Source organism: Lates calcarifer, linkage group LG17 (assembly GCF_001640805.2).
Source record: "Lates calcarifer isolate ASB-BC8 linkage group LG17, TLL_Latcal_v3, whole genome shotgun sequence".
Taxonomy (NCBI): Eukaryota; Metazoa; Chordata; class Actinopteri; family Centropomidae; genus Lates; species Lates calcarifer.
Genome location: NC_066849.1, coordinates 16938935 through 17515650, shown reverse-complemented (window position 1 = coordinate 17515650; position 576716 = coordinate 16938935). Strand labels below are relative to the sequence as shown.

General features: G+C 40.8%; 11 protein-coding genes and 1 long non-coding RNA gene across 18 annotated transcripts; 7 read left to right on the top strand and 5 right to left on the bottom strand.

Annotated features, from left to right (window-relative positions):
* The first annotated feature begins 90766 nt into the window (after positions 1-90766).
* Positions 90767-264467, top strand: ptprsa (protein tyrosine phosphatase receptor type Sa). The gene is given in 34 exon segments (XM_051077337.1): positions 90767-91428; positions 134246-134472; positions 148196-148341; positions 151053-151194; positions 170985-171173; positions 187271-187381; positions 197909-198178; positions 198356-198937; positions 199696-199832; positions 199973-200117; positions 207779-208102; positions 209929-210122; positions 212827-212944; positions 219631-220224; positions 221260-221354; positions 221531-221719; positions 221721-221782; positions 222056-222143; positions 223142-223354; positions 223633-223796; positions 225755-225870; positions 231173-231220; positions 235292-235389; positions 238350-238473; positions 241297-241472; positions 243600-243719; positions 245714-245868; positions 246845-247130; positions 251104-251282; positions 251605-251731; positions 251874-251999; positions 256345-256499; positions 259527-259662; positions 259934-264467. Coding segments are annotated over 33 exon segments (5775 nt in total). The 5' UTR covers positions 90767-91428; positions 134246-134375; the 3' UTR covers positions 260003-264467.
* Positions 264468-276723: 12256 nt separating this feature from the next.
* tbxa2r (thromboxane A2 receptor) lies at positions 276724-287883 on the top strand. The gene is given in 4 exon segments (XM_018673048.2): positions 276724-276930; positions 281160-281966; positions 281968-282045; positions 284858-287883. Coding segments are annotated over 3 exon segments (1119 nt in total). The 5' UTR covers positions 276724-276930; positions 281160-281249; the 3' UTR covers positions 285182-287883.
* Positions 287884-289313: 1430 nt separating this feature from the next.
* gipc3 (GIPC PDZ domain containing family, member 3) lies at positions 289314-302712 on the bottom strand. The gene is made up of 6 exons (XM_018673049.2): positions 301650-302712; positions 297527-297712; positions 297021-297201; positions 292564-292673; positions 291724-291805; positions 289314-289632 (listed from the first exon to the last, which is right to left on the bottom strand). Exons 1-6 carry the CDS (start codon positions 301941-301943, stop codon positions 289481-289483), a joined length of 1005 nt encoding a protein of 334 aa, XP_018528565.1. The 5' UTR covers positions 301944-302712; the 3' UTR covers positions 289314-289480.
* A 4330-nt stretch (positions 302713-307042) lies between these two features.
* si:zfos-943e10.1 (GRAM domain-containing protein 2B) lies at positions 307043-324471 on the top strand. Its single transcript, XM_018673052.2, is given in 14 exon segments — positions 307043-307245; positions 316779-316958; positions 318099-318162; positions 318407-318479; positions 318571-318674; positions 318771-318818; positions 318820-318870; positions 319061-319132; positions 319583-319651; positions 319839-319935; positions 320266-320358; positions 320721-320820; positions 321338-321445; positions 322151-324471. Coding segments are annotated over 14 exon segments (1170 nt in total). The 5' UTR covers positions 307043-307153; the 3' UTR covers positions 322170-324471.
* On the bottom strand, positions 322449-328198 carry lim2.2 (lens intrinsic membrane protein 2.2). Its single transcript, XM_018673053.2, has 4 exons — positions 326646-328198; positions 326137-326277; positions 325710-325844; positions 322449-325350 (listed from the first exon to the last, which is right to left on the bottom strand). The coding sequence occupies exons 1-4, from the start codon at positions 326821-326823 to the stop codon at positions 325280-325282; spliced, it is 525 nt and encodes a 174-aa protein (XP_018528569.1). The 5' UTR covers positions 326824-328198; the 3' UTR covers positions 322449-325279.
* Positions 324930-331202, top strand: LOC108881209 (uncharacterized). The gene is made up of 5 exons (XR_001960591.2): positions 324930-324953; positions 325218-325327; positions 326144-326291; positions 330369-330610; positions 331065-331202. It is a non-coding gene; the product is annotated as an uncharacterized LOC108881209 (long non-coding RNA).
* Positions 330176-342236, bottom strand: LOC108881203 (WD repeat-containing protein 47). Of its 2 annotated transcripts, none has more exons than XM_018673047.2 (16): positions 341614-342236; positions 339015-339205; positions 338598-338681; positions 337931-338015; positions 336891-337199; positions 336175-336614; positions 334857-334953; positions 333717-333889; positions 333367-333624; positions 333050-333125; positions 332613-332770; positions 332148-332317; positions 331887-332057; positions 331439-331570; positions 331030-331248; positions 330176-330507 (listed from the first exon to the last, which is right to left on the bottom strand). In XM_018673047.2, the coding sequence occupies exons 2-16, from the start codon at positions 339170-339172 to the stop codon at positions 330365-330367; spliced, it is 2673 nt and encodes an 890-aa protein (XP_018528563.1). In that variant the 5' UTR covers positions 339173-339205; positions 341614-342236; the 3' UTR covers positions 330176-330364. The 2 variants fall into 2 exon arrangements, with proteins under 2 accessions (XP_018528563.1, XP_018528562.1); XM_018673046.2 differs by lacking the exon at positions 341614-342236 and adding an exon at positions 340522-340734.
* A 619-nt stretch (positions 342237-342855) lies between these two features.
* On the bottom strand, positions 342856-393640 carry camsap2a (calmodulin regulated spectrin-associated protein family, member 2a). Of its 6 annotated transcripts, none has more exons than XM_018673041.2 (18): positions 393003-393640; positions 387609-387868; positions 371928-372089; positions 369272-369355; positions 363218-363250; positions 361854-361995; positions 360787-360926; positions 353739-353835; positions 353422-353518; positions 353138-353169; positions 352935-353004; positions 350576-352727; positions 349251-349387; positions 348925-349148; positions 348366-348462; positions 346483-346598; positions 345939-346057; positions 342856-345427 (listed from the first exon to the last, which is right to left on the bottom strand). In XM_018673041.2, exons 1-18 carry the CDS (start codon positions 393139-393141, stop codon positions 345122-345124), a joined length of 4407 nt encoding a protein of 1468 aa, XP_018528557.1. In that variant the 5' UTR covers positions 393142-393640; the 3' UTR covers positions 342856-345121. The 6 variants fall into 6 exon arrangements, with proteins under 6 accessions (XP_018528557.1, XP_018528558.1, XP_050933109.1 ...); XM_018673042.2 differs by having other exon boundaries at positions 348366-348438; XM_051077152.1 differs by having other exon boundaries at positions 393386-393640.
* A 715-nt stretch (positions 393641-394355) lies between these two features.
* ddx59 (DEAD (Asp-Glu-Ala-Asp) box polypeptide 59) lies at positions 394356-400230 on the top strand. The gene is made up of 8 exons (XM_018673055.2): positions 394356-394462; positions 394804-395657; positions 396155-396337; positions 396467-396556; positions 396872-397123; positions 398479-398631; positions 399569-399697; positions 399865-400230. The coding sequence occupies exons 2-8, from the start codon at positions 394821-394823 to the stop codon at positions 400123-400125; spliced, it is 1905 nt and encodes a 634-aa protein (XP_018528571.1). The 5' UTR covers positions 394356-394462; positions 394804-394820; the 3' UTR covers positions 400126-400230.
* Positions 400231-401010: 780 nt separating this feature from the next.
* kif14 (kinesin family member 14) lies at positions 401011-420027 on the top strand. Its single transcript, XM_018673056.2, is given in 32 exon segments — positions 401011-401342; positions 401344-401406; positions 401408-402333; positions 402638-402892; positions 403044-403131; positions 403304-403402; positions 403696-403748; positions 403841-403871; positions 404163-404270; positions 404431-404547; positions 405062-405180; positions 405559-405731; positions 407008-407155; positions 407500-407563; positions 407847-408031; positions 408348-408450; positions 408615-408772; positions 408919-409066; positions 409353-409499; positions 409981-410113; positions 410838-410931; positions 411032-411173; positions 412170-412276; positions 413485-413585; positions 413722-413952; positions 414260-414447; positions 414962-415114; positions 415900-416022; positions 416206-416250; positions 416252-416281; positions 418124-418274; positions 418609-420027. Coding segments are annotated over 32 exon segments (4911 nt in total). The 5' UTR covers positions 401011-401288; the 3' UTR covers positions 418983-420027.
* A 550-nt stretch (positions 420028-420577) lies between these two features.
* LOC108881212 (adhesion G-protein coupled receptor D2) lies at positions 420578-505377 on the top strand. The gene is given in 26 exon segments (XM_018673058.2): positions 420578-421025; positions 421131-421167; positions 421626-421650; positions 423113-423243; positions 423245-423338; positions 423664-424305; positions 426016-426213; positions 426452-426525; positions 426655-426945; positions 427296-427407; positions 427912-428058; positions 428694-428796; positions 429368-429479; positions 429993-430048; positions 430346-430472; positions 431082-431185; positions 432896-432998; positions 434819-434972; positions 435373-435506; positions 435875-435990; positions 437915-438035; positions 462428-462469; positions 466804-466857; positions 469761-469896; positions 487732-487814; positions 504592-505377. Coding segments are annotated over 25 exon segments (3333 nt in total). The 5' UTR covers positions 420578-421025; position 421131; the 3' UTR covers positions 504730-505377.
* A 1483-nt stretch (positions 505378-506860) lies between these two features.
* On the bottom strand, positions 506861-574289 carry nr5a2 (nuclear receptor subfamily 5, group A, member 2). The gene is made up of 7 exons (XM_018673059.2): positions 573465-574289; positions 570141-570259; positions 566046-566187; positions 557533-558242; positions 534611-534730; positions 530099-530246; positions 506861-508889 (listed from the first exon to the last, which is right to left on the bottom strand). Exons 1-7 carry the CDS (start codon positions 573544-573546, stop codon positions 508642-508644), a joined length of 1569 nt encoding a protein of 522 aa, XP_018528575.1. The 5' UTR covers positions 573547-574289; the 3' UTR covers positions 506861-508641.
* Positions 574290-576716: the final 2427 nt, after the last annotated feature.

Here is a 576716-nt window from a genome sequence, read left to right as displayed (position 1 = left end):
TAGACTGAATAACATCCACATCAGTGAAACTGTAGCAAAATGCAACACATAAAGTCCATATGTGTGTGCATGTATACATGGTCATCTGTGTTAGCCTTCGTAAGTGTGTTCCCTCATGTAACGAGCATACAGCACTCCAGGTTGGGGGGGCAGGGTGGGGTTGGGGGCGGTCGGCTGGGTACAAGGCACCCAGTGGGAGAAGCTGGCGCAGATGGAGCCCCGGATCCACTGAGCAGCACTCGATGTCAGCTGCACTGTTCAAGAGAGCCCCTGGGATCCACAGGGGCCTTTGGCAGACACGAGCACTCTCTGTTTTAGTCAGCAATTAGTTTAATGGAGCAAAATCTAAAATCACTTCAGACCAACACAGCCATGAAAAGAAATGACAGGGGGAACGGCTTTCAGTCATTATTCAGGTCTTAGTCTAATTCAGGTTAAGCTATTTACATGGACAGAAAGACAAGTTGGCCCTTTTGGATCTCTAAGGAGTCTCTAAAGAGATTTTTGGCACCAGCATTCAGGTTGTGGCTGCTCTGTGCAGACACATTTGAATTAGGAGAATATAAACGTTTCTTTTTACATGAGCAAAATCATCCATTTTAGCTGAAATACATAACCTGAAGATCTTGTATTAATCAAAAATAACATGATGTCATCATTTGTCAAATTTCTTCATCTTTTAAAATACTTGTTTGAATTTTGTGCTGCCAGTCATTTTGTAAGGGATGGTATTGGAATTTTAGAATATAGCTCAGCTTCCTACTGTGCCAATTCCATCATGCCACATAGATTCCCATTCAAGTGACATAGTCCTCACTTGTCTTAATAGGAGTTTTTGTCTGTTTGTCTTCTGCTTTTCTGTCTGTCTCTCTCTGTGCATCTAGTGCAGCTCTATACCCCTTATCTTTCATGGAACACAATCGCTTGAATGACCATGAAAACATGGGAGCGAGCAATGCAGCCAATTAGATCTCTTTCACTTCCCTCTATAGAGGAAAGCTGCAGACAAGTGTGTGTCCATATGTGAGAGCATGTGTGTCTACTGAGCATGTGTGATAAGTTCCACATATATACAGAATGAGAATCAAGTTGAATGTATGTATGGAGCACTTTCGTGCATTACACAGAACAAATACCCACGTGAATAACAGAGAGATAAAGTCACAGACAGGAAAGAAGAGGCATATTGTAAATAATGTATGATGAGTTTATGTTAGGGATATATATTTCCTTTTTTCCATTACATGCATGATATGTGTAATGGATAGCAGATCTTCAAAGTTCAGTAGGGAGTATTGCAGTAAACTGTAGAGAGGTCACTATAAACTGTGAGCATACACTGCTGTCTGAGAACCAGCCAAATCAGATGCATATCAAGGAACAGTGCTTGTTGGTAAATTTTAACCAGCGAGAGAATTTCTACTGCAGTCCCAGTTTGTCATCTTCGCCTTCAGCATCTGTGCCGCAACAAACGTTGCACAATTTCATTTCCGTTAATTGACTATTTTGAAGTGGAGCGACGAGAGTTTTCCATCATCATATTGTCAGGAAGCAGCTGCCAGCTGCATAGCAAGCCCATAATGCAATCAGCTACTTTGTGGAGGCCTTTGGATTCTCATTGTGTTAGACGTTGCTTAGACTGGTAATGTCCCTCTATTGGTCAAAACATGCAGAATTTCTCTCAGATGGCACAGTGTGTCCATAATTCATCATGCACTTAATCGACAGTTTCATTTCATTATTGCATTGTTTTTATGGGTTAGATGTAAATCCTTGCTTTGAAAGGGCATTATCATGAAAAATTGCATACTGGTTTCCATGCCTACTGAATACATCTGTGTCAATAATTCATATCACTCCTTAATACCAGATAACAAACATGCAGATTTTTGGACAAAAGCAGGTAATAGCTGATCACTTGTGTATTTAAAATAAATGAAATAAACATGACAAATAAACATCTTTAGGCTAAAAATACAACAAAATTAGTAAACTAAATGGATTCTGTGCTATCCTTGTTACTTTAGGGCTACCTCCCCATTAAAGCAGAAACTAATTAATTTTTTTATTTAGTTCACTGGTCCTGAAGGCATGCAGGGACAGGTTTTACTGCAAGTACCACCCCCTCACCTATCCTCCCTTCCAGCATATCACGATAAGCAGATTTCTTTCCTTTTTTTCCTCCTATATCTTTTAAGGCCAATTTCAAATCAAACCCACAGTTTCCCATAGCCTTTATGGCATTGTAAAGCACTTAGGCTGAAAGTGTAGATGTCATGTTTTGACAACCTGTTTTCATTTCACCATGATTAACACCGGAGTTCCAGCAGAGATATTTTACAAATTTAGCTAATTGAATAGAATCCTGAGATAAAACTAAATATTAAGTAACATGACTGGACCTCTAAAATTGTGTTGTAATATTTACTAGAGGGATACTGGATAGCTGGCTTGTTGCACAGAGAATAAAATTTCTAAAGGCAAGTTCCATTTGAATTAGGAGCAACTGTTTCTCAGATACCATTTTATATATTTTGGTGATGAGCTGAAACAATGTAATTTCAGTTAAACACATAATTTGTGTTTAACTTTAAATATACAGGTTTTAGATGCATGTCTGTATTTATTTGATCTTAAATCACCAACACATGGCAATACACAGCCAGGATAAGTGGTTCAATTCCTTGTGTTGTTTAAATGGCAAAGCACGAAAATGGGGCTTTGCTAAAAGTCCCCACCAGTGGCATTCATCACATTTATGTTCTCAATCATGCTGAACCCTCATCACTCTAATGTAAATAACAAACAGGCATTTTAATCATCAGTCTTGTCAAATGCTAAACCGCTTTTGCAGTATCTTTCCATTCTTTGCCTCCATTTGTTTATTTGTGCCATCTCTGTATTTTAATGAGTAATATCCTGAAAGGAATTATGGCTAGACACAACACAGTTGAGTCTTCAGCGAAAGATAATTACCACTCTGAAGACTGTCACGGTTTGACTGTCTGAGAGGACTCTAATTGTTTTTGACATTTTTTTTTAAATTGCAGCACATTAACACATCTTTAGTTGTCACGCTTAGAGTAGTTGGCTCAGAATGAAGCAGGAGGCAGATTGCAGATGACTTGTACTGTAGGACGAAATATGGATAATTAGTAGAGGCAGAAATGCAAGAATTAATGGCAGCTGGAATGTACTGCTCTGATGGCAACATGGAATCACACAGTGAGTCTGCTATGTTGTCAGTAAAATGTGGTGATGCTGGAGAACTTTGCATCACAGTTCCCTCAATGTCCATGCGTAGAAAGATGACGCTATTGTAGCAACCACAGCAAGAAATCAAATCCAAGAAGGCTACATGGGTGAGAAGGCTTTACTTTTAAGCAGTCTTGATACAAATTTTCAACCATTTGTCATATCATATGGTAAAATAGTTAAGACTGGGCCAAAATATATCTAGGTCTTTGTTGGAGAAACATAAACCGAAGCCCAATCCCCTCCACACATTCACTCTACATCCTCGAGTAGATCTACCACATAACAAACAAATTCTATTAGAGCTACAATCCAATCCACAAGAAAAACTGTGAAGCATATCACTTGAAACTAATGTCTTTATATAATAAAGGGTGACTAAGACAGTGGTGCATAATGGCCTGAGTGTGCTGCAGTGAATTGTTTTAGTACAAAATAGAGGAGGTTTGACTAAGAAGCAGCCTGACATTAAATACTTTCTTGGAAAGTTATATGATGAGAAATATGTAGGTTAACCATGTCCGCATGTTTTCACTTTCACCTTCAACCTCTCCACTTTAAAGATCACTTTCGAACATAAAAATGCATCAGATATCTGATGCAGTATCTTGACAAGTAAGACATTTCTCCTAAGACACACAAACAGATTCAAATACTACAAAGGACTAAAATTTGTTGATTGGTGGTTGTCTCTATGTTGCATATACATGTGATACAGTATATAACCTCTACCTCTTACATCCATAAATTTGGCTATGGCTACTACAAATCATTATAGTGTAGCCTACCATCCTCAGATAATAGCTTTGCACAAATTAAGAGATTATGTCTAAACCTGTTCAAAAACAGCGAACATCAGTGTTGCTTTCTGTTTTACAAATTGGCTGCATTCCCCATCTGCTTGTTTGGCACCTGTGGATGGAGAGGATGCCAGTTAACCTCAGCTTCATAGATGACAGCTCAGCAAGAGGGATGACAAGGAGCAAGAAACCAATAATACACATACAGCCCTGCGATGAACAGATTCATATTGTACCTTAAAGTTATTGTAATTCTCTCCCTGAAACCAGCTTCAGCTCCTCTTTTAGTCTGAACCTGTCAGCCCAGACTGTCTAGTTTTTGAGTTTAATCCAGATGCCCCCATGTTTCACTTATTCATCCCCTATACTGCCCTTATTTACCAGACTCTTTTCATCTTCTACATTTCCTCTCTGTCTCTCGCCTCCTCTCATATCACCATTAACCTGCCTTTCATCTGTTTTCAGGCACATGTTGCCTTCATCTCTAGAAGTCTTGTTGCAGAGGGTCATTTACTGCAACTTCCTTGGCTGCAGTTTGGTCAAGTAGTGAGAGAAATTTTCTACTGACTACTTCTACTGACTAAAAGGTCCAATCTCTGTAACACCTTATGTTTCCCAGCAACAGCTACAGCCATATGCTTTCCAATTGAGGTGCACTTTAACAAGAGACTGGAACCTACAGTTATTGTAGGGTAACTGTGTTTTAAGTTTGATGGACTTGCATTTGAACTCTCAGTAGTCTGCACCTTGTTGTGTGTGCATTCTTAAAGTTAGCAAATGAGCTAAGCACCATGAAACACCCAATTTGAGAAAGATCCTATTTTCTTATCTCTGTCCTTCTTATCAGCTCTGACCTAAATTTTGTCAGCTGCCTACAGCTGCATATCTGCTGTATGAAGAATAGACCAAAAATAATAATACATAAAAAATAATAATATATTAATTATATGTCAAGCAAGACATAACCTTGTTTTAAAAGGAATGGCGCGAGGCAAATTGCTGAGAGAACAAATGACTACAAATGGTCAGACTTGGGGGGGTTTGTATGTTAATTTTTGCCCTCAGGTGATCCTTCTGTGACAAAGTAAAAAAAAATTCTTAATCCTAATAAATCATTATTGAGCTTCCTTTGTTTTTTTTGTTTTTTTTTAAATTGAGCAGAAAATGTCCAGTAAAGCATTTATAATGAATGGTATTATGTACACGTCTGCTTTTATCATTTTCCGTGATGCAGACATAACCGAGGGAGGATCAGCACTGATTTAAACACCTGCTCCCTAAAGGGAAATGAAAACATAATGTGAAGCAATGTTTTTGAGCAGTATGCAACTACCAGTTATCCGTTATACAAGCAGTATTCATTCCCAGCAAGGAAATTGATCAAATCAATCAAATGCTGGTAAACATAATTCAGAGGTAATTACAAAATTACTAGCTTGTGTGATAGTTTTCAGACAGGATGATGAATAACATACATGGCATACCTTTAAATGGTGTTTACTCGACAAGGCTACAGTAAACACAATTTACATCCTTTTTTCTCACCAAGCAGGATTTGCTGGGGTAGTTTATAATTGAGTCTAGCGGTGCATGAACTTTCTACAGCTGCAATCTGTCTAAGCACAGCTATTTCTCCCTCTGCAGGCCCCAGCTTTCTTTTGTCGACTCTGCCTCCCATCGCAACAGTCCCCAAATGTGAGAGATCTTGATGAAAGCAGAATGTAATTATTAGTCTGGTAGTTCTAGGACGGTGGCAGAATCTTTACATGGTTCAGCAAACAACACGCTCTCTGTTCAAATGAAGAACATTCGCCTCCTTTCAAGGGCAATTATTTCAACCCTCAGTCAACCTGCTTCCCTTTACCTCCTGAATGTCAGCAGAATAGAAATGGACTGATGTAGAAGTTATCCAATCAATCTCAATATATACTGGGAGCTATTATAGCTTTACCCTACCCTGCATCAACATTGCATTTAGTTGCATTAGTGCATATTTTTAAGCTGAATAGCTACATGGGATATCAGTTCTATGTCATCCCTGTTGCTGTCATCTCTCGCCTCCTTAATATGTCTATAAAACTGCCAAATATAGAGAAAAAGTTCAAAGAATTCTCTTCAGGGATTGGGGCAACAAACCAGCAATACTAAAGGAAAAAATAAAGTACATTGGATTTTCTGTGGTTATATTCAGCTTCCAACCCCCTCTTCAGAATTAGATCAACAGTATGTGGCATTTTTTAACCACCCAGCATCACCACTTGGTTGCATGATGGATGCATGTTTGCCTTGTATGTAAAGGTGTGTGCATGCTGGATGATGATGATCCATCATGCACAGAAGCATATGCACTGGTGGCTTGGTGATAGGGCTTAACTGTCAGGAGGTGAGAGTAAACATGGCAACTGGACAGCAAAGATGGGGAGAGGAGGCCCCTTCTGTAATCCACAGCACTAAAGGGGTTAGGTGAATTTAGCAAGCTGGGTAAGGAAGCAAGGGGGAGGTGATAGAGGGTATTTGAATTTCAGTTAACAGAGCTCATTGAAGTGTCAGGCTGTTTTTTTGTTTTTTGGATGGCATTGTCACAATGATATGCTGACAAGAGTTTGAAAAAATTTCACTTTAAGGTGCACATTTCAGCTCAGGATTTTTATCAGCCCTCTGAGAATTCAGCGGATGATGACAGACACATGTAAGCACAAAACAATGACAGTGACAACAAAGGAGAAAGAAATTCTTTAGGATTAAGTGTAAGGTTTGCATTAGTTCAGTTCAACACTTTTCCTGCTTTCAGCTTTCCTGTGATTACATGCTTTATTGCTTGCAGTCTGCTTTGCATTATTTTATTATTATCGTTTGTTGTTATCTCTGTTAGATGAACCAACTCTAACCTAATTTGAGACCAAATCCTGTTGGACAATAAAACCCATAATCATAATAGGTGATGATACCCAGATATGCAGATGACACCCAGGTTTACTCAGGTCAGTCACCAATCAACTGTGGTTGTTACATTCACTGGTGAATGTAATAGTTGATTGTGAAAAGTACATTAATGTGCTCCATTACTCCACAGGCTCTGTGGGCCTCAGCTCTAGGTCCTCCTTCCTTGTGCCACTGGTTGGTCTCACATCTCCAGATGTGTAGCCAACCAGTCTACCTGGGGGGTATATAAGGACTGAGGACGTGTACTTCTCCAGTCCTGCCTGTTTACAACCAGAGTTTTTGTGTGAAGAGTCAGTTTTGTCAGGATTTCTGTGATACTTTTGTGTCAGGTTAATGTCTGAAGTAGTGTTGTTTGGATTTTTCAATTTCATTTACTTCTCCTACTCAAGTTACTGCTCATATCATTAAACTCTTATCTTGGAGACCTTACCAGGACATGCGTAGAGCTGTCATTTATGTTTCTCTCTTTTTCCTATGTTTCTGTGTGTTGATAAGGAGTTAAAAGAATAGACCTTTATTGTCACTGTTCCAAAACAATGAAACACCATCCAAAACAGTATTTCAGTATATTTCAGTATTGTGGATTTGTTTCTAGTAACAACGAGGAAGAGAGACTCAAAGTTATTGCTCAAAGGCTATATTCAAATGTTGGCTTAAGCTGTCATATTGATACAAGAACTAAATCATTCTTGTGTTATTTAAATCAAACGGTAAGAATCAAAGGATTTCTGTCCATTCAAGATCTTTAGGAACTCACACATGCTTTTACCTTCAGTGGGAATAGCAATTACAATGGTCTCTTATCTTCTCAAGCAGACCTTCTAGAAAGCTCATGAGTCTGTGCTAGGCATGGGCCGGTTACCAGTTTCATGGTATACCATGGTTTGAAAAAGCCAAGGTTTCAAAACCATTAATATTTTCCGTCATACCGCTTCCACCATATAAACTGCTGCCCCAGACCCATTAAATGACTTGTCAAGGACAGAAAGTACAGGCACACCTCAGGTTGTGTGCAGTGCAGATTAACACAACCCCTCCACCTCCAGTTTGTGCAAGCAGTCAGCTGTGTTCAGACTACCTGTATTCATGATTTCAGAGGATGGTGCCCCATAAAAAAAATTATAAATTTAAAAACGGCCACAATTTAGAGCAGCTGACTTGCAAGATGTCACTGCAAAGAGTGGCTGCAAAAGGAGGCAATACTTCAAACCTGATTTCACATCTACAGGGGCACCGCCCCACACACCAAATTCAAGGTAACACTGTCATGAAATCAACATATGTAACCGTGATGAGAGTTAGCGTGTCTAGCTATGGCAAATAACAATTAACTACCATAATTTCCGGACTATTAAACTCACCGGACTATAAGCCGCACCCACTAAATTTAAACAGAAAAATAAAAGTACATATACAGGCCGCACTTGTCTATAAGCCGCAGGTGTCTAAAAGTTTTTGTAGCATGAAACCCGTTAGCCCGTAAAAATCTATAAATTAGCCGCATCATTGTTTAAGCTGCAAGTTTCAAAGAATGTGAAAAAAGTAGCATCTTATAATCTGGAAATTACGGTAGCTAACATCAGCTAGTTTCCCCACTAACATTACTTCACAAAGTTCAAAATCACAACATTTTTTTAAAAACAGCCTGCTGGTTTTCTGGTGTTTTGTGACTGTGTTGCACTGAGAGGGAGAGAAGCAAGAGTGTGACTGTCATGCTTGTGACCCAGGTAGACCTGTTCAATGTCAATACATAAAGTTGTTTTTCTTACCCGGCATTTCAAAATAACTAATTTTAGAGCTGTAAGAGTAATACCGTGATACCGTGAAACCGTGACATTTTTTCTTAAGGTTATCATACCATCAGAATCTCATACCAGCAGGGTACACAATGCATTCACGCTATAAAAAAATCTATCCTAGATCAAACTGAGAAATAAGTCTCTTTTTTACACATATTTGGCTGATTGTATCTTAATTCTTAAACTACCCAATCATACTTTGCATTTAGACCATGCTGAGTTACAATAAATAATTCATGCTCTGCTAATCCATGTCTGGTCTGCTGCCCAGTGTGAGGTCCAACAATGCTAAAAGGTTCTGCAATAAATGGGCTATATCTGTCCATGTCTTACCTGGAAGCCTTACTTTGATTTAGTAAAGAGAGCAGCTGGATTAAAGATGAGATTAGAAAGAACTGAATAAAGACTTATCACCTGTCCCAATTGTTCTTGACAACTCTTCCCTTCCCCAGAAGGTTACATCCAGCTTGACATGTTGGTGAATTACAGAGGATCTATGAGAGCAGAGTCAAAGGCAAGTGGGTGGTAGGTTTCTTCCCCTGTCTTTTCACCTGGGTGCCATCCAGTTTAGATTTGTTACCTCTTGGACAAAAGAAGGAAGAAAAGAGTATTGATCAATCCATCAATTTTCAACTTGCTTTTCCTGATTGTAGTCATAGTGGCAGCAGGACAAGCAAGGAAGCCAACACTCTCGCTCCTGAAGTAGTTTGCTCGAGCTCCTGCTAGGGAGGAGCTCTCCCTGGCCATCTGAAATAGGTAATCTCTGTAGTGTATCTGAAGCCTGCCCTGGACTCTGCTCTCAGTTGCACCCCTCCAAAAGAGGGTGTTTCAGGAAGCTTTCGTACTGGGTGTTTGACAGCTATAAGTAACGTAAAATAACTGGGGAAGCTGCTCTGTCCTTGATCTTGCAATTGATCACTTTCAGGATATAGAACCGTCGTCTCAAACTGTCAAACTTCACCCCAGCCATGTCACTCTCACCCACTACCTGCTCCAGTGCCCATCAAAGGCCAAGTTCTGCTGAAAACAGAGGATAACATCATCAGCAAACAGGAGATACTGCCATGAAGTATCAACACCTGACACTCAAGGGTCATGAAACATATGATGTTTATGTTACCATTAAATATGTTACCACTGAACAAAAAAAGTACATATTGTAACACAACTTACTATCTTTAAGCTACAAAATAAAGATTTCTTATTTAAATATAATATGCATCTGTTTTGGAAAATTACATGGTGGTTTATTGCCGTATGAACTAACATGTATACATTTGGATCTACTTCAAGTGGGTGGAAAAACAAAAAAATACCAAACCTATTTTAAGAGTGTGAAGTATAGCATATCTTGGTTCAGCTCACGAAAAAAAAAAAGGATCTTCAGTGTTGGTGGCGGTAATTCAAATAAATTGTGACTAACTGATACAGTTACTGTATTTGTTTGTGCCTCAGTGGCTGACCGCTCTCCCAGAGTTTTGTAGCACCCAAGCTGAGCATGGAGTAGCTGAGAAAGAGGCAACCCGCCACAGCATATTTATCTGACACGTTTCACCTTTCCTGATAGGATGTTCCCTCATTGCGTGGTACCCAAATTCTGAAAGTGGCAATGCTGTGTTTCTCATGTCCCTGAGTGTAATACATTTATTTGGGGTGAAGCTCTCCAGGTGGCATATTCTTGTCTGAAATTTATTCCATTCTTCCTTGTTTACAATGATGGCATAAAACAAAGTAAAAGAGGCTGCAACACTAAACTATAATATTCCAGGTCACATATGTACACAGTGGCTGTGTGAATGATTAAAAGAGAAAATGGGAGGTTTGGTTTTAAAAATGGGACATGGTCCTCCTTGCTCAACTGCGACTCAGTGATCATTTAAAAAAGAAAATCTGGGCCATTTGGCAAAATAAAACCATGACAGATTAAAGATTTGTTTCTTTTAATACAAAACCCCCATTTTAGTTTTAAGTTTCAATAATTATGCCCTAGTGCAGAGAAAGAAATAATAATCCACCACTACATTTTATTACACATTATGAAACTTTAAATGAATCACAGGGGCTACATCTCCTTTTAAATTTGTTGTGCAAGTAGCTCACAGCAAAACACTGAAAGCAATTGTATTCAAAGGACATATTAGTCCCCAAGGCCTGTTTGGCTGGAACACCTCAGTAACATAATAACACTAATGGATTATTTGTTAGCATCACAGGTGAGATGTAGGATGACAGGAAAATGAGTATAATGTTGAGCTTAAAATATTACACTTTCATTGATGAGACAGCTATGATGAGCTAACAGTGCCTATTGTTTCAAAAGCTTGAAAACTAATGTATCATCTAAACAGAGGCACACCTGAGACCACTGGTTCAATACCCCACACCTGCAGTGGACATGTCTTTCTGCATCAATGTATTGTGGTGACAGTAGTAACAGATGTAAACCAGATGTGGGAACATCAGGCTGGCACAGCAGGGACAGTGCTGTTGTTCGAGGATGGCAGTTTCATTTAATGTTTTTTTTTTTTTTTTATGTAACAGAACTACATGATCACTGACCAGTATTTGTAGGCACACTGAAAAATGATAATAAAGCTCTGCAGAGATTATTAACGTTTACTTCTGTTTAGATCTAAGGTCTCTTCAGCCTTATGTTTCTCATATTTATACCATAGTTAAATATTTTCTAGTCAAGTGGAGATTGGCACACTCTGCTACTGTAAATAATCCACCCCAAAAATTCTAAGAACCTATACAAATCTCCCTCATCTGATCCATTGCTAGAAATAGCTCAACTCCAAAGGCTGGGATGCCGGCAGAACTTGCTTGTTTTGTTCAATGACATTCCCCAAACAAAAGCTGAAAAAGAAGCCTGTCTTCTTTAAGGGGGCAAACAAAAAATGAGGATATCTTCCAAGAGGTGCCAGAGGGATCTGTCTCTCTTTCCTTTCCATCTCCCTGCCGTGACCGGGAGTGGGTTTTCTGTGGAAAACAACGGTGCTGTCAGCAGCTAGTGCAGTGAGCGCTAGAGGCCAAACGGAGGAGGAAGCAGCACTTAATGTAAGGGAATGGATTAGAGAGGCTGATTATGCCTTGGAGGTGAGAGCAGAACAAAGTGAAAGAAGGGAAAAGCTTGAGCGAGCAAGAGTGAATTTGTCTGAATGTGAGTGTGCATGCATTTCTTGTAAGCCTGTGTGCTGTTTGTGTGTCATGAGTGTATACATATGTTTTTTGTAGGTTTGTGTGTGTGTGTGTGTGTGTGTGTGTCTAGGCATATGAATGTTTAAGTACATTGGTGGGTTTCGTACCTGTTCATACATAATGAATATGTTTGTAAACCAGTTGTGTGTCAGTTCTTGTGTATGTATGTATATATAATGCCAAATATGGATAAGTAAACATGTATGTGTGTTGCTTACAGGCCTTTGTGTGTACATGATGTAACTGTGTGGGTGTGTCTGTGTTGGTCAACAAAAAGAGAGACTGAGCTGGTGGTAAACAAGCTTAAATTCTCTCCTTCCAGCCCAACCTCTTCTCTGTCTTGCTCTGAAAGCTGAAAAGGCAGACACGTTTCTCTAGAGAGGCTCTGTATACAGACTTGCCCCAGATCTTGGTATGGAACAGAGCTAATAACTTGTCACTGACACAACCAAACAGCAACATGTAAAGCACACAGTGCACTTTGCTTTGGCATCGCACACTGAAAAAGGTGAACTTTGGCACAAAATCTGAGGTCAGTGTCAGCAAATGGAATATTTAGATTGTGACGTGATCAGTATCCATGATTGTTTTTGTTTTGTTTTTTCAGTCTGCATGTATCATTTTACATTGCTACATGTGGAAATTGCTTTCAGAAAATATTGTCTACACTGCAAAACATGTTACAGTGTAAACCTTTTGATCATTGCTCATTCAGTTAGTTTGTGCTGTGTTATGCTGTTACTGTCTTTGCCTTTACTGAAGAAGACAAATGTGTAAGAAGTGACTTTCACTCCTCTCACCATCTGAAAGCTTTAGCTCTGTTTGTGGTGGCTGAACTGGAAGAATTGTGTCAGAAATCAGAAACAGCATAACTCCCTGCCAAATCTGACCTGGTGACACACAATGAAGTGTCATATAGAGGCCGGGAGAAGTTCGCAAGAGTGATGTTCTTGTTTTTCTACAGTTTCTACAGTCAGTAAATCATCATCGTATTGATTCAAAAATCAATATGATAAAGATGTATTGATGTAAATCCGTTTTAAGTTGCATTTTAGTTTAGTTAGAACTAAATCTGAGTTTAAAGGTGATGGACTAGTACAATACAGTCTGTAACTTCGGAGTTAGAAATAGATTTAATTAGCAGTGCTATTGTAGCCTAAACACACGTACAGACATAAAGACGAATGTACGTTGCTACACGGACTACTTATGTGTGCAGATTTTCACAAAACACTTAAAGACTGTGAGTGGTTTAAAACAATTTATATTTGGTAATGTTAGCTACGTTCCCAGCATGTACACTTAGCTCTTGTACATGCTGATTACACCATGAAGGCTGCATGCTATGGGCACAACATCATCCCAGTTCTGTTAAGGGATGTATCTAGAGCTCTTTAAAGCAATCCATCATCTGTCCTTACAGCAAATAATAGTTGCACAGAATGAATTACCAGCAAATGCCTGGTTGCCACTGACATGCCTAAATGGTGCCTAAGGGGGCAATGTCATCAGTGTGTGTACTCTAAATTTGCACAACACATTTGTAACCCAAACGCTACAGTTTAAGAAGTCTCATTACATGTTTCATCAGAAAATGAGCCCTCAAAGGTAAGGAAGAGAGTCCTGCCTTGGAAGTAATGATTTGGAAATAGCTTTGCTTTGTGATTTAAAGAATAATCTCCAAGCCAGCCAAGATCTAAATTGTTGAAAAAAACTGAACACAGTGGCTAATATTTTGCTGCAACATGGAGGTGGAAGACTTGCACGTGGCTTGGGGCTGCTCTGCTCCTTCTCTCTGCCCTGTAAATCAGGTGATTCAATCCATGTGGCAAATTATGTCCTCTGTACTGTAAGAGATGTTTTGCTCTTGGTATACTGAATCTACAACCCATTATCGAGTGTAAAAAAAAACATTTTCTTCTTAATGAAACATTTACAAACTCACTTTTCTGAATATTTTGAAACCTGCATTGTTGACATCCATTTACATTAACATTCATTCAGTTGGCAGATGCCTTTATCAACTTACAAGTAAGTACAATAGTACTAAATCTTGTTCAGTAAAGTGCTGGTCATTGAACATGACACCACTTCGTAGAAATCCATAGATGTTGTGGCAATTTGTACTGGCGAACTTTTCCCATAAAGGTTACTCTGGCATCTGACGCATTAAGACATAACTAGTTACATTTTTACATTCCCCGTGACTCAAGTAAGAATACAGTGCAGTCACATTAGTAGCAGAAACCTTTTCACATGACAGTGCTGTGGTTTTAAAGTTATGCTTTTATGTCAAGTCATGCAGGTTTAAATTACAGTCTGGGAAAAAAGATGAAAACAAATATGTTGATCTGAAAGACCAAAGCATGCATTGCTGATAGTGGCATAATGTCTTAACACAAGGTATTAAGATATTCATCTGGATTTTATATCTTTGGTAACCATAGAGACCAGTCACCACCTCCAGCATGCCTATATTGCTTTATGGAAACTAATATTGTTTGCACAAGATACTGTAATGAGTTTCATTTACACTGACATGATGCTGCCTCTCTTTTTCTGCATTTTCATCAAAATACTCACCACCTCTGACTGGAATGCAAATGATTTCAGTACCAAGCCAGTGGTATTTGAATTGTTTCATCACAAAATGCAGGGAGGGAAAAAAAAAGGTTATTTGTAAATCCTCAGTGTCGTTCAAAATACATAATTTTCAACCATGTCAATGTTTTATAGCAGAAGGTAAACTATAACTGCTAGCTTCATGGTTTCTCCAGAATAAAGCTTACACAGTGTAATGGGAAAATACAAGTATTTAAACAAATATTCCTCTGAAGGTTAGACTTTATAATATTAGTTCTATGAGTGCAGGTCAGTCTGCCTGGGAGACTCTGTAGGCATTCCCACTCACTTCTGCAGAGCAGCACAATGAAATTTGTACAAACTGGTCTGGTCTAAGGGCAGCACCATGGCTCTCTGGCTAGCTTTGTCGCCTTCAGTCACTGAGTGTGAGCTCAAAACCACAGTTAGAAAGGGGCACTAGGGAAACATTATGTTACAAAAAAGGAAACACAGCCAGCCCTGATTGAATGTAATCGTCTCATTTCTTGTGCTGCTGTTTCAGCTGCCAAAAGACAAAAGGGATTGGTGGGTCCATCCTGATTGCCTTAAACAGTACAAATGTCACTGCACCACTGCTTCAGTGAAAAGCCTTTGTGTGTGAAACCTGTTTGAAATAGGACTAGTTTCGTCTGTATTAGCAACACACGAAGGTCTCTTTTTCAACCAAACAATGGACACCTTATTTTTGAACCATTCACTGCCATTTAAAGCTAGAAACCACAGAGAGAATGACTCATGAGAATTTGACATCTATGCACACCCCTGTTGTTGCAATGGGGCGTAGAGAATAGGGATAGGAGAACATAGCACAATGCAGATTCCATATAAAAATCTAAATTAATATCTAGGTATAGTAGCAGGTATTGAGCGGGGTTGTGGGAGCAGCAGGAGACCTGTCGTCACAAAGGTTCAGACTCTCCAGCTCCAGAGGCAAAAAAAAGCCTACTCTTAAAGGTACAGAGGGTGTTTGCCTACATATACTGGCAGTCACTGTTAGGTTCACAGCTGTTGTGTTTAGCCCCTGTACAGAGATAAACCAACCTAAAAAGCAGAAAGGCTACAAATGCTTTCATCTCACTGTGTCATGACTCACACTTGTCACTTGAACCACGCACTTCTTCCACTTCATCCCTTTTTCACCTCTCACTCTCCCTCTTCCATGTGTCTTCCTCTACCACCCTGCATAAACACTTTGCATAACTTACAGTCTCAAGTTTAGTAACAAACCACTGCTCCTTCATTCCTTTTTCATATGATATTCGTTCTTTACTTGTAAGATGGATGAGAGAGAGTGTGTACGTGTGCGTACGTGTGCGTGCGTGTGTTTGCGCACGTATGTGTGGGTGGTGGTAGTGGGGTGCTTAAGGGGTGCCTGAGGCAAGACAGAATGTAAGCACAGCATGAGTAATGAAATAATGACTGAAATATAAAAGGACGAGGCAGGCCATGCTCTCTCTATCCGGGGGCCGACAGGTGTTTGCCGGAGCGCTGGTGCAGAATCCATTAGAAGGCTGTCAGAGGACGGCTGCCGAGAAGTGAGGTTGCTGTAATTACAAGCCGCTCACGCCGGCACAATGCTTCACCCCCCACTCGCATGCCACAAGAAAGAAATGCAAAAGGGTGGCCGTGTGGTCTGTCAGCTGTCTTTCTGTCTTGTCCCTTTATTCTTCCTTCCAACAAAAGCAAAGTGTATTTATTGAACAGTGATGTGAGGAATTGTGCATGGATTTAACAGCGGCTCATGGTCACCATTCACTTCTTAGAACAGGGGTTCAGAAGGCCAAAAGGATTGATAGTCACTATAGTGGTGTTTATGTACCAATGAAATGGAGGTCATAAACACAATAATGACATATTGGAAGCATGTCACATTTCCAAAGTGCTGAAATTCTCCCAGTCAGAGTAATGATTGGATAGGTCAATTGATAGGTAGAATAATGGGTGGGATGCATTGTGATTTATATTAACATCGACTAAATTCTGTCCATGGTTGTTCATCTTGTACATAAAATAATTGGATTTTCATTCAGGACTAGTTAAACAATAAACTCTCCAAATGTCTGTTTCTTGCAGTCTCCATTTACACATTTTTATTTCCCTGTTCGTTTTCAGCTGTTTTGACTCAGGTAATTTATCACAATAGATTATTAACTGTTACCGTGCATGTGATAGTGCAAGTTGTTTTTTTCCACTAGCTATTCTTTTTCTCTCCAGTGTACTGAGATATCTCATTGGTGATATCTTGAAAAATAATTTGTAATGCTCTACAATTTGACACTGGAATCAACCTTAATTAAACATTTACAAGTAGGCACACCAAAACAGCAGAGGAAGTGTCTGCTACAGGAGTAAACCATCAACAGTTGTGAATCGTCAGTCTGTTTCAGACTGACAGGGTTAAAAATATCCACAGATTTTGATGTAAAGATGTTTTCCTCTCTTGGATGGAGTTTTTTTGGGGCATATCATTAATTCTTACTTCAACTTCCTTGATCTTAGTCCACAAATTCCCCGAGCCATAATCAAACATATATGTCATCTACACATCCTGTCAATGTTCAAGGCAAAGCTTTTGGAGCCTTTAGGAAGATTACAGTCATTTTCAGATGAAGCCTTTTAAAACCAGGACATCTAACTACTTGTAACAAAAGACAACAACAAACAACCTATGGAACCAAAGGAACCACACTCAGTATCTAAACTAGGATCTCAGTGGTCTTTATTGTGCATTCCTTTTTGCATTTCCTCCACATCTGAAGAGCCGTAAAGATTAGGCAAACTGGCCTGAGGATGAGTTAAGGGACAACAGCATTTGAAATGCATATGATTTCACACATGATGAAATGACAGAGTCATAATGCTGCTTGTAGTATGGCATATGTCAGTTGATGTAAAATAAAAAAAGAAGCAGATTTAGAGAAAAACAGTAAAAACCTAAGAGCAACTCTGTCCAAAATAGACAAGTCTCTGATTGTGTGGTTATTTATCGGCACCACATAACTGCTCACATTTACCAGTTGCTATCCATGCATAAATGCATGTCAAAAAAGTCAAAGTCAAGGCATCTACGCATCCTGTGTAGACATAGACAGAGGACTGAAGCTGCTGCTGCCGCTTCTTTGCTGACGTGCTGTTCACACTGTGCTTCCTATGCAGACAAGGTGTTTAAAAGGTTCTTGGTCTACTCAAAAAAAAAAGTTTCTGTAGAGAAAATGGCCTTTAAGAGTGACCATGTTGTTGATGTATCAGGATTAGAGCAGCATGGGTCAAGCAACAGTTAAAATCAAAACAGCCCACAGTTTCCCAGTGGAATCATAAACTCCAGTTGGAAGTTTAAATGGGTGTTTATGTGTGTGTAATTGTTTATTTTTCTTGCCCAAGGACATCTCAGGTGGCAAGTAAATGATGAGAGAAAATAGAGCAGCTAATTAGCATTGCATGCATAAATCAACTATTTCTGATGTTCCTAACTACCCCTCCATCTCACCCCCTTCCACCCTCTTTGTGCAAGTCCATCAAATTAGCAGCATCATTAGCAAAGGCTCTTTCCAACATATTTTGCTTTTTCCTACTGTCCATTTTTGCCACCATTTTTTGATTTGAAAGCACTTGTTGGATACACAATAGTCCACCAAAATGAAATTTATATTAGTGCTCAACTGCTTCAGTTTACCAGCTACTTCAGTTAGATAAACTAAGATATGCAGGGCCATCTCATTGAGAGGGCAACAGAGAGGTCCCTGTTTTCTGACACAGACAGAAGAGAAGAAGTCATGAATTTATATGAGTTTCAATGGCAACAAAGAACCAGAGAGCTTTTGCCGTGGCTGGGTTTACCATGCCAAGACCCGACACAGTAATTTTATGGGTTCATCCAAAGCTAGTGAGGTGTAAAATAGACTGTGGTGATAGCCCAAACACACTCAATGGCAGCCCTTGTGTCTCCACTAGGCTCTGAAATCATATTCAGGGATAACAATGAGTTGTGGAGCTGCGCAGAAAGTAATAGCAACCTGAGACACAAGGTGTGCCAAAAACGGTTTGCTTTGCATAACAATTTGTGGTGTCCTCAAAGGACAGTTTCAAAGCAATATAATACACAAACCAGTTAAGTCACCATAGTTGTGTACAATTTACAAGACTGCAATGAGTATATATTAATCAACGAATGTTTTCTATAATATAAATGTGGTGTTTCATAAAGATCTCCAATGTTACATCTTTGTGATTAATTTGTAACATAAAAGGAATAGCAGTCACTTCAGCAACTGACTGAACCATGAGGCCTGCAACCACTGTGTAGGTGTCCTCTCAGAAGGCATCCCTTTCACCATGACAAACCCCTAAAATAGATTTAAAACATTTTGCCAGCATTTCACCTGCTTGCATCATAAACACCACAACTGTCAACCACTCACACTTGGAACCAAGGTAAGTTTGAAAATCATTGACCGTGGACTTGAAAATCATTAACCTTTAAGTCAGAGAGTATCTGCAACAGCCAGTGTGTATCAAAAGCCTTTTTGGCCTGTTTAAATATCTTGTCATCAGAAAGCTAAATCCTTAGAAACTCTAGTAGTCCAACATAAAGGTTGATCCTGGACATGCAAGTATATATATCAGGACTTTGCAGTTTGTTCTGTGTGATGCTCGGCTAATTCTCCTCTTTTCAATGGTTACGGTGAAACTTTCCAAAGTTGTAAAATCTTGCCTTGCAAAAGTATAAATTGCTTTGCAGTGACTTGGGACCACAAGCCGTCAAGACTGGACTTCCTGCGTCGTATTTCATCCCTTCAGCGAACTAGACCCAAACAGGTTCAGTAGCTGCTTGGCATCGTTCACCTTAGCCTCCCCCTATATCTGATCCACTGCGCTGAAATACAGTGCTATGATAATGCTGCTTAGCTTGGAGCTCAGGATGAAAGGATTCATCGCAGGCATCCAATATCTGAGGAAGAGCCAGAGCAAATCCACCGACATGTCAGATATGTCTCAAAGAGTCTCAGAGAAAAGAGTCAAGTTGTTCACTTTTGAGGATTTTCTGCTTGCCTTTGTGTTCTCTGTGAGATCCCTCAGTGGCACCATCCTAAAAGATTGATGTGTATATGATAAGCACTCCCTGTATGTGGACTGAGAAAAGATCCTTCCTGACCTCTAAGTCTTAGTATCATTGATTACAAGAGTTAAGATTTAGTTATGACATGGCATTCCTTTGATTGTTCCAATATTAACCACAGCTGCTGCACATTTCTGTGTTTCACTATAATTTAAGTTAAGGAAGAAACTTGAGTCCTATGTCTTGAGGCTCATAATGTTTGTGATCTAGGAGCTTCAATACAATCCATCCGTCCCACTGTATGATAGAAGGATGTCTAAAATTCAAATGTAGCAATATGGTACTCACAATTCTTTTACTTTCTGTGATTATTCACTCTCATTGTCTCCCTCTCTGTCTTTTTTCACTTTCCTCTTTGACCTCCGTCTCCTCCTTTCTCCTCCTCTCTCACCTTTCTTTGCCCGCTGCTGAAATTTTAATCTGTTTTCTGTGATCAGACTTCTAAACTTGTACCGGTTTTTTAAAGCATATAGCAGTGGGTCTTCTCACTGCTCCGTCATCCTTTTCTAACCCAGGTGATGTCTCCCACAGCCCTTAAACACCTGACTTCACCAGAAAACAAAGTGAAGCAGCCCATTCTTCCTCTCCCCTGTGTTTTCTTGTTGTGGGAAACAAACTCTATCTTCTGTAGGAGGCACCCAGAGAACAAGGACCTCTGGAGAGATGGCTATGTAATAGTATTTTCATAGCTAAAGTAGAGACAATATGGCTGAGTAACAATTAGTTCTGTGTCTTATTTTATTGTTTGTTTGTTTTGTTAAAAGCATATCATATAGATTCACATGCTAATCTGTTTTTTCTGTATTGAGTCGCTTCAGTGTCCTTGTTTCATCAGCATAGAATTATGAGATTCACTTTTTCTATTTTAAGATGAGATGCTTTCATAAACACCCTGACTGTCCTTGCATAACCTGCATAAAACTTTTTATTTTTAATGTGGAATTTCTATCTTGTTTGCAAAATAATTATGACATGAATAAATCATTCAACAACATATGCACATCAGAAACATTCAAGCCCAACAGAGCCCAACAGAGCCCATTCAAATTATTCTAATTTCATTACTGTAACACCCCATAATGAGAACGTATAATAACAAATCTCCTCAACCACAGAGGGCAAAAGTATGGTGAAGGTGATTGAATATCATAGATAAGGATTCCCCAGTCTATGAATATATATAACAATAAGTATGGCTGCTCACAAACATAACCCTTGTACTTCCATCCTCACCCAGTGAGGAGAGAGGGAGTGAAGAAACTTTATCTACACAAGAAAACAAGAGAGAGAAGCTCTGATGTGTGTGTGTGTGTGTGTCTGGGTGTGTTTTATCCCAGTTTTGTTTGTAATGCTATTAAATTGGGGTAATTTTAACTCTCTTTGCTATCTGTGTGTCTTTTATGCCATTTATATTCTCATAAGCTAATAAAAAAGAAAAAAAGCACTTTCATCCCTCATGGGCATCCTTTGTATTGATTATATTTTGCAGTGCAGCAGTGGATCTGTCCTTTGTCCATTTGGATGGTTCTTCTGTATATTCATGTGTGCTCGCAGGCTCCACGTGATTAAGTATTATCTTTAACTTTTGGGTCATCTTGTGTTTACTTCACTCCAGAGAGTGTATTTAAAGAAACTTGGCATGGCATAAAGAGTGGAGGAGTCACGCCTCTGCAACCTGTAGAATATTAAAAGCAGTTCTGAAATATCAATACCATACAGAAATGGTGATGAAACATAATAGTTTGTAGAGGCAGCTTGTCACTTGTGGTGAATACTGATGAATTACCTTAATATTATCTTCCTTGCTGCCCTGTGCACACTGATGTCAGACCCAGTTAAGATGCGGGCACATGGCCATTTAGCTGTGACATCAAACATATCTCACAACTAAAGAAAACACATATTGCTGTGTGCTGTGCTGTATTGCTCTTTTATTTTGTAATTTTCCCAGCAATCTTAAAGTAAGAGATCTTGTGCTCTCTACTGATTTGAAATGGTGGCGTGGATTTGAAAGCACCATATCAATTACTATGGTTACACTGTGCCCTTTGCTGCTTTTTATCTTGTTTAATTTTAATATTGAGCACTGACCAAAATGTCTCCTCCCTGTTGTTATTGTACTGATTTATTTATCTTTAAACCCCTTCCTAGGGATTTTTGGCCATAGTCAGTCCGTAAACATGGACTGTTAATATAGCAAATCAGTTCATCTGGCAGAAAAGATCATTATTTCATAGTTCCCTGTAGCAGCTGATGTGTTCATAGCAGCTCTGTGTTCTGTCAGAGTCCTTGGAGCCCATATGCCTTCCCATTGTGTGTTTCTCTAGATTAGACAGTCATTCACAATTCAGATTTGTGTCTCCAGTGAATCAGACCTCTTGTTTTATTGCTGGAACTACATAAAGTATTTTTTCACTTTTTCAATCTGAAGCACATTGATTTGTTGTCATTATTTTTGGCACTATTTGAGCTGGGCTGAGTTTCAATTGTGTGGCAACGATTTCAGCTCAGTAAACTCTTAAGGGCACACACTGCAACTGTTTTTAAAAGGTGTGAGGTGTGGGTTACATCACATCACCACCAATGTAAAGTAATAGGGATTTAGCATTACGATGGGCTATGAAAAGGAATGAGGCTCAAGTTACTAATAATATATCTAATATATTATTAGTATCTTAAGCTTTAAATCCAAGTGTGACGATCAAGCCAAATATTCACCATACCAAATCCCAAGACAACTGCTAACAACTGCTGTCCACATGCCTCTCAGCTACATGTCCAAGACTGCCCCCCACCTGCTACACTGGAACAGCTCAGTGACCAACAGTGGAGGATGGTGATTGGATTGGGCAGCTGGCACTTGTAAATGTTTGGATCTGTAATGAATATGCAGTGTGACAGGGCTTGATACTATACTCAGAAATAACTATATCAGCTGCAGACGTACTCTCATATATACACTGTAAAAACACACTCAGTGCTGTTTTTCAATGTAGCATACATAGATGATTCCTCCAGATGGAGTCATCTAGAATGATGTGCAAATATATTCCCATTCATAAAGTATTAATTAATTTAATGTTTAAATATGAACATTTTAAGTTGATTTAAATCATTGGATTGCTAATGATTAAGCTCCCTCTAGCTGCTTTGGGAGTACAACCATCCCACCCGTGGAGGCTTCCTCTTACATGTTTCTTTCAGTGTTGGCTAACAAACAAACAAATGGAGAGATGCCTGTGGAGCTAATTCAGACAGACACCTGGAGCCATGCTGCTGCACTTACATGACATTCTCCTTTTGCTTGTTCATATCCAATGTGTCTGTTTAACTCTTCTGCTCCTCTGTGCTGCCGCTGCTATAATGCTCACTACAGGCACGACTGCATCATCACTACTGCTGCTCACGTAGAGCATTTTATTTAATCAGCCAAACCTGCAGCCACAGCATGTGCCCCCTTGGCTCTGATTATGCACTGGTTTTCCTTTAGAGTAGTGTGGGAACACTGTGATTTCATCTTAGAATTTATTCAGTATTTCTGGTTTGAAGTGTGGTTAATGTTTGTGCTTTGGTTAATGCATTTTCCCAATGACTAAGCTCTGTCTCAAGTATAATTTGGCCACCACTCACTTCCTTCTCTGACCATCATGCACGCACACACACACAGTCAATCAAACTCATTATATTTTTACCCTTAGCTGTTAACACCATTCCATGCACACACTCTGCATTACACATACACACACACACCCCACAAATCCACACCGAACCAGCCACCGATTGTACATTGTCATTAGGATTCGGTGACAGACTCTGCTGCCACTTTCAATTGGCACTAACATGGCAGTTGTGTAATGAGGCAGGTCTGCCAGGTCAACAATGGGACATGGGGGTCACATCAGTCATCTGATGTTATGTCAGAGGTGTGGCATCTGGGTTCAACTTGCCTCACCAGAGTAAGAGTCAGACTGGGTGGGATTGAAAGGTTTCCAACCAGGTTATGTGTGTGACAAATACTCATACGGAAAGCAGTAAATGTGTAGAGGTGATTGGATATTTTTATATTGACCAAACCAAGACCCCCCTTATCACACCAGACCGGTGGTTTAGGCAAAGAGAGAGACTCCAGTTAAAAAGGGAGCAGTTACGAAACAAACAAACTTCATGTAACTTATGGATCATACCACTTGCAGTGCAGATACTTAGTTAGCTGTTCATAAAATGTTGACAGCTTTACCACCATTTGCAGTGGAGACCAGGGTGTTACCTATGCTTCGTAGTTTTGATATTTAGAGCATGTTTCTTCATTCAAGTAAAAAAGTGCATTACAGAGATAAAAATAAATAATAAACCAGAATGAATAAAACAAAAGAACACATTTGAAGATCACAACGTAAGACGAGGTATCAAACCACAAACTCTAAAAAGTTGTTTTTGCAGAACACTGTTATCAAGAAGGATTTAAATGAAAATGCAATGTAGGTAAGGTTATTCAAATAAAACAACAATTGAATGAAAACACCACAAGTTAAGAGGAAAACACAAGAGGATGACAGAGGAAATGATATAAAATCTAAAAGGATATTCAAATGTGAGATATCATGAGCAGATTAACAGATAACAGAGCAAATATGACACAGGAATAGTAATAAAAGATATGGACCAAAAGTTAAAGAATGCTTTTATGAATGTTTGCCTTAGAAAGAAAAAAAAATAGATGACAAAGAATGAGCTCATCGAACAGCCTCAGGTAGGGATCACCAATACAATCTAGCTGAGACCTTCGGATACCCCGAAGACTCTACACTGATTTAAAGATCAGTAACCAATGGGGCCATGTGATGATGTTGAAATTTACAAATGGAAACTTAAAATCAAAACTGAATAGAAAAGTAAACACACAGGTAAAGGACCCCAATACACATTAGATTACATATCACAATTTTACAGTTATCTGCACAGAAATGTTTGCACATCAGGCATCACATGCAGGTCTGGGGCTGGTCCTGCCAGTCTTAGCCAACAACTACCAAGCTTTTCCGGCCAAAACATGTCCCAAAAGAATATTGTAATGTCAAATATCTCTCTCTCTCTCTCTCTCTCTCTCTCTCTCTCTCTCTCTCTCTCTCTCTCTCTCGCTCCTTCTGTTTCTTCCTCTCTCTCTGTTGTACACATCCATCTCCACACACTGTCTCATCACAACTAAGTAACTGGTGAACCAGCTGCAAACATTAAAACATAAACATTAGTAATGTAGCTCTCACCAAGCATTAGCCACCCGACCTATCAAATGCACAAAACCAATGTCTTCACTGTGGCGCACATTATGGTCAGCTAACAGTGCTAAGTCTTGTATGGGAAATTAGGGGGTACAGAACAATTTGGTTCATACATAATGTTAAACAGGGACATTGCAAATCTTTTGCAGCAACATTTGCTGTCATCAATCACTTTGAAGGTCCAATTTCTAGCATGCATTCGTGCTTTGATGCCGTTCATCTAAACTTGTGTTGGGGTGTCTGGCCTGCAGTGTATATGGCTCTGTGTTATTGGTTACAATAAAGGTGTTTATCACAATAAAGCTGTTCTTAAATCACAAGTGTGTTTTCATCTTCATGTGTGTGTGCCATCAGTAACCAGCCACTGTCGCCTAGCAACGACATCAATTTGCTGTTGTGTGACGTCTTGAGGTCATTTGCATTATTTATGTGGCCTTCATTTCTTTTGCATTGAAATAATGCCCTAAATATTCTAATATATGTGGTCTTTCAGGAAGTCATAAAAACAATGGTGATTTTTAGCAAGTCTTTGATGTAACTTCAAATGCTCAATGAACATACGATTTACAGAAAAAACTGAAAACCTCATGGTATTACACCTGTAGCTTTAAGGATGTCAGGCCTCAGGGTTTTTGAAGGGAAATGTAAAAAGTAAAATACCATCCATCGTTGCAGATCATTTGGTGACTTACCCGCGTAGTTGTCAAACATTTCTAACAATAACTCTGAGTTGAACTACAGATATTCTCACTTCACATGCAACAGTGTGTGTGTGAGAAGAAGTGCAATAAAAGAAAAACGTGGTTACATGGCAACTGCAGTGCATGTTGAGAACATGCCCATATGGTGAGAAATATATATGTGTGTGTTTTGTTATGAATTTGAATACATTTTAATGTGAAAAGTCATTTAATGTTCAGGCAGTATGTGTGGGATACACATGTGGGTTACAGTGTCTTTCTGAGGATATTAGTGATCTGTTTGTTGAACTTGTTCGCATGTGTTTTTTGCATGTAGACATGTATGTATGCGTGCTGTGTGCTTGTCAAAGCTGTAGCTAACTGCGACTGTCCCAGAGCATTTGTTGTATCGGCTAGAGATGATTAATGATTGGTGACATAAACACAAACATTGGGAAGCAAAGACAGAGTGAGACAGATGAAGACAGATAGAGGCAGAGGGAGTAACTCAAGTTAAATACCCCCATATCAACACTGCAGACGCTGTGGATAATAGGCCTCTAAAGGCACTTCTTTTTCACCACAACCACCTCCCTAAAGGGTTGCAAGAGTACAATTTGTATAAAAGGGAAAGACAGGGAGAAATGTTGGTGAAGAGAAAGAGGAGAACTGTAGGTAATGCTCCACATTCCAAAACTTAGAATACATTTTTATTTGACTATAGGCATCTTTCACTCTTTCTTTTCCCCTTGTCTTCCCAGTTCAAAGATTGTATAGCTTCTACTTGTCACTTGGGTTCATGAACTCTAGGAACTTGCACTTAGAGCTGAGCTCCATCGAGTTTTTGATTGATATCTTGTCAAGTGTGGATCCAAAGAACTGGGTTACATGTAATTCTGCTTCATCCTCTGACCAGCACACAATCCTCTAAACTAGAAAAGAATCTTAAGTCTACTTCTCCATTATTTAGTCACAGTTCTTGTTTTCTTGGAACATGTGAAGTGCTGGAAATGTAGACGACCGGTGTGCATACTGCATGAGACAGACAGATAGGGGCTGACAGCAATGTGAAGGTTAAGAGTTCAGGCATCAGTAAGAGCAATGGCGGTAGGAGTGGCAAAGCTGCCGTCCTCCAGCTGATCATCCACAGAAGGATATCCTACCATGAAAAGATGAGTAACCCGTCAGACAGCAGTGTCCTCATCACGGGTTAAATCACCTCATTTGTGGTCTTGTTTTAACACATCTCCTGATAAGAGCCTGTTGTATTGTGTTTGGACAAATTATAAGCCTTCCCTTAGGATCAGAATGTCTCTTTTCTACAGTAACACAGTAAAACAGGTCACATTCATACGATTGTATACTTTTCGCAGGATCCTTAAAGCTGTCAGACCTGTTCAGAACTGCAGTGCCGATATCCATTCATTTCTGTATCTATTTTAGTAATGTCATTCTCAAACACGTACACTCTCCTGAATGTACACCGTATATAATTTCCATCCCTTTATCCCTTGTTCTGTTTACACACAGAGCTCTGTATCTTTTTTCATAAGAGAAAGCTATTTCCATCTTCAGATGTTATCAGCATCCATGGCTTCTTTATCTTGTGCTATCACAGTTTAAGTGCACAAAGGCGTCAGTTCCCATTCTTTTAAAACGTCCGCACATTTCTTTGTCAGTAGTCATCGTAACCTCAGTCACAACCTCTCAGCTAACAACAAAGCAAGCAGCCGCTGGCAAGGCATTGGTAAGTGACCTGTCTTGGCCTGTTTGGAGAAGTAGAGCAGAAATGGCTGCTGAAAAATGTACACTACAGTAGCTGTTTTATTTTCAGCCTACTGTATGCTGTGAATTATACAGTGTAACATGAAAAAATGGCGCAAGTTAAATATTTATTCATGAGTATCTAGCACCTGCATACCTTTAATGTTGAGCAGTGAGCTCAGGTTTATCTCTGGGTTATCAAGTGAGCACCTCCCATCACAGATGTTTCACTGATTCAGACCCCTAACACCTCCAGCAGGCTCTACTGTGACCTCTGGTGTCCCAAAGTGAATTATTATGTGCTGTAATGTATTCCATCTGACAACTGCTGCTGTATCTGTACTCTCGCAATTTTTCCATTAACTTTTAATTACCATACCTGCTAAAGGGGATCCATTTAATTTTCGATTTCTCAGGATTTCATCTGTTATTAAACCGTTGAATAATGGCACACTCTCCTTCATCATTACTTGTCAGACCCAGGAATACAGTATGTACTTAGAATTGTTAGCGAAGGTTGAAGGGGAGGGGGTTCTTCACAGAAAAAATAAAGATCTATATGTATGGTAACAAAAAAAAAGCATTTTATTAACAAGTATTCTGCTTAATACTCTGAAATATAGGCTACTTCATCATATCTACTATGTTGCAACTAACAAATGTGGCATACAAATGCTTCTGTACAATGCTCAAAGTTCAAATTGAGTTAATATAACATAATTTTAGACAGCAATGACAACATTAAATTGATCAGTGTTTAGCAGGTATAATATTTACCATGTTCACCACTTTTAGTTAATCTTAGCATGTATTTAACAGAAAGTACAGCTGAAGCTAATGGGAGTGTCATTCATTTTTGCAGGCATTTGGTATTAAACCAGTGCACTGGACAAATTAAACTTTTGATCTGGTAATAGCTTCAGAGGAAAGGTCAGGGATCACCAAAGCTGATGCAATTTGTCTTGAGGTAGACATAAATGCATGTATCAAATTTCAGGGGAATCCATCCAGTAGTTGTGGTGGTGTGAGAGGAAAACTCAAGGTATCACAAAAGTTATTAGGATTCATCACCTCAGAAACATGAATGTCTGTGCATTTTTTTCTATTCCATCCAATACATGTTGACATATTCAAGTCTGGACCAAAGCGGCGGACAGACCCAGCTGACCAACCATCTGACTGTTACACTACTGCCATCCCAAGATCGAACTATGACCAGAGTTTTTTCAGTCTCTTTTATCGCATTATGTTTTTAGATGGCAAGCTAAGACTGACATAGGTGTTTTAACATTAAAAAAGAAACAAAGTGATGGAAATGGTGCTGAACTAAACACAGTGTGCTACATGCAAGCACAAAACTGAAACCTGGCTTTATCTGTTGACTTTATTTCCTCTCCTAATGGTACCCTTATCCCCGCAAGGTGATGTTCTCTAGTTGTGACAAGGTAGTGTTATCGTTGGAGGTGATGCAGCTCACCAAGGTTAAGTCAGATCTTATCACAGCGATAGTGCGAGAGAGGGATGCTGTTTCGCAGGCAGTTGCAGTGGAGCAAACGGGGTAGACAAAGGTTGAGTGATAATGTACTGATGAGCTGCTGCTGTCCGACTCTCTGACTCACTACCTGCTTTTTTTTTTCCTTCCTTTCTTTGGTGGTCCTGTATAAATATAAAAAGCTTCTGTGCATAATGTTATACTAGGTCAGGGTGGCTCCTGCATTGTTCAGCGAAGCATGGCACTACAATTGCCAGGGTTAAAGGTTTCATTCTCTTTGTTTGCAACAGAGACACTGTGAGGCAATTTTAATAAAAGCACCCACCAAATGTAATTTGTTAATTTTCTAAAATATGTTTTAGAAAGATTTTTTCATCAAACGCTGGTGTTGGCACATTCTGTGGCACTGAACTCAACAAAAAAGCCACTGACATTTTTAATGGTCTTGAGCTTCAATAAAATTAGCCTGTTGGTAAAGTGCACTGATGAATGGCATATACCTGCTGTTTAAACATCACATCAGCTGTGTGAGCATGTGAAGCACAATACAAAATTAATTGGTGATCATTTAGTTTTGGAGTCTAAGTACTCTTACCCTCAGTTCAGAAGCCCACCCAGGGGTTAACTTCTATTAGATGCTCTGTATACAACATGGTGTATCTGATTGTTCGTGTAATAATACCAAAAACAGCCATGTTGTGTGCATTTTTACCAGTTTTTGGAGGATATAAATGCAGACTAAAAGTGCCAATATGGTTCCAATAATATCATATCATTTATGTGAATATAATCTCAAGCTTTTACAAAGTACAGGCCCGCGTTTGATGTTTTTTCCCTCTTTATTTCAATCCCAATCCCATCCAGTCCCACAGGAGCCTGACCATTACCACCCTCTCCTGTAGATGTGCAGTCCTTCTGCAAATCCGTCTGCCTCATGCTGTCACCTTATGGATTTTGCTTGAGGCAGTAGTAACCAACAGTTGGTTACTAATGGATATAAATAGAAACATTAGATAAATGATAATGGATGGAGAAAGTGAGAGAAGCACAACAAACTCCCCCCAGGCCCATTCCTCCTCATTGCAACTATCCCCTCCAAACGGGTATGTCTCTGTGTTCTGGTGTGTGTACATCCACTGTATGTGTGCACTCACAAATCTATTTCTGTGCATGTGTGACTGTGAAAGAGAGATTGGTACAAACACGAAGACAAAAATATAACCAGTAGATCATGACAGCATTTTTTAAAAAATCATGCCCACCTGGTAGACAGAACCAAATACAACAACCAGCCGCTGTGGGCACAGATTGCTCATTCACACTATTTTCCGCTTGTTAGTACATTACAAATCCAAACAAGCCCACCTAGGACTATTTTAACCGGGCTATACTCTAAATATCCTCTTAACCGCTATGATGACAAGCCAGCCACATGAAGATCCTGTATCTACATAGATATCATCTTCTGCTCATCTTCCTTCTTTTACTCTTTTTTTTCTGAAGAATGTTCACACCTTCGCCCACCTGAATGTCCTGTCAGGCTGTTGCTATAGATAATCACGCAGAATACAGCGAGGGGGAGAAGGCAACGACTGAGAGAAAAGTGAGAAGACGAAGCAAACGAGGAGGAGATGCAGCAGAAAAGAGACATAGTCGGGAAGCAGAGAGAGGGAGAGCTTAGAGGGAGTGAAACAGTGAAGACGCCGAATGCGGAACAATAATCCAGCTGGCAGTGAGTTTATCAAGAGTGAGAGAATGTGTGAGGAGTGAAAAGAGGGAATGATGACAGGGGAAGAGCAGGAGAATGAGCTCTCTACCTGTCAGCGCATCAAAGCCTTGTCGTGTCATGTACTCACCCGCTCACACACCCACTCATCCCCTCAATGCCTCAACCTAATGAGCCAAGTGCCTCTCAATGGCTCCTGTATACACCAGCACCCTCACACAGCCATTATAAGTCTGTGTTATAGACAATTTATCACCCTGTACAGCAGTGCTTCTATTTCCATTCGCTGTTGTCACGACCTGCACCCTTCATACTGTCATGTTACCTACTCACTGACTTCTCCATAGGCAAAGGTAAAATCTTTACCTATGCCACAGTATGCGGTGGGTGGTTTCTATCCATTGCTCCTTACAGTAACATGAGTGAATACACCTGGGTGGATTGGTAGCTTTGAAGGGAGCTGATGTTCCAAACTTGCAGAGACCAATTCACAAAGAGGCATCTCTGAGGCAATTTTTTTGAACAGACGTGTCGCTCCACACCATCCTCAAGTGGCATGTGTATGTCATGCACTGAATGACGACTGTTTTTGTACACTCTGAGATAGATCCTCTCTCTCTCTCTCTCTCTCTCTCTCTCTCATGCACCTTGTGATGCAAACACTGCAACGCTGCTTTCTAAGTCAGGCACAAAAGTTATTTAACTCCAAAAGTGAATTATCTTTGTATTTGAAGGTCACTAATAAATATCCTCATCTCAAAGTCACAAGTCAGCCGTACTAACTTTCAAGTACTGGAAGATCTTATTGTTAATAGCATTAAAATTACAGTCTTTGAGTCTTTTAGAATCTCAGGAATGCTGAGAGTATTCATGGTCAGTGTCTGCTAGTGAGTTTAAGGAAACTTTGCCTTCAAAAAAGAAAGCTCTGAAGGTTTCCTCACCATAATTACATCAAGTCTCATCACTTTATGGAGATGTTTATTTTACTGTCGTTTTACTGTGGTTACTGTGATTTTACTGTGAACCATTTTTATGGCAAAAGAAATGCAAGAATTTGAGCTTTTTGCAAGTCCTTGCAAACATTGGGGGAACTGGCTGGATCACAATTTCCTTAGGGGACTGAGTAGTAGTAAATTTCACTCACTTATTTGGAGGCTTCTAAATAATGATAATTAAAGTTTGAATCCTTAAAGAAAAGCTGGAGTCAGTGTGCGTTTGAAGGAATGGCTGCTTGTGTAGCACCTACATGTTGCTGTGGTGTTGCTTGTGGTGTGAATTCAGAGTCAGAGCCATTTTCTTCCTGTTAAATGTCACAGCAAATCAAAAAGCCCCTATCCCCAGTAGCATTCATGCCACGCTCTACCCATTGAACTACATAGGCCTAAGAGCTTTTAACTGTTGAGCCTATTGGTGCTGTGTGGATGGGGCTTACTTTGATTGCCATGGTAACAAACAAAAGAATCTCTTTTAAAAAGCCATATCTGCATTACTGTTTTTATCTCTCTAACAGGAACATAATAGCCATTACCCCACTGTACAGCCAACCCCCAACACACACACACAATTGTGCTCTCCCTATTCTTCTCTTACAGTAAAAACATTTTATTTAAACATCTAATCTTATAATACACTCCAAAGTTTGATTCAAACATAGAGTCCAGTTTTTATTGCCTGCTTGCTGCACTGCAGAGAATTCTTTTAATATCTTTCAAATATTGTGGGGGAAAAAAATGTGCCAATTGCAAAGAAGGGAAACTTAAACAAGAAATGTAAAAACACTTGTTTGGCATTTTTGATGCAAGAAAAAAATGGGGCATTATAGGATTTATTTTTACATGTCCTATTATACTTAATATATCTTATCAAATATATTTTTTAATTTGTTAACAACAAGTACGAGCAAGGTCTTTTTGCCCTTGTGTCAGCTGACCTCAACGAGAATACTAGTACAGGTGCTATTTGAACCCAGTGTCTCCTTCTTCTCCAGGCCCTGTAAGTCCCAGCGTTATTCTAGCATTTTATTTTCAGACAAATGAAGTGGAAAACAGTAATTATATTAAAAACATTATACATGAATATAAATCCAATATGGTAAATAATTGAAAGGCTGTGAATCAAAATGGTGTTTTTCTTATCTAGCCATATTTTCCCCACCCAGCTCACTCTCGATGCTGCAATCTCCTCTCTCTACAAAACACCCTTATTTACATCGTCTGTGTTGCATCAAAGCATCAAGCAATTTTGATGCATTGCAGGATCGCAGTAATGATGGATGTCTCTTGAAAATTGTTTAAACAATATGCCCAGTCTTATTATGTGAACTGTCAATCATTGGCTCATGATTATTCTGTAACACTCAAGTTTCCTTTAAAAAATCAGCAGCGTTATCTTTGACCGTGTGGTGCAAAGTTCTCCAAAGTTCTAATGATCTTAACAGCTGCCAGCCAATATATCTTTCACTGTCTGTAACACAGATGCTCTCAGTTTCTTAAGAATTCTGGGTGTTGACATTAATGCAAACCATGAAATGGTCTTAAATTTTAATGCAGGGGAGAAAAGACATGGAAAAATACATGATACTATTTGTTTGATCCCAGATTCAAGTATCATATAGACAGCTGAGGAATGTCAAATTTATCTGCATAAATGTGATTCATTCATTCATTCAAACCACTAGTGAATGTTGTTTTTTATTTTTTTAGATGATTCATTCCTTAGTTAATGTGAGTGGCTTATTAAGTTCCAGCTGCACAGCTGGAGAATGCATAAGCCATTTTGGGGGCGATTATACAAAGCACCTCACAGTAAGACGAGTGCCACTTTAGCATAGTGACCTGTGGGGAACTGAGTCACTGGCTCTGGCATTGTAAGCAACATGCTCTTATCACTAAGCTCCACAGGGGACCAGGCCACCAGTAAATACCTGTATTATGGTCACACTTTGTCCAAATTAACTTTAGAATATTATGTAACTCTTAAGAGTTCAGGAAGTGATTTTCTTTTGCAGGTTCTGCAGATATTTTTCGGTAAAAAATAAAAATAAAAAAATAAAAAAATAAAAAAAAGCAGCAGAGGTTAGCATGCTAACCAGCCACCCCCAGCCCATCCTGTCTTGTAACACCACTTTAGTAGCCATAACAACAGCAAAAGGACAAACAAAAGATAAAAGACACACTGATCATTAGTGAACAGGTCATTTATTTGTCATTTGGCAATTTTTATTACTAATGTTATTGAGCCTGTTATTTTATTTAACCACATCTTTCATTTTTTTATTTTTAAGAAAATGACATTTTATGAGCAGCAGAGGCTTTAAAAGTCACATAAAGATTCAAAAGATTTCCGCTTGTTCTGGCAAAACTGAATAATTATTCTAATTGACTGCAAAATGAAACTCTCTACCAGGCTATTTTTGTAATAGTTTTGTCTGGATATTTCTGATGGATCTATGTTACATCACAAAAAATACATACAAAATACAATACAATATAAATGTACTGTAAAGGTTCTACAGATGTACAGTATAATTGCCTGTGTAGTAGCAGACAGATAGTCCTGTGGTAGATACAGTAAAAGTGGACTAGAATTACATCCTGACTCTCCTCTGGCACAGTAAATACAACTGTAGTGCATTATCTTTATCCCTAATCTAAGTCAAAGCTTGTTCAGCGTATCATCTGGACTGAGTAACACTCCTGAAATTGCCAATCAATGAATGGCCCTGTCTGACTTTTCCTCAGGCCAATGGCCCTTGATTGCCCATGTTCAGCGCAAGGTGACAGACCACTACTCCTCCTCTAATTAAACCACTCATCCAGCTGCTCTGATTGGCATGTGTTTCCCACACATAGGCGGACATATTAAGGAGGGGAAGAAGGAATTAGGGGGAAGTGGGGTCAACTAAGCAGGTCTGGGAGGGAGAGGAAGGGAAAAAAGGTGATTGATGGAATGGAAGTAGGTGATGGGAAAAAGAAACTGGATGAGCAGAGAGATGCTGTGAGAAAATCAAAGACAAGGTGCGGTCTCTCTTGGTTTTTATAGGAGAGTGGGTGGACCATTTGCCTTATCTTTATTTACACAGAGGGAAAGCTTAAAAGGAGAAAGACTCGAGCAAACACCAGAGGAAAAGTATGGGGCATGAGATGCAGCTATAGGCGTCATTTTATCAGGAAATTGGCAGATGCATCGGCCCCAATAATTTCATACTTGTTCCCCACAATACACTCCATCAAATGTCTACAACAGTCTTGTCTTTACAATTTTCCTGTTTAGGTAACTTTAAATCTGTTAAATTTCACTCACAGCAGAGTGGGGTTCACCACATGGTGTGCAACTGAAGAGTAGAAGCCCTTTATTAGGCTTTAAGCTTAACATGTTAATTTACAAAAGACACAATATAAATGAAGAATTCTGAGAAAGATTTATAGGAGAAACCAGTGGATTTCGGTCAACTAATGCTGTAACCCCGAAGAAAACCTACTAAAGCTGAGATCCACTTGCTTCTATTGTAGTGTTTTTTTCTGATTCATCCACCTTGAAGGCATGACACAGAAGCAATGTTTATGCTACAGTGAAGTTACCTTTTTAAATGTCGCCACTGAAGGAAGAAACCCTCCAAAATCTGCATTGCACAATATCTTTCTTTTTTTCATTCCTTCTTTCTTGCTTGCTTTCTTCACACAGATAACATAGATATAGATGAATGACAGCATAAAATATGACAACAAAGCCAAAGAAATGAGATTCAGTTGATCATAAATATTCCACCACATACCATATCCAAAAGCCTGCAGCACTGTGACAACAAACTGATTTATAAATATGTATAAAATTCTGAACTTATTGCTTACCCTGTTCGGTTTTGACTCATGATGCCTGATGCCCCCTCACTGACCTGAGCACACATTATCAAAGGTATGTCCAATTATCTGAAGTAAAGGCAAAGACAGGCAAAGGACAATCAAATTATCAGTCCAGGGGACTTAAATGCTTTAGTTCGGCTTAAAGGTCACACATTGTCCCGTATACCTCTGTGGGTAGAGAATGACTTCAACACCTCCAAGGTTAGGAGTCTGATCCCCACTGGGGCCACAAATGATGAAATTGCTGGCTATTGCAAGGTGCTTTCCAGTTCTTAATATATGCATCCTTGCTTCTTTGTCCCACCAGCCCATGACACAGAAATCGATTGAGGCCTGCGGTCTTTAAAGGACCATACGCATATTTTTTTCATATTTTAACCCCATTCTCTATAAATCCAGCTGACTAGTCATTAATGTCAAATGTTCAGCTCATGTCAGGTCTATATGACAGTCACTGTGCTTTCAACAGGCAGTCACATTGAACATTTTATTTTGTTTCTCTCTCTTTTAAATTTTTTGAAAGAACATAAACAAGAGGCTGTGTGGAAGGTAAAAAGAGTCCATTAAATTAAGTGGCCACTGTACAGTGTGCTTCACAGTGAGAGGCTAAACATGCAAAAAAAAAAAAAAAAAAAAAAAGATCCTTGAAGACCCAGGATACCCAAGGGCATTCAAGCAGAGCTCAGTGCTCTTGTTGAAATGGATGACTTTTTGCTTTTCATAAGAAGAAAAAGAACACACACACACACACACACACACATATATGTGTGTACATGTGATTAATATTGTCAGTCTATATTGAATGTGTTCAGATTTTATTTCATGTGTCTGTGAATGTCTTTGTGAGTTAGCCCTTTGAGGTATTGGCAGGTCAGTGACCTGTCCTGTGTCTTAGTTTTTCCCCATATCCCCCCATGCCATAATGTAAATACAGATAAGAGGGAATATGACGTACACAATGAGCTGCATGGATGGAAAGTAAAGTAGATGACAGCATGTCAGAACCTGTGTTTTCCAGTGTCCACCACCGACAGCCACTTAACACAAACCTCACTCCAGGAACAAGTCCGTGCATTAAGGGAAGCACGAATGGCCAGGCTCCAGCAGTGGGCTGCATTTCAGCTTGTCCCTGAGAGAGCATCTGTGCACCAATATATAGTGTAGAGGAAAGGCAGCCCTGCCACTTTAAATATTTGATCAAGTAAAACCCGTAGCTGAAGTTGATTGATTAAATGCCCTAGCAGTCTTTTTCTTTCAGTTTCTTTTTTTTTCAGCAGGCAGCCAGCAGCAAAGTCAGGATGCAGAAAATACCTCATAGCTTGCTCACCCATTGTGAGGAATTTAAATGTATGTGAAGATACTATGTATACTATACTATAAAATACACTGTTATTCACCATTATTCACTGATCTAAAACTACACTCTAATTAAATATTCATCTTCAATGGTTAAGTTACATTATCATAATATTTATTTCTTGTTTTATATCATCCTTGGGAAATTTAAAATATCACAACAGGCTGATATCTTCTTTTCAATTCTTTTGCCAGCTTTGCCAATATTTCCCTGAAGTATTGAGAACAAGAAATCATCATGACAAAGCTTTAAATAGTTTGTGAAGTTTAACAAATTCAATTTATCCATATAATCCCATTAAAAGAAACAGCATTCCCATATTACTGCCACTCAAAACGAAACCCAATGCTTTGTTAAAAATACTTTTTTGTTTACAGTGCAGTATATGATCGGCACAATGAACCTCACCTATAATTCTGATAAGAAGATATCATGCTTTATCTTTAAGATGCGCCGGCTGCACCGGGGAAGGGGAGGCTGCCTCGACTCTGTGCGCAGCGCGCATTGGTCCGTTTCATGCTGCTTTACCTCTCCTCTTATCGCGGGTAAAGCGTTGCCGGCGATACTACTGGACGACACCTTCAGTGAGGCGTGGGCGAGCGGCATGACTTCATCACGTCGAGTAGAGCACTGCAAAAAATAAGTATCCTTTAAAAGCAGGCTTGTGTTCCAGCGTAAAACCTCACTTTAAACAATCGGAGAAATGTTTCCACCGCTCAGCAAACAAATGACAGATTGTTACAGGGTTTATTTCATAAAAAACTGTTGCATCCCGTTGAGTTAAAGTTAAACCTCCCAAAATCAAGATTTAAATACCTAGTGCAAGACTAAATGTATGTTTCTGCTAATTTTTAGGGCGAATATTAAATATAACGTGCCACAAAGGCAGAGAAGTGGACGATGATAGGAAGGGGTGCGTGTGTTGGGGTGGGGGGGAAGATGGAGAGAGCCGTGAGTTGAGGGCTGGCTGGAGAGGGAGGGCCGGACGCATGACATCATTCCCTCAGCTTTCCCCCTGCGCGGACAGAGCTCTGGTTTCTCCAAGTGCGCACGGTGGCTGCTGCTGCTGCTGCTGAGGGAGCGACTCCTCCTGCCGTATACCCAGACGCGTCCTGAGCAACCTGCGCTCCTGGGGTGGATTTTAAAAATAAATTAATTAAAAAAAACACTCTTTAACCCGGCAGAGAAGCCCGCGAACCGCTCCTCACTGGACCTGCCGCACGGACGCACGCATTTAAACGCAAACCCGGGGATTATTTGCTTGTTTTAATCATGAAGATGTGAGGGTTTATAACCTGTGAGGGAAGAAGAAAGGAACTCCGAGGCTGAGAAAAAAGGTAGGCATACTTCCCTGTCTTCCTTTTTCCTGACTCTACCCAGCTACTTTTGTCTGCCAGGGTTTTCTCTCTCTCTTCCTCTCTCTCTTTTAAGAGCTGGGAATTTCAATCACGGGTTTCTAATTGTTTAAACAAAGATTGGGCATGTGGGCATTTTGGTTTCGGGGCGCACGAGCCGTGCGTTCTCCTGCCGTTTTAACAGCCGTACGGAGACGCAGGCAAGTGGCTAAAGAGGAGCACCGTTTCAGAATACTGCAAAGAAGCTTGTTCCGAGCCACCACCGAGCTTTGCGATGGAGAGAGAGAGAGAGAGAGAGGAGAGAGAGAAAGAGAGATGCTCGATAGTCCCGAGCTCAGCGGGAGACCCGACTTTGCCACCGCAAAGCTGCTGCCGCTGCTGCTCCTGCTGCTGGTGCTGGTGGTGGTGGTGCTGGTGGCAGAGCATATGTGCCGCTTGTGTATACGAAGGAGGGAGAGCCATCATTCCGAAAGACGGTCGTAGCCTGTAACAGGCACGGCTTCCCTTTCAGTTCCCCCCACTGAGAGTTAATCACAGTCTTAATCTCTCAAATGAAACAAACCTGGGTGGTTCTGAGGCAGAGAGAGGAGCGAAGATTGTTAAGGATGTCTGTTGCACTTGTCTGCGCTGTATAGCTTTGGATAACGCATATTTCTGAATCATCTTTTTTTCGGGCGGAGGTGTGTGTGTGTGTGTGTGTGTGTGTATGTGTGAGAGAGAGCGAGAGAGAGCGTGTTGTGTGTGTGTGTGTGTGTGTGTGTGTGTGGTGGGGTGCTCCATCTAGCAAGTGGGGGTGTTTCATTAACCAAGTCAACCATGAGATGCTTTGCATTAGAATCCACTGATATGAACATGAACGTAGATCATGACATACTCAGTTTCCTCTCGCAAGCATCGATCGGAAGTGCCATTTTCTACGTTTCATCTCGCTCTCTCTCTCTCTCTCTTTCTCTCTCACTCTTCTCCTCTCGTGCTTGTGAATGCGAACCGCTGTTTGATGTGATGTTAAAGCCTGAGGTGAACATGTTGGACTTTTGAGAGTACTGTACTGTTAGTGGTCTATTCACCCCCCCCCCCCCCCCCCCGCCCGGGGGGGTGGGGGGGGGGTTGCGCATCACGTTGTCAGTGGCGTGTAAAAAAAAAACAGGGGGGCTTATTTCAAGGTGCGCCACCCGAGCTTTCCATAGCCCCACCGAGGTGGAGTAAGCACGGCAATGACACTGACTTTTTTTTTTTTTTTTTTTTGGTTAAGTGCTGGCGATGCCCTTGTTGAATGCTGGAAACTCCGACGAGAAATAAATTCTCTCCAATGTTTGGAGACCCTGCTGTCTTGGATATTGGCGATGTCTTTGATGTTGCTTTATGTCTGATGAGAAACATGAATGCGTGAACGTCTCATTTCTAAACTTTAAAATTGGAAAAACTGGATATCTTTTTTTTTTTAAATCACTGCTTTTGCTGTCTTTTTTTTTCTTCGTTTACTCCATTTCTGTGGGTTCTTCGAAATTACGCACAGATCCGCTGCCACACAACGAGGCTCCATCAGACTAAAAATGATATAACATAATGATAAAAGATTTAAAAGACGTGGGAGAGCCATTAAAACCCAGTGCAAACACTTCCTCCTTTTGTGCACCTACATCATTCGGATCCATTATCTCGAAGCATCAGAGGAGATTTCGGATATCTGATTTAGGACATGACAGCACGTTTTTATTTGAAGATTCGCGTGGAAACATTTGCCGCTGAACGATCAAGTCTATTATTTTACCTAAGTTGTGTATTTTCCCTATCTCGTTCCGTCTCCTGTTTTCGATCGCGGCGAGCGCATCGCGCGTCTGCAAAGCTCATAAAAGCCAGAGGAGAGAACAATATCTCGCCAGCGCCCGGGTTGTTAAAAGAAAATGGCTTTATTCATTTTTCTCTGTACCCGTGGTAACTTAGTTATAGCTTTTTTATGGTGCCTGGAAATGGCTTACAGGCTTGCAGTGCAATGTAATGTAATCAAATTTATGATGTTGCCGTGTATTACAATTCCCTGATATGCTCCGTCACATGAGAAATTTGGAGTGACCCCACCTCCTTGTAACCCCCCCCCCAACACACACACACACACACACACACACACACACAAACAGCAGGATGCCCAGGAGCATCAGAGCAAGGCAGGTAACATGCAACGATAGATCTTTATGAGAGGGAGCACGCACCTCAGCTTCTCTTTGGAAATAATCCACAGTCCTCTCTATATAATATTCAGACTTATGTTACCGCAGATTTATTCTGGCAACTAATCATATGCTTCTTGAGTTGTTCCTTTTCCATATTTCATACACTTTTTTTCAATAACAGTAGAAAGTTTGGCCTCCTGCAAGGAAGACATTAAAATATGTGGAGCTGAACCACAGTGATGAAACAAATGATGTAATGCATGAGTCGGTGTGTACAGCCTGGGATTTGAATTCATTTTCTCCGCTTGTCTTTGTGATGTTACATCTTTTTTATGCACGGCAGCACCCGTGGGTTTTTTTTTTTTTTTAGGCTATTCTGTTTGTACAATGTTAATATCTCAGTTAACTGTGATCATCACTTCAGCAGGGATGTGTCTGTGTGTCTCAGTCCTCCTGCTGATATTAAGACGTGGTGCCACCCAATGATCACTACGACAGGAAGGAGTCACTCATTCTCTGATGTCTTAACAGACAGGCCTGTGGAAGGACAGCCATTACCGGAGTCCTTCCCTCAGACTTAATGGGCTGGACACGTTTTATGAAGCGTCGCCTCACCCTAGCGTTTGTTCATGGAGCAATCAAATACCCATGTTGGACATGAATAGAGGCCACACACACTAAAAATAGTGGTGCCCTGTTGGATCTCCCAAGATCCGGATGGAGCCAGCGAGGACACTTTATTAGTTAGAATAAAGGATTTATTAAAGACCAACCGTTTTATAGTATTTTATGAACAATTATCAGGCTCAAGTTGCCATTTTGATGAAAAGGCTCTTCAAAGGAACTCTCAGGGATTTTGATCCCATAGAGATACCTTGAGCATCTTGGTTGCCTAGGAAGCTGAAGTGAGATCCAGGGTTTGGGTCCAGCCACGTATTATATTTCTTACCTTTCATATCACACTACATGTTCATAAGCTCTCAAAGAAACTTCAAGAGATTTAAACTACAAAACTGTCTTTATGAAGCCTTTTTAATTTTCTGAGTGCACAGCATCATAGGTCACCTTTTAAAGGTGGGCCTTGGTTAATGGAGACAAGCCAGGTTAGTTTAACTTGACATCACTCTACCAGCCCTCTCTGTATGTATGAGATGGGTGATTGGATGGCATGTTGAAGCAAGCCATTGTTTTGTCCTGCAGAAATGCACTTCAATCATGTTTACCTGTCACCAGCTAGGCAGTGAAAATACTTTTCAGGCCACTGCTGTTTAAAATGGATGGTATACATTGCAAATACGCATAGTGACTGACATGCACCTGCTTATACACACACACACACACACACACACACACACGTGAACATATACTTTTATTACATTTACAAGATGAGCTATAAGTCACGCTCTGCAGTCTCATTACAAGAAACCAAGCCTAAGTGTGTGGCCATGTCATTAATACAGTCAAAATGGAAATAGGTTTGGATGGCTGGCAGGGCTGTTTAAGGGAACCAAAACACATAAAGTGAGAGGAGACAGAAAAGAAAGAGAGAAAGGGAGAGAGAAGAAAATATTTAATCATAAGCACACTTTGTGGAGAGCTTCGCCCATGTGCACTGCGGCAGTCTAATTACCAGGAGAGCGCTTGGTAGTTGTCACCTGCAGATAAACAGCAGACTGTTTTTTTCTCGTGCCTTTTTTTCCCCCCTGCCTGTGGCACAATTTGAAATTCTAAGTAGCGGAATGTCAATTTCAGAGTATCCCATCTCATCCCATCCTCACCTCCGCCCCTTGAGCCACATGCAAACGCACAAAAGTGATTTGTTTTCAATACACGTGAACGGTCAGGGTAAATAAAACCAGTGAGAGATTGACATCTCTAACCAAAACTCCAGTAGCTGGCACTGCAGAGGTAATTTAGAGTGAGTTAATCATTAAAGTAAAGCAAAGGAAGGGGTTGTATAATGTGACAGAGCAGGTTTTTTTGTACTCAGCCTTCTGTCCAATGGTGCCATATTGTACAGTAAATCTTGTCAGGAAGCATATGGTCCTCAAATCCGGATGCAAATGAGCACTGGAATATTCTAACAGCAAAGAAAGAAATTGTCCTCGCGTCTTTTGAAGACTGGTTTGTCATTTCAAATGGCTCAGATATAAGCTCTTTAGAAGAAGTCTTGACTGCCAGAATGAGGGCAAAAAATGCACTATTCACAAGTTTTCCACGAACACTCTGACCTGGTTTGCGCCCACCGTGGAGCTTGACACTTTAATGTCTTTGATGTGTACACATTTTCCTGCTACATGCCAAGATGATGGGAGATCCTGCAGACATGGAAGACGACTCCTCCATTCCCTGAGAGGAAGTCCACTTGCTTGTGAGGGATGGAGGGGGGTAAAAGCCTCAAGGCCCCTCTCCCTGTCACATATGTTAAACTTCATTTTGAAACACCATACCATAAATGAATGTCTATTCATGACTGGCAGTTACTGTCACAATCATAGCAATGTGAATGGGACTAAGTGGCCTACAAGGAAGTATCTTGCACACCTACATTTCCTTCTTGTAAGGTTTAACTGTTTTGTTTTCACGGTAATCACAAAAGTGCAGATATTGGAGGGGAAGATGTCACAGTTCATTCCCACAGGTGAGGAGAACACATCATAATCACTGAGGGAGTCTTAGCTCAGGTTAAAGCAGCATGTTAGGTGTTCAAAGCCTCTTTACTCAAGGATAATTGCAGTGGTAATGTGTGTGTGTGTGTGTGTGTGTGTGTGCTTACAGGACCTAAGAATATGCCAACAAGTAATGTGTTCAGGTGTTGGCTAGGCTAGACAAAAAAATATACAGTCAGAGGAGACATGACAATCACGTGACCCAGTGTAAATGCCACGATTGATTTACCATAATTATATATATAAAACTATAAATATTTATCATTGCATTAATTCAGATAAGTACGGGATACTGACGGGAAAAAATACATGTATTTCTACTCAAACGTGTAGCAAAAGAGCTGGATTTGCGGTGGGGGGCCTGTGCCCCAGTAGAGTTTTATGCCAAGTAACGCCCCTGTCTACTTACTTCGATTTTGGAGACGCTATTCTTTTTTATTTTTGCTAATCTTTGGGTCCCATAATGCTTTGGGAGATAGAGTAGCGTTCTTAGTGACAGCCATGGTGGCAACTTCGTGTTCTTAATTGCCCATATTTGCTTACATTTCGACAAACTGGTACTATGAAAACTATACCGAATTAACAATTAATGGTTCTCGTTCCGATGGTACTGATGGCTGTACTGACAACTATCACGGGATTACTTAAATACTGAAGAAAACTTAAAACGCGATGATTCTTGAGGCAAATTCAGTCACAAGTTACAAGGAGCGTCTTTTTTCTGCGATTTCTAAGTGGATTTATGGACGACTATTCGCAATGGACATCACAGTTAATGCAAGCCACGGAAAGTGTAAGTCGAAAAATATTGTAATATATCTGTGTGTTCAGATTTTACTTCCAGAAGGTGTGTGAATCTTGAATTTCGGCGCAAATTACGGCAGTCGGGAGATAAGGAAAGTTTTCAAATCGCTAGCTTCATTGTCTTTCACCTCACGCTGTCTCTTTGTCTAAATTGCCTAAAATAAAAAATATGACTTTAAAATGTAATGTGACCGAAGATATTTTTCAGTGTGTGTAGGCCTTGAGCTGTTACATCCAAAGACTGCAGAAAGCCCGAGATGTGAATGAATAATTGCTTTGATATCTTCTGCAGCTGGGCCCATTAAAAAATCGCTTGCATTCTTTTGCATGCTTGTTACTACTGTATTTCTGTGCCAAAAATATTCAAGAAAAGTCACTTTCTCTGAATGATGTGGTGACTAGGTTGTCAAGCGACACTGTACTTTGTTTTTACTATGTGCCTGCTCCAGTATTTCAAAATGTAGACTGGGGACAAACAGTAGGGACAATACAGGTAATGGATGATGATGATGATTTTCAGGATAGACTAATATAGATAATATTTTCTATTTCTTTACCAGTGGAACCAAACAGATCCAAATGACTAACAAACTGTTTATGGTTGCCAGCTTGGCAGGATGTTTTCCGGAAAGCAGACAATTAGGAAACCTCTCACTGGATGAGACAGATGTAAATCTCCTCGGGGAGGGAGGCTCGCAGAGGGTTATTTGCCACTGCAGCCGCCATCCGCCCCCAAGGGTCGTAACTCTTGAAGGTCATGGTAGCATTTCACCTCCCCCCTTTTCTTGCCTGTGACAACTCCGGTGGGTATTGCCGGATGTTTCCCGCCATGCTGGTGAGCGGAGGCTGATGATGATGGTGGGGGTCTGTGAGGATGATGCATCTCGACACCGGCAGGGATAACAAAACACTGTCTGGACTGTTTACTACTGGCTCTACATCATAGTCAAAGACATCCTAAAGAATAAATGATTCATACGCTGTCCTGGATAGTCATTTATGTTTAATTCAGGGCTGTACTGTAAGGCATCGCCCGTGGTCTTCTTGTTGTTGTGGTGTGGCAGGGTCGTCGCCTGGACTGGGTGGATGGTTGAAGGTGCAGGCGAAGAGGAGGAAGAGGAGGAGGAGGAGGAGGAGGAGGAGGTGGTGAGAATGTCACGCTGGAGCAGGGCAGAATTAAGACAGAGAGAGGAGAGCATTGGCAGTGGCCTTGTACGTTTCATCTGCAGGCCCTAATAAAACCCTCACAGGCCAGCATTGATCTCTCCCAGAATAATCCATTTAGACTGAGCGTGCCTGGCCATGTGGGGCCTCTTCAATTATTTATGGCAGAATGCTGTGCAAGCTTCCGTTGGGATGCAACAATGTGCCCTGGGAAACCTGTGAACTGCGGATTGCAGGCGAGCTAGGGAGACACAGAGGGTGGAAGAGGAGAAACAGCAGATGGATGGAGGATGGCAGTCTGGAGGGCTGCTTGGAGAGAGATTTCGAGGAGGGGCAGAGGGAGGGAACGGAGAGGTGGAGGAAGAGGGAGATGGAGGGCAGGTGAAAAGGATGCAGGGAGAGGTAGTTCAGAGGGAAACAAGAAGAGGAGATAAGGGAAGAACAGAGAGTGAGGCTGGAAGGTGAGGTGATGAGAAAGTTTGGGAAGCACAGAGTGTATGAAAGAATGGGAATAGAAGGAGGGATGACAAACAAGTTTAGTAAGAGAGCTGGAGCAGAGCAAACCAGAGAGAGGAATTTCTAAAAGCATGAAGAGACTTAAAAAGATGGGGAGGGAGTGATGGGAGAGATGACAGAAGAAAGGGCTGATAGGGAAAGAAGAGGGGAGGGCGAGGAAGGAAAGTTGGCAAGGAGAAATGAAATGTAGGGGCCTCGAATGGAGAAATAAGGATGAGAGAAGGATGGGGAAAGGGTGAGAAGGAAAGGAATGAATGGATGAAGGAGAAGTGGGAAAATATAGAAAGAAACATGGAGGAAATGACAAATGGAGGAAGGCAGAGAGATACTGAAAGACCTCTAAAGAAAGGGGGGTAGGAGTAGAGGCAAAAGTAGGCGATGGAGGCTGGGAGAAAAGATGAGCTAGATGGGGTAAGGGAGCATGAGAGGAAAAGAAGCTAGAATTATAGATGAGAGAGGGAGGAAGAGATGACTGGAAATGAGGCAGGAATAGATGGACAGGAAGAGGGTCGAGGATGGGACCTTTTTAAAGCAGGCATGAACAACTATTGATCACAGCAGACTTATGGTTGCTATTGTGCTAAGTGGAGACATGTCGGCTTGACTGCCTGAACAGTCGATCATTATTTCTGCTGCACTCACCTTTTAACGCCATGTTTTACCAAAAAAAAAGTTCAGCGTTAAACTGGAAAATCTTCTAGTATGGTCACATAGTCTCATATAATTCAGTCTCACTTTATGTGGAGTTTATAAACTGAACAGTAATGAATGTTGCGTAAGTCAGTATGAATATGTCATCATTTTTTGCAGGATACTGAAACAGTGTGCTCAGAGGTACATATCATAAACTCCCCACTGTTTGCTTGGTCTATATTCTTCTATTTGCGGCTCACACACACACACACTGCTCTCATAAATCCAGACAGATTTGTCTTACCTGATTCCCCCGGTGTTTCACCATCAAGCTCTCCTCCTATTGCTGTAATTCCCAGCACCCTATTAGGCTTTCCGCCCATTGCCTGCTGCTGAATCCGGATGTCTGATCCGGGTGGAAGACAACTGGAATTGAAATTTCCGTCTGTACAGTTGAGTGATTATGTCTGGCAAATTTTGAGAGGGTATACTCTTGATTCACAAGGGCTCTAACCCTTGTGACCTCTCTAGCTTTTGCTGAGATATAACAGGCCTTTATAGTTAAATTTCATCAACTTGGATGTGCTTTTCAGCCTGATGTAGCAATAACCATTGCACAAGTTCCTCTTAATTCATTTAGTGTATTTTAAATTAGAACTGTATTTTAGAAGTCCCTTTGCATTTATCTTTTATATTAATTTTGAAGATATTTAATTTTTGATCATATTTAGAGTCACCTTCGTATATTACAACACAAATTCTCTGGCAGTTAGACACAAATCTCTCACAGCTAACAAAAGAAGATGACCCTGGAAGTCCTCAGAGGGATGGAGCTGTTAGTCTAGTAGTTCAGCAAGAATGCATTAAGAAAAAAAGGACTTTGTAATGGCTATTACATAGCCTGTGTCAAACAGACTAATCAGATGGGCTAAACGGTGTAGTGGCGAAACTATTAGCCAACGATAGCATACCAGCAGGTCTCTGTTTAATTAGTAGAACCCCATTTCCCACCACCTCTGAAGCAGCCACCAAGGATTTATTGTTTGTCCACAGACATTGATTATTGGATTCTAGTAATTGTTTTGCCTTCGCTTGATTAACAAACCTGTGTTTTCTCCAGAGGCTAGCTCAATAGCAGTCTTTGATGGCAGGACCCCAGCCAAACTTCTTACGCCAACAGGGTTTCTCCCCTTCCTTCCTCATTTTCTAATTTTTGTGTCAAGGTGGGAGTATTGTTTCACACTAACAAGACAGCTAACTAAGATGAGAGTGTTTGGTGAATGGTTCCATACACAGATCTTTGTGTGGGTGGCCCCTCTGGCTTATGCATCCAGGTGCTATGTGTTTCTGTGATTCCTGTCTGGCAGTGTAGGGGATCACTGATGATGGATGTGTGCATGTGGCATTACTGGCATGTCAGGAATTTGAGAAGTCTGCCTCTTTCTTTTTTTTTTTTTTTTTTGCTTTTTGTTCTCTCTTTTTTGAGTGAGGTCCAAGAGTTATGGGGTGAGAAGGAGTGGGTGTCCCAGCTGTGGAGGAATGATACATAATGAGGAGCGTAGCGGTGATGGAGAGCTTTTGGAGCAGCTTCAGGTCAGGATTTGGAGCTCAGGGGTGTGGAGGAAGTGAGTGGGTTGGGTTGGGGGTGGGAGGTAAGCATACTTTTGGTATTACTCAGATATTTCTCCTTTCATAAGCCCTGACACAAGCCAGATCTTTACCTTTAACAGATGTAGGGCAGGGGACCAAGCAACCCCCTCCCCAATCCCATGAAACCCTGACTGAACTCTGACTCTTATTCCCAAGAGATGGTGTTTGGAAAATCCAGTTTGCTCTCTTTGATTGTCATACATTTCAATGTCTGACACTCACAGTTCCTGGAAGTTCCTTTTTTCTTTTACATGTTCTTCAGTAAGGAGTGAATGCCTTAAATGAAATCTCAATTAAGAAATGATGTAGGATAAATCCAGGAAGGTAGGTTTTTATGCTGGCTGCCACTGTGACAACAAACTTAAGGCCCCACTCTGCATGCGGTGTTGCTGATTTTTACCTTTTTGCTGTCTGTTGGTTTTGCGCTGCTAGCTCAAACCTAGCTGGTGAGGCAAGAACAGCATGCTGAGGGAGAGGAGGAACAAGGTCTACTTAAAGGTAATTTATTTCTGCTGTCGCTTTGTTGGGTGAAGAGGAAGTGACAAATGCGAGCTGGTTGTTTATGAGGCCTGGCTAAGTGCTGGCAGGGCTGCTTTCCTCTAAGGTAGTTGGCTCTCTGTTTAATTCATGTCCTTGGGAGGTGTATTGCTTTGTGGCATAGTGTGTGGCAGGCTAGCTAATGAGAGGTGAACCTATCTGCTTCTTATTCTCCGTCCACCTCCCTCATGCTTTCCTCCTGCTTTCTCCTAGTTTTTGCCCCTGTCCCTCTCACTTTTCTCTCCTCAGTCTCTCTCTTGACCTCTTTCACCTCCCGCTCTGTCCTTTTCTTTTTCCATCCATCCTTTTCTTTTTTACTGCTGTGAGCCCCAGAGTCAAAGAAGCAAAAAATGCACACAGGCTCTCCATCCAGTCGGCCCCTAGCTTTACATGCTTGTCTGGAATGGAAACAGAGAGAACCCTCCCTCGCATCACTTCCTGGCAAATAAATCAGTCAGACCTTTGACAAACCCCAAATAGGACTGCCGATTTTTCAAAGCTGTCCCGTTCATCACTTTGATTTATCTTCCCAGAGATGGAAGGTATGTTTTCTTCCCATGTCACCCCCCCACTCGCCCCACCCCATATGTTTGCGGTCAGTGAGTTAGCGGAGGAGGCTGGGTGACTGTATGCAGTCTTCGGTGTTTGAAAAGAAAAGGAGCTCAGTGCAGCAGCAGTGGCCAGGCTGGGAGTTCTAAAGCACTCAGAAAGATGGACAGCAGAAAGACAGGGTGAGCTGAAATGTCGACCTCTGCGCCACCTGAGCTCGGCTACATCCTCAGCCTTCTCCTCCTCCTGCTGTATACCTTTGTAAAGTGCTGTTTTAATTGACACTAAGAAAAAAAGCTCTCTGGTTATCTGGCTGCCTGCTCCTGTTTCATGTCAATTGAGTTAATTTTTTTCCCTCCTGTTCCTTGTCCATCATTTCCTCCTCTCTGTGCCTTCGCCTCCTGCGCTCTCGCTTCTTCTCTCAATGTGTCTGTTTCTCTCTGCCTCTCTCCTCCTTTTAGCTCAACACCACACCATTCCCCACTGATTGCCTGTGTTGTTTCTCCCTTTCCCTTTCCTCCTTGTCTAGTTATTTACATCTCCCTGTTGTTTCCCCTCTACTAGTCTCCCCCGCGTTTCTCTCTCCTCGACTTCAAAAAGTTTTATCTGTTTGCTTTGTGAATTATGAAATGAAAATCTCTCAACTAAATATAGATTCAATTTGAGAAACAAAACAATGAAGGTTCATCAAAAATCAATTATTGCACAAATTAATAAAATGTAGAAATATTTGTACATTCTGAATAATTTACCCTTTCTACTACTACTATGATGAAAGTTTTTAGATCATTAGCCGAACATAAAAGAAACATGATAACAGTGATATTCAGGCATTAAAGCAACGTTATGTAAGTATTTGCCTTAAAATAACATTTCCAGAATTATTTTGGCACACTGACTTGTAATAGAGAATGTTGCCTCTCTCATTCGCCTGTTATACACTATGTACTATGTACAGGTATGATCTCCCGCTGACTGAGTGACAGTCAGCAGCTCAAACTGCTGGAATCAGGCCCAGAAAGTTCAAGAGTATTTACCAAACTGTAGATAAATTCAAAAGTCTTGGAAGTCATTAAAAATCAGTGTTTATCTCTGATATTCAGCAAGGAAAATATCAAGACACAGGGTTTTGTGTATTTGTTACAGCAACTGCACTTCTAGCTCCAGAGGCCTGGGATCGTAAGTAATTCGGCTGTTCGGCTGTGTTTCAGTTCTGTTAATGAGGTGTAAACAATTGGAGGTCTGCTCAAGTGCTCCGATTGTATTGGTCCACTTGGACTTGAAACCCAAAATAATTAATTACTAACTGAAGACTGCAGAGGCCGCTGTTCCTCAGCAAGTTACAGTTTGCTACATTTACGTACATCTCGCTACACATGATGTAGTCTTATGTAGTACTAATAAAATATGGTGCAAGTAACATCAACAGTGTATCATAATAACAGATAACAGATTAATAACAGATATTTCTTAGGGCCTTAACATGTGCTGACATCATCTTTATTATCATAATCATAATTTGCACAATGGTTTTCACATAATTGATATTTAATAATCATTTACAAAAGATGAATAATGATATGTAATTGCTTAGAAATGACTTTCAACAACATTAATTATAGCTCAACAAAATACATGAAATTATTTACCAGTCTATATACATAATGTTTAACAATTAATTATGTAATTACTAATAAATGACTTGCAACTGATCACACACAGGAATATCAGCTCTATCTGGCTTTGTAGAACTGTCTAACCCCGGCACTCTTGAAGTTGACCAACTCCTCCTCCATTACTGAGCTATCTGTACATCCATCTGACATCACAGAGATGTACTTGGCAGCTTCCTCTTCTCATCCTCTGCTCTGCAGTGCATGAAGAGTTTTGTTTGACTGACATTTCTCCGCATCCTTCCTATGCTCGGGCCCTTCAGCCCTGAAAATGAAAGTGATACATTTTCACATAGATCTGTTAGGATAACCGTCTGAAACATACCTCCCCACCTCAATACTGTGTGTTTTCATCCATTTCGGTGTGGTCATGAGCAGGTGAATCTCATCCATGACTGCAGGCATACTAGGAGGCAGGAGTGACAGGAGACAGACAGATGGCAAATATGCTTGAGAGAAAAATGGTTTTCAATGAAAATGAAGACTGCCAGGTTTGTAGATCACTTTGAGGAAGAGTGACACAGCTGTGAGTGTTTTACAGTGTATTTTTTGAGCATCCTGATTGGCACAAACCAGATGTAATTGAGTTAAATTTTTGCACAAGTAATGTCAGCCGCCCAAACTGAATGGATAGATACCATTATGTGGTTTTCGTTATCATACCAGCACATGGTATCTGCTGTTGATGGCGTTAATACAAAAGCACAAATAGTTTTGGCTAAAAAAATTGAATCTATATGAGTTATCTTTGTCATTATATTTCAAAAATGTTACCAAAAAAGATCACATCATATAAAATGCACTAAGAATTGAGCTGGCAAAACTAAAACATGAATAGTACCTGTTTCACATGCTTATTCCACTGCTGCTCAGGCTGTAGGTATACTTGCTGTATGTCACCTTCCAAAAATAGCTCTTAAGTGCAAAGCATGTCATGGGACCCTATATACTTCTCCTGGGTCAAACGCCAGACCCGCTTAACATTGATAGTCACCTGTCATGTATTTTTTATAGCTCTGAGAGCCTCTCCCCTTTTTTTTCCTCCTTCATTCCCTTTTTCCACCCCTACCTCTAACCAGCCTGTCCTGTCACTCTGCAGCTTTAACCTCTGACGCAGTTTTTTTTTTTTTGCTCGGCGCACTTTGTTTTCATCTGTTGTTCTTAAAAGCGATTATGACCATCAGACAGGCCCATTAAATATTTAGCAGGGCTCGGGCCGCTGCTTTCACTGGCTTCACAGGAGCACAAACACCACAGATGTTCAAAGGGTCTTTCTCTGCAGCGGGTACATGCAGAGACATTTTCGAGGGGCAGTTGCTCAATTAAATAAAAGCCATGAGAGCATGTGTGTTTGAAGGACAGCCTTTGTGCATGTGTGTTTCTTTGTCCCACAGATACCGACATACAGATTCCTTTTTGTTTGTGTGTGTGTGCGCAAGGGCGTGTAGTATTTTTCTGTGCTGTATTCACTGCTATAATCATTCCTCTGTCTGCTGAGTGCGTGTGTGTATTTGTCAGAAGCTGCCCCTCGGATTACTTTGCCGTTCAATATTAGAACATTTATATGCAAGCCCATCCTCTATTTTCACTGCAGGAAGAATTGGAATGATCAGTTGCTTGAGAGGACAATAAATAAGCTCCTCTGCTATTGATTTATCTAAAGACATTGTGGGACAATAGCTTCACAAATGATCTCCTCTTTGACTGCTACATTTAAGAATCAAGTTCAAATCTAAGCAATTGTACTCTTGTGTGATACTGTATGGTTACACAGGAGAGGTTACATTTTACGCCATTATTCCCATTCTCCAATTAACATTTCAACTTAGAGTTTTGGGGAATCTTAAATCATTTTCAGTGTTTAAACGTTAAACTCATCAAGATGTTTGTTGTGATCAAGGACTCCCTGAAATAGAACATGTACAGGTTGAGAGGCTGTAACATTTATTGTTATTTCATCATGTCCTTGCAGCATGACAGATCTTTGTTGTCTCAGCTGCTATTATTCAGAAGGATTTGAACTGAGCGAGCGACCAGGGGTTCAGTGTCTTGCTCAAGGATGTTTTGGCTGTTCTAAAAATGAAATGTGATTTGCCAGTTATGAGACTCCCAACCGCAAGCCCACTCTGCCAGTTTATGCTCTTACTTAACTTTTACCGCAAGAGATGCAAGAAATGTCTATCCCTGCCAGAGATTGTGTTTCATATTACGTCTTAAAACATGGCCTTGCCTTCTTAAATTAGAACTTCACTTTTGCTCAGGAATTTTGAAATAAACTTAAACAAGACACACTCACTCAGTAGAGACTGGTTTGTATGTCGTCTTTGTGGTTTTCTTTCTATAGTCCAAAGAAAGACAGGTTAATTGACTGGGAAACTCTTACAGGTGTACCCAGTGTCTACCTCAGTGTTTGCTGGGATAGGCCCCAACCCCCTGACATCTAAACAGCGTCAGCAGTTTAGATAATGGATGGGTGGACAGTTTTTTTAGTTTTACTGGAAATTTTCTCACCATGTTGGCACATTTTCTCTCTTGCAGTAATGGGTATAAAATTTGCAACTGATCCATGATGAAGCTGAACTCGGAATACCCTCTTAGTGGTTGTTGTGGTGGAGACAGACGGTCTATTAGTCTACCTCTCTCATTTGGACTGCTCATTTCCTGCTGATGTCACTTCCTGCTCACGGATTATATTTCCCACTAGCAAACTGAACAAATCCACAGCAATTAAAAAAAAGTAAACGACAAAAAAGTTAGTGCAGCTTTAAGGCTCAACAGAACATTATGTCACTGATAAAAGCAGATCACTGTTGCAGCTAAAAGTCATATTTCAAAGACAGTGACGATCATATTAATACTTATGCACAAGTGAGGTATGTTAATTGATGAAAGTCCTTGGCTTTAATGGCTATCTAGTAGTGGGTACTGAGAAGAAAGTGACAAGCCATGATATGTGCTTGAATGGGCCAGCCAGCTAACCCTCTCTTGCGTCCTCTCTCTCTGAGTCTTTGCCTAATGGCTGATAATGAAGAGAGCATCTTTGCAGAGGTGACATGTGCACGTCCTCTACTGGACACACACACACACACACACAGAGCCTGAGCTGACTGCCCTTCAGAATACCAGGCCTGACATTAATCTTTAAATGACTGTTGCTTCTTCCACAAGACTTTCAATCCATTAGTGGCCACGTCTTGAGATGGAGAGAGATTTGCCAGAGAGGAGAAGGCAGGGAAGATGCAAGCAGGATTTGTGTTTGTTTGTGTGTGTGTGTGTGTTGGTGGCGGGTGGGGTGGGACAGTTGTGAGAGTGCGACAGAGAGGATGATGTCATATAATGATAATGGAGGATGAGGACAGAGAGAGAATGTAAGAGAGTCGGAGACAGGTTGAGGCAACGCTGAGGTATCAGAGAGAGAGATATGGGTGATACTGGGTGAGTGAGAGAGTGAAAGTGAGACACAGAGAGGACACAGGCCAGTTTATAATCCTGTCCATGTCAGCTACTGTACTCCTCTATGGACACAAATTACAAATCATGCTTGTTTTCCCTTGTCAGTCTCAAAGTCAGGGAGTAAGTTAAGATTGGGAAAAAATACATTAACTCAACACCCCTTTGGATTTTTACAAAGTCCTCTAATGACCTGACCTGTGTTGCCATGGTAACTGTTACCTGTAGGGGCATGCTAGTGCGAGGCATACTGAACCTTTGTTGTCATGGAAACAATCATAAACAGTGGTCGTATGGTCATAGTTTGGTTAGGTTTTGGCACAAACACTACTGGATTTGGTTAGGTTTAGGAAAAGATTGTGATTTGGGTCAAAATAAGTACTTTGTTGTCATGGTAACCATAATAAACACACAATTAAGGTTGTGGAACAGTCATGGATAAAAGAAAGATCGACTATTGGTTCCACATGGGAAATGAACAGCGGCCTCCTGTGCAAATATTCCTGTGTTTTCTCGACCTACTGTTTGACTTTTTTAGTTACTCTCTTGATCCATCAGTTTTTCTTTTTTATATGGACATATTTTACACTATATACTTTCTCCTGTATGTCTCATACAGGGGAGTGGATGGACAGTGGGAGGGGTTGGGTTGTTTCTGGCAGTGTGAATTTCTTGGTATGGTGAATGGCTGATTGATTGCTCAAGAAAATCAATAAATGCTGAATTACAAAAAAACAAAAAGAGAGAAAAAGGAAGAAAAAAATTAGTCGATGGACCTTGAGTTAGGATTATTTTGTCTAAACTCTGTTCTCAAGGTCAAGCAGGAACTTTCATGCTCAAACACTTAAGATGTATTCCCATATCTCCTCTCTCTCAGTTTCTACTAATACAAATACAAATCTACTACTTAATCCCTCTCCTCCAGCTCTACTCTCCCCCTCTTTCCTTCACTCCTACTCTCCTTTCCTTCTTCCCATCTCTCCTTTCTTGCTCATTTCTTTATTCCATGTGTCCTTCTCCACACACTCAATCCATATATACCTCTGTTGCTGCTTTGTCCACATTTCCGTTTCTGTTCCCCCTGACTTCAATTCATCTATCCTTCCTAATTTCTCTGTTCTATTCATCCCCCCTTTATTCACTTCTTTCTCTTCACCTTTCCAGTCTACCTACTTTTTTCTCACCCTTTTCTCTCCTCTTCCTTTTGTTCTCCTGCTCCCAATCTTCTGTTTTCTCCATTTCTCCCCTCTCCTCCTCCTCTTTCTTCTCTCCCTCTTGCCTTCCCTACTTTCACTCCTCCATTTCCCTCCTGCTTCCTCCCTTACTTTCAACTTACTCTCCCCCTCCCTTCTTTCCATTCTCGCTCTTCAACCCTCTTCTTTTCCCCTCATCCTCCCATCCCCTCGTCTCCCTCCCTCTGCTCCTCTAGCGGTGAGCTATAGTGACTCTGACATCATTACCCTTGTTGTGACAGGTTTCATTTGTACCCTGTGGACCTATACATCAGCCTGACTGATAGTCCGGGGCCTGGGGCCAGAGGCGCCCCGCCCAGACTGGGACAGAGTAACAGACAGAACGGTCCTAAAAACCACTCCAGCTTGGGTACCACTGGATATTTTTCCATTACTCCTTCTGATATGTCAAACTCAATGCCGGTTCAAAACACACCCCAAACTTCACCTTGCTTGAAGTAACAATCTGCGACAATTTCTTTGAAATAAATATCCACTGTGGCTGAACAAAGGAAAGAAGGGAGAAAAATTCAGGGAAAAAGGTGTCAGAGTAGAACTCCCACTGGTTGACTGACAGGTGATCTCTGCTAAGAGCTTTACAGAAAAATTAATGAGTGGTTAGCACCGAGGATGGAAACAAAAAGGAAGTCATTAAATGTGGCACTTAGTCTTAAAGTCTTATTTTCCTTAATGCAGGAGAAAATGTCTTTCGTGATGGGTTTTCTAATGTGATAATTTACTTGTTTTCATTGAAATAATCACAAAAGAAGGCTGTTTTAACAGCTTCTTTTAATCATGTGAGTGAGTCTTGAAATGCCATCATATTGATTTTTATTGTTTCTGATGCAGTTTCAAGGTTGTTTCAACTGTTTTTCTGAACCAACCCAGAGAGAATATTTCATCCACAACTGCACCCCCCTTTTCAGTTTTATAACTCAGTCAGTCAGTACAACACACCTGCTTAGCTTTCTCATGCAAATCTCCCAGATTATGCATGTGCACTGTTGCCCATATGATTACAATTCTAAATACAGTTTTATGGCTTTTTATTTACTTCCAAATAATGTATGTATTCTTTTTTTTTTACAACAATTTAAGTAATTCAATTAGGAAATATCTGGTTCATTTTGAACGTTTGTAGATAATAGTTGTAATGTTATTGTCAAATTATGTACATAAAATACATAACATAGTATCAGCTCTAAATGGGCTATTTTAGAGCTTGTAAAGTAATTTTACTAGTCTTCAGTTTAGATCTACTGTCCCAAGAAGAAATTTCTTTTGCACAAGGTAGCATTGCAGTAGTTACAACACAGTGAGACAGTAAAATATCTTTTGTGCACACAAGATCTATACACTAAAAAATGTTTATCACTAATTTGTCTTCCCTGTTTAACCCCATCAAATCAACATAAGTAGAGCCTACTGTGTACTGCATCTTAAACAATTGATATGTGGTGTAGCACAGCTTTCAAAGCAACTGTAGTCAGCTTGAGTCTAAGTATAAAGAAGTATGTATATTCACTCGATTTTTTTATATTGACGATACAATATATTTTAATATATATAATAATTTTAAATACATGATGTTAGGTCAACATATTGTCAAAACCATGTTTCACTGTCTATTCATATATACTGTATATTCACTGATATGTGAGAGATTGTCTAGAAAAAGGTCCTCACACATATTAGCAGTCATTTGAAAATTATGTGATCACTCAGGTCAAACTTTAAATGGTGATTTACTTGAAAATGAGCACTCACTTTAAATCATTTTTATATCATGTGTGTTCCTACATGTGACTCATCAGTAACACTAGTTACTAGTGCTACCAAAGGATGTGAGGTCTTCCAGTCAACACTATTCATCTCTGCAGCATTGTAAATCCAGCCAATACATCAACAATACCTTCAGACTGCTCACAGCCCCATTGATCTGTGGTCATATTAATGTGCGGCTTATGAGCTCGCCGTCATCCTTTGTGGCCAGACAAAAATGAATCCACTTGAGTGTGGAGCTTTTAATGGCCAAACTACCCTGTTCTTTCACAATGGAACAGCTCCCCATTGTATTCATTCAGTTGTACAGACTAGAAAAGCTTGGAAAAGGACCGTTAGGGAAAAATAAGAGGAGAGAGCTCTTCATTTTACAGGCGCCTAGGCCCTCGTCAAATGTAAAATGGAAGTATTTAAGGAGTGGAATTGTGGGAAAGGTTTGAACATAAAACTAAGTGGTATACAGATGCCAAAATCCTGCATCACAGTATTTTTGTCATGATATAACAGGATTGGATTTTTCGGATTTCCTTTTTCTTTTTTAATTTCGCTGCCTCATAAATTACCTTGGGATGTGATTTGTTTTTGTCTGTAGGGAACATAATTATCACAGTGCAGTTTCTCAATACTAGATCCTATTTCCAAAATACTAACTCTTCAATTACAGGTTACAGTTATGTTTCAAATAAGCATGAAGCTGTTAATATGTATGATTTTGGTTAGTTACAGTGATGGAAGCTATGCTGTTTTGAGTTAGAGTTTTTTTGGATGGCTGTGTATGCTCATTGTGCTGTGTTTCTTGCAGTTGGCTCAGCAGGGGCATTTATAAATAAAGGCTAGCTGTCTCACTCTTCAGTCAATACCCCTACATTCACCCCAATGGTTAACCATGAAAGAAGTTGAACTCGGGCGTTTTTCATCTGCCCTCGTTTGGAATACAGCCTTGTGGTGATGCTGTTTGTGTCCACGCACGTGTCTCATGTGCAGACACCTGCGTAGGCTGGTGTATGTGTAAATCCATTGCATTTTTGTGTGTGACTGCATTCACATCTGAGCCTCTGCTTATGTGTATGTGTGTGCACGGAAGAAAGAGACTGACCACACAGAAGGCACATTAATCATCCTGTTTTTTTCCCCCCCCTCCTTCTGCCTCATGTAGTGTGAATTGAGGCCTGATGGATGGCTCGTCTCTCTGCCTGGATTCCAACAGAAAGGCTGTAGCCTATCGACAGGCCAGAGACCCCTTAGGGAATCCCGTGCTTACCCCACAGCCCATACATCTCTGGACACTTGGAGTAGCTACTTGTGTATTTATTCCACAATGCACTGTCCCTTTCTTAAAGTTGCAGTTGGAAACTGTGCACTTGCTGTCCCTGCCAGTCTAATACTGTTTAGACCAGGTTTCTGAGAAAGCCTGAATTCTTTTTAAATTGCTCATAAAAATGTTGCTGCTGTGTTGGATTTTTTTCGGTTTTGGTTTTTGGGTAGTTGCAGTGAAACTGCCATCAACTGACACGACAAATGGTTAGCCATTTTAGCCGTTTTTAACGATGTGATGTAACTGATGATCAAAGTTACAGGATGTGATGTTATATCCTGATTTATATTCCTGCTTGCCCAGTTTTTTTGTGTTGTATTGCTTATTAAGAAAAGCAGAAAGAAAATGTACAAACTAAAGGTCCTTTTTCTGAAGACCAGATATTTGCTGTCTCTAACAGTGCAATCACTCTGCCCACAATCCCCTCCTGAATAACTAACCCAGATACGCCATCATGTCAAATTTACCCTGTCTTTTGTGGTAACCTCAAAATTTGTCTCTTTAAGCAACATATCATGTCCTTCACCTTTTCACTTTCCTCTAAATTACATTTTTCCCCCACTTTTTACGCAGAACATTCTCCTTGTTTGAGTGAATTGCATATGAACAGATGACTCCCAGGCAGGTTTATTACATATATGTATGTACAGTGTCACTGTGACAGTAGCAGTGTTGTAGGAATTTAAGGTACCTACAGGCAGGCAGTGTAAATCAATCTGATGAGAAGCATCAGCTAGTTGCCCTAAATGTAAATGTCTATTCTCTCTAAAAACAAACAGATAATCCATTGAACATGATGCTGATTGTCCTCTGTTTCTGCATGCTCTACTAAACAATCAATTTAAATGGTCAGACACCTTATTCTAGATTTATATGGCAAGCAAATATATCTCTTTTCTGCTGTTGATTGCCAGCGACTGCTTAAACATTTCTGCAGCAATTTTGAGAAATACATCAGCGCACATGTGTGATTGGCAGCAAACTTATGTTTTCAGTTTCTTAGATTGTGCATTAATTTTCTCTCTGCTCCCAGGCTCTTTCCTCTGCATCTCTCTTCCAGATAAGTGAAACAGTAAGTGAGGAGAGAATTAAAGAGAGGATAGAAGGCAGTTGGGTTGGGTTTCCTGGCTGCATGGCCGATGCTCCTGTTTGACCTTCCCTTGGATTATTTGCAGCACCTGTTGCCCCTTGTTGTCTGATGATTAATAATGCAGAGACAGCATTAGCTCCCCTCTTTTCTGAAGTGAGAGAGGGAGATGGGGACAAGTAGGTAAGACAGAGAAGACTGTGAGAGGGGATAGGAACATTGTTTTTGTGTTGTGGATGTTTTGAGAGTCACCGTGAGAAAACACAAACAGACAAACCTGGGGGTGGTGGGGAGGGATGCAGAGACAAAAGATGCAGCTAGGAATTTAAGAAAAAAAAGATGGAGGTAGAAAGGGACAGGAAAAAAGCAAAAGAATATACAGATGGACGTGACTGTAGCTTACCTCTACTGTTTTTATTCCCTCCATGGCTGTCTCCTCCCTCCTCTTGTGTCTCAGCAACTCAGCGTTGTCATTCACCTAACCTTGGTGGCAGAGTGGAAGGTTTCTTGGCGCCTGCCAGTTGTTCTTGGCACGGCAACGCAAGGGAATAAACCTCGGCGCTTTCATGATGAGGCGCTTAGCAGATGTCTGATGAACAGCTCGACGAAACTTCGATCTCCCAAGGACACGGTACCTTTGGGATCTGTGACGAGATGCGCATGCTTATGTGTGAGTTTGAAGAATCAGACTTTGAAATATCAGGATCAGTGTTTACAGGTATCAGACTCGGTAGCCCTGTGCAGAGAAAGGAAAAAAACTAACTTACAGTAAATAGTGATACAATGCAATCTGTTTAACTTGTTTCAGTGATAGCAGGACATGTAACACCCCAGTATTCCTATACAGGAGGACACTAAAAACACACAAAAACCAACATTTTATGTCAGGGTGTACACATTGATGTAGCTCACTCTAACACAAAAAAGATAGAATGCTCTCAAACACAGGAGTAAGTCCAATATGTACAATATAACTGTGTCCTGCCCTCGCAGTATAGGTAAATGGACGGTGACAGACGCTTTGTCAGTACAGACTGACACAATTGATGCTGACTGTCTGGGTCAACGTGTCCTGAGAACAAAGGAACGGCCATCTAGATTTCCAGGCACAGATGAAGAATTTTACCCCTGGGATGTTTGAGCCTTGAACATAATCGAGCCTGTCTACCGCCAAGGTGGATGGACTGCGACACAAAGAGCTGAAACAAGGTTAGAATGCAGATAACATACCAAATGTGAACTGTATGAAAGGAGTAGAAGTTACTTCACATAACAATAATAGCAGGTTAGCTGCTGCATCTCCTGACAATAGGTTAAAACAAAAGAGGTTGCCTTTTCACCTATAGTTTAAATACAGCATTATTGTATTATAATGTAAGAGCTCTTCAAAATAAAAGCATCCAAATGGATATTTTCCCTTGGACTGTCTATATAACATGAGGATCCAATCTGTAAAAGTCATAAATTATAGTGTTGCAAACCACTGATACTTTAAAAATCAATTCAGGCTATTTCAGTTGTTTGCAATTAACCATTCATAAAAACTACACTGTTGAGTTGAGCCTACACTATTGATTTCAGCAGTTTCCAAATCAGAAACAGCTATGTTTCTGAGGGGAACAGATCAGTCTCAGGATGCCAAGATTATCATTATCAATAATCTGATGCTGTTAACCTCCTTGATGTAAACTCATATAGAGAAAGTAATTAATTTTTTCTCAGAATGTTATAATGTATGTAAGAATTTCCTTTTTGTCCTGAAAGAAATTCTGAAAATGCATCACAATCTATACTGTAACAGCAAGATTAAATGACATTGTGATTCAGTAGCCTCAGCTCTGGATAATCCCCGAAGTGAAAGTCTTTCAAGTGGCTCACTGTGCATTTTAGTAGTATTTGGCAGGCTTCGTGCCCGGGTTAAATACCTTGTTTCTCCCTTGACCTTTTTTGCCTGTTTCCCTGGCATCGGTGGAGCCAGCGTATTAATTTGATTGAAATGTGGTGGCTCGTACGAGGGGGTTAGAATCAGGGGTTAACAGCTATTGTGATTAAGCCTCATTCTCACCCAGCGTGCTACTCCACAGAATTCACACCCAGCGTATCCTATCAGGTATGAGGTGGCAAAGTATGCAAAATGCTTAAACAGCCTACTTGTGCACGCATTTCCACTGTGACGCAGAATGCAAATTGGTCAGGCTCTCGAACCCGAATGAGAAGGGAGGGGGGTTGGGGTGGGGGCATCAATGCACTCTCAGGCATCAACACACATACGCAAGCAGTCATACACACGCATGCACACACCTCGCTCGCTCTCAAGGTCAGACAATATTGGCAAATGGTAAGATAAAAGCAGAGCATCACTTGCAGCCACAGAGCAGTCTGAGATAACATCACATTCAGTGCTACATGAAACACAAATGTGGCTATGTATATAAGCTATGTATTTATCTATATTGGTGCTTTTTTTTATGAGAGGCTGTCTTCTTTTCATGATATTGAGACAAATTGCAGCGTGGCCATGAAAGCTACTCTGCTGATTAACTCTTCGCGGATGGCTTTTTATCTGTTGGCATTTGATGTACGACATCTTTGTAAGGGCTACGGTCGAATGCAATCACGGGCCCTTTCATTGCAGGGGCCCCCTCAGATTGCCTGCTAGTTCTCGAGGGAGGCCATCCTTCAGAAAATATTGACTGTTGGACAGTGAGTGCCTGTGTGTGTATTAGGAGGGCCGCTTTAGAAAGAAATTGCAAATGCCTTTGTGTGTGTCTACGCGTGTGTTGTGCCTGTCTGTCTACATGTACTAATGGAGAAACAGGAGGATGCAAGCCACCCAGAGTGCAAAGGTCACTTGCCTTGTAAAAGGGAGAAAGGAAATTCCATTTTCCACAATACATTGCTCCCAAATGCACACAGTCCTCCATCTCTGTGTTTTTTCTTTGCTGTTTATGCACAGGAGTTTCTGAGCTTTTACGGAGTTACATCTCACCTGCTACATTGACAGTCTTTCAGCAAGGCTCTCCATTACCAGCCCATCAAATATCAACTTCATTTTCTTTTTCTCGGAAAGGCTGAATTGTAACCACATTCTCAGCAAGGTCTAATCTTTGTACTCATCTACTACTTTCAATAACAAAAACTGCGTTGAAATGCCTGAGTTTTTCTTTTAGTTGAGTTTGCAAGGAGAAGTGGCAGGGCTGCTTTTAGAGAGGGCAGCTTCATCCATGAAATGACCCTCTCTTGTCCCATATCTTGGCTCTTACAGTGAAAGGCTTTTCTGTAGTGTAGCACTTCTTTTTCATATATGACCACTGAAGAGACAAAGACATTTGACAGTCCTCCCACTTTTTAGTTTCATTTATTCTTCGTAAAACCAGGAATTTAAGTTCCATACCGTTGCACACTTCACAGGTACAGCAGCTCAACTGTGTTAAAACATCCCCATGTGTCTGCTGGTGGCAAGTGTGTTACAGGTACAACAGTAGATATGCTGTTTGTATTGTCAGTCAGGCCAGTCAGGGAGTTTTAAGAGGCCCATTAGTTAATCTGTAAAACTGACAATATTGTGATGGAACTATGGGAAATGCCATCTCTTTCTCAAAGACATTTCCAACCTGGCCTTTAATGCAAGTCAGGTAGTTTAAAGCTTATGCTCAGTGACCTAAGAGCCAGTCCTGCACCCTGAAGAATACATGGTGGGATTTAGATTTGGTCTCCCTTTGGGCCTGTGACCCTGTGACTACCTTTATAGGTCACACTTGACTTGCATTATCCCACACTGATACTAAAGTGACTATTAAGTGACAGTAATGTGAGACGTGTCAAGGGTTAATCTATTGTTGGGGTTAAGGTTAGAGAAGGGTCAGGATGGGGTTTTTGTGATCTGGCTAATGACAGGGTTTGAACAACAATCCAGCAACATTGTTTGGACATCAGTGCTTTTTTTTACCTCTTGCTTGCTAGTGCCAGAAGTAAAATGAATTACTACCTATTTGCATTTTAGTGACTGCAATTGGAGACTGTCCTCACAAGATAACATTCGTCGTTTGTTCTAATGCACAATATGATCTTTCAACTTGACAAGGACCTCCAGAGGAGGAATCAATTATGGCAGTTGTCTGAAGTAAAAGCACAGTCAACTTTGCATTTTTTTTTTAACCATGATGAAAATCGGAAAATCAGAAAACCGTCAAAAACGTTTGTAATGATACTGACAAAGACTGTCATCTTGTTGATTGCAGCATCAGATCAGAAAAGGCTCAAATGTTCCAACTAGAGATTGTTGTTTAGAGGACTTTACAGTGGAAATGCAACTTTAAATGATCAGTCAATATGGTCAAGAGCCTCTTGTGTTGCAAGCAAGTCTTGTATTTGGGGAACGGGTGCCCTAACCGTTTGATTATTTTAAAATACAAAGTCACTAAAACTCCAAAATGTGTGCCCACTGAAGGTAATCGCCAAATTTGTAAATGTAAAATGTTCATCAGTGATTCAGGGGATAGTTAGGAGGCTACACAACTTCTAATGTTCCTCCATCAACAGCATGTCCTCTCTTTGTGTCCTTGAGCAAAACAGTGTATCCCATGCTCACTCATTGTAAATTTATCAGGAGAGGAACATCAGCAAATTGCCAAACAGTGAAATTCAGAGTAGCAGTAAGGATACACATGGTGCTCACGTCTGGGGCTCAACCATGGCTAAGAGGCAAATACAGTTGAAGTGGAGTGGAAAGACGGCTGCAGTTTCTCAGATGAAGCCTCAGACAGCTGGTGTAAGTTTATCTTACAAAGACACAGTCACTAGCTAACACACGTTAATTCCCGCCTGTGCTATGAGCTTTCTGCTTGAATGAGAGTAATTATCGCTTCAGTCTTGATGTGGAGGCACCAATGCTCTTGATGTCTTTGTTTAAGCCGAAGTGAGAGCCCTGCCTCAATCGCCCACACTCACGTAATTCAAGTTGCACTGCAAAACACAGTTGTCTGCCTGGATGTGTGTATAATCTCGACATTAATGCAGGGCCATCTCAGGGCATTTTGTTGCTCCAGGCGAGCTGTCTGCTGGCACCCCTGAAGGGTCTGATTATTTCATTAGAATATTTTATGACAGAGTAATTTTTAAATATAAATAAAAAATATTTCAAAATTAACTTTATTAATTTTCTGTTCTGCTTCCATCTCCATACTAGTATCCTTATATGCATACTAGTCCCAATTATGCATTATGATGGTTTTAACCACATTCACGACTATGAGGCTGTCTCTTACGGTTGTCCTGATCACGTTTTATGTTACAAGATTTATTTGAATTCTTATTCCATTTTTCCTTAATTATACAACTTTCAGTGCACACTTTAGACCGACACAGAGAGCATGGTGGCTATTATGCTGTTTGCAATCGAACATGAACTCGTGATTCTTACATAGTGGTATAGTGTTTGCATGTGTTGGTCTAGTCTAAACATTGTTAGAAAAAACCTAAATATTATCAAGCAGTTTTATGGATGTTTTTATGATAATATCATCAGGATATGTGACTCACATTGAATATTTGTCCTATGTATGTCTGTTGCAGGAATTGGGCACTAAAGATTTTAAAGTACCTTAACCGCCTCCCCCATTCCACTCTCCATGTCCCCCTGTGGCGGCGCACCTCACAGTGAAATCCTCTGGCCGATATCCAGTACATCTGAGTGTACAGACCGCACTAACTCCTTTGCAATGACATCATGCCGCTAGACAAGAATTTAATTACTGTCTAGCCTTCAAGAAGTATAATTAACCGGTATGAGATAACCATGTCTTTTCAATTACATGCTTGTTTTTATTTGATTATGGAACAAACAGAAGACAAACAAATGTTTTGCCCCAAAAAGATTTTTAGAAATCGGCAAATTGTTGAAACCACACTTAACCTCAAATTCCAAACCAGATATCAGGTCCATCCATCTGGCGTCTCTGGGGGAAGGTTAGAGGGAGGCTGGACAGGAGATCAAGGTCACACCTCAGGATGCTGCATTTGAGCTTGGGCTAAAAACATGTCTTTGCCCTGTGCAGAGTGGGATAGTATGTCATGTCGCAACTCTGCCCGGCTCAAACGACGGGAGCATGTCAGGGGGAGGGAAAAAAAAAATATCAAGGTCTTGCCCTTTTTAACCATGTTCCTCTGCTCTGGGGTAACAGCCCCTGGGGTAGATAATAATGGAGTAATCCTCTTATCTGTTGCTGCTTCCCTCACCCTCACAGATCATTTTTCTTCTGCTCTAGTGTATCATTCCATACTGAGCTGGCACTGTGTGGAATGTTTTCCCATTTGAGTTTTGTGCACAGTTTGGCTCAGTTCAGATTACACTGGTGAAATGCTATGAAAAAGGGGAATATTTTCAATGAAAAATTTAGGATAGATTGTTTAATACCAACACTGTTTCTTCCTACCAAAGTTAATGAATAATTAAACTGTCATCATATGATACCATTACTGTCCATTTAATGTGAAACCTTCAGAATAAACTAGTAAATGTCAAAAACAGAAAAGCTAAGGGCTGTTTTCCTGGCTCAAGGAAAAAATGATGATATTTTTGGTGCATACGTTGTTGATAACATGCAGCATGTTTTATTAAAAGCATAAAAGAAACTCACTGGCACACACTAGCTGTACTCAGTAGCTTACAATACACTGCGAAGCTACACACATTGGCACACATATTGGTGCCTCCATCCAGGCGTGTTGGACATGGTGTGTGAAAGGTGCCCTGCTGTGTGGTTGGTGACAATGACTATTTCTGTACTCGCTCTCAGACAGAGACAAGCAGGATGTGAAGGAGATGAACTCTCATCACACTGTGCTAAATAGCACCGAGGGGCACAAACCACACCTAACATTAGCATGCTCCTTTCTAAAGCTGTCATGCCTCTGGGCCACCAGTCTGCAGCTACTGAAAGGTCATATGAGACCTATGAATACAAGTCTTAATAGATGATTGTGGTTGCATACGATTTTAGCTTTGTCCCTTTTACATATGAAAATGGACAAGATTCTTTTATCCAGGGAAGGTCAGTTTAACACAAATTGTCCTTTTTTCCTCTTTTTTCTTTTTTTTAGCAACACCTGTTCTACATCCCCCCCCCCACTGGTTCCAAACCTCAGTGAAAAAGCTGTTTGAAAATTGTGCACGTGTACCTAAGGAAGGCACAAATGGCTAATCTGTAAACGTTTTATACCAAAGTATCAAATGTTTGCATGTCCAGCTTTTAATAAAGCACAAAATGACTGCTGTTTAGGTTTATTTTTTCAAGTTTGATTTTTCACCTAATATGAACACCGAAACAGTAAAACAGCTGTGCTGCTTACTGTTTCATATTTTAAGTTATTCCTTGTACTGTGCAGCATTGCACTGTGCGGAAGTGTTGTGAAATGTGTTTGTCTTCTATCTGTATATCATAAAAAACAAAGCTCTATCAGTAATAGATGTAGCTATTAATTTCATCTGCTACTACTACTTATCACTCTCTTGTTCAACCAAAAGGTGTTGAATGAATCTCCCAGCTGACTGTGAAATTAATTGTTTGTACACTCTGCATATATTTATTTCCTCTCTGTACAAATGTCTTTATATTACGCTGAAGTGATGATGGGTTGTAAACTACCCTGGTGTGATGGTAGCTTTCTACTGAATGGTGATACCAGCTCTGCATTCTCCTCTGTATGTTTCTAAGTATATCTGTGTCTGTGAAGAGTCGCTAAAGAGGCCTCTCGCAGCTCACTTCACTGTGAACCTCTTAATAGGTGCTAACAAATTCTGCTCAGATCAACACAAGTGGGGAAATGGGGACTTGCCATCCCACACTTGGATTATGAACTAGATTGGTATTGGCACTGGAGCACTGTCTCACAATTAGTTTATTTATTTATTAATTTTTTTTATCCCAAAGGCAACATTGTCCATTAAACCCTGAAATACTTTTTTGGGAAATTTGCTTGACTAGCTATGTCAAAAATAAATCATAAAACTGTGAAGGGTAAATCATATTTTGTTGCGTTTTTGCGGTTGTATTACGGTTAAAAAAGTCACGTTGTTACTGGAAGGTCCCCATGTCAAAGACCTGTAAGCTGGAAAAATACTTGAAGGTACAGTGAGTAAGTGAACAGCACTGTGTCCTTTGCCAGTCCCACTTGCTTAAATAGACCCGGTTGTCCTGTTCTTTTCGTATATTATGTTACTTAACAATGTCAGAATTCCAGAAGTTAAGTTAGTCATTGAGTCAACCCTGGAATTTATTTGATCATGTGACCATTCATATTTCTCGCCTCAAAGGTTTCTGTTGTAAAGGTGTGTCCAGTTTAGTCACTGCATTTCAGTTTCTCAGCAATGAAATTGATATATACAACTATGACAGGCATTATGTTTAATCCCTGTAGATTTGACCCTGGAGATTTTGTCTCTGTGCTCCTTGCCTGAATAAAGTTTTCTTTTCACTTTCATATACCCACAATGCCTTTCTGTTCTCCCCAGCACTTCCTGGTTGTACTCAGCCAGGGTGTGATATCATATCACATAATAGAATCTAATAGAGGTGGGCGACAGGGAGACATAGGGAGATGTATTGGTTGTTGGAGGAAGAAGAGTAGGGCCCATTTGTCAGGCCGTTATCAGTAGCATCCCTGGAATTTGTCAGAGTCAATAACAAGACTGGCTGTGCATTGACAGACAAGCCTCTAACATACAGTGAAACTGTAATTTTTCACCAGACATCAATGTCCGCGCATCAGCTCTCTATACATTATGGTTTGTTTTGGTAGGGACAGAAGAGACGCAGAGGGGACACCAGCAGCAGGGGTGGAATATCAACTAAGTGTGGCCTGGATGCGTAAATAGCAGGAGAGCAGTTCAGTTTAGACACAACAACCCCTTCTTTTTTAGAGTGTTTGAAGAGCTAATATTGAATTTGCAGATAATGTGGTGAAGATGAAACACTTGCTGATCAGACGGCTATTAGCTGCATCCTGCCGCTACTTGCTCTAAGTGGTTTTTCACTGTCCTCTCCTTCTCACGTATGCTCTTTTAAGTGTGTTCATATTGAATGTTGGGAGATACAAATCTTTAAATAGAACAGTTGGTGTAGGAAGGGCGCATGTGGAGGATGGGTGCACAGAAAAACAAACTGATCTTTGATGTCTGTGTTTTACTTAACCTTCCAAAAGAAGCCTTGATGAGATTCTAGGATCGATAAATCTCAAGGGAATACAAAAGATCAAAAACGGGGCCCTTCGTTCTCTTCACTTCCACTTTTTTCCTCCTATTCCCGGTCCCCTTGATGGCTCTCCCATTTGTGTTTGTCTCCTGCACCCAGAGGAGTGTGTGCCTCTGCTCACCGGCTCCAGTTGCATTTCCAACACTGCCCGGCAGCTGCTTCCATAACATAATGATTACTGTTTGAGAAAAGTGCCTCCTGGGGATGGGGAAGCAAAGCTGCGGTTGAAAAATGATGTTCCCACACAATTATGTGAGGACACTGTAGGATCCCTCTCCTCCTCCCTCCTCTTCTCTGCAACTTATGGTCAACGGGCACAAGAGAGGAGAAAAATGCTCACTGTTGGCTGCAGATGCGAGGTTGTGTTTGGAGTCAGCAAGGTGTGCCAAGTATCACAGCTGTATCCTGCAATCGATGACCTGGCTACCAGAGAGCTGGGATCAATGATGCCCTCCCTGTTCACGCTGCAGGCTTGTTTTTTTTTTTTTTTCTTTCTTTTTTTTTTTCTTGTGGGCATGTGCTCCTATTTTTTTCTTTGTTGAGCCTAGGTGGTGAGATTAGTTGCAGCATAATTTAAGGCAGACAGATGGGAGTCAGATAAGTAGTTTTATTTATTTATTTACTCAATGCAGATTGACCACAAATACCTTTTTCCGTCTGCCAAATTTTCAAGGGCTGCTCATGAGCATGTGGTCGCGGGGCTTAAAAAATATAAAGCGCTCGGCCTTCGCTGAGATTTGATCCTTTATTACAGGGTCAGGCAAACATGGCACAGCAGGAGCTAATTTCCGCCAGTTTCGAGGGCAGTCGGCTCATCGGGTGTTTAAATCCCTGCAATGGAAGGAGGATTGCACTTAAATAGTGGCTGATACTCTGATGTCTGTTGTGTTGAAGAGGCAGAGATCACAGCTGAGTGGTGTCCTTTAAGAGTTAGCAAGCAAGTAAGCCACTGTGGGCAGGTATCCACTGGGCTGAACCTGGTCCTCAGACAGATGTGAAGCTGCTAAATGGGTATAAATTCCTGCTGTTAGGTTGTGTTTAACATTGATGCTATGTCAAATTGTCATTACGTTGACACTAGTGCTATTAGGTTGGAATGCTTTATTTGTGATTGAACTGTGTTGAACATATGCACTGAGGATGAAGATGTGAAGGCAAAATTAGGAAACAACCGAAAATATCTCAACAAATTCTTCAGGCAAGTAAACAGGGCTATTGCTGACTTCAGGATTTTTTTTGTGCCATCGCATTGCATTTCAAGATGAACTTTTTTATTCCACTCTACACTCAGTCATGCCCTTGCATTGCATGACATCCCACCAGTACAGCTCAAATATCAAACTTATAAGCTTATTTGCAAGAGGGAACCCAGTTCCAAAAAGGCAGTCCGGGCAAACTGGGAGCTCTTGATTCCCCCTCTGCCTCTGAGGTCTTTTGGCAAGCAGAGAGCTCTAGAGGGAGAGGTTGTGGGAACGCCATCTCCCTGCTCTCTATCCTAATTCTGCTGCTCGGCACAGTCGGATAAAGAGGCCACCGGCACAGCCTCTAGTGTTTCAAGTCTGATTAATCTTCTGATTAGGTTAATCCAGCAGTGCTTCAATGGAGGGAAGCCATCCCCCTCTGGAAAGTCTCCTGTTCCAAAAGAGAACTATATAGTCCTTTTTCTACCCCCCCCAACCACCTTTTTCCCTCCTTCAGGCTTTCTTTGGATTTTACTATGATTATCTTTACTCTGAGGTTAAAGGTGTTGCTCTTTATCACACACCTCACCTTATGTGAATGTGTTTAAAGTAGACTTTACATCAGGATTGTGTTCCCTCTGTGGATCTTGGCTGACTTGCCCCTTGATAGAATTTCAGTTTAATTTATGTTAGTAAAGTCTGCCCAAGACAAATACCTACAAAAACCTGTGTTCAATTGAGGCTCTGCTTATTGTTTAAAAGAGACAAAAGCTAATGAAAGTCAGGTGGTGGGAGAATGCTTTGCTACACGCCACTGGAAGATACAATGGGAGCCATTTCCTGATTTATCACCAGAGTTGGAGCAATGAATAGAAGATGTTAATGAAGGTCAAATGACAAACACGCATGCTCTGGGTTCATAGCGAGGTTCAGTCTATTAAATGGTCCACCCCCACCACCACCACACACACTCGCTTACAAACTCACAAACTCATTTATTTAGGCCTCTGCTGCTTAATGATCGGAGGACATTTACTTCACACAGTGTGTCCTGTTCTACTGTTGTAAGAGTTCCCACCTAATTATCCTTTTTGGTCTGTGCCCATCTCTAAAACACTAAATGAATAGGATGTGCTTTGCTGATGTGCAAGGCTCCCAGGCAATCCTCTGGTGTATTTAACAGTCTATTTATTTTTAATAGTCAAGCATCAGAGATTGGTGGTAATCCTGTTTCCCTTGGCATGCTGCCTTTGTCTTTGGAAGGACAAATTAATTTGTTTGGTTTATTAATTGATTTAAGTGATTCATATCGATGTGATTATTTGGATTTATTTCCACTCATTTCTTTACGGCATTTCACTGTCAAACATGACCATTGCTGCTGTGGATTTGATGCTTGGATACTTCATTACTGGTTATTTGAAATGTTGATTAGGAGTTTTCATTTGATATTGTTCTGTTTATGGTCAGTTATTTTGAATATGGGTTGAATCTTCTAGTAAGCCGTGTAATTTAATAGTCTACATGTTATACTTACATTTACCCATAATTTCTGTTTTATAGGCTCTTAGAGAATATTGTGGAAGTCACATTATATCAAGTCCAACACCTTTGAACACACAAAAGTCTGTACACCTGTTTATTGTGATTCATAAGAACAATCTTAGATGATCTTGGTAGAAGTCAGTTTGAGCACCTGGAGTCTATATGACTACTACTTCATGTGACTAAATTGACTGTTTGAACTTTACGAGTACACGTGTGACTTTGAAGAGTAGGAGGGCAGGCTGGTTGAAAATAAAACTGGCACATACTTCAGTCACCCTCAAAGTAGACTCTTTGAAGTTACACATTTTACATCTTTTGGCTCGGTGTGTCACACGGAATGATTCACACGGAGCGAGTAAGTCAGGGTTCGGTGTCTCGACACTTTGACACGACACGTAGCTGTGGGTGGAAACAGCGTTGTGCTGTGCGAGATCAAGCCCTCGACCTTTTAGTTACACGATATCCACCCCCCCTTAACATCAAGGCCACCCTGCTTCCTCTCCTCCCGGATGCAGGGCCCTGGAGCAACAAGCATCACTACTAAGTACTGCTGTGACACAACTCTGGTTGGATGTCGCCCCTTGCAACCACACACTGCTTCAAGTTACACTGGGCACCAACCTAAATGGGCTTAAATTTTTAATTTGCGCTGGAGAACAGAGATCACATCTTGGGAGGATAGCATATCTGTAATTTATTTAAGAACCCCACAGAGGAAGAGTTATTTTGGAGGCAGAGGGTTGGAAAGGAAGTATCCGTGTGGCATTTTTTTGTTCAGCCCAAGGGGCTTGTAGGTAGACTCCACTCGGCGGTGACCTTCTCAGCGATGTGGAGGAGCGCTGAGGATGAACATTCTATTTATGTTGCAATCCTCGGGTAAAAACTGTTGAGTGCAGAAACTATTCCTACTCCATCCTGCGGAACAATGGAAGCGTTTAAATAATTGATTTGAAGTTTTGCTAAAACTCTCAGTCCTTTTACATTTTACCAGAGTAAAGTGATTCGCCAGCTCTGTCACCCCACAGCTTTGTCTCATTTTGAACTGCCGTTCTGTTTGAAGATGCACTTCTCTGAAGAGCGCGGCAAGGAGTGCTCGACTTCCCTTTGTCAAGCGTGCGTCACCTTTCGCTGGCGTGAAAATAAAAGCTTTGTCGCTCTTAATTAAACCGGGCCTGATTACTGTCGACAGGTGTGGCATGTGTTCTGTTTACTCGAGCAGCGGCGACAAACACGCATGCAACAATCTGCAGTAATTTATTCAAATCACCATCAAAGCTGCCACTTATCCAGAGTGGTGGGGTGAGTGTGTATGTGTTTAAAAGTGGGGTAAATGGGGTGGGGATGGGAGTGGAGGTGGGTGGGGGGGTGGGAGGTGGGGTGCCGTGGAGGCTGTTGGTGGTGGCACACTATCATGCAGTTCATCCTTAATGAGTGTGGATTAGCGGGGATGATCCGGGCTTTGCAAAACCTCTGGTCTAGGGCTGGTGGAGGTTGTGTGTGTGTGTGTGTGTGTGTGTGTGTGTGTGTATGCGTGTGCATGCATGTATGTGTAGTGACGGGAGGTGACATTATGACACAAAGTCAGTTTGGGAATCTTTCCCAGAATTCTCCACAACAGTAGAGCTGTTGATGAGCTGTCTGTAATAGTGCATTGCATGACTCATTGTGTGTGCGCGTGTGTGTTTCTGTAAGAACACCCATCCATTCCTCTCCCTGCCAATCACCAGTCGGTCAGCCGCCACCTCCCTTGCAGATGAGCATAAGAGCTGATTAATATTTCTCTGCAGTGATTTATTCATTCGTTTAATTATTCGCGAGCTGTTGCCTGGAAGGGAATAACAAAACATGCCTGCTGCTCTTTTTTAAAAAAAAAGAAAAAAGAAATCACAACATTGTATAAAGAAAGAATATCTTGACATGGGAAATGGGAATTAGTAATGTAATGATTATTTCATGATTGCAATAGTGTTTTTGGATGGTTTGTTGATAATACTACCCCCTTAAGGCATGAATTTTTGAGTGTGCTACCGCTCAAGGCACAAATTATGCCACAGCTGAGAGAGAGAGAGAGAGAGCGAGCGAGCGAGAGAGAGAGTTCAGGGAAGCTTGTGACTTGTGACCATAACATCACCACTTTGAATTTGCATGATGAAATTCTGTCTGTGTGGAGGAGCATGTGAATGAGTAAAAACTCTACTCTCCCTTGGCAACAACTGATGAGCTTCCCTTGAACTTGTGTGCATGTGAACCCGGTGAAGCTGCTCAAAGACCAGCAGGTAGAGGGGGAATGTGTGCTGAGGATTTACTTGGAAGAAATAGGTGTGACCATGTGGATGTGCAGTGAAAAAGCATGCCTTCTCAGCAAATCTCATCCACGGATAAGTGAAAAAGATTTTTTGAAAACAGCGTTCCTGTTTGCTGGGACAGAAAGGTGTGCTTTTGTCCCTCAGGAATTTGCTGTTTCACACAGGTGCTGAAGCTTTTTTGGCTTCTCTAAATGGAATGACTGATGCCCTAGTTTTGGCCAGGAGGTCAAGTTAACAAGCTGACTTTCCAAACAACCTCCGTCATCTCAGTTTGATGACAGCCATCGCTTTCCAGCCAATGGCTAATCCGGAGATTTGCAGCAACCACATAAAGACGTTACAGTGATAACGTTTGCTGTCAGAATGAAATATGGCCCATTGTCACAAAACAGCAAAGACATTCTTCAACTCAACCCCGAACCTCTTGGGGTTGTCACAAACACATACACACATGCCGCACACACACATGGTGCACACACACTGCAGTGCGCGAGATGGAAATCAGATAGTCAGACAACAGTTTGAGTAGCAGCCATAAACATGTGGCCTGGGAGATGATTTATAATAATTAATCCGTTGTGTCCAGTCCCAACAGCCTCTCACTCTAACCTCCCACCAATCCACCACAAACACACACACACACACACACACACACTCTCACATAATACACAATTGTAACCTCCCCACCCCCCCAGCCAGTCAGGCTTGGGAACACAGCTGTGACCACCTCGGCGCCTTTCCAACCCAATGTCACCAATGTCCCTATCGAAGGACATTGAAGGGGATTTAGTCAGTCTGTCTGTCTGTCTCTCTCTCTCCCTCCCTGTTAAACCCCTGCACCTTCACAATAGAACATGTGCTCTACTTTATCATGCCCATCATATCATGAACCATTAACATGAGGGCCTACAATAACATTATTTATGGAGGCGTTAATATTAATATCGACCTGTGTGCTGTCAGGCGAGCTGATTTACTGAGCGCTGGAATGCCGGGACGTGTAGAGGTGGCAGGTGGACTAATTGAATATCAGTCACCACACACAGCATGCCGATAGACACACACTCACCGCTCAACAAAATCACACACACACACACACACACACACACACACTTCAGATCCACACCTGCAAAAAAAAGTATGTGCATGACCTCGCGGCTCAACTAAGCACTAAGAAATACAGTGTGTGCGTCGGACAAGTCACCTCGTAGACTTTTTTAACCATTGTCACATGGTAGTAATTATGATGATGGGGATTTGCTGAGACCATGTTAGTATAACTGATGCCGTTGCACTTATCTCCACAAAACAGGCCTGGCTAATGAAACTTAAGTCAGAGTGGCTCATTTCTGTAGTGTTTCGTTTGAGAACTGTGTTGTTTTTTTTCATAGGAAGTGAAGATTTTTGTATCTACTGTGAACATGACCAAACACTTACTGTAATCTTTAATTTTGAGTTTGTCTTTTTAAAGTGTGGTGAAAATCCTTTTCTAAAAATTTGCTCTGTTGAAGCTATTTTGGAAGAGCGCTAAACTTAACCATAACAGCTGGTTTCAATTCCATTTATATCTGGGGAGGGATATAATAGCAGTGCAAAACAAAGGAAGGGTACAAGCAAGACATGTGGACATTTGGTCATTTGCAGTATTTCGTGGGTCAGAATGCTGCCTGGAGTAGATTGGAATACATTTGAATGACTAAAGGAGGATATTATCCAATGAATGTCTAATTATTTCTTTCTCAGAGCCCAAAGGGGCATTGACTGGTGCCTCTGTGCCTTGTTAAATGGCTTTGAATTGAAACAGTAATTTCCATGAGGTCGATTCTCCTTTTTTACATTAGCATTTTTTGGCATTTAGCCGATGCTCTTAACCAGAGTAGCTTGCAGTGAATGGTCAGGTAAAGACTTGTTCAAGGACAGTGTATCAAGTGGGCACACAAAGCTGTTGACAGCTATTGAAAGAGTCTTATTATTTATATACATACACATATATTTGTGTTAATTATCAGAACATTTAGTGGTGCTTAGGCAGCCTTTTTTTTCATAAGACATAGTAAAAGTGCATCTAAAAGATAATATGTTATCACAATAAAGGCAGCAAAACCCAGTATGTTGTATATGTAACAAGGCTGAGGACAGAATGCATCTCTCCTTGTGCTGTTAAGGTCAATCTTACATTTCTTATAAAGAGAGAGGAATGCTTAGTGGTATGACAGGAGAAGTATCTGCCTTCTATTTACTGTGATACGAATGACACTGAAATTAATTTTATGTAGTTGTAGTGTTTAATTAAAGCAAAGAAGTGTGCTTCGCTGAATAACTTTTAGGTACATAAGTGATGAAAGACTTGGCAAATTATTTAGAACAAGTGGATTAATTGCCGCACACTTTTGTGGCACGGGCAGACCGCGTTACGTCTGTAGGCGTTTGTTGAGCAACTGAGCAAAATGCACTGTGACTGCATGACACTGGCATACTAATGTGAACATTCAAAGGTAAATGGTGTCATGGGGATAGTGAGAAGTTTATAATATTATCACCTATACCTGATGGTTTGACTAATATGTGACTAAATGATATGGATGTTGCATGTTCATATAGGTTTCACAGAAATTCAGTCCAGGATCCAGGGCATAAAAGTCGTTTCTCATCAAGCAAGGACTTATACTGCCTACTTATATTTTAAGAAGTACCTTAACCTGGTTTAATTTTGTGTTATCGCTCATTTGTGAGAGCAAGAGAAGTTTTGGAGTCAAACTACAGTCAAACAGATTCTCTACTATTCTGTGCTCTCTGATCTTATTTCTCGTCTTGTCATTTTCTTCTTTCTTCTCCTCCCCTGTTACCTCCCTCCTCTCTTTTCCTCTCTGCTCATCTTTATTTCCTCTCCTTTCTCCTCCTGTCTCTCTCTTTCCCTCGGCTTGTGTTCACCTGTCGTTTCCTCGCTGCTTTTTACTCTCACTCAACTTGTCTCTCTCTGACTCCTCCTCTTCTCCTCCTCTCTCCTCTGGACTTATCTGCTCCTCCCCTGTCGCTGTCTGCTCTCCTCACTTTGAACTCGTCCTCCCACTTCTCCTCGTTTTTTGTCTCCCACAACACATCCCATCTTACCGATTAATTCAACTTAACATTTCTCCCTTCCTTTCTGCTCACACCTTCCCTGTGCCTTCATTTCCACCCATTTCCCCCCTTTCTTTTTCTCTGTGGTAAAGATCTGGGTTTTAATTGCTTTGGGGCTTATCAGTCCCAATACCTGGAGAACAATGGAGAGTGAGGAGGTGGGTCGGTGAGGGTAAGGTAAGGACAGGACAGGAAAACATCAGGTGCTACCATGGCAACATTTTTCATTCAAAGAGAAAAAAAAATCCCTTTACTTTTGTCACATCGAGGTAGAAAGTGCATTGACATTTTGCCATCGGAGTTTGAAATGTGCAGTTTTTTACTTTCAGGTAGCAGACCTGTTGATATTTGCACAGAATAGGTCAGCCTTGTGTTTTTTTGTGCTTTTATTTTTTTCACATATATACTCAGTGCACCTCAGTTCCCTGTACTTAGTACCCAGTGTGGTCACGTTGTTAGAGAGAAAATACATGGACCCATTTCTGAGCATGCATGTTTTCATTTCCCAATTTGCCATGCACCATGATGCTCAGCCATCTGTCTCAGCACGGTGACTAAACTCAATGCCAATATGTTGCAGGGTCATGAGAAAACAAACCGGAGCTGCTTTCCACATGAGTGGACGAAGCGTAACTTAACCCACCTTTCACAGTAGTGAAAGCACTGATGGGGTTTGAGTAGCTTTCACCTGCACTGCTGTTGCGAAAACTCTGCGAGTGAGATTTCCGCTACCTTGGATGTTGATTTAGGATAAGTTTTAGCTTCCGTGCTGTCCAGCTAACCCTTCATTCCGGCTGATTAATGGCGGCTCGCCCAGCCAAGGGAGTGTCTCATGCGACGGAGGAAGCGGTAGTGCAACAGCGTGTGTGCAGTGAATAAATGCTGTACATTAAACAAATTCCCCCGCGCTCGTCTTGGCAGCCAGGCGTGTGGGAGGAGGGAGTATTGCAGAATCTGCCTTGCTTTTTTCCCTCTCTCTCTCTCTCTCTCTCTCTCTCTCTCTCTCTCTCTCTCTCTTTTACTGACACACGCGTGTGCATGCTGTGTGTGTGTGTGTGTAGACAGCCACACATACATTTACTTCAAGACAAATTTTTTTCACAAACTCACCGAACCCAGATGCAAACTGTTTTACACACTCTCCTGTACACTTAAATGCTCCCACAAACACACACACAGTTTCATTGAGCACCACAGGAGCCGCATATGCCCCCATATGCACTCTGTAACATGCTCATAAATTCACTGTTATACACACACACACACACACACACACACACACACATTCATTCCGTCCTTCCTTCTATCCTGCAGTCGATGTACTAGGGGATCCTTCTGCAACCAGCCTGTTAGTTGACACTGATTGGCCAGCAAGGGCCTGGCTGACCCCTGTGGCCTGTCAGAATAAAGGATCATGTTGACCGTCGGCTGGTGAGGTAATAATGCCCATAGAGGATGCAGGGAGACTGTCTACAAGCAGCACCTAGTCCATGAGCTGCAGACTGAGGAGGGGTAGGAGGAGAGAAGTCAATAACATCAGGCTGAGTAAAGAAGACAGAAAGTTACCACAGTGGCACCAACTTTTGAAATGACTTTTTCAGGAAGAAATTATTTAAATAAATAAACAATAAGTTCCATTTCAGCGTCACACCCAGACGATGTATATGACCATGATTTTAATTGCTTAAAGTAACAAAGCACTTCACAGTAGCAGCAGTTAGCATAATTCAAGAATCCACGAAACAGATGAAAACATATAGTGAGCCTTGTGGATAATGGTATCATCATCATGGGCTTTGCATCTGCATTGGGTATGAATTATGTGTTCTCATTACTTGCACTATCTGCATAGCAATTGGATCTTGGTATGCAGAACTTGCATAAATAGTGTATTTTAAACTCCCTTTTCTCGACATAAACTTCAAAATCTAAACTCAGTTGTTTTCATAACACTGTTACAACAAGTCACGCGGTGCATTCCGAGAAACTCTTCTAGGAGCCACAGTGTCCATGCTAATCAATCATGCCTCTGTCGTACATTCCAGCAATGATATTCATATCGTTATCTTGAAGGAGGCTCTAGACGCAGGGTAATGATGAGCTTCTCTGACCTTTCACTTGAGATAACCTTCCCCAGCTGCTCAGTTGAAGCTCCTTAGGGTGGACTCATGGCCGCCCACAGCTGCAGACCTGACCGAGAGTATCGACTGAATATCGAGTGAGGTTGTGGTGCGGTAGACATGGCCTCCAGATGTATAGAAACACTCACAGGCACATGTGCAGGAGCACACAAAAATGCATGTATACAGCATGCACACTTAATTATGTGGTAAACATCTATATTTGTGTGTTATTTGTGAAAGTGCATTTATCTGTGTTGTTTGTGCATCCCTCCATATACACAAAATCCTATAGTTATGGATCCGTACATACAGCACACAGGTGAATATGAATATCTACTCATGCACTGACCACGCTTGTGCACATACACACAAACACACACACACACACACACACACAGAGAGAGATTCAGACCAGGCTCATTAAAGATATGAAGGAGAAAATGATCAAAAAAAATCCAGGAGGGATTTCATGCAGATTCGCACTCCAGCGCTCTCAGGCAATCAGCAGCAAGCCTCCTCTTTGCCTGAGAACTGTCGTCCTGTGGTCACAAAGGGCAAGGAGGAAAGAGAGACAGAGAGAGAGATAGGGAGAGAGAGAGAAACTCATCTCAGCATTTGTCGAATTCCCCCACCTACCACTTGAGGAGGCAGTTCATTTAGTAGTCCCTTTCATTAATGTTTCTCTTTCATTTTCTGTCTTTTTCTCTTTTTTTCCCCCCTCTCCCCTTTTTCTATCCGCTTTAAAGGTACGAGTGAACGGGTAACAAGACGAAGAAGGAGAAGAAGAAGCCGCTGGAGCAGCTGAAGATATGAAGCTAAAGAGGTTTTGAAAACAACCCAGCGGTAAGTGGGCACCTAAATTTTTTGCACAGTGCACCACCATTTTAGGAGAGTAATTTTGTTCTCTAGAAGGAGCCTCACGCCCTGCATAATGACTGATTTTATTTTGCGGGGCACAAATTTATGCCTTCTTAATCCTCAGGTCTGTCTGATTTTCAGTCCATCTGTGTTCCTCCTACATTAGACTCTTTTCCTTTCCTCACTCCACCTTTCCATTTTTCTATTTCTGCCTTCGGTTCCAGAGGTGGGATAGTCACCGTATGAATAAGACTTTTTCCACCCATGTCCTTCTCATGATTCACATCACTGTAGATTTCACTGTATAGTTGTCTGAAGCAACTCTGGGCCTCCTATATTTTTACTTGTATACTCGCAATTTTCATTCAGATCTGCTACAGAGTCTTGAAATACATATGTTAATTTGTCATTCACAAAGTGGGGCTGTGACAGAGCATCTTACTCCCCCCAGTTGAGAGGCTGATAACTCCTATTTGTCTAATTAATACATTTTTGCTGTCACTAATGGATGCTCACACGGTGCACAGGAAGGTGATTAATCAAAACTGTAGAGAAAAATCCAAAGCTTCAGCCAGAAAAAGCTGGACATACTCAACAATGGATTCCTGTGCATAGTTACCACAATGCATTGAATTCATATTGCATTTGTGTCCACTAGTGTAAATATTTTTGGAAAAAGATGTCCACAGTCTAAGTAAGCATAAGTATATAAGTTAATTGCTGTAGATTTCTGCAGATCCAGTGTCCTTATCTCCCCTTATTAATGATCACCATAACATGACATATGGTAAACTGTCATCTTTCCCCCATGGATTTCCATGGGCCCTGGTGCCAAGCCCATCCATCCATATTGACAGCTGAGCTGAGGCTGAGAGAGAGAGTCTATCATCTACCTGTCACAGCAGGCTGGTGGTGAGGGGCTGGTTTAGAGGTGTAATTCACTCAGTTGTCTGACTTTTTCCAAGTTCATTCATATTCACCGCTCCACTCTGGCGAATACCACTAAGTGCAGAATTCATTTTAAAAGGTTTCTGCATGTACTCTCTTCAAAATTGATTAACTAATTATTTTTGCACTGTATGCAGCGTTTGACATCCTCTTGAGACTAGAAACCTGGTAAAATAATATCCTAGGCCTCCCTTAATTGAAATCAACTCCTGCTTTTAATTCTAATTGTACGATTTATTTATTTAACTTTGTTTTACCAGAATAGTCTCCTGAGATTAAAATCACTCTTTCAGGAAAGTCGTGGATGATGCAACAGTGCATTTGGCAAACCAATTTATATCCAATCTCTAAAATGAGATGCACTGGTGAAACACACAAAAACTTTCACAAAACAAAGCAGCAAATTTTCAACATTTCTTACAAATTGGCAATTAATTAACAATAAATATCAGACTTATGTATGTATTCATCGTTCTTGAAATCCAAATCCCACCATTTCCAATGGACTTACATGACTTATCTAGTGCATATCAACCCTCCTTATGTCTTTGTAGGCACATATTTTTCATCTAGATATTACAGCATGAGGTTAAAATGAAATCTCGTGGCTGAGTTGTAAAATGTCCTCATCGGCACAGCTCCAGTCCAGTGGATAGTTTAATTCTGAGCTGAAATATCTACTGTAGTTGACTCCGATGCCATTACATACACTGCACACCCCATCCTCATTTCCATATCATCACTTGATTATTAGTGCTGCTGGCAGAGCGGCAGACATGCGGAGACTGCGGATGAGTGTGAGCAAATGGGTGTCAGAGCAGATGCAGGACCAGACACCCCCCTCCCGCGCAGAGGGCTGCCTGCTTCTCGTCACCTCGCCGCCGGGGGCCACAAGCCTCATATTAACAGTTGTATTTTGGCATATTGAGCCGCAGCGATAGTGGGGCCTCGGTGACCTGCTTCGTTTGACTGCAGAAATGGTGGACCCCCCACCACGGTCTCAACAAGCTGACAGAGGGGAGGCCCATCTCATTAGATCCACTGATGGCTTTTATCACCTAACTGTGTCATTTACTTGTAAGGAAAGGAATTTTGGAGGACCTTTAAAACTTTGATTTTAAAAGCTGTTCTCTATGAAGGTATTAAATTTCTATATTAACAATTTATTCATCTTTACCAAAATTTCCTTCAACATATAAAGCACCACCATTTTAGTGGATGGTCTCCTGCAATTTAAAGAATACTAACCAGCTTGTCGTGGCTTGTCTTGTAGAGGCAGCACCTATCTCAGGTCACAATGCCAATGTCTGTTTAGAGCATATCTAAATCAACCATGATCTTGTATTTAAGCTGAATCCAGTTCACTTGTCATGTGCATTAAAAAGGATAGAAATGCCTTCCAATGTAATAAAATGCTTATGCACTGACTTCACACCTGCACCGTATGCCAGCCAACATTGTAAAAGAATTCAAATAAAAAGATGTAAAAGGGGTGCACATTAAAAAAGCATAAAAAGTATATTGTTTGTAATAACAAGCAGAAATAAACATTGTACATCAAAAAAGTGACATCACATAAAGAAATAAAGACATTGCACATTAAAATGTCAGTTATGCCAGTAATGGCATTGCACCAACGCTGCACATTAAAAATAACACTGATGCCTTACATGCTCGCATGCCTAAGTTGATGATTCTGATCGTCTGCAGATAAAATGTGTGAGCCTGTATATGGCAGTAATGTGTCTGACATTTTAATAATGTAAATGGATGATGGCCTGTATGTGTGTTGTCACTGATAAAAATACCATACGCCTTAATGCAGCAAGAGAATGTCTTTGAAAAAGTGTGACAGGATGCCTGACTATTATTCTAGAGACCAGGACTTTTGCCGAGCTGCTTCAGGTCTTTTACAGACCACCATTAAGCCTCCAGTGAGGATACCTTCAGTGGTACGCTGATAAAAGGTCATCTGTGTTAGACTGCACTCTGCCAGCAGGTGTAATTTGCAAGTTGTCTTTTGCCTAAAAATAAGATATCCACCTCAAGAGGGGAAAAGCATCTATCTGGACAAAATGTCACTGACTATAATGTTTAATGTTGTTTATCCCAATTAATGATTAGACTGTTTGGTTCTAAGGAGGGGCAGTTCAAGTCAGTTTGTCAATTTGTCACTTGTTTGGTGCAAAACACTTAAGTGTGATTGAGTTTAAGTGGAAATACGGCCCCCAGGGGCCACTAGTGGGGCTTATATATGCTTTCATGGTTTTAAAATTGCACAATCAACCTTAGGCATTTGCCCTGATTGGGTGTAGAATTTTCAAAAAGGAACTCTTTATTCACTGTTGTCTGTTGTTGCTCTGCAGCGTTGTGTTGAACTTTTATCTTTTGATATTTCCATGTTTACCTGTTGGTGCGTTGCTGATTCAGGTGCCTGCCTCTGCAGGAGAGGAGGGGTGAGTTTCTCTGGGCGTACCTGACTTAGCCAAATCCCTACGGCCTTCGCACCTGAATGAACAGGCTGCTGCAACTGTTGGCTGAACTTTAAAGACAGTTTCTGAGGAAAAGAGAGCAGTAGCTCTTAAGTGGCTCCTAGGATGTTAGCAGCACAATTAAACAAAGCTCTGCTAATCTTTACAGCTGGCGTCAAGAGGCACTGTGTTCTCGCAGAGCAGTGTTATCCGTAGTGTGGCACTGGGAGTCTGACAGGCTGGATAATGTGCCCTGCAAGCTGCCACCACCCTGATCACAGCGGTGCCTCCACTGCACACTTACTGTACTTGCAAAAACTCTAATATACATCATAAAGAGAGAAGACAAAAACACAGCAATGAATTAGCATTATTCAATTATATACGCTCCAGTTATTTGTAGCGGCATTTAAAGAAATGTAAATTGACCTCAAGTTTGGAGGTAATGAATTTGATTATGCCAGCGCATGTAATTTCATGGTATTTTGGGAATGAAAGATGTTTAGTTTATTACACTTCTCACAGTGATGGTGGAAAGCTGTGCAGTGTGATGCATTTTAAAGGTCCCCTTTTTTGTTTTGTGTTGTGTACCATAATGACAAGACTTTGTTCGTTTCTTTGTAACTTGGAACTCATCCAAGCTTAATTTCTTTCAGCACTTGTTCAGTGCAGCTCAGCCATCAATTCTGACAACCTGTTACACTGAACTCATCTTTACACAGGATTTCATACCACCTAGGGAGGATTTGGCTGACCATACAGACACTCAGCACTTAAGTTCCCTCAGTAGTTTGCAAAACTGTCCCGCCAACCTTTAGGGAAGCTGATGGGTGAAAATATCCAACCTGCTGATGTGTCCTAATATAAAAGACTTGGATATATATTTTTAGGGTGGGATGGAGAGATGCTATCTTAGGTCTATTAATGCAGTCATTGCTGTGTTGCCCCAGGCCGTAGGGACTAATCCAGAGGAGTGAGAGTGAATGGGACTGTGGCTCGGGCTTGCCAGACCTACTTAGGTTCTGGTTGAGAGCACAGTGCTGTGTGGGCGAATCTATTCTGTCCTGGGCAGGGCACAGCATAAACATTGCCCAGGGAACGCAGGCAGGCGGGCAGGCAGGCAAGCAGGCAAGCAGGCAGCCAGTCAAGCGGACAAGAGCAAAACTATAAGGATGGTTGCCTCTAATTTCCTTTTTACTGACTCCCCTCAACTGTCCAGGGCCTGAGAGCAAGAGAGGAGAAAGAGAGAACAGAGTGTGTATGTGTGTGTGTGGGGAAAATTACCTGTAGACACTATCTTTTTTCTGGGGCTTCACCAAAGTATGTGCCGTTATCCACCCTCCTCTCTCTCCCTGTCTCTCTCTCTCTCGCTCTCACACAGCTGCACACACATACTCCCATCACACTCTTTCACAGTGAATCTGCCTGATCCGTGTAGTTTGACGGCCGTGAGACGATGACTCTCTGGCTCTCTTACTGTCTTTAAGTGATCTGTGTTTGCTCCATGGCACTCTGGTGCGCTGACCTCCTGACCCTGCCTGTAAACAGAGCACCGCAGCTCTCCTGGTCCACTACCTTGCTGCCAACCCTCCCCCATCCTCCGCTACCAAATAAGGAAGAGAAGAGCCACTGAGAGCCAGCAAGTCGGTCAGCCAACCCACTGAGGAGGCCATTAGTGAGCCAGCAAGCCAGCAGAGAGGTTGGTAGAAAACCACCTCTGGCATCACTCATCACTCCTGGCCTCTATGGCTTCACCCGCCTCTCCACGGCTTAGAAAAGGCACATGCACGCGTGTTCACGCTGCACGCACAAACACTCGCTGGAAGGCACAAGTAAATCTGCACACGGCATCACACGCACGGTGACCCGAAAGCATTGAAGGCACCCAAATGCACACACGTACAGTACACTGTATACAATGGCACACTTTGAGAGGCACGTGCTTGAACATAAACACAGTGAAAGACACATGTGCACTCATAGCACATTAAATGTCACCCAAAGGCTCATGCACGCACAAAAGGCATATTCATGGGATGCTACACGTACACACAACATGTACACAGTAATGATATGACTGCATAAAAACATCCCACCACAGAACATGGACCATGCACTCTGTTGTTTGAGTAAGGCCTCTAAACTATCAAAGACGTGTTTGTAATGTAGCTGATAATGTGACTGATTTTATTTTTATGGTGCTGTACCATTACATGTACTTATACATCAGAAACAGTGCTTATTACCACACTGAAACAAGCCAGTGTAGAATACTTTGAGTATAATAAGGCAATATGATTATATGACTTTTAGATTGCTACTACTAGAAATTAGATTTTTGCATCAGTGATGCCAATAAGTTTTATATACGCTTGGTCATTTTTATGCCAAAAATTATATGAGCTCAGTTTACACTAGTAGACAGCTCAGAGTGGAGAGGCCTCTCAATACTGCATGTGACATGAAAGACTAGTAATTTTTTTTAAATGACATTTGCTACTTTATGTATTAACTTTCACATTCAAGTATACATTGATCTACATGAAAAATAAAAATGGAATTAATTAATAAAAGCAAATGTGTTTGTAGTCACGGAGAAACAGTAACTTCGAGTATTTACATGACTATGATATGCAGTGTGTAATAAAAGGTGAATACTCGTCTAACCAAACACATGATACACATCACTGAAGAGCGTATGAAACCTTCTCTAGTTTACAACACAATTAAACTGACCGTTTTACTCAGTCCAGTAATGCCAACTTGGAAATTGGAATGTACAGTGCGAGCAGCAGCGGGCACCATATAAAACAACATTTGTCAGTTTAACTGGATGCACGAGACATGCAGTTAAACACAGTAATACAAAGCGCTCCCTCCCAGTCCACGTCTTTGTCTCCCTCTTTTCTTTCCCTCGCTCTGCAATTCTTTGGTTTATTTGGCTGCACTCTTTCACCTGCCTCCAAATGTCAGCTAAGTTCAACAGAGCTGGAGGGAAAACACTCTGAGAGAGAAAGCCATCATTGAGAGTGAGCTGGTTAAAAGAAACGCACAAGTGTTGAGGGATGGAGAGAGGCAGTGAGTATGTTTGGTTGCAGAGCAGCTCTCCAAGACGGTTATACTGACTCAAATGCATTATAGTAACAAATGATTGTATAATTTAGGCATTTATCTGATGTCTTCTCCACAAAGACTATTGTTAGACTAGTAAAGTGAGACTGTTATCACATAGTCATGGCAGGACGCCATTAAACGACCAATTAGATACACAAAAATGGGATTTTGCTCATGTGTCTGTGAGCTTCAAAAGCATACAAAGTGGTCAGACTCACTCAGATGCTGTACTGCTTTTGTTATAACAACTACTTTTAAGTAGTAGGAAAATGGAAGAAATACAATGAGACAAGAAATACAATGAGACAAGAAACATTTTGGTTAATGTCAGCATTGAGCGGTAAAGAAACCTGTCTAGATATTGTTTCAGTTGGACTGGGAACACCTGTACACCTGCTTATTCATGCAATTATCAAATCAGCCAATCATGTGGCAGCAGTGCAATGCTTGAAGTCATGCAGATACAGGTCAGGAGCTTCAGTTAATGTTAACACCAAGCATCAGAATGAAGGAAAAAATGTGAGTGACATTGACATATGCCAGACAGGCATTGGTTTTCCTGAATTCACACACGACCGTCTTTAGAGTTTACTGAGAATGGTGTGAAAAACTTCCACCATAGACTGACTGTTGATAAGAGTGGTCAGAGGAGAATCACTGGACTGGTTGGAGCTGACAGAAAGGCTACGGTAACTCAGATAACCGCTCTTTACAACTGTGGTGAGCAGAAGGAACAACTCAGAATGCACAACATGCTGAGCCTGAAGGCGGCTGGGCTACAACAGCAGAAGTCCACGCCAAGTTCCACCCCTGTCAGCCGACAACAGAAGTCTGAGGCACAGGCTTATGAAAACAGGACAGTTGAAGCCTGGAAAAATATAGCCTGGTCTGATGAATCTGGATTTTTTCTGGATTTCAACATGAATAGCATGAATCCATGGACCCAACCTGCCTGCAAACCCTGAGAGCAAAGGGATGCCCTACCCAGTATTCATGTGGTGTTCCTAATAAAATGTTCAGGGAGTGTGCATGTGTGTTTCTCTGAGAAATTCAGCACGTGCAAGATAGTATCTGAAGAACTCAAAAGTTCCTAAAAATGCAGAGAGAGAGTTGACAGATTTATTCGCTATCAGCAGCATGTAATTCATTGCGTTCACTTCTCTGCCCCTCCCTGTACACCCACCAAACTCCCATCTCCATTCTCAGACTCCTGTCTATTGCAGTGCTCACTTGTGTATCAAGGTAATGAATTCATAATCTCTCTCAAGCTCTATGTAGATCTCTATCTTGGTGGGAGATAAGAAGGAGCACCGTTGCACTCTAATAGCTGTCAGTCTGCCTCTGTTCCTGCTTGCTTTGTGTGTGTGTGTGTGTACAGTATGTGTGGGTGTGTGTAAACCACCCATCACCACAAACCCCAGCACCCTGTCCTCCATTTTGGCTTCGGGGGGGGTGAACCCAGAGCACAGTCACTTATCAGCTAACCATTGAAGTTACATGTCCACCAAAGGCAGCAAATGTCTCTCAGACAGGGGAGCATTGAGAACTTGGTCCACTTTCTCTCCTTCTTCCGGGGTCTTGTTTGCACTAAAACACCACATAGCACTTTCCAACCTAGCTGACAAACACTCAATCACAGGGAGAGTAAATATCCGAGAGGGTGAGGCCAACTCACAGTAACTAAACTTGCGACGGGTGGCAGTGGCTCTCAGGGGCCGCCGACTGCCACGTGTGTGTTTTTAATTGTGTTTTCGGTGGGGTGATGAAATGTCCTCCATTTGAGCGCGAGCTGGCAGTAAGTGGGCTGTCGCCTCCAGGGACAGAGTGAGCGATGGCCCGCTGCTATCGGAGGCGATTGTGCCTCAACCCCTGGGGGTGACATAGATGAACGAAGGGGAGCAGGAAAGACAATAAGGAAAGATGTGACTTTTTTTTTTTTTTTTTTACCGTCATTCATGGATTTAAAAATAGGGCACGGGGTTGGCCTGGAAGAACTGTGAGCATTCATGTAAATCTGGCCAAACTTTGGTAGAGCTGACAAGTTTTGTAAGAGTCAGCTCTTGCTGACTTTTGAGCTAAATTCTTCTAGAAATGTAAAAGCAGTGATATACTGAGGACAAAACTCACTCAAATAAATAAGTATCTTCAAGTGTAATGATATAGTGTAATTGATTCTTTCTTTCTTTTTTGTAATAAAAAGAAGATCACACAATGATACCGGTAAAATTACATTCTGATAAAAATGTAATCTGCATATTTTTTACATGCAATCTATGAATGCTATCCATTGGATAACAGTGATAAGCAGACATTGTGATGAGGCTCACCCTCGCTTGGAAGCGTAAGCTGATAGAAGGAGCCCAGTAGTTTCACCAAGGTTCACTGGTCGGTTGGAGCATCTTCACACAGTACATGCTGTTACACAATTCGGTAACAAGACGCAAACGATTAAAGTCTTTCCCCAAAGCACTTTCCATATCTTCCGCTCTCTGAATTTACATGGCGTTTATGAACACTCGCAAGGAAAACAAAAAGTGGAGAGGGGAGAGCAGAGGGAAGAGAGCTCCTAGTGTGGAGGAGTCTCATTATTCCGTTATGGATTGCACATGTCAGGCGGTAAGTGCTCTTTTTATCCTTCCAAAGCACTATCCTCGGCCACCGAGCGCATTTCCCTACCCGAGTGAAATTTACCATGTTAAGGCTCATGCCACCAGGGGACTGGCGGTGAGAGCTCTGGGTTGCCGCTAAGATTTACCGGCCTGATTAAATAAGGGGCTGTAGTGTGAATAAGAGGCCAAGGGAGAAATCTGTGTAACATAAATGCATGTTTTTACTCACCAGTGAAATTGATTAGGCCCCCCCCCCCCTTCCACACACACACACACACACACACACACACACACAAACACCCCTTACACCTCTTTATGGTGTGTTTCATGTCATGCTGGGTTTTAAACAAAGAGCAGAGAGAGGGCAGTGGAGGATTGCTTGTGGCTCAGGGTGGCTTTCTGCCAACACACAGCAAAGATGGGTCCTTTTTTTTTTTTTTTTTTAAATAAAAGAGCCTGTTCCCATCTGTTATTGCCTGCGTACCTTGAAAAGTTCACACAAAATATATTGCTAGTCTTTCTTCAATTTGGCAGGAGAGGCCTTTCATTTGATGCACTGTGCCTTACAAATCCCAAAGACTGTCTAATTCAGTCTCATTTCCTTCAATTTTCCATCACACAGCCTGGTCCTTAATGCTTCAGGAAGGTGCTTTGGCATAGCCAGCTACCGGCATTTTTCAGCTCAGCAGTTGTGGCTGAGCAAAAGGACAAGTTTATTTTTTCTGCTCAGAGGCCGCAGTGGCTTGTAAATACCAGAATCAGTCAGTTACTTCCACTACCTTCTGAGCCTGAATGGATTTTGGATTAGAATCTCAAAACAAAAGTAAAGAAAACTTAACTGGCCTCAGGCATGGGTGTTGTAATGTGTCTGCATGCTGTTGGCTGTTGATAACTGACTCTGGGTCAGTTGATTGATGTGTCAACAGTCAGTGTCCCTGCCGGACAGAGTGGACACCAGCTGTCTCCATTCAGATTCAAATCCTACCAGCCAATCAGAATTGCTGTTTCAACACAAAGCCAATGTTATTGGGTGAAATCATGTTAGAATCCCTCCTCACTTACAGCAAAGTGAATGAAAGTAGGATAAAGAGGTTGTTGAAAATATCTGTTTTTTTTCTTGTTTGTAGCATGAGTAATCACTAAAGAAAGACTTCCCTTTATTATGGTTTTTATTATAGCTGATTGTTTGTTTTGCCGTTAATTTTTTGGAGCACATTGTAACTGAGAAAAGTTGTATTCAAAAGGTTATATTTATTATCATTTAAATTAAAACAATGTATGCTAATTTGGCTGGTTTTTAAATTTAAATTTGAACAAGGACAAACAGGACATCTTCATGGAAGAGTGGCCACTGGAAAGAAATAAATATTCATGAAATAATTAAAACTAAGTAACTTTTCCAAATTGTGGTGGCGATGATGTCACACACAACAATTCCTGTTTGTCCTAGTATTTTATTTTAGCTGATATGTAACGTGATGTGTTGATGGATAACATATTTCATACGTATCTTTCAATGCTCTAGTCATTCTCGTATGCTTATGTTATCAAATCTATGCAAGTGCATGAAAATATGTTTTTTTAAGATAACGTATAGTAACAGAGGATCAGAGAAGTAAATTAAATGCAAAAAGTAACATTATTACCTCAGCAAAAGTACATATTTACTTGGGAGTTTATTTATAGCCGTGAAACGTTTTGCCGCTTAAAACAGCTGCCTCCTCTTCACTCTGCCACGGGAGCATAGGTTTCTAAAATAAAAGATCAGCCACAGGAACCCATTGTGTTATGATTTTCGGCTAAACGTGCTTGAACGCATCAACCGGTATGGGATTTACGATTCAGCAGAAGCCGAGAGACGAAGTTTATGAGGCGGCATTGAACGCAGCACGGAGCTCCGTATTTTTTCCCTGCTATAGAGAGGAGGGAGAAGGAGGAGGGGGGTATTTGACTCCTGTCTCCCCACCCCCCAGTCCGTACGAGGTGGATTTTAGGAAGAAAGGAATCCAAACCTGGGACGCGGAGATAACGAGCGACACCAATAAAGAGATAGACATTTGGAGATCCGCGCGCGGCGGTGTCGCGCACGGATTATTAGAGGGTATTTTATTTTTCTTTCATTGGGGAGATTCTGGCTCGGAGCGTCTGATCTGGGGGGGAAGAAGGAATACAAACGCACGGGGGGAATAATAGGAGTATTTTATACTCGCTCCCTCCGTTAACAAGTGACTGCTCCGCCGCTCGAGAAAGTGGAATATAGCTGGTTTTTCTACGTCGGGGATGCGAAGCAACTGCTTTTTCTGAAGGAATACGGCTGCTCACCCACAGAGAATACGGATTTTAAAAAAGCTGTCCCCCCACCGGCCGTAAACCAACTGGGGGGTAGTCTCAGAAGTTCTTTTCTCACGCCGTTGAAGTAAGTGCTTGCAACTTTTCTTCTTTTTAACTCGCGAAACGCTTGTAGAGAGCAGGGCAAAAATATTTTAAGCCAAACCAAACTTCTAAGAGTGGGGGAAAGATCCATTTTTCATCTCCGCCGTAACGCAGGACCGTTATATCTACCTGGGTTTCGTGAAAGTAAACCTCAGTATGCTTGGGGGAAGAAAAAAAAAAGAAAAGAAAAGGTAGCCTGCTGCTGTTCTCTCTTGTGCTGAAGGAAACTTTATTTGTCCCATCTTTATTCGTGTTTTTGCCAACTTACATTTCTTTGTATTTGCTATGCGGAAACAAGATTGCAGTTGATGATTTTGACCATGAGTCTGCGCCTTAATGCAGAGATTTCCAAATTTTTTGGCATATCCAGGACCCCCTCAGACAGACAGACAGACCGACCGACCAAACACTGGACCTCCATTCTGCTGAGATTTTGTCCCCAAAATGCTCACGTTGTTTTTGCATTTGAAAAACATGGAAGCAAACAGTTCTCAGTCACGTTAGTGTGCACGCTCTGCTGATGTGATGGATAAAAGTTCATCAGTAATGCTAACGCAAAGCAACAGCCTGAAAATACCTATTAAGCATTTAAGTAGCAATGAAAAGGGAGAGGAAATCACTATTTTATTACCTTTTATTGTGTCTGGAAGATTTTTACATCATGTGCTGCACCATAGATAGTACTATTGTAGTAGTTTTGAATGTACTGTGTGTATGTAGTATGTACTAGTCAACCTTGCATTTAGATTAATGTCATTGGTTGAAGTTTTTTTGTTATCCATATATATAACAAAGAGTTCCTGTGAGTTATTTTCTGATGTTTGTGCAATATCCTTTTAATTTTTGTAGCGATACATCTTTTTATTTAAAGCAAATTTTCTGCCTCTAGAAGTAAATTTCGCCTGATTGAGTTGGAAAGTTTAGATACTGCTCCAGGCTATGCTCCTGCTTTTCTCCTTTCTTTTTTCTTGTTTTTCTTCTTTCTTTCTTTCTTTCTTTTTTTCTTTTTTATTTTTTTGGTTGAGGCAAGCTACAGTAAGTCAAGTGAGTCCAATTGGAATTGCAATGGATCTTAATTTTTATCAGAACATTTAAGGCTAAACCTTCCCCAGGCAACATACACCCACCCCCTCACCACCCTCCCAACCTCAACAGCAACTGCGAGCCAAAAAAAGATTAGTAATGCATTTCATTTTCTGGGGGTTGCTGAACGGACAAGTTTAAACACTGTTGTTGTTTTTCGCCCGACATTGATAAAAAAAATAGTTCAGAGGTCAGGGTTGGCCACAGAAAGGCAGCTTGAATCAAGCTGGAAGATGTTTATTGCGCTGAGGCTTGGGGTTGAAGGACAAGGAATTCAGTTATACCTACTAGTTAGTGGTATTTACTGCATATTTTGTGCCCGTTTCACATCTTGGTGAGCTTTTCCCAACTTGGAGAACAAATATGTATTCTGTTCTGTTCTGCTATTATTGAAGAACCAACACAGATTCTACCAAATGCTGAACATTTCCATTTGTTATTGAAATTCAAATTTTACCTATTTTCGAACTCCAGCTCATCAGTCTTGTATTCCAATATTCAATCAGCCTGCTAGCTTGTATAAATAAACCCATTTGTCTTATGATGAGAGTCACATGTTGATTGTCAGTAGCAAGAAGGAGCCTTGTCCTTCAGAGTAATTGGACAACACATATACCAAGCGGCTGTGTGTCTAGTGTGTTCTGGATTCTTAATGTGGCTTTAATTGAACAATTTATCACCCCTGATCACTGTCAAATAAATGGGCAAGAAAAACAAAAGGCAATGAAAATGCCAGGGATAAGCTGCCAGGCACAGTCGGCTAAGCGTGACCAGCGTGTCTGTCACAGTGGCGTCAGCAAAGGTGCTGTTTTATTTAATTTTATTTATTTATTTTTTTTGTCTGTAGTAATCGCAGATCGATGCATTTGTGAGTGGCAAGCTTGTAAGCAGTGGTAATGAATAGTGGAGGAAGGAGGGGGCAGAGAGAACATTACATCCTTGAAAACTTCTCTTATTGGAGAAAACTTTTGATTTCTCCCCGGAGCTCCTTTCCCTACACTTGGAAGAAAAGCTAATTGAATTGTGCCCCGGATATGATGCTTTTTTTTCCCCCAAGTACAGAGGTCTTGGAGAAGCGTCCTCCTTGGGGTTTTGAAATTCATTTCCTTTGCAATTATTACTTTCTGAGCTGTTTTCTTTTATTTCCCCTACCTCAACAGTAGGGTGTATTCTCTCCATTTTTGATGGGATCAAAGGGGAGAAGAGAGGGCGATTCTAGATAGCTACAGGCCTGACAGACTGACTGTAAGCTATTCTCAGTCATGTATTTTACTATTTGAAAGAGAGTTCAGAAGTTGGCTTTCTGACTATTTTATGTGTTTTTGTGCTTTGGGGTCCTCCACAGTAAGTGCATTTTTGACATTGTGACATAGAACCAACTTAGGCTACTGAGTGATAATGGATTTTATAGAGGCAAAGCTAGCAGAGCTCTTGATACTTTAAGAGCTTTTTACTACTAGAGACTTTCCAGATGTTACGCTGAAACTGACACCCAGTGAAACATTTTCAAGTGTCAAAATCAGATCTCTGCCATTTGCAAAAGTCACAGACACACTCTTTCTAGATTAAAATATATAAGTATATTGGACGATAGCAATAAATGATTAATGACTTAAGTTTTTTCAATTACTGTGCGTCTTTTTCTACTTGAATTCATGCTTGTTTTTAAAATGTTTAACTAATAATGAGAGCAAAACATTAATCAGCAAACAGTGCATTTTTTCTGTATGTAAATGTGTAGCCCTTTGTTCCAGGCTTTTAGGCCTACAATTTCACAGACGCCCACTTTTTTTAACCACCCTGTGCCCTGTTCATTTTATTCAAATCCAAATTAGGAGCATTTTGGTGGCATCAAGTGCTTTGCAATTAGTCACATCGCACTTGACGCAATAACACAGTTAATAACAGCTGCTCTGAAGTGACTGTCGTCGTGGGGAGAAAGAGAAATGTGCGCTGTGCAGAGGCGCTGTTGCACTCACAGCTAATTGTGTTTATTCATTTTAATTTGCTCCGAGTGCTAAATCAGTGCTCTTCCAGTGACACGAGGTGCAATTAGACTGACTATGAAAACAGGAAGCAGTGTGTCTTGTAAAGTGTCCCCTCCTCTCCTCTTTGATTTGTGGATTAGCCATCCCTTGTCATTCACATTTCTTTACTGCCACATAACCCTGCTAGGAAAACACTATTAACAGAACATGTTTCAACCTTGCAGAATAAAAATCAGTGTGCACACAGGTGTGAAAGTTCATTCAGCTTACACATGTATAAAAGCAATAAAGCCTACAGTAAGGAGTGAACCCTCACTCTATCTCTAGATATGGCAGTTATCCATTGCCTGCAACAGCAAGACTACCGATGCTTTATGATGATGCTGTGTAAAATAGTCTACTGTACTGTACAGAATTTGGCCTGGTGTCAGCTAGAATACTGGAGCTCATTTGTTTTTATTAAAACAATGAGACCTGTTTGTGGCCTTGGTTGTCCATGATCTTTGATGGCTTTATTTGCATTTAGTTTATACATTAGGGAGGTGATATGCACTACTGTTACACGGTGAAATAATAGTAATGATATACCAGGTATATGATGCATGACAGACATTGTTTTGTGGTGAACTGTTGTTGGGTTCCTGCATTCCTAAGAGCATATTTTTGGCAACAGTAGGAACAAGACTGACCTTTTAGAATTGAATTGTGGCTTACATGAGTAGAAGTGTTTCTCCCATCATGAAAAGTAATTATTGCAGCCCTTGAGCTCAAAACATCCTTTTGTGTCTGAGGGTCTGTAAACGCATACAGTGTAGCTTTTACCAAACCAGACTGAAGAGAAACAACATAACTCATCTTTGTGTGTTTGCTTTGTTTTCTTCCATGTTAGCGCAACTCCACAGGAGATATTTCCTTGCTCCACCTTGTCTGCATTTTGATGCAGAAGATTGCACATGCAGCACATTCTATGTAATTTTGAATGTGGAAACAGGGTCAGCTGTAGACCTCTGTCTGTGCAAGTCTCTACAAGCTGGAGAGACCATCTCAGCCTTCCTGTGCAAAAATGTTATTGTTTATCTTCATCAATCTGGATGATTTTGGCAAAATCAAGTAAATAATAGCTGAGGAGAGAAGGTGGAGTTTTTTTTAGTAGTGTGGTTCAATGGTAAATGCATGTTACTAACCATCACATGCTTTAAAGGATCTGTTAAAGTCACTGAGGCCTCACATTTTGTACTACCAGTACAGTGCTGTAAGGTACCCTGGCTAACTAAAAAACATTAGCACTCTTTGTCAAGAGAGAAATAGCCATCAGTCAAAGAATAAAACCTGAACACTGCAGTCATGACAATTTATAATGTCTCCAAGGTTAAACTTCCGGAGGCTGGTGTGTCATATCCACTCTATAGTACTACATTTTCACTCTTGCCATAAGAGGAGAAACGTGAGACCAGTGGCTGGCAGAGGAATTATTGACTGCTCAGTCAGACACCCCTGCTGGTTGCCTTGGTCTAAAATTGGTAGCGCTGTCCTCGGCGGACCTCGTTGGAGATGAGAAACGGCAATGACCCTCCTGGCAGCACCCAAAAGTCATATTTGCACTCCAATGCCCCTGCTGAACTCCAGTGGTCAACGCTCCAGAACAAGCCAGAGTTGGTGGGTTTTTGGGCAAAGATGACGCAGGTTGAGAGGCAAGGGACAGATAAGACGAGCCTGTGATAAGGTGTGTGAACTCAGCAGGATTGATCCGTTGCTGGCTGAGTTAAAGCCCACCTTGCATCTTGGCTGACTGTCAGGCTCCTCAGTTGTTTGCTCGTTTTTGGTTTTTCTTCATCCCTCTATCCCCCTCACTCAGTTTATCTTTCTCCTACACTACACTTTCTCTATTTTCCATCCCTCTTTCCACATTTTCTCTGTCTACCTCATTTTAAGCTCTTCAGATTCACATTTAGATACAAACATTTCTTGATTAAGCTTCCTCCTTTTTTCCTGAAATTGACTGAACTTCATTTTTTATACCCGGCTGATCGGTGTTTGTCTATAGTGCATTTACACCTGAATTTTATATGTTTTCTGCTTTTCTGACCTTGTATCACCCGGATGTGCCAAATAGAAAAAGAGTCTTAATCACAGAATTTGCAGTCATCAGGTTTTTGTGTGCAGAAGTGAAGGTAGCCTCCTCATCCACATAAACACACTAATCCCTGCCAGACTATCTGCTAAAGCCTTGGGGAATATATCGACACACTGTCACCTCCCCAGCCTCCTGCCCGTTTCCCTTGGTACCTCCAGGTTTTACAAAAATGATTCGCTCCAGCTCCTCCTGATTAAGTGACAGTAATCTGCTTTTGACGATGTGCAGGAGTAGACCTTCTGTTGATGCCTGCTACTCCCTTCTTCACTCCAGCCTGCCTCCCTCAAGATATAACGCACTTGAACAAACATAGGACAAGAGTTTGATAAAGCCTGAGAAGAAAACTTACCAAACACCAGAGTGTTCACACAAACACCCATTTGCTGTCTGTTCCCTCTGGCCCTGATCCCATCCTCTTTATGGTTATAGAGTTAATGTGAACTAGTGTTTCATGGTGAGAGGTAATTAACACCCGGTCTAGGACAGGCATCAGATGGGTGTGTCTGAACCTGTCTCGCTGTCTGTATGTCCCCTGATGCTTGCTTGTTGGGGGCTGTTCCTGTGTTAAGTGTGATTACCAGCTGGCCTCCCCCAGATTGATGCACAGCGGTTCCCCTTGGGGCGTCTGCCTCCTCCCACTCTTTGCAAACTAGGTCCGGCAGGAAGGGCTGCCCTGTGCCCTGGCAGTTTGACCCCTGTGAGGTTGTAGACACGTGGTGGTGGTCGTGGTGGTGGTGGTGGTGGGGAATAAAGACCCCCGTTCTCACGCCTGAAGGGTTTGAACAAGTTGCAGTTAGCTCATTTAAGCGCTGCTCATGCGGGCCGTTAGATGGCCCACACCAGCCTGTTGAGCCATCTGTATGGAATGGGTATTTGTGGAGCAAGATACGGTAGTGTGGAATAGTTTCCAAAAACATGTCTGCTTGTGCATACACCATCATTTGAGGCCTGTTAGAGCTTTGTGAGGCAACAAACTTTTGAAGACCCTCAGCAATGTACGAAACGATTTCATTCTCACTCACTGTACTCAGTTCAGTATTTATGAAAACACCTATAATTAGTCATGTGATTGGCTCTTACTTAATTTCACAGTCTGACTTGAATGGTGGGGATCCAGCTGCTGAAGAACACTGCTCTCTGTATACCATAGCCTGTAAAGATTGAATTATTTCTGGTGGTGTTGCCTCTTTCCACTGTAGCTCACACCCTCCTCCAATGCCAGACACAATACAGCAAATGTGTTTCTTAGGACACCGTTTGCTTGCAGCGGTGTATTCGAGAGCAGTTTGGCAGCTTTTCCCAAAGTGCTAAATTTCAACTTTATTTACTGTATTTATTTATTTAGTCACTGTATGAAAAGTTAATGCAACTTTGGCTTTGGAGTCTCACTCCAGCATTTGTCCTGTGAAGAAAAGCTGCACCAAAGATTGAAAGGGTTCAGTGTGCACACAAATTGAAGCAGCTATTGCCAGTAGATACAGTCAAGTACAACAACATTGGAATATTTTCATGCATTAGCAGAGCAGCGTCTGACCTTCATAAGTCCTGGCTATGAGAAGGGTCGCAGACGCCAGTCCAATAACCTGCTCTGATTACTTCTCACCAAACATGGGCTTTTCCCAGGTTGTTGCTTCAGTGTGAAATGGTTATAAGAGAGACGAGTGGTTTTGTGTGTGTTTGTGTGCGCTAAAAGCTGTTAATCCGATGGTGCTTATTGTGCGCACACAGAGAGCCCAGGGCAAGATGGCTTGGCCCATTCACACCGGCCCCCCACCACACACACATGCACACACTCGTCCGCTTCCCCCAAATCCACCACCCTGTCCCCTTTTGTTCCTGCCCTCTCCACACATGCACACCCTCACCCAAACTTTAGGGACATCTGGTATAAGGAGGGAGGGGTGGCTACAGGAGGGGTAAGCTTTGGGGGAAGAGAAAGGAGGAGAAGGAGGACAAGAGTGTGGGGAGGTACACTCAGCTGCCCTGAGGGGTGGGAGGTGAGAGATGGGGATCGCAAAGAAACATGCGTGTGCAGGATAGTGGGGGTTGTTGTCATAGAGTAGAGAAAGGGAAGTGGGGTAGCTAAAGAGGAGTAGGCAGATAATTGATGGATGGAAGTAATTGTGTGTAATGCAAGCAAGGAAACATGGGCCTCTGGGTAGGAGAGATATAGAGAGGGAGAAAGAGAGGGAGCCAGTGAATAGGAGTGGAGAAAGGAGGGGGACAAAGACAGGAAAGGGAATAATGAAGAGAGGGAGTGTGTGAGAAATAGGAGGCTAGAGAAAAAGAGAGAGACAAGGAAGGGTACAGAGAGGAGAGGAGACTTGGCGAGAGAAGCAGGGGAGGAGGAGCAGGAGGAGAGGGAGGGGGCCCGCTGCTCTGTTGCATCACTCAGCGCTAGCCGGGGTTAAGAAGGAGTAACTACCTGCCTGTCAGGCTGATTGTTCATCCCTATGCATCAGGGGATACGCGTCCCGGTTTATGAGAGATGGCGCGGATTCACTACGTGGGCCACTTAACCACAGAAAATGGCTGCCTGTGCATCTCTGGGAAGATAAGCAGCACTGCCAGGTTGGGCTCTTCGAGTTAGTACCAGTTGCTTCGTATGCAGATGACATCATCATCTCCCTTTCTAAAAGATGCTCATCGTCACAACGTTGTTATTCTCATTTTACCCTTTCTGTTTTCAATCTGGCTCACCGAAATCATTTATTTTGTATTAATAATTCCCTCAGTCACAACAAAACCCCTCCATCGAAAAGCCTAATCAGAAGGCCTCGTCAGTAATTACAACTCCGGCAGCCTGAGCGCCTTTTCAAACAGCACGCTGTCTCATCTTTCAGTGAAATGGAAACAAAGCCTATGTACTCCAGTCTGGATACACAAATTACAGAGTACCAGTGGCGCGTAAAAGAGAAAGAAGACAGAGAGAAGGCACCAGAGGCAAAATGCATTGAGTTTCCTCTCACTTTCTCACTGTGCATCACAAGCTTGTCTCCCGGACGGGGAAGAAAGGTTTGTCAAGCGCATCACGGTGGAGAGAGTAAAACCTTCCCCAGCCCCTGGGAAGATAGAAGGTGACATTTGTATGTAAATGGAGACAGGCACTCTCCACTGTATTCCTGCTGACAGGGAACAGAGTGGGCAACCTGGTGTTTTCTTTTTTTTCTTTTTTTTTGAGAGAATTCGAAGATATAGTTGTTTCTCTGACATTTGGTTTTTAGCATGACGATGAATGTAAAAAGGCTGCTTTACAAGATTTGGTTGTGTGTGAAATGCGCCTTTGCATTTTTCCCTCACCTACAGTACATTCATGCACACACACAACAAATTATTATATTGATTCCAAAGCACCTTGACCGTGCTTGAAGATCCCTGTTTTTTTTGTTGTTTTTTTTTTTTGTTTTGTTTTGTTCCTCGATCTAGGGTGTATTGTTCTGAAGTATTGACCACCAAATCAAAGTGGTTCTCACAATGCTACTATAAACTAACTGGATTTGATTTGTGTTGCAGTCTGTTCTGTTTGGTTGCTTGAGGTTTTGCAGATTCTGAGATCGAGATAATTTAAGGCAGAAGATGAATAAAAAATAATCCAAGCAATTCCAGTAAGGCTCTAGCACCTGCAGTGGCTGGACCCCTAATTAACTCTTGAGTCTCGGTGTCAGAGGAGATAATCCTGATTAAAAAGTGATGGAGGCTGGTGGAAGAATGACAACATAGCAATCAGAGATACGGGCCACGGTTGCGGAGATTAGCACTACCAGAGGATTGGGGGAAGGAGGAGTGGGGCGGCTACCCTCTTGCTGCTGTCACCCTTTTGTTTATGGATCAAATCCATGGCAGAATAATGGTTTGGGAGATTTTATTTTTTTCCATCTGGTTTTTGTACTAGGGGAAGATTGCCTTGGCCACTAAACCGCTTTATGTTTTTTTGTGTTTTTGTCAGTGGGTTGTAGTGGTTTGTTACAGCCGAGAGCAGAGTAGGTGATTATGAACCATGGGATTACTAATTTTCAATATTTAGGTAGACAGCTTTCAAGATGTATGATTTAAAAAGTGCTTGACTTATTGCTAGGTTTGATTTAGCTGAGAGAGGATTTAAGCCGGGTGGTCGCTAGACAATGGAACAGCTGATGTGGCATCTCAGATGAGTTTTCATCAATCAACAGGATCATTATGGAGACTCATCTCCCCCCTGCCGTCAGAGGGTCAGCGTTGCACAGTTAATATCTGCATTCCATGTTCCTGGACTCAGCTGGGATGTCCCACGTAAGCAGCAAGCATGTTTGACATCCTTATTGCTTTCTGATAACATGACCGGTAATGAGCTGATTTGCTGCTGTGGCCAAAACTAAGACAGAGATCCAATTAAACAACACCTAGTGGGTATCTTGCCTTTGAGGCATCATCTTGTAATCTTACACTCACAGTTATCCCTGCAATAGCAAACTTTGTTCAAAAGTAGCCACAGATCTTGTGGGAATATCCTAGGTGCCGACCCACTGCCTTCACATTTGTGGAGTGTTGTTTAAATCCCTCCAGTATGAAGTGTAAAATGTAAGCAGTCACCTGTTAGTTTATCTGGTGAAAGAGGGAATTGGGAAAGCAGAGTAGGAGTAAAGTAGATGGATTTTTTAAAGGGAAATAAATAAGGCTGTTATCAGACTGTCTATTTGCCGTTGATCTGGGGAGATAGTGTTGACACAGAGGGAAGCAGGGAGCAAGCGCTGCTCTGATTAAGCTTGCAGCCTGATGCCACCAAGTGGGAGCGAGAAGAGAAATGCACTTCAGAGATAGGGAGACATCATATATAACTAGATGAAGACAGCAGGACTAGTGTCAGGAAGCAGGTGGAGACTTCTTACTTGACACAGTTGTAAAATGCACTTGCTAAGTCAATAGTAACTCATCATCCTAAGACATGGTTTCTCAGATAAACAGGGCATCTGGTGGTAAGAGTTGCAAAAACATATTTGAATGTTTGATTATGGCAATGCCCAGTGAGTGTTATTGACCAAAAGGCACCATCAGCAGTATTTCCACGCTCATTAGAAATTATTCTATGTGGAAGTGTCAGCTACCAAGCTAAAATGTGAGGACAGGGCAAAAGACTTAAAGCCTGGGAAGGATGCTCACTGCTGTGATTCAGTCTTTAAGCCAGATAACCCGCCCCACCCCCAAGGCAGCCCCCATGACATTTGTCATTGTAGAGCCCCCAGTCTGTAGTCTCAACAGGGTGGAGATAGGACTACACAAACGGGGACAGAAGGGAAGACAAAAGCAGGTCTGGCATGGAAATGGGGGTTGCTGTTCACAGCCCCACCACACTTGCCCTTGGGTTAGTGTAGTGGAAAACGAGGGAGAGACAGAGACAATGAAATGAGAGAGGACAGCAAGAGTTGGAAGTAAGAGAGAAAGAGAGAGAGGGTGTGGTGGGGGAGCTGGCAGGAGGGAAATGGAGACCGCAGCTTTAGAAACAGGAGGTAGATGGGGAGCAGAGGGTCCTCTATTTTCATGGAGATAAAGGAGCACTAATGAATTTGAACCAGTGCCCTCTAGGGATATACCATAAGGGCAAAAATAGGAAAGAGCAGATTGGGGTTTAGTGGGTTTTTAAACTACAGCCAAACTGTCTTTTAGACACACAGGGGTGCTCCCAATTCTGCAATCACTAAGATGGCCGTCGCACCGCTCGCCAACTGCTGCGGGTAAGGCCTGTGCCAGGGCTCGGAGAGGACTTGATGCCAGAGGAGATGTGCCTAACTGGCCGGGCTAGAACCACTTTTCCAGCCAACGAGATTATTTATCTGCCCATCTAACCCAGTTTTAGTTACCTCGTTTGCACAGCATTGGGTGTGCTGAAATGCTGATTTCAGTGTTAACACAGTATTGTGGTAAAGTGTAGTCTGGACCTGTGTGTAAGATTGTACCAACATTGTGGGTGAAGGGATTTGTTTCCTTCTGCAGCGTACTGGGTCGAATGTGGCATATAGACTCCCTGGGTCACATTCTAAAAATCAATGCATTCATTTTAGTATTAACTGCTTTGCAGTTTGCAAAATGACAGAAATTTTTTGTTTCATATGTATGCAGTTCTCATAAACAACTGCATGAAATTATGAGTTTTGCTTCATACAGTGATTGGTTAACCACAAAGCTAACATTTAGCAGTGTTTTCAGACCACTAAGACCTCTGAGTTTGCCTGGAGCTTGCACCCATACCTTATCTATCATTTTTACAACGTGTTGTTTTACCACACGGAGAGACCAAACACAGCCTGTGGCATCTACCCCCATGCGGAGGTAATGGTCTGGCCCCTAGGCTGTGAGCCTAGCCAGTTAGTAATGAAGTGGGCCCCTCCATTGTAAATCACAGAGGGGTCTTGTTTGCCTGACGCCTTTGGGAGAATTGCATGGGAATGGCATGTGTCATGAAGGGCAGCCTGGCTTCAGTGCAGGCAGGCACTCAGAGAAAGAGAGAAAGAAGGCAGCTTTGTACATGATGGATGGTGGCCTTTGCCTCGGTTTGTGTCATATGGGATCTGAATATTAAAAGGGAACTGAAGAGATGAGACATGAGCTGGGGTGTCATATTTATGTTCAGTCAAAGGCAGTTTGTTATGTTTTATTCCTCTGGGGGTATTGGCATTTTCATCTCAAGTGGGGCCTGGGTGAAAAATTCTGTGACCTCTCAGAGCTTGTTCCCAAGATAGGCTTTTGAACTTAGTAAAGCTGGTTGGGAAGACCACACATGTTTCTGACAGAGCTGACATGTTTGATGCAGTTACATTTTCAGTTTTAAAGTATAGGCAGTTGGCCGTTATGCTTATCCAGAGTGACTTACATCAGTTTTTTTCTAACACAAGCAAGAAATGCAAGAATCAATCTGACAATGTAACATACATTTGCTTGGCCCTTGAATTATTATATATTATAATAGTGTAGAAAGAGAGTAAGTGTTGAGGAGAGAGGCAGGAAGGTGATCTTTTTCTGTATGCAGTAAGCAATGACTAACCTATTTGGATGAAATTTCAAGTCTAACAATTTTGCTAAATTGCCTCTTGCACACTGACAGCCAACCTTAAGCCTCTCAGGCAGAGTGGAGTTGAACATAGTATGTTTATAAAAAGAAGCCAGGAGGAACCTTGAGGAACCTGGGCTGTTCTTTGAAGTCAGCTATTTTCCTTCACTTCAAGTGCGTCACTCACTTCAAAGCAGGAATTTCACACAAAATGTACTGATTTTTCTCCCCTCCTCTCCTTTGTGTAGAATTTACAGCACATAAAACGGGTCTGGGGAGACTTTGTCAGAAGGTATCTGTAACCTAAGATGACTCCGTCTGTGTGTATATGTGTGCAAGTGTGTGTGTGTGTGTGTGTGTGTGTGTTTTTTTATGCCTCTGACAGCTCGCAGGGGCCTGCATAGCTGTGTGTGTGATCTTGCGCATATCCACATAAAGAGGCCTGCAGATGATGCTCGGTGGTGGTCCGAGGCTTTGCTTTTGTTAACGAGATGGAATCCAGAGAGCGTCAGCCACGTGTGGAGTCATAGTTAGATAGGTTTGACCCCTGCGGTTTGTGGTTAAAGAGGGGGATTTGAACGTGGTTGGTGAGTAAGACTCTTCACTAGTTGAAGTCGGTGGCCTTGCCAAAAAAAGGAGAAAAAGTTATCAAAGCCACCGTATCTGCTTCAAATTCACATTCCAAGTCTGCAAAAACCAAATGTGCAGCAATTACAGCACAACTTCCCATGTGCTAATGACTTTGATGTCAATGAGATTAAAGGCATGCATGGAGAAAAATGGCTGGCATACCACGGGAAATGAGCTTTTGCTTGTGTGCGCTGAGTTCTCTCGTGTTTGTACAGAGGGGTTTTTAGTGGTTATTAGCCTGTTCAAGCACCTTTAATTTTTTCTGCCATGATTGTAATTGGAACCTCTACTTGATGCTTTCCATTTTAATAGCTGACGCCAGCGCTGGCACACAAGCTTGTAAACAGATGAGGGTGTCCTCTCTACTAACCACAGCAGCACTGCATGTCTGTGTGTGTGCACGCGTGTGCTTGTCGGCATGTTCACACATATTACGCATACTCAACTGTCTGCATGTGTCTGTATTAGTTTGTGATCATCACGTAATATGTAACAGCAACCGTCTGTGCATGTGAAATTGTGTGTACAATTCACAGCTGCAGCCATGCTGTGCGTTTGTGCACTGTGTGTGTGTGTGAGTGTGTGTGTTTGGCTGGGCAGTGAGGTGCTTTCTCTTGCCAAACATTAGTGGTGAACAATGGAGAATTGTGTCCCCATTCATGTGTTGGGGTCAGAGAGTGGAGAACCAGTTTGGGGGGCAAGCTATCCATCAGCTTCCCGCACAGTCTCACATGTGATTCCCCCACCGCCCATCACCTTCCCCCATTTTCACCTACCAACACCCTCCCGCCTACACGCACAAGTCTTATTCCGAAGGTGACTTTGGCCCCTAGTCCTCTTGGCTTCAATTTATCTGCTGGCCAAACAACACTGTAATTGACTCTCGAATAACAAACAGGAGGGCACATTGCCCTTCAACAACCACGCAAGATGCAACACAATTTGGAATCTTCTTGTGTTCATTTTGGACGCTGCAGATTGGATGTGATGTGCTTAAGATGTTTTCAAGAGTTCAGATCCTCGCACACAAGCATCTAATGGGTTCCAGTAACACCCCCCCACCCACCCCCAAAACAAAGCCAATTTGCACTTTGGCTTTGAATAGCAGCCAGATATTTTTACCCAGAGTCCATGATCTCACTTGATCTCAGTCGGTGCAGGTTGTTAGCTGAGGCGATTGCATGCACTTGACCTGTTGGCGCGGGCGGCGTGGGCATACAACACTGGGCGCTGAGACAGGAGGGAGGGATGAAAGGAAGGGAGGGAGAAGAATGCAGAGGTGTGTGTGTGTGTGTGTGTGGTGTGTGCTCTTTCTTCACTAGAAATGAAGGAGAGGGAGTGATGGAGGCAGAGAGTGGGAGGAAGAGGCTGAGGAGGAGGAGGGGTAGATGCAAGGATTCCTTTGAGACCAAGACTGCCAGCTCTGTCAAGGAGAAGACTGGAGAGGGAGGAAGAAAGTGCATGAAAACAACAGAGGTGGAAGCGTGTGAGTGAGAAGACAGAGAAAGAGAGCAGAACAGAAAGTACGGGAGAGAAAATGAGAAATTGACAAGGAGGCATTATTACAGTGCTGGTGAGCAATTAGCCAAAAAAAGACAACTACTGCAACTTTGATGGGCCTAATATTTTGACCTCATCGTTTGATGTGGGCCTCGTGAGATTTTAATGATGCTCCACTTTGCCGGTGGGCAGTTGTGTACCACTTTCAGATTAGCATGTCAGCGTATTGCAAGGTAGGGAGCATTGGAAGGACACGGCCGGATACCCCACAAGAGAAGCTGCCCCCTCCACCCCCACCCCTCTCAACATTCCCCCTTTTTCCTTCTCCTTGTTATCCCGTCCCTTCCCCTCCTTCACCATTGAGGGGTGAAACAATGCGAGTGAAAAGCTTTACAGCTGTAATCTTCCTTTATGGCTTATTCACTGACAAAAGTCTTTTCCCCCTCATTTCAGGCCTAATGTGTCACATCCACCCGCCCTTATCCCGGTATCCTCTTAGTGCTTACTGCGCCTCAATGCTGCCTTTGGATGACCTCTGCAGCGGGTGAAAATGGGCTAAAGGCCACAGATGGAAATAGTATCAGCTGATAAAGGTGACAGGTGATCTGCAGTGCTATATGCAGCTGAGGCAAGATTTGATTTCTTCCTGCCTGCACCTGATTCAGAGGTTACCTTTGGACTATTACAGGCTTGTTTGATTCCGTTTGAACTATTCTCTCAAGTAAACAGGGCAACATGGTTCAGTATCATTTGCCTTGTTAGGACATGATTTTTTAAAATCATTTTCTGGGGTGATGTCATGCCGGGTGTTGTAGCGTTGTTGACACCAGGTGAATTATCTTCGCCTCTGCTTTCATCTTTTAGCAGCGCTCGACTCATCACCTGGCACTCGGCGAGAAATCAGATGACACCTCTTGATGTTAACTTTGGTTTCCGCCACTTCTGCCAGCAAATGTCAGCCGAGCTTTCATTTGACATGAAGTGCCGCCATCGTTTTCCTTCTCCCGCTTCCTTACCCTCTCCTCTCTCAAATTGGCCTGTAGTGGTTACTGGCAAGTTAGGCACATGGGTTACGGAGTTTGCAGATCCAACCCCGCTCATTTCACTCCCAACACTGACGAGCCATAAAAGCACGCTGGCAGTGACTGTCACCTGACGCTGTCATCTTGTCCTTCACATGTCAGCTCAGATTTCACAGCAGGCCGCAGTTTTGACAACTTTATGCTGTCGAACAAGTCGCTCCCTCAGAGAAGACCGTTGATTGGATTAGCTGGCATTGACACTGGCGTTGATGTCTTTAGGAAGAAGATGGAATCCCTTTGAAGACGCCCAGCGCAAACAGCTGTTGACAATTTTTGGGGGTTTGCGTATGGCAGGAATGTTGTTGTGCTATGGCGGCATATTCTGAAACTAACCTTGCTATATTCACACCCTCGCGCCTTTCAACTTGCCGCATCCCAAAACGCTGGCGGTGCTCCGCAGCATTGTAGCATGGCATCCAAGAAGAATTACTTCTCTCCCTCTTTTCCACTATAGCCCCTTCATGTGGCCATGTTGTTGTTTGGTTTTGGTACCCCAGCTGTCGCGCTGAGGCTCAAGCCGCTGTCACATGGTCTTCAGATGTAGGTCCTGAAGCACACAGAGTTTTGGGCAGTAAGCCAGTGTGAGTCAGGTCTGGATAATAGCAGTGACCAGACTGAAGATTTAGGAAGGATTTTTTTTTGTTGTTGTTCTATTCAGACTTGTGGGTGTCTAAACTTGGGGACATTCAAATCCCACACAATGTAAAGCACTCAGTACATATAATTGCCTCACAGCAGCATATACTTTGACAGCTATTGCTACACTCAGTCCCAATGGGCTGCGGTATTGTTTCTGATATTGTGAAAGGCTTCTGTCTCCATTTCTTTTATTTAGCTAGGAAGATTTTCAGAGGATATGGACTGTTTTTTAAGCACTGTCTGACACATTTATCCAGTTCCACACATTGCCTCCTGGGAGCTGCCTGTTAGATACACAGATACTTTTTTCCCCAAAGAAAAAGTTTTTTTCTTTTTTTTCCCCTAGCCTTCACAAGGGGACACCAAAGAACAGTTACATCAGAATATGGTAAACAAAAAAGAAGAGTATGTTCGGACGTGAACAGTTCACATACTGGAGCACTGAGCTTTTTACTGGAGCAGCTTGGGGTTGATTCTCTTGCTCAAAGGCATGTGGGCTACAGTGGTGGTTGGGCAGTGGGTCATGTTTACTGGCTCCTTGCCACGGAATCAACAAGAAAATTCTCCATCCTAGGTTTACTCCACTTCATCTCAAACCAGAACAGTCTGTTTAATTACACACTTACACATTAACATTTGAAAAAAAATAGCATTTGTACACCACTAATGAAATAGGCTAAAACTCTGCAAGCACCAGCACAGTGAGATGAAAGAATATGGAATGGCCATGTGAAGCAAGACAGGCACTGCCAGTGAGAAATAAAGTTATATTTTTGGAACAATAACAGCTCAAAGCGTCAGAGAGAGAAAAACAGCTTTAATGTAAAGGCCTTTGTTGTCCTTAATGTCATCTTGTGTTCTTATAAAAATGCCAAAAAATGTGATGTGGGGTTGAGAATTCTGGATAAATTTGTTTAGAGTTTTTATACCCTGGAGTCATAATGTTTTAATTTGGCTCTGCCCCCCCCCCCATCGGTTGTGAAATTTCCGTGGCCTGCTGCCGCGTAAACAAAACACATTTAGCATAATTGCACCTTTGGTGTAGGCCTCTCTTCAAGGCAAGGTATTGATTTTCTCTCTCCCTCATGTCTCTCTCCCGTTCTGCTCTTTGTTTTTCTTCTCCTCAGCTTTATTTTCCCTTTTGCATTCCTCGGCCGGAGTGCTCGCTTGCTCGCTCCCTCTCGCTCAGTCTCCCCTGCCCTCCCCCATCACTCGCTCTCTCTTTCATGGATGGCGCTCAAGTGGAAAAATAGTAACAAGAATGCAATTCGATTACAGTAGCCAAAATAATGCTCACCTTAATGACACCAAAAGCCCCCGGCTGCCAACCAGCCGATTTGTCAGTTCCATGTTGAAGTTGGGAGTTGCTAAATCCAGTGCTGTTCTCTGTCCAGGAAGCAAAGAGAAGATCATGTTTTAAAAAAAACCACACACACTTGTTGCTGTGATTTACCTTGCTGATTTGTTAAAGGGTGCAGCGGCAGCTCTGCAGCATGTGGGAGGAATCCCTGCAGACGGCTTCCTCTCTGAAATTGGAGACGAGTGCAGTGGAGCTGTTTGGAGTCGTACTGTTCATGACACACACACACACACACACACACACACACACAGATGCATGTAGTTTATACACACTTACAAATGTTTATAATCTAAAAACCAGACTATAACATTTTAAAATGGATGCACTGGCTGAAATTCTTAAATGTATCCTCTACTACACAACCTGTTGTGTTCCCTCTTCACCAGCAGGTCAAAGACTCGCTGTGCTACTCACTGGCTGCCATCTCACCATCTTATCATTCCTAAATGATCCAATAATTCCCTCCTCTTAAATTAATAAGCAGTGGTAGAGTCCAGAACATGTCCGACGGTTTCACACTGATCAAAGAGCAGAGGCTCAGTGGCCATTACTGTCCATGTCTCATCTCAAGTCCTTCTTCCAGCTTTCACTGTTTTTGTCTCTCTCTTTCCTTTGTGAGAAATATATTAGAATGCATTTTCCAAGTCAGTTCATTTTTTTCCTTGCACCTTTCTATCGTCCAACTGTGGTTAAAACATCCTCCAAACTTTTTTCTGAATTGAAGCAGAGTGTCAAATAACACGAGGGGAGGATTTTTTTTTAGCAATGGGAGGATGCCAGCTTATTGAGGAAGTTAATGAAAAAGTCAGGGAATTTTACATCGGGGCTGCAATGGAAACTCTGGGCATTGCAATAACTTTTGGCAAACAGATAATTCACCAAATCTTCAACTCTAACCGAGAACCAGTATTGCAGATGGTCTTGACCGACAGCCCCTGCCCTTTTCTTCTGATTTTCAGGGTTTGAAATAGACTTATTCCAATCCATTTTCAGGGCTGCGGGGAAAAGTTACCTGTACGTCCTTCTCACTGATTTCCATAGTGCGGCTATCATTCCCGTACCTCTTGGATGTAAAGTGGATGTTGAGTGGTGCCAGTTGAGGTCGAATATTGGTTGTAGTCTTTTTGTGTAAATTGTCGGCTTCTCATGAATTTTTTATACACAGAAAGAAAGTGTGAGAGAGAGACTGGGGCAGAGAGAGGGGATGTTGGTGGATGTGAAATGGCTGTGTACAGTGCCTGAGCTTGTTCTGATCTTTCATGGTGTCTCTGTGTCAATTTTCATCTTTCTCTCTCTGTTCCACTGTGAATTTTAGGTTGAATTCAATATGTCTTATTGCGCAAACATGCCAGAAAAGATTTCCAAATATGTCAAAAGATATGGAATAGTAGCTTTTTTCTCTCTACATCTCTTTCTTTGAGTCTTCTCTCAGCTGCCTTATTGGCATTAGAGAAAAAAAAGTATTGACCTATTGTCAGAAGTCAAATATCTATACACCTGTGACATCAATATGAAGGTTATGTTTTCAATAATTTAGTCAATTTAGCCTCCCAGAATTTTTTGAGACATTTTTGAATACACAGATCCATCCAAAATAACACCAAAATAACGTCCTGGCTGGATTAACCTCCAAACAATGTAACAGAGAGACTGTCCCCCCACCCCCAACTTCCCTCCCCAGACACACTTACACATACACACACATGCATATGGACAATTATCTCCAGCCTATTACAACAAATTACATCCCTCCTGTCTGTGTCTAATACCCCTTTTATACATGGTGCAGGTCTGCCGAATGTGCGTTCACCCCGCATTTGACCTGTTCATATCTGACTGTCGGTGACGGGTTAATTTCTGGCCACACTGCTAACAGAGCCTCAACTTTGAAAGCGCACTGTATAACCACATTAAGTATGAACCAGAAGTTTTCGTTCAAACGGGTGACGTGCACTGACCCATTCATAATGACCACCAATATTTTGATGGACTGATGAAAGCGCACTCTCTGACAGGTGTACACAGACACATACGCAAACACAAAAGCTCATGTCATGACACGGGATATTATCCCAGATTTGGTGCAGATGATCCCCCGCTGCTCAGCCAGTGCCAGGAAATGTGTTTTGTGCGCTGTTTCTTGATGTAGAATTGTTGTATACGTTTCTGTAAACAGCCTCCAGATGATTGACCACGAGTCAGTCGAGTACAAGTAGGTACATGTGCAAGCTGTCTGTTATTCCCTCTCCATTTGAATGGACACACTCTTCACACCTCTGAATGTCAGCACACATGTAATTTGATGTCACCAAGTATATTAACATACATAAGACATGCTTACAAGGACACGCATGGATACACACTGTACATGGTCTAATGAGTACATGTATGTACTCAAAGTATCCCCTCGCCTACTGTACCTTTCTATAAATACACTAATTTGCACACATGACATGTGTGTATGTAGTGTGTATATAGTGTATGTAGTGTGTGTGTGTGTGTGTGTGTGTGTGTGTGTGTGTGTGTCAAAGAGAGAGAGAGGCAGTCAGGAAACCATTGAGGGCCCCTCAAGTGGAATGCAGAATGATGGGGGATGGGTGAACGAGGTTTGGTCTGACAGAGAGGGAGAGTGAGAGAGACTCAGAGTGGGGTGTGGTTCTCCAAATTTTAGGACACACACACACACACACACACACACACACACACACTTCTACAGCCTACTATATTTTTACAGTATGAATAGGCTCTCACAGATGTTCACTGTTTATATGGCCCTCATCAGCTCCGATTCAACCCTCGCTCCGAGCACCTGGGCCAAATACGCGCACACACACACACACACACATATATACTATCAGGCTGGAACTTGCTATTTTTAGTCACCGCCTTGGGCAATGAGGAAGTGAAGAGTGCAGCAACAGGCAGAATTTTTCTTGAGGAAAAAAAAAAAAACTAATTTGCAGTTTTCTCTGTTCATCTAACACCTTCCCCTCCTTCCTTCATCCTCCCTCACTAAATATAATATTCACCCCGTAAGCTGATAGGGGAAGGGGTTCCAAAATGAGGCCCAGGCCCTTCCTCACCTGCCTTGGATAATACAGAGAAAAATTTCAAATCAGCATTCTCTGACACCACACTCTCTTGGAAAATGTCCGACGGTGGCTTTTTACCACCACTGTCTTATTCACTGTTCACTGTTAGTGGTTTTATCTTCAGTTGAAACCGGTTGGCAGTGACAGTAAGAGCACAGGATTCAATCTGTATATTTTTTTGAAGGCTGATTCCATGCATCCATGCATCCTCAAACAAAGGCACTGGAATCAGTTCCTTTGTTTGAGGATGCAGCCAGTGTTTTGGTGCCCAGATAAAATGGCTGATGTTTTTCATGCAGTAAAAAAAAACAAAAAAACATCATGTGATGCTTAAACTCTAGACTAGAACTGACATTAGAAGTAGATGCCTGGTCACATCAGCTCAACATATAAGCAAATGACAGTATCTGTTTCCTGATAGAGGTGGTCACTAGTTGATAGTGGTGTGGTGTAGAATCATCTTCAGGTGTATGAAAGAGTGTTAAATGTGCTCCTTCTCAGCAGACATCACTCTCAACAGCAACCAAAACCATTCAAATGTATGTCTCAAAATCAAGGTCTGTGAAAAGTGTAGAATACTGAATTGGATAAGGTGAAGGTAACTTGTCTTACAAGAGGCCTTACAAGAATCTTACTGCACAGACGGACCAAGCAAAAGATAGAATGTGAAGTATTAGATGTCTTTTAGTGGACGTGCTGATGTTGTACATTTATTTAGCTGGATGTCCAGAGCTCAGCAGCACTAAACTAATAAAGAAATGTGTGTTTTCTGTGTTCTGAATTTCAATGAGGTTCAGATGTGTAGTGATCGGAGGGGTGTGTGTATGTGTGTTGGTGGGGACAGGGTTAGGTAAAATTGATTTTCAGCTGAACGAAAGCAGATGCATGTGAGCCAGTGAGCAGACACACACACACACACATACATAAACATCAGCAAGAATATGCACAATTGCACAAACTCACTCAGACTCACACACACTCCTGTATTCAGGAGGAAGGTTAATTGAAGGTTATAACTGGGGAGCCGAAGACGAGAGGCTTTCAGCGGTAACGCGTGTGTGTCTGTGTGTGTGTGTGTGTTTCGCCCCTTTTGCTTGCCCTGACCTCCCCACTCCCCATTTCTTCTCTTTTTCTCTCTCTCTCTGTCCTCATCCAAAGCCCAGTCAAAATGTGCAGCCATGCAGATACCTACAATCTCATTAATTCAACCCATCGGCTATACTGCAGTGCTAGCTTTCTCTCTCATTCTCTCTCTCTCTCTCTCCTTTTCCCATATGCAAATGCTTCCTCTAAAAGGTTAATATAATCTGCCGCTGCTGAGGTTAACTATCTGTGGATACACTCTTAAGAAATGATGTGTCAACACATGTCTGTCATGAATCTATTAATCTATTTACACTTACACTACACAAAAAGTGTTCCACATAATGTGCTTCCTTGGTATTTAAAACAAATATAATGACATTATTTAAAACTGTGGTATTCACTAATAAAAGGCTAAAAGGTTATAAATAGAGTGCTTTGAAAAAAAAAAAGCGATAAATAGGGAACCAAATAAATTTAGTAAACTAAATGATAGTGTTGTGGATTTTTTTTTTTAAAAAGGGAAAATAGACCAATAGACCAATTATATAGTTAACTCCATTCTGTAAAAAGAACCCAAACACTTCCATCCTCCAACTAAATGAAACTTCTTTTGTATATCCATTTTGATGGTCTAACTGATAGCAAATTGGCCCCCAGATAGATGACGAGTTCAAACCTAGGAAACCAAGGAACACTATTGTTGAACTTCTTCCTTGCCAAAGAGGTTTTAAGCAACATGTTGGATCTTTATAAGCTCCAGTAGGGCTGCTCTGTAGCTGACCTTGACCTGACCTCCCTGTGGAGCAGAAAAGGAATACTTTCCTCTAAGCATCAAAACAAGATAACCATCTCGTCATTAAATCTCCTGTATGCACTGACTTCCTGGGGCGGAAATCTTTCCAGGGAGATGACAGCGCACATAGGTGTCATGGAACAACATGGCCATCAGCATGTCAATGTGGAGATACTGGATACACCCTGTAAGCACTGGCGAGTTGTTTGCAATGATTATTAAATGATCAGTATGTGTCAGAGACCTGTGTCATTGAGGATAAAGCCCTTTTTTCAGTGTCGAGGATTGGATTTACATGATAGGCGGCTTTGATGACTGTGTGTGTGTCTGCCAATGTGTGCGCATAACGGCAATCTGTATTCATGCGCATTTGGCGCTGTGTGCATCCATATATGTGTGTGCACATGCGAGTGACACAGCGCACAGTAGCTCTTTGTATCAGTGTGTGTTAGTCTTTGTGTGCATCCATGCGCCTGTGCATGTGTGCGCCCTTCTATCGTCACCCTCTTAGAGCCTCTCTCCCACACACACTCATTAAAATGTCATCCTTAGCAGGGCCATCTATTCTATCTGTGGAATGCAGTAGGCTGGGAGGGAGTGAGGCGGCAGCCATATTGAGTTTCTGGAAAAACGGAGGGGCTGCAAGGGTTCAAGGCATAATGTACCTTTTTGTCAGTGTGTGTGTGTGGTGTGTGTGTGTGTGTGGTGTGTGTGTGTGTGTGTGTGTGTGTGTGTGTTTGTAGTGCCATTTATTGGCTGGGAATTCTTGAGAAAGCCTGTGTCATGTGTTTCAGTAAATTTAAATTCCAAGAAAGAACTTAAGCAATATAACGAAGTGTTTAAAAATTAAAATTTACAGCAATTTACAACATATCCAGGGCTGCAAGTAATGATTGTTTTCATTATTGATTAATCTGTAGATTGTTTTATCAATAAATCAGTGAAAAATGCCTGTTCTAATTTCCCACAGTTCAAGGTGATGTATTGATATTGGTTTTTTTTTTTAGTCAACCTGTCAGGGTAAAACCCATATATATTCAGTTTGTAATTGTATATTCAAATCCTCACATCTGGGAGATTATCACAGCAGATGACAGGTACAAGCATACAAAATTGTCACCCTATATCGCAAAGTAAATTAGAGAATGTAAAAGCAGTTACTGTGGGGAACATAATTAAATCAGCCATGTGGCCTGTTCTTGTGTGATACATCCTTCTAGTGTTGCAGTGGTGCTATCAACAGGTGTAATCTGCATATGTACAGCATAGGGTTTGTACATATGTATGCCCCTATCCCGACATCAGCAGTTTTCCTGCTTTCTTAAGGGAAACAGGAACTAAATCTGGACGTGGAGGGAACTGAAAAAGGCGTAAAGAGAACTAAGCAAAACATACCTAACACAAACACAACATCTCACTTAAAAAAGAACATGATGTACAGTTGAAGTCAGAAATACAATGACACAATATGGCATTAAAATGTTTTGTGATATCACATTGTGAATTAAGAAAGGAGAATTTTAAGGATACCACAGAATATACTCTAGGAGATAAAAAGTGCAAACTAGAAAGAGGCTGCCACAAATCCATTATTGAATACCACTAAAATGCAATTGAAGAACGATTATAGGAATACTGTTGTGAAAGCATAGGAGATAAGAACTACCTAAAAGTAGATAGGACGGCGGCAAACTCTACTCAATGCAGCAGATCATTAGTACAAGGTAAGGATAGGAACTTTGCCTCTGAGGTGATGTCAGCTTCCCACTTTCTCTGCTTCCCTCTCCCTCAAAGTGTTTTTAGAACACCCCACCCGCCCCACCCCCTCCATTTCCATGGTAAACAGACAGATGAATAATTTAATCACGATCGATTCGTTTGTTTCGGGCTCAAATGTCAGGGTGTCATTTGATCGCTCCCCACCCTCCCACCTCCCCTGCCCTCCCCCCGCCTCCTCATTACTCCGTAGGGCCAAACAACAGGCTTTCCCTCCCTTTAATGATGATGGTGATGATGAGGAGGAGGATGCCTCCCCGTTTACTGAAAAAACGTGTTTATCGGAGGAACTGCTGTTTGATTTTAACACTGATCTGTCTCTTTCACGATTGTTTGCCGTCTGTGTGTGTCTTTGTTCCTCTGGTGTGTATTTTACCTTAACTAAATTTTGAGTGCGTGCAGGTGTGTGTTTTTGCCCTGATGCGACTCTTCGTGTGTGTCTATTCTAAACCCTACACACTGATAGCATTACCGTGTGAAGGCCAATCACCATGTTGTTATTTTCCTCTCTTCCTCTGCTCACGGAGGAGCGAAAGCCTGGCAGACGGGGGGGGGGGGGGGGGTGGACGCAAAGAAGTAAAACAAACAAGGAAAAAAAAGCAGACAGATGAGTGATGTTAAGATGAGAGGGAGGCTAGAGAGGGATGAGGACAGAAAAGCAGCAGGGGAAGTTTTGGAAGAACTAAAGAAAACAAGTTGATCATCTAAGGAATTAAGGGAGGGCATGCAGAGCAGAGAGAGGACACTGAATGACAACATTTACAAAAAATATGAAAAAAAAAACAGTGTAAACATGACATAGAAGAGCCTGAGGTGTACTTGCTGCATTACTGCGTCAAACAAAACAACATGTTTGTGGAGAAAATCAAGCACATTTACCACCAGTGCCTGATTAAACTTTGAATAAAATATGATTTATTTAGAATATCACATGATTGGTTGCTTTCCCAGTAGCTTTGTGGGAGAGAATCTCTGCTGTTTACATCCAGAGCTGCAGCAAGTATTCACACACTGTTTGGTTTGATTTTGATCTAATTAATATTTGTTGAACGCCACATTAAAGCACAAGAACACTACAGCTTTGGGCAGAGGTATGGGAACCTTACCACTCTTTTTCCACTAGATACTAGCCGTGTTGAGTATATTTATGCCATCTGTAGAACTGAGAGATCTAATCAATAAATTTATGCCCTGTGATTTTGTCATGTCAGTGTGGACGGTGCTGTTGCGTAACAGTTCTTTCTTGTTTTATTTGAGGCTGTTAAATTTAGGTAAGTGGCTCTCACCTGTCTGTTAAGCCAAAATGAGAAGGGTTTGATAATTACAAAAACAAATTGGCAACAAAATACATTATTTCCTGTCCACTAGAAGATTTTTCACCAGAACAGAGCTTTCAGGGATTAACAGCAAATGTCATGTCACTTCATGAAGTGGATACTGAGTTAGTAGTTAGTTCGATTCAAGAATTCCTGTCACTTTGTGTGACTAGCAAAACACAGGTTAATTCATTTGCAAATATGGCTGATTGTTATTTTGAGGCTAAATGCTATGCTAAATGACTAAGGACTGGCAGCAGTGCAGAAATCTCCAAACATGGAGCCAAAGAAGTGAGAGTGGAGGGGGAGAGAAAGTGGTGAAAACAGTAAGCAGTGAGTGATGGAAAGAAGATAATAAGGTAATGAAAAAGACAAGGGAGAGAGTTGTAGTTTCTGTGTGTGTGTGTGTGTGTGTGTGTGTGTGTGTGTGTGTGTTTGAGGGGCACAATAGCCCCTGTGTTATCTGCTGTGGATGATGAGGGAAGAAGGGGCAGCTGGTTCACATTTCCATGGTGCAGGGAGATGGCAGCCAGCTGCACCACAGCTCAGAAGTAGCCTGCCCCTCTCTCTGTCTCTCACACACACACTCACACTCACACATACACACACACACATTTACACACACACATTTACACACACACTGTCACTCCGGTGGAAAATGCTGGATCTTGCTGTTGTTGCTCTGGGTTCATTCATGAGTCGACCTGGCTACGAGCTATGCTGCAATGCCCAGGTGACTGAGGCAGCCTCATGGGACCTTGTTAGTGACAAACACACAAACACATGCTCGTCATACACTCAGTTTATGCCTAGATTTGACATCCGGGACATGGAGCATTCACCAGAATTAAGCCTTTTGTTGCAAAACTCTAAACATCATTTATTTGAAAATAACTTCCTGAACTTTATTGTTGAGTATCTCTAAAATAACAGGATCCTGTCTGATGCCGCCATTTAATTAATGGAGTGATTCACTCTGCTTTTAAAAGTCTTAATTGGCTTTAGGTGAATGAAACTAGCAACAACAACACACATTTTAATATGCTTGTCTGTCTCCCTCAGCTCTTGCTTTCTCCCCTCTCTCTTTCACTCAGGTTTTCTTAACCTTTCTTTCTCTCTCCCTCTCTCTCTTTCTCTCTCTCTCTCTCTCTCTCTCTCTCTATCGCCTTAGCCAACTGCTAAGACAAAAAGTCAGACAATCACCTGAGAAACAGCTGTTTTTCCAAGTGATGAATTGACTTTTCTCTGGCAATGACAGTCCTTTCTCTGTTCTTATAGCAGCCTATGTCATTGGCCATTTCTAACAGCTGGATACTTTACATTTGCATACTTTGCTGGATACGTCAGTAGAGAACTGACTGAAGTTTGTATTTCAGTTGTGTTTTGTTATTTTCCTTGTTAAAGGAATCCCTTTGAAAGGCAATTTCTGAGAAGAAAATGCATCCTTTTTGTCAAACGGTAAAATATCGAGATGTTATTTTTAGCTTTATTGCCCAATTCTGCTGCAGACAAATTAGTCTCCACTAAGTTACAAACAACATATACAAGCATGCCGAGTGCCTGGGTGGGTTTTGGGCTTTGTGTTGTTGACTCTCCATCCTCTCATTCTGTGTCATTGTCTCTAATTTACTTCAGAGGCTTTCCGCTATCATGCCAGCAAACACTGGGCTGAAATGAGGGATGAAAGGGTAATAGAACACTGATTAATTTTAACGCTACCTGTTAAGCTGCTGTTTGTGTGTGCATGTCTGTGTGTGTGTGTGTGTGTGTGTGTGTGTGTGTGTGTTCATGAGCGTGTACAAAAAAAAAGTGGATAGGTGGTATGTATTTAAGCACACTGCATAACCCAGAGAATGTACACAAATTTGTGCATGTGTGGGTATTCACATTAGTGCACGTGATAGTAAAACCCGCGCTCATGCACACTACTGCACACACAGACACACTTATACACACTGAGTCTCTAGAGAAGACAGAGGAGGGATGGGTTGACCAGATGGAGCTGCCTGCTTCTTGCTGAGCGAGCTTGACGACAGCTGAACAGCTTGAGGTGTACCGGAGTGGCAGGCCACAAACACACACACTCACAGTCACATATTGTACACTGTACATGCAAACACACTGACACACCACCTCACAAGTTCATGTTCCTGTAGACTTGTTTCACAGAGGCTTCAAGTCACACACATGGACAGTCGCGCTCACACGTGTGCGCTCATTCAAACATGTTAAGAGAGAACAGACACCCTCAAAGTGAAGTCAACACACAGTACACACTCTGTCACACACACTTCGTCAGACGAGGCCTTCAATCAGGTCCCATTTTCGTATAATCAAGAGCTATAGTGTCACCGGTAGTAATGGTGTATTGGCTCGCTCTCTGTCTCGCTAAGTGCCTAAAAACTCGTTGTTTCTCATGATAGCCACTTCCTTCCATCTCCCACTCTACCTCTCTTCATTTCAACCTCTCTTATCTCCATCCCTCCTCTTTCCCTCCGTTCATCCCTTGCTACAAATCGTGACTCCACAGTCAGCCTATTCCCTTAGCTGTGATTAGGGGTTTTGGATTCCAGCCTGCATGCATTTCAAGGCCCGGAGGCTTTGGAAAAACCAGCCGTCTTTTTCAATCCAATAAAGAACGGCGAGTGAGGGCGATCCAAATAAGCGAAGCGAGCAAGCGAATGAGTTGTACACAACTCTTATGGTGAATAACCAAAACAAAAAGAAACATAAAAAGTGTTGGGGGGGGGGGGGGATAAAAATGGGCCTCCTGGTTGAATGAAAGCCAGCACTCTGCCCGGTGCCAAGAAGATGAGCAGCTTGGTGGTACGGCAGTCTAGCTTGGATGTCATTTTTTTATACTCCTTCTTAATTTTGGTGCACTCTTGTCGTTTCCCACAATTAATCGCTCTGATGTTTGTGTCGTTGGGACTCCTTAATATTTCCCCTCTGTGTTTTTACATCTGCCTCCCTGATGTTTTGATTTTGTGCTGTCGACAAGCCTTGAGAGGCAAGTCGTCACTTTGTTGCAAAGCTTCCATCATGTACTTCAGAGGCCTTGAGAGAATGCATGTTTTCATTCCACCTCTTACACAACATTGCATTTACTGATTTCACTGTAGGCCTAATGCTGATTGAAGAAGGTGTGTTAAACAAGTTCAAGCTCATTTATCTATCCAGCATTCCATCACAAACATATTTTGAAAGACTGAACAGATGCAGAATAAATGATCAAGGTCAACTGATAGGTTCAGTGTAGCATGTTAGGGAGACAAGAGCCCACCAAACTCAATGCCCTCTCTTTGTTCCTTCTATCTTCCACCATCTTGTCCTTGGTGATTAAGTGCAAGTATGATTTTGCTGTTACCCATTCAGATATTGGGTCATATCTGAGAATATACTGTAAATTAAAATGTGGTAATGTAGCTCTAATCGCAAACAAATTTGTTTGAGCTTTCTCCAAATCCAGGTGAGTCTGCTGCCTCCTGTCAGGCTGGATATGTAGACAACAACTGGCAAAAAAATGGCCATAAAGGAGGATACTTGGCTAGTGATGATGATTTCTTGGCAATGATGCACCATGGAAAATGGCTACTGGGTGTGCTCATAAATGACAAAACAATAGAAGAAATAATTTTGTGTCTTCTCTTGGCTGTGGCTTGGCATTTTCCACAGTTTTGTGTTTACCTTGTGATAGCTGCCTAAGGGAGAATCAAAAGATGAGAATGCAGACTGGGGAGATCTGGTCCAAAAAAAGACCTAAGAACACAATGGGTGATACCAGTGGCCAAAAACAAGAGAAGTAGTCCAAGACAAAACCCTGTGAGACAAGTCCGAAACAATACGAAAAAATCTGTCTCAAGACTTGACTTGAGACTGGGACCAGGTTCAGCCTGGTTATGGATTACATTGTAAAATACATGGTGGTCCACAACTGGATTACAGTAGTAAAACATCTCTGGTGTAGCTAAGGGCCTTTTTCCATCCAATGCGTTGTGGGCCAAGTTCTTTCTAGATGGTAGAGTGTAAATCACTGAAACTGACAGGTTTCTGGTTTAATCCTGAGACAAGAGCATCTGTTTGAACAGTGAGCTGCTGATTCAAGGGCAGCAAGAACTGCAGTACCCGCCATCACTGCCAAAGTGCTCTTGAGCTTAGTGCTCAATGCCACATACTGCTGCATGAAGCACTGACTGTGCAGTCTGAGCTCTCTGATTTCTCTCTCTCTTTCTCTGAGTATAAATTGTTCCTCAGGTCACTGGGACTGGCACGAACTCCACAGCCTTGGCTGGGGCCAATATGATACATTCATCTGTCTCCATTAAGTCTATAACCCCACCCCAACCTCCAACACACACACACACACATCCCTGCTGTGGCTTTGTCATCAGCCTGTCAGACTCATCTGTCGATCAGACTTGTCTGCTCTGGATGTGGTTTCGCCTGGTGTCTGTGTGTGTAATTGTGTGTAAAGGAACAGGGGTGTGGTCCCCTCTCTCACTCGTGTGTTATTCTCTTACTGTGTGATTATACATATAAACAAGCTGTCTTTTTCTGTCTCCCTCTATTTTCCTCTTCTCCAGCCACTGCCACACTACATACTGTATGCGTACACGTGCGTTATTTGCATGTGCACATACGTATGTGTTTGTCTCATCCTCGCTGGGGTGTGCGCATCACATTCCTTTTAAGTTGCAGCAGGAGAGTAGAGCTATCTCTCCCCCTCGCTCCATGTAGCGTGGCACACAGCACAACAATACACAGCATGGGTGTGCAAAGTGGTAAAATGACAAACACGCAGAGGAAATAAAAGACAGAGAGACACAGAGAAAAGGGGTCTTGTTTATGCATTAGTTGCAGGACTTAAAAGCCCCCCCCCACTCTACCACCACTTAAAATCAGCGTGGGTACTGCAGGCAGAAAAACAAACAAACCCAATATCCCCCACCCACCCCATCGCTAGTGGGGTGTTGCTGTTTTGAATACTGCAGAATAAATTTGCTTTTGTGTTCTGCAGTCTTCTTAATATATGACATTTTAGATGCGTGCCATAGCATGAGTCTGACTCATACACACACATATAAGGTATACAAAAAAAGAACTTGCACCACAGACAGGCACAGGTGTTAAATTAGGCAGGGATGGATGACTAGTTAGCGGTGCCCTGCTGTGAAGGAATGTTTGGTGTAAAAAAGAAAAAAGAGGATTTAAAGAGGTTTTCCAGCTGTCTGACCTCCCACCTTTGACCTCAGCACAACACCCCACCACTATCCTTTCCTGCGCCCTCTGAAATTCATTCTCAAGTCAACGGCAACACAAAGTGATGGGTGGCGGGTCGTTGGTTGGAGTGAAAGGGTCAGAGGGTGGAGGGGTGTTCAAAGAAATGATCGCTGACTTTGTAGACATGCTGAAGTGAATGTGAAGAAAGAGAGAAGCATGGAACGCACATCTGAGAAGCCATGCATGTGTGGCCATTGTATGCGCCTCTTCTTATATAAGTGTAATGGACTGTATTTATATAGCACTTTTATAATCTGAACGACCAGGGCTTTACACTACAAGCCACATTGACCCATTCACACACATGTATAGCAATAATATACGTACAGTGCTGCTCTATCTTACCAACTTGAACTTCTATGCATACATCACTGGAGACAATTTTGGATTCAGTGTCTTGCCCAAGGATACTTCGATTGAACCGCCGACCTTCCGATCAGAGGACAACCCGCTCTACCTCCAGCCACAGCCGCCCCAGTGTGATGTTTGTGTGGGTTTCATGGAAACTCTGTTGTCTTATTGTCCGCTGCCTTCTCTCCTGGCTTTCACGCATGTGCGCGCCCGACATCCACAATAACCCTCTGTCTGCCACACAGACAAACCCTTTATTCCAGAGGTTGGGAGGCAAGTAAGGCCAATGGATAACACTGGCTCTGTGTTCCAATAATTTATAATGGAGGAATACATTAATATGGATCATGCTGTATTGTTACCTCCCACTGAACACCCCACAACCCCACCCCTCCACCCCTCACGGCGTACAGCATCAGCCAACCACTGGCTAAATGCTCTACAGGTCACATGAGGCGGCCTGAGCCCCAGTGTTCAGCCAAGGGACACGGGACTTTTCGCACTGGGCTGTCCGATGGTTATCTAGAAACTGTGAGGGGATTTTTGTGGGAAATTTTTCCCAGTCCTGAGCTTCTAAAACCACAGTGGCCGAAATTGTCTGAATATGGAGCTCTTCTTATGGGCCGTTGTTTCACTTGGCTTCACTTGAAATCAAGACATCTGAATTTTAAATACTCTCACATGGCGAGCTACTGTGCGCTGATGCAACTGTCCATATCGGTGTTTGTCTTTTTTTATTGTTTGGTTTCACGTGCCAAGCCATACTGGAAAGCAGGGCTTGGGTTTTTAGTTGAAAGTCACATTTGTCGCATTTGCTGCTGTCTGTTCCTCTTGCCTTTTTAAAGTGGCTGTAAAAAAAAAACAAAAAACAGTTGTCTTTCCCAGGCTTTCAGCGGTAGTGCTGGTGGTGGTGGGACTGTGATGAGTGGACTGACAGGCAGAAAGACAGAGTGTGGGTCAGCCGTGCCATCTGTCTCTGCTCTTTACAATGCTGTGTGATTGACAGGGGCACAGACACACCCCTAACCTCCAGGCCAAACAGGATCTAACCACAGCCTGCTGCACATGGAGTTACACAACACTAATTGCTATGGTAGTATGTTTATCTTCTTTCTTGCACATTGAACCATATAATCAGATTCAGAATCACTTTAATCAGGAAAAGTGAAAATTCAGCAATTTACTGTCATTTTGAACATTAGTGCAGAGACATACAAATTAAAATACTATGTGTAAGCAGCAGTGGGAATACCAGCAGTGCTTTGAGTGATGTCTTTTGGATATCTGCTGGCTTGATAGTGGTCAGATTTTAAAATTTCTGGTGCCGATCAATAATTTTCATGTTCACTCCACTTTGTAGTCAACAAGTAGCTAATAGCGCAAACGACTTCAAATTAAAATGTACCTTCCCTAATCACACATGGAAAAAGTTTAATCTTAGAAACTCAGGCTACTGAAGTGAGGTTACTAAATACCACTTAGCCCGCTGATGGGCTTTGGCCCAGTTTCAGAAACAAATTACCAAGATTAACTCTATTTTCAATTAATTACCTGGAAAAAAAGAGCCAGAAAAAAAAGATGACCACCCTTGATGAAAAGAGGGTTTCTTATCAACAGAGCCAAAAGAGTTTGCCCCTGTGTGTTGGAGTGTGTTTTCCCGCATCGCTGTGTCTTTGCATGTGCATGCGAGAGTTTGTATGTCTCTCTCTCACTCTCTCGCTCCCTCTCCTTCCTTCTCTTGAGACGTGCAGGATTAATCAAAATGCTGCCAGGACAAAAGGAGCCTTAGATATGAACCTTGAAAAAGCAGCCTTGCTTCAGCAATCGTTGGAGCCTCATATTATATTTAACTGAACGAACACTGCCCAAGCGGGTGAGGATTACATTTTGAATCCCAAGTTTCAAAATGTACAAAAAAAATGGACCCAATTTATTGCAGATGGATCCTCCTGGCTGAGAGTGCTGTCTTGTTTTTTCATTAAAAAATAAATATAAAAGAAACCAACTCTTAAGAGGTGTCGCTACCTCTCTACGCGTAGCATGTAATTATCCATCATTAAATAATAATTTCTGTAGGACTAGATCCTCAAGAGCAAAAGTTTTACTACCAGGCCCACAAATACTACATGACAATTTGGGAAACAGTGCTTTTCAACTTTCATCCTAGTAAGCAGAAAAACACTCTGCTATCAAGTACCCTTGATGGCTCTGTGGTACAATATTCTTCTCTAATCATCTGCCATGTTGAAACTCTCATGCAAATACTACAATCTGGCTAACACCTAATGATGTTGTGATGTTGCATCCCTCTGAAGCACGCAGGATTTTCAAGGTCCATATATTTAAATACCAAGTACTTAGTTACTACACTGAGCTCATTTGTTATACTGTACATTAGAAAAAAATCACACTTGATGTTCATTTACTGTATAAAAGAAAGATTGTATCATCGTAATTTTAACTTTTAAAGCAAAGGGCCAAAGATAGCTCCAGTTTCACTCACTTGTGAATTTGGTGAACATGCCAGCAGTCATTTTGTTGTGTAGGTGTCACAGCTTTTCAAATGGTATGCATCTCATTTTGGAAATGAAACTTCTCAAACCACACAGCAAATGTTACACGGTGAGTCCTGCCAATTACACAGAGGAGTTTTGGAGATATTTTCTAAGCACCCTGGTCTGCCAGTCTTTCCTTCCTCCGCCTCCTCTTCGATCACTTAGAATAATCTCATTCCCCGTCATCCGCATCCCATTTCCAGAATGAATATGAAGCGTGCTTCCCCAGCTGTCCCAGCTGCCCTTCAAAAACTTCTTTCCCCCCTCCTGTGGCAATTTTTAAAGGGCGTTCAAGCCTCTGGCCAGTCGGTGTGATGCTTGTCTGACTCTGTTGGCAGAGGGCCAAACACTGATGTCACCCATCCAACCCCTCCTTTCCCCAGTTCTGCACAGCAGTCTCCTTTGCACGCACACACACACACACATACACACACTACATCCTCAACCAACTGCCCCTTTATTGTCAGGGACTGTCTCACACCCCCCTGTCTCACCTCCCTTCTCTGGCTTCCAACTGTGGCCTGTATAGTGTGCCTATAATTAAAAGCCTCCCCTCTATATATAATGTATAATGGCACCCTCCCTTCCCAGACTCCTCTTAGCCGAGGTGACGGCCATCGCAGACAGTGCCACCTGTAACCTTTGGCCTGTATGAATGTTGGCAGCCAGCGCGACAGAGCAGGAGAGGCAGAAAAAAACCCCCAAAAAAACAAGTGTTCCTCTCTGTGTGTGCGGTTTGTGTGGCTTTCGTCTGCCAACTTGTGGCGTCGCAGTATGGCGAGGTTACACAGGAGACAGATAGTGTGTCACCCTCAGTGGTAACAAAATGGCTGTGCAATAAAGTCTGCATTTAGGAGGTCAGCTTGCAGCACGAGTCTCCCAGCTGCCAATCTGTTCGCCCCCGCTGCCCGACCCCGACGCTTGCCGCTGTGCACTCAGCCTCAACCGAGGTGGATTTCAGCTAAAAGCCTCACAGCCCTGAGTGTTTATTGGAAGGACAGTGCGGCCTCATAATGTTCAGAGTAAACCCATTTCCCGCCGATCGAACTCAAGGCAACACCTGGAGAAAAACAGAAGGTTGAAGATTCAGTGGGCTCTGGGTAATTTGGTCTCGATTCTTTTTGTAAACATCAATTTCCGTTTGGAAGTTGTCAGACACAACAGTCTATCTTTTGTTTTTCCCCGAAAAGCCACGGAGGCTGCCTGAACATTGATGAAACAAAATCACACAACACTGATGAGTCTGAGCTTTAAGAAGAACAATTTTGAAAACAAAGTCTCAGGCTGATTCATAAACCAAGAGTGACCCATCAACTGCTCTACTTTGAAGCCAACACTCATTTCACAAGAAAAGTTAGCAACTTCTAAGTTTAAAGAAAAACAAAAACTTTCAGGTGATTTTTCAGCAGTGCTTTGGAGCAAAAGAATCTCCTTTAGAAGGCAAACTGGAGCTCAAAGGGCTCACAAGATTCCAGAGAAAGGTTATGGTGCTCCCAGGGGGATAGCAGATGGCCGGCACAAGGTGTCTCAGAGGCGACAAGCACCATTTCTGGGCCTGGGAGGTTGGGAACAGTTGAGTGCAAAGGCTCATGGGAAAGCTACTCCAAGGAGAGGTTGCCAGGGCAGGGCATTCTGCAATCTCTTAATGAGGTCACAGCAGCGCAACTGCCCCTACCTATGCAAACAGCCGTCACTTTAGGCAAAAAAAGGGTGCTCATGCATGGAAGCAACAGAAAATATATTTCACATATGATATGCTCTGGAGTTTGCCCTGGAGGTAAAAATGTCCAAATATCAGTCAAGGTTGTATTGAGGGTGGCACAGTGTCCTTGAATGCACCTGCATCATCCAAATCACACATGTAGTGGAAACAGAAATAATGGTTACATTTGATGTCAGACCTTTGCACACCTTTGCTACCTGTTGCACAATAGTATTGAGCTTATGCCACTGTTGGATTTAATGTCAAAGCCAGTGCTCAAAATGTTAATGTCATTGACGATATCTCGAAACTTGTTTGAACACGTTCGCCTTTGCGTGAGCTCTTCTCCTTCCACCTGGGATTCCCTATGCATAGCGGTTAACGACAGGAACACCTTGTTTCAAAATCCGTCCGACACCGATCTCTCAGGATGGAAGCGGATGGCAACGAAAGAGTGAGGGAGGGAGGTAGATACTCACAGGGTGCATTTACATAATAGTCCTGCAGTTCCATGCAAATTCATGTGATTCCCTACCAAACATCTGCAATGCAAGCATAGTTTAGTATGCATGAGTTGGAGGGGGGGCGGAGGGGAGGGGGAGGGAGGAAATGAGGGAGAGGTGGAAGGGAGGGGGGTTAGATGGAGAAAAACGAAAACAGAGATGGAGGATTTGAAGGACGACTAGCCTAATCAGGGGGATATATTTAGAAGCCAAACGCACCTTCCTACGCACGGACACCCCCCCACCCCACCCCTCCCCTGTCTCTCATACCATGTGTACGTCTCCTGCATTTACATACTGTACCTTTTAGGTATTACAGGACAGTGTGTGGTGGAGTTGGGTTTTCCCTTTTATTTTTTCTCATGGAAGATTTTGCCTTAAGATTAAGCCAATGTAGTGATGCAGAAAGCTAAAAAGGTGCAGCAAGGAAGGGAGGGAGAGAAGGAGAGACAAAGAGCGAGAGAGAGAGCAGGGAAACCTTACCAATGACACATGGAATCAATACTGTTAGGATTTCAGCATGGTGAAAAACAGATGGCTGCTATAGACTTCTTTTATAGCTGAGGTTGGGGCGTGTGTGTGTGTGGGGGTGTGTGTGTGTTGTGGGTGTGGGTGTACCTCTGCTTCTCACAGACTCGCACACACACACAATTACACATAGGTACAGAAACAAATAAATTATATAGACACATTTAAAAGAGTTCACAGTAAATTATTACACAGTTATATACCAAATGCACACATAAAAGTGCAAGGAAACAGAGCAATGGAAAATCATCTGCATACATAAGTTAACATATGCAAATACAAACTACTATGAATATAAAGTACTATACACATACTGTTTCTGCACAGATAAATACGCATACATGTCTCATACATGTATAAATACATACTAATAGTTATAAGCACACAAACACATGGACAAAATTGTTCACTGAGGCACAAATGCACAAGCAACACTGACACATACAGTACAACACACAAATAACCTAGTTATAACACACAAGCACACACATGACACGCACACACTGATGCAATGAATGGATCTGGATCTTACATCTTCGTTGGTCTGTAAGATATGAATCAATGAAAGGCAGTAAACTGGTGGAGGTAAAAGCCTGTAACTCGGGGCTGATGCGTAAAAACTTCATTTAAGGTGAAAGACTGCAGAGCGAGAGACAGCAGCTGAAGGCTGAACATAAACAGCAGTCAGCAGATAGCAGAGTTTAGAGAGGGCCACGAAAAAGGCAGCATTTGCTGGAAAATTTGTATTTCTCCATCATCGTACAAGAGAAAACAACACGATTGACTCTGGCTTATTTTCATAACAGTCACGTGCTGAGACAGCCTCGTTCTTTTTTTCTTCTAAATCAAAAACTGATGATAGAGAGTGATTGCATGCCAGACTGTGGATTTTTTGTCAGCCAGAATATTTTAAAATACACACAGTATCGTCCAAGAAAATGAAATGTGTCTACTTTTGAGTGAAGTTTAGATTGTGTTGACCTATACCCTTTACATATACCCTTTACTGGGGGGAACACTGCATTGCGAGATCCATCTTTTTACCCTGATGCTGTCCACTTATCAGAGTAACCACTACTCTGCATGATATTTCAGCGCGCCAGTGTTTGTATAAGAGTTGCAGGAACTGGAGCAAGTGTTGCTTGCCTGAAACATGTACATAGAAAATGGTATGTTATTACACAGCAACCAGACAATGACTACAATTGTGCAGTTTGGAAAGGTCAGTCAGAAAAATGAGGATCTACAGTACATTAGCTATAATGTCTGGCTACCAGTAGCAGCTAATATTATGTTAGCTGCTTTTATCAACAATTTAACCAAAACAACATCACTTGTCAGGAACAAACATATTAACAGTCATGTAGTGTCATCCACACCTGTACATATAAGGTGTTTCAAGTCCCCATTTAAAGCTCAGCTCAGTGCTCAACTAATAACTGTCAGTTCACCATCAGGCGGCTGTCAAATAAGCAATGCTAATGGGAATATCAAAATATTTATTTGTGGTCGCCAACATAATAATGAGGATTTTTCTGTGGTTATGTAACATTACATGATCAAAGCGGCTAGCATAGCATTAGCTGCTAATGGTAACATTATCCTCTTAGCAGTGACAGGGACATTTGGACTTATTTTTCTAAGACAGTTTGCCTCAACCTCTTCCTCATAGAGTAGAGGGGCCAGTACTAACCATCCCTGAAGAATCAGCAACATCGCTACCAGGCTGCAGCAGGGAGTCACTGTGAACAGGGTTTTTCAATAGTCCTGGAGCCATAATCTGATGTCGTTGAGACACCCACTCTAACTAGTAAGAAGTAGAAACCAAACAATTCATGAAAAACACACTCCTTTGGAAAGCCCAACCTTTTTTTTTGTGGACTAGACAAACACAGAAAATATTCTTTTTGAAGTCCTGGACTTCAAACTATCAGTTTTGATCATCAAGTCCAACCAAACTGAGGTGTTTTGACTGTGTGTGAAGTGAGCTTGCTGCTCACCTCATAAAAGGGATTATTAATGTGGTCCCTCAGGTGATAAGTAGTTGTTTTTCTGCCTGTGAATGCAACTTCCTATCTTTACAGTGTGTATGTGTGTGTTGGAACAAGTGTAACACTACAGTGTGTATGAGTGGATGGAAATAGCTCGGTCCTTTGATGTCACTGGTCTCAGAGTCTCTTATCAAGGAATCCATACTTGTATCTTCAATCACTGTGTGGGATTTGCTTTCTCCTTTTTAATTTTTTCTCAGCCCATTGTGGCATGTGTGTAGGTGTGTGCATGTGCACACACTTGATATCTATTGGCTCTCATTTCATGCTTATGGTGGAAATTCCCATCTCCCCTTCCCTTCACTGCCTTTCTCAGTCTCAGTAATCAAATGCATTAGTATCAATATTGCATGGGGAAATGAGCTGAATTTAAAGCTTGACCATGTCAAAGTGTGAGTCCCTGATAGCCAGTGACTGCCACCACTCAGTGGAAATTGTGCCACCATTTTGGCAGTAATTATTGAAGCATGGTGACTGGTTAACATCTGGAGAGATGTACTGCTTTCACTGGGAGGAAAAAGTTTTAGCTGCAGAATATAGTCATTGCCCATCAGTGAGAATAACCTAGAGATTAATGAATAGACTTTGAAAATATAAGGTTTTCAGTCTGATTTAAAAAAGCAGCAATATTTCAGTGCATTTCTTTTGTAAATAATATATTATAGTGCATTTTATAGTACATTGCTGCTTTAAGCAGTTTTAATGTTATGTATTTAGAAAGATGCCAAAACTAACAAGGCCTCGCAATGTTTTTTCCTTATGAGTGCGTATAAATAACACAACAAATGCTAAACAGCATGAGCATCCCACTGAAGCGGCACCTGATGAATGTTAAGTCTGTAATTCTCTCAACTGTTATACCTGGTTTGGTTCAGCAACTTATGGAAAAAATATGCTCAACTTGCAGTCCTACAACATTAACTTTTGTGCAGTTGCACAGGACTTTTGTGAGTTTACTACTTGGTGAGAGTTAGGAAAGTTAATTAGAAAACTTTGGGCAAAGTGAACACATCCATATTTTGCCAGTGAGAATTTGAAGATGCAGCCCCACTGTCACAAAGTTGCTGCTGATAATGATTTTTCCCTCATTATCTACAGCCAGGGTCACTGAGAGATGATTTGGTGGGTTAGCAAAACATCTTAAGTTATTGCTGCTAGCAGTGGCATGTGAGTTTGTAGTGCTTTCACTTTTCTATTGCCCATCTTGTACAAGCTATTACAAATTATCTTGATTTCCCTCAGAAACAAGTAATTTGTTGCAGTCATCCTAGTCACACTGACATCTGCAAAACATGACCATTAGCAGTTTCCTCTCGATCACAGTCTGTAATGTGGAGGCAGCTGAGGTAATGGTGAGGGTTTATCAATCGATTGGCCTCTCTGCTAGCATTGCCAGAATGCTAAAGACTCTCCTCTGCCCATTTCTAGAGAAAAAGTGATGAGTGCTTTTAGCGAGCGTTGACAGGTTTTCCCATGGAGGGAGAAACATGCTGTGCTTCCCATATCATGTCTTGCTTTTGAGCAAACAACTGCTTTAGCAACATGTTGGCATCTTTGCTCAGAGCTGCATTTGCTGCTGAGGTTAAAATTTTGCTTTGGTGAGCTTTTAGCTTCCCCAATCCCTCAGGGATTAATAAAGAATATGTGTGGGCATGTATGTATCTTCTATTTACAGTTTAGAAAAGAAGGAAGTATTGAGCTGAGTAGACAGTGTCTGTGGTTAAACCTGAGCCTACACATGGCCTATGGATATGTTTGGCGAAGCCGTTTAGCAACAATAGCTGTTGTAATTGTGTTGTGAAGTTTGTATAGCAACTAGAGGTGGAGACAGTATACTGTACCCTAAGGGGAGGGCCATAAATCAAAACCTAGTCATATTGTGAACATATATAGAGTAATTCCCTGCAGGCATGGCAAGATTCCCTCTACCTACACCACTGTTTACACTCAGAACAATAGGGGCATCATTCAGAGGTCCCCAAGACAATTTAATACCCCCCACCTCCCATTCTGTCTATTCATGTTTCTGTATTTCCCTCAGTTCTCCAATGACATCACTTGCCCTCAGGGCCAAGAAAGGGAAAAAAAAAAGAAAAAAAAGCATGGACACATATCAGTCGTGTGCATGTAGTATTGAGTTGAAAGATGAACCGAGCATCTGAAAGACACCTCGCACTTTTCTGGCATGGTGTAGCCACAAAAGAACTATTGTTGATCTTTCCCTTTGTGTTTATGTAAGAGCACGTGCCACACGTTCTTGAATTTCTCTGTTTGAATTACATATCTAAACAAAAATGAGTGTTGAGGGGCCAGTAGCCTTTCACGGTTATGTGTGAGTTTGTGTCTCATACGGGTTTTGCTGTATGCATTTGTGGTTTTATTTTAAGCATTCCCTCTGTTGCATGCGTCTGGTTTGTTTTCATCCAGCCAGTTGAAGAGCCAGTAGCTGTAGTAGTGAAGGGTGGGGCACTTGTATATCCCCACTGTCTGAGGTGCTTGGTTACACTGCAATTAGCTGTGGTTCTCTGCCTCTCACAAGGCCACAGTCACAAACATACCCTTTAAAACAGCTGCATATATTTACCTTTCAACTCCTCTGACAGTTTAGCAGCTTGATTTGGCCTATGTAATCACATATTTTTTTTGAGTAAGCAGATTTCATTTTATTTTATTTCATTTCATTAAATTAAGGTGATGTAAGCTGTTGTAGATCAAGATTGTGGGTTAGTCAGTGTTGCCCCCATTTCTACTTCTAATAAAAGATGACTAAGATAACTGAGATCAGGATATAATTGAAACATATTTTGTAAATAATGATGTAATAGATGTAGTTTTATGTGTAAGTGATTGCTATACCCTTTCATTCCACTGGTATAATTGACCTCTAAAGTCACTTTGTCTTAGCCAATGTGCTTATGATCCTGATTGCATATGACGATTATAACTGCCTCACAGTTATGCTACTATTGAAGAACATTCAGTTCACATTTCAGCCACTGACAGTCTTGTCAAAAGCAACTTGCAGTGAGTTAGCAGGTAAGGATTTTATGATGTGTTCAGTGACAGTTTGAAAGTAGCTGTTTCATGGATCAAATCTTAAACCTGTGCTGACAGAATATTATCTTTCACCTCTTGGTTACCTGGATAAAAAAAAGTTGCTTCAGGGGCCTCCACGATAGACTGCACACTGTCTGCACAGTTTGTACTATTTTGCCCTGTTAACCACCCAGTGTGCAGGTAATTAATCTCACTTTTAGAGAGTCGCCCTCACCTCTCACGTAGGCTCAGCTGAGTAGTAGCATCCCTGGAGCTGGGAGGAGTTCAGCATCTTGCACAAGGACGCTAAAGCAGGGCAGGTGCTTGGTGACATGGGAGCTTGAACCCGAATCCTGTGATCTGGGTCCTCTGAGAGTGAACAGTTTTGTGCTTTCGTGGTCACAGCTTGATTGCTGAGACAGACACAGCTCTCAGCTGAAGTGTCCTTTAGCAAGACCTCTGCGCCTTTTCAAAGCTAAAGCTTACCTGCTCACACATCTTGTTGTAAGATGCTCTGGATATGTGTGTCAGCTGAATGTCAGATATATTGGAAAAAAAAGAAAAGAAAATGAAATTGACTAATTCATTATATTCATGTCATGGATCTCTTGGTTCTCCCTTTCTTTGTCTCTTTATTCACGTCTTTTTAATTAAAGAGTATGTATAACCACTCGGAGGTGGCTCTGTGCTGCACCAGACATATCAATGAGAGAGAGAGAGTGTGTGTGTGGTGGGAGGCGTCCCTGGTCCTTCTGTGTAGGCTGGGGGATTAATGGCAATTTGACTAAAACAAAGAGACGGTGCCTGGAATATCATTGGGTGCCTGTGTAATTACAAGGCAATGAGATAAGCAAATAACGACAAGATCAGGCGATTAGGAGAAAAAAAAGAAAGAAAACAGTGACTCCCCTGCTAATTAAGGGATGTGAGAAGATGCTGGTTGCGAGATGAGGAGGTTAAAGGGTTTGGGAACATGTCACTTTGCTTCCAGTTGTGTCACTGACACCTTATTACCTTACTTCCATTTAAGTGTCAGCAGCAATGAGTGGTTGTGAAAAGCATGGCAGAGTGGCCTAGTTTGCATGTTGATCAAAAGTCACATGTTCTGTCATTGTGGGCTGAACCACTACCTTTTCCCTCCAGGTGGCTCTGGCTAAGATAATCTTGTCAGATGCTCAAAATTCATTTAGTTTGGCTCCATTTTTAAGGAATTTTTCTCCCAGCTAGAGCTGTTTTAATAGTCAAAGTTGATAACAAAAAATTGTAATTCATTTTTCTTTCTGTCTTTTCGTAGAGTGCCAAGCCGTCCTGCGTGAAGACCCCAGCCTTCCCTGCGCAGTCGGGGCCTCGGCTCTCCGGCCAGGTCAAGGATCAGTCCCGCCCCACCCCTCCCTGCCCCACCCCCTTTCCCTACTGGAGCCACGATGGCCACCAGCGGTGCCCCTCGCCTCTCCTTGCCACTCCTGCTGCCTGTCACCACGCTGCTGCTATCACTGCTGCTCACCAGCTCCCACGCCTTATGTAAGTATCGAGACATTGACTAGCTGTACAGCAGAATATCTGATACACTGGTTAAAAACTCAAAATATCTGATACACTGGTTAAAAACTCAAAAACAATTATGTGGAGGATAGGAGTTTATAGACAGTCTCTGCTTGTGCCTCTGCCAAAGAAAATAAGAGCGGCACCACAGTGTCAAGAGCTGGGTCTTACTTTTGGGCATTTAGCTGATGTGCTTATAATGACTGAGCATGTAAGGCCTTGCTGATAGTGCTCAAGGAGACCAGGGCATGTAGCTGCTGATAGACATGCCAGCTGGTGGACAGATTGACTTCAGCCCCACCTTGACTATTTTAAATTGCAGATATCTCAAAATATTTACCATCCATTCATGATGCCTGTTTGTATAAATTGCACTCCATAACTTCCCATGTTAGTAACAGAGGAACGTCGGTAGTCTCTTATCCCACCCTGTCAACTCCTGCTTAGGATTTGTTCTGCACCATTTCCCCGTTAAGATGGGCTTAGAGCAGCATTAAGGAGACAAAACAAAGAGGAGGCTGTGCAGAGAAATAGAACAAGAGTGATGGCGAGGTGGGGAGACTCCCCCTTGGGTTTCATTGTTTGTAAATCCTGTGTGTATGTGTGTCTGTGTGTGTGTGTGTATGTGTGGGTAAGTGTGTCGGTGAGTATGTTGAAGGATTATACATGTATGAAGTGGTGAATGCATGTGTGTAACACTGTGAACTTGTGTGTGGGAGGGGGTTCAATGACAAGCTCATGCTTGTTAGATTGTATGTCTGTTAGCTAACTGTAGATACCCACAACCCATGCAACATGTAAATGATGTGTGTGCATTGCACACAATATGTTTTGGAAGGCAGGAGTACCTAATTTTGATCTAATCTCATCTTCGCTCTGTACAAAAATATATCTTTTGGGAGAAAAAGTTAATGAGTAGCTAGTCCTAGCATGTAAATAAAGAGCAAGTTTGTACCAGGGACCTTTTCACATGAGCAGCAGGGATAAACAAATTGCAAAACTAGATTAGGTCTGCAAAACATAATGAAATGAGGAAGATCAAATCAAAAAGACAGAATTTTTTGAGTCTTAAAATAGCATGTGATATTTCATACATATTGTTTGACAATGTAAGTGCCACAATTGAAATTTATAGGGAAGTTGAGCTTCATTTTTCTGTCTATTTTAGATCATTTGCGAAATTAATTGCATTTTCCGCATTGTTATCTCAAGCCTATAAGAAAAGATAAGATAAGATCACTTTACTGATCACCACAGGGGAAATTCACTTTTTACAGAAACTCAAAAGCAGAAGAAAAAGGATAAATAAAAAGTATACACTATACACTATCCTATTCTTTCCTTCCTCTCAGTGTCTGACATTCAGTGAGTATATTCTTAGTGCTTCATGATAACATGAAGAGGACTTGATTTTTTTCATGTTGCAACAGAGCTGTCTACTTTTGATTGCATGGTGGTTTGAGTGTCTGGTAGCATAATTTGAGTGCCTTTCAGCTCAGCTGGCTGAAAACATTTCAAAATTCCACTCAGACAGATGTCAAACAGAAAGAAGAGGTCTTTACACTCATTTTCAGGGCGAAAGTAAAGCAAAGGTGCAAAAGCTCCTTGTCTTAACATGTTACTTGTTAAGAGTTTGTTGCGTTAAGTTCACTCACTCACTGTAAGGACTTGGGTATTCCTCCTCCAGTTGTACTTGTTCACAGCCTCTGTTTGCTCACAGTGGTTTAAATAACATCCAGTGCAGTCTGCTTCATCTTTGATTGAGATTAGCTTTCCCTCTCTCTCTCTCTCTCTCTCTCTCTCTCTCTCTCTCTCTCTCTGTCTGGCTCGCTCGCTCCGCTGTCTCTCTCACTCTCTCTCTCACACACACACACATATACACGCACAAATACACTAACAGCAGGGCTCTTTTCCCCATCTGTCAGTATCTGCCAGTCTTTGTCTGCTCTGCCTGTGGATATGATCACCGTTTTTGTCAAGCTCTTTCACTCTGTCTTATTGTTTCTTGCTCATATTCGCACTTTCTTTAGTTTTTTGTTGTTTTCTCGTCCCTTCCCCCTGCTGGCCACACAGATACAGGCTCGCTCTCTCTTCCTCTCATCTCTCTTAGGGGCCACGCAGCGTTGGCCCGACTATTATGTATATGCACACACTCTCAGACTGTCTTCTTTTGCTCTCTCTGATTGTTTTTCACACCCACATACACAACAGCACACACACACACACACGCACACACACACACACACACACACACAACACACACACACACACAAACACACATACATACACACACACAACCCAGTGGTGCAGTTGTCCAATTATATTCACTCCCACCTGGTGGACTGAGAGAATTGGACGGGTAGGGGTTGGGGGGGGGAGGCAAAGACACCAACCCCCACCTGGTATCAACACTTCCACTCCCTCACATCCACACACCCACACACAGTAGATGGCTTTTTTTTTTCAGAAATGGCCAGCTGAAAGCATGATGTCATCCCTTACTCTCACATCCCTTCCTCTTTCCATCTCTCTCTTTCTCTCTCTCTCTCTCTCTCTCTCCGCCCTTCATCCCTTTCCATTTACACTCATAAATCACTGTGAGAAGGAGACATTTTTAATCAAAAGAGAAAGAAAGATGGCTCAATAAATCGCACCACCCCAACCTTAATAAAGCCTGGCTCCCTGTTTGTGTCTGTATGTCTATATTTGTTGGCATGTTTGCATAACATTTGTGTTTGTGCTTGTGTACTGTATGCATGTGTGCAAAGGCAGAATCATACTAACGCGTGAAGTGTTGCCCGAGCTTTGTCGTAGGTAGCTATAGCGTATTTAGTGCATCATAGATCTATAATATTTGTTGTAGCACAGGAAAAAAAACTAGATGGCAGTGTTGTGCATTCACTTTATGAGGAAAGAGCCAAAGTAATCGTGGTAACATTGATATTAATTTTAATTTTTATGTTGTTTTTTGTACCTTTTAACTAAAAAGCCTTTCTTCCAAGAGTCCATAAATAACAATGATTTAAAAATATACAAAGTGCAGTTTAGACGCTCTGTTTTTTGCTCTGAAACATTTGCAGGCAAACATGAAAATCCTTTAGTTTCTGATAAAACATAATCAAAGTTATTTTCTATCTTTGGCCAATAACTGGCAAAATAGCAGTAGTTTTGAAAATGGAAATCAAGTCAACTATTTATAGAATTTCTGCATAACTGCAACTCAAGGAACTTTTCAGTCATGATTAAAGGGAATAAGCATCAAACAAAGACCCTGCACCACTGAAAGTTCTAAGTTCAAAGTATATAAACTGTTTCATAGTACAGTACAGTTAAAAGTTGTCTTTATTTTATTTATTTATTTATTTTTTTACCTCAGCCATCGAAAGGTTGTGTTTCTGATTAAGGATGCTGATTAAAATGTCTCAGTGACTGTTGAAACTGTGGGAATTGAAACTGAAGTTATTAAATGTGTGAATACTAGCTTGTAATATTAGTTTCTTGATCTATGAGCCATGGGCTGAGAGGGTTGCCATGGTGTTCGCCATTTCCCACACACAAAAAATGGTCACACAATACACATCATTGGACACCAGGGGCCCAAAATACCTTGACCTCTGGCACGATTACAGTTCTTGTTAAGACCAGTCGTGTTCCATATGTGACCTTTAGGAGTTGATGTAACAAGGTGTAACAAAAAGAATTATTTCTCATATGGTGTGAAAAATTAGTGTCCTGTAGTTCCCCCATTATTTGCCTTATTGCCTCATGTTTTAATAGGCCTAAATTCATATTTTCCTCACTTACGGGAATGAAAGGATAAAACCTTTTCATTCATTTCCAGCACAATTTCTTTTCCTCCATTCTACTTGACTTCTCTTGAATTAAGTGACACAGTTTTTCAGTGTTGTATTTGAGTTTGTGTGTCTCAACAGCATTTTTTGGTCAACATTTTTTTCTGGCTTTTTACCCCCTCACTTTTTCCTTCTCTTTTCTTTGAGGCCTTTAGAGTCCTCAACAGTAGCATTCTTGGCAAAACACTCCTAATAGTAATTGGCCAGAACTCACAGTGATGGGGTGAGGGTGTTCAATTATTTATATTTCTTTGAAGCTGCCAATTGAAAAAAGAAGAAGAAGCCCCTTAGTGGAGCTGTTATTTTCTTGTTCTTGTTCCGTACATCTCCCGTCTCTGTTTTTCTTCTCCTTGTTTCTCTCTATTGCTCTCTGTCTTTCCTTATCCCTCACTCACTCCTTATCTTTTCCAGTCAAATTATGTTTGAGCCAACACTGTCAAGTTAATTCTGTCAATTTAATTTTGTGCACCCTGCTGTTTTGCACGCTTAACCCCGTGCTTTACTCTATACACTGTTTTTCCTCTCAAATGAGAAGAAAACACGTTAATTTTTAATTGTGTTACAGGCATGAAGCTCTGCCTCAAGTTTCCTGTTGACGCTGTCTACATTTTGAGGGGGGTTATGGGGTGAATTCTCAGAGCTGTACACTTACAGAAAGCAGAGGAAAACAGTTTTATTTAGTGGTGCAAGAAACCATCTTTCCCTTTCTTAGGTGTCCATTTTAGACAGACTTCACATGTGCAAACTTGCTTCTGTAATATTTATGACACAAGACAGCTGAACAATGGTAGACAAGAAACCACCTATTTTAGCCCCATTTAAATGATTTACAGTGCTGAAAGAACAAACAACTAATCAACAGTGCAGCTCCAGTCCCAAATGGCTGATTACCAAGAGGTCACCTACATACAGCGGACGCCATCAGCCATCAAATTAGCTCAAAAAGAAAATCTAGTCAGTGTAATTCATTTTATTGAAATGTGCCTCTAAAAGCACAGTTTTGGTCAGCACAATGGATCAAGTAAATGTTCTTCAGTCATGCAGCCATGGTGTAGGTGATGCTTATCTCTTTCCTTTGTTTCCACTAACATGCTTCAGTAGCTTGAGCGATGTTATATGAACACAGTTTGACAGAACAATACGACTGATAGAAGTGCATGAAAAATGCTATCCTTTGATTATTTTTTTTTGTCTTCCAGCAGAGAGGAATTCAACCCACCACCAGGGTAGCTTTTAAAATAACAATGCCTCCAATGCTTTGATGAGCAAATGTAGATCCTCAAAGGTTTTTTATTCCACTCAGGAAACGTGTTGGTCCACAAATTTTTCAAACCTTCTGCACAGGTAGAGACTTTTTCTTGTATATAGCTTTACGTGGATTCAAATGTAGACAAAGATGCAGTCTGTGTTTTCCAGTTTTTATGTTTTATTTTCAGTAGAGTGATAGAAGATTGTTTTCCCTCCATTTTCTTTATTCTCTTTTTCCTTGTTTTGATCAGGAGGTGTCCTCTTCATTTAATGAGCCAACAAGTGTCGATTGCCTCAAGTGAGTCTCCAAATGACACAAAATTGTTCCCAATTCACCTCCTCCGTGTGTGCTCTGTGGCCATTTTGAAATCAGACACACACTTAAGCCTAATTTCCCTCCTCTCTCTCTCTGAGGAATCGAGCCTATTTATTTCCAATGGGCTGAAAGACACTTAGTGTCTTTTGCTTTTTTTCCCCTTTAGCCTTCAACAGTGGTTTCAGTGGGACCAATTCGTGCATATTACAAGTGCGCCCCTCTTTTAGAAATGTAGCTTCGCTGTGACAGCAGTGTGGTCGGGCAAAGTTTTTCACCTCTGGGTACTAACACTCCAGAACTTATTTTATACTGGGTTCCCACATCCCACCACAAGTCCCTAATGGACTGCAAAGTCTGAGCCCTACAAGTTTGTTTGGAGTGCAGTCGACATAGATGGCACACTGTATGATGCAACGGCAAATGGTTTGCACAAAAACATATTTTTACTCATTTCATGTGCTGCTGAAGTCTTTGTTTTGAAGTGAAAAAATAAACTCCCATTGAAGAGTTTTGACAGTGTAAATCTGTTGCTTTGAGAACTGTCTTAAAATATGTAATTACTCTTGAGTAAGGCTTTTGCTTCCACTTGTATCAAGGTAAAATCATTTGTTACATGAAAAAAGTTTAATTGTATTAAAACAGGTAACCTAATCTCATCCTGTCTTTTTACTAATTTGTTGAAAGGAGAATAAGATTTTAAGATCCCATTTGAGGTTACAAGACAATTTTCCACTGTGGAAACTGGCTGTACAATCCAGGCAGCACAAAGTCTCTCTGTGAATCATTGCCTCCGCAACTGCTTGGCACCCCAGCTGCCCCAAGAGCAAATCCCAATTAGCCTTTCTTCCTTATATTTTAATTGGAAAAGCAACTGTTTCATTAACCCGTTAAGCTTGCACAGCCATAGGAATGGAGCCTGACCCAAAACATGCCCTGTGGAATATGGCCGCAGCTGAGATTAGACAGTATTTTTTTTTTTTTTGTCCTGACTGGCAGAGCTTGTATGCTTATTTTAAGAACATATTCAGACAATTTCAGACATTCATACCTCACCAGCACAATCACAGTGTTACACGATTTTCCCCTTCAGCATCACTGCTGTGAGTTAAGCGTACTGCTCAAGAGTACCTTGGCAACAGATAAAGAGAGAGGGAATGCGCTTATCTTCCAGTTCTCTATTATGACAGGTGCTGCTAGATTTAGCTGATAATATTTCATGGAAATGCAGTGCCCCCTGTTATAAAATGAGTTAAATATTATACAGGATCTCATTATCAGACATGACATTGTTGATTAAATGGCTGAAGAAATGTTAGCCCTGTTGTTCAAGCTTAAAATCCTCGCCTTTTCATCTTCTAAGTTGGCTCGTGCTGACGCTACCAAATTGTCCAACAGAAATTGGCAGGAGACGAACCAACTTTCTTTTTATTCCTTCCTCTCTTTCTCGCCTGGTTCAAGTTTGCAGCAGTCTGCCGGCCTTTGTTGGCTGTGATTACGTGTGAAAAACTCCAGACAAGACAAAGCAAGACAAGTTTAGAGTAAAGGCTTGGTTTCCATAGCGATGGCGCTTGCCCAGGCAGCCTGTGAGAATTGGTCCTGATTGATGGGGCTTGGTTGTTTAAGGCTGTAGGGTGTGTGGTGTTTGTGTGTAGGAGCGAGTGGGGGAGAGAGACTATGAATGTCTGTTTGTATGTTTGTTTGTGTGTTTGTGTTCCGAGCATCCACTTGAATGCACATTTGGCTGAATCTGTCTATGTATCTGTCTGTCAGTCGCTCCATCCCACTGTTTTGTGTGTATGTGCTGATTCAGGCTGGTGGGGCTTTAAGTCAGGTCCAGGACTGATGGACAGGCGGCTCTAGCAGCTTGGCGGCCTGCTGAGTCTTATGGATAGCTGTTAGGCAGATACTGCAAGCTAGTAAATCTCTACACTTCAGAGGTCCACATGGCTGTAGTTCAGCGTCAGCAACATCTCTCTCTACTGCTGGTCCACCTGACTTGGATTATTAACACTACACAGTGGCTTAGAAAGTTTAGAAATGTCTAAAAGTAAATAAAATCTATAGAAAATGTTCAAAGTTCCAACTAGACAACAAGAAATTAAGAGGTGACACAAATATATACAAAGTCCTGGATAAGTTGTGATGCCATGTTGCTCCACTCCCTGTTCACTGCCCCCCCCCCCAAAGTCTTGACAGTGCCCCTGTGTGTGTCATGTGTCTGCTGTTTGCCTAATATGAAAATTAAGTTTAACCTCAGTCAGGATTAGCTTCACTAAATCAGCTTCTTTCAATTTTGTAATATACAGTGGTTGATATTGCTCTCTTGCACTTTGTAAACATACCCAAAAAAGATCATGTCTGTCAGTACATATAGACAGTCGAGTGTCTGTTGAGATAAAGTGGCAGCGAGTGGGATGAAAATATATTGTTGTACGCGTTTAACTTGTCACTCGTGTTCAGAGCAACTATGAATACATCAGTTTAAAAAAAAAAAGTAATATGAAGTAGTGTGGCTCTCATCTGCATCCTTGCCGTGATTACACCCTGCCACATGAGAGGCAGGAGAAAGTGGAATTAGTTTGCTTGTAGTAGTACCTCTAATAGCACCAAATGTTCTTTTCAGATGTTGTTGGCAAGGAAAAAAAAAAGGTCTCTGTGCTGTGAAAGATGCCTATTTGTAGCAAGATGGATAACAAGTGCCCTTTTCCCAATTCACTGCCTTTCTCTGCAAATCACTGAATGGCTTTGCGTCATTTTGTCTCCCACTTTGCTAATTCAGCGGATAATGGGTCCTATTTATGACCCGAGAAGCTTCTCTCCATCAATTACTGTATTAGTCATAAAGCCGGTCCCCTCCCATCTCTAACACTGACCCAAACAACAACAGTAAAGTACTGTAAATGGAGCTGTCTCATATTCACATACCCACCTCCCATTCTCCACCACTTTATAATCACAGCGCTGGTGTATTCGGTCTTATCACGTCCAACAGAGGTAGCGGCCAGTAGCAGGTGGTTGCTTTATGAGCTAAACAAGCGTCTGTATGCACAGCATGAGTTTTTTTTTTCTCCTCCTCCTGCTAGCCAGTCATGTTTGCACAGATCTGTTCTATTCTCGGGGTCTTGTGAAGATAGTCAGGGGCCCCCATTGCTGGTTATTTTAGCTCAGGCCATGTCCCCCTGCCAGGCAGATAAAGACAGGTCTTGTGTGCTTATCTGGGCAGTGCTGTACCTCAGTCTGTCTGAGGGAAGCTTGGGGAATAGAGAGACTTTGGTGGAAGGGACAAATGGCCACTGCGGGGGCAATGTCCTTTCAATGTCATCTCTGGTAACATAACGTACACTGGTTTTTGGACACTTTTATACAAGATACCTCACAGGAAAAGAGGTGTATGCATTTTTAGAAAAAGGTGGTGCTGGTGGGAATCAAACCCCAAAAGGTCTGTACTCTGTGTACCACACACACAGAAAGCAGAGGACATTTTAAAGTGTATTTTATAGTCATGAAAATTGAAAGATATTCAAGGGTTTTCCACATTAACTTGTATATTTTTGCTTGCTATAAAAAACTTGTTGAACTGTAGAAATGCTACTTTTATTCAGTAGACCTAAAGATACCTGATGGTTAAAGGTGCTAACATTTTACTGTAATATGAAGGATGCGTATTTACAAAAAGTTAATTGTATAAAGGCTGCAAATAGATAGCAAGGTTGCCAGTTTCAACTACACTTTATATAATTGGATACTTGTTTCACAGGAAATTAGTGATATTGTTGTATGTCATTAAAGTTATCATTAGCAGTGTACACCACTGGACTGAGATAAACACAACAGCCAGTGTGTGTCAGCTTCTTGTGTACATGATTTAAATACTGAACCATGTCAATTAATGAAACACTGTGAATAAACTTATCTGTTGATAATATGGTTTGGTCTGTGCCACTATTCATTACTTGGAATTTTTAAAAGCAGTTTAAGGACCTTACACCATTCAACCTTTTCTACCCTGCAATTACTGGCTACGTGGTAAGGTTCAAATTCCGAAAAAAGAATGGTTCAAAGTCAACAGTAACTGGCAGCAGAGGCCCAGAGGCACACAGTGAAGGAAAATTGAAAAAAAGGTTAATTACGCTCGTCAGAGTTCACACAATCACACACTGCATACCTGTCGTAATTGCGCTATAATAGACATTCATGGGCCCACAGCCAGTGGCAGAGGGGTGTTTGATGGTATGAGCATGAAAACAGATTCACATATATTGTGCTATATGTACCATACACAGAGAGAGAGAGGCACAAAAATACATAATTGTACATGTTTTTCTTATCATTCTCTGTGTATCATTTTAAACACACTTCGCTATATGCTTATTATACTCTCTACAAATCATCACAGTTAAGTGGATTATATTCATGTTTGGAAGTCAGCTGATGACGTTCAAACAACATTACACGCACAACTTGAATATTCTCAAAAAGCAAAAATATACACAACAGTGAAAGGTTGTGTGTGTTTGTGTGTATGTGAGACTGAGAGAGAGATAATGTCCTTTCCCATAAGTGGGCAAGCCTGAGAGAGGTAGACAGCAGAGCCGAAGCAGAGACCTGTCTAAACTTTTTTGGTGCTGATGTAATATAATTATGTATAATTCTGTGGTTTGCAGTAATGTCTGTGGAGGTTCACTTTTAGACACACGTCCTTGTGAAGAGTGAAGGCCAGAGATTAACTTATGACAGCATATGCATGTGTCAGATGTGTCAGGGAATGCACATTCTGTAGGCCACTGTGATAGGCACATCTTCTATCTCACTGCACGCACAAACATGCAAAACCTGTAATTGTCTCTCAGCTAGCAGACCAACTCCCTGTTTTCTTCCATTTCCTCTGCTTTTGTGCAGATGTAGATGCTGCCTCACAGCTGGCATGGTGGCTGTGTAAGACATTGTCAACTGCATTTTGCTTTGCTAGCTCTTCTCCAGACATGGAGGTTTTCTCTTTTCAGAGACATTAACAGTATCAGTCTGAAAATATATGAAGGTTCTGTTACAATTCTCTCATAGTTATTGGATGTTGCTTTAGAAGACAGTTTTTGATCTTTAAAATCAGACTTGTGTTACTCATGCTCAATAATGTGACCGGTGGTTAGCAGATATAGGTGAAAATCTTCTACTATAGGAGGATGTAAGCAGAAGAAATGGGGCTATAAAAATGTCACTTATCTATTTAATAGTTAAGAATCTCGTGTTTTCATCTATTTGTTTAGAAATAAAAACTACAAATAGCAAGAAAGAAGGGCAAAGGAGAAAAGTTATGAAAACTTTCTTTTTTGATTAAATATTATAATATTTAGCTCCGTCAGTCCTGCCCTCACTCTCCACATCATCTCTCCTAGTCCCTGGACTTCCTGTCACTTCCTCTCCTCTCCTCTTTCAGCTTTCTCTTTGCCACTGACCTCGCCATCTCCTACTGCACTCCTCTCCCGCCTCCCCCTCCTCTTAACCCCTACTGTTTCATTCTTTTTCATTTCGTACATTTTCCCCTCCCTGCCCCTTGCGTTAAACCTTCCCAAGGTAATGTTGAAAATGGCATTTAGTGCATTATGAGAAAAGCCTGAATCTGTCAGGAGTTAAATTCAGGACTGACATGTGGGCAAACACATTTATTGCACATCCCTCTCATCTCAAGAAGCAAGAGAGAAAGAGAGAGCGAGAAGGCAACTGGGTGGAAATGTCGAACGGTCCAGGGGAAAACTAATCAAAGTGCACTGGCCTTCAGCAGAACCACTGCCACAGGCCTGCTCTGTTTAAATCCCTCTTCTGTCTCGACAGAGGGCACATTGTGAGGGGAGGTCAAACGCAGAGGAGCTGTGTTGTGTAAAGCTGTGATGTGTAGTTTCAGAATGGAAATTGAAAGTGTGAAATGCCAATAGGGATCATTGTAGGAACCAGATAAAGTAGGCTGCTGCATTAAGGAACATTTGTTGTTGAAAATAACATAATCAGCTGTAAAATGGAATTGTCTACCAAGATGCACACACAGAGGAAACACCCTCAAATTACTACTACTACATATCACTTAAAAACACTTACAATAACTTTCCATTACTGCAATGTCACTCATTCAAAATATATTAATATCCAGCTTAACTGCAGTTGTTAGCTGTTTTAAGACTTTAATGGGCTATATTAAATGTTTGTGAAGTTGCAGATATCTTCCTAAAACATTATTTATTTTCCTGTGTGCATCAGGGAATGGGACTTCTTTAGGGGTTATTCTCACAGATGTAGAGTTAGATTTAAAGAGGGCTAAGGAATATTTTTGAAGGAGGCAAGAATCAATACGCTTTCATTTGACCATCAGAAGGCCCAGGAATCAATATTTCCAACATTAAAATGATTGCCAGCAACACAGCCCTTTAATACTTCTTATAAAAGTGGAAGAGTTACATCCCTGCCATTTGGCTGATTTATTTAGCTCGGTGTGTTGTCAACATCCAACAGTCACAGCCTGTCAGAATCATGCTTTATCATGTGTAACAGTTTTACTCACATAAACTGTGAAGGTAACATTTATAATACCATGTACAAATTTTAGCATGGATGGCTCCACTACAGCTGGCCTTGTACTTGGTGTCATGTTTTATCCCTTAAGCTACATATGCACCAAATTACCCGAGAACAAAGGATTATAAAACAGACAAATATCAAAGCAAGGTAAAAGCAACTGTGCTCATCTGCAGGTGAGCAACTCTGGCTGCTGAATTCTAGTCTGAAACATAATATTACAGCAGCAATAGTTTTTAGTTGAAAGCATTTTTATCTTCATTTGACCCTGGGTGGCATAACGAGCACCTTACTTTCAGCAATAATCTAGCATTCACAGATGTCTAAGCTTGTAAAATCAAGGTTAAGTTTGTTTCACATTGGCACACGCTCACAAGCAGGGCAGCAACACATTTTGGTGTTGGTTATGATATGTGTAAGCACTCATCCTGTAGCAAACCTGTTCTACTTGGAAATATCCAGCTTTTTTGAGGGGGAAAACTGTGACACCAGCTTTTGAGATTAACTAACAATTAACCACTAGTTAATGTAGTTTGCATATGCTGTCGTAATATTTGCATCAGAAAATTTTAGGTGTTAGTTGGGGGCAGTGAGATGAACTTCACAATGTGATGCCTCTGCTTTCCTCACCCTTCTTCTTTTCCCTTTCCCTTGTCTTCCATTATTTCTCCTCGCCTCGTTCTCTCTAAAATACTCACCCTCTGTCGCTCTTTACCCAATAATGAATGCAGGAATTCTCCTTCCTATGTGTTTAGCTGTGCCTGGAGACTGGTGTCAGCCCATGGTCCCTTAATTATTAATTTGACGTTATGCGCTGGCCGTTTGATCATCCACACATATCTGTATGATTCAGATTTAACGAGTTCCCCGGGAGACTATGTTTTCTCTCTCTTTCCCTCTTTCTATCGAGCTTGTTGTCTTGAACCTACTGCAACCAAGGCATTAGCGGAAAACGTGTGATGAACAGTTTAACTATTGGGTCTCAGTTCTGTGAGTGCATACAGTGTGATCCAAGTGAGAATTGAACTGAGTGTGGCTTTGTCAATGCTAGAGTCTTTCAAACAGGAAGGTAGTCTCACTGTTGAACACTTACAGACAGTGTCATATTAAAACAAAGATGTACTTTTACTGCCTCATCATCTTTTTCTGAGGATTTGCTACTGCACTAGTGGAATCCAGATTCCATTTCCCTATGGGGTCATATTTTTTTAGCCTCTAAACATCAACATCTTGACACAACATCAACATATAAATTCACAGTGTCATGATCTGCACACTGTACTACACTGCATTGAAATTAGGGCACCAGATGAGGACAGGCAGAGTAATTTAATTGTCTGTCTACCCAGTATCTGTCTCTCTGTTGACTCTCTCCAAAATTCAAACTGGCTGTCTTCCTTACTTCTCCAAGTCTTCTCTCTGCTGTAGAACAGTGTGTGTGGGTGTGTGGCACAGTGAGAAATACATAAGGTAGAGAAGAGGCTGCAAGAAGAGGCCAGTATGGACTTGTGTGACATCACAGAGTTGTGCGTCTGTGTGTGGATTCATGTGAATGCGCTCAAATTGGCATTTAGAAGTCTGTACTTTCAGAAACATAATGACACTTGTTTAATGCTGCCTTGAAAGGAACTGAATTAGCTTCAACGGTGAAACAATCTGTCAGCCCTAATGTCTCTTCCTTCCTCCCTCTCTCTTTCTCCTCCATCTTCCTCACCTCCTTCAGCACCACCACGGTTCACTAAAGTTCCCGTCGACCAGATTGGCGTCTCAGGGGGCGTGGTCTCCTTTGTCTGCCAAGCGACGGGCGACCCCAAGCCAAGGGTTAGCTGGAACAAAAAAGGCAAGAAGGTCAACTCCCAGCGTATAGAGGTGAGTCCATCGCTGCTGCACGCACCACAGGCATGGCCAGTTTAATGGTTAGCAACAGACCATTCATGTTACCATGCTGTCATGCAACACAGATGTAAAGCTAATATCTCACAGCAATTATTCTTAGACAGCTCTTTAAAGTTAAGGTGCTGAAAAAAATATATCTGGTTATTCCAAAGTCATTTGAAAATGAAATAGTACACATTAAATTAGTAAACATTAAATTTGAGCATTTGCTTATACTGAAATATTTTGCAGTGTTAAACTGGAGGAACTCTTGTTCCCTGGTAATAGTTTTGACTACATAGCAAATTACACTGTAATTCTACAGTTATGTTTACTATTGGGACAAATAAGATTTAGCCAGTTTACCAAGCAAAGTCAGTTAAGGCATGAAGCTCAAATGATGTTAGTCCCCACATTCCACTTGTTTTAACCTTTATCTGTCCACACATGCTCTTTGTCATTGCAGCCCTGCACCACATTCACATTACAAGCACAGCCTTCTATTGCAGTTGGGTTCCCACGCAGTGTTTTTGAAAAGGGTGTTTTCATTTGCTCTCTTCACCCACAGTTTTCACAAATAGTTCCAGACAACAGCTACCAATCTTTTCATGGACTGACTGCACTAACCCCTGAGTGATGTGCAGGTCCACCATTAGCTACAGTCACCCAGTAATGCAATGCAGAGCGCTCCCATTCCTCCGATTCTGTCCTCTTTGCACTTGACTGAATCTGCTGTTGTCACATTCTTGTTTCCAGTGCTGAGGTTTTTTTTGTTTGTTTGTTTGTTTTTTGTCTGTATGCGGCCCTGTCTGTGTGAATGTGTCTTTCTGGTGTGTTATTCATGATGTTTGTTGTTCAGTTCTCGGCAGGCGTCCCAGATGGCATCTCTAAAAGTCTTGATTGATGCTCAGTGTCTCTTAATTAAAAAGTTGCTTTCGTTAAGGATGACGGCAGTGCGCAGGGATAGACACACACACACACACACACACATACACACACACATACACACACTGCAGCATGAAGACAACCACAGGGGAGGGGGCTAAAAAGCAAAAATGACAACAACATCAACAGGGGGAGAAGCAGCATCTCAACGGAGAACAAAATAAAAAGACAAGTAGTGTTTGTACGTTCCCTTCTTCTGCATGCTAAGTGGGAAACAAAGCCAAGGGCGTGAAGCAGCACGCCAGAACGGACGCTTCTTTTCCTCCGTTTAGCATGAAATAAAAAATTTGTAAAGGGTTTTTGAAGTAGTTATGATTTTTTTTTTCTGTTCTACCCTCTAGACAGCTGCTTTGATATCGATCGTGATGCCGTGCTCTGCAGTGTTTTTAGCCTAATTAGCGGCTTAGCTCTGAGATGTGCAGCAGTGGAGCAGCGGGGCTGCTGAAGACTTGTACTTGTATCTCAAAGTCATGCTTTGCTCAGAGATCTTAACAGTGAACCCTTCGTTGAGATGGTGCAAGCTCCTCTGAGGAAGGATAGATATTGGAAGAGAAGGTTTGCAGTGAGGCTGACAGACAGGCTGACCATCTTCTCTAACACCTCATCCATCCAAAATTAGAGCAAAGGGGATAAGCTTGGGAAATGACTGTCGGTATGGAAAGAAAGGGGGTAATTGGCTCCGAAATCCCACCATTTAAATTCTGGTCATTTACCCAAGTCTTCAGCTTCTTGCTGGAGAATACGTGGCTGTTGATATATTATTTTTCAAAGACATCAGATTCTTGCCAGTGGCCTGTTGAATTTACAAGTCAGAACTGCCCCCGTCAGTCACACCCACTGGCATCGCATGTTAAAGTACAGACATGCTTAAAAGGTCACTGGTAAAGTTGGCCTACTGTTTGTAATGAGGACACTATTAAAATGGATTTGGATTAATTCAAAAATTAAGTTATTGGCAAGTCCAGACAATTTCAAATGCACTCCATTGTACTCAAAACATCAGGATACTGATGTCCAATTAGTCTGAATTGGGAAATTGGCAGTTAAGCAATATAATTACTTCTGCTGCCAAGTTTTTTGTTATACACACATTTGAGAGCTCAATGTACACAACTATCTGACAATAAGAACGAAAGAAATCTGTGTTACCCAGTTACAGTGATTAGCCTAGGTTTTCTTATTTGGTCACATAAATAAATATCTTGACAGTTCAAACATAATGTGTTAATGTTTGTATAGCCTAGTCCTAGTCTTTAAATGTAATGATTTTTGAAAGTGAGTCAGTATTCTCAGTATTCTCTGCACATGTTGCGCTCTGAATATAGTCCGATTTTGTTTTTACAAAGAGCTTTCAACAATGGTTCAAAACAAAGGGCTTTACAAAGGGCATAATTACAGATAAAAACAAGAAACAACAAAAAACAAACAAAAAAAAAAAAAACCCCACACACAAAAGCGAGCACATCACACATAAAGATATGGGACTGGAATTGTGTGTGTGTTTATAGAGCGAGTGAAAGGGTGTGTCCTTATAATTCTGTATTTATGAGGACCAAAGGCTATAAAGGAATGGATTTGGGTCAAGTTTAGGATCAACATAGAGAAACTGACTTTGTATCAACCTTTTCTGTTAAACAGTAAGAAGACACAGAACTAATCATTGTGCTCACCTACATCATGGCTCTTTCAATTCAAAGCTAGTAGTATGCGGATTGGAATCCACCCAGCTGTCTAACCTAACCCTGCCTCTCACCCCACAGACCATTGAGTTTGACGAGGGCGCCGGCGCCGTACTCAGAATCCAACCTCTCAGAGCCCCGCGCGATGAGAACATCTACGAGTGCGTGGCTGAGAACAGCGAGGGCGAGATCACAGTCAATGCCAAGCTGTCCATCATCCGAGGTGAGTCCTGCATTATGAAACAGTGTGCAGAGGGGTAACTACCAAATAAATCATTAAAGTGGACATCCGGGAGCTCCTCTGGTTTTTTATGATGACATCTTGCCTTGGAGTTTTTGAACTGCACTTGCCTGTAAGTGAGGGCTGTACCTTGAAGTCGTTTTGCTTAGAATTTCTGTAGGGAGTGGCCTGTTATTTGTCTGGTAAGCCATATTGACAGACTAGGGGGTGGTTCTGGATTTGTTACAAAATTTTCTTTTACAATGATGTATGTTGTTAATGTGCAATTTGCACTTTACTGTACAATGATTGCCAACTACAAAATGTGAAAATGTGGAAGATTATACCTTAAAGCTTTTGTGCAGGTGTGCGTCACAGCCTAAGACTCATGTTCACACACAACAGATGGGTCTGTCAGTCTGATGCCACTAATCAACTGTCCATTCATGTAAGAGCTGAACCTCTATTTGCCTGTGATGAAAACCCATAGGAACCCTGAATGAGAAAGATTGATTGGTCACCCATAGACAGCTAGAGTGCAGCAGCTGACAGATGTGTCTGGTTGCGCACACAGTCTTCACGCACAAACAGGTGTAAAATAACAAAATAGTATGAGATGTGTTGATGAAATCAGTGGTAGCTGAGCTTTGTGGCTCCTATAGGTGCTAGTTTACTTTCAGCAAAGATATTACACCATTCATTTAGCTCTAGCGTAGAGGTCATGGAGGACTGCGTGAGAGGCAAGCAAGCATGTGGTCACACACTCCTGCGTTTTTCTCTGTTATTCTACCTGTCCCTGTCTGCCTCACGAACATAAATACACACACACACACTCGCACGCCCAGTGTCTTCTCTCCTCTCTTCTGTTCTCTCCTGCCGCCATCTGCCATGTTTCCAGGGTTGGATGAAGCTGAGCTATTGCTGGCTGGCTGGCAACACTTGAGCTAGGCCCTTCCTGGCTGTCAGATACATGTTGGAGCAGAGATTGGAAGCCTGGCCCAGCATCCTGGGTTAGTTATTGTTAGCAACAGACCCCCCACCCTGGAAGCATGTTGTTGGGCGCTAGGGGGGTATTAGTGCCTCAGGTGCCCTTCAAAACTTGATATACATTTGTGATTTTACCCATGCTTTTGCCTGGAGTGATAGCAGGTAGCGGTTTGGAGCCACTAATGGACACACAAAGGCTGCTCAGCTGAGACACTCAATTCTAACCTGAATAATTTGTTTCATGTTCTAAACTATTATATTAAGTTATGCTAATTTTGAAAAATCCACGTTATTTAATTCATTTATAAAGCAAAAACAAAAATCAAGTCTTTAAAGTCCTTTACAAAGAAACAGTGGACACACACAGATTGAAAACAAGAAATTAAACAAGCACACCAAATTTTAAACCATAAGCCCAGGCATGTGCACGTTGCATGTGCAGTTGTGTGTGTGTGTGTGTACCTGGCTGAGTGGAAGAGCACAGGGCAAACCCAGGGCGGTCCACAGGAGCAGAAGGAAAATGAAAAGTTATTGGAATCAGCTCGACAAGGCTTTCTGGAGAGCCCAGGGGAAGACAGCAGTTACTCCTGCCCAGGCAAGACCCAATACTGAGGGAGGGATGAGAGTGTGATGAAGTGGGGGTTGAAGGTGCAAGATGAGCAGCAGAGGAAGAGAACAGTCCATTCTGTCCGTTTTCCATCTTTAATGAGGTCGGGCCCCACTGAATTAACCCAGCAACGTTAGGAAGGAGGCAGGAAAAGATATAGGCAGAAAATATGAGAATATGAGAGAGGAAGAGAAGGAGAGTTATAATTTAATTTACAGAAACTGCAGAAATGTGAGGATGGAGAAAGGTGAAAAGTGAAAATGGGATAGGAAGAGAGAATAAGAAAGAATATGGGTGAATGTAGGGAGAGAATGGAAGTGGAGCAAAAACCAGAGGAGCAAATAGAAAAAAAAGAAAGAAAAGTTGGCCAAAGATGAAGGGAGACAACATAGGGGGGGGGGGGGGGTTGTGGACGATTGGCAGTGTAGAACAGGTGAGAAGGACAATAGGCGAACATGGGTTCTTGGAACAGGGGCAAAGGATTATGGGATATGGGACAAGGCACAAGGGACGCGTCCGCAGTAAACAGAGGGTTTGCGGTCTGGGATCTGGAGAGGCAGAAAATGGGTCGCCACGATGGGTGACTTGGCCAGAAAGCCGTGGCACACATTTAGCTGAGAAAATGCAGCTGCATGCACACGCTCACCCACATATCCATGTTAACAAACACAAATAAACACACAGAATCATTTAAACAAACATGCATGGCTTATACATCATTGTGACGCTTGCATGGGTGCACCCTTGCTAAGAAAGGGTTGTGAAACTCACTGAACACATAAATGACTGTGAGCGCTGACCGTTTGAGTAAGAACAAGAAATACTCCTCACCTAGAGTGACAGCATATACACACATATACACACAAAGAACTGCGCAGTATACCAGCCTTTTCTGTCCTATTGCGAACTCATCTACCGTGACAGCATGTGGGCTCTGCTTTGAGTCTGAAAAGAAATTAACAACAGCACAGTGTTCACCACACACATAGGCTGCCATGCCTGTCTGCACTGGTTAAGATACACACACACACACACACACACACACACACACACACACACACTGGCAATGTGCATACACATGACCACATCTAACACATACTATACATCCACCAACTTAACCCTTATAGAAACACATACATACCAAGATAAAGACGTTCTGAAGATACACAAATCCACTGACATTTGTCCATACAAAAATATGTGCAGATTAACTACATCGTCACTGTCTTTTTTATACTGTACTGTGACAATGACAGAACCCCACCTTCTCTTTTGTTCTCTATAGTGTGTGTATGGGTGCGCGTGTTGGTGGCAATGGCAGGGTGTGTTTAGCATCGAGTGTGACACCTCCTTGGCTGTTGCCCCACTGCCTCAGCTGCATACCTAAGATGGGGGCCATCTGGCTCCACTAAGACTTGTACACAGTCCTCTGGGAGTCCTTGGAGAGGGACTGACAAGCATATGAAGCGCACTCTTGAGATCTGACACAAGTTGCAGCTTGCTCTGTTTTTTTTTTTTTTTTTCCTTTTTTTTCTTTTTTTTGTCGTCCGAACATTTTTTGTGTTCTGTTTTTAGGATTTGCCTGTTTTGAGTGTTTAGAGTGTCAAAAGGACGGCAACGTTGCCACTGGGATACTGTCAGCTCATGCTGTTGTGAGGAGATCATGGGGAGTTACCCTGCTTTGTGTGCTTGTCTTTTAGACTGCTGCAGTCTTTAGCCCTGTGATTACTGTTGCAAATAGATTCTCCCCCTGAGGCATCCCAAGGAGCAAAAACTGTGATTGATGAGATTTGGTCTGATAGTCAGTTTTTTTTTTTTTTTTTTTTTTTTTTAAAAGCTTAATGTTGAAAAAGCTGTAAATATGATGTGTCTATCCCCATGTTTGGAGAATTTATCGAACACTTCACAGCAAGGCAGAGCTGCTCTTGAGGCAGAAATAACCGTGTTGGTTGAGTTAAACCTCAGTGGTGAGGCCGTGGAGCTGTAGTTTTTTCTTGTGAGGCAACATCACGTAACCTCTGGGCTGTTTGAAGCAGCAGGCAGCAGAGACTCACCTCTGATACATACACACGCACACACATAGGCACACACAGTTCAGGTCTCAGGTCTGGCCTTATATGAATGCTTGCTGCATAATATCGGACCGAGCTATGACCTTTATTTGCACCTGTGCAGACACACACACACACACAGACACGCACACACTCACATACACTCACATCCTGCTTATTTTCTCTTGCCACTCCCAACCAGGTGGAACCAATCAAACCTACCCTTCTCTGTCCCTCATCGTTCTGTTACTCTCTCAAAAACTCGTCCAGTCCTCTTGCTTTTTCTTGGCGTATGCCAAGGTTCGAGCCTGGTTTTTCATCCACAGCAGTCATTTTGTTAAAATATCTTTCTTTAGTTTCACTTCCAACCCCTCCTCCACTCACCCCACCACCCAACCCTTTCCTCCTCCTCATGTGTGTGACTTGCTTTTAGCTTGCAGTTGTTGGCAAAGAGAATACACTACAATTTACATTTGAATTTAGTCATGTCAAACCACATTAAGAGGAAGATCTTGTCCGTTTCCATTACTCATTATAGTGTTTGTACAAGTGGCGTTTGTGTTGCCTTGCTGCAGGTGGATTCAAGCCCATGTTGCTTCATTTGCTGGTTTTAAGTAGACTGGGAACTCCGCCCATCTGCCACAGAGTGACACTGTGCTGGTCAGGTCAGGTTTTTGAGTGCACCCTCTATTACCTCAGAAGGGGATTGGGGTGTGGCGGTGCCGACTGTTTGATCAGGCTGCCTGCTAATTGGGCTGCTCTCTTGGGAAGGAGCAGGTAACAGTGAATTTTAATGGGATTCTAGATCCTGGTACATGCACACACTCAAGCCCGGTGTGTCATGGGGGAAAGGTTGAGAAATGGTGAAACGCGTGGTGGGGGCACAGTGATGAGATGGAGGGAAAAAAGTGAAAGGCAGCAGGAGGGAAGGAGAAGTGGAGTTAGAGTTAAATAGACAGAGTCCAATCAACCTCTCAACCAATAGTGGCTCCAGGCCAAGCCTTAAGACATTCTATTTCACCTTTGCTTTCTGCGCTCCATCTACCTCTGTCTGTATCTCTAACACAATATCACTACCATTATGCTCCTTACTCTCCTCTCTATCTCAATTGTTCCCTCTGTTTCTGTCTCTACCTGTCTTATTTCATTGTATTTCATTGGGTTGTGTGTTTGAGATAGAAAGTGCAGCATGATACAGCAAGTTGATAATGATTAATCACTTGTGGGTACAGCAATTGTGTGATACAATCAACTATCCACTACATTTTAACGAGTAAAATACAAATTCAGATACATGACTGTAGGCTGGAGCACAGACTATACACATACTGTCTAAATGGACAGAACTAAAGAGCATCCTATAAGCTAATTTGTTGTATGACTACTTTATTGACATATTTTCAACCAGGTATATAAAGAGGAGAACTCAATTAAAATGACAGGAAAATACAGACGCAAAACTGAATGAGGTCACATTACATTAAGTAATGTTTTGAACACTTTACGGTCTTCACAGCCTGTAGTGTGAGTATGTTTGCAACAGAAGTTAAGAATTGTGAGATTTCTCTCCATGTGTGTGATGCAATCCGATTTCAAAATTGGTTTTTGTTTTAAAAGTCTGCGCCCGGGCTAAGACGGAGAGGAAGACACAGTTTGAGAAAAAAAAGATGATATAAAGAGAGGAGAAAAAAAGGGAAAATTCTCCCTCCTTGCTGTTCATTTCATCAGTATTCCCTGTACGTATCAAACAAGCAACAGCACAAACACACATTTAGATTTATGAAATATTCCCTTTGGGTTCATTCACAACCCCTTGGGTTTTTTTGTAACCTCTTAAAACTACATTTTACATTTTCTCATAAATATATGGTTGTTAAAGAAAGAAAAACACAAAACTCTTCTCTCCTAAAACTTTGTAGACTTTATCTTCTTTTTTCTTTCTTTTTGCCCTAATTTGCTCTTGGTCAGCTTTCCCACTGTCTTTTCTCTTTGTAGTGCTAATGTGGTTCTGTTTTGGTGTTGAAGGGTTGAATGCTTATTTTATTGTGTTGATTTTAGAGGAAAAGGTGAGGCCAGGGCATCAGGCAGGCTGGATGAAAAATTAATAAGACACATAGTGAAACACGAGCAGGTGCGTGTCTATGTGTGTGTATCAGAGGGGGAGAGAGAGAGTTTGTTTCCTGATGTGTATGTAGGTATGCATGGCTGACAGCTGAGTGTTTTGTGGTGTGTTTAAGTTTTTTCCCTGTGTTTGTGTGTGTGTGTGTGTGTGTGTGTGTGTGTGTGTGTGTGCAGGAGAGAGAAGGAGACAAAGTAAGGGAGAGCCAGCCAGCCAGCAGGCAGGCAGTGGCTTCCCTGTAATGAGACAGTGAAGAATAAGCTTGGCAGTATCAGCAACAGATCTGGCTGTTTTTCCTCTTCCTGTCTGCCTGCCTCTGAGGTAACCTTTGCCCTCTTCCACTAGTCTCCAGCACCTATAGAGAGAGCAAGAATATTGGAGAAAGAATGCAGAAAAGAGTGGCAGGAAGGTGTATAGAAAAAGCAAAGAGGGAAAAGAGAAAAACAATTTATTTGAAATACTGATCTAAAGGAATGGATGAAGAGGAAACCGTAAAAGTCACTTGAGTTCAAGACAATGAGCATGACATGACATGAATGTGATAATGTTGACATTTTCCACATCCAGGTGCTTTTTTTTTACTATCCAGGACAGCTTTGTTAAACATGCCATTTGCGTGGATGTTGCCACAGCATGACACCTACATGCGTGCCTGTGATACAGGGTGAAATGAAAGGGGGCATAATGCTCTTGACAGAGACCTAGACCCTGATATACCTCATGTGACCAAGTCCACGCTGAGCAAATGCTGTGTGTTCTCACTTATTTTTTGCCAACTGCATTATCTCTCACTTTCCCCTGACAAACAAGTCAATTGTCATTCCCAAGCAGCACTCACAGCATCCACCAGTAAATCATACGTTTTTTTTTTTAGTGCTGTTAAGATCTATACCCATCGGCAGAGGTCACCTGCTCACAGTGAACCCATTTTTGCATGAGGCACCTGTTATCAGCAAGTCAGTGCAATTTTTCCACTTGCAAATGATAAAGCATATGCTCTCTCCCTGTGTGCACGATCACAGTTGCTAACATTTTAGTTCTTTTTGTGTTTTGTTTTGTGTTTTTTATTCGAGGGGAATGACATGTGCAGCATATTTCTCCTTTATGTCTGTGATGGTGTTCATGAGGAGCTTCTCTTTGCCGTGTTGGGATTCTTTTGCTGTTATTGGTGTTATTGGTGTATGGTAGAGGGCAGGCTTGGCACAAACAACAAATCAATAGGCGGGTGTTGACCACGTAGATGGCCCTCATGCCCCTGATCTCTTATTGGAGGCTTAAGAAGTTTTGTGCTTTTTCCTCTGAAATAAACCCTATGCTGTCCTTCAGAAACTCCGGTGCTTCCTTTCAGCTCTTGGAAGATATCTCCTTACCCACCTTTCACCTTTCCTCCCTCCCTGCCCCACTTCTTATGTCCATATTAGCATTTTGTATGCCTGCCAGACTATTGCCAGCCGTATAGCTTCCTCACTCTGTCTTTCTTCATTGTAAAAAAAAAAAAAAAAAAGTTCCCTCCAGAGGAAATTCACTCAGATGAGAGTTTATGGCCTCTGAATCCTTTGATCCTCAGACCCTGTAATGCAGTAATCATGTGTGATTGGAGGATGAAGGGGGTGGGGGGTGGGGTGGGGGGAGGGTAGTGGTAGTGGTAGTGGCAGCAAGAAAGATAAAGGAGAAAGACGGAGAGAAAAAAAAAAGAGGAGGTGCTGAGGAAGTGGTAGGAGCTTGCCTCTAGCCAGGGGTGGCTGGCTCCTGAACTTTTGCCATCAATTTCATATAATTCCCACTCAAGTAGAGTGACCCTAGCCACCATAGACATCTGGCCACAGTCCAGTGTACACTGGGGTAGAGTAAAAAAGGAGGAAACACAGGAGAGATGAAAAGGCAAAGAAATAGAGTAAAAGCAGAAGACAGGTTAGAGTCTAGGTGATTGGTTTATTACCGGCTAGTAAGTTTAGATAAATGGACCTTTTGTCTCAGCCACGGCTTGGCCAGCAGACTAAATTGAAAGATCAGTGTCTCAGAGACGCTTTTACAATGATAAGCATTCACTGGTTTGATTGTCCCTGTGATTCAACCTGTGGCAGGAAATACCCTTATGTTTCCTCCCATATCAGGCCATTTTCATAATCTGTTCTTTTTTTTTTCAGTAAAAAGGCTTCTTTCCATGTGTATAACCCCTAAATACAACAAAGATTTCTTGTTACACACCCAGAAGCACCTCCTTTCCTTCCTTGCCTGCATCTGGTTCACAGTGAAAACTTTCCAGCAGAACTACTTTCCGTCATGCCTTCCTGTCATTATATTTCAATTAATTTGCACCAGTATTTTGGTCCCATGTGAATTTGTTGGATAACTGAAAAAATGTAAATCAGTTCTCTGCAATTCGGAAGTTACTGCTGGTAAGCGTGTGTGTGCAATGCACAAATTCATATTAATGTGAAGATGGACCACCAGCACAGGTGGACATGGGATTTACTTGAGCATAATGCTTTCTAAGTAATTCGACAAGACAAAACAAAAATATGAATATTAATATGAATATTAATAATAGTTTCAACATTTTTTAACAGTGTACATTTTACAATGTAGAATGAACACGCAGAATCCAATAAAAAACATCAATATGAGTGCAATCATAATGTGCAGAAATCAAATCAACTGTGCAAACTATACTTAGGATAGCACTTTTTGCTCCACGCCCCAAGCAGAGAAAAAGAGATGGGAGACAGAAGTGGTTCCTGTGGAAGTGGTGTGAGTGGCGACCTTTGGAGTGGCCCAACTCATGCATAAAGACGAGCGAGGGGATATGGCCCGGACCACCAGCTTCATGCATATACATGAGCCACCAGCCCAGGTGACTGAAGTCGTACAACACAGAGGTCGTGCTGTGAGCCCTGCAGGATTGGCAAAGTTGATATGACTTAGAGTCCCACATGCTTCACAAGAGCCGCTCATACGCCACCTGTGGTAGAAGCTGGATGGAAAGCTTAACGGCATGATTATTAGTATTTCCTCTACGATGGGAAGATTCTCCTCAGACTGAATAGAGGAAAGAGACTCACAAGAAGAAGGTATACAGCACAATGCATGATAAAGAAATATATTCAAATCTTCTAAAACCAAAGACTTTATCATATCAATATTGTCAGGGCATTGCAGCTGTTAGAGACGTAAGGTGTACTTATCAGAGGGACAAATAGAGTGTGAAGAAAATAGCAGTCAGAGAGAGGTCCAGTTGGAAGATGTTATCCAGGACTTCTTGGTGATTACAAAGCTTGTGTTCTGGAGTGCAGCCCAGAACCAACTGGATTTAACAGCAGCTGTTCATACTGAAAGAACATTGTGCTCCTTAGCCCTTTAAGGGCAATGCCATATCCAACATGTGTTGCTCTAGCCCCTGTCAACCCCTCTCCCCACGAACCTGCACACCCATTTTCTGTCACATCCTTCCACTCAAATACTAGTTCAGTGTAAACACCACATCTCTGTGTGGATGTCATTGTGCTTTTACAGCTGAAGGGGACATTTATTCATTTGGCACACTATGTACTATATATGCTTTTGCTTTTATTTTCATTTCTCGCAGCCTTGTTCCTTTTAGTGGCAGAGGAGGAAGTTTGACCACTCACCAATTTTTCTGTCAAATACTGATTTACAGCAGGAAATGATGGTGAAATTGCAGCTGAAGTCCTCTGTCCACTTTTCTGCCTAACAGTCCTGCTTGTTGCTTGTGGCTTATTTGCATTCTACCCACAACCTCTTGGTCTTGTCATCTTTTTAAGTGACTTATTTATCCAACACTCCCTCTGTTCTCGCCCCAGCGAAGGGCGCATTCCTCTGCGACCCTTCCTCTCGTCGTCTCCACATCTCGAAAGTGACATTAAGCAATTACCAGGCAGTCATCTAGTCGCCCCTCTGCTCTCTTCTAGCCACCACATATTCATAATTGTTGTTCTGCTCACCAAAGGTGCCTCCAAACCTGTCATTAGTGCCTTAATTGCACTAAGCTAATGGCCCACCAAGACTGTGACCTCACACCCCAGCCCCACCCATGCACTTCTCTCCAAATCCTTTTGCAATTACCGTCAGTCCTTGTTTGGAGGTTTTGCTATTTGTTTTGGTTAGATTAATTGCTTTGGCAGGAATGGCACAGCTGAACCAGCTCAGCCCTCTCAATTTGCTGTTGTTTTGGCCGCATGGTGCTTTGCTCCACATGTCAGGAATAACCATGTCTTGATTCTCACACACACATAAGCCCTGTTCACACATAGAAGTATGTAAAGCAGTGATTTTGGCATTCAGGTTTGCATACATGACAATACTGTTTTTAATAGATCCTCACTGCTGTGGAATGGTGATGAGTTCTAAAATGTTGACATTAGGGAAGATGAGTTACCACACAGGCTGTTTGAATGATAAAATCTAAAACTTATTTTGCAGTTTGAAAGAAGTTTATGACTCCCAACTTGATTGCCAAACTTATGGGGCATGCTGCTCCCCCAATGAGCTGTCAAAGCACCTCGTCACAGTATGCTTTCTCATCAATGTCATCATTAATTAGGTGTGACATAAAATTATGCTGCCTGCTTACATCATCTGACAGGATCCAAGCCACTTTAGTTATTTAAAAAAGTTGTGTAAAATAAGTTTTTGCCATGTCTTTTATGTACCCAGATGTTGGCTTGGTCACAGTTCTTTCATTATTAACACATTTCATTTCCTTGTGAATGGGCATTGATAATTAGATGTGAGATTTATTACACACTGTCTTCTTGAGGTAGCATGCGTATGTCTAAGAACATCCTAGCCTCATAGCCTTGAACAAGCCTTGAACTAATTTAAGACTTAGAAAATGTTACTAGGGCCTTAGTAGGCAAATTTCTGGAGATGTTTTCATGAAATAAAACAGGCTATACATGCCATTACTTACAGCATGCTTTAGCCCTCCTTAGTTGAAGGTTGTATTATAGGAAAATGAAACCAGGGAGTTGTTTGTGATTGTGATTGAATGAGATGGTATACATTACATTCTCTGCAAGTCTCAACTCTCTAAAAATTAAGCAACGGAGGGAGTCCACATTTTAAAAGGCTTGCACAGCAGCCCTTCCACTCACACAGTGTGGTAAACTGACAGTCAGGTTTCAAGGTGCCCACTGTGCTTCCACACACAGTCCCACCCTCCCACACACACGCACACAGAAAACACACACGCACACTCAAAGCCACCCACCACTAAACCAGACCTGACTAGTTGACGTTTCTCTACGGTGAGGCACTTCCTTTAATGGCCCCGGCCTCATCTCCTGTCTCCCCTGGAGTTCGCCTGTCTTACCCCAGACTCCTCAGGAGCCTGACAAGACAGAGAGAAGAGAGGGAGAGAGAGAGAGAGAGAGAGAGAGAGAGAGAGAGAGAGAGAGAGGAGGGAGGGAGGGAGAGAGAGAACTCGATAAACTTCCACCGGCTGAGATGGATAAACAGAATTTTTTTCCTTTTAAGTTTTTTTTTTTTTCCACTCCACCTCTTCTCCTCACAGGCAGGGGATCGTTGGAGCTGTCCTCGGCAATTACTCCTCTCTCTTGTCTGTGCTGTGTCTATCACGGTGGCTCACCACATCAGGGAAACAACCTGTATAGTACATTTTCTTATCGAAGACTGGACTCTGAAAAAATCACAAATCACAAATTTCTCAGTTTTTTGCTCTCTATATTGAATAAGTGATAATGTGTGCAACACAATCCGAGATTAGATTAAAGCAGCACCAAAAGGGCGCGTGACCTTTTGTGTTTGCTACTTGTTTTGAACTGCGCACTTCCTCCACAAGAAAGCCAAAGAGACTCTGTAGAGACACTGCAGTAACTCAGGCCAGTATCATTATCTAAATGGGTTAAGTGCATGCGATGCTTGAATCAAACATTATTCACTCTCAGAAATACTGGTTTATCGCTGTCCCAGAAAATATATGACTGCAGCTGTGGTGAGTTTATTTGAAATTTTATCAGCCAAGTGGTGTGTGAGTTTATAGGGACTGGGTCTGGAAATCAGAAAAAAATAATAATAAAAGATAAAACATAGTTTAATTTCAGGAGGTCAATTATTTTCTTTTGTCTTCAAAAAACATTACTACATTAACACTAGCAACACAAAAAGCTCTTAAAGAACTAACTTTTTTCTATAGATTATGTGCCATCTACTTTTGCAGACATTATTTGGTAGCCTAATTTTCTCAAACTATAGCAGCCTCTGATGTTATATGGACAAAACTTTTGTCTCATCTCTGCCTGTAATGGACAGAAAATGATGCCTTAATGCTATATATTATTACCCTGCTCAGCCTGAGGGTAAAAAATTGCTTCCTGTCTAGTGCTAGACCTCTTTTCTTTGATTTTTTTGCAGTCACATTTGATAAAACTGTGGCCAGAGCTGCTACCTGAGGTGGTTGCTACCATTTGTTACCCCCCTCTTGGCTGCTATCACTGTCTGGCTCTTTAGTTGCTGTTTCACTCTGTGGTGGTGATAGCTTTATGAATGTGGCCTAATATGGGCTGTGTTGGAGGTGGTGTGGAAAGTGTTTGCAACCTGCCAACAGTCAAAATGGTCAGAATAGTCAGTTTGTATGCCAGACTAAAGTTCCTGTCACTCTCACATATTTACATTTTAGCCATTTAGCCACTTAAAATGTGCACGCAAAAAGCATGATTTCGAGGGCAGTTTAATGGAACACCCAGCTTCTGTGGAAATCAAAGCCGGTGTTCTCCTTCATACAGAACATTCATGCTATCTGCAAATATTGCACACATAGAAGAAACTGCCTAAAACTGATTTTATTTTATTCTTTCTCAGCCTCAGGGATCTACAAGGTACACAACCAACCAACAGTGACCTTAAATTCCATACGGAGCTGCTTGGTTTATCCTTTGCTTTATCCTGTGGGGTCTTCATATGGTCAGGAAGCTGACCCAACAAACTAATTTTGCAGTGTGAAGTCAAAAGACACAGTCAAAGTGAACTTTGTTTTGTTTCAGAACATACAACAAGGAGTGCACAGCAGGTCGAAAATTGCATTCCCTCTAGTTTCGTGTGCAAATGACTGAAGCGAGACAATGATATAACATATAGTGTGCAATGTAATAGCAAATCTCAGACAAATAGACAGTTGTAATAGTTGACCGATTGCACAACATGACAGTATGTAAACATCAACAACGGAGTACAGTAATTAAGTGCTGAAATAATAGAAACATTGACGTATTGCACAGCAGATAATAGCAGCAGTATCAGCACTGAGAGCTGAATATATATACTCAGTCAGTCCTTGTGTGTGCAAGACAGTTCTGACAGTTTGGTAGTGTGTGTATGTGTGTTAGTATGTGTGTTAGTATGTGTGTATTTTAAAGGGAATTGAGGAGTCTGACGCCCTGTGGGAAGAAGCTCTTGCAGAGCCTGGCAGTCCTGCACCGCATGCTGCGGTAGCGTTTGCCAGAGGGCAATAAGCAATGTTTTAAACTCCTGCCTCACTTTCATTGTCCCTCACTTTTTCAATCTTTCTGTCTCTCTCTGTCTTCCTATGTCACTCTTTGCCTCTGCCCCTCTCCCTCTCTCTCATCTGGTCTCTCAGACCATTTCTCTCGGGTTGTATTTTTGGAGATTTGGATGTAAATGTTGCCCTTGGTGGCTGGATGTGCTAGGTGCGGAGAATACCAATGGGACATCAGACGTCTTTCCGGGAACAGAGCAGGGGGGTAGAGGTTGAGTGCTGGCCGTATAATAACCATTATTCAGCTGAGATGGCTATCCGGAGAAGGCTATCCGTGCTGGGCCCAGAGACACTGTGATTAGATTTCCTCTGTGTTGCTATTCTTCTCTGTCCCTGGATCACTGTTCCCCTGTCTTCCTCAGTATATTTCTCAAGCAATTCAACAGGGGTTCCTATTGGTCATAGAATTCAGGGAATTCAGGTGCAAGACTGGAGAAATACAGAAATGTCTTCAGAAACTTCCATTTTGTTTGGTTGAAAGGTGCATTTGGCTGCATACCATCATCACAAATTACGAACCACCAACCACAGACAAGGAAGCCGCGACGTGAAGCATGTTGGTGCACTCTCTGGTTAGAATAACAACCTGAAGTTTACACCCTGGTTTCATATTCTTTTCAATTGCTGGTGGCTTTCAGCTGCTTCACTTTACAGTACAACCAAGTGTGGAAAAGAACCAGGCAGACCTCTTTCACAACATAAAGAATACAAGTTTATGGGCTTGAAAGCACTCTGAGTTAGGAAACATTCATGCGGCTAATGGTAGTAAAGCTTATATGGTCACTGAAATGGAAACCATTTAGACTCAAATATGTGGTTCACATTTGTGTTTATGGGGGGGGGGATTGTATGGAATTGAGGCTTCAACCAACTAGTGCTTGACATATGTGCATGTTTTGCACTGGGGTGAAAAGAAATTTAAACACGTAATTCCAAATCTGGTAAACATATCAAATACTGTTTTTGCCATTACATACATAGAGTGCACAGATGCATTATAGTGCAAACAGACTTCCCAAAATGTTCCAGTTGTACCCCAGCTGTACTAGACAACCTCCCTCTTTTCTTGTCTCTGCATGTTTGATGTGAACAGTTCTGGCTGTGGTGTAGGTGCAAAGAATATGAAACTGTGTTGTCTGGAGTCCACTGTGTTTATTGTGCTCTTTCTGTATAGCTTCTAATCTTAACCTCTGTTTCCCTATCCTATCCTTTCCCTCTCCCTCTGTCTCTCTGTCTCTCTCTCTCTCTGCAGTCCCTCTGTGGTATTAATGCACAGGCCTGCTTAAAGCCTGTGTCTCTATGCTGTGGCACTGGGTAATCAGTTAACCTGATTATGCTGCTGATGAAATTAAATCATTTCAGTAAGTGAAAATAATAATATGAGTAATAGGTGCGGGGGACGGTGGAGCACCCCACGGCATTTGCTGTAGTCCCAGCCAGTCAGGTTTTACCTCTCTCCTTCTCTGTTACTGTAGCTCTCTCCACACTCTCTCTGAGATAATTGATGGCTCAGAATAAGCAGCTTTGAAGCCAGTGTGTCAGAGATTTTGACACCAGATGAAAATGGATGAGGTGTGCAGTATAATACTATAAAGATCCACACACAGTATAACATCCTGACCAATGCTCAGGAGTAACACTGCCAGGGTTAGTGGTTCTCTTGCTTGTGTAGCTTATATGGTAGAACACAGCACTAACATACTGGGGTTAAGCACTATATGAAATGCTATATTGCTAATTGGGTAAAGCCTGTTACCAGTATTACCTGTTACAGGCTTTATTCTTTATGTAGATCAGTGAGTAGAGAAGACATTAGAACTACCAGGGGTCAGGGTTAAGTGATCATTGGGTAGAGTATATGCTGCTCATACTATTCGTAAATAATCATTTACAGCACCACGATAACACAGTATTACATTGTGCAGCAGATGGTGAATACTATGTTATTATGCTGCTATATAGTGAGTATAGCATAACTTAATAATAGCTTCAAGGTTATATTTTCTTCACAAGAACAACTCATTCATTAGTGTACTATATGTTCTTTTTTTCCTCTGGAAATGGTGAAAAGGGCCATCAAATGGCATATTTTTATCACCAAGCCCATTTGTCCAGAGCTGTAGTACTCTGGTACAGTTATGACTATACCAGACTTAGATTTGCTAAAAAGAGATGGTTTGGTAGCAGTGAATCTCTGGAAATGGGATTAGTCAGGAGAGTTAAATGAGTCTAAAGGACAGACCTTTTAAGAGGGCCACACTTAGCATGATAGAAAGCGGAATGCAACAGCAGGCATGAGTCGGCAGATTAACAGCCGGGCAATGGCTAAGCTGACCAGAGGCTGATTAAAGGCTTTGCACCTGTCACTTGTGTAATGATATTAAATGGTGGATGCGAAATTAAAGACAATTATGGATAATGATGGCACTCAAGCCAACAGAAAAAGCCAAAGAGAATGACAAAAATCAAAATATAGATAAGGTCAACTAGAGCCTGTAGGAGGCTTAGCTTTGAACTGATGCTGATCAAGTCGACTGTTGAATGTAGTGGACATGTACTGTTTGACATCGCAGTAACTCTAGGTTACTGTTCTTCCTCTTGATATGAGAGCCTACTCTGTTTAACATGTGTGTCGCAGGGGTGACCTTTGACACCAAAACTTTTTCCACAGACTGTTTGTTTCAAACAGGAAACAAACAGAGGTCCACCTAATCGAGAGGCTTGTTTTGACAGCCTTCAAATCATGAAGATGATCAAAAGAAAAGACTCAATTAGACTGTTGTTGGTTTTTATTTGTTCAATTTCAGCTTTTGTGTTTACACTGTGATTTAATGCAACTGTATGTGTGTTATAGAAAATTCTTGGCACAGTGCAGGGTGTTGCTGCAGCATGTGTCTCGTAGCCCTGTAATATGATGATTGTTGGCCTAAGTGACAAAGGCTGCTCTAAGCAAAAATAAATAGCAGCGTTGTCATTGACCAATAGTGCATGTGTGTCAATTTTATTTGGCCTGTGAAGATTTGTCATCACAGAGAACCTCCAGTACACTTCAATGAAATCCAATTGCTGTGCCATTATGGGGGACTGGCCCTTTGGGAATTCTAGGATACTATCAGCCCGTGTCATTGGTTGCCTTCTCCCCTTCACAGTCAGGCTGGCTAACCCTGAAGTAACACTCCCTCGATGAGTGATCTATTTATTTTTGCATGGCCGCCTTTATCGACAGAGCCTGTAAGCTTCAGGGGGAAAGATGGTATCAGACTCTATTCCTGGGGAAGTAAGTAACCAACATACATGCCATTTATTCAGGAAAGGCTGCCGGTGCTGTATCAGGTCAGAGCAGCTGTAACGATACAATCTCTCCGCGAATCCACCATCCCTTCTTCTTGTTTACTGCTGTTTTAGTCCATTTGTTTGTTCGCCCACCTTTTTCTGGCTTCCCATGCTCCTTCAGGCAGATTCCCTCTGTCACTTGCCTAATTTCGTTAGTCTCAAATCCACTTACTCTGCGTATGTTTTCAGCTTCATTACTGCAGTCTGTGTAAGCCTCTGCCTGCTGTTTTCATACCATGAGGACAGAGTTAATGTAATGCGAAGCACAGATAGGCCTCAGCAACATCAAATACATCAGATGTAACACTCAGAGAGCAAGCAGGTCATACCCTGTGCAGATATCCTTCTCCAACAGACAGAGCTAGCTAGAGGGGTACGAGAGTTCTGCTCCTTTTATGGCATCTTGCACATAGATCATTGATGACACACAGAAGACGGACTTTGTGAGAACATATTGCTCTACCTTGTCCTGAAGTTTCTAAAGTGAAGCGTGGGCTTGCCATTGCTTTTCTGAGCTTCAGGGGAAATTGGTATAAAGAGATTATACAGGGCTGATCATTAATAATCAATGGAGAGGATACAGCACGGAGCCTAAAACAGTGTAAATGCCTGTACTTCTTTGAACCTAGCATTGAAATATTTATCGTCCTCTGCTGATGTCAGCCTTAGTTAGAGGTAACCTGTCTGGACTTAGTTTTGAGACCCTCTGGTTCTTCCTGCTGTTCTCCAGTATGTCTTTTATTTTCAAGATTCAATATTTTAAAATGTGAATACATGCTGTATGACCTCACCTCCCCTCCTCTACCCACCATCCAAGTGCATAAAACAACACAAAGTTTGTGTTTTTTTTTTTTTTGTTGTTTTGTTTTCTTCATTTTTCTTGGTGATTAAAGAATAATAGAATATATAAAAAGAACTTCAAGGGCTAATGCCATTACACTAATCAATAATAATCGTTATCTTGACATTTTTGCTGCATTTTTTCCGGTCTCTCTGGCATGACTATAACTGAGACAACTCTGACCAAAATAGATTCTAAAATAATCACTTTAATGCACTATGACTTCATTGTCTGTATAAAGTGGAAACGTAGTATGGAATATCTGTCCTTTTCTGTCCATGAAAAGCAGACAGACCATCCCTGCTTTTAGAGTGCAACTAAAACTGCAGCTCAACTTACTGTCCTAATTTCCCTTAATTTATCGCTCCCCAAGTGTCTATGACACCACCACGATGTCTGCAGAGTGAACATGAGGTCATTGTCTCTCCAGATGAACAGTGACCTCTGCTGTGCCACTGGCCAGCATCTTAGTCAGTCAATCTTCTCAGAGTTGCGATGTGGCCTTGAGCCTCTGATGTGTATTACAGCTCGGGGGTGCTTTCCCCCCTCAGCTCTCATCATCTGAGAATGAGTCACTGCTCTGGCTCTAGTCAGGGTAGAGGTCAGGCAATTTCACCCATGGGACTAATTGCCCCAGGAGAACGACAAGTATGCATAAAGGGAACAATGACCATAGAGCACTCTGTCATCTCTTCACACTGAAATTACTGTGAAATCATGCATGGTTATTAGCTCCAAGGATTCTACAGTGTTTGTAAAATTAAGTACTAGCTAGTGTAATGATTCTTAAATCAGAGTAGCAATAATGACAATCACAGTGACTTGAATCTTATCCTTCAACAAAAGTCTTGCACCTATGATACAAGTATGAAATCTGTCTCAACTGATTTTCAGCCTGGGCTGTTGGGGGTAATAGTGTGTCTCATGGAAGTGGTGGGTTTTTTTTTTTACCTCTCTGCAGCCTCAAATTGACTTAAGAGTCATTTAGTGACCATAGAGGAAGTAGATGAGAGAAAACACCAGGATTACCAGGCTTTTCTTGTGGTATTACTATTCACTGTATTGCCTCCCCTGCTGGTCTTCTGTTTGCTCTTAAAGCCATTTATTTACCACTTGTTATAAAAAGAACTTGTGTCTTCTGTAAGGGTATTTTAACAAGACACATGGTTCCTAATGGACAAAGTTAATAGTGGGAATGCAGATGAGTCTGCAAACGTGGTTACAGGATGGTTTCTCTAACAATTAGAAAGCCATCTCATTATCTGAGAAAGAAGAAGCCGAAGAAAGCATCCTGCTTTGTTTTAGTTGGTCTTTGTTCTTAAACCTCACCAATGCACCACAACACAAGCCCACAGAGGAGCCAGATTCCTAATGAAATGCAGTTTACATGTTTATTCAAGCCAGTCATTTTTGGTTGGTTTATAGTATAGTTGGTTTATTCATTTATCTGTAATATCACATTCCCTGGAGTGCATTTGTCTCAGTAGTCAAGGATAAATTTGGATTAGAAAATCTTTTGAGTTAAAGTAACATGTCAATTTGGCTCCGTGGCTTTTTTTATTTTTCACATTTTGGAATGAGATTGTATGATTTTATGGTTTATGGTAACATGGACACTTTCCCAACATGTTATCCCACGTGCCAATTCATGGAAAATTATTTTAAGTACACATCATCACACATCATACTACATTAGAGCAACCAGTTACTTTGTGGCATTCATTTTGCCATAGTTTAATTGCGTATTTAACTCTTACATGCCACTGTTATATTTTCCCATTATGATAAAACTCAAATTAACATTATAATTAAAATGGCTGTTTTTGCTTGGTTCAAATGTAGAACGCTGCTTTTAAGAGAACAAGTCCCCATTTAATTTCACAGAGACAGGTACAAGATACACATAGGTATCTCACTGCAACAGTTTTATTTCTGTAGCACACCTACTCAGGACAAAAATCACACAGCACATACAGTTAGCAATTGTTCTGGAATGTCACACCTAGCCCACATGTGGCAGCCAAAAAAAAAAAAAAAAAAAAACTTCCAAAGAAGTATGCCAAGAAAGAAAAAACAAAGAAAAACAAGTAGATAGATATTGGTACAATTTTATAATGATTGTTTTTTTTGCTCCAAAATGTGAAGAAAAATGTGTCAATTGCAGCATTATAATAATATGTTGTATTATTTTGGTTAAATTCAGTATTACAAGTAACTACTATTCTTTGGTGGTGGTAACTGCATAGGAACTGTTGTGTCTTTAAGTGCTGGCTTTTTGAGTCAGAGGACTCATGTGCCCTATTTCCCTGTTCTTTTCGCAGAGGACCTACTCCCACCGGGCTTCCCTAATATCGACATGGGCCCTCAACTCAAAGTGGTGGAGCGCACTCGAACAGCCACCATGCTCTGTGCTGCCAGTGGCAACCCTGACCCAGAGATCACCTGGTACAAAGACTTCCTGCCCATTGACCCAAGTGCAAGTAATGGGCGAATCAAACAACTACGCTCAGGTAAGTAAAAACTAATGTTGCTTCCTTTATCCTTCTTACTAACCTGAGCACTTGATTTCACAGGACATTCCTAACGATAATTTTCATGGTTGTTTTTGTGCCTAGCAGCTAATGTGGCAGCAGTCCCCAGACTTTTGTTTTCCCAAACTGTTAATGTATATAATGTGTATATATGTGCAAGTGTGATTGAGAACACCTCATGAGTTTTTCAACAGATTCATATTTTCAGTGATGAACACATCAATATCTGTAGCTTTGTTCAAATGGAAACTTTTTTAGGGACTGAAAACCATGGTTTACACTTTGTGAAACATGGATTATCCAAATGACCTGAATAGAGTTCCATTTTGCCAATAGACCTTATTTAGTCCATTAAGAGGTGTAAACATGCAAGGAAAATTTCACATCCTAGATTTCAACACTAGAGGCAAGCGATGACGTAAAGTCAAGCATCAAGCCATTGTGTTGTTATCCAAAAGACAATGATCTGTTATTATGTATTACGATGATCTGTTTGGTTTAAGAGTGTAACATTACTGAATGAGGTCAAACGATTCGCAGCATCCCAGAAGCGTGTCATAGTAGACAATGAGAGCAAAGTCCACATTCTACAGACACAACTCAGTGGTGGATATGTTGTCTTGTTCCCATTGATTAAACCCCACTGAGAGGCCCAGTAAAGCAAAGTCTAATTATATAGCTAATTAAGTGCAGACCCTGGAGTGGCCTCAGGCAATAAGGGGTAGATATTTTAGGTCGATGATTTGTCACCATTTGAAAAATCCAATGACTCCTATTTGATTTGTTGCTGCAAACGTAAATCAGGGTAGACGCCACTAAATAAAGAGTCTGTTGCCATTGAGTTCCTGCCCAGTTGTGGACCTCATGAGCTGTACACTCAAAAGAATCAATTTGTCATCTCATTATTCATGCCTCACCAAATGCAGCAAGTACACAGTTCTCTAACATGCTTTTAATTTTAGATATGCTTCATCTTTACCTTACTGATGCACTCCAGTTTTGAGGTAGAACTTTGACTTTTAAAATTTCGAACCAAAACCTTCCGTCAAAACATGTGACTGTTTGCTCTCTCTGGGATGATGTTCCTGTGTTTCTTGGTTCATCGTGGCCCGGAAATCTCCTCTGGGGATGTCAGGTTGTCCTGAGGTGCTTTGGTGAAGGCTGTCAGCCAGTGCTTTCGACTTAAGTCTGAGGACAAAAAGCCTCCGCAAGGGACTCTTAGGAAGAGAGCTCTAATGTTAATATTTCTACCTTTTTGGTCATCTTCTTGCACAGCCAGCCTACTCCTTAAATAATTTAGATCTTTAACCTTAAAGGTGCCCTGTGGGTTTGTTTTTTTTTCTCGTAAACAAACAAAAGTTGTTTACATTCATACATGCAGGGTACCTTGAACTATCCAGATTCACTGCACCTCCTGACACATGACAGACAATAATAATAATAATAATGTCATCATACATTTTACCCCATACAGTAACAATACGAATACCAGGCAGCCTGATCATAATTCAGAGTATAATGTATGATATTTTACATTCAGGGTCTCTGAGGTGTTACTAGACAAGAACAAACTGAAATATAGCTTTGACAAGTTTATTGTGTCATTACAGTCATCAGTTTATCTTGTCATGTTGAAAAATAATTGAGATGCATTTTCACAGATACAGCTGTGATATCAGAGGTGTACTGTTATCCAGTTGTATGTAGCAATAGCAGAATTTGGGGTAGTATTGTTGTACCATGCACCTTCAACAGATAACATTCAGAGTAGCTAATTTTGTATTTAAGCCTAATCATGTTCAAACCTTCAAAAAAAAAAAAAAAAACCGATGAAGGCTATCAGAGATATTGGTGTTTTTATTTACCAAATGGGGTATTACCTCATTCTACCAAACTATTTCTGGCACATTTGACTTGTCTTCTTCACCAGTAATTTCTTATGTTGTTTATAATTATGTGGAGGACCAGCTCTACTCTTTAAATTGAGTTACTTGGTAACTTTGTTAACATGGCATTGTGCATTTTAAGTCTCTATCGATAATGGAAAAAGAAATTCTGATTCCTGTCTTTTTTCTAACCTCTGTATCATCTGTCTTTATCTGTTTCATGACTTCTTCATTTGTCCTGTCAAACTTAAACAGACTGCTGTTTTGTGGTGTCTCTCTTTTTCTGTCTCTGTCAGTATCTCTCTCTCTCTATTTTTTGTGTTTTGTCTGTATTTGTGTCTGAAACTCTGATGTGTCTCACATCATAGAGTCTTCAAGACACATAACACAATTTAAAAAACAAAAAACAACAAAAAAAAAAACAATCAAATAAACCAATCAAGAAAGTAAAGCTGAAAAATAAGACTAAATCTGATATTTTACAGTTGACACACATACACACACACACCCATATAGTATATATATATATATATATATATATATACATATACATATATATATATATATATATATATACACATACATACTATTTTTTTTATTTTTCCAGAAAATATGCCTCTAATTAGAATTTTAAATTGTAAGTAGAATTTATGTTGAGCAACAAGTTACATTTGAGACGTCATTACTCTTTCTATAATATGTCATCATAATGAAAACTGCTAAAATACTGAAGTGGGACACAAAACCCAACTAAACTGTATTTCCTTTAATTCTTGGGTGGCACTCACTTTCAACCTCAACCTAAAATGAACTATGTTGTTCTTCCCCTTTTTTCTATTTACTTTCTTCTTGCTTTGTCATTTTCAGAAACCTTTGGTAAGTGTCTTGCAAAGCCCAGCAAGCCCACCCACTCTCCTTGAAGCAGATGGCATATTTAAACTACTTTCCAAAATGCATGCATCCCCTGCTCTCCCCTTACCCTTGTCCTCTTTTGCCACCCGTTATTTATGTTCTGTTTCTATTTAACGTTAACTTTTACTTTTGTTTTGCCCACACTCCCTTTTATGCCAACTTTATCTCCTTTCACCCCCCCACACTGGAACTTATAGCAGAAAGGCAAATCAAGGACAAACAGCAGCATGAGTTTGGGAGGTGGTTAGGCATCACTGTCCACTTTAAAGCAGCACAGTTCTTATTTATATGGGGAAGACTTGCTGAGCAGGCCTTTTGAGGCGACATCCTACTTCACATTAATGCTACTAGTAAGACTTAGAAATTGCCTAGTTCAACCACCTTTTCTGCAATATTTTAGCAAGTTTATTGGACTGTTTGGATCTCAAGTGCCTCATGCAAGGTTACCTTGAAAGTAGCTGTTACCTATTTACTTTTTCCTGACCATATTATCCAGATTTTACACTGCTGATGCCCCCTGTCACATCTAGTTCTTTTTCTCTGCTGTGTTGCAAGACAGCAGGCTTTTTAAAATAATTGGACTCTGTTTGAATCCGAGACAGTTATTCCTGTGCAGTCATAGCCTATAGCATTTTAGGCTTCTTGGTGAGATATATAGCAAACAGTTACAGCAATAGCAATACATATGACTTGACTTTTTTTTTTTTTTCAGATGTAAATGGTTGAACCTCAGCTTTCACAATAACAACTTCGCTGTCCAAAAATACCCCTGTAAAGTGCAGCAAGAACTGCTAGGGTCTGAAAGAATCTTGAGTTCTTTCCAGGTGAAGGCCACTGCAGGACCACTGTATGGCTGAACCCTCCAATCCCACACTTGGCTGGGTTGACCCTCATATTTTCTCAGGAGAACATCTTTTTTTCTTTTGCGAAATTGGCCCACATCCCCACTGGCGTACAGATCTGTAGCTAAGGCTCTATTGTCCATGCTACAGGGCGAGGGCTCAAGTGATTTTGGCACATTTGGCCACATTTTGTACTCCTTGTGACTTTTTGAACTACTTACAAAAATATACCCAGTCGCTTTATTTTACTAACAGTGCAAAGTATATGTGTATATAGGAGGGTGGAGAAGGAAATTACTTTCCCTTATTTCAATACCAAGGCTCTCGTAAGCTAATGTCAGCTTTAGGGGACTTGTATTTTTTCTAGGCCTTCTGCTGGAAAGCTCATTCAACAGCCATGCAGGATTTATGCTGATGAGAAAACAGCCTGCACTTTCAAGCCCCCTAGGCTGCCATCCTTACATGTCCTCAACACTTCAAGTTGCCATCTTGGGCCTCTAGGTTTTAGTATTTGTTCTTTTTTTTAAATAATAAATGCACTGCCAAAAACAGAACAAAGGTAGAAGTTCTTGTAGCAGCTTTTTAGTGGATATTTTTTTCAGATTCTTGCTTTGATCAGATTGCTGTTGACAATTTCTCTGGGCTACCTGTTTGCTCTTTTGCTTCAGGCACTCTCTTAAGCCTCAGGGGGTAACTGTGAGACTGATGGGTCCACTCCCATAGATAGGTGATAAAATAGAGACTAAATGGATAAGGGTGGGGTTAACTTAGTTAGGGCTAGCTGGCTGACTGCTTCCTCATGTGCCAGACCATGCTGTGCTGGCAGGGCAGTGATATTTGCGTCAGGGTCCCCTGAGGAGCTCCTCTAGAGGTATGGAGGGAGCCTGACATTTCTCCCCAAGTTCCTGTGGCTGCAGACCCCAGACCCTCGCTGGCCTTGTCAGCCACAACAGATTAGGCAGAGGCCAGAGGCATAATGAGAGGATGGGGAGGAGCACATATATCCATAAAAGATCAAGGTACACTTTAATGTAAAGGTTTTAAGTCATGACCTGACATTGGACAGCTCCCTTACTCGCACAGATTTGCGCACTCCGATTGGAATTGTGCTGAGTTCACTTGCGCTTAATCTGAAATGTGCTAGAAAACGCTTACATTTGTTGGCATCAAAGCTGCTTTGCAGGGAGTGGCAAGGACCTCTGCAGATGTGGTAACAACAGCCAAGTTTTCCCAGAGACCTGCTGCAATACCACCAGGATACCAGACGGACGTCTGTGGCGATGAGAAGGTCAGCCAGACGCCCTCTGGAGGGTGGTCAGACGTTGACATGCGGCCAATCACGCAACCCCGTCTGCCTCACACGCAGATGGGCAACATCTCTGGCCAGATTGCCTCTAGCCACACTACATCCTTCAATAATATTTTTAATATATTCAGGAAGGTTGTTTAACAAAACAGCTGGGATGTCCTGTGAAGCAGATAATGCTGCATTGATAATGCGAGGAAGTCAGCGGCCTGTTGAGGTATATTTAGGTCATCACCCTAAGCTGATCAACCTCTGGCTGACCAAAGCTTAGACAGGGAGCTTATGGCCATTGGGTTGCGTGTCTGGAATACAGGTGGATTTGCTATTGTAATTGAATACTGGCTAGCCAGTGTGGACCCAACCTGCCTGGTCAAATTCTCTGCCAAGTTATATTTTTATCTCCTCGTGCTGCTTTATTATTAAACATTAGAAGTTCCAGTGACTACAGGCCCCTATTTCCTCCTAATTTTCTTTTTCAATTTTTGTTGAACCAATGATTTTGAACTGAACCACCTCTATCTATTACCCCCCATCCTCCTTATTCCTTATGCCTCCTTATTTTGTCACTCAGTACTTTATAAGGTCCACATGATGGCCTTTCTTTTTACAAACCTGCTTTATTAACCTTAACCTTAACCTTACCCTAACCTTAACCTAATGTTGACCTTAACCTCACCTAACCTCTTACTTGTAACCTCTCAACCCCCAACTAAAATCATTTCAGCCAGAGCAAAATAAACCAGCTTCCTGCAGCCTCTAATCAAACTCTAACTCTATAACAACGTAACCTTCCCAGAGCCCTATTGTCTTTTGTCTTGTGATTACCCATGATTATGTGGTCCCCAAAAGATCATTGCAGAAATGATTCAAATGTCATTGTTGTTTTGCCTGGTTTTTCAATGACATACATTTACAGATTTCAACTATTACTGTGGTAAATGTATGCATATAGAGCACTGTTTCTGGATACTAAATTATACTCTTTCAGGGAGGGTTTACAGAGTAGAGAAATCTTGAAAGTAAGAAATAGTCAAGAATAAATTGCATTTTTAGACATCTCTGAAATATTTCTTAAAATTATACACACTCTCAATTCCCTCTTTATTCACACAGTGTTGCAATAAATTAAATAATCAGGATTTTCCAGTATGGTTAATGTCAATAAATGTACCCTTCAAACATATAAACATATACTCTACTTATTGAGTTTAGTTGATTTTAAATGCAAATGCAGCACAATGCAAGAGAGAGCAAGAGCAAGCCTAAAGACAGGAAACGAATCTACCTAGGTGCATTGCAAACCAGGCAGAACTTCAAACTCAGTGATTGCCTCCTACCTGCTGGTATCACAAAGGACACCTCTGTATGCAGAGCTGCAACAACAATTGGACGAAAAGGTATTGAAAATATCATCCCCACTACCTAGCCACCCACGCTCCTTAATCTACTGTATAGGATATGGAAATTGCTGGCACCACTTTACATCTTAAACAACAGGTTCTTTTGATTTTGTTTTATTTTTTAACTGGGAGAGGTATTGTTGTTTTTTTGGTTCAGCTAGTTGGTAGGAGGGCTGGCATATGTCGTGCCAACTTGCACGCAAATGCATGCACGCACACAGGGGTTGGGTCCATGTTAGACACGATAGAAAGTGTATGCCATTGACCCTCAGCTCTGTGCCTGCAGGCCGTCTATGCTAAGTGGGGCACCTCTCCTGGGCTGGCGCCGCCCTGCTGGCGCTCTCAAGGGATGGCCAAGGGCATGCTGCTTCCACAAGTCATCCCTAGGTTTAGAGAGGGACACTAAGGGAAAGGCAAGGGGGACGAACTCTGGGAAAGATACAAGAAAACTCAGAAACCTGGATAAAGAGAGGTAGAAGAATGGTGGAGCAGATAAAGTAACATAAGAAAAAGGACTTAGGAAAAACAGTTAGAAAACAAGAAGAGGGGGAAAAAAGCCAAGAGCGGAAGAACAGTTTAATGCTTGGCAGAGAAGGGGCTGAAGTTAAGCTGGCTCGCCTACCTGCACCCTAAGCAGTGTCTATAAGGGATGCATTTTACACTGCAACAACAACTTGGGCTACATTGAAAAAGCCCACCAGCGACCTACTGGATAAGCTCAAAATTTTATTGTCCCTAATGGGACATTTGGCTTCCAGTGAGGCATACAACACAATACAGACTCACAATAAACAAAGAATAGAGAAACATAGAACTGAAATGAAACAATGAAATGAAACAGAACACCAAATGACCAAGGAGGAGGGGTGAAGAGTCTATCTGTCACAGTTAAGCAGGTTTACGACTTGTAGGATAAATAAGAACTTCAGTCTGTTTGATTTAACTCGCGGTTGCCTGAAAGTACAGCCAGAAATTCTAGTTCAGTGGGGACCCCATTCCTCTCTCAGCAAGTTTGCTCCATACTAATGCAGATACCAGGTGTAGAATAGTGACGCCCCAACTGTTTTACTGACCTCTTATTCAAGGTCAATTGGCTGGGAAAGGGCTTATGCCACTGGAGCAATCCATGTCAAACCTTGAGGTCAAATCTCTCATGCTTTGCCTTATCACCCCAAGTTGCAAGCATGATAAAACGCACACCAAGACCTTGAGTTTCTTCAGTTGTGCCAATGGAGCACTGTGTTTCTCCTCTTAATAAGTCTAAGGCAAGTGGGAGAAAAGAGAGCGATAAGGCAATGGAGTGTGGAAGCCATATAAACCTCCCTTTTCCATTGTGATACCAGCAATGAGAGGTATTGTTTTTGTTTTAATTTTTTTGTTCCTATGAAAAAAATCCCCATCTCTGTAAGAGATCACCTAATGATTTGATAATCTAGTTCCAATGATCCACCTTCCAACCCAAATAAGTCCTCTAACTATTACTAACATTAACCTTGAACTAAACTGATGTTGTGTCTTCGTTTTTGTGTCTCCTCCAGAGGGTACCCCAATTCGAGGTAAGATGTTTAACCATCACAGTAAAAAAAAAAACTTTTAAAAAAAAGGACTTCAACTGACACATAACCAGACATTACCGCTTCTAACTCCACCAAACTGACTAAAAACAGGGAATATCAAGTGGGCTTTTCCTCTTAAACAAATGACAAATCTTTCTCATTTCCACTAACGTTTATATCTCATCTGTGTTTGTGTCCTGTGAACTCCGTGCACACTGTGAGCGTGAGCATATATGTATTACACTCTCATGCCACATGTCATCATTAGTGTGCAGTCCCATGTTTGTGCCTTCCTACAATTTCCTCTGCACTATCAGTGTCACAAAACCACAGAGCTATTTGAATTTTGTTGGTCAACCGGTTGTGATACAAGACTGGGAGGGTTGAAAGCAAAGGGAGTAGGGTGGTGAGGGTTATCACAAGGCAGTTTGTTTGCTTTGTGCCTCTGACATTTAAGTTGTTTGGACAAGAACATGAGGCTGGAGGGCGGTAGGGATTGGTGATGAGAAGTTGGGGCATAGGCAGTGTTGACCATATTTGTTGATAAGGCCAGGCTGTTCAATATAATCTTAGCAACCCCCTCTACTCCTTCTCCTTCTCTACTTTGATATCCTCCTCATCTTTCTGTGCACCACCAGAGACATAGTTATGTTGTGTATGTTAATGCACCCCCTCAGTTTCATGAGCCCCAGCTGGAGATACTCATGGTATGTCAGGGAAGAAGTCGGCATAAATTACATTTGATTTAATTCCCTCCCTCCCTGTTACTCTGCAGCGCAGCAACTTAAAAAGGCAAAGCCAGGGAGGCTGGTGGCTGCTATGGCCACCTTTTCAAAACAGCAACATGTAACCAGCTTTTATAATGTCAGAGGATGAACAGCAGGATATCAAGGTGGGATGGGAATGACAAAGGTAAAGGAGTGTGACTCAGATGAATTATACAAACGCTTTGTTAAAATAATTCTTCCTCTCTCCTCATTTTTTTCTTCTTTTTTTCATTTCCCCGGACAATTTAACTTTCACTTGTAATTATCCACCAGGCTTTGTTGCTGAGGCGTTCTCTCCCAGTTGATTCAGTGTGATTCAATGTTTTTGTTGCAAATGCTTTTGTTCAACAGGCTGAGCAGGTAAGTGAAAATGACAGTTTGCCACGTATGTACCTGTGTTCAAGGGAATGGAATAAATGCTTTTGGTTTCCTGATTTACAATTTGGTACAGCAATGGAGGTGAACCCTTTCACTAAGGTTAAGGTCCTCCATCCTCAACCATTTCACACAAGCCTATCCATGAACATCTGAGTTTTTAGACCCTTCACTCTTTAAACAGTTTCACTTATGACTAATATACCAAACCATCCCCCACATCTCCTTTGTTCAAATAAGAAAGTCTCATAAATCATATCCTGGCGAACAAAAGCAGGCGTGACTTATGAACTCTACATTTGCATAATGAGATAAGCGGCTTGAAAAGGTTGATTTCTCCCAACCACTTACCACATGCCATCACTGGCTCGCCATCAGGAGTGTATGGCACTTATGCAGAGAGAGCGCAGAATTGCATAGCCTGATAGAGATGCAAATTTAATTGCGATCAAGGTGTCTAAGAAGGACACAAATGATATGTTTGCATGCATACTTGTTCACACTATTGCAGACTTTCATCTGCTTTAAGCCTGACTCCTCCACTCCAGAAAATTGGAGCTTTTTGAAGCTTTAGGTAAGACAGTGTTGTCCTACTGCTGAGTCATTTTTGTGTCACTCCATGTAGGAACCGGTTCCTTTTTTGCTTCCATACAAAGCTGCCCAGGTGCTGGCCTAGAGGTAAGCGATAGGTATAAAGGTAGCTCGACTCCCTACCTGCTTCATTACTGATTTCATGGGAGCGTTACAAGCCACCAGATGGGCACTGACAACAATGGCATCACACGTGGGGCCCCATGCTGGTGCGATCACAGTATAATGACCTTGGGGTGGTGAAAGAGCGCACGCGACTGACAGTTAGGACGCGGACAGAGGGAGAGAGACAAGGTAACTGCATGTCCAGACTTGGCTGGCTTAGTGGTCACACTGGCTGGTGTGGCCCTTTATAATAGCAAAAGTTGTTTGAATTGATGTTCATCAATACAACAGCTGGAGATTTGTGGAAGGTTGTATGAAACCCTGTTGTATTTTTTGAACCAGCTGTTGCAAAAGTTGGACAAGCACCAGCCAGTAAGGTGGGATTCTGCTGGGCTTTTGATAGTTATACATGATGCGTGAGAACACAAACGCAATGTGAAATAAGATGCTTGCTGTTCTCAACTTTTGTAGCTCAGCCACATGTGCCCTTGCAACCTTTCTCAATAGCATCATGCATCTGTAAACATCTAACTGTGACATTTTATATAATATTGTGATAGTGATAAAAAAAAATATTTGCAACAGTTCCTCCTGAATTATACTAGTGAGTGCACTGAGGTATTGTATCCTGCACTCCTCTGTGCTCTTCAGTGAGTTCAGCTCATTTACCAGAAAGGTTATTATTTTTAGCATGTATCCACTTGTACAGCAAGGTGCTAATTTTGGCTTTTAATTGCATTGTAGTTAGAGCTTCAGTGAGCAGTTTCAGGATGAGAAGATAGAGGGGGAAAGAACAGGAGAGGAGAAATGAGGGACGAATGAGAGACATGAACTGAAAACAAGAGATAAAATGATGAAAAAGAACAGCATGCCACCAGCAGGCCTGAGTGGGCTGCGGAAGGAGCAGGAGGGAGGGGAAGAAAAGAGTGAGACTTGGCCAGCCATTTTGTTGATCGCCTAAACAAATCAACCAAGGCTCGCTGGAGCACACTAATTGAATTACACAAATGGGACTTGGGGTGGGGGACGCGCACACATGGCAAAGCTGCGACAAAGCAGCGACCAGGGTGGGCAGACCACGGCTTCAGGCACTTTCTGAAATTAATCATCCATGCCAGCCCCTCCTCGCTTTTCTTTTATCCCCTCATCTGTCCTTCTGTTTTTCTGTGCTTGTCTGTTTCTTCATGTCTTCCTCCCAACCTCCCAACTCTCTCTGATTGTTTTATTCTTCCTCTCTCTGTGTCTCTCTTGTGTGCACCACACCTCTCATAACTGATGCTCTATTTCTACCTCTCTTTTTTCTGTATCTCAGTTTCTGATTTCCACCATCCTTACTTCCTTTGCCTTTTCCTCTTGTCCACAACAATCTAGACTAAAACTAGATCTATGTAACATTTATTGATGTTTTACCAAAAATTAGGTAGTGTCTGATATATTTCCTGCCAGTCTATAACTACAGTAGGGGCATACCTACACAGAAATGTTTTAGTTTAAATGTAGTGAAAGATTTCAGAGTTTCCCCTGCTCAAATAGATGCTCAAATGTTGAAATGTTACTGTCTCCACTCTAAGCAGCCTCTGTACAAGAGTGCCTGTCCCAGAATTTGAACCGGCCTTCAAAAACATGTATTTGTTGAACCCAGGCCCGGGCAGTTGTCTTTGTTATCACACCTTGGCACCTCAGCACTCCTCATCAGACCACCCTGCACCATGCAGTGCTGTTAACCAGGGCAGCTGTCACAGCTGGGACAAATGTCCCAGACCCACTGCCCATTACAGCCCTCCTTATTGAATGGATGAAGCCAGTGAACATGCTGCTAGACAGCCAGGAGTGGGTAGCAGTGAAGATGGGAGGTTTTGAGTGTTGGTGGGCCGGAAGGGTCACTTTGACTTAGATGGAGACTAATTGGTCCACATGGAAGTGATGTCATTATTATCAGTGGCTTTATTTGCCTGAATTGGATGAATTGGATTTTTTTTTTTCATGGAATAAGACATGACCCAGAAAAACATGAATTATTACTCAGCAGGGGTGGTGCTTTCTGTAGTTTAGTAATGGTGAGGGTAGCCTGTGGGTGGACTGACTGAGACTCTCCTGTTCCAGGACATACTCCAGTCTTAGGTCCAGTTTTCACAATGGCTCACATAGTGTCCTTCAACATTCTTGTGTCCTTTTTAAGTGTCCTTGATCAAGATAAAGTTGCAAGTAAAGTAGTACTCACTCAATAATTGCAGGTCACTCTGGGTTACAGTTGAAGTTGAATACCTGCAAGATAATATAGAATGAATTCACGAGTAATTTGCATATGAACTATATCTCACAAGTTGAATGAAAGTGAACAGTTTTCTTTCCTGCTGTACTTGCAGAGGTCATATTTATACTGCTGTAAAGTACTTTTGTTTGTTTATTTTTGGTCTTAAACAATCCGATGGTTCAGTCAAACTATACTATTATCATATCAAGTAGAACTAGACATGCTTATTATTCGTCATCTCTTGGCAGGCAGAGTAGTCAAATGTAGTGAACTGTTTCTCATGTTTCCTAATGAAATCAAGCAAAACAAACTCGTCAGTGGTAGTTATTGCTATTGTTGTGTTTGTGATAAGGCTTCATAGCTGGAGACAGGGACAACATGCCATTGGGCCCCATAGAGGACTCACTTAATAAGCACAGTACGGCCATTTTGTGAGCGACATATTGCTTTCTTCTCTTTTTTTCACAAGGCAAAGTCTTTATCAGTAAACGCCCATCCTGTGAACAGACTGGGTCTGTGGTTTTTATTGTGCTTGTGAAAGATAATTTCCAGCGTTTATTTCATTGCTTGTGTTTCCTCTTTTTCTGATAAAAGAAGAAAAAAAAATGGCCACTCGCACACTGGTGAGCCGCAGGCAGGCAGGCAGGGTAGACAGAGCACAATTATGCAAAACACAGAGAGTGCAGTCACTTTCATAAAAGACAAAAGGGAAATGGTAGGAGAGAGACGCATGCTGGTGACGAGGGTGGAGTTCGTTCTGTGTGCGCGTGCATGAGGCTGCTGGAGATAGGATATCAAAGAGGGTTCATTTGGATTTCTATGTGTTGTTTGTCTTTAAATGCTAATATTACCAGGCTTTCAACTGACTGCGTGGTCACCAAAAAATAAAGAAATTTGACTTTTACGCGATTACAGAAATTATTAATAAAATTAATAAAATGGGGTAGATGCATTTAAATGAACTTTGTGGTTTACAAGAGATGAAGCTGGGACTAGAAGAAGAGACCGAGGATATGCAACTCACACAGTGCGGCACAATGCATGTAACACCAGCAGGATATGTCATCTCCTCTATGTGTGAATCTAACAGAGAAAGGACCATAAAGCAGCTCAAAATAGACTGAAGTTGTGATTCCTTCTGTGCTCTCCCTCTCACTTTCTCTCTGTATTCCTCTCCTTCTCAGGCTCTCTCACTGGGCTTCCTTCATCAAACATTTGTTCAAGCAGGTCTGATTTTATCCAGTGTGTACAATTACATTTATCAGTATTTTATTGCTGTTGTAATTTATTTTCCACTGTGAATCTAGTTTATAGTAACTCACTTAGGTTTTCAGAAGAGCGAGAATAATGTCTATGCTTGTTACAAGAGTCAAACATGGGGTTTTATTATTTCCGCCTAATTTTTAGAAGGAACAGTAACATTCAAGGTTAAGACAGAAAATAAGAAATATGATATGTGACTAAGAATAAATCTCCATTCCTCCTTCTCTCTCATTGTTCCTCTACATTTGTTGTCTCTCCTTCCTATCACTCTGTCTTGCTGCTCCTCCCTGCCTTTTTCCTCCTCACGTTTCTACTACCTTCCTCTTTCTCTCTCTCTCTCTCTCTCTCTCTCTCTCTGTGTGTGTCTCCCTCCCTGTGTTTGGCAAGTGGAAGGGGTATTTATGTGTTCTTCAGAGTTCCACTTTGAAATAATAGCTAGAATATGTAACGAAGCCAGTAGGGGATTGGAAACAATAGATAATACCACCTAGCAAGGAGCCTCCACCAAAGCTGGCGGGAACAGATGAAACTCACTCTATCCCTTCAAAGACTCCTCTGTTTTTCTCTCTGTCTTGCTCGCTCTGTCGCCAGGAGGTACAATCTGCAGCAGCCAGTGTTGGTTTTAATTGGCTCTCAATTAATGTTGTTTGGCTCATTATCTGTCACCCTTCCGCACGTTGGTGGTTGTGTTTTCTTGACCTTCTCCTGACATTTGTTAAGTATTATTTTTAAGTAGACATTTGTATTTGTTGGAAACATTTGAAGTTGCAGACCCTCAGCATCTGGCAGACATGGAGTGAAAACATATGAAATATGAAACATTTCTTGTGTCTTAACTTTTTGGTAACGAAAAAGGGGGGTTTTGGCCCACCACAAGCCCTTCAACATAATTATTTATGAAGCATTGAAAAAAAAAACTGCACTAACTTCAACTTTAGCCTTCCAAAGATTTTATAATTCAGCACAGGGACCAAGGCTGACGAGCCGCTGGCAGAGCTTTCTGGAGCCGTCCACCTGGAGTTGAACTTCACACAGTCCTTACTTTGTGGTCTCCCCAGTGTTGAGGCACTAGGCTTCTGAGCACATTCCAACCCACCTGCCACCGGGCTGGCATTTGCTGTTCCAAGCGCAGATCAAACAGATCCAAATCAGATCCCTGCATAAACGCAGAGCGAAGACTCCACCACCTGCACTCTGCAGGTAGACGTTTTTATTTGGCTCGTGTGCCGTGTGCCAGGCACAGCTCCCTCTGGGGGATGAGGACGATCTGAGCTGTAGAGGGAGAATGAAGAGAAGAAAAAATATATAGGAGTATAGATTGTTGTAGCTTCAGGTCTTTTTTTAAGAGTAGATATCTTTGTTCTGTTTCCAAGGTGTAAAATACTCTTAGAGTATTAGGCCGTGTCCAAGGTGGAAGTGTGACTAATCTTTATAATTAAGCAGGATCGATGGTCTCATTTGTGGCACAGCTGAAGAGCGTTATTAGACCAATGTTCCAGAATAGTACCCTTGTACAACATTGTGTTCACTCCGCTTGCTGTGATGTGATGGAGTAGGTTATGGTATATTACAAAGCATCCTGGGCAGCGGCTGGCGTATTGATGCTTCCTGGCTAAATGCTAACGAGCGATGGTGCTGTGTTTGTCAGGGAGGCCTGGGCTGCAATCTGTCTGCTGAGCCAGCCAGAAGCCCTAATGATATCATCAGGAAGTGCCGTCAACAGCGCTCTAACGAGGAATGATCTGACGCTCGTTGTTTCACCTCCCTCCTACACCCCCCGCCCCCTTCCACACCCATTCTCCGGTGTTGTTGCCAGGCATTTAGGTTGCATTTACTTGCACATACAAGAGATAAAATCTGAAGAAAGTGATAAGAAATGCAGTCTGTTTGAAACACATAAGCCCTAAAGGGTTCATATTAAACACAATTCCTCCCCAAATACCCTTAAAAATGAGTGAATTTACATCAGATCTGAATACATTGGAGAAGAGTAATTTAAACAAAACACAAGTAATAACTAAAAGTGAATTCAAATGACCCAATCCAATCATAATGGTAGCGGTTATTCCCCCTAAATGTTTACAAGGTATAATGTAAGTATAAGATGTCTCTTGATGGTGATGACAAGTCTTCACAGTTTGTAACTCTTCATGCTGTAGAGCTGCAGAAGGGATGGCCTGCTGCATTATGCACCATGCCAGTGTTCATTTGGACATGAACTGTATGTGTGGATATTTTCCCATGACCTTCCTCCTGTAGCACACACACACGCTCTCCCTTAGTGAGTGCTACGCAAAGGAGAAATCTCTTAATCTTACTCAGTTTACAGGACCATCTCAACACCCTTCTACACTACCTTTCATCACATTTACATCATTTCTTTGTCCTTATCGCAAGTTTTTGAAAGGGATCTCACATGAGTTACATACACTGGCATAGCTACAAATTTAGTGCAACTGATCCAGTCCAGGTTTTTTAATTTTTTATTTTTTTTATTTTCTTTTTATCTGCGTGTGGCTGGAGAGGAACCCAGTTTGTCATGGCAGTCTGCATTAGCATTTGCAGAGAGAAACAGTTCTTGACAAAACGGTCTTGAGAAATTCAAGATACCCTCCATTAAGAAGATTGTCTGACTCATGCACTGTCATTGTCACTGACAGGTCAACTAATCATTTCCTCCCTGCTTTCTTTCTCTCTCTCTCTCTCTCTCTCTCTCTCTCTCTCTCTCTCTCTTTCTCTTTCTCTCTTCTCTTTTTCTCTCCCTTGTTCCTCCACCCCCAACCCCCTTGTCTTTTTTTGGATGTTGTCATTTTCCCCAGGTGCCTTGCAGATCGAGAACAGCGAGGAGACAGACCAGGGGAAGTACGAGTGCGTGGCGTCTAATGTGGAAGGCGTGCGCTACTCGTCCCCTGCTAACCTTTATGTGCGAGGTAGGGAGCAACCCGGCCCCAGAGCCAGGCCACAAAATAAAAAATAAAAACATCCACCCATTCTAACTAAAATGCACAGTGCAGCTCAGCTTTAAGTGGCATTACTGTTGAGCTTAACAAATGATAATTGCTTCCATTCTAGCCCAGCTGTATATGCACAAAATGTATTTTGCAAAATAGTATTACCCAAGTAATATAAATCTTTTAGCATTGATAGTATTGCCTGCCCATAAATGTAATTTCATATGCACTGAAACTTCCAAATGTAAAACTATAATTGACCAACTAATGTTCTTCTCTGTTATGATGTTATGCTCCATTTTGTCTTTCAATGCCCTCTCCTACTCACTTGGAAGGAAAAGTGTAGCTCAACAAGCCGTATGTCTTTACTTTATCGGTTGTAAGACACCTTTTACCTGTAACTGTGTGCCCGATAAAATGTTTCCCCATCCATCAAACTTATGGAACCCAAAAAGAGTCGGGAAGGACTTCTTTTTGATTAGTTTTTTTTTTCAGGTACAGGAGCACAACGGTAAGTCTTGATTTTGATTGAGTGGCGAGGTATTAATGCCCACCAATCAAAATCTTAACCCCTTAGCCTTCTCCAGATTTGGAGGTAAAAGGGATTTCCTTGTGGGGAATTAATGGGAAACGACTGTTAACACAGTCAGCTGCTCTGTATTATATGAGAAGAAAAAAAAATGCTATATTGCATAGATTATAAATAGTACACTTCCTCTTCTTTTCTTGATGGTGTTCTGGAGCATAAATCCATAATATTCCCCCGTTTCTGCTTTGGGGTATTATCTTTAAAGCCTTTTATAGTCAGTAGTAATTTTGGCTGGCATGTTCCAGCAAAGTGAAGATATGAAAAACAATCAGTCACAAAGAATGCTGAGTTTCATAGGAAACAGGCAATGAAGACAAAAGCCTACCCTCTACCACTAATGTTAAATGACAATGACTCCCTGTTGAGGGAGCTTTAATAAATTGAAGCAGATGCATTTTCAACATGCATTATTTATATTGTGCATATTAAATAAAGATGCCTCGGTATCTACTCAGTTTGTTCCCTCTGCTGTGTACCAAATAACTTTGTTCCCAATAAATAATTCACTACTCTGACATTATAAAATGGGTCAGGGAGCTGCTTTTTCATTATTATTGCTATTATCATACCCTGTGAAGTAGCAGCATAGGGAAGAAAAATTCAGCTGCGAGGGTGCAGACGGTAAAAAATGGTTCATCAAGATGAGTATCTCCTCTTGCCAGCATTCATCCTGGAGGCTCATGCTGTCTCCACTGTGATGCAGTAACACTTAATGTCAAGTAGCTATCTACCTTGCTCATGTACAGCATGGCAGAAATTAAAGGGTTCATGCAAATTACAGACAAGAGCTCTACAGGAATCATTAAATAACAATGGGAACACTTGTTGACACAGCACTGGGATGTTTAGCAGTTTCTTTGGTCAGAAACACACAGCTATACCTTGAAATCATTTCCAACAATTCATGCAATCTCCATGAACACTGGCTCCATCAGCATGCTTTTAAAAGAGTACACAGGATCATAATTACTCAGGTACTTTCACACTATGTAACACACTTGTTATGCCTTGATGGTGTCAACCTTTGTCTGTTTTCAGTTAACTTTTGTCAATCAATTCTGATACTTGATGTTGACTATGTTTTGTTCACAAAGCGAAATGCACTCGAGATTAGCAGCTGTGGTGGGGATCAATTTTCAGGAAAAAAAACCAAAACAAAACAAAATCATAACAATCCTAAATTGTATCTGGGGAATACTTTACCTGGGCAAATTGAGACAACTATTTGAAACAGAAACCATAATGACAGTGCTGCTGATTGGCTTCTAACAACATTTACTGTAACTATCTTGAACTGCAGCTGCTAATTTCAGCCCAAACTGTGTCTTTTTTATTTTCTATCTCTCATTAGTTTTTCTTTATTTTCTCTTTATTTGGTTTCCTTCTCTAACAAAAGCAAATACAGCCACCACAGGAGCCTCTCCTTGTGGCTATAAGGAGCTTGTGAAATTTTGAATTATGAGTATGGTACGCTTGATTTGACTCCAGTGGCGCCTCACTATATTTTTCTTACCAGGCGACAGTGCGGCCACTGGGGTGAATCTGATTGTTTTGGTTCAAAGTTTATTTAAGTGGGGGGTGGGGCAGGCAAGTGTACTTTCAAGACGGGTGTCACTGATAGCAGGGACAGGGGAAAAGGAGGAAAAAAAGATTAAAGAAAAGGGAAATGTAGCTGCAGCTAAACACCTTGAGGTGGCTTTTTTTACTCTCTCTGTGTTTCCCCTATTTTTCTCTTCTCCTCATGTCATTGTGTTCTGCATCAACCCCTTTACATCCCTCAGAGCTTCGAGAAGGTTGGTGTGTTTTTTCTTTTTTACTTTTTTTAACCCACATTTGAAAAAAAAAATTCAACATGTTGAAAAATTTTAGTTGTATTTGCCTATTACAGAGCTCGACTCATTACTAATTTGAACAAACACTAATCAATTAATCCAAACTGCTAAATGATTATGAAAGAAATTTTTCTTTATTTCCAAGGAAGAAATGATGAAAGCAAACCCGAGTAGCTCGGGTCTTGTTAATTTACTTTTATGTTTGCATTGTGGGGCCTTTTCTCGTTTTGCATCCTTTGGTATTGCTTCTGCACCTAAAAGCTTTCTTGCACGTGTTGTCATGGAAACCCAGCACGTGGAAATAACAGGACCTGTTGCATGATGGGAGAATGTAACTGCGCTTGCATGCCTGTACAGAATCCCTTTGGCCATGATGGTCTTTTTCTTTACACATTCCCTGTGTTTTGTTCAATTGATTCCTTCTCTTTCCTTGGTTTCTCTACAAGTGTTTTCCCTGACACACCCCTTTTTTTGGCTTTCCTTTATTTTGTTTCTTTTTTGTGTTGTGATTATGGTGTTGTGTTTGTGTGTTTTCCTTTGTTTCCCTTTTGTTACTTTTCTTTTTAAAAAAAAATGTCTGTCTTTTCGTGGTTCATTTGTTTGTGAGATTTGTGTTTCTTTTTTCAAAATGATGCTGCTCTGCTTCTTGAGTCTCGGAGTGCAAATGCAAATGCCGAATGAAATAATAAGTGTGTATACAGCCAGTGTTCCTGTCATCTTGTTTATAGAGATCCATTATTGAAAAAATTAGACCTGATTGGGCCTGATTGGGTTCCATGGTGATTCAGGCAGCCATTAAGGGATGCCATTTACAGTCGTGTGGATCAATAACAATATAATGACTTCAACATCACATTTGCTGTTGCTTAGCGGGTGCTCGGAGATACTTTTCTTTTCAAATGGCGGCAGCTAGATGTGATTGGTTTTGTTGAGTGACTGCTGTTTGTGTTCCCCTGCAGTCATGACACTCAATCAAATTATAATTTATTATTCAAAAGCCCCCCATTCCCTTGTTCACACATACACACTCACACGCACTTATAGAATAGAATTGATTTTCAGGTTGACGTGACTAAAGTAATGAAGATTCTCAAACTGGACTACAATAAGACACACAGTGATTTGCTTTGTTTAAGCATTCATGCTGTAGTCCGACAACAATAATGAGAAGAAAGTGCTAAATGAATTGGAGATCAATGAAAGCAGCGTTCACTGATTTATGTGTCAGGCGGCTTTGTACCAACTGCTTATTATCTCCTAAGATGTTTCACTTAAATGTAAGCATCAGCATGTGCACCAGGTTTCACCAAGACATATTCAACTGAGTCAGATCTATATTGAATCTCATGTCACCTGCTGCAGTGAACTTGCCTGTAAATTTTACGGCTCCGGCGGTCTCATGAATACATAAGGTACATGTTTCTGGGAAGGAACCACGGTTTTTGGCTAGGGGTATTAGATGTGGCTCAGCAAGTCAGTAGATCAGGCATATCAGTCTTTCAGGTAGAAGAGATTACACACTTTCTCCCTATCACTCTCTTCTGAGAGTGGGAGGTTTTCTATGTGTGGCTGTCAAAGTGTGCTGATCTCCAGGGGATTAGAGTGATCTCTATAAAGTATCTGAAAGTCATATTGAAAATAACTGCTTCTCCAAAAGCAAGCAAATTAGCACTTTTCATGGTTTACTAACTCTTATTCATCCATAGGAGTGCACATATGTTTTTCTCAGCAACACCCAGCACCAAATTTACTTTTGGAATCTGTGCATTTTAACCAGCTTTCAGCTTTAGAGCCCAGGCGTATCTTGCTTAAGGGCACCTTTACGTACTGAATATGCACAAGCCAACAAGAGAGATTGCACTGGTCATCTTCTCATGGCTATTTGCTGGTAACTACTGAGCTTTTTTCATGAGCCACACTAAACACTAAGTTAGTCATTGTTTCCTTGGAGAAGACACAGAATATAGCTGATATTTTGTGGCCCAGTCAACCACATCCATGCCATTTCTTTCCATTGCTCCAGCCACATAATTTTGTCAGGCAAGTCATTACACAAATACATATCTATAATCATCCCTTCTAATCTAGATGCAAATAATGAACCAATTGGCTGTCAAAATACTCTGACAGCAGAGTCTGTGAAAACTGTCTATCAGTACTCTGTCAGTGCTGCCCTCCATAAAATAGTAGGTATGGCTCAATACAACTGAACAAAACAGAGCATAATGAATTTCTGATAATGTCTACATTTGGCCCTTATATCTAATTCTAAGTACTATGAATAACACTGATGCAGAAAGACTGCGCTGTTATGTACGCATGTGCATGTTTGCCCTTCTACAAAGGTATCTGCCTGATTTTGAATGTGCTTGCATGCCCTGCTATGCATTTGTGTGTAATGTTGGGAAAGAAAGCTAGATTACACCTTATGTTCTCACTGGCCAAAGCAAAATCCTGCTATCTCTATTAGATGTTTGTCTCAAGGAGTCCTGAAGTTAATAGCCACCCCTCAAAAATGATATAAATGTTGTATCAGAATTGCACTTGTTTTTCCTACAAAACAAAAGTTTCATTACCTCTTATTCAAATGCAAATACATGAATACACTCCATTTCTCAATCCGACTGATATTATTCACTGAAGGGATCACTACAGTGAGGGGACATGCTTGCAGTAATATTTGGCTGCTTGTCATCTACCTGTAAGACAATAGAAAAAAGTGATACACTCTGAAGTCCCTTCTATTCACTGCTTGCTATTATTAGATACCCCTGCCATGATTCCTGTCAGTTTCCTTTAGGTAATAATTTCCATTTTGATGAGCCACCCATAGTGACTGTTTAGTATTGGCGCAGCCAAGGTATGTTAATACAGGCCGACCCCTACGGCTTATATGTAAATGCCGTAGGCCTCACCCAGCAAGTGTGACTAAAGGATCTCCATACTGCGCCTGTGTCCTCAGGCAGCAAGAGGGTGTAATCTCAGCTTCAAGGTGACACTAAAGGCTGCACATTATTTTGGCTTCCCCCTTCATTTTGGGGCAGCAAAAACTGCCTCACCAAAATGGCCGATAATGTCCACCTTCTGACCTCTGTTTTTTGGCACAAATCCCTCCACAACACCGCCCACTATTAGAGTTAGTGCAGTACTCTGGCGTTCTCTCTCGACTGCTTTTCACCTCGTCCACTGTAAGGCTTCTTGTCTTTCTCTCCACATTGGGGCTTGAAACAAGATTATATGTTGTTAGTAGTCCAAATGAAAGGCATATGTTTGTTTTATTTTCCTCTCAATTCCAAATGGGCCGGCTGGGCTCCTGGTCTCTGTGAATGAGGAGCCTGTCCATGCAATTGGGATTCTTTATTTTCTTTCACTGCTACTACATTTTAAAGGCAGGATAGGAGAGGGTGCCACACACACACACACACACACACACACACACACAAAGTCACACACAGCTTATAAGAGCTTACCGGACCATTGACATGACAGAGTTACCCAGTCCACCTGAACATTCAATCATATCATACAGGCCCATGTCTAGTTAATGATAGTGCGGTGACTCATTTGCATGTAACACTGACATTTAGTTAATGTTGTCCCCTAAAGTGTCTTCTGGGTTGTAAGATTTATAATTTTCTCTCCCAGGATATAGTGTAATGTGCTGTAGTATCAACTGACCTTGAGCTCCTGATCTTCTGTTGTAGCCAAAGACTAAATTTATTTATGTGTCAGACACAGGGTGCATGCTGTTGTACCTATGATTCATTAAAAAGTGCCCCAGTACCATGAAGCCTTTAAGCAAGGAAGTTTTTGTGTATTGGCCCAGTGATTTGTATATTTAAGAATTCCCTGACCAGCCACAGCCAAAAGTTACCAGCATTTGGCACGTGGCTTGTCTTGATTCCCACATTGCCCTGACAGTGTTGGTACTCAAAGGTGAACAGAGACATCTTCCTGTGGGGAAACCTCATTCACTCAGCCACTACAGCTCCCGGTCCATTGGCTGACCTGAGCCCCAGGGAGAGAAGAGCACCATCAGACACACTTTGATTGAACGTTTCCCCATAAAACACAGGCCCTGTTCGCCCTATTCAGTTTTCACCATTCTTTTTGGATTGGAGGCAAAATTCAAGCAGAGACAAATCACAGCTGAAAAAAACATCTAATAGTATTGATGCATACCTCTTTGTTGAACACAGCTGCACTCTGGTACTGTCTATGCTGTTTGGACTTAGTTCTTTTTGTGGATTTGTTCAGTTTGATTTGTTTCCTTTCGTTTGATTTTGTGCGTGTGTGTGTCTGGAACAATGCTATATTTGGGAATGAATGGCATGCTTGGATGGGCTTGGGTGACATTTTTGGATTGTATTGGTTCTCTGGTGTCTGCCCGAGTGGATGGGGGCGCACCTGTATATGTCACTCATGCCATAGCCACACCCATGCATGTCCGTGTGAGGAATGGGCTGCCCTTTCACCTTTGTTGTTTAGTAAGACATTTTTTGACAAATTAGAATGCAGATATATACTTTCTCCCCCTATTTGATGGGCCTTTTTTTCCCAATTCAACATGTTTTTTTAAGTCCCATTTGGACTTCATGACGCAATAATAACTGTCATGATGAGACAACGCATGAAGCAAACATCATGCGTTCAGTTGTTTTATCCACTTTTTCTTACACTCAGGTCAGGACAGAACAAGTTATGGTTCTTTGATATGTTTCACTTTTTTTTTTTTTAAACAGAGCCATGTTTGCTTCTGAAGGAGACATTTTTGTTAGAATGTTATCTATGAAAATGTGACATTTCTTAAGGAAAGAGTACTCTTTAAATTTGCTATTGACCATTTTCCATGGTACATTTAGCATTTTTTCAAAGGTCAGCAATGAACTTTTTGTCCTCAAGGTCAGGTTGCGTCTTGCCAGAGGTAATAACATAATTAACATAAATAGCGAATTACAATACTGAGAGGATACGTGTAGAGTAGCTCAGAGAAGGACAAATCAAAAGCCCAGCTTTGGCTTCAGAAGGTTCCCACCTGTGCTTCATTCAACCTATTACTGTAATTGACTATTAATGTTCTTCTTTTTAATCTCAAAGCAAAATGCAGACATTTTGAATAACTAACTTAACAGAATGGCTGTTAAAAGCCAGTGAATATAGATGTGTTTTGACCATTTGGACGATTTGCAAGTTTACTTTTATGTACTACAAACCTTTGCCCCTAAGAACTATGTGTCAGTATACTGTATGTACATACAGTGCTCAGGTCAGTACATGCAAGTTCTCAGGTAAAGCCCCGTCAGAGTGTGTGTAGGTGATATCTGTGCCCTTAATTTGTTGGCAAACTGTCCCATGCAACGATCATATGAATCCCATTTGGATCGACACGGTGTATTTTGGAATGCTACCTATCCTTAACGCCCCTCCCAGTACCCCCACCCCCCATCCCCCACCCAAATCTCCCCCTCAGTCCCCACCCACCCCACTCCCTCCACCCCACACACACACACACGTCACATCTGCCCCAACCCAAGACTTCCCAAGTTACATTTGCACTGAGGTGCATTGAGGTGTTAAAGGCGGGGAGGAGGGGACGTGTAGCTGATTCTTGATTTTAAGCCCCAGTGTGTGAGACCTCCAAACCCACTTTGAGCCATGGTCTTTTTTTTCTTTTCTTTTTCTTTTTTTTTGGTTCTGATTTGTTTTGTTTGGATTTAGAATCACAGTCTCCTTATTCTATCCCCCACTTATGCCCTCCTCCTCCTCCTTCCCTTTCTCCGACAAACCCCTCCCCCTCCCCTTCCCCCTTGCGTACTGTACAGTATGTCTGCGTACCCATCCGTCACTGTCTGTCTGCTCGTCTCCCTCTGTCTGTCTTCTTGTCCGCTGTCTTGCTGCTTGAGTCTGTTTTGTTCTGCCTTGTGTCTTGTCTCTCGTCCCCTGTCTTTCCTGTCTTGTCTATCAGTCTGTCTCTAAGTCATCTCTTCCATTTAGTTCATCATTTTATATTTCCACATCTGCACTACTTCTCTCTCTTTGACCTTCTTTGCATCCCAACAAACATTTTGATGTTGAATAGATGTAGATACCTTGGCTTGATGCGGTGTTGACAATTTGTTTGACAGGGACCTCTGCAGATGTCCATAACTGTTGCCTTTAGCTTTTATTTGAATTTAAAACCTAAAATTTTGTTGATGATTTTTTTGTTCAAAGTAATGTAAAACTGTGACCCTGACACAATACAAGCTCGTATCTAACTATCAGGCATGTAAAAAGTTTTTTCTCAGATGATTATATATGTTGCAAGTCTGGCATTCAACCATACAGCAATATCTCCAACTCAGCTTGACTTAGGCTTTCAAAAGATGTCGCTCACCCTAGATTAACATAGGCAACACTTCAGTTTGTAGTTTGTAGTTCAAAAGTTTGTCCTCATTTAGTGTTGAACTTGGCTACCTCTCCCATGTCACTATCTGTCAAGTGCTTGCTGGGATGCCTCTCATGAACACACAATGTTTTTTGCTAACTCATACTCCTCCACTCTCTAACTCTTGCATACTGTACACACGCGCACTCATGCCTATACCAACGCAAAAAAAAAAAAATATATATATATACATCCATGTATATACACATACACACACACACAAGTGCACAGTACCTTTCACGCCCTTCCTCTGCCTCTCAGACTCATTATCAACCTCCCTCCACTCAAGTACCAACTACTATCCATGAATTTTGAGGTCCTCCCCGTCTCCCTCTCTTAGCTGTCATTCTGCCCTTATTCATCTACCTCTCTCTTTCCCTTTCCCTCTGTCTCTCTTTCTTGTTCTCTGGATTTTCTACTCCCTGTTGATCCAGTTCTGTTTCTTGACTCCAACACTCTGTGATACTAGACTCTCCAGCTACAACTACTATAGTTCTTTTTCTATGTATTTCTAGGCACATACCTTGTTCCTCAATACTTATTTTGTGTTAACTGGGACTGCGATGTGACAATGTGCCACCATCACATTTTGTCACATTAGCTGAAGAAAAACAAAGTTTACACAGCATTGAAGCGGGTTACCCCCCCTTTACCCTCCTCCAACCTTCCCCTCTCTTTTTCTTCCTCTGTCACTCTTTGCTCCTCTGTTCCCTCTCTTTCTCTCCTTTCCTCAGATGCTTTATCCTCTATCTTGTATTTCTTCTTTCCTCTCCAATCGTCTTTTGTCTGGGCATGCTAGCGACCCTTCAGTTATATTCCTCTATGCATTTTATCTCAATTTTTATATCTGATTTTGTTATCATTTACTCCTTAATTTACCTCGGTCTATTTATGCATGCTGTCTGTGAAACTGATAGCTGCATCTATCAATGGAACCGTGTCAGATCTTAATAAGGCTTTGTCCAGTGGATCTACCCTAAACCACAAAAATCTGATTAAAGTTTCTCATCTTTAAGATATCTAGGTAGTAGAGACAGGTGTCAAGTGCAAACTTGGGCTAGAATGTGTTTAGAGACCTTGTGTGTGATGGTCAATTGCCCCGTAACCCTACACTTCCTGTGCTGTGGGAGAAGCCTGTAATGGCCTACTTCCTGTTTGGCATGCATGCCGGAGAGGACAGGAAGTTCCAGGTTGCCATCTTGGCCTTATGTGATAGCATTATCACATAGCCTTTACTACACACTTTCATACTTGGTGATCAGGTTATGCCATAGTTGTATATATGTCAGCAGTTCAGTTCCAAAGATGAGAAACTCGTAATAGATTTTTGTGTCTTTAATTGTGCTGTGATGGGTCAAATATTGGTCAATGGAACCTTGTTGCTATGAATCGTTGCTTTATTGTTAATCTATATTGTTGTTGAAGCAGTTCTGTTAGTTTAGTTCCTTCTCATTATTTGTATTTTTTTATGTTTTGAAAAGTCTACTTTTTTATTATGTGTTTTAGTTCACATTTACCATGTTGAACCTTTTGTGTTAAGTATTTCCTTGAGAAGGGTCCATTTTCATCGGCCTCTCTTGTTACCTCTCTCTTTCTCTTTTTTTTGACTCCCTTGCCCTCTTTTGTCATCCTCTCCCCTTCCTCATGCCCTCTCTCAGTCCGGCGGGTGCCTCCTCGCTTCTCCATTCCACCAACGAGTCAGGAAATTATGCCCGGTGGCAGTGTGAACATAACGTGCGTGGCAGTGGGGTCACCCATGCCTTACGTCAAGTGGATGCTGAACTCAGAGGACTTAACGCCAGAGGATGAGATGCCAGTGGGCAGAAACGTTCTCGAACTGAGCAGCGTTCGTGAGTCAGCCAACTACACCTGCGTGGCCATGAGCAGCCTTGGCATCATTGAAGCTGTGGCGCAGATCACTGTCAAATGTAAGAGATAACTGTGCTTGTGAAGTGCTGTGCTCAGTTAGGCTCGAAATGTACAGAAAGCTACAATTACAATATGTATGTGTTTAATGGTCTTGGGGCATTTTGTTGTTCACTCATTCCCTGCCATGATAAATGATTTCCCACTCTTTGCTTCCTGTTTTTCTCTCACCATAACAGCTCTCCCTAAGCCTCCAGGTACCCCTGTGGTTACTGAAACCACTGCCACCAGTGTGACCATCACCTGGGACTCAGGCAACCCAGACCCAGTGACTTACTATATCATCCAGTACAGGGCCAAGTCCCCAGACAGCAAGTATGAGACAGTGGATGACATCACCACTACACGTTACAGCATCGGTGGCCTCTACCCCAACACCGAATACGAAATCCGTGTCTCAGCCGTCAACACAATTGGCCAGGGTCCTCCCAGTGAGCCAGTAGAAACCAGGACTGGAGAACAAGCCCCTGCCAGTCCGCCACGAAACATTCAGGCCCAGATAATTTCCCAAAACACCATGATGGTGCGCTGGGAGGAGCCCGAGGAGCCCAATGGGCAGATCAAGGGATACCGCGTTTATTACACCATGGATGACTCCCAGCCCATGAGCCTCTGGCAGATCCATAATGTCCAGGATAGCATCATCACTACTATCCAGAGCCTGGTTCCTCAGGAGACATACACAATCAAAGTCCTAGCATTCACCTCGGTAGGAGATGGACCCTTCTCAGAGCCCATCCATGTCAAAGTATTGCAAGGAGGTAAGGATTTGAAACTTGGTAACTGGTGTTTAGCTTTGAAATATCCTTTTCTTCCAGTGCTTTCATTGAGTTTCATGTCTGTCAGTTTTACATACAAATACACGTTGTGCACAAGTTTAAAATAAGTTATACAGAAATTTGGTGAGTGCTGCAGCTGTTATCCAGCCTTCTGCTTAAATAAAAAGACTTTCACAACCACTGACAAACATCTTCATCTGTTTTGTGCCTCAGCAGCACATTTTCAGAAACTTTAAACAGAATGCGCCTGCTGCTAAAGAGACAAATTTTCTCCCCCACTGTGCAAGGTTCTCACACACATCTGCAGCCTCTGCAAATGATGACAAAGGTCTGTTTGATCATGGCAGTCAAATTTGAGAAAAAAAAAACAACTGTGTGTGAGAACTAACCAGCATCAGCTTCAGGGGTTCAGCGAAATCACCCTATCAATGCCAGTGCAAGGCAGCACGTCCAGCTTCAGAGAACCCACAACAATCGAGCAATTGTGCCTTGCTTTGTCACTGAGGCACAAACCTTTTGTATTTCACTGTTATCTATTCCTCTCAATTTGATTTTATCTTATTCTCATCGTTTTATACCAAATCTCATGGTGCTCATCATGTCAATGTGTGGATAACTCTGTATAATGCTCTCTTTAGTAATTGGACAATACCCCTCCCATGTGTATAATATTAATTTCCATGTTTTTACTAATTTCTAGTCACATGTCCTGCAACAGTGTCCTCTGCTGTGTTCTCCAGTTCCAGGTCAACCATCCAAATTCCAGGTTGGTGCTGTGTCTGACACCAGCATTGAACTGACCTGGGAACCTGCCTATGAAAAGGAGGGAATTATAAATTATGAACTTCGCTACTCAGAAGGCAGTTTTGGCACACAGGTAAGAGTTTTAGTGTTTCATTTTGAATTTCAATCCCTTCTGCATTGTGAGCTGTATATCACCGTCATATGATCCAACTTAATATTTATCTACGACCACTTCAAATCAGACTTGCCAGTAACTTTCTTCTCCATTAACAGATGAAGAAAACATTTGGACCCACTTCTTCATATGTTGTGGAAGGGCTCCGCCCAAACACAGAGTACCACTTCTCCCTGGCAGCCATTTCAAACAAAGGCATCGGAGCCTTCACAAATGACATATCACAGAAGACCTTGCAAGCCAGTATGTAACCCTTTATTCAGTCTTCTCTCATGTTTTCTTTTGTGGGTAGGCTAACAAAGCGATTTTCCACAGGAAAGCAGTTAAATCATTTTATGCTTTTGTGAACCTTCACTAAAGTGAATTCTCATGAGGTTGTGTGTTTTTCCCTTTTGACTGGAGCTTGTAAACTTTTTATTCTCTACTGCATCATCACCTTTGAACTATGACTGTGTTTTTGTCAGGCATAATCAGGGTTCAAAGCTGATTCAGAAATGATGAAATGCATCACAAACTTGACTTTACTGATGTTTGTTTAATTCTTGCCTAAACACATGGTTTAATATGTTTGCATTGACCTTAGTTCTATTAACTTGAATATGGCAACATGACTATGGTATTGGTAATATGGTGTTTACACTATGAACTGATCATTTGTGGAGAGGTGAGGTGGAAATGAAGCCTCAAAGACCTAGAGTAAATTTTAGTGTTTTACAAACTTTTCATTTTATCTTACATTAACTTATTGTCTAACTTGGCTCTGGTGCCAAATATGTAAGGGTAAACCCAGCACTATCAAACAAATCAAGTTTACGTGGACTGACAATTTTGGTTTCTTTATTTCCCTTTCACTTTTGTTCATATTTGCTTTTCCTTTGTCAACAGCAAGTGCACTTTCTTCCACGTGACAGAGACACAAAAAATGTCAGTTCTCCTCTCAGACCACCAAGGCTCTTGTATGGACTATATTCAGGATGGGGATGGGGAATTTGGAGTTGAGTTTAGTCAACAAAGAAAAAAATAAAACCCTATCAGCAGTCACCAAAAGTACCCACATGCCCACCCCTGGAATCTATTCCAGTATGTCAGTTCTGCACTGATTATTTTATTTTACAGATGGTGGGAACACAACTGAATTATTTAAACCAGTCAGCTAAAAATAACAGGAGTGATATCATTGCACATAGTAGTGCAAGCTGTAGAGAAAGAAAATATACACAGCTTATCCAGTCAAATATCCAATAGCTAAAGGACTGCTGGGATGACAGGGTATGAAATTTCTGTCTTTTGGGTTTACAAAGCACACACAGATTAACAGTGATATTGTGTGTTGACGTTTAATACATTAATGGTAAAGAACCTGGAAAATGTAGCTGGATTTATGGGATTAGGGGTGAATCTGAGTGAGTCGTTGTGGATCCTGATGATATAGAATGTAGAAAATCACAGACAAAGATAAATGTATGCATTCACTGTCAGAGCGGCTGCCTTTATTCTTAATAAAAATGGCTGCGCTGTGTTAGATTTTGTGAAGTTTAAACCAGAGAATTTTTACTGGGACATAGGAGAGCCATGGTGGTGGGAGTAGACTTCTTTTAACACATTTTCTGTTTCTACCAGTGCAACTTGTTGGCTGTGCCCCCACATCTGGACTGTGGGGGCTTTGGAACAACCACTTCACAGTTCTTTTTTTTGTTTCTGCTCGGGCAGCAGAGCCACACAGACAGTGCAGGGTCACTGAGGAGAGCGCCAGTTGCATGCGACACTCACTCCTGCCCACTGGGGGTGCTGTCGAGAACCTATCACTGCACCGTTGATCTTTGATCAGTCCAGGCATGAAAATACTTTATGTTCATCCAGCCCCATTTCTGTCTTGGCGTCTCTCAAGTGTCTGTGCACATCTTCACCTGTCGATGTGTGTTTGTGATTTCCTTACCTCTGTTTTTGCATTTGTTCTTGACCGACAAACCGCAAGCTGATTGGATTGGATACACTCCTCTTTTCCTTCTTACATCACCCTGTTCCAGCTGTGTTTCTCTCTTTGCCACTTGTTCCCCTGTGCAATGGAACAAAAGCTCTCCTTGGAATGGCTTGACATCACCTTGCTCACTTTGTGTCCTCTTCCTTTTATGTTGAGTCTTTTGAAAAAAAGTTTTGAGTCAGATCTTTTATTTATTTTTTTATTAATTTTGATTACTTTCTGGGTTGTCTGAAAGAATATTGGTTTGACATCACTTCAGACAGTAGCTTGCTGATATTTTCATCCTTCTGTTGGGTTCTTTCATGAACCCAAGCCCACCACAGCCACAAGCAACTACAGTGCAGCAGGCAGAGCGACATGCGCAGACAGCTTTGACATACCCTTGCCTGTTGAACAAATATGGGAAAGAATAAGTTTGACTGATGGATTTTCTCATGTTTCTACTTGAGACAAGGGACTCTTCCTTTGAATTGACTCATCCATACAATTACAGTGGACAGAAAGGATAACTGCTGGTTAATAATGGTCTCTGCTCACCCACCACAGAAATTTGACACTATTGTCCTGGAATGAGTATCAGTTTATCTTCAGAGCTGTATTAAACTTTGTAAAGACCGTGTTCCACTTAAATGCTACTTTCCATGACAAGATTATCAAATCTTCTTTGGTTGTCAGTTCAAGGTTAACAGCCATCTTTACCTTTTCTATCCATTCTATTTCTATGGTTTTACCTTAGTGCCTCGTTGTTCCTGGTCTTTCTCAGCCAGTATTTTCTTCTTAAGTTTTTATCAAAAGTCCCTGTTCAAGCAGGTGTGAGATATATCCATTGGTTTCTTGCTGCTGAGGTCAGAAAACTCACAGACTAAGTCAGTCAAAGCAAAAGATTTCCCACAACACAATAAATAACTTGATCTTTTGGATGCTCTGAGGTAAGTGATTGTGTGGTTCAGGGATTCAGTCTGCCATAACCTTTCTAGAAGACCTGTCAGGGACATTTTTATCCAATTAACCATTTTTAAAAAAATATTTCCAGTGTTTTCTCCAAAACACCAAAAGAGAATTGGACTCATAGAATAAGCAGTCTTTATACATGACACGGTTTAATATTAAACTGACATGTCTGCAGTTTGGCTGCTCATACAAGTCACGAATAGAAGCATTTTTATGCATTCGAGTCAGTGACATATATAGCATGTATTAAGTGCCTTCACATCTCAGTGTAACATAGACAGTTACAATTGTTAGTATGAATCTTTTGGGAAAACACGAGCAAAATCTACTGTATTAATAATACTGCAAAGCCCGCACATTAGCGTACAAGTGCACAGAAACACAGTGGGCTCAAGTTTAAGGGTTGTAAACTTGCACAATTGTCAGATAACTACCCATTTAAATATTGTTGCGCAGTTTTACTTAAACGTATTATACAAAATATACTGCTAGATCTGTGCTCCTATACTACTCCTGTAGTATAGGAGTACTATACTATCACAGTTAGTGTGGCACAGTTACACACACACTAAGAAAGGCTCCACACATATAAAGTAAAATAGTCTCATACCCTTGACTACACTACAATGAGGACTGAAGTTAAGGAACTAGTAAATGTTAAGGAGGGATAAGCAAGAATAAAAGACGCAAAAGAAACTGTCATGAAGAAAACAAATACATATTTTGCCTATGCCAGTCGGACACTTCTTTCCTAAACAAATTACAGAGCAATGACCACATACAGTTTTAATATTGCTTCATGTACAAGCTCATTTTTTGGCATTGGTCGTGCCATGTTCTTTCACAGCCCCACAAAACCATTTCAACCTGACGTTGAATCCTCTGCAGTGTCTGGCAGACTGAAACCCTTTGCCACTAAGTAAAAAGAAAGACAACATGATTTCCCTGTTTGCTTTGTTGTCCATTATTTGTGGTACAAAATGTTTGCAGATTGTTGAAGTTTGTGCTCAGTCCAAGCAGCATTACCAGGGGTTATTGTCATGGGGACCACTCTGTCAAGAACTTGTGAAAAGTCACTGCAATAATTCTCCTTGGTCCCAGTCCACCTTTGTTCCATCATGACTGAGGTTAAATAACTTAACAAAGAGCTATGCAATCATTTCAGCAGATTCTCTTGGTAAATATTACAGCAGACTGAAATAAATACACGAGATGCTACTGGCAAGAGTGGCCCTCATTCAGAAGCAAGGCCTCTTGGGGTATGCTGCCACAGTCAGATCAGGTTGAGAGACCATTTTTGTGAGATCGTTCAGACGTGGCCGGATTGGGTCCACAACCCGAGAGCCGGGAGGGCTCCCAGCATTCCTCTAGCTGTTACCCAGTCACAAGATGTGGTAACAGGAACCTAAGATGGACCCTGGGAGTGGGTGTTAGGGGACCGCAGGGCCCCAGAGTGACAGATAAGAATCCCATTTCATAGCGTCAGAATTAATTTCATGGTTTGCGATGAGCTATGAGCCAGGCCCCTGGATTGTCAGGCTTTGTTACACATTTAGATTATACCTAGAACCTGCCAGTAGCCAGTCAAGTGCTATCTCTCAAATTAAAGTGGCAGATTCTAAATCCTCTGTATTTAGCCAAACAAGCAGTTTAGCCCCCCCACTTACTGTAATTGCAGGAGGTTTTTAGATATATTGGAATATTTGTGTGAGCCACAGCACAGCCATTTGGCATCGGGGGGAGGATTAATTCCATAAAGATCTACAAATACGAACATCCTGTCATTCGAGGCCTCTGGTGAAAATACAATTCAAATGCAGACATGTGCTTATACTCTGATAGCAAAAGCATTGGCAATCTGTGTCATTTAAAGAGTTGACAACAGGCATGGAGTAATGGCCTGTGAAGCTAAACTGTAAGCATTAATGTGTGTAATTTATATCCACTGAAGATGTTGCACTAAAAGCACTTTTAATCTGAAGGTAGTCATAATGATTAGGTATGCCACCAGTGCTTGACATTGCAGACTTTGTACCCAGAGCTCCCAGTCATATCACAACAGACTTAAAAGTCAAAGAGAAGGATATGAATGCAGACATGACTAATTATTTGTCAAATAGCATTTAGGAAACTCTTTCAGTGAAGCTTCAAAAGAACCTCAAGTGAAGCATTAGCTGAATTTCTTCTTTTGTGGTTGTATAGTTCTAGTATCCATAATCCTAGCACTGGCCTTCATGGGATATGCACTTTATTAAAGCCGTGCCCCAGCCAGTCTTAAACCGTTATCAGGCGTGAGGATGCCTGTGCACTGTGATAGCCTGGCTGCTGTCAGATTCACAGCCCTTTTCCGCACCACAAAGATTGAGAACTGAGCAATCATTCTTGACGTGGAGAGTTTGCAAATACAATATGAGCGGAGGAAAGAAGCTGAAAGGCTCAAAATCCAGTAAGACCATAAGTAAATAAGCCCATTGGACACAGAGAAGGGTTTGGGAACTGTGGCTGAGGTCCTGTCCTATTTGTTGTGTGCTGGAACATTCAGTCTTCACCGGTAGGAGGCCTCTCAGATAGTCAAAACTCCTGTTATTTTATTTTATTTATTTATTTTCTTAAAGCTGTTCTACCCAAAGTGACACTGCAGTCAGAACACTCATCATTAAACTTTTATGAATTCAGCAATACAAGTTTTCCATCTTGCTCCCCTCTATTCTTGTGTCTAGGTATTCTCAAAATTGTAGCAAGCTTTACAAAGACACATAGGTGCAGGCCTATGAAATGGGATTTATCTGAACAAATTGTTAACAAGGAAGGATGTTTGTGTACGTGGCAAAGTGCAGCAGAGTAGAATATCTTGGGATCGAGTTTTCCCGCCTATGGCTTCCCCTCTCACAGTCTTGTGGACCCTCCGGCCCAAAGATACATGAGTATTAAACAGCCCTGGCTACAGCACAGAGCCAACTCTCTCCCTCCCAGTAACCCCAAAATGGGTCCAAAACTAACTTTCAGTGAATCAGGAATTAAAGGTGTTAGTTACTGATTAAAAATGGGAGTACATAGATGTCAAAATTTAAGGAATGTATTCTGGGAGGAAAAGTGTTGCAGCTCACTGACTACAGAGTAAGCACGCTCTGTAGTCAGGTGCTGGTGGTAAGAAAGTCTTTAAAATTTAGTATTTGTGGGAGTCAGGTACGTATGATGCAGACAATGCTTGTGATTTCTTTTTGTTCAGTTGGTTCGTGTTTTGTTTTTGTTTTTTGTTTTTTTTCTTTTTTTAGAGGTTAAATGTTCTTATTTTCTGTTTATGCTGAGTATTGTGTTTTTTCATGTTTTCTCATGAGTTGTTATTTTGAACCCTAACTGTCGTTGTGGTTCTTTCTTTCGAGTCACTGGGGTTACAGAGAAATTCATTTCCCAGTACCCTCCTTCAGTTCATAATTTATTTCTTCAGCTTTTGTTTTGGAATGAGAACACGCTGCCTGTTTCCATGGGTTTCGTTTGAGTTCTTTTCCTAAGTTGCTGTGTGTGGAATGCTTTTTTTTCCAGATGGTATTTCATTTCGTTTTTGATTATTGTGCGATTTCTTTTTCTTTTTTTTCCCTTACATAACAGACAAAAATGTAATAATGAACTGGGTTTTGTAACACCAAGATGGAATATATTCTCATACAGAACCATTGCAGGGGATAGAGGAAACCAGACTTGGATAGAAATATTTTCATACATGTCCCTTTGTCCGTATAATTCCAAACTCTGGATGAGAAGTGAAATGTTTTATCACTCCTTGCACAGCACACTCTCTGAACGAGCACAAGCTGTGTAAGAGCTTGGCACAGATTAGAAGCGAGAGGCATTGAGTTTGGTTTAAAAAGTTCACAGATGTGTAGGTTTTAATATGTTTTGGAAGAACACTTCAGACACAAATAACACCACCATGTTGAAAAGCATTCATACTGTTACAAATTGAAAAGGACAGACTATACTACCCCCCCTGCTAGATTATACCTAAGTCTTAGCTTATGCTAATTTAGATGGAAGTTCTGGGACAAAATTACTATTGTTTCCAATGGATTGCTTAATTCTGCTCATTCAAGGTAAAATGGGTGCTGTTTGCCACCCAAGACGAAGAAAGAAAAAATAAATCCTTATCATTTGAACAATGCACATTAATGCTAAATATGTTTTAAATATATTCGCCTAATTTTTATGCTGGCTTTGTGGACATGACAGTATGTTATTAATCCCCATGTACACTGCCTGCAGTGCCTTAGTGAAAGCAGTAATTGCAGACACCCTGAAAGGGAAAATTAGGGGTTTAGCGTTTATGACTGCCATGTTTACCTGGCTGCTAGTTTAGATTGGTTAAGGGCTAAAACCTCGGCTCAGTGCCTGAAAATAAAACGCAAAATGGATTTGTTCACACCTGTCCACCTAGCACTGCGACGTGAAACTAATGACTGTCGATAATGAACTGTCTTAGGTTTAGAATAATAACTAAAAGCAGTGTCAGGTCCTCCACCTCCTATATGATAATACATAAGATGATAGACACATGTCTTCTGTTGTAAGTGAAGCTGGAGATCATAACATTATTGCAATAGGGTGAAGTACTTTTGTGGCACATCCAACAATTTTTTTTTCCAACCTGGTCCCTAGGTATCTTACAAGGGTAGCCATCTTGATTCATTATTACACAAGCTTGTGTCATTGTCCATTTATTGCTCTTTTGTTGACATTCGCTTGATGATTTTATTTTTATTTCAAACATATTTTGCCTCCGTCTTTGTTTTGCAATCTTTTTGTTTGAATTATTCTTATTGTTTTGATTTGAGTTTTGAATTTTCCTTTTATCATTTTCTTTATCTCTCCCATCTTTTTATTTTTTTGTTTTTCAATCCTCCCCTCCCCCCTTCCCCAACCTCCTCGTCCTCGACCCCTCCTCCCCCCTTCCTTCCTGTCCTTTCCACCTCACCAGAGCCCTCAGCCCCCCCTCAAGACATTAAGTGCAGCAGCACCAGCTCCACCGCCCTGCTGGTAAGTTGGCGCCCTCCGCCTTTGGAGAGTCAGAACGGTGACCTGGCGGGGTATAGGGTGCGCTACCAGGTGGTGGGCCCGTCAGAAGGTGGGGGCGGTGACGATGGGGAGCCCGCTGAGGAGCCCACGGTGCCTGCCACCGAAGAGCAGGTGTTGCTGCAGCGATTGGAAAAGTGGACCCAGTACCATGTCACCGTGTCCGCCTTCACTGCCATTGGGCCAGGCCCTGAGAGTGAGCCCCTGGTCTGCCGGACAGACGAAGACGGTACATGAATCTCTAATGCGTAGAAACTAGATTTGATCTAGAGATGAAGTGTCTGCATGTTAGTTTGAGCACATGGATTTGCAGTAATGTCCACCTGACAAGATCCCGTTAGAAAAATAAGCATCACATATTGGAGATAGTCATTGTCACAATTTTTTCTTGTTGCATGGTTTCAAAAGCACACCATAAGTCCATAAGTAACAGGACCATATACAGCTGTATAAACCATATGAATGTAAAACACTTAAAATACATAACACACTTGGGAAATCAAGTGTGTTGCTATTAAAACATAACTAACCAAATGTAATTCATAATGGCTTCCACATCCTTTATCCTCCCTGTATCTGTAGGCTTTTAACAATATCCCATTGCTCAGCAGAGACCTATAAGCATTTATGAGAGCTGTACACTGCAAGGCCATACTGTTATCTGTCTGTGCGTTTATGATGGAAACTGTAGGTTGGAGGTTAAAGAAGCAGGCACACGTCCATTAATGTTGCAGCACATATCCCCTGACTGGAAAATATGGATGACGAAAAAAGAATTAATAACACCTTCCCAGTCCTTACTTAACTACGGTTGCAGTGCCCCTAAGCATGCCACTCAGGCCTGACCTACTCCGCTGAAACACAGAGACTGGTAATGGGTGTCATTGTATGGGTGTTTACCAAGGTGTTGTTGAAAAAGAGAAAAATAGACTCAGTTGACATTCCCTGGAAAATAGTAAAATATAGGGCTCACAGATAGATTTTTGGTTCTATGCACTGCTGGTCATTCCTTAACGTGTGCAACAGCTGTGTACCAGATTGGCACAAAGAAATTGAAAAAGACAGAAATGCCAAGATGCCTGCAAAAACATCCTATCCTCAAAAGAACAAAAAAATAAACATTACACAGCTGAGTTGGATAGCAGAAACTAGGAGGATGTGAGGATGTCACAGCACATCGGAATCATTGATGGATGGCTGACGTTGGTTGATTCTCCACGATCCATTTCACATCCATTACTAGAGTATTTTAAGCATTTTCTGACATGATGTGCAATGATCTCAACAGTACAGACAAGCTTAAATTCTCACCATACCTGTTTCGCAAGACACCAGTATCTGGCTATAATATATATATAATATAATATAATGGCTATAACAAATTTTCCGGTGTCATTACGATAATAACATGTGACAGAGAAGTGCCAGGTAAAGAAATAAGAGCCAGGGCTAAAAGGTAGAAAAGATTTTGGCAATAAACAAGATTGGTGATTGATCCTGGGGAAGATGGGTAGGGGGGGAAATAGGGTTGTGATTTAGGGTGGAAGAGGGGGACTTTTAAGTGTTTGTGGAGGAGCAAATGGAGGCAGTTTGAGTGGAAGAGTTTTATTAATGGCACATCCTTCTCAGAAAAAAGCCAGTCCATGGCAAAGCAAAAGACCTGGAAGCAAGGCCTGCCATAAATGTCTGTCATTATGACTGAGAGACCTGGCTTCCCATTGATGGCAGACAGACACATATTGGAAAGGTGGACATGGAGACAGGGAAAAGTGCTAGCGGTGTGTGAGTTTGTGTTGGTGGATATGGTAGTGGGGGATGACTGACAATGAGGTGTGTTTGTTTTTTAATGTGTCTGTCTATTATTCCTGATAGCCGATATTGTGTGTGCATGTGGGATTTAAAGCAATTTCATTGAGACAATGTACTGTATTTTAATAGCAGTTGCTGAAAGAGGAACAGCTAATATGTGAAAATAGTGGACCAGAACCACAATTTCTTCAGCAATAAGTGTAATATAAATGATTCTTATTTGATTTTTTGTCTTGTTGCCAATAGTTCCGGGGGCTCCTCCAAGGCGAGTGGAGGTGGAGGTCCTCAACTCCACAGCACTTAAGGTGATGTGGCGCTCCATGACACCAGGCAAGCAGCACGGTCAGATCCGTGGTTACCAGGTTCACTATGTACGTGTGGAAAATGGCGAGTCTAGGGGCCTGCCCCTCATCAAGGACGTCATGCTGGCTGATGCCCAGGTATGAACATCTCACCTCTTCAGTAAAATATAATTCATGTCAGAAAATAGATGTAAATTCCACCACAGAACATGCTCATACCATGCATCAATTCAGTTTTTGTTCACATGAAATTGCAAATATACCCAGGTCTGCCTTTGAATCTAATTTCCAATCATGATACAAAGACACTTTACCAAGTAAGCAGGATAAATCAACACTGTTACACCAATGTAATGATTAAAACCTCAGTGGACACTTCAAAGAAACTTTGCCCAACATTTTTCCTCACATAGATTGCAAATTGGGCACTTCATCCTTGCCTGTTGTGGCTGTGCAAATGTTGCTGGAGTATGGGAAGCGATAGGGTGCTCTTCTCTCTTGGATTTCATTTCATATTGCTGTAATATTCTTTCCCCTCTGCCCACAACAAAAACTGTAATCAAAGCTTCACTCATCTTGTCCTCCCTCTTCTGCCTCTATGGCTTTTATTAGGAAAGTCTAGACCCCTGCTTTATGGCAACATCTGCCATGAAATGCCTGATTGTGTGCTTGTATCAAACGCAAAGACTCAAAGAAAATGCTGATTATAGTATTCTGTGCCAGGGGCGGGGAAAATAAAATTGGCATGAAAACATTTCACCAAAAATCAGCCTCCACTGACAGCTAGAATTGTAACAGAGCCCTCTATGATGGCCTTTTTTTCTTTTCTTTTCTTTTTTTTTTTTTTTTTTTTTTTTTTAACTTTTTACAAAACTTGCAAAACTGTCAACACAATGTTGGAGGAATTCTGCCAAAGTGTGACTGTTGTGCACAGCAGCATTCATCCAAATGGAAATTATATCTTTGGCAATAGGGTAAACAACACAGAAAAGAATAGTTGTATGCAATGCTACATTTTTTGGGAATAAATGCATCAAAATCAGTTTTTTGCACGTGAATGAAGGAGCATTAGGCAAATGCCACCAGCATCACATTTACATTTCTGGCATTTAGCTGACCCACAAATCCAAGAATAGAATAAGCTTAATTAACTTAAATTAAGATCAATCAAATGCATGCACCCAGCAGTAAACAGAGAATCCCAGGCAAAAATATCTTAATTTTTAGTTGCATATGTTAGTATATTTAAAAATGACATTAAATAATAATAGCTACATCTTAAAGTCACTACTGACTGTAGCTATCAGCACTGAGGTAGCTTCTTATCATTAGCCACACAGTAACATGGTTAAACATCTCCAGACCTCACAGGCAGATCCATGCAACTCTCAGCCTTGTTTCAGCTGCTCCTCATAACATAAGCCTTCAAACAGCTTCTCTTTCTCCTGACCTCACAAAACCAGTGACCTATTTCTGATACCAACCCTCTGCTCCCAAACCTCTAATGCCCCTGTCTCTCACAATCCTATTTCTTCCTTTTCTTTTCTCTTTCTTTCTTTTTTTTTTTTTTTTTTAAATTGCTTTCTCTCCTGCACTCTCCTCTTTGGCGGGGGGGTTAGTGGGAAACGGACGATACAGCTGAATATGTGAGTACGAAGTTTCGCCTGAGTGCTTTGTGTAGCTGAAAGGGTATAAACAGCGGGTATTGCATCAACCTGGTTGGATTCACAGTTTACGCAGCCCCTCCAATCTTTATTCAATAAGTTTGGATAGCAGTGTGGCTCAGAGGTTTCACCTCAGCTGTCTGGCCAGCCAACCTCTACACTATCTCTATACACCACTAAAGAAAAAAGGACAAACTTCTATTGCCATGTCGCTTCTACAAAATGGTGGCTGATGCAATATCCACTGCCCACTGTGTCTGGAATGCTAATGCTACTTGTGTCATGCTGTGTGTTGATACAGTATTTTTTGTCTTGTGCTCTGGTGGTGTGTGTGTGTGTTTTTTTTTTCTTTTTTGTATGTGTGATTATTAAACCATATTATTTACTTTTCTTTGTGGTGCCTTAGAATTACTATTACGTCCTCAGTTTGCATATTTTATGTATCTCTTTTATTAAAAATACTGAGACCATAGTTTAAATAACATTCATGTATGATCCTTGAAATCTCCTGTAAAATCATCACATCTCTGATGATCATTCACAACTGCAGATTTATTTTTGCAACCAATTGTACCTTTGTTTTGAACTCAGATTTGAAACCCCAGTCATTCTGCATTACGTGAATACCATCTCAAGTGCAAAGACAGTACTTATAGCTCATTTACCTTTATTGACCTCTCCCATCCCTCTGCCAACCAGCCTGTTAAAAACCTCATTCTGCATTCGTTCAAACCTGCTCCTTTGAAAGATTCATTAGAATTGATCGGAAGCCTCTCTTTGAAGAGGACTCAAGGAAATTTAATGGCTGAAGGTAAAAAGTGCAGTGAATGGCTAGGATGTATCCAGCATACATTCATCAAAATGTTAAGTTGTTGACTGGAATATTGTTAAAGGAATAAGGGGGGGGGGGGGGGGGTACTTCCATTTACATATCTAATGTCCCTCCATCACCTAGGCAACTCTAAGGATTTACCTAATGGAATGGTCCCTCATTACTCAGGGGAAAACGTTACATTTAATGCATGCCTCGTGAAAATTAATAAAGGGAATCAGGAGACACTGCAGATTAACATTCTGTATAAGGCAGTTTGAGCTGTATGAAGTGGGGTCACATCATCAGAAATTCAAGACACATTTTGACATTTTCCTGTTTCCTGTCTCTTCCGTATCTCCCATAGGAAATGGTCATTGGGGGACTCAAGCCAGACACCACTTACTCCATCACGGTGGCAGCATACACCACCAAGGGGGATGGAGCCCGGAGCAAACCCAAACTGGTGGTGACCAAAGGGGCAGGTCAGCACAAGGACAAATTATTTATTTGTTGGTTTAGTTTAACAGCATTTGTTTGTTCAGCAATGGAATTTTCATTAATTTAATCTGAGACATTTTTCCAAATGAACCAATCTGAGGTATATCTAAATTCAAAAAGAGCTCAGTCACCCAGAGCTCTGTCAACATAGCATTTATCATTTGACTCATGTTCACAAGACTATCCAAAGATTTTCAAAGATCAAAGAGGTGATGTGAGGTACTTGGAGATTTTTCAGACAGATTATGACTGCTTGAAAACCTCTTTAGGGTCTTTGGCTTGAGCCTTAAGGATAAAATACTGGAGGCTAATGCCTGTACACTACAAAGCTTTGTCTCCATTTTTTTCTTTGCTGCCATCAGTGGGCACATCATTTTAACTGGACCTGAACTGGAGCCTGTTTGGAAGCTAGCACTTTTGTTACCCTAAATATTATCTAAACACATGAGGCTGGCTGCCTGAGAGTGTTAAAACTTTCTTTGAGAGAATTTAAGGCATCAAGCCAATATAGGAGCATGCTTTTGGGAAAGAACCTGTGCCAGTCTGCTTTTGGAGGCTTCACTGAGCCAATATGTACACAACTGCCTACATACTTATATATACATATATATACACAAACACAGATGCAGACGCAGACACACACACACACACACACACACACACACAGAAAGCCTTCATTAACACTCACTCACATGCACATGCAGTCTCCGTGCATGCACAGTTTATACAGACCTATACAGTGTCACTGTATTCTCTGTATTCTCTGGTGTACATGCAACAAAAAATACCAACAGATGCACACACACACACAAAACAACAGCAGATTTCTCAGACCCTGACAGGTGTGTGCGTTACAGGTGTCAGGGAGCACGACACTGCCAAAAGGGCTTGAGTGAGTGCTGTCACTCTCCATCCTCCTGTCAGGGCCAGCTGACTAATGCGCCAGTCTAGCTCACTCAGCCTGTCCCTCAGATGGAAAGCCTCTCCTTTTTTATTACTGAAGTGTAAAGAAATGGTTTGTGCCAGGGGGCCAAGATAAATAGAAAAGGGGAAGGGGTGAGAGGTGGGGAGAAGACGAGTTTCAGCAGCCTTTTTTTTTTTTTTTTTTTTTCCAGAGGTGAAGTGGCAGTCATTGTTCTATGGGATGTGAGAATAGCTTAGTGGCATAGCAGGGTTCCCAATGGTTATGGGAATGGGGATGGGAGTTTTTTATTCTCTCAGGGGACTTCATGTTAGCAAGTTAAAAAATTGGTCTAATTTTCAAGTTAGCTGTACTGGACGGCTTCAGAGCATTTCTGAGAAAAGAACATAAGCAACAGGAACAAGTGACAAAATCATCAAATTATACATTAGTTCCACAGTACGGACTATATACTGTGATTGCAAAGACCAGTCTCATATTAGAGACTGTTATTAGTGTACCAGTCAACAAGCCCTTTTTATGACTTGCTCATTGTAATTCTAACTCTATATTCTTCTAGCTGAGTTTCTGAAATTCAAATTATTTGAGCTTCATGGCTATACCTACATTTTTATGTGCTTTGGCCCATTTTCACAATAGGTGCAATATTATGCTTCCATACAGCTACAGCACAGTGCTATGTTTTTTGATATGACTACATACAAAAAACATATATCCATTTTTTTTCACAGTATGCAATAGAGTACATTAATACCTAAAAATGGATCTAAACATTTACTATATTTTTAACCCAGATGTATACTGGGCAATGTTTTACCATGCATGTTCCTTCACCATACAAACCGATGTTTAAATGTCCTCCACAAAACCACCCTTTCAAGTGTTCTACCCTTGTGTAAACTCACTCATAAACTAGCACACAATAAAAGTGTGATGCAAATAAATGAAATGTCTACCCACATGAATGCATGTATGTGCTTTTGAAACACACACAAACATGTATAACTTATACAACAGCTCTTTTTTTTTACAGACAAGAATGCACTTAAAGGGAGCAATTGCCTCCAGAAACAGTGACGTCATAGTCTTTTAGGAAACAGAAAGGCCTGAAAAGCAACATCAATACAGAGCATCATGACAAAAAAATGATTATGTCTCGAAGTCGATCCACATCAATGGCCGTCTTTTCATATCCCAGACATTCCAACAAGTCTCTGATAGTTTGGCCTATCAAAAAACTATCCAAAAGAATATCTCAGGATTTTTCACGATATAAAAACAACTAGAATGGCACACCTATTTGTGGGGCACAGACAAACATTTATTCTGTGGCTGGAACTGTCTTTGTTTGCTGAATGAAAGCCAGGTTTGAAAGTGCTTTTTCATGATTCATACCTTTCCAAACTCATCCTCTGAGGAACAAACTTAACCATGGCCAATGAGAGACAAAGTTTTTGAGAGTGATTTAAGGAGTCCTTTACTGACAAAGGATTAAAATGTTTGTGTCTGAAACTGTTATTTTGCCATGCCATCTTCAAGTGTTTTTCACCAGACTATAAGGAGCAGCAATCAGTGACTATCCTTTTTCATCTTCTTTTCTCAGGTTCAGGTTATAAAAAGTTTTCAAAAAAGTAGAACCAACAAATCAACAAACTCAAAACAAAGTGAAGCAGTGTGTTACAAAGATATATCATTCTATGGGTAGCATATGCAATAGGTGAGAATGCAGTTGATGCAGTTCAAGGAAAAAATCCTAAAGAAATCTTATAAAGAATAGAAGATTATGGCAGGCAGAGTCAGAGATGGATGCTCCAGAAGGACAGCTGATGTGTGTAGATCCTTTTATAAGAGAGGAGGGACTGGCCATCTTATTGGAGACCAATATAATAATAAAATAAAGGCTCTTAAGTGAAAACAAAATACCAAAGAAGCAACAGTTTGTTAAACCTATAATAATGTTGATGGCTCCTGATTGCAGCAAAAGGTAGCTGAACTGTCGCTAATCCTGGAAAGTGCACTAATGTTGATAGTGCACTGTTTTGGCAGTTGGACTATGTATCATTTTGTACCATCAGGTAATGATGTTAATCAGTGCAAGGCTTACAATGATGGACGGATGGATGAAATTATATTTGGAGCATGTGTTTGTGCCGTGTAATTATGTTAAGTGGTTTGCATTATTCATTAATTGCACTGCGAGTCAGAAGTCAGAGTGGATATACTGTAGATTCAAATGAACTCAGTCACACTGTTGTTGGATAGGCGCTCAAGACATTAGTGGGGATATCCTGCCCTTGTAGCATCTTGTCAGCTTACTAGCTCCCATCACCCAACCTCACAGCACTTCATCGGGATCGCTGCATCCTGTGAGAGGATGCTGAGTGATGCATGTGTGCGTGTTTAAAACGATACAGCGCTGCAGACAGCTGACTTGAAACATCAGCCCCAATCCATTCAAAGCATGTTTAGTAACTTCCTGATTGTTATTTTGATCCAGCAAGAAAACATCAATGTAATGGCCCTCTCTCTTTCTCATCTCTCTCTCCCTGTCCCTCTCCCTCTCTCTCTCTTTCTTAATAGCTCTTGCTCTTCAAATGGGCCATGTGAAATTTGTTGCAGATTTGACTCCATGACATTTCCTACCCAACCAATTACTTCCCTCTGTGAACCCCTGCCACATACGCACACATACACCCCTACAGTAAGCTGACTAAATTAAAAGCAGGGAGAAATGAAGATGTGAGAGTGATGTTATTGTCATGACCTTGAAGGTCAAAGAAGAGATCTTAACCCCCACGTCCTTGGATATGTTAGGTCTCCATAGGTAGCCACAGCTTAATCAGTGGAAGATTTTTTTTCTATTGTCTAGACATGGAGCTCACAGCAGAGAGCCTTACATTCACAGTGAAAAAAATGATTTAAAAGTGCATATGTATGCACCTTGTCCTTGCAGACAGGACAGAAGCAATATGTTTGTTTGTATGCATACATACACATGTGTGGCGTTCACAAGAGAGGGAGGAAATGAGAAGGTAACTTGATCGCCCCTTTCTCAATCAGGCTGAGCGAGTGTCAACAGCAGGCTGTTAATACTGTGGCCTGATGGGAAGCGTGCTGGGAGGCCCATAAGGAGGGATTGAACCAGGATCGACCCTGAAATGGACATAGAGAGGGGAATGGGGGAGGAGGTTAGGATGTGAAAAGGGGGAGACTGGGGCAGTGCACAAGGAAAAAAGTGAAGAAGTGGGGAATGAATAAGGGAGACTGTTACAGGGAAGAGGAGAAGAGGTACAATCAAGGTGTCCAGAATCACTCCTGTACACGCACACACATGCACAAACTCTCACACACATTCTTCTGCTCCTCAAATCCCTGTTGGGCTCTCCTTGCAGCAGATTGCTCCTTGTCCCCAGTCACCTTCATCATCCCTCATTCACTCATTTTTCACCCCCTCACCATGCCCTCGTTCTCCCTCTCATCACCCTGTAGCGCCCCACACACACACACACACACACACACACACACACACCCACACACACACACGCACGCACACACTATACACAGCATGAACAACCCCCCTGTGCCACCTCCTCCAACACCAATCTGCTGGCTCAGTAGCCATGATCCCTCTCCCCAGTGTGCAATAGGCCACTGTTTTAAATGCACAAATAATACAACAGTTTCTGGGCTATAAAGGTTGTAATAGATACAGTAGCCTGTTGAGGTTAGAAGTGAAGCAGAGAAATTTAGAATGGAAAACACACACAAACACACTCACAAAAACACACACAGAGTCCTCACTGCGTCATTATCTCTGATTCTATTTCCTTGATTAGCGGTGAGCACGAAGGCAGAGTGGGCTTTTAAATGACAGCAAGCTGAGCTATAGTACGTAGCTGAAGAGTATTAGGAGCATTCGTCTCACCCAACACTCTGCGCCCCCGCCTTTCCATTACTGGCAAAGGCTCAGCTGACTAGCCACCATCTACCCACCCACCCCCCGTCTTCCTCCAGCTACAGTCTTCAGAAGAAGAAGACCATTAGCAAACGGAAATGAATAATACGAGCAGAGTGAGGAGACTGTGTGGAGTGGATTGCTTCGTGTGTGTGTGTGTGTGTGTGTGTGTGTTTGTGACTTGCATCTTGGCACAGAAATATATACTATATGTAGGCACATGTACACAGACACACACAGGCACAATGATACTATTCCACTGAGAGGGAGTGCTGTTGCCTCAGACTAATGTTAGCTTCTCCAAATTACTTTAAGTTCATACTGGGCAACAGGCCAAAGAAGCTCTGTGTGTTCTCTGTGATATAGGAGCTGGAGCTAGCTGCAAACCGGCGCCTATACCATCATACACATAAGCACATGCATGTTCGTCCATGCTGTCTATTAATCACAAAGATACACACAAGCAGATGCACATAAGAGACAAGTTGTAAGAAAAAAGCCTCACAGAGATGCTGAGATTTAAATCCATGTAGAGTACCAGTGAATGTACATATATGGATAAAGAAGGCGAATGTATCTGTAACTATGGCTGCCTAAGACAGTGATGAAATGTATGTTACACAGTAAACTAGAGTTAATGATTTGCATTGAGCTTATTCAGCATTTTTAATTTATGCTGAGAAAGCTCTCACCGCCAAGACCAACCAGTTTGATGCTGATCCAGTTTGCCGACCCAGTTGGCAAGCCTTTTTTTTTTCCGGAAATATACAGAGCTAGCCAGTCTTCAATGATTTCACAGTCTCATGTAGAGGCATAAAATTAAATTGATTATATTGAATAAACTGAAAGTGTTATACTGTATCACCTGCTTTCTATAATTCATCCAGTCCGTTTTATAATACAAAAGTAACAAAAGTATTTGCAATTGAGCACATCACTAACAGGATGTGTCACAGTTGTAACCTTCCTTCTATTTACCAGTTATCTGTCTTGCCAGTGCCTCGAATTTTTGAGCAAGGAGGCACGTAGATGAGTGAGTCCAGATAGAATCTCTTTACAGAGAGATGGGGCTCAAGAGCGAATCAGCCACACTCATTGCTCACAAACCTTTGACGACAACTTGAGAACTGAAGGTTTCCCATAACTGCTGCTGCCTCTATCACACTGATGGGGGCCTTAAAAGGAGGGTTAAGATGAGACATGTGTCATCCATAAGAGTGGCAAAACTGGGCCACTCTGAAGAATGGTGTCTAGACCCCAAGTGTAGATCATCCATTTTACAACAAGAGATGACTCTAACAGCTGAAAGAGGCACTGTTCTCTGCTTAAAGTTTTAGTGATGCTTTGCAGTACAGAAATGATTTTGGCTGGAACTTACATTTGTCATGAAATGGTAATGGGTACAGCAATCACTCAAGAATTTAGAGACTCTGAGGATCTTCCTCATCTTCATGCAACACAACACGACTCAGTATATTAAAATGATGGATAGCTGAAATTAAAACTATTACTGTATCTGTGGCATCTGTAATCTGTCATTATTAAATATTTAGTCAATGAGGATATTTGATTATTTTAGTGCACTATACAATATAATTGGACAGGTCAAGGGACCATGAAATGAATGTTATAACAAAAGTGGTGTTTGCCTTTTAAAAACGCAAATAGGCTGTTCAGTTTGTGCTTTACATCTCCATGTATAGTATTAAAGTCTGTCACTTAAGAAAAAGACATGCTCACATAACTGGAAAGCACAGACATTAAGATTATTTTTTCATTCCTTATCTTTACAGTGCCTGGCCCACCCTATCTGTCAGTGGCTCAGGACTCAGAGACATCAGCTGTTGTTCGCTGGGATGCTCCAGACTTGACCAATGGCATGGACCTGCAAGGTTACCGGCTCCAGTTTGGCCGGAAAGATGTCTCTCCTTTGGCCACACTGGAATTTGCTCCCCAAGAACGACAGTACTCTGTGGGCAACATTCATCGGGGAGCCACTTATCTCTTTAAAATCTCAGCCAAGAGCAGGGGGGGCTTTGGGGAAGAGGCTGTCGTAGAACTCAGTGTGCCCGAGAACACGCCAGGGGGATACCCTCAAATTAATGAGGGATCCAATGTAACATGCTGTTCAGTGCAGCTGTCCTGGTCTCCGCCAGTGCTCGCGGAGAGGAATGGTGTAATCACAGAGTACACTTTGGCCTATAAAGAAGCTGGTGCTGCAGGAGCACCAAGGGAGCTACGCTTACCCCCCAGCCAGTCCAGCTACGTACTCAACAGCCTCAAACCGAACTCAGCGTATGATGTGAAAATACGTGCACACACCAGTGTAGGCCCAGGGCCCTACAGCCCTCCTATCCAGTATCGGACGGTGGCCTTTGATCCAACAGGTAGGGCTTGCCCGTTTCTTTCCCAGGCAGGGGGTTGGAAATTGGCTAAAAACATTCTGCAACAATACAAAAATGAAAACTGCCCCACCCCCCTCCTTCAACCACCTCCAGAGAAAAATTTGATTTTGAAATTGTTTGCCGTGGGATACTCACTCCACTAACCCAATTAAGGTAAAACCCAAGTCAGTAAGTTATAGTCAGTCATTTTGAGAAAGAGGAGAGCAGCCTAGAATTTCAAGGTAAGTGCTGTTTGATCAGACACCCCTGTCAGTCATCCTTGCAGCCCTTTGCCAAGCACACTCACGCAGCTAATGCCATCTCACATCCCCAGTTTTCAAACAAGGTAGGACCTCATTTGAACCCACTCCAAGACTATGTTTGGACTATTATAAGATGACAGAAAGCAGATTTTGGTTCTTTATGTTATTTTTGGTTTTGGGTTTGTTTTGAGATATTCCTCCCTTCCTAACTCCCTTCCCCTCCTAATTCCTCCTTCCCCCTTCCTCTGTCCCTTAACGGGACAGCTTGTGGCATGGCATCCCCCAGATGCACTGCTGAGGACTGTTGGCATGCTGTGTTTTGGGTCTGTCTCTATGCCTGCCTGGCAGCACGTTGGCAGTGCCAACCCAGACTCAGTAGAGGTGTGGGAACAGTTGGCATTTAGACCACATGGGTCAGTTGTTAATCCTCAAGTGGTCATGGGTTCAAAGACAGTGGTGAGATGGGTTGGCATTACCCACGATAGCTAGCCAGTGGGCACACCCTTGTGCTCCATGGGTTTGTTGTCCATGAGTCTTACGTGCTGTGTGTCTTAACCAATGGCGTTGCCCTCCTCACAGCCAATCACAGCTCACCGTTACACTCACTCTCCAACCCAGAGGAACGTTCCAGGGAAACCGCAGTTTTTTGTTTTGTTTCTTTGAAAACCAAAGGTTCTTCATTTGTTTCTCTTTCCTTGATTTCTCTACATGTTCCAGCCACTGAACATACACCTTTTTTTTGTTTGTTGTTTTCTTGCATTTGTCCACTTAACAGATGTTCCAAAGAATTTCACTGTCAAGTGGGCCACCAAGACCACAGTGGTCCTTGCATGGAAGTTTTCTGACAGCAGGTCTCCATACAAATGCACGGTGAGTTGATGTGTTTAAAAAAATCCTTGAGCTGAGAGATGACTTACATTTTCATTTTAAAATATTCTGAAACTCCCACTCTGAAATGATGTAGACCTACCAGAATACAATCACACATCCAACTATCCCTCTTACCAGTTCTAAATTAAACCTCCTCTCCATCTATTGCACTCTAGATTGAGTACAACCGCCAGAAGATGGATGTGGATGCCAGGCAGATGAGGGTGCTCGTCACTGGGCTAAGGCACAACACCACATATGAGTTCAGGGTGACCTGCCAAGAAAGCATGGATGGCGGGCCAAGACATCGTGTGGTGGCCAGGACCGCGCCTCTCATCCTGGTCAGAAAACCCAAGCTGGACATCTACGCCTGAGACTGACAATATGCTCACCATGTCTTTTCCACCGGTCGATACCAAGGATGTCAAGTGAGTATAGCGTGCTAAAAGATGGGTATTGTGAGCTCAGTCTGAATTATTTTTGAGGGTTAGGGTGTTTAGGTCTAAGTCTGGAGATACTTGAGATGTGATGTAATATGGATTGAGATTTAAGATGTCTGAGATGTGTTGCAAAGGGAGTTTAGGTCTTAGGATATCTGAGACATGCTGATAATTGCTAGAACTCTTGTATGTGTCTATCAACAAAGAATGACTATGATTTTGGGGATTTTTTTGTAATTTACTTTGGTGCTATGTTTCCAGGAACTTTTATGTGGTTGTGGTGCCACTTAAGAGCACATCTGGAACTGTTAAAAACCTGAAGAACCCTGATGAGATGGACATGGAAGAGGTAGGATCTTTTAGCAGCAAGAGGTGTAGAGTTAATCTGTCACACATTAAATGATTAGGTTGTTTGGGAATACTGGGTCAAACAGAACAAAGCATCCCATATGTAGTTAGTAAGATGAGGCAACTTCAAGAATTTAGCAACACTTTAGTTTTGGATGAGACCATCCTCTTTTTTTCTCTGCTGGCAAAACTATGTGTTTTCAGGGAGGAATTCCAGAGACACATGTTTGTGTTACCAGCAGTTGCATGTGCTAGGCAAATTGTATTGTACACGCCTATGTACCAGACATGGGCACACACAACACAGACATAAGTACATCTCAGCTATGCATGCAGCAGAGAGAATTACACAGTCTTCTCCCACTCTTCCCATAGCTCAGGGTCACCTTGAGCGCCAGATCAACAGCAACCGTCCCTATTGGATTTGGGATTACACACATTCCCTCTGCTTAGCGCCTGCCTCTGTCTGCAGTTTGAAATGAGAGGGGTTGGATGTTGGGGGGAGTGGGGGGCTGGGGTTGGGGTCCTGGTTACGTGGAACTTTGCCAGACAGTTAGCAGCTTTTTGAATTTCCGGGTGCAATTACAGCTAAAGTTTGTTTTCTTCGACCTCAGTGAGTCCGGTGAAAGGATTCAAGCCCTTATACAGAACAGTCACTTAGACCTACAACTAATTTCTTTATTGGAAAATATGATAACCCTTAATCTTGCCAAGAAACACATTCTTATCAGTGAGAGTGGGGATGCTCCAATCATTTTATTAACCTTACCATAAAAATACCATATACACTAATATTTCAAATGTGTATGTGTGTCTCTTTTGATCATCATGAAAAGTATCTGACTCTGTATCTGGCCATTTTTATTTAATTATAAACAAACCTTTGAAAGCAACAAAAAAGAACTAGACTTAACTTACATGTTGCTTTAGTAAAAGACTAATCATTAAAAAGTCGATATTAAAAGGAAAAATAAACAAACACCCCTTTACATCAATCAGCTGTTGCGGGAGGTGACCCCAAAGCGTCGTTCACGCCGTCAGCTGGCTCAGCTGGACCAGAGGAAGCCCTACATCACAGCCTGCTTCAGGCAGCTGCCCTCCAGCTTCACAGTGGGATCTGACCACCGCCACAGCAGCTGCGAGAACAAGCCGCTTGAACCTGGCAAGGAGTATGTCTTCTTCCTGCTGGCTGAACTCAATGCCACCGCCGGGGTGAGTTTACTAGTTCAGCACAGCTCGGTTGACTTACTTGTGGTCAATTTCTCTTCAGCTGAGTGGATTTAATAATTCAGCTCTGTTCATGTAATTGCGGCTCACTTCAGTTTTGTTCATCTGAAGCTAACACATTTCAGTAATATGGTTCCGATCAGACCAATTCACTCAGTTTGGTTGGTTTAGGTACTTTCAGGTCTCCCCTCATTTCATTGAACTTCATTCCTTCGGTGTATATACAATGGTGTAACCTGCTTCTGCCTGATTTTTCTGTTTAGAAAATGTTTGCTACCAGCCCTTATACTGACACAGTGACGACTCCCGAGCTGGGGATTGACCCCCTGCCAGTAGAGACTGGTGACGGACTCATATGGGTGGTGGGCCCAGTCCTGGCTGTGGTCTTTATCATCTGCATCGTCATCGCCATTCTATTGTATAAAAAGTGAGTTGGCTTGGAAATTGTAATTTTTGTGGTGAATGCAGTTGAACCTACATGTAGACTTTACAGGGAAAAAACAATGTTCAACCTCAAATGAGTGAAAATAACAGAAGACATTGATATTTTGTATCGAGCAGCCAGTGTAAAATTTTTCATACTGGAGCAATATTTAAAATCCAATCTATCCACCCTACACAGGGACCTGAATCCTTTAGCTCGGCATTGTTAGTTAGTGCCTTGCTCTACCCACTGGTCTACACGAGCAATTTAACTGTAATCCATGTATTTAGTGAATTAGGGTAAGTGTTTTGTAAATGTCAGGAGTTTTTTTTAATCCAGCAACACAACAACACACAATGCAGATTTTCTTGTCATTTGATGTTGAACCAGTTGTTTGCAGTGTAACTGGGGAATTGGGCTATTGGGAAATAATTGCATGTTAGGGAGCATGTTGAAAGAGGGACTTATTCTGTATCCATAGCAGCATGTTATTCAGAGACCCAACAACATTGTTGTTGATGCATGAATATGAAAGAGCTTTTCTTGTGTAAAAGATGGTTGTGGGAAGTGAGTGGGCTGGAGAAAGAAGAGAGGAGGAGATTCTTTGAGATGGTGCTCAATAACTAGACTAAGATTGGTTCAATCCACCAATCAATAGATGTCATAGATATGTATTAAAATATTACCTATTAAGAATACTGTGTAAAGGTATTACTGCAACATTGCCCAAGCTAGCTTACTAGTCATAATAACCACTATTACTATAAAATTTATGCTGTTAATAATTTTTGCAGGAGTGTGTTACCATGATTTTTAGTGGTGGGCATCAAACTCAGGAGGCAGCACTCTTCCTATTACAAGTCTAAATGAATTTACTATTGGTCAGTGTCCTGAGACTTTGGAACATACACTTTAGTCAATATATCTCCCTCATTTTACAGTTAGTTGTAACTTTCAGCATCAGTGACTGCAGGTCCCAACTGAGCAGTGGTGTAAGAGGTTTCCCCACATACAAGGAAAAACCCCTTCATTATCGTGGGGGGTGCGGGGGCAGGGCTGGTGTGAGCGACACAAGTACAGTTTGCTACTGTCAGATGATCCCCTACTGTCTGACCTTGCCTTACGTCCGTCTTGGTGGTTAGGGGGAGTAACATCTCTCCTTGGATCTCTCTCTTTTTTCTCTCTTCTCTTTCTCTCCACCTCACTCTCCCCATCTCCCCCCTTCATCTCACCCTGGTGAATAGTGTCTCCCGGGTCTGCCCTTGGCCCTGACATTCCCCTTCCCCATTTGTATCTGTCCTTTGTGCACACACATGATTACACGCACATGCATAGACACACAGACACAGGCTCACAAACGCTCTTACTCTCACATTTCATTGATATATACTCACTTTTTCTCACACACTGATACATGTGCACACATGCACTCACCCCCTCCAAATGCTGATGAGTCTTATCTCGCGTTTTGCGAGCCCAGCAGCGACCCCTGTGAATTTTAAACTGCTCTCTATTGATTTATCTCTCTTCTTGCCTCTCCCTTCTCCTTCTCTCCTTGTGTGTTGTGTTTTCACCATCTTTATATATTTATTTGACTCCTATTGCTTTCTCTGGAAACAGCAAACCTGACAGGTAAGGCTTAGCCGTACTTTATTGCATTTTACAGGGGAAAACAAAATAGCCTGCCACAGCAGAAAAGATGCCTTTAATTAGTGAGGGTGAAGGAGAGTTTTGCGTACTCAATACGCGTTCTCAGCTCTCCGATGCTTGATTTGGTTTCACTCGAGCGTCCTCAACACGCTGAGTTAACCAGTCAGTCGGAGCTGTTGAGTTGTTTAGGACATGTCATTAGTGAGAGTGGTGACTGTTTTGCTGGATCAAGTGCTCACAAAAAGTTATTCTGTTGTTTTTTTGTTGTACGTCTTCCCCTCTTTCTACTCTTCGTTTGTCTTACTTCCTAGCCGGAAAAGAAAAGAGTCAGAGCCACGCACAAAATGTCTGCTGAACAATGCAGACATCACACCCCACCACCCTACAGACCCGGTGGAGATGAGACGCATCAATTTCCAAACTCCAGGTAAAGGAGCAACACACTTACTCTGAACAATAGGCAGTGTCATTTTAAGATTGAACAATATATATATCTATAGTAAGACTGATGTACCATATGTACAGTGTGTTTGGCCATATTTGTCTATATTGGCCTTTCAGAAAAAAACAGATTCTATTTTCACTGATAATATGATGTGAAGGAGGAAGTTTACTCATCCAGCTTTAGGTGTGATGGCTGTAAAACTTACAAAGAAACCATCTCTTACCTTGGCTTTAAGGAAGACTGTGGTATTTTACAGCTTGTGTCTTCTCTGTGTCAAATCTTGTCATCCTATTTTCACAAATATGAGTATATGTTCATATAACATTTGCACAGATCAGAAACTAGAGATTGTGAGCTCACTGGTAACAGTTTTACAGCACAAAACTAAAAAAACTCATGGATTACTGAGATAATAACAGTTAAGGCTCTTTATTCAGACCTCCAAAATAACTACTAACTACTACTTTAAAAGCCACCTAAGGCTTGCAATGGACTTTCTAATTTGACTTCCATTCTAAAATTGTTTCAAGTGGAGCACTCACGCCTGCTATCTCTGCAGTGACAGTGGTGAGTACAATATCAGGCTAATCTATAGGTTTTATTGGGAAAGATACCAAAGTTGTAAAAAAAGAAAAAAAGAAAAGAAAAGAAAAAGAAACTGAGAGGTGGCTTTTTCTGAAACTTTAACAGACTAAATTCAGTTTCAGAAGCAAAGAACAAATGTTTTGCATACACCTCAATATCCCTATTTTTGGAACCTACGGAACTGGCAAGCAAATTTCAAATGAAGGCAAATGAAGACACACAGCTGCAGAAAACCTTCCTTCTTTATACCAAATAATTCATTTACAGTGAAAACAAGTTTTATTAGTCTAAGACAAATATACATGTGCTGTTCTGTGTTTTGATATGATTTTGTCAGCAGATTGTTCCATTGGCACACATACACAGAGCCTACAAAAAGATTAACTATTCCCATATGATGCAATTTAAAGTTAAATTTATGCTGCAGCATACATGATGTCCATGAAGTGCTCCCATATCATTCAGTTGACATTATGTGCCTCCATTGCTACCTTCAAGCCACATTTATGTGTTTGCCATGTCTCCATGTAACAATTAGCTATTTATTGAATAACAAATAGTTAGAAAATGGTGTCTGTTGTTGGACGTAATGTTTTTATGTTGGAAACAAATCCTGTTTTGAAGTTCTCCTGGGTTTTTACCTGCTTCCACTTTCGTCTTCCTTTCCTTCTGGTGTTCATCCAAGCTAAAGCCTGGTGTTAACAACAGAGCACATTTGATCCCACACTCATTCTCTAAGGCTTCTTCACCTAAAGCTTGTCTGACATCTTCCTCCTGCCTCCTTTTCAGACCCATTATCAGTCAGTATGCCTTTCTGTTATTGAGCCTCCTGTGATTTAGGCTACAGTTCATTGTCTTTGGTCTGAACCATAAAGGAGATGAGTTTGTTTTTTATGTTTTTTATCTTTGGTTCAGTTCATTTTCCACTGCCCACTTACAAGCCATGGCCACATGGATTTGCAAGTAGCATGTCTGCTGGCAAGTTTTGGAATTCTGCCAGGAGGGGAAGTTAAACTAAACTTGATTGCAGTCCCCATAGTTACCTCTAGCAGAGCATCATGGAATACATTTTACACTTTGTGACATATCACTAATCAATACTTTTTTCCTTTAAACTTGTGCAGGGAGCCTTGTGTTTTCAGATATACTGTAGATGGTTCAAATTATATTATTTGTCATTGGCATTGGCCAATGGCATTGTTCCCACCTGCTTAAAGGGCCTATTTGTACGTTTTCTCTGCCGCCAAGTGGGGTTTCTTGCCGGGAGCCGGTGGTGATGATGTTTGCTTGCCAAGAGCTTCAGCCATCGTTGTGTTTACAAAACAAGAGATTAGAATATGCTCTCCATGCAGCACTACTTCTTCAGGGCAGACTGAACCCTGCAGTGAGTGGCCTTCGGAAAGTGACGGGCTGGGGCTAGCTGATTAACATGCTAAGTTCAGTAGAAGAAAATAAGTGAGAGATCTAGACATTGCTGTTGCTTTTCACCAGTAGAGACAGCTCTTGGCAAGTAAAGGAATGGAGTTTGATGCTGAGCTTGCAACATTCTTATCAGTCTGGTAAGTACATAAATGTTGGTACGAATGTGTGCTATGTAGCAATAGCAAATCTTACAAATTTAAGCCCCTTTAAGCACACTGCAAAATAGGTGTAAGTTCTCCAGTGGTGGAAAAAACACACCCTCCCTTGCTTCTGTGTGTTTCCTTTTCTTGCCTCCCACATCTCTGTCTCCTAGCCTAGTTGTCTCTCAGTCATCCATCTGTCATCCATGGCCAGTCTCTGCTCCATCAAAAAGTTCATATTTCAAAATGGAGCATTTCACTTCAGTGTCAGACATGCTGCCTTGAGTCTTTGTCTTGGAAAAAAACTTCTTCACATCAGAGAAGAGAGATACTAGGATGAAAGGAGATGCACAAACCCACTTATGCACAGAAACATGGAAGCTCAATTTACTGTCCTCGTCTTTATCTTGCTTGGTATTCAGAGCCCTATCAGTGGTTCTGTAATGACAAGTTTATAATGGCCATTCTCGTGATTTGTCTCTCTGACGTCCGGCTCTTTCCACTGTGCCCTCAACAGTCCTCCTCACTTCCTTAAATAATAGAAACTCTTGTTACAGTCTCTTCCTCTCTTTTACGTAACATTCACCAATACATGCTGAGACCTCTCTTTATATATGACAAGCATTCTCATTTGACAGCCCCGCTGTTGTTCCGGAGTACTGGGCGATGTCGTTATCTCCGCACCCGGGGAATTTAATTTGAATGGACATTTTAGCCCAATTAAGTGGGCCGGTGAGCATTTGTGAACATCCCCATCAGCTAATAGCGACCATTGTTCAAATGAGCATACTCCCAGTGCACTTATCCAAGTCCCCTCCAATCCAGCCGAGCATATGCCACATCGGCAAAGTGTGCTCAGTGACCCCTAGTGCTGGGGAACAGAAAAATATATTTTTGATTAGGCTTCCTATAAACTAAGCATGGTTAATGCGTTCAAGAGTGTGTACATTGTGTGTGTGTGTGCTTGTGCATTTGTGCTGTAAAGCCTGTAGGTCATGTGGCAGCCTCACAGTGACATCCCATAACTCCTTGGGGCGCAGAGTGGCTCGTTTTGTCATTATCTTCATTGGTGCCTGGGGTTTAATTGGCAAATGGGGCCAAAGTAATGAAGCAGCACGACTCAGTGGATATCTACTGTCTATCTCCAACCAAGCCCCACCCCCCAACCCCCACCCCTTCCTGTTTCTCTCAGTCATTTTTTTCCAGTGTGTATAAAGCCAGCAAACTAGAACAGTTGGTGATCATCACGAGGATTACCACCAGCCATATATATATATATATATCTCTTCACATCATCAGTTTGACATTCCCTACTGTGCCAAGTAATTCATATCATTAATGTTCTGGCAAAAATAGAAAAAAAAACCCTCCCACTGCAAATTAAAAGACAGGTGAACTGAGTTTCACTGGGTTTACTCCTCAACATATCTCTGATATATTTTCTATTTATGCTGTCTCCGTGTCTGTTTCTCTTTATCTCCCCCATCCAATATAGCGTCGCATACGGCACTTCACACCCCCATAATTCTGTCAGAAGACGCATCTTCCACATTTAGGCTCGCATAAAATCAAATGTTTTTTCTCACAGACAGCGTCACACACTTGCGCAACTCACGTACGCCAGCCAATCGCTCACATCAGCACCGGCAGCCTACTTGTTTCTCCAGATTACAGCAGCAACTGCAACAACCGTGCCCTCCTCCTCACGAAACTGGGGTCTGTCGAAACACACGGCTCACGCTTGCACGTAAACACAATCAGACATGCCTGTACATCCCTCCTGCCGCGATGAATGACGTGTGGAGACAGTGGATCGCAGCACCCCCCTCTGCTAGGTTTAATTAGTCATTGTCACAAATCAATTAGGGTGAGGGGGATGTTCGATGTCTTCATTGGGCGCCACGTCCCCTGGCGAAGACATCACTGAGAGCTAAACCCACCAAAACTCAGTTTAGCAACTTTTATTTTGCAGAATTGGGCTTTGCGATGTTTTAAGGCTGGCACACATCCTAATCTTGTTAGTTTGTTTTTCTTTCAAGAAAAAAAAAAAAGCCTTATTTTGGCTTCCAATTTGGAATGATGATCTACTTGCCTTTTGCTATGTTACAGAGGAAGTCCTCTGCGTTTTTGGGACCAGATTTTTGAGGAAAAGAGCAGAAAGTTTCTTTTTCATTTTACCCACAAGTCCTATATCATTTTCCTTCCACTTCTCACTTCTAATTCCGGCAAAAGAAATATCTGTTTTCTATGGATCTTTGTGTGATGTGATCACCAAGCAACCCTGCTGATCAGATTTCTACTTTCAGCCCCGGCAAAATTTATTTCCCTTCAGTTGATGGGCAGGTGGCCAGCATCCCATCAAAGTGCATCTCCTTAGCCATGTGTCCAGTTAACATCATCACAGATGGCTCCTTTCTGCTTGAACAGTTGAGGAGACCCGCGTCTATCCGGACAGAAACATCGGCTGGCTGCAGCCTCAGAGGACTTTCTCTCCTCTGGACCAGATAAGACTTTGAACCATCACCACACTCCTTATACCTCTGACTCCCATCAGCTCTGGCTCCACAGCTGTCAGCCAAGAATGCGGACACTTTTCCACACCTTTCACTCCCAATGCCTCAGCAGCAAGTCGTGCACAAAGGAACCTTTTAGAGTTGGTTTTCACCAAGAAACATAAGCTGGTTTTTCCTCTCTCTTTCTCATTCCTGTCAATGGGCCCTTCAGACTGGTGTTTATGAAAGCTTAGAGATAGCAAATCCATTTCTTATCCTGATCTCTATGAGCGTTGATATGGGGCTTGGTGGAGGGGGTTCCTCAGCAGGGGCAGCGGACACCCATTGCTAACCAGTACACGCAGAGGAGGACAGTTGCACAGATTGGGATTTGGTAGTGGTGTGACCTGAAAATGCTTGCCCTACTTTTCCATGTCTGTGTGGCAGTCTGGGCTCAAATCTGTCATTCAGGCCAGCTGAGAAGGGCCTGAGTCTACTCATGGTAAAATGTGGTATTGCCTTTGTGTTCTATTTCATGGTCTTTTATCATTTTGCAAATTTTTATGTTTTCCTTCTACATAGCCTTCTCTGTTGCATTAAAGCCTTTTCAAACCATTTTCCCTTTATGTTTGCTGTTCTTTACAGATTCTGGTCTGAGCAGTCCTCAGAGTGAAGCAGATTTTGACTATGAAAGTTAGTCTCTACGCTTTTAGCATTTGCGTTCCAGCTATCTTTATCTTTTTTTTCCCCAGCACCGCTTGCCTCCATTTACAAATACATAATTTGCATTTGTTTGTTTTTTCACATGATGCAGCAAAATTTCAGCTCTAATTAATCTGATGTTGGTTTCAATTGGTATACTGAGCTGTTTTTTTTGTTCCTTTTCTTTAATTGGATGTCAGTCACGATATTCACTTGGGCTGTTGGCTATGCATTAATCCACCATGCATAAATAACCTGTGATCACTTCTGCTGATGAAGAGATGGTTGAAAGGTGTTTTTTTTTTAATCACAGGGGTACAATCTCTGTTATCCCTCTCCCTCCCCTTCCTCACATCCTCGTTGTTGTTCTCCCCTCTCCTTTCTCCTCCTCCTTCCACCACCACTGCTCCATTTCCATTCTGATCTAACGGGGTCTTTTCTGTGCTCAGAGATAACGAGCAGAATTAATTAAAGCGGTGGCAAACAATGGCTCGACATTTGATCACCACCTCCCACCCCCACTCACTGCAAAAGGATCATCCGAGAGAAAAACCTAGACTTTCTGGTTTTCCTCTCCCCCTTTTTCTCCCCCCCTTCCCCTGCTTTATTTTCTTTGCTTACCCACAGACAGACTTCTTCCCTTTTATATGGAAATTCACAACATCATAAATACGCTTTTGAAGAGCGACTGCTTTGGCTTATCAGAAAGAATCATTATATTTCTCAGGCGTATCGACTGCGGATTGGGAGATTGGAAATGTGTAATTAGACACTAGTTTGTTTTTCTGTGTTCATTGATCACGCTGTTGATTGCAGCGAGAAGAAAAAATGGAAGAGTCTGTATGTGGATAGAAAAAATCTGTGGGTGACGGGGGGTGGGGGGGTGGGGCTGTGTCGAAGGGAAGGATGCGAGCTTCGGAATGGGGGCGGGGAATAACAACAGTTTGTCCTTGAGTGACTTTGCTAGATTACAGGTCACGCCAAAGCCTAGTTTTGAAAGTAAATCTTTTCTTGGATAAACACTGCAACGTGCAGTGTTGTGTTGAAGAGAGACATGCGAGCTGTGGAGTGGGGGTAGGGAATAACAACCATTTATCCTTGAGTGACTTTCATAGACCACAGGTCAGTGCAAAGTCTAGATTTGAAAGTAAATCTTTTAAACACTGCAACGTGCAGCACAGTTTCAATTGCATAAATGACAAAATGAATATGTGAACAAATCAGGCACGATCAACTCATTTGTCGTAAGAACAAAACAAATGGGTGAGGTTGAAAAGGTACACAGATAAGTTTCCCAAAACGTGCTAAATTCTGAGGGGCTGAACAAACACTGGTATATATAACCTTCAACCCATCCCACTGGCTTTGCATCATGGTTTATTTGGATGTATATATAAACACTTTGGCCTGATATATCTCTCTAACCATAGCAGGCACTTATACATGCAGACAGTAATGTGGGCAGCACAAACTGAAAGGAACTGATGGAGTTTGAGTACGTCTGTAATGCTCACACTCTCACAAACACACGTAGACACTCACACAGAGTAAACTACACAACCATACACACACGCACACGAAAACCCAACACAAACATTCTTTGATCTCCCCTCAAACAACCCGCTCTTATTCTCTCAAGGAGAAGTGAGGGCCCCTCATTTGCATACGCATTTAGGTATTTTGCTCATAGCTTCTGATACCTTTTCCCTTTCAATTTCAGGCGAGGAAACTGGCAACCAAATCTAATTTGCAGCATTTCCTCTTTTTTTCTTGATGCTCATCTCAATGAATTCCCATACCAGAAGTGATTAATAACTCTGTCTCATCCTCAAGTGGTGCCACCGCAATCTGCATGCTTTGTTAGCTCATTGAGAAACTTAACTATGAATCAACACACTGTTTTGTCCAAATACATTAATATAATTTGAGTTCTCTTGTTACTTTGCAAGGTTTTGTTTGAGTTTATTAAGTTACTGAATTAAAAGAGGAATTCAGCGCAAGCTTTAGAAAATAGAAGAGCACTATTAAGTCCGTAAACATCATTTGAATGATCCATTAAGAAGGGCATGGGTGTTTTTTGCCCAACTCCTTTGTCAAGTTGTCTGTTAATGCAGTGTGTCCATTCATTTTCCAGAGAATGTCACGCCATCCACTGTCATCTCCATCTGTCTCATATATGCATTGTAATCTTTGTTAATCTTCATGTAATTGACGCCAGCCACATCGTTCTCTCAGAGTAAAATAAATTACCATTACTAATGAAGACTGTCAGCACAGAGAGTTGGGCTCCCCCTCTTAAGCGCAACAAAAGCAACCAAAACATGGGTGACCCCCTTGACACTGGGGGAGGATATTAAGTATTGTCAAAAAAGGAATATTAAGGATGGTTAATGTGATTATGTCGATTTGCACACCCAATTAAGCCCGGGTAACTTTTTTGTTAGGAGATGTCAACATTTTGTCGACCTTTGACCTCGTCACTCAGCAGGAAAAAAGGCTTCTTACTAAAAATATGAAAGCATTAAGTATTGCCAGGCCACATGCAGGGACAGAGCCACAATCTATGGCTGCTCCATATTCCATTACATGGCCTCAGCATTATGCTCCTAAATGGATTAGTGACTGGAGTGCACAGCAGTGCTGATAATATTGTAGCAGCAGCAACACAATATCCAGTGGGTATTGGAGCTAGCAAAAAAGAAAAAATCTCACAGTTTTCTCGCCCAACTGAAAAGCTAGTTCTTTCTGTGAATTCCTCTGTATAAATGGCAGAAGGATTTAGGAGAGAACGTATTGGACATGCGACTGAGAATGCTTCTTTTTTGTGTGATTTTGGAAGGTAAGCAGTGTTCATCTTAGAGCCAGTGTTCGCTGGTTTGAGGGAACCAGGAAAGGGTGGAAACAGCAGCTTGCTTGCTTTGCACTGGCTGGCTGGAATGGAGCAGCTCACTGTGTCACTCAGCATCACTCACACTTCCTAAACCTCCTTATCCCCCTCCCACCTCCCTTCACAAGAGCCCCCAGGTCAGGGCTCCATTTTAGAATAAGCACCTTTTTATAGAGGCAACAGTCAAAATTGGTCACTATGCTAAAAACACAGCACAACAAGAGCATTATAGATTAAGGATACGGTACAAGCAGGCCTGTGGGATATCTTGGGTCTGATCCAGATTGAAAGACTGTTTCATACTTTTCTTTCATCTCTCTTTTTGATTGGTCTAATCAGTGCTAAAAGTAATAAAGTTTAGATGTTAAAAATAACAATATATAGTATTCTTTTAAAGGTAACAACAAATAACTAAGCTGACTTGAATTTGTTAGATCCCCTTTAAGTAACACCATCTTTAAAGACTAATTTCCATTGCAAAGCTTTTCCTAGATCCAGTATTGAATTTTATTCCTCTTTGTGGATAGCAGTTGTGCTAAAAGGAAATGTTGCTTTTGATTATCTTCAGTGAGGAGTACAAGGGATTTTTGTCAACATAAGCATCCCATTGATTCAAAGCATAAAAAGGCCTGTCGTGTTTCTTGTCTCTGATTTCACCATCAGAACCTTACATTTTTCATCTCGTGTCATATTTAACTAATTTCCCAGGCTACTAAAAAATTATTGATGCCTCTGAATGTTTGAGCCATAATTGGTTTGGGTTTTTCTGGCAATACTCAGCAGCTATTGGTGCTACTGGCCCATCAATCTGTCAACATCATGACCATTGTGGGAATACAATTTGGTCTGTGGGTGTATGCTACTAGCTGCTTTGGTTAAATCAGCCTTGCTTGACAATTTTAGCCATTTTTTGAGCTCTGGCCTGGTCCAAACAAGTGCCTATAACATCACCGGTCAGTACTTTTTGCTGTGTGTGATATTCGCCATGTCCTGCACAAGCTTCCTCACCACTAAAACCCAACGTCCATTGTCATGTAAGCAAGAAATTCTCACTCATAAATGGTGTGTTGTATGATTTTTAAGTCGTGAATTTGTGTCCTGTCTACAGCACCAATGAACTTTCTTTCCTCTCTTCCCCTGTGTGGAATTTTTCCTCTCCATTTTTTGGCGAGCAGGTATGATGAATCATCCCCCCATCCCTATATCAGAGCTGGCTGAACACACGGAGCTTCTCAAGGCCAACGACAACCTCAAGCTCTCACAGGAATATGAGGTGAGTGCGGCCAAAGGTTCAAAGCTCAAAGTTTCTTCTGAGTATTGATTTCTGTCTGATTGTGTTTTCATTGCAAGGGGACACAAAGGGTCCCTCTCTATCACCAGGGAAATGACTGTTTCTCTCCCTTTAAGTCTTTTTTCCCCTTGCTTTTTGACAATATTGTAGCTGATGGTGCTTCTGCAATTACAAAATATCAATTGTGCTCAGCTGCTTATTTCCCCAGATATAATCGCAGCCTCAATATGGCAAAGCAAGACAATTGTCATTTTCAATGATATAAATTTCTCTCTGCAGGTTGTTGCAACTCCTGAACTCCCAAATGCAATTTCCTCAGATTCTTTGCTAAATAAAAGAATCATTCTACTGTAATGCATCCAGCTCTACTGTCAGGAAACATGGATAAAAAAAGAAGTTGAATATGTCCCTTTGTGACATCAGTGAAAAATAGAAACACATAAATTGGTGTTAATTAAATATACTTGAAAAATTACACCTAATTTAAAGTACAGAAATAACAGTACTTATGAAATTTAATAAATTACTCTGTGAGGGGATAAATTAATGAATGTTTTGAAAGTCCTTCACACACAATGTTGAACTTTCCTCTACAACAGAGATATAGTCTGGTGTTTTAAGCCGAACTCCACTTAGAATAGAATAGAATAGTACTTTATTGATCCTTGACAGGAAATTGCTTTGTTATAGCAGCAGCACACCAACCAACATAAAATATAAATTAAAATAGAATTACAAGGGACAAGTGAAATCAAGTGAAAGAAAAACAAGAGCCATACAAAATATACAGAATATTACACAAGAGTGAGGGGATAAATTAATGAATGTTCACACACAGCGTTGAACTTTCCTCTACAATTGAGATATAGTCTGGTGTTTTAAGCAGAACTCCACTTAATGTGTTTTTGGGAGAAATGCACACTGGCAGTCAGGCTTTAACACAGTATGTCTCTGTGTGTGTGTGTGTGTGTGTGTGTAGAAAGGCTATCTGAGCTGTCTGAGCTCTGAGTCCGTGGCGGTTATAAATGACACCAGAGTTGATTAGAAATCAGGAGCGCTGAATCAGCTCTCGTTTGCATACAAGCAATATCCCCTCCTCGCCATCCCTAAATCACCGCGCCTGTCGCCTCGCTGCACGCCAGGCTAAGGTAGGAAGCGGGTACACCAGCAAAGATTGCCGTCATCATGCCTGCAATCCAGTATTTCTTGGGTATCTATTATTCATAAATCCACATCCGGGCTGTGTACCAAATGGACAAACGTCTTCCATTCGGCGAGGGGAGGGAGAGACGAGAGACATAATGCCAGAGTTGACGCTTTGTTACAACTACAACTTCTAATTACTTGGCTTTGAGAGAGCGTTACACCAGCCGCTCTTCTCTTCTTATGTTTTTTTCGCTCTCTCTCTCTCTCCTTCTCTCTCTCTGTCCCCCCCTGCCCCTGCGCACAGCCACCCCCCAGGAAAAATAAATGACCAAATTAAATAGAGAAGTGTAATTTTAATTTTGTTATTTTCTTGATGAATGGCTGCTCGTCCGGGCGCCCCAGCTTGCCAAGCACAGCTCTACGGGGCTTTGACTGATTGGTTTTTAGCCAGGCGGGATGTGAGGGAGGAGGAAAAATGGAAGGAAGAGAGGGGGAGAGAGAAGAGACGAGAGAGGAGAGAGATGAGGTGGGGAGGCTTGGTTAATGATGAGGATTCAGCGAGGGGAGAGAGAGCACGGAGCGCCACAGCTGGAGAGCGGAGATGAAGAGGAGATAATCTGACATACAGACGGCAACGAAAAGGCAGCTAGAGTTCCTACTTGACGATACAGGAGCTGTAGAGTTTGTTGACTGTCTACTGTCAGCCAGTTATGTCCTGAGACACTATCCCCTAGACAGGAACTGTCATTCATCTTCAAACATGTCATCATGGATCATGAGGAGGAGGAAGAGGGATTCTAGTTGTTGCAGGAAGAATGGAAGCAATTATTATTCAATTAGTTTTGAAATCATTTGATGTGGTTTTCAGTTTTTGAACTGAAGGATGTTTCTAGGAAATGACCTCAATCTTATGTGCACACACACACATACTCAAGCTTAAGGTAATCTAGAAAGAAATGGAAAATAGCAGGATAGTTAGGTGGGTGAGTGCCGCATAGAGGGACTGCAAACATCAGAGAGAAGATGGGAGATGGAGAAGGCGATAAAGACACAAAGAAGTATGGACAAAAAAGTGGAGGACTTTGAAGATGAAGAGATGCAGATAAGGAAAATGGGGACAAGGAGAGAGGGATAGAGAAAAGAGAGGGCAGAGAGGAAGGAAAAACAAAGATGGAGAGAGGCTAAGACAGAGGGAACCTCTGATTGCCGTAACGATTACATGCAAATTGTTAGATCACGTTTCCTGCTGGACTTCATTCAGCTTCAGTCTCTCTCCCCAGCCACCCCCTCACCCCACCCTACATGGTAACTGCAAATATCCCTCAATCCTCCATCCCCACACCAACAGACTGCCAGATGCCTGTAAGCAATGAATCGTAATGGAATACTTAATTATCCTGACAAGGGGACATAATATTTGTCCGGAGTTCTTGTATTTTAAAGAGGCGGATGAATTTGTCTTTCGCCCGAGTGTCGGGCCTCGCTCCACACCCTCCCCTCAAGGGGTAGAGCTGCAGCCTTCATCAATATTGTTATTTGTCATTATGTACCTGCCACATTAATGATCTTGACAAAGTACTGTATGCAACTGCTCTGAGTATTTAAGCCAGTCTGCAAGCAGATTTTCATGATACCATGTACTTTTTCCTTTGGGGAAATCACCCTCTCAATCTCTCCCTCTCCCCCTCCTTCCCCTCTGTCTATGATAACATTCCCTTTGCATTGTTATTGCTCAGCTCCTCTTACAGCTCTCCTGATTTCTTCTTTGTGTGTGCGTGTTTTGCCTGTCTGTGCAGTCTATCGATCCAGGCCAGCAGTTCACCTGGGAACACTCCAACCTGGAGGTGAACAAGCCCAAAAATCGTTACGCCAACGTCATCGCCTACGACCACTCGCGAGTCATCCTGGCTCCCATCGAGGGTAAGGCTCACCCATCCTCACACTCTGCGCCTTCACCACCCTCAGAGATGAGCTCAGCTCTTTGTGGGATCATTAGGGAAATCCTCGTAATTACAGAGTTAATTTAAGTAATTAGGAATTTGTACTGAGCAGACATACACGATCCAGATGGGACTAGACAGTGAAGACCAAACTAGAACAGTACAGAGCAGTGCAAACCAGAATGTGTTGAATACAGTCAATACAGTAGGATGCTGTATTTTATTGCACTCGGGAATAGAATAGCATAGATCAGAAATATAACATGTACAGACTGGACTGGACTAGATTACAGTGTTGTAGCTGAATTGGTCATTAACCAGGAAAGAATGGAGGATAGCAAGAAAGAAATTAAAGAAATGAACCACCAGGCTGGATTACACAATTATGATCTTCAGTCAACAGAGTAAGATGAAGCCAAACAGAATAAAGAGAAGATAATTCATAGTATGTGAAGTTCAGATTCAGTTCAGCCCGTTTTGATTCCCAGCGAGCAGTGATTTTATAGAACAAAACTGAATTTCGTTGGAGGCTAAACGGAGGACTTGTTTCAGCTCAACTCAGACCTGAGCAGCTAAGCCGTTTATGGAATCATATTATTTTTGGGAGTGAGGCGAGGACTTGTTTCAGCTCATCTTTTACAGGGCCCAGTCAAATCTCACACTCTAGAGCGGCCCGGGAATTTAACCGGCGTTTTCACCTGTCCTATTTGTCTCATCAGATCTGCCCCCCTCTCTCATGACTTCCCTCTAACTGTCCACAGACACAGTGCTGAGAATTCTTGGAGCCAGAGAAACTCTTCCTCTGACTCCTAAATCTCATGGGACATTGTCAGAGGTAGTCACCCGTTCACCGCCGACATTGTTCTGGCGTTGCATCACCAGAAGAGCTCCCGACTCCTTCAGTTTGTGCCAAACTCCTCAGCTCTTTCCTTTTGTGCGAGCTAACTGCTCCGACTAGAATTTCAACATCTCGCAATAGTCAGGCCAATTTGAGGGTGCGACAACATGCATAACAAAATTATCCTAGGGAAAAAATGCCTCGTCCATAAATACATAAATTAATCAAGTCTGAAATTTCTATTTTACACTGCAGTGATTTTGCCATTAGTCGCAGCAGTAGAACAATTCATGCACGCCGCCATTCTCTGTTCACTTAGCTATGACTAAAGCCAAGGCACCACAATCGGATTGTGCGACGTGGTACCCGTTTTAATGACATTTGCCTCTCCTTTTTTCTTCTTAATTTTCATTCTTTTTTCTTTCTTCTCTATTTTTCCTTATACTCTCTCCTCTCTTTCTCTCTCTGCCGCTCTTTCTCTGTCTTCCTCTCTTTCTCACTCACTCTTTCTTCCCTCCTTTCTCTATCTCATTCTTCCTCTCCACCCTGGTTGTTGTCCTCACTGCGTCTCCTCTCTTAAATTAGCCCAGTCGAGTGTTTCATTGTTTGTCGCCTGAGTGAGGAGACGTCAGTCAAAGAGACGTGACTCTCCAACACAGATGCCACCACACCGGAGTCTCTTTTCAGCTGACGGGGATCGTAGAAGTTGGTTAAATGAAGACTGGCGATGTTCTGTCTTATCACTGTCAGACGCCATGTTAGACATACTCTAATCGCAAGATTATCTCTTTGGCTTAAATCTTTTCCCTAGAATAACTTCAAAGTTACTGAGCCTGTAGTGACTCTGCACCAAGCTTGAAGAAACCTTGATTTTTTTAGGATGCAGGACAGTCTACGCCACCACAACATCCTGATTCCCTCAGATCAGAGCTTGATGACAGTTTTGTACTGCACATGCTGAGACTAGAGACTTGTTTCACACTTGGTATTATGAGCAGTCCTGATGAAGCCTCACAGTGAACTACGTATTTTAGCTTTGAAGTGTTCTGGTACTGCTGCAGACACATTAAAGGACGCCACAGAGTACTTTGATAGTTGCATGCAGTCACTGGATGCAGGATTTTGCGACAGAGCCTACCAGTGTTATATACATCCTTGGCATTAAGACATTGCCATCTATGCAGCGATGCAGAGGGGTTCCTCACGGCTAGGTTTAGTGGAACTGGTGTGTAACAGAGCATGGGTGATGGGCCGAGAGGGATGGGTGGCTGGATCTGCCTCCCAGCTGTGAATGGCTGATATACTCCTTGCTATCCTCCATCTTCCAGCACATTCCAGCTGTGGTGGTGGTAAATCAGATGGAGGCTAAGCCATATCTCCAGAAACCAATGCAGAACCACCAGATGTGCAAAAAAATAAAATGATAAAAGAGCAGTACAGGAAGTTGTGACAGTGAGGTAGCAGCTGCATTTGAATCCATTTAAATGGAACAACAACTGAGGTTTCTTTCAGCTCTACAGTAGCAGAGTGGGAGAAAGGCTGTGAAACTGTTTTAACATCTTATTTAATCTTGTATTATGTCTCCTTTTTTCCAAGGAATAATACCTGTAATATTTTAAGTCCCAAAAGCTGACATGATCTTGTGTTTCTTAAGACAGTGCCATTTGTCTCTGGAAAGTTCCAAATTTTTAACTGATCTCAGCCAGTTTTCACTTGTTTCAACAAGAAGAGGTGTGAGGACTCATTACATAAGTAATTGTCTTGTTTTCTTCTCCAGTCTAGAATCTTTACACCTTCATTGATTGGGAAACAGGGTCAGTGTGTGTAAAAAGTAGAAATTATTGAGGCAGATGGCACAAAACTAAAGGATGAAAATAACAAGTCAAGTAGTATAATGAAAAAGTGAATTAAGGCAGGATTAAAAATGTGCCACTTTCATCTCTTTTTCCTGTGGTCTGTATCTAGGCATCACAGGTAGCGACTATATCAATGCCAACTACATTGATGGATACAGGAAGCAGAACGCCTACATCGCCACCCAGGGTCCTTTACCGGAGACGTTTGGGGACTTCTGGAGGATGGTGTGGGAACAGAGAGCAGCCACTGTGGTTATGATGACCAGGCTGGAGGAGAAGTCACGGGTAAGTCCGCTCTACCGATTTTTGGAGTAATGCTGGGTTTCTGGTTTCTTTTTAAAGCTTCCCTCCAGTGACCTCACAAACCACTTTAAAATGTTTTTTTTTTTTTTTAAACTAAATCTCAAAATCACATCACTGGTTCACAAGACCAAGCACAAGAACTAGCTGCTGAAAATGGCACAGCTTTGCGTTGATTTCCCAATTATACACCTGAACGTCATTGATAGGTAATCAGACTTCATTTTCTTGAGATGGATTGCTTTCACTGGAAGTGTGGAAGTTTGAGTGGGGCGGTGAACGCAGCAGGGGAAGGTGATAAAAACAGTTAACTCAAAGACAGCCTACCTGTGCACATCTGATAAGTTAGACCATGTATCCACTGGGAGCATCTCCACGGACTTGGCTATGTTTTCTCTCCTTATTTGCAGTGGAAACTACAAGCTGTTGCATGTTCCCTACAGCGCCAAGAGCTTAGTGAGTTTTAGCTCTCAGACTGCACAGTGCAGGAAACTAAAATGAAATTTTAAGCAACCAGAGTGCCATGGAGTTTTTGCAGTACCTGTGACCACTGCCTCCCACAGCCATCTGTTAATAGTGGAAGTTAGAGGGGAAAAGTGGGAGAGAACTGGAGAGAACAATGACTGACTTTCAGTACAGAGGAATAAGATGCCAGGGCGTGATTACATTACTCCACTTTTGTTTGTTTTTTGTCTTCTTTTTATACATTCACATCCATGGAAGGTAGCCACAAGTGTGCTGGAAAAGTGTTCTTTGGAGGGGGCTCACCATGGTGTCCTTCAAAAGGAAAAGATCTCTTTCCACAGTTAAAAACTGACCAACCTTTTTGAATCATGCCAGTGATTTTCACACTTCACATTTGTTGGCCAGTTAATTCTAGAAAGGAACAGAGAAGGTTTCAGAGAAGGAAGGCAACAGCAGCACTTTACAACCACAAACTATCAGAAGAAAAACAAAAAATGTTGTAGAAATAATGGCACCTTTTACTAGGATAGCATTAGTAGAAAGCACACTGGAGGTCTCTGAAGTGTAAGGTAAGTAAGGAAGTCTCTGAAGTGTTTGATATTAGTCTCATTTGCCCATAGTGATAGCGAGTTGTTATGTAAACAAAGTCCCTGTCGCATGACCCATTTCTCTGAATTCTGAGTTGAAAATACAAGTATCACAAAAGAAATAAATAAAATCAATGTGATAATATGCTTTGCTATCAAGGAGTGGACTTAAATGTCAAAAAGCCAACTGCAATGTTTCATCCTGTCAGCTCAGACCTGTGTCAACATCAGGCTCACTCACCCCAGGTGTCACCCACTCATTTTCCTTCCCTCTGTCCCTTCTCAGTTGTTTACCTATCTTGCATCCTGACATGCGCGTTCCACTCCTGTCAAACGTGATCAGGATTAGCGGGCGGTGGAACTTGAGTGTCAGCTTGAGCAGGAAATGGAAGAGAAAGCTGGAGAGCGGCGCCTCTCCCTCACTGGCTGTCACATCTCATCAGATGTCTGCCAGCGCATCACGCCCCATATTGAATGAATCTTTATTAAGTGGGCTGACAGGGGTGGGCTTGGGGAAGCTGGTGTTGTATTTTTCAGATATACTGTAAAGCCGCTGTACAAGAAGCAGCCAAAAACTCTCACCAAAAACTTCTTTAGACAAATAGGAGGTTCTTTGTGTGAGGATCTGAAATGGTAACAGTATATTAAGCTTTTATTTTGACAGATACTGAATTGAGAAATGATTGTGAAGTGATTAAGTTCTTTAAATTCTAAATTCAGCCCTGTGCTCTGATGTTTTTGCATTACTGGTAAACATTTCTGATTTAGGGGAGGATGCAGGCAGGATTTGTGTAAGGTTGATGTGGTGTTTCTCAGATGCAAAATAGAGAGAAGCTACCCTGTTGTTTCTGTCAACACCACCTGGTGTTTTAATCCTCAGGAGGGTTTGCTTCATGAGCGGTGCGTGATTTGAAATTTTCTGTTCTCCTCTGTTGATGTGCATGATCGTGTTCATTAGTACAGACACCTTTTAATAAAATGTGATGTATTGCAGCTAATACCTCTGTGTCTTCATGTGTCTGTTTGTCTGTCCCTCTTTCTCTCAATTCCTCGGCCCCAGATTAAGTGTGACCAGTACTGGCCCAGTCGTGGCACAGAAACCTACGGTATGACCCAGGTGACCCTGCTGGACACCATAGAACTGGCCACTTTCTGTGTCCGCACTTTCTCATTGCACAAGGTAGGACGATCTTTCTCTGTCACTCTTGTTCTCTCTCGCACACCAATGCTGTCTACATCTGCTCCTTTCTCAAATAATACTGTAACACACCAGGAAGGACATACAGAAAACTCTAAAATGGACAGTGCTCAAGCATATCTAAGCAAAAAATACAGCCTATTGTATTTATTATAAAGTTGGATAACACTGAACAACAATATCCTTCTTCAGTGTGTGCCCAGACACTGCTTATAAAAACACAGACACACAAAGTTTACATAAGCAACAAAAATTATGGCATAAACCATAACCTTTATTTTCCATTCTATGTAAAGATATCTACAAGTACAACCCTTCATCCCAATGTCCTTCAATGTCCGTCCCTCTCACCTTGTTCAGCTCTCCCTCTCTCCTCAATAGATCATCTGATTATGTGCGTCTGCCAAATTGGAGCACTTAGGTAAAGTGAGCAGAAGAGAAACTCAATATACATAATTGGCAGACTGCTCTCATGCCTCTGCGTGCACACACAGACACACACACACAAAGTCAACACTGAACACACAGTCAGATATATACTGAGTCTCAAAACAGATGAAAACATTCTAAAGAGGTGGCATTTGCACATGCAAGCTCACATGTACACATAAAGTCACAGCTGTACACATACAACCCAAATACATGCATTTACATACCTTAACACATATCCATAAATATGATGTCACACACAGATACACACATGCCAGCAGGCACATTGGAGTGCATTTGAAGAACACAAGTTGTTATATGAGCTCTTAGCGCACATAGCAGAAAACCAGCCATGGGAAGAATTAGACATTTCCAGAATTTTCCTCTTAACCCGATAGCGCCACGTTTAAGTCACTGCTGACTTTTTAGCCGGCGTGTCAGCAGAACAATGAACACCAGAGCAAACCAGTGACAGTGAAGATACCAAGATATCAGCAGCCGTGGTGCTTTAACGCTGGCTGGTTGACATTCAGAGCCATTTACATTCTGCCGCTCTCAGCCTCCATCAAACTCAGCGATATGATTCTTTTGCTATCTTTCCCCTGCCTCCTCCTTATAACTGCAGTCATTGCTGTGATTTCTCACTGAGCTGTTTTCACTTTATATCTCTGAGAAAAAATATTTTGTTGGATTTGTGTGAAGTATAAGGTAGCAGAAGCTGGCAGTAGACATAGACGCATACACACACAGTGCATCTATAAAGCAGCACCATGATAACTATCCATATGTATGTGTGTCCTGCAGGGATACAGAATTGTGTCTACTGATAAATCCTTTACCAAAAAAAAGAAAGAAATTTAAAGAAAACTAGCAGCCAAGAACCAATCACATCCATGCAGCCACAGAAACAGGGAATGTCCAAAAAAAAAAAAAAAAAAAAAAAAAACCCCAAAAAACAAACAAGGGAAATAAGAACTAGGTCAGTTTGCTTTTAATTACCACACTCATTTATTCATTTATTCAGCAAGGAAAAAAAGTCCCTCTATCAGGGAAGCAGAAGTACTGCATTGAAATGCAAACAGTACCTCCATTAGAGGATCTTCTGAGAGCAGAGGAGGACAGAAATATGCAAGGGAGATTTTTTTCCTTTCTTCTTATCCTTCCTCTGGATCCCTGCTTGTGTCTTTGATGCGCTGAGAGTTGAGTTTGAGATCGGAGCTGACAGGCAGCTGTGTAATGTGGGTGTATCTGTAGATGTTCTGAACAGCACTAACATAAGAACACAAAGATATAAGCACCTGTACTGTCCGGTATAGAAATTATCATACTTATTATATCACGTTGAGTGCCGTCTGATCAGCTGTATATGTGTGACTGTGCTTCCCAAAGGAACACTCACCCTCCTGTGAACGTAGCTGTAATTGGTGGCAAATGTATTTCAATAGATTATGTAGGTTGAAGGCAAGTGGTTAAACTTCTACACACCACCACCACCAAATCCAACCAACCTCTCTCTGTTTTTTGTCTTTTTTTTTCCCTTTTTCCAGAATGGCTCTAGTGAGAAGCGGGAGGTTCGTCAGTTCCAGTTCACAGCGTGGCCTGACCACGGTGTACCAGAGTACCCGACCCCCTTCCTGGCCTTCCTCCGCAGGGTGAAGACCTGCAACCCGCCTGATGCTGGACCCATCATCGCCCACTGCAGGTCATTAGTAATGTTATTTTGTTAGTGTCGGTCAAAATACCCAAAGTGCCCACTTTTATGTAACTGCAATATCTGTGTCCCAGTGGGACGGTTTCATACTCTAATCCTACACATGGAAGTGGTATTCCTGTTTCATTTTTGCCTCATGCCCAGCTCCCTGAGCATGTGTGTATATTCATGAGCAAACAAAATGGCAGAGCTCCTCCCTATGTATCTGCTATTATACATTACGTAACACACATTATACAAATACACGCTCTCTTTGTTACCAGACCTCCATCTTTTCTTTTCTCCATTGGTCACATCATCGTTCTCTTTAAGGCACTCTCTTTTTCCCCGTTTTCATTCTCTCCACCTCTGTCTCTTTTTTTTCTCTCTTTGTGAAAAGCCTCACAGTAATCCCTTCCCATCTTTCCAGCTTCTCCCTTTTTGCTCCTTAGCCCTTCCTCCTTTTACAAGCAATATTTCTCAAATGGCTTATTCAAATTGAAACCTTCCTTTTTGTCACGCTAAGAAGACTTCAGTGAGTCCAAAGCGCTACACAATAAAACTGAAATTTGACAGCTTGCTTTGCTCAGTCTCCATCACCATCCTCTTGTTGCTCAATCTGTCATTCTTAGTTGTTTTTGTATTCCCTCTCTAGCTATCACTCTGTCTCTCTGTCTTGCTCTCCTGCTCAATTATTTAAAGTGTAATGCCACAACAAATCCGCAAGCATTAACCGGACGCACATAATCACCTCATGTTTTAATATTTTAGCAGTGAGAACAACAGAAAACTACAATTAAATTTCAGCAACACAAAGTATTAAGCACTTAGCATTGGGGAAACAAATATTCATAGGCACAGCACCACGAGAGGATAACACCCTAGAAATAAGAGCAGAGCAGGGAGAAATTAATTTCTATTCAACAAACCTCTTAACACCTTCAACCTCTCTCTCTCTTTTCCGTTGTTCCTTTCAATCCCCCTATAGTGCGGGTGTGGGCCGGACAGGCTGCTTTATCGTCATTGACGCCATGCTCGAGCGCATCAAGCACGAGAAGACGGTCGACATTTATGGCCACGTGACGCTCATGCGGTCACAGCGGAACTACATGGTGCAGACGGAGGACCAGTACAGCTTCATTCACGATGCACTGCTGGAGGCGGTGGCCTGTGGCAACACCGAGGTGGCTGCCAGGAGCCTCTACTCCTACATCCAGAAGCTGGCCCAGGTGGAGAGCGGCGAGCACGTCACCGGCATGGAGCTAGAGTTCAAGGTACAGGAAATGGAGCAAATTTCTTAATAATCTGGTGTGTTATTGTAACTTACATGACAGGGGTTTGAACAGAGTTAAATCCTGCAGTTTTTCATATGTCACCTCATTTTGTGTTCTGACAAATACAGGCACCAAACAATAGCTCAAAAACTCACCTGGCAGACTGAACTGACCTGAAGCCAAGATAGTTACAAACAACATGAATAACACGTCAGAAATAACACGTTAGCTCAGTTTCTGTATTAACTTTTCACCTATTACACTTCATCATTACTAAATAATGAAGACATAAACACAAAGTTCTTAGAGCTCTGTCACCTTGTCTTAAGCAACTCTAAGCCTTTTAAATAAGGCTCGCCGCCAGCTTTATCCACCCAGAAGTTACTTTGAGATACAAATCCAATTTCTTTGCCTTTCATATTTTTTTTTCTTCATCATTATTTGCTTTGCACTTAATTGTGGGTCGCAATAATTGCTTTTTGATTTATGATCACACATTTCGTAAACAAAAAATATACAGTAGCAGTGGTAGTTCTTGACCAACAAGGTCTGGTGAGAAACAAAGGAGACTGTGGAAGACACAATGTGGATGATTACGGTAGCTGCTTGGGTTAATAACGTTTCAGTCGAGTGAGGATGCAGTTTACAGAAAATCCTTACACCTCAGACAAACTGAATTTGGCATTAGGCAAGAGACAGGTTGAAAGTCTCTTTCAGCTTGTTGCTCATAAAGACATAATGGAAACACTGATTGAACACAGTGTCTAACATAGTAAGCTGAAAGAGTTCAGCATTTGAGATAAAGACACCTCTCTTGAAGATGTAATACCTTTTAGCCTCAGGTAAGTAGAGTATAGATTAAACCTGCCTTATTTACATGGCAGCTATTTGTCAGTTTATAAATGCTGTCCAAGTAATAGGATCTCAGATGGACCAGAAAGCAAATCTCCTTTATTTTCAAGCTTCACTTCAGTAATTTAATCACTTAGATATACACAGTTTGAATTATTATTGTATTTTTTCCGAAGCCAGAAAATGGTAATGTTGAAGCCCTCCACTGTTTGGCCACAACGTTCATTTTCGAGGATTTGGAATAATATGCTTAAGCAAAGAAACTGGGTTTAATCTAGCAGGCTCAAGACAAAGGATTTCTGGCTAAAAGCAGCACGGATTTGAATTTCGGTTTGAGCAAGAGAGAGAGTGTGATTTTTTTTTTTTTTTAAAAAAGAAATTCATGACAAAGCAGCAGCAAGTGAGGACAGACAGCCAGACACAGTGTTTACATAGATCAACATTAAAGATCTCAAGAATCATCAAGTTATAGACTCACGTCAGCTTCAGCGCTCCACTATCTGCTGACCTTGAATCGCACACATGCTCACTCTCAAATCATCCGTCATCTTCCCGTTGCCATTCATCAACACGCCCCCCTGCCAAGAAACAATAATAGTGCTGGTGTGTTCGACCTTTTTCTTTTTTTCTACTCACTGGGGCACAATGGTGATGGAATCTCCAGCGCCATCTGTAACAGGGATAATGCTGAGCTGGCGTCAGGAGTCGAACAGGGATTAATAACGTCCACACTACAGTCAGGAAAGAGAGGAGAGGTGTGTGTAAAGAGGGGTGGGGGAGCTAAGTAATTAATACTTGATGATGACAAATAGAGGTGGATGGCAGGGCAAGTAGAGGGAGGAACATTTGGCTAATGAACAAAGGGACGACTGTATGCTAAGTTGGCACTAAGGAAGTGATCCGACAGAACGCTGCACTATGGGGACGGTGGGAGGGCATTGTCATTCTCAGGTGGGAAGTGGCGTCGCACAGTACTTGAGCTGTGACTGGTTGGATTCACGGGAGTTCAGTGGGGAGATGGAACCAAGAAGAGGGACTTGTCGCAAAGTTGTCAGACTAGCGCTTTCTAGCATGTGTGCATGAATAACAAGCATGCTCAGAGAAAGATTTATGCACAGAAAACATTTGTTCACATAACCCACGTGCACAAAAATCTTCAGAAATGTGCAGGACACGAAACACAACACTGGGCTACAGGGATCCATTGGAAATTAAATAGCAAAGGAATGATTTGGTATGCAGCAGCAGAGTTTTAATTGGGATCCAAATGCAAACAAGAAGACAAAAACACTCCTCAGTTTTAGATCAAAATGATGGTGACAGTTTACAAGAAGTTTTAAAAGCATTGCTGCATCATAAACATGAATAATACAATCAAGCATTATGTGGTGCACACAATGTACTAGAAAGATAATGCTTACTGGGAAACTATAAATAATGATGTAAAACATCAAATATAATCTTGGTTAAGGATCTTTGTTTGATGATATATCTATTATTTATTATTTGTTTGTTAATTAAGGTTATAGTGGAAGAAGGATAAAGATAAACAAGTCTTTGTTCCTCTGTTTTTGGTCACTTGGCAACTCCTCCTGTAAGCCCTTGTTTCTGATTATAACACCAGAAATGATTATCCTCGTTGTGGTGTAACATGCCTAATGTATGCAGTGTATCTTCCAACTGAGCAGATATACTATACTATAAAGGGGAAGGAACTGGCAACCATGACCAGAGGTACCCTAGGTGATTCACTGCCCTGTTGGATGACAGGTTGCCAGGTCTGGCTCCGTTCCCTGCACCCTCCGTGGTGTTTGTTCGGTGTAGCTGAGGGCCTCTTTTGCGCTGCCAGGCCACCTCAAGCCTTTCCAGGTGCCTTTGTGAGACACAGATCAAAGGGAGGACAGTAGCGAAGGATGAAGGGATGGGAGGAGATGGAGGAGAAGGGCTGGATGAACTCCAAGTAGTCACTAACAACGAGTTGCTGGTGCTATAGGGGAATTAGATGGAAAGAAAGACCACTTCATTGGGGAAAACAGGGGAAAATGGAAACGTATTCGTGCAGAGGTGCAAGGAGAGACACTGCGTATTTTGACAACCAGTGAGAGACGAGGAGTTCGGGAAATAAATATGCATTCCCTCCTTTTTTCAGTGGGGTCAGTTGGAGCTCATCTCCCTTTCTCACCTGATATGATGCTGCTAGTGTCTTCAGTGCACCATGCTTTTCTCTGGCTGAAAGGGCCCTAAATAATATGACTGGGGTGTCTTCCATTTGCAGGCAAACGTTACCAAGCAAGCATACACACTCACACGCCACACAAATTCTTTGTTGAGACACTGAAGCCAAGAGGAGGCGATCATAAGACTTGCTGACCCACAAACTCCCACTGAGGTCCTCATGACGATGATGATGTAGCAGTACAGGTTTTCATTTCGATCATTATGTAGTGTGTGTGTGTGTTTGTCTTTCTGAACATCCCTGTGTGAGTCAGTGTTTTATGCACACATACTACACTGCCATTATCAAAGGCGCTGGTGACCCACTTTTAGGCGAGTTTTCTGTTTCGTACAGTCCAGAGGCTTGTTAGTTTGGGTGTGTGGCATATTTTCCATCATTGCATCTGACCCCGCAGGACCCCACAAGTTGCAAAAGGGGATAAAGTTTTTGAGTTGCTTCCTGATAAATATATTCCTGATAAACAATGTCCCTTTGAAGTTGTGCCATCATCGGTAAAGCTGGGTGAAAGATCAGATTAGATTGGGTGCGCTTTATTACTTTCTGTCATTGATATTCTCCTCTCTTTATCTGTCTCGCACCTGTCCTCCCCTCCCTCCTTCCTCCCCCATCTCTCCTCCTTTTATCATCCTCTCCTGCTCTTCCTTCCTCTCTCTTCTCTTTCCATGCCTCTTCTTTCCTCTTTGTAACTACCGTGGCTTTTGCCAATCCATTCCTTCTTCCCCTTACCACTGTAACCTTTTCTCGTCATCTTGTCATCTTCTTCCTCCTCCTCCATACCTTTCATTTCTCACTTTCTAATGTAAATGTTTTTTTTCCCCCTCACACTCTTTCTGTGCCTAACTTCCCTCCCTTCATCCTTTTTTTCCCTCTATCTTTCCCCTCCAGCGTTTGGCCAACTCCAAAGCCCATACGTCGCGCTTCATCAGTGCCAACCTCCCCTGCAACAAGTTCAAGAATCGGCTGGTCAACATCATGCCCTATGAGACCACACGCGTCTGCTTGCAGCCAATCAGAGGCCTGGAAGGATCTGACTACATCAATGCCAGTTTCATTGATGGATACAGGTAGGGAGAGGGATGAGGTGGAAGGAGACTTGCCAGCATGAGGCATGTCTGAAATCATGCCAGGAAACATCTTTTTTAATGTAAAAGCTAATAGTTGAGCAGAGAGGTTAAATTTTAACACAAATTTCAACACATTACCTTTTCTTTCTTGCAATCCTTAAGGTAATGTGTATTATTCAGTAAGAGCAAACACTGAGTCTTCAAGAACGTATCAAGTATCAGCAAAAACTTTTTAGAATTTGCACCAGTGCATTTGCATCAATGGTACTGATTTATTATACAAGCCGAGCATAACTGATTTTAACATTGTTTCACCGTACAGGCAACAGAAAGCCTACATTGCCACACAGGGCCCTCTTGCAGAGACTACAGAAGACTTCTGGAGAATGCTCTGGGAGAACAACTCTACCATTGTAGTCATGTTGACCAAACTGAGAGAGATGGGACGGGTAGGACTCAAACACACATGCATAAGCTCTTATTACATTGGCGTTGTTTCTTGGTTTGTGTGGAAGGCTATAGGGAGTAATCAGTAGAGTATATTATTAAAATATTAATATCAGGGGTTTATCTTTTGTTCTGTTCAAACAGGAAAAGTGTCACCAATACTGGCCTGCAGAGCGCTCTGCCAGGTATCAGTACTTTGTTGTGGATCCCATGGCTGAGTACAACATGCCCCAGTACATCCTCCGAGAGTTCAAGGTCACAGATGCCAGGGTAAGACATACTTGGAGGTTCTTGACTTAAATTATTTTCCACAACACAGCTAAAATCAAGTTTGTTTTTAATTGTTACGAGCAGTCTTAAGCATCAGCAGTCCAAGTAGACTAGTACAGCAGTACAGCTTTTGATATCAGTCCCTCAGATTCAAAGAGCAAAGGGCCCTTTTATAGATTCTCTATTTTATACTGACATTCAACAGCAATGCAGGGTCATCATACTTTTCATGAATACTCATACAACAGACAGAGACACCACTTTGTCAATAGCATCATAAGACCAGAGTGCAAGGCAGTACCAAATTATGCTGTAATTTCCACAATTGCACCGGTGCCCTAACCTTCACTGTAGTGTAGGAAATGTAGAGAGATTGAGCAGGTTAAGGAAAAGTAGGTCACATAAACACAGGAACATCACAAGTAGATCATATTTTATTTTCTCCTCAGAAGTTCCTAACATAGCTTTGAGATTCTCCTCTGTAATTAGATGGATTTCCACTCAAAACAAGATATCATGGCGACTTAATGTTGAGAGTAGCTCCATTCAAAAATTAATGAGAGTTCAGAACCAAAGTGACTCTTCTTGCCCTGAACTGTTTATAACCTACTCAACACTACTGTGGTTATCTCTACACCCCAGGATTTCTTTTTTGGTCCAATTAGGTCGGACAGTTTGAAGCAGCAGCAACAGAACTGTAGCACAGAAATAAAACTGCCTCCTCTCTTTGCCAAACAGGCTGACATATCCAACGATTTCCCAGGCAGTGTGGCAGCTAGTTAGCAGACATCCTGTTGGTATTAAAAAAATTAATACATTATATCTCCGCATGCACACACACACGTACACTTCTACACAAACGGGCACACCATCCACTGTGTGGAAATCAGACATGCTGTTTAAGCTGGTATGCCATCGCCCAACACATACACAAACACACACACATACACACACACACACATATACACACTTTTTAAAAATACATAACCCTGTGCAGTGTGCAAAATGCCTCTCTTGAAGGGCTCTACCGCACATACACACACACCCCCACACAAATGTACACACAGGCTCACTTTCTGCCACGTACCTATCTCCATGCTGAATTGCTATTCTCAGCACAAATATACACACCCATGCATGCATATACACACACACTCACCTTGTATATTTATATATTTTATGGCTATAACACACAAGGACACATAATCATAAATACACACAGAGACATGCATTAAACAAACATGTATGTATGTATGTTTTAACACCTGTTGAACACCCTAACACACATGGTGTGATGATTTTTAAAGCGGACTAGACAGATAATCAAAGATTATTAAGGAAACAAAACAGTGAGAAATGGAGGATGATAGTAAAGTATACAGTATCTGAGAGTGCTTGACATGTGGTCAGTGTAAACTGTTAAGAAGCACTATATGTGTAGCTGTGCATGATTTATGGGTTTTTAACCCCATTTTACGTATTGTGTATGTGTGAGAGTGTGTGTAAACTGGGTTTAACCCCACATAATACATTAGATGTACATGTATGTTGATGTGTTTGTGTATGTGAACAACTGTGTGTGTGTGTGTGTGCATCTGTATGTGTGTGTGTGTGTGCTTGTATGTGCGTCGCATGCCTCTGCACAGTAATAGCACAAACTCCATGCCTCAACACTCACATCTAGCGAGCCAGTCACGTATTTAATCACACAATTTGACACGCCGCGTGGGCCCTCAGGTTGTGTGTTAAATTTCCCTCTTTTTTTCCCCTCCACTCTTTCTTTGGCATGCTTGGTTCATTGTGTTGTTGTCTTTGCCCCTCTTTCATTTTTAATCCCCCTGCTGAGGCAAAAATGTTTTTGAGATGAAAAACAAAGGCAACGAAAGAAAGAAAACATGCAATGCGTCATAAAACAGGGAAAGAGACATGAGATGTTGCACAAAGACGGTCGGTATATGGAGCTTAACTTATTAGTATCCAAATCACTGTATTTGTCAAGTACAATAAAAGTACAAGAATACATCTTGGCAGCAGCAGTGCAGAAACATATCAACAGATAAGACAGCAACACTATGCATGCTGCCACACGGGACAACAGGAATTCACACTCACAGCTCAAGGATTCAATAGACAGATTATGTGTATCCTTCGAAATATAGTAGCTGCATATACTGTACATTCAGCATTTTACCATCTGCATTTAGCCTGCTAGCAGTGGAGGGGGATGGTTAGCTCAAAAATTAGAATGAATGAATAAGAATGTAGCACAGCTACCATGTCAACCCAACCAACATCCATGATAGATACAGACCCTGAGGTAGTTGTTTACATCAACACATTGACTATTAACTCTGTTCAATATGATGGATGTCATTTTCAACATAGAGCAACAGATGGAGAAAGTGCTCTAGGAAGTCCATTCTCAGGAGTTTTAAGATCACCTTTTTTATGGTCACCGCCCAAATTAAAGGAGTACAGACATTCGGTTTATTTAACACCTATGATCTAGTGTGTACGGGTCAGCTTAGATGGATGATACCTTGAAACAAGAGAAAAATATTTGCTATTTTTAACCAGCAGCCAGTGTGGGCACTCTGTAATCATCGGTTGCATGATTAATTCTTTAGAATAGAGGAGCACCTCCATTCGTCTGATGGTTACCTGACAAAGCATCTAATTCAGGAGACTGCTATGATCCAGATTTTTTGGACTGTGTTTTCATCAGAGGGATGTAATGCCACAATAAATGTATATAGGTCTTTCTTATGTTTTTATAACCTGTCCAGAATTAGCATTAGGGCCAGTTGCTTGCAGTTAAACAAAGTTTGCACCCATTCTAAAGGTGTTGTCAGTTACTAACACATTGCTTGTTAACTTTATGTCTGTTTACCATTTACTGGCTCTGTGCATAAATTCAGTTTGTTTATCATTATCAAGCCACTCAAACAAGTACAGAAATTAATCTGTAAGAGCGGTGTAATTCTGTTTGTGGGCAATTCATCAGAGGTGAAAATATCTGTTTTGCAGTGCAAGTTCCCATTCTTGCTTATTACATTGATTCCATAACACAATTCAGACAAAATTACTCTAAACACAATTTTAGAATCTATAATCCTGCACCATCTAACAGCTGGATAACAAAAAGGACAGAAAAGATCCCAGTTTACTCTCCAGCTGAGTGTTCATTGAATTGTGTCAGTGCAGTGTGAACAAATGGGAGGAAACTGGTGTAAGAATGACACATCATGTCTAAACTAAAGTCTGTTGTACAGAGAAGTGTGAATCAACTGGAGAAATGAACACCTGCTCATCTTAATTACCCGTGGCATCGAGCAGACAGCCCGTCTCAGAATGCAGAAGAGCTTCTCACTGTTCTCTTTCTTGAGAAATTTGTTCTCTCTGAGACAACTTGACCAAACATTCTTTACAAGGGCAAAAGTATTGACTGTGCTTCCTCAGACTTTACAATCAGCTCTCTCAGAATAAAGCAGATCGCCTCACTTGTCCTAGTGTGATGCCGCCTGAGTGTAAAAATGTATTTTTGTTTGCATTGGAAACAAGTTCAGTTATCTCACCACTTAAAACGCTCACCTCTAAAACAAAATTATGAGAATCAATACAAGATTGAATTGTTACTGGTATTTTGTATAGCAGGCATGTCAGCGTGTCAGGTTTTTTCTTTTTAATTTTCATCGTCCAATCCCACCTCCTGCTCAGATAGTCCTCCGTTCTCGCTTCCTACCTCCCCCTCGCTCTGCTCATCCATCAGGTCGCTCTATCGATCGCATTGCAGGATTATCCTATTCAACATGGTGTCTGGGAGAAGACGCTTGTCACGGCAGATACACTATTGATTAGCTTTAACTAGGACCTACTCATGCCACACACATATACACACAAAAAAGACAGGGGAGAAAATAGAGACAATTGGGATGGAGGTAAAGGATTGGGGTGGGGAGAAAAGGACACGCTGACCCTCTGGTGACGTGTGTGTGCTATTGTACATTTATTCAGCTGTGTATCTGTAGTATTGCCACTGTGCAGAAAAAGCACCAGCAGATAAAGTTTAACTAGTTTAAAAAAGAACAATTGGTAGGATATCTGTGTTGCTTCATTTTCATTATGTTCATTATGAGTGTTGATTGGTTTGGTACAAGTGAAACCCCAGACTTTACGAGTAATGATGCCTAGTTCTGCACATAGAAGTTCCACCACAAAGCCATGAACGCATCCTCTCTACCTGTCCTTGCTAAACAGACATTGCCTTTGCTTCACTTCCTCTTCTTGCTCCTTATATTTTCAATCTCCATCCTCTGTTCCCACTCTCTTTCCTCTGTATCTGCAGGATGGCCAGTCCAGGACAGTAAGGCAGTTCCAGTTTACTGACTGGCCAGAGCAAGGCGTCCCTAAATCTGGGGAGGGATTTATTGATTTCATTGGCCAGGTGCATAAAACCAAGGAGCAGTTTGGACAGGATGGACCAATCTCTGTCCACTGCAGGTAAGGCATCCCAGTGTCACATTGCGCCATATTGTCTTTGCCACATAGAATATCCAAGATCCAAAATGCATTCTTATTTAAAAAAAACTGTATATTTTAAGAAAGGTTTCCTTGAAAAGAGGGACGTGATATGCCATATTACTAACTTGTTTCGCCTCAAGCTGCACTCTGAAGACACGCTTCCCTTCTCCAAAGAGATATAAGGCTTAACGTATCAAGACGAGATTAAATCACTTCTTAAGGTGGTTATTGTTTTGCAGCACAGCACCTCCTGCGGTGCAACTCTAACAGCATCATCAGATATGATCCCTCCTCTCCTTTTTGCCGCTGCAGTACACTACCTCGGCACCTCCACAGGCCCATCTCCTCCATAATTGATAAGGCCGAGATGTGGCTTGGCATTTGCAAAGAGGAGGCACATGAACTGATACAGCCTTTCTTTTTGGTTTTTATGATCGCTGCGTGATGCATTTGTATCACCTCAGGTGTAGCTTCAAAGGTAACCTTCATCATTAACTCAACACGTTGGACTCAGGTAAAAACCGATATTTGGCAGTGGTCTCCACCAAGACCTCAGATTGTTCAGATTATTCACTAACAGACTTTGAGTGAGACCCATGTGAATGAGTTGTTGCCATTTGTAGCCAGATAATGGATATCTTTCATGGCTTGGTTTTTGTCTGAGCTGCAAGACTGGTAAATAAAAAAGGATTGCCTTGAAGTTCCTTTAACAAAGACACTTACCTGTACGTGATCCATTATACAAGCCTTTTCCTGGTTTGATTGGCATTCAGAAAAAGCTCTAAGAACTATGTCACTGTTCCTTTAAATGTGTTGGTGTTCACAAACAAATGTGTTAACACAGTGAATAATTTCCTTGCTGTCACATAAACATGTTTTACTTTTGGAACAGAGTAGGTGTCACTTTTTTTTTCATTTTCTTCCACATTTCTATCGCACAGGCGCCATGACATCATCAAACATAACATCAACTCCCCTGTATTAAAAAGCAATGATGTCACCAGCCATCAAATGGCCCTCTGGGAGTTGTAAGATGTGTCAGGGAAGCTCCAATAAGACTGAGTTATTCCTCCTTTCTATGAGGCCATTACTGAAGGGGGGCAGAGAGTTGTCTTAAAGCGAAAGGGTCAGTTATTGCATGGAGGAACTGAAGGAGTGGAGTAATGGACGAATGGCACACGGCCCATTAAAGTGGACTCCAAGAGTCACTTGACCAGGCTTTATTAACGGCCAAATGCACAGTTTAGGCATCCTTGACACATCACAGTGAACTCTGTTTGATTTTTGGGCCATCACAGGATTAACAGAACTTCTTCAGCTTAGAGTGCAGTAAATCATTCAAGTTTAGTGCTGATAATCAGGTACTTAACCAGAAACATTCACAGACATCAGGTGTTTAAGTTACCTGCAGTCCGTTTTTGCAAATTTTTTGCTTTTTATCTACTTATTTTTTCATGAGAAGGTGTCACTTTGTCTAAATGCAAATATCTAGCCACCTCCTGCTCCTCCCTATCCTCCTCCTCCTCCTCTTCTTTCCTCCTTCAGGCTTTGTCATGTTCAAGTTTAGAGCTTATGCCTTCCTTTTCTCTTACTCTTTCGTCTTCTGTCACCAGCCTTGCCCGTCTGTCATCCATCTGTCTATTTCTTAATCCCCCCTCTCTCTGTCTCTCTCTCCCTCTCCCTCTCTCTCTCTCTTTCTCTCCCTCTCCATCTATTCATCCATTCACTCTCCCAGCCCTCCTTTCTTCCACTCCCACCCTCTTTTCTTCTCCCTCCTTCATCTCTCTCCTCCTCAGCCACTATCTAATAGACCCACATGCTTTTTGTCATTAATTGCCTGATTACTTCCTGTGAATGGGGACACCAAATCCTCTCAGTCGGCAGCGGCCCGGCGAGCCTTCAGACTTGGAGAGTCGATCTTCCTGGAGAAGGAGAGAGACAGGGAGAGAGAAAGAGAGAGAGAGAGAGGAGCTCTGAGGGAGTTTAAGAGTCCATGTGACAAGCTGTGACCGACTCCCAGGAAGAGGCTTTGGGTGGGCTGAGAGATATTGTGGTGGTGGTGGTGGTGGTTGAGGGGGGGGTACGCGTGCGGGCGTATGTGTGTTTGGGTCAGCGGTATGTTCTGCATGATTAGGTTCAATAACTACTGTGTTTGATATCAACGTAAAGTCAAATTCTATCATCATCTTTTGTCCTACGTCTAGCTTTGTCCTCCAGCAGACACACATACACTTGTCGGCATACTCACGCACAGACTCAAAGTGTCTGCTAGCAGCCATCGCTTCCACTCTTCATTCAACAGCATAGCATCAGAGGCTGGAAGAAGCCCAAATAAATCTGTTGTCATATCAATTATTGTTCCATTGGTGAAGTGGAAGTCATTTCACAGCAAAGCAGCTTAGAGAGGCAGCTCTCAAGTATTTCAGGATCTGAGTTAAGACTCAGACTGTATTTCTGGAGAGCGGCAGCAGCAGCAGGCTGAGTTTTTCGACACATGGGAGGAGGGGTTTAATGAGACAAAATGTTTGCTTGGTTGTTTGTGTGCATGATTTGGAGAGCGCCTGTGTGTCCTTGAGGGCTCATTTCGTGCTCGACGAGAATGTGGGCGCACGTTAAGGAGGATTCACAGTCCTCACATGCAGATTGCGTCCTTGCTATCGCCATCACATTGTGTTGGCCTGCCACAGGATCTCTGGCTGTCTTAAGTTTTCAAACAGTTGACTCTCTCAGGCAGTCAGAGCTGCCAGTATGCAAAGTTGTTATGACAAAGTCGGGTTATAGATATGGCATGCATTTTAGAGGAAATTTAGGATCAAAATGTTTTAAAGATGAGAAGTTATTTTTCAGGTCTTGGTAAAACTAATGTTGATCATTAAATAACATAAGTACATAACAAAAAGACAGGTTTCCATAGGACAAATAAAGATTAACCATTCCCTCACTGTGTGTAAGCAAGACATATCAGTTATATCCTTAATAATTCACTTTATGATGATGTGTTTCTAGTGCTGGCGTGGGTAGGACTGGAGTCTTCATCACCCTCAGCATCGTCCTGGAGAGAATGCGCTATGAAGGCGTGGTTGACATCTTCCAGACAGTTAAGATGCTTCGAACACAGAGGCCAGCCATGGTCCAGACTGAGGTTAGAAGCCACACACGACACAAAACTCAATTCAATAAAATTCTACATTAAATTACTGCTGTGTAGTTGTCTGGATCTCTGTGTGTAATAAATGTTATAAACACCAGTTCTCAGATCTGAAATTGTCAGACACATACTGTAATTAGTCTTATTTTTAAATGATCTGAAATTGTTAATCTCTCATTATCATAGCAAACTCTTTCAAACTCCTGGTGAGACTTTTTTTTTCTGACATATTTTTGTGTGTGTATGTCTGTTCTTTCCCCTACAGGATGAGTACCAATTCTGCTATCATGCAGCTCTGGAGTACTTAGGAAGCTTTGATCACTATGCAACGTAAAAAGCCATCTCTCCCCCCACCCCCCCAGAATCCTGTCGCCTCCCTCAACAGTCTCCTGAGCCATAGAAACTTTGAAATTTGAAATGACGACAAGCTGACGAAGATAACACCACCGCCAATTCAGACACACCAAACAGGATCCTATTGTAGATTTTCAGAAGACCAATCAGTCTAGATTTTGAATTCCAATTCGAACCAAGAGACCCTTCACGAGGAACCGAGTAAAATTGCCCATCATCAAGAAAAGAAAATCCTCATCCAGGGAGGAACCAGAAGCTGTGGCTCAAGCTGTGGGGCAGGAATCGATCAAAGTGTCAGACTGCTTACCTTACCTCAAGTGTTTCAATGGAGGACATTGTAAACATTCGTGGACATTTCTCTTCTCAAAAATATCTTCGTGATACAACAAGCAACAGATAATGAAGGAGAAGGCAACAGCAAAATTCAGTGAGAGGCAGATGGATGTAGCCAAGAACGGGGTCACTTTCTTGTTTTTTATGATATGCCTAGGTGTAAAAGGGGTTCAAGTATTTCTAGCGACACATTTTGTGAGGAATATCCAGAGAAATTACCAAATCGTGGTTGCCTGTGTAAACACAAACGGTTTTTCCCCAAACTCTGGTCACCCAAAACAAGATGGGACAGAAAAAAAAATCTTAATAGTGGAAACTGGCATGAGAACACTCTCATCTGGCATAAAATAAATCTTGAGTTTTACACTGTTCCACTAATGATATGCATAACACGTGTGGAAAAATGCTCAACTATTAAAATTATACATCACATAACTGCCTGTTCTTAAGCGTTAGGAGCTTAGAGAAGGCACTGTCAGCGTGGTTGTTGGGAAGAAAGCAGCAACACATATCCTAAGATCAGTTAGTTTCATGAATTGTGAACTTGTGCAAAATCAGTATCTTAAGCCAGGATGCCATAGTGATGTTGAAAAGTACCACAATGTATTTACAGTTTTCTTAAGAAAAAAAGAAAAAGAAAAAAAGTGCCCCATGAGGCTTGTGTCTCAGTCGCCAGAGAATTCGGGGGAAAACCTCGCCTGTTGCAAGAAGCTGCGGCTGGGGGGTCGTCTCACAGACGGTCGAGGTGGGAGAAATGGCAACCGTGTCCCATGATTTTTTACAATCACTCCTCTCTTTGGAACCATTTGCATCATGGGGCTTCGGTGTTAACATCCACCATTTTGAACAAGAGATAAATCTGGTGGGAGCAAGAAGCTTTGGAACAAACAGAACAACCAAACAAAGATTGCCACAAAAGTTGGGGCTTTCTTTGTGTACAGTGACCAACGCTCATCATCATTGTTTAGAACTTTTTTGTCTTATGAGGAATTATCTTCTCTTTTTTGGGGGGGGTTGTTTTCTTTTCTGTCAAAACCAAACATGCTGCTTATCTTGTGTATGCTGTACGTGTGGCTCTTGAGGGAGAGGAAACTGACGAACAAAAGATGCCAGCTCTGCTAACCGCTCACACTCAGGCGGACACGACTCAAAAGCGCATCCACATGACATCATCGTCCACCGGCCTTTTCCAGCCCTCCTTTTTTTCCCCATCCTCCTCTATAATCATCTATTTCACTGTATAAGACACTCAAGAGTGGCAGAGGCCTGTTGCAGTTACAAAGCTTTATGTGATTGAAAAATCGGCCTTTAGTTCCACTGTGTGTGTGTTTGGTAACAGGTGGATAAACAAAATAGATGCTTTGGTTTTTGTCCTCCGTTTTATAGATGATGTCTCTGTGGGTGACACAGCCAGACCAGGCAGCCATGTTGGATCTCAATGCCATGATGTGATAAATGAAATTCTTTGGTACTAAATACTTTACTTGCACATCCCTAAGAAGAAAAAAAACAAAAGAAACTTGAAACAATTACCCCAAAAATAACTGCAGGTTGACACACTAATGTATATGTGTCTGATGAAAAAAAAAAATCAAGCTTTTGAAATCACCAGGTTTTCATTTTGAGATCAGCGCTTTGGTATAAACAAGTGTACGGATTCTGTGAAGGTTTCCAGTGGGTGTGCACAAAAACCAGAGCAATGGACAGAACTGTGTGTAATCTTTTCTTATTTCCAAAAAAGCCTTATTGTTATTGTAACATTATGAAAAACATTAATGTTGTATTATGACAACTTATTTTACATTACATAGTTGACTTTTTATTTTCTTTTTGGTTTAGTTTTTTAACAGAGACGTTGTATCACATTTTTTTTAAATTAGCAGGAAAAGAGAAATGCTTATTTGTTCATATTACGTTAAAAGACATTCTATTTTTTCACTGTAGAAATGTTAAGTATAACATGTTTGTGTGTACGTGTGCATATGTGTGTGTATATATATATATCTATATGTATAAAAACATATAGATATATATAGATATGTATACTGCACACTCACACATGCACATATATTTAAAAGCAGAATATAAAAATATATCCAAACACTTAGTATGAATTCAGTTTTTCTCCTCATCATCTTTTGTTTATACCAGCCAGTGCTCATGTTTGAAAATATAATGGGTTTTTATTATTTTCCTTTTTTTTTTTTTTTTTTTTTTTGGTAATCCTTGTAAAACCTTGTGTGTTTCTTTAGAAAAAGCAGAGGTTATATCAGTGCTATGCCTGAATCCTCTGCCACCACTCACCAGTGTTTCACTTCTACCCCTGGGTAGATCCTGTGCCGATGAGGAGATGCCATTTTTAAATCTTGTTGAGATTCTTTATTATCATTAACTTGTAGGCATTAGGTTTGTTTTTTGTTTTTGTTTTGTTTTTTTGAGCAACTGTTGATGAACTGGTCTACAAAATATCCAATCAATCAAAAGTTTCATAACTGACCTTTTTGTTATCTATATCAGCCCAACTTAACGTACTGTACCTTGATGGATCATGTACAGACTATGACCCTCCCAGTTTTTAAGGAAAAATCCTAAGTTCTTTTCTTTTTTTTTACTTAATTATTTCCAGACATAATGTGGTCATTCATTTTGTTAGATATCCACTATGATCTAGAATATACCTGTAAATAAACAAATATATAGATTATATGTATTTGTATCATTTGACCCTCAAGATCTCATACTTTCAATGGGTAAAGAACTACAAAGACTGAGGTTCTGCTCATATCCGACTTCCTGGTGTTTGTAAAGCCTGTTTTCTCTCCTTCTTTCTCCAGCCCTGCTCCCTGGTCTTTAATTGTCTTTACTTGTTTTTTTTTTCTACCTTTAATTTCCCCAGTTAACAGTTAAACTGGGAAACACGCCAGCTTCTGTTCTCACACCTATAGCCTCAATGTGGGCATGAAATCAGCATCAGTGATCTGCTGAGAGGTTCCTCCACTCTACCAACTTGCCATGTGAATTGCAAATCAACCATAAATTCAAGGGTCTTGTTACATTCACATTCATAATGTGGACAAGAACTTCTTATTTCTGCCCTGGCATTAGAACAAGTCTACTAGGGATACGACTCTTTCACACCATTAGACTAAAGCAGCCAGAGGGGTTTTAAAACTGATTGTGTTTAAATAATCAGACTCCAAAGTCCCAATTCCAACAAAAGGAAGAGGCTACACAGGTGTGGATTCCTAATTTCTTCACTACTGAGAGAATCAATAGCACCCAAAGGTGTTCTCCATTCCTCAAAAGTTTCCTACAGACCCCTAGAAGGTCCCCAGCTGTCCAACTGCCTAATATGCCAAGGCGTTAACTATGAATATATCATTGGCGGATGGACAAATGCAGCTAAGCTAAAGACCAGAAATAGTTAAGTTGCATCACGACATGTTGATTTATTTTCTTCCTAATGCATTTTTAAGCCTTGTATAGAACCATACTCTGTTATGTTTTTGTTCAATCATGTTTCGTTAGGGGATGCAGAAAGAAATCAGGACTCAATGAAACAGAGCAGTGCAGTGCAACCAAGGGAAGACCAAGACAACCAAAAACTTGCTGCAAAATTCACATTTTCAGCACATCATTTCTGAACAGTGGGAACCTTGAGATGTTTCATAATGAACTAACATCCTGGACTGAGGACCTCTGGAACTCAAAAAGACTGGTAAAAAGGGGGCCCATGCCAAAACTGAAAACCGTTGGAAGTCTTTGGAAGCTTGTGCAATGTGTTACTCTTTTGACTTCATGTAAAGATGCTAGACTTTTGAAAACAGCCGCCAAAATTTACTGGAATATGTCGCTGAATATTTGGGGTTGGGGGAGGGACTAACAAAAAAACAACACTAACAAAAAATGACATCAAAAAGAATAGAACATATACAGTACATACAGACAAAATTAAAAAGAACCCAAACTCAGCAAAATAGTTTTTCCTTTGTATGAGGGCCAAGTGCTATCACTTTCAAACTGTTACTTCTAACTGAAACAATAATTGGTTTAAAGCCACTGTGTATGTAGATATGTTGACTTTGTATTAAAGAAATGTTGTCTGAAAATCATTTTGCCTGTGACTTTGTGTAATGGTGCGATTTGTCCAAATATCTCTCCTTCTACTTCCAGGTCTGTTCGATACCTGGCGAGAGTTCTTTAACTACAATACTTCAGTCACGTCACTTCTGTGCTACAAAAGCTCATAGGACAAGTGAGGAAGCACAGAAATGGCACACTTCCTTTTTGATAGATGCCTTGATTAGCCTCCTCCCGTATTTATCCACCAGCCTCTTCACAAACATATCCCAATGTGTCCTTAAGCCCCTCTTTAAGCTCAATAAATGCCACCCGCACAAGTGGATATTGGTGCAGAGGTAAACCTTCACCTGGTGGTATTTGCTCTCGCATCCATCCTGAAGTGAGGCTCTTCAGACATCTGATAACTTCAGTGTAAAATGTCTGCAAATGGAAGGAACGTGTTGATGCCAGACCCTGCTGTATTGAGTACGTACAGGGTAGCAATACTTACTGAGTACCTATAACAACACTTATTCCAAGTGTATGAGAGTAAGCGGTGGGATTAGGGAGTAACTTTTCTGAAAAGCATGCGTGAGGAATTCCAGTAGAAGTAATGGTCGTAACTCTTTAGTCGCAGTACACTATAGTCAAGACAAAGCACTGAAAATAAGCAAGAAAACTTCATTATTACAGTGAAAGTCTGGGGTATGCCAGCTATAAAATAAAGTGGTTCCTTAATCACCCCTTTTTCACTGTACTTGCAGTGTAGCTACAGGGTGCACAGGATGTAAAAATAAAGCAGTCTCTTGTTTACCACCTTTAAAGGTAATTAAAAAGTAAGTACTGGGAATGCAGCTTGGAATTTAAAAAGTAAAAGTGAAGTTTCAGCATTACCCTAGCTTCAGTCATGAGAATTTAGACTGATGAATCAGTGGTGTGGTGAACTGTTCCAGTGTTTCAATCCTCAAAAAAAAAAAAAAATGGCTCTCTCAAGACCCATCTGTTCATGACCATTTGATTCACACATAGAACAGCACCTGAAACAGCAGTCTGTGACAACATTCTGCTAAGTCGCAAGCAGAATGTCATTTATTAAAGGGTAATATACGCAGAATGACACCCCGTTTCAAGGATGATGTTACTAATTGTCTGCTCAGAGAGCTGTGTTTCAGTCCATTCTTTTCTAATAGTGGCGAGCCGACAGACCAAGTGTGAGGGTAGGCGAGGAAGTGAATTAGGGCGGTGATTATGCAGTGATTCAGACAGCAGCTCATTAGGACCCAGCTAAGCAAGCAATCAACGAATCGATGTGACAGTGGACCCAAAAGCCACAGAAATTTGTAATAAATGGCAAAGCGATAAATTGGATTAGCCACAGCCCCGTGGCCAAGCTCTTTCTGTTGCAAATGACAAATCAATCCAATCATGCCACGAAAAAAGCCAAAAGAATCAGAGGAACAGGCCCTCGTGTTGCACTGGCTGTTGAGGTTATCTGTCTTGAGATGTGCCTTGTTAAGGTTGTGGTATTCCAGAGGTCATTTCTGTATGATATTCAGGGCTCTAAAATATTCATGACAGACCATTAGGTGTTTATGACCATCTTTTATAATAAGAGATTTACAGACGTTTGAACTCCAGCCAGAATAGTAAAAGTGTCAGAGGGGTGCTGTGCCACATGCCTACTGATTCACAGAGGACTGGAGAATGCAAGATCTTGATGATGTAAATGAGCAGCAGAGGAGCTGTTATAAATAAGTAAGATGTAGAGACAGCAGTGTCTCTCCTTACCTCAGGGTATTTTCCAAGTGCAAATGATGGATCTGCTCCATCCACCTGTCAAATCATTATCACTGAATGCCATAACCATGACTCCAGCAAAGGGTGATGACTATGACTTTGATGGACAAAGGCGAGCAGATAGATAGATCAATAGATTATACACATGTAAACCATTGGAAAACATAATAGTACAGCTGGTAAAAATAATTATACAAGTATCACTGAACTCTAAATCTGTCCCCTGTAAATTGTATTTTGACTCAATTCTGCTTCTTCCCTGAAGAAAACTGGCACCATGGATAATTCTCTCAAATGCCTTTGCTGCCATCTGCAGGATATTATCTGGTATTTCAGCATTCTGATAATATACACTCAGTTTAGAGATTCAGAGATTAACAAAGATGATTTATTGATATGCATTGAGCTCTCCAGAGGCACTTGCTTTCTCTATGCTAATTAGAAATATGCTTTGCGATGCCTTTCAGCTGTGACATACACACATAGTTTTAATCCACCAACATATGGAACATGTGCGTGCAGACATGTTATATTGATGAAGTAACAACTTGTGGCTTTGACCACAACAAAATAAGCTTCATTCTACAACCAGATACTTACATACTGAAGTTGCTTTGTAGTGTGTAATTTCCTGCATTTTTTTTTTTTTTTATCCCTGCCGGGAACTGCCTGTTCAAGCATCTGCCAGCAGTAAATGGTGGCATTTTAAAAGTGTGCAGTGACAGGACTCCTGTGTTTATGCCCTTGTGCTGTTATTTCCTATAATCTGTCTTATGTTCCCTCCATCCTTTCTGTCTCTCTGTGTCCAAGCAGGGCTCTACCACTGACTGATTGCTGCTATTAAAACAGGTCCCTGTTGCAGAGGGAAGAAGGGCCTCCTCTCTCGTGCTCTCTTCTCTCACTTTCACCTCCCTATCCACCATTTCCTCCTCTCCTCTCTCTGCACTGTTAATGCTCCATTCCACTCTGTTTATATTTGACATTTAGTCATGCTGGTGGCCTTGTTCTGGGGATGGCTGTGAACAACTGGTCAAATTTTCCACTTCTCATTTCACTTCTAGAGGTGGAAATTACAACCCAATTCACATTCACTATGCAGTTTGCTTTGTTCTTAAAACAAGAAATAAAAAAATGCCCAGCAGTCTGCATATTAGTAAGCATTACCACACCTAGATTTTTCTCCCATTTCTCATGATGTATTTGCCAGACCAAGACATTTACCTAACTTTAACCTCAAGTAGTTAAGGGTGTCTTCAATGTGGTTCTCCAAGTCAGCAAAATGCTTGTGTGCTGCTAATTGTCAACAGCATAAAAGAGAAATGGAAGCAAAAACTGATGGCAGGAATTAATGAAATAAGGTTTATTTATTTTTAATGTTTAAAATACAGCTTTCTCTGAACTTTCAAAGGTGTGATTTTTCTGCTGTTTATGAGGACATTACTGTATTCTGCTGCTGTATCACCCCCTCCTGTGAATTATAATGAATTAGAATTTGTTTTTAAAGAAATAACTATTTAGTATCTGGTGTATGATTAAGATAAAATGAAGCTTAGGGAAAATTAAAAAGCTCTTGTTGCCCATGACTATCATGTTGAGTGTAGTACTGTAGAAATGCCTTGGCTCATTTTTTAAAGCTCTGATTTCTTAAACCAGCCATCATCATAAAAGAGGTGATCAGATTAAAGCGGTCTTTGATGAGGTGTCTGATCCAGTGTGTAAAGCAGGATGCACTTTTGGCTCATTGACTGAGAAGAAAGCCACATCCATCTTGCTTTTAGTTTTTTTCCTCATATGCCCATACACAGGCAAGGAATGTTTCTGGTAAGAATCACTGTTAGATAATAACTTGGCTTGGATTTAGACACAGTCACCCTATTCCTAGAGCAGTAAGCTTTGGAAGTCTTACATTATTTGTCTTAAATGTCTAGAAAACTGTTCTTCCAAAAAGTTGTTTTCAAAAACTAATTTGGACTGTGGTCTCAAATGTCGGCTAAAACACTCAGCCTGTGAAAAAAAATAGAGGGCTTGGTATTATAGGGATAATGGTTCTGTAATGGGAAACAGAGCATAAGAATGATGGCAGAGAATAAAACCCTACAGTGCTATCTGCTCTGTGATGCTCTCAAGTGAATTTTACAGTAATGATTAGGGATACATGAAACCATCTGCAGTGGAACCATTAACGCCTCCCTGTAAACATGTCCATTTGAACACAATTAAATCACACTCCCGCACGGCGAGGAGCTGGGAGATTGAGTTTAGGCTGCAAAAATGATGATAATGTATTATGATTCTAGTTTTACGAACACAGCTGGAGCTCTCTGACGAGGCTCCGCGTGTTAAACCTTTCAATCTACTGGATCTGCACGCTGACATTTGCATAAAGCACAGTCAGCCTGAATCCATAAGTATGAGCCACTGTAAAAAAAAGGGCGTTCACTGACCACTACTTCCACTGAGATTCACCACAATATAAGGCAACCTCTCTGCCTATGTCCTTCATGTCATCTTTATGGGTCTGAGGGGAAAAACCAGTCTGTGTGTGATGTTCATCATCATCTCATCTCCAAGAAGGTGCAATAGTCTATATTAGGAGGCAGCCACATTGTTGCCTCTTAATATAGACTATTGCATAGAAAAGCTATGCTTCATTACAACTTGGGTTTATTTTCATAACACAGGCCCCAAGTTCTTGCAGTTGTGATAACGCTGTAATCACCAAAGCAATTTGCTGAGATGTCAGAAAACCATGCAATAGGATAACAAGCCAGACGAGACTGCAAACAAGGCGAAGATTACAGTAGCCGTCTCTTTATTTAGGTGAGTACACTTTAAGTTGTAATGGGTGTTTACAATGGCTGTAGTGCTGCAAAAATGTTGCACAGCGCCAAACATCTCATCACCTGCGTCACTGCTCGTGTGTGTGTGTGTGTGTGTGTGTGTGGGAGGGTGGAATGAACTATCTTGTCGTTACTATAAACTCTTTACTCAACACGGTGGGCCTTTGGTTCTGTCAACGAACCGGACAGGAAGATAAGTCCCCTGAAGCGTGATTCAGGTAACTAGAGCATTTTGTTAACAGCCTGTTCGTTTGTTCTTTGTTATTCATCTCCAGACATCAACTGACGAACAGCTGCTGTGTGGTCGCGTTACGTTAAACAGCCGTCGTCCATCATTCTACCTCTGATTAGTTCGTTTCACCTGAGTGAATTAACTAGCTAGCTTGCTAACAGTAACTCCGTCCATCCAATATCAGACTGATAAATTCCGACTGAAGTTAAAAGGCTTTTCTTTATGTGTGTCTGTGTAAAGATTTAAAATGCATGTCCCCATGTGGGACATCTTATTATTTTATTTTCACTGTAAAACAAACCCAGCGACTCCACTGACCCTGTGTTTACATTCATCACTGACACAGACCAAAATGAAAAGACTGCTTCAATCATAGCTCAGCTATGCCTACTGACATTGGATTTAAATCTAATATATTGCCAATGTTTGCCCTCCAAATGTCTTAAAATGCACATATGTAGATAAGGTAACTTTTTCCGTCTAAGGAAATTGCAGTAGGTGATTTGTTTCCCTCAACAGAAACAAATCACCTACTGCATTTTCCTTAGAACTCTTTTTTGATCACACTGAATTTATTTTTATTTTTTTCCATGGGCCCTGATTTTTATCATTCTATCTCACTGTTTCCTTATTTGTGTTGGCAGATGTGCTTAAATTACAAAATTAAGAAGGCCTTTAAAGGCAGAGCACAGCTCAGTCCTATTTCATTTAAGGGCTCCCCTCAAAGAAAAGAGCTCAACCTCCTCTGTTAAAATGGCCACATGGACTTCTCTGAAACATTAACTGCTTAACTGTGGCCCTTGTGTTACTGCTGGACTGGAAGAGCCTGGGATTATGCTAAAGACGAGAGCACAACTATAAATTCCAGTTAAATCCCTGGAGAGGTTGAACTGTTGGATTAATGTGAATGTAATAATGACTCAAAGATATTTTGAACCTTTTTGTTCGGGAGATGTTTGGCCCCAGGATCTAAAGCAAAATTAACCTGAGTGGGGGAAGGCTTGTGTGATTAAAGAACATTTTTTTTATATTTAAGGTGTGTCCTTCTAACCCACAGTATATTCCATTGGCTCAAGACGTAGGGTGAAATTGTATCCACTTCAAGTCTGGTTCTCAACGGCTGTTTACCCTGTTTGTGGAGGCCCTTTTGCCTAAGAATTTAAAGGTCAGAGTCAGATACCACTGACGTATTCAAGTTATCAGCTCAGAGCCCCGATTTTTTACCATTTGAAATAAGATATGCTCAGGAAAAACAATCAATAAGTGCAAATGTAATTTATTAGGTTAATTTCCCACAAATAAGTAGTCAGTTCCCATCAACAACCATGTGACTTGTCAGTGTGTCTACCCTCATTAGACAGTGTGACTGTCATCTGTCCAAAGATACTAATTGTAATAAGAAAAAGTTTTCCAGCTCACTGAGACAGGGCCTCATTGCCGTGTATTACCCATATGACTCATGCCTTTCATCTCCAGTAATTGGCCTTTACACTTCTGTTTCAACATGCCTCCACAGATGGATGGGAATGAAGTGAGGCGAGACCTTCGTTCTCAGCTGTTTTTCAGGACGCGTTCATGTCTACGAGGAGGCCGAAAAGAAATCACCTGCAGCTCTTTCAGGTGTTTTCCTGGGAACGTGTTGTCAAATACGTCCCACGCCCACGCTTCGAGTTTCTTGTACCAGGAACAAAACGTATTTGTCTTGCCTGCACAGCATCCATGGAGACATTTGCCACAGGTATGACCCTCTGGCTGAGTTCAGGCAGCATTCAGTCAGTTGTTTTCTCAGGAAGCTGGGGTGCTCTGTATCTTTTACACTACACTTTTACAACTCATTAGAGTAAAAACAGAACTGCATGCTTGGGGCTGGTGTTTGTAGATGGATGTATTGTCAGCTGCAGGAGTGGATAATAGATTGACTGTGTGTGTGTGTGTGTGTGAGAGAGAGAGAGAGAGAGAGAGAGAGAATGTTCTGTGTGTTTATTTTTATTTTAAACAAAAGATAAACATTAATCTCTTTCCTCTGCCGCTTTGTTTTACAGTCATTAATTGACAATTATTGTGGCAGGGAACTGTTTTTTCTGCCAGCAGTTGAAAGACTCTCCTGTTTTTCCACTGAGCAGCTTCAGTCGAGCAATCTCAGTCCTTGCTGTTAAAGGCACATTTTTCCTCAAATGGAAAATAAGGAAACCAAATTTCTACATTTGAGAATAGAAAATAAAGTTAAAATCAAGAGGTACAGGTAGGGGTAAATAACTGCCATGATAATGTAGGAGATAATTGGTGGATAATTGTGGAGATAATTATCAGGGTTGTTCTGTGTGTATTATGAATATACTTGATTTGCTTTTGAATGAAGCTAGTGATTAAGCAACATAATTCTTGTTCCAATCTATAGTAGTGCTCATGTCAGTGGCTCAAGTATTAAAACCTCCTTCAGTTACAATTTTTGAAATTGTGTGTGTGTGTGGTGGGGTGGGGGGGGGGAATCTAAATTTGGTCCGCTGGCACTCTCAGTAGTGTCTGGCGCTGTCGTCATGAGGACCAGTTTGAGTTATAGTCTCTATGAACATTTTGGGAAAGTGATGACATTTTTGCTGGTCCTTAAAAATTTAGTAAATGATGTAATAGTAGCTGTCTGAGGCTTGAGATTTGGTTTCAGGGTTCAGGTTAGAATTAGGTTTAGGTTAGAGTTGGGGTTAGGCATTTAGTTTTGATAGCTGAGGTAAGGATAAGGGGCTAGGGAATGCATTATGGCAATGAGTGTCCTCGCAAAGATACAAGTACATGACTGTGTGTGTGTGAGTGAGAGAGAGAGAGAGAGAGAAAGATGCAGGGGAAGCAGTGTGTGTTTCTGTGGGAGTTTTAAAATGTTGTGTTAGGAGCGATAGTTTGGGTGGGAGTTTGGGTGCCAATTGTCCTACTATGGTCTGGCCTGATTTTGCATAAGCCTGATGAAATCACCCAGAATCCTTTTAAGGTTTTGGCTGCAGTGGAGTGTTAGATTGAATTTACTGGGATGTAGTGAGAGTGGGTTTGAACTTGTAACCTACTCATCTTTACTGCGAACAGACTTGTCAAGACTAATGAATGCAAAGTAAATTGTAATGTTAATAGGAGGTTCAGGCTTTTCTGTAGTTAAACAATGCATCCAATATTGAGTTTACAGTGACAGAGAGACAACACAAAAGCAGACAACTGTAAGCTTATTCAGGTGAGAAAAGACTGTGAAAGAACTAACTCACAGCGACTATTTAATGTTTTCTTCACTAGTAAATGCCACTTTCTTGCATCTCTGTCCACAGCCCAGCAGGAGGATGTACTGTGTAACTTAACTGAATTTGTAAAAATGTCAGTTTTTCTCCTCAATGGTATGACAAGTTAATTATTGTTAGCCATGGTGCCACCAAGTGGTTTGTTCCAGTCGACAGCAAGGAACATCATCTGGAAGACACACCTCTTGTGAAGGTTCGTGCGATCCAGAGATCTCTCTGCTCATTTTCTTTGCTCTGTATGTATTTTTACTTACGTTTCATTCATTGGGTCTAGTGAACTGCTCTTGGCTGAAGCTGAGACTGTCCTTCAAGGGCCAGACCTCTGTGAAAAGACCTCAATAAAATGTAATTCTGGAATCAAGTGTGGAAAGTTTTATGTCTGTGGAAGGGTTTTATTGGGGCAATGATTCAGAAAAGATCCTCTGTCAGTCAATGAGTTATAATTTTGTGTCTGTGGTAGCTTGAGGTCAGTTGGATATTGTGTTTAAACAGGCCTTTAAGCAGAATATCTACAAGAGTGGTTTGAGATGAAATGCAGCACTGATGCAACAAGGAGCAAGACTGAATGAGAACCACAGGCCTCACTTTTGTTCATGTCCTCCTCTCTCCTTGGAAACTCAGCCTTCTTGTTCTTAATATATGTTGAATTTTCTACATCAACCATTTTTATAACAAGTGATCCCCTGATGCTTGATACACGTTGCAACTTGTTTTTGTAAAAAATCTGAGTGTAGCGTGTAAAATGCTTCTTTGATGTACATTGCTGTGATAGATGGGTGTGACCACACCTAATCCACAGCTGATTGAGATCAGCTTAATGAATGAATAAATGAATGGTTGATTGGACACAGCCTATATAAGCTTTGTGTCCACTGCCACTGGCAAGGCCACTACAAACAGTGCGTTGCAGATTGCCTCGTTGTTAGTGTTGATGTCAATCTTCTGGTTCTTGTTTGTTTTTGTGTTTGAACATTTCTTATTCTGTCTTTATTTTTGTCTAGGCCTTAGACCAGAGGGCCATAAAGTATTCAAAGTATTTTATCGTGTTGTCAGCACAGAAGTGACGTGGCGTGAAATGACACACAAAATGACTTAATGAAGGTGGCACATTAATCATATGTCATTTTGTGATACCAGGCTATGTTGCGGCTAAACTAAATACAGAAACATGCTGCAAGTCACACATAACACAATGGAAAGAAATAACTAAACAGTTTAATTCACCTAATGGAAATGAGCTAGTGATGAAGAATGTCACTTACATAGTTGACGTCAGACTTCACAACCTACAAAAAGCATGTCCTGTTGACTTCTGTGAAACTCACAGGATGTTTCCATATCTGACTGTGTTATCTATATAGACTTTTTGGTCACACCTAACAATACAGTGTAATTCTGTATTTGGTTGTGTATCCTCACTTTTCAGGGCTATGTTTTGCATGTGTTTTTGTAAGTTGCAGTACACTTGAGTTTTGCCATATGTCAAAATTTTAGAAGAGCTCAGTTTTCCTCAAACTAAAATATGAAGCAGGTATTGTCACATTTATCCACATTGGAAAACACTCTGATTTAAGTTTGCGAGATGCTGGCTTAGTGGTCAAAATGCAGAGAATATATCTCATTTAGATTTAGGCAGGTTAGTGTTAGCATGGTCTCAGAGGTCATAAAAATTCACAAAATACAGTAACACATTATATGTCAGCTAGTAAGCACTACAAGCTAGAAATGGTATCCAGCACATTAGATACGTAAACATAGTAGGAGCAAAAGTGCCAGTTGCTTCAGCGTTCTATCTCTAATGTTGGTGCCTACTGTGCACTTCATCTGCTTTCACAGTCTTCACTCATACTCTCAGAGTATAAAGCCCAAAGGATTGTTTAACTGTAATAAATTGTGGTTATTCGGACACCCAGCATTTCATTCCTTATCTCAGACCCTTTCATCTACCACATGGGGAATAGACGGGGGAGTTTCAGTTCCTCATTTGTAGGAGGAAAACATCCACACTGCCTTGAAGCTAGGCCATAGCTTGCTAAAACCATCCACTGTACATTCTGTACCTTGCCTGTTATCTTGTTTTTATAGTCTATTGTTTAGCCTTTTAATAATAAAATGCCCATGACACAAAACACTCTTATTTGCATATGTGAGGAAAAAATGTTACAAAATAAAGCAAAAACAAAACAATCATTTAACAGGCATTTGCAAAGCAATCAAATGTGAAGGATTTATTAGAGAGGGAAAAGGGAAACACTAGTATTTTTAAACCTGTATTTTGGCTTGGTTTTTGGCTGTGAATGATTGATAGCGGCAGGGTATTGAGCAAGAATGGTGTACCCAGCCACCGTGAACAGCTGCTACAGTGTAATTCAATGGACAATTGTCAAAATAAGTCGGCAAAAGTGCTTGTTTTTGCCACTGACGGGCTCAGATTGTTGCTATAAGTGTCTGTCAACATAACAGAGATGGACTGTTTGACTAAAGAGTAAGATCCTTTTTGTTTAACTAGAAACTTGGCTATAGATCCCCAGCAGACTCCATTGCCAAAACAAGAATTTTACCTTTCAGAACATGGCATGCTGGAATACCGCTATGTGTGTTTGTGTTATTTTTGTGACTTTCAGTGGTGAAAGAAGTTTTCCAGTCGTTTACAAAAGTGATTGTACCACACATTACAGTATCACATACATTTTGTACAAAACATAATAATCACCTGCTCACATTTTTTCATTCACATAATGAGAATATTCCTTAATTTCTGTATGTGGCGAGACTCTGGATGTGAGCTCCAGTGTTTGGTGTGATGGCTGTGAGCTTTGTCCACTCGCCTTCCAACCCAGCCATCTTCTGATGAGTTGTAGGTTGGTAGGAATGAACAAAAACATGACAAAGTTGATTACACTGCTTTTGCTAAATACAGTTCTGTGTCAGGGATCACACCAAGATTCCAGGTGTCTGACTTCAATTTAGCAAAAGGCTGCCTAAACTACAAATGACATTGTTAGATGTACTGGTAATGGGTGTAACAAATTACAACAATGCCTGACTAACAATGTTGGTATATTCCTTGTGTACATTTTTGCTGTTGCTATTTGCATCGCATTGGATAAGACTCCAGATTGCATGTGTGTTTTTTTGGCCAGTGTTATTCCAATGCCGGCCTTATTCCCAGGCTTTTAAAGAAGAAAGTCTGAGGCTGCTGGAGCTTCAGTTGTACAGTCTTGGAGATTGAATAGCTGATAAATGAGGAGGTAGATCGTGATTAATCTCTTCCCAAAACTTATTTCACCATAATTGGTAAAATGCAAGATACCAATGATAATAGTCACTTTACTTACTGTAATTGTGTGTGTGTTCCTCATTCTCTCCTTGTGTACAGACTTTAACCTGGGTGTGCACTAACCCACAGGGAAATTGAAGTGTGCATGAGTAGAATCTGTTGAGGGTGAAGACTTTGTATTAGGGTTCAGGTCACTTTTGGTTAGGATCAGGGAAGGTTTTTAGGCTTAGGCATGTAATTGTGATGGTTAAAGTCAGAGTAATAGACTAGGGAATGCATTTTGTCAACCACTGTCCCCAAAAGGCAGTGAAACAAACGGGTGTGTGTGTGTGTAAGTATTTGGTAGCTATAATCCACATCTGCATCACATATGTCTGGAGTTATTCAGTTATCCAGTATAAACTGTGTAGAAGCTGAAACCAGAAGTTGAAAATATCTCCTAATGGTATGTCCAGGTTTTTCCATTTGTTTCAGAGTGGTCAGTCTAATGTCAATGTCCTTAACTGAGGTCAGTTGCTATATTTACTGAAGTCTCAAGTCAACAAAAGTCTTGCAATATTAATTTGCCCTGCAGCCATTATTGTCATACAGATTTTTTTTATTGTTTTAATGTTAAGAATTCATCTCAATTTTTTTCTTTTCATTTTTTTGGCTTTTGGAGCACTGCAGCTCAAACAACAAACAAAAAGAAAAACTTTTTTCAAAATTATTAAGAATTTCAAACCAAACATGCAACAAATGCCCCCTCCCCCATTGTGCACCACTGACTTTCCCCCAGTTCGATGCATAATTGCTTTCCTTGCTATGTAGTGTCCTCCCACATCCCCTCCCCTTTGTTTTCCAGGGCGGGGAAAATTTAGTTAAAGGCATGCACCACTCGAAGGGGAGACATGAGTATCTCCGAGGCTATACAAGAGGACACAGCTGTAGGGAGGGAGAGGATATGATCGGGGGTTCCTGCTAACGGCAGACTTTCTGTACGACTTGTGTCATCACTATTAATCCCACAAGCACAGAGATGGTGTGGACGAAGTAGTGCAAACCTTTCCACTGAAAGTCAACTCAGTCCTTGAAAGCCCTTCTGTGGTGGTAAGATATATTTTAATTACTTAATACACTAATTTATCATTTCTGAGAAACATGAAAGATCAAGTTATACCTTAAATTTATCATTCCAAAACCTTGTAATGATGAATGGATTCACATAGTAGGAACTTAAGCTGTGATATTTGCATGTTAGCCTACCCTACTCTTGTACATTTATGGTAAAAAATGTTGTTAACCATGATCATCAGGCTCATCGGTATTATCAAAAACTTTTCAGGTTCTTGACAGCATGTAATATTTATCAAAAGATGAAAACGCTAACTTATTTTTAATTTAGTCCAGTTGTAATTTCTCGTTAATATAAGCTGAGTAAGCATTTTTGTTGTAACAGTGCACTCAGCCTCACAGTCCACATTGTCTCTACAGGAAGTGAAAGTGAGTATCACACCAGATAAACTCACAGAAATTCATTAACTTGCAAGTTAAGTGGGGAATTAGAGCTAGTGACTTCCAGAGGCAAAGCTGAACAAAAGAGCAAAACAACAGCAGCATTAAGAGACCTGTCTCATTATTTTATCATTGACAAGATGACTGATATCAAGACTTGTGTACCAGTTAGGGTGATATCCTGGAACTCTTTAAAATAGTGGATTATAAAAAGAACCAGTTCAACCAGGAGGCTGTGATGTTTCTGTTTTATTTGTTTATTTCACTGACAGACAAAGACCATAACCACTTTATTGGTCAAGTAGACTAAAAGCAAAGGAATTTGGCTCAGTGATGTTAGTGCAGGAAGCCGCATTCCCTTGAGTTAATCTAGTCTTAATTATCTATCATAATATTAATGGCTTACTTTCATGTGCATTTAGGATTTCCGCCTTGATAAAACAATGAATAACAGCCTGTTTGTTTAAAACACGTAACACTGACATTTGATTCAGAGGCTTACGAATACAAAATGCAAAAGAGAGCCTTATATGCTAGTATCTACTGATGGAGCAGGTTATCAGATGTCCAGCACACTATCCCAGTTTTCAAACTGTTCTATTTCAAACAACCACAAGTACAGTAGGTGATGTGTGTTCTGCACCACAAACTCTATTTGAAAGGATACTGCCATGCAGAATCTGATCTGTGTAGCATTTGAAAAAAAAAAAAAGTTAGATTGTCTCTCAAAGACTCTGTGCCAAAAGATCCCTGGCAGTTACCCACCCTCTGTTCAGAAACCACTCCACATGTGCTTTTGCATGCACTCAGCATCTGCCATGCCGTACAGAGTACTCACCTCATGATTAAGTTTCTGTGGTCTCCCAGTAGGTTGAATAGGAAACCATTTGACCATCTCAGTGATGAAATTTTAAAATATGACATATTGATTGCAGATGCTAATTGGTTCTTTTGGTTGATGGCACTTTCCAAAGGTTTTCAAGGTCATACAAGAGCTGGCGCCTTGCCTTATCTGTCTCATCCTAGTATTCTCGGGGGATGGAAAGACCTGATGAAAGTATAGAGGCTTTTAGTGGAAGATGCAAAGGTTTCTTCTCACTTCCTGTATGTTTTCTACCAATCAGACAAAAACCTGCTGTTGGTATTAGCTTAATCATGCATTTGCAAAATGATACTTTGCAAAAAGATAAGAGCAGTTTATCTTAGTAACACAAGTACATTAACTTTAATTACAGTACAATTTGTGTCTTGCATCCAAGTTACAATTTATTTTGTTTTTGCTAAATGAGAAAGTAATTGTTAGATCTCACTGAATTCCAAGATGTGCTGCAAATGCATTCCAAACAAGGCAGACACACAAAGCCGTAATGCAACACTAGTCCTGTCTGAATAAGGTTTAAACCTAGGACTGAAGTAGGACTGAAGTGACAGTGCTCAAGGACTGGTGAATTTAAAGTAACATAAAGAAACTTTTGTTTGTTTGTTGATTTGTTGTTTCTCACTTTCAAGACTTGAATCCAAGGGTTTGTCAGGGTACCACCATGTGCTTAATGAGGCATCTGCAAAGCAGATGCTTAAATTGATTTTTTTTGTTTTTTTGTGTTGTTTTGTTCTCTGAGTTTTACACTAATACTACAGCACATAGTTAGGTTAACGCAAAATGTGGGGACACATTAAAATAGACTGTGTTTCCTTAGAAGTCAAGTAATGAAATGATGCTGCATCGTGCATTCTTTCACAGTGTGTGTGCTTTTTAAATGTGTTTTTAAATGCTATGCTCACTTTTAAATGCTCAGTGACATTCCATGTTAAAGAATGGAAGCTCAACAATAGACCAGAGTAAACAAGCTGGACAAGTGACAAAAATGTTCATATACAGGGAAATCCTGCATGGGTATTTTATGACATGATTTCTGTGCATTGACCTACATACAAACAATCAAAGCTTTCAGTTTCACTCTGAATCATTACTACAAAGACACCTTATTATTGGAAACAGGTTTTATGTGTATTTCTCTAGGTAACATGAGCTGAATTCTGTGTGTTCTTTCATTTCTTTGCTGCATTTGCTTAGGCAATTACCAAATTTCCTCCAATCTTAACTCATCTTATCTTTAAAGACATCATAAGTACATCAACACAACACCTACACTATACTTGCGTCAGCAACCTGTTGTCTCCCTTTGATGGTTTGACCTTAAACCCAGTGTACACTGATAAAAATCTAAATTGAGTCTCAGGATGCTCACATTGGATCTTATCATACGGTAATGGGTAGGTTTATTTGAACAAAGTTAATTTTTGAGAGATGTGGATTTTTTACATTTCCTGTTTACTCCTTTATCCTATTTCAGGATGATATCAGATTATTTATCTTCCAGGTTTTTGTTGTTGTTGTTGTTTTTTTTTTTTTTTATTTTTTTAACTTCATTTCACTATCCAGCTGAGCATGTATCTCCACTTTGCTTGGAGCCAGTCTCATACAGTCTCACTATGACAGGCCATATGGGAACGCAACACTAGGGACAACATCCAAGTCTAATTGTGACACTGTGTTTATTTCCTGTGTGACTGTCTGTCATTGCTGGTCACATTACTGTATTTCCTGTCAGGATATGTCAGTTCACCCACTCTCCAGCAATTCTGGTTTCTGTGTCACTTTCTCCACTGCTGTCACTGTCTGCATCTGTTTGTGTGCGTTTGTGTCACATATGTGCTATACCTGAGCTGTTACATTGATATGATATGGTTTACATGGCCATTCTAAAAATGCAGCTTACTGTACTCCAAGATGCTTTGGATTAAAAAGTGTATTTTTCCAGTTTGAAAGGCTAATTCTGGTGTAGAACTTGGGACTTGTTTTTATTATAAGAGTAATGCTGCACCAACCTGACTACTCTTGTTGCAAACAGCAAGAGCAGTCAGATGATCAGACAGGTTTAAAATCAACAGATTTGAAAGAGAAAATGAAGGAAAACAGGGAAATAATCACATAAAGTGTCCTTTGCAACCATCCATCACAGTTAATTGGCTTGTTTTCAGGTTCAACTTTGACCTTCTATTGTTGTGCATGAACAGTTTTTCTGGATAATGAGGGACTATCACCAACATTATAGGACCACTTTCTTAATGTTTTACCTCAAAATGAAGAGGTTTAGAAAAGCTGGTCAGTCTGGCTCATTTCCATTATGTTTGATCATTTGAACAACTATTTCTTGTATGGGTGGACTTTGTTGCACCAGTGTACACAGCCATGTTCCCAGATCTCAGCAAACACTTTTGTGAATACAGCAATACAATAGCAACCAATGGAAATTTTTGGCAAAACATGAAAAAGAAACAAAAACAAAATTCAGTAAACCAAAATGATCATTTAAGGGTTTTAATATAGATACTGATGGACTGCCAACCAACCCTTTTATTGGGATAGGCTTCAGCAACCTCACATGACTTTAAATAGGAATAAGCCTAGAAAATCGGTAGTTGAATAGACACCAATTTTCAGCACCAGTAGTTTTGCATCCTGCTGAGACTGAATAGAGCTGGACAAGCACCATTTAGCATTATATCCACAAGAGTTAACACATATGTACTGCTTCACTTAGGCTTGGCCATGAAGGTTGCCACATTTGAAGAACAACACAAGTATAATTAACTAGCAAAACTCTTAGTTGGCCAGTTTATGGTCTTTCCCTTTACTCATTCTATTTGTATTTCATGTTTCAATGCATTTTTAATATTTTGTGTTTTCTGTATCGCTGCAAGCCAAACTTTCCAATATGAAGAATGTCTTGAAATGTAACTCCTCTCATTTTACTTTTGAGGTTGAAGAGAGGAATGAAATTCCTCCAACTGGTATCATCTTTACATCTCTGAGTCATCTGAAATCAGCAACCCTGCACCTGCCTGCCACCATGAATGCCTCAGCCGGCAACAGCACCCCTCTCTGCTACTCCATCAAAAGCCCTCCATTCAACCTAAGCTACCTCCCCACCGTAGCCTCAGCCTACTTTCCGGCCATCTTCTGTGCTGTCGGTCTCATTTCCAATCTCATCGCCTTCGTAGTTCTCGTCAAGTCTTTCCTGCAGGGACACAGCCGCTCACGCTCCTCCTTCCTGATCTTCCTTGGCGGCCTGGTGGTGACTGACTTCATGGGTCTTCTGGTCACAGGCTCCATTGTGGTCACCTTCCGTTTTACAAACTTTAACTGGCGCAGTTTAGACCCTTACTGCCACTTCTGCAACTTCATGGGCATGTCCATGGTCTTCTACGGACTGTGCCCACTGCTGCTTGGTGCTGCCATGGCTGTGGAGCGCTTCATTGGCATCAACTGTCCATTTGCACGCTCCACCAGCACACCCAAGAGCCGGACAGTCTCCATGGTGCTGATGGTGTGGTTTATCGCCGGCTGCATCGCCCTGCTGCCACTAATGGGCATTGGGAGCTACCACATACAACGGCCCGGCTCCTGGTGTTTTTTCAACATCAGCTTTGAGGGGAATGACCAGGTCTTCTCCCTGCTCTTCTCAGTTGTTGGGTTGATGTGCATCGCTGTGTCATTCCTGCTGAATACGATAAGTGTGGTGACCCTGATCAAGGTGTGCTGCGGGCAGCACAGGAGGCAGCGGCGCCAGAGACCATGAAGTGGAGATGATGGTTCAGCTCATCCTGATCATGGTAATCGCTTCTATCTGCTGGTGCCCCCTCCTGGTGAGTTTCTCAAATGTGTCTGCATGTAATATGTTTACAACTTTAGTCTAGTGTGTATCTTTACATTAAAACATTTAGGGTTAATTTAAGATTGATACAGTGTTTCCCCAACTGAATACAGTCAGTGAGAGAAATTCTGTTATCTCTGCACACTTCTATTGTCAAGAAAAACCTTTAATACACAATAATGCCCTTTCCTAACACATTGGTGTGGTTTGTCACGCTTTTTGTGAGCTTTTTCTAAGATAACTGACAGAAAGCTGCAAAATAAATAGAGCACTCTGAGCCTATTGTTAAACTGCTATGGGCCAGCACTCAACAGGAAAGTCTCTGGCCTTGTTTCAACCTGTGTAAATGAGTATTGGCCTCTCTAACTATAGTCTGTGGTCTGTGACAGCATGTGTTGTGTGGTGATAAGACCCATAGGCTAATGTGCCTTCTGTGGCTGCAGGCAGAGGGGGGAATATCTGTTCACTCAATCTTTCTACTTTCCTACACGTATCTTCACATTTTGCACATTGTTAGCAAATGACTATAGATGTCATTGACTATAACTGTCCACCAGAAAGCTATCCACAAAAACGTTTACCCTTTTATTGTCTCTGTAGGTTTCTACATAACATAGATTGAGATTCTAATTTGTTAAATGCCACAGAGTAAAAAAAAAAAAGAAGCTGATAATGTGTTTTGTGATAGACTAAACTTTAATGAAAGAACTATCAACAAAACATCACCCATAAGGTTGTAGATGGGAAGATAAAAATACATTCAGTCATGATAGTGGTTTCTTGTGTATCTGGGAAAAAACCCAACCCTTACCCTGTCTGTCCAGCTTTTGTTGTTACCAGTGTTTCCCTTCAGATGTTTTAACTTTAATGACTTCCCTTCTGCCTGCTTCATTCCTCCTTAGCAATGAGGCCTCCTAACTAGCTGATCTGAGGGTTAATCTGATCTTAGCCTGGATCACAGGACCCTATGATGCCCAGCTTGAGATGACAACTAATATAAGTTCAAGAGCATGGGTGGAACAGTGCTTTTAAAGGAAAACTATACTTTGTCATGTCAGCTTGTATTTTAGTTTTGTTCCTCAAGCCTTTGGTTGAAAGGAATGAAGTGCTCACTGATACCACCCTGATAAACCTGCTCACTATTATGTCATCTTATCATGAAGTATGGGTCTGTGGTAAACAAATAAACCTCTTGTGAGGAATTTTTGATGAGATCTTTGAAACTTTTGTAATACAGTTTCTGTTTTAATTTTAATAAAATTAGTCAATCCCATCACAAACTGGTGCAGTCTATGCTGCTTTCAAGCCATTCATTCCAGAATTTAACACATAGCTGTTATTCTACCACCGGGGAGGCTTTTAATTCCTACAAGCATTTTAGCAGTTTATAATAAGGAATAGAAGGGTCAAAGTCTGGTGCCTGACTGAAGCACATATTTTCCTGCCGTCCTGTTTAACCTCAGTTGTGTGACACCCTGCACAGATATATGTTCTGGTGAAAGCACTGACTGCTGGTCCTGTACAAGGTGAAAATCTTTTACTCTACATACGAATGGTCACCTGCAATCAGATATTTGACCCCTGGATTTACATCACGTTTCAAGTGTCCCAACTGAGGCGAGTACAAAGTAAAACAAAAACGCTGAAAGGTTGTAACAATATCACACCATCCCCATAGCAACTGCTCACCCCTGTCATACTGGGACTTAGGTCTGCATGTCCTAAACATCTGCCAGTGGTACTCATAGATTAATTCATTTGTATATCACAGTTTATCCAATGCTGTACAGTTTCTTATCAGCTCACAATTCATCATTCTGGGCATGCTTCATAGTCCAGCCAGTGTCCCATCTTGGTTTTGCTGCTGCTTTGTAGCCTACATTTCATTCCATTACTGGTCAGTGAATAAACACTTCTCTGAGATACTTTCTCATGTGTGTTTATTCATGTGTCTGTGCCTGCTCCCATTCCCTGACACTAACACAGATAAACTGTAATAGCTTAGCAATTGGCAGATTGTAGTTTTATTTAGTTACTCAAACATTTCTTCAGTGCAGAGCTGCAGAAATCCTTACCATAAGAGTTAAATATCAAGATGGTTATTCAGGTTCAGTCGTTATAATGCCCTAGAAAAATGTAATCTAGCCACAGTAAGTTATCTACAGACAAGCCTTGTTGATGCTCAGAGCTTAAAATTGCCCTGATGCCAGTACACAACATGAGTGTTACCATTTCCTTCTGTTAAAGTCTCTTTGAGTCTCTGCAATACCTCTGCCTCCGAGAAAAGTTTGCCTAACTAACTCAATGGTTTGCAATCATCATAACACTTGCATGCAACAATTTTTTCACACTATGCAGTGGATTTAGGTAACTGTTTTCCTTGCACTACTTGGGTGTAAGCCACAGGAGAACAGTTGCACTACTATCTGAATTTGGAACAGAGACAACAATAAGCCAATTTGTCATCCCTAAAGGAGCTTGTTAGCATGTTTTAGCTCCTCAAGAGACTGTCAGGCTAATGCTAATAAGGCTATGCCTCACATAAAATGCTGCATCTTAACTAAAGCAGGGGGATAATTGTGTTGCAGCAGCCTCTGTCTCTTGGCAAAATTAGCCAAGCCATTCCCTCAGTGAATACATGTGTGTCTGTGTACATTTGAAATATTAACCAAATTTTTCCTTCCCATTTTCTTCCTTGTGTCTGATCTCTCTTCTCAACTCCTTTCTTTTCCATTATTTATTTCTTCTCTTTTCTTCATTCCTCTGCCTTTATCTTATTTCCCCTACAATCCCTCCACCACCAGGTCTATACTGTACAAACTGTGCTGTCCAAAGCCAAAACCGAGGACAAATTCCTATTGCTCTATATACGCTTCGCCACCTGGAACCAGATCCTGGACCCGTGGGTATACATCCTGTTTCGGAGGGCGGTTCTTAAAAAAATTTACCCCCGCTTTGACATGTCCCGGGGCTCCATCATGACCCTGTACCCATATTTCAGCGACACCATGCGCAGGCTCACACGCTCTTCGCTTGGGAGCACGCCAGGATCGGATGCAACAGGAGACAGGAGAAAGTCAAATGTAACACCCCTGTCTACCTTGAAGCCAGATCCTCCTTCTCCATGATTGGTTGAATTTGAGTTGTTGTTGGGGCAGAATGAGTGACATGATTGGGTCGCAGTATGTGTTTGACTGTTTACACCCTCTCATCAATTCTCATGTGGACTATGACAAGGGTAGGATGCAAGATTGCACCTATATAACCTGAAAGGATTATGTTACTGCATATCATTTAAATATTTTTTCAGTATTAGCATCGACACTTTAATTCAGAACTAAGTATACAACAGAACAGGGATCAAACCTGTAATTTATCAATAAAAAAGCAATCCCTCTAACCACTATACTGAAGTCAGCTAAGGCAAAGTTTAAGCTATCTACAATCACTGTCATTTCCAGATGTACTGCTTCACACTGTTCAAGTATTTTCATGATGTATGACTTTTATGTAGTATTACAGTAGATTGGGGCATTTAGGTGATATGAATATGATGCTTTATTCTGGTGCATCATTATGCCTTTAAGATCACGTACACTTTGCTGAGATGCTCTTGAGTGTCACAATAGACCCAGAAAGAACTACTTTCTGGGAATGATTTCCAGTTGTGATTCTGATTGTCTCTTTGTTGCTTTATTTTGTACAAGCAACATCTAACCTATTGCATGTCTGTCCATCCTGAAAGAGGAATCCCTCCTCTGTTGCTCTTACTGAAGAGCCCTCCCTGTTTACCCATTAAAGTCTAAGGATAGAAGGTGTTCTTTGCTGCACAGAATGTTCAGCATTTTGATATTGTCATGTTGTGATACTGGGTTTTATAAATAACATTTGACTTGACTTTTTACCATAGCTGTGTTTTCAGGCTCATGCTAAGTGTGTTCCCTTTCCTAAGTATTTAAATGAACATTCCTGGGGGATCCCTTGAATGTTGAACATGACAGTACATCAAACACTGAAAACTGACTTCTGCTGATCTTGTAAAGGTTCTTACAAGTGAGAATGTTTTGACCAAAATTTAATATATCTTAACAGCTGCCTCCTGTGCAATTTTCACTGCATTGTCAACCAGACAGTATTATCTCATATGCAACTATATCTGCAGATTCTTAATTGTGACGTGCAGCTACTGCAAGGTCACGTGTAATAGGACTGAACATGCTCCCACATTATTAAGATAGCAGTTTCCAAACTTTGAATACTTGGAAATGATCATTTGCTAACTTTCCAAATTTTCTAGATTTGTGAACTGCCTATGTGTAATTTCTTGTATTTTATTTAATTAATAATTTTGTTTTCCACCTCATGCTTGTCTGTCATATACTGTATGGACTCACGCATGTTTTCCAGAGGAAAAAAAATAGACCATGAAAATGCAGTGTTAATAATGTCAATAACCAATTTCTTTTTTTTCCTTTCTTTTTTTTACATTTAACTTCAAAAATCAGATAAAAAATGTAATTACAATGTATAAGATATATAAATTACACTATATGAAAATGATGAAAATAATGCCTGATGTTGAGATTAATGTAATCTTTAGTAAATTTTATAAAAGAAGAAAGAGTAACTATTTAAAGTTGCCTATTATCTTTGGCGGTGTTATATAAATATCTCAGTGTTACTATTTTACTTATTTTAACTCATTTTACTCACTGTATCACTAGTGTGGGTTTGTTCTCCTAATTTTTGATTTCATTCTCTGCTGAAATAATCAATACACCAAAATTCCCATTTACCTCTACTGGAGTCTAGCCCTGCAGATAGTTTAGGTTTTATTTGTCCAGGTTTTGAGATATCCACCTTTGAGATTGGAAGTGGATAGATATTCATTTATGCTGCTCAAGCAAATAAGACATCATAGTGTGCAAAATATGGTCTAAAAAGTATTTTAAGTAAGTGAGCAAGGTTAAGAATAAGTGTATACAAGGCAAAGTGTAAAAATACATTTATGTAGCTTTTTTTTATTTGGGTGAAACGACCCTTTGAAAATAAGCTATGTGGTTTGTGTTGTTCTTGTTTGTCTTCCAATACTCTTTGAGAAATGTTCCTCTCTAAACTAATATATGTGTTTGCCTACAAAGGCAAAAAAATTTTTTAGATCCAGAGTTGCTCAGGAGGAAGGAAAAATAATATTTTTGGGGGAAGGGGTGAAATTGGAATAAGACTTAGCTGTACTAGCAAGCTAAGACCTATATATAATGTTAATATGGTTTCATAACCCTCTCTTTCCTCTTGCCTCTTTTCTGGGCCTCAGTCCAGTGCTAATAAAAGTGTTTTTATTTCTTCCTCCAGAGCATCTCTACCTCTCAGAGATGTTTAACTAAAACATCAAGTTGCTGTCTACTGAGAAGGTATTCATGATAACAATGTTCACTGCAAGTGAGTGCTGCAAGATTTATTTGTTGAGTAATTCAAATCCAGCCTGACAATTTGGGCAATGCCATGACAAACATTTTAGCTAAATTGTTATATTTTGCTGAAAATTACCTCCTTTTTGCCATTTGTTACATTACTTGATTACTCTGTCACCCAGCTATTCATGCTGATCCTGCACCTAATTCATTTTGAACATTGTATCATCACTGATATCAGTCTGACTGTCACTAGATTCCCAAACAAATCGACCTGAACCAACCACAGATAATAGCTGATATGTGTCTTGTTTTATATCTTTGGTTGTATCATCCGATGAAAATGAAGAGTAACTGTTGAATGCGCCTGACAGAAATGGCATGTGATTGTACATAGAAATAAAGGATTAGTAAAATTACTGAATGATGGACTTGTCTGTTAAACACACACATGGTTGGCAACTACGATTTCAACCTTTTTACTTACAATTTAAACATGTAAAATGTACCATACATTTTCAGGTCTTCATGAAGAGGTGCAATCATATACAAAGTGTTAAAACATCACTAGCAGGCAAATACTGCATGTACTGTAGAACAATCTAGCCAGAATGAGTGAAGTCGAGTTTAAGTGCATTTTGAAAATTGTCAGCTCAGTGTTTATTTGCGTACATGTGCTCAAGGAATATGAATTAATACTTTATTCACACTGTTTGGTGAGCCAGAACAAGCTTGATGCTTCCTTCTTTTCTCTAAGTAGACAGACAAATAGAGAAACACATCATAACTAGGAATAGTTATACTGGAGTGTAAAGACTATGATAGACTGGTCTAGTATATTTACATTTTTTCTTTGAAACTAACCAGAAATGTTTCCCAAGAATTTATGGCAAAAGTGGGACACAAGTGAATATGTCATATGATGATATTTTAAAATCGCTGATCATGAAGACTATTATTTTTTGTTTCCAGCAAAATCAATAAAAGGAATTCCAACGAAATGGTCTGCATGCACACAAGCTAGCTTCGTTTTTTTTTTTGTTTTGTTTTTTTAATTAATTTTAATATTTTTATCATGGGAAGATATGAGAGGGGTTCCTGTTTGACACTAATGATCATGTGGGAAACTGAATCAGCATAGTAGTGCAGTTCAGCTGGAGACTACTCCCTTGACACACACAATTGTCAGGGGATTTCATTTTCAGATGAAAGGTTTGAGTAATGTCTTCATGAAGATTCTGTTTGGGAATTCAAGTTAGTCAGCAACTTACACAGAGGACTGAGAATAATTAAACTGCAATGATTTTTGTTGTTTTTTGACAACCTGCTTACAAACATTATATAACATAAATGCAGATCTTTAGGTCATTGTTAACAGAGAGTAAGCAGGGGAATATGTTCCGACTTTAAGATGACCCAAAACACCTGCTTTCCCTGGATTTTTTAAAATTTATTTATTTTTTGCTGCAGCTTATCTGAAATCCTGGATTCCTAGATGGATGACTGATTGACGATTGTTTTGCAGGCATGTTTCCTAACACACTACTTACACAATGTTGCAATGTTCACAATGGTCTATATGGAAGGGGAGGGGGGCCCTTACATATAGACCATTATAGACCACCTAAACTTTTATCTTTAATTAATACCCACACATTTTACTGCTTTCCATCCTGAGCAAGATCCTCAGCTAAATGCCTACACCATGAAACTTAATATATAGGTCTGATATTTTCTGTGGGTTTTTTTTTTGTTTGTTTGTTTGTTTTTTGATTGTTTGTTTGTTTGTTTGCTTGTTTACTGTGAAGATTTGTCAAAATTCAGAAAAACATTCAGACTGATTATCTGCTTATGGACAAATGGGAAATGGTTTAATTAATTGCAGTGCCCATAGTGGTATTAAATGAGGTGATTGAAAATCAATGCAAGGATTAAAAGCCTCTACATGTTTCTTTTTTCCAATTGTCTGTGCCAGAGAGCAGAGCTCACTCTCTCTTCTGTCTAAACAGTAAATGCTTAGATTCTGCCATTCTTGACATCACCAATAGCTCCCCATACATCAAACAAAAACACATCAGGGAAAGCAAAATCTCCCAGAACTGAATCCAAGGCCTCTGCAAAGTCATCAGGGTTCTTCTTGTCTTTACCCGCTTCCACAATGGTGGTCGCTGCAGAGAAGAAAGGCCATAAACATATAAGGTTTCACAGTCAAATGATGGCAAATGTTTTCTTCCTTGCCAGCCAAAGCCACAACAAGAGGCACCAAAACTCCACTGAGAGAGATTATTTCTTGTCTCTTGCCACATAAAACTGACCCATTAATCATGAGATTAAAAATCCAAAAAGAGACAAAAGGGACAAGTTTATATTTATCCAGAAATATTCTCTTTTATGGTTTTACTTGTAATGTCAAAGGGTAGCTCTTCCACAAGGCATTAATTTAACAGGAAAAATGCACAATGCATCCCAGTTCATTTAAATTTCCTCCAAACACTGCCCTTCTGTTTAATTAAACAAAAGCAGATTAAAATAAATACACTGGATGCTCCTTAGAAGCAATCTCAGAAATGTACTCATGAACCTCTGCCATTTAGAAAATTCATGGAGGAGCCATAAATATATTTTGGGAGGACATTCACTTGTAGTCTATGTGTGGGAAATACTAAAAAAAAGCAATATGACCATGAATACTGTATCCCATAGTATCTTCCAGGATCCACTCATGCCTATAAGCTACATTAAAACCAGTAACTGGTTTTAATTTAGAAACTTGCACTCAGTCTTTATCTTAATCCTTTATTCTATTAATCTATTAATCTTCTCTATTATCTTAATTCAAAATGAGAAAAGATGTGACTCCCATAAACTGTGTCATGGTCCCGCCAAGGCTCAAGGTTTTGTCCTTGTGTTTCTCCTGTTTCTCCTTCACTTGTGTTTCTTGTGTGTTCAAGTGTGTGTGCGTCTCATCTCTCTCTCTCCCTCTGTGTGTGTGTGTGTGTGTGTGTGTGTGTGTGTGTGTGGTGTGTGTGTGTGTGTGTGTGTGTGTGTGTGTGTGTCTGGGCATGGTCCTCCTCTCCGCTCTTCACCTGCTCCAATCAAGTCCTCCAGCCAACACACCTGTGTCTCATCAGCTCATCAGCTCAGCACTACTTAAACCCCGACTTTCCAGTCACTTATTGCCACATTGTTCAGTCTGTATATGTGGTGCTATGTAGAGGTTCCCTAGTGTTTCTTAGTCTCTAGTTTTTGGTGTTCCATGTGAATTGCTTTTTGCTAATTGTTTTTCCCCTGTACTCTGGGATTCTGCCTTTCTCTGTTTGCTTGCCACCCATTCACCCTCCATTCTGTAACTGGCCTTTATCTTTATTCCTTGCCACAATAAATCTAGTTCAACTTGCCGTCTTGAGGATGTGCTCTGCTTTTGGGTCCACTAAATTACCCTTTGTCACCACGAACCGTGTGTTGTGATGTTATTGTGGACTCCTTTTGGCTGACACAGCAAACTGAATCATCTAATCAGCAAGCATAATGAAGACATGCTCAACAATGCTTAAATGAAGAAATGTATTCCCAAAATTACAGTCACACTATTTAAACCTGCTCTCATTCATGTTATCCATTATCTCAGTATGTACATATTTTACCATACAAGATCTCAGAAAGACTTTGTATACTAACAAAAATCTCTATGTGCATGAATATATGTGCGTAAAAGGATGGCTTCGATCAACCATTGATACTTGATGTATACAGCTAAATGTTGTAGAATTAGGTCAGTAACAGCACTTGTTAACATTCTCTGTCTCAGCAAACTCTGTGAGGGTAAATCATTTGGACCAAGATATGCAACCAGGCATGTTTTTACTGGATCATTTTCAAGTTAACAACAGGGTCAAGGATACTAAACATCCAAGACCATTGGCTTTTTGAAAGGCTGGGAAAGGGCAGTGTGTGTGTGTGTGTGTGTGTGTGTGTGTGTGTGTATGCTTACTTATGCTATGAGTAATTGAGTGCAAAAGTTTATTCTTGACATTGACAAAAAAAATAATTAAAAAAAAATCTTAACTTAAGGTCTACTCTTCATCTTGAGGAGGAGGTAGTAAGATGATTCATCTCAGAACTGTGTGACCCCAGACATAATCACAGTGATTCCTGGGTTTGTGTGTGAACATCTTTTAAGCACTGGCTCACTCCCTTACGTGGACTCAAAACATAATGTCTATTTTAAGGACACAAATATGTCATGTGGATGTTCTTACCCAGCTCCAGATCTCTGATGCCCATGTAGCTCTCCAGCAGGTCATCCACTTTCTTCGTGGCCCGCTCTTCAAACTCATTCTGCTGGCAGAGCAGATAGGAAAATACTGGAGTGTTATTGGAAATTCACTGGTGTTCACGCTCTAAATATGGTGATAGAAACTCCCTGAGAACATATCTCCTGATGCTAAAGCGTGCCTAAGAATATCCCTAGCTATTGTTTATCACTTATCCTTTTGTTATATAAATATATCAAAGTCTAAAGATGATGAAACCTTACTGATCCTTACACAAGCATCACTGATAGGTGTTGACTGTTTGTTTATGTAAATGTAAATGTGTCACTTCTTGAAAAACCAATAAACCTTTTCAGCCTCCTAAGCGTCTTAAAGTAAAATGGTCCGTGGGTTCAGGTCATCAGTGTAGCATGAAACATCCTGTACTGAACAGTAGGAAGTTAAAATTACTTTGTTTACAAAGGTCACTTCCAACAAAGTTGAGAATCATTGTTTGTTAAGCAGTAACGGATATTGTGTGTTTGAGAACTTGTATTCTGTTTACTTTAGTTCAGTTTAGCTCAGTCCAGCTCAGTTCAGTTTAATTCAGGTCAGTTCTTTAATGGCCCACATGGGACAGCGGGCTTCTAGAGGCTTTTGGCAGGATCAAGCACATCAAACAACCCTGAAACGAGGAATGTTCAAGACAAATTCAATCCTTTTGAATCAAACGAACACAAAACACGAAAAAAAGAGTCATTATTTCATGTATGCGGAAATGTGTCACTATCTGACTGTGACAGGGCATTAAAGCGGTCATTGTCCAGCAGAGCATGTGAAACTCACCACTTCCTGAACTGTAGCAGCACCCTTGGAGCGAAGACGCAGGGTCTCCCTTCCGTTCACCATCTTGCCCTCATTAGACTTTGGGGCTCTGGTCCTCATTCCAATCATGTCTGACCACACACACACAAAGAGGACGTTAACATTTAATTGACAGAGTGTCAGTCACAGTCAAAGATGGACTTATATTTATTTAGTTGCGACATTGTGTTTTTTTTACACAGCACTGCTCACCCCATTGTCTTTTCTATTTGGATCTTCCAATGATTAAGTTTGAGATTCTACAAGTGTCACTTCTAACTGTTCTTCAAGAAATGGCTGCTAGAAACCTTAACACCCTCCTAGATTTCTCTTCCTACACAGCATATGTTTATTGGAAATATTTAACAGAGAGCAAGCACAGCACTATAATTACCATTCCCTTATGATGATGTGTGCTTCATTCCTCACAAAACATTCAACTTTTTTTCATTTTACATGAGGACACCTACACTGCTGCTAGTTTTTAAGCATGAAATATGGTTTTAGTGAGTGCTTAGTGAATTAGGTGCATGGTAAAACAAAGAGTCATTTTTAAAGAAACACAGTGGCCTCAGAAAGTATTCAGATCCCTTCTCTTTTTGCATACTCTATTGTGCTGCACAAAATGTAAAAACATTTCTTAAAACATGTTTTCAATTTGTCATTATGGGTTATATGAGTGTGGATAGATGGCAAAAAATGTCCATTTACAGTTAAATCAACAACACAATAAGGTGTGCAAAAAGTGTAGTCTGAATACTGTCTGAAGTCACTGTATGTTGCCTGTAAGTTAGAAAGTTCAAGTTCAGTATGTAGTCGGTTAAAATTTTGATTCTCAGCCACAGGAAAAAATAGTGTTGGAGCTAATTCTGTTTGTATGATATCATTAGCATGGTCCATGATGAGAACTTTTCCAGTAAAGGAAGAGTTCTGTATTGAAGTATACGTGACTTGTGGATTTCCAGGCCATCTGTTTCCATGTAACTTTGTGTAACATTAAAGTTGGTGACTATGAATCAGCTGCTAAACACGGAAAAATGCTATTACCATCATCATCATCATCATTAGTGTGTCATTTTTAGACTTGACAGCTGTGGGATTTTAGGGATAGCAAAGTCCAATCTGTTGGCCAATAGGTCTAACTATTCTGGTTTAGACTAAAATATGTAAAAGGGGTGACCTTTGTGTGACTCCTCATCTTGTGCCACCTCAAAGTCAGTGTTGTCATCAAGTGAAATATCTCAGCGTGCTGAATTGTGACAAAATTTGTACAAACATTCATGATTTACAGACAAATAGAAAAGTATAGTGAGCATGTTCGCAGACCGAGGTTACCATATAGCTCAAAGCAACAAACACTTGCCAGAGAGCTTCTAGTATGTGGGAAGCTCTTCGTCTATGACTTCTTATGTGATTGTCTTTCTCAGAGAATTATTTTTAACACATGTGGAATCTGCATTTAGTTGCACATCTGTGTTTACTACACAGGACGTCACTGATTCTGAAGAAGAGTTGAGCCGCTTCCTGAGGGAGGTCCGAGGTCAGCATCAGCTAGGTCACACTAACAGTGCTGAATACCCAGGAAGGAACTGTAGCAGCATTTGTCTTTCTGCAAGCTGCTTTATATGGTCAAAAACAAACAAACAACCAAACAAAGAATGCTGATGGTCAGATCCCTGTTAAAGATTAACATACAGTGCTAATTGGACACACTTCTGAGGCTTTAACACTGACACAGAAACTATCACAAACTTTTAAAATTTCAGGATTACTGTATTATATTGTTATCTTACGCTCTTATTTCAACTCTGTATGTGTGGGTGTGGGTGTTTCTCATCCTTATCCATATCATGTTAAAATTTCTCTTTGAGTATGTATACGCAGTGGTATTCACAACTGTAACTGCAGTTCTATTGATACAAGGAATTACAATAAATGACTGTTGAATCTTGAATTGCAATGTGGATACGAACATTTAGGGCCATAATGAAATCCCAGCCCAGTTACATTCAGGATTCTAATCAGAGTAATACATCGTATTACACACAAAATCTAGTCCATCACATAAAGATTTGGCAGCCATGTTAATTTACTTGTGTAAATAAAAACTGTGTTTACACACGGAAATGATGCGATGTGTGTTCTGCTCTGCTCATCACTCATACCAGACACTAAACTGCAACTCTTGCTTAACTGCAGACACACCTGCTGTATGCCTGAGGTCAGTTTATCACATGATGTTACTTCAAGAACCAGATTGTGTTGCTTGACTAGAATTCTGTTGAGCCTTATGTTCTTTCTAGATCCTGAACATATCATTTCACAAAACAAAGTCAACATGGAGTTTGAACATCTACAGTTCCACAACAACTGCACAAACACAATCTGTAGATGAAGACTGACAAGGCTGAAACCTCTAGAACAAGTGAGTGAGCAGACCTTGAGTTGTGATTGTTTAATCAACTATTTTATTGTTTCCCAGTACATTAAGCATAGTACCACTGTCCTAAGTTATACTGATTGTTATCAGCCAGTTGACCATGGATTTTGCTTCCTGTCTGATAAGCAAAATCCCAGAGAACATTGTCTCTCCTTGTTCTAAAACAGATGCAATAAATAAGCAACTCATTGTTGTTTTGACAGGTAAAACATTTCTTGGAAGTGAAAAGGGAGAAGGATGACTTCATGGTGAAAGAGACTGTCCCTAAAAAGGTCAAGGCTTCAAAGTGCAAAACAATTTGCTCTGCTTAAGAGCACATTTTGATTATCACTTGATGTCACCTAATATTTAATTTAAAGAGATAAATACATTCCTTAGCTTACACTGAGACAATATTAGTTATAATCTAAGAGATAAACACATTAATGTACAACAACAGCAACAGCAACAGCTGGAGGAAGAAGCCAGGTTACCTGTGAGGGACTTGGTTTTGAGCAAGTTACTGTATCCCAATGAATCTGTTTACTCATTTTTATTCCAGGCAGATAAACGGCTGAAATGTAAATGAAGGTCTCTCTAGCACCAGGGAAAGTAAGTATAGCAAGTATAATCTGGATCAAATATTTACAATTTCTTTGGCTGTATGACTGCAAAGCAAAGTGAGGTACTTCAGACAACTACATGTTTATGATCATGTGCTGTATTTATGAGGACCAATTTAAGTTTTGGGAGGAAGTTTTTTTAAGGGGTTAAGGCATCTTTAGCATTAAGGTAGAACTTGGTTTAGGTTATGGCATGGGTAAGTGTTTAGGTTAGGTATATAGCTGTGACATCTAATGTTAGAATTAGGGGCTGACAAATGCATTATGTGAGGGTCCTCTTAGAGGAACAAATATGTTTATGGATGTGTATTCCTCTGTGGAGGATGATTCATGTATTCTGTATTCATATAAAGGCTTTACTTTATTTCTTCTCTGCATGTCTTATGCCTGGAGTTTAAATGTAAACTAGACATGAACCTTAGAATATTAAAATGTGTCTCTGTGCACTACCCACTTTTTGAGGCGCCTCCATTCCGCCTGTGGTTTTGATGTGATGAAAAATCCCTCAAAGCCTTTTTAATTTTGTGCATGCATGGCTGGGAATAAAAAACTTATTTCAGTAACTGAACTGAAAGAGATGATTTCCACTGCACTGCATAAATACTGTTTGACAAAAACCAAGACAAAAGTACTGCACCACATTTTCTCTCTAGTGTCACAGACTCAGTTTGTAAACAAGAACTGAATTTACTCACAACCGAAAAGATTTACTTTTATACTTTATTTTATTGGATTACCAAAATGAAAACCCTAACCAAGCCATACCTGGCCCCGCAGAGCCACATTCAAGCATCTGCTGTCACGCACAATAATTTTGGCTGAAGCTTAACAACCACTGCCATAATATTGCTCACTTTATTGTAGCAACTAAGTTTAAGAACTCTTCCAGGCTCACTGGCAGCTGGCCAGTAGTCTCTAAAATGTTACTGTCTCTTCTTCCTGTTGGCTGATAAGATGTAGATAAATACTGCAGTGTGCTGAAATCCATCAACTGCTCGAGCCAAAAGTGGACAACAGTGTGAAACCTCCTGATTAGTAGGAATCAACTGCTGGTGCTACACCTTGCATGGACGGTCCTGTCATTAAAAATACACTCTGGGGGCAGATTTTGGCACCCATGATATTAAATGTCAGTATTAAAAATCACAGTTCTGCTTCCTATGAGTGCTGAGAGCTTAGGATAGCACTGAGTGGAGAAACAATGTTTCTTTTACATCTTGCTCCTTAATCCAGTCCTGCGTCTCAGCATCAAAAGCCCTGCTGGTTTTCATTTTCATTTTCATCACAAGTAGTGCAAATAATTAATTGATTTCAAAGTACATGTTTAGGATTTCTAGTCTGTGTCTGTTGAGCACACAACCATAAATCCCAGACAGCATGAAACATTGTCCACTCACCAAAGGCCTTCTTGGGCCCGACCAGGCGCAGAGTGAAGGGTATGCCTCTCGGTTGCTCTTTTAACATCTTAGCCACCTCGTAGTGTCGACACCCTACAATGCTCTGGTCATTAATGGCCTCGATGTGGTCACCAACGCATACAGTCTTCAGCCGGTCTATAGTACTGCCTTCTTTTATTCTCTAAAGAAAACAGATTAAAAATTTTCACATTCATGTAGATGCCCAGTCTACAGCCTCCTACAAAGTGCCTGTTATTCTTCTCATATTAAATGAGCCATATCATAGGACTTTCTTGGAGGTACATATGCACCCTTAAATCGTTGTTTAATAAAATAAGATTATTACAAACAAAACCCTTAATGTTTTATGTGAAAGTAAATCATGAATAAAAGCTAAAGAAAAAAAAAAACAAGCAGGGTGAATGTTTTAAAACACATAACATATGTGCAGAAAGTTTCAACTAATCAAATGATGACTCTAGAGGCTCAGGCTACCACTCATTCACCTTAATGAAAGCATATCCAGCTCCATTGTCTGTGATGGTGAGGCCCAATGCGTCTTCTGTCTTTGTCACCTCCACCTCCTTGGTTTCTCCTCTGACGTGAGCAAAGATGAAGTCTTCCAGTCCAATCTGCCCCCCAAGTAGTTTCTGCATGTCCACTTTATGAGAGTTGAGGGTGCAGAACAGGATCTGGGGTAAGGAAATGGAAAAAAAGTTAATTGTTTCTGTTATTTATTTCAGAATCCAATATCTAAACATTAACACATGCAAAAGCAAATATATATGTATTATACCTAACAAAATAAAATAATTAAATACAGGGATAACACTGACTTCAAAGATCACATACTCTATAAAAACAGAAGATTATCAGCTCTGCAGAAATATAATTATTGTTTTTTGTTTTCTTTCTTTTTTTTCAGTTCATGACCCTATTAGATTTTATTTATTTTCAGTAGTATTGCTATATTAAGAGCATTTGTCGTAAAGCACTATTAAGAAAAACAGCTTGTTTTCTATATATGTTGTTTTGGTATCAGTCATTTCTTTTTTTCTGCCTGTGAATGTGCAGTAAGCATTCTTACATTTCCAACTTAGATGTAAGACCAAAAACAAATGAAGGCTTTGTGGAATTAAAAACAAATTTTACTTGTGTTAATACATTTACGTGAGACAGACAAAAGTGACTCTAAAATAACAATGTAAATGGCACTCAAGAATCCTACCTTGCTGTTTAAGAAGATCAGTTCATCATCCCTAAAAAAAATGCTTTATGTTTTGGAGGATAACAATGGCTGGTCCTACTTACTGATTACACAGACAACATGAGAGACAGGCTAATTGTTTTGGCTACGATCCTGCAACATTACCCAGTGTTTCATTTTCTTCCCCCTGTTTTATCGCAAAACAAATGGAACCCAAAAGAATTTCTTTAGATGTGCTGTATAGAGATTGAACACCAGAGGGCAGTAGGGTCAAATGATTTGGTTTTGCTGTTGTGGCCATTTTGTTATGAGTCAAATTTGTGATACCTCATTAAGGGCCTTTGTATACTTCAAGCTTAATTATTAAACCTAAGAAATACTTAATAGCAAACAGACAAGTTAGATTTATTTTTCTGTTCATATTGAGTCATGTGCTTAAATTATACTTGTTTTTAGAGGATAGTGGATGAATTAAGATTTGTCTTGCATCTTGAAATCCTGAACTCTGATCAGCCATGTATTTGAGAAAATACAGGTCCTAAATAACAACATTTGCACATTGGAATTTGTGGGATTGAACCTGTGAATCTCTTCTCTTTAGGTTGCCTTAAAGTCTAGTCACAGTGTATTTCTTGATCTGAATCTGAAAAAGTGGAGGAAAATGATCTTCCTTATTCTGATTTATGGTTTATAACTATAATTGGTTTGTAAAGTAGCTTTTGTTTTTGCTAAATCTCCTGAGTATTAAATTTAATATTCTGAAACCTAAGGTTAAGGGTCAAGTTTAACTTTATAATCCATATCGGAAATTCAAGATAACCCAAATGAACTGTTATCTCACTTGGAGCAGTTCCTGTTTAGATATTGCTCATAGTAATTCTCTTGGCAAGTAGAACAGTCTGACTGCAGTCCAAGGTCTTCTCCGGCATCTAGCTGTACTGTAGTTTTATGCTGCTGCTGTTGTTCAGTCCACAGAGGGTCAAGGAAACTGCTGTACTTCTCACTATCACCAGGTAATTGTCTGATGTTTCTCCTAGAAAGTCTGGTATATAAAAGTCTGACTGCAGTTCAAGGTCTTGTAGATATACAGGTTATTAAATATATGTGATTATATATAATTCTTGTCATTTTCACTACAGGGATTATTAGTATTAGACATAGATATAACTGTTTTTAAACAACTTAGTATGACACAAGGTTCATTTATTTTAATTTTTTCTGCTTATTGTAATATATTTGCCACAATGTGAGGCTCCAACCCTTGCATAGCTAACTACCAATAGTAATCTCTTCAACCGTTATCTAAACTACTTATTCTTTCAGGACTGTTGGGGATTATTCCAGCACACACTGAGCAGTGTACACTGTGACATGGACAGACTGCCAAGCTGCTACATGGCTAACATGTATAGTCAGACAAAAACAATTCACAGAAATGTAGTCCATAATACAACTGGACAAATCAGTCTGAGAGTTACACAAAGAACATTCAACAAACTCTACACACACCACACACACAACTCATAGATACCCCCGGATCTTTTTCTTTGTCACTCTATGTCATTCTGGTAAGATCATCAACTAAATTACACAGTGCAAATGTAATATCAAAGATGGGATGAAGGAAGAGTTTAAAAGTAATTGTTTAATGTGTTGTGAAATCCTATGTTAATTAACACCAGTTGACGGTTTCCTCCCAGAAATAGTTATCTAGCAGTTAGCAATTGGGAATAGAAACTTGCGTAACATATGGGAAACAGGCATAAGAGACGACTGTGGCTGTTGCCTGATAAGATCATCAAGGTTTGTTGCTATAGAATGCAAACTAGTCTATATCACTTCAGCTCTAATCATTTATTTTCAGCAGGTAGCAATACACAGATAGGATAAACCTTCGCGTTGGCCTTCATAATGCTACTGATAAGGTCAATGCCAAACATTTATTGCTCTGTTGCTGAATGTGTTGCCATAATATACTACAAAAAAGCTGCAGAACCGTCAGTCATCACCTTTACTTAAATTGAATTGCACATGCAACCAACAGCATTTTTAATGATTAAAAAATAATGTAACTTGCAGTGATTTTAGTTGTGAATATGCTCAGTGTTGTTTTATGTCTGTTTACCACTGTTTGCCTAAGATGTCTGCAAACAAACTTATGTCTTATGTTTGTGAACATAAGACAGAAAATAGTTTCCTACAACTTCCCTACAGTCTTTCCTCAACTATCAATTTCCTCCTGCACATTCTTTGATCACTCCACGGTTACATCTACTGCCAGCTGCGCTGGATAAATGCCTGCCTGACATACAAAAAATAAGTGTAACTGTCTCTGTGATGTCCACATTGGAAGTCTGTGCCTCAGAGAGCCCATGGCCTTTGGTTATGTTGAGTATTTAGAGCAGTATCAGGCTACAGTGTGGTTTGGTCCGCCCTGACCTACTAAAGGTTTAGTGAGTCTGGCCTTTCTGCTGCTGTAGCCTAACTACAAACCACAGTGCTATGAATTAACTGTTTAGTACCATAATGATGTATAACCATTTTGGAAATACTACTACTACCTGGAATTTACTAACTAACAGTTGCACTCAATATAACAGTAGTATAAAGATATTTATGTAATGTTACATCATGGGTTATTTGAAATGGGAAATACCATTTCTACACATAAAGGTCAGTTTAAAAGTCAGGTGGAATAGTACTCAGACTGTGAAAATAGTAGTCATCCAATGTCTCATGTGACTCTGGAGAGGCTTCCTCAAGTCTGAGAAAATAACCTTAGTGATGTCATCAGGGGATTATCTAGGATTGGCCTAGGACGTTGCAACATCAGAAAAGAAAGCCTGTGTGGACATTAACAAGGCAGAAAGTGTATAATGTTTGCAATATGAGAAATGTAGGATCCCATGTGTGTGGAGATTCACCTATATAGGGACTGTCAGCCTCTGTAGAGACCACCCTAAATCACTGGAGAGCCCCTTTGAAAGGATGCTAGTTGACCATATTATCTCCTTTATGTATGAGCTGGAATGAAGCACTACTGAACTTAATGCTGGCAATCATCACCTGGTTTTGTTGTGCTCAAAAGTCACTTCCATTAGCTTTTATGTTATACAGTATGTGTGGTGTTAACTGACTACAGAACATTATTTGGTTATTTGTTCCCATTATTGATCCTGGTCAAGGCGCAGACTGAGTACAAAGTCTGGCAGTCAGTAGTGAGGGCAAATGATCTTCAATAGTGCATCATGGAAAAAAGCCTAGAATGGAAACCTAACACCTACTTGCAACTGGCCTGCCAGACCAGAAATGCAAGAAGTAGACGCAAAGAAATTAGTGTTTTATCTTGGTCATTTTCATAACTGGAAATGCCACCAAGTAATCTGATAAAGTTTAAATGCACAGCTGAGTTTGTTCTGTACCTCTGAAGGAGAGATGTTGAACACTTCTGCGATCTTGGCATACAGCTCCTTAACATTGGTGAATCCATGGATGCGGCCTGTGGGACTCCCATGAGCCAGCTGGGTGTGGAAGATGAGCCGAGGCCTCGGGTATTCTGGTGGCCCCGGTGGCGGTGGTGAAGGAGGAGGGAGCGGTGGTGCTGTGGGCTCCACACACCCCTCATTCTGGCTGTGGTTCTGGGCCTTCTGCTCCTCCATGGCTTCGGCCCCTGGTGCCTTGGAGTCCTGCGGGCTCATAGCCTCCCCGTTCTGCATTGGCCCCAGCTCAGGTGCGGTCCTCCTCTGGGAGCCTTGGTGCTGCGCTGCTCTGGCAGAGAGAGAGAGAGATACTGTCCTTTCCCCTGCTTCGCTGATCAACCAGCTACCCAGAGCTTTGTGGTGAAGAGTGCAGATGAATTAATGATGAGAGCAGCCTGGTAACAGTATCTAGAAGAGGCCAGCCAAGCCCTACCAGGTAGAAACCCAATACCCTTTGAGTTGAGGACTGTATGTGTTACACCTGAGACTCTAGCAGCTCATGCAAAGAGAACACAAACAAAACACATTAGGTAAAGGTTTCTTCATAAACATGACACGTTTGAGAATCTAATCCCCTCTATCAGTCTGGCTGCGAGACATGTTGCTCACACATGATCCTGAATGTGAGAACATTCCCCTGAAGTGTGAAAATGCCCTGCATATCTGCAAAATGACTTTCAAAGTGAGCCACTCAGAGATGGCCACAGACAATGTCCCAGTGTTATAGGTAAAATGATATCACTGGGGAGGGAGTAATTCCCCCCACCCCACCTTTGCTGGCCACATTGCAATATGCTGTTGCTGGGGTGAATCCTTGGTGATGCATTGACCTTTTTGACCCCACAGACAGCCCATGGATACACTAATGATGACAGTATGGGCTGGTAAACAGATGTTTTTAAAAATTAGTTTCCTGCCTTACTGTACCAAAATGTGTGTTCACATGACTGAAAAGCCCTTGAAATAATAATAAATTACAAGGTCTCATTATGAATGATCTTGTGACTCTTTATAAACCAAAAACACAAACTACTCACTATTCTTCTAAAATACGGATTAAATTTGATATATTTGTGCCTTAATAATTTTTGAAATGAAAGCGTCCTTTTTGTGAAATGGTTGAACACTTTGACTTGGATCAAAATATCTAATGCCAAAAAATAGCAACAATGTTAAGGTCCCATACAATGTATGATGAAAAACCCTGACATCTTGGTAAGGGGGTTTCCACTCATCAGCCAATCCAATAAGACGTGCAGCTTGAATGGGTGCCTCAGTAGACAATGAGGAGATGTTTTCAAAAAGTCAGTTTCTTCTGAATAACACTGAGAGGCTGTGATCTAATCAACATATTCCCATTTTGTTCTGCTATGGTGATCACTTGCCCTTGACAGATTAGTTTGTCTCACTCCCATGTGATGTGTTACTTGGGAAAATCAGGGAAGTTTTTATGTCAGGCCACAACAAGCTGTCTACCTCTCTTTCACATGTGAAATTCCACAAAAATCTCATTTTAAAATGCCATGCGGGGAATGTGTGCACTGTGATTCCATTTGTAATTCCCCTTAGACAAAGTTTCTTTCCCGACTCGTAATGTATTCATGCTAAAAGAAGGTTTAGGATGCTCAATTAGGCGCTTTTTTTAAATGCCTGAAGTTAAAAATCTTTCCTATTTGAATGCCAATTGCATTCCCAGTATAAAATCAAGAATCAAGAATTCTTTATTGTCATTATGCACCACGTAATGAAATTTTGTTTGGGAGCTTTTGGCATAAGAAAAAGACAGACAAAGACACCATACTTTAAAATATGCAGACAGAAAAAAACAGCTATAGACACACTATACATATGTACATTACAATAAAAATAAATCTTAGCAGCAGAGGAATGTATAAAAGTGTAGCACAGTGCAAGTTCCAGTCTTAAGGAACAGTGAATGAGAATAAATGAGAAAAAAATAAAGGTGTATGCTGCCATAACATATTGCTTTACTTTACTCCATCACTGTGTAGTAGGTGTACAGCCTGTGATGCCCTTTTTATCCTGCTTCATAAGCATTTCTATACACCTGTGCTGTAACGTGCGTGGCTGCAGCTGCCTGTGCGTCACAGCCTGGTTTTTCCAGGCCAAGGTATTGCTAGCCTCCCAAGGTCAGAGTGTTTACTCCTGCAGCTGATAATAAGGACATCTCTGGCAAAACTTTCCTTTTGCAACAGATAATAAGCTGTCCTCTGAGCAAAGGACATTTCCTTTCTCTTCTTGTAGAGATATATGTGATAATGTCCATCTGTATCTTTTAAAGCAAACGGATGTCAACAACAACTGTAACAGACTGGGTCTGGTTTCCTGGATGTATAACTGACAGCACAAATACAAATATTTGTTTTGCTGAACAGGAAAGGGCCTTTATTTAATGTTGTGAATTTCCAAAGTGGCTGTTGCTTACTTCTGAAGGACACACACCACCATGATCCTAACATCAAGCTCTTCATTGTTCACCAGCTTATTAAGGAACAAAAGTTGATTTAGCTTAGCATTTTTGTCAATTTTATTTGTTTACATCAATAATTTTCAAGAGGTACACCACTCTTCTTATTTTTGAAATGTTCAAGTATTTACAGTTGTTGATTCAGCAAGCAAAATGTGCAAGCAAAGCCTTTGGTTGCACAGTTTGTGGATAACTGAGAGACATGCATGTAAAACTGAAACTTTATTAACCAGTCAGCAACTTAACATGCAAATAATTATGAAACTTGTAGCATTCAAAATCATGACAACCAGTCAAAACTTTGCTGACTATAAAGTGATTATGCAAAGAGAGGTGCAAAAAAAAAGTAAGCCAGTAAATAAAATCAAACAGAATATTAAATATTCCCTTGTCACATGACTCTCAGCTCACTGGCTTGTAACAGGTGGCGTGTTTTGGGTTTTTTTGTTTTGTGTTTTTTGTTTGTTTGTTTTTTTTTTTTTCAAATGTGTTGAAGACATTTCCAATTCCACACACTTGACAAACTCAAGATATTCATGTGCAGTAGTAAGATGTAGCCTAGAGATACAATATTTGTTTGACTATTTGTCAGTAAATTTATAGTAGCTAGCTGTTTTGTTTTTGTTTTTTGTGGCTCCAAAATCCTCATGTAGGAAAAGGAAAACATAATCACCAGTCCAATGCTAAAGGATTTTTCCATTTACTCCAAAAATATAATAGCTGTTCTGATGAATAGATAGATTATTTCTGACAAGAATGCTGTTAGCATTGACACACACCACTCTACAAGACAGGGCCTCGAGGTCAGGTAGGAATGATACTATACAAATTTTGGATGAATCAAATCGCCTCAAACCAACCATCGCACCACAGCTGGGGCTTTTGTGAGTCCTGGGTCCTTGGGATAGCCCCCCCCCCCCCACTTTGCCCAATTACTAATCCAGCTTTCTCACTGATGACTCAATACAGAAAAGCCTGTTATTGCCTACACTTCATCTACACCCCCCACCCCTATTGCATCACATACTTCCTTATGAAGCGTGATTTCCTCCTCTCTATCTGCTTTGTTTCCTGGCAGAGGAGGAGACAGGAGGCAAGACTGGGGGCTGGCAGTCGTAGGCCAGATTGTGTGAGGGTGGCGTGTTCGCTGTGTCATGTGGCAGTACACTGCCTCTTCTGTTCCTGGTGGCGTGGCGGCGCCTGAGCTGCCTGGTGAGAAAAAAAGGGGGTTTCAATACTGAGATTTGTGCGTATTTCTTTAAACTGCTGCTCTAATGATTGCTTATCTTTTTTAAAATGTGCTCAAGGTCTTTATCAATAGACTGGTGAGACACTCCACTGATGAGAAAGCTGTACAGAAATCAGAGGGAGCAACCAATTTGTCATGATGTGACATACCATGCATGACATCAGGAATTTGTAATTGACAAATATAATCATTCTCCCTAAGAATGTCATTCCTAAAATGTCACAGTTTAAAAAACATTCAATCTTGGAGTACAAATATTAGAGGAACTAAGAAATGCAGGTTTATAGCTAGATTGACCATCATTTTTAAGCTCAGCTGTTTCTCAAAACCCAAGGTTTCGAAATTCATAACCCAGTACAAAAACTTGTAAATCTTCAATTAATTTTGGCCATAAAAATCACTAAGGCAGATAAAACAATGTTCTGTATTTTTACATTTTATGGGTGAGGTTGGAGGTCGGAGGAGAGGTCTCACATGGAGGTCAAGGCTCAGGTTGAGTGACAGAGTATCTTAAACCCAAGCTTTTAACATGGAAAAGTTGTCTCAATATGCCACCCCTCTTGAGCATATTCCATTAAAACACACACACACACACACACACACACACACACACACACACACACACACACACACAGTAAATCACACAAATTATCCAGTGTGACTACAGTGTGACTTAACTGACAGTTTTAAACTTTGGCCTTGTGGCCTTGGTCTGCTGATTGTAGCAGGTGTGTGACATTTGTTTCTGTGGTTGTTGCCTTTTTCCTCCAGTGCGGGGGGAGGTGAGAGACTCGGCCGATCATTAGCTTTATGCACAAAACTGGGCTAAAATGAAGTGTCACATGCTGTGGCATTGGATTAAAAGCCACCAACTGAGCAATTGACTTACCTTCTTAGTCACTGGGCTCCACTTCCTTTCTCTAAGAAAAAGAGTAAATGTTCACTGGTTTCATTGCTCATTATGATTCATGAAACTCAAGTAATTTCACTTTTTAACTTAATGGTTGCTGCCAGCTTTTGTATTTCATTAAACCAAAGCTACCCAGTATTTGCTCTGCAACTCCACTTTTTAAAAGAACATAGTGATTTACTGTGGTTTAAAAGCCTAAATGTTGTATCTGTTCGTCAAAGATAACTCACAATAGTTTGTTAGATTAACCTTCATACAGTATAATTCAGCTTTCTGTTTGTGGATGCAAAGCTGTATGTAAAACACTCCTGGCAAATGCCCCACCCTAGTGTACTGAACAGTTATCTCCTTTGTTATATCAAGCAGGTGGTGTGATGTGGCACATGAAAGACTGCTGTTCAACCACAATGTGAATTCCCCATGTTGTTCACACGTGAAATGTTAAATTCATACGTTAATTATTGATTAAAAGGACCACACTTGCACTTTAACAACACAGGCCCTACTTTGTATAGCTCTCATGAAAGTAACTGCCCTACTACCATATTAGGTAATGGGCGGTCGGTGTAGGCCAACTACCCTGTTCTGATTGGAGAACCAGTCTGACATGACCGTTTTTTCCCAAGTCGTCTCCGACGCTGATTGGCTGATAGACTTGGTCCGATTTAAGCTCATTATCTTAATCATCCGTAGATGAAGTGAGAAGGAGAAAAAAAAGCAGAAGCCAAAACAAGAACGGTGGCGTTTGGCGTGGAGCGTCGTTTCTACACGAACCGACCACCACTCTGGCTGAGGGAAGAATGCTTGAAAACAAGAGAGAGAGATTGAAAACCTTCCTCAGGAAGATCGACGAGAAGGCCATTGTCAGAATCAAGCACTTCATGAAAGAGAGGTAAGCGAAATGAATGTGGCTAGCTGAAAAACCGCTATCTGCCGGTGAGCATCATCAACAGGGTGGAAGCTAACGGTTAGCATTTCTTTGCTGACAACAGCCTGCCCTTCATCCTAAGATTGAATTGTTTAATCTCATATTATTGTACTATTAAACACAGAGCCAGGAAATGTGTTTTCAAGAAGTGATTTTGAGTGATCGAAATGTCCGTGCGAGGACAGTATTTCTTTCAGTCAGTGTGTTGATAATGCTAGCAAGCTAGCCATCCGCCTGGATGAGGATGTTGGCATTTAAATCAACTTTAGTATTAGCTAACGTAACACTGATAGTATTATTCACACTCACTGAAATTGGCATTTAGCATTAAAAGCAGTCCGTGTTGGCGTCGGTATAAAAATACACTCGACTGTTGTAAACGCTGACTGTTTGAAGCATCTTTGCAATATTAGTTTACATTAGCACATCCATCAGTGGGGTGTCTAAACGGTATTTTTAGCATAAACTTCGCATCACGTCATTAGCTAAGGCACTGATATAGCTGTCAGTGACCCAAGCACCTGGCACCCGTGATATGCTTAAAGGCATATTTGGATAATCATGGAAAAAATATTTTCCAGTGCTAAAATGTAAGTACTTGTTAGCAGAAACGTGTGGTGCTGGTTCTTCCATGAATGATATATTCTGTTCTTTAATGCTAGCCTTTTCTATTAAGTGTTTGTACAAAGACAGGGCAGGGGATTTCATTTGAAATCCCTTGTTTCTTTTATCATTGTGCTTATTTCCAAGAACACAATGATTGACCCACATTAGCCTATAGTCCTAAAGTGTTGTGTTACATATGTTGTTTGTGTCTAGTAGCTGGCTAATCCATTCCCAGTAGCATAAATACACAGCATTACGTGAGGAAGAGTGGCATAAAAGAAAGCTAGTCCAGATCTGGCTGGTTCTTAATCTTGCTTTTGCCTTCTGCCTAGAAATCATGACTCTGTGTGGGTCTGTTTGGCATCACTGTATGTTCTTCCATCATGATCATGGATGATCCAGCCATGTTGCGATCCAGGACAGACCTGGCAGACAGGCATTTATGCAGAACCACATTCACTCTCACTCTCTTTTAAACGTGTACACGTATATTGTGATTCCCTCTATCCCTCAGGGAAACACACATGCACACACTTGTCATACATGGGACAAGCAAGTATATGTTTTCTCAGAAAAGCCTATTTTTAGCCCCAGTTAGTCAACCACAGGTGGTACATGGTGTTATATAAATGCTTCCTGTATCTCACAGTTGGCACTCCCTGTCCTCTGAGCTTTGCCTTTCACTTTCCTCCCCATAGATAGCCATTTGCTGCTGTACAAGAGCCCTGCTAATCAGACATAACCTGCTGGTTATCAGCATAGCTATGGTGTGTCTGTAGTATGGTATGTGGGGTGATTATCTGTTTCCACAACACACACACACACACATATATTGTGGCTCAGTGAAAGGCTCTGTCCATATAAATACAACCTCCAGCCAAAGTCATTTCATGCTCTCTATCTTCTAATCTGTTTCTTCTTTGAGTATTTAAATCTCCTTAATGCAGACAGAAAAGGCAAATAAATGAAATGAATGAGTTTCAGAGTTAGTGTAAGGTGGTGAATGAGTACACCACATGACTTTACACTGAACACCTATTTGCTAGCTCATTGTAATTTATCCTGCATTAAGGTTTGCAAGGCTCACGGTCAGAAAACTGAATGGCTTTGTTTACATAGGGAAGAACCTGGTATAGCTGCAAAGCTTGCTGAGATGGAGAAGCTTGGAATAGGCTGGGTGGGGCAGCTTTGCAGGCGTCCTGTTGGCTCCAGGAAGATGCTCCCAGGACAGAGCTTCCTTGCCGCTGTGGGCAGTGTAGACCATGTAGGTCTAAATTATGAGATGTGCTGCAGGCGCAGAGGGAAAGCCCAAGTTAGAGGATGAAAACCACATCCGCAGGACTGTTTATTGCTAAATGAAGGGTTGCATACTAACCAGCTGGTCATGGTTGAACTTATCTGTTGCCTCTGTCAGGCTAGTGCTAATGACAACTCCTCTGCCCTTCTCACAGAGCTAAGAAAAAAGGTTATATTCTTCGTAACTGTTTCACCTTGTGATAGTCACAGTAGCCTGGTGAATTCCACCTAGAATAGTTGCCATAGGTCAGTCCAATTCCAGACACATGGGGCATTATGGATGCTTATCTGTAAGTGTGAAGTGTTAAAGCTTGTCAGGGTTCTGCTCAGCTTTGAGCAGGAGGATATTAATGCCTTGCTGACAGAATGTTGCTTCACTGGCCATAAAAGACTTTGCAAGTCAGCTTTTTTTTAAAAAATACTAATCTTGATTTTTTAGATAAACCTAGTCCTTGGGAAAGTGGGGACACTACCTTGGCATAATCTGTATCAAGGTAATCTGCTCATAGGAGGCTGTAGTATTTGTCGGAAAAATAGCAGCAACCAAAAAAAAAAACCCACCCTGCTCAGAAAGTTTTCACCCTCAGGAGAGTATTCCTTCTACCACAGCACTCTACTTTATTTCTGCCATCCATACAATGCATTAGCCAATTTTTTTCACATGAAAAATGTGGTGGAATGTTTAAAAAAAAATACACGTGAATACACAGAGAGAAAGCAAAACCTCAGTTATTCAGACCTGTGATAGCTGAATGACTCACTTAATTGAATTTACATGAGCCAATTATGTATGTGTGAACACAGACATATACTTATGGTCAGGAGGTATTCAGTAGGCAGTTACTAGTGCTGTGCTGTCCTTAATCCTTAATACGCTTTGCCCAACATAAGACATAGATGAACCCTCATGCTCTGTTTTTGAAGATATTTTAGATTCTTAAAGTACTGTTTTAGCTGTAAATTACCTTGTATCAGCTTTTCAGGGCTACAAGTGAATGTGTCATTTTGGACTCGAAATGCCTTGGGCACATTTAAGAATTTTGGATAGGACTCTTCATCCACATAACCTGCTGTTCTGAGGAACCAAGACAAACAAAAATGTTACTCTACATTAAATTTGAGCTGTGTTTGAATATTATAGAGTGGCCTACTTTCATTTTTAATGATTTTTAAATTAGGTGGGAGTTTCCAGCCAACACCACACCACTGCCAGATCCCCCCCCCCTGCCCACATGCCTGGTCGCCTAGTCGCCTTAAAGAAAGACCCTCTCTGTCTCTGTGCCCAGTTAGCACAGAGAAAGTGGAGGGAGATGGTGCATGCACAGGGGCCGCGTGACTTCCCACCCAAACACACACAGTTATTTTGTTACACATGCATACAGACACACTCTCTGTTCCACTTGGCATACATACACACACAGAGTTTTCCTGCAGACTGAGCCCTGGCAAGGCGCCACAGACTGCATGTTATTTTGCCATCACCACTGGTTCTTTTCCCTCCCCATCCTCACTGCTCTATTAAAGCCCACACACACACGTATGCACAGACACATAATCCCTTTAAAGCCAGTTTTTGTTTCTGATTATGAATCAAAAAGTAAACCCTACTGAGCAGTGAAATTAATTTTGATTGTTGTGGCACACTGTCCTAAAACTATCACTCATTAGGACTCTCAGATGATGTGGTTGGTTTTGAAGTCAGTGGTCTGGTTTAGTTGGTAAGCTTTGACATTTTCAACTGTCCCATTTGGCTCAATAATGCACAGCTGTAACAATCTGTTGTCTTGCTCTGGAATAAACAGTTTTGATTGGATGATGGTGAATCAGCAGTTCACATGACAAAAATTATCCATGACTCTCCTGAAGAGGGTGCTCTTATGCTATCTGGTTCTGCTAGTGCTCAGCTGATTTCAGAGAGATTTCATGCATGTAAAACTTTTGTCAGCTCACATGTGAACCCGGTGCTCGTGTCCTTACAGCAGTTGCATTTGCTATGGGAAAGCTTTGACATAAGCATTCTATACAGAAACAGTCTTGTCTTGGGGGCAGTAGCACTGCGGACCAGCTGACGTTCGGCTGACGTCTGCAGCAGGACTCCTGGGATCATCTGTCTCTTCCCCGGACAGCAAATGAAAGCATCGTAACTCTTCACCCTCAGGAGTTATTTTGCCGGCTGGAATGTCCTGTGCTGGAGAAATCAGCCCCCACCTTGGTCGAAGCTAGTTTATAGTGAATTTAAACATTCAGTCATCTTTTATGAACCCAGTGTAGAGTTAATGTTTAGCTTGCTGGTTACTTGAATAGAAAGTGGCATTTTCTGCCCTGTTATATCATAGAAGGGCCAGTGTCTGCCTTGTACACATGCATTGTAATTTGTGCAATTCAGTATGTTTAGAAAGTCAAAAATATTTCCTCAAACTGTTAGTAGCAATTTTTGAATGTTAAAACTCAAATGATTATGTTCAGTTTGGTTATAGGAAGAGAATTTCAAGTTTGAGTGAACTCTGATCTTTCTAGATCAAAGATGAACATGACTATCATGACAGGTGCCCTTGCTCCTCCTCAAAAGCATTGTACAAGTCTTATCTGCAGATAAAAGTGTGACAAACACAAGTTAGCTCATGGAAAAACACATATAGTATGTACACATGGAATGTATGATGAGTTTATTGTATAAGGTGAATGAATAAATATCCCCCTTTATCCACTTGGCAGCATTATGATGTAAATATATCCCCGATTTACATTATATTCAATAATATTTTACTGGCTAATCCAAAAAAAGTGACTTCTAGGGCAACCTTTTTCTGCCCAAACGCCACAAGGATGAACTGATCAGAGATATTCTGCTGTCTGGGGGTCAGAATTTTACTGCTTTTTAGTAGCTTGATTAAGATAATGATGTAAGCTGTATGTTGTGGAATATTTGTACTATGTGTAAAGAGATTTAGGAACTAGTACAATCAGGAGCAGCAGGGTTAAAGGATAAAGCAGTGGCCATCATTTACATTTTATATTGTTGGTAGCCAGCAGAAAATTTACAGGCAGAAGTTCTGCTGTCAGGCTCAAGGACTCTGAGAGGCCACATGGCTGTAGCAAAGATCAAACCTGTGCCATTTTGATTATTGCAGAAACCTATTTATACACACACAGCCATCCCACAGTGTTCATCCTGGAGCTCAACGCCAAGAGGTTTACAGTGAAAACATGGCAGGTGGTGATTAGACAGTAGAGGTAAGGAGTGATATGTGGTGGCTATCTTAGGACTTGTGTCACAAGTGCAGTTGGACTAGATATATCTAGTATATAGAAATAGCCTCTTTCCTTCTTTCTTTCTCTCTAGTCAAACACAAATTTCCATGTGTTTGATAGCTCCTTTTACACCCCCTGCAAAGACTATGAGCTAACTATTGTTATGCACATTACTCTGGCTGCTTTTAAAGCCATCTCCTTGTTGTTATTGAGAACAGGCTTTTGAATGTTGTTGTTAAGCCTTCTAAACTGAAAATAACCTTTCAGTGTTTAACCCCCCACATTTTCACCATCTACTTTCCACTGTTAACTGTTTCCACGACAACACATTGTCGGACTGAGAGGACAAAGCTTGGGAGGGCATTTTGGGATTGAGACCCAGCTACTCTTTTTTTTTTTCTTTGCTCTTTTCAGTCTGCTCTTTCTCATTCCCTTTCCTGCTGTGTATTTCTAGCTCTGGCTCTGTCTTGCACTTTAAGCTCTTCTGCGCTTTAAAAACATTGCAGTAAAGCAGACCTTTACACCCTTCTGATTTGGCTGCAAGTGCTCAGGATCTAAGTGCAAAAGGTACCTTTGCTGTCATTCAGCTGCCTCGAAAAGCAGTGGCTACAAGCGGTCTGACTGTGGAAGACGAGAAGGGAAGATTTAGTTGGTCATGGAAAGAGGGAAAGGCTTGTTGAACCAACAGGGTCCTGTGGCCGATTGTCATCACTCTGAGGACCTGGGGAGGTAAATCAAGCAAACGTATCCAGTTTCTGATCTGATCTCTCTCTTTTTGCACTGTCTCAGATAAGGCAGGGCTGACTTGATTAACACTGAGTAAATGTAGGCTAATTGTTTGGCTATGTTTTCTCTTTATTGTAAAGCTAAGGCTGGTTATATGTCTTTTTTTTTCACTGACCTGTGGAAGAGAATTTTGAGCTTGTAAAACTCTTGTCGTACCTATATCAGGTGGTCAACAATCTCATGTCTGTGCTTTGCATTAGTTATTTTTCATGATTTTACAGTTACTGTTCTCAGTAGACCTTCTCTAAATCCAGGAAAACAGCAGTCACAGATCTGAGCTAATGGCCATCGAGCGTCTGTGATGAAGTGATTTGTCTGGTCTCTGACGATAATGCTAGAACAAATTCAGATAAAGACATGGATCAAGCTGTAATGTGTTTGTCAGTAATCTCTCTTTCACAGAACATATAATCATGTGAGTTAGATTTTTGTGCTGTCGTTTCACCTCCCCTGAGACAAATTGCACTTTGGAGCGAGGCCAGATGAATATACCCCTTTAACCTTGTGTATGTCCATTTTAATCCGGTGCTGCAGAGAATTTGACATGCCTATGCTTGTTTTGAAATGTCAGGCGTAGTGGTAAAACTAGGTCCAGCATTGATTTTTGTCAGGCAGTATGACACAGTAGTCCAATAAGGAAGTAGGTCAGAGGTCAAGGCTTCCATCTGACCATTACACCCATTTCAGGTAGGCCACCTCTTGCTTTGTAAATGTGTAGCGGTCTTTTAGAAACACCACTTTAATGCAGTACTGTACAGAAGCTACTGTCACGCACCTGTCCACATGTAATGGCTTTGGCCTTGAACACTTTTATAGGCTGTTAGGCTGACTCAGTTTCCTTGATTGAGACAGGCTTGGTAAGCTTGGCATGAAATGTAATTTCTAGAGTTTCAGTCTTACAGTACAACGGCGCTGACAATATTTCCTGGAACTACTGCAATAAACACCACACACAGTAGAATTTGGTGGGTAACAGCCAGGCTGTCTGTGTGTACTGACAGTAACTGTAGAGACATGATGTTAATCAGGGTCCAGATCATTTTCACCCGAGTGTCTGTCATCAGAGTTATACACAGACTTATCAGTGATGATATCGCCAAGAAAGTTTCAAAATTTCCAGCCTCTGGGGGGAAATTTCGACCCTTGACCCAAGGTTTTGATTTTCTAAAGAGTGCTTTTGTAAATACAGAGCACAACCTATTCAAACAACCAAGGGGTGGCTCTCTGAGTGTTACAAGAAACTTCAGCGGCTTCAACATGGCCTTGTTAGTGGTTACGGTTAGTCCTGAGTAAAGACAGGAAGTTGTTGAGAAAGTCAAACAACTCGTCGCCTTTGATAACTGCCTATATTACCCTGCTGCTTTAACCCTCCCTGCCTTGTGGAAATAGGTCAGGTGAGCACACATGAACACACAACGCTTCAGCTATGATTATGAAAGTGTTCTCACAAGTTGTTGCGTTAGTCTAAACACCAGCCACAGTGGCTTACTGGCTGCAAAGTTTACAAGCTGTGTATGCTATTTATAACCATTTATATTTGAGAAACATAATAAAAGACATCTTTATAACGATCTGTTACCTGCTCAAGTTTTTGAATGTAAATAGATCCCACTGCACAAACATCTCTTGAATGGTTTTTGTGTTTAAATTAGGTTAAGGGTCACTGGTTACCAATTTAATAGTCATTCGAGGCTAATTACAGGGTGAGCATTTAGCTGAGGTTGCATTTTATGTTTTTCTTTTCCTGTCTGACCTTTACCCCAATTACTCATATGACGAGGTAGATAAATTGTTCAGTTATGGCATAGAGGCTATGGTCAGGGTAAATATACTATACATTTTAATTATAGTAATGACTTTTCTCAAACATCTGACTTCTCTCATCCGATTCGTAACATACTGAGTTTTAAAGTTGTGTTGTTCTTCTGTTTCCTTGGTTAGACTCATTGCCTGAAGGGAGACAAGTATAATGCACCACTCCTACATCAGGCTAGAAGGGCCAGTCTGAGCACCTCACAAGTATTTTGCTTTCTCAGTCACACACACAGCTGTTTTAAAAGGTCTCTGATCCTGCTCTGCCCCACCAGAACAAATCCTAACAAGACTGGATTTTGATATTGGATAATATTTGTCAGTGGAAGATTTTATGAGATGGGCCTTATTTTCTTAAACGTGTCAGTGCCTGTGTTGCGCTCCACTGACTCCATGTGTGTGTGTATGTTAGAGATTTGAAGTGTTGGGCCCTTTCATGCTTGTTTGGCTCTGGGGGAGTGGCTGAGTTTGACGTCATCCACTACGAAGTGTCACACCATTCTCAACACAAAGTGGCTTCCTCTTTACCAGCACATTCATACGGCAACACAGCAGCAGTTTTTTTCTGACAGGATGTTGTAAAGGACCCTGACTTAACTAGCACGAAAACTCATCGTGGACCAACATTTGGAACATCTGATTTTTATAAGGGGTTATATTGGTGTTTTTTGTTTTTTTACTTTCAGCTTTAATGGTGTGAGCCAGCGTGTATAGTTTATAGAGAGCGTCCAAGTTTTGTTTATTTTTTTTTCCCTTAAGGAAGGGAAATGCCTACTGTCAGTAGGTATATGAGTTTTCGTTCATCAAAGCGCTTTAAATTAACCAGGTAAGGTGGCCTGTTTTTGTCTTTAATTGTTGAAGTTTTGTTAAGTTTCTTTTTACTTTAGATGGAGGCTTTACTCAGACACTCAGATCACCTTGTCTAGTGCAGTCTCATGTTTTGTTTCCTGTGGTATCGTTGTTAACATAATTCACAGGTTTAGATTTGTGTCAGTAGAATTCAGCTGACTCTGTTGTCTTTAAATGAGTTTGTGACTTGTTTGTTCCTGGTCAAGGACAGGCCATGGCCTTTGAGCAACACATTGGCTTTAGTAAATCCTGCAACCTTCCTTTTATGAGACAGTTTTCACTTGTTGACGGTTACACTTTATTGAAATGGCATATTTGTAGAGGCTTGTCATTTTTAGATCATGAACCTACGTAAGTCAGCTTGTAAAGCAGCCTGGAGGTATAATTGTGTAGTCACAGCTAGAGCGGACGTGCAGCATATACCAATAAACATTTCTCAATATGTCATAAAGATAAGCCCATTCCTCTGAAATATGACAGTGTAATCATCAAAAATTCTTTTATTTTTGTAGAAATAGAGTGATTTTATGAATAAGACCTCTGAGCCATGATTGTTAGGTAACCAAATACCGAACTGAGGTTGATGTGAGGAGCATTTGTGTGATGGTTGGTGTTGATTTCCTACTCTGACTAAAGCTGGTTTTATTTAAATAAGTTCTCATCATCACCTTGTTAAGATCTTCTGTTCAGCACATGTGGTTGATTTGTTAGCTTTGGATTGTACATGATGATTGTACGTGATCATGCTTTCTTGCACTATGTACTTGCAGTAACTCTCCCAAGAAAGAGTCTACATGCTCACTGCATAAGAAAATTAAAGGGATTCTACAATAAGAAAAACATTTTTGCTTGTTGCTAAATATGTGCTTTGGGTTTTTTTCCCTCTCCATGTTCAGCAACTACCCAGTAGAGAGCAGTGGTGGTGGCGGGCTGCCGGCCAAAGTGAAGAAAAGCAGGAGCAGCTTAAGCAATGGCAGCATCAAGAAAGTGGAGACCAGGAAAACCTTGAGCCTGGAGGCTGCCCAAATCGAGATCCAGCAACAACATAAAACCCTCACCAGACAAGTAGCCATCAGGTAAGACCCATGGGGAAAAGAGGGGGAATTATTCTTTGGCTGGACTTGGGGTAAAAAGAAAACTTGGTGTTGTAAAATTATCAGAAAATGAAATCTGCAAGTTCTTAAATACTGTTGGGTGTAATACTTCATACATGTATACAGAGATTCCAGAATTTTTCACCGTCACATTGAGCCGCTTCTCTAAATGTCTCTCTATATGTGTCTCTATATGTGTATACCGATAAGCCCAGACATGGTCTTACTGTCACACTTCAGTTTTTGATATGCTTTTAGATTGCCTTAAAATGTATAAAATCACACATTTGATGTAGTGGAGACTCACAGATCCTCTGAACATGCATCACAAGACCTTACCCAGCTCTCAGCTGTTGTTCAGTCGTGACACACACATGACTGCACAGCCGTTGTAGCCTGACTGTTTTCTCACATGATTCAGTGCGTGAGATAGATTTGAGATATTTGTGGAAGGTTAAGAGCAGTCCTCATCTTTGAACACTGACCAAACTTAGTCAAGAAATAGGTCCAGAAAATAATTTAGAATGGGCATAGGCCAACTTCACTTAAGCAGTTTTGGGCTCCCACTGCAAGAAAACTGCTGCAAATGTCAGAAAACCTACACATGTGTAACTTTTCTACTTTGCATGAAATGATTTTATCATCAGATATTTATTCTGACCTACCATAAAACATTAAATTGTAGGCAACGTCTTGTGTACACAATCTGCTTTAAATCATACCTTAGGTTTGTTTTCTGACTATACCACGGCTCTACTTTAGTCCCTCTTGGTGTCAGTATGAATACAAATATACCAGGCAACTCAGTTTCCACCCACAAACCACTGACTGGTTCATCGTGAGAAACATTCCATTTCCTATGGCCTTAACTGTTAACTTACAACAGTTTTCTCACGGTAATGAAGCTCTGTCTATCTTCAGCATCCATAGCAGTTTTCTTCAGCAACACAGGGGGTAATAGAGAGAATTTCCCGCATGAAAGTGATGAAGATACATATTCTACATAGAATCTGCTGCACAGAAGTGTGCATCCACGTTGTGTCTCTGTATAACCTCATGTTAAAACAGTGCTGCTGAAACCACTTTTTTTTAAACTGACAGCTATGCCTTTTGTCTCTGCAGGTCGCAGACGTTTGATGTTGACAGCAGAGGCTTTGAGAGGACAGAAGGCACGGGCACACAAAGTGTAAGACTACTTTAACTTTTAGTTTAAACATTTGAAGAAATAGATTATACTTGACAGGTGGCACACACCTGTGTGATGTATTATATTAATATTGTTTGGTGAATGGGTGTGTGTGGCCTCAAACTTGACCTGCGCATTTACTGAAAGCCTGAGCCAAGACAGCCTATTAATGTCTACTCATTATTTAAAGTGTCCCAACTTTTGCTTTCAATTTGTTTAATTGTTCCTGTATATTTTGTTGTAGAGTTTCATAAAGCACAACAAGACATTCCACAAGTTGTTTCCCGACATTCCTGAGAGTGAAGACTTGATACATGGTAAGTAAATAAAAATGAAAGAGAGAATCAATGGCTTAAGGACTCAGTGAACCATATAAAACTAAGTGTTTGTGTTCGCCTCCTCTCCCAGCATACATCTGTGCCCTGCAGAAGGAAGTGCCCTACCATGGTCGGCTGTACATCACAGACACCCATGCCTGTTTCTACTCTTCAGTCTTACTCAAGGACACTAAGGTAGACAGCAGCTCAGCCCCATCCTTTTGGACTAATGTTTGATTTGACTGGTTTTGATGTCTCAACTTTTCTGTGTGTGGTTTGGTGCTCTTGCAGGTAGTGATTCCAGTTTCCTGCATACACATAGTGAAGAAGCAGAACACAGGCTTTGCTGGTGCCCAATGCCTTGTCGATCCGTACTACAGAAGGAGACAAGGTAGGTTTCTCACCTCTAGTCAAACATTTGACAAGACCGTACAGCTTGTTTAATAAGTAGAGATGTTCAAAATCAAATGCTCAACCACATTGAACTCTGCTTTAGCTGTAATCTTACGCTTTTATGCTTCAAGCTTGCAAGCAAGGCAGACAGCTAATATTCCTACTGTCTTTTTTTAATTCCCTCTCAGTACTTGTTTGTGTCGCTGCGGAACAGAGAATCATGTTATCAGCTGCTGCGTTCAGTCTCTCCTCAGATAGAGGTGAGTGTCTCAGGTCAAAAGTTCTGCAATTAATCAAAATGTGGTAAAGCTGTAAGGGAAACTGCACACAAACACACACAACACACACACTAACTCTTACACATTACATTCAGATTGTAAGCTTATGGTAAGTGTTGATACAAAGAACACGTACATTGTTTCAAATCCTCAGTTGTAACTGTGAAAGTATTGCAACATTGTGGACATTTTCTTGTTACGTTAACCTCAAATTTAGAAAATGAGAGAGTAAACATGCAATTTTACAAATGAGAAGGGGAAGAAACTAATGTTGTAACCCTGTTCCAAATCTCTAAACAGTTTATTTGTATTTTACATGATTGCACACTTTCTGGCCATACAGACTATCAGATGCTTTTGTCAGAGCTACCATCATAATAAGCATGTCTAAATAAATTTTGAATAACTGTAATCTAAATAATTCTGTTACAGGATGGTAGCACAAATAGTAGCCCTGTCTTCTCTTCAGCCGAGAACAGCTTTGACAAGAGCAAACTTGTGGTAAGAGACCTTTTCTCCATTGTGAAAATTTTTAAATAACATTGTTGAGTGTTGAGTACTTATACATACAGTTTTGTACATGCCTGAATCATGAGATAGACCAGCAACTGTGACAAAAATTAATTTCTTTCCCTTGTCTAACCAAGTTATCTCTGAAATTATTTGGTGTTGCTTTGTCTCCCAACAGAACTCCAGTCAGTCCAGTCTAGACGACAGTTTCGACCAGTTCGATGGCTCTGAGTCTCAGTCTTTACAGGACCAGCCTCTGCCTAGACCACACAAAGGTGAGCGGTCAACACAGTTCTCCATCCTTTACATTACTTGTACATATTTAGCAGAAAACAGTTCATGTAACAAAAGTTAGATCTAAATAAATAATATTTGTAAGTAATCCATGATGTATGGAATAGTTTTTTGTAAATTGAAAGTTATGCTAATCTTCAGCTGACAGCAGCTATGTGTATATGGACAAAAAACTGTTCACAGTATGTTGTTTTGCTGTTATCTCATGTTCTCATTTCTCTTTTAGCCAGTAGACATACAAAGTCCAAGGTCTGATAGCAGGCTAACACTGATGTCTTTCCCTTCTTTCCCCCATCTCTCCTCCTCTGCAGAGGCAGTGCCTAATGGAAACGGCTCTGCTTTCAGGACCCTGCACATGCAGCAGAGTGATAGCTCGTCTTCTTCAGAGGAGCTGTCCACATCAGGTAATACACACACGCACACAGGCACACACACAGGGTTGCCAGTTAACATAAGTTGCCAGCTAAAGCTAAGTGAATACCAGTGAGAGCAGTGAAGTGGTTGTTAGAGTAGACAAACTAACCATCATTTTAAACATCTTATTTTGAAACCTTGCATAGTCACAGAGAAACCCACTATTTCTCTTTTTAACGCAATAGTTCTCATGAGGTTGAGATAATTTTTCTGTTTGCTCATTGCTTCATTTTGCATCTCATTCTCTGCAGGCATCACAATGCTGTAGACCAATGAAAACTTGAGTGAAAAAGTGTTGCAACCAGGAACCTTGATATCCATGCTGTGTTTGCATTTCTTTTTCCTGGTGCAGGTGGATCGTGGGTTTGGAATGTGACAGAAAAAGCCAAGTCCCTGCTGGTTCAGAGAGAGGCCAGCACCCTCAACACTCTACTTTTCATTTACTTGATTTTGTGAGTAGCACCCCCTTCCTCTAGTTGATTCTTTTTTTTTTCTTCATCTCTCTCTTCCGTCATCCTTTAATCCAGTACCTTATCTTCCTAATCTAAATCTGATTCTCAATCTTGAAGTCACACTTCTTACAGGAAATGTTTAGCAATGTCAGAAACCTGGCCAGGTAGTTACAAACTCGGTATTCTTGTTGGATCTCATTCCATAATAGAAAATACAAATCTTGCCAAGTTCAACATAAGCAACAGTAACCGTATTCCCTTAAACTTGTAAAACCATTCAAATTAAGCCAAAGGCTTACTGTGAACTGTAATATTTATTGGCAGGGCAGTTTATTGATGGTGTGACATACAGTCCTTTTAGTGCCATCTAAAGGACTATAAAACTCTAGGTGCTGGACCGCTGTTGTTGGTTCTCCATGTTCCTGCTTTAAACTGATATCATTAAGCTTTGTCACAGTAACTGAAGAGTTAGGAAAAAGGCAGTGGAAGTGACTTGTTATATTTTTGTGTGTTACAGGGTTGTGCTGCTGCTGCTGTCTTCAGGCTACATTGGCTTGCGTATTGTGGCCCTGGAGGAACAGCTGACATCCCTAGGGGCACTGCCTGAGTTCACTCTACAGAGCGGGTAAGAAGTCTCTCTCTTTTGATTACAGCCTTTTATTTTTCATGGCCTTCCTTCTCTTGAACATAATCTACTACACTGTGCCATTAAGAACAAATGTGGGTTAGCCATATTATTTGTGCCCCTATTTTCACAAGGGTATTAAAAAAATAAATGCCTCCTGTTCATCTCAAGAATGTATTGATACTCATCAGGTTGTGGTTTTAGTCAGTCATTCTGACGCATGGTGTGGAGAAGCTTGAGGAACAAGGTGTTTTATCAATACTCATGCTGATTCCACACTAAAGAGTACAACACACACAGAAATATCTTAAATTGAGGTTAAAAAGTTTTATTTTAATAGGAATGTTGCATAAAAGCATACTGTTGAAGCATGCATAGCATAGATGCATGCTGTTGAAGCATGCATAGCATAGATGCATGCTGTTGAAGCATGCATAGCATAGAAGCATGCTGTTGCAATATTTTCGTAGGTAGGTATGTTTGCAGAATATGATTATCTAACATCTAAATGAATATTCCTTTTAATCTGGTGTTTACTCTGTTGCATAATTTGCTTTGTTCTCTTTCAAGTTAAAAGGTACAATTAATTCCTGTAATAGGTGTGGCCTTGCTGCCACGTAACTAAATACCTTAGTATTGTTAGGTGTGTATTAAGTTTACTGTTGATATGCCACTCTCAACTGTTTCCCTCTGGTCTTCTCACAGGTACCCCCAAGACACATAACACTCAGTGACTGAAGGAGAGATTGGTTGACTCATGAATGGAGGATTATTTTGGCGTCTTCCCAGCAGAACCCAGCAGGAGAAACTTGATTGTACTCAAGACTGTGCTGAGCTGTTGGCTTGAGGAAGAGTGGCCAACCTGTGCAATTTCAAAGACAACTTGTTAACTTGAAGGGCTATACTTCCTCCTAGTGCAGTTAAAAAAAAAAAAAAGGACATGCCACGACTTAGTCACACAGAGCCAAGCCAAAATGCATACACACTGCCTGGTTGCAGCGTGTCTGTCATTCAAACCAAAGCCAAACGGCTCTAACTCAGCAAGGTGCCATGCTAGCCAAGTTGATGGGCACTTTCCTGGGGAAAAAAAAAAAAAACTGTTCCACAGCTGTGAACTTATGTTACCCATTGTCCTTCATACATTTTCCTCTCCCTGAGCATGCAGTCTGAACAGGGCTATACCAATCAGCATTAGCCTGCTGTAGTGCTTATTATTGCACCTCAACACAGGAAACGTAGTGCTATGCATAGCCAAAGATGCACACTGTGCACGTCTATTGCATGAGTGCACGGAGATGACTTTTAATTGATTTTCTATCTCTTATTTACCCTTCCATCTATCTGCAGTATATACACATCTCTGTTTGACTTCAGTAACCTTTGGGTACTTCTCTTCGAGTGGCTCTTCTTAATCAGCTGTGGGTTGAAATGATGATAGCTGAGATCTCTAATTCAGATCAGCCCATGGAGGCTTGATACTCTCCTGATGGTCTTTATCCTTTCTCTCTTTCTCCAATCAGAAATGATTGCAGTATTACCTTTCCTCGTGTTTGGCATGATTTAAACGTGTTTAATGATCAATGCTCAGAGGTTCTTTCTCCAGTCTCTACTGGATGAATGCATCAATCAATGCACAAATATTTAGAACAATAGGACACGAGGAGGTTATCTCAGAGGCATCCATGTGTCTTTGTGAACAACTTTTCTATGACTTTGGTCTTCAAAAGTAGACTTAAAATCTGTCTGCTTCAGTCTGTTGATGTATTGTCTACCAAGAAAAAGACGACCATGTTGTGTTAAAGTATAAACCTCTCTCCTTGACAGGCCTCTTGAGGACCAAGTGGCATTTCTAGAATTTTTCAGGTTATTTAAAGTAGCACCGATAATGTATTTCTAATGTTCATGCATGTGTCTGCAAAATTGACACTTGACTGATACTGTATATGCATTCTCACTCTAATCACCCAGAGTGGAGAATATACAAATACACTTGCTGTAAGGTCCAAGGTTTCATCAGCAAGAGCAAGTGGTCCCAAAAAGAAATTTCAATATGCAACAAATTATTATGCATGGCAAAATGTAATTTATCTTTGTGTGCTGTTTTTAAATGGAGCTTGATGTTTTTGGGGAAGAAATTATGTAAGAAGGAAAAAAAAAAAAGTTGTGAGTGAAAGGAACAGCTCAAGTGAGCGAGCGCACTTTAGAAAATGTGTTGTGCCTGTCACAATCCATGACACTGTGTTTGGATTGAGAAGAAATGGCAAAGCTGGTGTTCTGTGGTATCAGACGGTGCTAAGACCTTTTTAAAAAATCGTTTTCACTCAGGGGTGGTGGGCACTACCTGCCACGTGGTTTTAGGTTTTCATCTTTTCCTTTGTCATTTCAACGTTTAGTGCTCATGATGGGGTTCACATTCTGTACATCTTGGCTTTGGTGGCTTCTCAAATGTCCCTATGAGAAAAAATACTTCTTTTCATCGCGATTCACTTGACTTTACTAACTGATATAACTGTATTGAGCTTCTCAGAATGCTTGATTTTTTTTTTTTTTTTCCCCTCTTATGACCCTTTTCAACTGACCTAACAATGCATATCCACGCCACATCTCAGTGATTTGACATCACCCTTGTTGTGGAAACTCTTCTTGACCAGATGTAGCGGATGGGTTTACTTTTGCTACACCCTGTTTCAGGAGAGTCCCATTCATAATGTTTCGCTAAGGGTTTTTTGTCAACATGCCATATACAGTACCGTCAGTTTTTATAATCCCCCACCAGGGGGTAGCACACATCCACTGTCCTCGAATGGACTCAATGCAAGAATCTCAATGATGAGGGCAGTATTTGTGTGGTTTTGCACTATTCAAAGTGTTGTAAATAATTTTGTATCGGTTGTTAATGTCCTTAATTCTACTATGGTCCTATATATATATATATATATTTATTTGCATTCTGTGTAATTCAAAGTAGTCTCTGTGAGATGGCTTTGCTATTGTTAAAAATAAATCAAATGTTGCAAAGTAAATAATGTTCTGTGTATTTGCCTTTTACTATTCCTACACAAGGCTCGATCATTTGGATGGAAAGTGAATTTGATTAACTACAGTAAACTGCAGTGAAAACACTGACAAAACACACTTGCATGCTTAGAATGTATGTCTTAAATGACAATTGTTACTGTTTGATTATACAACCTAATTTCTCACAAGGATTAATTGTATAGTCTAGTAAAAATGCAGTTATTGATGTGTTGGTTTTGGTTATCTGGTCCAAACCCTGCCTGATTTGATGTGAAGCTAAGTACACAGCTTTGAAAGACCACACAGCCAAGAAACTCTCAGAATATTTAGTGAGATACCTGGTTTCACTTTACCTAACAAGGTGCAAGGGAGACAGGACTTCATCTGTCAGCAGTGTGGACTGCCTCCTGTGTGTGGCATAAGACTGCCATCTAGTGGTGAGTCTCTTACACACAGATATCGCAGTAGAAAAGCTTAAGCTGAAGAGCTGGTGAGCACTCTCTGACATTCCTCAGCATAAGGCCTGAAATTATGTGTGTTTGAAAATATTGTAGTGTTTTTAGAAATGTCAGTGTTTTCCAAAATGATGATGTGTTTTCTGAACTGTGTTTTGCATAATGTTGTTGTGTTCTGACCTTCAGGAGCCCTGTAGTTATGGTCAAGATAAAAAAAAAAAAAAAAAAAAAAAAAAAACAGAAAAAGATAAAACATTTAACCACACAGGGGTCTATGATCTCTATTTATTCCATTCTAGGTGTTCAACAGCAGCTGCAACATCCATGGCAACACCTTGGAGCTAATCAGTGATCATCTTGTTCAGCTGTCCTGGTTATTTGAGGGAGGAGGTTCTGCAGTGGTTCTCTGGTAAGCACAGAGCTGAAACACACCTAAAAGAAAATGACAAAAGCCTTTATTTTCATCAAATTACGCATTATGATAAGTGAAGTTTAACTCTAAAATGATGTATGCATACTTTGGAAAAAAAAAAAAAAGTTCTTTACTATTACACCTGATTGTTGTCAAGAAAGGAAAAGCACACTAGAAGCATGAAGCTTTTTTTCCTGCACTATATATATATATATATATATATATATATATGGATATTGATATTGATTTATTGAGCAAATGGTGCAACAAGAAGTTTTGTTATCACTTACTTATCCAGGCTGCTGACAGTAGTAGTAGTCCTTGAGATTCATTCACAATAAAAACAACCTTACTCCTAAAATTATAAATACAATAATACCTGCTGCAAAAGCCAGAATGATGGCCACCCAGCCAATGATGTAGGACCAGGAGAAGCGCCAGTCCACGAAGCGTTTGCCAAAGAAAGTCACAGTCACTCCAGTGTAAATAGCCAAAGCTAGCAGAGCAAGGAAACCTGAGGAGAGGCAATAATGTGGGGAAAAAAATCAGCTGAGTGTATTTTAAGTGTGACATACTTCACTTGTTTGTCCCTTGAAGCCTTTCACCGGATGGCATCAGTGTTGATCTACATGTTTTTACCCAAACCCTTGATGTAGAAAAAGTTGCAGACTAGATGAACACCCTAATGCAAAAAGAGAGGGACCAGAAACCCAACCTGTGGCAACATATTCACCTGTAAATAAGAGTTGAACTTCCTACAGGGAACAGACTCAGTCTCTCTAACCACCTGACGTTCTGTGTGTTACCTGACAGGACCAGGGCGATGCCGCCTGTGCGGACCCTCCTGTTCTTGGTGCCGTTAGTGAAGGCGCTGAGGCCAAGCACCACGCCAGCAAAACAGCTCAGCACCGCCAGTAACATGAAGGCCCGTGTGGCATCCCAGAAAGCTGGACACAGAAAAGTAAGGACCACATACTCATCAACAGATACCTACACTTGGGCCTACTTTTACATGAATGGTGAATTTACCAGAAATACTTGTATTCTGGTTTGCATGCTGGCATTTTTATCTTCACATTAATTTATCATTTTGCCATTGTGAACCTGCTTTGTAGAACTCCATTTACACTATGCTGTTGGGACTTGAAAAAAAATGTTGATAGGTGTATTTGTGTAAAAATTTGATGTTTTGCTTTTCGTTCAAATGCTGTTGGTACAGTTTAAGAAAGTGTTCTTTCTATGGCAAGATTTAAAGACTCAAAATATCAAACAGTGGCATTAATAGGAACCTATGTCCTCTCTCTGGGGTACTCACCTACAGTTATGGTGTGAGCATGGCATTTGTGGTTAATGCAGAACCTCCAAAGCCCCTGATTGGCTGAGCTCCCCGAGTATCGATACTGCATCCAAAAGTCTGTTGCTGTAGACACGATGAGAAGCACGAGGGCGGCCACACCGCAGAGTGTGCCTCCTCCTGCTAAAGAATACAGCATCGTGGAGAAGCTGGGGGAACCGCTGTCCTCCTAAACATTCAGCAACTAGTCAGACAGGAGAGGACAGTGGGAGATTTAGAGCTCGTACTCAGTGATTTACTCATACTCTGAAATAGCATTTGTCCAGTGAAGCTATATGGGTTAACTGTCATCATTAATTCCCAACTTGCTTTAGAGGCATTTTATGCTGTTCATCAAGCTAGGGTTAGGGTTAGGGTTAGTTAGCTGTCATTGGTTTTCAAAGTCCCCTCTGATTTAGACTCACAAGTACAGCAGATGCTAAACTATGAACACATGCAGCTATAATACTGTACATTTTGGGAATATTTGGAGAGTGTGTGCATGACCAACTATGACCTCCATCATGTCTGTTAAATATAACAAATGTCAAATATCTGTGTCAGTTCTACATTACAGTATACTACCATCATCACACCTATTCCCCTGTTAATCAGACAGTTCAGTTATTTCAGATTGGAGTGCATTCTTACATGCCAGAACTTAGAAACTTCTTGAATTTGCAACAGGCCTAAATCAACCAAACATCCACAATGGAAGATGTCCAGGACATATGCAAACCTGTTGCCTTCTCGGAGTTGCCAAATTTGTATGAAGGTGCTCACAGGTGTTTCAGAAAACAAAATGAATGTATCAAATCTTTTACACTGCTAAATACTTTAAAATGAGACAATGATGAGCAGTCTCTCAAAACATGACTTTTAAAAGAGGTTTCTGGTTTAGAAATATTAACAGATGATCCTCATGAAGCATTTTTAATACAAAGTAACTGGGTCGTTCCTCAAAACTCTGGCAAATTGGTCATAGCCAGCAAAGCACTTGACCCAAACGGCTGTATGACAATAAGCTTGCCTATCTGGCAGTTCAGAGTCATTGTTCACCACTAATTCCCCTCCATGCACCACAAACTAATCTTCCACTACTGAACAACTGAACTGTCAGCACTGTTACCCTGTCACCCAGCCAGCAAACCAGTGATTTCATACACTGATTTCAACTCCTCATTGGAGCTAGTGATTCCTCCGCCAAATCCTGAAAGCACATCCAAATTAGAACCATACATCAGAATCCTGAATGTGTCTGGCAGTATTGTTTTTTTTTTTTTTTTTTTTTTTTTTGTCAAGCAATGTGAACAACTGGGTCCCAGGCCTAGGCTGTTAGCTGCACAGATTATTTCCCAGTAAGAGAAGCGCAAGTAGATCTCCACTCCATGTCTTCCATGCCTTAGTTGTTCTTGTTGTCTCCAAAACCAGGTTTTTAGTTGTTGCTTTTCCTTTTAAAACCTCAAAGAAAGTGGTATCTCCCTGGCTGTGCGTTAAATACAAGTCCAAGTTTTTTTTCCTGATACCTCTGGTTTGGCTGCTGTCTCTCCAGGGTTGCTGGCTTCGACTGTGTGCGTATCCTTTTTAAGCCCTGTACCCCTGGCATTCATTGTCCATTACACAAAGGGAGGGAATGATCGAGCGCAGCATGTGAGTGATGGTAAATCCCCCACTTGCTCTCTTCTCTGCAGTCACCCCCTCCCACCACCACCAATCATCTCTCACTCTGTAAACTCTTGCTTTTGGTCCTTTGCTTTGTCTCCTGCATGATGACTTCTTATTTCACCTCCTCTTTTTCCTTCAATTATTCCTTTCCATGTTTTCTCAAAGGTAGCTCATCAGGTCTGGCACTTCCAGTGAGTGCATCATAAGATTCTTTGTTGTCAAAGGACATGACCATGTCCCACCCCCCACAGTTTGGCCACGCCAGTGATGGGGGTATGCAGGACAGGCACTGGCAGTCCTCCTGTGCATTGGCAACATAGGCAATTGCCTAAAGCAGAAAGTAAGCATTTGTGAACCTTGCGTTAGCATATGCCTGCAATTGTGTGCATCGTGTGCCTTCCTGTGTGCACTTTAAGCTCTATTTGGAAACACACACACACACACACAACTGAACACATTAAAGAACAGCGTGATGGCTGAATGTAACTTAAATATACCTTTATTCAAAAGCAAGAATGACAGACAGCCACTATTTTAACAGTTTGAACCCCACTGACCCCTTTTATCCTTTTATCGTTACACATTTGTGTTCACAGACTTTGTTTTAAAATCACACAGGTGGACAATGGCAATGATTTTGCCACTGTGAACCGCAGATCATGTAAAATATGATTCATAATATGATATGTCATGGCGTGTATTCTCTCCAGTACCACCTTCTCTCTCGCATGCATCAGATTTCTGCGTGGGTGCTCAGTAAAAGCCTGGTAAAAGTGAAGATCCTTATTTGTAAAAGTTAAAAACATGACATGAGATTTGTCATTTCACTCCTGTGCAGTCTAGCAGCATTCTTGTCTTTAAAGTGCATCATTACCATTGCCTTAACTTTCACCTGCCAACATTTTCTCTCATTTCTTTGATCGTTTCGTATAGGAGATAGCTGTTGTCATCCTGAGACTTTCTGCATGATAAACTAATTACTTTCAGTTTTCAATAACAGATTGTGGGAAAAACATTTGGGGAATTTCTACAGGTGTGCACAAATGCCCAATGAGTGATCATTTTCTGCCATTACAATAAATTCGTAAATGACAAGGCATATGGAAAAATAAGATAAAGCTGCAAATAAATAATCTCTTAATTAATCCACATATCCAAAAAATCTCTACAAATGTTACAAAAAGGCACATTATGATATGCATAACCAAATGTGGCTTCTTTCCACAAAATAAAGGGTCCAGGTCACTGCTTCCTACATCTCCAGTGACCTTGAAGCTCTGACTATGGCTGATGTATATGGAGTTTGGCATTTTGAGAAAATAACTAATCTAATGTGAAAGTGTGCAGTGAACTTACTCATGCCTTTCAATACAGGCATCATCAGTCAACTCTGTATTCTAATGACATCTTTTCCATTTATTCTTTATGCTCTACTTACAAAGCCAAAAGCAGAAGGGTATCAAGCAAACACACACACACACACACACACACACACACACACACACACACACACACACACACACCGTAAATATTTTAACCGTAAGTATTTAACCTCACATGGACTCCAAATAGAAACACTAAAATATCCTTGTTTCCTCTTTTTTTTGCATTTGCAAAGCATTTTTAGAATTTTCCTTTAATTTTATTTAAATTACACTAAAACTGCAAAACCAAATACACACATATGCGTATTTCCAGAATGCCTTGTTTGCTTGCTGGCACATACTCACAAAGACATATACAGTAGTATTCAAATACACACACACACACAACCAAGTACAGACTCATTTTTTAAGTGACTGGATTTTCTGTCTCAAAAAATGTGTCAGTCACACAATACACACACACAGTTAACTTTAAACTGAGCAACATATAAACAGCTTGATGCTCACGATATGTATGCATACCGTATGTATGCACACAAACACACATACTCACTCCCCGTAATAGTAAATGGATCCCTTGTATGTGCACACTGCCTTCTTGTGCTTGCTGCTGCTGCTGTTGTTGTTAACCAGTGTTTCTCTGTTGGACTCTCAGGGGCCCGGAGCCCAGAGGACGACTGTTCGATCTGCAGAGGAGGAGAGGAAGGTCCGGTCATGGGGGTGCCACCTACACTGGATCACTTTGTCCCAGTGTTCTCCTGCCACTGTCTGAGGGAGGGGCTTTGTCAGGTCACCTGTGGTCAGAGAAAAGAGAAACATCACACACTGCTATCATGATTCAGAGAAACTTGAACTACCACTTAATGGTCGTATGCCCGTCAACCAGTCCAGTTGCAGGTAATTGCTGTGTAAATTCTTCAGTTGTGGACAAAAATGTGTTTTGTGAAGTCTCAGTGATCTTGACCTTTGACTACCAAAATGTACCAAAATCAGTTCAGCTTTGAGTCCAAGTGAATGTTTGTAGCAAATTTGAAGAAATTTCCTGAAGGTGCTACTGAGATATCATGTTCACAAGAATAGGACAGATGTATGGATGGACAACATAATGCCTCCAGCCACAGTTGTCGCCGGCACAGAGGCATAAAAAGAACAGTGTTGCCTTATAACCGTCTGCACCATTTCAATTAAAAATGCATGAAAAAAAAGACACAAAATAATTAGCATCAACCTTTTCAAACGGAATCATAAAATTAGAAATTTTCTTCAAATTAATCATATTTTTAACCCCTTGTGCACAGTATGTGTGTTGTTGTTACCTTGCAGGTCACTGATGATTATTTTGTTGTCATAGGAGCCAGTCAGAAGGTGATGGGCTCCTGGTGAGAAGCGCACTGAGCGGATGTCACTGCTGTGAGGCCGGTATGTCTGAACTATGCGTCCTCCTCTGATGTCGTACAACATGCAGGTACTGTCCTCCTGACCGGTGGCCAGCAGGCGCCCGCTGGGATCCACTGCCACTGAAGCAACTGCACTTCCTGTGTGAAGTGCAAACATATTATTTATTATAAAAGAGCAGTAATAAATAACACTTTTGGCTTAAAACTGCCTGCCAGCTATTTGTTTTTTCTTTACCAAGATTTAAACTCAAAGAACAAGGGACTGGTGTATCTCATTGAAGAGCCACATTGAAAGATCAGTCATAATGACAGTCATGTTGTGACTCACCTGAGCCGTGCAGAGTTGTGCCCACCACCCGGACACAGCTGGGCACCCGCAGGTCCCAGAAACGAACCGTCTTGTCCTGCGAGCCAGAAGCGATCATCCACCCTCCCCATGTGTACAGAGTCAGAATGTGACCTGTTCAAATAAAATGGTGAAGTCTTAAATTCAGACATCTTTAAATTTCTGTAAGAAGTTATTGTGTTTACAAGCCTTGTTCAAGTGATTGTAATGTGACTATTTTATGTCGCTGCTCCTGAAATTTTGACATTTTTTCACTCCAAACGATGACCCGCCGCCTGTCGCAGTCACCAAAAATGGTGGTGTCTCTTAAGAGTTAATTGGTTTCTCATTATGGAACAAATTAGAAAAAAAATAATGTTTATGTATGAGAGGTTCACAGTTGTACTATATCTGTAAACTGAGTTCCCTCAAGACTGTTTTTTCAACATACCAGTGTGTCCACTCAGCGCATGAAGACCCTGTCCTCTCTGACAGTCAGTAGTGTAAATGTTGCAGTCTCCAGCTCCGGCACTGATCAAGATGGACCCTCCACTCTCAGGGCCCTCCAAGAAAGCCAAGTCTCTGATGGTACCATCATGCATGCTGAACTCCAGGTCTGGGCCTTAATCACAGAGACACAGAGAAATTAAATTCAATTCAATATCAAGAGACAGACGCACAGCCCTCATTAAAAAAACACATTAAATGGTACCTGTGGCATTGCAGCTGTCTGCACTGAAAGGCAGGACTTTGACATATTTGTCATTGGAGCCAGTGGCCAGCAGTTGTCCACAGTGGCTCCAGGCTACACAGTAGATTGAGCCCTTGTGATGTTTGTTCCTCCTGAAGCGCACAACAGGCTGCTTGACTGCACCAGAACCACTGAATGAGCCGAGGAAATACAACAGATTCAGAACTGTGTAAGAAGGCAGGTTTTCTAAATTGCAATCAAATTGAAACCAGAATATTAATGTTTATTAATGTTTTGATTAAACAGTTAAAGCCCTTTTCCTGACATTAAGCATTTTTTTGGTCAATAATAATTCTGTCTGGGGTGACTCTGACACACTCGGAACAACCTACCTGCAAAGTGCCTTGAAAAACTGCATCTGGGAAAACCGGTAATGTTTTAATGTTTGATAGTTTGAAATTATATATAGGTGTGAATGGCTCCTACCTGGTGGACACGGTTTCAGGGTAGGCACAGACTCTCAGGGTTTTTGAGTTGGAGCCAACAGCATAGAGCGCTCCTGAGGGGTGGAAGGCCACTGCACGTACTGCCTGTGTGTCCTCCAGCTGGCTGATTTTAACAAACTGTGTTTTGGACTTCCCAGGCTGTACAAAAAGATCAGACACAATTATCCTCAGAAATAGAATCAATGATCTGTCATCACAGATTTGACCTAACCTGTGTATTACATCCATGTCCTCTCTGTAAATACATTTTAGAATTTATTTTTAACTAGTTTGGACAATTAAACATGTCAGGATTTACTAGACTAAGATTGATGATGTGGAGCAGCGGGGAAAATAGAACTATTCAGAACTATTCAAGTAAAACAGAGACAGACTGACAGGTCCATGGTAGATTGTTTTGTTGGTAGTTTGGAGTACCTCTTGTATGTTACGTGTCGCAGAACAGCTAGAATCCTCTTGTGCAGTGGGGCAAGATGCTCTGATCCTCTCAGCACTGGCATTCACAACACATGCATACACATAAAGAGACACACAAATTCTTATTTTGCAGAATCACAGAGGGTTCAGAGTCAAATGCAAATTCTATTTCATCATTAATGAAACCTTAATGTAAAGAGCTGCAGAGCAACATGAGAAGTAAATGTTACATACTCATGGGCAGCAATATGAGACTAGTTCTTATGATGCTGGTGTTTCTGTAATGGCTGATTACCATACAGTTGACAGGCTCTTACCTGTGACTGGCAGGAACTGGAGACTCGCTGAGGGAGGGCAAGCCATGGCTCCCGGTCCTTAATGGGGTGCTGCTGCTCACACCACCTGGCTTGTCCCTTGGCAGCCCTGCATCTGGAGTGTGGCGTGTGTTGGTAGTCCTGGGACTTGAGGTACCGTTGTTTCCTGTCAGTCCGTTCCACTGCTGGCCCAGATGTGACATCACCTCATCTCCTCTGTGGTCAATGCTGACGTTCATCGCCTCCAACTTCTGAATGGATCTGGACAAAGGCAATAATGTCTCTTGAGGCATTGAGCTTGTGCTATGTTCACTAAACTACTGATGCTGAATGGTTGAATAGGACTTTCTCACCTGCTGAGGAAAGTCTCAGTGAGGTTGTGTTGGGCTCCATCTTGTGGCTTCACCCCTCCCTCCAGCAGCATTTGCTGGTAAAGCTGCCTCTGCTGCTGCTTCTGTTCCAGATGTTGCTGCACACGGAGGCGCTGCCTATAAAACTCCTGTATGTGCTCTGTGGAGTCACAATGCTAGACAAATACACACAGTAAACCAACATTAAAAAATGAACACACTGTAAAAGTATATTATGTAGAGCAACATTCTGACAGGATTTATTTTACCTGAGCAAACCCTTTAACCTGAATGATAGTTATTATCGCTTTTCGGTATTCTGTGCTTCAAAGCTTGGCAGCACTCACTGCCACTACACACACACACACACACACACACACACACACACACACACACACACCAGATTATAATGGACAAACACTCTCCCAAGAGCCACTACTAACAACTCTTCAACTCCCAGGGCCTCGTCCTCCCATCATCCATCCCATAAAAAGTTTTCAAGGACCCCATCATATCTGAAGGGTCTACAGTATATTCTCTCTCACACACATACATACACACACACACACACACACACACACACACACACACACACACACACACACACACACACACACAACAATCCTCAAGCTACTTTGCTCCTCTAGATGGGACCTGGGATGCATAAAGATGAGCGATGATGGAAGCTGCGGGCCATCTCCGATGTGACCGCACATTAGACCAGATTATCAGCCTTCAGTGTCCATGACCTCCACCACCCCCCCTTCACTGGGACAGGGTCAGCAGGGCGTGAGTGTCCCCCGGACAGGTGTGGTAGAGAATTGGGGAATGATTTATGAGGCAGTGGCGGTGTAGAGGCAAGGCAGTTCAGGAGTTCAGGGGGAATCTATTCTAAATCTCTTAAATATGGATTAATGGTTGTGACAGGCTGGCTGTGACACTGACTCAAGTGACCAGGCAGACAACCCTCGCTATTTCTTTTTACAATCTTCACAAGTCATGAAACCAATTCAGCCTGAGCAACCAAAGGTGAGTGAGACAATCCACTCCTCCATATAGGAAATGTCTTTGTGCTTATCATTGATCTATGGTATGTACTACACATGCAACTAGGCACTGCTAATAGTCTGTAGTTTCTATTACCTCATTTGTCTCTGTGCTGCAGGGTGGCCCACCATCTTTTCCAGGGGTCAGAGGTGTACGTGTGGTATTGGGACCATCCAGCCTCTGTGGGTGCTTCCTGTGTCAATTTGCAAACATTTCTTTTAATCAAACCAAAAAATCATGTATGTTAAACTCAAGGATTGTACTGAATTTAGTAAAAGTAATGTAATAGTAGTAATGTGGGCAACAAATTCTGTCACAGAGTATTATCACTTGTTAGCAAACAACAACAAGGGAAATTTCAAAGCCAAGCACTTCAATAAAGTTTACATATTCAGTTTTTACATGTTAAGTTCAGTGTAATCATTAATTAAGTGGCATAAATAAGTGCAAGATAAATTTCTGTTAAGGTTGACATCTTGAACACAGATTGTAGTCATCTCACTTTCTACCAGTTGTACACATTAATTGCATCCTGCAGGTGGAGCCAGAGAGAGCCTGACAACATCCAACAGTCCAACAAACGGCTCAGTTTACAGTAGTTCTTTCATTTGATGCCCAAGAACCCCATCTCAGCCTATTACCTGAGGGCATAACATTTCATTTGCTGTAACCCTGTAGTGATTAGACACATCTTGCCTTACTTCCTGAGTGCTCTCACCACACTGTACCTCTGCCATATAGGCTTCTTTTACTGGAGCTAGTGCTTTCCTGTCTGCAGGAAGGTTAATGTGGATCAGGGAAAAGCAAAGGTTCCTTGAAGGTTCCTTCTGTGACTGGCAAGAAAGAAAGAGGGATGACACAACTAAGGTCCCGAGCCAGACATGAACACAGAAGCTGCATCAATTCTACTTGAGCCATGGAGACCAAATTAAATTCAGCTTCTTAAAATTAAGCACTCTGCACCACTAATATCTGCCTTATTATTTGGAAAAGTAATAGTACTAAAAAGAACAGGAGGATTTTCATTTCTATAAAGCTTATTAATAAGACTTTAAATTACAAATCATTAGGTGAAGGCTTTGGATTACTTTGCATCCATCAACACTCAGCTGCAGTATGATGTGCTTTGTGCAGCACTGTGGGAGATGACAGACGAGGCAATATGTCTCTGTTAAAGTGGGGCTAATGGGATTAATAGAGCTACAGACTGAGCCATACAACAAGATCTACCACTGGGTTTAATACCTAAGGTTGCAGATACACATGCTAAGGGAGACAGCTTATTAAGAAAGCTTGAGGAAAGAAAAAATAAGCTTGGTATATCAACCTATCTGCAGCAATTCCTGTTAAACCCTTCCCATGTATGGCTCCAAGGACCTACAACTAACACCATAAACCATGTGCTCCAGCTTACCTCTCAGGTGAATCATCCTGCTGATGCACATTATTCTCCACTAGGCTCCGACTGAGAGCAGACTTCATGTTCGCCTCCATGCCTCTCTTGTCCTGCGCTGCCAGACCGTGGGACAGACCGTCCAGAGCCGGATTTAGAGACCTGGACATGTAGGTGTCGGCCGAGTGAGGCCTCTGGCGGAAGGGCGAGGTGGGGCAGGGAGACAGGCGGTTGATTAACGGAGTCAGGAGGTCCGCGTAGCCTGCCTTGCTGGGCTTCACCAGCCGGTCCACGTGGATGTTGAGGGTCTTCTGCTGGAAAGCGCATGAGAAGGCACCTGGAGAGAGGTTCTGCAGCCAGGAGAGCAGCGACAAATCCAGTTCATCGCAGCCGTTCCCGCAGAGCAAATCCACGCCGAGTAACACCTCGCCCTCTGTGATTTCCTCACCAGTTGCTTTACTCTAGAAAACAGAAACAGTGTTTTTAAGACCACTGACCAATTGATGAATATTTCTATGATCAAATGAGATCTGACAGGAAATTTACATTAGATGTTGCCAGTTAGCTACAACTACATGGGTGTTTGTACCAGCAAAGGTTGCTGTAAGTTACCCTTGCATTAGAATATGTTTCAGATCATTTTTCAGGTATCAGTGGATGTTTTCATTCATTCATCTTTTATTGCAACATCATCAGAGTTTCCATGTAATGCTTCCAATATTCAGGGGTCATATTACCTGACAGAACTCAACACAACACTCGTATAGGATGCCTTTGATGAGCAGTTGGAAGAGGCGGTTTCCGCTCGCCCTGAAACCTGCCTCGCTCAGCTTCCTGTCTGCAGGGATGAACTCAGCTACCATGGTGCAGGCTTCTTCAAAGCAATGGACACGTGCCGTGCTCGGGTTCCAGTCTTTGAACTCTGCATGGTGGGTGAGGCGAGGCAGAGTGAGGAGAAGACACAGCTTGCTGTAGTCCTCCTTGGATGGGCAGAATTCCTCCAGACTGTGGAGGCACTTGACTGCCTCCTGCATGGTGAGCTCTAGCTGTAGATAGTTAAAAATTACAGAGGATTTGTCAGTATGAGGCTGTTATCATTCTTTTTTTTCTGATGATGTGAAGTCTATTTTTGTAGAATAAACAGGGCGTAGAGCACGCATATCCAAAAAACTTTCACTGGTGCTGGATCAAAAATCAGGCAGTGTTGTCCAACTCCGATTGGTCCAGCCTGATTGACTCTGTCAGACAGATCACAATCACCTGAGTGATGAATGTGTTTGTGTCTATATATCTTTCATCTGAGTTTTGCCCTGTTTTTGTAGAATCCCACTGGTATGGGTTTGGTGATATAAAACAAAGAGGCATATTAAAAGGCCTTGGAGACAGCAGCCAGTAAAAAGACTAAAAACATTGTAACACACTTGTCCAATTTGTCAGAGAGGTTTAGAGAGAGTGTCCTTTAACCAGGAGGTCACAGACAGTATGTCTTAAAGTGAGATGCTGTATGCATGACCTGTATATACCTCTTAACATGAAGATCAGTTTCTCCCTGGGGTCATTGAAGTTTAAGGTCACCTACATATACAGTTTTTATCATCCCAGTTCAATCAGAGGCTTCTTCTACAGACCACTGAGCAGCTTCACTGGAGCAGGGAGACATCAGGCTGCTATTTTCAAGGGAATTTTGAGTGTATTTGGCTTCCCAGCTTGTGGCCTAGTTAGACTACTTTCAAATTACCAACATCCATACTAGTTTTCTAATTAAAAATATACATACGTTCTGAGGGTCCTCAGCAGCAGACATGGCATTATTTACACATAGGGCCTCTAAAAACTTCTGCTTCAGAATGATATAGCGGAACCTGGAAACACAAATATCAGTGTTAAGAAATATATTTTGTAGTGCATGAACTGATTAATCCTCAGGTGACATTTACTGGGTTGAATAATTTTAATAAACTTGTTTTTTTTTTTTTCATTAGATAGTTTAAAAATCTCTTGAACTGTGCTGAGTGTTTGGTGGTCAGTGAGAAACAGAGGCTGTCAGTTATATGATATAATCATGCCAGGACAGTGCTGCGCCTTGACCTAATTTAGTTCCTGAGGCAACCAGTATCCTACTTTACTGGTAAATCCAACCCAGTCACCAGTAAAGGAAAACATCATCAACAAAGTACTTAATATTATATTTGAAATATAGACTAACAGGAAATACAACTGTACTCAAATGAAGACAATTTCCAGCTGCAGGAATCTGACAATTCTAACCCTATGAGTGTTTCAGTCAGGCCTCATGTTATGCACATAGTGGCTCAACAGAGCATGAAAAGCATACTCAGACAACCAGTCCATAAACTGTGTCCTACCAATGACAGCTATAGTCAGTATAAAAACAGGATTTTAGACATTCAGGTTTGGATAATCCCCTACATTATTTCTCTCACCTTTTCTTGTCAAACTTGTCAATTCCTTCAAGAGGTTGAATGAACTGCATCACCTCCTCCCACTGGCCGTCCAGAATCAGTTGCCTGTCGAAAAGCAGCCAATGGACACTTTAACAAGCATCTGCTTTTCTATTTCCCATCACATTTCCCATCACAGTGGTACTGCTTCGTGAGTCAAAATTTGCGGTCAACCGCAACAATGTGAATTTAGTAAAAAAAAAAAAAAAAGCAACACAAGAAAACAAAATGGTGGAAAAGTGCATCTTGGGAGATTGAAAAGTATATAAATCCACATCCTGTCCAATACTTGTGTCTCTGGGGCTGCTCTGTCCCCCTACAAATGTCTAATCAGCCCTTTCCTTTCAGTACACTCTGATCTTCTCCTGTGTGTCATATGAGTCTGTTGTAGTGTCATACCTGAGGAAGAGCATGTCATCAGAGTACAGTCCGTTAATGACACCGCTCTCCTTCTCTAAGGCCAGCATGCTGATGTGCAGCTTCCTGGAGTTGAGGAAATCCAGGATCAGCTTTATCACCTCTGCCTCCTTGATGTTGATTGTCTCCTCTGCCGTCATGATTACAGATCTGTGGTGGCAGCTTACAGCTGGCTGGAATACAGAGAAAAGGGAGTAGTAGACAGGCATGTTAATGGCACAGTTGCATCAAGAAAAGACAGTGGCTCATAACCTGATTTCAAAGAGTTTCATTCAGAAATTACTGTACATATCCACTATTTAAGGCTATTGCTATCAATGTTCATTAAATCAATTAATGTTACAGCAAAAACTAATCTGTCTAAAGTCTTTTTGAGTTTTTTGAGATGTTCAACTGACAAAATTATAAGAGATGAAAACATTAGCCTCTTATTAAAGAAACACGATGGGTAAGTAATTTGTCAATTCTTTGATGCATCATTTAATTTACAGAGTCATCCTTCATTATGTGGATGGAGATGTGTGTGAAACAAGAGGCAAGGATGCCCGGGCAGCTTAACGGTTTCAGATCAATGTTAATGATGTAAACACTGACAAACACTCATGCTGACTTTTATTCAACAAGCTGGCACCCACTGGCTTACACACTGTGGACCAATTACTATTATATTCCTGCAGGGACTTCTAGTGTGTCTACTGTTCTGCTCAATAACAACATCAACCTGATGTGTTGAATGTCTTATACTAACTACATGTCTAAGTACAGATTGTGTCTATGTATCACCAAATCATACTATTTCTGGAATATTCCAGTAGTGACTTTAAGTGTGTTTGTGAGTTTTATTTTAAGCTTATATTGGCCTTATTTGATTTAATATATAGGGACTTGCAGTTTTTACAGTGATATTTCTGCACTTGGTGTTCATAATATCATAATATTCCAATATGGTGAACAGTTATGCTATGCTTCTCTTAATAAATATCCAATGATGCAGTTCTTTGGGGTCGGCCTATAAATGGTTAAACAATGGAGCATCACAAAGGCAGCTATAGTGAGACATGAAGGGCTCTTTATTATGCATGATGCCCTCGCCCTGTGTCTAAGTGCAGTAAAAGGCTGAGAGAGCAGTGATGCCTCCGGTGTGCCGGTGCTGGAGGCAGAGAGGCGGTGACACCGCCCTGTCGTCCCCGCACCCCCGCCACCACCCAACCCGCGCACAGAAAGCGACATCCAGCTCAGGTCCTGGATGTGACAGCATGGTCTGCGGCCCAAACCTGACAACCTCAGCACCTCATGTGCGCTCAGAAACACCTTGTTTACTTGGGCATGACAGCGCACACTCACACGCACAGCCGCACAGTGGACAAACACATACGACAACAGAAGCTAGTGAATGTCATTCATTCTCCCTCCGAGGTGCAGGGTGTATCGTGTGAAACTACGCTCCAGGCTAAAAACACGCCACCGTTAAACCGTGCCGACTCCTCACCTGTCAGTCTGCGCCAACGACACGCCGCATTAAAGCCTCTCCGCGCTGTCTGCAGTCTCAAAATCTAACAGTGTCGACGAGGAAGAGGACAGGACTTGGTGTTTGAAGGTTGAAATCTCTGCCAGTGTTTCAGGAGCTCCTTTCTGCCTCAATTCTTGTACACAGCTCGCGGTTGCCATGCGGACGCAGCCGCAAAACCACCAATCAACTGCAGCGATGACGCCCCTGTAGTCACACCTACTGCACGGCAGACAAACTTTGAACTGATGCAGAGGGAAATTAAAAAGATTGGAAGATTATATTATAACTAAATGAGTGGTTATACTGCAACGAAAAATTAAAAATAAAAGCAAAATGTGTATTATACTGTGTTCTTTTTTTTCCTTTTTTTAAAAACTTTTTTACTTTACGGATTTGTAAATAATTGCATTTAAAGTTGAAGTAAAAGTACAAAGGTATATATCGAGACACATTCCAAAGTAATGTATATTTAGAATTAATGTGTACATCACTTTAATGATTTTATTTTAACAACTGCTAGGTAGCTTGGATTTCCCCAACGGGACCAGTGACGTTTATCTAAACCTATAACAATGCATCATCATTTATTTGTTGATTTTAATAATCAGAATCTGTGAGGAAACTTGAGTTATCAAATTAATGTAGATAAGTAAATAGCACAATATCTGCAGTAGAAGTAAAGCTTCAAATGGAAATACAGACAGGAAAATAGAAGTACCTCAGACACCCAAATGTTGTGCATGTGCCCTGTTCTCCTCAAGTTCCAGTCCAGCACAGTGCACACATGGAAAGCATCATTATTTGCCCAAACATACAGGACCCAAAGTTTTCCTGAGATGGGACACCTACTGATTACAGGTTCTCTGTGTGTTATATTTGTACCACAAGGGATCTTTGCAAAACAGGTTGATGCTGTGTGTTTGTAGTACAAATTATTGAACACCTTTCAGAGTGTTTTGGAGCCCTTGAGGGTCTGGGACCCTAAAGCATTTGCTCTGATTGGTAATCCAAATGCTGAAACTAAAATCGTGGTTATTGTGTTTGGGTAGACACTCAGAAAGTGATACTCACTGTGAAATTGGGGTGTAACAATGCACCGTCACACGATGCACCGCGATTCAGAAGACGTGACGATACGCATCATATCGTGATGTGACTGATGAAGTGCGAGCTGTGTCCTGAAGTAATCCTTTACACTTCTGGAAAAAGGAGACTCATCTTCTCACAGCCTCTGACAGTGAAACAGCATCTGGCTGCTTCAGGTTCTGTTCAATCGGACGCCTGTAGACGATTCGCTTTCCCACTGACCACTAATCGGCTGACCGAGTGACTTTAGCGAGTCGACCCCTCTCTAACTCTTATTCCTCTTGCATATTTTCTTTCTCTGACAGTTAATATTTTTCCGACTCATCACCTGTAATAGCTGTAATTCTCTGCTGTTTGACAGATTTACCCCACATTTCATTTCTGCAGTAAAGACGCCGGGGAATGCTGTGAATTCGTTTTCACTTTGCTGACACTTTGTTCATTAATTTATTTCCTCTATCGCAGCAGAACATGTTACAGCAGCTTCACAAACTCCTGCAGGTTAAACTGAACCAACCAAAGACTTTTAAGGCTGATTTAGCCTGACAAACTCACTGTACACGGACAGACAACACTCGCTAGCTTAGCAGCATCGTTAGGCTACACAATTCACCACGCAACTAAAATACCGTAGTTACACTAATACTCGCTCCATTCAAAAAGAATATCTGTTGTAATGAATAGAAACGTGGTCGTACCAGTGGCAAATTGCTTCATATTATGGCCAATACGGTATCCTTACTTTTGCACTGTAATTTTCATGATAAGAGAAGAAGTGCAAGAAAGATGTAATTTTTTACACTTAAACGGGAATTTAGTTTACAATAAGGAAAACATTGTAAGAAACTGGGTTTTGTGGCATAAAGAGATTCGAGATAAATATTTTATTTTTGCAGTTTACACTAAGAGGAAATAAATAAGAATTTAAAAATCTTTGTTTGTTTTCATTCCTTCTTCGTATATCCTTAGATGTATTGTGTCGAATCTAGAGCCCTGTATGGAGTATCAAATCGTGAGTTGACTGAATCCTTACACCCCTACTGTGAAACTTTGCTAGGACTAACTAGACCTCAATGTAGCATCACAGTAACCACACATTCCAACTACATAACCAGTTTGGCCATTTGTTGGTTGACATTATTAATTTTTCTTTCATTTTGTCAATCCTGATTGACATATCTTTTACTCCTTTAAAGTAGACATTATTTACAGTTAACACCACATAAATGCTGAGGCCATGCTTAAGTTTATTAAATGCAAAAAAGAAAAAACAAAACAAAACAAAAATGAAACTACATGTTCAGCAATATGTTGAGTGACAGCACAGCGTCTGACAAACAAAACAAACTCATCATAGTGAATAAGTATGAGCTCACATGAACACACTGTACAATATCATTACAGTTTAAATAATTTTTTATCTTGGCCTTAAACAGCCAAAAGCAGGTGGACAGAGCTTCTTGTGGACAAATCCTTTCCAATAAACAACAGTGAAACACTTCTTCACTCTGTCATATTGTTTTACATTTTCAAAAACTTGTATATGGCTCTCTTTTGGTCATAAATACCCCCCACCCCACCCCAGTTGAAAGCAAAGCACCATGTTAGCAGATTGGTTTTGTTGGAAATCATACCTGCAAATGAATGGCGTTGACTTGACATTCAGTGGCAAAAGGAACATGATACTGACACCAGTGAAACCCTGCAGCGAGTCTGTTACCAGTCTGCAGCAACAAGGATCTGCCCTATTCTGCCTTGCATTAATCTGTGAAATTCATTCTCCCAATAATAGAAAATAATAAAATTAATCTAATATATTTATGGCCTATTTTGGACATTTATGCTGACAGATGCTGCAAATAGACACTCAGATAATGTTAAATTTGGGTTAACACACATTTGTGTGATGAAAAAGAGCAACAGATATACAGATGTGTTGGAAATGATGCAACCATCTTGTAACAGTGTGGCCATTTTAATGAGTTAGGCAGTAACTCGCGGTGATGCATTATTGGCTTTTTAAATAACAGAGCAACTGATTTTTAACTAATCAGAAATTTAAACTTTGTGTTTGCACTATGTTTACTACATTTTGGTGCTTGGTGGACCAGAAGTGCCTTACAGTTTAATGAGACATTATTAAGATGAGTAGTGTGTGAATCTTAAATTAAATACTGTCAAGAGAGTACTACTACCATGATTTAATTTTAAATCCTGATAGATGTAAAGAGAAATAATTCTTAGGGTGTCATTATGTCTTGGATTTCAGTCATATTCCTGATACCAGTGAGAGTGTGATTGTACATTATGTTAATATATTGCAAAGTTCCTCCATGATGCATTAGGCAGCATTTTGACATAAAGAAGAAATAATACTGAGCTGTTTTATTTGTTCACAAACCTGCTGTGAACCAGCAGCAAAGTGATCTACAACACTGGTTCTCAACCTTTTTTTGGATGAACCAATGACTCCCAGTAATACCCTGTTGCAAGAGCGCAGCAATGGTGACACTTGACTTTAATTTTCACTGTCACGCAGTTTTACTTAATTATTGGAGCAAGTTTTGAGGTTGCAACTACTCACAAGAAAAAGAAATTTATCACAACAATTACAAACATGATAGCAGAAATATATTTCTCATACATTGTACATTATAGCACATTATAGCTCAGATCTTCTGCAGGTGTCCTGACCCACAGGTTGAGAACCAGTGATCTAGAGTAAACGTCCTGCATTCTTTAAAATCACTTTCTCAAAAAAGGGTTCTGAAAAAGCTGAGACCGCTTGGCTTTGTAGAGCTGAACACACATGTACCGTGTGGCTAACACTAGCTGTATGCAATTTGTTTTTTGGCCCTTTTGTAGTTTTTACGTACCTTAATATATAAACTGTTTTACCCACAGAGATGAAGAAAAAAAGTGTTCTTCCAAATACAAAAAGAAGCCTCCGTATACACGCTGCTTTACAACCGCCTCATTCCCCTCAAACGCTAAAACTAAACGAGCATAAGGCCACACATCAACAGGATAATGCAACGAAATCAATCTGTACATGGATTAAAAACATTCAGTGCTTCAGTGTACCGAGTAAAATGTCCTAGCATTCATACTGTCTCTTTTTTGACATTTGGCACATAGGAAACAAGAACACCACTCACACATGCCTTCATAAACTGACTCAAACATGACAATCTCTAAAAACACAGAAGTGAGAAGCATTTACATCATTCTTTGACAGTGGCATACATTCCAGTTGTTCATAATCTTTGAGTCCTGTCATGTCCAGTCCGGGGTAAAGAGATAAAACAAAGACTGGAATGCAATGAGAGGAAAAACAAACAAACATAAAAACAAGACAAATATGCATTCATCTAACTGGCATTGCAGGTGTTTGAATCTTTATGGATATGTACAGTGAAGTGCAAATTTAAATGGGTATGTTCCATTTAAGGGGGAAATGGTGATGTTTGGGAGAGGAGGGTACCAAGTTCCATTAGGACTGGGCAGGCACTACTTTTTTAGGGGTGGCTGGCTTCTTGGTCTGCCAGAGGTGGTTGTGGATCGTCACTGCGTCCACGCTGGCCGACATGGTCTTGGCTGGTATCTGACTAAACTGCTTCTTGTCCGAGTTGTACTTGTAGAGGCCGTCGATCATCTTGCGTGTGATGCTCTTGGGGCCAATGCCTGCCAGCTTGTTGATCTCTTCTGTCTCGGGGCAGTAAGTGTAGAGCGAGCGGAACTGGCAGCCAGCATCGCGGAACAACACTAGGAAATTGTTGGCCTCAGATTTCTCCATTTCCTGTTAAGGTCAGGGGAGAAAAGCTCATTAGATACAGAATGAAGGTCGTGTATGCCAAAGGGAGACAAAGGTTTTAGTAATATTCAACTCATTCTTTGGACTCTCAATAGCAGAATTTAGCTATTTAAAAGTGTGTCTGTCTGCTCTTTACTTGGTTGATGTGAGAGCTAAAATGTTTTTTTCTGCTTCTTCTCTCTATCATTGAAGTAATGATTCTAAAAAATAAAAGTCTCTTTTTGTATGTACATTTCCCTTGATGGAACATAATGTCTATTTTTATTGTAAATCAATATGAGAAGCAGTAAATATGAAAAAAAATGCTGTTGCTAAGTTGCAGAATTCTTACTTATATGCCTTTGTTTCATACCATTCAAACCAGACAGGAAAGACAGGAGGAGAGATATTAATCCACACAGTTGAGGGTACGTGGTGTGCATTATCAATGAAGCCATCAGGACACCCTGACCTCTAGAGAGTATATAACAACATATTAAAAGCTCCATGCTGTTACCTCCAGGATCTTGTTCTTTTGCCCCTCGTTGACTTTGCCTGCAAGGCAGCAGTGGGCCAGGGCGTTCTGGATGATGTGCTTGTTAGACTTTGCACTGGGCTCCTTGTACAGCTTCGGTCCTGAATGAGAACAGAGAAAGGAACGTCAGGATGAGGCTGTTGTCATGGCAACCACTCCAGTTATGTCGAAGAGAAGAACTTTCCTCCCTATTTTTGCTCTTTCTTTTGATAAATCATGTATGACGATGTCTGCTGGTAGCTGCTTTCAGATCACAAATAATTGTTCACACAACAGAAAACAACACAGTGGAAAGGAAGGGAAAGGAAAACCCCCAGCAAAACTGTGGAAAAACAGCATATTAAATAGGAAATACCAAAAGTTGCAATAAGAACTAAATGAACGCTATGGAAAATGAGAACTAAGATCTATCATGTCATATCAAAACATAACCTAATGTTAGCATTTAGCATCTTTACGTGATGAATATCTGGTAAGTTTAAAATTAGCATGGAAAACATTTTCTGTAGAGAAAATGTTAGCCTACCGGTGTACTCTGTGTTGGATGTAACAGAGGAGGTTGTGGATCCATTTTCCCAATCCTTCTCTCCATTCCTGCTGCTGGAACGACTCGGAGAGAGGAAGCCATCTGCAGAGTCTGGCCTAGATCACGACACACACACATACACACAGAGAATTAGTTCACCTTTCTGCATGGGTGCTGCTCCTGAAAACTCAGCAAATGATCCTGTAGGCAGGGCAGGAAAACACAGTTCTATTTACAAGCCATCTAAATTTAGATATTTTGAAAAACCCAGCCATTGTAAAACTGCTGAATTTGACTGCTGGCTGGTTTCATTTTCCCACCCTGTCTACATCATGTTTGCGCAGATTTGTCCTTTACTGTGGTGGAAACTGTGTGTGCTTTCTCACAGTTTGAGTTTGGACTTTGGTTGTACAGCCTTACAGTAACTAGTAAAGCAGCAAAGCTTGCAAGCACAGGCAGTGAGTGCAGTGGCGTGAAGCAGTCTGGTGCACTGAAGGTCAATAAAAGAGGTCAATAAATTGTAGTGTAGCTACTTGGCATTTACTTGCTCTTTTTGTGGACTGCAACTGCATTCTGTGTCCCAGCATCCTCCAAAACAAGTGATTTACGAGTATAGAGTGAATACCACTTACACCACTGGAATAATGATGCATTTAAAAAAAATAACACTATTCTGCCTCTGTGATTATGTGAAAATTAATGAGCAGGGCAACTGTAGACTAAGAGCAACTAAAGCCAAACTCAGCTCAAATGTGCTTGTGGTGCTTTTTTGGGAGCTGCCCACATTAACAAGTCATTTTGGCTTTGTTTAGTTTTCAAAAAGGCAATATCCTCCAACAGGAAATAAAAGCCTAATTTGGATTTAATGTATTTTGACATGCTTTACAGTTTGATATGACATTAACATTAAGTAACTACTGTATCTTGAAGATTCTAAGGTTAAATGACTTGGTAAGATGGATGTATTATGCAGGCTGTGTTCTACAGGACTGGTTTGTAACATAGTAGCTCTAAACAAACCTCATCAATTCATGTTGATGTCACCAGGTGTGAAAAAAACAAACAAACAAACAAAAAAAAAACTACAGGAGTATAAATTGGTGGGTAAAGGCACAGCAGAGGGGTGACTGGAAAAACAGAAGTGACTGTTTTGTGGTGGTGATGCTGCTAAAAGCGTAGCATGAAAGACCAGTAGTAAAGTTAGACATAAGGGTTATTACCAAAAGGGAGAGAAAACATGTTGCTTTTCCTACAAGTGCTCATTCAATCCTAATAAAAACCCAGTGTGGGGACAGGGTTTCAGTGTAGGATTGGGCTCAGGGCAGCATGAAGCACCTTAAGGTTTAACCACGAGACACAAACTGACCTTCTCCTTCTCAGTTTAGGAGAGCTCAGAAAGTAGAAGAGACTGCCAGAAGCTAAACTAGCACTTCTGACGTGTGTGAAACATCAGGAAAGAAAGTAGTACAAAAAAAGGAAGATAGGAAGAATACAGGAGAAATGTTAGACCTGAAGAGTGGCGTTAGTCTGGAGAGCTAGGCTTTAAAAAACAAAAAAGGTCAGAAAATATCACCATTACTGCACACAAGGAATAAACACTTAAAATTAATTTCAAAGTTTGGCAGATATTCTCAGATTTGGGTTTCGGATTTGGATTTTTTGACTCCTGTCTTTGATCATTAAGCTAACAACAAACTGGCAAGAATCCATAATTCCATTCATACTTATCATGTTTTATTTAACATATCCCACAGCTATGAAAATAAATCCCTTGAATCATCAAACTTTTGGTTCAGATTAAATGGTTTCTATCGCCTCTGGTTTATTGCATTTGACATGTTGCACCAGCACGATAGAGACTTAGTATATTAAAAACATCTCACCTTGGTGTTCTCTTCTCAGAGTGAACGCTGTCGCTGTCACCCAGGTTGAGTGAAGCCAGGGACAAGCTGGAGACTGAAAAGACACGCTGACGTGAACCTGGATGTGAGAGAACGAGATGGCGGCACGGCACGACACGATTACACCGACACCACGACAACAACATCACCAGACTGTCCGCTTTGTTTTGTGCCAAACCTGTTACAGAGCCATGCAGCCTTAGTGCTATGACTACAATGAACTCTCACATCCACATACACACAAGACTGGTATGATCACAACTCAGGGCTAAACATAAATGCACATTGTGAAGTATAATGTCTGACTATATTTACATATAAGGACACATAAAAACACATTAGTGCTGCATTGCTCCTTTAGTATGTCAAAGTGTTAAACTGTTAGATGTTACATACAACTCAAAAACATTGTTGCTAGCTGTTATTTCCTATTGGTGGTTAAGACATTTGCAGGTAGCACAAAGCAGAGTGGCAGCAGGACACATACTCCACAGATGGGATGACTTTGACCTCTGCAAGTGGAGGTCGTTCCCATGGTTACCTGTGGCAGCTCTGACAGGGGTTTTGGGGGAGTCCATACTGTCACGATGGATGGACTTCGGCCGGCCCCGCCTCTGCTTGGCCCCGCCGGCTGGTCGAGGTTTAATGACGGTGTCCATGTCCTCCATCAGTTTGAGCTGCTTCCTCCTGAGATACTCCTGTTTGATGAACTCCTTCCTGGCCTTGTCCTCCTCCTTCCTGAGACGCTCCTCCTCTGCTTTCAACCTGAACAGACAGACCAGAGGGATGGAAGCGTGAATATAAGTGTCAAGTATTTCTAATGCTGGATACTGTGTGTTGACTTATTCTCCAGATGTGTCAACACACCGAGCCTCCTCTTTCTTCTGCTCCAGCTCAGCCTCCAGCTGCATCTTCCTCTGCTGGCTCTCCTTCTCCCTCCTCATCCTTTTCTCCAGCAACGCTGCCCTCTTCTGAGCCATGTTCTCCTCAGCCTTTCCGTCCTCCTGAGCCATGAAATAACCAAAGTCAGTCACCTTACACCACTTGAACAAAATGGTGCTCTGGGCAGAATAAAAATTCAGTGTCATTTACTGATTATTATATGAAATATTACTGTTTTATCTGCGGTTTATTAAGCAAAATTGACTTTCTCTGGATGTGACATGCTATAGAGCAAGAGGCTGAGTTTAGTGTTATTACTGTGTGATACTCCTTAAATCATTTTATTCACCTAATCTACTATAATGAATAAGATAATCCAAAACCTGAGCTGTTACTGTGAAAGGTCAACTTTTCTCTGTATAATTAAATGAGACAGTAAAAAGGAAGGCAGAGGGAATGGAGTAGAGGATTTCTGCTGTACATTTCTCTGTATTTTTTCTACAGTTCAATGTTTATTATACAATTTTCATATTATTCTGTTTTTATCCATATTCTTTGTATTATGGAGCTACAAGAAACCTTTACAAAACAGTATTTTGAGCAGCAAGAGGAGAAGACTACTGAAAACACCACTACTTTACAAATTCAATTTGAATTCACCTGTTTACAACATAGTGTAGAAACACCAGGCTGCTAATGTGATACAAATCAGTTTCATCTAGATTTTTATTTCATGTTAACATCCTTTGCTCATCCCTCAGTATCCACCCTCACAATCTATTCAATTTAACACTTCTCCAGCCCCACATTTCCACAGCTGTGTCTGAATTATTCACAACAGCCCCAGTTTCCTGACCTACATCAAAGCCCAGACTGCAGCTAGGAAGCCATCTAACAACCCATAAATGGGAAGATAACACTGTCCTCAGTCAACATGTTTCCGGAGCCATTCATCATCTTGTGTTAGGGAACTAGAGTGTTTCCTGATAAAAACAAACATGGCTGCTCTGGGTTCAAAAGTATTATTGATTTTTTTTCTTCAGCTGCACCAGTAAATAAGGCTTCCAGTGGTTCTGCATAGTCGCAATCCAGATGCAGCATGTTATGGTGTTTATGATGTCTGTGGCTGCCTCTATTGCCTGATATTGCTTTGTGTTGTTAACCTGTTGACCAACTGGGGGACAAAATGGATACAGTTACCTTATCTCTTCCTATTTCTCTTCTTTATTCAATAATAGGAGGCAATGAAATGAAGGAAATTTCAAATATTCTTCATATGGTGACAGAATCACTCCAAAACAACTGCCTACCTTGAAGAAGAAACCACGACACATCCTCTGCTCCTCGTCCAGGCCTTCCACGTTACCCTGCTGCATCTCCAAACCATCATCAATTGTCAGGTCCTCCAGTGGCTTCATAACTGACAGAGGAACCTCAATCAAGCTGCTCTTTGCTTGGCCTGAGGCCTCTGGCTGAGAAGGGATCTCTGTCGGTGTCACCGTGAAGGTTTCGACAACAGGGTGGGCCAGAACCTCAGGAAATGACGATTCTATAGCAGGTTTGATATCTACAACGGACTTCTGAACTCCAGCTGTCTGGTTGTCTATTTCCATGTCAGCGATCTTGGATTGGCTGTGAGCCTCTGTTTCCTGGGTTTTGGCATTTGAATCTACTTCTGTTTGTTCTTTTTTGTTCTGCAGGCTGGGGGAGCTGGGGGGTGAGCTGGCTACACACATACTGGCAAGCTCCCTCTCAGGGGAAAGGAGAGAATCAGCCTCCTTGTTTTTATCTCCTTCTGGGGCTACTGTCTCCGGGTTGGCGGTTGCTGGTCTCTCCCCCATGTAAACGAAGGAACTTGCCAAAGGCTGGCAAGGAGAAAATCGCCGTAGCCTTGGGATGCTATCGACAGATTGCGGGGCAGTCAGGACCCGATTGTAGGGGGCCAGCTTGAGCTCGCTGGGACGAGCAGTGCGGGGATTACGTGAGTGGAAGGAGGCTGATTTGCGTTTGATGCTGGTTGGAGAGCGGTGGGTGGAACGAGGGGAGTCGGCAGGAGAAGAGGGTCCTGAGGATCGAGTAACAGCTCGACTGTGTTTTTGTGGTGATGGGGTCGTATGCGGAGGAGGGATGACCCACGCCTGCTGATGCTGCTGCTCCCTCATGGCCATGATGACTTCCTGCTGCTGAGCCAGTCGCTGCATTTCAGTCTGGAGGAAGGCCAATGAGTGGTTGAGTTTCTCAATAGAACGTGTATACTCTGTGAGATCCACCTCGGTTAGCTGAGCATGAGTTTGTCCGCCCTCCTCCCCTGCACCGGGTGACTTCGTCCAACAGGAGGCTGTGCTGCTTTGCTCTGCCCCATCAGGTGTGTCTGCTTTGCTCCTTCCAAATTTAAAGACGGGACTTGTGCTTGCTGCCTTGCCTTCTCCCTCAGTTTTCCCTCCTTCTTCTCCACTGGCAGCCCCATCCCCTTTTCTCTTCACCACGTTGAGAAACGCTGAGTGACCCATCTTTTGCCGATGCCTTGTAAAAGCAGCTTCTACTTTCTTCTTCTGTGCTTCAATGGCTTTGCGTTTCTCCTCCAGCCTCATCCTCAACTGTACCATCTCCGTAGCCATGACTTGAGCAGGGTCATTGGGTGGAAGCTGGACAGGTGAGGGCGATGCTTGAGCAGTAAGGGGCGATGTGGTTTGTTGATGGATGGGGCTGTGCTCAGGGGTTGGGGCCCAGGAGACAGATAATGGGAGGCCAAACTCAGAGCCCTCGGGAGTAGTCTTGAGGGAGCTGCTGCTGCCCCTCCCTGAGTCTGGCGCTGATGGATTGAGCTTCTTCATCTTCTGTTCGGCAAAGCTGGTCAACTTCACCCCTGAGGGGGATTTGCTCTGGCTGCTCGGGCAAGGGCTTGGTGTGTCCATATCCAGCTCCATGTTCACAGAGCAGTCTTTCAGAGAGGAATCCTCATCCAGCATGTCCTCTGTTCGGATATGGATGCCAGTGTCCACCTCTGTGGTGTCTGTGGTGCTCAGGGGTCCTTTGGAGTCCACCTCTGACAACGGCTCTAAGCCACAAACACCAGCCCCATGGTCCTGACTGTGCAGGAAGAAGCCGTTATTGATGCCCTCCGCTGGGGGCCTGCTAGGGCTGTGGATAATCTGAAGCGCCTCCTCCATAGAGGGAGTTGTTGCCATGACACCCCCATGTCTGTTGGGATAAGCTAGCCTGCCAGGCTCCATACCAGCCAGGCTGTCTGGGCAGCCCTCCTCCTCAATGCCAACACTCTGACCATTCACTGGCTGGAAGGACAGATTGCGCTTCATTCCACGGGGCAGGTGGTGGACCTTGAAACCAGAACCATCATCTGTGCTGACAGACCTCACCATGCCACGTGTGGAGGAAAGAGGGGCAGGAGTGGAGTCCTCTTTGTCAAAGGGGATGTCAAAAGACACTCCATAAGGCCCAGACCTTAACAGGAAAACAAAAAAAAAAAAGAAAATGTAATTACATCTACAGATACTTTTATTACTTTTATATGAAATTTGAAGGTTATTTGAGGAAAGAGTCTGGTTTGGCAACATCACAATATGCTTTTCTTAATCCCCATGGGATGATTAATTCTCTTGGGGATTGGAGGCACAGGAGACACAGGAACAGGAGAGCAGAATTACTAACCTTTTCTCTTTGGGCCAGGTGCCGAGGTTGCCATCAACAAAAGACATTGAGGTTGACCTCTTGATCTCTCCTAAAGGACACAAGAAGCACAGTAAGACTCAGAGCAGAGGTTGCTGTAATCATATCTTGATATTTATATGTTATAGTACACTTTAGGAAGAAAAACTAATAAATGAATTTATTAAATTAAATTAAAAACTCACCTGAGTTTTTAGGTTGGGGTCGGAGGGGCAAACTAGAGAATGAGAGTGAGAAAGTGACGGACATGTTATACAATGCAATATATATTTTGATTGTCCTTCTTAGCTTTATTTTGTCCAGGTAAGGATTTGGCCATATAAGCTGATCTTAAATCAGTTCCATATATCCACAGCACAAGAAAATGGACCAGGAGGAGCTCCACTTGCCTTGTTAATGTGCTTTTGGAAATACATATATGACATTACAATGTTTCACATTGAATACCACAATTTGGTCTCTAACATACCTGGGTCTTTCGGGACTTGGGGGCCTTTCCATGAAACTTCTCTTTGTTGCCTTGGAGATGGGGATAGCTGGCATACTCTTCAACAAGGATGAGGGCTCTGAGGTGATAAACACAGAAGAATGATCAGACTCTGCTTTCACAATGGGTAGCAACATAATACTGTGCATAAATTATCCCCTGTAAATTACTTTGCACTATATATATTTCATAAGAAATACTGCTACCTCTACAGCTACAATTTCTAGCATTACCACCACCACTCTCTTTATGCATAATACTATTAATATTCTCATTAGATCTGAACTTTTAATACTTGCCTGTTCCTTCGTTGCCCAGTGTTCTTGGTTTCACAAAAGATGGCTTGACCACCTCAAACCACCAAAACAGTTCTGCCATGAACACCAGGTAGTTATTCTGGAGAAAAAAAATCAAACAAGACTAATGTTAAAAACATGGGATCAAGTTACACTTAATAGCTCAAGATCAAAGATACCTTAAGGTTGTTATCAGGGACAAATTGTCTGTGTCTCTTTGTCACTTTATCCACCATACAACCTGTCATACAAGTGCATTGTACCTATTTCTCCAGCAGGTGTCTCTGTTGACTCCTACAGATATCCGTATTGGTCGTATCCTCCAGACTGAATATAAATAATTCACCAATCTTGCTCCATTTCACAGGAGCATCCTCTCAAGAACAAAATGCTTCAAAGCTAAAACTACAGTACAGTAATGTACAAGGGAATATATATTTATTGATTCTTCAGCCACATTTTCCCAAATGAGTGAGGTTCGTTGCAAAGTAATCATGGCTTTCCTAACTGATTAAGGAGCCAGGATATTATTTTGTGTTAGCTAAGCAGATGTAACCAGCATCATGGCTTTTCATATGGTGGATCAGCTAATTGTCCGCTTGCTGAATATTGTCAACAGTACCTGTGGTAGTAGAGACTGATTAAGGCATTAACCTAATTTATAAATAGAGGTCAGCTATTTTTTTCTGCTCTCAATAACACAGCATGCAATCCACCAGCCAACCTGAATTAGAAAGGTAAGAACTGTTGGAGGGATTTCTGCCAACTGCTGTGCCAGGTCAATGTCTGTCAATGTCTGAATCAGGTCAACATACAGTGGGAGGTCAAACTGCCTGAGGACACTGTACTGCGAAAAAGATCCATCATAAAGTCAGTTTACCTTTTCCCTCAACTACTGTTGGTTTTTTTATATAATAAAATTTAATAAAGTTTAAATAGAAATGTGCGAACTGTGAAAGACTACACTTGTACTTCTTTTGTAAAGCAATGAATAAGAGTTATTCTGTATAAAAGAGTTACAATACAGTGTGTAGCCTTCAACAGACATTATTAAGGAAACACCACGTGGTACAACCAGCACGGCTGGCATTTTCTTTTGTTGCTCTTTTTGCCAACACTGCAAAAACATTTCATTTCAGTCCCATATTTATTCTATGTACTTTTTTTAAAATGAAACCCTTTTTTTGTTAATATGGCTGAAATAATTCCAACTGTTCCTGATACAGCTTTGCTTGTTTTTAATAAATGTAATTATCTTTATATATAATACATCAGAAACAGAATTTACATGCCAGAACTTCCTCACAAATGCACACATGCACACACATACATATGTCTATACAAAACGAGTGCAGTGAAGCAGGAACGACCTTGAGGACACACACCCCCTCCCCGCCCTCAGTCCATGGTCTCCAGACAAAGACAATGCTGCATGGCTCAGCTCTAAAGACACCTGATTCACCTCATCAGCAATATTGTGCTCTACCAGGCACACACTAGCACACACACAAATCACACATGCACCTCCTTAAACCCCTAAACTGCAGCCCAAAAGCTCACCAGGAGGGGCAGAGGCAATTAACACCAGCAACACCGGGCTCCCTTGGGTGTTACTGCAGCATTTTACTTTTTTTTTTCGGGCCCATTTTTGGTTTTACGTCACATGGCTGTGCAGAGCTGCAAAAGTCTGAAAAGGTGTGTCTGCTGTGACAGAATTGGCTGTGGGTGTGAGAAACAGCTGAGCACATGCTTACCAAAGTAATTAAAGTCAAGCAGAAAAATATCTAATAATCTTCTTTCCGTGCAAACTGAACAGTTGCTTAAAGTTTAATTTTTTCATCAGTGGGTCAGTTAAAAGTCTTTCATCATATCCATTCCTTTTAAATCTATGCTTTGAGTTACATTTAGACCTTCTTATGATTCTGAGGTTAAACAGTTCTTAAGCATATAATTGCTAACAAACACCAGGTCAAATACAACAGTGCTGGTTACCTTTTAATGTGTTCAGCATTGGAAGCATTCCTTGATTAAGATGAACAGAGGAAGGAAAAGCCAGAAAGAAATAAAGAATCAACAACCTTCTATCTTCCGTTCAGCCCAATGTGCACAATCCAACCTCACTTCTCTCTCCCCATCTGCCCATCTGACTACTACTAACGCGCCAGGTGTGAGTGCTATCGCCTAATACCACCAGTCAGCAAGTCACACACACTCACACAGATCCGTTGAAACAACCTACCACTGCACCGCCACCGCGCCTATCTCCCCATTGACTGGCATTTTTACTACCTCGTGGGCTGCCAGGTCCGCAGCGTTGCCAGATCTGGCTGTTTGGAGATTTGAGTGTCAGACTGTGCCACTCTCAGAATGAACACAGGAACCTGATTGGTGATTACTAGAAGGGCTCGGGGTGGAGGGAGCTGGTGGTGGGGGTGGGGTGGGGTGAGCGGGGTGGGGGTGGGGGTTAGCTAATCCACTCTGCAGGGATGGGCACAACCCCCGTCGTCCTGCATGAACTACACATGCATACACTTGCATGTGAATTTAAATGCACTGGAAAGTTATAGGTCTTGCATAGCATAAAAATGCAAATAGCAAAAATGACAGACAGATAGAAGGTTAAACCCAACAAATTATCCATCGCAGCAAGACACAAGACTGAGCTACACACTGAGCATTCACAGAGTATTAATGTCAACAATCACTGGGCCAGAGGGTTGATTAAAGGATCTAGCTCCTGCAGCCAGACGGACTCACTCCAATCTGGAAAACCTACTTGATTTACTGCCAAGTTTATCAGACTGCCCTCAGTTGCTCACTGAAAAACCCGAGTTTTGTTACATTTCTAAAAGTGAAAAAAGCAACAACAAAAAACAAATCATTCCAAAATTCAAAATTTCTAAAAGTGGACAAACATGAGTCACCAGAGCTTCATGCAACAAAATCCTGTAGCTATATCAGCTAATAGGTGGGGGAATTAGTTCACCATACTGCGTTTGTCCTTTGTCAACCAATACCTCACAGTGGAACAAATATCCTTCATTGCTGACAATGATTGGTCAGATTGTAGACAAATGATTAACTACATGTTGAAGAGGCAACTTATAAATTAGAGTAAGTGTGTTAATTGCCATCCTTGGGGCAACCTTAGCACATCTGCTAAAAAAGGAGCAAATGCTGGCGAAAACCCAAAGCTGGTGAATTTCATTTCTCCCTCTTGGACCCACAGATGGTAATTTAGATGTGCTGTGAATTAATTAAATGAAGAGCTGGTAAATGGGAGTGGGTTGACGTGATTTACTAGCCTGGTGTCCATTAGGAAAAAATGGCTTTAGGTGATGTGTGTATTCTATGGCTTTGGGGGTTGGGTTCTCAGGGATAATCTATTGTCTCTTATTGAGGCATACTGAACATAATGCGAACTGATCCCTTCCTCATAAAACACACAAGATGCCTTGTTTCGTGTTGACTTCCAGAGACTTGAAACATAACTCTGTGAGGAAAGAAACACAGCTTTAACTCACTTTTTAGGCACAGTCTTATACATTCAGCCACAAAGGAGCACATACAGTAGAATCTGAATTAGAGCTGCCAGGCAGACTGGCGCGTGTGTGTGTGTATGTGTGTGTGTGAGGACACTCGCTCAGCTGTCAAACAGTCACACTGTGAGGATTCATGCTCACTTCCAATTTTCTGCACATACTGTATCTGATGTCTTCAGATGACTGATAATCTATTCAAGCGTCCAAGCCACAACCAGCTACAGTCTAGCCCTCGTGTTTAAACTGAACTGAGGTGTCTCCTTTAATGCTTATTTGTAAGAAGTGAAATGCTTTAATGTGTTCTTCATTCTAAGTGGAAGACATCAGATCCCAAAATCTCTAATTACATCCGAAGGAAGAATTAGCCCAAGAACACTTTCAGCTAAGAGTGGTGTTTGTTATGGCGTGTGTGTGCCTCAGTGTTCGACTGTGAGTATGTCTCGGTGATGGGCATGTCTAAACACATCATCAAGATGCTGTCCCTCTTTCTCTCTTTTCCCACCTCAGTCTCCTCTCTAATCATTTCAAACTCTGTTATCGCTCCTCCTCGTCTCATCTCCCCCCATTTCCATTTTCTTCCACATCAACACCTCTCTCGCTTCCCCTCCCGTCTAACGTCTCGGCTCAGTCTCTATAATAAGGTCTCCATCAGTATGACGGGCCGCGACTTACAGGCTGCTGAGGATGTGACTGCCTGGAAAGTGGGCCAAGGTTACTGAAGTAGGAGTTCTGGCTGCAGTGCTGCTCCAAGGCAATAACTCTGCCCTGCTGGGGTTTTTTTTATCCCTTGTGAAATCAGTGTCAGCAAAATACTGCTACTGGCTGGCTCACACGACTCAATTATTATTATTTTTTTGTTGTTCAGTCGATATACAGTAGCTTTGGGCTGCTTCAGCAATCTGACACAAACTGAGACATGGCTACTTGAGCTTCAGTACTGGTACTACTAGTTTCATATTGTTTGTTGGAGCATTTAAGTGTAAAGTGAAGTATTTCTACTTCTTCTCTTTCTTTAATCTGCAGATGAAAGCATGTGTTAGCAAAACAAACAATTCCATCTATATATCAATAGATTATTTCCATTTCTATCACAAATGTTTCTTATCAGTGTCCAGAAAGTCTATGTAATCACTTCAGCTCAGTCGATTAATTTACTTAACTTAGTGTGTGTAAAGGGTGGAAACAAAGCTATAACTGCAAAGTATATATGTCATGACCTCTCCACCTGGGAACTGGGTGTTCCTGTTGCTTTGGCTTTTGTGCTGCAGGTGCTGAATACTGGGTCATCACCTGCGTGAGCCACACCTGGGCCTGCTGTGCCTTGCTTTATGAAGTATTTCTCATTCTGCAGACTTGCTCTCTCTGGGGGAGCTTCCTTCTTCCCGACAGATTAGTTGACAGCTGTGGTTTCTTTTTGTGATCTTTTGCTATTTTGATTATCCGTTATATTAGTTTTTTAGACTTTTTGTAAAGAAATTATTTTCTTTAACTGCCAACTCCTGTTGTCTGCTGTCCTTGTTGCAGTCTACAAGTCAGGACGTGACAATGTTTTAGAAGTTTAAAGCCCATGTTAAGTCAGTTTGGACAGTCCACTCGTCTGTCCTTTCAGTGACCTGTGTTCTGTCGCTGCTGAGAACAACAGTCCTGCATAAGAGGACATGCTGAGGTGACAGTCGGGCAAAGTCAAACTCATCCAGACACAACTATTGTTTACCACTGATGCAGCTCTCAGGCAAAATACATTGAGATGGACACTTCTGGAACAAGCACAAACACAGAGCAGGGAGGGAAAGTTACAAACCAAACCACCAGACAAATACTAGCACATTGCAACTCTGGTAGCCATTATGCCTTTTATGTGACAGAACAGTGACAGCAGCTGTTTTGGGGTATTGTGGGAATTGTGGACTTCAGTTCCCTACAGCAACAAAAATACACATATGTGTGCAGACAGCAAGTGACCAAGAAAACACAACTACAAAGAAATGTTTTCGAACCATCATAGGTCCTTTAAAGACGTAGAACATTGGTCAGAGGGTGGAACAATCTCTGGCTGATCTCAAGTGACTTATATATGTTTAAATTGAAGAAAAGAGGACAGGGAGTGAGTTTACAGTAAAATACAGTATCCTGGCTGTTTCTATGACACATCACACAGTTCTATACAATGAAACTGGCAATCAGGAACAGAAGACAACTTCGATACCGCCCACACATACAGCCACAGTGGTGGCACGGATGTCACAGGAGAGGTGTGAATGAACACAAGATAAACTGAGCTTGTAACTGAGAGATGGAATGAGTCAGTGAGAGACAGAGGGACATAGACAATGACTGAAAGATCAGGAAAAGAGAGACACAGTAAGAGGAAGGAAGAAAGAGAGAGAGAAACAAAGAAAGAAAGAAAGAAAGAAAGAAAGAAAGAAAGAAGGAAGGAAAGAAAGAAAGAAAGAAAGAAAGAAGACAAGGCAAGCAAGTTCAAGAAGAAAATTGGATAAGGAAATTAAGAAATACAGATAAGGAGAGAAAGGAAAATGAATGGAAAGGAAATTAAAGAAGGAAATTAACATAGAGAGACAAGGAAAGAGGGTGAGGAAAGAATGAAAAAAATACATGCAGACATGTCAAAAGAGCAGGCTGAGTGCAGCTCTCCATGCTTGTGGTCGGTGAAGACAGATAGTTTGGACTGAACGGTTTTTCCACAGCATGACTCACCACACTGGCTTACAGAGCTGCTCATTTCTCCTGTTTCATTTCGTCTTTCTGACTGGATACAACGCCATATGGTTTTCTAATTTGTTAAGTCAAAAATCCATGAATGAATTAACACATGAATTAGCTTATTGAAACAATCATTAACTCAACATTTAGACATTTGGATTTGTCTGTTTTGTTATATGCCAACTAAGACCTAACATTTCCCACTTGTTTTTTTAAGAAATAACCACCACTTACTTGGATTTTAGTTTAACAACCATTTCATATGGGGTTACATTTTTTCAGAGTGTGGCTTTTCTACTACCTACCACTGACACAGCTCTCTGTTGACACACACTGGCTACATTTTAAAGGGACAGTTTCAATGCTGAAGCAGTTCAGCAGTTTAAATTCTGACAGATATTTCTCTGACTGTAATGACTATTACACACTAACTGTAAAAGCAATTTCAGAGCGGAGAGCGGAGAATTGGTTTGCAGAAAGAACCTCTGGACACCAACCGAACAGGATCAGTATCACAAAACATGTTGACTCAGAGCTTTCTGTGCTGTAACTTTTTGCACATTTTCGTGTTTAGAAAGAGCAGAGTTTCCTTAAACTTATCACAGAACTGCAATCACAAGGCCAGCTAGCGCCTTAGAATACATGCACTTACACAGGAAAAAAAAAACAATGAACAATTAATTTCTTTTCCAAAATTATCTCAGCATGTCTCTAAAAATACAATTATTAACTTTTACTTTTATATCTCACTTTGGAATTGAAATGTGAAACATGGATTCGAGCAGTACCTTGATAGTGGAAGAGGCGTAGAGCATGTCCTCCAGGCTGAAGTGGCAGCAGCTGTTCAGGTTGTCTTTGCAGAAGTCCTGAATGAGCTGCAGGTTGTAGAGCCGATCGGCCAGCGTCATGTTCTCCTTCAGGCAGACATCTGGGAGGGCAGCGGGAGCCATCAGGTGTCAGGGTCAGAGTGACGTCAGTATGAGTTTGATGATTAAAGAGTTTTAAAGTACTGATGGCACTGATGGTGAGATCAGAGATGTGTGCTGTGTGATAAATACAGTGTTGGGGATATTTAAGTAAAGAACTGCTGAGGTGTTAAAGTCTAATGGTTTGTAAATAACTGATCAATCATAACGGTGGACTGAGTCTCATCAGCCAGTGGGTGGAGCTGTGTGTTAATACATTTAATGACTCTCCACTGATTGATCTTTTGTCCTTGTGATGTTTTCAGTTTAGCTGAATACTTGTGTATGCATATGTGAGTGTGTTTGTGTGTGTTGGGCCCACTATCAATACGCTTCATCAGCAAAGTGATGTGATTATGTGGCGTCATTTGATCTTTGCTCTAATAAATGAACCATCCAGAGGAGGTGGATAAAATTACACAAATCTTTCTCCAAATTAATTAACAATAACAATATCAATAACTGTGATTCTTGAAAATAAAATGTGAATGTTTTCAGAGTTTTTAACACCAAACATTAACGAGGAATCTAAAAAGGCAGAATCACTGAGCTAAGTTTCCTGCTATTTGTTATTTTTGGTTTTCAGCGTCTGTATCTGAAACTGAAATTAACACTAACTTGTGTTAATTGCTTTCCATTACAGTTTCACTAAACAGCAAACAGAAGAAAGGTTTTTCAAAAATGGAAATTTCAACGAGCTCAGCAAAAATTCTGAGCTCATTTGTTTTGGCCAAAAGAACTTCTCCTCCTCCTCTTGCAGATAAATTAAGGTCACCCTGTGCTTTATTGCATGACCTGCAGATGGCCTGCCCCAAATCAATGCGCACAACTCTTCCTTCAGACCACTCCAACTGTAAGCCACCCACCCACCCCTCATTGAAGCTCCTTACCATCCAGTGGTAGCAGCTGAGGGCAGTAGAAGTGCAGCAGGGCGCCCAGGGCCGAGCCGTCTGTGCTGTCTTTCAGCAGGTTGTCCACTGGGGGGATCCAGGGAACTGGCTGGGTTGTGGCCTGTTCCTTCCTGTACCGAGCCTGTGTAACATAAAATACATACTTGTAACCCAAAGTGCCAATAATACCCTGCCTGCATTTATCATCAGTACCTACTGGGGTAGACTTGTCCTATAGCGTCTTTTTTTCAATCATTACTTGTGGCTGCAATATTGGTTGCGTACAGCATAATGGTGTAACCATCACAACAGCTGTATCTTTAATGTCTCTTGAAAGCAGCAGTGACACTTTAAAACACATTGAGGCATCATTAGATTTACTCATGTATGAAGGTAATTGAACGGCTCTGTAGCCTTACAGCGTGTGTAGTAAAATGATTCAACTGCTGAAAAGAAACAGTCACAGTGCGCCCACTGAGAGGAAACAACACCCACTATGGTAGTGAGTAGGGCTGCACAACTGATTTTTACAGATGGTGTAATCTAACGTTGTGATAAAACTCAAAATAATTACCCTCTCAACATGTTGAGTAAAACATAATTATTTACAGATGGTCCTACATGAAAAACAGTAAAAACATATCATATCAGTGTGTTGGCTTTGTATGTATAGCAACAGTGGGTGCACGAATGTACAGATGTCTACACATCCACATACAATGTTTACACTGAAAAAAGACAATTTCACAAGAGGGTCTACTTTGAGTGCTGGCACAAAGACTGTGAAATCATTTCATGCAAAACGCTCCCAGACATCCCATCTGTGAAATTAAATTCTAATAAAATGAAGCTTTTTCATTTTTTGGCTAATCTCTTGGGACCTCTTCAGTGACTTCCCAAGGGTGTCTTGCTCCACTGACAAGACCCTTCCTATTAGCAAATACAAGGAAGTATGTTCGAGAGGAGTTCAAATACACATATTCCTAATATATAAACTTTGGTTTTTAATAAATGTAACCTTATACTAAACAGAAGTTCATAGTGATTATAGAAAATAATGAAGGATAACTGACTCTCTAATGCCATTCACAGTTTATTGTTTTGTCTTAATGGCAAACATTTTCAGAATTTCTTATTTTTGCTATACATTCAATCACATGGATACAGCACAAGGGATTCCTTGTTAACCAAAACACGGGATGATAGAGAAAAGCTGTGTTTATGTAACAGTGAAGTCACAGGCTGATGCACACTGGTGATAAAATGATGGCAATCAAGACAGAAAGAGGGAGGAGGCGGGAGAGAGAGACGGTCACTATGGATACGTAAATGAAAGAGAGCATAGCGTTGAATAGTTGACTTACAGGCACAAGCTTCATGTACCACTTGGTTGGAGACTGCAGCAGCACAGCAAAAAGAAAAAAAAATCACAACAACAACAACAACAACAAAGAAATACCTGTTAGTGAGATTAGTTAGTAATGCGATTAGTAATACAAGGAAAGACATGACAGGTGTGAGACCAAGGAAAGAAAACCTGTGTGTTATTGAGCCCACACAACCTAAATAACCCTGAAATTGTGTTTAGTGTAATGTGGTGTTAGGTTTTGAGCATTAGATCTCAGGCTTTTGCAGAATACAGAATGAGTGTTCAGCTAAGGCCAGCCTAAATATAAGCTATGCTAATGGTTCACAGTCACAATTTCACTCTAATAAATATATAATAAATAAACACGGTTGAGACAAATATTAAAATTAAGGGAGACCAGCAAAATCAGGAAATGTATCTGATTGTCACTAAAGAGAAAAGCATCAGCTCAAGCCCTAAAGTAGCTACAAGAAACCAAATAACAACCCCACTGGGTAAATGTAACTGTAACCAAACTGTCAGCTATCCACTCACAATGTAAGCTGATTCCAGAAGAGGAGAGGCTTGCCTCAATAATGGTTAATTCCCACACTACCTAGAAGCATCAAAGAACCAAATGTAAGTGCCACTCAAAGTGGCTAGCAAGTCCTCAACTTCAAAGGCAAGCCTTGACTCGTGAGAAAATACAGTCGCTTTGTACTGAAACCCCCCAAAATAAATATTAAAGGCAGCGTGAGAATGAAAAGATCAGAAGTAGCTTTCTTGGATTCTCCTGATTTGATTAATGTCACGGATGTCTGAATGGTAATTTGAGTTACTGGTGGGAGTCTGATGCCATCAGTGGAGCACACCTGATGATGTAATCTAATCTACAACATACTGGTTAATCAGTTTTATCAATTTGGAGTCAATGGACTGCTTCTGACACTGATATCACAGCACTGATGTCTTGCAGGCATGTCATCAAATAAAAAGAGTACTGACAAATCAGATTATAGTGGACTGCAGAAATGATCCATGATCAAAAACAGACCACATTTTGTAATCTATATCAATCTCATTACAGCATCTAGTGAGGAAATACTGCAGTGTGTATTTTACCAGATATTTATTTATAACTTATGCTGCCATAATTACATAAATGTAGATTCCTGAATATTTGTTGCACCTTGCAAATGACGTGATTCTGATACATGTCTTTCAAAACAACACTACAATTCCTGACTTGAAGCTGTAATGTGTTGAAATTCAGTGGCATTACACAGTGTATCTGTAGGCAGAGAGTGAGACAGAGAAACTCTGCCCTCACTTCACCTCTCCGAGCCAAGCGGCTAAAAAGCTGCACCCACCCCCACCCCCCTACCAAATACATGACCGCACAAAGTCAATGCTGACTTACAGGCCAAGTTGAACATTTGGTTGGCAGGAGGGGAGCATGGCATGAGACAAAGCAGGTTCAGATCAGGCTTTGGATGATCATTTCTCAGCCTGTCACTGATATTCTGTTTCTATAGATCCACTATAATCACAAAATGGATTCTAGTATAAACAATTCTAGAGCAATAACAGTGAATCAGAATGGTGTTTTACTTTATTATTTGTTTCTTTTCCCTCCAAGTCAGTGCTGTACATCATCTTTATTTAATATTTCATGTTAGATGGTGTCTGTAAACCACTTTCAAAACATTATGCATCTTATTTGTACATGTTTAAAAGTCATAAAATTTTCTAATATATGCCAGTGCAGGACCAGTATTTAAACTAAAAACGGTTTTGTCAAACAAAAGCATTTATGATAACAACACAACAGATACCTACCAAACAAGGTGGTGCTGCCCTGTTGATTTTCTAACTGTATTTTTCAATTCATGTCTATTTCTATGTATGCAGGAACTTTTAACAGTTCTGTTAATCATGGCTGACTATGAGGTGTACTCTGATGACTCAGATAACTACTAATATTGCCTATTAAGAGGTCAACCTGAACTGTCAGTGTCAGGTTATTCTGAATATACACAATTGCAAACCCTGCTGCCCTAGTTTGAGAATAAGATAGGGAAATGAAGACTGTCTGGACCTGAAATAATGATCTATCCGACGGGTTAAGCAGGGTCGGCTAGAGTTTAAAATCTGTTAAGACCACAAATCGTACCCCTGGGGAGAGGAATGGCCGTCATCCATCATCTCCTTACAGAACACACACACACACACACACACACACACACACACACATACATGTTAGTGTGTATTTACACACACATGCACTCCACCCAAACCCCACTTCAATCATCCCGTGACTCTCCCTCTTCCCATCAAAGTTCATCCTCTGAAGTCGGACATGTCTAGTCTAGCTTCAGCTCAGCTTTTGCAACTTAAAAGGATTAGTCCTCTCTTCTCTGTCCTGACGTTGCCTTTGCAGTCAACCCCCCTTCCACCCACCATCTCCCCTGGGTACAGCGCAGTAGGTTAAAATAAAAAACAGTTGCCCTGGTGAGCTCCACAGTGTTGTCCTAGGAGGGTATACGTGTCTCTCTATGCCTGACTGAGACAGAGGCTGCCTGCGTGACTCACACTGCAGTCATACTGCAAAGACAGAAAAAGAGGAGGTAGGGGAGGTGGGGAGTGATGGGGGGGATAGAGGGAGAATAGATGGAGCTGCTAGGCATCAGCAAAAAAAAAAAAAAAAAAACAGGAGTGCACTACTTTTTGCATATTAGTGCAGTTTGAGTTACATACTTTGCTTCCCTCAAATTATGAAAATTACTGACAATTTCCTCACCTGTGTTTGGGCTGATCAACTGATTGTGAGATATAACACAGACAAACTTGGGACATTAAAGGTTTGTTCGGTCTGAATGGAATAAATATATATATATATATATATATATATATATATATATATATATATATATATTTGGCAGAAAAAGGAGAGAGTGTCAGACACTTATCTGGTGGTTTCACGACCACCCAGTAGAAATTATATTAATTATTTCCATTTCATAACTGATACAACACATGTTTAATCTACATTAAGAGACCCGGCACTTGCACTTCAGCAGCTGTGAAATTACACAAACTAAAACATTGAAAAGGAAGAGACAAATGATGCCGGAATGGAAGCAAAATCATTATTAGATTCAAATGCCCCGCTGACTGTACCTCGCCTGCCAACACAGCGAGTGATTATTATGCAATGTCTCTTGTCTGAGGCACCAAGGCCTTCAAGTTAGACACAAATAAAAGTTCAAAAACTGACTAAAACAACATGCAGAGTGGTTTCATAATGGTCCAACACAGTTCAATACTTTATCTGGTCATGGTTCTCATTAGTTTTTTGTTGTTTTTTCTGTTGGAAAGAAATTCAGCCTTTTCTGAACAGCATTGGACATTGTTATTCTAAATGAAATTAATTTTAAACTTTAAGATGAGAGGCACACTGCATACAGAATCCAATTGTTTCAGCAAATGCAGACAGACACACTGACTGATATAAGTGAACTTTAATTCATCTGAAGCTGTAGAACTGCACCATTCAATGACTTTCATCACAGTTCAGACTGGAGCAATGTCAGCCATAAGCTAGAAGGAGAGAGAGAGAAAGACCGTCACCATGAGGACACAAACACATACTCAAAACACACATCACCCAATCTGCATGACCCAGTGTTATTGAAGGGCCAACCCTCCAGCTTGGGGACCAAACAAGCGGATGTGTTAACACTCAGCATAAGCAGGCATGGCTCCACATGTAATGACACTTGGTCAGAGTCTGAGTCACTACACTATTTAAAAAAAAGTGTCTGCTGTAACTTCAGTTTTGGAGGGAGCTTACTTGTTTATCAAGCATAAAAAAATCTAATAATGATATGATGTCACTTAGTTTTGATTCAGCTTCACCAGCTAAAAGTGTGCACATCTTCCCTTTGTGTGTTTGTGAGGGATAGCTGAGGCATGCAGTGCTGCGTCTGCACACTGACTGGTCAGATCAGCATCAAATACTGTGGCACAGCCCTGGGACTGGGATGGGAAACACTCACACTCACACACACACATAAACCGCAGTGCTCCATTTCAACTCCTCAATGCTAAAACACATGGGACAGAGTTGCAATATTTTCCCTTAGGTAAACTTTCTAACTAAGCTGCATCAGTAACAGTGTTGTGTCGTAGTGTGTTGCCTGACATAACCTGTGACAGAGGGGAAGCTAGGAGAGGAGGCGTGACCCAGGAGTGGGGGTGAGGAGGGGTCTGAGGAAAAAAAGGATATAGAGTCGAGTGTGGAGGAGTGGAAAAGAGATCAAAGGCAGCAGCAATGTTACTTTGTAGAAAAGAGAAATTAATGAGGCAAATACAAGAGAGAGAAGAGCAAACTGCTGCTGTTGAATGTGAACTGAAAACTCTCATGGTTATCTAACATGTGCTGAGGGTGTTCATGACTTTCAGGGGTCAATGAAACTTGTTTAAACCCTGTGCATCATTCAGAAACCACAGAAAGGTCACTGTTCTCCACTCCTGAAAAACTGCTGGTAATGCATAATGAGTGATATGAAGGTGAGAGGCAGAAACAGAGCATGAAGGATGTGGATGACTGTGGAGACATAAGAGTGACATCATTCACCTGCTCCTCCCCCTCCTCTCTCCCCTCTGATCACCACTCTGCTGTGTCAGGCTGATGACTGGAGGTTTCCAAGCCAACTCTGACCCTCACTGCCAGACCATAATAGCAAATGTAGCTTGAATGGTAGCTCACAATTGAGTCATAAAGACACACAGACTCTATAGTGGCAAAATATATTCCATTTTTTATCACTGCTGTGATATGAATTTCCACAATATGCACCTCATAAAGGGCTGTAATATCAGTGTGGCTGAGATTCATGAAGCGGGGAGCATCTGCTGCCCTCTTTGCTGTAGTTTTTTGAGCTCTAAGTTCATTCCTCCCAAATGAAATGATATAGATTTAGACCAACTCAAACTCTGACTCAAACAAACAAACTTTTTGATGCAGCTGTTTCACAGTAAAAGCCTTCTAGTCCCTGGAAATCTGATCAGAGTAAGGTAAGTGCCTGACTTGGTCTAAATCTGCAATTGTAATTCTTTTGTATCACATTTTTGATTGCATATTGAGTATACATATTATTATTGATTATTACTAATTTTATTTGCTGTTACTGCTGAAAATAAGCAGGGTTGTAGCATACCAAGATTTAAGACACATGAAAATCAGATACTATTTGATCTCATATCTGTGTATTGTAGTACAAACATGCAGATGTGACTGTGAAATTTGTAAGTGGCTGCATATTAACTTAATATGGTATTCTGTGGAATTTTAAATTGATTTATTTTCAGGGAATTAATACATTATTCAGTGGATCGGTGAATGATTTATTGCGAATGTAGTGTCAAACTACAGGATTCAATCACAGATTACTCTAGTTACTCAAATACATAATACATACAGGGATAAACACACACACATACAGAGGCCACACCAGCCTGTCTCATTGTCTCATGGCATTAGTAATTACTGCTGATACTAGAGTCACTTATATAACAGATATGGACTGCAGGCTGGACCCTGATCCTACACTAAATGACTGCTGGCCTAATTAGACTGGAGAGGACTGATCTGCTGGTTAACAAATAAAGTGAGTGAAGCTTGTACAGGCATCAGGGTAGATATGCTTGTTACGATGTTAATAGATGTAGCCTGACTTTCTCTCTCCTTCTTATTGAATAAATACAGATTGAGCTTCATCTACAGCTCAGATGTACTGTATGCGAATGAGATTTTCTTCGATGGTAGCTGGGGTTTAACAGCTTATGTTCTGTCGAGGAAACTGGTCCCGGACATCAAAGTGACACAGAGGTCTGGGACAAATAGCTGTCAGTGAGATGGAGAATGTTGTTGTAAATCCATTAAGTGTAGCCAAGGATTTCACTTAGCTTGTATGAAACTGTCCGTCAAACTAGTCATGTCTGTATGTTTATGTGTAGTTAGTGGAGTATCAAAGCTGGGAGAGGAAAGGATAGGAAAAACACTCACCCGAGGACTCCCAGCAGGCTCTGTGCTCTGAGTCTCCTTCTTCTTCTGCTCCTGAGCCACAACGTCTTTCAGATATTCATTTACCTGAGAGAGGGAGGACAAACGAGATTAAACATCACTGAGCCAGCAGCAGCATCAATGAGTAAAATTCAATATAAGGACCAGACTATGACTAATACCCCCTCTTCAGCTCATATTGCTCTCATACAAAGAGTAATCACCTCAAATGAAAAATTGAATTTGTTTTGTTGCACCACAGTTAATTGTGTACAAGTTAATATTGAAATTTTAGTTACCATAGAAATAACAGTGGAATATGCATAAGGTAGCAAAACTGAAGCATTTAATCTAATTTAGTTTATTCAATTATAACAACACTGTGACAAGCATAATTTATTTTGTCATCATTAAGTTACTATTATTAATTAAAGAATAAAACTATTTTATTGTACTTTTGTGGTGCGTCTTGCCTTACTGTCACTTCCATAAAAGATCATGATAGAAATCTGTATTTAAAGACATGAATTGAATTTTGGATTTTCTGAATCAGCTTGCATTTGAATTTAATCAGAAGTTGGGTGGAATTGAACGGAATCAATCTAATCTCATTCAGTCTTATACTTTGGACAAGTTGCAGTATGTCTCCTTAAGTTCATATGGATTATGTTAAAGCAGGAATCAGTTGTTAAGCTGCTGAGTTTTGGACCTTTGGAACGCACGGGGACCCCAACAGAGAGCCATATGTCTGACCAGTGGGACTCCACAACCACGCCTTGCATTAGCTATGATGTATGTGTGTGTGTGTGTGTGAGAGAGAGAGAGAGAGAGAGGCTCAGAGCTGGCAGAAGCCCAGTGTTCCTACCAGAGGAATGTAAACAGACTGGGCCCTGTAGCACTGCATGGAGGAGTCAGAGCCATCTGCACATGCAAGCCATTTTCAGTTCACAGGGTACGACAAAAAAAAGTGTGCATTTGTTTCTTTTTAGCTTCTGAAGACACTTTACATGAAAAACAAGTGACCTGGAATATATTCACTTGTAAATATAAGAATGTGTATTGGACATTAAAGTGATACTCCATTCAAACAACATTCACCTCCTATGTACATGGATGAACAGGCCTTAAAGTGCAGCTACACTAAAATAATTGACTTAGTCTGTGTCTTAGTGAACACTATTATTTTCTTGAGGTCCTGATATGTAATAATTCTCTAACCAATTGAAATAGCCTGAATTACTGTTTCATGAAAATGTACATAAGGATGTAGATAAAAATGCTGCTGAACAGCAGCCTTCAAAAGCCCTTGCCATTTGAATCATGTAGAGATTCAGAGGGGAAGGTCAAGAGCCATGAGGAGTTGAAATTCAATGCCTTGTGTCATCGTAATGAGAGCACCCACCCCTTACATCTGACACTCTACTGTATGTAAGATGTGGATGGTGTAGAAGTGCGCCATCATCAAAGTAGAGATTTCATTTGACATCGTCATATTCTCATGTTTCATGTTTACTGAGTTTCTATTCTCTTAGCATACAACGAGCTAGGCATGGGCTGGTTACTGGTTATAGGTTTTTTTTTTTTAAACAGACAAGAATTTTATTATCAATGTTCTGAGATTGTTGAACTGCAGGTTTAGGGTCACTTACGAAAGAGACTACACATGTTTTAATTTAATTTGAAGTGATATTTTTTACAGAGAAGAATTCAGCTTGTTGAGCTGCAGGTTTCAGCTCACTTAAGAATACATTTTATTATTATAGTGTACACACACATTCACTAATGTTCAATGTCTATGTTGTTTAAAAATAAAATAGATTATGATCAACAGAAATAAGGTTGTCTTTCCGAATACTGAAATTCTGTGAAACTGTGATATATTTTCTTATCAAGGTTATCATACTGTCAGAACCTCATACCGGCCTACGCCTACAGTGAGCCATGAACACACAATACGTGTATAGAAAACAAGTCAATAAATAACAAGGTGGACTGTAGGAGGATAGGATAGTTCCTCATTTCACCTGTGCACGTCATGTGGTATAGCCGCAGGGCTTGGAGACATGGTGCATGTCTAAGAGATTTGATGGTATTTAGGTCAGTGTTTTTGTCGGAACTATCATGTAAACTTGCCATGGAAACTCAGAGCTCAAGCTCTCTTCTGCACAGAATGTGCACCAGCCTTCTGCTTTGACAGATACTGAAACAAGCTGATATGGTCAAACCCAAATGGCCAGTGCTGTTGCCCACACACTTATCTATAGAAGTGCACATATGAAGAGGGAAACTTGATAACTACCCAATAGAGTTAAAAAAATCTTTCTGGGATATATACTCTGGCTATTTAATGCAACATTTTAAAATATACCCCCTATTTCATGTGGAAATGTGCTTTAATTTTTGCCTTTGATTTAGGTATGCTGCTCTTCCTCTGCAGCACATGCATCATAAAAATATCACACACACCCATATGTTTTACAGAGAACTCAACAATATTTTTTATGAATATGGACACAATACCCGATAACATGTATTAGCTTCAGGAAATAAAGGTTAGTGCAACATGGGCAGGCAGAATTTATGACAGGAATTCAGTTGTTCTTAACTTCTTGTAAAAATCCATACTAACAGACATAGACTGTCATTCATCATTACCCACCTTGTTTATCCAGGTGGTCACTGCATCTTCTGTATCATATGGCGTTTCCACCTCAGGGTTGCAGGATGAATACTGACATATACAGGCCATCACCTTCTCTACGCTCACAGTCTCCACTGTGTACGCCATCATCAGAGTGTCTATCATGGCCAGATGGGCGCTCTGGAAGAGAAGAAAACACAGAGAAAGATTTAATTAGTTAATTAAGGTAGCTGGTAATACCAGCAGATGCTCAACTTCCTGCAGGTCGTATATTTGAGGTATTTTAGCCAAAGCTTTCATTCACTGCCACTTCATAACAAATGCGATAACAAAAGCCTACATTCCTGTATCACCTATTTTACAACACAACCGCAGTGGTCAAAAGCTTTAGCCAAGTGTAAAATGGTGTGTGATGAGAAAATGATAGATGAGGAAATAGGCTCAGTTTATTTCCTTGACATTTTAATCTAAAAAGATAGATCTGACCACTTTTCTGAGAGGATTTGAACTTCAAATTGTCTTTTAATCTCAGTTACAGATTGAGATTTCAGACTACAACAAAATCTGATACCTTCACAGGATTAAGATAACACAAATGCGTGTACTGCAAATAGTGGGTCCTGTATCCTACTGATTGCAAACACAGCCAAAGACATGTCAGGTCCACAAACATGTATCTGAGCGGGCAAAACCGGCTACTAATCAATAAAAAAAAGTAAAAAAAAGTATTAAAGTATTTTAAGTCTCATATTTCTGTTTTTATCAGTAAAAGTTAAAAAATTGGCCAGTGGATATGCACCATTTGTACCAGTTCTTATGAAAATATGGATGAAATTACATTTTGAAGTAAGGGAGAATCATTGCATTAGCATATCAGTGCTAAAAGTGCATGGGGAGCATGGCATTGAAAAGGCAGTGATTTATAGCACTGGACCAGGACTCCAAATCCTCCACTGTACTGTACATCTGAAAGTCTGTCTTCAGTTGAATATTCCCTGGTGGCTGTTGCCCTGGAAACAAGTGCATCCATCCCTGGTTACACGACCCACTTTGCACACAGCGACTGCTGGCCTTTGAGAAACCCGAATAAGACATCTTCAGACCAATTAATAGAACTGGCACCCGTCCATATATGTTGCTGTGCTCATCATTATCACTGATAAATACTACACATATAGATCCAAACAATATATGACATACTGTGAATAACTGAGTATTTTTTGACCAATACACATGTCCTACTTTTCATTAGGTAAGACTGTGGTTAGTTCAGTCCTCTGTTATCAAAGTATGTTAATCTAAGACAAACATTATATTTGTTGCATGTTGTATGACTACTCCTGCACTTTGCTCCAAAAAGAAACTTTAGAAATATGACATATCTGTTTCCTGACATTTAAAGGAAACAGGAAACAGAGAAAGAAAGGTGTGGTAACCTGTTTTACACTGCAATATGCAAATATGCTTACGCAATCATTTTCAGCACTTCGTATGTACAGTTAATGTAGCAATGAGTGTTTGAGGGCCTGTGACACTGTGACAGTATATCTCTATCTCTATATTCAAATGAGGGATATCTGAAGGACATATTCCTTACAAGCAATCCACAATGTTACCTTGTTTATTGTCATTACTAGACATGCCACTGGATTGATTTCAAACAAAAACAAGGACTTACTTTGACCCACAATGAAGCAACCATTTGTTCACTATGTTGTAGGCAACCTCTGAACATGAGGATAAATAACTTTCTTTTGACAGTGAAAATGCAAAAGGTTCATCTCTCTGTGGGCCAAAGACAGACACAAAGGAATGTTGAGAAAGTGTTCTGAAGTAAATTGATACGAGATCCAAAGAAAGCAGCAGCTTGTGTAGCATTCCACAGTTGTTATTCATCAGGCTAATCAGCCTTTCGTTACATAGTATCAACAATCTAAAACTTCTTAAGGGATTGTGAGTGTCACATGTAGGTGAAAAGTCAGATGTGCTGGTGTGTTTGCCCTCAATTATCACAAGATGCACAATAATGAGAAGATGAGAGTGCCTTTTCAACGATAACAAGAGACAAAGGTAAACTGAGACAGGTGTTCACTCCTTCCAGCAGTGAGCCTTTGCTTCCTTTAACTACGACTGCAATCTTTTGTGTCCATGATCTTTCCCCAAACTTTACTATGTCTATTACCACAGTCTGTTTTCTACAGTCATAATTGGAATTGCTCAGTACTGCATAGGTCCCTTTTGTGCCAGTGTGGATTATAACTGATGAGCTTTTGCTTGGCCCCTCTCTGTTTATGGATAAATATTTTTAATTCTAGTTTTCCAGTTTATTTTTGTACACTTCTACCTAATTAGCCATGCTAACAAGCTATGTAACAAATCTGGTACTATGACATAAAAGGCACATCTAAAGCAACATCAGATGCATAATTTGCATAAAGTCAAAACTCAAATACAGAAGTACAATCAGAGCCTCTCAAATCACCACAATCAGGACTCTTCTCTCAGCTCTCACACTGTCTTGTAATATTTACATATTAAACATATTTAAAGCAAGACAGTGTAGTAACATGCAATCAGTCATTTTCTGCAAATGGGGGTAGTAATATAAGACAAATGTGGAAAATCTTAAAGTAAAATACAACATTATTTTCACTGCACTATGGTGATATGGGTAAAGCCTGTGAACACCCTTTCATCTGTGTATTTTAGTTCTTGGCATCTACATTTAGCTCCCTCCATTAGTCTATACTGTCTTGTATATCCACTACACACCACCCAGGAATCACACTGCCAAATATTTATACTTGGGCAGCAGCTTTTCCATGAGCTAATCCAATTAATCAGCCATAAAGTTAAAGTGGCTTTGAAGATCCACAATGACGCCAAGCACCACAGCCAAATAAAAGGTACAAAGTATTAAAAAACTCACTTGTGATGTTCAAGAGCCATCGTTGTTCAGATGCTCTGTCACTGATAACCAATGTGTCATTTTATGCCATTGACAAGGTTGAAAAGACTACAATAGAGTGGCTGCTAAAGTATTAGATTCTCTTTTGGACTATTTATGTGTAATTTCTTTGTGTGCTGTACTACAGTTGATAGGTTGTGATTGTGAGCTTTGTGTGATGATGGCTGGAAAGTACACAGGGCAAACACTGATACATTATGTAGTAATATCTGATCAGAATGACTGTCAACTTGTTTACTGTATGTGCATTTTTAGCTCTAAAATGAATTTGCTGTGTGGCACAGCATTAGCTTAATGCTTAATTTCCACTATCTCTGATCTGGCAACCCAGCAACAATCAAGCCCCATTTAATAATACACTGCCACAATGTTGCCTATTGGCCTTCATTTAGCCTGTCCAAACATTGTAAAACATTATCTCAGAGACACAAACCAACTAACACTCACACATCCTGTTATCAGTTTGCAGAGCACAGTATTCCCACAACAAAATGACCAACCCCAGGCAAGAACAATTTTAAAAAGGCCAAGGAACCAGTGTAAATCCTCAAAGGCCTCTTTCTCCTCCTGCATCCTCTTGTCTGCTGAGCAATTTGAGGATATTGATTTGGATCTGCTGTGGTCTGATGAGATAACATGACAACAAGGAGAACTAATCTTGTTTACTAGACCACAGACCTGCAGTCTCTAATCATACTGAACGACACAAGGCCGTTGTGTGGGAGGAAGAGGCTAGAGCAGGACCACATGCTCATTCCAGGATTCATGAATACTTGATAATGTGACAACTTGGCTTCTTCCAGCACTTCAAAGTCAGAGATGTCAGCAATTAGCAGCAGTTTGGGTAAAATTGCATAAACTTTCTTGACACAATACTTTAAAGTTTGAAAGCCTTCAGTTTCATTCCCTCTCTGCAAACTCCTTTAGCTTACACATGTAATTAAATGGATAGAGAGCTGTGGAGAGGGAGGAGGGCCCCCTACAAAGATGATAATGAAGAGTGATCCAGAAGTAAGAAGGCAGTTTACACAGAGTCAGGTAAGTCAGTAAACATCTCAATATGATCACCCACTTTTAATTATTAAAAACAAAATACAACTTAGAGCATCATTTATGAAATCAAGCATTGCTAGAATTGTTTATTATTTCAAACACATCAACATGAAATCATGCAGAGAGTGGTAATAGTTAGCTGTCGAGGCTGACTGAAACACATTTTCCTCTTTTCAAGATTGTCAATTTTTCTATTTCAGCATCATTTTGCTGACACATCCTCACAGAAGCATTATGGTGTTGAAGAACTCAAACAGCATCTATGAATCATTCTAAAGGGTGTAATAAGTTTGACCCTTGAGATCAGAAAAGGAAAAGTGTTTGAGCTGCACTCAAGTTGTTGACTCGTACATCAAAGTGATAACTTACTGAAGAGACATTGCTACGAACATGAATTTCTGAGGAGTGATGAAGAGGCTAACACTTCTGCATATCTATTATCCCATGGATATTATTCAGCATTTCAACCTCAGACTTTGTGACAGAACAAAAAGTCCTACAGCTGAAATGGCATTTGGACACTAAAGATCCTTATTAATAAGATTCATAATAGCAGTGCTGCTGTATAACTCAATGTTAATACTTCAAACCTATGTGAAAGTAAACAATATACTTACTTATATAATTTCATGAAATAACAATTTATTTTTATCTGAGAGATGTATCTGTCTCTTTCTATTTGAATAAATGTGAACAATTCTGCTCTTTAACAGTCCTCTGCACTCAGTGTTTGTGAAGAGTAGTGTATATATGCTGCAACTGAATTAGTTCTGAGTGAGAGTTGCTGTACTGTAACGCTCACAGACACGGACAGTCAGTGAAGGATCAGCTGACCATGTGTAAATGTCAGATGAAAGTTAGAGGGAGGAAGAAAGGTTTCAGTGACTGGATGGATGCAGAGCGGTGGTAGTGGTTAGAAAAAAGGAATAGAGGATGAAAAGAAGAGGGAATGGGTGGGAAGAGGGGGAGGGGCGGATACTTCACTGCCCAAAGAAACAGTTTGCCTTTCTCATTAGAGCAGACCCGCCAAGACTGTTTTCTCTGTGATATCTCATGATGTCATGTTTCTAACCTTTATGTTTGCTGAGCACATATGCTTTCCGTCAGCATCACTTTACTTCACATTCATACAGCTGCACATATCCATACCTTGGAGCTGTCTTCCACTGCTGGCCACTGAGCAGCTCCACTGGAGCGCTCAGGGATCAAATGCCTTGCCTGGGGGTATCTAAATGTTTGCAGTCCAATTCTTTTTCTTTTCTAGGATTCAAACTGCAGACTTTCTAATTATAAGACTGTTTTTCTAAACTTTAGTTTATGCTTCACTCAAGATAATGCCTTTAGCACATGCTCACTATGAAAACTATCTATTAATCTATCTACTGTTCTAATTATCTACATTGATTAATGGACTGCATACGTCCATACAGATATGAACAAACGCACATCTATGCATAAATTTTTTGCTTTCTCATCTAAGCTGATTGCGTCCATAAGTCTCGTATTGATTTCTCAGGAGGTGAGAAGATGCTCCTTCACGGTCAATATCCAGTTTTTATTGTAGTGTTACACTGCTGGCTCTCAGTATTTCCATCTGGGAAAATAGGCAAACACTCTTCATCTGTAATACGGCTCCATAGTGAAAAAGGAAAGATGAAAATCCACCGTAGAAGCCTGATTTAACATCGCACAAAGGAAGTGCAAATACGAACTGCGGCGACCTATAAAAGACAGTGTGTGATGAATTTCACCTCACTGTTGTAAATAAACTAAAATCTCTATTGTCAGAGCTTTGAGCTGCTTGTTGTGGCCTGAACCAGGTATTCATAGCAGACGATGCACAATACTTCAAATCCTTGTTATTACCGTAAAGGATCTGTTACAAGTTATTTCTGGGAAATCATTAAAATCAAGACACTGAGTTTATTCCACTGCAAAATGATCTGAATTGAGGTAATCACTACGGTAATGTCTTTACCATGACTTACAGTAAAACCATTTAAGGGGCTCCAGTGGGCCATAGCTAATGATTAGCCTGTGCCTGTTTTTACTGGACTGCAAGGCTTCATTGACTATTTATTATGAACCCAAAAGTTGTTTTTTTTAAAGAAACTTTTATCACACCTGAACAAGCACCAAACCTCTGCACAGGACATCCTTGGGACTAGGGAAACACACACATACGCAGTGAATCAACATTAGCGCAGGGGTGATGTAATATTGAAATATAGTCTGTCTGTCCTGTCCAGGCTCAGAGGCTCCATGCTGAGGCAGATGTCAAAAAACTGAATCTGTATAGCTTCAGGTAACTTCACAGCAACTCAGCAGGACATGGAAAAGCACTCAGCTGTACCTCTCCCTGGGCTCTCTTGACTGGTCACCACAAGTAGGCTACTGTAAAGTAAAAAGAAAAAGCAGTAATGTGTGAGGAAACTTTTTCATATGGATAAATGTTTTGCTTTATTTATTACTGTATTTATGGGAAGCAAAGAGAATGGGATAAAAGTTTATAATTTATCATTTTTGCAGGTATTTGGTCAAGAGGCAAAGCACGGGATAAACTGAAATTTTGACCTGGTAATAATGCTTGATAAAAAGATATATGATCACCAAAGTTATTGCAATTCTTCCTCTGGAGAACATGGATATCTGAACCAAATTTAATGGCAATCCATCGTTTTTTAGATATTTCTGTAAGGACCAAAGTGGTGGACCAACAGACAGACTTGCATAACATACCTTGAGCCTGGCCGCTAGTGTAGCTAAAAGTCATAGGAGCTTTATTCAAACTGAACTGAAATGGACCAGTTAATTAACTGAACTCGTGTCTGCTCCCAGTAAATGCAGCTGATCAGTCCCAGTTCAAGCAGATAACCCTTATAATATAATAATTTGGACAAATTCTCTAATTATTATCAGGAATCCTTTTGGAAGTATAAAACCGCCCCCTTTTCTGTCTTTTTTGAGCACTCGGTTTTCTTTTCAAACAGAGAGTTGGCATGACTCCTTTAGCAGTTGTGAACTGAAACTTTAATAAAAAAAATGCTCTCACACACACAATTGCGCTCATGCCCATGCACACATTTGGATTCACAAAATACCAACTGTGAGGTCTGGCATCAGTTGTGGGAATGGAGCTTTTAAGCAGCATACCTTCCCCCTCCATATGCTCCAAACCCAACCTAGCAATTATATGGAAACCTCAAAGCTAACCTTAGAACACTATCTGGGGACAGGATCATGGCTACCAGCCAGTGTTGACCTACCCTGCAGATATGCCTGCACTCCAAATCCTTCCATCATGTTTGAAAAGGCCCTCTGGGTTCAAACTGTTTCATGTGTGGATAGTGATAAAAGGCTGTTTGATTTTAGTGTTTGATTAAATTTAAAGAGATATACCACTCATTTTACATAAACATGGTGGACATTTACCTGGTGTTCAGAGTGAATCCCTGTGAGGATACAGATAGGATTTCACTGCCCATTGACCACAGATGGGAATGTGTCACCAGCTAAATATGGTGCATAATGAATGAATGCATAATTCCACATTACTTCTGAAAGTTATGTTTTCTCATATGCTGCCTTTGTCTAAAAAAACTTTCTTTTCTCTGCATGTCATTGTCTCCATTTACACACATACTACACAAGCCCTCATTGCATGCACCCTAAATCTGGGTCTGCAACAAAGCAGAGCACACTGCTGCAGATTATCTGCAGAGCATTGCCAGATTTTGCCAGTTCAGGATCATGTGGAGAGAAAGAAGGAGAAAGAAGAGTTTACTTAAATTAGGAGTCAGTTACTGGCATAATATTGTATTGTAATATTGTGTGTTTACTTCATGATACTTGTTGGAACATTTTTTAAATCCTCTTTGAGGTTTAATTGTTAAGTGAATCAAAACTGCAATGAAAACACGTTGTTACAGAATAACCATTAAATATGGCTGTTTACTTATCTAAGAAAATGGGATTCTTGTATAAACCACTGTAAATGGCCAAATCTGTAATAGCATGAAATTCATTATGGATTAAGTGTCATCACAGCCTCACCAATCCTTACATTTGTTAAGTCAATGAAGGGGAGAATCAGGTGAATAAAATATTTTCAGACCTGTAGAGTGGGAATGATTTATCACACAATCCCTGCTCTTAATTCAAAAGAGAAAACGAGATAGATTTCCTATATTAATGTAATGAGCTTACAGTGCTGTAACACTGGATTCAAAGATACAGCATTTAATACTGATATGGTTCAATATATATGCTCTTTCACCACACAGATTTTATTGTATATTGCTTCTCAAGTATTCCTGCTGTGCTGTAAACACTACTGTAAGATGCTCTGTGTTGAATTCAGGACTTTTAAGTGTTGTGTCTCTGTCACTGACAAAGGCAGTTTTGCTAACAAGTTAGTTTGAATAGAATAGTAAGTGATAGCCAAGCCAGTGGGCACTCACCTGCGATCCCTTTTCCCAGGCTTTGCCCCTGAGGAAGCCCCCAGTCTGGGAAAGGTTGCTCTTCCCTGGAGATATTGATCCACAAATGTCTTGTGGGCCCTCACCTGGGATCAGTTTGCCTAAGAAACCCAACCAGAAGCTGTGTCCTTTGAAAACAAAGCTTGAAGGCACACTGGAGTGCACAATACCCTTGAGTAAAATACTCTTAATATAAGGTGTCATTCTCCCCCCATTTATAGTTTTACTGCATAATTGACAATATTCTGCATTAACACTAGATTATGAATGAAGCAACAACAGATAGAACACTTACAAGTCCAGAAATCAAAAACAACTGTTATCTACTGAACTCTACTATATCAGCTCATGAGAGAAATTAGCTTAAATATTTTTTCCTCTGCAATATTTAAAGGCCTCAAGACAAACATGCTCCTGTGTTGAGGACTGAAAGCAGAGAACCATCCCAAGAATTTCTGATCCTGCTTCTATGGATCCAGCCGTGCTGTTTTTTTATTTCCAGACAAAAAACAACAACAGCAACTACATATTCACTTAAAAACACAAACAAATGATCAGTCTAAACCACAGTCTAACTCTAGTAAGCACAAAATGATGCTCAGGACTCAGGCAATCACATGACATCCCATAATGTGCTCCCTGCCTATCCATCCGTACTGTACTGCCTTGGAGTAACTGCTGGCATTGGGCATAACATACTGGCTGTGACTTCGCCGGGGGCCGATGAGGACAGAAAGTACTTGGATGGGCTTCCCTTCCACCCTGCTGCTTCCGCTCGTCTTTGTTCGCGAGATCAAGTGCAGAGGAAAAGAGTAAGGACAGATTAAGCCAGTTTGATGTTGAGACATTTTTTGGCACTCGGGTTAGCTTTCTGTACTTCACCCTGTATGTGCCTATCGGTGTACGGATGCGGATCTTTTGTGTGTGATGCAGCATCTCAGAAATGCTGTCTGCCTGCTTGTATGAATCCAGCATGTCAGTATTCTCTGCCTCAGAGCCTGGCAGTGCTTGTCATAACCCCCACTACACACACACACACACACACACACACACACAACACATAGCTGCACATACACACTGCACATACGACATATGCAAGCAGAAGCACCCCCACTCTTGCACCCACCTACATATACACGCACGCACAACACCCTGCCTACTGGAGGGTAACCATGGAACGGAGCGCCTGCCCAATAGGGGTTGTGATGGAGGCAGGAGAAGAGAGGAAGACTAACAGGAAGAAGTGTATTCACATCTATTCATCCACACCATACATGAGCTGATGAATCAATCTGTCACACAGTGAAACTGAACTGGCAAGCACTTTTTTTTTCAGAATCTGTTATTACATGATGTAAGCACTTATATGAAATTAAAATTTAGTTTTTCATAGTCCTGATCATAACATATCTTGATGCAAAAAGAAAAATGTTACAAAATGAATTACATTTTGGGTTATATTGTTTGGGTTATAGTTGTATTTGATTTTGATATCTGATAATTTTTATATACCTGAGATATTTTAAAACAATTTTGTATATAAGACTGTCTTTGTTCTCCTTACTCTTTCATGTGGGATTCATGTACTTCTGGTTGAGTTTTCATTGAATGCTACTTGAGCTGTTCATTGTTTTGAAATGCTTCGTTTGGGTTGGATGGCTTACCAAACCCTCCATCATAGACCTACCAGCCTATTGGTATACAGTACATATAGGATATTGTAACCATTTTTTTATTTACATTTTGACATGATGAAGATCCAGGTTGGATGGATTCTATGGTTTGGAGTCAGTTTGTAGGTATTATTAATGTAATCCTTATATTTCTTAGCAGCATATTTCATTAACAGACTTTTATTAAGTTATATTGTTCCTTGTTATTAATGTTGCCCATGTAAGTGAACATTTGATTTTAATGTTGACATTTCTTAACATTGTGAAACAGTAACAATAACTACTGCATAACTAAGAGGGAATTTCGCTGATGCTCTTGCAGTGTTTGTGTGTACATGGTCTGTTTAGTTAGACAGCTGGTTTGTCATCAGTCCTGAGTTGTAATATGTCAGCACCAATTAAACAAGATCACATTAGTTTTTGATGCCCACTGGGCCCAGGGAGTCTAAATTAACAAGTAAATGTTTGGAGTTCAAATAACGTGCTTCAAAGTTAAAACATCCTCTGTTTGAATCCGACTGGAGCATTTAATGTGCTATACAGTGGTTTGCAAGCAAATGAGTAAAGAGCCAACATTAGAGTATCTTCCATATAATGGAGCTGTAATTAACTTGCTTTACAGATTACACATCTAAAGAAATCTGCAAATTTAAAATAGGTAGAAAATGACTTGATTCTTGGTAATTCTTTCATTGTAAAGCAGCATGGTTTCACCAAGACCTACAGAATAAATCTGTTCACATACACATTAGAAGTGCATTTGCCATTAAGGTTAGATTTGAAAGCATTCTCTAACATACATGACAATAAACCTGTCTGTTTTATGGCTCTTCTGACATACAGTCACAGAGACAGCACCCATATAGCCATTAAAGCAACTCAGAAACCATATAAGGTGCTATGCCTCCTGCTGTAGGCTAAATGCTGTATTTTCAGCATATAGCTCACAGCGTACAGCCATGATAGAGTCTCATTCATACAGCACATTAACTCAGCAACATGACCTATTTACTACAGTTTTATTAAATATTAAAGCTATGACATTCAAGGTACGGCAGCTGGGAAGAACATCCATCTGCTGCATCATGATGAGATCATAGAAATAAAGAGTTTTGAGATTAATCAAAGATGATATCTATTGGCATTTAATACATCCCACTACTACCCCATTAACATCCTGTGGATTCTAATCAGCATCAGAGTCTACAGTCTTTTCTACAGTCTTTTCCTGAAGAAATATCATCACATGATCAATTTATTTAGTAAAGGATGGCATAAACAACAGCTACACTTGTTACACTAATCATATTTCTTGTGTGAAATAATGCATCTGCTCTTTCTTCCTGAGTATAAATGTTTTGTTTTAGACAAATGTATTTTTTAAGCAGATTCAAGGTACCGCAGCTGGGATGGCCCAACACTTTATGAAACCCGGCTCAGATTTGCAAAAAGAAGGTAGGATTTCCTCTCTTGTACTTAAAATAAGGGGTCAACAAAATTTAATTAACAACTACAGTGTTCATTCCTTTGGAACCCGGTACAACCATCTTGCATCTCTTCTCTGATGCTGATTTGAGCCCAACAGTGGCAGAGTAAATATGGGCATGGAACTGAAATGGCAGTGCGTGTCCCTTTCTCATTATCACTGCAGAGGTGCCCTTGAGCAAGTCAATTAACAATCACTGCTCCAGTGAGGCTGCTCAGTATCAGACTGTGGTTATTTTTGCAGCTTGTATGACTGTGGAGCAGAGTGTTGTTGCAAAAGTGTTCATGTTGATCGAAACTACCAAGAATATATAAAGTAAAATACTAAATGCCAAACACTGTTTCTGTACATCAACCACTTTGTCTGTGCACAAGTATTGCTACGGGGATACAAGGAGGATTTCTGTGCCATTCTGCTAATTAGGTCCTACGCACACACTCTGATCGCACATAAACACACTTACACACGCACAGGTGTGGACACACATGCAGGTAAAAACACACAGAACTGATTTTCATTCATCATCTAAATAGATTCCTTTGCTTTTTTTGATCATGACTCATTAAACTCTGTGTGACATCGTCATAGCAACAGGGTTAGACTTTACATCACGTTGTCGATTCATCAAGCCAAGACATCGGTCTTCAATTCAGTGCTGATTATGTGGCCAACTTGAACAATCTGTTCCCTGAACACAGCCCCACAGAAACAATCTGAAGGAAACTGATATACAGTTGATTCTCTCTGAAGATTTTACAATTCACATTTATTTGATTGTTCCTTGTGTGGTTTGCAAATGGATTCTCAATTTGCAAAATGGATATCTGACACTTTGGAAAGAATACAACTGAGAACTACGATCAAACTTAGCAATTAAAGCCTTTTGATAATGACTTTTACCTATTATTGTGCTCGCAGCGGTGCTTCATGTGGGCTGTAATGTGTAACGCTAGAATAATATTTTCAGATCCTCAGCCCACCTCCACATCTCTCCTTCTTTCTCTGCGAGCACTACAGGTGGAGGAGAGTGTCAGCAATACAGAATGTGTGTAGGCAACTGAGTGGGCGGCAAGTGCGATTCGGAGCCTGTGTCTTCACATGTGGGAATCCGTCACATGGCTGAAGACAGAAGGATGAGTGGGCAGAATAGTGACAGAAAGAACGAGAGAGGGGGACAGAAAAAATATGATTGCAACGCAAAGTCATTTTGGCAACCTAGTGAAAATGTCAGTAAATGTGCTCAGTTATGACATATGTCAGACAAGACGTCAGCAGCATCTGACTCTGCTGCTGACTGACCTACTGAAGCTCCCTCGAACATCCTCCGAAGTTGCTTATTCTGAAAGTTCTTACTCCTTATGCAAACTGCTGAGTTAAAAAAAGAGATGCTTAGCTAAAATGCCATGAAGCAGTATTTAATGACACTGCTTATCCAGAGCAGCTTACAGTTACAACAGCAGGTAGGTGCTCAGTCTCTTGCTTTTTCACGGTCTGCTTCAGGAGTAAAACCAGTGATGTTTTTATTTTGGGAAAACCTCTTAAGCCGTCAAACCACCCTCTCTAAGTCTTCCAGAAGAAATGCTTTTTTTTTTTTTTTTTGGTGTTTCTGCTCTCCACAGCCCAGGAGAGCTCAGCCTGGACAGTCACCTTATCAGCCAAGCTAGAATCTCTAAGTAATAGAAGATCCTACACCAGAGCTGTCATTCTTATGTACAGCAGGTAATGTGTATAAATGGTCTCTCAAAGTGCATAAAAACCTCATAGCAAACAACATCAATCACTGCAACATGTTTTGTGTTCAGAAGTCTCATTAAACTTGATTAAAAATGAATGAATGAAATTAATCAAAAAGAACACACAGCTGGTAACTACTGCTAAACTTCCAGCATTTCTTAGAGCATGATGCTGTGAGTCTAGATCTCACGTGCTGCTTTGTAAATGGCAAAGATTCAAATTTGATCTGTGACGTGTGAAATATGCTCATTAAAGCTGATCATTCAATTCAAATCAGATAGTAGAACAGACAAACCAAGAGCAACCATTGCTTCTGCTAGAGGTGCAGAGTGTATTGGAAGGAAGAACTGAATAGTACAAAATGCAAAATGGGAGGGAGGGAAAGAAGTAGGAGGGAAGGTGAGGGAAGGGATGAGGCAGGAAAGATGCAAGGGAGAGAGTGGGAATGATTGAGGAACAAGGAAGGACAGGAGAACACAGGAGAACAGAGATAAGGCAAGATGGGGGAAATGTGAGGAAATTAAGTGAGGAAATAAGAAACGGGGAAGACAGAAGGAATATGTATGCGTAAGATGAAGGGGGTGATGGGCAAGGGGAAGCAAGAGGAGTAATGAGAGAACAAAGGGAAGATGAAAGCTAGAGAGAAAAAGTGTGGGATAGAGGGTGAACAGGAAGACAGATAAAGGGGAGAGAATGAGGGGGAAGTGAGGGTGATGGGAGAGAGGTTAAGAATGAAACAATGCATGAAGGATATGTGGCTGAAATAAGGAACAGTGCAAGGCAGAGGGAGAAAATGAAAAAGGTAGTTTCACACCCCTCTAGCAGCTCATTTTCACTTTCACAGCAACCTGCTCAGTCACGCACATATACAAACGCACACTGTCGCTCTCTGGCAAACTATTCAGTCATGATCTGTGTCGGGTTAAAATCAAGTGCAAAACCCTTATTCAGCTCTAGACTGGAAAAATAAACTGTAAAACGGTGAGAAAGAAATACACAAGTACAAAGTGATACTGTTGTGTTAACAAGCTAGACAGCCTGATGAAATCACACACATGCACGTACACAAAATTACAAAAGTACAACATCAAATTCCACCTAGTTTGGCATTAACTTACAATAAGTAAATTTCATTTTGAGAGAGATGCTTGTACTAAAACACTTGCTGTCTTCACAAAATAAATTAAAAAAACTGTCAGTAAAAATGTATGTCTTGAAATGTAAACCCCAGCAAAACTTAAATAACTTTTGAATTAGCATAGAAGGGAAATTAAAACCAGCGAGATTCTACAAACAGACTGCAGGCATACTGTGTGTTAATCGTGTCTCAATTGCAATTCACTGAAGCAATAAAGCCTCCCATTGAGACTTCGCCCCAAAATAATGAGGATCCCTCTTTCTCTCTCAATAGGCTGTGTACAAAGTCATCTCTGTGGTGAGCTCCACTACAAAGAGATGGAGATGAACTATTAGGATAGTGAGAGATGACATAGACACACGGTGCAATGGAAGCCTTAAGGTATAACTTAGCTGGTAACTGGAAAAATTATCAGCTTGAATCTCCAGACAGTCTTAAAAATTTGCAGAGTGAGGTGGATGAATACATTAACACTCCTTATGTCTTATTTTTGTTACTCCTTCTCAGTTGATAACTTACTAGTTTGATGCACTTGTTTATTGTTTGTTTAATTTGTTTTGCAAAAACTTGTTCTTATCCACTGTTATTGGACATTAAAAGATCTCTTACTCACTACTAGTGATTTTTCTTTTAATTAACTGCTGTCTGGCAAATGCAAAATAGACGAGAAATTCATTTCAGCAGTCCATGAGGTTGGCAACTTTTTACTAACTGACCACAGGGATAAACAGTTTACAAATTATGCCAAGAAAATAACAACGCTGAATCAGTCAGCTGTCAGCTGTAAGCTTCAAGGTCGATTTTTAAAAGTCTACTAACTTTTTTCTATTTTTGTTTATTCCGCTCTTTATAGATACCTGTGTTACCTTTTCAAAATAAAATACCTTCACTTAAGGCAACATCAAAGCAGCAAAAAACTGCAGGATCTTCCTGAGCAAAACAATGCTGACCAGTATGTACATGCTGCATTGTGAGAACACAGTCCATGGTCGCATGGCACAGGACACATGCCAAATTCTACTATACAGGAAATGGAGAGATGAATGATGATCACTATGATGTAATAACAACTTGATGCTCACAAAGCAGGAAAATTATTATTGTATATTATACACCAACCTTGTCAGCACCTGTAAAATAAAAAAAAGAAGATCACAAGTATCTCCTACCATTTGTAGAGGCCTCTTTCGAAGGTCCCTCTCAGTGACCAGTCTCTCCTGGTCTGTGACATAGAGTCCACGCTGTGCCAGCGCCTGGATCACGGCATCGTGGCCCAGCAGGGGCTTGGCGGTGTCGCTCTTCAGGATGAGGCTGCCGGCCCTGCAGTAGAGGTCTGCAGACAGCAGGAGGCTGGTCACAGGAGGCTTCAGGTGCTCCTGGTCATACTGGTCTGTGTAGAAGGGGTCCTTCAGGTCTGCTGGGATACTGTCTGTATGATGGAGGGGGAAAAGTGGGATTTTGGATAAGAGATTCCACTGACTTCATGGGTGACTCCATAGAAAGAACGTGCAATTACTGCATTTTCCTTGCAAATATAGTATTTGCTTTTTTGCTCTTTATTCTTTACTCTTCTGCTTTTTTATCTCTCTTTGTTTACTTTCACTGTTTTTTTAGCACCGATATACCAAGACAAATTCATTGTATGTGTAAACTTACTTGGTAATAGAGTCTGATTCTTTAATTTGCGGCATATGAACCAGTTGTACCTAAAATATTAACATTATGGCAACCCAGGCCATCACCAACAACAAATGAGCTGTTGCACAGTGATGGCAGCTTTATTTTAAATCCAAGAGTTTGGATTTATTGAAGATTTCCCCCTTCAATGCACACATCAGATTCTCTGCCATTGCTTTATTTTGGCAGGTCTACTTCATTTTTCATAGCCATGCTTTGACAATATCTTGACATGGATAGGCCTGTGTGTGCATAGATCTCTGCGTCGCTATAGCAACTGCAGGAAGAGTGGAACCCGATCGATTCATCCGGTCTGTATCCCTGCAACTTCCAGCTCCCTGGGAACACCCCTCTCACTGCCTGTCTCATCAAAGACACAGCCTGTGTGTGTGTGTGTCTGTGTGCATCACCTCAAGCAAGTCCACTGCAGGGGGATAGTCTACATATAATTCAAAAACAATGCCTTCTTTTTATTGCTTTTGTCTCATACCTTTTTTGTCAGTGTTTGCTGACCTGGGAAGCATTTTTATAAACCACCGCTTGAAAAAAGAAAAGAATGGCTTTTGTACAGACAATATTAGCTGAGCCGAAGCAAGTCCTTCTTTCTCCACAATAGATTTAACAATAAAACCAAGATTAATTGCTTTCAAATTAGATGCTGTTGCTGCCTGAAAGCATTAAAATACATCCGCACACACTCCAGATGCAGAGCTCATCCTTGTGTCAACAGCAGGACAATAGATGCTAATTTTGACACTGCCTGTGTGTGTGTGTGTGTGTGTGTGTGTACACAGAGAAAAATGTGACATGTGGTGAGCCACACCAACAGCCTCAACACTGCTACCCATCCTCCCTCACAAGCACAAGCACACACGCACAAAACAGTCAATGAATCACCTGCTCTGACTGACCATTATCAACAAGGTCATCTATAGAGAGACTCTGTGTTATTGTGGAGCAGAATTGCAGACAGCAGCAGTAGTAGCTCTCTGGGTTATATGCTTTTCCTGTAAGTACTATGTTCCTGTTATTGATCCCAACAAAGAAATTAATCTTTTCTCTAGCCCCTCCCCCTTCATCCTCCACACACAGGGAGGTCAGAGGTCAGGCTTGGCTGCAGAACAACATCCCTGGAGCTGGCAGTATATGTCTGCGTCTTGCCCAGGTAACTAAAAAAATACATTTTAATTCACATTGTTTTTCCATTCCTTTTCAAAAGTCCCTACAGTGTGTTCCACAATTTGCTGGCAATGTTATCACTGTAATGTGTCCTCTCCCAGTATACTGAACTTAAAAATCACTTTATACTGACATACTTATACTTTATATTCACATCAATAGAAAACATACAGATCTATATGTCTGACTCCTGTGGGAACAATGTTTTACATTCACAATATTTTAGTCTTAACTTGTTGACAGAGTAAAACCACTGATATCTGGAACTTGATGCCTTGATCAAGGGCACCTGTCACACACTTGGTAAGGGAATACAGAAAACACTGATTTGCTTCTGGTCACAATGAATTATTTACTGAGCTCTGCATGCAGTAGAGTTGTGCAGTATATTAAATATTTGTAGCAGTGTGTGCTGTTTGATAGTATTGATAGTATTTGCTGATAGCAGATGATCTGCTGTTTAGCTTGCATCTTGAATGTACTTGAATACATCTTGATGCACTCCTGCAGTGGTGTAATGTGGCAGATGCATGTGAAGTATTCAGATCAGCGTAGGCAGGGATCTGGAGATGAGCCTGCTCTTTCTCTTTTTTTTACACTCTCCCTCACTCTCTCTCTCTAGAGGGCTGTATTTTTGGAATCAGCCCATTTCATTCAGTACTGATTGAAAATACACTAAGGATCTGCAAGAGATCTCATGTTTGCTGGGATATTACAACACAGTGGTGAGGAATAATGTGCTCTGTGGCTATAGCAGGAGAATACCAGCACCAATACAGACTGTGTGGTGATTTTAGTGCAGAGTAACAGAGCAGAGACTCTAAGAGATAAACTGACTCTCTGATAAGTTGTTTGTGTGGCCCACCTAAATAAATGGTTTCATGCCGTAGTTTTGTGTTATTCCTTTATCTGTACTTCTTCCTTTCAGAGGTCTGGCACATATAAAATGCAATCACAGACATTAGAAAAGTGGTCTGAAGATCAGAAGTTATCTTGTAATGTAATGCTGTTTTGCTATTCTCAAGTGAAACATGCAGGAGCTGTAGGATGTAAGATCCATGTAGCAACCATTTCAAATATATTCTCAACCTATTGAATGAATTTTAAAGTTTTTCAGGAAAGTGGCCCAGACAAACAAATTCTGGTATCAAAAGATGAATAAGGTATATTTCTGCCTCAGACGAGCAGTGAACATTCCCTGCCTCTCACTTTCATTGAGACCCAATCTGGAATTTAAACTGAGAATTATTGTTGCACACTGACCATATTGCTGTATTTCCGAGGCCCCTCAGTAAGTGATCTGCCTTAGTGATTTTGGTCTAAAGCTGATCTGTCCCAGCTTTAGACCAAAATCATTTTCATTTCAGTGTAAGTGGAGCAAGACCTCATTCAAACTGCAAGATGTCATTTAAGCCCAAACTGCTGCTATTCTTTTTTAGTTTTTGAGGTTTTAGTAGAACATATTTTATTTCTTTTATGCATGTTCCTAATGATTTGATGCATCTCTCCAAACACCAATCAAGTTGGATAGAAGCAAAAATTCTGATGAGTACATGACGAACATTTGGTTATTGTTACGGCAGCGTTGAAATAAGTTGATACACAGCAGCGTGGGTCACAATCTGACCAACGCTGCCTCACAATCTGATATCTGTCACATGGTAAATAATTACCAGCTACAGTGTGAACTATTCTTTTGGAAAACTCTGCAAAAGTTTGTACACAGGGGAAGTAGCCTCACTGTGACACACAGTGGTACTCTCTTTGAACTTTCCAGATGCCATGAGAGTATTCTCACTGTGATTAACATTTTATAATGCATGCTTATATACACAGGAAATGGCACATTTATAAGAACTAATGATGGTAAGAGTATGTTTTAACAATTTTGCTTAAATCTACACCAAGGTAGACATGGCTTGAATTTCTGACAGTGGTGAAATACTTTTAAATCATTTGTGGGAAATGAGGGTAGTGTTGTTTTTTTTTTTCTTTTAGGCACAACACACGCATTACAGCTTTAATTATAGCTCTAGGCCTGCACATGGTAGAAGCATGAAGCCACTCATTAAAAGTTTTACCACATTAATAGTCCAGAGAATAGGTAATCTTGTTCTGCCTCTCTGCTCAGCGATGCCACCTTATCAGCCATGGCTCTGGCACCTAGCACAGCCTGAATGTCATGTGCAGTGAGGCAGTGCTGTAATTTCACAACACTGCTAATCCCCATTAAGTGTATAAGAATTTCAACTGCTTAAGAGTGATAAATTATGCCATAACCATGCAATAAGACATCACAAAGTAGCTCATTTCCACTCTGAAGGCTAAGAATCCTGGTTCTTAAGTGTGTTACATGATGATGCATTATCACTTCATGAGACACTTCTGTTGAATCCCTTCTGTTTCTCTTGTGAAATGTCAGTGATAGCCCACCAAGCCTCAAAAGCACGATATGAGGAGGCCTGTGCCAGAGATACTTGTGGAAAGAAAGAGGAGTTACTGTACAGAGTGTTGTTACTGTATGTCCTTGTCCATGATGGATTGAATGTGCACTGCATTTCAATTAATCAATAATTTTACAGCAAAACTTCAGAAAAGCAGAATGTATAACCACTCAGAGCTGTTCTTTCAACAGCAGATAAAGAAAAGAAATGCTTTGGATTATATTCTAACAAAAACAACAGATGTGGTCATCGGAACAAGTGATTTCATGTCAGGTAATGAACCACAATTGATCCATTTAAATCAATTTTAAACCCACAGATTGATCTGATTGTGTGAAGTGAGCTTACACTAGCCAGATAATCAGACTCAATTGCCATTTTGTTCTCAATGCACTGCTGGCAATGTGGGTGGCGATTCATCAGCATGGAACCAAGCCGTATCCATACATTCCCTGCATCAACGGTCCTTCTCTCTAAGATGGATGCATTTTTAATACTTCAAATACAACTGAAGAGAACACAGTGTTGGTGTAAACCTGCTTTTCTCTACACTTTAACTGCAAAACAGACTTTACCTTTTGATATTGTATAATTCCAGAATATCGTTGTTCATTTTAATCTAATGATGCTTTGTGGCTACATCCTGCTGACCTTTTCATTCAACTCACACTGCGGGCTATATACCCCGCTGACAATGTCCCACATGTGATGTCTCTGTTTCTAAATTTGCCTTGGATTCAGCACCCTGAAGGTGACATAATTTGGGACACCCTCATACCTTGTGGTTCTAAACTGTATAATCCCTGTCCATCAAGTAGGACAACATATTCATTGATCACTGGGTTCCAGTACAGCTGATGATATGATCCTCTGGGGATCATGTTTATTGTTTGTCCAATAGGCATTTCATTTAAGATGGTCTGCAATGGGCGACAGCAACAGAACACAATGGTGTTGGTGAACCAAGGAGGTTTTACTCTGATGGAAAAATACTGTGATCAATCTACAGGGAACACTAGTAGAAGATATTGCCTCAGGAAATCAATGAGTCCTATATAGTCCATGACGTCTCCACTGCACAAAAATTATAAGATTTTATATTCGTTTTGAGGGCTGTTCTGGTGTCATATCTTTTTAAAATGTATTACAGACACACTTCTCTGTCACTAAATGCTGACAAACGTTGGGGGGAAAAACACATACACACAAAAAATATTCATGCAGCGTGCAGGTAACTGTTTCGAGGTACAGTGATGCACCTACCTGTCCCGTACGCTTTGGCCACAAGCCATGTGAGGCTGCAACAGATTTTGGCTCGGGAGAAGTCATAGTGCTCAAAAGACTTTATTGCTGGGGCAACGAAGGTCCTCTGAACATCTCTGACGTCCTGAACTTCGCCCATATTTCTCCCTCAATTGTACCGTTAGACCCTATGAAGCAACACAACGCCAAAGCATCCCACTACTGGAATTTCACTGGAAAACAATAAACGGCTGTAAATTGAAGAGACGCGGCGTCTTTCCGCAGATTATTCACAAGTTCTTTCAGTCATAAGATGCTAGGATATACTGCGTTTTCGTGTTTTTCAGTCTTGCTGACACAATGAATCGCTAGTCTTGGTGTTTTTCATCCATTCTGCTCCCTACCAGTTGAAATGGGCTCCGTCGTACCAAGCTGGGAAGGTTTCCTTGGATTTCAGGGGGAAAACTGCTGTTTGACCGGAATGAAAACAGAGAAATGTCCATTCTTTGGGTTCCTTGGAAGCAGACGGCTTCTGCCTTTCATGTCCATGTAGTCTTGTATTGATAGCCTATGTGTTTAGCAGTCCCTCCTCTATTCAATCTCCTGGTGCCGTGGTGCGGTTTTCCTGCCGCACTGTGGCTCTCAAAGCCCTGCACCTTTGTTGCACGGTGCGCATGCGCGGAGGATTGCTTCAAATGCTGTCAGAAATATCAATTCATTTGTTTTAAGTTGTTGCTTTGAGCGGCCCTAATGCATATTGTAACTTACCAGATTAGCCGAAATAGCATCAACTGGCTAAAAACGGACAGGTCTGAGGTTATATTAACTACTGTTATAAAATGTTTATCCCAATATTCTGTTCCTGTGTATTTTCCCTACTACATATTCATAATGGGGAAGATTACCAAATCTCTGGAGCATGTTTGCCACATGACAGCAGGCCAAGAGCACCTTGTAACATTACTCAACAATATCCTTATAGGCCTCCCACACGACTGCCTTATAGTGTAACTGGCAATGTCAACTTTACGATGAACACTTGAATGTGGCATGAAAACAGGACAACGTGCATGCAATTAGTGAGAAAACAAAGCTGAAGGGGTGTTATTAATTACATAAATCTAGACAGTTGTTAAGTTACCGTCCAACTTATTGCTCTCATTCCGTACCAGTCTAATTCTCTTTTATATTCGGCAGAACTATAAGGACCAATTCCCTAGCCACACCCCACGGGCACAATGCAAAACATAACCTGAGATAGAAGACTCTGAATTTCATTAAAGCTTGACTGTTTAATTTTTTCGTATATTAATCAAAAAATATGTAAAAAGGGTCTGTTACAAAGAAGGATAATAACCACACTGAGGGGTACAACGGAAGGGTGGTTCTACGAACAGCATTTCCCGACGTGCATAGAAATAGTGCGTCATCAGTGTGCGTCGGTGATTGTTTTGAACCGTTGGAAGATTTGACGCAAGGAGGTATGTGCAATACTCTTAATGTATAAGAAACATTCACTTAAGATACTTATCGGCATTTATGAGTCAGTTTTTCAGTTACTTTCAAAATACACGGAAACGTGGTAACTTGACTGCGAAACTTAATCCCTTCACTTAATGTACGAAACCGTAGGGACTTTTAACTTGTATTTAAGGTAGATTTACCATGCAGTGCAAATTGAGAAAATAGGTTAATCCTGACTCTTGAGTTCTTTCTTAAATATGCTGTACATGCCAGACATGGCGAATTCCCCCAACTGAAGAACTTGCCTAAATCCATGACAGTAGCCTAATGTTTACATCTGTTTTTCTGGTGGCCACAGGTTAATAATCCCTAAAAATGTTTATGCCAAGAGCCCTGAAAGTGAAGAGACCTGCCCAGGGATCAGTACAAATTTTGAATAAGAAAAGCAAGATACAACAGGATGAGAGAAAAGATGAAGGTAGTTCAGACACACCTGTTCAGAAGGAGGAAACGTGTGAAGAAACCAAAACACAGGATGAGACAATACAAGCAAGTGGAGATTCTGCAGCTGTGACAGAGAGCTCAGTACGTGATGATGGACATAAGTCTTCCTCCAGTGATGAGGAGGAGGAAGAGGAGCCGGTCAAATCGTTCAAAAAGAGTCAGAGGTGGCCGGAGCCTGGGGAACCTGTCTGTGTGATGTGTGGTCGCTATGGGGAGTACATCTGTGACAGCACTGATAATGATGTTTGCAGTCTTGAATGCAAAGCCAAGCATTTGGTACAAATGGGAATGGGGACTGGGGCAGATGTATTCAACCGTATGGATGTAAATGGAGATGAAAGGACTCCTCAACCTCAACAACCAGCAGCTGACACTGGTGGGGTGGGTGAAAGTGAAGCAGTGTATTCCTACAGGGAAGACCGATTCATATCAGGTCTTACAGATGAACAGGTGCAGCGTATTAAACAGGAGCTAGGCATTGAAACCCAGGGGAGAGATGTCAGAAGACCCATCGTTGAGTTTGAACACTGTGGTTTCCCCGCCACACTGAGTGGGAACTTGAAGAAGGCCGGCTATGAGGTGCCAACGCCAGTCCAGATGCAGATGGTGCCTGTTGGTCTCAGTGGGAGGGATGTGATTGCCAGCGCTGACACAGGCTCAGGGAAGACTGTGGCCTTCCTGCTGCCAGTTGTAGTGAGAGCACTTGAGGTAAAAAAAAAAAAAATAATTCATAGTGTTTTTTTTTGTGCAGGGCACATTTCAGTCCTGGTATTATGTTCTTTAATTACCAATATTACAAGCAACCCACAGTAAGGAATGAACAGGTCAGGTCATTTTGCTCTTCTGGGCAAAATTAAAAGGAACCTACAATGTCAAGGGAGGTAAAATTATTATTATTATCATACAGGAGAGTATTTGCATGCTCAGAAGGTAAATTAAACTGAAAAGATTAGATTCAGACTGCTGTATCAGGCATCTTCCCTGCTGAGGTATCCTTTATCAAGATACTAGATCTCCACCAGCTGACAGAGGAGCTGTCCTCTAGTTGGTCATTACCTCCCTTTACATACTACTTAAATTATTAGTAGTGTGTAACTATGCATGAAATGTCTCCAGTAGACATGGAATGTATAACATCACTTAGTTCAGGGAATGTTTTTAAGGCCTACATATGTACTGACATGCTGTACATCTTCTTTTCTTAGAAACCAGCACACAGTGTGCACAGCCCTGTGGCTCTGATCCTGACCCCCACGAGAGAGCTAGCCATTCAGATAGAGAGACAGGCGAAGGAACTGGTGATGTGCCTCCCCAACATGAGAACCGCCCTGCTTGTGGGTGGCATGCCGCTTCCCCCACAGCTCCACCGCCTCAAGACTAGCATCAAAGTACAGTACAGTGCAATCACTATTTGTACAGTATTTCCCCATTCTGTCACTTCAAACATTGTCTTATATGATGATTTGACCCTTTGGCTTTCTTTCTCATCATAATGTTCTTCTTTTTAATCACCTTAGATTCTCATAGCCACCCCTGGGAGACTCCTTGAGATCTTGAGACAGAAAGCAGTGCAGCTTGACAAAGTGAAGATTGTGGTGGTTGATGAGGTATGACAAAATCTGAAATTTCAGCACTTAAAGGACTTCCAACATTGAAAAAAAATAGAAATTTGTGCCAATGGGCAATATATTGATGATATATATTATGATTATATTGATGATTGGTGATACAGCATCAGTTTGGAAATGATTTCACACAAAATTTGATATTATGAAGAGCTTTCATAACTAATTTTCACTAAAGTCAGGTCATATCCCAAACAACATAACAGTTGGGAAAAATCCTAGAATTTTGCCTCATATCATACAATTTTTAAATGGAGAAAGTCCTGAAGCACAAAGTATTTGTGGTGTAACCTGTAGGTGGACACTATGCTGAAGATGGGCTTCCAGCAGCAGGTGCTGGAGGTTCTAGAACAAGTCCCTGAAGAACACCAGACTCTGCTGGCATCAGCCACAATCCCAACGGGGACGGAGGAGCTGGCTGCTCGGCTGGTCCGTGACCCCATCCGTATTGCTATCGGAGAGAAGAACCAACCCTGTGCCAATGTCAGGCAGATCCTGCTATGGGTGGAAGAACCCTCCAAGAAGAAGAAGCTGTTTGAGATTCTCAATGTAAGTTGCAATCTGTTTTAATTGTAATTTAGTGAGGTGTTGTTGAAAAGGCAGACTGTTTCTTTCTCTCTCTCTTGGTCAGTAAGACTGGTTCTCATTGTCTCAATAGAAAGATTTTGGGTGGACTATCACTGTCAACATTGCACTTCCACTTCCAAACTAAGCTTTCTTTAACTGGTCATCAATTTTTGTAGGGTTTTTTTTTGTAAAACGAAGTCTAATTGTACTCTGGGGAACCAGAAATTGCTCTGGTGGAGACAAACACAGAAAGTGGGTTGTTATCTCAGTTTCAGTTAATAGTGGATTTATCGTTCAGTCTTGACATGCACTGGTACCTGCATGGTATTTTATTAACTGGCTGTTTAAAGGTGGGAATTCCTTAAGGTCCAAGGACCAGTCTCCCCACTACACCATATTTAGACAGCCATTGCTGCAGCCATGGACCCTGTCTGGAGGAAATGGGTGGGCCCTGAGCCATGGCCCCATTCCAGGAATCCCAGCAATGGCTTGTACCATTTATACAGGGCAGGACAGGAAGGGTCTGCTTTAGTTAGCCCAGTGAAGAAGTATGGTGAGGCGATTGTGCCAGTAATGGGAGATACTCTTCTGTGTAGTGGGATGTTGTGATTGTGATTTTTTTTTTTTTTATTCATGACTGCTGCTATGAAATCCAGCACCATCACTGAGCACAGATGAAGAAAACCAGAACTCTGGAGTGGACTGCCTTACAACCCTTACAGCATGGTATATGATTATTGCTTAAAGTAAAATCAGAAAATCATAGCATGTCCTCACAAATTGGTGCCATAATTATCACTTTATCTACCATTTTGCTTTGGGCAGTGATACTTTATTAGCTAAAAAGGGAAATAATAAGTTTAAGAATAAGGAACAGACATGAAGAACACACTTTCATAACATTTATTTATTCTTTGTTAAGCCCTTCTTTCGTGGTCTAGGTAAGAAAGCAGTGAATAAACTGGGATTGGGTAAGTGTGGAAGCAATTTTCACTCTTCTGTTACCATGCAGTCTGGTCACACTAAACATTTGGTGCTGCTACATCCACTGGTCAACTCTTTGTGGCAGCAGGAAACCTGATATGTAGCCAAACAGGTGAATGTGATCACTTTTAAGTGTGTCAGCCAGTCCTGCTATTTATTTTCCTCGAAAGTGTGTGTCATCGGCTGCAGAGTCAGGACTGCCATCTGCTGGAGAATTCTGACCCTTTTCAATCACTTTCAAACGTAGTGGCTCAGTCTGTATATACTGAAACATCTGTAGGTTGAAATATAAAAATGTTGTAATTTTTTTTTAATCCTCCTTTGTTTCTGTGTTTTGATTTGTGGCCCTGCAGGACAGTAAGCTGTACCACCCTCCAGTGGTGGTGTTTGTAGACTGTAAACTTGGGGCTGATCTGCTGTGTGAGGCGGTCACCAAGGTGACAGGCCTTAATACAGTGGCAATCCACTCTGACAAGAGCCAGTGGGAACGCAACCGCATCCTCAGGGTGAGTCCAACAGCAGCCAGAACATGCACAGTCAAGTGGATAGATAGCAGTGCTCCCATATTTGGTGTCTGAGAGTGTTGGAATACCACAGCCACCCTTAGCTTAGACTTAACAGTGCTGTTTTTGTCTGTATATTGAATGCACAAGGATTTGAATGTTGTTATATTAACACTGAAAGTACTAACACAGTGTTTTCATTCACTCAGCCTTTGTCCTTAAAACCGCATAAAGGACAGACAAGCTATTTTTCAAAACCACAACCACAAAAAAACAGAAAGCAAGCTCTAAAGGACAAGAAAAAAGGAAAGTGGAGGAGTAAAAGACAGGGATTAACGGTTGTAATTGGGCAAGGACTAACATGATCCAGATTTTACTTGGATGCCATTCAACAGCAAAACAGGAAAAGGAAACTAAAAAGTACCATAAGTAATTTAACATCCTGATCTCTGGATTTTCCTCTTAAATTTTCCTCCTTTGAAGTTTCTTTGATTCTTTGATTGATTTTTTTGGGTAGGGAAAAAAGAAAAAAATTCCTCAATGCATGGCTGTATTGTATTGTATGTTCTGTCGCTGCTAGTTCCAACACATCATTGAAACTATTTATACTCAGACTTAGGGGGATACACAGGCTGATGTCATATTATGACTGCACCATTACATCAGATGGAAATATACTAGTTGGCTTGTGCATTATTTTACACACTTCTGTTGTGATGAAATTTAGTATGTTTGGATTCAAAACTTTGAGATCCCCACTCTGATGTAAAATACATTTCTGTGTTTTGGTTGTTTATATCTGGCAGTATTTATAGTTAAATCTAGCTGAGTTTCATAGAACCCTGTTGCATAATGAGGTCATTCACAGTCCATGCAGAGTGTGCATGTTTCCATATTAAATATGTCTGACAGTGTAATATTTGCTCTGTTGTGTTTTCAGGGTCTTCTAGATGGAGAATTTGAGGTAGTGATCAGTACAGGAGTGTTGGGCAGAGGACTGGACTTAGTCAATGTCAGATTGGTGGTGAACTTTGACATGCCAAACACAATGGATGAATATGTCCATCAGGTTAGTAATTCCTGGTGTAGGAAGGTGGTAATCTTAAAATTCTATTTTTAATTTGGAATATTGGATTATCGACATAATTGAACATTTGATTTCTCCTGTATTGCCTGATATGTATTATGAAAGGCAAATTAAATGTATTCTATCTACACTTTTTCTTCCCCATCCAGGTGGGCAGAGCAGGTCGGCTGGGACACAGGGGCACAGCCATTACTTTTCTCAACAACAACAACAAGCGGCTGTTCCTGGAGGTGGTAAACCGAGTCAAACCCACAGGGTCCATCCTGCCCCCTCAGCTCCTGAACTCACCGCATCTCCATGAGCAGCAGAGGAGAGAAAAACAAAGGACCAAGCAAGGGTCTGAGGACACACTGGTAACCAAGAACAACCTCATAGACATTATAAGGAAACACGACCGTCGCAAGAAGTAGAAAGTTTTTTTCTATCATTCCTGCAATGATACTGTCTATTTATTGAGGAAATGCTAAATGTTTTTGTATACTCCCTATTTAAAAAATAAAAGTCATGTTAATGCATTCTGAAAAAAGTGTCTCTATTAATGTAAGACATGTCTTTCTTGCCACTGCTGTACAATTTTTGGCATCTTTGTTGAACACCAATCGCAGGGAACAGCAAAACTTATGCAACTAGGTAGATCCAGGTCACCCCTAATGTTGATACTCCAAAAGTGCCTCTGAACAAGCCTCTGAGGCTACATCAGAATGATTTCTAGTCATGGCCTACTGGACACAGGCCGAGGAGCCCAAGGGATTAGGGGGCTCCTGAACCAGAGCCTCTTTTTGAAGTAACTGTAAACATTTCTTTCTGAAATGACTGCAAAGTAACACAAAGCTACCACAAAATGATGCAAACTAACTACAAAAAGTTGCACACAACTACAAACCTGATAAAATGGACCACAAAGTGTCAAAAATGACCACAAACAGACACAACATGGATAGAGAAGCAAAAATGACTAGGGAGACGAAGAGGGGCTACAAAGAGACAAAAATAACCACTGAAAAGTGAACAAACAAAAATCCCAAATAAACGCAATAAAAATCAGTCTGTGTCTTTCTTCTATGAAGGAGGGACTAAGTCACATTTCTAACGGTAAAGTGCTATTTTTAGAAGGGAAAACAGGAGTAGCACAAGATCTGATTACAGTTAATTCTAGAGATGTAGCAATACACATTTTAACCTTGATTATGCTGCCACCTAGCGGTAGTCTCAGGTACCCATCTGTCTTGACCATAAATTCTTCGGTCTTGGCCACAAGGTGACGTAACAATTTCCGAGAATTCAGCCAATCAGCGGTCACTAGCAGAGGCGATTTGAAATTGAAGCGGGCGAAAGCGGAAGAAGGGATAATAATAAACAGTGGCTCTGCTAGCGTGAACATAACCTTTCGTTTTATTTGAATGTTTTTATATTCACTTTTAACTAACATGCTGAGCTGTACTTGCGTCCGGTCTTACATGTTTTTCATGTCGTGCACTGTTTTAGTTGCATTAACCCAAGAGAAGTTACCGTTAGTGCAGTTAGCTAACTCGTAAACTCAGTTTAACGTCTTTGTTTTTATCAGCAGACTACCATGTCGTTATTTAGCGTTCAAGCGAGGAAACATACCGCTTATTATGACCATCTCAATGGCAACACCATCGTCCAGGACACCGGGCAGGAAAGCAACAGACACAGTGCTTGGAAAAAGTGAGACTAACATCCGGAGACTCTGCGTGTGAAGACAGCAGGTCATCTGATAAAAGCCGACAGGTAAACCGGACTTACGTTATTTCTGCGCTGTCAAAAAGTGGCAGCGGGCAGCAGACTCCATACCGGAGCCGACTCACCCTTCAGAGGAGGTCAAGGAGGAAGACCGGGGCCGAAACAACGGAGAAAACCATGGTTGAAAGCAGTCAGAATACCACGCCAGCTCCGGAGAAGAGACTAACCCTGCAGCGCAGGACCAGGACTCCCTCCATGGATAAAAGTGCACAGGGCCAGCGTAAGGTCAGCGGTACTGGCCTGCAGCCAACGCAGAAAGTCCTCAGTGAACCAAACGGCAGAACACCTAGTTTATTCAGGTCAATGAGTTTAAGAGAAGCTGCCTCTAAAAGCAGAGAAACTGCTGTTCATGTGGAAACCCAAGGGAAGCTGGCGCACAACAAGACACCCTCTACTTCTTCCTCCACAGTCAGGCAGCTAGAGGACCAAGCCCAAACCTTTAAAACCCCTACTAAAAAGACCCCGTTTGAGAAAATCGCAGCCAAGAGAGACGTGTTCGAGAGACTGGCAGGGAAAGAAGTGCCTAAATCAGTGGCAGTCAAGTCCGCAAGTCTAGAAAGGCCCAAATTCCGAGCACAGCAACCTGATGACAGTAAACCTGTCCCAGCTCCTCGAGTTAGCAAGGCGTCCGCAGGTGTGCACAAGCCAAACTCTGCCCAGCAGGTGAGGAAGACATCCACCTCTAGCCAAAAGGGAGACGTGGCCCAGGCCAGGATCTCCACTCCTGCTCCAATTCCGGCACCTTCCGAGCAGCACCTGTCTCGTCCCAGTGAAGCTCTGAAGCAGCAGGATTCATTTAAGATGGAAAACAGTGCAGTGACTGTGGCTGTCCGTGTCCGCCCTTTCAGTACCAGGTTTGTAATGTAGTACTCACCTTAACTGATGTGAAATATTGTATTTGTTGGATGGACGAAACAAGCAATCTGATATCATCACCTTGGCTTAGGAAACTGTGATTGAAATTTTTCATTACTTCCTGCCGTTTTACAGATCAAATAATTTGCAGATTAACTGATAATGAAGTGTTGGTCCTATACTGCAGGCTGTATAGGAATGTTCTAGAAAATGACCACCAGACCACCAAACTGCAAATGATGCACATTAGCTTATGGATGTGCTCAGATTTAAATCATTTTCTGAAATAATGTTCTGTTACAGGGAGAAGAATGAGAAGGCATTGCAGGTAATTTTCATGAACAGCCAGGAGACTGTTGTCCAGCATCCAGAGTCCAAACAGAGCTACTCCTTCAACTATGACTTCTCTTTCTGCTCGGTGGATGAGAGTGACCCCACCTTTGCCAGCCAGCAGACGGTGTATGAGACACTGGCTAAACCTCTGCTACTGAGGGCCTTCGAAGGATTCAACACCTGTCTGTTTGCTTATGGACAAACAGGCTCTGGGAAGTCATATACGTGAGTATTTTTGGTCATCCCTTTCCATTTGAATCGCTTTCCTCTCATCCCCTCCCATTTTCTACTCTTGAAAAATGTATCATGTTTTTGAAATTGTAATTTATCAACTGTCAGCTTGATTTGTTGTTATTGTTTGTTTTTTTTTTTGCAGAATGATGGGCTTTGGAGAAGAGCCAGGAGTTATCCCAAGGTTCTGTCGCGATCTTTTTTCTAGATTGGTCTCCATGGAAAATAAGGAGGTAAAATGTCACATAAAAAACATATATTTATGCTGGTTAAATAGTCCTTTTTTAATTTCTAAGGCAGTTTTACTTGAAAAATCTAGAGTCTGCATATTTTCTCCAGAAAAAACTCCATAGATTAAAAGACACTTAAGTCATTAAAAGACCCATTTGGCTGGTTATATTTCAGGTCAAATGTCATGTAGAGATGAGCTACTTTGAAGTGTACAATGAGAAGATCCATGACCTCCTGGTGACCAGAGATGAGCCAAACCAAAGGAGGATGCCTGTAAGTAGTTTGCAGATGAATGAAATATACTTCAAAACCTGTTAAGTATCATTATATTTTAATTGTGACATATAACTGACAGATTTTATTGTAAAATTGTTGCTGGCAGTTAGTAAAACTGGCTGATACATATTCAGATAAATTGGTTTTGATGTCCAGTTTAGAATGGAAAGTTCTTGGACTTTCCTGTCTATCAAGATAGCATGGAACATCATCTTCTTCTTTATAATATATCACATTTTTTAGATGAATAGGAAGTATATGATGTAAACCTAGCTGATTTGTGTTTCCAGCTGAGGGTGAGGGAACATCCAGTTCATGGTCCTTATGTTGCTGAGCTTTCTACGTAAGAAAAGCTTTACTTTTGCTGTACTACTCAAAGCAACATTCTTGAATGGTATGATTCGCAGGATTGCTCATTTTGTTATTTCTTCACAGGAATGTTGTGAGCTCTTACAATGACATTCAGGTACGTTGAAAGATAGTTTCTTCTTTCAGATTCCTGGCCTTTAGCTGAAACTGTTATGAGCAACTTTGAATGATTGAGCAAGTCAAGGTTCAGTGTTGGCTATAGTAAGAGGCCACAATGAAATGCAAACATAAACGTTTGACTGAATAATGTCTTGAAAGTGCAGTGGGGGCAGTGGAGATAAGCGTTTAGCTTCAAAGATACTGAATATCCAAAGAGAAGCACTGGAAAAAAAAAAATGCTTCTGATCACATCAGAGATTTAGTCCTAACTCACACTGTTCTGTTTTAGGGGTGGCTGGAGCTCGGCAACAAGCAGAGAGCCACAGCAGCTACAGGAATGAATGACAAGAGCTCCAGATCTCACTCTGTCTTCACCCTGGTTATGACCCAGACCACGGTATGGCTTCTTGACTTACCTGTGTCCTTATCAAACATCCAACAAAAACAGAGGGCCGAAATATTTTCTATAATTACAGTTGTTGATTAACTTGGACTGTCGTATGACTCATCGAAATGTCAGACATGTAATCAGTTTTTCTGTCTGTGCTTGTGTACAGACTGAGTTTGTGGAGGGCGAGGAACATGACCACAGCATCACCAGCAAGATCAACCTGGTGGATCTGGCAGGCAGTGAACGATGTAACTCGGCTCAGACAAGCGGAGACCGACTTAGGGTACATATATACACAACACACACACACACACACACCCTGGTAGCTGCTGCTCAAACATGAGAATGGGCTTTTCTGTATTTTGTGTAATTGTTAATTGGATATCTGGGTTTCTATTCCTTTTCTCAGATAGTATAAGAAATACCATATACTGTAGGTGTTTCTCATTATGAGAATTCACCTTGGGTCCTGTAATTTGTGATGGACATTTTTCATTCTGATGTTTTGAAACCTAAATAATAGATTGCCTCCATGAATCAGTAATCATTAGTTGTATCTTCAGTAGACTTGTGTGTAGTCAGACCCATTTGCTCAATATGTGATCCTCTGTAAAACAAATGAAGCATCCACTGCTAGATGAACAGTTTTCTTTCAGATGGAAACAGTCTACAAAAAGTATTTCATTAGGACTGCTGTCAGTGACTAACTGGATTTGCTGTTAAGTTGAGGCTGCATTTTCATAATTGCATTTGCATGTACTCTTATTCAAAACAAGGCATTTTCTGTTTCTTTATAGGAGGGCGCTAGCATCAACAAATCCTTGTTTACCCTTGGAAAGGTCATCTCTGCCCTGTCTGAACAGGCACTGTCCAGGAAGAAGGTCTTCATACCATACAGAGAGTCTGTCCTCACATGGTGAGAGATCACTATGTTTGTACACGTGAAGCTGTTGTAGAGCATGATGTTCATGTTTGTAAGGTCTCTTCATTATTTAAAAAAAAACCCCATAAAATAAACAAAGTCCACAGTTTCATACAGTGAACCAAAATAGTGTGTGATATATACACATTTAAAGACTTCTATGAAAATTCACACATACACAATTACTGTACATCATCTGAAATTAATTCATTATAAAGTGGAGCATAGAAATTGTAGTAATTATACTGAAAAGACTTTTCCACATATTGTTTATATTTTCTCATATATATCACAGTCATGGATCGCTGACCCAATCAGCATTTTCAATTTAGAAGCTTGATCCTGACTGAATCCCATTTTCTTCTTCTACAGGCTGTTAAGAGAAAGCCTTGGTGGTAATTCCAAGACAGCCATGATTGCCACACTGAGTCCGTCAGGCAGCAATGTAGAGGAAAGCCTAAGCACTCTGCGCTATGCCCAGCAGGCCCGTACAATCATTAATGTGGCCAAGGTCAATGAGGACACCAGTGCCAAGCTCATCAGAGGTAAGCCACTCAAAACATCCACATTCGAAAAGCTCAGTTGGACTATTTTTATTTTTGATATAACTGCAGTAACCTTTTCAAACCTGTTATAGAGCCAGTTTATTTTTCTAAACCCAAGTTGTAGTAACAGATAGTAAATAGTTTATATGTTTTATCATTATGTTTGTTTGTGAATCGGTCCAGACATGCCTGACCCCCCTGTTGTGAGCTTGAGACTTTAAAAAAAGATATGGATGCGGCCTCTGTGACTACAGCTAAGGTCAAAGGGGAGCAAAGCCAACATAACACCTTTCTTTGTAAATCTGAACATCTGCCATGTCACACAAGCAGCACACACCTGTATATCCTTATTCACAAGGAAAACCATAGATGACTTTTCTATGCCAGAGTGAGGTTGTTACCAAACTCCTGTCATCACAGGTGTGAACATTATCAGTACCCTGGAAGAACCTCACAGTGCAAAATCAAGGTTTAAAGCAACAGAGTGCTCTTCTTAACAACCCCTCTGTCATCAAAAGCCTAATTACATGCACAAACTCATTTGAGCTGTTACTCATTCTCTGCACATTGGCACCTTCTTCATCTGCCTCTCTTTGTTTCTGTCTCCCTGTCTCTGTTTGTCTGTTTCTCTCTTTCGTTGTACGTGCATGTCTATCTTACTATTCGTGTCTTGCTCTTGATCATCTTCTCTCTCCTACTCTCCCACATACTCTCCTGTCTGCCCATCTATCCATCACCAACTTATGCACTACCCAGTTCAATTAAGGCTTGGCCCTAACCTTGCCTCCAGGCCATATTTATGCACTGTCAGCTGCACATGGCGGCTAACTGTCATGCAAGTATTATTTTTCATGAGATGATTATGCTGCTGTTTGATGTTTTTAGCACTAAGGGGAGCTCTTGCTGTGGATTTCACTCACGTCTCCTGTCAGTGTGCGAGATGCTCAAAGTGAATATGACTTAAACATTGCAAATCAGGTCAATGCTGCTCAGTAAAATGTCCTCAATAAATGACACGTCTCGGCCAGGTCTTTAATAGAGGCCACAGAAATACTCAGATTTTGTTAAAGTTATGCCTTTAAACATACTGTCAGGTCTTCCTGCAATTTTATATCGATTGGTATTCATTTAAGTTTATATTTGGTCAAAGCTAAGATTAAGATAGACTTTATTTATTCCACTTGTGGGAAATTCATTGATGATACATTTGTTTACATTTGTTGTACTGTTGATACATTTAATTTAAAACTTTGTGATGTGTGTGTGTGTATTTCAGAGCTGAAGGCTGAGGTGGAGAAGCTGCGAGCAGCTCAGACGAGTTCCCATGGAATCGAACCAGAGAGGGTCAGGCTGTTCCAGCAGGAGATTTCTGCCCTGAAGAACAGACTCTGTCAGCAGGAGAGAGAAATGGTCGAGGCCAACCGGTAAGCATTACTGCAATCATAATGAATTTATTAATTTTATTCATTTGACATGACACACCCGCTTAATATAATTTCCTTTTTGAGGGGATCATAGTGAAAGTTGTAGCAGAGTTCCACATTTTAGACAAACCTATTAGCAAAGTGATTTGTGTACTTTGTTATGTGTTGTGTATTTGCACTTGTTGTTTTGGATTTTGTTTCCACTTAAGTCACATAATGATTTTGTAATGTACATATATTTGCATGTATATGTATGCATATAATGTACAAAGACTAAATACAGATTTGAGTTTCTGTATATGTGATTTTAAGCTTTTGTTTTGTTTTATTTTATTTTCTGACAGGGCATGGAGAGAGAAACTGGAACAAGCTGAAATACGTAAACGTGAGGAAACCAAAGAGTTGCAGGTAACCTGGTCTTAGCGGAACATTAATGTCCTGTTAATTGTTGAACTGCCTGTACATAACACATTTGTCTTCATTTTATGTGTCCGTGCTCTCATCCACAGTTTGCAATAGCACACCAATTGTCAGAGTCAAAGTAATGAGCCCTGAAAAGAGCAGTAATAAATATTCATGCGTCCTCACACTAATAACATTCTATGTTGGTTCATTGTTACGGAAACAAATTCAAAACCAGGCAAGATTTGTAGTCAAGTGTAGAAATGTTCTTGCTCTTGTGTGTCCTCAGAAAGCAGGAGTGACATTCAAAGTGGATAATCGGCTTCCCAACCTGGTGAACCTGAATGAGGATCCTCAGCTGTCTGAGATGCTTCTTTACATGATCAAAGAGGGTCAAACGACGGTGGGCAAGCTCAAGTCTGGCTCCAGCCATGACATTCAGCTGACTGGAGCCCTAATTGCTGACCAACACTGGTGAGAAAGTAACACTGTACGGTGTTTGAGTAAACAGTGTTTTTACAGTCTTGGCAGTCTTGCATGTATGCTTATTTAACATATATTTAATCACTACGACTATATAAGAAATAAATAGATTAAAAAGGCTACTACTTATAAAAAAAAGTATATCTGGAATTGTGATTATAGGGTGTTACTAAAATGATCATCCAGATTATTAATCAATAATTAAACCAGGGAATCGTTTTAAGATATTTGGCCACTATGGTTATAACCTGTTTTCATTTTAATGCAACATGTTTTTTTTTTTAATCTATTTATTTGTTTATTTTAGTGTTATAACCAACATCCATGGTACTGTCAGCATCACTCCAATGGAAAGCGCCAAGACCTTTGTTAATGGGAACCTTATCTCAGATTCCACTGTCCTACATCATGTAAGTAGATACAAAAGATCTTCTACTCTCTCCTAAAGGTTAAGTATTGCCTTATGCTATGAGGTAACTCAAATGTGGGTAATAACTCTCTTCATATAACAAGTCAAACAAGTAATTTACATATTAATTTCTCTCTCATCTGTGCTGGTGTATCTGGCCTCCAGGGTGACAGGGTGATTCTGGGTGGAGACCACTACTTCCGCTTTAACCATCCAACAGAGGTGCAGTCTGGGAAGCGGGTATCGTGTTGGACAAATGCAGGCGATGGCCACAAAGACTTTGAATTTGCCAAAAATGAGTTACTCACGGCTCAAAGAGCTCAGTGAGTCAAAAGGAAAAACATATCACTACCAGCCATCCCGATGTTTTTTTATTTATTTATTTATTTAATTTTTCCTGGGAACATACATCTGTGCAGACTCAAATAATCAAAGTAAGAACTTCCCTTGCCATTTTTGTGTGTCTCAGGTTGGAGGCAGAAATTGAAGAAGCCCATTTGAAGGCAAAGGAAGAGATGATGCAAGGAATTCAGATGGCAAAGGAGGTGGCCCAAAAGGAGCTATCTGAACAGAGGGCGCTGTATGAGGACAGGATCCATGCCCTGGAAAGAGAGCTGGTACACAAAACTCATTTCTGTTTATAAATTTAAGGAGGAAACATTATGCTTTCTTTACAATATCTGGTCAGCAGGTATTTGTTCCCTTTTATGTTTATTTAGGGAATCATGACTGTTTAGTGATGCCCATTTGCAGGAAATATATACGTTTTCCTAAACCTTGTGAGCTATTCTGCATCATTACAGAGCCATCAACTGGCTCTTGTGGTGTATAATCTTATGTATATGCTTACACTGTCAGGTTGTGCAACAAGTATTAAGTAATGGCAAAATATAACTTATTCAGAACGAGGAGAACGAGCGGAAACGCCAACAGGAATTAGACCAACAGAGGGTGGCCAACCAGATGGCACAGCTGAAGATGGCCAAGCTGGAGCTGGAACAGGAGGTGGACACCCACAAGAAACGCCTCCGCCTGCACATGGAGGCCCAGGTCAGGACACAGAGTAACACCTGGGAATACTAAATTTCTTCTTCACTTGACTTGACTATTTTGAGTTCCCTGGGAGCTGTTTTTGTGTGTTCTAGTAAATACTAACAACTTGGCCCTAAGTCAGAGATCCAGATTAGTGGGTGGTAGAGCTGTAGTATCTAAGAGAAGAGAAGTAACAGCTCTTATTTCAGGCAGCTTTCTGCATTTTATCCTCTCTTGATCCTCGGACGTCTCTCTCCAGGAAATCTGGATTATTCCTGTAACTGTAGATTACATCATCTCCTTCATTTGCTCATTCTCAGGATTTCTGATGATCTAAAACGAGCTCGAGAAGCTCAAGCAAATATGCTGACACCGGGTTTTATGTTTAACTGATGGGCAATTTGGGATGTGTTTTCAGTCGTGGTAGAGCTTGGCTTTAGGCATAATGTTATGGCCTGATGATTTTTAATATTGTGTACATTACCATGATTCGCTCCAGGCGATGGAAGAGCACCGTGTGAGTCAAGCCAAGATTGTTGAGGCCCTGGAGGCGGAGAAGAGAAAGATCAGCAAAGAGCTGGAGGAGATGCAGAAGAAAAGAGCTTTAAGGGAAAACCAGACTTCCCGAAATGGTAAGATCTTTGAAATCACTACTGGAGTTAAGAGCTATACCCACCCAGACAGATCCCACCCAGCTTGAGTTCTAGATGGGTGGGATCTGTCCATTTTTAAGCCAAAACCTTTAGAATAGAGAGTGTTTTCTAAGTTCTGATATAAACACTGGACTGAACAGCACTTTAATAGGAACTGAGAAGGAGGCAGTGAGGCTATAAAGCATAATTTAGCAGATTATTGTAAGGTGATGGACAACTCTCATGGATGGTGGTTAATCTACAATAAATTTATACAATGCAAAGAAACAATTTCAGTCTCACTAAATGTAATTATTATTATTATTCATTGGATTGACTATAAATATGTTTCCAGTGGGAATATCTTTCATTGCAACAATCTTTGTATTTGTTTTTCCCCACTCTTTCCTCCACTGTATGGACATGGAGTCAAGGGTTTATTATTATTTCTCAGAGAGGTATCCTGTTGACCCTTGAGCAGCATATTGGTGGTGATAAAATCAAAGTCAACAACATAACGTGATATGTATCCTAGAAGTGGAGAACAGTAGTAATAAAACTGTTTCAGACAATGACGGAGAAAGTGTAGTATCTTAGTGTCCCTCAATCAAAGTTACAGTAAGAATAGTATTACTGTTGAACTCCTTCCATCCATCTAAAACTTTCAAATCAGGCTCGGTGCTGTTGGTTGTGGTGTAGTTAATGTTTCATTTCTGCATTGCAGTCTGTCCACAGTGGGATGCCATGAAGTTGTCCTTGATGATTGAGGAAGCTAATAAGATCAGTGCTAAACTCAAGAAAAACACAGTCTTCAGCAGGTATTGAAAATACTGTTTTCATTTGTTTTAATTACAGTATAATTTCAAGCCTGACAGTATTAATAGAATCTGATTTTGGTATCATGATTCTCCTCTGTAGACACGAGAGTTCTGACACAGAGAATCTTGACGAAGGTGGTTTACTGCAGGTTCGGGTTCAAAACACAAAGCTGGGGATCTCCACTTTCTGGAGCCTAGAAAAGTTCCAGAACAACATGGCTGCCATGAGGGAACTCGAACAGGTTTGCCTTAAATCAGTTCTGCCCTCAAAGTTTTTCCATTAAATGTTTTTTCCTCAAACGCATTAGAAAATGCATATCATATTTAACTAGCTGAAACTTGACTGATTAAAACTGAACTGATATTTTACAAATAGAGCTGATCCTGATGTGAATGGCCTGGACTTTTTAAAATGATAAGTTTCACCAAATTATACCCCGCCTTGACAACGTTTCAAACCAAATTATAAGTAGACATGAATTGGGTGCTACAGAGGTTCAGTGGTGAGAGCTCTTCCCTCAGAGAAAGAAGGCTGTGGGCACATGTTTTCTTTGTGTAGTTTACCAGTTTTCTCCACCTGTCCAAAGACAACAAGGCAAGATTTAGATCGGATGAATTGAAAACTAGGTGTGTGGTGTAAATGTCTGCCCTGTCATAGGCTTTCGACTCATTCAAAAGTTTCTTTCTGCCAACCTTCTTAGCTCAGCTTACGCTGCCTCTCATCTTTATATAGAATTTAGAATACTTTACATCCTATATAATATAATAGACTATGCTGTTTTATTGGACAGTAACATTGGTTATTGTGTATAGAATCAGGATCATAGATGCAGGTAAGTCATAAAATTATTTACACCTGTAAGGGTCTCATGATGGATATGCAATGAATACACTCATGATGAATCTGATAAACAAGCGCCAACAGAATCCTTCAAAATTTATTGGAAGCTTGTGCATACTTGCTCATTTTATTTGACCAGTACTCTAATAAGCTAATGGATGATGCCTGTTGAATAAAGCATATTCAATCAGCCAGCCTGTCTGTTCCTCATCTTACATATCCAGTCTGACATCAGCTCAAGTGCAATTGCCAATTTCCTGGGTGTTTGACCTTATTTACAGTCCAGAATGGGTTGTTTTATGTCCTGACAGAGGACTGCTGCCTCACTTTGCTGTGCTTTTCTCATTAAGTTGAGTAAATGAGACTGGGCATGTCAGCAGTAGTTTACTCTCCGCAGGGGGATTCCACCTCTAAAGATGACGATGTGTTTTATGGCCCTGATGATGAGTGGGAGCAAGATATATCGGCCTCCTCTGCCTCCACCTCGTCCTTCTCACGCCGAAGGTAATTATCCAGCTCTTCCCCTCTCCTCCTATCAATCAATCCCTCTTTCCAGCTTCCTATATTTACATTAGATTTCAGGAAATGCATTGTATTCTTATCCAGTGACTGAAATGTGTTAGTAGGCAATTGTTTAGTAACACCTACAGTGTGTTACTGTGGGAAGTACCGACAATCTCTGCCCACCATGCTGTCTTTCAACAGTGCTCAGGGCTTGGATGGAAAATGCTTTAGCCTTACAGTACGTGGGTGTTAATTCTGCAGTGCTTAGGCTCAACTCTTTTAATGCAAACAATATGTCAGGCAAGTGGATGTATATGGAAAGTTGAAAGGTATGTGGACGGAACACGGAAAATCATTTTTGTCAAACAGTTTGGAAGATTTTGCTTGTTTTCACAAAGTCTTCCTAGTTTCCACCAGTGTGATTTACAACCTGGCACATATTTTTGACTTTCAACACATCCTTTTTTTTCTTTCATGAAAAGTTGACATGAAGTTGCTGCCCACAGAATATTTCCCTCTTTATTCTTTTTCCTCTGTTTATTAATTTCATTTCCATGAAGGCCAGGCCAAGGGGTTTAGAAAGGGAAAGGGCACCAAGGGTCCCTGTATTTCTCACTCTACAACCCATAGCCCAAACACACACAGAGAACACCTGTGGGACATGTAGATCCCCAACATTTTCCCCTCGCACTGTTGTTATTCTTGTGAACCATGTTTATGGTGCTTCTGGTGGTGCCTGAACCACCAGCAGACCCAGCCAAATGAAACATGGCACAGGGTCTGTGGTTCCTTCATAGTTTTTCTCTCTCTGACTCCATTAAACCCACGCTTAAGCCTCGTGGCCAGAGTCATAGCTGTTTACTGACCTTCCCACCTCTGATTGTTCAGAATAAGTACAGTTTATTCTCCTGCAGAACTCAATTTAACCCTTACATGCATCATGCATCCTAGTAAACCAACCCATTTAAAATTGAATTAACTTAATTCTCTCCAAAGCTTCAAAAATACAGTTTATTTTTAATAAGAGTAAATGTCAATACCATCATAACAACATCAGTAAATAAATTATAGCACTCAGATCCTAGTATAATGGCAACCTATGGTGTATCTATTCTGAATGAGAGTATCCAACATGCTTTAAAAGTGTAAGTATAACTACAAAATCTTAGGAAGGCACTCATAGGTTTTTGAATTTTATTTGGCATCAGGAGCAGGAGTATGTTGAAGAGCAGAAGAATCTCAGGGCGTCTCTACGAGATCCGGGTCCATCCGATTCAGAGCCTCCACAACAGCTCCTCCCAAAATGCTGGTGAGGCCCCAGAATTACGTCTTTTCTGCTTACAAATTGAAATGAAATGAAACATTTACAGTAGCAAAGTGTTGTAATACTGATGTTTAATGACACCACTGTTGCACACCCCATCTCATCACTGTGTTTGTCCCAGGCTTGATGGGTGTTGCCAAACCTCCCTCCACCCATTCCAGCACCACAGACTCTGCCTTGCCTGGCATCTGCAAGGAATTGATTGGTCAATCAGTGGCTAATTTACGTGGTTGTAATGGAACAGAGGAGAGCATGGCTGACAGGTTGGCCTCGGATCTGAACCTGGTGTATGCGTCGGTCCAAACTATATCCGACCTGTATGACAGCCTGGATGATGACAGCCAGGAGAACGGTGAGTATAATGTATATAATGAGTGAGAAGAGGAGCAAACTGGTACTTTGGTTTTAACATTGAGTTCTCTGGTATTCAAAGTTAGTAGGTAGATAATTAACTTTATCCAGGCCATGACTAGAACAATCACTCACTATGTAGTTGTCTGACATTGCGCACAGAACATGAAAAAAATTTGTTCACGGTTTTGGGATGATATACCAGTTCTTCCATTCATTCAGGCCAAGGATTATCCATTTCTTTTTTCCCTGATTTACTGTGTAGATGTATTTGGACCAAGCTTTTATTATGGCTTTTTCTTCTGCAGTGTTTGTGTGCAACTTGGTGGCCCAGACTCAGTTAGTGAAGGCCACCGCAGCTATAGAGAGTGCAGTGTTTGTTACCATGCAGTGGTTGGCCAGTGTTAAGCCTTCCTCTGGCCTGCTTTACACCATTGCTGAGGAACTCAAGAGTCAAGTCAAGAAGATGGGAGGATTCTTTCAGCTGCTCATTCAGGTAAACACAGAAAATACCACACTGTAGTAAAAACTGTGCATTGACATTATATTGTGCTTTTCATGGCAGAGTATATAAGTCAGTTGAAGCGAGTACAAAAATCTGGGCTGAAAAATGATTTACAATTTAGTGTAGTTTGGACAGGGGGTGGTTAATCAAAATGCAGAGCATTGATTGACGGGTCTTAGCTCTGAGCTGTTTGAGCTCTGTCTATGGAAATGGCCAAGCGAAGGGAATTCTCATCCTTGAGCCCCAAACAGAACATGAATATATGGAAAGTAAATCTAAATTCCTTACCAGCCTCAGCACCTAAACACACAATTTTCCCCTCTCACTCCTGATTTTTCACATTCTCTAGTATTTTAATTTATTTACCGACCCCTCAGACTACATGGACCACTTTGTTGGCTTGCTTGCATTGATTCACCATTAAATCAATTTTCATTCAAGCCGTTCGTCAGTTAGTTTGTGCTGACTTGATGTTTGCTGAAATGATAATTTTCTCCCCATCCAGGGTTGTGAATCTGAAATCACATCCATGGTGACGGAGGCGCGGAGGAAGAGCAGTCAGTGCCTGGATGCTGCGCTGCTCGCGCTTGGCCACCTGGCGGCAGTAACTTGCATGCCGCTGAATGCTGGGGAGCTGGGTGCACAGGCCACAGGCAAGGTAACTCCACCATTAATACCACAGCAGCTACTATCGCTGGTAAGGCTCTGGGGTCCACTGTAATCAAGCCCCCACTCCACAGTACTAGAGAATGGATTATTAGCTGTGAGGATCTCAGAGCACGGAAGATGTTAGGAGGTGGGGGGGTTATTGAGCTGAATGAGGGTACAACATGTTTTTGGTTGGTGAGGAAATGCATAGAATTGTCAGTCTTTCATAAATGCACAAAACTGTGTGCAAGGGGGCAATGAAGGACATGATAATTTAATCTATTGTTCTCTCTTCTGTTCAGTTTTATTCATCACAGTGATTGGCATATATCGACACATATTTTGTACACATTTGTTTGTTTATTCATTTATTCTTTTTAAATTTTAACATTATCTCAAAAACAGTCAAAACAACCACAGGGTATATCATATGCAGTGACAATCAGCATGTTTGAATCAAAGAAAGAAAGACTGCCAGAAACTCACCTACAGAAAATCCAATTTAAAATGCTGTAAATGATTTATCTTGACAGGTGATCTCTGGGAAATGTAGTGAAAAAACACCACCATTTTGGGTGATAACAGATAATTGCAGACATATTGGTATCAGTGTATATTGTATGTTGGCTGTTAAGTAAGAAGAAGTCAAGAACAAAAATGCCTGACTAGATCTGAAGTAATTTAGAAACAGTGACACCACAACAACAAGTGAACAAAGTTTATTTTTACTCTGTACAATTTACTCCTAAATATGTATCTTGGTCATAGTGTTATTTTGTGATTATATCTTTTCAGCCATCAATGGTCATGTGTCTGCTGAAGGGAACCAATAAAGGTGTTCGCTCTCTTGTAGAGCAGAGCCTCACCATCACCAGGGAAATGCTGAGAGAGGCTCAGCTGGCCTATCCCAGGAACCCGGTGAGAAATAAAATTTCTGTGGCTTTTGGCCACATCCCTGTTTCATTTGTTCATCATCCTATCACATTAAAATGATCATGATTAAAGTTATGAGCATATTTCTGGTTAATAACTTCTGGGATGTGTAAACAGGTATTTTTGAAATCAGTTGCTATCACTGACATCTGTCATCTCTTCTTACAGGTTCTGCATAACCTAAAATCCAAAACGCTTGATTTAGCACGTGCTTCTGCAGACCTACATGCACTACCATATTGCGGTGAGTTTAAACAATGCAGTCAGCTATAAGTGCTATGGTAGTATTGTAACAAGCCCTCTCTATTCTTGAAGTCTTGAAAGTTTAGGGAAACCACATCTGAATCTTGGTGATTACTGGTATTGATTGTACTGCCCCCCTAGAAATGTTGTCAACAGCTCCTTATTTCCTAGTAACAAAACATGAGCTACAAAATCAAGAAAAAAATGTTGACAAGTTCATTATTTTGGTAGGTATTATTTTGGTCAGACTTTAGAGAAAGGTGATATGATGAAGCTGTAGTGTGAGAGAAATATTTTTTCACCAGATGACAAGAATCATTAATCGTTACCATAACAAATTCAAAAGGCTTGTGATCCAGTTAACTAGAAAACTACACTTCACTGCTTTCCGTGGATATGTAATATAAGAACAGGTTATTGGTATAATTCCTAAACCATAACTCACCTAATAATTATTAGAATTTACTGTACTGGTGTGTCATATTCTAGGTTGCCAATTTAATTCTAGGTAAAAACTCTGAACAGTGAAATTAAAAATAGTTTGATTAAGGGTGTTGGCTACTGGCTATCTGCGGCTTCATGACAAATACTGCTGCTGTTTGTTTGCATAGATCGTTGCTGAAAGAAAGAATACAAGCCTGGCAAAGCTTCCTTGGATATGTAAAGGATAAAAACAATCCTCCATCTTGACACAGGCTTAAATGTTACAGATTAATACCCACTCCCACAGCAGCCCCATTAAAGATGCCACTCAGCCTTTTATTGTTCCTGTAAAGCTCAGTGCTTGTAGGCTTATCTCTCCGCAGTCACCCCTAAACGATAGTTCAGGTAATGAATGTGTTGAATGAAGTGGCATCAGTCACAGCTAACAGGCTTGTTTGCTGTTATCTTAGCCACACAAACTAGCAGTTTTTTTGTTAAAACCAATCACGGACACATATAGACGCAGGGGCATTTTGCCGCCCACTGTGTTATTGTAGTCAAATAAACATGAGTTATAGCTTGTAGCAACTACTTTCATGGCGTTTTTTGAATAAGGCATGTGAAGCAGGACTGCTCATGTGCATGACTGTGGATGTAAATGTGTCTACATTGTGAGTGTGCACTGTAGCAGATATTGTCATTCATTGAACCAAAAATTGTTGGAGGTGGCAGCTCTATGAAGGTTTGATTTGCCTTCACACCAAAATTCAAATTTTGGCATCAAAAGAAAAAAAAAAAAGAAATGAAATTGCAGTCACAGATAGTGGCAAAAATGGAATTATATGAAAATCGCTGACCCTTTTTATTTTTATTTTATTTAAGCAAAACTTGACCTGATAATTATACAGGAAATTATATTTACAGTAGTTAAAGAAGTTAAAATGTAGATTAAAGTTGGACACAGAACTGTGTGTTGGAGTAAATGGCATGGTGTATTAACATTTTCTATTGTACAGTAGTGAACTGGGGAGGAGGCCATTAGGTTTGGTCATAGGAAAGGACGCATCACCATGGAAGCCCCATTTAATGAGTGACATCATTTGCCACTGTGTGGGTGTGCGTATACTAGCATGTTTCTGTGTGATCCTTTCGGTGGTATTAGGCAACATAGAGAACTAGGACAAACAACAAAAAGATCCCTGGTTAAAATATCAAGAGCAATTTGGAGAAATGTAGCTGGGTAATGTCAGGATGACAATTTGATGAGTAACAGTCTCTCAGTTGCTATTCATGTGCCAGTAAAAAAGAGGCTCTCAAGTGCCCTGTTTAGTAGATATCTAAAGTATAAAAATATATGTTGACCACTGGTATGTTGTGTATGTTTTATTTTTGTAATTGTTGGCTGCATGTTTTTACACAGGAGAGAGAGTCTGACCCAGTGGAGGTGGAGGAAGGGGCGGAGGAGGCGTCAGCTTCCCATTTGAAGAAACTGAGGACTACAGCGACCAAACTGTTCCAGCTGAACCAAGCCATCAGACAGCTGTACTCCTCTGTGTCTGCCGCCCTGCGAGGTGAAACTGACATACACAGATTCTGGGTTTTTAGTCGTATCCAGAGTGACTCATCCCAGGGTCATGAGCATTAGAAACTAACAGTATAACTGTCAAAGCCAGTTACCTGTCTCAGCCAATCAAAGCTCAAACAATTTTTAAATTATCTTTGCTATAATAATAACATGTTTGGTTTGGATAAATAACGTACATTATGAGTGTAAGAGTTAGCTGACAAAGTTGCTGGCAGAAAGAACAAATTTAGTGTGAACAGCATGAACAAAAACAGCCTCAGTCAAAATGGACCAGATTATTGTTGCTGTAGGCGTCATGTCCCCTGTCATTCTCCTTCCAGGAAAAGACAGAGACTCCAGCCTCAGCAGCTGCAGAGAGCTGATCTCCTCCTCTGCCAAGGCTGTTGAAGAGCTGATCACTGGTCTGTCTAAGGAGGAAGCACTGACTCTGTTCTTGCAGCTCCCCTGTCTTCAGAGCATCATGACTGCTCGAGATGAGCTCTTCTCTGCCCTGCAGTCCCTGTCCTCTCCCTGGAACGAAAAGGGGGCAGGAGAGAGCAGAAGCTCTGCTGCCTCAGATAAGAGTGCAGAAGATGAAATCTCAACTAGAGAGAGCACAACCACTCACAGTGCTGTTAGAAATCGAGTCGTGAGCAAGATAGTGTACTCTCTCCATCCAGATGTGTCATCCAAAGGCAGCCCCCACTGGGTGTAATGTGTACTTGTGTTATTCTTTATGATGTTCTCATATCATGTAGATTTACTGTAAAAAAAAAATTAACTGCTGTCATAGAGAAAATTTTGAAGTGAGCTTCCTGCTGGTTATAACAAGTGGGTATCTTTTTTTTTTTTTTTTTTGTACACCCCACTATCGCTAACCTTACATCAGAGGCCGCAAATATTGCAGAGACATACTGTTGCCATTCAAGTCAATAAAATTCAGTTATATACACGCTTATAATTAACTCTGCTCAACACATGTGAGTGTGTGTCTTTTCTGATATGATGTAAATGCTATACTACTTCTTTTGTTTCTTTACTAAGGTATTTTTGACACGCATTGGGGCAAAGACTTCAGTCAAAAGAAAGTAGAATGTAGTAGAGTTTAATAGAGTCATTCATGATGGATAAACACAGTAATGATATGTAACTGGCTATAGGGCAAATGTTTACTTGTGTTGCACTAGGTCTTCTCTGTTGTACTATATTTTTCAAATTATTCAGTGTTGCATTTTTATCGATTCATACATGCAACAGTTCAACATGCAACTGGTTTGTTACAGGGCTTTGTAAAAAAAAAAAAGTAATAATAATAGTAATAATAATAATGAGAGACTTTGCCCCCATTTTCTGCTGTATATGATTTCTTGTATGATGGTATATTTTGTTCTCATATTTGCATTAAGCTTTGCTCTTGTATGTTGTACACATACTGTAACAGTTTGCACTCAGGAGAGACTTGTATACTCAGGGTTTCTTCTTAATACATGTACTTTAATGAAGCAGTGTTTTGTATCCTTTTAGTCTTTTGTAACATTTGGTAAAAAGAATTGATATGGCAAAATAATATAGGAACTTGTACTACTACAATAAATTCACGTGGCTCGATTTGACAGAAAGCCCAAATCTTTAATATTGTAGCATGGACTCTCAGAAATACAGTACAAGTGGAAATGTTACACATATTTATCAAAACAGTCATATACACACTCCCAAATTGGGTTACCTTGTGGTGAATTAAATACTGAAATTGTAAAGTCTACATAGTTACACATACTGTGCATATTGACCTCTAGGATATACAGTATATTGTCCTTTAAATTTGGACCTTGCGAGATATTATTTGTCTGTCCCTGTTAGCCTGAAAATTATATATATTTTTTATATTTGTATCACTCTTATTTTTGGGATGTAAAAATTATTGGCAGGGGAATGCCTGGTGGTCCCTGGACCCTATGCTGGGAACTACTACTTTAGACTAAAGAAAACATTATGTCATGGACTCATTGTTGACTGACTTCAGGCTGCAACACCACTAAACACTTTTTAGATCTTTGCAATTTCATGGCCAAGGTCACACACATTTGATCTAGACTATATAATTTCACAGAAAATGTTTCCCTTTTTGCAGCCAGTGAGATATAAGGGTGAAACCTCACAATTCTGACTTTACCTTAGATCACATGGGGAGCCCTGGAAGCTATGTGAGGTACTTAGTGGTGCTGGGACTTCAGTGAGGTAACCATCACATTCAAATCCAAAAAGTGTTTCAAAACACACTGAATATATTCCAGTCTGCATATGGATAGTCTTGGCTGTGCATATATTAAATGAAGGGGGAAAGGGGATTCACATTCACTGGTGTATTACATCATTGTGAAACCCTCTGGCTCGACTAGACCCCTTGGAATCCACTCAAAGGCCCCTAGAGGTCCTTGAACCCTACTTTAGATAGCTCTGTTTGCTGCAGGTTACACCCACTCCTCCGCCCTGCAGCCTCCTCTGCATCCTCCCCTCATGCTCTCAGGAGTCGGCAACTACCACGATTCTCTTCGTACTTTAGAGACGACTGATAGAGCACAGCTGAGAAGAAAACATGCTTCGTTAAACTCTACACTTTGTGGAATTAAAAAAAAAAAAAAAGAAAGAAAGAAATCCCCGTCGCTTTAAGGAGTGGTTGAATGCTGCGTTCACAGACACTACGCAATTGGAATGAGAAGACGCGCAAAAAAAGTTTTTAACAAGACGAAAGATTCAGGTAAAACAATCGATTCGTTTTGCTTTTTATACTTGTCCAGTGTAACAAAGCACAATACGATGAAAATGCACTCCATTCACAGCTAATGGGGATGTTTTTTTTCAGGATGCACTGGTTATCGTTCCCCAATTTAGGCCTACTTGTAAGTACACAATCTTTATATTTTCTGTCCTCTGTGGTTTTTTTATTCATGTCACCATGTCGACTTTCAATCAGAAAGTTTTTTTTTCTTTCAGAGTTGTGTGGAACGCCTATAACCCAAGTTTTCATTTGTCTGACTCATTTCTCTTAAAAACACTGAAGGCAGTAAATGCAACGAGGCTCAGCGTGTTTTTAGATGTGGAGTGGTTGTTCTCTTAACTGACCTGTGAAGATGTAAAGAAAGAAAAGCCATAATAATCATATGATATTAAGAATTTATAACGTTCATATCTTCACGGTTATTGCTTGGTGTTTGTTTTATATTTGTGTGTTTAAATACGCCTTGAGATCAATAATCACTGAGCACACCTGTTGCGTATTAAGTGGTCTAATTAGTGAAGAAGACTTTGTTCAGTCACTTCAAAAATGGGCTAACGCTGTACTTGCTGTGCGTTTCAGGTTTGTTTTCACAGCTGTATATCAGGTGAGTCACTTTCTACGTCTCCTTTCAGTTTAACATTTCATTTCATTTAACTTAACTTAAGACGGTTAGACCAAGTAGCTAACCTAGCTACCCAGCAAGTAACCCTAACCATAACTTACAGCGTTAAGCTAGGTGTTACTAAGGCTAAGATACTAACTACCATTAAAGTTAAAGGTGCTTTTAAGTGTCGTCATCCGCATTACACGTTTCTCCAGTGGTATCCAGCTGAACTTAGGTTCATAAGTACTCTATATCTGATTTTTTGAAGCACATACACACTCAGACATACACATTTACTCTTTTGAATTTTTGTAGACCCTCACTAACGATGCTAATGCCGACCCCAATCCTACACCCTAAATTCAGTCTAAACCTAACTGTAACATAAACCTTTAAAACCAAAGTGAGGACCAGCTAAATTGTAAAATAAATGAAAATAAATTTCCAAAATACACTCAGAAAAGACATGACAGAGAAACCAAAATAAGAAATACACAGGTATATTCGACTGAATTAGTCAACAACACAACTAATTGAAATAGTACATGTAAAATAATAAGCAGCCTCCTAATTATAGCTGCTCTAGTCTACAGTGCCGCTAACCTAACCTGAAAAACTGCCAGGTAAAACACATAAAGGAAATGCTGCACGTGTCAGAAAACCTTGGGTAAAATGCTTCAGTGGGATGCTTAAGTGTGTGTCAGGTGCCAGTGTTCAACAACAGGTTAGTTTCCTGTCAGTTTCATGAAATGGTTGGGACATTTACATCATCATTTGATTGGTGGTTGCATTTAAGTTCTTGATGAGTGTGTTTCCATCCACCTGCTTTTATGCACATTTTCAATTTTGCACCTTAAAAAAATCTGAGTGGAACGGCTGGAAATTTGGGAAAAAGGGTAAATATTGGAAAAAAAAAAGATTTTACTCATGGCTAAGGTGGAACATAAAACAAATAATTAGAGTGCAGTTGAAACTGGGAATAAATCATGGTGCATGTGACCTAAACATCGTTCAGGCCTCTGAAAAACAACAGGAAAATCATTGCCACCAACTGTTTACCTTGATTCACCAGACCTTGTATATTCACATGTTAGCAGTGTATGGAAATGCGCATTCATTTGTATTTTCTTTTTCTGGTTTTGTAGAATTTTGAGCTATATTTAGATCTAAACTTGACCTTAGGTGTGTGACAAGTGCCAGTGTTCAGTGGCACTTCATAGGCCTGTGATTATTTATATATATCAGTGATTTTATTTTAACTTAAACAGTGGCACCGGTCTAACACCGGTTTTAATCCAGATGCCAGAGCATACATTATGCCATGAAGCTACAGGTATGGTCTGAACAGGAGTAAACATCACATCACAGCAAAACACAGTTAACTGTTTCAGCCTGATTTTTTTTATTTTTACATTTCTGCCTGTGATCTCTCTTATATTCTTCTTTTCTCTATTTTGAACAGCATTTACACTGGAAACCAGAACCCTGACATACGATGAGTCCTACTACGAGTATGTGCCTGATCGCCTGCAGTGGAGCAGTGCAGGGGAACTATGTCACCAGCGCTCTGGGGCCTTAGCCACAGTGTCCAGTTCCAGAAGAGAACCAAAACCTAACCAACTTTTTAAAATCTTTGAACATCTCTCAACCCGTGTGGATTGCCAGGAATGTCATAACACATCTGACAAGTAGGTTCTGTGAGCCATTTGTTTACACTTCATATTAACATATTAGCACTGTTTCTTTTTGAATAGTAGGCTCATTGTTTTTCTCGTCCAAGATACCTTTCTGCCTACTCACTGACAAAAACGGTAATAGAATATAAAATGGGACTGATGGTGCTGTCATACAACACTCTTAGCCACAGTGAATAAATATTTCCCAAGTTTACAGTAGGAACAGGACCACAAAGTAGAATTTTATGATTAGGTTCCATCTTTTCCAAGAGCTGTGCCAGGATTTTTCCTTCATAGTAATGCCTCTCTCTTCTCTCTGTGTGGGGTGAAACCAAAGGTTCCTCTAAGACCCTGATTCTGGAATTCACCGGGCGCTCGGACAGGAAGCATGCCCGTCTCCAGCACAAGTTCCCCTCTATGGGCTCAGTGACCGTTTGCACCCATCTCCGCTTCGATCCCAACTGCTTTGGAATTTCCACCATCTTCTCTTATTCCATCCAGTCATATATTAATGAGTTCCAGCTCCGTGCAAACCTGATCCAGGGCAAGCCTGTGAAGCTGGCTCTGCTGGTCCATGGCATTCATGGGTCTTACCAAGAAGCCTTTGACCATGACGACTCCTGGCGATCAGTCTGCGTTTCATGGAGCCAAAATGGTGGACGCTGGGCACTATATACTGGAGGCCTTGAGTTCGCTAGGGGTGATGGCCTAAACAGTTCTGAGAGCATTGGTCCAGATGGGCATTTCATTATCGGGCAGGAGCAGGACACTTTTGGGGGCTCATTTAAGAAGGATGAGTCATTCTCAGGGAGCATCACAGAGCTGCACATTTGGGATCGGGTACTGAATAGCAGCGAAATCTTCACCATGGAAAAAGAGTGCTCGCCCATTTCCTCTGGGCTGGTGTTCAAGTGGAGTGAAGGAGCCATGGAAATAGAGTCCTCCCTTACAAGTGTGTGGAGAGACAACCCATGTCAAGGTACATTAGTCAGGATTCTGCACTGTGGACAGGAGGAAACAACATCTAAATCAAAGCAAATCAAACCAATTCTAAAGGAAGTACAGGAATAGTTGACACTGTTTTTAAAAAAAAAAAAAAAAAAAAAAAAAAAAACTCCGCAAGGTCCACTGTTATAGTTAGGCATTATTTTCACACGCTGTTTACAGTTGAGCTAGTTTGGCACCAGAGTTGGGTGGGGTTGCTATGCAGAAAAACAATCACATAGAGACCATTTGAAAGTCATTTTGGACTACACACTTTTCAGTAACATGCCAAGATCTGAGCTGGCCTGATGTGGCAGACTCCACCCATCTGGCATTCCAAGCAGGGTAAAATAAATGCAAGCGAATAAATCACAGATACTTCTAGACCCAAATCTGCTCTGTCTGTATCCCATCCTCCTCTACACCTACACTCCTCTCTTATCAGATCCAAGCATGATGTAATTTGCATAGATGTTGATTGCAGTTAAAAGTTGGTGTTGAATACATAGAATAACTTGCTTTGACTACTTGTCTCAAACAGTGGGAAAGCATCACTGAAACTGCTGTCAATCAAATTGAAGTAGGGAAACAGTAAAGTGGCTAGGAAAGTAGTTACTTTGAAGCACACACTGAGAGCAATACTAGTCAACAAAACTTTATTAAAAACACAAAACTGTAAAAAACTGACAGATAATTTAATCTCTCAAAATGGGATCAGCATAAAAGTTTTATCAGGATTTCCCTAATCCTTTCTGAATTTGTGGCTTGCCTTGGCAAACTTACATACATTCAGAAAACACACACACACTATTTTACTTTCCAGCATTAGTAGTTTAATGAAACTGAAGAAATTAGGAAATCTCTGTTTCTCTTGCTCTTACAGTAAATATGAGACGGTGACCAAGTTGTAATTGGCAAACATTAGGGCTCCTAATGCTTCTTGTAAATGTTTTGTGACTGACATCACTCTGAATCCCACCCTTCAAAACGAACTCTCCCGTTATGACATCATGCTCCCTAATGAGCAATGAAGCTCCAAACCCCCCCCCCACACCTGGAACTGAACATGGAGAGAGGATAGTACTCCTCCACTGATTATCAGTCACAGTGTAGGAATGTATGCCAAGTCTTTTAAAGATTAACTTACAGACATAGCCAGGGTATGCACAGTAGCTAATGAAGGCCTTGAACCTTTTATCCATTGGTTATAGGACTTTAACCAACATGGCAAGACCTGCTACCCTGTCAGGCTCCTTAATTTTCCCCCTCCTTTTCCTCATCAGACTAGTGTAGACAGGTCACTAGGCCACACTAGTCCTGTAACTGAACTGACACAGATTTAGTAATTGGTAAAGCTAGTCTTGTCATTGGCAACCATTTCTACCAAAGACCAAGACCCACATCCTGTTATCTGTGCATTTGTAAACACAAGCCTTATGCTGAAAATTATACCACTGTTTAAAAAGAAAAAAAGAATTGTTTTAGGTACATATAATGTTCCTTAAACATAAGTTTAAATTTATAAAGTGTTAAATATTTATAAATGTTTTATAAGTCATGCTGTGCAGTTTTAGTTTTATGTCCTCATGATTAGCTGTTTGAATTGTTTGGACTTCTGAAATGTAGCATTATCCACACAGCTGTGTCCCTCTTTGATTTTCAAGAATTTAACGCTAAGAATAATCTTTACCATGTCCTCCAGTAGGTAACTTCACTGTGTTAGCAAGTGCATTCTTGGATTCCTTCCTGGATGGAAATTCTTTGCAGAATCGAACAATCTCCTTTGAGTTTGTCCACAGCCCTCAGTCTGAGGAGAACTGTGACATCTTTGATCCTGTTGTTGGAGACTGGAGCTTAGCCAAATGCAACTCAGCCAGAGGGGCTGTCTGCCAATTTAAGAAAGGTAATAATAATAATAAACAATGTCTGTTAATTTGTATGCATTCTATTCTTGATGTAATGTGATGATTTGGTCTTACAATCTATGACATACAATAATGAGTAAATACTACCATTACATAATCTAGATTTGTTGTCAACACTGAAAAGAATATATGGATAATACATGAATACATTTAAGCTGCTGTGTGTTGTCTTACTGTAAAATTTTGTATAATGTTGTATTATATTTGTCTCTGCAGAAGTGTTAGATGTTTTTAGCTTACTGAATACACCATTCTTCAGTAAACTGCACAAGGATCTTCTGACTAAACCTGTGAGTTGCGTGTCTGTAGTGGTTGTGTGAAGTGATTGTGATGTTGAATCATGCTGACAGAGAACTGGTGTATAAGCAACATTACATTGCAGCCACCTTTACCCAGTCTAAAGTCACCTTCTTTTCAAGGAGCTGACCGTCAACACTTCCTGGGGCAGGGATCCAACCTCACTGCAGCAGCTGTTCCAGGTTGTCCTGCATACTGTTGAAGCTGGTGGCCCAAACCTCCTCACCTCCAGCGATGTCCTCTACCTCTCCCAGATGATTGAGACGGACCTGACTGCACTGGCTAGCACTCACTCTGCCAGATATGATGCAGCAGAGGTCATGGTCTCCATTGCAACAAACTATGTGAAGGTGGCAAGCTTGATGCTGGAACCCCACATGGCTACACAGTGGATGGGCCTGACAGAAGATGGGGTGAGGGGGTGACCTCTGTTTATTTGTCTTAATCCAAAAAAAAGATAATCAGTCTGTTTATACAGTTTTGTTTAAGTAACATTTAGCCTGTGAAGTAGTTTGTATGAAACTTCTGTCTGACTACTTGGAGAAAAAAAAGTTTCTGGGTTGCATGAAAGAACCCTGTTTGTAACTTGAACTCAATGAAACTCTTCCTTTTAGCATAGCAAGGACTCCCCTGTATTTGCATTGCATTTTTTATTCTACTTTAAGGAATGGGGTAAAAACACTTAATCATTGTTCTTAACAACCATTCTCCCCCATGAATCTTGGTCTGACTTTATGTTGCTGTTGTTGTATTTCTTGTACAGGTCAGTGTGGGGCCATTTACTGTTGTCAGGAGCATTGACAGTCTCACTGAAGCTCTTGCAGACATGCTATCTGTTGAGAAAAGAGGCTTCACTCTTTCTACCAAGAACATAGGTAATGAAAACATCTGAGATACAAACAGTAAATGAAAATATCAGTTATCTGTCATTGCTTAATTTAACACATAGGAGGCATAGAGTCAGTGGTGATCAATGCTGAGTGTGAAATTGGAAAAACATGAAAAATAGGATTTCACAGCAGAACATTTTATTCACAAAACTGTCACATGTCTGGCACCTTTAACTTGAAGAAAGCAAAGACCAACATTCTTGTGATGTGGATATTGAAACAATCAATGTGTATCTGTCATTCATTTTTTGTATGTTTGTTTTTAGGCTGTTCTGACTTTTCTTTTAGTTACAGTGCGTTGCCCTGCTTCATCTCCTTGTTTTTGCAGTAGTTTCATCTTCAGAATAATTTTTACCCAAACCTCTTGTGGCTCTTAGCTTTGTCACATAGGCGAATAAGAAAATGTTCTTCTTGCATTTCTACTTGTGTTTACCATCATTGTTAATCTGTCTTAATTATCTGCATGTCTTCTGCTGTCTTTGCTGCCAGATGTGTACATGAAGTGGCTGAGGCTGTCTGAGGAGCAGTGTAGTCAAGTGTTCAAGCCGTCTGTGGTCGGCTCTCACGCTACCAACAGCAATGGTCAGGATGAGTTGATAATCCCTGACACTGAACTTCAGAGGATACATACACTGGGTAGGAAAAATGCAGTGCACACACACAAATGCACTTGCCACAGAGGCTAAGCCAAATGACAAGGACAAACAGAATACATTTGTATTACATGACTTGTGGTTATTGTGGCTGTGAATCTGTCTCTGAATGTCCCTGTTCTTTGCTGATATAAAAAAAACTTGATTGTAGAGTCATGGCAATCTTAGTTATGTGTTTCACATGCCTAGCCATAACTTATCCATACTGTAGTTACCATATGCAGATATTGTAGAAAGTTATTTTTGAACTGTTCTGTGTGGTGGCACAGTTGAGTATCATAGCTACAGTAGAGGCATGATGAGGTTAGTGTATTTGTGCAGGACTCAGCTCATTCTTCGTATCAGAAATGAATAAAATACATTGTGCATGGCATTTTTGCTCTTGTCCTATGGCTAAAGGTTTTTAAACAACTCAAAAAATACAGTAAGTACATCTTTCAACCAGTTGTAGATTTTCTTTGTAAGAATAGTCTGCCAGGAAACACTCAGTACAGTCACATTTACACTGTATTTGATGCTTATGTGTTAATGATTACATAAGATAAAAAAGATCAATTGAATCACTTGATTCTGTAAAAACCAATGTGATGACAATAAAGCTCCTCTTTCTCTGATCAGGGTACGAGGAAGTGATGTTCATTCATACCCACTATAGCCATCTGAGTGAGATTGTGTCTGGAGAACAGGAACCTCCAGGGAATCATCAAGAGAAAATTAAAAGGTTGGTTGTAGTTTGTCTGTTATCTTTATTAAATGTTCCAGGCAATTCTAAAAAATTCAACTCACAGAAGCTCACAGAACTAAAATGTCAGTAGCATATTGTATTTATAATTCAGCCTTACTTGATTTCACTTGATTTAAATACTTTTTATACATTTATTATATATAATGACCCATAGATCAAACCTAAGTGAAAAAAGTGTAAAACTATACTAATGTAGTTCATTCTGTTCATTGCTTCAGGTCATATAGCTATAGAAACAAAAAAAAAAAAAAAAAAAAACACCAAACAAATCCCCTCAAATCGCTGAACTGTGAACACATGATGGCAAGTATATATGTCCCATAAATTTGAACAGATCACCAAAGCTCTGTAAACAACGTTGACTTGTCTGCTCTGGTTTAAACCAGCTAAGGTGTACTTGCACTTTTAGTGCTTATATCATTTTGAAAAATAAGGGATCATTTGGACACCAGTGGATGCCAGTAGTTTGGATTGACATTTTTTAAAATGTTTTTATGACCTCCAAAGTTTTAAGACAGATATAGATGGTAACCATTGTTCTTCCCAGATCTCTCCCAGGTCACCTGGCTTCTGCTGTCATATCAGCCACTATCCGTGATGCCTCCAAGCCCCAAACCATCCCTGTTGCTGTCCAGTACACCCTTTCTTCATCACATGTGGTACAGTCCATTGTTCAGGGGGGTGTCACACAGTATGATTATTCTGCAAGTGGTATCAATTACAATTACAATTTATAGTGTGTATGTGTATGTGTGTGTGTGTGTGTGTGTGTGTGTGTGTGTGTGTGTGTGTGTTTGTGTTTGTTTGTGTGTGTGTGTGTGTGTGTGTGTGTGTGTATATATATATATATATATATACACACATACACATAAAAATTTGTTCAAATAATTTGATACTTTTGGAGCGAAACCTAAATTCGTTCTGATGACAGACATTTGGTAAAAAAGCAGCCATTGTGTGGGAATAGCCCATGAGTTAAGTAGTTGCTCTTTGATAAACTCACCAAATAGAAGATGTCATTACAAAGGAATGTTCATCTCCAAGCTAGAACCACATGGTTTCTATCCATGTCACGTTTGGCTGGTTAGAGTCCAGAGTAATATATTAAGAGAGCGATAGACAGAGAAGACAAACAAGTGCAAACAAGTGCAAACATATGTTTCTGTTTCTAGGTGGAGTATTCACAGAGAGTTTCTCCTGTTTGTGCCTTTTGGAATTTCAGCCTGATGTAAGTTTGACCATCAACACATAAACAAAAGGTCTCATAAACAGCCCTGATTTAATTAATATGTTTATTTTGTTAGATATTTAGATTTAGATATTTCAATGCCTTATATTTTAATCTCAAACACAACAATCAAATATAGTAGATGTACGTGACATGTTTCACTCCAAAATGAGATGTCCTTAGATAGATATACAACCCCTCTTTATATTTAACACCAAATGTCAAGTCTCTGCTCTATGAAATGAATTTATAAAGGTGTGTTTCTGTGTATATGTGTTTGTGTGTTGTGCTGTATAGGCATAGTCATACCAGTAGCTGGTCCAGTGATGGCTGCAGGGTGACATTTGCCGACTCTAGTGTCACTTCCTGTCTGTGTAACCACACCACCAACTTTGCAGTACTGATGAATTATCTGGAGTCAAAGGTAATTTGTGAGATGATTGTGTTTGTGAGATGTAGTGAATTAAATCGCACATGCTGACTTTGAGGTTGCCTGAGAGAACAAACTACTTTCAGTAGTTTACCTATTGAGAGTAGTTTGAAAGCAGTTGTCATAGCTTCTTGTGACTTCTTCTTTACCATAGAAATGATTACTACAATTTACAAAAATCTAAATTTTGTTCATGTGAAATCAAAATCTTATGATCTCTAAAATTGTGGATATGATTGCAATACACTATATTAACCAGCAGGTGTCACTCCCAGTGTATCTATCCTGTTGAAGAGTGCATTAGTAGAACTGTTATTTCTCTCTATTCAAAGTACATAAAAGATAATAAAATTAACAAAAAGTAAAACCATCAGCAGCACTTTGATGTTTCTAAATTATACATTTTAACAACATACATTTTTTCATCTGATACACAAATTCATCTGTGAGGTGGGAATTCAGTGTCTTTGAGAGAGCATCAGGTGGATCAAAGCTGTGATTTTTCACTTATGAGATGGCTGCTCTGGCCAATCTGACACTATTCTTCTTTCTCTCTCTTTTTCTCTCACTCGCTCACACAACTGTCCTACCCTCCTATCCCAGTGGAGTCCTGAGGAAGAGCTTATTTTGACCAAGCTGACATTCATTGGCTCTGGCGCATCTCTATGTGCACTGGTAGTGACCTTGATGCTGTTCACTGTGCTGGAGTGAGTGATTTTCCTGTCCCACTTACCTATGATGTTGCCATACTTGCCTGGTTTCTGTCTGTTTGAGCCCCTGCACACAACTCAGTCTCAGCCCCTATTTGTGTTGCTAAATACTGTTACTAATACAAAGGTTATGTTTTAACAGTCATCTGTTGTCAAGTGCAGTTGCTACAGTACAGTGAAAGTGGTACTGCTGTAAAAAAAAAAAAATAAAAAAATAAAACAATTACTGTAAATATGGTATATTCACCTTGTGCACCAGAATAGTAGGTAAAGTGGTACAGCTGCACAAGGTTTTGCAAGTTATATAGAAGTAAGAAACGATGGTAGATGATTTATATATACATATATATATATATATATATATATAAATTTCATCAATCAATCAATTTCAACATTAAGTCTTTAATTTGATCATTTCTGTGCCAAGAATATTACAATTGTTAGCCATTTTAATAATGTTTTTCTTATCTGTAAAAAAAACCTCTCAAAACCAATTAAACTGATATTAGTAAAAACAAGAAGACAAGATTTAGGCATACATACATGGAATCTGATCAAGACTGTTTGAGGTAAAAGCCAATCCTGTTGGCTAATGAAGGATTTTCCAGTATGTGCCACTCTAATTGCATCAATAGATAGAAATTAGTTCTTACGGTTATCTAAGATGTGTATACATTATATTGTTTGTATGAAATAACAGGTAACCATCTATAAACTTAATAGTATTTTAAACATAGCCATGTTGAAATTAACAATCCATTATGTGGTTTGATGTGGCTGCATACACAAAAAAAACAACAAAATAACTGATTGGTGCAGTAGTTGCTCATGCTCTGTTCCTAAGGCTGATATGAGTATTGACCAGTGCTAATCCAGTAATTACTGTTGTCTACATGTGAGTCCACTCTGAAGGTTTATGGTAGCATTCTGCAGCTGTTAATTAAGATTAGGGTCACTGAGGGATCACAGTTAGCTGGAGAGGAGCTGTTCATGCGATTTATGACTATCCTGAAATCAGAGAGCGTAGCCATGCATTTCACACACATGCTGGTATATGATGTACATGCATTTGTGTGCTTAAATACACACACAACACACCCATCTCCATGCTCACACACCACACACACACACGCACACATACACAAAGCAGAGGCATACATGTCTACAGATGCATGCACAATCACATTTGAAATTATGGTGGTCAGAAGCAGTGATGCAGATATGAATTTAGGCTAAATAGGCTGAACCTATCAGGAGGTAATGAAAGGCTCTTCAGTTCATTTACCTCTCTAAACTATAGCTGTTTCATTTATGTTAACACCCTGACATGGAAACATTCAACCTATTGATGCTTCAAAAAGTTTGTGGAAAAAGTACATAGCTAAAAATCATATGCAGGGATTTTGATCTCAACGCACCTATACGTGCTCGTACTAACGTGTCATAAAATGTTCTAATGTGAATCCTTAAATGCATGTTGCAACCCAAAAATAAACATCATAACTTAAACAGTTTTTTCCAACTGTCCTTTTTCCACGAACTTTTTGAAGCCCCCTCGTACATTACATAGTAAAATTGTATCTGGTATCAGCCCTGCAGATAAACTGATCATTTTTGTTATCACTGTATCATAATGCTGTTACTTATATTTCATTTAAAGGCAAGATCTGCCAAAAAGTTTGACACTCTCACCCTATCTTTCCATAGTATCCCCAAATCTGACAGGACGTCCATTCATAAGAACCTGTTCATTGCTCTGATCTGCGCCCAGGTGATCCTGCTTTGCAGTGGCTCGGCCATTCACAACAAGGTACAGACAGACAACTAAAACATCTGCTTTTATTTCACAATGCATAGGACCCAAGGGCAGGCTATGGACATTTGAGGGTGAATGACAAAAAGTAGGACAGAACTCGTTTCCTGACGGTTGATAGATACATGTTGGATTCTATAAAACTTTGCATAAAGAATAGATTGACAGAAGTAGAAAATGGGAACAGCTTAACAAACGATAACTGTTTTGTTTAGATACAAGGAAGTATGTTTTTTTTGTTTGTTTGTTTCAAATAAAATCTTAACTATTGTTTTAATAGAAATGTATGCCTAACATTGACAATTATAGGAAGATTTTCACAATAAAATAAACTAACCTAATGGCTGTTAAAATTTTGTCTTCCTGCACATTTAAATGTTAACCCCCAGAAATGTCTTTTTAATAGCTACCTTAATAAGATTTGAAATCTGAGACCACACTGAGGTTCTTTGCCATTGGATCCGACATAGGTGACCACTGCTGTCATGTCCATCAACCAAAATGCAGTCTAAATGGTCACTCAGTGACCTGTAGTTGGTTTGACCCCTGGTCCTTTAACCCCAGGTCATGTCAGGGTGGACTGTACCCCTGCGGGCAGATGACTACTTGTTAGGAATTTATCAAATGGTTTCATATATGTATTTTTTCAGTTTGTAACAAGGTTTTTTAACAGTTTTGGCCAATCCAGAGCCATTAATGTTAATGTTAAGGTTAATTAGTCTGAAGTGCTTCAGCGTTTTTTCCAGGAGGATGGTTCAGTGGTAAATATTATTATTGTTGGGATTGAATCTGTGGTTTTTCTACTCTCCTGTCACTGGCAAATTTTTGATGGCCAATAACATCTACTACAACTGATTTTGTTTACATTGCTCTCTTCATCTCCTAATGTTAATGTCAGACTAGAATAAACACAATTTATTTTCAACATATTCCTTAGTTTATATAATATAAAACTATAAAATTGCTTAAATTGTGAAACTGGATTGTGACTAAGTTTTGGATTTGAGTATTTTGTTAAAATAAAGTACATTTCCTAAAAGCGCACATTAACAACTGTAATTGATGAATTTGGAATTTTAAGTGTTATAAATGGGATATTAGTGACCATTGCCACCTCATTCATCACCCATGATCAGGAACTGCCCTTCAACAATCAATCAACAACATGTAGGTTAACCTCTGACACTTTGTATTGGTGTTTCAGGACAGAGGCCACACCTATCTTTGGTTGTCAATTGAAAAATGAAATGTGTCAGATCCACTCTGCCATAAAATATTCTGCTTGATCATTGTCGTATCAATGAGTAATTTGTGATTTTTGCTTTTATGTGGCGCACATATCTGTATTTCTGAAAGCCTAAATGTTAAATGTTTTAATTTTCAAAATATCGTTGTACAAAAAAGGAACACAGCATGTGCATGTTTAGATTGTAGATGCATGCTTGACATTTCTATAGAATGTACAGTTTGTCAGTGCAATTTACTTTGGGTTACCACAACCCTCCTTGTATGTGTGCAAATTTGCATTTGGTTTTTCTAGGCAGAACATTTTCCACACAAATGTAGCCTTCCAAATTGTGTAAATGCAAGGCAATGTGCAGTAGACCAATCCTACCTCAAGTACATAACCAAACAGGAGACAGGCACACTTTTCTGATTATGCTTATGACTGGTTGGACTGGACTGGACTGGTTTGTGGCACAGGAATTGAGGCTTTTTCTACTTCTTCTTGTTATAGTGTGTCACACAGGAGCCTTGTCTTGAAATGTGAAATGTGATGTGTTTCTGTTCGCACGCCTGTACCTGTGTTTTTGTAGGTGGCGTGTACACTTGTGGCTGCACTGCTTCATCTCTTCTTCATGGCAGCATTTAGCTGGATGCTGGTGGAGGGTCTGCTGCTGTGGAGCAAGGTGGTCGCGGTCAACCTAAGTGAGGATCGACACATGAAGTATTACTATCTCATCGGCTGGGGTAAAATGGCTTGACACAAGCCAGATCATTCTTTTCACATGTGTACGGTGAATGTTGTGATGGTTATTGACACCTAATGATAAGGGACATGTTAAAATTACATTATCAGGTTGTTTCTTTGTGTTAAATGTTATTGGAAATTGATATAGATCTAAGTTGTACGAGGCATATGGATAATACTTTACCTAAGTGTAATTTATTTATTTATTTTTTTTTTTTCATTTTTGTGGCCATTTACATGAAAGTGCTCTTATACTGTAGCCCAGTTTTCCCCTCCTTTCTACCTTTTACTCACATCCCTTCTTAATTATATATTACTTGCTGCTTGTATTCCTCTCCTTAATTCTCCTTCTCCTCTTTTTTTATTTTTCCCCCTCCCTCTCTCATTGCCTCCCTCCAGGTCTGCCGGTGCTGATCGTCACAATCACGCTGGCATCGGCCTCAGGCAAATACGCAGCTGACGGCTACTGCTGGCTCAGTGTCCAGAATGGTGTTATCTGGGGTTTTGCTGGGCCTGTCATCTTCATCATTATGGTCAGCAAATGAAATCATAAAAAACTAGGTGCATTTAGCCATTGTGTACTTGTAATTCTCTCCTGCAGTGCTCCACATGAGGTTACACTGCAGAAGCTAATGCTACCAGTAACGTCATGATGTTTCCCATTAATGCTGCGTAATGCTTTTTAAACAACAGTTGTTTAGGACACAGGTCTCTGTTTCATTATTCTTTCCTTTCCTCTCCCACCCACTATCTATCTATATTTCTGTCCTTCCTTTTCTCTTTTCCTTCCCTGTTTTGATTTGTATTTTCTCTAATCTCTCATATCACCTCCTCTCTACTCATCTTTCTGTCCATTTGCCTTTGCCTCCTCTCATTTCTGTATCCTCCCATTTATTTTCAGGTAAATATCATGATACTGACACGGGTGGTGGTCATCACCATCTCCACAGCCAAGAGGAGGTCAATCATGTTGGCCATGGGCACCAGTCCTGTCGAACAAGCCTATGAGCAAATCAGGTACTAACCACAAGGAGGTGCCATTTGTCCTCTTTTTCAAGATAATTCACCTGGGCCACAGGCCTTGGAGCAGACAAGCTGTAGTCACTGGGCATCAAATAAAAAGCAGCTGGAAGATTTTATATTGGATTTGTCATTTTAAAACAGCAAGCCTCATTTATCAAACAAGATAGGAATACATTTTGAATGGATTGCATTAGTGCTGTACATATAAAAGGCCACAAGCTTCAACTACCTGTAATCGTAAAAAAATCTCAGGGCTTAGTGCTTTAGTATCTCTGAGTGTTGTCAAGATTAAAAAAAATATTCAAATAAAGGTTCTCAGATATGTTAGGCCGGCACTGGCTTTTTTAAATTTAAAAGCTCTTATTGACCTGTCATTTTCATTTAGTTCCAATGCACTGACATGGTGTTATTTCTCACACATCGCATAAATTTTACATAATTCATAAAAACTGGAAGGTCTTTTCCTGAGTCTCTTGCTCTAGTAGGATTACATTTGATTTGAACATTATTAATGTAATAGAAGAAGGGGTGGTATCGGTTGTAGTCATAGTGATGATATTAATATATCATTCCAAAGATTATGGACGCATTTTAGGGGGAAACTCTGAGAATGGGTTGACGATGTATGATACTAATGTAAGATATCATCTCTCAGCAGCTACAGTCTGAAATTAGCAATACTTTACTTTCCTTCAAGAAAATCATATTGATTAAAACCCTAATTCAAATATTGATATTCTAAAATGGTCTCTCTGGATGGAAGAATTTCTTATCCCTTGCAACAGTGTGAATTTTTCCTTTTTAATTTTATATATATTATTTAACCATCTAATGCTTATTGCTTCCTAGGACTAAATGATAATGAAAAAATACAATACCATAACTGCAATATTTTGGATTTTTGCAATATACAATGAAATGGGGAAAAAAAAAAAAAACAGAATTATGTGACTTTTAACCTCTGTAGCTCTGTATGCTCCATATAACTCCACTTTATCTTTTATCTTTGGAGTGATTGAGAACGACTGCACCTGGTCATTAGAAGTGGCAGTGAAGAAAATTTTATTCAATCAGCCAAAATAATTGCATGTTATTTGTCAGATTCTGTAAGTTCACTCATGAAAAAGTTAACTTGTTTTAATACAGAGGTACACAGCTTGTTACATTGTGCTCTTTGTGACTATTGCACTATGATATCTGTGTAGAGACAATATCTTACTAATTCCTATCACCTTTTGCCTTGTGCTTCTGATTGTTGGAATTGAGTGAAACCTTGCTGCGTGTGATCTGGTGGATTTCCTACAACAGGCTCGTATATGATCCTATCAGTGAAAATCATGTTTAAGTGTATATATTTTTTCACTACCTCAGCCCACCGGGGGCTCACAGTAGGTGCTCTATGAAGGTTTTCAAAGCAGGCCTTGAACCATTTGGCACCCCTGGGTGGCAGGCGTCTTGGAAATTCAAACACATTCCTCCGCTGAATAAACTAGGGCTCGCCGCCCACCATGTCACACATACACACGAACACACACACAGCTGGTGTGGTTTGGCGGTCACCTGAGCGGGAAGCTAATTCCACTCTAAACAGAATTAAGGCAGATTTAAGGTGGGAAGTTGTCACCCCTTGAGCCTTCCCAGCCGCACAGTGTTGTATATGGAACAACCAATCTGCCAAAGCCGCTCAGTTTTGTCCAACAAGAACTGAAAAAGTTGAGAAACCCAGAACTGAGCTCAGGACGATCAGGAAGGAACGATAATTTTTAGGGAATACTTAAATTAATCTATTGTTCAGCTCAGTCAGCCAGTTCTATCTTTGTGGCGTAGTTTCTAATTTCATGTTTGTGTGCTTGCTAATATGCAAATGTATATGCTTGCATTATTGTGTTGTAATTTTGTTTGTGTGTGTTGAGCACAGGGCTGCAGTGAAAGCAGTGCTGGTGTTGTTGCCCATCCTTGGATTGACATGGCTATGTGGCGTCCTGGTGCCTTTCTCCATTGTCATGGCCTACATCTTCATCCTCCTCAACTCCCTGCAGGTACACTGGCACACACACACACACACACACACACACAAAACACAGGATTGGAACTTATAATTACTTACAATTAATTACTTATAAATGCTGTATTTTAATACAAAGACTAATACTAGAGAAATTATACAAGCAGGAGTGAACAGGCATTTTTTTAAATGTATTTATTTTTTGAATGTGAATATACTTTTGATTTAAATTGTGAAAAATGACCACCTGCGCTTTTTGAATTACACAAATCCAAGCATGAGTTGCTCCCTGTTACTTTTAGCACTGTAACAAAAAGCTTTGTTTTGGTAACCAAAATACAACTTTTGCTGCCTAAACATTCTTGATAACAGCCATCCATCTGTTGTGATAAAATAGCAGCTAAAACTTGTGAGCAACTTATAAGGAACTTACACTGTTTATAGACTTTAAACTTGCTTTTTTTCTTCAGTGAGAAACAGAAAGGTTTTCTATTATACATTGTAATTCTGCCCTTCTCTGGTGGTGAGGGTACACAGACTGTCAAGGTTTTTATTTGTCAGTGACAAGGCTGAGGCAGAAAGGAGGAAAAAAAGAGCTTCGGTCTAGCTTGTGTTAAGCAGGTACTTCATTTTAACAAGGGAAGTCAATTTGTATTGTTTGTTTTGATTATTTCTGCTTTATGTATTCAGAGGTCAGCATTATTGTTATTTGTGGCTTATCAGTGTTGGTTTTATGCTTTTAGTGCTGAAATTCTTCAGGTTGTTTTGTCACAAATTTTGAGAAATTAATACTTTTTATAGGTGCCGTATAAAGTTTATAATTAAATTATGACAAATCCTGCCACAATTAGTAGAAATAGTTGCAACTTTGAGAAATATTGGTTTTCACATAGAAAAGGAGTAACATTTGCATAGCCTCATTATCCACTGCACTGCAGTGATGAGGCAGAAGGCAAAGACGAAAACATGTAATTCTGTCTGCGGCAGGGGGCCCCAACTTACCCAGCTTCCCCAGCATGTGCAGATCCACCGTTGCAATTTGTAGTTGTCTTTTAATCAGCTGTATCTTTAATTGAGCTATATATTTAACAAGAAAATCAATAGAGGTTTTAGCTGCAGTCTGATCATTAGGCGCGGCCCCTCGGTTGCCATAAATAGTTTCAGTTTCCCTCTCATATCTAATTATTTTTTTTCAGTGTCAACAGTAATTAACACAGATGGTTTTTCTGCACTCTTATTATACGACTGCACTGTTTCACATGTTAACACATAATATGAATTTCTATTGTGTTTCATGACTCTGTCGATCGTTGTTTGTTCAGCTGGACACCTGTCTGTCTGTGTGTCTTTGTGTTTGTCTATGTGCCTAACTGGTCTTTTACCTTTCTGTTCATTCGTCCTTCTGTTTAACTCCCTCAGCACAAAACACCAGACTATTGATTAATTATCTTCTTTTATACGGTCTGTCACATAACTTGTCTCTTTCCTTTTAAAATATGCTGTGCCGGTCACACTGTTAGGAAATGAAACAGCCAAATGCTGATGAGGTATTTTTATAAGATAGAATATGCTTATAGGTAAACCCTGGTAATTTCTCTGTTTGGATATGGGTGATTCAGGCAGTTTTATGCACAGTCATTGACAGTCGACTCACTGACTTTTGTAGGTCATAACAGAATTGGCAATAAGATGTGTCAAAATGTGAAGCAATGCAAAGCCAATGTTTCCTTAATCCCTACGAGTAAACTCACAATGCCCCGATGGTGTGATTTACATGACTGTCATTACACATGATACTGTTTCAACCTGTTCCTCAAGCATATATTTTTACCACATGCAGTTTTGAGAAAATTCCAACACTTACCCTGTGCAATTCTCCCACCACACTCGCCGCTGCATTGCTTATCCCATCCCTCAGTTATGTATACTGCACAAGACAATAAATTGCCAAAAAATAAAATAACCAAAATTATTTAGCTTGATTTGCAGTCTGTTTGTGTGTTGATGGGGTTTCTGGGTAGCTTTGAGAAGCTCCCAGTAATAACCAGCTGCTCTGGCATAATAGAGCTGCATAGAGTGTCTTTAAAAAGCCTCAACAGTTCAGGACACAATAAGAACCCTACTGGGCTCCAAGCTGCTCCAATGACACACTCTGTTGACCTCACTCATTGGGGTGTAGTAACACTTAAATTGGTAATCCCCAAGAGCCTATATGTTTTAGGAACATTTTGATATATCCTGAGGTACAGTACTTATTGCTGTGCTGTGTTTCAAATAAATGGTCAAATAATGCAAGCATGTAACATTGGTTATATGCAGCTATGATACCTCTGTGGTGCCACTCTTTGCCTTTTCAGCCACAACAGTGACAGGATGGCTTCTTCTGTTTGATGGGTTGTGGGTTATCCCATAACCTTCCATTTGGTGTCATCATCTCCATCTGACCAAACACCAGCAAAACTAACGATATTCCCACCAGCCTCAGCTGTACTTTGTGGTTAGTGCTAATTGGCAAATGTTAGCATTTTAACATGTTAACTAAAACAGTATACATACCAAGTATCAACATGCTAGCATTATCATTTCGAACATGTTACCATGCTGTTATGAGCATTTAGCTCAAAGCATCACTGGGATTTTGTACAGCCTTTCTATAGCTGTTAGCATGGCTGCAGACTCTAAGGAAGGTTGGTCCATGGGCCATTTTTTCCTTTTCCGTAACGATCCTCTTAATACGTTAATTAGACCATGCATTACAATAGATCACTGCTAGACAGTGTGCCCTTCTTCAGTGCCATTGATCCCTTTGGGAGGGAGAGCACAGTTGAACATAGTCCCACCATAATGGCTACTCATAAAGATGACGAAATGTGTGAAACCTTAACAATAATGCATGCAAAACCTAAGCTGGTAGGCAGGAGATAAAAATAAAAAATAAATCAATAAGAATGTTCAAGTTTTTTAAGAAATCGTTTTTTATTCGCAGCCGTTGTATTTTCAATAGGGCCAGCCAAAGCAACATAAAGCTTAAGCGGCAAGCCTTTACTGCTAAATCAATAAAACAGATAATGTTGACAAACCTTTTTCATTGCACCCCCTGATGCCCTCCCGCTGCTACTCTTCCTCCTCCATCCCAACAGCACTGTCTGAGGTGTCTCCACTGTTGCTGTTATTTCTCTCAATAGAGACTTAAGCAGGCCATTATGAGCACACATACTGCGGACTTGGCATAAATGCATGCCTTCTGCACTGAACCAGGGTTTTTGATTCTTACTCGTGTTTTGTTAATGGATGGCAGATGGTGCTCACCTCGAGTGAAAGTAGCTTCTAGGACACATCTGTATCTATTACATTTAACAACTTCACCATTGATGTGTAGAGGTTGATAAAAGTTGTTTGTGCTTTGACAAAACAAGAACACAACAGAGCATGGTTCCTTTTTTCTTAACTAGTCTGTCGTTATTTTGTTTCAGAATGTTACAATAATACTCAATAGTCAAACAACCCTGTGTTTCAGGAAAGGTTGAAGTCATTTTTAAAAATCTTTTTTTTTAACAGATTTTTGACAACAACATGTGGGTCTTTCAAATCATTGGGTTTTTAGTTGATTCAAAAGCCCAGTGACGGTGGAAATCACACTACAATGTCATGTCACGTTTTATTTCGAACAAGTGCATCAGTTGCGTTTATGTAGTTTGCATTGGACAGCACCAATGAAGTGCATACAGAGTTTTGAGTGGATATGCTGTTCCCCTGAGTCGATTCTAACTTCCTACTCTAAGCCAGCAGTTTTTATGAACATCTTCACCATAAATACCAGCATGCCTCATCTGCTTCCTTATCAAGCTAGAGATAAATGGCATGGGGTGCTGTGTGTGTGTTTGTGTATGTGTGTGCATGCACGTGTGAGAGAGAGGGAAGGGGGATGGGGGGGTAGCCTATAAATCGCTCCACTCTCCGTCATCCAATCTCTAGGCAATGTCATTCAAAACCCGCACGCTATCCATTACCTGGGTATAATAGGCTCCTGGCCATGCAGTGTCCATCTTATTATTAGCCCATAACTTTAAACTATCAATAACTTTGAGCTGCAGAGGGAGACAGTGGGGAAAGGAGGAGAGGGAGAAAACAACAGAGAGAGGTGAAGGAAGTTAGGGAGTCGGAAAGAAAATGTTAGGGTAGCGATCGTCCTCCACAAGTTGTTGAGTGCAACTAAGTCTGTGTGGTTTGTTTTGGTGACTTTCAGAGAATTTATTTGTCAAGAATGTATCCTTTTATTTCTGTTATGTCGGTTTGCTGCCTGTTGAGGGCAACCCTGTGCCTTGTCATTACAGGGTGGAAGTATAGAGGAATCAATGCTAGAATTTATCAGAACCATTGCATTCATGTTGCATTAAGGTCTTTTATATCACAGGAAATGATGACAACAATGTTTTCACTTTTCTTATGAAATGAACAGAGTGGCGAGTGGTAATGAGATTTTACAGGCATTCAGTAAAGCTTTAGAAGTGAAATTTATCATTTCACCCAAGGTTAAATCAAACTTTAGAAAAGTAATACTGTATATGTCTATGAAGAATGCAGTAGTTGTATATTAGTTTAGTAGTTCATTATCAAAAGAAAAGCGTACATAATGTTGTCATCATTTTCTGATCTCACCAATTTAAAGTGATAGCACATTTTTAATAAGCATGTTGTGAAAGAATGGGTCTCTTTCAGGTTTATGTAAGACCTTTCCAGAAAACCAAGCAAATTTTGTAAATCAGTATAATTATTTTATGCTTCATCTGAACATTCCACTTTACAAAATTTACAAACTGCCTCTCATATGTCAGAGACAGCACTGCATTACAGAGACAACATTGGCAACACTGCATCTGTACTTCTTTTTTCATTTTCATGAGGTTATCTCTAGTCACAATTTTGAAAGTGAGGATTAAATTAATGCGCCAATTCACGATCCATAGACATATTAGATGCCCAATTACAGAAGAAAAAATTGATTGGAAAAGTAGCCTTTTACCTGAGGCATAGATTTAAAGCAGCTAAAGGCTGCAATGAATATTGTTTCCATTGAAATGAATGCAACTTCCCCTGAGTTCCATAAACACACACACAAACTTAGACACATGCGCTTGACAAGTGGAGCATGACATCAGAGTGTATCCAAGATATAGATATGATCAATAGAGTGTTGCTCTGCTTATTGATTTTTGCCCTATGGGAGATTTGTTGTGTGAGTAAGCAATGCTTTTACAGCATGTGAAGTGATTGTTTGAGGAGGGGTGATTTTTCTTTTATGTGGGGTCTGTAGCTCAGTAACTGCAAAACTGTAATTCGTACTGCTGGGGTATGGATACAATTAGGAACAGGAGTCAGTGGTTCTATACCCAATTTAGCTTAAAGCACAGAGAGCGGCATTATCATTGTCACATAGGAGTGAAGTTAGGCTGATATATTAACAGGAGTTTATCTGCCGTTTATTAGATATTACATTTCAGCAGGTTACGTCAGCCACCTCTGATATCTCTTACCACAGCTGGAAAAACTGTAAAATCTGAAATATTATTTGATCACATTTACATATTTAGTTTGTCATTGAATTTCACCGACCCTTTGTGTTGGGTGATCATTTAATATTATTATTATTAATCAACATACTGTGCACATCTAAGATGATATTTTTCTACTTCTGCTCAAAATAATTGATTCAGAACACATTACGTTACAGAATCAGTTACTGAAGTTCTTGTTTTACTTGTTCTTGTTTTAGGAGACTTTTTCTGATGTGTTGGGTTACCCTGCTTTATAGAGCTCTAAACCAACCTAAAGTTCACAGTCAGGTCTTAATGAATTGTTGGTCCACTTGCTCTTTGAGCTATGAAAAAAATGTTCTAATGTTTACTTTCCACATAGTTAGTTCTCAGCCCTGCCCTGCCCCGAGTGTTTACTTGTGCTAATGATTGATTTATATATGCTAATGACATGCCTTAATTTTTAAGATCAAAATTGATTACAAAAGATTTTGACAGGGAGGACAAGTCAGTGATCTGTACATGTTTCATTCCTCCTCTGTTTCTTGGTTTCGGCAAACGTTCAAAATAACAAAAACATCTGTGAATGAGGACTGATGATTTTTACGGGGAGCTTTTATTTAGGTATTTAGGCCTTAACAGGTGGTAGGCAAGAGTAAAAACTTTCTTATATACTATAAGTGGAAGAAAGTGTGCCCTTAATATTACCTTGACTCAACCTGCAGTCTTGAGGCTCTAGTAAAAGCTAGCGTAAAGCCATCTCCATACTTGTTGTTGAACTAGAGAACTAAATAAATCACATGTAAGTGGATCCATATTGGGGTCTCTTTCGCCTAACATTGTTACTTATCAATCAGGTGTGATTTGCTGTTGCTGCTGTCTCGTAGCAGCATGGTTCCAGTGTCCTAAAAAGCTAGTTGATAAAAAAACATTCCCTCTACAAATCATAATTTCAACCTTTACTTTAAGTCTAATCCCATACTGTCCAATATAGAATTAGGGAGCATTCACTATTAAATTGGTCATGTAAGAATAAACTGCAAAAAATCCAGAGATCAAAGGCGAAGAATGAAAGAGTTTTTGGCCGGCATGTGCTTTGCATAAGCCAGAAGCCTCCCAGAGTTGATGGTGCAGTTTGTGTATTTGTGTGTGCGTGTGATCCTGTACTTCCAGTTTCGACCAGTGTGAATTTTTTATGTAATGCCCTCATAAGTATTGTAAATGTATGTGCGTGTTTCCCTGCGTGTGCATGTGTAACCACTTGTCACCACTACCCTCATCCCCCTACAGACCAGGGAGTTAGAGGTTATTTTAATTTCTCATTTGGCAGAAGAAACAAAAACAGCAGAACTTGGATCCAGTTTCTCAGTCAGGCATCTCCACTCATGTGGACTTGCACAACTGGCCCATTCAACGCCAAATTTTTCCTTTCCTGTTTCCCCTCCCTATTTTTTTTTCATGCTATACCATGGTGTAACAGAGGCTTTGCCGATTTGTTTAGGACTGATGCTAATACTCCTGTAAATGAACTGCCATAGATGATATCTTGTTAATGTTTAGTAATTTTTTGTTTGTTTGGATTTTTGATGTGATTTATTTAATGCTAAAAATGACAAGGATTGCCCCACAGTGTCATTGCTGACAGGGTGGAAAATTAAGGTCATCAGCTACATTACAACTATTCAGTGGCAGGAGCTTTCTGCCAGTACATAAGAGATTAAGCAAAAAATATAATGAAACAACAAAATGAAGCAAAAAAGGCATCACAATATTTGCAGTTTTAAATGTTAACTTGATGATACCGAGTATTAAAAATCATAAGAAATTTTACTATGAATTTTAAATTATTTATGAATTCTCACCGATTCATAGGTATGAATTTTGTGAAAATCCTTGAGAATTTTGTTCACTGGTATTTTGAAGGTGTTTAGTGTTATGTAGGTGGATTATAGTAAGTAAGTCATCACAAAAGGAAGAAAAAGAATGTTTTTCATTTAAATGCCCCATATTGGCAAACCTTATATCAGTACAACCTCAGTTGTAACCCAGTCCCTGCTGCCTACTCACTCACTGTACATTCATACAAACACATGCAGGAGCATCTCACACACACATGCACACACTCACGGCAGACCTCTCACTGCCTAGATTATGGAGGGAAATGTTTTTCATTTTGGGTTGTTTGAGAAAGCAGGAACCATATTCCCATGTCATCCTTATTCAGAGTCTGCTGTGTCTCACATCACACGCAACTTAAAAACAACAGCCATCCATCCCAGTGGAGTGGACTTTGCTGGATGTGGTGGGACTGTACGCAATTCTATATAACATGCTCTTGTCCGAGGGATAAGAGATTTTTTTAAAGCAAAGGCACATTTTATCTCTTCTCTGTACTTCATGTTATCAAAGTTGGCTACTACTACAAACTGATAAATAGGGAATAGTAAGAATTTTAGATGACAAAATTACACTTAATGTAATTTAATTTATATATATATATATACACACTTCTCTCATTTATACTTGATAATCTTCATAGTTACTCTACTACATAGTGTTTTAAATTCTTCAACACTGAAAAATACAGCAGCTGAACTAAATGAACTTGTAATAAATCTTTGACATACTATGCATGTATTATTTCACATTAACAGTGGCCTTTTGTTACAGAAGATGATTTTCAAATGCTTGGAAGGGCTAAAAACACAAACTGTGAGGGTGATGAAAACTTTTAAATTAATGTAGTCATAGGTAAAGTCATAGAGATTTATTTATAAATCCATATTTTAATTAGTGTCTTAGATCATTATGAGGTGGGTTTGGGAAAACAAACAAATAAATGCATGACATGATTGTTAGCATTTCCTTTTTACTGGGAAAATAACTTTCCCTTTGAAAAAGAGTCCACTGTTTGCGTTGCATCCTCAATTACCAGCCGCAGCATTAAAACAATATTCAAACGGGATACCAAGGTCAGCACTGACTCCCACCACGCTTCTCTGAGATGGCACTTATAATGAGGATGTAGCAAAGCTTTTTAAAGTAGTATATTTATAGTGTGTTTTGTCTCAACTTGTACTTATTTTTTCCCTTTTGTTTCTTTTCATCTTTTGCTGTATTTTTTATTTATTTATTTTTTTTAATGGTTGAACAGTATTAACATTTGAGCTCTGTTGCACCTACTTGAGGGGAGGATTTCTTACAGACAGAGGCTTAATTCAAGTTATTAGCATCAAGGTTTTTGTATGGAAAAGCCCTCATAGAAATGGTCACCTAAGTACCCGTGAAATTAACTGAAAAGGAGCCAGTGAAAGAAGCTGTTAAAAAATATGAACCTTTAGTCTCTTCTACTGTAAATATTAAGTCTAGGAGTGAGGAGATGGACTGGCAAAAAATGAACGTTGCCGTAATTCAGATTAGGAAGGACTGACTTTTTGGCGGGAGGGGGGTTGGTGAAATAGTATCAGAGAGATCAGTTTTTAAAAACTAGCCTGGGAAAATAAAGCAGTGAGAATAATAGGCTTCCTGTCAAAAGAGGTGAGAGAATTCCTGTCATTGCTCATGCCGGCACCCCTAAGACCTCTCCTTGTGTTAAACCTGCTGGCATTTATTTGCCTTAGAATTACCTGCCAGCTCAATTTAGTAATAGCCTGTGTCATAAGAAAGCAAACCATCCCTTTTGCCCCTGCCCAACCATACCTGTGTGTCTATACTTGTGTGTGGGTCTTTGTGTGTATGTGAGTGTGAAGGAGAGAGAGAGAGAGAGCGCGAGCGACAAAGAGACTGTGCACTCTTATTTGCCTACATATTGGACATTTGTGTTTGTATTTTCATCAACGCTTTGATGGATTTAGTGATTTGTGTGTCTGTGGTGTTATGTTTGTGTGTGTATGTGTGTCAGCGGACGTGTTATTCCATCAGCTGACTACAACTTTATGACCTCACTCCTTCACATGGCCAGCCAACCCACACAGCTGAAAGTATCAGGAAGAACTCTTGACACCCAAAATTACCCATGTTGAAACAATGACCATTCTATTTATAAGTTCACTGCCTTGTCTTTTGTGTTCGCCTACACCACTTCACATGTGTGTGTATCACTGATGGCGGGTGGTGACTAGGTTAGGGATAGTCAGGGTGTCCCTTATCCTGCCACGTTGCACCAGATCTGTAGATTTGCCCGGCTTTGATGTATACTTTGCGGGTAATTAGTGAGAACTGGGTCAGCACAGGGCAAGAAAGCACAACCCTGTTGTTCTTTTAGTGGGTGGGTGGCAGGTAGGTGGGGCTGAGGAGGGGGTAAGGGTGTCGGGAGGTTAAAAGCCTGTCAAATATCAGTTCCAATTTACATGTGAGCCATTTTCTTTTTGCCGTGTTAGGTTAAAGCAAATAAATGCTGCAGTCTCTCTGTCTCTCGTCTTTATTAACAGATGGAAAATTTGCATTTGCTGTGTTGTGTAGCTTTTTATCAAGTTAGATTACTAATTACTTTAAAACTAGTTTATAAAACAAGAGATTTACCTTGGGCTGCGGTTTTGAAATGCCATGTTACATTTTTATTGTCAATCTCCTGTTCAAGATAGTTTATAAAGATATACAGGAGACAAATTACTTGTAATTCAGTTAATTTGAAAACTTAATTTATACTTAATATTTACTTTATTAGGTTTGGTCAGCTGGCCATTTGGATCAGTTGTCTCTCCACAATAATGAGGCATTTATGACTGACAAAAAGAGGTGGCCTACACTGTACATGTAAAAGTCTGTAATGTCTGGCATTGTGAAGGCCTGTCACACAATTTGAATTGATATGTGGACTCTGTGATAATACCATGGACCTGCTTAAAATAAAGGTAGAGAAACAAGCGAGATAATACTGCTGTTTATGAATGAAAAGCTAGAACACTGGAGAGATTAATTTTGTAAATACTCCTTAATTATTTCTGTTTTTAGTTTAAGTTTAAATGCTGGGGAAGACATGAAATACCCCTCATTGCTGAGAGGCCACTGTCAAGAGTGCCAAGCATAAATTACATTTAGGTCCTCACCAACAGAAAAGTCACGGCACTATTCAACCTCGATTCACTGATAGCCACACGACTGGCATGAGCAGTATATCCCAGCCAAACCCAACCATGATGCAAAGAGTTAATTTCTGAAATAGTCTTTAAGAATGACTGTTTGAAAATAAAATAAATTATAATTTTACCAGACAATTGAGTGTGGCAGTAACTGTTTAAGTATGACAAAGGCCGCTTTGAAATTTGATTTACAGTTCTAGACTATAATCAAGACTACTACCTGTGGACATGGGCAGATCATTAACAGTCCACTCAGGACAATGTAAATCCCATGCAGTGTTGATTTATGGGCAATGTGCGGAGGTGTCTGGGGAGCAGGGCAGCTATCTGTGTTTTTTACTACTAATACAGCATTGTGTGAAAGTAAACAAAACAGTGGCGATGGGAGCTGGAGAACAACAGCTCTGGCAGCAGGACACTGATTGGGATGTTGATGTTGATCGCCCCAGTTGGCCTCTTGCCCTTCCTGCTGTGGCCCCTGGCTTGTCCCCGACAGATACCTTGGGCCATTTCCTATGCACGTCAACTCACGCAGATATACACTCTTCCCGCTGAGTGTTTACAGCCACATGCTGATTCCTATTAATCTGCTTCTCATCTGGGCAGGGGGGAGGTGTGGGGATCCTGGAGGGTTTGTGTTGGACTGGGAGGCCAGTGAAGGTGGGTAAAACATTCACACACGCAACCTGAAAGCCCTGTCTGACAGATTGCACCAGGCCTGGACGACTTTTTACACTGAGCAGATGTGGTCTCCCACTTGTTTTCCTTAGTAATTATCCCTCATTAAGTGAAAGCATGTGCCAATCAAACAGCTTGGAGAGCCAGAGCAGGGCCTGGGCCAGGGCAGAGAGAGAGGGAGGGAGGGAGCCAGAGAGACCTATAGCCTCATCTCCACAGTTTTTGAAAGCACAGTGTCATTTCAGAGTCATTACTAGATTAAAGGCAAGCCTTTCTATGGTGTGAGAGAGCTGCAGCAGCTGCAGAACCAGCATTATTATGGCTCATTTGACTTTCTAGTGGAAACAAATTTGATGATTATCACATTTAACACTTGCCATGTTCAATTAAAGCTTAATGCCATGTAGACTTTTTAATCTTAAAAGGGCCTTTTGCTGTCATTTGCCGCCTTAACACTGAGGCATATTTTTTAGAGGTTGTTAAGTGTTACTTCAGAAATAATGAATAATATGTTGACGTGTTGGTATTTTGGTTTATATCTTAGTGAAACACAAAAGTCTTCATTCCCACACTGGGATTACTGTTAAACTAATACACAAATTTGGTTCATCAGTCCGTCTGTCGTTTCATTAATGTTAGTTTGTTGGTTTTAACACTTAGGCAGCCACTCTTAGCCTACAAGCTGACAAAAGGAATTCTACATTAATAACATTAGTAACATTGTGAAGTCAAGTCTACCAAGCATCTTTAGCTTATTTGTGCCCTCTAGTTGTTATACAAAGCCTTACGCAGCTTTAAGTCCATACACAACTTACTTTATAAATTCTCTATCCCTTATGTAAATATAATTTGGATTTTGAAGTGTGACTGTTAATGTGGGGAAGGGCAAACTTCGAATCTTGCAAATTTTTTATGTAAACTTTGGCAATTTTTTTTTTTATTTTTTGCAGTGATCTGAGTGAAGGAGAGTTATTGCATTTAAAATGAACTGATAGAAAATGATGGATGGAACAGATTTCTTTTTTCCAAAATCCATGTTTCCTGTCATGCATTTCAGACAGTGACAAAAGCACAAGTGATCCTCAGAACAAAAGGGGGCTGGGGGAAAAGAGACAAGTCTCTTCCAAAAAATAAAAGAGAGAGAAAAACAAAACAAAAAAAAACAAAAAACGAAGATATATGAAGTCTTCATGTCGATGAACTACCATTCATTTTCACTTTGAAGTCCTGCGAACCGTAGTGAAGTGTGATTGCATGTGACAGTTGCCGAGTCTGCCGGTTTATCATGATGGATACACCTTGCCACTGTGGTGGTGCTGTAGCACATGTGTACACGCGTGCGCACACTCAAGCATGCACATGCATAGACAAATACAGGGATACAGAGACGCATACAGTAGAAGTGCATTTTTAAAAGCTACAAGATAGAAGCACACAAGACCGTGACACTGGAGGTGCATGGAGTTGTTTCTGCATTGTGAGGATATTTTTCTGTTTGTAGCCATCCGTTATTGTATATTTAAAAAAAAAAAAAAACACTGACAGGCAAACTCCCTTGAATAAAAAAAAAAAATATTATTGCTCACAGTCAGAAATATTTTGTATCTTTTTAAAATACATTATTTATTCATATTCAAATAATGTATCTGTAGACAGTTGCATCCCTAACAAATACAAGGTCAGATACAGCAGAATAAGACAGAACACCCATTGACAATTCACGTGTCTAAGTAAGTGAGGGATATTCTCTCCTTTTCTCTGTTTCTCTCTTGTTCCTTCTCTCTCACGCCTACATGGACACACATCACACACACACACACACACACACACACACGCACACGCACACGCACAGACTCACCTACACACTTCTTGATCTTGACACATGCCATTAACCTCAGCTTGGCTCACCTCAGCTGGGAAACAGGAGAGCAAACGCATCCCATAATGGAGCCTGGAGCAATCTTTTTCCTGTTCTGTACCCAAAAGCAACTTGTTCAGACTTTGCATATTGCATCCATTTGTCATTGTTAGTCAAGGGCACTGCAACACAGTCTTGTCAGCAGCGCAGTTTTAGGTGTTCTGTTACTGTGCGTGCGTAAGGTGTGTGTGTGTGTGTCTGTCTGTCTGTCTGTCTGTCTGTGTCTGTGCACATGTATCTGTCAGGTGATTTTAAATTTGTTTTCATGCCTATAAATGTATGCATATGAATAACTGGACACATTGCACAGCACCTCAAAAAGAATAGACCAAGGGCAAACATTCCATTGTTCCCTTAGTAAAGTACTCTTTATGTGAAACATTATGCCACATATTTGTTTCCACAGGTTAGGTACACTTGTAATTGAAAATGGTAGGCTAAGGTTTTGTTGACGTACAAGTGGCGGACAGGCAAATTTCTGTCCCAGCACTATTTTAATTCCTTGTCACTTCAGCCCCCTTTTTCTTGTACAGTTTAGATGCTATGTTGGACATTGCTTCATCACTGCTTGTTTACTCTTTGCTGCCCACCTTTGTCTGCAAGGTGCACACATGCTGCTGTGTAATGCAGTGTAGATTGTGGTAGTTGAATATTAACTGAACCTGTAAATAGCTTATTTGTGCAAGCATTATATAAAAATATGTCTGCTATGTGCTGGACTGTGAAGCATTTTAAATAGTACAAAACCTAGATTTATCAATGGAAGATTTCACAGGTTTGTAGACATTGGGAGATATTTGTGGCACTAATGATACTAAGAACTTCTTAGTTGGGGAAAATTCCACTGTTTTTTCTCAGAACTGTGTGTGTCTGTTTTGTGTGTGTATTTCTGTAAAAGTATGGCTCTGCACATACAGTATGTCTGTGTGTTGGCTGTGTATTTAAAACTGTGTATGTCTGCATAAGCATATTTTTGTATTTGGTGTGTCTGTATGTGAGTTTAGGTGGAGGGGGGTAGGCATTCAAGATTTGCTTGAATGTAGCAAATATTTGGGAACAACTTTTGGACTTTACACCAGCTGATTTCCTACTTGAGGATAAAATCATTTCGTCCAGTTTACTCTGTTAATTAAATGCATTCATGTTTTAAAATAAATGTTCTCTTAACATGGTTCAGATTAAGGCTTTGTATGCTGCAATTAACAGAAAGTTGTAAGTATATAGTGTGTATGGGAAGTTTTTGTAGATGGATTTATCTTCATATATCAGAATGTTGAAGTGTACCCTATTTATATTGATATCTGTGTATACACTGATATTGTATCCATATTTATATTTATGCATAGTGCATATGGTAGTGTCAGTAACCCGAGCACCTTATGTACGCATGTGGGTCCATGTGTACAGTTCCTAAAAACCAAACCCAGTCCCCAGCTGCTGTTTCTCAGGACTAGCTCTCTTCCACATTTTTTCCTTTCTGTCAGTGGAAAACTATGTAATTAGAAAACACCCTGTGAGATTGACAGCCGGATCACATACAGCTCGACAAGGGGGCGCCCCAGAAAGGCCCATTGGATACCTAAGTATTTTTAATTAAACAGTTCTCTGTACTGGCAGCGTGCTTTCCCTCACCAGTTCAAAGACTCCTGCTTTGACCCATGTGTTAAAAGTTTGTATCAGTTTTCCATCGCTCTGTTTTGCTTGGCGCCTAAGACATGCAACCCTAAATTGTCTTGTTTAAAAGCTAGTTTGTTTACAGTTCACTCTCTTTCTCGTGCTCTCTTTACCACCCCTTCCCCAGTACATTACCACATGTGTGGAGTGTGATCAGGTTCAGGGTGTAGTTACCCACTCCCATCAGTCTTGCAACAAACCCAGTTTGTGTAAATACCTTGAAATTTAGTTAATTTTACAGGGAAAAAAATTAAAGTTGTATATTAGGGAATGAACAGCTCCACCACACAAGTCCGTCCATCACCCCCTCACCCTCCTTTATTCTAGTTTATTTAAACGTTAAAACAAGTAAAATAGAGTGCTCATCTGTTACTTAGGCGCTTCATCAATAACATTTGTCCGTCTGATGTAAAATCAATATGACACACACTGACACAATGCTGGAGCAATGGCAAATGTGCCGTCATTTGTCATCGACTGGCAATAAAGATATGTCACAATTGATTTTACCCTCCCTCCCCCCTCTCTCTCAATCTCTCGCGCCTCTTCTCTTCTTTGCTCTTTTGCAGTAGCAGTTATAGAAAAAAATAAATGAATGTTATTATGACTGAAGCATGGTCAGCCTTGCCAAACTCAATTAATATTACAGCAAGGGGCTGTAATGATTTGAGGGCCTGTGTGTTGTGTTTTCATTGAGATGCCCTGCCAAAGATGTTAAAAAAGAAAAGAGAAAAGATGGATGGATGGTTGGGTGTGTTTGTTCTCTAGGGGAATAGGTTTTGTTTTGGCCTCCACTCAATATAGATGTTTTTAACAGACTTACAAACTCTTCCCCATTTTTTTTCTGTTTTGGTTTTCCTCTTAATTCCACTTTGGGTTTAACTGCTATTTTGTGCTCCACTATGAAACAAAAAAACAATTCTCAGTAACCTTGGACTGATAGTTTATGGATCTTAAATCATGTTTAAACTGTAAGGAAATGCCCAGTATGTGTGTTTGTGCTCGTGTGTTTGTAATTGGCTGAGTTCAGGAGTGCTAAGTTTAACCAGAATAATGTTTTATTTTAATTCTAAAATTTTTAATGCAATGTATTTTTAATTTTACTGTCCCATACTAACTGTTAAATACAGCAATGTTGGCCAGTTTCATGCAACCTTGGTCAAACTGACAACAATGAGAGAGGGTTTCTAGAGCTCATTATGTTTATTAGTTATACACAACAGTCAGGTGTCTTAGTATTATTAGAAAAATGCCAATTGCAATTCAAAAACTGGAAACAGTACCAAAAGTGAGGTTTACGTATCATTACTTGTGTGCAATGAATTTATGGACCTTTTTTGTGCTTTTTTTTATCCCCCTTGTATGTATTGTATAGTTTCATGTGGCTCAATAGTATATGTGTGTGTTTGTGTGTGTGTGTATGTGCTCCACATTGTGTCCACTGTGTCTATGTTTGTGTGTGAAATTTGACATCGCATTTTGTTGCCGCTGGGTTGTGTACTCAAGTTGCGCCGATGGTAGCGAGCAACATCTGTTTCGGGCTTGTTGTTCCTCTTGGCTGCTTTTCAATTGGATTTCCTCAAGCAGGGCCAAAAGCTGTCACCTCTGCCAGGCTCTGTTAGCGATCACCGCCGGCCCCTATATTAAGTAGGTGGTTCAGGGCTAAGCTAATAACTCTCCCACCTCTCCTGAGCCATCACACACCAGTACCGGTACTGCTGCTGGCCTCAGTGTGTGCCTGTTTGTGTGTGTCTGTGTGTACACTCTCAGTTTCCCTCTCAAGCTGTACACCCTGTAGAGGCAGGCTGGCTTGGGGGTCCCCTCCTCAATGTGACAGCCCAAATGACTGGATGTGTGTGTGTGGGAAAGAAACAGGGCGAGTCCTAATAGCTCTTCACAAAGAGAGTCTGATCCACTTTCTCTAATCATGTACAATAGGATGGAAACAGGAAGAAGACGTTGACCCCAACTCTACCCTTTCACACAGACTGTATACTATAATGCGTCATTGTAAAGAGAATAAAGAGTTAAATGATACTGTATGGACATTATGGCCTGTGCGTTGTTTGAAAGGCTGTTGAACAGTAAAAGAAATACAGCCAGTTCCATTTTTCAGGATTGTATGCATTTACTAGTCAAGTAAACTTTTGAATGCACGATTGGGATTCAAATTAGACATAAATAAAGAATGAAGTAGCAATTTGGCAATAGAAATCCCATCTCTGAATGATCTATCATTCCTAGTTGGCAGACAAATTTGTAATTGAGGATGATCAGGTTTTAAAATATCACTGATAATTCATGTGCAGTATGTCATAAACTTGCTCACTCTTCTTGAGATAGTATTGCTTCAGTTGTAAAACAAAAAAACTTTTTATGGTCCGTTACGAGTTCAGTTTTCGATGTTTGGTGTGTATAATGTTTTTCCACTGAAAACATACTGTCTTACCCTCCTGCTTGGCCTGAGCAAAGCTCATCTGGGTGTTACAAAGCTTTTATTGGGAGGTGTTTACCTCATCAAACTGACAGAGTGGCAGGCTGCCCGTCTACCTGCCTGTCTGTCTGCCTTCATGTCTTCTTGCCAGCTTCTCTGGCCAGCTGGAGCAGTTACACAGAGCTGGATTTGAACCGAGGACCTGCAAAGTATCAACTCCCTGTTTCACAGCACTGACAGACACTTTGATTTGACATGCCATGAGCAGTTAAAGTGAAAGTTATGTATACATGTTAATTAAACTGTTTATGCGTGGAGGGGTCAGAGACATTAGCAAGTCCCAGCGCAGAAGTGTGAATTTCTTTTCTTTTTCCTCCATCACAGCATTTTAACCTCTTCTGTCTCTCATTTCCGTAATGACTACCAGGTGCGAGGGGCAGAATTTTTCCTCCCCTTTTTTGCCAAGTGGCGATGCAGATAGCTCTATTTGTGAAAAGTGTCTCTGTGTGTTTGAATTTAGGCCGGGATATTTGACGTCGAGTCCAACTTGTTCAAATAGCTCTCATTTTTGGCATTATGTGTCACCAAGGCCTGGAATTCTCTAAAAGGATGTGGAGGTTGTGGTCTTCAGCTACTTAAGAGAAAACTGTCGGTCCAATTGAAAGATGTCATTTGTGAAAAGTATATCTATTTAGATTTTTGATGTAGGATTAGACAAGCCTAAAACATTTTTGACATTGAGCAATGGCAGTTCTCCTAGAAAACTGTGTGGAACATGTGGTTTACAATTACTCCAAGGAAAGTAACACAAGCACAGCTATCTCATTTATGAAAGGTTTCTGTATGTTATTTTTATTTAAATATGGAATGCTGAGATGGAATGAAACTTTCTCAAGTGGACAGCTTTTAGCTTTGTGCCACGCCAATGGAGGAAAATTCTTTTGAATCAAGAATGAGAAACTTAATTTATGCAAATTGTGTCATGATAGAGTTGCCTAAATGACTGACATTGTGTGTTTGTAAAGGCTGAATTTACAGTATTTCCCCCGGGAGAAAAGTGTGATGTTTTAAAAGACCTGTTTGTGTTTTTGAATGTTTTTGCCCAAATCATATGTGGATGTGCATGAATAAAAACCATATTTTACTTTTAACCAATAAATGAAATTATTACATTTTGTTAGTCATGGGAGGGAGAGACTGCCAATATAGACTTCAAACATCCCTACTTTTTCATTGTGCTTTGTACATTACTACCAGAAACTTAGAATAAACAAACTGAAGTAGGTATTACACAAACTCATTACAGATCTTGTCGTTATGCCTGATATTAACTTTTTATACTCACTTGTACAAAAAGGAACAGCGGCATGAAAGAGAAAGCTGCCCTACCGATTTCTCTCTCCTTGTGAAGACACTGCCCTCTGCCCTTCAATGTCACAAACTTGCTGTTTTCTGAGATTTTTACCTGTCAGCAGTGTTTTTAAGTTTATACGTTTAGAAAAGTTCATGGAGATGCAAAATAGGGGTGCTGAAATGTAAGAAAGGGGGGAAAATACAGTAGGTGAGAATTTGAAATCATTTGAAACGCAGAAGGGAAGGTGGAGGGACTAATACTGTGGTAGTGCATTTGTTTTGTGTTGGCACTGCGGTAGAGTGTTGGGGGAGTGTGTATAAGACAGGGCAGGTGAACTCCCCAAATGAAAAGTAGAATAATGTTCGGCTTATCGTCACAAAATGATGAGGAAATTTCACATAGTGCCACTTTAGTGAGCTCACCATCAACAAAGGACAATATGTGCTGTGGAAGCTTGGAGCAAATGTATTTAATTTAATGAGTATTTATGTATTTTAGATTATGGTCACAGCCAAGCTGTTTGTGGAAATTTGCTTGACTGCTGGGCATATGTAAGGATGAAGTCTGTCACTCTTTTTCTGCCAGTGTCAGAAGCAAGAAACAGCCAAAATGAGGGAGGTTTGTCCATCTAGACTTTTTGAATATCCATCATATATTGCTGCCTGTATCGCTGTTGACAGTGGAGCTAGTTATATGTGTAGGTCTCAAGTTGTTAATTAATGAATTAAAGTCAAATAAACTATTCACAGATTAATGTGTGAATAGGGCTTAAACTTTATGCATCATGTTCTCGATTTTATAATTTTGATTTGATTTTCATGACATGTGCCAAACATAATTACACATTTAAATAATGATAGAATTAATTATATACTGCTGTTGTATGTTGGTTGTTAACTGCCACTGATGTACTTAAACATACTAATTGTAACTGAAAGGTCACAAGCTGCATCCTGGCAGCTATAAGTACATCCATCAACAGCCTTGTATTCTGAGGAAAAGTATCCTTCAGCTAAACACTTGCCTCTTACCTGCTCATTCATTCTGTCTCCTCATAAAAGTAAATTACTAAATGCGTGAAACGCCTCTAATCAGTTTGGCTCTCTGGCGACTGATCCAAATCCAAACGGCATTTTACATAATAAGACAAGCTGTCAATCTAAATAGGCAGGCTGTAGGAACCTCTTTATTTTCCAAAGATGTATAACTTTTGAAATCTGAAAAAAATAAGCTTTTTTCGTAGACACGCTGGAATAAAGCTTTAATTTAAAAATCGTCAGTGGTTGATCGATTACCTTAAACATTTAATGCACTCAGCTGATGCTTTTAGGAAGAATGAGTTACAAGGACAGTGGAAATAGAACGTGGTGAATTTCCAAAAGGAGGTTGCCAACACAGCCAGTAGTAAACAGTATGGGGGTTAGATCCACTGCTTAAATTGAACTGACTTAGAGTTCTTATAAGTAAATCGACCTCTGACTTTGATTTGCTCTTTCTGCTTTCTCAGACAAAGCTCTCCGATAAGAAGGAACACTCTTGTTCATTTAAACAGATGCTGTTTTCTGTCTTGCATTGCAACACAGCACATCTCTCTGGGGTAATATTGTTTTTGGTCAAACACAGTGTTTGTTGGCTTTAACTTTTTAAACATACAATTGTTCCCTAATTAGCTGGATGCTAATTAATTTATGCTCCCTTGTTTGATGTACAGTATAGCAATACTTTGAAAGCAACTGTGTTCATTCTTTGCATAAATTTGTAGCATTTGCTGCGGAGTTCAAAAGAAACAGGAATGGGTTTAGAAAAGCACACATGCATTTAAATAATGCGCCCCATTTTTCGTCTCTGTTTGTTTTTAGTGGGAATATTAATGAATTAACATTTTAAACAATCCATCATTATTGTTGTGCTGCCACTTATTTTTAACTCAATTATATTTTAATAGATCATTTTTCTTAATGTGCACAGTATGTTCTCCCCACTTTGTTAGCTACACAACAAAAGATTAATTGCAAATAAGAGGAATGATCAAAAACATGATAATCAAATTGCAATAATAAGTTCGAAATTGCAATTCTAATGCAATACAATAGGGTATGTGTTGCAAATTAACCACCCACTGCCTGTTATTGTATGTGTGTGTTTGTGAACATGTGTGTTTGTGTGTGAAAAGAGTAAGTGATAACAGCAAGTTTACATACATACATACATACATCATAAACAATACATACAATAGAGAAGATGCTTTTGGATTATTGTCAATGAACATTAGATTGCAATTTTAATTAGAACTCACTTTTTAAAAAAAAATTAAGTTGTAGTCAACATACCATGCAATTGCAAGTAACAAACATAGAGATTGCAGATATGAGCTTGAAATCCCTTACTATGCCTGTTGTCTTCAGCATGTCAGAGACCAGCAGAATTTCAGCTTAAAGTGGATGTCCTGAGGTGTCACTGACAGCTCAACAGCAGGACAGTTCAGTCCCTGGAGGACAGGAAAGCAGCCAGTAGGAGGTGAATGGGCAGTAGCTTGGGCGAGAGGTCGTCATCGTCGGCCATCGTCGGCCTGTCACTTTGAATGGGCCACCCAAATCATGTTGTCGATGGTGATGCATCGAGAGCTCCCTCTGACAAAAATTGGATGTTCCAAACTCAGCTTGATGCATTGACTAGGTTGTGCCTGCCTGTCTCAGGATGTGTCCTTACCCTTGTTTAAAGATGAAACAACACAGGCACACTCTGAGTCGGTGAAAGGGGAGAGATGTACTTTTAAAAGTTTTTGTGTGTGTGTGTGTGTGTCACCGTACGGTTGGCTTATCAAAGAATCTACTGTATCTATCAGCCTTGAAATTTATAGGATTTTACCTACCTTTTCATTTATCTTGGTACATCTTTTGTGGCACAGTTCAATTGGTGCTCTGAGAATGTTGTTCTCACTGTTTCCATTGAGCCAACAGGATTACATTATGGCTCGAAGGCGAATGCACAGCTTGTACATTCAGTGGATGCCACAATGGATTGAAATGACAAATAACTGTTTTTCTTTGACCAAAAGTGCAGCCTTTATGCTTCCAAGGGCATGGCATTCTTGGGTCCTGGGTACTAGCCATGGAGTTTTGTGAACATGAAATATCTTCTTTTATGTGTCATTTTTTTCCATTATGCTCCCTCTGTCTCTCTTTCTCTGCTTATTGTCAGTGAACATTAGATTGCAATTGTAATTAGAACTTACTTTTTTAAAATAAAAAATGAAAGTCACATTTTACCCTACCTTACTCCATTGTTTAAACCTGTTTATTAAGTAAAGTAAGTAAAACCTCTAAGTACACTCTTATAATAATGGCACTCATCAGTATCAGTAACACAGCATTGATCAGGATGCCTTTCCTGGTGAAGAAACTTTTCACATAGAAAAATTACAAAGGAGCCAGCTTCCGTGACTGCAGCTAGGATTGTAGGGATCATAGGTGCTGCAAGCTCTATTTCATTAAACTGTTGTCCTAGTTTGTTTGATATTCTGTTCGGCTGCCTATTGAAATCATAAAACGTGAAACCTTTGGAGTTAAATGGTCCATTAAGAATAGCAGAGAAAAGCTGATTAGTAAAAGGGGGAAGCAAATAATATATGGCCTCTTAACTTGTATTGGTAATCCGCAGGAATTGATGAAAAATCTCTTGACTTTCCAAGTTATGAGTGTCAAGGACACTTGGCAGCCCCACTGTCTCATTGTGCTACAGTGGCCTGTAACTGACCCAATAGTAACACAGTATTTTAATGGTAGGGGAGTAAGCTAACTGTTGGAAATTGGAGCAAAGATGATAAAATGTAAAAAGAGAATGTGTCACCTTGCCCGCATGCTTGAATAATAACACAGTTTTGTTGTTGATTTAGACTGAGAAAAAGGCTTTGTGAACTTGGCAACCAAAACATTTTGTTAGATGGTGATTGTTCTTCTGTAGTACTATCTTCTGTTACTGAAGAGTTGGAACTGTGAATACTCAGCTGAGTGGAAGTGGGGACTTTAAAGCATGTAACAGAAGATGAAGTTTGAAAGCCAGAAATCTCAGCAATAGCTCAGCCAATCACTGGTGTTAGTAAACAACTTTATCCATCCCTTCATTATCACATTGTACTATAGAGCTGCAGATATCTTATCCTTTTTGTCCTTAATCAATCACATTCTCTACTGTATTAAGTTGTAGTCAACATACCATGCAATTGAAAGTAACAAACGTAGAGATCAAATTGCAGATATGAGCTTGAAATCTCTTACTATGCCTGTTGTCTTCAGCATGTCAGAGACCAGCAGAATTTTCAGCTTAAAGTGGATGGATGTCCTGAGGTGTCACCTGACAGCTCGACAGCCAGGACAGTTCAGTCCCTGGAGGACAGGAAAGCAGCCAGTAGGAGGTGAATGGGCAGTAGCTTGGGCGAGAGGTCGTCATCGTCGGCCATCGTCGGCCTGTCACTTTGAATGGGCCACCCAAATCATGTTGTCGATGGTGATGCATTGAGATCTCCCTCTGACAAAAATTGGATGTTCCAAACTCAGCTTGATGCATTGACTAGGTTGTGCCTGCCTGTCTCAGGATGTGTCCTTACCCTCGTTTAAAGATGAAACAACACAGGCACACTCTGAGTGGTGAAAGGGGAGAGATGTACTTTTAAAAGTTTTTGTGTGTGTGTGTGTGTGTCACCGTACGGTTGGCTTATCAAAGAATCTACTGTATCTATCAGCCTTGAAATTTATAGGATTTTACCTACCTTTTCATTTATCTTGGTACATCTTTTGTGGCACAGTTCAATTGGTGCTCTGAGAATGTTGTTCTCACTGTTTCCATTGAGCCAACAGGATTACATTATGGCTCGAAGGCGAATGCACAGCTTGTACATTCAGTGGATGCCACAATGGATTGAAATGACAAATAACTGTTTTTCTTTGACCAAAAGTGCAGCCTTTATGCTTCCAAGGGCATGGCATTCTTGGGTCCTGGGTACTAGCCATGGAGTTTTGTGAACATGAAATATCTTCTTTTATGTGTCATTTTTTTCATTATGCTCCCTCTGTCTCTCTTTCTCTGCTTTCCTCCAATGGTTTTCCTTGATAGTCTTGTCTGGCCTGAGTTGCTCTCTTTATGTGCTTGTGTTTGTGTGTATACATGTGTCTTTTAATATGCTTGTGTTCATACTTATACTTCCTCATAATTTATGGTAATTTGTGTGTGTTACATATGCTTGTGAATGTGTGGACTGTGTACATGCTAGTTGATACACAGTCATATATGTGTGCTTCTGTATCTAACACAGGCACTTGAGATTTTCCATTTCGATGAAGCTGCATGGAACCTTGGATTTGAGCCTTTGATGGCTCAGTGGAGGCTGGAATGAACGAGTATTATACAGGAAACAAATGCAAGCTGAGCCGTACAGAGGTGGCCCAGTTTGGAGAAGTTGAACTCTTTCAAGTCCTGCTTCTCCTCTTTTCACCACAGTCTACTTAAGCTCTGCATAGCCAGGATAGAGTACGAATCAACCTAACCTGTATACCTGCCACTCCACTCATTACTTTTGATCTTTTTTTTTCTTGCAAAAGGTTAAGAGAGAAAACAACTGTAACAACTTCGTCCTCCTTCTTGTTTCTCTTTCTCTTTCTCTCTCTCTCTCTCTCTCTCTCTCTCTCTCTCTCTCTCTCTCTCTCTCCCTCTCTCCCCCTTTCCTTCTCTCTCTCTTTCTTTGTCTGTGTTTGCAGGGCCTGTTCATCTTCCTGATATATGGGGTGTACAACACAGAGGTAAGTCTGCATTGTGTCTCAAGGCTGTCGGAGTGAATGAGAGAAATGACAAGTTTCTGATGGGCTCCCTGCTTAAAAGCTGTGTGGGTGGGGTGTGAGAGACACAAGTGTGTATGTGTGTGAACGTGCGTCTGTGGATGGGAGGAGGGATGGGAAGGAGAGGAGGGGACATCGTTTCCACGCGAGCGTCCCACTGCCCTTCATGCTTGGACTAACTTATATGCATCCGAGTCCGACCATTAAACACTGACACGCCGCGGTTCTCAGCCACTCATTCCTCACCCACAATGGCTAATATTTCACTGCCTCTTTAAGTTTTTAAACTCACGGCCCTCCATTTAGCATCCTGACAAAGCCGCTGGCCAGGCCTTTGCAGGGCCCCCAAGCAGTAATCACAGTAGGTCAAAAATAAGAAAAACAATATGCAACCAACAATATGCAGTGAAGGAGTGAGGAAATATAGTATTGAGATGCTGCGTTATTTCCATTTAGATACGCCGTAGCTGCGTAGGGGTGGAGGGTGGGTGAGTTGCGAGAGACAGAGAGATACAATTTAATGGATGAGACTCGAGTCATGAAAATCATTCTTGGTCAAATATGGCTTTCAGTGTATGTAAATAGGATTAACTTAATATGTGCATAGGTGATACTGCATTTAAGCCTTCTTAAAATATGGCAGTTTTTTTCTGAACTTAGGGTCTATTTCTCATTTTTAGACACTTCCCATTCCAGACTTTAAGGAGAAAGTATAAAAGGATTTGCCCTGTAGCACAGTTAACAGTTCAAGACACAGACGTTTCGCCCCTGATTTAACAGCAATCTCTGAGATGTCTGACAGAGCATGTAATACCATTGCAGAAGTCTGTCTCAAAGTGGTCTTTGAGCAAAACCTGCATGTTCCGTTTTCTGGAGAAATAGGCAATATGGTAAATAGGAAAAGAATGACTGTTAATATCATAGCAAAATCAAAATATTAACCTGTAAATTCTGTAATACACTATGCCAGAGTTAATCTAACAATCTCCTTTGTGGGTGGAATAAATCGTGATTGACAAATCTTCAGTTCTGATGAATACAGTCATTTTTTTCTTCAATGATAATGGGCAATAATACACTAGTCCATCCTCTTCCTTTCTGTTCCTTAGTAATTTTAACTTTCTGTCTTCACCTCTGTCCTGACCATCCAAGAGGACAGCTCTCGTGTAGTATTTGCATTTCCTGTTCTCTTCCATTTTCACTTTAATTTCTTCATCCATGTCTTCTCCAGAGCACAAAGAGCTGTCCCTGAGTCATAGGCAGCACACCAACAATGTAGAGCCAAGGAGGGCTGACCCTTCACACTGTAAAATAAATCAACATTACATTCTTGCTTAAGTGGCTTTTTTAGTGCTTGGGTGTTTTTTTCTTACACTCAAGTTGACCTTGACCCGGGGGGGTCTTCTCAATTTGTGAGCAGCTCATGTGCATGTACCGGTTTTCAGAAAGACCACACGTCTTTGTTAATGTTTGAAAAAGAAGGTAATGTTTCCATTATTCACCTCTACACATCTCTCTTTCTCCCTCTGAACCCCCACCACCTTACCCAGCAGCTCCTTTTGTTCTACCTCACCCTGCTCATCTTTTGTTTCGTATCTTTAACTTGTTACCTTTTCTCCTGCATGTGACAGGGAGCACTGCTGGCTTCAGATTTAACTCTTTGACACCTGAAAGGAGATATCTGCACAATAGAAACATTACCAAAATGCTGAATAGGGATGATAAACAAAATAATTGTTTCACTGTAATCAGAGTGGTGTGGAGAGGCCTGTGTGAGACAGGGAGTTTTCTCTTCTGTCTGTACTCACCTAACCAGCATTGATGGGAACAGTAACCTCCCTTAATTACATTATGACACATCAGTTTGCCACCTGCTTCACAAGCCAGCATGAATGAACATTTACTCCAGTGGGTGACCATTATTTCTAGCATAGTGACACCATAGAGCAAAGAAGATCAAGTGGACAGTTTCTACTATGCTGTGACGTTAGGTTTCACTTTTTAGCAGTGTTTCAGCTGTTGAAGAAAAAACTTTGCAACTAAAGTTTCTGTTAGTTGTTAACCTGCTGGAACAAATGAGACTTTAACCATCTTAGTGTAAAGAAATTTTACTTTGATATGCTAAAGAAAGGTGTTGAATTAGCCAGTGCTTCAAAGTCAGAAAATGCTCCATTCATCAGGCTGGTTTCCAGGCTCAGTAATTACAAATATGGTGTGGAAGACAGACTGCATCTGCTGCTATTACACTCAAAATGCAGCGTTTTAATTGCTAATTACCTGACAATAGCTTTCCATTATTCATTGCAATTAGCTTTTCCTTGGTGGTCACCTTGTAATCCCACGCTTTGATGACCTTTTATTTCCATCAGCTCCAAGGATGTCGGCAGGTGTTGTCGGGCGCACTGCTTTCATATGGTAATCGCTTAGCGCCCATTTACATGGGGAACCACGCTTTGCATCATGGCGAAACCTTGAGTGTGTGCAAAACCTCTTAAACACATAACGATCATCTAAAACAATGCCCTTCCCCTCATTGTCAAATGATTAATTAAGTTGTGTCATGTAATTGCCTCAGCATGCCGGCTGCTTTTGATATCAATGAAATCCCCAGGACTTACTTTCCCCATTAAATAATGTGAAGACGGTGTCTCTCCAACATCTGCACCGTGTCGAAGGCCTTTGCAGATTTTGTCAGAAATAATATGAGGGTTTTGAAAACATGATACCAGTGCTGTTGAATCTGTCCTGTCACAAGGCACGGGCTGTCTTCATTATGTGGCCCTTCAACGGTGGTATATATGCAAAGCATCCTCTGTATACACATGCTGTCTCTGAGACTGTGTGTGTGTGTTCTGTGTGGTGTCATAATTTATAACACGCCACGACTTAATGAAGCCATAAGCCATAATGCATATTCACTAACGTGGTGGGCAGGGCTGGGACGGGCTGTGGTGATGAGTGCCCAGCCGCTAGAAATTTACAGTGAGTGCTGACAGTGTGCACAAACAAATGCACACACACAAGCACGTGTACAGACCTCATAAGTCCCAGACACTTTTCATGGAAGACTTAAGCCTAACTAACTGAACTAGTGACACACTGAGTAATTCTTGCTGTTTTGCATGTGCTTTTGTTTACATTTCTTGAAGTTAACCAGATTATTATGATGCTCTTGTTTACAGTTAAAACATCTTGTAGTAAAAATATGAATATCATATGAAGTAATTATGTAATAATATCTCCCATTTTTAAAAATAAAAGTAATATCAGTAGACATGTTACATTGTATGAGTAATTAAAAATATCACAAAATTAACATCCTGTTATTACTAAATTAAGGATCATAACTTTCTAACATGGAAATAATTCATTAATTTGTAGCTCTGTGACAAAATACCTTTTTTTATATCATGTTGTTTACATTCCTCCTTTGCCCTTCCTTAAGAATATGTAGAAGTAATTTGATATTTATTTTTGTGTGTGTTTGTGTGTGTGTTAATGATCTGTAAAATTGTGCGACCGTAAAGTTACAAGCACATAATTTTTATTTTATGCAGACAAAAGTATTTCAGGGGTAAATGCAGTGTTTTATTCAGTGGACTGACACATTCAGTTGCTTGATTATTGTCTTGTATGATGTGACATTAATCATACAATATTTACATGAAATATTTGTTGATAATATGAGTCAGTCATAAATATGTTGATGGATTAAATTACAAAATACAGTTAATAAAAAAAAGATACATGAAATTAGACACTTAAATATAATCAACTATATACTGAAATTGTGTGTATGTATACTTTATATCTGTAAAATCTATAAAATTCTTGTCTGGTATTGTGTGTGTTAAATGACAGTGTGCAGTAAACTGTTTCATCCAGAGTGTAAAAATGTAATCTGTTCTGCTAGGGCGGTCCCTTCTCCTCCAATAGCTCCATTTGTTGGTCCCGGCGCTCCGTGTTGACAGATGATAGCTTGAAGTCGTCTCCTTAGTTTGCCGGCTCTATGTGTCACTTTCAAGTCCCATTAGCTACTGGGACATACTGGAACACCCTCACACACAAACACACACACACAGACACACAGCTCCCCAACCACTGCCCGTCAGTGTCTGCAAGCTAATGCTTAAAATTTGTTATTTTAGTTACACATTCTTTTCTCCTTTCTCCATTTTACACTTTAGGTGCTCGCAGGCATTTACTGTGAAAGATTATTTGTTTTGATTCATTGTGAGTGTGTTTCATTGAGTACTGTGTCACACACACTTATCTCTCTCTTTCCTTCTTTCTTTCAGGTTCGGAGCACGGTCAACAGGATCAAGGAGAGGAGAAAAGCACTTAATTTTTCAGTATGTAATCCTCTATTTTCTTGTCAATAAGTGTGTGTGTGTCCATATTCCTTTGTGAGTGTGTCTCTGTAACACGCTAGTGCAGCAGACTCAATTTTCCTTACAGCTTTTGCTTCTCATGGAAAAAAATCACTACTCCAGCAATGCCAATGAAAGCTGGCCACAAAGCAACATTGCACAGCTGCTAGCCTCTCACTAGTCGACAGTCCATGTTAGATGCCCTTATACATCAAACGTAGACCCTTCATAATAGCCATCCCCCCTCCTCACTCTGCCCATTGCAGCACCTTCATCCCAGCAATGTCAAGCTCTGCGGTGGGTTACAAGTTTCTAATCCAGGACAAGCCGTCCCCTGACATTAAAGTGTCAGGACAGTATTTATACCTTGTTGGACGGTGCTGTTTGGCTGAAATGGTCGGATGCTGCGGTTTGTGTGTGTGTGTGTGTGTGTGTGTGTGTGTGCGCGCGCGCGCGCGCATGTGGGGGGGGTGTCTGGGAAGATCATAGCCTATGCAGAGCACTTTTAAAAGTAGTTAATAGTCTCTGGCACACACAAACAGGCACATACCACACATGCAGAAAATTATAGACCCTGGTACCTTGACAAACACCCACTCTTATCACTCTACATTCCTCACACACACACACATAAGCCCACACACAAAATGCATCTTGTTGCTTATGAGTGGTCACATTAACGCCACTCCTCTTTCCAGGTTGTCGTGTTGCACTTTATGGCCGGCACACATCCCTCCCACTGCACTCTGACCCACACACACTGTATGTGCCCCCCCACAGTATCCCCAATTTACAGGCACATCAGGTCTTTGAAGAAGAAATGAAACCATTTCTGGCGTCAGATTGATATTTAAAATATCAGGGTACACCTATTTCCTTTTGACCCTCACCCCAATCAGAGATGGACGCTGTATGGATGAGAAGAGATAAAATAAATAAATAGATGAATTAAAGTGCGTGTGTGATTAATGTGTGTGTGTGTGTGTCTGTCTGTGTGTTTGTGTCTGCGTGTCGGGTGGGTGGAGGGGGCCCCCGGGGGTCCCTTGCTACCAGGTGCAGTCTGATATATTGGCTGCTCATGTTATCAGTGAGGCCCTCACATTTACCGTCATTTTTACTGCTTTCTCTCCCGACTCGTGGTGGCAATTTTCCAATCTTGCCGGGTTCCGCTACCAGAATGCGTTTTTTAGCCATCACTGCCGCCTGACGGTTTTTAGCTAATGCTATTTTGTGCCATAAATCCTGCTTGAAATACTGTATCTACCTGTCCTTTGGTTAGATAGGAGACATTTGGCTCTAGATGACCGCACATGCCCCTATATATCCCATTGTTGTAAAATGTAGGATTGGATATCGTGCCTCGCTAGGTGAGGGATAAAGAGGCTTTGGTGGTGTTACTGCATATGGGGTCATTTGAAGACAAATGGCACTTGTCGGAGATAGAGGGGTTTATATGTTGTATTATTTGCAACAATTGGCGGGTTAACCCAAGGGGATAATTCACTTTGATTTCAACTACAATTTAAGGATGTAGAGTAGTTATTTGAATTAAAAAATAGCTTATTTTCATTGTCCCCTTTTATTTCCTAATCACTTACATTATAAACAACCAATGTGAAGTCTTGCTAAGGTCAAAGCCACCCTACAATTGATCTTACAGATGTTCTAATGTCTCTTGAATTACAGTGCTTGATGTAGATTTGTTATGGAAGGTGAAACAGCAGGTTGATACAGTACAGCAACAGTAATTGATTGTATCTAAAGAGAAAAACATCACATCAGATCAAATGTATTGTGTATGACATATCATAGCAAAAAACCATTAACAATCATTTAAATATTTTAAAAACAATTTAACTATATATTGCTCCTGATACAGTGATATGACGCACCTCTGACCTCGACAACCTCTCACATAAATTCCACCAAACCTAATCACACACTCTCCCCTCTTTAATTCCACACTTCTGTCGACCTCTTTAGCCCTCTTCCTTGTAGTAGCCCTCTACATGGGCGTGGGTCACACACACAGCTTTTTTATCCCCGGTGGGTGGGGTTTTATACACACACACACACACACACACACACACACACGCAGAGCCACTTTGACCAGTGTAGCTTGCCTGTTTGATACCAAGTGCCTCCTGACCCACCCTGACCTCCCTCTTGTACACACACAGCCAGATTGCTTTGTGAAATAAAGCTGTCAGTTGCAGGACCCAAATAAAAAACAACCCCCTCTCAATACTCCATGCCCCTGACACCACTGAAATATAGATATAAATTGGAAGCGGATTAGTTTTTTTGATCTTCATTCGAGTTTTGACAAGATATAGGAAGTTAGGAGTTGGTCAGAATCAGTCTTGGCGTCACCAAAATTAATTGGACTAGCATTTGATTTTCACAGGTGGACAATTGAAAGTTGTTGTTTATTTTTTAGTCTTCGTCTGGTACTATAAAAATAGCTGAGGTATAGCGTGATGTTGGGCTTACTTGATAAAAGACTATTAATGAAGTTCCATTAATTTTTGTTGCTGGCAGCACTGGTCAGAGTGACTTACAATGACATGTAGTAGTGCGTATATTTTTCTCTCTTCAGTTCTGGTGATTGCCGTTTATTTTGGTCTGTCTGCAAAACACGTGTGAAGAAAGGTCTGGTGATGGAATTGTCGGAAAGACAATTTAGCAGTCAACAATAGCCCATGACATCTTTTTAATGTCCATTACTAATTCTGACTGCTTAATAATGAAATGTATACCATACTTGGTAATCAGAGGAAAATGTTTATCAAAAATCAAAAGTGAAAATCGAAAAAACCTGCTGTTAATCTTTCTAACTGTGCAGTGATCTCCCGCAGCTAACTCTGCCTTCTCATTTCTTACAGAACTGTGCCAGTTCCCGACCATCGAGCTCAGTTACCAGCTCTCGTCCTGTCAGTTTCCCGCTTGGAACTACCCCAAGCCAGGAGGAGGAGACTACCCCTTCCTACACTTGCAGCAAGGAGGAAGAGAGGACTGAAGGTGTGTTGTCAGACCAGAACTATTAAAAATAAAATCATGTATATGTGTTGAGGCCAAAAATGCAGAAACCCCCCCCCCAAAAAAAATTTTCAGCATATGCACTGGGTGAGCAACTTTCATAGGTGTGATTAGGGTGCCATCTTGGAAGACTGTATTCAGTGTTCACAAAACATCTGTGCTTTAATCTTAAGTAGGATATAACTCACAAATGCTGTCACTGCAGTCAGGCAATTACTACGACTTCTGGTTAACTGTTAATTTTTTAAACACATTTACATTTGGTGTTTTGTTGATCAGGGTGAATAATAGGATTTGAAACAGCTGTTTTTAGAACATAATAGAAAGGCAATAGATTGCTTGCTAATTTGATTACTCTGCTGGCCTCGCTTCTTTCAGTGGTATTAACAAGTGTTGAGAGCTCATTTGTGGCATGAGTGTGTGTGTGTGTGTGGGTAGATGGCAAACGAAGGCTGCGCAGATGCCCACTTGGTGACACACAGACAGACATTTGATCAGTTGCAGTTTATTAGGTACATCTAGCTAAAACTAACGCAGTCTTATACAACAGCACTGCAATAAATAGTGTCTTTGTTATGTTTTTAAACATCTGTTTTATAGAGGTGTTAGATCAACTATATAGTCATTTTTGAAGCAGCAGTTAGTTTGTGGTGCTGTCAATTTCTAACTGCATCACACTGAGAGGTATTTTTAATATTTAGTCTGTCTTCAATTGATAGAAATGTATGATCAAAATATTAGACCACAGCCTTCCAAATTATCATAAAGTAGAATCATTTCTTAGCTATGTATACTGTATAAATGTGTATTCCCCCACTGTTGCCCCACTGGCATATCTGCAAGGTATTACTGCAAGGTGCTCACAGAAACAGAGAGTAGTGACTGGCCTGTTGAGTGAAATCAGACATCTGAAATCTGCTGTTAAACTTTAACACTAACCAGACACCCTGGCCTCAATCTAGCTGCCTGACCCATGCTACACTCAGCAGAGTTAAGAGTCATTTGGTTGTGGAAAATATTGGAGACACCAGTTTCAAGGCAGGGAATGAGAGGGAGAGGTCGATCCCTGGTTTCATTCTGTTACTTAAAGCTGGTCTTAGTGTCACTTGTCGTATTGCCACAGTTGATGACGCATTTACAGCACTGAAGAATTTGTGCTTTTCACTTGTGTTTATTTATTTGCAAAAGCGATTAAATCGGTCAAAAGAAAAAAGGGGAAAAATATGAGAGATATGAGAGAGAGATGTATAAATATGTGTCTGCTTAAATAACAGCTCTAAAAAAAGTGTGTCATAAATAATAACAGATCTGATTGGGCAGTGTTTAGGTTATGACACCCCATTTGTGGGAAAACCTATGCTAATTCTTGAGATATAATGTCGTCACAATGTTTTAGAGAAAACCCTTTATTTCATTTATTGACAATGGAGATAGAACAGTTGAATATCACATAATGCATGGTACTCTCATCTGGTAAATACTATGATTTATGACTTGTACAATAATGTTATCCACATTTGAGTAGCACATGTGCTGTGTGTTATTGCTGCTTGTTGCTGCTCTGTGCACCTCTCACACTGTGATTTACAGCGTTTCCTTTGCAGGTGATTTGCATGGTCCCTGACACTATTACTGTCTCTTCCATTCACTCAGCACGCAGTTGTTAAAGCGGTCCCTACGCCACATTTACATGACTGAACTTCCATCGCAACCCGACAAATCAAACTCGGCAGCAACGATAATGTTTGTGATGTAACAGGATTGCTGAAATAATCGATTGTCAGATGATATTATTCAGCCCATTTGCTGCCCCTCCAATCTGCTCCTGACTCAATGCTACAACATGCAAATGCGATCGGCTCCGTGTGACTGAGTGCTAGGAACAAAATGCTCATACACTACAAACTAATGATACTGTATGCATATTGTTATACAGGTGGGACCCACAGAGGCAAAGATCCTCTCTCAATAGACAGTGACTAATCGTCATGACGAGTCCATCTAACTATAATGTTATACTGCAACAGAGGTGACTGAATATTTGCTTTCACACTAGGCTATGAACTAACATGTATGTAGACATATTGTGAAGAAGGAGAAGAAAAGTGCAATTAAAAAGGAGTTTAGAAAGCTTAGAAAAACTTTAGATATTGAAGATACTGTATTAGAATGTTTTATTCAGTTAGTCTTTTTTGTATTTTTTTATTATCTAGACATTTATTAAATCATATCAGCACTTATTTGTTTGACTAGCTTCTCTGGAGGAAGAGTGAACAGTTTGATAATGTTTGAGTAAATCAGTTATCAACTTCATCATACGTTATTTCTAACTTACAAAATCATTTAGCCTTTAGCAAGCAATATTTTTATTTTTAATTTTTTGCAGAATCTCTGTCATTTTCAGTCAAGTAACATTGTTTTTAAAAAAGCAAATCATTCCAGGACGAGAATAAGCAAAATCTTGGTTTATGGAAAGTGTTGGTGACAATGATGATGCCCTTATTTTGACCATACTTTCCACATATGGTACAATGTGTCTTCTTAATATGAAGCAACAAACAAACAGATGGGCCCCATTTTTCCTAACAATAACCACAGCATCTCCTAAGTGATAGTGGTATGTTGCATGTACAAGGTCAACCCCCTCTTGTAGTGTGTGTGTGTGTGTGTGTGTGTGTGTGTGTGTGTGTGTGTGTGTGTGTGTGTGTGTGTGTGTGTGTGTGGTGGAAGAGTGTTTTGCTTTTGATACCTTTAAGCCTTTTCCATCTTTTCTGTTTACTCAAGTTGGTTGGCGCAAATGTCCAAGGCAGACAGCGGTCTGTGTTGAGGGTACATGGTGAAAAATATGAACAAAATAAAGCACATATTTGCTGTGAGCACAAGAGAAGGACAAGTTTATAATGAAGGAATAATAGAGGAATAGGGGGGAGAAGTGTGGCAGGATTTGAATTGAAAGGGGAAGGGTTGTGTGGGTGGTTGAGTATGTGAATGAGTGTTGCATTCCTGATGAGATGGCCCCCACACAATGGCTAAGCTGAAGGTTGCGAGCCCTTTTAAGTAAGAATAATATGTCGGGTCACCAGTGTTACCTCACGTCATCTTCTTGCTTTGTTAAAGCCTCCTCCCCAACGAGCAAAGATGGCCAAGCAGTTATCTTTCTTTTATAGCTCATGTTACAAATTCAAAAGGTCACTGCGTTTTTCTGTGGGGTCACCTTTGCATAAAACAGGGTATGACTGGACTGTAGGTGTTGTTTTATTTCTAGGTAATTACAGTAGTGCTTTTCATGTTCAATATGTGTCAGTATTTGATTGTGCAGTGGTGATAACACTTGCCCTTAATGTCTTTTTAATATCACATTTTTTGTAGATGCTGGAGTTTAAACAGGATTTTATGTGATGTGATTTAAATTTTGAAGTACTGACAGGCAGTAATAGATAAACCAGCTGATCAATTGTTGCTCTGTCCTCATTGTAATCACCAGTTTACGTTTAAGTGACTATGATGCAGGAAAGGTACAGTATTGTGTAGTATCATGCAGTCCTCACAAGTGCCTTGTAGCAAACTTGATTTCTGGTGTCATTTTCAGTTTATGTAACCCAACTTGTAGGAACCATATGCCTGCACATTGCTGACATCTGACACTCCTTCCCCTTCCTCTTTTCCTAACATGTGTTCCTCAGCATCGCTCACAATTAGGGGCCTTGTAGATAAAGTAGTGTGGCGGTCTATTGCATGCATCTTCTGCAGATTACACACAGGTCTTTCTCTGACCGTGGGGTTGACTTCCCTCTACCTCCCTCCACCCATACACCATCACTTGTCATGCATGTTTAGCCCAGCTCATTGACATGCAACAGGATCGCCTGTTCCAAAAAAATCTATATATTTAAAATGAAACATTCCCTTGTGGAATGACAGTATGTTTGCAGCAATTTCATCTGGGTGCTTGCTGTTGAATCAGTCGCTCTATTTGCAAGTCCACTTCTGTGGATCATGTGCTATGGATAGGACTGTGCAATGGTGCGAAAGTCACGTCACAGTATTTTCAATAAATTACCTCAATGTCGTTACATATCAAGGAAAAATGATCATGTTTTAAGGATTAATATTGATCCTGTCAGAAGATATTTACACACAAGAAAATTTCAGTGAGTAAGACATAAAATCAGCTAAAACAACATTATAAGCTCATATAGCATAGCTGTGCAAATCATTTGTAGCACAGTTCTACAATAGTTAAACTCCCAAATTATATGTTGTCTCATATCACAATATCACTATCAACAGATGTGCCACTCTGACAGATTTTTGAGATATATGAACTTGTGGGAAACTTCAGTAAAAGACATTTCAGTTTTTTTTTTTTTTTTTTTTTTTAAAAGCAGCAGCTGTTAGGTGACTGCTGCTTGACCTTTTTCTTTGTTTCTTTTCTTTGGAATTTTTTCTCATTTGGATGTGCATGTGGTTATTGTGGCACAAATGTGTTATGATTTCAAATATTTAAAATTGACTGTCACTTCAGTATACTACATGCATGAATGTGTGATTGAACTTGCATGTCTTACCCAGTTAGTGTTAAGTGCTGATATCCTTGTACTGTGTTCACACTGTGTTAGTGTGCAATATGTTCTCACTTCTAAGACAAATTCCTCTAACATGAACTAGTATACTACAACACTGTTTCTTTTAATCAAAGGATTACTGTATTCAGACATAAATAAAGTGTCTGTGTGGTCTGAGATTTGTTTTGAACCTTGCAAGAACTGTGAACTGTTACTGGTCAATTTAAAAACAGAAGTTAGAATTCATATACTGGGGCAGAGTAACAGACTTTTATAGTATAAGACTGATTGTGTTTTCTATTAGTTTCGACTGGTGTAAGAGGCCACTGGTATTTAGAGACATCAAACATGTTTTAGGAAGAAAAGACGTTGTAGCTGTGGGAGTTGACATCACATTGATAATTACCACAGCAGAATCACAGACACGGGAGGAGAGGTGTGCGTGTCTGTGTTGGTGTGACAGAGAGGTATTTGGCCTCTGAGCGGCAGCTTGTGTTCAATGTCTCACTGATGCAAAGTGATGTGTACTAATTCTACATCTGCTCTAACCAAACAGGGCTCAAAAGTTCAGCCAAGTCCCCCCAAAAAAATCACTTCCTCAAAGCTCGTCTTATCCCGCCTTCTCTCTGTGCACAAATTATAAATTTTCCCTGCATCCTTTTTGTATTTTGAAGTAATGGACAACTAAGTGGATATGACTTTGGGTTTTTGTGTGTGTGTGTGTGTGTGTGTGTGTGTGTGTGTGTTTGAATGTGGATTGAGATTTGGCTTGTTGGCTTGGCTGTTTAGAGGATGTGTGGCCCTGAAATGGGCTCTTGTCGTGTGGGCTGAAGCTTTGAGGACTTGATTGTAGCCTCACAGTGTAAATACCCAAACAAACAGGCAGCAGTCAAAATGTGCTATCGGTTTGCCATGTATTTACATTCCTCTTCCTCTCTCCTTCTTAGTTTTTCTCTCACTCTCTCTCTCTTACTCTTCGATCTGATTTGTTAATTTGTATTTACCCGCTAGCTTTTCTTTCTTCTTTCTTCTGCTCCCTCTCTTCCGTCTCCTTATATTCCCTTTATTCTCTCAGTTTGTGTCATGGCTAAATAAAGGAAAAAAATCTTGGTGTCAGGAATTAAGATTTAAATTGTCAGTTAAAGCACTCATCTGCTATTTCTCACTGTTGTGTGAAAAATCTCAAAAACACTCTTGGATCATTTGAAACACTTAAACAACTGCATTTACTGCACTCATACTACATTCTGGCACTTCATATTCATCACACCCAATGAAACAAATCCAGAGATGAAATATTGAGCCCATTTGGTTGTTCTTAAGTGGCTTTAAGCGCAACTGTTTATGCATATTCGCCCAGCCGCTACAAAGCGCACCAGGCTTCTCAAATTTGTTTTCCGCAGCTGTTCTGCATAACAGCGCTACGCTATCCACGCACAGGCGAAAGTCTGGTGAAGGGAATCTATTCATAATTCAAAGAAACAACAAGGTAGAAGCTGTGTTGTTGTCAGATATAACAAATTGAGGAGGAAAAGAGTTGAATTTGTATCTGCTTATGGAGGTTGACTGCATTATACATACTGCAGGTGCTGCTGAGTGCGGGGTAATAGGATATATGATGGATGACCAAGCCGCATGGGCTCCCATTCCTCTGGGTTATTCATCTATTTATCTGCTTATTTATTTATTCCTTCACCCAGAGAGACCCTCACAAACTCAAGATTTGCCTTAGGTGCAACAGTACCTAAAAGAGGCTGAGCACTTACCAGTATGGAAATGGCGCTGAGCTACATAGAGCTCTGGAAGTTCTCTGTTGAGCGTGTGTCAGGTGTAGTGATGTCTGTGCTGATGTTCATTGGTGGTGTTGGTGGTTTAAGGGGGCCTGCAGTTTGTTGAATCTCGATAGTTCCTCTTTCAGCTAAACCAAAGAACAAAACCATGAGACATTTTCTCCAAAGGAGCTTTTTAGAAACCACAACTCACATATTGGAACATGCATGCAAACTTGTCCAGACAAATTTCAGTACTTTACAGCCAAGCTTTTGTCTCTTCAAGGATTGTTATTGGTGTTGTACGTATCCAGAGATGTTGCAGTGGTTAATGCCCCCATCTTGAGCCAACATGTAAACCTGCTGGTGTAAGCCTCAGTCCCACCAAAACATCCTTCATTGTGTCTGCCTGTTATTTTGCTCCCCTCAGCTTTCCTACTGTCTAAATAAACAAAAAATTTGTTTCCAAAAATTAAAGCCCCACCACATGAAATAAAAGACAACATTGTTATGAAGTTGAAACCAAACAAGATTAAATCAAATTGTGGCATTTTTAAAATTCTCTGACATTGAATTGATACAATTCCGTTCAGCGGTCAGCTGCCCATAATGAAACCAAACCAACAGGGACCCCTGTGACACAGAGTTAACAACCACCACGCCTTTGATCACACTCTACCGTTCGCTAACTACCTTTCATGTTTAACCCTGTCACTGCTCCCCTATCAAGGGTGTCAGTCAAGGACCTATATGTGCCCTGGGGCAGGTCACCTCCCCTGGGCCAAGCTGTCTCATTGTACCCCCTGGCTCATGCCATTGCCCCCTTCTCCTGCAAAGAGGAAACTCTACACTCAGTCTTAGTAAATAGACATTGTATAAAGCTGCACTATACAATATTTTTTATATAAAAATCATTTAGTCTACGTCACAAATAGTCCCTCCTTCCTTCTTATCCTGCATGTATTCACTGTTTGCACAAAAGCACACACACACTCACAAACACCAATTTTCTGCAAGAGTGTTAACACAGTACTAAACCATTCACCACTACTAACATCGTGCAGCTGCCAACCGCACCTCTAAACCAATATCAGCACCTCTACCCCCACCCCCCAGAACATTTTTTCCTCGTCCTCATCTCAACAGCCCATGGCAACGACATAGTCGGCAGCTTACGACAAACCAAAGTGGGGAAGAGGGAGGGAGGAAGGGGGTGGGGGGGGGGGGGGGTTAGGCCGTAGATCAGGGCAGGGAGGATGGCGGCGCGACCAGGAGGTGACAGGGGAATAACATCCCTTTCTCCTCAATCGACAGGGACCATAACTCCTGCCTCTCCAGGGACAGATTGAGAAAGGCAATAGCCCTAGGGGCTGTGAAGCACGCATGCTTAGGAGAATTGAAAGTTAAAAGAAAAACGCCGTTTGCCAGGCCACTTCCACTGATCCAGCCGACAGCACCACTCCTCGCCACTGGAATTTTCCTCATTTCTTGTAAAAATTATTATTATTATTATTATTATTCTTTTGAGTTGGCAGTAGAAAGGCCCAGGCAACATACTGTCCATATATTTCATCAAACAGTGGATCTCCAGGGGTGGTTGTGCAGTGTTTTTCCCCCTTTCTGGGAGTTTTTTGCACCTGATCTTGATCTGTGGTGTGGGCCTCAGTTGGGCTTGATTTGTTTTTTTGGGGGGAGGGGCTGATCAGATGAAAATGGTTTCTCCTTTGACTCCATTGTAGCTAACCTGGTGTATTTGAACTTAACACCTGGATGTTTCAACACAGAGCAAAAGAAATAATTGTAGTGCCAGGTACTTGTGTCACAGTCCTGGTGTGATTGGGGTATCACCGGCCAGAGTTAAAATTTTACAAGTACTTTACCATCTGTCGGTCTTTTGGCCTCTCGTTTGAGGTCAGAAGCACTTAACAGTGAGCAAGTGAACAAATCACTGCATTGAATTGGAGATGATGTCCACTTTAATGGACTTTAGCGACTTCTAGTGATGGAATCCAAGAAGCTGTCTCAGAGACATGGACTACACATAGCGTTCACACAGACTTTTGACAGAAGAATTGACAAAAACCAAACCTGATACATTCAGAACAAATGTAAAGATGCTACATTAACTTTTCTACACACAGGGCCTCTAAAATTAAAGGCTCACTTTGTAACTGTACAGGCAGTTATAGGAGCAAAAATGTCATGGATTATATACTTGCATGACCTCCGCGTTTTCCAAATAAATATGAGAAAACGCTCAAACACACAGTATATCATAGAGCTCTGTTTATATAACAGAAAATGAATAATCTATAACAAATCTCTTGTTTCTTATGTTGGAATAGACCAACGTCAGAACAAAATACTTATTTGTCAATTTTCGGATGACATTGTGCCCAGAGTTTCCTTCAGATTCTATGTCCAAGAGTTGTTTGCTCAGTTAAGGGTGATTTGCTGTCTGGAGACTGACTATCAGCAGTTATGTAGCTTATGCACAATAGATGGCTGATACACAGACAACCCATGCCCCTTGCTATTTTTTGATTGGCTCCTCTTCTTCAGTCCGCTACTAACCGTTTTTGCTGATACTGCATCTGTCTCAGCAACCACGTGTGCCAATGACATGTAGTGCTGTCACCCTCAGACTAAAGGGGCCCAAAAGACTATTATTTGGAATAGAGATTAAAAACATAATTCCTACTTATTCAAAGTTGTTGTTAGGCCTTAGGTGGTCCCACTAGAGCTGTCCTGTAGTAAGAATACTATGACTGACTCTGAAGTATAGGTATAAAGCTCCCAAGGGACTCTACTTTTTAGAATGCAAATGTATTTTTACCGTACTGGAGTAGTGTAATACAGTTTTCACAGTTTGATTTACCTTAAAACCACAAACCTTTAAAACCAGAGAAAGTTTAAAGGAAATTAAGCTGAATTTATTGATATAATATTGTAAATTGTACAGTGTGGGTGTGAGTTACAGTATATGTTATGGTTTAATGATTGTACAGTATGGCAAATCACACTGTTTAACTGCTGTGTGATTATACAATGAGTGCTGTGTCAACTTTGGTCTCTCTTCTTTGTCCTTTTCCTTTTCCTTTTCCCTCCATCTCTCTCTATGTTGTTTTCCGTACTCTCCATCACTTCTCCTACTCCTCCACAGCCACATTCCCCAGTTTGGAGTGGATGGGCGGGGAGGGGGGTGGTGGGTTGGCAGCATAGCAGCTTTTATAGCCTGATCAATTTTACAGTGGCTTATTGAATAGCTTTTAATGCCCTTCTTTATTTTCAGTTGTAACCCACAGAGTGTCTGCCGCTCCAGGGCTGATGTGATGGCTCACCAGAGAGAGACAATAAATTTTAATACATCTTCTCTGGAAAATTACACATGCTTAATCATTGATTTTTATTGCTTCATCATGATAACATTATCTCAGTGGGTGAGGGCAGGCAAAAGAGTGGTCTATAAAAGAAAAGAGGTTGAATTAGCAATGACATTTTAAAGAGTAAAGTTGATAAAATGAAATGTTGGCATAACCAACTTTCTTTCTTTCTGTCTAATGTACGAGTGTATTGATTTGGCAATGTAACTGTTAAATCCATGGACAGTTTGATGTGGTAAACGTTTAAACAAGTGGATTCTTCATCAGGGACTTTTCTCTTCCTGTTGCCAGTAAATCAGTGTGTCTGTTTACAGAGACAAAAGACAAGATTAAATGCCAACTATGACTGCATATTTCAATTGCCAAGGAATTAAAAAATCAAAAGACTAAATAATACAATTTAAAATTATGAAGATGCACAGGTCATGTAATATTATACAGTGCAGATATCTGGATATATCTAGAGGAATGACGTAATGCCCAAGATACAACGCTCTACTTCTTTGAGTCAAAATAATTTAAAGCTAAAGTCACTTTCTGCATGTTGTTTGATTCTCTGGCAGCAAGAGATCATTGAAATGAAATTCAGTCTACAGCAAAGGCAAGGTTGAGCAGACACAGTTTATTGAAGCCCTTTGTTTTTGCCATCAGTCTTTCCGAAAGCTGATATGTTCCACCCCAGTAAAATGTGTTACTGCTGAGTTTGTGAAGTTTATTGCAATGTAGAAAAATACAAATACATGTAGAATTCATTTTTTTTCCATGTACTAGCATTATACACATTCATTATCCCTTGATAAGTTGGCCAAAGAACATTTTCCTTTATGTTTCTCTTTTCTTCTTTTTCCTCTTCTCTCTTTTGCTACATTTCTTTAAGTCTTCTTTAAGTCTTCACCAAAATATATTTGTTGGATTTTTGTTATTATTTTACCTTTTTAATATCACATAATCCCTAAAAACCAATTATATAGAAATTGACTATTGACTTGAGAGTAAAAAAAATAACCAAAACAAATTTATTTAATTAAAGAAATGCATGTTTGTATGTTTTATTTAATTTTATTTTTTATATGTTTTTTATTGCTAATGTACCTGAAATACTGCATATCTTTAGTTTGGTCTACTTTCACCGTCACATTAACTGTGATCTCACCTCAACAACTAGAGTGCAAGAAAGGTGAAATTTGAATGTGTGTGCACTAAGATTTATCGTCTGCATATAAAAAAAAATATCAGGATCATTAAGTCCAACTCTACTGCCATCAAGCTGATGAAAGCTGGCAAACACACACACAGACTTCATAATGCCTGGTGTGGATGCCAATGTGTGTGTGCGTGTGTATAAGGGATGTGATAAGGTAGATTGACTTCTAATATAAATGGCAGAGGTGTCTACTGACATCCGTATAGCAGTGCCCTTTGTGTCCCTGCCTGGCAGTCTCATTCTCTTTCTCTCTCTCTCTCTCTCTCTCTCTCTCTCTCTTTCTCTCTCTCTCTCTCCCTCTCTCTCTCTCTCACACACACACACATACACACACAGAGTGTATAGAGTATGAAAGAAGGGGAGGACCGTTATGCTGTATACTGGTGTGTGTATTTGTGCAAACATACAAAAGATTACAATCCTATGTTCTCGTTCTTGTTTCTGTGATGTATGTAATTTACAAGTACTGTATTAGAGCTTGTAAGTGTGTGTATTTGATTGTAACAGTCTGTGCGTATGTGATTGTGAGAGTTTGGGTGAGTGACAGAACAAACGAGTGGACCAGCGTACATGTGTGTATACACAATTTTCTCTGCATACGTTCATTCTCTCTCTGTCTCTCTCTCTCTTATACACATACGACCCATAAAACACACACTCAAACACACACTGGGGCAGGTTAGCCCTCCTCCACACCGGCACCTGCTCCGCTGAAGGTGAAAGAAGTGCTCACTTGAGCTCATTGAAAAGTAGATGTGACAGTAAATTTTTCAGGCCCTTGTGAGATGGGAGATCTTGTTATAGCAGTCAGGATGGGGGTCAGGGCAGTGGCTGCTTGATGATTGAGGAAAAGAGAAGTAAATTCATTCTGCTTCGGGCACTTTGTCAAGTGCCAGTAGCTTACCGTTGAGAGCCACTCACCCATCACTGTGTTACGGCCCCAGAGGTCACCTCCAGCACCATAAATCTGCCTCGCCTCCTCGCCTGCTAAACCTATTGCCTTCCCCTGGCTGAGCATGAGCAGGGAGAGAGGCTGCAGCAGCAGCTGCTGCTGCTCCTCATAGTCACTCAAATGAACAAAAGACAGAGGGGAGAATATAGATTCTCCCTCTGATGCTGCTGATGGTGTAAGAGCAGGACACTGAGCATGTTGTGCCACAGGGGTGATGTGTGTGAGTGTGTGTGAAGGGATGGATAGATTGCAAGTATGCATATATGTTTGTAGGGAGGGACATTGTTGTGTAGGAGCTTGCGTGTGAGTTTTTGCAGCTTTCTCTTGTATATTCAAGGCAGTGCACTGAGGTGTTTTTTAGATTGCCTAAGAATATGGTTTTAAAACAATTATCATCACATGGGCAGGAAAATGTAAGAAGAAATTAAGTAGGGTGATGATGAAAACTCAAAATTTGTTGTAGCTTGTTTTCATATGTTTAGAGTAAAATTAATAATCATTTATCATAGTGATGACTTCAACACCTCACTAACTCTTTGGTCTTCCTACTACAGTTTTTTGCTCTCTGAAATTGTGTTCCCTGACCTGCCTCCCCTATCCTCTGTTTGCCCAAAGTGAGTTTCTACTCTTGTAAAGATCACCTAACCCATTCTTGGTATGTTTCTGTTAAAGAGTGGCATCTGAATCTTAGTGCCTCAGTGCATGCAACTAAAACCGAGGCTGCTGCAGTTAAGACTTTAGAAATTAGTTTTATGATCTGTAGTATATGATTTTTTTATTTTAAATGACTGAGGTGCATGGAAAACTACTTTAAAATAACTTCTTAAACATAAGAGCCCAAGTGTTGCGGGATAGCTAGGATCTCTGACACATACAATATCTAGTTTTCTTATCTGTTTTCTTTGTAATGAGAGGAAAGAAATTTGGCCTGTTAATGTAATTGTAATGTATTTTTTCCCCACAGTTATTGATCTATGTATGCAAGTTTGTATGGATGTGTTTGCTGTATTGTATATAACAATGCTTTTGCTCCCAAAGAACCTCCTCAGAGTGTTAATTAAATGGCAGCAGATGTGCAGGTGAGGGAGATCATTTGGTAAAAGAAACGAACAACCTGTCTTGTGTAAATGCGCGTAAAACATGACCATCAGTTCACACAAGCCAAAGATCCACAGGAGAGTGGAGGAGAGAGAAGAGTAAAGAAGAGGTATTGCAGATGGAAGCAGACAGGGAGAAGAGTGACAAAAGTGGAGAAAGAAAGTCAAAAGATATGCAAATGAAACAAGGCAAATTATCATACAAGAGAAGGGAGGGAAAGTCTACATACTACGGGAGTGCTAAATCTTAGATAGTACAAGTGTCTCTCAAACATAATTATCTGTTGACTATGCACAGTCTAATGTTGGCTTTAATTTCACATGTATTGTGGTACTATCCTGCATTATACAGTTACATCCAAGTGAATGGCTGCTTTAAGGCAAGGCAAGTAAACCCATATGTATCCTATATGCATCATGCAGTTACATATACAAAGGACATGAACATAGGCCACAGTAGTGCCACATTTTTTAAATGTTACTCAGTCCACCAACTTCCACCAGCTTCAGTCCACCAACACTGGTTGATGTTGAGCCATTTTTCTCCTGATGAAGATTGGTGGTTAGATTCCTTCAGCTGTTTTGGGGTTTTTAAAGTGTTTTAGCACTGCCAACATGCTCTCTAGATTTCATCAGAAAGTGTTCCCAGATACAAAGGAGGGACAAATCAGCTTTTTATATGAGGTCCCAAAAAATTGCAACTGTTAAGTGAAAAACTAATCTGTGGTAGAAGTTTTTTGAAAGTCAAAAATAATAATAATAAAATCTAAAAACAAAACCCTTTATAGAGAGTAATTTCTCTAGAAGTTTATTTGGGTGCACTGTGGCTGCAATATATAGAATCCCCAAAGGCTCGGTGAAATTCTCTCAATTTTAAGAATGTGGTTAGGGATTCAGTTTCTTTGCTTAGCCTCGTACTCTCATAGGGTCACACAAAAACAGACACCAACATACACAAACCCCGGGAGATCCTGTTCTCTCTTTTTCTAAATTGATAATTGATATATCATGAAATTATTGATATCTTTTGCCATATGCTAACATTTTTCTAGGATGGTGGTAGAAGACTAAAGTCAGAAGAAGGAAAAAGGGAAAAAGGATCCGGGTCTGGTGTGAGTGTCGGTGTGTTTTTTTGTGTGTGTGAGTGTGAGTGTGTTGGTTTTTATACACATACTTGTGTACAAATACTCTGAAGTGTGTCATCGTGCACTATAATTACACCTGCCCCAGCCATGTGTGTGCATTCAGCTGCCCATGTGTACATACATGTATGCGTGAGTGTGTATGTGTGTGCACGTGCCTTTCAAGCTTGTATTGTACGAACACCAGCCTGCTTTCAATATAGCCTCTTATTAAGGGGTGATTATCCTGCATGCATCTGGCTTCTTTCAGCCGTTGACTGGAAGTTGGAGAGGCCAGGGGCACCCTGGGAAGAGAGGAGTGAAAACTTCCTGAACCCAGTTTTCACCCTCCACCCTTCAACTCCAGTGTACCCCACAACCTCTCAAGGAACCATCTTATATTCATGCTGGTGTTTAAAACAACAGAAAACTCTTTGTTGGGTGGAGAAATGTGTAGGTTGTGGTCGAACTATTTCTGCATACGTATGTATGATATTGGCCAGTGAAGGTATTGTAGAAGTTCCCCTCCAATTAAGTTCTGCCTATTCTAACAGTTCCACTTATGCTATTTGTTTGTCCTGAATTAACCCTGGAATTAATGGTCAACACTTGTGAACGTCCACGTCCTGTATTTGTACTGCAGAAAATTCTTTACAAAGTTGATGCCATATTTTTCTTTGTTTTATGTTTTATTATATTTTTTTCAGACTTTTCACTGTATCTTCTTGTGGCTGTAAAATGCTCTTATATGTCATTTGTTTTGAGAGAGAGAGATTTGTTGAAACAACGATACTGTAGTATTTCAGCAACCATCTTACACAATGACAGCAACTGTCTGGGATCTTTACATTTAACGTCACAAATGTCAACCACAAGCCAGTGGTGCAGTGGATTAATATGCCATTCCACTAATGCTACATGCTGAAAACTCCAACCCACAACCAAGCTTCTCTCTAAAATGAAAATTAATTTCTTGCACAGAAAATACACTAGCCTTGGCTCCAAAAAACAGTTTGGCAATGTAATCCTTAGCCTGCCTCTTTGCAGGCATAGTATACACACAATTTTCGGCTCACCTACCCCCACTCAACTGGCATAGCACCACTGGAAGAGGCAGACTGCTACACCTTGATCTAAAAAAGTACTCTGTGAAGCAGAAAAGAAACAAGGAATACAAGAGGAAAAAGAAGAAATAGATAGCAGACAGGGTGAAAACAGTGTGGCAGGATCCCGAGGGTCTGGCTAGGGACTTTGCAAGAACCCATACATCAGCTGTCACCCGATGAACTTCCAAAGAGTCACAACGGAGAAACACAATAGACTGGACAGATGGTCCCAAACAAACTGCAGTGGGTTTGATGCTATTAAAAGCTGTTTACCTCATGCCAGACGCCAGCAAGTGTAGTGGATGCATTGTCTGATCATTTCTGAATGACTCAACGTGTGTGTATGCGTGTTTGACTACCAGCTTCTGGTGTTTTAGTAAACCCTCTGGTGTGTTTTTTGCCACCAAATGACCATTTGTAGCTTGAATAAGATGTGTGTTAGTGTGTATTTTCGTTTTCTCATAATTAAGATACAATCAAAGACAACACGTGATGGTGAACACAAACAGTGTGATTGATTGATTTGCACTTAGTGGATTCCAGCCAGCTCCGTAGGCCATGACGAACTTTTGGCTGATTACCAATAACCAGACAAACATAAAACAGACCCCCTCCTCTTTCTCCATTCCTTTCTCCCTCCCATCCTCTCCTCCTTCCGCTCCCCTTCATCTGCTCTCCTGTAGAGAGGCTCTGACACCTCAGAATGATGAACTCCTTCATTGCGCTGACCTTTCTCCTTCGGACTAGTCACCCGCCCTCCTGCCCTCTTCCATGTAGATGAGACAGAGACAGATGAAGATATTTTGCAATGTGTGTGCATGCATGGGTGTCAGTGAGGGTGGGGGTGGCGGGCAGGGGTGTCATGCAGTGACACAGTGAAATTAGTTTCGGTGTTGGTGGATGGCGGCCGACCCACCTTCAGATCAGCAGTCAACCAGGGAGATTAATCCAGACACAGGAGGCCTGTTGGAGAGCAGTCATGACAGGCCCTGAACGAGAGTAGAGAGACAGGCAGGAAGACAGACAGATGGGGCGGGTTGGTGCATGACAATGATATACCTACTGAGATTGTGTCCATATATCTGTGTGTGTAACTTTGAGGTTTAACATACAGATTGTTAGACTGCTGTGGACATGAATAATGTAAAGACCAAGTTAATTTATCATGAAATGTAAAAAAAAACATAAGTATACTTACTGAACTCTGAATCATTTACCAGTTTCTTTAACTAAGTGGATAATATCCATAGTTGGAGAAACAATCAACCCAATCAGAGCCTCTGCTAATGGGACTTTGGCTAGTGACATTACCAAGCTTTGTCAGACAGGTCAAGACATCCAACACTCAGCAGTTAAATCACTTCTAAGTTGATGCTTATAATTAAACTGCATGTAGCTACAGAATAAATGAAAATTCTACATACTCTTATGAGAGACCTAGAAAGACAAGAGACAAGCTACTGCAGGGTGAGAGGACTAATAATAGCTGATAAATGAGCCAAATTTGCTAGCTAGGTTGCAAAATGTTATTCAGGAGGCTAGCCAGCATTTTATACTCAGTTAAATTGTAAACAGAATAGCTAGTCAAGCAGGAATAGTCGTTTAAATCTTTGAACTAGATTGAGGCAATTTGCATCAAAACTCATCTGGCCTTTTTGAAGTGTCCTTGAACAACCTTTACACTACCTGCTAAGGCACTGTAAGACAATTCAGATGAGAGTGTCAGCTAAGTGCCTGAAATATAAAATGAGTGGCAGAAGTTGATGAATATGGTATCATTAGTCTTGCCTCCTTCTTATTCTGCTTTAATTGGCTCCAATATATATAATCCTTCACCTTTGTAACTCTATCTTGTTTCCTTCTCTAATTGGCTCAGATCAGTGTATCTTACAGGTCACACAAATGGTAGAAATGCTTGGATCTTAGAATGAGTAGCTTAATGTAATCTTGTTTTTCAAGCTGGATCCTGAATAGAGAATTTTCAAAGGGAACTCTTCATTCAAACTAAATGCTTCAGCGACAGATTATGTAGGAGAAGAAGAAAGACATAAAGTAGTTAAATTGCAAACCAACCCTTTCCTTTCCCACTTCCTAGAAATTGCAAAAATGTAGCGATAAGTTGTGGTCCCTTTTAGGGTTGTGATTCTGAAATTACAGTAGGATATTTGCTGTTTATCCATTTAACAGATGCCTTCATCCCCATTCACATGTGTTTGTGGGGGCATACTGCACATGCAAATGAATCACTATCATGATATCTAGCCTCTGTTGAATGTCACTCTTGGATGGTGCTTTTATTATTTCCTTTCTTTTTTGAAAATATTAAATAGAAAAATCACACCCACATTGCTGGGATTTTTCAAGGGAAATATTTTGGTTGTAAAATAAGCTTAATATTCTGTCATATTTCATTAACTTCAAATATGTAAATAACAGTATTTTATATTCATTGCAATATGATTTTAAGATAACACTTCTCATTTACTTGCTCCAAGCACGTCTCCTTGTGTGCGTGCATGTGTGTATTCAGTTACTTCTCAGTGGGGCTGAACACTTTTGGCAGCACCGACTGGCAGACCTAACTCTGTGTATGTGTGTGTGTCTGTTTGTCTGTCTTCAGGTCAGCTGTCCATTCCTTGTGATCCAGAGAGAGTAGAAAATCCCTTGAGCCAAACCTTGAAAGGCACTCATCTGCATAGAAAGGTAACTGACTCCTTACACACGCACACACACACACACACACACACACACACAAAGCAGGGTATATAAGTCACTCCAATGGAACTTTGAGCTTTGGGTAACAGGGCAGGGGGTCAACAGCAGCATTTGATCTTTGACCTTAGGACAAAAACAGACTGAACTCAGGTTGTTGAACTTTAGCTGTGCTGGGTTAACACATTCAACAGCAAAAGATATGATATTGTGAGTTAGTACAGTTCAGTTTGATTCATTGAATTTGATTAAGGGTAGTTTCCGGCATTTAAAAGAAATACTTCTGAATACTTCTCCCCTATTAATACTCTAGTAAATAAATTTTTTTAAAAAGATTAGCCTTTGGCACAGGGCCTTTGTATCACAAAACTATAATTTTTAGCCTTCTAAAAATGTATTCCATAAAAAAAAAAAATCATTAATCATTTGTTATCCCTCACTCTTAATACATCTGTATTAAATAAAGTAAAATAAAAAATCTGAATAAAATAAATCAAATTCATTCAGAATGCTTAAGTATATTAATTATGTAATTATTTTAGTTATCTTTAGCCATCTAATTTTATATTTATTTCATTTTTTGTTGTTAAGTAATAAACATACAATTGAAACTATTTAGTGTTATCTGTATTATCTGTAGTAATTGCTTTTTTAAAATATAATTTGTTGCTTTTCAATCATTAAACAATCAACATCAGGTAAGTTTTTTTTGTCTTTTTCTAAACTACTTTTTTTCCCTCAGGTTAACAGTGTTTTCCCAAAATAATATGTAATAAATATAAATATAGTAATATTTGTGAAACAAAACTACTTACAGAGCTTAGCTGAGGTCTGTTTCTCTCTCCCCCTCTCTGTCTTGCACACACACACACATACACACACACCCTCTCAGGCACCCACCAGAGCTTGACTGACTGCCTCTCCACTGAAATAAATTGAAGTCTCCAATGTCCTGATCGGACCTTCTGCATGTCCTTGGCCCCCTGGTGGCCAGCAGTGGAACTGCATTATCACTTATCACCTGTAACAAGTGAATATGTAGCCTCTTAAACTACAAATTGTACAAAGTGTGGTATCTAGACTATAATGCAGGATGTTGTCTCCTGTATTGTTAAACAAGAGAGAACACTTGCTATGAATGACATTTACTCTGAGAAATAGTGTTTGTACACAGCCAAGAGTCAACTGAGCTTAAGTACCTTGATCAAGGGCACATGAGTGGTTATTGTATGGAGAGGTGAGAGTGTTAATCACTGTACCTTCTGAGGTATTTCCAGTTGATCTGGTGATTCAAAGCCGGATTTGAGCTAATTTCTTGAAATCTCTAGGCCACTGCTTTTCAATTGTGGTACTAGTATTATGCCAAACAAATTTATTTAACAAATTTATCCCACATAGTGTGTATAATGTTGCAAACAAAATTTTTGTATAGTTTTTATTAATGGAGCAACCACGTGAATTCAGTGTCACAACAGAAACTGGGGTTTGGTATAAAGAGCTGTTTTAAATTAGCCTTTTCTATTCTACACTAAGTAATCCTGAGCATTGAATTATATGTGAAACCAGCAGCGCTCTGAGTCGAAGCACTATTCATTATCTGAACCCCCAGACGAAATTATAACACAGCTAGCAAATTATCAACCACAACTTTAAGACAAAAATAAGCAAAAATAGCAAATAAATCATTTTTGCTTTGAAACAAGAGATACAAACTCCAAGATCAAATGACTTTTTTGGCGTTCTACTTTTACTTTCTCTCTGCCTCTTTCACCCTTGGCAAACTGCTACCGCACAACAACTTCCAACTGTCCTACCTCCGATGTGATCGAAGCTGACTTTGCTCTCCACCCAGCTTTGTTTTTCTTCACAGCCGTTGGGTGGTCCATGCCTCTCTCCCTCTCTCTGTCACTCTATCTCGCTCTCTCTCTCACTCATTGTCAAGTTCACAGCGTCTGTTTCTCTTTGAGTGCTACGGGAGCCAAGCATGGTCCGAAACTCAATACCTGAGTATACACAATTAAGTTCACACCAGAGGTTATTGGGTGGAAGTGTGGTCTCATTCCACAAAATGTGGGAGTCAGTCAAAGGATAGGAGGGTGTGAGTGTTTATGTGTGGCTGGTTAGTTGGTCAAGGTTAACTAAATGATGGGAGATGCAGATGGTGTGTGTGTTCCCGGGGCAGTCCTCTGGTTTCAGCACAGGCAAGAGTCGGAGCCTCTGTACTGGTTGGCCATTGCTGTCGGAGACTTTGCCTTGACAGGTTGTGCTGTCCAATCACATAACGTTTTAGTAAGTGTAGCAGTTGTTTTCAACTGGGTTTGATTCATGATTTGATTCATGATGCTATATTGTTGTCAGGCATTTTTTGTCTTGTGTAGAGTTAATATATTTTTCACCAGCTGCGGTGTCGGGAATGTCAAATAGTGTGTTTTTACCAAAAGTTTTGTTTTGTTTTGTATTTGTATTCCAATCAATAATATGTCTCTGAACATCAGGAAATTAGTAATATAATCCTTATTATAGTTAATTATATATTTTTTTCTGATCCAAACCAGAAACATGGAACTTTTTGAATCATTTAAAAATCCCTGGGCTCTTGAGGTCTGTTGCATCAAACATAAAAAAAAAATTAAAAAAAACTATATTCCTGTTTTTACCCTGCTGAGCTCACCTCACTTGACCTTTCCAGCCTGTTGAGTGTTTCACTGTTGGACCAGTTAGCCACAGCTCCCTCTGAGTACCATTCACACGCAACTGGGAGTCCCATGACAGGCCAGCTGGAACCTCCAGACCAACCCTACACACTCACACGCACACAGACACAAATCCTCCATGGAGCCACCACTGGCCAGAAAGCCTGTCAGTCATTCAATGGGAGGGTTATGAGGATGTGTGTTCTAGTGTGTGTGTGTGTGTGTGTGTGTGTGTGTGTGTGTGTCAGGCGTGATGTTAGGGCTTCCTGTTTTGGCCTGTGTGCTTCAGTCGCTCTTGCAAGGTGGACTGCTGGTATCATGTCTGTCAGCTTTGGGACTAGCATTACACATAAAATATAAACTAGGGTTACACTGATATGAGGATTTCACAGCTGGTATCTGATACTTAATCATTCTTCATGTTAAAAACGTGTTATATTCTTATTATAGTCTTGCCAGGACAGCATTCAGCTAGAGGACAAGACTCAAAAGCTATCTTTAGAAAACCAGACTAATGAAATTTCTTCTGACTAGGTTAGCAGCTGTTTAAACCACAGTGAGGCAAGTTATATTGTATTTTTTACAGGCTGTTGATTAAAATTCCCCTGTACCACACTGGAGCAATTTCTCTGGACAAACCATAAAACCACATAAAACCACATTTCTCCACCTGTGGTCAACAAGGATTTTCCATCATATCAGAGGTGGAAAAAAATCACCTTGCCATTTTCCAAGTTCTAGTAAAATGCTGTCAGATATTAGCAAATATCAGTGTATATTTATTATATACACACTCTTTGTTAATTTCATTTGTTTTACTCTGTTTTTAAAAATAATTTTCAAATCTAATTTCAGATGTTAAGTACTTGATAAGGCAGTTAAGAAGATTTGTAATATATATTGTACATAGGAGGTACAGTGTAAAAACAATTCTACTTTTCATTGTTAGAGGTGTGTGATGAAATGCCATATGCTTCTCAGAAAATATGCTTCTCTGTCATGTTAGTACAGATATGTTAGATTTAGTGTATTTATAGTAAAATTACACTTTGGGCTCCTGACAGAGAGATATATCTACAAGTGACAGAGTCTTAAAGAGAAGTACTTCTATCCTTTTTGTATAGTTTTAATCAAAAGTAATCCTACTTTTACATGAGAAGAGTGATTAAGTATACCTGCATACACAAACGCACATAAAGATATGCACAATGTAAATGTTCGTACCTCAAACACAAACACACATGCACACTCACTCAGGCCTCTTCATTAGAAGTGGATATGTCTTCAGGGGAGCACCAGTCATGTTCCATTAATCCGAAGCAACCAGTGGTGATTGATCAATTAGCCCTGCTTAAAGCTGGGGCTCAGGCTAATCAATAGCACTGATCACCAGCCAAAGGTTTTTCATTAAGACCTGCTGCTCTGCATGAGTAGACTCCATTAGCATAGACCAAATGGGCTGTGAGGAATGCAAATACTAGAGTGAAAACAGACACACACACACACACACACACACACACACATAAAAGCTGCAGAGCTTTGCCCTCTGTTTATTCTATTTGTGCTAAAATGACATGTTGTACTTTATGTCATTTACAAAGCATTTCTGTGACTGCTTTGTGATCACACACATTTTTAAAGCTATGTGTAGTCTGTTAATGGAAATCTTTCTATTATGTGTGATAAATTGCTGTTGTTGTATTGGGCTGGATCATATTGTAAGGTAATCAAATGTAAAACAGTCTGATTTGACACCATTACCACAAACTGGCTGCTCAAAAGTAACAGAGAAGAACTGAATCAACTCCTCTCTGACACAATCTTAACAAGAATTGCACATTGTAATCTCAAAAATGCAGGGCTACCAAACCATCCATCCTCTTCATGGAACAAAAGTAAGAATTTTTTAAAATGTGTTTTTTGATTAAATGTAGAGTTGTGTTCTCAAATGGAGTATTCTCCCTTTTACAAAATGACCTCTAACATTACATAAACCACCACTTTGTAACACAATGGAATTCTCTGTTATTATTAAAGGAGTTTTGAAAGTGGTAAAATATTTAATGGTGAAATCATTTGCTTTGTTTTGTGAGCCATAATAAAGTGAAAACTTAATTGTTTATAAAGCATTTTCATAAGTAGCTGCATCCCCTCAAAAACTCAACTCTCATAAGGTCTGAGTGTTTCTTAGAGACACTAAGAGAAAGACTCTTTAGAGCTTGCTTATTCATTGTAGGATGCTATGGATAGGAGTATCTCAGAATACAAATATATATGAGTCATATTGCCTCCAAATAGTCTTTATGGTTCCACAGTGAGCATGTCTGGCAGTAGTTCCTTTTCTGCCCAGTCATTGTCAGTCTTTTTGTTAGTTACCTGAAAAACAACGGATGTTGCTGCGCCACAGCGATATTTCTGATCCACGACCCCACTGAACCCACGGGATCATCCATAGCCTAAAACACAAAAACACCGGCCTGCTACCACTGACGAACTCACCTTTCTCACCCTTTCCTAATCCTCAGTGGGGCCAAGAGCCATTGTTTCACTTAAACAATCCTCATTGAATTAAATACTGGCAGCAGGCTTTGTTCAGTGAGTCCGATGCATACTGCTGTCATGGGTCCTATCGTTAATGTGCCATCACTACACCTCACATCCTTACCAGACACAGGCAACGCTGAGCTTATTTCCTCCATCTGTAGGTGACTGTGTGCACACATGTGCAAGTCAGTGTGTGTGAGGGAAAGAGAGAAGCTAATACTGTACAGTGTGTTTGTACTATAGATGGGGTGAATGAGTAAGAGAGGAGACTGGAGGGTGGGTCATTGTGTGTGTCCTTTGTGTGCATAATAGTGTTAAATCATTCAACAGAGATATGATGAGATACACATCCACACAGTAAGTCATTTCTCACTATTACACTTCAAAGGGCTAGCTAAACGTACAGCTAAGATGATACCTGATCTAATCCATGACAGACAGTGACAAAAAGCCAGAGATGTCAGTAGTAAAAGATTAAATCACTTGATTCTTTCTTCATTAGTCAAACATATCAACTAATTTTAGTTTTTAGACATAGCAAAAAGTCAAACACTTAGCCACTTTGAATGTTAATTAGTATTTCTTGTTATGTATGTGTATGATCCAGTCTAATTTTGGGTTGGCCAAATGGTTTGAGTCTTTGTCACTGACTGAGACAATCCAAACCGTACCTGTCCGGTCCACAAAGACCATCAGATCCGTTAAATAAGCGTTCCAGTTAACAAGTCTTGATTTGACTGTTGAATAAAATTGTTCATATTTAAATAAATACCTCTGAATTGACATGAGAATGTTGGAACTTCAGTGAATGAGTTAATCTATAGTTTGTGTGGTGTCCCTTGGTACCACTAATGAGTGAACCTGACCTAGTACCTCAGTGGGTGTTTGTGTGAGTGTTCAGCCACATTTACCTTTGAAGGGCAACACTGCAACAATTACAGTACTACCTTTCTTAAGCCTTTAATGTTACTTCAGTGTTTTTGTTGAAGCTGTTTTCTCTGAGGTATTAAAATCGGAAATTTGTAGGCTGTGTTTGTGTTGGATTGCATTCTATTTGTATTCGTCTAAACACTGGAGAAACAGAACCAAGAGTGGACATTAGTGTTAGAACAAGGTTCAGACTAACATGTTACATTAAGGGTCAGGGTTAGGGATAGAGAGAGAATGTCTTTAGTAGGAGATGCTCATAACTATGGTAACACAAATTGTGTCTGAGTATTTGTGTGTGTGCATGTGTGTGTGCGCACATCTCCGTGTATTTTAGCGGAAAGGAAGGGAGTTGGTCGCAGAGATACTGAGGCAGACAGGAAGAGATCATCCTGGTGTTACCATGGCTGGGGTTGAGCCCTCTGACTCCCTGGACCCATACATAATACATACACAGGCTATTCCTCATACCTTTACACACAAACACACACACACTCACACACACATACATATGCAGATGCATGGGGTCATTTTCTTAAAAATTTGATCTTTTTACTGTTTCTTTCACAAGCCATTGTGTGTTTAAAAAAACCTTAGATAAATCTCCACCCTGCTGAGCTACACACTCATACACATGCACACACGCACACACGCACCAACTTTGGCGCCATTTGCTCTGATGTCCAAAGAGTTCGATGAGTTTTTTGCTGGAATGGCATGGCAGCAGAATGATATTTCCGTGAGCCGTGGGTGGGTTGGGGGTGGGTGAGATGGCTGGATGGACGGATGACACCGTATCCACCCACCCTGGGGAAAGGAAGTCCCTATCAGAACACAACAGGAAAGAGACCGCGCAAAAACAAGCGCATGTCTTTTTGGACATTAAATCACTTCCTGTAGGGCTCTGGGCCACTTCCCCCACCATCCTCAGCCTCCACCTCTCAGCATAGTTTAACCACCCCTTTGGCAGACAGAGAAATTGATCAAGTCTCTTTATCTGTGTGCTCAAAAGCATGCATGTTCCCATGGGTACGTCTCAATGGTATTGCACTGGTGAGTGTAATAACTCATCACTAATGAAGAGAAAGGGCTTGAGACCCCATCTAGAGCAACTACATATTTTTTTATTTTAACAATACAAAACACCCTTGTTTCAAAATTCAGAATATGTCACCTTATAGACTAGCATATATATATATATATATATATATATGTGTGTGTGTGTGTGTGTATATATATGTATATATATGTAATGCTGTGCAGCCTGCCAAACTGATTTACTACTGTGACTACTGTGACTTGCAGATGTGATGAGTATCATAGGATGCAAGTGCCATATAAATCCCTGCACCCTGACAGATCACAAGCCCTGAGTCTGGACCGGGTGCTTTGATCTTCATCCAAGAACAAAAACAAAGAGACAAAAAGGTTTATCTGTGGCTAGTGCAGGAAGAGGCCATTTTAATGGTGACAGGAAAAGACAATGACAACAGTTTTCTTTCAAAACACAAACACTGGCTTCAGTCTGCCTGGTTTGTAATTTTTTCAGGGTGTGTGTGATACTAAATGGAGACATCAGGCTTCTTATACAATATACTGTACATATGAGAGTAAATCTCATACACGTATTGAAAAGGCAGCTCTCACACAATGCTGTTCTCATCCAGGGCACAGCTTTAAAAAATATGACTTCCTTCCTGTGGGCAGTTTCCTGTTTATGTCTGAATGCAGGTCAGGAGAAGGGGGATAGTGGTCCCTACCTCATCCAGCGTCATGCTTCCCCAGGTGTGACCCCAGTCCTGATGATGCAGGATGCTATGGGGTCTAGCATCATTATTCTGAACAAAATCCCTTTCTCTGACTCTACTTCTTACTCACAAATATTGTGCATTTTCACCTCCCTTTTTCCATCTTAGTACACAGAATGAAATTTATCCACAAAATAAACTTGGTTGTGCTCTCATTTAACTGTAAAACAGCCTCTATTATCCACAAAACACAAAAATGAGGTAGCTACAAAGCAAACACGCTCTTGTGACTTTATTTGCGTTTTCTTCTCTCCGCAAGACTTAAGAGACTCCTCTGCTCTCCCCAAAAAAATGTCTCAATTGCACACACATGGATCTTCCTGAGGCACCCTGTTTGTTTCATTTTCTGCTGATTTGCCTAAAACAGGCACCAACTGCTGCTGTGAATGTTTAATTTAAGAGCTCATGTTCCCCTCTTTATGATGCGTGGTGGTTGGGAGCGTGGACAGGCTTGACGAGAGGGGTCCGATGGTGGGGTTGGGGGGAAAAGGGAGGGGGTGGGTGGCAGGCTTTTGGAGACCCCCAGGTCTCTGGGTGCAGTCATTAAGATGGCTCCTCAGTTTGGAGATGAGAAAGCATGCTCTGCACTCTGGGCTCATTGAAGATGCTCCCCTGCCTACATGGAGAATCCATTATTTATGAGTTTTTACAAATTCCAACTGACGTTTTCATCAGTTGTGGATGTCTGTTTCTGATTTGGCAACACTGGGTGTGTCTGTCCTCCCCATGACAAGATGAAAGTGTTGGTTAAATACAGCTGCTTGGTATTACAAAGCAAGAATTTTACAGTTGGTTTTTCATTACTTTTACATTTCCGCTAACTTTTTGATGCTTTTTGACAGCATTTATAGTATAAGATGGTGAAACAACGAATAGCCTATTAATCACTGCTTTATAAAAGTAATATATATATTTTTTTGCTGCTTTATGCAACTTTTAGTTTTTCAGATCATTGTTTATTTTTCCAACTGCGGCTGAGTTTAACCAATTTCAGAGAATCAGGTGTTGATTTTTATCTGTCCAGTCACTAGTTTGAGTAATTAAGTGTTTATAGTAATAATTTTATAATTGATTATACTGAAGAAAAAACAAGAAAATCCATGCTAAAAGTATGAAGGCACAAGTCAACAGTAACTACTGTAATACTTAGGAATAATAACTAAGAATAATATGTAAGTGTCTGTATATGACTGACTAGCCCAGGTCAGAAAGTGTTGTCGCTGTGCTGCTTACCACCCCAACCTCGTTTGTCCATGGATGAGCCAGTATTGATCCCACCACCGCCCTGTGCTTTGGTGTTCAGCCTGGGGCTTCACGCAGCCTTACCTCGCCCTACATCACTCACCTCACATTAGACTCTGAGCTTGATATGCACTGTTAGGCTCTGGTTCACTCCCAGAGAGAAAACTTGTCAAATTGCCAGTTAACATAAGCTTTACCAGAAGACTGCCCACTAGCTGTCAATCTTGTATTGGGTGCTGGAGGTTGATTCAACAATGCTGTGACATCTATTATACATTCTTTGTTTTAAGGAGTTGATTTGGAAATTCATAATTGTTACCATTGTCAGCACAACCTTGATTAGATACAGATTATTCTTTGTTTTTCTCCCTTCTGATTATGGGGAAAGATAGAACAGGAAAACTGACTTATTATTACCTAGTATTGACTTGCTGAGCAACGCCACTACAGCGATTGTCTAACCCACACACTGTATTCCCCACTTATTTTACAGCTCATAGTAATATGGTGTTCAAATACGCTGTACTGACTCTATTATATTTTCCTTACTAGAAGTTTTATATGGCTTAAAGTGATTTTAAGATTTTAGACATTAGTAGATGTATGTTACTCAACAATGGTGGAGATCTTGCCAACTGTTGGCTTGCTGGAGACAAGTGAACAGCAGCAGAAATAGCCATTCCAACAGAAACATTTTAGGCCACAATGAAAAAGCTGAAAAAAAAAAGTTTAACTTGCATGTAATTATGATGTTACTTCAGGGCAACACTGAGGATGCAGTAGACCCCATTCAAATATCACCCTGTGCTCAAAACTGCTTGTTTTTGTCCCACATGCTGCTGTCCCCAGCTGCGTACTAAACGAGTAGTTAGACAGACAAAAGCATATTTAGCTTATTGAAGTATTATGTCTGAAAATGTTTTGTTTTAAAGGATTGTGCCAGAATAAGGGAGAACCTCCGCAGCAGTGTAACACTAGATGCTGTGGTGTCTGTGGTGTAGTTTGGGGGTGTGAAGAGTTTCAGATGGCAGCTTTAAATGGAATGGGAAGGCCATTCAGTAATTTTGGAGTTTAGGCAGATTGAAACAATGACCCTGTCAGGAATCTTAAGACCATACGCTGCCATTTAGGGTTGGGCTATGGTCTTGTGGTGTGGGTTGCAGTGGCCTCAGGGACCAGGACCAGGCACTATAGTGAAGTCCAGCCCTCACAAAGCCTGTGCACCCAATCCTTCTTTTTGTTAGCCCCCCAAACAGAAAGCAAAGTCCTGATAATCAAATGCTTACATGATTAATGATTTAGTAAGTGGTAGGCAAAATGGTTATTGAGTGGAGTGGATTTGGGTCTTGTCAGGTCGAGGTTGAACAGCAACCAGCTTGATAAACCCAGAACTCCAAGTGATGAGAGTCAGCCTTTCCCCTTTTACACCCACACATCCTGGCTTCTTTAAAACAGAACAACAGATCCAAGCAGACGGTGCAGGGATGTTCCTCAAAGATCTTCCCTGGGGCCTATATTCTCCTTTTTCACAGCTATGTTTAAGTCTGTGATGTTCATTTATTGGAGCCTCTGTCACAGTGTTATTGCAGCCTCTGGCAAAGGACCCAGCCTCTTCAGAGTCCTCAGTAGCTTACAGAAACTGTTGCTGTCCCAAGAGAGGGACAGCAGACAAAATAATCCAGTCAAGTTTCCCATCACAGTGACAATGTGAGAGCAGCTGTTTGCATCTGAAGGCCTGCCAGCAATTGTCCATGGTGCTCTGAAGCAAGCGAAGGAAAGAAAGGAGGCATGGAGGGAGGAAAAGATGAAAGGAAAGTTTCTTTCTGCTTGATTCCGTCCTCTTAAGGGTTTTGATATTGATCTCACCGACAGACCTGCAGATGTATGTGTAGAGACACGTGCACAAACACTTACATCCATCTGTGGAGACACACATGTACATGTTAGCAGACACGCTAAACTGAAGCTGAACCTTTTGTTTCTGTCACAGGTATGGAATTTAATACACTCAAGAATATACAGTATTTGATTTATGATGCAAATGAATTGCTTTATTTGTTTTGCAACATTTAGTGCAGCAGTCCCCAGTAAAAACAAACAAACAAAAAGCCTTAGTAGTGTGAACAAACACTGACATCAGTGTTTGTTATGGACAGTGTGTGAGTAAAGACAGTTTAATGAAAACTCTTACATTAAAGCCAGTCTGTAGAAGTGTGTTTTGAAATACTGTACAACGTTTCCCTAGACATCTGCCTTTGTTTGACACTGGGCATGTCTCTCAGTTCAGTAATGTCAGTGTCAGTGTCACTTGAATTTATTTCCACAGATATACTATATAGGTAGATGTAGATATATAATAGCTGCATAGATCCTTAAATGTCTATGTTACATGTTTACAGCTTGAAAGGTCTGTGTGTGTGTGTGTGTGTGTGTGTGTGTGTGTGTGTGTGTGTGTGTGTGTGTGTGTGTGTGTGTGTGCGGGCGCACGCCTATGCCTATGTATGATCAGTAATGGTCCTGTTCTATGTTGGTTCTTGAGCTTTCGACAGTAGGTCACAGCTCAAGGCTGTCAGTGGTCCTGTCAGATTAAAAGTGCTCTGGTTCTACATGATGGCATCTGAGGCTGCTGACCTGTCTCATTTCATGCTGTTGGCTGTTTTGTTTGCTTTTTTTCTTGTTGGCTGTACATTTTATTGTATGTCTGTCAACTTCAGTATGAATGAATGCACACAGACCTTAGCGAGTATTTTGACCCTTTCACTTTTGCACATTTTGCTGTGTTAAACAGTAAACGTAGATTAACTAGTTTCAGTGTTGAAAAAGTGAATATATCTGAGTATATTCAGATACCTACAGTTTTGGCTATGACTTTCCACGCCTATCTGATCATTATATTGGTTTGTTAAATTTACACCATTAAAACATTGGTTAGTCTATATGTCCATCCTTGGTAACCTCAACAGATTACACCATTAGTTTATCACCAAAATATGCTACTGTTTCTGGAAAGTACCTGAGCATATGCTCTGGCCATACTCCAATCTTCAGGATCATGCCCTGTTCTTTTTTTGGCCTATTCTCTCTGTGTTTTACATCATTATGTTCTGGCCCTTCTTGGTTATAATTTTTTTTCAATATTTCTTCCTTGTATCATTTTTAAAAAATTATATGTCTTCTTCACACTTTAATATGGATTTACACACAGTATATATTGCATGCAGTGAACACTAACATCTACTCTCATATGGTGACCTTTAACACACATTCATCACATACAGTAAGTATTGATAATATCATTTCCACACAATATTTTTCTTAAAATCATTAGCTTATATCAGTACTCTTTCTTGGGAGTCATTATACTCTTTGCACATATCTGTTGACAAATTATACCACATGATCTATCAATCTGATTCTGTCTATTTTTGGGTCATGACCGTCTTTACATTTGTTACGCCTCTGAGACGTGGCTGACAAACCTTTACTTGAATTCGAGGATAAACTGATGAGAATTTGGTATTAATGGTCCAAGGCCACTACGATTTCACAAAACATGTTTTTGGCCATAACTCGAGAATTCATATGCATATGCTAATTATGCCAAAATTTCACACAAAATGTCTAATTGGATAAATGATGAAGTGATGACATTTTATATTGAAAAGGCTGAAGGTCAGCTTCACTGTGACATCATAATGTTCTGCAAAAACACTATACTGACCATTATTCAACGCCATAACTGAGGAGGAGATTGTGACCATATTTCACATATGGTCGGATACTGAATTGGTGACAGCAATCTTGGGTCCCCACATTGAAACTGTGGTGATTGTATAGATCTTTGCTGCTGCTGGGTTGAAGATGTGTGGGAAGCATCCATATTTGTAGTTTCTTTGCAGCAACATCCATATTTTGAGCTTTGTTTACTGTAATGGCTGTTGTGAACTTATATAAGGAATTTGACTGTTTTTTGTCTTCACAACATATATTACATGAGACAGGACAGACATGGATGCAAACTGCAACTTGACTCGGTGTAAGGTCACAGACTTTCTGAGAAGTAAATAAATAAGCAAGTAATGACAGTGTGTGGGTGTCCTGCTTCTAATAGCTTGTTTTTCTCTGCCAGAGCAACCCGTCACAAACAACTTAATTTCAGAGAGCAAGACAGTCTGATATTCTGCCATCTTTTCCAGGAAAAGGTGATGAGAAAAATGATTATTTATTACATTTCCTGCTAAAATGATTATTTATTACATTTCCTGCTATGATAACAGCAATTTCTCATGAATCAACAGAAGCAGTTAGACAGAGTTTGAAAGTAATCACTTATCCTGACATTTACTCAGTGGAGGTTTTGCTTGTTCAAATGTTTAAAGTTTAACAGTAAGTATAAACAACTGTGCAGGGGCTGGTAGAAGGATGAGCCATTTAATAACTGTGAACTGTAATGACACATAGTGACTCCAGCAATCACTCTGCAAAAATCTGTCATCAGTTCTTCAGTGAGTGAAAGATCACTTCATGTACTATAGATGGCAATTATTTTCTCCCATTCTTACTTTTCATTTAATTGCTTGAAAGTTTTTTATTATCGTCTTTATTTCCCCCAAAAAAAGACAGTTTTGTAGTTTTGAAATCAAAAACATAATTATTCTTTGGGATTTTTTCATAGGAAGACACCATCTTTACCCAGGATTCTGTAGCTGATGAACAGTGTCGTGACATTCAGGTTGTCATGTTATTACAGACATCACAGACCTCTTTCTTTGTCGCTCCCATAAAGCACCCTTTGTGACACTGTCGAAGCAAAGGTCAAGATTCCACGCGCACTCGAGCATTCACCTTCGCCTCTTGGCTGAGGTCTGGCAAGATTAATTCTTTGTGTCTTGCCATCTCTCTATGTGCCAGGTTCATCTTTCTTACAATGGAGCCGAGCTAACATAGGAGGAAAAGTGTGTGCCACAAAGTGTGTGTGTTTTTAAAAGACATTGGTGCAACCGTTTTAACAGGGCGACTATGTTTGAATTAGATGTTCTAACCCACCGCTTGCTAAATGGATTTCTGAAGTGGCTGTAGTTGGAGGCTTTCAATCGGATGCAACCTTGAGTCCTTTTTATGTGAGCTCTGTAGGATTTAAGTGCCGGTATAACATGAGCACGACTGAATGCATGCTCCTCATTTTTTGAAATTGAAAAATCTCCAAAGGCTCTCCCCATTGTGCAGGCAATTAATGGAATGCTGGCAGCGAGGTTCAGGTGCTTAAAAGTTGTATTTTTTCTCTCTCTCTTGCTCTCTTTTTAATGACTAATAAAGGATAATCATCGTGAAAAAAAAAAACATCATAATGCTGTAGGCTTCCTCTTTATGCACGATGATGTATAATGCATGCTTTGAAATGAAACAGCAGCGGCCTTCGAACCACTCCATCTCCAAACCTTAGTGTATTTGTTTTGCATGCCACAGTAAGGCTTTTGCATAACAATAGTGAGTGTTCCCATTAACAATGCTTGCCTATTAATTTGATCTTTACATTTTTAAAGTTTGTCCATCAGGCTGCCAAACAATGGGTCCCCCAGTCGCTGTTTGGTGTAAGCGATTAGAAAGTTGGCTAATTGCCTCTCTGAAGAGTTGTGCTGTTTCTTTTTAGCCTCCTTGTTCTTCATCTGTGAGCCCCTGCCAGTTGTACCGCTGAAACAGATGAATAAACCATTTTATTCATCAATAAAATTAAATAAAACGTTTTCCCCTTGATTTTGGAGATAACATTTCTAGATAACCATTATCATGTAATGAGTATTTTGATGTATAAGGGAAAATATAAATAAAATGCTAGTCAAATGAATTTGGTGGTTACTTGGAAAAGAGTTTTGATTATAGACTCAATGAATTAATACTGTATATACAGTAACTGATGTCTTCATTTTATAATCAGTTATACATACAATCAATGATTGGTGTGGTAGATTATCCAGGTTTTGCCACCATGTGGCGCTGGGTGGGTGTTCATGTGATTCAGTCTGGCTGTGCTTTTCTTAGGCCTCTCGTGCCTCCGGGCCTGCCAGAAACTGGACTGAATACCAAACTGGCTTATTCCAGCATTCAGTTGCACCTTTTCTTGCAATCTTGGAACACTTCCAAAAGCTTTTGTTTTTTTTTCTTCTGCCCTCAGTCTCTTTCTCTTTGACTGTGCTTTGACAATGCAGGGAAACATACAAACACATCTCAGTAAACACGAGTGATGTGGTTCCAGAGTTTAAAAGCTTCAACACTGGCAGACACAACTTGGGGCTGTTTGTGTGACGGAAAGGAAAACTTGTTTAGAAACTGACAGCGCTGCATCTGTGTGTGTGTGTGTGTGTCTGTGTGTGTGTGTGTTTATGTTGCTTTTGGCAAGTTATTCATTTGTGTTTTTTTTTTTTCCTTTTTCTTTTTTCTTGCTCTCTGTGTGGTCTTTTGAGTCGGTCGGTTTGGAGCTGATGTCCACCTTCGGGGATGCGCATAGCATGCATTTCTGAGTATTTTCACCTGAGGCTGCACTTGTTAGAGTCTGTGGATAAATGTATATACATTATTTATACAAATTCAGGGCGAGTGAAAGTAGGTTTAACACATTTACAGACAGGAGGCCAGGCACTGCAAGCCAAGCTCCAAGTGAGGATTGCAACGCTGTGCGCCAGGGATCGAGCTGGCCGCTTGCCCGACTGTGACCAGCATCCTTAATGCTGCACGAGAGCACCGCTAACATTATCATCATTGCCTCAGCAGTCGAATGAGCCCTAATATCATGTGCCTTATGTAAAAAAAAATTAATAGAGTTAAAAGCTATATATTTACAAAAAATCCCAACTGTTTTCTTTTACTAAGAATCCTGAAAATGTAGCAAGTTATAGCCTGCTGGTCTCATTGGAATATAGAAAATATGTCAGCAGTTTTTGCTGTACAGAGATTCTTTCAGGTGCAGAGACTCTTAGAATCCCATTCTTGTTTAACCAAAATAGGCAACTGTTTCACAATTTGTTACGTAATTTAGAGGCATGTACAGTATGTGCCAGGTTTTAACAAAACGTGAGACGAGATTGATGTGGCAGTTGCAGGGGGGTAGATCATAGAAATATGATTGTGTGGTGCCTGAAGTTTGACATCTGATCAATTTAGGTTCATGTCACGTGTTGTGTAATGTACGATACAAGAAAATAACGAAAATGATTCTTTATTTGTTAGCTGATTCCATGTATTTGTACAAAATTATACCATTAAGAACGTAAAGGTCTTAAGACCATCTACTGCCATAAATTGCACCATAACAGCATACATGTGTTCTATTAAATAATGGAAGTATAACTTGTTGGTGTTAACACCAGCATTTATGCTGTTGAAGTCTCTGAGATGAGTGAGACAGAGTTTCTTTTTAAATTTTAATTGCTTTTGATCTGAAACAGTTTTCTATATAGCCTGCAATTCCTCATTCCTGTGTTACTATGGTGCAAATAAATATTGTTTTACTAAAATGACTTGTTGCCTACCACTTACCCATCTCCTTCTTCTATCCAGGAGCCTCCCTCCTCAGATGTGGATGCCTTGCCAGCTGGTTGTAGTCTTCACGTTCCCATGGAGCTGGAGTTCACAACTTCCTGTTTCCCTCGCAGCCCTGCACCACAGACAAGCTACGGGCTTGTCTACGTGGACTGACCTGGTTGGTGTGATGGTGATTGGAGTTTAATATTGTGATTAATTTTTTAATCAGAGTTGGTGAAATATTTTCTTTTTATTACATTATGAGCTCATTTTTCCTTAAGTCTTCAATTTTCTGTCACCTATGATCATTGTAGAGACACAGGAATATTTGGTACATCTGTGTCCTTGAGTGTTGCATTCCTCGATACTGGTTGTAAGTATTTTCAGTAATCCAGGACTCATTTTGCCTTTTACACTTATTTTAAAATGCGCAGGATAATGTAAGCTAAACACTTCAAATATAATTTTAATCTAAACTTAAATTCTAAGTTTTCAATAAGCTGATTATCTTTGCATTTGGTAAATTTGTATGTTTTACATGTGAGTGCCTCTTTCAAGGCTTTTCTTGCTGTACATGTGCTTGTCAAAGCATTATATTGTCCAGTACAGTGTGTGGCAGTAATGGGGTGTCCTCGTCATATATTAGTGTAGGATACATCTTATGTAACTGCAATGTCCCTGGTTTGAGTCAGGCATGTCGCATGTCATCCCCCGTCTCTCCTTTTCATTGACATTTATAATCCCGTGCTGATGCTGTGCCACAAGACCAAATGTGTTTAAAGAACAATGTTTCCAAGACACAAATACAGGAGTAATGGAGTACCTATTCTTTGATTTTTGTTCCAACAACGAGCACAGGACAGAAGAGGAACTGATTTTTTTTCTTTCTCTGTAGAATGTTTCTAAATCTGCATATCAACTGGAAATGAATCTTTCATTCCCACATGGTGTGTTATTATAATGTTATGCTAGGGATGTTTGAGTAGCTATTCATTGTTTCCACAAAAAAAAAAAAAAAAAAACACAAATGCAAAAGAACTGGACAGCTATAGTCTGCGGAGGAAGTGAGAATCCGGTGTTATAAGCATAATAATTATTTATTGAAATATGAGGAAAATTTCAATTAGCCTCAGAGAGACACTCCCAGGACCAGGTAGTGATGTGATGGGGGCGGTCAGAATGTCAGCAGGAGGGGGCAAAGACAAGCAGACACAGCAGAAATGAAAATAGCATATTGATGCACTGTGTATCCATGTGTAGACAGAGTACATGAGCATATGAAACAAGGTAGCCATTGTTTTAGTCCTTGTTAAAGCATTTATCCTGCATAAAAGTCTGTCTTGACAGTTACTCTTAATCTATAGATTGGTGTGTTGTAAAACAAACAGCCGGATTTCAGACCACTCCTTGCTGAAGTGACAGAAAACTGTTTCTCAAAGCTTTTACTAAACTTTAAACAAACTCCTCTTTGGGCAGTAGGGGGTGGAGCAGGACTTAAGCTGTGTTGTAACAAACATGCAGTAAGAATAAGGACTTCTGCAATGACCACATTAGTCACTGTTGCCTGCATGAGGTTATCATCTCTATGCTATGGGAAGTCCAAGGCAGCTGCAGAGCCTAAACACAGAATTTTAGAAAGTGGCTGATAAAAGATTGTCTGATCAGTAGACACAGTTAATGAGGGGATCAGATAGTGAAGCGCAGGATCAGAATCAGCTCACAGACATGAGATTTAAGTGAATTTTCTGTACATTAAACATGCCGTTGAAAGATTTTTGATAAGTTTGTAAAGTAATCAAGAAAATCCAAAGCTTAACAGATAAACTCCACAGGTTGTTGTAGGAAGCAAGGGTTGGGGACATTTTGAAAAAACAGTAACAACAACTACTGTACATGTGAAAAACTCCACATGAGGATAATTTAGGCTGCCATGTTTTAAGAAAAATTTAAAAAACAGAAAAAAACAAGCCAGTTTTGTTCATTTTGGACACAACACTAAAAGTCACAGCTCACATGGGGAAAGATGCAGTCTTTGGTATAAGAGCAAACTGGACAGAACAATGATGCAGGTTGAAATTCAATAAGAAAAACTGATGCGGCACAAACATCTTTCACACCTACTCGCTTAAATACAATACTCTTTTCAATGTACAGACTTGCATAAACAGTTAAAAGACAAAGAAACTGTGGCGATTTTTCTTTTCTTTTTTTCTTTTTTCCTTTTTTTTTTTTTTTTCGAAAGGTCATTATTTTTGCTCCAGACCTGCATCTCAGAACTACTTGTGGAAACAAAACAAGAACATGCGACAGTAAACAAATTTATTCTGGCGCGGACACCTCACGTCATGTAACACGAAGATGGAAACCCAGAGACGCAATAAATTATCTTCATTATTAAGCGTAACCAGTGACATACTGTACATCAAAAAGGTAAAAGCACTGTTAAAAAAAAAAAAAAAAAAAAGTCTACAAAAAAGGTTGAACGTGAAATGGAACCTTTACACAGCAACATTTAAGAAACAAATGTTTGAATGCCAGCAGACACAGATAGAAATTAATATTTTAAGTGTGATTCCTTTTTGATTTTAGTGTCTCACGACATAATTTAAGTACTGCTTAAAACAAAAATAAAAAATAAAACACTGTACACACATCAAAGAAAGCAAACCAGAGGGATCCTTTTTTTCATTTAGTTGATTTCATTTTTTAGGAAATCATTGCTTTGCAATTTATGCTTCATCACAGTTCTCTCCCATATGACCACATGAATGTAAACACCTGTTGAATTATTCTTTTTTAAATTTTTTACAACATTAATACTTTATATATATATTTGTACATATTTTCATTCACATCTGCACGGTTAGCTAGCATGGTAATGAAATAAGGCAAGACTCACATAACTGTGACATCACAAATCTTTTTTTTCTTTTATAATACTGATTATTAAGGTATTTGTAATTTCCTTCTTGTGTTCTGCAGCAGGCTTTGGTCTTTCCGGACAAAGGCAGGGTCGTTCCTTCTCCGTCTCCAGAATCACACATCGTTTTGTTCCAGTTTTAATGAAATAATTAAAAGGGAGGGTGTGTTTTTTGCAGGAAAAAAGGGGCTATAAATACAATTGTTTCAGCTGACATTATTAATTGAATGTATTTAACACTGGTCTTTCTGAGGTACATAGTTTAAGATGATTTGGGGAATAAGAAAGGGGAACCACAAGGTGACCATGAGGAGTAAATGACTTCCATTACAAGAGGAAAAAAAAAAACTTTTCTTCTTATTGGCCTATTTATCATTTTGTTCATTAAAGAATGTTCAGTTTTTAGACCCATTTTTTAACCGTCAGTTCTCCCCTTTTCAGTCAGGTCGAGCTGCCGTGGCAAAAAAAACAAACGTGATGGTAGGTAAGAGTCTCTGGCCCAGTTTGTCTTTACAGTACCAACGACAGCTAAAAGCCGGTTTCAGTGAGCACATTGGAGGATCAGTGACCGAAATCAGCCACAGACCCTAGTCACAAAGCTGTCTGAAAGATGGGCGGTGTTACTCAGCTTCCTTTCTCAGCACAAAAAGCCTCTCACAGTGTCACCAGTGCTAAAACACTCAAGGGTTGTTAATTCTTTAAGTTGCAGCCTGCCAGTCTTGATAGTCTGTACTCGTGCAGACGATTAGATACCATCTCGTAGTGTTCAATGCAGTGTTTGTTTCAAGTGTTCTTCTTTTTTCCTTTCAACATTGTCTTTTTCTGTGTGGTTTAGGAGAAGCGGCTCTTCTTTCAGACTTATGTTTTTTTTGTTGTTTTTTTTTTAAGAATAAAGGGATCCATTTGCTGTTTTTCTGCACATTATCAGTCTCTGTGCATGTGTGTTTGTTGAAAATCTGTACTTCAAGTTGTAGCTTGAACATCAGTGTAAGTTCAGTATAAACAAGAGTTTCTAACACTCTCTGCTCTCCGTCCTCCAGGTCATCACGCAGTCAAGTCTGAGCTGGAGGTTCAGTTTGGTGAAAGCATTATTTGGAGTTTTTTGGGCTGCAGCAAAACTCTCAAGATGTCCGCACAGCTGTATTATGGGTGGCACTGTCCCTCTCCTAAGCTCTCTTGGCATGTAGCATTTCAATGAGGAGGTTGTTGCAGGGCACGTCGCCATTCAGGTGTTTGTAGTAAAGGTATTCTTCGGCCTGCAGGCTGATGGCTCGGATCTCTGGCAGCCGCAGGAGCAGCTGGCCAAACTTGTCCGTTTGCTGTGGGTAGTTACACATGACGTAGTCCAGCAGCGCTGCGTTGACCTGCTCCTGGACACTTTCTACGAGATGGAAGTTCTCCAGGTTCTTCACATCTACGGGAGCAAGCAAGAGAAAGGTTAGATAAGTTGACATTTTAACAATCTCTGTGGGGTATGTGGATAAATGTAAAGACAGGTTATAAAAATCAAACCAATGTCTAAATTGTGGAAGAAATAGAAACACTCTGCTCCCACACAACAACCATTTTTTCATTTGTTTGTTTGTTTTTGTTAAGGTTTTTTGTGGGTCAGTTTCCCCTTTATTAGAGCATGTCTACTGTAGAGCGCTGACAGGAAGTAAAGGGAGAGAGAAAACACTAAAAGTAGTCTCTCTGGAATACAGTGTTAGTGGCAGCAGAAGCTTGATGTTGAAGGGTTAATTAACTAAATCAGCTACTAGCAAAACACCAAAAACTAATTAGCCTGTTATGTCTTAATGTCATCTCAAATTACAAGTCTAACTGCTCCAAAACAGACACTAGAATTTAAGACAAGGCACTTTAGCAGTGTCACAGGATCCTAATTCTGGAGACAAATCATAGGGTCATAATGGTTTTATTATATTACAGACACATAAAGGTTAGAGTAATTAAAATTCTCATTTATCAGATGACAGTGTTGCAAGTTGAATTCTTTAGTTGTGGCTCATTTTTACTTTAAAGAGGACTTCAAAATGCACCGCATGACGAAATATTCCTCCCTCCTCTTCGTTTTTTCCTCTGAATCGTCTCTTGAGACTGTGATGTAGAAGGAATCAGGTAAAGGCAGAAAAAAAGGTTCTCCTCCTAAGAGACTCATTCCCTGAGAGAGTCAATGAATTATGTAGGGCAGAGTTACAGTCATATTAGTGCCAGAGCTGCTCCTTAACCTGATGCCTTCACCATTATCCTCTTAATCATAACAAAACAAAATGTATTGTTGTTATTACTGAAAAAGGCCATAGATAGTGTTCTTTAAAAAAAATTATAAAAAAAGCATTAATCTCTTGAAAAACAGTCAAAACTCAAACTTAAAAGTGCAACGAAATGCAGGAATTTCTCTCTGTAAGAAGTCTCTTTTTTTCCACTATTAATTCCTTGTGCAAAATGCATTTGCATCTTTCCAAAATCCTACCTTTCTGCGCAGCTATAAGCACTTTTCCTTGACAATAATAAGCTCACTAGGGGTTTGAGCAGATTATTGCAAGACAAGACAAAAATTTGCTAAATGGATAATGGTGGGCCAGAGCGCAGTGTGTACTTGTCATGATTATGAAGCACAGGGCTGCAGAATATTTAATCAGATAGCAGCTCTGTGTGTATGTATGTGTGTGTGTGTGAGAGAGGTGTGTGTATGTATGATCTTTTATTAATTTGTTTGACCCCAGGTTGAGTGTGCTCACAGTGGACTAATGTGGAATGACAGAGTCCCTGTGTCTAGTTTTCACACAGACACTAATCCATGGAAATACACACAATATTTATTTATCTTTTACATAGTACCCCTGCCCTACACACACACACACACACACCCAATCCACCCACCCAGAGCATTAGCAGGAAAGAGGGGGAGATAAATCAGCAGCTAATGAGGTCTAGAGAATGAGAAGCAGGTCCTTCAAGGCACTTCCATCTATGATGCACTCTACCATGCTATTACAATCTTTATGCATGTGTAATGTGTGTCTGTCTGCTCCTGTGTTCCCTGAGTATGTGTGAGCTGCTGTGTAGCGTGCTCACCCTGACCTCTGGGTGACACGGCGGGGGGCTAAATAAGGCCAAGAGGAGGGCAGGAAAAGGCAGAGGAGGGGGTGTGGCTTGTGACAAAGGAGCCTCCAAACAAACATGACATGTGCTTTTTCCTGCTGCCACTCAGCTGTCTGACCCCCTATCTGAACCAGCTTTCACACTACAACTCCACTGAGAAACATTAATAATATAGCCTTACATAAGCTAAGCCAGTAGAATGTGGGCTTTAGGCTTTTAACACACAGACAACCTACGCAGGTCAACAAGGGAGAAAAAAAGGCTTGTTTTCATCTGCACATGAAACAAGTAAAACATACAAAGACATGGAAAGAAAAGTTTCTGAGTTGCTCAGAAAGTTGCTGAAAATTGTGGAGAACATTTTTCCATGTATTTCTGATGAAGGTTATTGTCAGGATGCCAGAGTCCACATCCCACCACTGCACCTGCCCTCACCTCTAATTGTTTCAACTGGTTCTTTTATCAGATGTTTCATTATTTAAATCAGAAAAAATTTCCCACTTTAGACAATATTTGATTTATGCACACCTGCACAGAGCATACATGTTATTAAATATAACAAAACAATAGGGTCATAATGTGTTTATATTCCCCAGTGTAAGTAATCATCAAGGTAATGTTGGCCTAAAAGGAATCAAATGTGACAATAGCAGACTTTGTAGAGTGTAAACTACAAGTAAACTAGGAGTTTTTCTAGACAAAAACAAACAAACAAAAAAAAAACATATGACCTCAGTATCCTCAGTAGTCTCTACACCCCTGGTGCTAATAAATGACTTTTTGGAATACAGTCTTTTGGTGAGCGGAATAATTTCTGCCATGAAGTCATTATAGTCTTGTGAAAAGCCATGCTGTCCAACCACAGTTAATATATTGAATACTGGACATACTATAGATTACAAGGTAAAAGCTTCAAATTCAAGGCCAAAGAGAAATCTGAACATTGATTAGATTGTGTTGGGGGACCACAATTTTAAATTTGAAACAGCAAAATTCTGTCTTGCACAGGATTTATTAAGAGCAGTGAGCCTGAGCTAGGTGGTTTTTCCAATGTACTTTTTGGGCATGAAAAATATTGAGTCTGTAATTATTTTAATTATTTTTGTAATATGAGTGGGACAAGTGTTTTCTGCTGCACAGACACTGTTGATAACAAACATCTCATGCTGCTTAATAATCAGAACAGGGATATGAGAGCCTCTTCTGAGTTTGATTTGGTGCCAAATGTGCCAAAACATGACAAGGTGAGGCCCAGATCACAGGAAAAACATGTGAGGGGTTGCCATGGTTTCTCAGAAAGATTTGCCTGTGTGTATGTGTGTCAGCATGAGTGTGTATGCACGTGGAGGGGAGTTTGATGGGAGTATGTGTGGATGGGGGGGGGGGGGGGGGGGGGCAGAGAATTAGTACCCAATGTCTCTGTCAAGCTAATTAGGAGAAAGTGAGGCAAAAAGATAGCATTTTAATTGCTAATTATTACCAGAGCCCCTTTTGAAAAAATAATGAATCAGGGCTCCCAAAAAAGGAAAAAATAAAAAGCACAAATGACAATAGCTTGAAATCTACTGCAGAAGCCAGTGGACAATTGAAGAAGTGGACCAAAAAAAAAGACAATTGAAGAGAATTATTTCTTAATTTCTTGGTGAGTCAAATCAGACAAGTAGACTGATTCTAATTTACTGATCATTCAACAGCAGGAGAGGGGGGTGGAGGGAGACAAAAGACTTAGTGGGAAATTAAAAAAAGAACAAACAAAATAAACAATTGATTAATGATTCTCAGACATTGTCAGGTCCATGTATTAAGCGTGCTAAGCACTCTCTCCTCTTCCCCCCACCTCCCCCCTCCTCCCTCCCTCTCTCTCTTCCTCTCTACATCTCATCGTTCAGTCACTGTGGGACTAATTATCAACTTTTTTTCACATAAAACAGCCACAATTCATTGCAGCGCCGCGTCCGAATACTCAAATGGAAACCCTGAGGTCCCACGGAATACATTGTTTCATTTGACGGGCAATCATGCTGAAGCCAGCGACCTAATGGAAAAGTACACACACACATGGTCACACACACACTTACAGATTCTCTCTTTCACAGAGCCCCTGAAATCACCGCTGTGCTTTTTAATTAGATGAGATCTGCTCTGTGCTGTGAGAGAGTGTGTGCATCCACATATTTTTTACACTCTTAGACCACCCTTTACAGTCAACCTGCTCCAGGGACATACACACACATACATGCCATTTAGACACACACTCATGCAAATGCTCGCTCCATTATTTTGCTCTTATCTCGTCACACAGTGGACACTAGTGAGAAAAAAACTAAAAACATTACTTGTGTCAAAGTTCACTGTTGATTGCAAAAGCAAGCGGGCGTCATTTTATGACCGTAAGAAGCCAGAGAGGTGGAAAAACACTGCATTGTACAGTAAAGCAGTCTAGCAGTAGAAGTTGTATAAGACTGGATTTTTCTATATAACAGCACATAAACATCTGATAAGCAAAAGTTACAGATATGTTTTATTTGCGTTGCTATTTAGCCACATACAGCAGGCAACAGTTTACTTTTAGGATATGGAAGTGTTATTTAATGTATTTGTCAACAACTATAACTCATTCTCTGGGTTTAAGGGTCTTAAGTTTTTGGGTAAGTTTTGCTCCTGTTTAATGAAAAATAGAAAAAATGTAACATACAGATCTTTTTGTATAAGTTGGGAATTCACCTAACTCCTCTAATCATGTTTTCTTAAATGTAGGACAGTTACACATGGCAAAATAACACCATGTTTTCTCAGCATTGCAATTTCAGTGTTACAATCAATAAAACTCTCAGTCACATGCTGCCAATTCACTCTGCCTCTCAAACTTCACTACATATGTTTGCTGCTGGGTCCAAAAACAACACATAAAACTCCTGGGTCATAAACAGTTATTGAGTCAAGTGCTGTCAGTAAACCTGGCCAATTAAACGTGAGTGAAAGACAAACTGGTCACTTCCTGTATAGGCGGGAATCAGGGGATCGCCTCTTCCAATAGGGACTTTCACAGGCGTTTATATGAGCCTATCAAAGCTGAGGCACCTTTTACTACAGCAGCGGTGCTTCAAAGAGTGACGAGCTGAACCCGCATCCAAGTCCTCTTTATTACACCCCACTAGATGGTTATCAAGTCAACGCTCTCCACTGCTATTTTACCCTATTCTTAATCGGCCTCGCAGCTTGGCTCCAATCAGTAACAGGGGCGTTGAAAGAAGAGAACCTAGTAACCTTTGACTCTTAAAAGGACTGAGTTCGGGCTAAGGACTTACTGCCTATATCAAGCAACACGTAGAGCTACGTGTTCAATGGGAGAACGTGTCTGTGTGTTTGTGTATGTGTGTGGTGTTAGAAAACAGGGCAGCAAAGGTAATCAAAGCAAATAAGGTTCATGGGGCAAGGGGCAATGGCCGCATGGTTAATGGTATCACTGAAGTAAGGTTGTTATCTGAGTTACAGCACACTGTCCTGATACCTACCCTGGGCTTTGTATTTGAGAAAAGCTGCCTTTTTACCCTGCATTTTACCCTCACACCATCATAAGGCAAATTGCAGCTACACACACAGTCACCTGAGCTCCCATCAAAACACTCCACTGACAGCATTTCATGTGGAAGTGTTGTTTTTTTTTTCCTGTACAGGAGGTTATGCTTCCCCATTAGAACATTACAGTCCTTGTTTCCCCAATCCCTGGAGCTCTCAGCTTCCTTGTTTTCCTCCAAGTCCCATTTGGGGAATTCTGTTTCTCAGATACGATGCCTTCACGTTAAAGGCGAAAAAAGAAATGAGATAAAACTGGAGTTGTATGCTTCTTAACATTTAATGGGGGGTTCTTTGGGACCTGATACACCAAAGGCTAATAGGATAACAAGCATCATAACTAACCTATCACAGGATACAAGAAGAGCAGTCCATACAACCTTTCAACTACGGCAAAAGGGATTTTTGGAGGGTGGTGTTATACCCATTTGAATATGCAGAAAGTGACCAAAAAAAAAAAGAGAATTTCAAACCCTGTTCACTTTCTTATTTGGACAATCGCTGCGTGTAGTGGGTGGTTTTATACAGTCACAAAAATTTTTATTCTGACATGGGAAAGGTGTGGGAGGTAGAGGTCGCCTTGATCAGTCTTCTTCATTCTTTTTTGTGATTTTGTTGTATTGTTTTCATGTGACTGACTGATTTAATTTAATGTCCCTCTCCATATCATTCATATTCTTGGCTTAAGAGTCAGCTATAGCTAGTTTTCAATCTCCTTTTCTTTTGTATCTAATGGAGTGAAAGGATGTTAGGAAGTATCCTTTACACTTATTAACTTTTTTGCTCATTAAGCCCTGAATGATGACCCTTCATCTTAAAAAGTGACCCTTTATTTCACTAGCATATAGTAACATACTCTAGTTTCATGCCCCCAAGCTAACATAGAGCCCAATGTCCAGAGGCCAAATAGCCTCTGTACTAACAGTGCATAATAATAACCATCTCATAGTTCCTGGAACAGGCCACCAATGCGGACGAGCTATTGTCAGCATGTCAGAATAAAGCATGAAGGCTCAATTTGCCCGCCTATTCATCAAACCCTCCCTTTAGCCACTCAGGGGGCCCAACGCCATGCAGCTATGAAAGAGAATTAAGCAGGTATGGTGCAGTTGGGGATATATTAAGTCAAATCTAAACCTCTGCCGACAACATTGTTATTGCTGTTAAGCTAAACAGGTAGCGGCTGGTTCAGTTCTATCGCCCAAGGACGAATTGGCGTGCTTGGTGGGGCGATGGAGAGAGGTCGAGAGACATTGAGAGGAAGGGAAAAGTGCCTTAGGTCTGATAAAATAAACAAGAGAAAAGGTGCTCCGAGCAGGAAGGAGACAAGCTTCTCTCATTGCCAATGCCGGCTGGAAGGTGCTGGGGATTTATCCTGAGGTGAAGGGGGGAAAAACATTTACATCATGTATCAGTTGTTCCTGTCTGTGGCTGTGTTATTGTGGACTTTGAGGTCTTCAACAGATGGGCACAGCCACAGAGGTAAATATCAGTGGCACTTAGCGTTAGTTTTCAAATATCAAAATATATCTTTTGCTTTTGGACTGTTGGTTGGACAAATTAAGTAATTTTAGGATGTGAACTTGGACATGCGCTAGACTAAATGATTAAACAGTTAGTTGAAAAAATAATTATTTGATTAATCGATAATGAAAATAGCCTTTGGTTGCAGTGGACTGAGAGTAACTGAGGCTGCACATCCTGTGGTTTGAGCTAACCTAGTGACCTGGCAGCCAAAAATATAAATATTTTTCAAGTCAGAACAACACTCAAAAAAGTTTTGCACATTGAATAGCTCAGTGATTTTTTTCTCCAGATTTGTGTTGTGGCTAAAAATATTTTTGTCAGCTGGCCACATTTGCTGCCTTTCATTTCTGACAAGCTGTGGACTCACTGGGATAAAAAAAAAAAAATTACTGGGGAGAAAAAAATCACATTGTCTCAGCATTATGAAAATCCATTTGCCAGAGGGATACTGAGAGACTTGAATCAGCAATGAACCTGGTGCTTAGTCCTTTGTGCTCCCTCTAGTTCTCCACCCTCCTCCTTCATATTGCTCCCCTCTTTAGCCCCCCTGGAGGCGGAACCAAATGCCTTTCAATGAGCCGACCTCGGACAGCGTAGTGCACCCACAGGTCCTTGCTCTCTCACCTTCCTAATGCTGTCTGGATTGTACGGACAGTTACCCCCCCGCCTTGTCAAAACAGCTCCTGGTCATGTAGCCATATGCAGCTAATGACACTAACACATGACTGACAGGTGGGGATCTAATGGACAACAATCCAGACAAAAAGTCACTGTGGTTGTTGTAATCTGTGGAAATGATTTATGGAATTTTGGGGGCGGCTTTGAATGAATTAGAAATCAGTATGGCTATACCTGGGAGGTGATTCCTCAGGCTCTTCCAGACTTTACCTCTCACTTCTTTGTACCTGTCAGCAACAGCAGAAGCGGGCGCAGCATATAATGTGTGTGTGTTCTTGCTGTGTCTGTGCTGTATCAACACATGCATGTGAACCTCGTTTACATTCAGTGCACTTTTGAACCCCTTGGCTAATTACACACGGGGTTTGTTTGGTGGTGGAGGGAGGGCGTGGGGAATGAAGGGGCATGTCAACCTTTCTTGTTTATGATAAAGTGACAGAAAATCATTGGGGGGTCAAGTACACCCCTCCAACCCTCCACTGCCCTGAAAACTCCTGCAGCAGTACAGAAGGTGCCTGGTGTGGGAAGCCTCCCCTTTAATGAGACCATTAAAGGGCCCGTCTCCCCGTCAATAGATTTCTCTCATTCTTTCTTTGGCAAATTTGAATTAATAATTCAGCGCCAAGCGCCTGGGGATGTATATTTTCAGCATGAAAGACAGTTAATCCATAGTGTCATTTTCCCTCCCTCCCTCTCTCTCTCACTCCTTCCTCTCTCCTGCACTCCCTCTTTTTACATCTACCCTACTCTCTCCCTTCCCTTTTGGTTCATTCTCATTTGATGATGGGAGGCAGCAGGTAGAGTGCTGACTAAAGAGAGAGCGTGCTGCATGTTTTCTGCACCTTCTTTTAACTTCTTTGTTCTCTGTGTGATTTTCGTCCCTGTCATGTGACAAGTGGAGTCAACTTAAGTGCAAATTGGGGTTTAATTCATTCAAAAGTATTGGATGGCAGTGGGTGTTCTCTCCTCCCCCTCAGGGCTAATGTAAGATGACATGTTTGCACACTGCCTCTAAAAGCTGGATTTGATTTAGAGAACTGGGGTTTTTACTGGCTTTTTCTACTGCACCAAATGTTAGGACATTCAAATGCACAATACAAGGAAATTAGAGGAAATGAGTAATTTCGAGGATAAACCACGAGAATGCTTGTTTAATAAAAAAAAGATATTGTGGAGTGTGTTTGTCTGTGGTTGTGGGTGTCTGTTTGTGTTCTGCACCCACTGTGGTTTGAGAGTTTCACCAGTTTTATTGAAAGAATTTTAAAAGACAAAATAGACCTGTTACAGTGTGTGCTCTTGCATCCTCCATTACACATTTGGAGCTATTTCTAACTGTAAAAGTAAAAATCCAAAAACAGAAGAACATGAAGAGAAAGACTAAGTAAAGATCCTGGACTTTTACTGTCCTGAGGATTCATGGGATGGTAACTTGACCAGTTAGTAAAGAAACCTGCTTGAGTCAAAAAGGTTTAATAATGAACTTAACAAAATCAGCTGAAACAGCTCGTAAGGTTAACACTTCCATAACCATTCATTCTCCTTTATCACCACGTTTGTATATGGAAAGTACTGCTGTATTGCTTCATTTTAAGGTTGCCATGTTCACTGTCCACGTGTCAGACAGGAACTTTCATTACTGAACACTGTAAGAATTTACAGACTCACAGTGTAATGCCAACAGTAGCTATGGATATCAGTGCCAGGTGGCACCAAAGTATAAATTCGTGCACTGAGGCAGTGTGCACAGGCCAAGAGTTGACAGGACAAATGGCTGTTGTCGCTAAGGATGTAGTCCTTACTTTACATAGCATTATTTTCTCATGATATTGTATACGTATACTGTATGTTTGTGTCTGTCAAGAGGAGGCTGATTGATTCATGCCCTCCTGTGTTTCAACATGTGTCGGCTCCCTGACCTTTGTTTCTAACATTTGCCAGCAGCTCTAAAGGTTTCCATTGCACTACAATGTTTTTGTTAAATGCAGCACAAGGAACAGTTATGCTCAGCGTGTGTGTCTGTGAGTGTAAGACAGTGGACTCACTGGGCTTTGTTGCTTAAAATATCCCCTAGGACAAGAATGAAGAGACAAGAAAGGAGCTGTGATGGTTCAGGAGTGGGGGCACAGGGTGGGTGGGGGCTCATTGCAGAGAGTGAGAGAGAGAGAGAGAGAGAGGGAGGGAGCACAAAAGGGGGGGAGAGCAAGAGACAGCGAGCCAGAGCACCTGTTGGATCATCTGTGCTTTAAAACGTTTAATCACTGTCTCTGGTTACGCACACACACACGCCACAGCATGCACACACTTCACCTTAAAGCTCCGCCGTTCTCTGGCCTGCCAGAAGTATCTTGTAACCACATTGTCCAAAGACACACACACACACCGGGGGGGCGGGGGGGCATGGGGAAAAGGGTGTATAATCTTATAGCAGCCACCTGACTACCATATAGCTTACCACCACCATAGCTGAAACACATGCCTCTGCACTCTACACATTCATACAGGAACACAATGGCTGACAATCCACATGCCAGGCAGTACTGTGATGCCAGTGAGCTCCATTTGCAATATCAGGGCGGTAGGTGAATGTAGAGGATTATTTTTACTTCTACTCTAATCGTCAATATTTTTTCATGTGGAGACTCATGCTCACTAGGGTAAAAAGTCAGTCATATATCTGAGACTAATAACGAGTTTCATTCCATTTGCTATTTGACAAAAATAGACCACATTGTAAAGACTTTGTTTCCAGACTTTAGGAACATTTTTCAATATTTTTAAACACAGTCATAAATTTTATAGCATCCTAAATGGAAATCAAGTCTTTTCAGATAGCTCTGTGTGTCACCACCACCTTTTATCTTGCTCAAGCATTACAACTCCAAGTTCACTCTACACCTGTATCTCCATTTTCTATATAGTAATGATTGTCCAATGGTTAACACTAATGACACATCATGAGCTATAGCTGCCTTTGCTATGGAAATGACAGTCATAGCACTTACACTGTAGCTCCTACTACTGAGGCATAGATTGAAGAAGTGAAGGACTGCCATTCACATTTACAGCTTCACAAATGATTGACAAGAGTGGTGTGTAAAGCCCGGAGTCCACCTGATTACATTTCCATTTTTGAATGTTTGACCCATGATGCACTTAAAGACTTAGGGGCCACACCATCACCCTTTGGCCTAGATCCTATGGTGTGTGTGTTTATATAACTACCTATCTGTGTGTGAATGTGTGTTAGATCAGTATGCATATTTACTAATGTATATATACAGTATATCTTTGCATGTGTGTGAACAGAAAATATGCATGCATGTATGTGTTTGTCAGGGACACCTTCCTTGTGTGCATAAGAGCAAGAAAAAAAAAACAACCATGAAAGAGTGATCACTAGTTGAGACAGGTCCACAGGGAAGGCTGTGTAACTCTTTGCTGCTGTTTGTATGTAATGTTTAAGTAAGGTCGCAGGCAGGTGGTCTGATCAATACACTGCATGACTGTGGCAGTTGTTCTTTCCCTGCTGTCATGCACCCCTGCAAAAAATACACACAGTTTTCATCTTGCAGCAGTGTTGTAAATCTGCAGCTCGTGAGTGAAACATTGATGCATTTTTCGATTGCAAGAATCAGGTCAGATCTGTTCACTGCTTGTCTTTCTTTGTTTACGATGCTCTTGAGATCACGCTTTGTGACTCGAGAAGATCGTCACAATGGCTCAAACGAATTGCCTGTGGCATTAATGGACAGTATACCATCAGCAGACTTAAATTTAGTTTGTGCAGACACTTTAAATCCAGTAGTAACCCACAGTAAAGTTACATGATGTAGAATAAAAGTAAATAAGTCCTAATAAAATTATTAGGCTGCACATTTCACAGCCAGGGACTAGATGATCTCCAGTCAACACATGATTCAAATCAAGAGTGGGATTTTCTGCAGCACTCCAATGTATGCACAATTTGTTCTCCTGTTTTCCTCGACTAATGTGAGCTTGTTCTCCGCAGGGCCCCGGATAGCCCAGGCCTGTCCTCCCCTCCCCAAACAGACATCCCTCAGTCTTTAATTGGAGAGGAGTAGCTACCTAGCTAGCACAGCACTGGGACCCAAGCTGTGGCCACTGAGAATGCATTAGCATTAGCATTGCAGCGGACTGACCTGTACATAATGATATCCTCAAGCTCTGGCCACTGGGAGCAACCCCTACTCTTTCTCTCGCACACACACACATTCCACACACAAACGCACACCAGTACACACTCCCTGCCCCTGTCTTTCCCTGCACACGCAGTCACGTAAACAAGCAAGTGTAATGCAGCCCCAGTGGTGGGCTGCTCGACTATCGGAGGAGGAGGGAGGAAAAAAAAAATCAGTTGCCGCCGTTCGGCCGAAAAGTGTGTGTAATGAACTTGAGTTCCATTGATCGGGACTGAGAGTACAGAACCGGGGGCTGTTTGTCCCAGAAGGGCTGCCGTACTGCTGCTCGGTAGCCCCTCATAAATGTTTGAGAGGCCTCAGCCGCTCGAGATCCACGCTACCTGGGTTTAGATTCTCTGTTACAACACACACACACACACACACATCCAGGTTGATGCTGATGATGGATGGACGGCTGGTCGGTGCCGCTGGTCAAGGGGATCGATCATTATTTTAGCTTGATGACATTTAGGTGGTATACTGTGTGTTTTTGTGCACAGTGGAGGTGTTCAAAGAGATCTGAGAGAAGTGCAGATGTTTGGCACTTTGTATATGTGGGAAAACCTATTCAGCGTGAGAAGCCCAGATGAAAACTTCCCTGCTTGTCTTACATTCCCACTTTCAAGTCTCTATCCTGGCACAGAGGCTGATATTTGTGAGCTTGTGCTAATTTGTTTGGAGAGCTATACCTTCCTATGCTGTACCCCGAAGCTCTAAGGCCCTCCACTGGCCCCTGAAAGCCCCCATATGCTCTATACATGATTGATACTACTGCAGATATCACTTAGAAAACACCTGACGTGCCGGGCGGACCGCCCGCGCCTCCTTTTGACTGCTAAGTATCAGCTGGCGGGAGGTCCTCTGTGTTATGCAGCCGGTAATAAAAGTTGAGCATTGATTTTCTGTAGCAGCTTGTAACTGTTAATGTTGAGACATCAATAGCCAAAGCAAAGCGCTGGTGCCTTAATAGGAGACCGAGAATGTGGAGGGTGCGAGCAGAGGCTGACTCTAAATCACAGAATCTATCCCTGCCGATCGATAGGACAGTAACTGCAAGTGTCCCTCTGCTTTCCTAATGTTTTATAATAAACTGACAGCCTGTAATAAGGCCAAGGGAGAGGGAGAATGAGAAGGAGGGGTGGGGGGGCAACAGTTTCTCCATAGCTTGCCCATCTTAAATCACCCCACATGGGAGTGGAAGAGAGGAGCAGAGAGGGAGGTAGAGGGGAGGAAAAGGGTTTTTTTTGTAAAAAAAAAAAAAAAAAAAAAAAAAAAAAAAAGACTTTTACAGGAGCATTTGTCTGGTTGTACTCACTGCTAGGGTAGTTAGTGAGTGTATTGATGGAGGGGAGCAGAAGTTTAGAGGGTAAGTTCTGTATTGCTTTGGCTGGTGCAGTGAGTTAAAGTGTATTAAATCCTGCTGCCACCATGCAGCCATCACCATATTCAGGCAGGAGTGCAGGGCTGGGCTGCACATGCTATGACTCTAACTGGGCGTGAATAGTGTTGAAATTCACAAAGAGATTACTACTCTTGCAACACCACTGGCAGATGGTGAGAGAATTTGCTACTGCTCTATCACTCTCTTGTGATAAAGTTGCATGCTTTGGATTTATTTTGCTTGTGCAATGATAGCGCTTGTACAAACAAAGAAGTATTGTTACTCATGTTTGCTCATTATGAAGTTCTTGTAATAAGAACATTTTCTTAACATTACAGAGTTACAATGAAAATCTATACTTTATTACTGCATTTGAAAAGCATGTTTTCTTGGTTCCATCTTGATGCACTTGACCTGTGAGAAAGACTAGTTCTTAATTCCACTGTACTAAGACAAAAGTCAAATAGACAATTCAAGATTTTCGAGGATTATACTATGGTTTCACATTTAATAGATAATCTAGGTAACTAGTAGCAACAATTGTTTTGTTAAAATAGGATGCTGTTCACCTACATGTACAGTATAATTGGCATGGTTCTCAAGTCTTTGAAGACCTGGAGACCTGTCTCTTTCCTTACTGTGGTTTTCACAAGTATTTAATCCCCATAAGTATGTTTGATTATGTTACCATCTTCACTAGTAGACAATGCTCTCTATCTACTAGGTCCCCAACAAAGAACGACAATGATGTGGCTTTTTGTCTTATCACTTATTTATCACTTAAGTGTTTAATACCGGGGTATGTCCATTTACAAATCCCACTCTAAACAAACCCCATTATTGTGCTGCTTTACTCTGGTAACTGGCCTTGTTTGAAATGAGATAAAGACCAGTGTCAACATAATCACCTGTATAAATCCTGGTAAGAATGTGATAAGACCAGAAAAGAGAAGAAAAGAAGGCAAGCTTGAGCTGTAAATTGGAAAGATACTTTGGAGATAATCTGGGGCGAATGTCGAAATCCATCAGGAAACAGTAAGGTATCTAAAGTGAGATATAAGGCTGAGGCTAAAGGGAGACTCAGGTCAGGGGTGAGTCACTGATCCTGAATATCCCTGCTACCACCACAGCTCACCACAACTGCTCCTTAATGACAACAGCCTGCGGTATTGCCAGATAATAGTGGTGGGCTGGAGACCTGGAGCTTTTATTGCTTGATAAAGTCTGAAAGCCTTTTAGGCAGCCTCATTACATGGAATTCCCTACAAAGTGGCAGCCGGCATCAGGAGCCGACTGCTCGCCATGTTAGATTTCTTAGGCCAAAATTGACAGAAAATAGGTGGAAGTATTAGGTTCATTGCTTCAGGACACACTCCCACCTACTCCTGATGAGGTGACAGAAAATGAAAGAAAAGTCAGGACATTGAAACATGATTAGTTGGATTTGGCTCTGTCAAAGACAAAGTTTGAGCGACTTTTTTTTTTAATGTTTGTTTTGTTTTTTCTCTACATTAGAGTGATGCCTGAAGGAAGCTGATTTTGGGGAGGGGGTGGTGGTGGGGATTTATTTGAAAAGTAGATGACATGTTTGCAGAGCACTTCACCAAGCTTGAAAACAGAGTGATGAAAAAGCACTAGATGCAGTCGCTCGGTGCATGGATTGCACTTTATGAACCTTACACATACATTTATAGTCTCAGCCCCACTGCAATCACCACTACTGTATTTTCCATTACTGCTGTTGTTGCACCAATCCAGTCACTGAGTCTGTAATTTGTGGGACACGCAAACATTTGTTAATCATAGGGGCAACATCCTTGTACACACACTCACATATTCTATGAATGTGCTACATTTCACCCAAATGCATCACATAGTATCTGGGTCTCAGGACTTTGTGAGGCAAAAAACACATCTGAATTGTTTTACATGTGAAATTGCATGTAAGCTAAAACATTTCACCTCTGAAAGGCTACTGTCTTCACATGGGACTTTTCTCAGATGAAAACAATACTCTACATCTGATAAAGTCCTACTAAAGGACCTTTTTTGCTTAACCCAAACACAATGTGAACAGATTCCCTCCCGTACTATTACATTGTAAATGATCAAATGCAGAGTAATTTGTACATGTTTGTTTTGTGGTCGGCACCTGTCTGTCATTTTAACTGAGTTCTCTTTAAGCGGCACTGCCTTAATTCTGAAAAGTAAATGTTTTATTTGCTGGTCCTGTTTCCTGGTCCCTGCGGAGGGCAGGAAGAGACAGCCACAATTCCTGTTGAGTCAAAGTTTCCCGTATAGGCCAGGGCCTCACAACCCATACACACAGTGACCATATTTATTTGTGTATTGATCAGGTCAAAGGTTCACATGATGACTCCATTCTGTTCACTGACAGCCCAGCAGAAAGCTTGGCTCCTACTCAAATGGGAGGGAAAAAAAATGTCCTTCTTATGTTGCTTTTAATTAAGTTGTAAAGCGCTGTGCCAGTTATATGCTCCATTATTTGGCCCTTACATTGGCCTCAATGGGTGTAAATATTGAACAGTCGCCGCCTTCCAATGTTAATCAATCCCCGACCGAATTCTAAATGATTCGGTTCATTTCAGGAAATGAATATTTGCCAGGCTTTGTGGGAGGAGGGGGGGAGTGGTGTACATGAATTAGCCAGCTTCCCCGCTTGCTGGCCAGGGATCAGGGCATTGATTCTGAGCAGCCTCGGCTGTTGCTTAATTAGGACATACCTGTCTGGGAATTATGTGTGTGTGTGTGTGTGTGTGTGTGTGTGTGTGTTTTTTCTCTCTTTGTGTGGAGAGACAAATACTGTCTGATAGAGAGGTAGAGAGAGTGATAATGCTTGTCTTTTTCCATCAAGGTTAATCACGTTTGCTGTGTTTGTGTTGTTGTCAGCAGATTGGTGTCTGACCTCGCAGTGCACAAAACAGAAGAGTCTGCCTTCAGTGTGTGGCGCACTAAACTTACTAATGAGAGACACGTCTTAGCAGAGGTGTATGGAGGGGTGCAGGCTGGAGGTAGTGTGGGAGGCACTGCTGTAGTGAGGGCTAAATACCACCTCTCAAATTATGAAATGGCATGGTATTTAGTTCTATAAGATATTATATGAGAAGATTAATTTGATAACTTTCCCTTGTTTTAATTAGAAAGCACAGATGATTCAACACAAGTTTAAATGACAGTAGTTAAGACATTTTAAGTAGGTAAGAGGTAGGAAAAAAACTAGAAAAAAAAGAGATGGCAGTTTAGATGTGGTTGAAGATAAATGAGGAGCGATAGAGGTGGATGTGAGGATGGAGTTGTGATAGATCAAGGCATACAAAGATGGATGTGAATAAAATAGAGCGAAAGGGCAGAGCGATGAGAGAAGAGACAAAGCAGAGGGCTGACTGGACGCTGAGGGATGGAGGGTGGGAGGGATGGATGGGTGGGTGTCTCTAAACTCCAGCCTCCGAGGCTGACTAATCACTTGAAAGACAGCTAATGTTGGTGCTGAGGCAGCTCCTGGATGACTGGCTGTCTTGGTTTCTTACAAATGGACACTGATTTCTGATCACTGTACTTGAATCAGAATCTCGTCATGTTTCATTATTGATTTCATTGCATTGATTTGATGTACAAACTGATTTGTAGTCCATTGTTTTAAGATCCTAAACAATATTTAATTTTAACTTAACCAACTATTTTCAGGTATCAAATTTGCCCTTTTGCCTGAGAGAAATATCTGAATATTTTCTATCCTCATACTCAGTTGCAAAGAAAATAAACTGGGTCCATCTGGGATATTTAACACTCAGTAGTTTCCGACTCTATAAGTCAAATACATAATCAGTGGAAAATTAATCAGCAATTTTGATAATTGGTTAACTGCTTAAGTCATTTTCTAAACAAAAAAGCAAAACATTCATTGGCCCCAGCCTCTCGTATATTCATTGTAAACTCCTAACATGACCTGCTTAAATACATCTTTATAGGAGTTTGCCAATATGACTGTCCCTTCATAGAGCACAAATCAAACACCAGCCTCAATTCTCTTCTTTATCAGCTTTTCATTGGCTTTGTTTCTGCTAAAGGCCCCAGTGTTGGCGCATTATTTAAGGCTATGTCCACAAATCTGCTCTCTCCGCTGGGAGCATTTACCACCCTGCGCTGGTCTGGCAGCTACTCTGGTTCTCCTCTCAGCTGACAAGGACTGGCAGCACCTGTCTCATCCAATTACACCTGATGGGGTCTGACCTGCTGAGCTGGGTTAACTGGTTGCTGGCGGAACACTGCCTGACCTCTGTCACTGAGTCTGCTTTGCCAATATGGAAACTGTCTGTGTGGCGTCATGCATCAGGCATACATGTGCATGATTTTTGGTTCAAGTTGATCAATAGAGCTTTTTATTTTTCCTTTTCCACTGACCATGGTAAATGTTGAGGGGGTTTAAGCAGGTTTCAAGCTGCACAATATCAAACATCTTACTACTTTTAGGAAGCACACCCTCTTCCTTGTTTCTTGAAATAAAATTTCTTTCCTCTATGACTTCATACCTGGGAGCTGCTTAGTACAAGCTCAAATTTCTACTGAGCATATCCACCAGTGCTGCTGAGAGTCTTTTGTTTTTTTCACTTTCCTCAGCCCGAGTTTGAACTTGTGACCCATTCCTCACCTCTGTCACCTGGTCATATATACAACAACCTGTCAGTCTTTCTATTAGGCCTTTAAGCCTTTTAAAGAAAATCAAAGACCCATTAACAGTGGTCTGACACCAGACAACAACTCGTAGTAATCCTTTCCTGAACTCTGACCCAAGCAGCCCTCACTCTCTCTCTCTCTGCTGTTTGTGTGTCTCTTGCTCAACACCCAAAACACACAATCATTCCTCACAGTCCTACAAACACTTCAGTGATCAATGCTCTGAGTGATAATCTAATCCAGGATAGAGGGAGATTTCACTTAATGCTGAGGAAAGAGTGGCAGGTGAACAGAGAGAGCAATAGGAAGAGACAGATAAAGGGGTTTGGAAAGAAAATATAAAACAGAAAAGTAAAGGTAAAAAAAGGATGTCTAACCCTGAGAACAAACACACACACACACACACACACACACACACACACACACACACACACACACAGAGAGAGAGATCAGGACAAGTGTCTCCCCTCAGCTGGAGTGACATCTATATCCCTGTCTTTATTGACAGCTGGCTTAACTAAGAGCTTCTCTGGCAGGGAGGAGGTGACTGATTGTCCATCCACAGAGGGAGAGTAAGAGAAAGAGAGGTTTGAAGATAGAGGGAACGATGGGGGTAGAAAAGAAAGCAGGAAGAAAGAGGGATAAACACAGACTAGATCACTACCTCCATTTAGGCTAGTTGTAGTAGGGCTACTAGTAATACTTTTAGTGAAGTTATAGTAAAAGCATCAATATTGAATAATTCTGCAAAACCACAGATTATATTTAATGACAAGGGTTTTTATATGTCCAATGCCAGTGTTTTTTTGTTTTTTTTTTAATTATTCTTGCTTTCTACAAAATATCTGTGTATGGTCACTATAGTATGGTTAAAGTTAGGGTAAGATCCTTCTTGTGCCAAATTAATATACAGCTATGTACGGCTTCATCTGTTAGAGTTGGGCATGTTAAACGTTTTATTTAGATTAGAGAAAGAGTGTGTCTGCAGAAACCTCCACACATTTTCTTTCTTCCTTGCTACATCAATGGCACAGTACGCAGTGGCACAGTATGCTGGCACTGGATGTAAGTTGGGAGGTGCAGAATTATTATTATGGTTGTAATTCTTAGGGATAATCAAAGTAGCAATCCTTAAAGTATTAGTAGTAGTTGTGGCAGTTATAGCAACAGTTGCGATAGTCATGGTGGTATTACTGTTTTTTGGATGTATTCATAAAGCAAATAAAGTATAACAAACAGTAGTACTTTGCATTAGCAAACCTGTCATAATGAAGTGTATATTAGCCTCAGGTAAGAGTACATTGTCCAGTCTTAAGAGATGGAGTAAAGCTAATAAAGAAGAAGAAGAGTCTAATCTTTTAGTTGAGCAGTCAGTGCAGAGCCTTTCATTTCACTACAATCCTTATTAATTGGCTCTGCTTGTAGGGCACTGGCAGCTGTCTAAACATACACACAGATGCATGAAATACACACCTGCTTTCCCACTGCCATACACATTATGCACATTCCCTCAGGTAAAAGTATGTACTGCAACCCTCTCACAGCTAATCACACACACACACACACACACACACACACACACACACATCACATATTAATCAAATCATTTCTAAATCTCCCGGCTTTACGTTGCTCAAGCCCCTCCTCCCCACCCCCAATCCCTTCCCCACCAACACCACCCCCACCTCCTCAGACACCAATCCCCTCAGCCAGCTCTACGGCGTCTGTGTCGGGCTTCTTTTGCAGGAGGCCCGGGCAACGCCGGAGAACAGGCACTGCCGGGGGCGATACATATCCCTCAGGTGAGCCTTTCATTATGGATGATGTTTCTGCCAAATTATTTAGACCCTGAGCCCCTGCAACACCCCCGCCCTGTAAAAAAAGCCGGCACAAACAAATGTGTCCGTGCACACAAGCATACTCGCACCAAAACCCCTCTGCAATCCGAGCCCATCCCTCCTTTTTTCTTTGCTGTACCACAAACAACACTAACACAAACATTAATCCTGCCTGATTACCTCAGTGTGTGTCTGTGTGTGCGCTTTTTTCCAAGCAGTTCATTAGTCCCTCTTTCTTTGTTTAGAGGAGCTAAAGAAGTGAAAGCATGGCCCTTGTGGATTACAGATAGATGGAGGGAGATGGAGGGAAGGGTAGCTGAAGAAAATATTCATCATATGTATGCTGCTGTTACTCTCAGTGCCATAGAGGGGACAGTTTGAGCACAGCTACCTTAACATCATTGGCTTCAGTAATGTAGGATGTTAAAATAGGTTTGGTTGAGACTGTGTGTGTGTGAGTGTGTGTGTGTCCCTCAGAGGCCATTTGTTGCAGACTTGTTAGGAAAGAGACAGAGATGACAGTCTCCTGGCAATGTCTGACCTCGGCTTAGAGAGTAGAGAGCAGATTTGGGATCTGAACACACACACACACACACACACACACACACATCAACATTACCCTCCTCTTCATCCCTGAACTCATTTGGCTACTTATCCCTCCACTTGCCTCCCTTCCCTAATCCCATGGGTTCGGCTCCCTCCCACCTTTCTATCTCAAATGCTTCGCTATACCTGCTTCCCACCAATTCCCACTTTCTCCCACTCCATCATCCTCCTATCGCCTCCTTCTCATCCTTCCCTTCTCCACTTCTCGGTTCATCTCCATGCCCTCCAACTCCCTCCTTTCCTTTCCAATCCTCCAAAGCACAACCTGTGTGAGAAAAACTAAAAATCCCCCTTGAAAAAAAAAAGAAGAAAAAATTCACTCCCATTCCCCACTTCCATCTTCCCATCCTCACTGTCTCATGTACTTATTTTCAACCACCCAGCTCCTCTTTTCCCTTGTTTCTAGCTCACTTACTCAGTTCATGGTTCTCAGTCATACTGTACATGATCATACATGTATGTTTACTTACATCTAATATGATTGATGCAGGGATTGATGCTTATTCTACTGTTTCCACCACAACTAGAGAGCAACAGCTAAATTCCAAAAATGGACATTGTCATTATTAATGCATCACATTGATGCTGTCCTCACTCAGCACTAGGTTTGTGAACTTCATAGCACAAGAGGTGCGGAGAGACCAAGTGAGTGGAATTTGCTGCTGGCACTGCTAATCATAGTTTTACACGTATGACACGGCAAAAGGAAACTTGAATCGCGCAGTTATGAGTAAAAGCTGGCCTTCTCCCTTTCTTTGTTGGAAGAGGAGGACCATTCCTCCCCTACTTCCTTCCTCCCTCCCTCCCTCACTTTCTCTTTTGTCCCCTTCAGACCACTGGTCCTTTCCTTCCTCCCCTCCCACTTCCCCTCCTCCTTCCTTTCCTCCTTTCCTTCCAATCCCCCTCTCTCAATCCTATAGATCTTTTACCACTACCAGATCTTCATCCTCTCCTAAAGCATTTACCTGCATTTAAATGAATAACTAAATTAAATGAAACATCAGAGCTGTAGACTCACCCAGGCTGAAGAGGACTAGGAACTTGAGGCAGACAAACTCCCGTTGGTCCAGCTGCAGGGAGCGCAATTTGGCCACCAGCTCCTGGGCGTGGCTCAACAGGTTGTTGAGGGTGGCCCCCGCCTGTGACGCAATCACTGCATAGTCCACCTGGTATAAGCAGGGAGAGACAGATGTAAGAGGGTGTTCAAGCACAAACAGAGCTGCTCTGAGGTCAGAAATACCCCTGTATCAAAGATACCCTGTGGAGTTTTTGACCCCTAGTACAGTCTAGATCGAGAATACAATGCCCCAGACTTTCACTGTTCATACAGAGTCAAAAGCTTTGGTCTGTCTGTTAGAGGGTGAGACAGTGGTGATTGTGTGAAAACAGCAGCTGCAAGCAGAAGATTTTTTTTGCCGTTTAACTGTATTTTGCGACAACGTGATGTATGGAGACAGCCTGAGAGTTCATATCCGACTGACTACATATGCCAGATCTGACTTCTCTCTCTGTTTTCTGTTATGTAGCAAAGCAAAAAAAATGCTGAGACATTGATGAAATGATAGAACGATAGATAGATTAATTGATTTTGGATAAACCCTTCGTCTTTCATTCTGATCCACCCATTTAAATACACACTCACACACTCCTTTTTCAGGTGCACTTCATATCTGCAGCCACAGCACATTTGTCTGGGAGGCAAGTCCTTAGCTGCCACTCATAGTAAGCAGGACCATATTAAATTTTTATATTTATTGACAATTCATTACCATAATTGACTGTGTGAGGGTTTCCAGGGGAAGGTAGATGTTGGCGTGTGCAGTTCCTAAAGCTCGGGGAGGAAGAAGGTCCCTGCGAGCTCCCATTTGCAATTAAAAACAGCCTGGATTTGGAATTTATTTATCGTGTAAATAGGATGATTGGAGCCTGTTTTCCATCTGTCTGAAGACGGGTTGGAGTAAAGTAAATGTTAACAATGCCCCATGTTTTTCATTTCTTCTCCTGTCTTCTTCCTCCCCCCCCCCCCTTTTTTTTTTTTTTACTACACTACTTTAACTCCTTTGTTCCTCTCTCTTTCCTTCTCTCCACCTTCGAGATGGTAAGAGTTATGACTCGGTGAAAAGCAGACACTGCCTCCCTTCCAAGGTGTCAATCAATTTACATAAAATCAACTGTGCATGAAATAACTTCATTGAAGGATTGGACTGTTGATAGTGATGCCTTAGGTTATTGCCTCCCAGCCCTAAGTAAAAAGAGAGAAGAAAAAAAAAACGCTATAATGTCACTATAGCAGACTTAGCACTAACCCTGGTGACCTGTGTATCAATCAATCAATCAATACTACTTTATTATCCCTCCTGGAGAGACATAGAGAGTAAATATATGAATAAACCTTCAAATCTTAAACCCATCATGAATTTGATGAATGATCTTAGCCAAACATTAAAGATGAATATGGAAGGTGAGATCAGTTTGATGCGTACAGGGGTTTGATGTGGGTAGAAAATGTGCCAAGTGCAGAAATCTGTGACTGGCGTCTGTTTTTGCATTCTTCATCATTTGAATTTCATGTACACCAGGAGCATTGTGCTATCAAAATATCAGGATTTTTATACCGAAAACTGATTGCGAAGCTACGAGGCCTTGTTTAATCATTCAGCAGCTCAGTCCCGTCTTTGTCATTTCATGTTTGCATGCAAGTTCCACTCTGCATTTGATCCTATGACAGGATAAAGAACAAGCCTCCTTTCTTCAAACCAAAACTAAAGAGAAAAAAAAAGCACTCATGGCCATTTCTCATCGCTGTTAGTGACATGACGACATGCAGCAGTACAGAAAACCAAAGCCAGAAAATCTGAAAAAGACAGGAATTAGCAAGCAAGTAACATAAGGGCCAGAGAATGAGCAAGACAGAGAGCAAATGACAGGCTATAACAGTAAATCTGCTGGAACCATGAATTTCTTTTCAGAGGTCAGTATGAGTGCAGCATATGACTGACTGACGAGAGCAGAGAAGCAGCTTGATTCAAAGCAAAAGGGGAGAAACATCTGTCTAAACTCTCCATCTGAACAAATCTTCTCTCTTCATGTCATATTTTTTGAAAAAGAAGTGAAAATATCTGCCAATGTGAAGACATATCAGTTGTTCCCAATGCAAACTTTAACTTCTTCAATGATGCAAGTGGTCTGATCTGCTTTTTTGGAATTTATCAAGAAAATGATTAACCCTTTAACTTTGGCCCTGGTGCTGCTACTTTAAATGTGTTTCACACAACCATGACAGATTATGCATTGTTTGAAAGCTCTAATTCTAATTTTTGAGCTCAAACTTGAAATGCAAAGACATCAGTTTTCAAACTCACAGAAAATAAGCCACAATGCAAGATAAGCAGAACATTCATGGACTTTTCTCAACTAGAAAAGTCTTTTCCAATGTATACAAATAAAGTTCAGTCCTTCTCTTTGAGCCTTTGCAAAAATTCATGAAAGAAATGAACGTATAATTAGAAATATTATTATAATGTATTATATCTGAATAATTAACAATGTAATATATAATATATAAATAATGATAATAGTAATACAAAATATCATATAGGGCAGTATGATAAGCATATTGTAACAATTAAGTTATTAGCACATTACAGCAGAGTCATTGCACAATGCAGTATGTCAGGCAAAGCAGTCATTATGTTATTTGTTATGCATGTGTGTGTGTGTGTGTGTGTGTGTGTGTGTAGCATTTGCTTTGGGTGATGCTGCTACTGTGGTCTAAATATCCCTGGTGTTATCACTGTGCTGTCACCCCTGGCCAGGCAGAGAATAATAGGAGATAATGAACTGTTTCAGAGCCTCCCCCTCACATACACACACACACACACACACGCATACACCCCCCCCCAACACCAGCTGTTCATTAACCAAAGTATGCAAACGAAACCACAGTTCTGCACCTCCCCTGACTATCAGCCCCTCCTCCTCCTCCTTTCTGCTCGTCTCTTCGCAGTGCCTTCTCCTCCTCGCCTCATCATCTCCTCCCCGATCCCTCCTCATTTCATCTCCCTCTTTCTCCCTTCTCATCCTTCCACCTTTTCTAGTCTTCTCTAGTCTAGTCTGAATCTTACTTACATCCTTTCTCTGCTCTCTCATTTGCTCCTTTCCACATTCTGTTCCTTTTCCTTTCTTCATGCCAGCTCTCCCTTGCCTTCCTCACTTCTTCCTCTAGTGTCAGCTTGTTCCTCACTCCTGCTCTCCCTTTGCCTCTTCCTCCCCTCTTCCTACTCTTTTCTCTACAGACCTCTCTCAGTTTTTCCTCTTCTCTCTGCCATTTTGTCCCCCAACCCCACCTTAATCCCTTCTTCTTTGCCTCCTGCCCCGATCGATTTCTCTCACTCCTCTCTCCATCCCTTTCCTTTCCTCCTGCCATTATTGGGCAACCATCCTCTTCCACTTCTGTCTGACTCTTTCCTCCATCATTTCTCGCACTCTACACTACCTGTTACCCAAATATGTCTCCTTCTCTTTGGCTCTTTCTCCTTTCTTTCCCTCCTTTTTCTATTTACCTCCCCCCTTTTGCTTCACATATTGTGTTGGCTTGGTGACTCTGACAGACTAAAGCAATTTCAAGAGGTTAAACTTGGTTTGGTGCCCCTTAATGCTACTACTCACCCCTAGAAGTACTACTTTTTACTCACCACAGGTAGTAATACTTCTTCACCTATTCCCAAAATCTACCCTTGACCTTGTCTTCATTCAGAATCACAGAATTAAAGCAGGACTTCCCTGTACAATGTGCTCTTGCCTTGCTCCAATATTTAATCCAGTATCTATTGTTGTAAAACATTTTGTTGAAGAGCCAGCCAGTCAATAATTTATGACTTCTCATCTCACTGACAGCCACGCCACTGGTCAGAGGCATATTCATGATGAGCTGTTTCATGTCTTTGAGTGTATTCTCGCCTGTAAGTGTGTACGTGTACTCTCTTTATTTGGAAGTGCATTTGAATCGCTGAAGGAGTCTTTGTTGCCTGCTCTGGCTTTGTGTGTTTGCATGTGTGTGTATGAAGCAAAACCAGAAAACAGAATCATAGCATCCTGATACACTGAAGATTTTGGCCATTTGGGCTTCAGGCATCAGCTCCTACTAACTTCCTCAAAGGCCCCAGTAAAACAAAATAACACACTTAGCCACATTTTTTTTTTTTTTTTTAAATCTGCCCACCTACTCACTATGCTGCAGCCTGCGTAACAGAGTGCTTTATTTATTCAATGTTAGAGTCTTCATGCACTGAGAGGAAAAAAATTGCAAAATTCTTCTGAATTTTCTGGTGACATCAGTTTATATCTACAACCATAATCTATTTTTAATGAAGCAGTAACTCCTGTGTGGCTGAGTGATCAATAATGCTTAAAGGGAAATCTTGAGACGTTGAGGGTCCCCTGAGGAGCAGCTGATGAGTGGCTGGGAGGGTTCTGGAGGCAAAAGGAGGAATAACTGCAAGTTTCCATGGTGGAGTTTTAGCTGACTCACCTGCTGGCCAGTGACCAGTAGGATGGAGCCCTCCTTGGCATGCACCACCTGCCGGAAGACGTGGTCAAGGATGAGGAGTTCACTCCAGCAGTTCTGCAGCAACTTCATCTGGTCATCCACCTGGTTAGAAATACAATAAACACATCAGTTCAACTATTTGATTTTCCTCTCCTACACAGCTGTAACAACACTTTATGTTGGAGTGACTGAATGTCTATTCCACAGAAAAATGCTGTCATTACTGCAGACTGTATGTATATGTCAGTATAGGTGGGTTTCTGTGCGACATCATTGTGAGTTGTGTGCAGATGCGGGTGAGAGAGTAGAGAGACATGAGAGTGAGAGGGTCGTAATGACGCCATGACGTAGTCTATATGAGGAAGATGATTTCTTAATCATACCAAAAATGTCTATTTATAAGCTATTATGATACTGAGGCCTCCTTTATGCGTGTGTATTGTATTGTAAATGTGAAACTAGTCTATGTCTGTCTTTACATTTGCACTTGATGGATAAAATCATTTTGAATTTTTAGTTTTGAATGCTGGTAACAGAAATAATTACCAGAAATAAAAGCTCACTTATTAATGTTAAACATTTTGTTATTTCAGTTTAATGTTTGAATAAATAACTTATATATTGTTATGTTCCATATGTAGAAATTGCAAGCTTTAAAGGGTCCCATCCTCAAAACAGAAAGTTGAGGCACTGTGTCAGCCTCAGGAGCTTGAAAATATCACAGGCAGCTGTTTGCAAGGTAAGCATGCTTACAGGTCAATCGCTATTGATCAGTTGCGCACCACGGGTATTGTTTTTTTTTTCAATCTTACACAAAGCTCAAAAGTCCCCTGTACACACTCTAAAGCTTTCTCATGTGAACCTTTCTACACTCAGTTAAGCACTTTGCTACGTGCCTGATTTAACAATGTTGCCTGTTTTATCTGTTTGCCCATTGCCAGCAGTTTCTGAGTGATTCTGCAGATGATAATGATTAAGTAGCCACATTTTCCCCCCCCCCCCCTCCTCGAATGCCAGCCGTTGGCTCCCAGGGACCTGCCAGGTTGAGCTTGGGAAGCTGACACAGGTGAAACGGTAGGTTTGTGCACCAAAACAACCCCCTCTATTGTAAGTGCTACTCTCTTCCCATGCCTGGTTGTGTTAATCATTACTCCACACCGCCACACTCACAGACAAAAAAAGACACATTGAGAGGGAAGGAATGAGGAAAATGTATGAGAGGTCCCCCCTTTTTCTATCAACAAACATTGTGCTCTTTGTGGTATCTCTGGGAATAATGTGTCTTTCTGGGCACACTGCGGTTTCGTGGTGATGTGAATTACTTTGTTGCTTTTGAGTCTGTGAGAACCGTCTGTGACGTTCATCGCCAACGTTAACCACAATTGCAGGGTGAAAAATGTGGATCGATGTTATAACTTTGTGACACAGGGCAGGTGCAGCATGAATACCGCTGAAAGGAATTTCTTTTTGCGCTGTCTGGAAGTTGTACAAGGATCCATTTGTTGAAATCTGCAGTGACCTTAAGTACTAATTTGATGTCAACAACTGCAGCTCTGCCAACAAGCATCAAACACTTTATTACCTTGTATGACATAGCGCTAGCCGAGGCCAAGTCTATTGCTTGTTGATTAGGGTTGTTTTGACTGGTGATCAGGGGCTGGTGTCAAACAGTGTCTGTTTACCTTTCAGGCAGTCATAACAATAGCTGTGCCATAACATTGACGTGGCAAAGCCAAATCATACACACTGCTGGAGGACATGAACACTTGGGCTGCCCGACCATGGTTGTCTTTGGCCAAAGCTACCATTTGGTAGCTGTACTGGCTCTGATTTAGGTCTTCTTTTTTTTTTCTTTTAAATATTTATTTTCTTTTTTTCTGACATTAAAACCTAACATGTAGAAAAGTGGCTCCACCTGATGAAGATAACTACACATCATGCCTCTATTATGCCTATGCTGAAATAAACTGTTCCCAAAATATAACAGCGGAATGGCATTATGAAATTATGCAGCAACAAATCTAAGATCTAAGAAGTAATCATAGAATGTTCTACATCTCCTGTATCTCTTTTATCAGTGCAAAAACTGATGAAATACAACAGAGCTTCAGTGACCTTTTCTGACAGTATCAAAGCCTCTTTTTGCCTCCCTCCCCCTCCTTCCTATACATCTATTTTTTGCAGTCCCACACTGGAGGCGTCTCGAGCACAGGACGAAAGCAAAATTCAAATGCCTTCATTAAATCTATCAGAGAGCAAGGAAGGTAGTCAAAGAAGGGAGTTCTCTGTGCTCTGCCCCAATCCCCTTCTCTTCGTGCCTCCATCTAAGGACCCTGGAAGCACATGTAAGTGTGTGGTGTGTGTGTGTGTGTGTGTGGACGGATGGATACATGTAAGGCCCAGGCTCTTCAAAGGACCCCCCTGCATGTCAGCGGAGCTGGCAAGTGTCGGGGTCCTCATCAAAGGGCTGTCCTCACTCTGCCTGCCTGGAAGCTCTTCCCTGACAAGGGGCTTGGGTCATCAAAGAGGGGCAGCTCAGAGGGGATGATGGCGGATGATAGCAGCCTAGGCGAGGGCAGGGGACACCCGCCTGGAAGAGGGGGACTGGTGACAGACAGACAGGCGTGAGGGCGGGCGAGGGGTTGGGGCTCAGTTCGCTGACCTTTTAAGTGCCAGCGACACGAGCTGTTTCCCTGACAAGCTCTTCCTTTGCTCTGTCAAACGAGCAACATTCGTGGCGCCTGATCTTACAAGATCTGCTGCCTGCTCACTCAGATAATATGAACTTTCTGACATGGAGTCGACGACTGATTCATCTTGTGTTTTCACACAGGCAAATCTTGAGTATTATCCCCATGCAGAGAAAATACAGTCAGTAAAACACTGGCTGATTGCCAGTGGCTGATTACAGCCTTTAAAACTGATTTATTCAGAATATGACACGACAAAGTTCAAACAACCCCACTGTTGAACTCCATGGGAGCAATAAAATAGATAGATAGATGATACATTTAGTTCGTTAATTCTTATCTCAACACATAGTCATGGAAAATTAAGATAACACTGCCATGGCTAGTTTCCAGTTTCCAGTAATGTTGACTCAGTAGGAAACAAACTTGTTGTGTTGTTGTTTCTCATTTCCTCATTTTGCTAAGTGATAGACACACTCCTGTACCATATCCTGTACATTATGAATCCAGATATAAGATGATTATTTTAATGTAACACCACTAATCTGCACAAGGTTTATTCATGAAGTGCAGCCTATTCATTTAGTTTCTATAAATAAACGCTTCTTTTTTTAAAAAAAAATCTTTTGTATTGTCGCACCTGTGCTGCCTTGGAAATACAGAAATATACAAAGTTACAAAGTTCACACTTCTCTTTTCACTAACTTTTTTTTCATTCTTTTCTTTTTTTTTCCTCAAGGAAATTCAATTTGCTAAATAAAATGGAGGCCTCAGTCTTGTTCTTTCAATACTTACCCATATCAAAACCTTATTCTGAAGTTGCTTATTGGGTAAAGGTCAGCTGGCTGTGACCTAATGTGAAAATGAAATGTAAACCTTTTTGTGGTTGAAAGACATGAATTTAGCTATATGCTATCAATTCAAGAAAGAATTTACAGCAATATAAATGAACGAGTTTGCTACTTTTGCTTCCACTGTGCACATTTTGACAATCCCAGGTCTCTACCTGTCCTTGGGTTGAGCAAAACTCATTATAAGGATTTAGCTTCTGAGGTTCATGCACATGTAGAAAACACGCTCCCCAGAAATCGCTTCAAACTGGCCTCAAAATCCACATTTAAGGCTACTTTTCAAGGTGTGATCTATTTAATATTTTAATATCATCACCAGTGTTTGGTTAAAAAAAAAAAAAAAAAAAAAAAACGAGAAAAATTCCAAGCAGGAACTTCTACTTGCAGCAGCCAGCAATGAAAAATACATATCCTCCAAGAAACCAATTTAACACCTTTATGATCGTTCAGGCGAGTGGGATCAATGCCCGGATCAATCGCTTAGCCCATAGCTTTTGTTCAAAACCACTGGCTGAGATTAATGGGATTTTCCAGGGAGAGAGTTAGAAAAAGAAAGAGTGCGGGTGAGAGGGGGAATGAAAGTGCCAGACAGGGAATGAGAGAATGAGAAAAGACTTGGGGGAAATTGAGAAAATAAAACATAGTGATTAAGAGCAGCATTTCTGGGCAAATGTAAATTAATTGGAAATGGAGCATTCAGACACTCACTGACAAAAGTAATGTTTATTCATAGCCCCCTGCTAAGAGTAGAGCAATTATCATGGTGTGTTGAGTCAAAACAGGCCAATGTAGTAGAATCTTTTCCCCCTTTCTTGTGGCCGGGTTTTGGTCTAGTGCCACGAGCATTGTTAAGCTTCGTACGGTACGGCAGGCTTTAACGAGAGTACACAGCTGGATCTGATTTTAATAAGTAGTTCCATTTTTGATGTGGCCTAATGAACAGATTAATGGAATCTCCTTCTGTGGAGCCTTAATGAATGGAGAGAATCATGTTTTTTTTTTTGTAACACAGGGGGGAGAGCAGACACACACACACACACATGCAGACGATGAGTTTATCTGCCTCAAACGACTTGTACATAAACAATAGCTGTGCTTCTGTCTTTCCATCTCTCTCTGCTGGACAAGAATCAATGCTGTCTCGGAGTACTACAGGTGAAGTTTGAAGCTGACATCAATGCTTGTGCGTCTCTAGCAGCCATCCTTTGGTGCAGTCCTGTCTTGGCATCTGTTCGCCTTGAGCCAAACAGGCCCTGTATTCACCTGGGAACAGGCATTAATTCACCTAGAACAGCGCCTGTTGTTCTCAGAGTGTTGCGAACACTTAATTATGTCGTGCTTGAATGTACTGTAGCTCATTTCCACTTTAGTTTGGTAATTTAATTGAAAAGAGTCTCAGCTTGGGGTTCCATCACCAACAATAGGATTTTGTTCAACTAATTGGTCAGTGTTTCACAAATCATGAAGTGGTTGTTACTTTTTGCTGTGGAAGCACATGCAACAATGGTAACATAAGAACTAATTTTATAATCAGTCTATTTGTTTCCCTTACTTATAACCCCCTTTTCTTCTCTTAACAAAAACCAACTTACAAGGGAGGTAAATTGTCCTTTAAAAACATTGGGTCACTATTAAATATCATCAAGCGAGTTTTAGGTCAAATGAAGCAGCGAATGCCTCCCGAATCACCACTGCAAGTCATTTTAGACAGCCACAACTTTCAGAAAAAACAAAATCCCTAGGACGTTCCAGCTATGTGACCTGGTGGGTGGGGAGAGGTGCGCTTTGGGTGTCCATGCTCCTGTTCTACAAACTGCAGAGGTGGATGAGAATAAAAACGACCTCCTCCCCCAACACTTCACTTCCTCCCCCCCTTCACCTATTCCCAAACCAGCTCTTTTTTATCATGGCACACAGTCCATTTGGGCCTCTATCCTAAGGTTGGCGGGGTGATAAGAATGCTGGGAAAATGAGCAGGTGGCAGGCGGCGCTGCTAGCTGGGGGGAGAGGGCTGCTTGCTGAGGACAGGAATGAAAATATTGGTGATAATACGCTGAACATCTAGCTTCAGTAAAATTAAATTCCTATTTTTAAACTCGCATTTTGCCATTTTGATAGTGAACTGACTTTTCAGGTAACGCATACACACAAAACACACTATATATCTATTAATTCCCTAAAGAGCTGAACAGCCAGGGAAACTCTGGCCAAAACTGGACTTCTTCTCCTACAAATGTGATTTTATCTCGTAAATCAGTCTTTTCAAATGTTGTTTCACTGGCAAATGAAAAACATAAAAAGCTTTCTCTCTGTTGATGCTTGGACATTGGTTAGTGTGCTCTATGTCCTTCATTAGTTCAGTTGAAGTAAAATTTAAAGATGCCCTACATAGAAATGGATGTTTTTCTTTTCTTGTGAATACATTCATTAATAAGTAACCACTGTAGAAAACTCTTTTTACTTGCATTATGATGTGTCTCTTTAAGCAGCTAGGTGATGTCCTTAATACACATTTAGTCTATATTCTGTAGTCTTTCAATTATTCTCATAAGATTAAAGTGACATTGGGAAAGAAACTAAGTTATTTATTAGTTTAACATGTATACAGTCAGTGTTGTCAGTTTAGTCTCTTAAATGTTGTATGTCCCAGACTGATCTTAGGCCAACATGGATCCATTTTTGTTTCTACCATCAGAACATCAGGCATTCATAGATACATTAATGCATATGTGCCTTAAAGACAATAAGCTAGAGGACTTAACATCAGCTTGATACCACTCACTGTGATTTGTACTATGAATGTATGCTATCTATGTATGTGATATGTATATCATAGTGTGCATGCTCATCAACATTTCATGTCACTGGCACCTGTTTGTTGGTTGCGTGTAGCTCTAATCCAACATATCAGGTAGTGGAGAATGCCTGTGGATTTATCTCCAACTGAGCACACAGAAACCCTAGACTGTTATTATGTCCCTAAACAGCCATAGAGATGCCACAGGCCATCTGTGAGCTCAGAAAATATCACCTTCACCACAAGAAGGCCTTGTGTCTGAAGAAAAGTGTTTCTCTGACTTCAAGAAGAACACTTTTTGTGAAAGAAAAAACAACTTATTTTTCTCTTTCTAATTAACTATCTGAGTCACAATTTGATGTACTATCCATTCATTTAGAAATATGCCAAATATAGTATAGTAATACTGTGCTCCAAGTTAAAATGTAAAAGTCATATGGATTTTCTTTAACATCAGAGTTGAAAAATATGAGGCAGTAGAGAACATACAGACCCACAGAAGAAAGTTTTGTGTACAGTTGTTATAGGGACACATGGGACACAATGCTGGCATTGTGGATGTGGAAAATGGGCGGCACATAGTGCATGAGAGATAATGTGTGTGACTTTGAGCCAAGTCAAGGACTTCTACAATCTCTAATGTTTTAATGTGTAACAAAATATGTAATTTATATTGTCACCTATGGGACATGAAGGGATGAGGACCAAGGTCCCCATGATTTTGTATTTTTGGCATTAGATTAGCGGTCATCAACCACTGGGACACAGACCAGTACCAACCTGCGCTGAAAGAGTAAACACTTTATTCACTACGTTTTATTTTGAAAAATGACTGTGCCTCTTGACACCACTTGACGCACACCTGTGATGCCCGAAGAATTAAGCCCAGAAGCTAGCTAGCTAGCCAAAATGAATAAAAAATAAATGTCTCTGGAGTGCTCGGGAAAAAGGTCCAATGATGAGACAGCAGAGGAGCCTAAGACTGTTTAGAAAGACAAAGCTGCATTTAGTAGGAAATACCAGTCTTGCTGAAAACTTTAGTGCTTCTTGTAATAACAAAGATATTGAGTGTACTATTATAGCATTATTTGACACATTGGCTGGCCTTGTTAAATATGCGACATTTACTGCTATGTAGCATTTTTGTTACTTACAAGGAAATCAAATGTAGTCGAAGAAAGTCTGTTTTCCCAGTTTCTGTTTGGGCAGTGAGTGTCTACCACCTCCTCTTCTCTGAAAACCATTATGCAAGGTGTTTTGAGTGAGTGTGTGTGTCAGTGGTTACGCACTGTGTGTTGGTCTGAGAACAAATGAATGCTGGATGTGTGTCAGAAAGAATGCTAGCCTGTGTCTAAGTGTGTGTCCACGTGTACATTTGCCCACGTCTGATCGATACTGCACAGAGATTGATCGGTTCCCACGGTGACTGCATTAACAGACTCTGGAGGCTGACCTTTGGCCCCGAGAACACTCTGCTTTCGATTGGCCATGCTCACTCCCTCTCCCCCATCTTCACATCTTCTTATCCGTCCACACATCCTGACATTCATCTTCTTGTCCCAGCCTTGTGGTAAAAAAAGTGAAAACAAAAACCTGGCCAATGATTGGACGTGCCTTCTTTCTCTTCTTGCCCTCCGCCCATCTGTCCTTTTATTTCATCCTTTTGTCCTGAGCAGTGTCAAGATGAGAGGAAACAAGACGAGGGCCTAATAAGGTCTTCCTGCTCTGTCTGGGCCTCGCCTCAACACACCAGCGCTATATAGCCGCTGCAGATACAGGAAATGCAGTAGCTGCCTATTGTAGTGAACCAGTGAAACAGTTTGTGCCCTTAATAAATATGTAAGTAGATAACAAATAACAAAGATGCAGGAGAATCTTGCTGTCGCAGGTAAAAATAATGGATCATTGCATGTAAACTTAATTTGTTAGCTTAAGCCCGTGTAAACACACACACACACAAATGCACGCACACATATCTGTGAGAATACACAAGAAGCCTGGAATGACATTCATGAGGCAGGAAAAACAAAGTATCTCTGTGGGTCTGGGAAGAATGTCTTGTTTTCTCAAGGTCGCTGACGATGGCAACAAACCCTCTTCTCTGTCTGATATCAGCGCAGGGATTTGAGGATGAACCAAGCATGCCCAAACTTTCCAATTCTGTTTTTACTTGATGCATAAGCATATGAAAGATAGAAAAATCAATAAGGCAAGAGAACGGACCAGTGAGAGGCCAGACATGAATTTCAATGGATATCTTTTCATGCATGCAATGTTTATTGTTCTCTGATACGGCTAGTCTGTTTACTAGATATGTAGAAAATTTGTAGGTAACGTCTGGCAGCTTTTTATTGTAAGCATATTGTAAGTCACCCAGGTGGTGCAGTGTGAGTTGAGCTCACCTTTATCCAGCAATAATATGTGAAGCACTACAGAGAAAGATGAAGAACTCCAGAAAAAAATGGGTTATGAGAAAGAAATGTATGTACTGTTGCCTCATTTCTGAAGAAAGTTAATCCATGAGTGCATGGCTTAAAGGAATTGAGTGTTTTTTTTTTTTTTTTTTGGAAAGTTATTGTTTTCAGGTTACCTCAGAAGTGGACTACCTACCCCCCACCACATACACACACTCTCATACTCTCTCACATACACATACGGACGTGAAATCTCAGGGCTTAGAGCTAAGAAGCTATCAACTAATTATCAAAAACACAGAGAAGCCCTAATCAATTATTCACATGAACATTAGACCGCTAATACACATGCAGCCCAGGGAATGGCATCTCCCAAAAGTAACCCTTCCTCCCTCTTCAATCCAACACGTGCACAAACACACACACACACACTTGGATGCAGTCATGTCAAGACCTGCATACTTGCACTGAGACACACGTACAAATTCTTGACAGTAATATCTGTACCTGTATACACACACTTAAAATACACACACATGCATGGGCCTCCAGCTCCCTTCCCGCCACTCCACTCTCTTCTTTATACTTCCCTTCCTACGTCAAATGCAGACAGAGAAAATGAATGCCATCCAAATGTAAAATGAGTTGTGCTAGCAGACTGTCTATAAGGTTCCTGGCTGGGAGGTACTGATCATAGAAATCGTATTGATCCATCAATGCCCCCCCGCAGGCTCCCCAAGCACACACAAACACACACGCAAAGCTTAATCTACCAGGCGATTCTTGGGCATGAAGCTGCAGCCATTGAATTTTCATGCCGTGCAATCATTATTTGAGTTAATGCTGCAATTTATGACTCTGTGTTTGTGTGTGAGAGTGTGAATGCTAGGTGGAAGGGATGCAGTATAAGGAGTTGAGGAGGTCAGATGTGACCGGGTGCAGATTTCTGTGTGTGTGTTGGTTAAAAGTGGGGTTTTGCATTCACTTTATTAAATGGTCATGACTGTTAGATGTGAGTGAGAAAGAGGATGTATGTTCATGAACACAAGTTTGTGTGTGTGTTTTTGTGCATTTGTGTGTGTGTGTGTGTGTGTGTGTCTTTCATTGACAGTGGGAAACGACCCCATAATCCTTGTCTGGCCGTCTGTGCGTTAAGAGGAAAACAAGATGAGAAAAAGAGGAAACAAAGAAGACAACAGGCTAAAGGCTTTCCCCTTTTGTATTATTCAGAACAGTAGAGACAGTCGCACAAACACACACGTGCAGTATGTAATATACCTTAACGTAGCTGAGAAGACTAAAGCTGTTTTAAAATGCAGAGACTGACGTGGTGATGCTTTCTGTCTGAGAGGGTGGGAGACACAGATTCCCATTAGGGATTGACGTGCTGGGATGGGTGTTTTTTTTTTTGTTTTTTTTTTAAGGGGGGGTTTAACTGGGTTTTAGAGCAGACAGCTGCGAATTCACATCCAAATGTGGCACAGCTCCAGAGATCACAGCCTTTGATACCCAAATTAAATATCTGAATTAACTAATTGAGCACTTCCGGAGCTCTTGTGATATGTAAACAGTTGAAGTACAAGGAAGACGACATCAAAACCGCAACGCCGCAGAACAGATGGAGCCCCGCTTCTCCCTGAAGTGCATCTCCAGGTCTCCTCTGACAGAAACTGCCACGAATGCATCTGCATTAGGAGAAAGCCGTCTTTCTGCGGCAGTGTGAGGCCTAGTGGTGCTGCCGATGATGGGAAGTGCAGTGCAACATGTGGCGTATAAAGTATTGGCCTGAGGGAAGGTGAGACTGCGGCTTACCACCTGAAAACCTTATCTTTTTCAGTTTTTGTTCAGCATCCCTGGTTCATTTCTTGAGGTTTAACGGTGTTGTCGACACCTTTCTCCACAAGTCCCATTTCAGCATATTTGGTTTATTGCTCGTCATTGTTTCAGCTTGGTTGAAAAGCCTCTTTTTATCCCCCTCTGAGTGGGCGCAATCCTAAAAGAACGCAGTACTGTAATGCCTATTATTAGTGCCTCGCCTTTATTGCATACTGTATGTATGGAATCATTTATCCATGGCTCGTGCCAGGTTTGCAGTTATGGCGTTTTGGGAGAAATAGAGAAAGAGATTGACAGATTGAGAGGTGAGGAAGAGGGAATGGTGTGAAAGTAATAAAAAGTTCTGGTGTAGTGTTAAAGAAATAAGGAGAGCATGAAGAAAATTAAAACCAGCAAAGAAAGGAACGCTTTAAGTAGGGATAGGGAACAGGTGTCTTTGTCCTACTTTGCCAGCGGAGCTAAAGCCATTTCTCGGCTGGGTCGTTGTTTGGCGTGCGGCCCCATTGAAATTTCTTACCCGTCGTCACAACACAACCACAATGTCTAGTGTTACTCCTATGAACTGCACGCATCAGTCATCACTGTGCAAATTCAATCACCGCCCTTACCAGTTGAATATAAATACCCCTCAACTCTTGACTACCCGGCAAGCTGTCGACTCTGCTCTACCACTGTCTTATCTATTGTCTCCTGGACCCCTGACCCCCCCACCACCACCACCTCCCTCCCACAAGCTTCCCCACTCCCTGTCTAGAATAGACAAGCCATAAATAAGCATCAAAAATAGACATTGGGGGACAACTGTTGACAGGCCGGTGACGAAAGCGGCAGACAGAGGCACAACCTCTAGGCAGGCTGGATTACATGCAGATAATTGAGGCCACGCAACATCGGAACATAAGAAGCTAGGGGGCACTTTGTGTGTGTGTGTGTGTGTGTGTGTGTGTGTGTGTGTGTGTGTTTTTTAACTTATTTGAAAAGCCAGTTGAAGGGCTGTGTTTTCAGAGTGCAGTCTTTGCCTGAGGAAGTTTGCCATTCAGGATCAGGAAAGATACACAAGATTTAGTAGACTGTGGTGGCTCCTTCATTTTTATTATCTTAAATATTTAATGGAGTAATTGTTAAAATGGAAATCACATTTTCTTCCTGGAGTTCTTCCTCAGTGAACAATGCTAAACCTCCACTCAACACGTTTACCTAATTTGAATTTGAGGAGCTAGTCTTTCCAACTAATTGTTGCCTGGTTGTACAAACATTTTAGTTCCATATGACTCAACATGAGTCACTTATAAAGTGTTTGCTAGTTTTTCATCCTGTCCAGGATATGAATACATGAATAGTTGTCATCATCAGTGTCACCATCATGTTGCATTTAACTCTTTGAATGAAAGTTCCTTTTTGCAGCTACTTGGCTGCTTTGATACTTTCCAAACTGTGTCTTCTACAAAGATGATATGTAGGCAGGCGTAAAAGAGGAAGATAGATTAGCTGACAGGTTTGCATAGTTTTGTGTGGTGAGTTTAGCTTAGAGGTTGAGGGTCGGTGTAAGGCTGCAGCAGCCACACCTCGGCCCCTTTGACCTCTAGGAAACCCTATAGCGGGGAGCTATTTAGAAGCCAAATGCTGGCACTCCTGTCTGTATATTTACCACTCGTCTGACAACGTATCACCACCCACAGTCACCCGGTCCGCCCGCAGATAACAATACTTTTTGCGATGATCACTTCTAATTTGTCCTCTGCTGCCATGAACTGTGAGCACCACTTTTTTGGCTAGCAGGGTTTTTGATGGGAGGCACTTTGGAAAGGTCCCTGCATAAACTGTAGATTTAACATGGCTCATAACTATGAGCACAGCAGAGAGGAGGAGAGGGGAGGGGGAAAGTTGCTTTGTACTTCGGTGGAGTGTGTAAAGTGTTTGCACGCTGTTGAGTTGATTTGTTAGCGGCCCGGCCAACTAAATCAAGTCCCCATATCCACTTTGTTTACCCATTTTCTTTGTCTCTCATTCCCACTTCCTCTCTGCTTTTCAATCTATCTCTCTCTCCCTGCTGATTTGACTGACTGCTGACAACTTGTGAAACAACAACTGTGTTAGTTCGGGGGCACCGAGGCTAACAGCACAGCCTAGTCACCCGCGTCACCCTCTTAACAAGCACCATGACCTGCCAATAAAAAAGGCTTTTACCCTGATCGTCCTCAAACAAGACTTAAACACGACCGTCTCTCTCTCCTGCCGAATGCCCAAAGTGCTCGCAAATGTGAATCAGGCTGTGTTAACTTGCTTGAAAATGAAAAACTATGGAGGAGGTGGAAGCAATTTTTGCTTTTCTTTGCTACTTCATCAGCAGTGGTTTGAAGAGGAGGGCGAGATGGAGAGAGGCAGAGGCAGGAAAAAATATATCTCCTCTACAGGTTTAGGTGTTTCTCCGTCAACAGTTAGATTTCTTCTAGTGTCCATGAGCAAGTGTACTCCCCTACCTGTTCTCACCTATCGAGTGAGAATCTCAGTTAAATGTTGAAACTAAAAAAAAGAAAAATGCTTGAGTGACAAAGAAAAGGTACAAGAAAGAGGAAATGTTGTTGAGGACAGTTGAGTCTATCATTGCCCGGAGCTCTGTAAACTTGTTCTTCATGACAGCCTTTCATCCTTCATCAAAGCAACAAGTAGATGAGCAGACTTTGCGCATGCTAAAACCTCCCAACCCCCGTTGTCTCCTTATAGCTGCCGCTCCTCTGGGATGGGTGACCTTAAATCTTCTCTTTTAACAAGTTTCCTGTTCTTCCTTCCGGCCTCCTGTACTCCCCAGGGGTTGGACCTACGGGACCATTCCAGTGTTTGGAAAGGCCGTATCTTAAAGCTCTGTCTACAACCATCAGGGGAGGTAAGGAGGACAAGTGGAAAATTAAATTTTTGTTAGATCAACGGTCGCCTGCAGTCAAACAGCCAAAGCATGGCAGATACGATTGGAAAATGAAGACTTTGGAAATAAATACTGATATAGAGGAAAAATATTGCACCATAAGAGCTTCACACTAAACACGTCTGCAATTTCCATCAGGTCACGGTGCACAATGGATGGTGGAATAAGGACTTTTTCAATTACCAGTATCCCTCCGAGACACATACAGTATGCATGCACATGTATGTACATGTTTAACCTGAGGGACCTGTGGGAGCAGTGCTTCCTGATTTTAGTGTCTAAGGCAAAGGGACATTTCAACAGAAGGAACGAGTAGCCTTTGAAGTGCAGAACAGCCTCCATTATGTCTGATTTACATTCTTTATTTTGACTGACTGCACAATGTGTCTTTAAACCCAATCCAAAAATCGACTTTTTCCATTTTGTATTGGTAGTATTTAAAAAAAAAAAATCAGGTGGGCTATTTTACAGTATTTATGAAAAGAGAGAGTGATGTATTGCACGATAATCAATAATTTATGAATGAAAAGAGGCCTTTGTGAACACCTACCACCCTCTCCCTTCCCTGGAACCCTCCCCCCACCCCCAAACTCCTGCTCCTACCCCAGTGCTACTGATCAAACAGATACCGTTACCACTAAAATAGCAACTTAAAAAAACACACACAGGCGGCCATAAGACCTGCCTGCAGCCTGGGAGGAAGACTGACAGCAGAGGGGAGGGAGTGAGGAAAGAAAAAAACAAAAAAACAAAGAAAGGAAAATAAATTAAAATTAAGTGGAAATTTGACTGAATTGCCCCCCACCCCCCCCCCGAAAAATTAAAACCCCAAAAAGCTGTAGGAGCAAGGAGAGAGTGTCTGTGTGTGTGTTTTGTGTGTTTGAGGAGCACACCACTGTATGTGTATTCTTGCATGTGTGTGTTGGGGTGGTGGGTCATGTCATCTATCACTGGACAAATGCTGGGCTGTGGGGGGTGTTGGTGGAAGCAAGGGTGAGGGTGGGAGTGTTGAGCAGGGTGGGTGTGTGGGGGGGGTGTTGTCGGCCAGAATGGTGCTGCTCCTCAAATGAAATAATATATCTTTGAAAGCCTACGCCCTGCGCCAGGCCCCGGGCCCATATATCAAGCCCAAGAGCGTCTGGTGGATCCGCTCCAGGCCCATTAACCTTCCACCTGTTCCCCCCCTTGCACCCCCCCACCCCCCCACCTCACCCCGCCAACCTACCGGTCCTCTTTTCACCCTCCCCTGTTGTCCTTCACCATGCCCCTCTCCTCCTCCTCCTCCTCTTGCCCTTGGTCGCTGCCTCTCGCAGCCCCTTGTTCATCTTCCTATTCAACACCCCCCCTCATTTTCCTCGTTCTGTCCTTCTCTGGCTGTCGTTCATTATCTCCTTCTCTTACTCTTTCTCTCTGTCTCTTTCTCTCTTTATCTCTCAGAGTCAACTCTTTCCTCTCTCTCCATCTTTGTTCCAATCTCTCTCTCTCTCTCTCCCTCTGTCTGGTTCTAACTCCATCTCTGATGTCTGTCCTTTCTTTCTCTCATGGTCACCAAGTCTTTTCTCATTCTAAATCATTCACTCTGTCTTTCTTTCTGTCTCCTGCTGCTCATTTTCAATCTCACATCACAGTTTCTGCTCTTCTCTCCCTCTCTTTCTCCCTCTGTAACTCATTTAAACTCCCTGTCTCCTTCCCTCCATCCCTCTTTCTCTCCCCGTCCTTCTCTACACCTTTTTTCTTCTCAGCTAATGTAAAGCAAGCATGGTATGGTGTGTGTGTGTGTGTGTGTGTGTGTTGGAAGGTGCATCACAGCCTGCGGAATAATTCAAATGCAATGGACCAGGGACACAGTTACAAATCTTTGCCAACTGCGTGCGGCCGCCAACCCCATCACGCTCGCAGTTTGTCAGGATTGGGGTGCTGGGAGGGGAGGTTGTTGTGGTGGGGGGTGGGAGTATGGCCCGTTGACCTCTGTGACAAGACAGACATTGCAGCTTGAGGCTCTGAATCTGTGTGTGAGTGTGTGTGTGTATGAAGGGTGGTACAGATATACCACTTCCCTAGGGTTCACAGATCACGCCTAAACGGCTTATTAATTTCCACTTAGTTATGGGGTGTGAAGAAAAAAAGAAAAGGTGCAATCACCGGTCAAAGCAGGGCAGGGGTAATATACCCCCTCCCTTCCCAACACGCACACACACACTTATACACACAGAAACATGCACACACACACACACTTGGTTGCACCTTGAAAATTAAACTGCTCCTGGATAGGTCATGGAAGTGTGTGCATGTGTGTGTATGCATGTGTGTGTAGAAGAAGGATAACTAAGACTGTAGAAAAAGACCCTCCAGCCTGAACTGGGCGGGTGGGTGGTGTAAGGATAATTTCACCAAAGTAAATTCATGTAATATTTATGGATGTAGATGGATGTAGAGGAGAGGTAAGGAGGGGGTGAAATTATGCACCCGGGCAGAGTGGGGTGCATCGGAGGACCTTACATTATTCACTCAGGTAAATCTATAAGTGGGGAATATTCAGGTGTGAGATGTGAACATCAGCCCCCCGCCCCCGCCCCACCCCAGGGAACTGTCATACTGCGTGATTGACTGACGTGCAGCCGCTTAGAGGAGTCGAATAAACTGGCAGCAAACAGTCAGCGGTGTAAATAATTCTACTGCTTAAAATTCCCATTTTATTTTTTAGGTTGTAGAAGGTGTCTGTGAATTTTTCTGAGTTTTTAAGTTGAGTTTTATGTTTTTTAAGACCTCAATTAGACACAATTAATCTTTTCTGAACATTTCAACACATTATCTATTTACTTTTCTTTCTGAAACAACACAACAGCAGTTGCTCCTGCAAACTAATTTGCAGTTTTTGCAAATGTGTAAAAAATGTAAAATTATATATAAACTACATTTTTTAAAAAGTGAATAATGGAATGGAAAACAATTTCCCAGAAAATACCTTTTTGATGGAAGGTTTTTAACTTCATTCAAATAAGAAATGCTTTGGTAAATGTTTTGACAATTTGATCTTAGAAAAATATCTTTAAATGTCTTCTCTCCCCTTCTCTCCTCCAATCTCATTCCATCACCTTTTATTTTCTCTCTCACCTCTTCGTCTTTGTTATTCCCTCTCCTTTCCTTCCCTCTCCTCAGCTCTCTCCACATTCCTCCTCCACTCGTCTCCTCTCTCATCTCCCCTCTTTGTTTCACCTCTGTTCTCCTCGCCTGTCCTTTCCTCTTCCCGGCCATCTGTTTATCCAATATGGCTGTCCCATCTCAGCTGGGAGCTTTCCCAGGGAACAAGACTTCTAATACAGTTCCTCCTCAACTTAATGGCCCTCAGTTCTGCTTTTGCCATTCCCGCTACATGCAGAGAGACAAAAAAAAAAAAAAAAAAGGGAAAGAGACAGAGAAGCAGAAAAACCTGTCTGGATCCCCCCAAAAAGCTGTCCCTAGATGACTAGAATAAACAGCGAAGCTGCATTTCAAAACGTCACGGGTATTTTCCTCCCTGCTCCACTTTTATCAGGTGGACGGACTAAATATATGTATAAAGTTACACAGCATTTTACTCCAGACAGACTTTGAAACAATAATATCCTCTTAAAAAAGGACATGTCACCTTCAGCTTGTAACAACCTCTAGTTCTGAGTCATATACAATTGCTTTATTGCTGCTGTTAACATTTAAAAATCCTCAAAATAAAAGCTTGAGAGCGAGAAGAGGACGGGGCTTTGCCTTCATAACTTCTTCAGTCCTTCTTGAAATGTTGTCATGCTTGTCTCAAAATATGCAGACTGAGGCTCAGTTCTGAGCCTGAGCCTGAGTCTTTTTTGAGGCAGTAGTCTGATTTTCAGAAGCTATTCTATTCCAGTCTTTCTGCCACAGAGCTACATCTCACAAACACTGTTCCTGTTTTATGTATTTCAATGAGTTGTAATTAAACAACAGTACAATGCCGTGTTTGATTGAATCAAACAAGTTCATATCTCCTTCCTGAATGTTGCTGGAAAGCATTGTAGGAAATGTAGTAAATAACTGTCTGAAGTAGTGGTAGTACATGTGACAAAAGGGTAAAGCTAAAAGGCATACAGCAAAAAATAAAGAGCATTTATTGGGAAATAACTCCTGGAATACACAGGACATTGAACAGTGTCACATATTTAGAGGTGTATTTTTTCTTTACTGTAATATGACTGAAGTGTGGCAGCAGTCTCTATGTTCTGTGTTGACAAGGCACACAAAAGTGCTCGTTGTCCCAACACCAGACGCACATCCTTTTTTATTAAAGGGTGTAGAGAGGAAAGGGGTGGGGTGGGGGGGTGGCTGTGGTGAAAAGGGAGTAGAGTTAGGAAGGTGAGATATAAACATATGAATCATCAATAGTCCCGATCGCCCTGCTAAATTCTCCTTCCCATTGTGTTGGTGGCGGGAGTCAGGCCAGCCATCCCAACACTGGAACAATGGAGGAGAGGGTAGCACTGGACCAGCTACAGTATGAGTCACCCTGCGTCCGCGCACACACACACACACACACACACACACACACACACACACACAAGCTCAAAGTCAAGCAACATCCACCCTCATGTTCAGCAACACAAACAGGAACATTAGAAGAGGTGTTTTTAAGAGGCCTGTGTTTATAGTTTTCACAAAGAAAGCATGACATAATTAATTAATTCATTTATTTATTTATTGTAATCATGGCTAAAGCTATCAAAAGACTTCTACCTTTTTTATTAGGTTTTTTATTGAGTGAGATGTTTATACAAAGCAATCCATTTTTTTTAGACTCATGTCTATGTATAAATATTTTTTTCCACTAATTTTTGTTTACATTTTTAACTCAGAATTTTGACATTTCTTCTATCACTGTGCCACTAAATTAATTAGTCTTTTATTATGACTACAGCAGGGTCTGCTGGATTAGAGGACAATAGTGTATTCACAGTATTTTGGATTTGAATCCAAGGTGTGACCTTACTAACAATTCTGACTTGCACTTTGTCACGTAGCCTGGTCCCAATGTCAATTACAAATTATGGCTATTTTTCTGGTTTGATGTCATAGGCTGAATTTGGGAAAGAGACGAGGTTAGAGACAAGAAAATCAAAGTAGATCAAGAAATCAAGTACATGGAATTGTCTGTGAAATTTCCATTTTCAGATAATCTGAAATGTTCAGTATATAAATTAATTTATGGCATTCAGTGCATTCATTAATTTATCTTTGTTATGAAATATTGTGTTCACTCCCCCTCATCCTGTCTGATCTGTTTCTGTTCAAGTCCGATAATTCCAACATGCTCACAAGGATGATTGTTTTCTTTATATAAATCAAATTAAACCTGAAAATACTTCATCCATGGGGCTGCACTGAATTCTGCTTTACTGAGCCTACTGTCAATAGAGAAGCCATTATCTGAACCTAAGTCCAGACATTACCAGTAGCTGTCCTTTAAGTATATAAAAGCATTTTTAGTGGATTTGTCCTTTAATGCTCACAAAGCTGTCTGGTTGGAGGTTGGCACCAGTACGGGTGGAGGGGTTCATGGCAGGACAGGGGAGGACAGGGGAGGACCAGAGAGGGGAGGGGATGGCGGTGTACCAGCCTTGTGCTAGCAAATGTCAGTGAGAGACAAACACTTGTGTTTCCCCCCCTAGTATGCACTCTAACACTGGCATATGCTCATGTACTGACAAACACATGAGAGGAATGAGCACTAATAACCATTCTCACACATTAAAGAAACTATAAAACAAAGAACTACAAATTTGAAAATACTTATCACAGCATACTTTCAGGAACAGAACTCACACACATGCTGAAATGCATCTGTACAATGTTATTCTAAAATACACAGTTGTACCCACTTGTATGGCATTTCCTGCAACACACACACACACACACACACACACACACACTCACACACACACACTTGGGATGGGATGGGATGTCAGCAAGAAAGGCATGACAAAAGTATATCTTAAATAAAGAAATAACCATTATTTCCAAGCTGATATTTATATGGAACATAACAACAGATAAAAAAAAAAAAAAGTTCAAACTGACTGAGATCTACAAATGAATTTGTTGGAAAACTCCTGCGTAGGAGCAGACTAGACTGAGTGCATACAGAATAAAAACAAAACCCTAAATAAATGCTTATATGCAAGTGTAACCATATCTAACAGACATTGGCCTATACTTGAACATACACATCCACACATGCACCTGTCCTCAACTCGCCTTCAAATTCTATAAAACAACCACAAGTGATCCTGCCTTCAGCCCTGCCAAAACTTTCCCTCATCACAACATTTTTTTTCACTGATTTCAAAACCAGTGCACCAGATCTGCCTTTCTCTAACTGTCGATGTGTTAAACCAATCAAAACTGAAGTGCACTGGCGGGAAGTGCCCATTCCCCAACTTCTGGGATCCAAGGTGTTAGAAATAAATGTCCTTCACGTCATGCCTCATTCCCAGAAAGAGAGGGGGAGAAAGAGAGAGGCGGCATGCCGTGTTGGAGAAGAATGGGGAGTGCTCTTTAGAAGGTCCTCCTAATGGCTAAATATTTATGAGTCCCGTGACCGAAGCCAACTTATGGAAACTAAATCTTTAAACACTTTTTTTGGCAGACGCCTCACACACACCCTCCCAGCTTGGCTCTATTACCAGAGAAATTCTTTTGTTCTTACAGAGCTAATAATAGTGAGAGGGGCTGTGCGTTATGTGTGAGTAGTGTCTGTGTCTTAATGTGGGTACATGTCTGTGTGTGTGTGTGTGTGTGAGAGAGAGAGAGAGAGAGAGAGAAAGAGAGAGATCAAAGTGTATTTATAGCTTCCTACAGCGCCGCACTACTCCTGTGACAAACTTTTAATGCTACTCCACTTCCTGTCTTTCTGGTCCCAGACACCGCCTCGCATCTAACAGAGATCTATATTAACAGGAGATGTCAAAGGTCAGATGGATTTAAAACATGATATCTTTAATTGAGCCAGCAATCGTGTGTTAAAGCAACAGGACACATGCAGTTTGTTATGCTTGAGCAGCACAAGACCATTAGAATACCTGTAATCCTATGTATGAACAGACTCACACTCACACACATACACGCATGCATAGAAAAAGCTGGCATATTCATAGGTAGATAAAGTGGAGAGGGCAGAGGTCACTGGTGGGGTTTTCTATCTAATTTGGTGTTGAACAGCAGTAGCAAACACATACAAGTCACCAGAACAGAATAGCAATGCATTTACGCACACACTACACAGCACACACACACGCTAATAAACAAATCAAAGCAGTAAAGTTCAGCCTCTAAAGTAAACATCTTGAGAGATATTTTAAAACTAAATGCTATTGTCTAAAATGCCAGTAGAAATGTGTTTGATATGAGCATCATGATGTAAGCTTTGTTCAACACTGCTCCTAGACACTGCTGATGAGAAACAAGCAAGGAAGAGAGAATTGTGGGTGGTGTGGGAAAAACTGTCAATGCCACAGCCAGCACATTATTTTTACAGCCTCCCCACTTGTGCTTAAGATGGCAATTTGAAAACAGGGCAAGCAAATGAGGATGAGGTGGGGTGGGGTGTTCAGTTCAATTATCTCCCTCACTTAAGTTAAATATGCCCCCACCTCACCTAAACCAATGGGGCTGTGCGACAGGCACAGAAGAGGGTTTTTTTTTTTTTTTTTTTTTTTTGGAGGGCGTGGGGGGTGGGAAGGGGTTGGGTGTTGCAGGGAGAGGTTTCTCCTGCACTGAGCCCCAGGTCATTTTCTACCTTTGTAACAGGCACCCGGCTCAATTACTATTAAGCTCCACTAATATGGGTAGTCATTAGGCAAACATAATGACAGTTCATTCAGCAGCAAATCAGGGAGTGACAAACACAAGTGGTGAGATAATTGAATTAGGACGAGGGTGTGAGAAATAGAGGGGCTTCACAGCGCAGCAGAAATGATCATTCAAAGTTAATGGGCAAACCACACACAATTATTAGCTGTGGCCACACCCTGTGATGGGCCTGTGTGTTTGTGTGTGTGTGTGTGTGTGTGTGTGTATATACGAGTGCGCACTGCTCACCCCTGCTGAATGCAAATACAGATCTCGAAAATGTCAATAGCTGGGACAGGGCGCGTGCTAAATGTCAACATGCGTTTTTCAAGGACTCTTGTCTATGTTGTAATTGGCACAGTTTTTAATATTACATTTATTTCATTTGTTATTTCCCCCCCTTTGAAAACAAAATAATATTAGATATTTGGAGGGAATTTTGCAACGGGCTCGGGCCCATGAATATGCAGCGGAGCCTTTGGCGATGCGGCGTGAAACAAACAGACAAAGGAGTCAGACAACGGGAAGAAAAACAGGTGAAGCACAGGCTAATCAAACGCCTTTCATGTCGCTCCAAATATTAACCTTCATTCAGAGGAAATAAAGCTGCGAGTGCACAAACACACACCAGAAAGTGCCCCTTGGGTTTAGTGATGAATAAGCGTGAATTAATACATTTCTACAGTGAGGCATGGGTGGACGGTTACTGTTGGTCATTTGGGATTGACTGTGATAAACAGTCACACAGGACACAGTGTTTATTAGGCTCAGATATGAGACTTGGCAGATTACATATACCAAGTGAAGATGCTTATAAGAATGTCTATCACAAATTTGAATTTAAGGTTAAAAACACTTTTAATTAAACTGAAATTAAATATAAACAATTAGTTTTTACTGTGGTTCCTGTGTGAAATGGTCAACTCTCTTGATTTTCTTTGACTGATATGCTAATGGAAAACATCTCGCATCATCACAATGTGTGCCCACTTAGATCTACAGAATATTTCAAAGGGAGATCGGCAGTATTCAGCTCACATAAAACCCTGTTAGTATGAAAAGTGCCTGAAGCTCATAGTCAAAGTTTTCACAACCCATAGCCAAAATGTGTCACACAGGCTTAAATATGGCTGGATGCTGAATTTTGATCAGGCAGTGGGACAGACAGTGGTGGCAACTACAAGCACACCCCCCCTTAACCCCGACTGTCCCATGCACTGTGCATTAGTGTTGACAGTGCATAAAAAAGGAAAGATTAAAGGTCTGCTGAAGATAAAGGATGGAACAGATGATGTGTAAAGTACTGTCAATTATAGATGAAAAGGTGGTGAAAGATTTAGCATTGAAACAAAGTGCAGGATAATTTATTAATGGCCTGCTGAGTTCCTCCAAATAGAATTAAAGCTTAAATAGCAGTATGCTCTCACAACCGATAGGAATGATGGCCAGACCATGAAAATATGGTTGTATAAAATAAAATATACTAAAATTTTCCTCACATTCAAACACAAGCACTCTCATACGTGGACCAAGATCACCTACCTTGAGTTCACGGAAGAAGATGCTGCTGCGTGCCCACTCCACAATGGAGAAGAGCGTCTGGTCGGCCATCTTGCACATAAGGCCAAAGGTGTTGAGCTTCTCATGCTTGCCTCGGCTGGCCTGCTCCTGCTGCAGGTAGGCCAGGATCTTGGCCTGCACCTGTGGCTCGTCCGGCTCACACTTTAACAGCTCTACAATCAGGTGGGGGAAGCTGGGCGGTGAGCCCGACTGGTAGGCATCTACGTAGGCGTAGCCCATGATGGACTCTGGCGAGCTGGTGTACGGGTCTGGGTACTCTGACTTGATGGTGCGCGTGCCCTGGAAGTGTCCGTAGGCCGCCTGGTAGCCCTGTAGGCTGCCGGCGTGCGGCGGCATCGCCATGCTGACTGGCGAAGTGACAAATGGGCTGCGGTCGTAGTCTGTGGGGGGCAGGGCGGTGGCGTGATGGTGGTGGTGGTGGTGGTGGTGACCAGTGTGGTGGCCAGCGTGGTGGCTCAGTGGGAGGCCCTTGGAGGCGGCCGAGTGGATATTCTGGATGGCTGAGGTGATGGTGAGGTCGGTGGGCACGGCCTGCATCACCTGACTCATGGCCTCGATCTTCAAGCCATTAGCTCGGATCAGTGCCTTCTTTTGCTGCTTGAGGGCCCGGTCACGTTTGTACATTGGGCCGAACTTGTTGCGACCGCCACGCATGCGGTCCGCTCGGACAGCTGTCAGGAAGGGAGGTGAAAAAGGAAACAGAAAAGGCAAGAATTAGTGCCATAGTTCAGGATGGTAAAGCCTTTTCTTGCTTGTTACTCATACTTGGTATGCAAAACCAAACCATTATGTACAATACGTTGACACCTCCACGCTTACATAAAGCAATATAACAATTACCCGAAACATTATATCATATATTTAAACAAGATTGTATTTTTATGCATAATAGCATGGTGTTTCAGAGGTGATCTCCTCACTTGTAACTTGTATGTAGGGCAAAGGTGTTCCTGTGTTGATTACACTTGACTTAAACGTGTTGACTCTTAAACCCTACAGGTCTAAGAGATAGTGCTGTTACTCATTGACCAGAGACACAAACTTCTATGAGCCGCTCTGCTAAATGATCATTGTACAGCTGGCTATCTCTGTCTACTGCTCAGGGAATGCATACCTCAAAAGCCAGATATTGGTACAGACCCAAAGAAAAAGTTCTCTTTCCAAAATCCATGTTTTATTATGCTGTCTGATTATGCAATATCTAAAAGCTTCAAATGCCACTGTCAATTAGCAGAAACTTTTTTCTTTGTAAAAGCCCAAAGGCTGAAAAGGCTGACAATAAGCAAACTGGGGTTCTTCTTCTTTTTTTTTTTTCCTGATGAACCAAACTGATACCCCTGCTGCCCCCCCCCACCCCCGAACACCCCCCACCCCACCCCACCCCTAACCCCCCTTAGTGCAGGATCCTATGGTGAGGATCACAACGAGCCTGTGCCGTGGGTATTTCTAATGAACAAGCCAGGCACACAGTGGACTTGCTACGAGGGCCATGTGTGATCTGGCCGACTGCTGCCATGGGGAAGCTGCTCTGCTGTCTCCCAGTCGGGGGGCGCTGGTGTTAATTATTCATACTTAATTACCTCTTACTCTGACGAGGCTCGCTGAGCGCAGCGTGCCACGAGCTAACGGACGTCTGGGAGTCTATGCAACAGAAAAACACTCACTAATACCAATACTGCAGAATATTACAATATTATAACAGACTTATTTTTATTGTATTCAGTAAGCTCTTGCATATTGAACTGTATATGCAAATACATACACAGTGGATAGTCAGATAACATGGAAAGTCAGTCTGGGTCCACTCTGGCTCATGGTGTCTTGATGGATGAATGAAAGAACAGAAGAAGAAAATTGAAAAGGGGGTGTGGAGAACACAGGGTGGGGGGTCGGAGTTGGGGAGAGTGAGGAGGGGGAGACACCCATACAAACACACACACACACACACACACTTACACACACTCTGAGCTGCCTTGGGAGTGATTTTAATGACCTCCGTCACAAATGTGTCTGTCACTGATCTGAGCAAAAGGAGCCAGGAGGGCATAGACACACAAATGCAAACACACTCTCTCACACACTCACACCCACATGCTGACTCTCTCTCTCATATGTTCTTACAGATAACACACACTGGCTAACATGGAAAGCATCATACACACTGGTCCTGATCACAAAGAGAGAGAGGAAGAGAGGGAGCAGGCCAGACAGTCCGCCACCTTGGAGAGCCCCCGACCGCTCAGATGGTATGTAATTTATACACAGTGATTTTACACGCACATACACACACACACACCGTCATTTCCCAACATGCTTGAGGTCAACTCCTGTGCCCATTTACCCAGGCTCAGGGATTATCATGACTGTTAAAAAATTGATCACATATCAAAGAAAAAAAAAGACGAAGAAATCAGGAGCCCCGTCAAATGTATCCATTATACATTATTGTAGGGCGACTTTAACTATTAATGATTTCTCCACAACAGCGTAATTAATGAGCTGAGAAACTAATAGTTGGCCCTGCTGGGAAAACAGAATTAGGCCCTGACTGCCTTCTTGCCTGCCTCGGACCCAGGGACCCCCATCACATCATGAATATCAAAATTGGGGAGGGGGGGTTCAGGTCTCCTGCACCATCACCACCGTTACACATACACACAGACACACATACAGATTCTTTGTCTGTAATTAAACAAGGTGATTTGCATGCATGTAACACAGATTAATACAGAAGGGGGAGGGGAAGAGGACAGTGTATGTGTGTGTGTTGTGGGGGAGAAGATGAATGTGTGCGTTAGAGTGAGGTGGAGAGATGTTAATGGGTTGTATTCCGACAAAGTTATCATGTGACCTCGCAACTTTAAAGGGTTAGTCATTCAGTCAGAATAAAATCTGAGTTTGAAAAAAAGCAGCAGAGACAGTTTAGCTAAGTTTACTGCCTTAAATTATGTTTTATATGTAACAGAAGTAATTGAATTTCCCTTTCTAAAAAGCTTGAGGAGCGTTGGTTACAAACTTAGACTTCCAGGTAGTCCTTTTCTCTGGTGCCAAGAAAGTGATGTTTTTAATGCTTGTGGTTTGTGTGGCATAAACAAGACAAACTAAATATTTAGCATGAATGTGACAGCCATCGCTGCTGAACAGGCAAACAAGAAAGAGAGCCGCATACAGAAATTTAACCTTCATCAACAGAAAATGCAAGAAAAAAAGGGCTACGGTGCTGCACACACTTGACTGACAGGAGTTTTGTGGAAAATGCAGCAACGAGCTCTTGGTTTGGTGCAAAAGTAGAGGCCAAAAACAAAACAAAATGTAAACTGAAAGAAATAAGGAGGACACAAGAAGAAAATTAATATATGAAGAAAAACATTACAAACAAGAAAAACTCTTCCTTTTTCCTGTTTGAATAGATGAGAAAAAACCTCATTCTGTTAGTGTGAAAAGGATCTGAGCAAGGGGATATTGCGGGTTAGCAGTGAGGCTTTGGGGCTAAAGCCAGGCTGAAAGGCTAAAAGGCTGACGCTGTCTTCCACTCTGAATTCCCCTGACTTACTGTCTGAGAGCATGTCCACACAAACACACACATCTGAGCGCACACACATCCATAAATTCGCAAACTGCCCCAACCAAAACCCTGTTTCTCTTCCCCAAAAGTATCCAGCCTGCCGTGTACACACCATCTCAAACATGTACCAACACAAACAAGCACACACACACGGCGCATCCTTTACACACACATTTTCTCTGCACACACCTACACACAAGCCCCTAACACACTCAAACCTATCACATACACACCCTCAGCGCTTATATCCTCTGATTTATGGTTGTTTAATATACAGGAATATTAAGCGCGCGTAGGTGAGGATCCCTGTCGGCCGCCGGCATATTAATGGGTCCCGCGGAGCCTTGCTGACACCCTGTTTGTCATGTCGGGGCCCCGGCCCCTGCTCCGGATGCGCCCTATCCCATGCACACACATGAATACCTATGATACCTATGCATAAGTAATGGGACAGCTCCCTGGCTTCTACCTCAGGTACTGGGAGGCTGATGGAAGACAAATCAGAGTAAGAAAGCTGGAGACAGGGAGGAAATAAAAAGTGGAGGGAGAAGGAGAGAGAAGCAGAGAGGAATATAAAAACACCCGGGTGGTGGCGCTAATTTCAGCTGAGTGGCCCTATAGAGGTTCTGCATTTGTCGTAATTAATGAATTCAGATTAGATGATGGTTTAAAAATCACTGGAAAAAGTGGGGCATGGGGAAACCTGTGTGAGTCTGCTCAGTAATGTTCATTAGAGTTAAGTCCAATAAAAGTTAATGAAAGGAAAAATTAGAGGTGGAATAGTTTCCAACCAAGGCCGCTGTAATTTTGTATATTGTTATGCCTTGTTTAAAACAGACAGTGCTGGCTGGTCAGCTGCCAAACAACATGAGATTGAATACAAAAAATTTCTATCTGGCATTCAGTATCTCAAAACTGTGCAGGAGCCAGTCTGTAAAATAATCAGCATTTTATCAGTGGAGGACAAAAGTTTCATGCTGTTCTATGTGTTTGTTAAAATGTTGTAATCATTACCAGTTTTCAGTGATAGCGACTGTCATCAACCTTAATTTCCAAAGGTTATTCTCAATAACATCTTAACTAACGTCGACTCCCTTAAATAGCACACGGTGGAAACAGTTTACTCCTACTCCCAGTATCACAACCGCTACTGTTACACTCCAACTTTAAGATGATACCCAGGTGAAGGAAATATTAGGCAGCTCAGTGAAGCATATGATGCGAGGCAACTTCTAGCAAGCATAAAAAGAAAACCATACCGGTGGGAGCAGTTCCGATACGGCATGCTTCACCGGCTGTAGAGAATGATGTGCTAATGGGTCAAACCTTAATGGGATGTGGCTTTTTTTTTCTTTTCTTTTTTTCCCTTTTTCTCAATGAGTCAACACTGGCTGAGATGCTATGGTGGGTGCATACCAAGGAGCTGGGAATTTTACAGCATGGTAGCATGTGCTGTGTTTGTGTGGTTTAACGAGTGTGTGGCTGGCAGGCTCCATCATCACTGTGCGTGTATGCAAGAGAGAGAGAGTGCCTAGTTGGACACAATGAACCACCTGCACCTGCACCAACAGTTTAACAGTTGATTTTAAAACAAAAAGTACTGATGATGCAGATATATTTTACATATTAGATTTTTTTGATATATATACTACAATTTGTAAAATTAGATGGACAAATATTAGCAACTGATAATGTGGTTTAAGTTGTTTTAGGGTGCAAGATACACACATTAATTAATTCTATTAACTAGTGGGATTAAATTTGTGGAGGTTCCCTACACCTTGCTGCTCCTCAGTATCAGCTGATGCAATGACAGGTAAGAGGGATTTGTATTTTGGAAAACATATCTTGACTGCTACATGCTGGGTCAGTGATACGTCATTTATCTTGTAGCAGAGACACACAGAAGAGAACATGATATCCTGCTACAGTGTGTGTCTTGTAAAGACAGGCATTGCTGAGGTTTAACTAGTTTTGTTTTGTTGTCAACTATAGATTATACAACTGATCTCCTAGTGCTGGGATGGGAATGATAGACACGTCACAACACTGTTTATGTCACTCTGATATGTGTCCGTCTGCTGTTTCACCTTGCTTCACTGCCTTATCCCTCAACTCTGAAACACTGCCAATAGTCACACACACACACACACACACCACACACACACACACTGACACAGAGATGCACAGACTTTTTTACTGCTACCACCCTCCCAGCAAACTTCAAACTGTACACACTGTTCCACTGGTTGGCAAACTTATCAACAAACAGGAAAGACACTCAACAACACCAGAAAGGCAAAAGTAAACAGTGATAAATACAGAGAAAAATTACACTTTGAGTCAAATGTGAGTTTCCCTCACATTTTTTGTCCACATTTGGTTTCCACTCGATATCCTGAATTCACATGTTGCTGCAAGCTGCTGTGTAATGGAATGAAAAGATTGCAATAACAAAGCACATGACCCTAAACCTTCATTTCTCTTCTCAGCTATTGTACACACATTTTTCCTTAGATCAAATGACATCTTCTCCCTCTTGCCTGTGGCCTTCTGAACACCTTTTTTTGGGGGGCTGCTCATGAATATATGTATGTGTTTACCAGGGAGAGCTGTATGTGCAGTGTGTGCGTGGTGAAAGGGTGTCAGACTTTCTGTGTGGGAGGTCTTTACTGGTTGTGGCAGGAGTCGCCCACCAGAGCTTCTGGCCCCTGACAGAGCGCTGCAGGGCCCGTCTTGCCCCCGAGCTGAAAGCTACCGCCAGCAAAACAAATCAAACGCTAACCCCCCTCCCCACCCGATGTCAGCTGGAAAATGACAGGCCGGGACATTCTGCCCAGCGGCCATTCACAATTAACAGCAATTAATTACACCGCACATGGCAGGTAAAGGAAGAAGCCTCCAGAAAGCTTTTAGTTAGGCTGTCTTTGCTTTACTTTCACCCTCCTAGGGTCTTTTTTCTTTAACATTAACTTTTCTCAATTACATGTGATCATTTCAGGGGCCTAGGGATTTTTAATTTGAAACTGTATGAATAACATAACACCTACTCTTATTAAAAGAAAAGAAAAAATAATTTACTATATTTTCTAAAGGACAACACTGTAACTTAACCTCCTGGTTAACAAAATAATTGTCACTTTTAGCTTTTAAATCTTCTATTTTGCACTTATTGAAAGATGACCTTCAGGTCACTTTGATCATGCCAGAATTAGTGATTTCAGAGTAACACCTGTCAACTAATGTGTGGAAAAATAGTTGATTTTAAATATTATCTTTGAACATTTAAGAACATTTCTTGCCCTGCCGCCCTGTCACTTCTGGATAGCCGTGTTTGAACAAGCTCCTGAGCCACGTTCAAATTAAACAAAGAGACCTCGAAACAGCCGGCCAAAAGTATCATCATTACCATTCTCGCCCTGCCGCCAAGTTTAATATTTTATCTATTACTCTGTCTGGCAAGTTTAAGTGCACAGCAGCTACCAGATACCCCCCAACTCCCCCTCACCCCATCTCAAATACTAATAAGCAATGCTGGATTTCAACGTCTTGGTAGAAATGAAAGGTTTCTCTTCATAAGGTACACACTCTGGAGAACAGAAATTACTAAGATGTTCATTGTTAAATGTTTAAATAAACATAATCTTCTCATTTCATACAGGCAATCATTTTGTCAAAGCAGGTATTTGCCCTTTTTTTTTATCATGGATATCTCAGTCTAGAAGGAAACTATTCACATGCAAATTGATCATGGAAGAATATTTTCACTCTGAGTTTTCCAAAAAAGTTAATGTGCCATGATTAACTCTGTTCAATTGTGAATTAATGGAAAAAGACTTGCTCTGTCACCTTACTAGAACTTTGGTAGAAGTTTTTAAAACACCTCTGTGGAAGTCCAGAAGCAGTCAACCTTCCAATTTTTAGCTGCTCCATATTATAATTTTTTCCCTCCCCAACTTTCAGAAACAGTAATTGCAAACAGGCATCATATCTTGAAAAATATATGATGCAGCACCCAGAATGCAATAACACTGCCTGGATCTGCTTTTCCACTCCTGCAGATGTGTACTGTAGGTTCTAGATCATATTTTAGTCAGTGGTGTTTGCTGTGAAACCCCAGAATAGACAAAATCTGTGGTAAACTATTCATGAAAAAACAGTCCTGTATGTGCACTATAAAAAGATAAATATTCTCCCAGAGTAAAATATAATTTTAAAACACCTCTGGTGAAAGTGAGCCTGCAGGCTATGTAGTGCATTCATTGGCCTAGAAGCTGTCTTGTTACTGGCTGTGGTGGAACTGTAACTATGTTTTACTCAAGTATTGTACTGAACTACATATTTAAGGTACTTTTTGTCCCTCTACTCAACAACAATTCAGAGAGAAATATTGTACTTTGGCACTTGCACATAAACGCATCAGTATTAATATTCCAATACTGATATTGCTAATAATTAGTACATTTACTGACATTTTCAAAGCAGAAACATTTACTTCTAATGGAATATAACTGTATTGTAGTATTGCTACTTGTACTCAAGCAAAGGCTTTTAATACTTAATCCAAAACTTGTTACTGGACAGTCACATTGTCAGTGCTCGTAACAGCCATCTGTTCTGTTTGAGAGCCCTTGAACAAAATATTGAAATCCCAGTGGCCAGTCTGTTACAATCACTAGTTGTTTGGACATGAAACCACATTCCCTTTTAAGCAACAACTGTATCTTATTTATCTTTTTCGTAGAATCCCAAACTTATTACAGCTACACTTTATCTGCCAGCCATTGTTGTTTAAGATGTAAAACACACTGAATTACAGAAGCACAACACCAGCAAAAACTTGTGATTTAAAGTCATTCTGCCATGAGCCAAACACCTGAGTTGTAAGAATGGAAACATGTTTCTGTACCTTCTAGCTTCATGCCGACGGTGAGGCACTTTTGGAAGCGGCAGTATGGGCAACGCTTCCTCTGGGTCTTGTCAATCTGGCAGCTCTGGTTCTCTATACATGTGTAACGCTTGTTGTTCTGGACGGTGCGCTTGAAGAAGCCCTGCGGAGAGAACCAATTAAGACGTCAACCTGCTTGACCCCTGCAATGCAATGGTAATTGGCCCATTCACACTCCCAGACAGATGGAGAGGGACAGCCTTAATGGATACACACACAGACACACACACACACACACACACAGAGTGAAATTTTGAAACCTATACTTCAACTGATGCTGTGATACTTTACAGACACACACACAAAAATCAGAGCATGAATACACATTTTTAACAAATGAAACAGAGCATTTGTGATACTAAAGTCACATAAGGAAATTATTTATAAGCTTACATTTATACCTTAATACCTGAATTTTATTCAGCTTTGAAAAAATGTTTTTCACTGCATTATGAACTACTTTACAAAGAATAGAAAATCTAATTTGGGTCCTGTCAAAATTATATTGCTGTTATTGGTTGGTTGCTTAATATTCTCTATTCACCCTAAAGACTAAAATTTATGGGAAAAGCATCTTTTCAGCTCTCCACTTAATTATTGAAAAATATGAGCACAGGAGTCCAAAAAATCCAATAAATTATATCCATAATTCACAGTTCCGGGATTACAGATATTCATACCTGCAATGTGGAATTAATTATTGGCAGCACCAGTGGAAATCAAACGAAGGGAAGATGGTATTAACGTATTCTAGATCCATAACCTAGGAGGAGAATCCTTAAACCTGGTCTTTAAAAAAATAAAAATAAAAAAAAAGTAACGTGCTGCTGTCAATATCTCACCAAACACAAATTTAATTGACAATCTGCATTGCCTGATTCATCCCCCTCCAAAAAAAAAAAAAAACTGCTCTTGGTTTTGGATTATCGACCTCTCAGCGCTAAAAAATCCATGCTTCAGAGAGAACTTTCTTTCTAATTTTCCACTTAGCACACAGCGTGTGCTATAAATATCTGAACCAAACTGGATTCTACCATGCTTTAAAAACCACACAATATCACTTGTGGAGATTAAGCGGACAGCATCTCACTGAAAAGCTCTCATTTGACCTGCAGTTCAAACCGAGAAAAGGCACTCGTCAAGGCTCATTTTTATGCCTAAAGGGACTGCTGTGAGCAACTCCTGCCTGTTTCTGTTGTCATTACTCATAACACAGATCCTGTTGCCCAAAAAAAGAGCTACTAATTAGCATGAAATCTGAAAAAATGCTGTAAAGCAGCTGTAAGACATTCATAGAAATAATGTCCATGTAGGAGTTGATAAATTATCTGAGTAACTGGGTATTCCTGACCTTGGAATTCCATCTTGAAAAGACGGCGCTCTCTCTGCACAGAAACAGCAACCAGGAAACAGCTTTTACAACATGTCAATACTGACCAGCAAGTCTAACAAAGAAGCAGGAAAAATATGATTCACATAATCACTTTATCTCCTCTGATCCCTGTCTCCTGTACCTGCTTTATTTGCTCGAATATGTGCTCTAACTTTGAAATGAAAAAAAATCTCTTTGACCTCAACTTCCTTTTGCTCATATTTATTTTCCTTTTACTTCTGCAGATCACAAATATATTTTTTGATATATTCTCTGCAACTGTGGCTCTGAGCCTTAACCCTCCTCACTCGTTGCTTGCAATGTCACTATTTTTAGGATTGAAGTCTCCGGAAAGGAAGCACGCTAGGAGGGATCAGGCCTGTATGTGTACTCTGAGGACCATGCAGCCCATTTTGGCTTGTTGTTGCTTAACCAACAGGTATGATGTGGTTCCATGTTTATTTTATGTGGGCTGGTGTGTATGAACTAACACCGTCTGTATGACTAAAAGGGCATGTGTGCGTGTGAACATTTGCACTATGCGTATGTGTGTGTGTCTCTGTATGTGTTTGAGGAGGTGGTAGGATTATGAGAGGGTTAAAGAATCTTTACTTAAGTCACTCTTCCTTTTCCTTATGAATGTGTATGAGTGTGTATGCATGCGTGTCTGTTTTTCAGCCCAAAACAGGCAACCGAACCAAGGCTTTAAAAAAATCTCACCCTGATAACAAATGCATCCTATTTACAACTGAGTTTTTTGGTTGGAAGCGGGACGTAGGGAGGCGAAGGTTGAGACGGTATAAGGAGGGGGTACCGGGTAGCTGCAAATAAAGGAGGATTCCATCTAAAAACTCACTACAAATTATGACTAATGACATACCACGAAGTCAGAAAATGTGAAGCTTTCCCTGGTAGCGCGTAACAAAAAACCGAAAGTGAGTTATTTTCATTTTAATAGAAAACTAAGAATAAAATGTAATTGCTAGTTTTTCCAGTTTTTGTGCAGCTGTGACCAGGGAGGAGCCTTCACTACAGTGAAGATGGATTGCACTGCCTGGCTGATAGCGGATGTTTAATGCCAATATGAGCCTGTAACATGTCAACAAACTGATATATCACTTCAGCCCTGGCGATCATACTTTTACTGAGTAGACTGCCTGCATTTTAGAGATAATCAATGACAAGCTTCAGGTAATTATCAGCATTATTAATGTTTCAACAAGGATATACATGGCTGCGTAACAGACCTCTTCATCTACATCCTGCACACACACAGACACACACACGCATGCATGCACAGTAGAGTGTTTCAGTTTCACTGGGAAATGTGTTTGTGGATTGGTTCTCCAACACACGCCTATGTTGAGGGTGAAAAGCAGCAGAGATGCCACTGACGTCTCCTTTCAAGCAAGTGCTTAGCATCTCAAGGTCATAATATGGGATAAAATCTATAACATCTGCTCTGAATAATGACCACATAGGCAAGAAATGTGTGCCGTCGCATCAATACTGCAAGCTGCAATTTTACACTGAATAGTGTTAACACAGAGACATTTGTCTTAGCTTAATTTTGTGCTGACAGCTTTACTGGACTGGAAAAAAAATGCAGGCAATGCCTATTAGCTCAGTGTTGAGGAGAACAGTGGAAATAGGCAGAAAGGAACAAACAGGTTGTTGATAGAGCTCAAATTAATAGCGGCAACAGTTTGTTTTACGGTAGCCTCATTATTAACCTGCGTATGGAAACATTTTGCAACCAGACAATGCTGCTGTGCTCTTAATGAACTTGTGATGAGAGGTTTTAGACAGCAGGACACAGGCTTGTACAAACAGATTCATTATGACTGTGTACTTTGCTTTCTGGGTAAAAATCCTTGTCCTCCTCCTCCGCCTCCTGTGTTTGGTGGTTGTAGAAAATTACAAACCCCCCACTGCATGCATTTGAACTCCTGTTTCATTTCCAAGCTGTTCACCACTTCACAAAATCCTCTGACACTCACAGGAAAAGTTTGTTAGATCAACTGTCACAACAATATTTGACCCTCAGCTTCTTTAATGTTGGCTTTCCTGTAATGTTAATGATGAGGAACTGGATCTTTGCTGTACTGTTACACTTGTTGCAAGTCACTCTCAGCTAGAATGTCAGCTAAATGCCTCGTTTGCAAAACTGGAACTGCAAAAAAAAAAAAAAAGAAAGAAAGAAAAAAGAAAAGAAAAAAATGCAACTCTACAGATAAACAGAGGTTAATACACTGAAGTAAGGCAGCCATGTAGAAATACAAGAGCTGCTGCATTTCCATGTGGGGAATGTATTCATGTTTTAAATATGGACATGGCTGTAAATGCAAAATTCAAGGAGAATAATGACACAGGTAAATAACTATACAAGTACATTTACTCAGTACAGCTTCACTACTGAAGACTGCAAACACACTCACAGGTCAAGCCACACAACCTAATACTGACAGGCTTTGATGCACTGCAGGAACTTAATAATAATACTGTTTATTAGGTAACTAGATACAACTGTGACCTCACTGCTGAAGACAATTTTAGACATTAGGAATATTGAACCTATCACAGCAGATACGGGAAGCACACATTTTGCCACTGCGGAAATAGGCCTATTATTGTAGAATAGTGCAGTGGGTCTTTTTTTCCTATTTTGGGGTGAGGGCACTAACCTTGCAGCTCTCGCAGGTCAGGAGTCCGTAGTGATACCCAGAAACTTTGTCTCCGCACACGGGGCACATCTCGTCCAGGTCTTCGTCATAAGAGTAGTCCATCATTTTTAACTGGGGAGCTGCGGAGGAGACACGGACACACAGAGAGAAGTCTATTGCTGTGCTGAGCAATCTCTTTTCCAAAAGCCCACTTTCATCCATCAAGATGAACCACGGGGAACCACGCGACGCAACTGAATGAGTTTTTTTTTTTCTTTCTCAGTTCTTTTGGACTTTTAGATGTTTAATTTGAGGAGGGGAAGTCGACGAATAGTCGATTTTGGAATGACTTGAAAGGACGCAACCATTTATTTCTCCTTGTCCTCCTCTTCTACGTTCGTTGCAGACAGGAGCCAAAAAAATATATAATAAAGGAAAAAAAGCTCATGAAAGCGAGCCTCATAAATATGCATGCATCTAAGTCGTGAAATCGCTGGGGGAAATGGAGAGATATTAGAGTTAAGGATTGGAGGAGAAAATGTTACCGCCCACAGACAAATGAAGACACACAGAAAAGCCCTTATCTCTGCAGGCGAGGAGAAAAAAAAAAAACATCCAAAACCAACTTGAACCAACATCATTTTTCCCTCACGAAGAAAATCACTCGCAATGCTATGGGGCAATAGCTTTAGTTTATTTTATGCTTTATAGTGCCTCGAAACATTTAATATGACGTTCTGGGTGCGCTGGGAAAAAATAGTTCTTTTTCCATGTCACCTGATAATTTCTCTTGTTTCAAAAGCATTGTCAGAATGACGAGTAAACAAAAACAAAGCGAAATTTTTACTGATTGTTGCAAAATCATATAATCAATCATAATCAATATAAAATAATTTTACAAATGCGTAAAAAATCATTATCACATGTTTCCACACTTACTCTTTTAGTTAGATTTATCTCAGAGCACAATAAAAGATTCGAAAAATATTTGATACTATTTGTTGTACCCCTCCTCTTTGCCTTGCGTATTAGAAATAGTTACATTGATAAGACTGCGTGTGACAGCGCTAAGCAAACAGCCAGGCTGACATTTACAACAGTTACAAAAGCATTTATGGTTCTAATCATAAAAAGCAGCCAGGATCAAACAGGAAAGCCTCAGTGGATGTGGCCGTAAAAGTGGAAATATTTTGTCAAGCAGACGCCTTCCAAGGGCCTCTCATACATTACTGCTCCCCTTTTTTAAAAAATCCACTCATCTGCTCACTGAGACCTTTTTAATTAGACATGATTTCTGGTTTGTTAACGTGTTGCCCTGCTGGGATCCGCGCTGCATATTCCAGCTGAAGCAACAAGTTCCATCGAGCTGCCGTTTCTTTCCCACTGAAGCTCAAAGCAAAAAAGAAAAAAAAAAAAATCAATTTCCGAACTTTTTCTGCTTTAAAGCGACAGAGAGAGGGAGATTTGTACAGGGCCTGTTCTCATGACGCACTACAGCTTCAGATTTGGAAACATTTTAATAAAAAAAAAAAAAAAAACATTATCGGGACATTGGTTGCAGATATGAGGTCGTGGTAGATAGAAAATAAATTAGTACCTCTAGTTGGAAATGTTCCTAACGCCACAAATAAAGCATATTTTCAGAAAAACGTTTGTCTCTCAGGGTTTTAGCCGCATTTTATTCGAACTTAAAATTGCACACTACAGTTATTAATATGGGTTCACATTTTAAGGGATTGTAACAGCATAAGAAGTTGGATTATGTCTACACAGCCAAAGATAAACATGATTTTAATGGGTAATTGGAGCGGAGTTAAACCATCCTGCAGCCCTGCTTCACAGACAGTCAGGGGATGCAGAAACACACTGGTCAGCACTCGGTCCTCTCACCTGCTGGCTCTCAACTCGACGCCACTTGCTTCATGCAGTTTCCAAAAAACGTTACAACATGAGTCAAAAAAGGGCAGACGATTCTAAAAAGAAGTCCTCTTTCATTCCGCGCTACCTTGTTTTTACTCGTGTGTGTACACGCAGATAACGGGCTCTCTGACAGCCACTCCTCGTCTTGTGAGTGTATGTTATCAGCGTCTCATAAACCAAGACCGGGCTAATTGATTGTCCGTTTATAGTCTATTGCTTATGGAATGACACGAGAGGAATGAGAGAGGGGGTACTTGAGTTTATCTTGACAGAAGAGACGGTCTCTCTGTATTATTATCATTAATGTTATTTTTACTGCTTTATGTGTAGCTACCTATAGATCAAGAAAAAATCACAATTTATGCCGCAGGGAATTTGAATTAATGTGCCCAGTCTGTAAACGTAAAAGTTTAGATTTTTTTTAAACCTAATTTCGCTCATTTAAAGATCTGAAACACTTCTGTTCTTTTGACATGGTTTAGTGAGGTGTAAAAAGACAGTGAAAAAAAGATGACATTTTTAAAAAAAGCATACATGTTGTTCAGCATCACAAAAATGAAATGTGGTGCCACTTTTAAATTGAGTTCAGCCTAATTTGGAGATTGTGTACACTTTTTAGGCCAAAATTTGACAAATTGAAAAAGATAAATTTATATATATTTCACACACAATTACGACAATTTTACAATGTCTATAAAGTATAAATAGACCAGATATTTTGGGCTTATCACACTAGAGTTATTGGCCCGAGGTCAAATATTTTGGCAGGGGGGCAAATCACTTAATCAAACCTCTACAATTCTGCTCTGCGGTTCTTTTTTATTTTTGGTAAATTGGTAACAACTCGTCTAAACTTTATAAACTGCTGTTTATACAAAGACAAAATCATCTGCATATTAGTTACACTGCTGAGGCGAAGTGAAGTTGTTCGTTATAAAAACCATATAAGTGAGAAAGTTAAATACACTTCTCTGCTCTGCCTCATAGTTTTTTATGCACCAGGCGCCCGCACACTTCTAGCATGAGTGACAGCTGGGTATAATCACTGTTTGATCGTGGGCCAAACATTTAAAAAGTGAATCCATCTGCATACGGAGCGCCTCATTATCATATCAGAGTAAAGACTGGCTAGCCAATAGCTGAAACGTATTTTGAAACCACAGTGAGCACATTTCCAAAATATCTCTGCATAATAATGACATACATAATACACGTCTAATAATTTAACACGTTCGTCATACAACAATAACTCCCTGATCTATGTTTTCTGCAAAAATCCACTCGATATAAGCGCGTTCAGAAGTTTTTTGTGACATTGAGCTACGCACCGAGGACTTCCAGTCTGATAACGCTCCGTAAAGCCACTGTAGCGGAAGCTCGTGAATCTTGTGATCTAAAGAGATTCAAGTGAATGACAGTTCTTACCTTGCATGTTCCTTGGCATGTGCCCCTGTTCCCCATACGATCGAGAGAGTCCCAGGGATTCAGTCTCGACTTTGGGCAGCATGTCAGCGCTGCCGGCCTGAGCTGGATACTCCGCACCGCTCGGCGGGACACCTGGACGTGAGAGGCACACGTTCCCAAACACACCTCAGAGTGACCCAAATGTCTTTTCTTTTTTAGGCTGTCTATTTCTCACTTTCTGTGGCTCTGTCTATCTTCCAATTATCGGACCATGCTCTGAGTACGAAGCCTGATTCAAAACGACTCAGACTGTCTCCAAACGGCCGGGTTGCATAGCCGGTGTGTGTCTGCTCTGATTCAACTTCACTGATTTAATTTCTCAAAACTGCATTTGCGCAAAAAAAGAGAGAGACCGCAATGATAAAGCGGAACACAGGCGAGTGATTCCTTCGGTACTTATTAAGGAGCAGTTGTGCTTTGAGTTAGGGAATCAGTCTCTTACTCAAACGAGAAAAACTGCACAGCGTCCGGAGTAAAAGACGATGATAAGTTTCCCTTTAGCTTTTCCAAAAGTCTTTTTAGCGCGTCACCCATTAAAGTGGGACTGTCAGTGTTAACTTTCAGCCTTTAGCAGACAAGTACGCGCCGCCGGGGCCGCCCTCTCCTGTGCGTAAAGTCGGATTTCGGTGTGTCGGTCGGACTGTCTGGAGATGTGGAGACCTCTCCTCCGCCTCCTCCTCGCGGCTTTGTTTACTCCGCTTTCTCCAATCCGGGGCGCATGCGGTCGTCTGACATCATCTCCCGCCGATCCAATCAGGCGAGGAGACCGGGGAACATCGCCTCAAAACCACTCCAGGTCCACATCTCCGAAAAATCTCAGCCGTTTAATCCCGTTAATGATGGACTTTAAAATCGTCGGGGGGGTACGAGGAAATCAAGCGAGGTGATGCAGCTGCGCGTGAGAGCGTCCTGCCCATGAGCACACGCACGCACACACGCACGCACGCGCGCCAGTACGCACGCTTTTATAATGTTGTAATGTATAAAGTTTTTTAAAAATATAAAACTCATATTCTTTATGTATTTTCTCCATTTATGTATAGTTTTATTTAATTAACCCCGTTAATCAGGTTTAGCATCATGTTCTCTGCCCCTATGGTCACCTCAATTACTCTTTAATGATCCCCTGATCATTAACATGTCACAAATAAAATGCAGTAGCCTCTTTCTTTCTTTCTTTCTTTCTTTCTTTCTCTTTTCTTAAAAGGCAGGTGACATAATCAATTCTGCATTAGATCCATAGGATATATTTAAACAATGTTATATAACCTACGCAGCATCAGTAGCTTTTGGGGGGGTTGTAAAATTTTGTGGACAGTGTGTGAGCAGTTCCGGCCTCGGGCGCAAAATGGCCTTTATTTTCGGATCAAATCCCCCCCATGCAATACATTATACCTTTGCTTCTGAATTATTATCAGTAATTGGCTGAGCAGGGATCAATTAGCGATCTGACGTCAGACTCGGGCTATTTTGCCAATTCTAAATTAAACACACAAAGAAAAGAAATAATTACGCGGCTACGTCCCTATAATGCCTCCCCTCTCCACCCGTTCCAACTCACAGACACGCACACATTTTAGTTCACCTAAACACAGTGTATTTTTATCATGGGTCTGAGCCACCGAGGTCGAGCACGAAGAGACGTACAAAAGTCAAGGGGCAGACCGCCAGACTCACCTGAGGGGTCGCAGAGGGCGCGCTACTAACACACAAACACACGCACTGAAAAACGCACTTGAATGCACAACCTCACCCAGTAACAAGCCCTTTAAAACGATCACAGAGAATTACATATTTAGTGAATTTACCAGGCTATAGATCTATAATACAAAGGTGTTATGGCAAACACAGTAGAACATAAGATGACTTGAATTACATTATTTAATAAATTTCTTAATGCAACTTAGTCTCTTTTTAATTTCCAAGTGAACTATTCACTCAATCAGACCCAATTTTGTCTCTATATCAATCGCACCCTGGCCACCTGATCTTCTAAATCTTTACTTGAAAAGCAGAACACATGCAGTCAAATAATTTAGGACCCTGTATAAAAGTATGTTGTTTCCTATTGTATTCATCCTTACTTTCATTTCTACAGTGTGAGTGAAAATATAGTTCATTACAGATGATGTATTGTGTTTGTGGCCCATTATACAATGTGGAGCTTTTGTAACCCAGTAAAAATGAGAGACTGTAAAGAGTCATACTAACACTCATCCAGTAATTTATAGGTAACATGTTTTTCTCTTTTCAAATATCATCAGATGGGATCCAGATGTTATGTTAGTCTTTTCAGTTACATTTGCTTTTACAAAGTTTATATGACTAAGGCAACACTGGCTACAAGACATTGTCACTTAAATCCACTAGAAATAAATGTTAACATGTGCTTTGTGCTGCAAATACAGCATCATTACCTGCAGTCGATTTACATAGAAGGCCACAGACAGCAACACACACACAACAGGCTCACCTGCTCCAAACAGATCCTCTCGTCCCACTCAACACACACTCACAGATACAACATTAAGTTCCCATGACTGTTTCTTTCGGTGTCTCTAAACTGGAAATGCTGCATTTCGCCCTTGTTGAATAGTTTATTTTACACATTCACCTGTAGTCTTTGTCTCTTGCAGCAAAAGGGTCATTAATAGCAATATATTATAACCTAACTAAATAATATATCAGGAAATGACATAAACTAAACTTGCTTTGCACTTTGATTTTGAAAATAATTGAGTAATCCCACTGTTTATTCTAGTATTTGTTAACATCCAATCTCTATATCCAGATTCTTTTTTATCATCATATGGTGACCAGCACATCAACCACAACATTGACAAAGTGCAGGAGGCTCCACTAAACATCAACATACTCTTAATGCTGGGCTGTGATTGGTTAAAGCTGAGTTACTTGCAGGCAGAGCAGGGTGGAGTCAGAGAATGACGAGAGAGGATGGGGGGGGGATCAGGTTATAAAATGACACAGACACTGATAAGACCTTCTCTGGCAATATAGCACTGCTGGAATGATTAACCTGTATGGAGGGGGAGAGAGAGAGAAACATAGTGGGGAAAGGTAATGAGGAACACAGAGGGAGACGGAGAGGGTAAAAGATGGGTCAAAAAGTCACAAAATTGAAAACCGAACTGAAACACAGAGACTAAAAGACAGGGAGGGGAGGAGTCACCCATGTAAGAGGGTTTTTTATTA

Excerpts from the sequence above, each read along its gene's own strand:
- gipc3 (XM_018673049.2), bottom strand. The coding sequence starts at position 301,943 with ATGCAGAACGGGGAGGCTATGAGCCCGCAGGACTCCAAGGCACCAGGG. Across the intron at positions 291,806-292,563 it reads CTGCTACAGTTCAGGAAGTG|CAGAATGAGTTTGAAGAGCG; the intron begins GTGAGTTTCACA and ends CTGCTCTGCCAG. Across the intron at positions 289,633-291,723 it reads CATCAGAGATCTGGAGCTGG|CGACCACCATTGTGGAAGCG; the intron begins GTAAGAACATCC and ends TCTTCTCTGCAG.
- lim2.2 (XM_018673053.2), bottom strand. The coding sequence starts at position 326,823 with ATGCTGTATTCTTTAGCAGGAGGAGGCACACTCTGCGGTGTGGCCGCC. Across the intron at positions 325,845-326,136 it reads CATCGCCCTGGTCCTGTCAG|GTTTCCTTGCTCTGCTAGCT; the intron begins GTAACACACAGA and ends GCCTCTCCTCAG. Across the intron at positions 325,351-325,709 it reads CATTCTGGCTTTTGCAGCAG|GTGTGTTTCAGCTCTGTGCT; the intron begins GTATTATTGTAT and ends ATTTTCTTTTAG.
- LOC108881203 (XM_018673047.2), bottom strand. The coding sequence starts at position 339,172 with ATGACGGCAGAGGAGACAATCAACATCAAGGAGGCAGAGGTGATAAAG. Across the intron at positions 334,954-336,174 it reads CAGGATGATTCACCTGAGAG|GAAGCACCCACAGAGGCTGG; the intron begins GTAAGCTGGAGC and ends AAATTGACACAG. Across the intron at positions 333,126-333,366 it reads CCAGTTCCTGCCAGTCACAG|TGCTGAGAGGATCAGAGCAT; the intron begins GTAAGAGCCTGT and ends TGTGAATGCCAG.
- camsap2a (XM_018673041.2), bottom strand. The coding sequence starts at position 393,141 with ATGGGCGAAGTTCAGGACGTCAGAGATGTTCAGAGGACCTTCGTTGCC. Across the intron at positions 353,519-353,738 it reads ACTGGGCAACGAAGGAACAG|AGCCCTCATCCTTGTTGAAG; the intron begins GCAAGTATTAAA and ends TTATCACCTCAG. Across the intron at positions 346,599-348,365 it reads TCTGAGAAGAGAACACCAAG|GCCAGACTCTGCAGATGGCT; the intron begins GTGAGATGTTTT and ends GTCGTGATCTAG.
- ddx59 (XM_018673055.2), top strand. The coding sequence starts at position 394,821 with ATGTTTATGCCAAGAGCCCTGAAAGTGAAGAGACCTGCCCAGGGATCA. Across the intron at positions 395,658-396,154 it reads TTGTAGTGAGAGCACTTGAG|AAACCAGCACACAGTGTGCA; the intron begins GTAAAAAAAAAA and ends TTCTTTTCTTAG. Across the intron at positions 397,124-398,478 it reads AGCTGTTTGAGATTCTCAAT|GACAGTAAGCTGTACCACCC; the intron begins GTAAGTTGCAAT and ends GTGGCCCTGCAG.
- nr5a2 (XM_018673059.2), bottom strand. The coding sequence starts at position 573,546 with ATGCTGCCCAAAGTCGAGACTGAATCCCTGGGACTCTCTCGATCGTAT. Across the intron at positions 534,731-557,532 it reads TCTTCTTCCGTGAACTCAAG|GTGGATGACCAGATGAAGTT; the intron begins GTAGGTGATCTT and ends ATTTCTAACCAG. Across the intron at positions 508,890-530,098 it reads CCTAGTCCTCTTCAGCCTGG|ATGTGAAGAACCTGGAGAAC; the intron begins GTGAGTCTACAG and ends TTGCTCCCGTAG.